This window comes from Canis lupus, chromosome X, assembly GCF_048164855.1.
Source record: "Canis lupus baileyi chromosome X, mCanLup2.hap1, whole genome shotgun sequence".
NCBI classification, from domain to species: Eukaryota; Metazoa; Chordata; class Mammalia; order Carnivora; family Canidae; genus Canis; species Canis lupus.
This window is the reverse complement of record NC_132876.1, coordinates 20,825,696-21,402,411: the sequence shown is the minus strand read 5'-3', so window position 1 is coordinate 21,402,411 and position 576,716 is coordinate 20,825,696. Positions and strand designations below refer to the sequence as shown.

Below are 576,716 nucleotides of genomic sequence, written 5' to 3'. Positions count from 1 at the left end.
TTTCTTTTTCCTTCATATTGTTTTGGTTCATATAATTTTATTAAAGTTTACTAAAATAAGACTCACAAAAACAAGTGCAACAAACACAAACAGGTTTTGGAAAAATACAGATGAATCTTGGTAAGGTAACACAGAATTAGTGGGACAAAACCATAACTGTGTGGACATACATATAGAGAGTAGCTGACTAGATGCAGGTATTCATCAGGGCATGGCCATTAGCCAGATTGCTTTGTGCAAAGAATGAGGAATGTCTTTAATCTAGAGTTATTTACATCAAGATCAATTAAGAGAGAGGTCTTTGTGTATTCAAAAGATAAAAGCTGCTATGGTTAAAGTTGAGGCAGAGAATCTGAGGGCCTGCTCTTTCAGGCAGGGGACCTGAAGGCCTACTCTTCACCTATCTTGACTTATTTACAGAAACTTGGTCTCCAATAGGAAACAAGATTGTACACTGGCAGCTGATTACAGGTTGCCCATGCTCTGAAAAATATTTCCTCTCCTTTGCCCTTTTTAAACTACCAAAGATTGTTGTTGCAGGATATATATATATATTAATATATAATTTATATATTTATATTATATATAATTATATATAACATATAGAACCATATAAGTTATAATTAATATATAATTTATATAATTATATATAATTTATATAATTATATTAATATATTATGTATTAATAATATATATAAAGTATACATAATTATATATATAATTTCTCCACACCCTATAAACACACTCATCAAGCTGATTAGGGATAAGCAAAAACAGTATACAGAAAAGGAAGTACTGGGATGGAACAATTGACACACAAACAAAATTAGATGTCAGTTCCCAGGTCATATCTTGAGGCCAGAAGGAGCCAAAGCAGATAGTGTTTAGTCTAAGGTGTTGGTGAGATGACAGAACATTTTCTTCTGTAGTTGCTGAATTGTAAGTGAGACTATCTAAGAGAAGGCCCTGACTATGCAGCTGACTTTACTACTTTGGAGGAAAAGGAGCTCTTTGGAGCATGTGACCTCCATAAGGTAGAAGCTGCATCTTATTCATTTCCGAAGCACTACTCTCCACTTTGATGCCTTTCACAGAATAGTAGCTAAAACTACCTCCGAAATAAATGAGTGAAAATTTGCATATAGCCCCAAGATTTGGGGCAGAATTTTGCCTAAGGGATTTGAGATAAACCAATCATCTGATCCTAAAACATCTGGAGCTTCAGCAGATCTGACTGCAAAATCAATGGCCAGAAAAAAATGTATTTGTAGATAAGATCAATAGTGGCTGATGGGGTATAATTTGAGATGCTTCAAAAATACAAAAAAGAAAAGGCATATGTGACATACTTAAGGAATTGTGTATAAAGAAATGAGAAAATCCACCATTTTTGTTACATATATATCTGATCATGATGCTTTCAATGCCAGATTGGGAAAAAATTTCCTTTAATACTAGAAGCTTATAGTAGTCTGGAACAAACTATCTTGATGCAGATCACTCAACAAAAGAAAAAACACGTTCATTTAATACACTGATAAATGAATTATACCTTTACACTCTGAGTCAGCAAAGAAAGAAATGCCTATTAGAAATTATGGTGGAGAGCTTTTTTCTTTGGGAGTACATCAGTTGTCACAGAATCAAACAGACCTGGCTTTGAGTCTTAGTTCCTCCAGTTCTTAGCTATATGACTTTGGATAAGTCACCTCACTTATTTAGTCTTTGAATATCTTCACATGAAAAATGAGGTTGGTAATACCTATCGCAGTGATTTCTTTCAGAGATTAAATAAAATGTTGCATATAAAGTGCCTGGCACATGATACATGCTTAGCAAATCTGAATACCCTCTCTTCTTTCCTTCCATATTTAGATCCTGAAGGCCCAAAAGAACAGGAATTCTGTTCCAAGTCATCTGAAAGTTTACCTCAAAGATGATAGGGATTTAAAAATCTTTCCAAAAGAAGTAACTTAAAAATAAAAATAGATGTGAAAGAAAGAGAAGAGTGGTATGAAGAATCAAAGGAAAGATAAAAAAAAATCCTCAACAAAATATTAGCAAGCTGAATTGAACAATACATTAAAAGGATCATAAACCAGGATAAAGTGGGATCTATTCTACAGATGCAAGGATGGTTCAAATCTGCAAATCAGTCAATGTGATACATCACAGTAATAAAATGAAGAATAAAAATCTTATGACCGTTTCAAATAGATGCACAAGAGCACGTTGACAAAATTCAAAATCCATTCATGAGAAAAATTCTCAACAAAATGGATAGAGAGGGATTGTACCTCAACATAATAAAGGCCGTATATGATAAACCCAGTTAACATACTCAACAGTGTTCTGTTGGCAAATTGAACTCCAATTTAAAAAATATTTTTAAAAATAAAAATTAAAAAAACATACTCAGCAGTGAAAATCTGAAAACTTTTCCTCTAAGATCAGGAACAAGACAAGGATCTCCACACTTGCCATTTTTATTCAACATAGTATTACAAGTCCTAGCCACAGCAATTAAGCAAATAAAAGAAATAAAAGCTTATCAAATTGAGAGGAAAAGAAGCAAAACTGACACTATTTACAGATGACATGATATTTATAGACCACCCTAAAGACACCATCAAAAAATGTCCAAGCGGGATCCCTGGGTGGCGCAGCAGTTTGGCGCCTGCCTTTGGCCCAGGGCGCGATCCTGGAGACCCGGGATCGAATCCCACGTCAGGCTCCCGGTGCATGGAGCCTGCTTCTCCCTCTGCCTGTGTCTCTGCCTCTCTCTCTCTCTCTCTCTGTGACTATCATAAATAAAATTTAAAAAAATGTCCAAGCTAATAAACTGATTCAGCAAAGTTGCAGGATACAAAATCAATGAAAAAAATTTGTTGCATTTCTATATACCATGATGAACTATCAGAAAGAGAAAGAAAAAAAGCAATCCCATTTGCAATTTTATCAAAAAATCAAAATATCTAGGAATAAAATTAATCAAGAAGGTGAAAGACCTGTACTGAAAACTGCAAGATATTAATGCAAGAAATTTAAGAGGATACAAATAAATGGAAAGATATTCCATGCTCATGGATTGAAACATTTGATATTTCTAACATTTCCAGAATACCTAAGTAATCTACAGATTCAATGAAAGTGCTAGGAGCCTGAAGCAGCGATCCTCCTTTAGATCTCACCCAGAAAAGAGTGATTAAGTTGGCATGTGATGGCAAGTAGATCAATACATAGTCCAAATATATTAGCTCCATAGCCTCTCATATCTTTTACATATCACATAGCCTAATGCTGTGTATGCAGCAGACACTTCGAGAAATTTTTATCCTCCTTGGCCATGTAATCCAATTTTAGGGAAAGGAAACCCAAAATAAATCAAAAGAGGGAAACCATGTTAGTACAAAGTTATTAATTCTGAAAGTCACTACTACATTTTTCTAACTCACTTCTATTTTTTATACTCCAATATGCAGTTAGTTACAAGTGTTTGGTTTCTGAAGTTCATTAACTCATTTCATGTACATTTGCTGAGGACATTGCCTAGGCTAGACAGTGTTTTACATTCTGGCAACAGATATAAAATGTATGGTTTCTGCCCAAAAGCAGCTCACAGAGGTGGAGATAATCACAATACAGGTTAAAAAAGTAATGTAGGAAACCATATGAGCACTAAGTCCAGGTATGTAGTCACTACATCTACTGCCTCTGTGTGTGACTTTGGGATACAGAGGCTTAAGATTCCCCATAAGCCCAAACTAGGCTTCACATTGTTTTGGAATGGTATTATTCTGATGCAAATGATCTGCTAATTAAATATGACCATGGAACTGTAATCCTTTATGTCCTCTAAGATCTGGTCACACATGGCTTTCATACACGGTACCCTACTTACTTGTGCAGAAAATTTGTACTTTTCAAACATGTATGTTTGTTTAATATTAGGCAGTTCTGGCACACACAAAGAAGGTGCCCCTTGAGCATTTGTATGACAGAAACAGTGTATACACAAAAACAATGGGGTGAACCAATAGTCCAGGACTATGGAATATTACACAGTCATCAAACAGAATGAAATATTGCCTTTTGAAATGATGCGGATGGATCTAAAGTGTACTTAGGCTATGCAAAATAAGTCAGGCTCCCTGCATGGAGCCTGCTTCTCCCTCTGCCTGTGTCTCTGCCTCACTCTCACTGTGTTTCTCATGAATAAATAAATAAAACCTTAAAAAAAAGAATTAGTTCAAAGTTTTGAACGTGTATAGGCAAAAGTACTTTTATCTCTTCACCCTTTATGAACCACTCAAAGGACAAACATTTAAAATCTGAATCCAGGATAATTTAATACAGGTCTTCCTAGAGTATCTGTAAAATTCACTGGGGCATGAAACTACCATACAAGAGAAAGTTCTGTAACCCACAAAACTGTACCTCTGTTTAGACAGTCATCTCAAAGATGTGTGTTCAGAGCAAGATAAGCAGCCAATCTAGAGAATGTGCAAGCTCAAGCTTAAAAAAAAAGTCTGCATATGCTTAAGTCACAATGTAAAAACTATATGTTAGTGATGATGGTATTAAAATAATTACCTATACCATACTGATGAGATTCACTCCAATTCTATTAAAACCAAAAAGTACAGCATAGGGAATATAGTCAATAAGATTTTAATAACTGTGTATGGCAAAAGATAGTGACTACACTTATTATCATGGTGAGCATTTCATAATGTATGTAATTGTCGAATCACTATGTTGTATACCTGCAACTAATATAATATTGTATGTTAACTATGTTTCCATTAAAAATTATAAAAGGAAGGCTTGGTGGAATATATTCCAAAAGAAAGTTTTGTGGAATATCAAGAAAATATGATTCCACAAAATGAACAAAAAAGCAAAATTGGACCTGTAAATACAGAGAACAAACTGATCATTGTCAGAGGGAAGGCGGGGCCAGAGGAAGTGAACAAAATGGGTGAAGAGGAGTGAGAGATACAGGCTTCCAATTATAGAATGAATAATTCATGGAGATGAGAAGTATATCATAAGGAATATAGTCAGTGATATTATTATAATAGTTAGCATAACATATGGGAGCTACATTTGTGGTAAGCGTAGCTTAATGTGTAGAGAAGTTGAATCACCATGTTGTACAACTGAAACTAATATAACAGTGTCTGTCAACTCTACTCAATAAAAATATTTTAAAAAAATAAAATACCATTCCATTGAAAACTTTTGGAAATGTGGTAGCATATGTATGAATCTAAACTTATAAAAGAGCTAAGTATCTGGAATGCAGGAGGTTCAGAGTTACTTGTGTAATAGGACTTCCCAAGTAAAGAGACATCCAAAAAGTCACAGAACGTTCATCATAAATATGGATACCTCCTCACATGTGTGGAACGTGAGCTGAAGACAAGGTTAAGGGAAGCTTCCACTCATAAAAGAAAGAAGAATCAGGCAGGCATTTTGGCTCAAAGGGCACCCCAACTTTACCCAGCCGTGTTGGAAAAATATACCCACAAAGGGAAAACAAGCCCCCTAGGGAGAAAGAGCTGAAAGAAGGGGCACAGGTAAGAGGATGGAAGTACCAAGAACCAATCCCAGGGAACATCATGACTCTGGGCAAGTGGACTGAGTACCCATTTACCTCCGTCATCTCTCCCTGCCCACTCATGTTCGGGTCCTCTCCTTGGCAAATCCCGCTCATGAGAGAAACCCTCTAGGATCATGCTCACTACAGTACAAAGACTAATTCCAGCTCCCTGGGAGTCCTGAGAGTTGCTGGGGGCAGGAAGGAGAGAAGTGAGCAGACAGAAAAGAAGGGAGGAGGATAGTATGACTGCTAATAGAGGTGACACTGATGGATTCAGCTGAAGGAATCTGGTGCAACTGGGAGATGTGGGAGCAGGATGTCTCCCCTCTCTTCCTGCATCTGGCTGGGGCTGTGCCTGGTGACCACCTCTCTTTCAAAAACTGTCCTGTTACAAACAAGGGCCAATGTTCCCGCTACACTAACGAGAGCTAAGTGACGCAGTGGACAAAGCACGGATGCTGTCCCTGGCTCAATCTCTCTTCGACAGTGATAATTTGCCACATCAACTTACCTTGCCAGGCACGAAGCATCAGAGGATTAGCTATTAAAAGAAAGACATTTTCTCGCTCATTACAGCCTGCAATGTAAAATGTCCAGAGATGCAAAGAGTCCTGTTTTCACCATTAAAGTAGAAATTATTTCCGGCGGCCTTAGAAGAAAATGCAATTATTTTCCTTCCTGTCACAAAGTTTCCACACTCACCTAGAGATGTGAGTACCCTATTAAGATGGCCTCATCTTCCTTTGAATGGTGCCAACAAATGACCTTCCCTGACCTGGGGGTGGAGGGTGGGTCTGAGTCCTCGCCCCCTGGGATGTGGGTTCACCCAGGGCAGAGGTAATTAGACAGCACTGAGTCACTGCCACTCACATGCCAGTGACAGGAAGACAAACCTTTTCAGAGAGAAAAATGAACAATGCAGGCAGAGCCCACCCATTTTGCCAATGGCCAGAACCTACTCAGGCCAGCTTGCCACAGGCCTCATCAGTGCTCTACTCCTGGAGAGGTCTAGGAAGGAGTTTTGAAGTCTCGCAGTTTTGACCTGCTTAGCCACAGCTATTTCTCCACTTGCCTCCACCATGGAGAAAGAGGACACCTGTAGCTCCACCTACACAAATCGGAGCTCATTGGCTAAAGGCTCATCTCTCAGCCAACTGGGCTGCTGAGTGAAATTGGCCCAGGTGGCACATTTGACTTCCTGCAAGGTTCAACTAGGTTTTGTTCTGGCCCCTGAGCTGGGCACGACATCAGCCCCTGATTCTCTGTTCCAAAGAAGAACCCAGTGAGGCAGTGTGGATATCTCTGTGCAATCTAGTCCTCATAAATTCAGGATCAACATTCTGTATGTGACTCGTTGACACCATCTGGCATCCTGAACAGTCATATCACCACCAAAGATGATGTACATCCAGAACATATGAGTCAGGGGTCCTTCTCTCCTTACACACATACCCTCTTGCCATGATTTTACTTCAGCATTTTTTCCAAAGTTCAGTGAGGATCCACTGTCAAGATATAAGCATAGTAGTGATGTATCCTGATTTATATGTTGTTTTAAAAGGCCATGCTTGTTCAGAGTGGAAAATAGTTTCACAGATAAAGCAAGAGGAAAAATAGAGCTGCACAGAGGTGGAGCAATATATGATACTAACATAAAGGAACATGGAGAGATAGGTCTGTATACAAGACAGATTTGAGGTATGGAATACACAGCATTTGCCAATGAATTTCAAAAAAGTCCAAAGGGAAAGGACAGTAAAAATATGACTTCCTGTTTTCCAGCTTAAATAACCAACTGTATGCAAGTTCCATTTGTGGAGAAAAGGAAGACTATGATTGCAAACAGATTTTTAGGTGGAAAACCAAGAGTTTCATCAAGCAACTATCCTGACCATTTTCCTCCAATCATATATCAAGGCAACCAGGAAAACCCATCTTGTTAAGACCAGCTAAGCATGATCCAGTGCTCACAACGTGTAGTCCTATATTTTCATTTTTGCGTGGCTTCAGCATAGATTGTGAAGGGAATAAGTACTTTACTGACAGTACTTGCACAATGACAGATATTTTGGTGCATAATTTGATCCACCTTTCATTAGTTTCCAGTTAATAAAACAATGGAATATTATTCAGCCTTTAAAAAGGAGAGGGATTCTGCCATTTGTGACAATATGAATGAAACTGAAAGATGTTATGCTAAGTGAAATATACCAGACACAGAGAGAAAAATGCTTCATGGCCTTATTATATGTAGATTCCTAAAAAGTCAAATTCATAGGTGCAGAGAATAGAATGGTTACCAGGGATGGAGAGGTGGGCAAAATGGGGGAGATGTTGATCAAAGTGTTTAAAGTTTCAATTAGGTGACTAAGTCTAGAGAGCTAATGTACAACATAATGGCTATAGTTAAAAATAACACTGCATTGAATACTAGAAATTTGCTGAGAGCAGATTCCAGGGGCTCTCACCACACACAAACAATGGTAACTGTGAAGAGATAGATATGTTAATTAGCTTAACTGTAGTAATCATTTCACTGTGTGTATGTGTGTGTATAATCTTAAAACATCACCTTTAATATATACAATTTTTATTTAAAAACACAAATGTGTAAATCATATATAAAGAGAAAGATATTTGAGATTTTTCTCTTCTGATCTAGATATTTCATTTGTGGACCATATTTTGAGTATGAGCATGCCAAGAGAAGATAAGCATTATGTGGTCATTCTAAAGACCACTTAGTGGAAAAATTTTTCTTTTTGGAATTGTCATATAGCAAAAAACTGCTATTATTTGACCACCTGCTTCACCAATGTTGCGAGTACCACAACCTCAGACATCTCGGTGTATTACCCTTTTCCATGTCAAGAGAGGATTTTTCAAAGCTGTCATTCTTTAAGACATGTAATAAAAATGTCATGATCTATTTCCTTCTTAAGCAAGAGACAAGGTCTAGGTTGCCATGACACCAAAAAACTTAATAAAAAGTAGAAAATTCGATCAATCAGTCAATCAGTCAATTCTTTCATTTCCAGAAGGATCAAACAACTTGCTGGGCATAATGTGACCTATTCTTTTAATATCTTGAAGGGACAACCAGAATTTTTACAGTAACTTTCAGTATGATGATACAAATAATTGTCTTTCAAGTTTCCTACTTAAATGTATATTTCAAATAAAAATGTTAATGCTGCTGAAATGAATTGATAAATGTTCTCAAATCTCCACATCACTATCCACCTCTGGGCAATATAAATCACCTTCATATTTCAAGCTCATAATAGTAATGGAAATCAGACCTGCAACAACAGAGATTAACTTTTAGCACATGAGAACCCAATTTCCCATCCCTGACTAACAGGATACGATATGAGAATGATGATTGTAGGACATATATGTGAATTGTAGCTCCTGTCAGCTAATTATGTTGCATTGAGCCATTCATGATCTCTTATTCTTACTCCTTTTGGGCAATGGTATACAGTTGTGAACAATTTTTATCTATGCGGAGTAAGTTTATGGTTGACATGTTCAATCTGTCTGTGGCCAGGACCAGGATCTATTTGTCTATCTATATCTGTCCAGCAATCTATTATTCTATGATTGGAAAAGAATGATCTTGAGGCATATTGCAAAACTAAACAATTTAATACAAGATAAATATAAAGTTATGAGTATGGTTAATGTTCAAAATGTATGCAATAATTTCTGTACTGTGGTAAGAAATGACCCACAAATTTAGCTCAGACCTACACAGTACCAGAAGCAAAGGGAGAAATACAATCAGTGACAAGAGTATTTACAAGGATGTTATAAAACAAAATTATAATGAAAAACATTTTTCTTGGTATCAAATTCAGAGAAAAATTTGTGCTGTGCATCTTTATAAAATTGGAAAATATATTATAGAGAACAATGTCCTCAAAAGCATCCTGGCAGTAAAGTACAGTAAATAGCTAGTTTCATAGAATTCTTGATGATATACCTCAATACAGGGTGATATCATTACGTCAAAAAGCAATTTCATTAAATAATTCCGCAAAAAAGACAAAATCATGTGGTCTAAATATACATCTCAGTGATGATTTGGCTTAATTACCAAACAAAAATCTGGAGAAGAGAAGGGAATGTAACATACTTCCCTTAAGCTCCCATATCTCTCCTTTTTTTCCCTCACAACTCAGCTTTACATAGGATATAGGCAACACAAATTAAGACTATACTTTCTAATTACCAATTGGGGTACAGGCTTTCCAGGTTATCAGTTAAAGACAAACTCATAAGTTTTAATAATTACCTAAATGGCTTTAAGATAGATACCACATCATGAATATTACACAATGTAATACTCATTTCTGAATGGATGGCCACATATAGGATATTCTTAAAAATATGAACAAATGGGCTGAAAAGGTCCCCAAGTTCTATGATATGACCCAATGTATTTGTTTTATTATTTTTAAAAGATTTTATTTATTTATTCATGAGAGACACAGAGAGAGAGGCAGAGACATAGGCAAAGGGAGAAGCAGATTCCCCATGGGGAGCCCTATGTGGGACTCGATGTGGGACTTGATCCCAGGACCCCAAGATCACTCCCTTAGCTGAAGGCAGACGCTGATCCACTACATCACCCAGATGTCCCTCATTTTATTTTTTAAAATTTTTAATTTTCACTCCCTATTTTCTCATCCCTCCTGCCATTAATCTACTTTTTGTCTGTATAGAGTTGCCTATTCTAGACATTTCATATAAATTGAGTAACATAATATGTGGAATTTCGTGACTGACTTTGTTTACATAGCATGTTTTCAATATTGATGCATATTGTATGGTGTATCAGTACTTTATTCCTTTTAATGGCAAATGCTCTTCCATTGTGTGAATATATCAAATTGTGTTGATTCATTCATTAATTGATGAACATTGGATTTTCCCATTTCTGTACTATTATGATTAAAACTACTGTGAACGTTTATATACTAGCTTTCACCTGAACATATGTTTTCAATTATCTTGAGTCTATACCTAGAAGTGAAACTACTGGGTCATATGATAACTGTATGTAAAATTTTGAACAACTGTCAAACTATTTTCAAAAGTGAATGAGATATTTTACATTCTTACTAAATATGTTTAGAATTCATTTTTTAAATAATAAATTTATTTTTTATTGGTGTTCAATTTGCCAACATACAGAATAACACCCAGTGCTCATCCCGTCAAGTGCCCCCCTCAGTGCTTAGAATTCAAATGTCTCCACCTTTGCCAATACATAATTTTCTTTTTATTATAGCCATTCTAATGGGTGCAAATTGGTATCTGATTGTGATTGTGATGGTTCTTTCTTGATGACCAATCATGTTAAGCATCCTTTCATGTGCTTGCTGGCCATTTGTGTATCTTCTTCACAAAAATATCTACTCAAATACTTGGCCCATTTGTAATTGAATTATTTATATTTTTATTATTAACCTATAAAAATTCTTTATATATTCTTGATACAAGTCTCTTAAAAGACATGTTATTTGCTAATATTTTCTTTAATTCTGTCCATTTTTTTCACTTTGTTGATGGTATTCTTTAATGCATACATATTTTAAATTTTGACTAAGTAGAATTTACCTATTTGTTGTTGATGTTGATTTTGCTTTCAGTGCCATCTAATAAGCATAATTCAAGGTCTCTAAGATCTACATATGAGTTTCTATCTAAAAGTTTTATAGTTTAGCTATTACAATAAAACTTTTAATCAATTTTAAACTTTTGAATCAATTTTTGTAGATGATGTGAAATAACAGTCCAATTTCATTTTTTTTTTGCATGTTGGATATCCATCCAGTTGTCCCAGTACTGTCTGCTGAAATATTACTCTTTCCCCCTTGAATTCTCTTGGCACACTTGCAAAAAAAATAAATTATAACAGTATGGGTTTATTTCTGGACTCTCAATTCCATACTATTGATCTATATGTCTGTATTTACACAAGTACCGTACTGTCTTACTGTTACCATAGCTTTATAATAAGTTTTGAAATCTAGAAGTTTGGGTCCTCCAACTTTTTCATTATTTTTCAGATAGCATTGGTTGTTGTGGGTTTCTTGGACTTCCATAAAAATTTTAGGATCAACTTCTCAATTTCTGCAAAAGTGAAAGGTGAGATTTTGAGGAAGATTGCATTGAATCAGTAGATCAATTTGTGGATTACTGCCATCTTAATATTAGTCTTCTTATCCATGAACCATTTATTTAAACCTTTTAAAATTACTTTCAGTGATATTTTGTAATTTTCATATATCAGTGCACATATTCTAAATGTTATTCCTAAGAATCTTATTCATTCTGATACTACTGTAAATGAAATTATTTTCTTATTTAACTTTCAAAATATTTTGCTAGTGTATCAAAATATAACTGAATTTGTGTATTAATCCTGATACTGTAACCTTGCTGAACATATTTACTACATCTAATAGTTTTTGTGCATTCCTTAGTATTTGTTATATACAAGGTCAGATTATCCATGAATAGAGTTAGCTTTACTTCTTACTTTCTAATATGGATGCTATTTTATTTCACTTTCTTCCCTAAATGCCCTGGCTTAGAAACCTCAATACAATGTTGAATAGATGCAGAGAGGAAACATTCTTGTCTTGTTCCTAATCTTATAGAGATAGCTTTCATTTTTCCACTATTAAGTATGATGTTATCTTTTTTTTTTGTAATGCCCTTTATTGAGATAAGAAATTTTCCTTCTAGGGGATCCCTGGGTGACTTAGCAGTTTAGTGCCTGCCTTCGGCCCAGACGGTTATCCTGTAGTCCCGGGATCAAGTCCCACATCGGGCTCCTTGCACAGAGCCTGCTTAGCCCTCTGCCTGTGTCTCTGCCTTTCTCTCTCTCTCTCTCTCTCGGTCTCTCATGAATAAATAAATAAAATCTTTAAAAAAAGAAATTTTCCTTCTATTAATATTTTATTGGGTGGTTTTTATTATAAAAGAGGGTTGGAAATTGAATTTAAATTTTAAAAAGGAAAAAGAAAAGGAACAACCTATAATAAAAGTTCAAATTATTGAAAGATAAAATTATTTTAAAAGAGAGTTGGTTGTTATTATCAAATACATTCTCGGTATCTATTGAGATGATATTGTGATTTTTGTCCTTTTTCTTTTAACATTGTGTACTACTTTGGTATATTTTTGTATGATGATCCACTCTTGCATTCATGGGACAAATCTCAGGTAGTTATGTTGTATGATCCTTTTTATATATGGTGAAATTTTATTTGCTAACTAATATTGATATGTTTTCCTACAAACAAGTGGAATTTGAAATTGAAAACACAATACTATTTACAACAGTATTCCCCCAAATTAAGCCTTGAGTATAAATTTACCATTATGTTTAATATCTGAGAAAAACTATATAACTCTGATGAAGGAAATCAAAGAAGAACTAAATAAATGAAGAACTATGCCATGTTTATGGATAAGAAGACTCAATATTGTCAATATGTCAGTTATTTCTTAAATGATCTATAAATTCAATGCAATCTCAATCAAAATTGCAGAAAGTCATTTTGTGGATAAAGTGAGTCTAAAGTTTGCATAGCAAGGCAAAAACCTCAGACCAGCCAACACAATATTGAAAGAAAAGAGCAAAGTTGGAAGACTGATACTACCCAAGTCCAAGACTTACTTACCTAGCTACAATAATCAAGTCAGTGCAATATTGGTAAAAGAATAGTAAAGAAAAAAAGAGAATCTAGACATAGACTTTAAATTTTTTCACAAAAAAATCAACTCAAAATGAAGCAAAATGTAAAACACAAAACTATAAAACTCCTAAAAGGTAACAGGAGTAAGTCTAGGTGATATTGGGTTTAGCAATGACTTTTTAAATATAATACCAGAAGCATGATCCATGAAAGAAATCATTGATAAGCTCTACTTCATTAAAATTAAAACCTTTTTCTCTGTGAAAGACAATGCAAGAGAATGAGAAGATAAACTATCAGCTGGAAGAAATTTTTTGAAAAATGCAGAACTGATAAAGGAGTGTTTCCAAAATACACAAAGAACTCTCAAAACTCAACAATAAGAAAACAATGTGGTTAAAAAATGGGCCAAAGATTTTAATAGGCGATATACAGATGGAAAATAAGTATTTGTGGGATCCCTGGGTGGCGCAGCGGTTTGGCGCCTGCCTTTGGCCCAGGGCTCGATCCTGGAGACCCGGGATCGAATCCCACATCGGGCTCCCGGTGCATGGAGCCTGCTTCTCCCTCTGCCTGTGTCTCTGCCTCTCTCTCTCTCACTGTGTGCCTATCATAAATAAATAAAATAAATAAAAAAAAAAAAAAAGAAAATAAGTATTTGAAAGATGCACCACATCATATGTCATCAGGAAAATGCAAAATAAAACAACCATGACATACCACTACACTTGTATTAGAATGGTCAAAATCTGGAAGACTGATAACACCAAATACTAATGAAGATATAGAGCAATAGGAACACTTATTTGTTGCTGATGAAAATGCAAAATGACATAGTTGCTTGACAAGGGAAACAAAAGTAAAAATAAACTACTGGGACTTCATTAAGATAAAAAGCTTCTGCACAGTGAAGGAAACTATAAACAAAACTAAAAGGCAACCTATAGAATGGGAGTGCAAATGACATAGGGCAAAGAACTAGTATCCAGAGTCTATAAAGAACTTATCAAACTCAATCCCCCAAAAATAAACAATCCAGTTAACAAATGGGCAGAAGACATGAATAGACATTTCTCCAAAGAAGACATACAAGTGGCTAACAGACATGAAAAAATGCTCAACATCATTCATAATCAGGGAAATACAAATCAAAATCACAATGAGATAACACCTCATACTTGTCAGAATGTCTAAAATTAATAACACAAGAAACAACAGGTGTTGGAGAAGATGTGGAGAAAGGGAACCCTCTTACATTTTTGGTGGGAATGCAAAGTGGTGCAGCCACTCTGGAAAACAGTATGGAGATTCCTCAAAAAGTTAAAAATGGAACTACCCTATGATTCAGAAGTGCAGTAATAGGTATTTATCCAAAGGATAAAAAAATACTGATTCAAAGGGGCAATGCATCCCAATGTTTATAGCAGCACTATCAACAATAACCAAATTATGGAAAGAACCCAAATGTCCATTGACTGATGAATGCATAAAGAAGATGAAGTATGTCTAAGTATGGAATATTACTCAGCCATCAAAAAGAATGAAATCTTGTCATTTGCAACAACATGAATGGAACTAGAGGGTATTATGCTAAGTGAAATAAGTCAATCAGAAAAAGACAAATAGCATGTGATTTCACTCCTACGTGGAATTTAAGAAGCAAAACAGATGAACATTGAGGAAGGGAAAGAAAAATAAAATAAGATAAAGATAGAGAGGGAGGCAAACAATAAGAGATTCAACTATAGAGAACAAACCAAGGGTTGCTGGAGGGGAGGTGAGGGGGGTGTGCAGAATGGGCCAAATGGGTGATGGGTATTAAGGAGGGCATGTGCACTGGGTGTTATATGTAAGTGATGAATCACTAAACTCTACACCCAAAACTAATACTACACTATATTTTGGCTAACATGGATTTAAATAAAACATTGAGAGAAAAAAACAAAACAAACAAAGATAGCATAGCCATTTGGAAGAGTTAGACAGTTTCTTATAAACCCAACCGTACTCTTAAAATACAATCCAGAAGTTATACTTCTTAGTGTTTATTCATTTTAAAAAAAGATTTTATTTATTTATTCATGAGAGACACAGGCAGAGAAAGAAGCAGGCACTAAACCCCTGAGCCACCCAGGGATCCCATTCTATGGTCTTGACAAATGTAAAGTGACATAAATGCGCAATTGCAGTATAATACATAGTAGTTTCATTGCACAAAAAAAATCTCCTGTACTCCATCTATTTACACCTCCCTCCTCCCTGTAGACCTTGGAAAACACTGATTTTTTTTCTGTCTCCATCATTTTCTCATTCCCAGGACGCTGTATAGTTGAAATCAATAGTAGCCCTTTCAGACTGATTTTTCTTCCCTGTCCTTTAGTGGCTTGATAGCTCACTTATTTTTATTGTTAAATAATTTTCCATTGTATGGATATACCACAGTTTATTCTTTTACCTATTAAAAGACATTTTGATTGCTTCCAAGTTTTGGTGATTTTGAATAAGATGCTATAAAGATTTGTATACATGTTTTTGTGTGAACATAAGCTTTTGTCTCTTTTGAATAAATACTAAGGGGACGCCTGGGTGCCTCACCGGTTGGGTGCCTGCCTTTGGCCCAGGGCATGACCCTGGAGTCCCGGGATCGAGTCCCACGTCAGGCTCCCTGCATGGAGCCTGCTTCTCCCTCTGCCCGTGTCTCTGCCTCTCTCTCTCTCTCTCTCTCTCTGTCTCTGTCTCATGAATAAATAAATAAATAAAATCTTTAAAAAAAAAAGACCATAGAATGTACAACACTAAGAGCAAACCCTAATGTAAATTATGGACTTTAGTTAATAATAATGTATGAATATTTGCTCATCAATTGTAGCCAATGTGCCATATTAAATGCAATATGCTAATAATATGGGAAACTGTATGGAAGGGTGATGGGTATACAATAATTGCATATTCTGCTCAATTTTTTGTAAACTTAAAACTTCTTATTAAAATAGTGTATTTATTTAAAAATGTAATGCGATTTGAACACTACAGTAATAAAGCATATCAGTTATTTTAGCATGTAAAATTTACAAAACAAGTGTTACTAATTACCCACTACAGTCAGAAAATCCTCAAAAAGTACTATAGAACAACCAGTTCAAAGCAAAGGCAAGACAATGTAACTTTTTGGTGAATGTCCCATTTTATAGTTATTTCTACTTCTATCTGCATATATTTCTAAATGCCCTCCAATGATACATTGTTGTGCTGTTATACATAAGAAAATTAAATTCTAGAAGACTACTATTAAAAATAATCGTTTGAGATAAAGCCATTATGACTGAGAGTAATTAGCAGGACCAATGTCTATTGAAACCACTCTCAATTTTCTGCAATAAAACTAAATCATCTGCAGGTAGATGGATATTTATCCTTCTCTTTTTTATGATAGGGTTCATGAATCCAAATTATTCAAAGTGGCATCCAGTTATTAAGAAAATTTTAAAACAAAGGATAGTCAAAACACATGCCACCTAATTCTGTTCAAAGCTGTTATATATCTGTCAAAAAACTATTTTTTACTGACTTCTGACTTTCTTAATGGTACTAGAGGTTCTTTTTTATTTCTTTCATTTGTTTTTATTGAAGTTCTATTTGCGAACATATAGTATACCATCCAGTGCTCATCCTGGCAAGTGCCCTCCTCAGTGCACATCACCCAGTTACCCCAATCCCCTGCCCACCTCCCCTTCTGCAACCCTTTGTTCATTTCGAAGAGTTAGAAGTCTCTCATGGTTTGTCTCCCTATCTAATTTTGCCCAGTCAGTTCCCTTATAATCCCTTTCAGTATTTCTTATATTCACTGTATGAGTGAAAATATATGATGATTTCCTTCTCCTATTGACTAACTTCACTCAGCATAATACCCTCCAGTTAACATCCATGTCTAAGCAAATGGTGAGTATTTGTCCTTTTTGATGGCTGAAGTAATATTCTACTTATATATATAACACATTTTCTTTATCCATCCATCTGTAGAAGGACATCGTGGCTCCTTCCACAGTTTGGATATTGTGTACATTGCTGCTATAAACATTGGGGTGCAGGTGTCATGGCATTTCACTACATCTGTATCTTTGAGGTAAATATCCCATGTGCAATTGCTGGGTTGCAGAGTAGCTCTATTTTAAACATTTTGAGGAACCTCCACACTGTTTTCCAGAGTGGCTGTACCAGTTCACATGCCACCAACAGTGCAAGAGGGTTCCCCCTTCACATGCTCTCCAACATTTGTTGTTTCCTGTTTTGTTAATTTTTTTCTGTTCTAACTGATGTGAGGTGGTATCTCATTGTGGCTTTGATGTGTATTTCCCTGATGGCAAGTGATGCAGAGCATTTTTCATCCATTTTTTGGCCATGTGTATCTCTTCTTTGGTGAAATTTCTGTTGTCTTCTGCCCATTTCATAATTGTATTTTTTGTTTCTTGGGTGTTAAGTTTAATAAGTTCTTTATAGATCTTGGATACTAGCCTTTTTTCTGATATGTCATTGGAAATGTCTTCTCCCATTCTGTAGGTTGTCTTTTAGTTTTGTTGACTGTTTATTTTGCTGTGCAGAAGCTTTCTATCCTTTTTTTAAAAAGATTTTATTTATTCATGAGAGACAGAGAGAGAGAGAGAGAGAGAGAGAGAGAGAGGCAGAGACACAGGCAAAGGGAGAAGCAGGCTCCATGCAGGAAGCCTGATATGGGATTCGATCCCGGGACTCCATGATCACGCCCTGGGCCGAAGGCAGGCGCTTAACCACTGAGCCACCCAGAGATCCCCATTTTTATCCTTTTTAAAAAAGATTTTATTTATTTATTCATAAGAGACACACAGAGGGAGGCAGAGACATAGGCAGAGGGAGAAGCAAGATCCACGCAGGGAGCCTGATGTGGGACTCAATCCTAGGATCCCAGGATCATGCACTGAGCCAAAGGCAAATGCTCAACTGCTGAGCCACCCAGGTGTCCCAGAAGCTTTTTATCCTGATTAAGTCCCAATAGTTATTTTCGCTTTTCTTTCACTTGCCTTCATAAGTGTATCTTGCAAGAAGTTGCTGTGGCCAAGTTCAAATGGGTGTTGCCTGTGTTCTCTTCTGGGATTTTGATGGATTATTGTCTCACATTTAGATCTTTCAACCATTTTGAGTTTATCTTTGTGTATGGTGTAAGAGAATGGTCTAGTTTCATTCTTCTGCATGTGGCTGTCTAATTTTCCCAGCACCATTTATTGAAGAGACTGTCCTTTTTCCAGTGGATAGTCTTTCGTGCTTTGTCAAATATTAGTTGACCACAGAGTTGAGGGTCCACTTCGGGATTCTCTATTCTGTTCCATTGATCTATGTGTCTGTTTTTGCACCAGTACCACACTGTTTTGATGATCACAGCTTTGTAGTACAACTTTAAATCTGGCATTGTGATGCCCCCAGGTCTGGTTTTCTTTTTCAATATCCCCCTGGCTATTCGGGGTCTTTTCTGATTCCACACAAATCTTAACATTAATTGTTCCAAGTCTGTGAAGAAAGTCCATGGTATTTTGATAGGGATTGCATTGAACATATAAATTGCCCTGGGTAGCATAGACATTTTCACAATATTAATTCTTCCAATCATGAGCATGCAATATTTTTCCATATCTTTGTGTCTTCCTCATTTTCTTTCAGAAGTGTTCTGTAGTTTTTAAGGTATAGATTCCTTACATCTTTGGTTAGGTTTATTCCCAGGTATCTTATGCTTTTGGGTGCAATTGTAAATGGGATTGACTCCTTAATTTCTCTTTCTTCAGTCTCATTGTTAGTGTATAGGAAGGCCACTGATTTCTGTGCATTGATTTTGTATCCTGCCACATTACCGAATTGCTCTTTGAGTTCTAGCAATCTTGGGATGGAGTCTTTTGGATTTTCTATGTACAGTATCATGTCATCTGTGAAGAGGGAGAGTTTGACTTCTTCTTTGCCAATTTGAATGCTTTTCATTTCTTTATGTTGTCTGATTGCTGAGGCTAAGAATTCTAGTACTATGTTGAATAGCAGTGGTGAGAGTGGTCATCCGTGTCGTGTTCCTGATCTTAGGGGAAAGCTCTCACTTTTCTCCCATTGAGAATGATATTTTCCGTGGGCTTTTTACAGATGGCTTTTAAGGTATTGAGAACTGTTCCTTCTATCCCTACACTCTGAAGATTTTTTTAAGATTTTTTTTATTTATTCATGAGAGAATGCAGAGAGAGAGAGAGACAGACAGACACAGGCAGGGGGAGAAGCAGGCTCTATGCAGGGAACCCAATGTGGGACTCGATCCCGGGATTCCAGGATCATGTGCTGAGCTGAAGGCAGCTGCTTAGCCACTGAGCCATTCAGGCATCCCACGCTGAAGAGTTTTGATGAGGAATGTGTGCTGTATTTTGTCAAATGCTGTCTCTGCATCAATTGAGATGATCATATGGTTCTTGTTTTTTCTCTTGCTGATGTGATCTATCACATTGATTGTTTTACTAGTGTTGAACCAACATTGCATCCCGGGGCTAAACTTTACTTGGTTATGGTGAATAATATTCTTAATGTACTGTTGGATACTATTGGCTAGTATCTTGTTAAGAATTTTTGCATCCAGGGGATCCCTGGGTGGCGCAGCGGTTTGGCGCCTGCCTTTGGCCCGGGGCACGATCCTGGAGACCCGGGATCGAATCCCACGTTGGGCTCCCAGTGCATGGAGCCTGCTTCTCCCTCTGCCTGTGTCTCTGCCTCTCTCTCTCTCTCTCTGTGACTATCATAAATAAATAAAAAGTTAAAAAAAAATTAAAAAAAAAAAAAAGAATTTTTGCATCCATGTTCATCAGGCATACTGGTCTATAATTCTCCTTTTTGGTGGAGTATTTGTCTGGTTTTGGTTTCAAGGTAATGCTGGCCTCATAAAATGTGTTTGGAAGTATTCCATCCCTTTCTATCCTTCGAAACAGCTTTAGATGAATAGGTATACTTTCTTCTTTAATCATTTGATAGAATTACCCTAGGAAGACATCCAGCCCTGGACTTTTGTGTCTTGGGAGGTTTTTGATTACTGTTTCAATTTCCTCACTGGTTATTGGCTTGTTCAGGTTTTCTATTTCTTCCTGCTCCAGTTTTGGTAATTTGTGGTTTTCCAGAAATGCATCCATTTCTTCTAGACTGCCTAATTTGTTGGCATATAGCTGCTTATAATACAGTTTTTAAATTGTATTTTCTTGGTATTGGTTGTGATTTCTCCTCTTTCATTCGTGATTTTTTTTTTTAATTTGAGTCTTTTCTTCTTTCTTTCTAATAAGGCTAACTAGGAGTTTATCTATCTTATTAATTCTTTCAAAGAACCAACTCCTGGTTTTGTTGATCTGTTCTACATTTCTTCTGGTCTCTATTTCATGGAGTTCTTCTCAAATCTTTATTATGTCTCTTATTCTGCTTGGTGTAGGTTTTACTTGCTTTTTTTTCTCCATTTCCTTTAGGCGCGAGGTTAGCTTGTGTGTTTGAGTTTTTTTTCCATTTTTTTTTTTTTTTTTGGTGGGATGCTTGTATTGTGATATATTTCCCTCTTAGGACCAACTTTGCTGTATCCCAAAGATTTTGAACGGTTGTATCTTCATTTTTGTTAGTTTCCACGAATCTTTTTAATTCTTCTCTAATTTCCTGGTTGACCCATTCATCTTTTAGTAGGATGCTCTTTAACCTCCACGTATTTGAGTTTTTTCCAAATGCTTTCTTGTGATTGAGTCCTAGTTTCAAAGCATTGTGGTCTGAAAATATGCAGAGGACAATTCTCATCTTTTGGTATTGATTGAGACCTGATTTGTCACCCAGTGTGTGGTCTATTCTGGAGAAGGTTCCATGTGCACTTGAGAAGAATGTGTATTCAGTTGTGTTCGGATGGAAAGTTCTGTATATATCTGTGAAATCCATCTGGTCCAGTGTATCATTTAAAGCCATTGTTTCTTTAGTGATGTTATGCTTAGAATATCTGTCATTTTCTGAAAGTGCCGTGTTGAGGTCTTCTACTATTAGTGTATTAGTATCTAAGTATATCCTTACTTGGTTATTAATTGATTGATATACTTGGCAGCTCCCACACTAGGGACATAAGTATTCATGATTGTTAGGTCCTCTTGTTGGATAGACCATTTAATTATGATATAGTGTCCCTCTTCATCTCTTACCACAGTCTTTGGGATAAACTTTAATTTATCTGGTGTGAGGATTGCTACCCCAGCTTTCTTTTGAGGACCATTTGAATGGTAAATGGTTCTTCACCCCTTCATTTTCAGGCTGGAGATGTCCATAGGTCTAAAATGAGTTTCTTGGGGATCCCTGGGTGGCTTAGTGGTTTAGTGCCTGCCTTCGGCCCAGGGAGCGATCCCGGGGTCCCAGGATTAGGCCCCCCTCGGGTTCCCCGTGTCGAACCAGCTTCTCCCTCTGCCTGTGTCTCTGCCTCTCTCTCTCTCTCTCTCTGTCTCATGAATAAATAAATAAAATATTTTTAAAAATAAAATAAAATTCGTTTCTTGTAGACAACATATAATGGGTGTTGTTTTTTTATCTGGTCTGACACCCTGCATTTTTTGGTGAGATCATTTAGCCCATTCATGTTCAGATTTACTATTGAAAGATATGAATCGAATGTCATCGTATTACCTATTCAGTCTCTGTTTTTTTGGATTGTTTCTTTGGGCTCCCTCTTTCTTTTACAGGGTGCCCCTTAATATTTCTTGCAGAGGTGGTTTGGTGATCACAAATTCTTTCAGTTTCTGCCTATCTTGGAAGCTCTTTATCTCTCCTATCCTGAATGAGACACTTGCTTAATAAAGTATTCTTGGCTGCATGGTCTTCTCATTTCATACCCTGTATATATCATGCCATCCCTTCTGGCCTGCCAGGTCTCTGTGATGAGGTCTGCTGTTAATCTGATATTTTTCCCCATATAAGTTAAGAATCTCTTGTCTCGAGCTGCTTTAAGAATTTTCTCTTTATCTTTGAACTTTGCACATTTCATTATTAAATGTTGAGGTGTTGAATGCTTTTTATTGATTTTTTTGGGGATCCTCTCTATCTCTTATATATGAATGCCTGTGTCCTTCTTCAGATTAGGGAAGTTCTTAGCTGTGATTTGTTCAAATATACTTTGTGGTCCTCTCTGTCTCACTCTCTCTCAGCCTCTTCTGGAATCCCAGTTAGATATATATTCTTCCTTCTCAAACTATCATTTATTTCTCTTAGCCTTTCCTCATGGTCTCATAATTGTTTTTCTCTGTTCCTCAGCTTCCTTCCTTACCATCAACTTGTCTTCTTTGTCACTCACTCTCTTTTCCACCTCATTAACTTAGCAGTTAGAACATCCAGTTTGGATTGCATCTCATTTAATCTATTTTTAATTTCGGCCTGATTAAATCTCAATTCTGCACTAACAAAGTCTCTAGAGTCCTTTATGCTTTTTTTCAGAGCCACCAGTAGCTTTATAATTCTACTTCTAAGTTGAATTTCTGACAGTGTGTTGAAATCCAAATTCTGCAACTCTGTGGCAGAGAGTACTGTTTCCAGTTCTTTCTTTTGTAGGGAATTCTTCTGTCTAGTCATTTTTGTCTAATGCAGAGTAACGAGCTGTATGAACAGGCTGAGTCAAAAATATGAACCACGCGGGATCCCTGAGTGGCACAGCGGTTTGGCGCCTACCTTTGGCCCAAGGCGCGATCCTGGAGACCTGGGATCGAATCCCACGTGGGGCTCCCGGTGCATGGAGCCTGCTTCTCCCTCTTCCTATGTCTCTGTCTCTCTCTCTCTCTCTGTGTGACTATCATAAATAAATTTTAAAAACTTTTTTTAAAAAAATATGAACCACGAACTAAGTAAGATACACTCTAGATGATTCTGAAGAGGTCAGAGACCAGAAAATAAAAGAAAAAAGAGCAGAAGAAAATAAAGCAAAAGGACCACTGAAGTGAAAAAAAAAAAGGTAAAAAAAGCAGTAAAAATAAAGGGCCAAAAACCACAAAGAAGAAAAAAAAGAAAAAAGTAAAGAAAATAGGAGAAATAGAAAAAAGAGAAAAAAGGGGGGGCAAGGGGATGGTGGTGGTAAAAAATTGGTACTGGAGAAAGAAGGTAGTCTACCTAAAGGGTCCTAGAAGGTGATCCTCTTGGTTCTGAGTGTATTTTGTTCTGTATGTTGGAAGATGCTCAATCCCAAATTTATATAAACCAGCAATACTTGTAGAAAGCCCCAACATTGACCACAATAATATAAATGAGATAAAAGAGTGAGGTCAAATGGGAAGGAAGAGAAGAAATCAATCTCACAGAATGAACCAACACGGTGTTCCCCTTGGTGCTGGGTGTATGTTGGTCATGTTTTAGAAGGTAGTAACTTCCACCATTATAAAACAAAATGAGGAAGACAAAACAAAAAACACAAAACAAAAACCCATATCTCATATATCTACCAAAATTAAATTGAATATGTTGAAGGGAATCCGGAAGTGAAAAATAGATCTAAGATATGTAATTGTAAATATATGAAAGTCAAAAAGGAAAAAACTTAAAAGTGAAGAGCTGGTAAGGTATAGTAGTTAAGGTGGGAAAAGAGGAGGAGCAAGATGGCAGAAGAGTAGGGTCCCCAAATCACCTGTCTCCACCAAATTACCTAGAAAACCTTCCAATCATCCTGAAAATCTATGAATTCAGCCTGAGAATTAAAGAGAGACCAGCTGGAATGCAACAGTGAGAAGAGTTCGCGCTTCTATCAAGGTAAGAAGACGGGGAAAAAGAAGTAAAGAAACAAAGGCCTCCAAGGGGGAGGGGCCCCGCGAGGAGCCGGGCTGAGGCCGGGGCGAGTGTCCCCAGGACAGGAGAGCCCCCTCCGGGAGAAGCAGGAGCTGCACCAACCTTCCCGGGCAGAAAGGGGCTCCAGGGAGTTGGAGCAGGACCCAGGAGGGCGGGGATGCCCTCGGGTTCCCTGAGACAGTAACAGAGCAACTGCGCGCCCAGGAGAGTGCACCGAGCTCCCTAAGGGCTGCAGCGCACGCGGCGGGACCGGAGCAGCTCGGAGGGGGGAGGGCGGCGGCTCCGCGGAGGGGGTTGCTTGGTCCGGGAGCGCGAATCCAACAGCGCAGGCTCCGCAGCACAGGGCGCCGGGACACAGCCCAGGATCCGGCCTCCCCCGGGACAGGCAGAGGCCGGGAGGGCTCAGGACAGCAAGGACGCTCCTGCCCCCGAGCTGAGCAGATCAGGCCCCGCCCCAGAGCCTCCAGGCCCTGCAGACGGAGTTCCTGCCGGAGCTGAATCCAGGTTTCCAGACCTGGCCCCGCCACTGGGGCTGCTCCTCCTGCGGCCTCACGGAGTAAACAACCCCCACTGAGCCCTGCACCAGGCAGGGGCACAGCAGCTCCCCCAACTGCTAACACCTGAAAATCAGCACAACAGGCCCCTCCCCCAAAACACCAGCTAGACTGACAACTTCCAGGAGAAGCCAAGGGACTTAAAGTACACAGAATCAGAAGATACTCCCCGGTGGTTCTTTTTTTTTTTTTTTTTTTTGTTTTGTTTTGTTTTGTTTTGCTTTTTGATTTGTTTCCTTCCCCCACCCCCTTTTTTTCTCCTTTCTTTTTCTTTCTCTTTTTCTTCTTTTTTTTCCGTTTTCTTTTTCTTCCCTTTTTTTTTCTCTTTCTCTTTTCTTTCCTTCTTTCTCTCCTCTCTTTTTCTCTTTTTCCCAATACAACTTGCTTTTGGCCACTCTGCACTGAGCAAAATGACTAGAAGGAAAACCTCACCTCAAAAGAAAGAATCAGAAACAGTCCTCTCTCCCACAGAGTTACAAAATCTGGATTACAATTCAATGTCAGAAAGCCAATTCAGAAGCACTATTATACAGCTACTGGTGGCTCTAGAAAAAAGTATAAAGGACTCAAGAGACTTCATGACTGCAGAATTTAGAGCTAATCAGGCAGAAATTAAAAATCAATTGAATGAGATGCAATCCAAACTAGAAGTCCTAACGACGAGGGTTAACGAGGTGGAAGAACGAGTGAGTGACATAGAAGACAAGTTGATAGCAAAGAGGGAAACTGAGGAAAAAAGAGACAAACAATTAAAAGACCATGAGGATAGATTAAGGGAAATAAACGACAGCCTGAGAAAGAAAAACCTACGTTTAATTGGGGTTCCCGAGGGCGCCGAAAGGGACAGAGGGCCAGAATATGTATTTGAACAAATTCTAGCTGAAAACTTTCCTAATCTGAGAAGGGAAACAGGTATTCAGATCCAGGAAATAGAGAGATCCCCCCCCTAAAATCAATAAAAACCGTTCAACACCTCGACATTTAATAGTGAAGCTTGCAAATTCCAAAGATAAAGAGAAGATCCTTAAAGCAGCAAGAGACAAGAAATCCCTGACTTTTATGGGGAGGAGTATTAGGGTAACGGCAGACCTCTCCACAGAGACCTGGCAGGCCAGAAAGGGCTGGCAGGATATATTCAGGGTCCTAAATGAGAAGAACATGCAACCAAGAATACTTTATCCAGCAAGGCTCTCATTCAAAATGGAAGGAGAGATAAAGAGCTTCCAAGACAGGCAGCAACTAAAAGAATATGTGACCTCCAAACCAGCTCTGCAAGAAATTTTAAGGGGGACTCTTAAAATTCCCCTTTAAGAAGAAATTCAGTGGAACAGTACACAACAACAAGGACTGAATAGATATCATGATGACACTAAACTCATATCTCTCAATAGTAACTCTGAATGTGAACGGGCTTAATGACCCCATCAAAAGGCGCAGGGTTTCAGACTGGATAAAAAAGCAGGACCCATCTACTTGCTGGTCTACAAGAGACTCATTTTAGACAGAAGGACACCTACAGCCTGAAAATAAAAGGTTGGAGAACCATTTACCATTCGAATGGTCCTCAAAAGAAAGCAGGGGTAGCCATCCTTATATCAGATAAACTAAAATTTACCCCAAAGACTGTAGTGAGAGATGAAGAGGGACACTATATCATACTTAAAGGATCTATTCAACAAGAGGACTTAACAATCCTCAATATATATGCCCCGAATGTGGGAGCTGCCAAATATATCAATCAATTATTAACCAAAGTGAAGAAATACTTAGATAATAATACACTTATACTTGGTGACTTCAATCTAGCTCTTTCTATACTCGATAGGTCTTCTAAGCACAACATCTCCAAAGAAACGAGAGCTTTAAATGATACACTGGACCAGATGGATTTCACAGATATCTACAGAACTTTACATCTAAACACAACTGAATACACATTCTTCTCAAGCGCACATGGAACTTTCTCCAGAATAGACCACATATTGGGTCACAAATCGGGTCTGAACCGATACCAAAAGATTGGGATTGTCCCCTGCATATTCTCAGACCATAATGCCTTGAAATTAGAACTAAATCACAACAAGAAGTTTGGAAGGACCTCAAACACGTGGAGGTTAAGGACCATCCCGCTAAAAGATAAAAGGGTCAACCAGGAAATTAAGGAAGAATTAAAAAGATTCATGGAAACTAATGAGAATGAAGATACAACCGTTCAAAATCTTTGGGATGCTGCAAAAGCAGTCCTAAGGGGGAAATACATAGCAACACAAGCATCCATTCAAAAACTGGAAAGAACTCAAATACAAAAGCTAACCTTACACATAAAGGAGCTAGAGAAAAAAACAGCAAATAGATCCTACACCCAAGGGAAGAAGGGAGTTAATAAAGATTCGAGCAGAACTCAACAAAATCGAGACCAGAAGAACTGTGGAACAGATCAACAAAACCAGGAGTTGGTTCTTTGAAAGAATTAATAAGATAGATAAACCATTAGCCAGCCTTATTAAAAAGAAGAGAGAGAAGACTCAAATTAATAAAATCATGAATGAGAAAGGAGAGATCACTACCAACACCAAGGAAATACAAACGATTTTAAAAACATATTATGAACAGCTATACGCCAATAAATTAGGCAATCTAGAAGAAATGGACGCATTTCTGGAAAACCACAAACTACCAAAACTGGAACAGGAAGAAATAGAAAACCTGAACAGGCCAATAACCAGGGAGGAAATTGAAGCAGTCATCAACAACCTCCCAAGACACAAGAGTCCAGGGCCAGATGGCTTCCCAGGGGAATTTTATCAAATGTTTAAAGAAGAAACCATACCTATTCTCCTAAAGCTGTTTGGAAAGATAGAAAGAGATGGAGTACTTCCAAATTCGTTCTATGAGGCCAGCATCACCTTAATTCCAAAACCAGACAAAGACCCCACCAAAAAGGAGAATTACAGACCAATATCCCTGATGAACATGGATGCAAAAATTCTCAACAAGATACTGGCCAATAGGATCCAACAGTACATTAAAAAAATTATTCACCTTGACTAAGTAGGATTTATCCCTGGGACACAAGGCTGATTCAACACCCGTAAAACAATCAATGTGATTCATCATATCAGCAAGAGAAAAACCAAGAACCATATGATCCTCTCATTGGATGCAGAGAAAGCATTTGACAAAATACAGCATCCATTCCTGATCAAAACTCTTCAGAGTGTAGGGATAGAGGGAACATTCCTCGACATCTTAAAAGCCATCTATGAAAAGCCCACAGCAAATATCATTCTCAATGGGGAAGCACTGGGAGCCTTTCCCCTAAGATCAGGAACAAGACAGGGATGTCCACTCTCACCACTGCTGTTCAACATAGTACTGGAAGTCCTAGCCTCAGCAATCAGACAACAAAAAGACATTAAAGGCATTCAAATTGGCAAAGAAGAAGTCAAACTCTCCCTCTTCGCCGATGACATGATACTCTACATAGAAAACCCAAAGTCTCCACCCCAAGATTGCTAGAACTCATACAGCAATTCGGTAGCGTGGCAGGATACAAAATCAATGCCCAGAAGTCAGTGGCATTTCTATACACTAACAATGAGACTGAAGAAAGAGAAATTAAGGAGTCAATCCCATTTACAATTGCACCCAAAAGCATAAGATACCTAGGAATAAACCTCACCAAAGATGTAAAGGATCTATACCTTCAAAATTATAGAACACTTCTGAAAGAAATTGAGGAAGACACAAAGAGATGGAAAAATATTCCATGCTCATGGATTGGCAGAATTAATATTGTGAAAATGTCAATGTTACCCAGGGCAATATACACGTTTAATGCAATCCCTATCAAAATACCATGGACTTTCTTCAGAGAGTTAGAACAAATTATTTTAAGATTTGTGTGGAATCAGAAAAGACCCCGAATAGCCAGGGGAATTTTAAAAAAGAAAACCATATCTGGGGGCATCACAATGCCAGATTTCAGGTTGTACTACAAAGCTGTGGTCATCAAGACAGTGTGGTACTGGCACAAAAACACACATAAATCAATGGAACAGAATAGAGAATCCAGAAGTGGACCCTTAACTCTATGATCAACTAATAATCGACAAAGTAGGAAAGACTATCCACTGGAAAAAAGACAGTCTCTTCAATAAATGGTGCTGGGAAAATTGGACATCCACATGCAGAAGAATGAAACTAGACCACTCTCTTTCACCATACACAAAGATAAACTCAAAATGGATGAAAGATCTAAATGTGAGACAAGATTCCATCAAAATCCTAGAGAAGAACACAGGCAACACCCTTTTTGAACTCGGCCATAGTAACTTCTTGCAAGATACATCCACGAAGGCAAAAGAAACAAAAGCAAAACTGAACTATTGGGACTTCATCAAGATAAGAAGCTTTTGCACAGCAAAGGATACAGTCAACAAAACTCAAAGACAACCTACAGAATGGGAGAAGATATTTGCAAATGACATATCAGATAAAGGGCTAGTTTCCAAGATCTATAAAGAACTTATCAAACTCAACACCAAAGAAACAAACAATCCAATCATGAAATGGGCAAAAGACATGAACAGAAATCTCACAGAGGAAGACATAGACATGGCCAACATGCACATGAGAAAATGCTCTGCATCACTTGCCATCAGGGAAATACAAATCAAAACCACAATGAGATACCACCTCACACCAGTGAGAATGGGGAAAATTAACAAGGCAGGAAACAACAAATGTTGGAGAGGATGCGGAGAAAAGGGAACCCTCATACACTGTTGGTGGGAATGTGAACTGGTGCAGCCACTCTGGAAAACTGTGTGGAGGTTCCTCAAACAGTTAAAAATAGACCTGCCCTACGACCCAGCAATTGCACTGTTGGGTATTTACCCCAAAGATACAAATGCAATGAAACGCCGGGACACCTGCACCCCGATGTTTATAGCAGCAATGGCCACTATAGCCAAACTGTGGAAGGAGCCTCGGTGTCCAACGAAAGATGAATGGATAAAGAAGATGTGGTTTATGTATACAATGGAATATTACTCAGCTATTAGAAATGACAAATACCCACCATTTGCTTCAACGTGGATGGAACTGGAGGGTATTATGCTGAGTGAAGTAAGCCAGTCGGAGAAGGACAAACATTATATGTTCTCATTCATTTGGGGAATATAAATAATAGTGAAAGGGAATATAAGGGAAGGGGGAAGAAATGTGTGAGAAATATCAGAAAGGGAGACAGAAGGTAAAGACTGCTAACTCTGGGAAACGAACTAGGGGTGGTGGAAGGGGAGGAGGGCGGGGGGTGGGAGTGAATGGGTGACGGGCACTGGGGGTTATTCTGTATGTTAGTAAATTGAACACCAATAAAAAATAAATTTAAAAAAATAAGGTGGGAAAAGAGAAAAAATATTGGAAATTTTTAATCTGATACAAAAATGAGTCTTGATGGGGGAAAAAAGGACCCTCTAGTTCTATATACTATTTTCCCCCCATCCTGGAGGTTTCCAGTGCTGCTTGGTCAATAAACTTGCTCTTCCCTTGTTCTTTCAGCAGTTCTTCTGGGGGAGGAGTCTGCTGTGCTGATTCTTATGTGTCTGTGCCTGGGAGGAGATGCCCCACTCCTGCCAAGTGCAGGCTCTGTGTAAGCTGCTTATCCTGTGAGGCCTTTGTTCCCTAGAGGCCTGCCTCTCCCAGGCACAAGGTGAAATAAAGGAAAAACAACAATGGCAGCGGCCAGATTTCCAGCTCTGGAGTCAAGCTCCCCTCGAGTAAACTAACTGCAGTCTCCCAGTCCACACTGGCCTAGATGCTCCTGGGGACAGGCATGGTTGCTCTGATCTGCACAGCTTACATGGTGCCAAGCAGCAGGAGAGTTCTCACTTTCCTATGCCCTCCCCACTTCTGCCTGTCCCAAGGGGAACACAGAATCACCAGCTTTCCCTGTTTGTGCGCCCTGGGATCTGGGGCCCTGTGTCATTGGACCTGTACTCCTGAGGACTGCCTCTCCCAAAGGGAACTGGGTACAGCCACCTCTGTCTGGAGCTGGCCTGCCTAACCAACTGGCTTCTCCCAAATGCCCCAGAGGGCTGCAGCACTGCAGCTCTTTACCAATATCAGACTGTGGTTTGTGGTGAGATTTCACCCAGGCACCTCTCCTCTTATAGTGACTGCAGGAATATTGAGGTTTCACTGCCCCTCCTGCGATTCTGCCTGATTTCCCTGCTAAGCACTTTTCTGTCAGGGAAAACTCAGGTGTCGATTTTTAAAGTTCCCACTTCTCCAGGGCTGGGCTTTCCTGCCCCAGAGGCTTTCATGGCTACTCGCAATTCTCCTCCCCCACTTTATTCTTTTTAACCTTTTTTTTCACCTTCCTACCTGGTTAGAAGCAAAAATTTTTCTCTCTGTAGCATTCCAGCTGTTGTCTCTTTAAATCTCAGGTTGAATTCGTAAGTGTTCAGGATGTTTCAAAAGTTATCTAGGTAAGTTTGTGGGGCTAGGTGAGTTGAGGACCCCTACTCTTCTGCCATCATGCTCTATAGTAAAGGTTCTGTAGAAGAATCACTGGCCAGGATTTTATATGGTTTTCATATACTTTAAGTCATATATAATTTCTTTCCATGTGTCAAATGCTAAATTATGATCAATAAGAGAGTGGATAATCTCACAAGGTGAAAAGGAATATAAAATTTGTCACCAATGTATAGCCATACTGAGACCTTGCTTGCTCATCACATGAAGCATTTGCCTGAGAAGCACCTGGGTGGCTCAGTCAGTTAAGAGTCTGACTCTTGGTTTCAGCTCAAGTCATGATCTCATGGGTCATAGGACCCAGCCCCAAGTCAGGCTGTGTGCTCAGTAGGGGTCTGCTTGGGATTCTCTCTCCCTTCGTTTCCCTCTGCCCCTGACCCTCCTCTCATTCTCTGTCTCTCTCTCTGTTTAAAATAAACCTTTTTAAAAAATAAACATTCCCAAAATCCCAGATTTCAATTTTGTCAAGAAGATTGTCATACATTGTTAATGGATTGCTAATAAGGTCTATCATTTGGGTTTATAATGAAGCTGCCCTCTGAAAATAATATAATAGTCTACATTCTGAGCCCCCTGAAAATGAGATTCTAGTGGTACAATTATAAAAGTAAATAAATTGCTAGTATTTGCCCATTACTCAGAGAAATTTTTAAACAGTTTGGAGTTCAGAATCTTTATTAGGTGCTTTATTTAATTGGAGCTATGAAATTACTTGTACATAATGGTAAAGTATTTACTTATACAGTATAAATTAAGATGACTAAAGAAATAAAATCAAGCAAAAGTATGTGGTTGTAGACCAGAGGGAATTAAATGAGCTGTGTGGAAGCCCTGTCCTTACTTTTTGAACTAACATGGCTGAAAGTAGATGAGTCAACAACTAGCTATATATAAACATTCATTTAAAAAAATGTTTATTTAGTTGAGAGAGAGGGAGGGGACTCTCAGGGGAAGGGCAACGAGAGAGGAAGAGAGAGCATCTCATGCAACTGTGAACTGAGTGCAGAGCCCAGTGCAGGGCTTGATCTCAAAACTCTGAGGTCATTACCTGAGCCAAAACCAAGAGTCAGGCGCTTAACTGACTTCACCATCCACACACCTCTATACCTTAAGGTAATGAGAACTTATATAAGACCCTGTCCAGTGGCCACTGCACCTCCTGGTTTCTTCAACTATATATAATAGAAGTTCATCATGGGTCTGATCATGCTGTAAAATGACAGATTCTAACTATTCTTAAATTTGTAAGCTTTCCAATAAAAGTGGTTGAAAGACACAAATCATAATAGGGTGCAAAGCCTCTGTGTTTTCTCTCCATTCAGTAAATCCTAAGGTTGACTATAATAATGAAAATTATGGAAACCAGGACTATGTTCAAGAACTTGAACTGCAAATTGGAAGCTCACAAATGTGCAAAATAAAACTAAAAGTAGGAGAATCTAACAGAAGATGCTGTTCACCACATTTGACCTATGGAATATAAGCCAACATATTGCAATTGATGTTGGTATTGAAATAAATATTCTCTCATTGTTAAAAAGCAGTCACCAGTGAATTTTTTTTAATTAGTAAATGTGACCACTGAGTAGAGAATGAGTTGCAAATGACAGTATAACAATGGCAGTTCTTGGAGATCAAGAGCTAAAAAAGACAATGAACAAAATGAGTTTTTTTTTATTTTTATTTATTTATGATAGTCACACACACACACACAGAGAGAGAGAGAGAGAGAGAGAGAGAGGCAGAGACACAGGCAGAGAGAGAAGCAGGCTCCATGCACCGGGAGCCCAACATGGGATTTGATCCCGGGTCTCCAGGATAGTGCCCTGGGCCAAAGGCAGGCGCTAAACTGCTTCACCACCCAGGGATCCCAACAAAATGAGTTTTGACACATCAAAGCAATGTGGTCACCTTAACCTGAAACAGAATATCTGAGAGGGCAGGGCAAGATGCCCGAGGAATAGGGTTCCCAAGTCACCTGTCCCCACCAACTTACCTAGATAACTTTCAAATCATCCTGGAAACCTATGAATTTGGTCTGAGATTTAAAGAGAGAACAGCTGGAATGCTACAGTGAGAAGAGTTTGCGCTTCTATCAAGGTAGGAAGACAGAAAAAAAAATAATAAAGAAATAAAAAAGCATCCAAGGGGGAGGGGCCCCGCAAGGAGCCAGGCTAAGGCCCCGCAGCAAGTGCCCCCATGACAGGAAAGCCAAGTCCCGGAGAAGCAGGAGTTTTACCAATCTTCCCAGATGGAAAGGCATTCACAGTTAGCTCGAGCAGGATCCCAGGAGGGGCAGGGATGCCCTCAGGCTCCCAGGGGCACTAACAGAGGACCTGTGACCCGGGGGAGAGCTCGCCAGACACCGACAGCCAAGCACCAGAAAGGGCTGGAGCACGCGCCCCGCGGGGCCTCGGGAGCAGCTCAGGCGGTGGCACAGGCAGCCACTCTGCACGGAGGATGCTGCGCGGCCTTGGAGCACGTTTCCAGAGGCGCAGGCCCTGGAGCCCAGGGCACTGGGGGACACAGCACAAGATCTGACGCTCCCCCCGGGACAGGCAGAGGCCGGGAGGGCCCAGGACAGCAAGGACGTTCCTGCCGTTGGCTACCCCGAGCTGTGCAGATGGGCGCCACCCGCCCTCGGAGCACCCAGGTCCCTGCGGACTTAGAGCTGCGGTAGTTACTGCAGAAGCTGACTCCAGAGTTGGAGAGCTGGCCGCCGCCACTGTTATTCCTCCTCCTAGTGTCACCTGGGACTGAGCAGGGGCCTCACAGGATAAACAGCTCACACTGATCCGTGCACCTGGCAGGGGGCAAGGCACCTCCCCCAGGTGCACACACCTGAGAATCAGCACAGCAGGCCCCTTCCCCAGAAGACCAGCTAGACGGACAGGGAAAGAGCAAGTTCTTGACCAATCAGCACTGGAAAGTTCCAGGGGAAGTGGAGGAATTTACGGTATATAGAATAGGAGGATACTCCCCCTTGTTTTTTGTTTTCGGTTTGTTCGCCCCCTTTTTTCTCTCTCTTTTTCTGCTTTTTCCAGTACAACTTGTTTTTGGCCACTCTGCACTGAGCAAAATGACTAGAAGAAAAAACCCACCTCAAAAGAAAAAATGAGAAACAATCCTCTCTCCCACAGAGTTACAAAATTTGAATTACAATTCAGTGTCAGAAAGCCAATTCAGAAGCACAATTATAAAGCAACTGGTGGCTCTAGAAAAAAGCATAAAGGACTCAAGAGACTTCATGACTGCAGAATTTAGAACTAATCAGGCCGAAATTAAGAATCAATTAAGTAAGATGCAATCCAAATTGGAGGTTCTAATGACGAGGGTTAATGAGGTAGAAGAACAAGTGAGTGACATAGAAGACAAGTTGATGGCAATGAAGGAAACTGAGGAAAAAAGAGAAAAAACAATTAAAAGATCATGAGGACATGTTAAGGGAAATAAATGACAGCCTAAGAAGTAAAAATCTATGTTTAATTGGGGTTCCCAAGGGCTCCAAAAGGCACAGAGGTCCAGAATATGTATTTGAACAAACCATAGCTGAAAACTTCCCTATCATGGGAAGAGAAACAGGCATTCAGATCCAGGAGATAGATCCCCCCCAAAATCAATAAAAAAACGCTCAACACCTCGACATTTAATAGTGAACTTGCAAATTCCAAAGATAAAGAGAAGATCCTTAAAGCAGCAAGAGAAAAGAAATCTCTAACTTTCATGGGGAGAAGCATTAGGATAACAGCAGACCTCTTCACAGAGATCTGGCAGGCCAGAAAGAGCTGGCAGGATATATTCAGGGTCCTAAATGAGAAGAACATGCAGCCAGGAATACTTTATCCAGCAAGACTCTCATTCAGAATAGGACAGATAAAGAGCTTGTGAGATAGGCAGAAACTGAAAGAATATGTGATCCTCAAACCAGCACTCCAAGAAATACTAAGGGGAACTCTGTAATAGAAACAGGAAATCCAAGGAAACAATCCACAAAAACAGGGACTGAATGGTATCATGATGACACTAAATTCATATCTTTCAATAGTAACTCTGAACATGAATGGGCTTAATGACCCCATCAAAAGGTGCAGGGTTTTAGATTGAATCTATTTGCTTTCTACAAGAGACTCATTTTAGGCATAAGGACATCTACAGCCTGAAAATAAAAGGTTAGAGAACAATTTACCATTCAAATGGTCCTCAAAAGAAAGCAGGGGTAGCCATTATTATATCAGATAAATTAAAGTTTATCCCAAAGACTGTAGTAAGAGATGAAGAGGGAGACTACATCATACTAAAAGGATCTATCCGACAAGAGCAACTAACAATCATGAATATTTATTCCCCGAATGTGGGAGCTGCCAAGCATAACAATCAATTAATAACCAAAGATAAGACAAACTTAGATAATTATACACGTATACTGGTGACTTGAATGTAGCACTTTCTACAATCAACAGTTTTTCTAAGCACTACATCTCCAAACAAACAAGAGCTTTAAATGATACACTGGACAAGATGGATTTCACAGATATTTACAGAACTGTACTTTCAAACGCAACTGAATACACATACTACTCAAGTGCACCTGGAAGTTTCCCCAGAATAGACCACATACTGGGTCACAAATCAGGTCTTAACCGATACCAAAAGATTGGGATCTTACCCTGCATATGTTCAGACCATAATGCTTTGAAACTAGAACTAAATCACAAGAAGTTTGGAAGGATTTCAAAAATGTGGAGGTTAAGGACCATCCTGCTAAAAGATGAAAGGGTCATGGGATCCCTGGGTGGCGCAGCGGTTTGGCGCCTGCCTTTGGCCCAGGGCACGATCCTGGAGACCTGGGATCGAATCCTACATCGGGCTCCCGGTGCATGGAGCCTGCTTCTTCCTCTGCCTGCGTCTCTGCCTCTCTCTCTCTCCTCTCTGTGCATTCTCATAAATAAATAAAAAATCTTTAAAAAAATAAAAAATAAAAAAAAGATGAAAGGGTCAATCAGGAAATTAGGGAAGAATTAAAAAGATTCATGGAAACTAATGAGAATGAAGATAGAACCTTTCAAATCTTTGGGATACAGCAAAAGCAGTACTGAGGGGGAAATACATCACAATAAAAGCAGCCATCCAAAACTGGAAAGAACTCAAAGACAAAAGCTAACCTTGCACCTAAAGGAGCTAGAGAAAAAACAGCAAATAGATCCTACACCCAGCAGAAGAGAGTTAATAAAGATTCGAGCAGAACTCAATGAAATCGAGACCAGAAGAACTGTGGAACAGATCAACAAAACCAAGAGTTGGTTCTTTGAAAGAATTAATAAGATAGATAAACCATTAGCCAGCCTTATTAAAAAGAACAGAGAGAAGACTCCAATTAACAAAATCATGAATGAGAAAGGAGAGATCACCACCAATACCAAGGAAATACAAACGATTTTAAAAACTTATTATGAGCAGCTATACGCACATAAATTAGGCAATCTAGAAGAAATGGACACATTTCTGGAAAACCACAAACTACCAAAACTGGAACTGGAAGAAATTGAAAACCTGAACAGGCCAATAACCAGTGAGTAAATTGAAACAGTCATCAACAACCTCCCAAGACACAAAAGTCCAGGGCCAGATGGCTTCCCAGGGGAATTCTATCAAACGTTTAAAGAAGAAACCATACCTATTCTACTAAAGCTGTTTGGAAAGATAGAAAGAGATGGAGTACTTCCAAACTCGTTCTATGAGGCCAGCATCACCTTAAATCCAAAACAGGACAAAGACCCCACCAAAAAGGAGAATTATAGACCAATATCCCTGATGAACATGGATTCAGAAATTCTCAACAAGATACTAGCCAATAGAATACAACAATACATTAAGAAGATTATTCACCATGACCAAGTGGGTTTTATCCTCGGGATGCAAGGCTCGTTCAAGACTCGTAAAACAATCAATGTGATTCATCATATCGGCAAGATAAAAAAACAGGAACATAGGATCCTCTCAAAAGATGCAGAGAAAGCATTTGACAAAATACAGGATCCATTCCTGATCAAAAATCTTCAGAGTGTAGGGTAGAGGGCACATTCCTCAGCATCTTAAAAGCCATCTATGAAAAGCCCACAGCAAATATCATTCTCAATGGGGAAGCACTGGGAGGCTTTCCAACAGGGATGTCCACTCTCACCACTGCTATTCCACATAGTACTAGAAGTCCTAGCCTCAGCAATCAGACAACAAAAAGAAATAAAAGGCATTCAAATTGGCAAAGAAGTCAAACTCTCCCTCTTCGCCCATGACATGATACTCTATATAAAAAACCCAAAAGACTTCACCCCAAGATTGCTAGAACTCATACAGCAATTCGACAGTGTGGTAGGATACAAAGTCAATGCCCAGAAGTCAGTGGTATTTCTATACACTAACAATGAGACTGAAGAAAGAGAAATAAAGGAGTCAACCCCATTTACAATTGCACCCATAAGCATAAGATACCTAGGAATAAACCTAACCAAAGAGGGAAAGGATATATACCCTAAAAACTACACAACACTTCTGAAAGAAATTGAGGAAGACACAAAGAGATGGAAAAATATTCCATGCTCATGGATTGGAAGAATTAATAATTGAAAATATCAATGCCACCCAGGGCAATTTACACATTTAATTCAATCCCTATCAAAATACCATGGACTTTCTTCAGAGAGTTGGATCAAATCATCTTAAGATTTGTGTGGAATCAGAAAAGACCCCACATAGCCAGGGGAATATTAAAAAAGAAAACCAGAGCTGGGGGCATCACAATGCCAGATTTTAGGTTGTACTACAAAGCTGTGGTCATCAAGACAGTGTGGTAGTGGCACAAAAACAGACATATAGATCAATGGAACAGAATACAGAATCCAGAAGTGGACCCTCAACTTTATGGTCAACTAATATTCGACAAAGCAGGAAAGACTATCCACTGGAAAAAAGACAGTCTCTTCAATAAATGGTGCTGGGAAAATTAGACATCCACATGCAGAAGAATGAAACTAGACCATTCTCTTACACCATACACAAAGATAAACTCAAAATGGATGAAAGATCTAAATGTGAGACAGGATTTCATCAAACTCCTACAGGAGAACACAGGCAACACCCTTTTTGAACTCGGCCATAGCAACTTCTTGTAGGATACATCCATGAAGGCAAGACAAAAAAAAGCAAAACTGAACTATTGGGACTTCATCAAGATAAGAAGCTTTTGCACAGCAAAGGATACAGTCAACAAAACTAAAAGACAACCTACAGAATGGCAGAAGATATTTGCAAATGTCCTATCAGATAAGGGGCTAGTATCCAAGATCTGGGAAGAACTTCCTAAACTCAACAGCAAAGCAACAAGCAATCCAATCATGAAATGGGCAAAAGATATGAACAGAAATTTCACCAAAGAAGACATAGACATGGCCAACAAGCACATGAGAAAATGCTCTGCATCACTTACCATCAGGGAAATACAAATCAAAACCACAATGAGATACCACCTCACACCAGTGAGAATGGGGAAAATTAACAAGGCAGGAAACAACAAATGTTGGAGCGGATGTGGAGAAAGGGGAGCCCTCTTGCACTGTTGGTGGGAATGTGAAATGGTGCAGCCACTCTGGAAAACTGTGTGGAGGTTCCTCAAAGAGTTAAAAATAGACCTGCCTTACGAGCCAGCAATTTCACTGCTGGGGATTTATCCCAAAGATACAGATGCAGTGAAACGCCGGAACACCTGCACCCCGATGTTTATAGCAGCAATGTCCACAATAGCCAAACTGTGGAAGGAGCCTCGGTGTCCATCGAAAAATGAATGGATAAAGAGGATGTGGTTTATGCATACAATGGAATATTACTCAGCCATTAGAAATGACAAATACCCACCATTTGCTTTTATGTGATGGACCTGGAGGGATTATGCTGAGTGAAATAAGTCAATCAGTGCAGGACAAACGTTATATGGTCTCATTCATTTGGGGAATATAAAAAATAGTGAAAGGGAATAAAGGGGAAAGGAGAAAAAAAATGAGTGGTAATATCCAATAGGGTGACAGAACATTAGAGACTCCTAACTCTGGCAAACGAACAAGGGGTGGTGGAAAGGGAAGTGGGTGGGGGTTGGGGTGACTGGGTGATGGGTACTGAGGGGGGCACTTGATGGGATGAGCACTGGGTGTTATGCTATATGTTGGCAAATTGAACTCCAATAAAAAGAAATTTAAAAAAACAAAAAAAACAGAATATCTAATGTCCTCTTTAGGAAAATTAGTAAGGATTAAAGAAGTCTGACAAGAATAAGTAGGCAGGAAATGAGTATGTGGTAGTGTGGTGTTTAGGAGTGATACCCGTGAAAAAACTGGGCTCAGAAAACTAACGTGGAAAGAGATAAACATTGATTTTAAAAAAAAAAAACATTGATTTTTACTGTTTAAATATGTCAGAAATGTCTGAAAGTATGAAATCATCAAATTTCTGTTACTCCTTCCTATCAAATTAAGATTCACTGTCAGATAAAAATAATCTGGTTATCTTCCTCATCAATACTAATGAAATTAGAATATAGGCACTTAAATCAACGAAGTGAAGATCTAATTCCTAGTTTCCTGACCTTCAAGTCTGTATGTGACTAAGTTAAATAATTACTGTAAGCCATAGCTATCTCATCTACAGAATGAGGTGAACAGGTTTTGATAAATATTAAATGAAATAATATGGTATATGTAATGTTTGAATATTGCTTGACACATAGTAGGTTCCCAATAAATGGTTGTTATAAAAAATGATATCGCTATCATTTTATTAGCACAGTCTCCTTAATTAAGAAAGCACAAAAAATTACATACACACACGCAAAAATCACAGAAGCACTCTGAGCTAGGCTAGACCATGTGAAAAAGGATGCAAAACTGTCTTGCCTTCAAACACATTCTAGCTTAAGACACTCTCACAATGTTGGGGAAGGTGGCTGACAAGATGTGACCACCAGCTGATCTGTGAGCTGGGCTTGGGAAATCAGAGGCTTCTCACTCCATCTTCTGTCCTTAGAATGTGGTTCCACTTGCCTTTCCCACTCCTAGAGGCTGCTTCAGGGACATAGCTTTGAGATAGTGATGTGGTGTTGAGAATATGTACACAGTACACTTGGCTGAACCCAGCTAAGGCCTCTCTGTAAATAAACTTTTAAGATTTGGTGGGTGGGTGCAGGGATATTAATCTTGCTAACCTCCAAGAGAAGCCTCACCTGTAAGTACCCTTTGCTTATTAAAATTGCCACACCAACCTGGAGTAGTCTATCTCTTTCTTCAGTCTCTCCCTGCGCTCAAAGTGCAGAGGTGAGTTTCAGATTACACCCCGGGAGCTCCCAAGAGTTACAAACCCATACACAATGACGTAAAGAACCTAATACAGGACTGACATCAGAGCTCACCATCAAGCATAATTTTCCCAAGGATCCAGAATACAACACAATGACCTCTGCAATGCCTTTATCCAGTGCCACTGGTAGGGTTAACTACTTTTGTTATGAGACTTTTAAGCTCTACTAGACATAGCTATCTGTGTGAGTGGCCAAAGTGCACTTGTACTGCAGCCAGGTGCAATTGGAGGACCTATAAAAACACATTTAGAAATTAGGAGACAATTAGGGGAACAGTTGATTGTAGGACTAATAAGAAATAGGACTAATCCTAGCAGTCAACTTCTCTGTGTTTATCCCATGCTACTGGTTGTTAATATCACTAGCTGATTTAATAAATACTTTGATAAATGTCTGCTGATATCTGGAGTGCCTCTTTGTGGGAGGATAGCATTCCATCTTCCCTGCTTCTATTCATTTGCATTCACAGTGCATTGGTTGAATATCTATTTTTATAAAGTACTTGGCTAGGCATTGTGGCAGGCTAGAGGAAGAACAAGATACTGTTCCTGCCTTCAAGGACCTGAAAATTAATCAGAGGAGGTAAGACATGAATACAAAGCTTACTAAGAGAGAATAGAGGTGGGGATGTTCTAACAATACTAAGGAAGCACATGATGAACTGTGAGAAAAGATAAAGAATGGGCTTAGAAGGCCTTGAAGGAAGTTAATACTTGCACGTGTGATTGTTTAAGAGGGTCATTTCAGTCATAAACAAAAATACAGCAGCAGAAAATTATGGGACATGTTGTGGGGGGAGGAAGGAAATAATCAGATAAGGCTGAAATTCAGCCTGAATGACAATATACCAAAGGTTGAATTTAGAAAGACTGAAGAGTCTTGAATGTCATGTTAAAGGATTGAAACAGGTTTTGGTAGGAAACAAGCTGTGAACATTTCTGAGCACAAAATGACACAGAAGTATGCTTTAGGAAAGCTAACATAGCAACAAGTAGAATGGATTAGAAGCCAGTAAGTCTTGAGACAAAATATGGATGCACACATTACCTGCTACTTCAATAGCCTGGTGAAAGCTTACTAGACTGTGAACAAGGAGATTAAAAGTGGGAATAGAAAGAAAATGACAAAGTCAAGAGATGTTGAAGATATATAATTGCCAGTCTTTGGCAATGGATGGGATGTGGGGAACATGACAGATGAGAGTGACAAATAAGACTGATGCTTTCAGCCTGGCCAAATGAAAAGATTGGATTATCAATAATGGAAATAAGAAACACAAAAAAGATGAAAAAATATGGGAGGTGTTGATGAAGTTTTTTATTTTGAACATGGCGCTTCAGAGGAGCACTTCTCAAACAAAGATATTTGTGAATCACCCAAGACTTTTGCAAAACTGAAGATTAATCCATTAAGTGAGGAGTGAGAATTGAGATTCTACATTTCTAACAAGCAAGTAAAGAATGTCACAGTCACTGTCCCACCAATCAGTTTAAAGTGGCAAGGCTGAGGCAGCCCGGTTGGCTCAGCAGTTTAGCGCCGCCTTCGGCTCAGGGCATGATCTTGGAGACCCGGGATTGAGTCCCACATCGGGCTCCCTGCATGGAGCCTGCTTCTCCCTCTGCCTGTGTCTCTGTCTCTCTCTCTCTGTCTCTCATGAATAAATAAATAAAATCTTTTTTAAAAAAGTAGCAAGGCTGCAGAGGATGGCTAGCCCAGAAGACAGGGAGAACTTGGGGAGAATAAGGCAGGCCTGCCTATGAGCTGTGCCAAGAAATCACTTTGAGGAAAACATTAATAAAAATCCATATAAAAGGAAAAACAACATAATGTAGGACAAATATAATTTTAAAAATTAAACCTAATTGTTTTTAAGTGCTTTCAATTTTTCTTGCTACCTACCCGGAGTATCCATATATACATATGCATACTCACATTCACAGACATACACACATACAAACACAACCACATGCAACTTTTTTACTCATTACCTTTATTTCCAAACAGAAGTCCCCCATAAACCCTATGCGTCCTATATAAGCCAGTATCTATATTAACAGATAAAGAAATTAACACTCCCTCAGGAATATCATATTCATACACAATTGACTCTAACTTGCTCTTTTTCCCCCAACTCCCACTTTCAATTTCATGGTAACTTTAACCATAGAACAAATCACTTTATTCTTGTCAACGCTCAGTTGGATAAGTGAATTGCCTCTACGTGGCACCTCTTCACTAGTGAATAACTGAACATTTCTGTCAGGTATACTATTTAGCATGATGTAATACAAATTAATTATTTCACTAGATTTGTATTGTCTCTACAGAATTTGGTTAGGGGCACCTGAGTAGTTCAGTGGTTGAGGTCTGCCTGTTGCTCAGGTCATGATCCTGGGGTCCTAGGATCGAGTTCCGCATCAGGCTCCCTGCAGGAAGCCTGCTTCCCTCTCTGCTTTTGTGTCTGCCTCTCTCTCTGTGTTTCTCATGAATAAATAAATAAATAATATTTTTAAAAAATTTGGTTAGCCTGACTTATGTGAGGAGTCACAGATAAATCCTACTTAATGGACAGAGAAGGTACATTGATATATAACATGAACTCTTGGCTGTGTACAACTTCTCAGAAAAATCATGGATTTTCTTTCAACAAAGAAGTTGGCTTCTCTGCCATACAAAAGAAAGGACAATTTGCATCAAATGGATGGAACTGGAGGGTATTATGCTGAGTGCAATAAGTCAATCAGAGAAAGACAATTATCTTATGATTTCACTCATATGTGGAATATAGGAAACAGCATGGAGGATCACAGGAGAAGGGAGAGAAAACTGAATGAGAAGTCATAAGAGAGGGAGAAAAACTATGAGAGACTCTTAATTCTAAGCAACAAACTAAGGGTTGCTGGAGGGGAGGCAGGTCGGGGATGGAGTAATTGAGTGATGGGCATTAAGGAGGGTACGTGATGAGATGAGCACTGGGTGTTATACCAAACTGATGAATTACTAAACTCTACATCTGACACTAATAATGTACTATATGTTGGCTAATTGAATTTAAGTTAAAAGGCCAATAAAAAAATAAATGAACTTGACAGCTATAAGGTCACCGCTGAATAACCATAGAATGATAAATCTTTAAAAACGGGTACAAATTTAGAGGTCATTTACTTAGCTCAAGGTGAAGTTGCTTGCCCAAGATTAGAGATGTGAAGCTATCTTTAAAATCTGCATCTAACCCACCATCCACACCCCTATGAACTGTCTTCGGGAACTTGCTGAGGACAAATGCTTTGGATTAGCAAATAAGTTGAAATACAGGGATATTCTGGTGGTAGTGAAAGGTTGGAGAAAGATCAGAGATGGACATGGAAACAGCAGCGTCACTATTGATTCATTGTTTTCACCTGTTTATTTTTAATAAATACAATGTAGTGAATCAAAAACAAAAACCAAAAAACTCCAAACAACAACAATCAAAACAAAAGAAAGAAAATACCTGCTGTGTAAATACCTCACTAGCCTCTGAAATCTCTATTCTATACTGACTTTCATACAAAGTCTAAAACCTTCCATCCTCAGTCTCCTGGGAAGCTGTGATGTTAACTGCCAAGGACCTGCATGATACAAAAGCTGAAACCAAAGGGCAAGAAGAAGCTCCATGTGGATAAGCAAACAGGGGCAGTGGGAAGCCCATCCCAGGGATATATTGTGAATATGTAAGAGGACATGCAGAGCCTCACAGGTGGTATTTCCCCTGACCCCTAGTTTTCAGGATGCTCCTTGCAAGTTCTCAGCAGATGAAATGGCAGGAGTGATGAGCCTATTTCTAAAGCCCTTTCCAATAGCTTTCAGATTTCACACATCCAGACTGCACTTAGAAATACCAATCAACTCACCAGTCTTTTTAGGAGCCTTCCAAATGAGCCACCTCTCAAAGAAATAATTGGAAGCCGGCTGAGAAAACAGCAGGCACTCGATAAATGCTTCTGTGAATGAGTAACTGAAATGAATGAATGTGTGAGAGAGTGAATGGAAAGCCTGCAAACTCCAGAGTCTAAATCTGTAAATGATCAGAAAAGTACATTTCCTGAGGGAACCATTTCATCTCAGTTTGAAAATACTAATTTCTGGCGTCAGAGAGTGCATGTAATGTATTTTCACGTCAATTCACGTTTATAAAACTAGCTTTTCCAGACAAAATCTATCATAAGAAAAAGAAAAAAAACCTGTTACCTTTTTCATATTCTCTGCCTGAGCCCTTGAATCTGATTGATTCCAATAAGAAACTTGGTCCTCTGGCTTTTGTCCAATGTTGCAGCCACTCAATGACATCTTAGCTACATTAGACTTGGTCCATCTGCATCAAACGTCATAAACCCCAGGTGAATTTGAGAGGGACCCAAAATAGGAAAGATAATACATGCTCTTGTGCTGCCATGCAAACTTCTTTTCCATGGCTAATATGATTTTATACAAAGTCAATTGCTTGTCTTCACTAAGCAATGGGTATGCTCCTTCAATAAATTATCATGAGGTGTGAAATACGTAAATTATAAGCTTTAATTCCTATAAAAGTAAATAAAAGCTTCATGAGATGACCTTGGGAATCCTTCTTAAGAATCATTTTAAATGACTTTGATAGATTATTTTAGGACTAAAACAATGATAATAAGATTCATTTTCATTCATAACTTTGGAAGAAAATTAAAAACATGAGCTCAAATATGTCTTAGTTAAAAATAGTTCATGTTAACTACTGAGGACACTATAATGCAACTAATACCATAAGAAGACATTAGTGGGGAAAAAGAATACATGATTTTATTAAAATCTGTTGGAAATATGGTAGCATATGTATGAATCTAAACTTATAAAAGAGCTAAGTATCTGGAATGCAGGAGGTTCAGAGTTACTTGTATAATAGGACTTCCCAAGTAAAGAGACATCCAAAAAGTCACAGAACGTTCATCATAAATATGGATACCTCCTCACATGTGTGGAACGTGAGCTGAAGACAAGGTTAAGGGAAGCTTCCACTCATAAAAGAAAGAAGAATCAGGCAGGCATTTTGGCTCAAAGGGCACCCCAACTTTACCCAGCCGTGTTGGAAAAATATACCCACAAAGGGAAAACAAGCCCCCTAGGGAGAAAGAGCTGAAAGAAGGGGCACAGGTAAGAGGATGGAAGTACCAAGAACCAATCCCAGGGAACATCATGACTCTGGGCAAGTGGACTGAGTACCCATTTACCTCCGTCATCTCTCCCTGCCCACTCATGTTCGGGTCCTCTCCTTGGCAAATCCCGCTCATGAGAGAAACCCTCTAGGATCATGCTCACTACAGTACAAAGACTAATTCCAGCTCCCTGGGAGTCCTGAGAGTTGCTGGGGGCAGGAAGGAGAGAAGTGAGCAGACAGAAAAGAAGGGAGGAGGATAGTATGACTGCTAATAGAGGTGACACTGATGGATTCAGCTGAAGGAATCTGGTGCAACTGGGAGATGTGGGAGCAGGATGTCTCCCCTCTCTTCCTGCATCTGGCTGGGGCTGTGCCTGGTGACCACCTCTCTTTCAAAAACTGTCCTGTTACAAACAAGGGCCAATGTTCCCGCTACACTAACGAGAGCTAAGTGACGCAGTGGACAAAGCACGGATGCTGTCCCTGGCTCAATCTCTCTTCGACAGTGATAATTTGCCACATCAACTTACCTTGCCAGGCACGAAGCATCAGAGGATTAGCTATTAAAAGAAAGACATTTTCTCGCTCATTACAGCCTGCAATGTAAAATGTCCAGAGATGCAAAGAGTCCTGTTTTCACCATTAAAGTAGAAATTATTTCCGGCGGCCTTAGAAGAAAATGCAATTATTTTCCTTCCTGTCACAAAGTTTCCACACTCACCTAGAGATGTGAGTACCCTATTAAGATGGCCTCATCTTCCTTTGAATGGTGCCAACAAATGACCTTCCCTGACCTGGGGGTGGAGGGTGGGTCTGAGTCCTCGCCCCCTGGGATGTGGGTTCACCCAGGGCAGAGGTAATTAGACAGCACTGAGTCACTGCCACTCACATGCCAGTGACAGGAAGACAAACCTTTTCAGAGAGAAAAATGAACAATGCAGGCAGAGCCCACCCATTTTGCCAATGGCCAGAACCTACTCAGGCCAGCTTGCCACAGGCCTCATCAGTGCTCTACTCCTGGAGAGGTCTAGGAAGGAGTTTTGAAGTCTCGCAGTTTTGACCTGCTTAGCCACAGCTATTTCTCCACTTGCCTCCACCATGGAGAAAGAGGACACCTGTAGCTCCACCTACACAAATCGGAGCTCATTGGCTAAAGGCTCATCTCTCAGCCAACTGGGCTGCTGAGTGAAATTGGCCCAGGTGGCACATTTGACTTCCTGCAAGGTTCAACTAGGTTTTGTTCTGGCCCCTGAGCTGGGCACGACATCAGCCCCTGATTCTCTGTTCCAAAGAAGAACCCAGTGAGGCAGTGTGGATATCTCTGTGCAATCTAGTCCTCATAAATTCAGGATCAACATTCTGTATGTGACTCGTTGACACCATCTGGCATCCTGAACAGTCATATCACCACCAAAGATGATGTACATCCAGAACATATGAGTCAGGGGTCCTTCTCTCCTTACACACATACCCTCTTGCCATGATTTTACTTCAGCATTTTTTCCAAAGTTCAGTGAGGATCCACTGTCAAGATATAAGCATAGCAGTGATGTATCCTGATTTATGTGTGCAAGTGTATACACACACACACACACACACACACATATATATAATATTTTATTTATTTATTTGAGAAAAAGATAGCAAGAGAGAGGGCAGAGAGAGATGCAAAAGCAGACTCCCTGGTGAACAGGGAACCCATCTCAGGGCCTGATTCCAAGATCCCAGGATCAGGACCTGAGCCAAAAGCAGATGCCCAACTACTGAGCCACTCAGTGCCCTCTGATTTATATTTCTAATGTCACTTTTTGTATGTAATAGTTACTGTTTTTAATGTATATATTGATAAATTTTTAAGAAAGTCACCACTAAGAGGATGCAAAGAAGCTTCTAAAGGATATATTTCAGGAAGAATAAGGATTATTTTATAAGTAACATTTGTGGTACAAGAATAATAGTAAACAAATAAAATAGTGACCTTACATGCAAATGCATACAATCATTGTCATTGTCTTCATAAATGATAGTAGTAGTATTATTCTATGGAGTTACAAAAAGGTCAGAAATAAAATACTGTTCAACAAGAGTAAGTTGGAGACTAGATAATCAAAGTTAAAATGTATTGTTCAAGGGAAGAATTAAGATTTTTTAATACCAGATTTTAAGGTGAACACGAGTGGGAAAACATAAAAGCAATGACTAAAATGATGGGAATAAACTTATAACCTCCAAAAAACTGGAAAAAATAGAAATAAGATAAGGGAAAAAAATAAACTCAGAGAAATGTTCCATAAACACAAACATTGCAGTATAAAAAAGAAAATTTGAACAGTTAAACAAATTGAAGCCAAAAATTGTGGTTGTTTAAACATTTTCAAATATATCAACAAGAACAAAAAAAACTGTACATGGAACAAATTGTCAGTGAAAGAATTTTCACGTGAGATATACAGACAAGGAACCCCATATCTGTGCTGCTACAAATCATATAAGTTAAGCATAAGGGCATGGATACTTTGAAAGAAAAATGGCAGAAAAAGATATACCTATAGGCAAATACTAACCTAGAAAAGTATCTACAACTCTTAAGCAACTAAACATTTAACCAAAAAAATCACTAGTGAAAGAGAAGTCTACTCTGTGATATATATTTACTCTACCAGTACAGTAAACAATGCTGTTTTTATAAAACTAATAAATTAACTTTGAATGTATAAAGCAAAAACCAATTGCTCTACAGGACAAATGAATGATCCTGACATCATACTTGTGAGATTTCAGCATCACTTTTTTTGATTATTGACAGATAATTCAGATAAAAAATAATCATTAATGATTAGCAAAATGCAATGAATGAGCTTAATTTAACAGGTATACATTTAGTTCTGCACCTAATAATGAGAAAATATCCTTTATGCTCATACCTACATGAAACATTTACAAATATTAATTATGCTAAGGAGTAAAGAAAGTCAATTTGCAGAAAATTGCTACTTGACTAAAACACAATGAAGTTAGATGTCAATAACCTGGTTGGCAGTGTATGTGAGCAATTCTTGATTTCAGAGTTGTTAGTTCAAGCCCCATGTTGGGTGTGGAGCCTACTTTAAAAATAAAATAAAATAATTTTTTTTAAAAAAAGAAAGTAAAGATATGAAAACAACCTAAATATCCATCTGCAGATGAATGAATAAAAAATGTGTATCATATAGCGAAATATTATTCAGCTTTAAAAAGGAAAGAAATCCTGCCATTTGTGACAACAACACAGGTGAATCTTGAGGACACTACGCTAAGTGAGATAGGCTAGACACAAAAAAGACAAATATTGTATTATTTCACTTACATAAGAAATTTAAAATAGCCAAACTCATAGAAGCACAGAGTAGAATGGTAGTTGCCAGAAGCTAGTTGGGGGCGGGAGTGGAGGTGAGGGATGGAGTGGTAATAAGTAAATGGCATTTCACTTATACAAGCTAAATAAATTTCAGAGATCTACCATACAGCATAATATTTTAGCTAACAATACTATATTGCATAGTTAAAATTTGCTGAGAGTGGATCTCATGTTAATCGTTTTTAACACACACACAAATAAGAATAAGAATAATCCAATAAAAGAAAAATTCAGGATGTGATGGATATATCTATAAGCCTTAATAGTAGTGATAGTTTTATGATTATATACTTATTCCCCAACTCATCAAGTTGCATAAATTAAATATGTAAATAGTGAAAGGAACTATAAGGGAAAGGAGGAGAACTGGGGAAAAGTTAGAGAGGAATACAAACCATGAGAGACTCCTAACTCTGGGAAACAAACAAAAGGTTGCAGAAGGAGAGGAGAGTAGAGGGATGGGGTGATTGGGAGACAGGCACTAAGGAGAGCACTTGGTGGGATGAGCAATGGGTGTTATACTATATGTTGGCAAATTGAATTTAAATGTAAAAAAATAAAAATTAAGTAATTAATTATGTACAGTTTTTTATGTCAGTCAAAAAATGAAATAACAATTTATAAAAAATGTATGTGGATGGGAAGAGGGAGAAACAATGTGAGAGAATAGATTGTAGTGAGAAACCATATGATGTGTGTGATGTAGAAGTGATAAAGCCATTTATTATTGTTGGAGCTCAAAGTATGACACCCTGAATGGTAAAAGTTGGGTTTGCAGAAATAATCAGAAGTATATCATGAAAAAAAAAAAAAAAAAAAAAAAAAAGAAGTATATCATGAAGGACATGGTTAGTAATATCAAAGAATTTGGACTTCATTCTGCTTATATTATGAATTATATCAATAGATTCTCTAATACTAAATTATCATTGCATTCTGGGAATGATCTCCACTTCTACTTGCTTTATTCTATTTGCTAAATTTTTATTTAGGATATTGGCATCAATACTCATAAATACGATTGATATGTGGGATTTTTTACCTCATAACGTTTTTGTCAGATTTTGGAATTGGTTATGTTCTGGCTTAGTAAGACATTGAAAACTTTCCTTCTCAGTCTATGCCAGTGGTTCTCAGACTTTTATGTGCATATGAATCATTTTAGAAGCTTGATAAGAATACAGATTACCAGACCACACTTTCAGAGGCTATAATTCAACATGTCTGAGTTAGAAAAGTGATTTTGATATAAAAAGGAATATATAAAAATAGTGAAAGGGAATATATAAAAAATAGTGAAAGGGAATAAAGGGGAAAGGAGAAAAAATGAGTGGGAAATATCAGAAAGGGAGACAGAACATGAAAGACTCCTAACTCTGGGAAACGAACTAGGGGTGGTGGAAGGGGAGGTGGGCCAGGGGTGGGGGTGACTGGGTGACGGGCACTGACGGGGGCACTTGAGGGGATGAGCACTGGGTGTTACTCTATATGTTGGCAAATTGAACACTAATAAAAAACAAATTTATATTAAAAAAAGAAAAGTGATTTTGAACCTCTAGGGTGCTCTTGAATCAGATATTTAGTGGTCAGACTTTAAAAAAAAAATAACGTTGTATGCTCTGGACCAGTGTGAATAACTGGAGTTAACTCTTAGAGGTTTCATGAAGGGGAATCTGACTGGCTCGGTTGGGTAAGCATCGGACTCTTAATTTCAGGGTTGTAAGTTTGAGCCCCACACTGACTGTAGAGATTACTTAAAAATAAAAAACGTTAAAATAAATTTTAAAAAAGGGTTTGATGGAATTCATTGTGAAAGGTCTTAGGCATTCTTTTCATTGGAGTTTGAAATTCCAACATATAGCATACCACCCAGTGCTCATCCCACCAAGTGTCCCCTTAGTGCCCATCACCAGTCACCCCAACCCCCTGGCCACCTCCCTATCCACCACCCTTTATTTGTTTCCCAGAGTTAGGTGTCTCGCATGCTCTGTTACCCTTTCTGATATTTACCACTCATTTTTTCTCCTTTCCCCTTTATCCCCTTTCACTATTTTTTATATTCCCCAAATGAATGAGACCATATAATGTTTGTCCTTCTCCCACTGACTTATTTCACTCAGCAAAATACCCTCCAGTTCCATCTACATCAAAGCAAATGGTGGGTATTTGTCATTTCTAATGGCTGAGTAATATTCCATTGTATACATAAAGCACATATTCTTTATCCCTTCATCTTTCGATGGACACCAAGGCTCCTTCCACAGTTTGGCTATTGTGGACACTGCTGCTATAAATATTAGGGTGCAGGTGTCCTGTCATTTCACTACATCTGTATCTTTGGGGTAAATCCCCAGCAGTGCAATTGCTGGGTCGTAGGGCAGATCTATTTTTAACTCTTTGAGGAACCTTCACACAGTTTTCCAGAGTGGCTGTACCAGTTCACATTCCCACCAACAGTGCAAGAGGGTTCCCCTTTCTCCACATCCTCTCCAACATTTGTGGTTTCCTGCCTTGCTAATTTTCCCCATTCTTACTGGTGTGAGGAGGTATCTCATTGTGGTTTTGATTTGTATTTCCCTGATGGCCAGTGATGAGGAGCATTTTCTCATGTGCTTATGGGCCATGTCTATGTCTTCCTCTGTGAAATTTCTGTTCATGTCTTTTGCCCATTTCATGATTGGATTGTTTGTTTCTTTGCTGTTGAGTTTAAAAAGTACTTTCTTTGAGGGTCCACTTCTGGATTCTCTATTCTGTTCCATTGATTTATGTGTCTGTTTTTGTGCCAGTACCACACTGTCTTGATGACCATAGCACTGTAGTACAACCTGAAATCTGGCATCGTGATGCCCCCAGCTCTGTTTTTTTTAAATTCCCCTGGCTATTCGGGGTCTTTTCTGATTCCACACAAATCTTAAGATGATTTGTTCCAACTCTCTGAAGAAAGTCCATGGTATTTTGATAGGGATTGCATTCAATGTGTAAATTGCCCTGGGTAGTGTTGACATTTTCACATTATTAATTCTTCCAATCCATGAGCATGGAATATTTTTCCTTCTCTTTGTGTCTTCCTCAATTTCTTTCAGGAGTGTTGTGTAGTTTTTAGGGTATAGATACTTTCTCTCTTTGGTTAGTTTTATTCCTAGGTATCTTATGCTTTTGGGTGCAGTTGTAAATGGGATTGACTCCTTAATTTCTCTTTCTTCAGTCTCATTGTTAGTGTATAGAAATGCCACTGACTTCTAGGCATCGATTTTGTATCCTGCCAAACTGCTGAATTTCTGTATGAGTTCTAGCAATCTTGCGGTGGGTTTTGGGTTTTCTTTTGGGTTTTCTTTGTACAGTATCATGTCATCTGTGAAGAGGGAGAGTTTGACTTCTTCTTTGCCAATTTGAATGCCTTTTATTTCTTTTTGTTGCCTGATTGCTTAAGGTAGGACTTCTAGTACTATATTGAATAACTGGTGAGAGTGGACATCCCTGTCTTGTTTCTGATCTTAGGGGAAAGGCTCCCTGTGTTTCCCCAGTGAGAATGATATCTGCTGTGGGCTTTTCATAGGTAGCTTTTATGATGCTGGGGAATGCTCCCTCTATCCCTACACTCTGAAGAGTTTTGATCAGGAATGGATGCAGTATTTTGTTAAATGCTTTCTCTGCATCTATTGAGAGGATCCTGTTGTTCTTGTTTTTTCTCTTGCCAATATGATCAATCCCATTGATTGCTTTCCGAGTGTTGAACCAGCCTTGCATCCCGGAGATCTCACGTGGTTATGGTGAATAATCTTCTTAATGTATGTTGTATCCTATTGGACAGTATCTTGTTGAGAATTTTTGCATCTGTGTTCATCAGGAATATTGGTCTATAATTCTCCTTTTTGGTGGGGTCTTTGTCCGGTTTTGGATCTAAGGTGATGCTGGCCTCATAGAACGAGTTTGGAAGTACTCCATCTCTTTCTATCTTTCCAAACAGCTTTAGTAGAATAGGTATGGTTTCTTCTTTAGACGTTTGATAGAATTCCCCTGGGAAGCCATCTGGCCCTGGACCTTTGTGTCTTGGGAGGTTGTTGATGACTGCTTCAATTTCCTCCCTGGTTATCGGCCTGTTCAGGTTTTCAATTTCTTCCAGTTCCAGTTTTGGTAGTTTGTGGTTTTCCAGAAATATGTCCATTTCTTCTAGATTGCCTAATTTATGTGCATATAGCTGCTCATAATAAGTTTTTAAAATCGTTTGTATTTCCTTGGTATTAGTGGTGATCTCTCCTTTCTCATTCAAGATTGTATTAATTTGAGTCTTTTCTCTCTTCTTTTTAATAAGGCTGGCTAATGGTTTATCTATCTTATCAATTCTTTCAAAGAACCAACTCCTGGTTTTGTTGACCTGTTCCACAGTTCTTCTGGTCTCTATTTCATTGAGTTCTGATCAAATCTTTATTAACTCTCTTCTTCTGCTGGGTGTAGGATCTATTTGCTGTTTTTTCTCTAGCTCCTTTAGGTGCAAGGTTAGCTTTTGTATTTGAGTTCTTTCCAGTTTTTGGATGGCTGCTTGTATTGCGATTTATTTCCCCCCAGGACTGCTTTTGTTGCATCCCAAAGATTTTGAATGGTTGTATCTTCATTCTCATTAGTTTCCATGAATATTTTTAATTCTTCCCTAATTTCCTGATTGACCCTTTCATCTTTTAGCAGGATGGTCCTTAACCTCCATGTGTTTGAAATCCTTCCAAACTTCTTCTTGTGATTTAGTTCTAGTTTCAAAGCATTATGGTCTAAACATATGCAGGGTAAAATCCCAATCTTTTGGTACCGATTAAGACCTGATTTGTGACCCAGTATGTGGTCTATTCTGGGGAAAGTTCCATGTACACTTGAGTAGAATATGTATTCAGTTGCATTTGAATGTATAGTTATGTAAATATCTGTGAAATCCATCTTGTCCAGTGTATCATTTAAAGCTCTTGTTTGGGGATCCCTGGGTGGCGCAGCGGTTTAGCGTCTGCCTTTGGCCCAGGGCGCGATCCTGGAGACCCGGGATCGAATCCCACATCGGGCTCCCTGCATGGAGCCTGCTTCTCCCTCTGCCTGTGTCTCTGCCTCCCTCTCTCTCTCTCTCTCTCTCTATCATAAATAAATAAATAAATAAATAAATAAATAAATAAATAAATAAAAAATAAAGCTCTTGTTTGTTTGGAGATGTTGTGCTTAGAAGAACTGTCAATTGTAGAAAGTGCTACATTCAAGTCACCAAGTATACATGTATTATTATCTAAGTATGTCTTATCTTTGGTTATTAATTGATTGATATACTTGGCAGCTCCACATTCAGGGCATAAATATTCATGATTGTTAGTTGCTCTTGTCGGATAGATCCTTTAAGTATCCTCTTCATCTTACTACAGTCTTCGGGATAAACTTTGATTTATCTGATATAAGGATGGCTACCCCTGCTTTCTTTTGAGGACCATTTGAATGGTAAATGGTTCTCCAACCTTTTATTTTCAGGCTGTAGGTGTCCTTATGCCTAAAATGAGTCTCTTGTAGACAGCAAATAGATGGGTCTTGCTTTTTTATCCAGTCTGAAACCCTGTGCCTTTTGATCGGGTCATTAAGCCCATTCATGTTCAGAGTTACTATTGAAAGATATGGATTTAGTGCCATCATGATTGTGAGGTGGTATCTCATTGTGGTTTTGATTTGTATTTCCCTGATGGCAAACAATGAGGAACATTTTCTCATGGGCTTGTTGGCCATGTCTATGTCTTCCTCTGTGAAATTTCTGTTCATGTCTTTTGCCCATTTCATGATTGGATTATTTGTTTCTTTGCTGTTGAGTTTAATAAGTTCTTTGTAGATCTTGAATACTAGCCCTTTATATGATATGTCATTTGTGAATATCCTCTCCCACTCTATAGGTTGTCTTTTCGTTTTCTTGACTGTTTCTTTTGCTGTGCAGAAACTTTTTATCTATACCCTAAAAACTTCAGAACACTTCTGAAAGAAATTGAGGAAGACACAAAGAGATGGAAAAATATTCCATGCTCATGGTTTGGAAGAATTAATATTGTGAAAATGTCAATATTACCCAGGGCAATTTACACATTTAATGCAGCCCCTATTAAAATACCATGAACTTTCTTCAAAGAGTTGGAACAATTAATCTTAAGATTTGTGTGGAATCTGAAAAGACCCCGAATAGCCAGGGGAATATTGAAAAAGAAAACCAGAGCTGGGGGCACACAATGCTAGATTTCAGGTTGTACTACAGTACTGTGGTCATCAAGACAGTGTGGTACTGGCACAAAAACAGATGTTTTTGTACATAGATGTTTTGTACATTTTTCATAGATCAATGGAACAGAATAGAGAACCCAGAAATGGGCCTAAACTTTATGGTCAACTAATATTCGACAAAGCAGGAAAGACTATCCACTGGAAAAAAGACAGTGTCTTCAATAAATGGTGCTGGGAAAATTGGACATCCAGGTGCAGAAGAATGAAACTAGACCACTCTCTTGTACCATACAGAAAGATAAACTCAAAATGGATGAAAAATCTAAATGTGAGACAAGAGTCCATCAAAATCCTAGAGGTATCACTGGCAACACCCTTTTGAACTTGGCCACAGCAACTTCTTGCAAGATACATCTATGAAGGCAAGGGAAACAAAAGCAAAAACGAATTATTGAGATTTAATCAAGATAAAAAGCTCTTAGGCTTTTTAGGTGAGTTCTAGCACAACTTTTTTTTCTGTGATATTTTCTTCTGTTTAGTTGTCTATGTCTTCTGGATTTAAATTTATTAATGTATATTTTCCAAGAAAATTATCCATTGCATTCAGGTTTTCAATTTTGTTTTCTAAGATTTGACCTAAGTATTATTATTTGTTTTCATGAAAATGTATAGCTGTTTCCTCATTTTAGTTCCTAATTTTATGAGTAGTGTTATTAGTGTTAGTTTCTACATACTATAATATGCTGTTTCCCCTTTCATCCAAGATGTTTAAGAAGTCTTTTTAATTTCAATAAATCTTTTTTAAAGATTTCATTTATTCATTCATGAGAGACAGAGAGAGAGAGAGACAGAGGCAGAGACACAGGCAGAGGGAGAAGCAGGCTCCATGCAGGAAGCCCAACGTGGGACTTGATCCTGGGTCTCCAGGATCAGGCCCTGTACCGAAGGTGGCACTAAACCACTGAGCCACCCGGGCTGCCCCTAATTTCAATAAATCTTTATAAAAAACTTAACATATACATAAAAATTTAAGACTCATACATTTTGATGAATTTTCACAAAGTGAATGCATTCATTAACCAATATCAGGTCAAGAAATGCAACATTACCCATATCCCACAAGTCCCTAGAGGTGTTCTTTCCTGGTCACTATATTTCTTCCCCAATGGTAACTACTATCCTGAGCCCTAACACTATATATGTGTTTACTCTTCTCTCTCTGGTTTCTTTTAGTCAACATTATGCTTTTGAGATCCATCCATATCCTCGTATATAGCAGTGTTTCCACTGCTTTATAATATTATGCTGTATGAAATATATTTCTGATATCTAACTGAACATTCTCTGTGTTTTATTGATTTTTATTTTTTATTCTTATAAGAACACTTAACATAAGATCTATTAACAAATTTTTAAGTATACAAAATAGTATTGTTAACTATAGGTACTATGTTGTATAGCAGATCTCTAGAACTCACTCATCTTGCATAACTGAAACTTTATACCCATTAAATAACTCCCCATCCCCCCCAAGCCCCTGGAAACCATCATTCCATCCTCCACTTCTAGAAGTTTGACTATTTTAGATACCTCGTATAAGTGGAATCATGCGATGTTAGTCCTGTGTTTGTCTTATTTTCCTTAGCATAATGTCCTTATCTCCATACTTGTTGCATTTAACAGGATTGGCTTCTTTTGAAAACAAGTAATATTCCTGTTTTTTGTTTATTTGCTTATTCATTTGTTTTGTTTTTTCTATTCCACATGTTAGTGAAATCATATGGTATTTGTCTTTGTCTGACATACTTCACTTAACATTATAGCCTTTAAGTCCACCTATGTTGTCACAAATGGCAAGATCTCATCCCGTGTGTGTGTGTGTATATATATATAACTACATTTTCTTTTTTATTGAGATATAATTGACATACGTGGTGTAAGTTTAAGGCATACAATTTATTCATTTGGTACATTTATGTATTGCAATATGATTATTGCAAGTGGTTGCAAGTCGTTGCAATACGATTATTGCAACTTGTTGCAAGTCCTCTATCTTATAAAAAGTAATAATATATAAGGAACTCCTACAACCCAATAGTAAGAATAATACAATTTAAAGATGGGCCAGAGGACTTTGACATTCTTGTTTTGTTAATTTTTAGTTTTATCATTCCCTTATCAGAGAATATGATCTGTATTATTTTACTGTTCTGAGTTTTTTGAGCTTTTCTTTTAAAAAAATATTTTATTTATTTATTCATGAGAGACACAGAGAGAGAGGCAGAGACATAGGCAGAAGGAGAAGCAGGCTTCCCACCAGGAGCCTGATGTGGGAATCAATCCCAGGACCCCGGGATCAGGACCTAAGCCAAAGGCAGTGGATGAACCACTGAGCCACCCAGATGCCCGTTATTGAAGGGTTTTTTTTGAAAAAAAAAACCTGAAAGGAAGTTATAGTCTTTGTTTATAGGGTGTATAGTTCAATGTGATTATTTGCTGTGCCTTTTAAAATTTGAGACTATTATATAGGTCCTCTTTATTCTTACATCTTTGTCTATGTGATCAATTATAGACTGAGAGATCTGTGTTAAAGATTCCTAGTGTTTACTGCATTTCTATTTGACCCTGTATGCCTTATAACTTTAGCTTTACATGCTAATTATATTTTATTTTATTTTGTGCATAAGGATTTATGAGAAGTAAACACACCTTGTCTTGTTTAGAGCTTTTTGTCTTGAATTCAAAGTTCTGTGATACTAAAATCATGGCCCCTCCTTTTTAATATGCATTTGACTAATATATCATTATCCTTCTTTTCAGTTTCAATTTTTTATTGTCATTTATGAGTTTCATTGAGATATAATTAATCTACACAAACTGAACATATTTAAAATCTATAATTTAATAATTTTGAAATATACATACACCTGTGAAACCATCACTACAATCAAGGTAATGTACATATCCACCATACACAAAAGCTTTCTTTTTAAAAAGATTTTATTTACTTATTTATCTGAGGAAAGAGACAGAGAGAATGAGTGGGGGGAGGGGCAGAGGGAGAAGCAGACTCCCTGTGGAGCAGGGAACCGGAGCAATTGTGACCAATTATACCAAAGAAACAGGAGTGATTTATACAACTTCCAAGTGTGGCCTCTAGAGTGTCCTTTGAGAGTCTTCTCGTTCTCTCGCTTCCCTGCTCCTCTCCCCCTCCCATACATTTACTTAAAAGTGAACAACTCCAAGACAACAGAACTACATTAGAAGAGCCTTGAATTCCTGAGTCACTTTGTGGAGAAAAGTCACTTAGGACTGTTTCTTAACAGGCAACAGATAGTGATGTGAACAAGAAATAACCCTGTAGTGAGTTATACCTCTGATATTTTGGTAGTGCTTATTATAGTACCTACCAATCTTTTTCCTAAGAAATATAGTTAATTTTTTAAAGATTTATTTATTTATTTGAGAAAGAGAGAGAGAGAGAGAGAGAGAGAGAGAGAAAGCAGGGGGGAGTGGTGAAGGGAGAGAGAGAGGGAGAGTCCCAAGCAGACTCTAAACTAAGCACGGAGCCCCATGTGGGGCTTGATCTCATGACCTTGAGATCATGACCTGAGCTGAAACCAAGAGTTAGTCACTTAACTGACCGAGCCATCCAGTGCCCCACAATATAGTTATTTTTATATTTTATATTCTAGGCTGTCACCATATATATGCCACATTATATTTTTTAAATGTATTTCCATTTTCATCACCAATCCTTTCATAAGAGTTTTTCCACATTTATCCTAAGTGGTTGATTTTTTCATAAAGAGGATTTATGGGTATTACCTATTCTGATACGATTACTAATTACTACCACCACCACCCCCAAGGTTGTTTGCCCCAATCCTGGGATCCTAAGACGTTGTTATGTCAAATTGCAAGAGAGGCTTTGCTGATGGATATAAGGTTACTAATCAACCAACATTAAGATGGAGAGATTAGCCTAGATTATCCACGTGCGCTCAATGTAATCACATGAGTCCTGTGAGACTCTAAACAGAGAAACCAGGTAAGTTATGCTGCAACTAGACTTCCAAAATACAGAAAGTATGAGATAATAAATTTATATTGTTTTAAGCCTTGGAGTTTGTAGTGATTTGTTATAGCTGCAATAGAAAACTATTACACCTACATTCTTCCATGTCTGTCCCATGAAAAGATGGTCAACATCACTGATCATCAGGGAAATGCAAATCAAAACCACAATGAGATATCACCTCCTACCTGTCAGAATGGCTAAAATCATCAACACAAGAAAGAAACAACAGGTATTGGAGAGGATGTGGACAAAAAGGAACACTCATGCCCTGTTGGTGGGAATGTAAACTGGTGCAGCCACTTTGGAAAATCTAAGTATAGAGGTTCTTCGAAAAGATAAAAATAGAACTACTCTACAGTATAGCAATTACACTGCTAGGTATTCACCCAAATAATACAAAAATACTAATTCAAAGGTATACATGTATCTTGATCCTTATAGTAGCATTATCTACAATAATCAAATTATGAAAACAGTCCAACACAACTGATGAGTGGATAAAGAAGAAATGGTTTATATATACAATGGAATATTCCTCAGCCATAAAACGAATGAAATTTTGCCATTTGCATGACATGGATGGAGCTAGAGAGTACGATGCTATGAGAAATAAGTCAGAGAAAAACAAATACCATATGATTTCATTCATATGTGGAATTTAAGAAACAAAGCAGATGAATAAAGGGGGGAGAAAAGAGAGACAAACCAAGAAACACATTCTTAACTATAGAGAACAAATTGATGGTTACCAGAGAGAAGATGAGTGGGGGGGGGGGAGGGATGGGCAAAATAGGTGATGGGGACAAAGGAGTGCACTTGTCATGATGAACATTGGGTGTTGAATGGAAGTGTTAAATCACTGTATTGTACACCTTAAACTAATATTACACTGAATGGTAACTAAATAGAATTAAAATAAAAAATAAGGGGTGCCTACGTGGCTCAGTCAGTTAAGTGTCTGCCTTCAGCTCAGGTCATGATCTCAGGGTCCTGAGATAGAACCCTACATCAAGCTCCCTGCTCAGCAGGGAGCCTGCTTCTCCCTCTCCTCCCCAGCTTTCTTGCTATCTGTTGCTATCTCTCTCTCTCTTTCTTTCTCTCAAATAAATAAAAACATTAAAATAGATAAAAACAGAAAATCTGTCTGTGATCATAATGTTCAGTAATAGTAACTGTGTATGAATTTTTGTCTCATTTTCCTCCCATTAAGACATCTTGGACATTCCTTTACTGTCTTCTAGCATCGATTATTATTGTGTAGAAGTCTGATGCCAGCCTGATTCTTTTGCACTTACAGTTGATTTGACTGGTAATGGAAGGTAACCTGGGAACTTATGGCATTATTTCCTTACATTTGAAGTACAGTAAGTTTAGTGGCTATGCCTTAGTATTGATATTTTTATGACACAAAAGCTGAAACCAAAGGGCTTCATGTAGATAAGCAAATATAGGCAGTGTGTAGCCAATTGTAGTTATACATTGCAAATTTAAGAGAGGAAATGTAGAACCTCTCAAAAAGCATTTCTCCTGGTTATCATTTTTCAGGCATCTCTCTGCAAATTCTCAGCAGAGACAGGCTATGCATTTTAGTTATGCAATTTAGTTATGGCTATAATTTTATTTTATTACTACTTTTTACTTTGTTTTTCTGTTCTCTATTTTGTAATTATCAATTATGCATCTGTTGGATCCCTACCATTTTCCATATTTATAATTTTCTTTCCAGATCTTCTCAGCTCCCTTTTCCATTTAAATTTGATCTATTTCAAGCCACTGATGTCGGTGGGTATATGGCGATTCTAATTGCATGTTCAGCACTATCTAGTTTCTCATTTTCGTTGCACTTATTGTGCTTTTCATTTCTCTAATTTTCTAATTCTTTCATACTATATATCTTTCTGGAGCTCTACCAGTTCACTTGTCATTTCCTGTTGTCTGATTATTATCTTTTCTCTGAATTTGTAAAGCTCGTATTTGAGGTCCTGTTTCAGAAACTCCATATTTTCTTTAATTTGTTTGATTTGAAAGAGAAAACTTGGTTCAATATTTTTCTTCTACTATGTGGCATATTTCTTGTTATGTGTGCTTCAACTGCTTCTCACTTGTTATGAGTTTTTTCCACAACTCTATTATAATAGTTTAGCATACATGCCTTATTGATTTCTTTTGGATTGTTATTCATCTTTTAATAAGGATCTATCTTTGGTTAAAAATACACTGTGAACAGGGGCACCTGGATGGCTCAGTCAGTTAAGTGTCTGACTCTTGATTTCAGCTCAAGTGATAAACTCAAGGTTGTGAGATTGAGCCCTGCATTGGGCCCTGTGGTGGATGTGGAACCTGCTTAAGATTGTCTCTCTCCCTCCCCACTGATCCCTCTCTAAAAAAAAAAAAAGAAGAAAGGAAGAAAGAGAAAGAAAAGAAAGAAAGAAAGAAGAAAGAAAGAAAGAAAGAAAAGAAGAAAGAAAGAAAGAAAGAAAGAAGAAAGAAAGAAAGAAAAGAAGAAGAAGAAAGAAAGAAGAAAAAGAAAGAAAGAAAGAAAGAAAGAAAGAAAGAAAGAAAGAAAGCAAACACTTGAACAGAGGTGCTGGGCTAGTGAACTTGGAAAACCAGAAACTTTATTTTTTTTTTTTGAAGGTTTCTCTCCAACATTCTGTTCTGGAAGAAGCAGCAAATCCCCATAGGTCGCACATCTTACATATGATAATTTCATATTTACTTTTCTTTCATTGGCCAAGATAAAAGCCATGGAGTGTATTGCAAACAAATTGATAAAGTTGAAGTTCTGTCCCAGGGCCATTTCAGAAACAGGTCTCTGTTAGTTCTCGGCATTAGGTTTTCTCCAGGGTTTTGGAGGAAAAAAAATAATTGTTTTGTCCATTGCCCTGTCCATTCTCTAACTTAGGCTGCCAGATCCTTGATTCTGTCTACTTGGATCCTGAACATCAGCCTAAGTGCTTTTTATTTTCCCAAATTATCTTAAATTCACTTGGTCTTCTAATAGTCTTGACCTTTACAGCTTTATTCTCTATTCTCCATTGCTACTGTAGGTTTATTCTCGGTAATAGTTATCCTGACATTTTAATGATATTTGGAAGATATGGCGAGGCAACATCAAGGATGCAATTATCCATCATGAATTAAAAGATTGTCCAATGCATTTAAATGTTTTCTTTAAAAACTTGGTTAACCTGACTTATATGGGGAGACACAGATAAGTCCTGCTTAATAGGGAAGATACACTGATATAACATGAACTCTCGGCTATGTAAAGCTTCTCAGAGAAATCATGGATTTCTTTTTTAACCAAGAAGTTGGCTTCTCTGCCATTATAAAATGAAAGAACATCAGAACAGCCAAAATACCTGCTGTGGAAATACCTCACTAGTCTCTGAAATTGCTATTCTTTTTTTTTATAAATTTATTTTTTATTGGTGTTCAATTTGCCAACATATAGAACAACACTCAGTGCTCATCCCATCAAGTGCCCCCCTCAGTACCCATCACCCTCACCCCCCGCCCACCTCCCCTTCCACCACCCCTAGTTCGTTTCCTAGAGTTAGGAGTCTCTCATGTTCTGTCTCCCTCCCTGATATTTCCCACTCATTTTTTCTCCTTTCCCCTTTATTCCCTTTCACTATTTTTTTTATATTCCCCAAATGAATGAGACCATATACTGTTTGTCCTTCTCCGATTGACTTATTTCACTCAGCATAATACCCTCCAGTTCCATCCATGTTGAAGCAAATGGTGGGTATTTGTCGTTTCTAATGGCTGATTAATATTCCTTTGTATACATAGACCACATCCTCTTTATCCATTCATTTTTCGATGGACACTGAGGCTCCTTCCACATTTTGACTATTGTGGACATTGCTGCTATAAACATCGGGGTGCAGGTGTCCTGGTGTTTCACTGAATCTGTACCTTTGGGGTAAATCTCTAGCAGTACAATTGCTGGGTCGTAGGGCAGACCTATTTTTAACTCTTTGAGGAACCTCCACACAGTTTTCCAGAGTGGTTGCACCAGTTCACACTCACACCAACAGTGTAAGAGTGTTCCCCTTTCTCCACATCCTCTCCAACATTTGTGGTTTCCTGCCTTGTTAATTTTCCCGATTCTCACTGGTGTGAGATGGTATCTCATTGTGGTTTTGATTTGTATTTCCCTGATGGCCAGAGCTTTTTCTCATGTGTTTGTTGGCCATGTCTATGTCTTCCTCTGAAATTTCTGTTCATGTCTTTTGCCCATTTCATGTTTGGATTGTTTGTTTCTTTGCTGTTGAGTTTAATAAGTTCTATTCTGTGCTGACTTTCATACAGAGTCTAAAACCTTCCATCCTCAGTCCCCTGGGAAGCTGTGATGTTAACTGCCAAGGACCTGCGTGATACAAAAGCTGAAACCAAAGGGCAAGAAGAGGCTCCATGTGCATAAGCAAACAGGGGCAGTGGGAAGCCCATCCCAGGGATATATTGTGAATATGTAAGAGGACATGCAGAGCCTCACAGGTGGCATTTGCCCTGACCCCTAGTTTTCAGGATGCTCCCTGCAAGTTCTCAGCAGATGAAATGGCAGGAGTTATGAGCCTATTTTTAAAGCCCTTTCCAACAACCTTCAGATTTCACACATCCAGACTGCACTTAGAAATACCAATCAACTCACCAGTCTTTTTAGGAGCCTTCCAAATGAGCCACCTCTCAAAGAAATAATTGGAAGCAGGCTGAGAAAACAGCAGGCACTCGATAAATGCTTCTGTGAATGAATAACTGAAATGAATGAATGTGTGAGAGAGTGAATGAAAAGCCTGCAAACTCCAGAGTCTAAATCTGTAAATGATCAGAAAAGCACACTTCCTGAAGGAACTATGTAATCTCAGTTTGAAAATACTAATTTGTGACTACAGTCTATACAATATATTGTCAAATCTGGCCAACTCATGTTCAGAAAAATAGCTTTTCCAGACAAAACCATTATCAGAAAAAGTAAAAACTGGTAACTTGTTCACGCCTTTGGTCTGAGCCCTTGAATCTGTTTGGTTCACATGTGAAGCCAAACCCTGCTGGCTTTTACCCAATGTTACAGCCATTCAAGGAAGTTGTCACTGTTTTATACATGGTCTCTTCCCATCAAAAGTCAAACCCAGGGTAGACTTGAGAGGGAATCAAAATAAGAAGGACTATTAGTCTTTTCAACTTTCACCAAGATGCCTGGCAGAGGCCAAGGTCTACAACCTCAGACAGAAGGCAAATCTATGGCTTCCCTAAGTGGCAGAGTCTGAATCTTTTGTTGGGAGTTAGTAAAACCTTTATGTAGATATTAAAACAACAACAATAACAAGTGTCTGGACGTTAAGCATACTTCCCAACTAGAAAATGCTTAAGGGCTACTATAGAAATCTAAAAATGTTGTTGCCAAACATTAGAATCATTTATCTCAATCTCTAATATGGAAGACAGTTATATCTCAAAAAACTTGTTAAAAAATAAAAGAAATAAAACTCATTCTTGGAACTCTGTTGAATGAAAGGGTGAAATTCTACACAGACTCTCCAAGAATATCACTTTCTTTGGAGCAAAAATATAGAATATAGAAATTAGAGGCAGAAAGAACAAATAACATTTATTTATTTATTTATTCATTTATTTCATAAAAATGCATAGAAGGATGTATACCAGGCAGAAAATTAGTACATAGGATAGTCAAAATTCTGCCTTCCAGAAGCTTGTATTCTTTTTGTTGTTGTTTAGCAAAAATAGACACTGCTTCCTAAGTACCAGACACTGTTCTAAGAACAAATATTAATTCTTTTAATCCTCTCAAAACCCTATTAATTATTATCATTACATTTCACAGATGAAGCTACAACTGACGCCTTGATTCAAGCCTCGTCTGGACTATCTCAGCAACCTACCAGTGGATCTTACTGCTTTCAAACTTCTCCCCATTCCATCTTCCACAATGCTGGGAAGGGTGATCATTTAAACTCGTTAGTGGCTTTCCACTACCTTCAGAACAAAGTACAAACCCTCAGCTTGGTGAACAACGCCCTTCATTACTTAACCCCTGCCTACCTCTGCAATCTAATTCCTAGTCCTATTTTCTCTTTCATGGTCTGCTCCAGCCATGCTGAGCTGCTTTTGGTATTCCAAACTAGGAAGTAAATTTCACATCTCTGGGCCTTGGTACATGCTTCATTTTCTCTCTGATTTTCCTCTCTACTCTCCAATATGTTTCCTGACTAGCTCCTATTACTTAAAGACTCAGCTCAAACTTTCCCTTCTCAATTAAACTTTCCTGACATCCTATCATCCTGAGTAGAATTGACCAGCTCCTCTTCTCTTTTCCATTATAGCTGGTGTTCCTTTCAAAGCACCGGTAACACTTTTTTGGTGAACTATTTTAGTTACCTGTATCTCCTTACTAAATGATAATATTATTGAAGTTAAGGACCTAGACTTATTTATTTCTGTACATTGAGCTTCTGACATATTGTCTGAAACCATGGTACATAGTCTATATATGTTTAATATGTGAATTCATGAATGAATGAATCAATCAATAGATCAAGTAATCTGAATTTTCTAGAAACTTGATTTCTACATAGAGCATACTGCCCCATCCTCTACCAAGTATGCTAAGCCAATACTTTCATCATCATGTTCCACCTGAGGAGCCTATGATGTTTCTGACCTGAATACGTCAAATGACTATATGATAAAGAATGTTCATAATACCAACTGCCACTTATTGATTATTATGTTCTGGGCACAATGCTTATCACTTTTCATATAAGTTATTTCATCTCCTTAAGCTTCTTTCTTAATCCATAAAATTAAGGTGTGAATATAAATGAGCTGATCTGTATATCTACAGATATGCATGTTTCCCTCCATCAAATTGAATAAGGCCTGTGTCCTACCTGAAATTTAGATCTAATCCTGAGATCCATAGGCCTGCTTTAATTTCATTCAGACCATAGGTTTAAAATAATTCTATGAACTTGTATATTTATTTATCTTCAAGTGTCTTTTGCATTCATTATGTAATTTGGTCCTCAGAACACCCATATGCAATACCTAAGGCAGGGATTACGGTTCACAATTTCATCAATGGGAAGAGGTTAATAGACTTATTACAATAGAAAGGCAAGTTTGTGACAGAGCCAAGACAAGCACCCAGGTTTCCCCACAGGTGACTTGAATTTTTATATTGGGGTTATTCACGGTAAAGTCTTATATTCTAAAGTGGGTGTTTAGATGAACACATTCAGTATAACTCTTTTGTGTCAAAGTCACAGAAAGTTTTTGAAATTAAATCCCATTGTGTGGTTTCTATTTGTACATAACTTGTTTTTAAGCCTTCCAAGTTTCTCCACTCTAATCTTGAGAAAGCATTGTACATCTTCCCCACTGCTTACAATTAGTATGTCATTATGCAGTCAGAAGTTTTAGGTAAAGTTAACTGCCAAGTTTGCCAACTTCTTAACAATGCCCAATGTGGCATCTTTGGGTGTTTGCAAGGAGTAGTTTTTAATTGCCCAACTTTGAGGAGTGCACTAAGGCTAATCATGCCCCAAGGGCCTGGGAGAATCTCTAAGACACAAAGCTATTAGAAATGTTCTGTTTGTCTGGGACCAACCCAAAGCATCACAGGTGGAAAGAACACTCTTACAGTTTAAGATGGCTTCATTATCAATCAACCTTGAGAAAAATTTCCTTAGACATCTGCTTAAAGACTGTTATGAGATGTTTGGCTGGTCAGTTCTCTCTAGAACCTCATTTCCCTTTTTTCCTGATGATTCATGGTTCCTAATACATGGCTCAGGCCTACCTTGTAACACAAGGAAAAGGAAGAAGGCAGAGTTGTCACTTGCTAAATTAGAATTATAGATTTGTGCATAACTCCAGACAGGCACCCAAGGACTATGATGGAGACTTGCTTATACTACAGTCATCTCTTTTTTAATCTACTACACACTGTTTTGCTCATCCTCTGATTAAGGATTTTCGAAGAGTACACTGGAAGCAGTTACTAAAGAGACCTACTAGTCACAGTCTTCCAAAGCAGAGTAATGTATTTCCACCTGCTCAGTCTCCAACACCTGTCTCTTTCCCTTTGCCTGCAATAATTACTGCTATTCAGCATTCTAAAGCCTTCATTTGACTGTCAGGAAACATCCCTACACTAAGCAACAGAATCCACAAATGTTTTCCTTTTTGTCTTAACCCAGATCTTTCTTGCAACCCTTTTACTAGGCCTTAGGATAACTTCCTTAATTTTCTTCCATATACAAGAAAGATATTTATGACCTACTATCAAAAAATGCTTTGAATAGGAACAGTTTCTCTAAAATTAATGGTGTCATAACTGGAACAAGCCCCAGAAATGGCCTGGTTAACAAAAGAAATTGAGACCCAGAAAGTTAAAGTAAGCTGCCTGAAATCAGACAACTTGTAAGGTATCTGCTCTCTCCTTAGATCATCTCTTCTGACCAATTTGAGAAATGTCATATTAGGGATATATTCAGAGGTCAGGAGACTGACAGAAGTTAAGTACCATCATGGGAACTGATTCCATATCCTAGTCATTACTGTTTTCTAACTGGAAGTGACAGAAGCCTCAGCTAAAGACAGGTGTCTTAATGTGGTACCAACATCATGTCACACTGAGTTACCCAAGGACCTGGACAAAATCTTGCTGAGTACCATATCTGAGATCTTTGCCCTCAAAGCAAGCATCAAGAAAAATACCATAGGCATAATTTCTCAAAAGTCAGTGATCTGGAAGTAACCGTGAATTTTCTATCCATCTCTGTCTCTAATTAATTTTGTGACCTTTAGTCAATTCACTTCATTGTTTCAGACCACAAATTTCCCACCTATGAAATATAAGTACCAATTTATGTGAACACATTTGGAAAAGTAAAAATAGCCAACGTGCTAGTATTTATTGAGACTTACCATGTGCCAGGCACTATTATAAGTATTTTACATGTATTTAATCACTTCCCACAGATGAGAAATTCAGCTCAGATTCTTTGGATTACTTGAACAAGTTCACAGAACTAGTAAGCTTCTGAGTACACTGCCTAAACCACTACCTCAGATTGCTTCCTACTACCCTATATTGTATCTACTGCCATAAAAAGTGTTACAGAGGTAGAAAAACAATGATCTGTCCTTAGGTTACCTATGCTATAGTTGAAGAGTCAGATAACAGAGGGGACCAGATAACAAAATAGATAGCAGAAGAACTAAGCTGAATGTCAAAAGATGAATAGATAGAACCTTGCTTTCCAAGTTGGTAGAACATCAGTGCAGAAGAAGTGGAAGTGAGCATGAGGGAATTCATAGAGCAACAAAGGAACTAACCTGATTTAAGTGGAGACAACTTGGAGAAGAAGACTCTTGGGAGATAGAAATGGATGTGGGAATCAATAACATATATCACTGTATAATTTGCATAGCACTTACAACCAGTGCATAAACACATTCTTATTTGGGTCATATCAGTTTCCCCCACCAGACTGTAAGTTCCATGAAAGTGAGAACCGTATCTGGAAATTTTTTGTACCATATCTCCTCAATGCCAAGCACATTGCCTGACACATGGTGGGTGCTCGTTAAATATTTGTTGAATAAATGTATCAATGGGCAAATAAATAAGTAAATGTTACGTGATAGATGAGGGACTGCCATAGCTGACCTTGAGTGTCATATGAAGGAATTCAGACTTGATTCGGTTGCAAAAAGGAGCCCATGGAGGCTGCTTGAGCAGGCTGAGGTGGTGGAAGTGGGAATGAAAAGGCAAACATAAGGGCTATTTCAATGTGGGAATCAATAACACATGCACTCTCTGCTGTGCACTCTCTATCCCAGCTGTCCCCTGGTAGACATTTCTCCACCAGCTTCAGGCTCTGTCACGACACCAATTTAATACAGAAAGAATGTGAAGAGACTATGGACCAAAATAAACAAGAATTATTTTTTAGTTCTGTGGAAAGCCCAGCAGTGGTATAAAAAAGTCTCATGGTCTCAAAAGTCTCCTTTCGCTTTTGTTTGTTTTCCCTATACAAAATGCCACATTTTTTTCAAACAGCTCCGGTTTGGCAAAATTTAATTGCCTGTTTGGGATGAGGTCCCTGAAGCTCTTAGAAGTTAATTATTTCTTTCTGGTGAAGATCAGAAACTTTGAACTCTATGCGTGAGATAAATGATCTGATAGCACTTTGGAACCTCAACTTATTTAAGTTACTGACCAGCTCATCAACTTGCTCCCTGCATTTAGAATTGAATCTAGAAGAGAATTGGACCCCAGATATCAGGAGTAGGCTGAGGATGTAGGATTTATAGATTTAGTTAAGAGCAAAGTATGCTCCCAGAGATAGAGTTCTGATGACAGTTTTCAGATAGACAGATTGATGAATTTTGAACCTAGATGAAGAGGAGAAACAGCACAATCTCTAAACCAAACTGCTCAAGGAAAGACAGGTTCTTGTAGTTATATTTTCCAAATAAGTAAGGGGTAACCAAAAAGCTTTTGGGCTTCAACTCCAGTATGATGCTTTGGAAATGGGCTGGGTCTGTTTTCCACTTTTAGTGGGTAAAGTGATTGTCATTAGATCTTTTTTTCTGATGTAAAGATGCACAGGTTCTTGGAGTCTTCAGGTTGCATATTTTCACTCCTTGGCACTGAAAATGGGTGGTGGGGAAAGAACAGGAAACTGGTTAGGGCATGTACAGAGCCCAGGACATCTCCTGGAAGTCACCCAATTTAGTTTAAACCCCAAGGTGCAGCATGTTTTGCTATCATTTTCTTCTTTTTTAAAGAAAGTGGTAATTTGGTTTAATTGTGTTCTAGTTCGTCAGGATAAGTAATAGATAAGTATTGCTAAAAGGCAAAAGATGTCTAATCTAGTAGATTGAAAATTGAAATAACCCAAGAGTCTTGATGCAAAACACTTAGATGACCTCAATTCTCCTCATGTTACAACTTTTGTAAGGGAGACTGACCAAGGATGTTTGTGGGTCAAATGTCAGTAAAAGAAATGTTTGCCTAAGAAATTAAATAATGTAATTAGATACCACTGCCAGGGGCTGCATATCAAAGTGTTTGGAGGTTGTGATTTGACCAAATCCAAAAGAATCTTTTCTCTTCAGAGGTTTCCAGGCATTTGGGAGTTTGAGAAGCTGGGAAAGATTTTGAAATCCCACCATGAAAGTTTGCAAAAAGATCATCACTGTTCCAAACCTGACTACTTGAAAATTATTCTTTTGGACAATCTCATTCTACTACATCTACTGGTACTCGAAAAGGACCTCCAATGGTGAGTCAGTAACAAGAAAAGGCTCCAATATCTTCCTTCCTCTCCCACTTTTTTTCCCCTTAACCATTTATTAGACATCGGCAAACTCCAGGAAGTCAAGGGGAAGCCATTAGTTGAAAGGAAAGCTAGGCTGTATAAATAATTGCAGGTGACAAGGCTCAGATGGGAAATAGGCTGGCCCAGTTTGCCAGGAATCTTTTAATGATAATTCTAAGATGAGACAATCAACATTGTCTTCAGAGGGCAAGGCCCAGACTAATGAAAAATAGCCCCCTCAATTAAGAAGCTGAGTAGCAAAAAAAAAAAAAAAAAAAGAAGAAGCTGAGTAGCCTTTAACTGTGAGAGGGAAAGTGTCATCAATTTTCAGTCCTATGGGTCTAAACACAGTACTAATGGAAGTAAGGTCATGGGTTCGATCCCAATATCTATCAGTTAGCTTAACACGATCTAAAAAGCAGTCTTCCCAAGAACATAGACTGATAACCAATTTTTAGCCAAATGGCTCTTCAATTTATTCTACTGGGCTCATGGAAGACTGAGGGATAAATGCTTTAGAAATCTTCCCTCAATATTGGAGAAACACAATACATCCTGCAGCTCATTAGGAATGATATATTCATAAAAAGAGAGTAAACATGTGTTTATAAATATTTAGTGTTTAACAGCAAAAGTATTGTGTTTTAAACAGTTCTAGGAGCAACAGAGACATTTAAATGGCAAAAGAATCAACTGTCTACTTCTATGCAAAACTAGTTCATCCTCCCATTGGTAGCCTGCCCATTATCTTTCTAGATCTTCTACTGTGGATGGTGCATGTATAGATAATTGGGAATTTAATATAGACCATTCAAAGAATTTTGGAGCCTGGCTATAGTAACTTAAAATGCAACAGTCTTCATTGTAACTCTTGATTTTTCTTCATTTTTCCACTATGAAGATGATTATCTCAATTTTTAATTGCAAGGTAAAGGGAATCCAAGGGAAAATGTCTTTCTCAGGGTCCTGTGATAAATGAAGACAGAACCAGTGTTAGGTCTCTCAAGCTCTGAGGACATTCTTGTGAAGGCAGGTCATCATCTTCCCCATCCTTTGCCTGTATTTGCCAATTCCTAAGTGGCATACACTTTTACATTCATAGATTTACTGTTCTTGTGTACTTAACCTGTCTGAGAGGCTGAACAAAGTAGAGAAAAAGACACAGGGATAGGTTCTTGGAGGCCAGAATAAGGAAGTGGGGGAGCTATGGAATCTTCTTTCCTCAAGTTTCCTTGTGAGTAAAGACCTGATGGAAGAAAGATGATAAGCCATGCAAAGATCTGGGCTTCATATATACGCAGCAACAAGATCAAAGAGAGCAAAGGCTCTAAGAAAAGGATTTGCTGTGAGTGTTTAAGGAACAATGAGGAGGCCAGTGTGACTAGAGCAAAGTGAACAAGGAAAAGAGGAATAGGATCTTGAGTCAGACAGGTAATTGGGAGGCAAACCATGTAGGGTCTGATAGGTCACAACAAGGAGATTGGTGTTCAATTAGGTTAAAATGAAAGGTTGCTGAAATTTTTTAATAGAAAAGTGACCTGATCTGACTTACAGTTTAACTGAATCATTTGAACTGAATGGGGGCAAGGCCAGAAACAGGGAAACCAATAAGGAAGTTACTGACAAAATTCAAGTGAGTAATGGTGATAATTTGCAATAAAGAACGGCAGTGCAGGTGGCAAGAGGAGTAGTTATATTCTGGATAATATCTGTTACTGCCTGGGATTGCATATATTTATTTATTCATTCAATATTTATCAGGTACCTATGATGCCTCAGGCACCATACTAGGTATACCAGTAAACAAAAGCAGATGAGATCCCTGTCCTCAATAAATTTACAGTTAAGTGGGAGACAAATAATAAACAAGTAATAAAATTATTAATATAATTTCAGATATTGGAATGTGCTACAAGAAAAATATAAACCGAAGGGAAAGAGGGTGGAAAGAGAAAACATTTTCAAATAGGCTGGCCATTCAAGCCCTCTCCTTACCACCCACACTTTTAGAAACATCACATTAGATTTTCACACTATTAACTGGTGCTCAGCAACAACAGCACAAAAAACTTAGGAGAAGCTGGCAATGTAAATCCAACTAGTGATATTAGCAAAAGGTTTTTACAGACCTGAAGGATTCCATGAAATACTCCATTTATGTAATATCAGTTCGGATCAAAGAAGTACTTTGCAGCACTCTATGCCAAGCACCATGGTAGATACTAGTGCAATGGGAAAATGGAGGCATGAACAAGTTAGGAGTGATGAACAGACACAAGAATAAGCAATATCTTAGCTAAAGGTGTCAGAAGGTACCCTCTTGGTGGAGATTAGTAACTTTAAGCTGACGGAACTTCAGTTTTGGAAAATGGTGAACAAGTAAAAGAAGCAGGAAAATAGCCTCCCTTCCCTTTCTTCTTACTTGAAAAAAAAAATAACCCAAGAAGATTATCTGGTGGAAGAGGGATGGAGAGCTTTTTATATAACCATTTTTGAAAGGACAGGATATTTGCTTTTTTCTAAGGGAAGGATGAAATTTCTAGCTTTGCCTCTGTTCTCATTATAGATATCCCATTTGTATTCCCTATCTAAAAAAAAAAAAAGACAGAGAGGGATGCCTGGGTGACTCAGTAGTTGAGTGTCTGCCTTTGGCTCAGGTTGTGATCCCAGGGTCCTGGGATTGAGTCCCTCATCAGGCTTCCTGCAGGGAGCCTGCTTCTCCCTTTGCCTACGCCTCTGCCTCTCTCTGTGTCTCTCATGAATAAATAAAATCTTTTAAAAAATAAAAATTTTAAAAACAAAATAAAAAGGGGAATGACTTTGTACACTATTTCCACCTTTCTCACACCAATCCTCCCTCTTTATTCTCATTCTTACAGATAAACTTAAGCAACTAAATTGGCACCCATCCAGTGAATAGTGGCAAATAGGAAGAATGGCCATAGATAATGCTACAACAGTGTTTGAGTTTCTGTTTATTGGAATCTCTAACTATCCTGAGTGAAGAATCACATTTTTCACATTGGTGCTGATAACTTACCTGAGCACATTGCTGGGGAATGGACTTAATCATCTTTCTTATCTACTTTGACCTCCACCTCCACACTCCAATGTACTTCTTCCTTACTAATCTGTCTTTCTTAGATCTTTGCTATGGAAGCACTTCCATGCCCCAGGCCTTAGTGCATTGTTTCTCTACCCATCCCTACCTCTCTTACCCAGGATGTTTGACCCAAATGAGTGTCTCCTTGGTCTTGGCCACAGCAGAGTGCCTCCTACTGGCTGTCATGGCCTATGACCATATGGCTGCTATCAGCAATCCCCTGCGCTATTCTGTGATCATGAATGCCCCAGTGTGTGTCTGGCTGGCTACTACTTTGTGGGGGGAATCACTTGTGCTCACTGCCATGCTCGTCTTATCCCTGCAGCTTCACTTCTATGGAGTTAATATCATCAACCATTTTGTCTGTGAAATTCTTTCCCTCCTTAAGCTGGCCTGTTCTGATACTAATCTCAATGAGCTTATGATCTCCACCACAGGTATCTTCACTCTGCTCCTACCCTTTGGATTTGTTCTTCTTTCCTATGCCCAAATTGCCACTACTGTCTTAGAGATTCTCTCAGCCCAGGGTAGGCTCAAGGCCTTTTCCACCTGTGGCTCTCATTTGACTGTGGTGACAGTCTTCTAAGGGGCAACCATTTCCATGTATATGAAACCTCAGTCCAAGTCATCTGCTGAGCAGAACAAGTTTATTTCAGTGTTTTATGGGGCTTTGACACCCATGCTGAACCCCTTAATATATAGCCTGAGGAACAAGGATGTTAGAGGGGCAATGAGGAAAGTTATTGCAAAAAGGACATGAGCCTTCTTTGTTTCTAAACTTCTGAAATAAGTTTACATTCTGAAATAAGTTACATCATTGAGGATCAGCTACATCCTCACTGATGGTGAAAATTGTTTAGAGTCTGATTTTACCCTTGGTAGAACAGATGGTTATCATTTGAGAAACTTCAGGAAGTCCTCCTACCCCAAAATATTACCCCTACTAAGATTTGAATTTCCACTAGAGGCATATTTACTCTGTCCTTACATAGAACACATTAGTTGTCACCCATTAGGTCACTTAACTTTATGTAGATCAGCTTATCAGAATCATTTCCTCACTAACAGAAAAGACCCAGGGCAGCAAAAGAATCTCCTATGACAGCAGAAGGCAAGGTATAACTGAATTGAAAAAATAGGACAAAGAATTGATGTAATAAAAGACCAGAAGACAAACATCGGAAACTTAAAACTCCAGTATATATATATATATATATTATATATATATATATATATATATATTTATAGAAACTTACAACTTTACTGTAAAGCAACTTTACTGTAGGCAAGCCCTGTTGTAAAAGCATAATTGATTTGCTCTATTTAACCTCAGACTCATGAGAAAACTATATCATAGTTATTTCCTACATTTGTGTGGAGTGGTTTTTCCCCTTTTCTTGCTTTTTCTGGACTTCATTCAAATCTATTATTTTATTTTATATTCCCAATGTAATTCTATGAAATTGGTAAGAAACTCACCATAATCTCCCTATGTTAATGATGAGAAGACAGAGACCCAGAGAAGGGGTTGAGACTCGTATAAAGCCACACGTAATTGGTAGTGCAATCAAAATTAGAACTTAGATCACATATCTACCACCTCTGAACTTTGTCAATATTGTCTAGAAAATAATTTGGAATTATAGAATTATAAATGTAACTAACGTTTATTGGGCACTTACTATATACAACACATTGAAATAAATTCTCTACATCCGGGGAATCCCTGAGTGGCTCAGTGGTTTAGCGCCTGCCTTCAGCCCAGGGCATGATCCTGGAGTCCCAGGATCAAGTCCCACATCAGGCTCCCTGCATGGAGCCTGCTTCTCCCTCTGCTTGTGTCTCTGCCTCTCTCTCTTTCTCACTTTCTCTCTGTGTCTTTCATGAATAAATAAATAAAATCTTTAAAAATAAATAAATAAAAAATAATTTCTCTACATCCATTGTCACATAATTATCACAACAATTCAATGAAATAGTGCTATTATCAACCCATATTAGAGATGAGGAAACCGAGACTTTTAGAGGTTAAGTGATTTGCCCATGGCCACAAAGCTAGCAAAGAGCAGAGTCAATACTTAAATATAGGTCTGGCTAATTTCAGATCCTATTCACTGTACTCACACTAGAGACCTTAGAGATTAGTTAATGCAGTGGTTGTAATCCATTTTATGGTGTTAGTTTATGTAGAATAGACTTTATCCAATTACAGTGTGCAATTTTATGAATTTTGAAAATGTCAGTGCACACTGAATCAGCACAATTAGATTTTCTCCAAAAGTTTCCTTGTCCCCTTTTGTGGGATACCCTTCCCCCTACCCCAAACCTTGGCAACCACCAATCTGATTTCTTTCACTATATGTTACTTTTGATTTTCTAGAATTGACTGTTACTGGAATCATATATGTACATATTCTTTTGTGTATGCCTTTTCTTACTGAGCATGCTTTTGAAATCATTCACATTGCTGCTTGTATCAGTAGCTTGTTCCTTTTTATTGCTGAATAATATCTCATTGCACTAATTTACCACGTTTAAAAAAATCCATTCCTCATTATCAGATGTAATGCAGTGGCTTTAAACTTTAGTTCTCACAGTCCTATGGGTTCAGTTGTGTGCCTGGAACCCATCAATGGAAGTGAAGTTTTCTGTGTACAATTTCATTTGAAAATGGAATTCTAAAAATAAAGGAAAAAGTTGTAGCAAACAATGATCTACTACTGACCTCTCAGTTTTAGATGACTTCAGAGGCTCAGTAAACAGTATATAAATTTCCCAGGATCATGTAACTTTCTGGAAACATATTTAGGCCTAAGACCCAAATACCCTGTTTCCTGGTCTCACTTTACTTTAGGCCATTCCACCAAACCTGAAGAAGCCATCTCCCAGTTGACCTGATAGAGAACAAGAGACAAATCAGTAGGAGAAAAATTCAATGCATAGTACACCTAGATGTGAAGCAAGGCACCACTGAGCAAAAAGATGTTCAATGCACCCCTCAGATCCTGACTGCTGGAAGTTGATGTAACTCTGTGTGATGCTACAAAGAGAGTACCACACATACACAGGACCTGTCTAATACGTATACTCACTAAATGAAGAGGAAAATAAAATAAATAAACCACTTATCAAAATAGCTTAATTTTCAAATAAATGTAACATTTATTCAAATTATATCCGTTACACATTTTTAAAAGTTTACCATATTCTTAACCACTGAAATCATGTTTTAATATCAAGAAAATATATTTAGGAAAAAGCCAAGTGATCTCAATCTTTAATTTATTCATTCAACAAATATTAACTTTCTACTTTCAGCCAGATACTGTGCTACATACTAGGGCAAGTTTCATACTTTATGCAAAAATGTTTCTTACTATTGAAATAAACATTTTGAATTAATATTATGAAATAAGTAAATTGGTGAAATCAACAAAATTTTAGACAGATAATAAAGCTTTCAGGGAGAAATTCAGAAACTAGGAGATATGTTAAGAGTATTCACTTTATGAACAATCCAACAAAAGCAGAATCAGACCTATAAAGAACAATTAATTAATTTTAAAAAGTGATGATTTCCAAAGGGAAGGGGGATGAGACAATGCTCAAAATGCATGAAGGGGGGTAGGAGATACAGGCTTCCAGTTATGGAATGAATAAGTCACAGGAATAAAAGGCACAGCATAGGGAATATGGTCAAAGATATAATAGTGATGCTTGGTGATAGATGGTAGCTACACTTGTAGTAAGTATAGCATTATAGATGATGAATCACTATGTTGTACATCTGAAATTAACGTAACATTGCATGTCAACTGTACTCAAATTTTAAAAAGTTTTTTAAATAAAGAATAAAATGGACACTTTCCTACCAGAAAAAAGAAAAAAAAAACTATACTAATTTTAATGACTGCCTTTGGCAGGGAGAAATGCTCCAATCTCTACCACAAGTTGGTTTATAGCTTAAAATAAGAATCATACCTTCACAAATGTTGCCCCTACCACAAAATGGTAGCCCTGTCACTAGGTTCTTTGTCTCTTTATTGACTTGCTGGTAGGGCACAGCCTACAGACAGAGTGGAATAGTGGAATCTGAAGATGAGGGCTGTGGAATTGATTCTGCTACTAACTAGCTATGTAACCTTAGTTATATCAGTCTCTGGCCCTCAAACTTGCTCATCAATATAATAGGAAGGTTGTGTTTTGTTACCCAAAGACCTTTCCAGTTCTAACATTCTGCATCTAGGTGTTATTTTATATAGATTTTCTTGTCTTAAAAAATGGAATCATATTATCAATTTATTCTGCAACTTGCTTTTTCCACTTGGCAATATATCATAGACATTCTTCCAGATCAATATATATAGAGAGCTGTCTGACTTTAAATGTTAGTTTGGATGAAAAAGTAGGTATCCATAGCAGCTAGTTAACATGATTATGGCCCTTCCAGCACTAACATTCTGTTTCTAGGCATCTAAACTCCAAGGGCTATCTAATTCAACACTATTAATTCATTTTAAATATAAAATGAACTCCACAAGGATGTTGTGAAATTAAATCAATTTTGGATTGTTAAAAACTCCTAAGGTTGAATATCACTTCTTCACTTGATCAATCGCAGGCACTGTGAGAAACACTCCACTGTGCATCCCACATCCCAGGCAGCTGGGTAGTGAAGCTTACCTTGTTTCAGCCTGGAAAGCGCATAAATATTGGTTTGAAATTAAGGTAATTCTGCCAGAAATTAAGGAGAAATTCACAAACTGAAAAACAGGTCCCAAATAATATTTTCCAATGAGGATCTAAGAAAACGATACCCACTCATAGGATTTGGGATTTCAGTTGAGGAAAGATAATAGAGTATAACTATTTAGAGCACAGGCCCTGGAGCCAAACTTTCTGGATTCAGACCTACATTCTGCCACTTCCTTGTTCAAGTCACTTTCTGCTCAATAATTCCTTTACCTAAGTGGGCTAATAGTAGGGCCTACTTGTAGCGTTTGATCATGTAAGCAGAAACCACTCTAGTTATTTCAGGCAGGATTTAATAAAGAGAATGAGAGACCTATAAAGCCTTTGGAAGGGCTGTGAGAGAGAATGTTGGCAAGGGAATGTTGCCAACCACCTCAGATAGTTGCAGGAATTGCAAAAATCTTGGGAAGCTTTAGGGACACAAGCAAACTGCTACTAATGACCACACCAAAGTTACTGTTTCACAGAAGAATGCTCAAAAGCCACCTAAATCTTTGTTTGAAAGCTAAATATAATGCCAAGAGGACCAATGGTGGTATCCACTTCTCTTATGCTTCCTGTAACAAGACTAAATGTTACTGTCAAGAGAGTGTGGGAAATGTAGTTCCTACGTTTTACAATATAAGTAAGGTGGGGATGGTTTTTGAGACTCCTAGGTGGCTCAGTTGGTTAAGCATCTGCCTTCTGCTCAGGTTATGATCTCGGGGTCCTGGGATCAAGCTCTGAGTCAGGCTTTCTGCTCAGTGGGGAATCTGCTTCTCCTTCTACCGTGCCCACTCCCCCCCCCACCTGCTTGTGTTCTCTCTTGCTCTCGCTCTCTCTCTCTGTGTGTGTCCCTCTCAAATAAATAAACAAATAAATAAAATCGTCAAAAAAATGGGGTTGGTTTTGAATAAGACTTCATAGCCCAGCTATAAGAATTGTATGACTCTGGGGTGCCTGGGTGATTTAGTTGGTTGAGTGTCCAGCTCTTGATTTCAGCTCAGGTCATTATCTCAAGGTCCTGGGATTGAGCCCCAAGTTGGGCTTGTGCTCAGTGGGGAGTCTGCTTAAGATTCTCTCCCTGTCCCTCTGCCCCTCCTTCACCTCTCCCTCTCTCTTTCAAATAAAAAAAAATAAATCTTTTTTTTAAAGAATTGTATGACTCAATTCATGTAAAGCACTTAGAGAATTGCCTGGCCTATATTACAGAAGAACAATAAATATTAGCTGTCATTATGATATCTGGATCACGTAAGCTTAAAATGCCAGGAATTAGAGAGCCCGCTTGCCTTTTGAATAGTGCATTCCAAGACTACTCCACACGTGCATGCTAGCATCCATCCATACACCATTAATTCGATACATATTTATGAATCACCTACTATGCAGCAGGTACTGTGTTAGTTGCCGTGGATGCAGTGGTGGGGAAAGCATATTTATTCCCTCCTTTCAATGAATTCACTCTCTAGGTGGGGATAAAGACATGTATACAACCAAAATTACTGTGTGAATTTCTATCTTTTTAGTTCTTAAGTTTATAAAACACTTTATACACTTTATAATTTATCTTATCCTTGAATGTATAAGAATCCTTATGTATCCTTGAATGTTCATAACATCTTCTAAGTTTTTTTAGAAAAGATTTACTCATTTGTTTTAGAAACAGTGAGAGAAAGGAGGAGAGAGAATCTCAAGCAGACTCCCTATCAAGCACAGAGCCCCTTATGGGGCCCAATCTCACAACTGGTGAGATCATGACCCATGAGATCATGACCTGAGCCTAAATCAAAAGCCAGATGCTTAATCAACTGAACCACCTAGGTGATCCTCATATCATCTTCTAAATTTCATGACACAAGTAAATAGGTATTATAATTAATATTTTGAGACTGACATTTACAGATGAAAAGATTTAGAGTGTTTGGGATACTATCAAGGGTCAGCAGTTAGCGACAAGACTAGGACCAGAATACAATTCTAGATTTATCATGGTGAAAATTTCACAGTATATGCAATATTGAATTGTTATGTTGTCACTTGAAACCAATATGATGCTATATGTCAATTATACTTCAGTAAAAAACTTAATTTAACTTAATTTTTTGAAAAAGAATACAATTCTTCTGATGCCTAGATGTTCTCTGATGAGTGCCTGATGGGTTCAAGGAGTCCTTGGAAAAGAGTAGTAGAAAGAAGGCAAGACTATTGCTGAGCAGAGAAAAAACACTGTTTTCTGACTGCCTAGGTTAAAAATCTGACCCTAACACGTACTAGCTATATGACCCTGGGCAATTCCCTGCCTCAATTTCCTCATCTATAACAGGAAGACAATCATAGGACTGACCTCATAGGGTTGTTAAGAGGAGTAAATCAGCTGATTTCTATAAAATTCTGAGAACTGTGGTCGGATGTAAGTCCTCAATAAACATTACCTATTTTTTATTATTGTTATTATAGAGTTAGTAGTAACATTATTGAATTCTCAACTCACTCAAAAGTAGTTGGTGCTCGTCTCACTGGGTGCCTTCTCTCTCTCCTCTTTTTTTTCCCCACCAGGAACACACATAGTAATTGTTTCTGGTTAAACGTGCACAGCAGTCAACAAGCCCTTTTGGTACATCATGATGGGGTGGGAAAAGCACATGATTAGGCGTCAGGAAGTCTGGATTCTAGTCTGGGTTCTGCCATTAATGAGCTATGAAACTCTGGGTGAATCACTTAACCTCTCTGGACCGCATGTGTCAAACGGGGGAAAAAATATGTTCCTTAACCTACCTCAGAATGGTTGAAAGAGCAAATGAGATCATAGATGTTACAAAGTTAAAAGCACATTACAAATGCTACATGATGGGATTTTCATTATCCTCAGTTAGACTTTACATATTCTTCTTGCTTACCCTTGACAACCACTCACTCACTGAATTTCATTGATTTTTCCCCTGAAATGTCTTTCAAATCCATCCCCTTTTCTTTGTCTTTAATGCTTATGTCTTAGTTCATGGACTCATCAACCTTTACAAGAATGACTGTAACAAGCTCCTAACTATTTTTCTCTAATTTAATCTTACCTCTCTCTAAACTAGCCATCCAATCAATGTCTCCAGAGTGACTTATCTAAAGGGAAAAAAACTCATTATGTTAATCCTCTCTTTATAATCCCACTCCTTGATTAGAAACTTCCAATAGGCTCCCTGTTGCTTATAAAATATGCAACATTATTTGAAGCCCCTGCTATCCTAGGATATTGTTTATTTCATTTCCATAGACCCCATACTCCAGGGAAACAATACTTTCCTTCTCTAAACTTTTTATGCATCTATATTACTGTACATGCTGTTCTTCCTGCCTGTGGTGCTTGGCAAAATCTTGGTCAGTTTCCAAGGGCTAGATCTACGGTCGTTGCCTCAGGGAAGCCCTCCCCAGAGCTTATCCCATTCTGTTTAACCCTAGATGATGACTTAATTCCATTTTTTCACTTAATAACATTTTTTCAACTCCAAATTTAACATCTTTCATGTTATTTTATAATTAGTTGTTTTGGAGTGTTTATTCCCAATTAGATCATAGAACAGGAAATTTGTTTTATTCATCTCTGTCTCCCTAGCATAGTTTCTGGCACAGAGTATATGCACAATAAGAATTGGTTAAATGAATGCATGCTAAATTAATACTTCTTAGACTATCTGTGGTAAATAACAATTGTCTTTAAAATTTCCCATTTGCTATGACTGATATTTTATAAAATATAATTAAAATGTCACAGCAAGGTAGTTACTTTAAAAGTTACCAATGTTTACTCTCAATTTTGTCCTTACCTCATTGCAAACATTTTGAGTAGCACTCAGATGATGGACTATTTACAAAGATGCTTCATTCCCAGGTCCTAAAATCTTAATACCTAAGTTGAAAAATTTAACAAGGATACATATAAAAATAATAAGTCATCATATATTCGGAGTACTACTAAGTAAGAAATCAATAAAATAAAGCTATTTTAATTAGGTACATGCGGATATAAAATAAATCCACAGAGCAGTGAATAAGAGGATGCAATATTATATTTAGACTGCACAATTTCTATGGCAATTCAAAACTAATGTAGGAAAATTTTAGGAAAAAGCAGGATTTACAGAAACTATTCAAAATAAAGATGTCTGGGATGGGCTGGGAGACATCAGGGAAACATAAAGAGGAAAGAGGACACCTCCAGGAAACACTGTTTACAGAATTTTATAGAGTCCAAATAGATTGTAGCTACTCCTCCTTCCCCATTCATTCACTATCTTCTATTGTCACTGTGCTGGGAATCCTCTCAAGAAACACAGGACTCTGAGTAATTACCCTAGAGGTGGATATACTCTTAGGTAACTTAGGAGCAGAAGTGAAGTTGATGCTGTTAGTCAAAAGTTATACAGTGTCCAAAAAAAGTTATACAGTGTCACTAATGAACTATTAGAATTAGTTGACAAAAGATACTTGTATTTTAATAACATGGAAATAACACTCCAAAATGAATATACAAAAAAAAAAAAATGAATATACAACTTCAATTCAATAGTGATATTAAATTGCTTTTTAGGGACTTGGTCCCTAAAGTCTCTTCAGTGAAATCACTTCTTTGGAACCATAATGAATAAACAGAGAAGGTGCAGCAGATAATATTTAATATTCTTCACTCCTCTTGTTCATATTTTGAACCCTTTGGAGTCCTGGATTCTAAAATGCTGAGCAGAATCGAGACACAATCCATTGTAAGAGCAAGTAAAGAATATATACTCTGGCAAGAAGGAAGTAAGCCATATTTTTATCTTGAAACAAACCAACATATACATGTTGAATAGTAAGTCTTGACATGGATCTCAGGATGCCCCTGTAACTCATTCCCCTTGACAGACTCAGCACATCAGTGAGCTGATAATCGTGTAACACATAAGGGGCTATATCAGCACAACTCTTAGAGACCTTAGTGGTTTTGTTTTTGTTTTTGTGGGTCTTTTTTTTTTCTATTCAGGTGAGTAAAATAATTTCAATTTCAAATATATTGAAAGTTCCTCCCATGTGTCAGAAACTAAGCCAACTACTGGATTTAAAGAAATAAAATGCAAATTCTGTCTCCAGAGGGCTCACACTATAATCTAGCCATATTGTCTTATTTCTTTCCTCATTCACTGAATTATTCCGCCCTCCATAAAAAAAAAAAAACAACCAAAGTGGTGACATTGCCATGGGTGCTACTTCCCAAGTGAAGCCTTATATAAAAATAATAATAGCTAATATGTATATATCACAAAAACTCTTTGAGATAGATACTGTAATTGCTCCAATCTTACAAATGAGGAAACTAAGGTGTAAACAAATTAAGCAAATTGCCAATGTCATACAGTGAATTGATGATGGATCCAGCATTCAAACTTAGATCCAGAATTCATGCTATTAACCACCACTCCACACTGCCTGGTATGGATACTTAATGTCATTAAGTGTATTCTGAGCTTCTGGGAGTTTTCTGAAAAACTCAGAGAAAAAGGAGGATGCTCTAAACATTCCTTAATTTTAGTATTAAAAATAGAATGAGTCTTCCTGGGAAGCATGCTCTTGCATGGTAAGTGAAACCAAGGACTTCTGTGGGAAATTCATGTGAAGGAAGGCCTTCAAGTGTGCCCCAAATATCTCTGAAAGATCAGATACTAGTGAATATATGTGTATTTCCACATATGTCTAGATAATTTAGGAAGATTTTAGCCTACACTGAATTATTGAATAAAAAAAATATATATATGGTCAGTCTGGTGAGATTTACTCAAATCACGTAAACACAAAAATGTGTTCTTTGTTTTCCAGCTATTTGTACTGGCATTTGTTCCAAGGTAGTTAGGACTGTAAGACGGTGAGGATTATAAATCAAAATAAGGCTTCATGATTAAACATACTATCATTCTGGTGTGAAGATTTAGTGCCCCTTGAAAAAGTTGGTGCCCTGAAAATCCGATTCTTGTAACACTATTAGGAAATTATGGTTGTGGTGTCACTATTGCATAAACACAAGGTCACCTGACTCCTGCCTCAGCCTCATAACCCTATTCCAAGAAGACTTGTCCTTTCAGATTCACTCTGTTTTCTGATCCCAATTCTAGAATATAGAGCAAAAAAGGGCCTTCTAATTCTCATTAGAGGTAGTCAGGGCTTCTTAGGATCACTGCCTGTAATAAGTGAACAGCTATAGTTAAAAGGTTAGCAGCTGCTAAGTATTTTTTCAGTTTATCTGCCCTCGGTTCTGATTTCTATTCAGAGCCCCCTCATTCTGTACTAGGTAATACTGAGGGTCCTGTTACAAAGTCTTACTCTGCTTCCTGAATTGCTTGTCCATAAAGGTCTTGAACCTTCTGAGATATGGAGTCTGTTCTAGAAAAGAATCTGAAAAGAATACCTACATCATGAGCCTGAACGGCCCCTCTTGCTGAGCAGCTCCTGAGACAAACCTTCCTATCCACAGCCTGCACTTACCAAGGCTTGAAACTTGCCTCATGAGACTGAAACTAGATCTTCTATAAATGCCCCAAACTGATTTGCGGCTAGAACATGATGGGAATCTTACAGGCAATCCAAAAAAGGATCTTGACCTTAATAATGAGCTGATCTGTGATAGTATTCATACTTGATAGAATTAGACCAAAGTAAATAAAAAATTTGAATGGACAAAGGAGTGTGAAAAATCTTTTATTTTCAGATTCCAGTATAATACCTATTTTCTCTCTTTACTATAATACCTTCCCTTCATGCAAAGAGTGAACTGTAGGGCTAAAAAAATACAAGACATCGAAGTTCACTTCTGAATAACAGACCATTAGTAACACTGAATACTGTGAGATACTGTTTCTTGTCATGGGCTTTTTACCTTCAAACATTTATTTCCTTCAGCCAATTCAATGTAGTCTCAGTCATGACATTAGTGTAAACAAGACAGAAGAGCCAAATAACTGGCCTTGATTCATTCAACAAACCCATATTGAACCCACATACTGTGGGTGGTAAAAATAAGGCCGTACACAGGATATTCAGAGTCTCTTCCCCGTGAAAGCTGAGAATTTAGTAAGGGAGCAGAAATTGAATAATTACACAAATATATAAATACAAACTATAATAAAAGCCACACAGGAGAAACTTAGAGTGCCATAAACAACTGCAACAAAGAGATCTGATTTTGTTTTAGAGCGGTTAGGGAAGTTTTTTCTAATGAAATTTCTTTTAGGCTGAAATATTAAAGATGACTAGGAGTTCACCAGTCAAAGAGGATAGGAAGAATATTTCCAGCAGACAGAACACAATGTGCAAAAGCTCTGAAGTCATAATGAGCTTATAGTGCTTCATAAAGATAGTATGGCCGGAACAGGGTGAACACAAGAGACAGTGTGAGATAAGGGTCAAATCATTTAGAGTCTGGTAGGACATGGTAAAAAGGTTAGATTTTATTCCAAGGCTAATTAGAACTCCTACAGTGGTTTTAAGCATGGGAAAGATATGGTGATAATCATGTATGTTTGTGAAAGGTTTCTCTGGCTGCTGTGTGGAGAAAAGACTAGAGAGAGGCAAGAATAGAAGTAGGGAGGCCTGTTAGAAGATGGTGGCTCTGACTAGATAAATGTTGGCTGTGGAGATTTATAGGTAGACTTAAAATATACTCAGGAGGAGGAGCCAATAGGACTCAGTGATTGATTGCATGTGCAGGGTGGGGAAGAAATGAGAGTGAACTGGGAACAATTTTATGTCATGGATATGAGCCAGCTAAAAACAAATTTCAGGCTAATATCCATAGCAGGGAAAAAACAATTAGTAATTTTATGATTCAAGTTTAATTATATATGAGCAGTAAATTGGCACTTTTTTTAAGGGAGGAGGTACAAACCATGTTTCATGTGGAGTCCAACCCCCCTCATTCTATAGATGAGGGAATTAAGGCTTACAATGGGCATCACTACTTTGCAAATTAATCCTGTGATGTGTATGAGTGTTTTATCTCCCAAATTCGAACATAAACTTCCAAGCAGTATCATTTCTTTTGTAGACATCTTTCTCTAATATCACCTGACATAAGACTGAGTACACAGCAGACCCCCAATAAATGTTCCTCAGATTAAAATAAATTAAATTTATTCTTTCTCAGCAGATAGAAGAAAAACCAATATTTTGGTTACTGGTAATGGCAGTGATGCAACAGAATTCATCCTGGTGGGTTTGTCCAATCATCCAAAATCCCAGATTGCACCATGGTAGCAGTCTACCTGATTACATTAGTGGGTTAACAGTCATCATTGCCGTGGTTAGAGTTGATGGCCAGCTTCACACCGCTATGTATTTTTTCCTAGCCCACCTGTCCTTCCTCGATTATCTGCTACTCTAGCAATTTGGTGCCTTTTTTGTTGTTCAATGGTTTAAAAGACTACCCCACCATTTCCTATACTAACTGTTATGCTCAGATGATCATTGCTCTCTTTCTGGGGATGACAGTGTCTGCTCCTTGTTGTCATGGCTTATGATAGATTCATTACAATTTCTAATCCCCTGCGTTACACCATCATTATGAACAACCAGGTCTGCATACATTTGGCCATGGTGACCTGGGCCACTGCCTTCCTTTTAGTAATAATACCAATCATTGCAATTCCTGCCCATTTTTGTGGACACAATGTCATCAATCATTTTACCTGTGAGGTCCAGGCTCTGTCAAGGTTCACTTGCTCAGACAGCCCAGTCAGACTTATTCTGGGTCTAGTCATTGGCATCTTCACACTGCCTCTGCCTTTCACCTTCATTCTCATCTCCTATACTCACATTGTGGTTGCTATGCTAAGGATCCACTGTGCAGAAGCCAGGCTCAAAACTTTCTCCACCTGTGGGTCCCACCTGACTGTGGTCACCATATTTTATGGAACAGCTATCTACATGTACCTGAAACCTCAGTCAAGAGAATCTCAGGGCCAGGGTAAAGTCATCTCTGGGATTTTATGGCATTGTAACCCCTATGTTGAACCCCCTCATTTACACCTTCAGAAACAAAGATGTGAAAAATGCTCTAAGAGAAATGACAAGGAAGAAAGAACCCTAAAAAGAACATGAATATCCCATGGAGGTTCATCTAACCAACAGCTTGACATGGACTTGTATAAATTACAAGGTGTAAAAATGAAACAATATTTTAGTAAGGTCATTTGTTTCAAATGTATTTTTTTCCTATTTCCAACAAGCATGTGATAAAGAACATCTTGCCACTGAAAAAGGCATGTTAAACATCTACAATACTATCCATTTAAGTAATAAATTATACAGGACAATCTTGTAAGAGAGTTTATAAAACAAAATAATAATTATGTTTTAGTCCTATGTAGTTTTATGTTGTATTACTGAATGAGAAATATTTCAATATTCTAAGATTCTCTTTTATAGAGTTATCTTCTATAACAAGAGTTCTATCCTCTAGAACGAGTTACAAAATGGACAGTTCTTCACTCAACGCTTTTTGTAGGAGGTATACCATTACCCAGGCTTCAGAGTGATGAATGTGAGTGGGTAGAGAGGAAAATTACTGAACTTCCAAATAGAAGGTCTTCTGATGAAACAAGAAACCCTTAAAGACTGTGTAGATACTTTTTTAGTATATGTGCTGCCCAAGTGAGCACATGTGTAGATACTGAGGACCAGAAATGATGACCCTATGGAACCTACAATTACATATCTTAATATGTAGACAGGGCCTCATTTTCTCTGACAGCATCTCCTACTCCTGAATAATTTCATGCAGCTTCCAAAGTGGGCCTCACAAACAGCAAATTTAGGTCCTTTAAAACTCCCTAAAAACAAGCAAATTTGTACTGTATTTTTGAATTATAAAAATTATAGTGTTCGTTGTTTTTAACACAAAGAGCAGGCAGAGAAAGGAAAAACCACCTATTATCCCCACATTCAATGGGGCTTGCATGGGTTATATAATCCAGTAGACATATTTAAGTCTGCCACTCACGGTTGTATGGGATTTAGTTAGTTCCTTGTCATCTCTCAGCTTCAATATTCTCATCTGTGAAATGGGGATTATAAGAGTACCTACCCCAAAAAGTTGTTTTGAGAATGAAATGAGATGATGCAGTTTAAGTTTCTATCATGTTTAGCATGTGGTGAACACTGAATACATGTCATCCAAAAAAGAAAAAAAACTGTCAATCCACTCTCTAACATCCAAACCAATTGTTTGAGTGTTCATTTGTGTAGGTCTGTACCAATAATGACTGTATCATTTAAAAATGATCCATGGTAATATGATAGACTGAAAAAAATAAGTTCTCACTATTTTCTTAATGTGAATTTATCTTACTAGAGATGAGGTTGAAAGTTTCCCAAGTTCACTGGTCATTTGTATTTTAAGACAAATTCAGGGTCAAAATGACAATGAACCAGTACAATTTTGGAAACAGAAAATGCGGCAGTCAGTTACTTATGGCTAATAAAAAGCCCCCAAATCATTTCAACACTGACTGTCTCCACCACTGTTTCCAGATGCATCCTGACAGGTAGATAGATCTCCAGTTTGTTAAGTTCTATTTCACTCTGTAAGCAAGCGATTAATACCTAATCAGTCAACAACACAAGCTGACAGAAGGCTATTGTAAATGAAAATGAAAATAATAAAAATGTGGGAACCCCAACAGAGAACGTTTTAGAAAGGGAATCTAATGCAAAATGCAAATTTTGTTGTAACATTACTGATTTAATCTTGAACAAATTATTCTGTAAGTTTTATTTCTGGCATTTATAATAATTTTCATTTAACCTAAAACACTCCTAAAACAAAAGGGAGGCAACTAACAAGAAATGGTGAGCAGATAAAGTCAAACACTAGAGGGGCGAAAGAAACATGATTCCTCAGAAGGATGGAAAAAAAGGAGCAAAACTGCAAACCTAATTATTGGAGTTTGATCATTTTCATTAGGGACTAAGAAGAGGTAGAGAAGAACAAGCAATGAGATGTGACTTTTGCTGACAGAGAGAAATTTATTGGGGAGAGGCAGGGACCTTTTTAGCTGCAAGAGAAAATTAGACAGGTGAACTAATGTCTTCCCTTTTGATTACCTCAGGAAGATGTTAGACAGGGTTCTCTCTAGAGAAAGAAAAATTTTACATCTGGAAGTAGAGAACAAGCTGCAGGAAGATTTCTGACAAATCAAGACTGGATGAATAGAAAGTGTAAGAGATTATAAGAACAAGTAATCAGAGATGCATGCATAAGGTGCTTTTCTATTAAATGTATATTGTGAACATTGTCTTCTTCAAATCTCCCTTGTATTACTAAATAAACAAGTTTGAGTTATAATAAGCAGGAAATACTTTGGAACTATGAATGCCTTAGGAAATGTTTCGATTTCTTATCTCTGCCAAGCAGCACTTATGACTTGCAGCTGATAATGGGCAACTCTGCCTCCTTGCACACCATCTTCTCATGAGGTGTGCCAAAATCACAAGGCGACATCTTAGAAGGTTGAACTGACCTCTTAAAAATCAACGTAACTGAGAAAAGAGCTTCATGCTGTGTACTGGCAGCAGCAGAGTGAAGAGAATGCACTTGAGACCCACCTGGAAGTGTTCAAAGGAAAGAAATTTAAATTTTTCAAGAGCTAAGAATATATCATTGAGTTTTGAGTGAGTTTGTCAACACCAGTACTATGTAATAAGAAAATGAAGTTAATTAGCTGCAGAAGGCTCCTTGAGTTTCTACAAGTCACGAAAGCAGATATTAAATCTTCTCTGTTCATCATATGGAAAGGAGCACACAGAAAATTGTTCACTTATTCCTACAATATTTTTGTTGTCGTTGTTTTGATTAAACTATTCGCCAGATAGTTTTTCATTAATATATTTGAGTCAAGGGATCCCTGGGTGGCGCAGCGGTTTGGCGACTGCCTTTGGCCCAGGGCGCGATCCTGGAGACCCGGGATCGAATCCCACGTCAGGCTCCCGGTGCATGGAGCCTGCTTCTCCCTCTGCCTGTGTCTCTGCGCCTCTCTCTCTCTCTCTGTGACTATCATAAATAAATAAAAATTTAAAAAAAAATTTAAAAATATATTTGAGTCAATGACCCTGTATACCAGTATTTGCCATTTCACATATACATAAAGACTTGCATACACAGATTTTATTGTTACAAAGACCTCATTTGAATTCAGGCTTTTGAGATTTAAAAGACCACTTCTTACTGTACCTGCCTGGCTCAGTCAGTAGAGCATGTGACTCTTGATCTCGGAGGTGTGAGTTCAAGTCCCATGTTGAGCATAAGGCCTACTTAAAATTAAAAATAAAATGAAAGACTTTAGCTATGCAACCCATGGGTATATTATTTTAACCTCTCTGATAGCCCTGTCCTTATTTATGCAATTGATAATAATAGCAATAGTCGTAATAGTAATAATAGTCTCTACTTCATAGGATTGCTATGAGGATCAAATAATAAACCATATAAAACCCATATAAAACACCTAGCACAGTATTGTCAATAGGAAGCAAATGAAAATGTTAGCTATTTTTACTATTCTTTTTTAAAAAGATTTTATTTATTTATTCACAAGAGACACAGAGAGAGAGGCAAAGACATAGGCAGAAGGAGAAGCAGGCTCTGACTCAATCCCAGGACTCTGGGATCACGACTCAACCACTGAGCCACCCAGGTGCCCTATTTTTACTATTTTTTTTTTTTTACTATTCTTACCATCATTAATATTATATAACTCTAGCACAAAGATGCCTGTACATTGAATTGCCCAGTTTATTCTGTGTGCAGCAAAGTTATCATGCTCTACTTGGCTGAAGCCCATACATGGAATTATGGAAAGCATACACAGGTATGTATCCCTGGCTGTAAGTGTTGGAAGTTATTTAACACTTTGCCTCTTTTTATTCCTTACTTTACTTATTCAAAACAAAACACATTGAGTATCTTGTATGTGTTAGGTAATTTTCTAGTACTGGGAATCTGCAGTGAAAAAGACAAAGTTCCTGATCTTAGGTACTAAACATTTTAATAGAAAAACAGTTATTAAACAGATTATCACATATAAAAATAAAAGACTTTAAGAAGCATGGTAAGTACTCTGAAGGAAACAAACTGGAAGCTGGGGTGATGTGTGAAATCTATTTTGAATCAGTAAGATTAAGATATCTCAGAAGGAGTAATATTTAAACTAAAACTGAAGATCCATTAAATGCTATTGTGAAGTTTGAAGAGTTGAGGAAATGAACGTACTAGAATGAGGGAAAAAATACAAAGGCCCTAAAGAAAGAGCCGGGCATGTTTAAGGAACAGAAAGGAGACTCTTAACTCTAGGAAACAAACTGAGGGTTGCTGGAGGGGAGGTGGGTGGGGGGATTAGGTAACTGGGTGATGGACATTAAGGAGGGTACTTTATGTAATGAGCACTGAGTGTTATACGCAACTGATGAAATCACTAAATTCTACCCCTAAACTAATAAATACACTATATGTTACCTAAATTGGATTTAAATTAAAAAAAATAAGACAAGTGTAGCTACAGCTAAGTGAGCAAGGGAATGGGTAAGTGGTATAACACCCATTCCTTCCTTCCTCCCAAACAGCAGGTAAACACAAACACATGAATGTATGTTTAATAAAGACACACAGAGAAAGTTAAAGAAATAGGGAACATATTGTATGTACCAAGCATTGTTCTAGGTTTTTGGGATACATCAATGAGTAAAAATGTCTCCATACTCATGAAGCTTATGGTATAGTGCAGGAACATAAACCATAAACAAAAATCATGTGGTATGTTTTTAAAAAATAAAAGCATGGTAACAGGGATGAGGAAAGACAGGATAGGCACTTCAAATTTAAATAGGGTGATCATAAAAGTCCTAACTAAGAATTTGGAACTTGAACAAAGAGGGGAGAAGTATGTGAATATGTAGGAAAATAACATTCCAGGCAAAGGCGCTAAAGCAGGAAAATGCATAATATATTTGAAGAACACCAAGGAAGCTATGTGGCTGTACAGGAGTGAACCAAAAGGAGAAAAGCAGCAGATGAGCTCAGAAAGGAACAAACTCAGAAAGTCCTTTTTGATGTAAGGACTTCAGCATTTTGTAAAAGCTTTATTGAGATATAATTCACATGCCAGAATTTCACCATTTTAAATTGCACAATTCAATGGCATTTAGTACGTTGTATACCAAATTTTATCTATTCATCCAGTCCTTCTCGCTATATTTTCAGAAATAATAAGCTTTAGGATACACATTATCTGCAACACTACAGAAATATGGGTACCCATACCACAGCAATATATGAAGTTTCTAATTCCTCCACATCTTAGCCAATGCAATAAGCTATTCACCTAATTTATTACACCATCTTAGTGGACCAAAATTGGTGTCTCATTGTGATTTTGACTTGTATTTTCCTAATAACTAATGATGTTGTGCATCTTTTTATGTGCTTATTTTTCATTTGTTTATCTTCTTTGGAGAAATGTATTTTCAGATCATTTGCCCATGTTTAACGGGGTTGTTTATTATTGACTTGTAAGAGCTTTTCACATCGTTATATAAATCCCTATTCAATATCTAATTTGAAAATATTTTTCCCATTCTGTGGGTTGTCTTTGTTTCCTAGTAGTATCCTTTGAAGCACAAAAGCTTTTTATTTTGATGTCAAGTTTGTTGGTTTTCTGTGTGTGTGGCTTGTGATTTTGCTACCATATCTAAGAGATCACTACCTAATATTTAGGCCTATGTCACAAATATTTATACCCAAATATTTATGTCTATGTTTGTTCTAAGAGTTGCAAAATCTTAACTCTGACAATTAAGACTGGTTCTTTTTTTGTTTTTTTTTTTTTTAAGTTGGCTCCACACCCAATGCAGGGCTCCAACTCAAGACTCAGATCAAGACCTGAGCTAAGCTAAGAGTCAGATGTTTTTTGTTTGTGTTTGTTTGTTTTTGTATTGTTGAGAGACAGAGAGAGAGAGAGAGAGAGAGAGAGAGAGGCAGAAACAAAGGCAGAGGGAGAAACAGGCTCCATGCAGGGAGCCCGACGTGGGACTTGAACCTGGGTCCAGGATCAGGCCCTGGGCCGAAGGCGGCGCTAAACCACTGAGCCACCCGGGCTGCCAAGAGTCAGATGTTTAAACAACTGAGCCACCCAGGTGTACAAGGACTTTGGTCTATTGTGAGTTAACTTTTGTATATGGTGGTGGAGGGGAGGTCAATTTCTTCTTTTTTGCATGTGCTTATTCACTTGTCCAAACACGATTTGTAGAAAAGATTATTGTCTACAGTGTCCTCCACTGAATTGTCTTGGCACCTGTCAAAAATAAACTGACCTTAAATATATGGGTTTATTACTAGATGTTTGATTCTACTCCACTGATCAATAAGTCTGCCCTTATACAGTACCACACAGTCTTTTTTTTTTTTTTTTAAGTATAGTTGACACACAATGTTGCATTAGTTTCAGGTGTACCACACAGGGATTCAACTGCTGTATATGTTATGCTATGCTCACCACAAATGTATCCACCGCCTGTTGCCATACAATGTTATTGCAATATCGTTAACTATATTCCTTATGCTGTTTCTTTTATTCCCATGACTTACTCATTCCATAACTGGAAGCCTGTATCTCCCACTTACCTTCATCCATTTTGCCCATCCTCCTACCCCTCTCCCCTCTGGCAACCATCAGTCAGTCCTCTGTATTTACAGGTCTGATTCTGCTTTTTGTTAGTTTGTTTATTCATTTAATTTTTTTAGATTCCACCTAGGAGTTAGATCATATGGTAGTTGTCTTTCTCGGTATGCTTATTTCACTTAGCACAATACCCTGTAGGTCCATCCACGTTGTCTCAAGTGGCAAGATCTCACTCGTTTCTATGGTGAGTAATACTCCATTATATATATGTACACCACATCTTTATCCATTCATCTACCCATAGACACTTGGGTTGCTTCTATTATCTTGGCTATTGTAAATAATGCTGCAATAAACATAAGGTGCATATGTCTCTTTGAATTAGTGTCTTCATTTCCTATGGTAAATACCCACTAGTGGAATTACTGGATAATGCAGTATTTCTATTTGTAATACTGTTTCCTATAGTGTCTGCACCAGTTTACATTCCCACCAACAGTGCACAAGGGTTCCTTCTTCTCTACTTCCTTGCCAACACTTGTTATTTCTTACCTTTTTTATTCTAGCTGTTCTGACAGGTGTACGGTGATATCTCATTGTGGCTTTGATTTGCCCTGAAGATTAATGATGTTGAGCATTTTTTTATGTGTTTATTGGCATGTGTATATCTTCTTTGGGAAAATTTTTTTCAGGTTTTCTGACATTTTAATCAGATTATTTGGGGTTTTGGGTTTTTTTTTAAGATTTCATTTATTTACTCATGAGAGACAGAGAGAGATAGAGAGAGAGAGAGAGAGAGAGAGAGAGGCAGAGACACAGGCAAAAGGAGAAGCAGGCTCCATGCAGGGAGCCTGACACAGGACTCGATCCCGGGACTCCAGGATCATGCCCTGGGCCGAAGGCAGGTGCCAAATCACTGAGCCACCCAGGGATCCCAATTTTTGATGTTGAGGATACAAGCTCTTTATATACTTTGAATATTAACCCCTTATCAGACAAATCATTTCCAAATATCTTCTACCATTCAGTAGTTTGCGTTTTAGTTTTGTTGGTTTCCTTTGTTATGCAAAGCTTTTTATTTTGGTGTAGTCCCAAAAGTTAATTTTTCTTTTGTTTCCCTTGTCTAAGTAGACATATCTAGAAAAATCTTGCCAACATTGAGGAAATTACTGTTTATGTTTTCTTCTAGGAATTTTAGTTTCAGGTCTCACATTTAGGTCTTTAATTCATTTTGAGTTCATTCTTTTGTATAGTGTAAGAAAGTGGTCCAGTTCCATTCTTTTGAATGTAGCTCTCCAATTTTCCCAGCACCATTTGTTTGTTGAAGAGACTGTCTTTTCTCCATTGTGTATTCCTACCTCTTTTGTCATAGATTAATTGAACATATAAATAGAGATTTATTTCTGGGCTCTCTCTTCTGTTTCATTGACCTATGTGTCTATTTTTGTGCCAGTAGCATACTGTTTTCACTGCTATGGCTTTGCATTATATCTTGAAATCTGGGGTTGTGATACCTTCCGTTTCATTCTTTCTTAAGATTGTTTTGGCTATTTGGGGTCCTTGTAGTTCCATAAAAATTTTAGGATTATTTGTTTCAGTTCTGTGAAAAAATGCTTTTGGTATTTTAATAGAAATTGCATTGAATCTGTAGATTCCTTTGTGTAGTATGGAAATTTTAACAATATTAATTCTTCCAATGAGTGAGCATGGGATATCTTTACTGTGCTGTCCTCAATTTCCTTCATCAATGTTTTATGGTTTTCAGAGTACATTTCTTTCATCTCCTTGGATATTCCTAGGTATTATATTCTTTTTGGTGCAGTCATAAATTGAATTGTTTTGTGAATTTCTCTTTCTGCTACTGTGTTATTAGTATATAGACTCACAACCGATTTCTGTGCATTAATTTGTAAACTGTATTTTATTTTGTAAACATAAATTAGTGTATAGACTCACAACCAATTTTTGTGCATTAATTTTGTAAACCAATTTCTTTGGATTAATTTTGTAAATTTACAAAACTAAATGTTGTAAACTGCACTAAAACTGTGCATTAAATTTGTAATCACAATTAATTTTGTAAACTCATTTATTACTTCTAATAGTTGTTTGGGTGGAGTTTTTAGGGGTTTCTAGGTATAGTATCATGTAATCAGCAAATAATGAAATTTTTACTTCTTCCTTACCAATTTGGATACTTTTTATTTCTTTTTCTTGTCTGAATGCTGGGGCCAAGAATTCCAGTACTAGGTTGAAAAAAAGTAGTGAGACTGGATGTCTTTAGCTTGTTCTTCATCTTAGAGGGAAAGCTCTCAGCTTTTCACCATTGCATGCAATGTTAGTTGTGGGGTTTTCATATATGGCCTTTATTATGCTGAGGTAACTTGTCTCTAAATACGATTTGCTGAGAGTTTTTATCATGAACAGATATTCATATTCATATGAATTTTGTCATATGCTTTCTTGTATTTATTGAGATGATCATAAGACTTTTAAATCTGTTGTTTTGTTGATGTGGTATCATGTTAATAAGTCTTCTTTACATTATTTCAAAATTTTTTGTAGTTTTCATTGAACAAGCCTTGCAATTATTTGTTAAATTTATTCCTAAGTATTTTATTTTATCTTTTTTATGCTATGTAATTGGAAATGTTTTCTTAATTTCATTTTTAATTGTTCATTGCTAGTATATAGAAATAGCATTGGTTTTGCATAGTAATCTTATATCCTGAAAACTTGTTGAAAGAGCTTATTAGTTCTAGTAGTTTTTTTCTGTGGATTCCCTAGAATTTCCTATATACAAAATCATGACTCTATGAATAGAAAAAGCTGTACTTCTTTTCTGATCTGGATGCTTTTATTTCTTTTTCTTGCCTAATTTTCCTGGGAAATATTGCAGTACGTTATAGAATAGAAATGGTAAAAGTAGAAATCCTGGTCATCTTCCAGGATCTTAGGGGGAAAGGTTTCAGTGTTTCCCCATTAATTACAATGTTAGCTGCATGGTTTTCATTGATGGACTTTATCAGGCTGAGGAGCAACACTTTTGTTCCTAGTTGCCTAATGATTTTATAATCATGAAAAGGTATTAGATTTTGTCAAATTATTTAACTATATCCATTTAGATAATCATGTGCTTTTTGTCTTTTAATGAATTAACATAGCACATTACCGTGATTTTCAGATATTAAGCCAACCTGGCATTCCTGGGATAAATATCACTTAATGATGGTAAATAATTCTATTTATATAATGTTGAATTTGGCTTGTTAGAATATTTTTTTAATTCTTTTAATGATTTTGTTTATTTTTGTGTGTGTATTTATTTTTTTTAAGATTTTATTTATTGATTCATAGAGACACACAGAGAAAGGCACAGACACAGGCAGAGGGAGAAGCAGGCTCCATGCAGGGAGCCCGACATGAGACTCGATCCCGGGTCTCCAGGATCCCGCCCTGGACTGAAGGTGGCGCTAAACCACTGAGCCACCCAGCCTGCCCTTGTTAGCATATTGTAAGGATTTTGGAGCTACATTCAAAAAGAGTATCAGTTTGTAGTTTTCCTGTGATGTCTATCTGATTTTGATTGGAGGGTAATATTAGCCCTATTGAATGATGGGAAATATTGCCTTCTCTTGGAACAGTTTATAAGGATTGGTGTTGATTTTTCTTCAAATGTTTGGAAGAATTATGCAGTGAATCCATATACATATAGCTTTTACTTTGTGGAAAGATGTTTGATTATTAACTCAATCACTTCACAGGTTTATTCCGATTTTCTATTTCTTCTTGAAGTAGTTTGTGTGTTTTTTGAAATCTCTTCATTTCATTTAGTTTATTAATTTTTTCGCATACAATTATTAATTGTATTCTCTTAGAATTATTCTTATGTTTCTGAGATTGGTAGTGACATCCCAAATTACATTTCTGATTTTAAAAATTTGAGTTCTCTCTCTCTCTCTCTGCTCAATCAAGGTAAGAGTTTATAGATTTTTGGATCTTTCCAAAGAATAAATATTTGGTTTTAGTCAATTTTCCTGTTATTTTTCCCTTCTCTATTTCATTTATTTTCATTCTAGCATTTATTGTTTGTTTCTTAATGATTGTTTGTGTTTAGTTTTATCTTCACTTTGTAGCTCATAATGCAAAGACTTAGGTTACTGACTTTAAATATTTCTTTTTCTAGTATAGCTCTGTACATCTAATTACCTTTTTAAAGCACTGATTTATTTATTTATTTATTTTAAATTTTTTATTGGAGTTCAATTTGCCAACATATAGCATATTACCCAGTGCTCATCCCGTCAAGTGCCCCCCTCAGTGCCCGAGACCCAGTCACCCCAACCCTGTGCCCACCTCCCTTTCCACCACCCCTTGTTCATTTCCCAGAGTTAGGTGTCTCTCATGTTCTGTCACCCTCTCGGATATTTCCCACTCATTTTCTCTCCTTTCTCCTTTATCCCCTTTCACTATTTTTTATATTCCCCAAATGAATGAGACCGTATAATGTTTGTCCTTCTCCGATTGACTTACTTCACTCAGCATAATACCCTCCAGTTCCATCCACGTTGAAGCAAATCGTGGGTGTTTGTCATTTCTAATGGCTAAGGAATATTCCATTGTGTACATATACCACATCTTCTTTATCCATTCATCTTTTGATGGACACCAAGGCTCCTTCCACAGTTTGGCTATGGTGGACATAGCTGCTATAAACATCGGGGTGCAGGTGTCCTGCCTTTTCACTGTATCTGTATCTTTGGGGTAAACCCCCAGCACTGCAATTGCTCGGTCATAGGGCAGGTCTATTTTTAACTCTTTGAGGAACCTCCACACAGCTTTCCAGAGTGGCTGTACCAGTTCACATTCCCACCAACAGTGCAAGAGGGTTCCCCTTTCTCCACATCCTCTCCAACATTTGTTTCCCGTCTTGTTAATTTTCCTCATTCTAACTAGTGTGAGGTGGTATCTCATTGTGGTTTTGATTTGTATTTCCCTGATGGCAAGTGATGAGGAGCATATTCTCATGTGCTGTCGGCCATGTCTATGTCTTCCTCTGTGAAATTTCTGTTCATGTCTTTTGCCCATTTCATGATTGGATTGTTTGTTTCTTTGCTGTTGAGTTTCATAAGTTCTTTATAGATCTTGCATACTAGACTTTTACCTGATAGGTCATTTGCAAATATCTTCTCCCATTCTGCAGGTTGTCTTTTAGTTTTGTTGACTGTTTCTTTTGCAGTTCAGAAGCGTCTTATCTTGATGAAGTCCCAATAATTCATTTTTGCTTTTGTTTCCCTTGCCTTCATGGATGTATCTTGCAAGAAGTTGCTGTGGCCAAGTTAGAAAAGGGTGTTGCCTGTGTTCTCCTCTAGGATTTTGATGAATCTTGTCTCACATTTAGATCTTTCATCCATTTTGAGTTTATCTTTGTGTATGGTGTAAGAGAATGGTCTAGTTTCATTCTTCTGCATGTGGATGTCCAATTTTCCCAGCACCACTTATTGAAGAGACTGTCTTTTTTCCAGTGGATAGTCTTTCCTGCTTTGTTGAATATTAGTTGACCATAGGGTTGAGGGCCCATTTCTGGGTTCTCTATTCTGTTCCACTGATCTTTGTGTCTGTTTTTGTGCCAGTACCACACTGTCTTGATGATCATAGTAAAGCACTGATTTAGATATATCTCATGAATTTTTTGTGTTTTTTGCGTTTTCACTCATTTGAAAGTACTTTGTAAGTTAGCTTGTCATTTCTTTATTGACCTACCAATATTTAGAGTATTTAATTTCCATATATTTGGGAATTACTTTAGTTCATTATTAATTTCTAATCTTGTTCCATCATGATCATGAAAATACATCATATGGTTTCAATTATTTGACATTTAATGACAATTATTGCATTCCCTAGTATATGATCTGTCTGGGAAATGTTTTATGTGCACTTGAGAGAAATGTTTACTCTATTGTTAAGTACAGTGCTCAGTAAGATCTTGAGAGATCCAATTAGTTTATAATGCTGTTTAAGCCTTTTATTTTCTTGTTTATATTCTGTCTACCTGTTCTATCAATGATTGAAGATGGAGTTTGGAAGTCTCCGACTATTATTGTTGAACTGTTTACTCCTCCCTCGAATTTTTCAGTATTTACTTTATGTATATTTTTTACTTTCTTATTACATGTACATATAATTGTTATTTCTCCTTGAAGGATTGACTTTCAATACTACAAGATGTTATTCTTTGTCTATAGCAACAATGTTTGTGTTTTTAAAATATAATATATATATAAAAATATAAAAATATTTCATTTATTTAATCATGAAAGACACAGAGAAAGAGAGGCAGAGACATAGGCAAAGGGAGAAGCAGGCTCCATGCAGGAAGCCTGATGTTGGACTCAGTCCCGGGACCCAGGATCATGCCCTGAGCCAAAGGCAGGCACTCAACCGCTAAGCCACCCAGGCGTACCTATAGCAACAATGTTTGTCTTAAAGTCTACTTTGTCCAATATTAGTTTAGGTCTATCAGCTCTATTTTGGGTACCATTGGCATGGTGTATATATTTTCCAAACATTTATTTTCAATATATTTGTGTTTTTTAATCTAAAGTGAGTCTCTTGTAGACAGCATATGGTTGGATTATGTTTTGATTTTTTCTTCTAAATCCCTTTGGCCAATTTCTGACTTTTGATTGATGAGTTTGGGACACTCACATTTAATGTTTTGATATTGATAAGGTAAGACTTAAATCTGTCATTTGCTATTTCTTTTCTGTATGACTTATATCTTATTTGTTCCTTTATTCCTGCATTAAATAAATATAAACTTTTGTGTTTCCTTTTGTGTTAAATATAAACGTTCTTATATTTCATTTTTTTTTTAAATTTTTTTTTTATTTATTTATGATAGTCACAGAGAGAGAGAGAGAGGCAGAGACACAGGCAGAGGGAGAAGCAGGCTCCATGCACTGGGAGCCTGATGTGGGATTCAATCCCGGGTCTCCAGGATCACGCCCTGGGCCAAAGGCAGGCACCAAACCGCTGCGCCACCCAGGGATCCCTTATATTTCATTTTTAATTCAATTGTTTCTTTTAATACATTTTTTGAGTAATGTACTTAATGTTGACTTTAGGGGTTACAATTAACATCTTAATGTATAACAATCTAGTTTGGGTTAGTCACACTTAAGTTTCAGCAGCATAAATAAATGTTGCTCTTATATAAAACTCAGTTGCTTCCCACTTCATTTATAATATTGTTATCATACAAAGTTTACCTTTCTACCTTATAAGCCAATAAACATATTCTTAGAAATATTCCTAACTCGTTAAAAGAATTTTAGTGGAATGATCTGACTTACATCTTAAAAGGGTTACTCTGTTGTAGGGAAAATTTCTTTTAATGAGGCAAGGGTAAAAGCATAGAGACTACTTAGAAGAATATTGCAAAAAACCAGGTAAAAAATGATGGTGGCTTAAACATGGTGGAAATCAAAGTGGTAAGAAGTGACAGAGGTTTTTAAATATTTGGAGAAGAAGGATCATCAGAATTCAGTGATGAATTGGATCAAGTATGTGAACAAAGAGTTAAGGGTGACTCAAATGTTTATGCTCTAAACAACTGAAGATGGGGGAAAAGGGAAATAGGGGATATTAGGGAATCTTTTGAAGAGAGGAAGGAAATGTAGAGAGCAAAATTTCAGTTTTTCGCATCTTAATTTTGAAATGCTTATTAAACAGAAAAGAGACAGTTTAATTTAAACATATAAGTCTAGAATTTGGGGAGAGATGTGAACTAGAAATGTAAATATGGAAACTGTCAACATATAGAATACATTTAAAGCCATAGGACTCAATGAGATCACCAAGAAATAAGTAGCTACAGAATACAAAAAAGTCCAAGAACTGAGACCTAGGAAACTCCAACTTAGAAAGACCATGGGGAAAATAACCTGCAAAGGGGTGCTTGGGCGGCTCAGTTTGGTAAGTGGCCAGCTCTTGATTTTGGCTCAGGTCATAACCTCAGAGTCCTGGGATTGAGCCTTGTATTGGCCTCCACACTCAGCAGGGAGTCTGCTTCTCTCCCTCACTCATGCGCTGTCTTTCTCTCTCTCAAATAAATAAATCTTTTTTAAAAAAAAAGAAAAGAAGGAAGGAACCTGAAAAAATATTGAAATAGAGTGGCCAGTGAGTTATAAAGAAAAACAGGGGAGTGCATCATCCTAGAAAACAAAAAAAGCAAAGGATATGAAAAAAGAGAATGATCAGCTCTGCCAAATGCTGCTGATAGGCCAAGTAAGATGAGAACAGAGGACTGACCAGAAAACTGGCATTTTCTATCAGGTAAAATCCAGATAGATATTACTTTCCATTTTATAAATAGATTACTGAGAGAATAAGTCATTGTTCCCAAGGTTACATAGACCTATCCCCAGAAACTGAGATATGTATTTTATTTAAAAAACACAGATAACTAAATTCTCCCTTTTGATTATAAATGTTTCTGCACATTTTATCCTGTAAGATATGTCAAACAAGGATTTTTTTTCTTTTGAATGTTTTTTTTTAAAAAGAACAAATTGGGATCTGGCTTGAGGCATCAGAGGATCAAGCTGGGGCTTGCCAAGGTGGCTAGAAATTGAAGGAAAAAAAACTAAAATAAGAGTGTCATGGAGAGGGCAGCCCAGGTGGCTCAGCTGTTTAGTGCCGCCTTCAGCCCAGAGCCTGATCCTGGAGACCTGGGATCGAGTCCCACGTCGGACTCCGTGCATGGAGCATGCTTCTTCCTTTGCCTTTGTCTCTGCATCTGTGTGTGTGTGTGTGTGTGTGTGTGTGTCTCATGAATAAACAAATAAAATCTTTTTTAAAAAAAGAGTGTCATGGAGAGGTAAATCCCAATTTTTATGCACAAACTACCATCGAATACTTAAATGACCCCTGAACTGTGCATTTACAGAAAAATTAGTAAGAAAACTGACAGAAGGCAGCAGAAATAAAGCTGAAAAATTGGAACATAGATGTTAGCAGTTGCTTACATAAGGGAGACAGAGTCTAGAGGCTGAATTTCACCAAGTTAAAAAACATTTATAAATATTTTGAGTTTTCTATTAAAACTCTCAAAGGACCATGCCTTAGGAGTAAAGACTGTGTCCAAGGATTAAAGATTCACCCTAAGACTAAGAGTAACACAAAATCAGACTCCAGTGAAAATGAAGGCTCCAAAAGTTCAAGATGATTAGCCTATAATTTGTCAATTAGAACAAAAATCAAAACAGTCTTAGAAGGAAGATGAATCAAAAATCTCTATAAAATATCATCAGTAGTATCCACTATGCAATCAAATATTGCTAGACATGTGAATAAAGAGAAAATTGCAACATGAATTTATAATTTAAAAGTGAGTAGAAATACAGACCATAATCATCCAGATGTTGAATTAGCTGGGAAGGATAATTTTTAAAAGCTATTACAAATATGTTTAAGCACTTAAAAGGAAAAGTGGCCAAAATAAGTAGCCAAATGGGTATCCCAACATGGAATTTGAAACTATGAAAAAAAATCAAATGGAAATTCTAGAACTGAAAAATATGCTATTTGAAATGAGAATCCAGAGATGCCTTGGGTGGCTCAGCAGTTGAGCATCTGCCTTTGGCTCAGGGTGTGATCCTGGGATCCTGGTTTTCTTTTTCAATATTCCCCCTGGCTATTCAGAGTCTTTTCTGATTCCACACAAATCTTAAGATGATTTGTTACAACTCTCTGAAGAAAGTCCATGGTATTTTGATAGGGATTTCATTCAATGTGTAAATTGCCCGGGGTAACATTGACATTTTCACTTTATTAATTCTTCCAATCCATGAGCATGGAATATTTTTCCATCTCTTTGTGTCTTCCTCAATTTCTTTCAGAAATGTTCTGTAGTTTTTAGGGTATAGATCCTTTACCTCTTTGGTTAGGTTCATTCCTAAGTATCTTAAGCTTTTTGGTGTAATTGTAAATGAGATTGACTCCTTAATTTCTCTTTCTTCAGTTTCATTGTTACTGTATAGAAATGCCACTGACTTCTGGGCATTGATTTTGTATTCTGCCACACTGCCGAATTGCTGTATGAGTTCTAGCAATCTTGGGGTGGAGTCTTTTGGGTTTTCTATGTACGAAATCATGTCATCAGCGAAGAGGGAGAGTTTGACTTCTTCTTTGTCAATTTGAATGCCTTTTACTTCTTTTTGTTGTCTGATTGCTGAGGCTAGGACTTCTAGTACTATGTTGAATAGCAGTGGTGAGAGTGGACATCCCTGTCGTGTTCCTGATCTTAGCGGAAAGGATCCCAGTGTTTCCTATTGAGAATATTTTCTATGGTCTTTTCGTAGATGGCTTTTAAGATGCTGAGGGATGTTCCCTCTATCCCTACACTCTGAAGACTTTTGATCAGGAATCGATGCTGTATTTTATCAAATATTTTCTCTGCATCTATTGAGAGGATCCTATCATTCTTATTTTTTCTCTTGTTGATGTGATCTATCATGTTGATTGCTTTATGAGTGTTGAACCAGTCTTGCATCTGGGGGATAAATCCCCCTTGGTCATGGTGAATAATCTTCTTAATGTACTGTGGATCCTATTGGCTAGTATCTTGTTGAGAATTTTGCACCTGTGTTCCTCAGGGGTATTGGGCCATAATTCTCCTTTTTGGTGGGGTCTTTGTCTGGTTTTGGAATTAAGGTGATGCTGACCTCATAGAACGAGTTTGGAAGTATTCCATCTCTTTCTATCTTTCTGAACAGCTTTAGTAGAATAGGTATGGTTTCTTTCTTAAACGTTTGATAGAATTTCCCTGGGAAGCCATCTGGCCCTGGACTTTTGTGTCTTGGGAGGTTTTTGATGACTGCTTCAATTTCCTCCCTGGTTATTGGCCTGTTCAGGTTTTCTATTTGTTTCAGTTCCAGTTTTGGTAGTTTGTGGTTTTCCAGAAATGTGTCCATTTCTTCTAGATTGCCTAATTTATTGGCATATAGCTGCTCATAATAAGTTTTTAAAATCGTTTGTATTTCCTTGGTATTGGTGGTGATCTCTCCTTTCTCATTCGTGATTTTATTAATATGAGTCTTTTCTCTTTTGTTTTTAATAAGGCTGGCTGATGGTTTATTTGTCTTACTAATTCTTTGAAAGAACCAACTCCTGGTTTTGTTGATCCGTTCTACAGTTCTTCTGGTCTCTATTTCATTGAGTTCTGCTCAAGTCTTTATGAACTCTCTTCTGCTTGGTGTAGGTTTCATTTTCTGTTCTTGCTCTAGTTCCTTTAGGTGCAAGGTTAGTTTGTGTATTTGAGTTTTTTCCATTTTTTGGGGGGGATGATTGTATTGCAATGTATTTCCCTCTCAGGTCTGCTTTTGCTGTATCTCAAAGATTTTGAACGGTCGTATCTTCATTCTCATTAGTTTCCATGAATCTTTTTAATTCTTCTTTAATTTCCTGGTTGACCTTTTCATCTTATAGCAGAATGCTATTTAACCTCCACATGTTTTAATTTCTTCCAAATATCTTCTTGTGATTGACTTCAAATTTCAAAGCATTTTGGTCTGAAAATATGCAGAGGACAATCCCAATCTTTTGGTATTGGTTGAGACCTGATTTGTGACCCAGTATGTGGTCTACTCTGGAGAAAGTTCCATGTGCACTTGGGAAGAATGTGTATTCAGTCGTGTTCAGATGTAAAGCTCTGTAAATATCTGTGAAATACATCTGGTCCAGTGTATCATTGGAAGCTCTTGTTTCTTTGGAGAGGTTGTGCTGGGAAGCTCTTGTTTCTTTGGAGAGGTTGTGCTGGGAAGATCTGTCATTTGCATAAAGCACTGTGTGAAATCTCCCAGTATTATTGTATTAAGTATGTCTTTACCTTGGTTATTTTCTTTTAAGTTTTTCTTTATTCATGAGACACAGAGAGAGAGAGTGAGGTAGAGACACAGGCAGAGGGAGAAGCAGTCTCCATGCAGGGAGCCAGATGTGGGACTCAATACTGGGTCTCTAGGATCAGGCCCTGGGCCAAAGGCAGAAGCTCAACCACTGAGCCACCCAGGTGTCCCTTTACTATGGTTGTTAATTGACTGACCTATTTGGCAGCTCCCACATTAGGGCATAAGTATTCATGATTGTTACGTATCTTGTTGGATAGATCCTTTAAGTATGATATAGTGTCCCTCTTCATCTCTTAGTACAGTGTTTGGGATAAATTTTAATTTATCTGACATGAGGATTGCGACCCCTGCTCTCTTTTGAGGACCATTGAAATGGTAAATGGTTCTCCAATCTTTCATTTTCAGGCTGTAGGTGTCCTTATGTCTAAAATGAGTCTCTAGTAGACAGCAAATAGATGGGTCCTGCTTTTTTATCCAGTGTGAATCCCTGTGTCTTTTGATGGGATTATTAATCCAATTCATGTTCAGAGTTACTATTGAAAGATATGAATTTAGTGTCATCATAATACCCATTCAGTCCTTGTTTTTGTGTATGATTTCTTTGGGCATCCTCTTTCTTTTACAGGATCCCCCTTAATATTTCTTGCAGAGCTGGCTTGGTGGTCACATATTCTTTCAGTTTCTGCCTATCTTGGAAGCACTTTATCTCTCCTTCTATTCTAAATGAGCCTTGCTCAATAAAGTATTCTTGGCTGCATGTTCTCATTTAGTACACTGAATATATCCTGCCAGCCCTTTCTGGCCTGCCAGGTCTCTGTGGAGAGGTCTGCTGTTAATCTAATAGTTCTCCCCATATAAGTTAGGGATCTCTTGTCTCTTGCTGCTTTAAGGATTTTCTAATTATCTTTGGAATTTGCAAGTTTCATTATTAAATGTCGAGGTGTTGAACGGTTTTTATTGATTTCAGGGGAAGATCTCTCTATCTACTGAATCTGAATGCCTGTTTCCCTCCCCAAATTGGGAAGTTCTCAGCTATGATTTGTTCAAATATGCTTTCTGGTCCTCTGTCCCTTTCAGCTCCCTCTGGAACCCCGATTAAACATAGATTTAAGAAAATAAAAATAAAGAAATAAATAAATATTTTTAAAAACATAGATTTTTTTCCTTCTGAGGCTGTCCTTTATTTCCCTTAACCTTTCCTCATGGTCTTTTAATTGTTTTTTCTCTTTTTTCCTCAGCTTCCTTCCTTGCCATCAACTTCTCTTCTATGTCACTCACTCTTTCTTCTACCTCATTAACCCTCATCGTTAGGACCTCCAGTTTGGATTGCATCTCATTTAATTGATTTTTAATTTTGGCCTGATTGGATCTAAATTCTGCAGTCATGAAGTCTCTTGAATCTTTTATGCTTTTTTCCAGAACCATGAGTAGCTTTATAATTATGCTTCTGAATTGGCTTTCTGACATTGAATTCTAATCCAAATTCTGTAAATCTGTGGCAGAGAGTACCGTTTCTGATTCTTTCCTTTGTGGTGGGTTCTTTCTAGTCATTTTGCTCAGTGCAGAGTGGTAAAAACAAGTTGTACTGGGAAAAGGAAGAAAAAAAGAAAAAAACAAAACAAAACAAAAAAACAAGTGGGGTTCTATATACTGTAAATCCTCGACCTCCCCTGGAGTTTTCCAGCGCTGCTCTGCCAAGAACTTGCTCTTCTCCTGTGCTTCCAGCTGGTTTTCTGGAGGAGGGGCCTGCTGTGCTGATTCTCAGGTGTGTGCACCACTCAGTGGGAGCTGTTTATCCTCTGAGGCCCCTGTTCCCTGGCGGCCCTGCTCTGTCCCAGGCACAGGGTGACACCAGGAGGAACAACAACACTGGCAGTGGCCAGCCTTCCAGCTCTGGAGTCAGCTCCCAGAGTAACTACCACAGTCTCCAGTCCACACTGGCCTGGATGCTCCTGGGGGGGGGGGGGAGGGTGGTGCTGGTCTGCACAACTTGGGGGTACCCAGCAGCAGGAGAGTCCTTGATGTCCTGTGCCCTCCCCACCTCTGCCTGTCCTGGGGGAGCACAGGATCCTGGGCTGTGTCCTCTCAGCGACCTAGGATCTGGGGCCTATGCTGCTGGATTCGCACTCCTGGCCGTGGCCCCTGAAGGCAGCAGAGCATAACCTCCTCCACCTGGAGCTGCCGCCTGAGCTTCTCCTGAGGCCCTGCCTGGCGCAGCTCCAGCCCTTTACCGAGCTCGGCCCACAGTCTATGGCACTCTCCCTTGGGGCACACCTCCCTTGTTTGTGTCCCCGGGAACCTGGAGGCTCCACTGCCCCTCCTGCAGTTCTGCTCGGTTTCCCTGCTAAGCACCTTTCCCTCCAGGAAGAATCCAGTGCGGATTTTTAAAGTTCCTGCTTCTCCAGGGCTGGGCTTTCCTCTCCTGGAGGCTTTCACTGCCCGGCTTTAGCCTGGCTCTTCGAGGGGCCACTCCCCACTTGATTCTTTTTTATTTTTTTCCCCACCTTCCTACCCTGTTAGAAGCAAAAACTCTTCTCTCTGTAGTGTTCTAGCTGTTCTGTCTTTAAATCTCAGGCTGAATCGTAGGTTTTCAGGATGATTTGAAAGTTATCTAGGTAAGTTGGTGGGGACAGGTGACTTGGGGACCCTACTTTTCCGCCATCTTGCTCCGCCCCCCTTATGCTTTTTTTTTTTTTAAATGGCCGTGTAATATTGTGTAACTACCGCATATTCCTTATCCAATTGTCTATCAGTTGATACTTGGGTTGCTTCCATATCTTGCCTATTGTAAATAATAATGCAATAAACATTGGAGTGTATATATCTTTTCGAATTAGTGTGTTCATTTTTGGGAGGTAATACCCTTGTAAGCTGTGGGTGGGAACATAAATTAGTATGGTCACTGTGGAAAACAGTATGGATATTCCTCAAAAAGTTAAAAACAGAAACCATATGATCCAGTAATTTCAAAATAGTTAAAAAAAAAACAATAAAAGGAGTGCCTGGGTGGCTCAGTCTGTTACGCATCTGCTATCAGCTCAGGTCATGATCTCTGGGTCCCCGATGGAGTCACACATTGGGCTTCCTGGTCAGCAGCGAGTCTGCTTCTCTGTCTCTCTCTCCTTCTGCCCCTCCTCACTGGTCATTCTCTCTCTCTCAAACTAATGAATAAATTTAAATAAAACTAATGAGATACTACCACATGCCCACCAGAATGACTAAAATAAAAAATAAAAACAAAACCAATTTTTGGCAAGAATGTGAAGCTATGGAACTCCTATTCCTGGTGAGCAGGTAAAATTTCACAATTTCAAAAAACATCTGACAACTTAAAAAAAGTTAAACCTTTATCTACTCTGACACAGCCACTAGACACCTAGATATTTGCCAAAGAGAACTGAAAACATATGTCCACAAAATGACCTGAACACAAATGTTTATAGTAGTGTTATTCAACTTAGCCCCAAGTCAGAAACAACACAAATTCTCTCAGTAGAAGAATAGGTAAACCAACTGTGGTATATTCATACCACGGACATTCCTCACTAATAAGAAACAACAAACAACTAACACATACATACAACACTGAGAAATCTTAAAAATGTTAAGTACAAGAAGCTAGATACAAAACATATGCATACTGTATACTTTTATGTATATGAAGTTTAAGAGCTGGCATTGCTAATCCGAGGAAATGGAAAATAGGACAGTGGTCGCCGGTTGCAGTAGAGATCGACTAGAAGGAACTACAAGAGAATTTTGGGGGATTGTAGAAATATTCCATATCTTTACTGAGGTTGTGGTTACTAGGTATATACATTTTTCATAATTCATCAGTTTTACACTTAAAATACGTGTATTTTGCTATATGTAAATTTCACTTTAATCTTTAAAAAAGAAAAAAAGGGGGGCCTTTGAGTGGTAAGTCAGTTAAGGCACCCAACTCTTGGTTTCAGCCAGGTCATTATCTCAGTGTTGTGTGTTGCTCAGCATGGAATCTGCTTAAGGCTATCACTCCCTCTCCTTCTCCCTTTGCACCCACCCTCACTCATGTGTACTCTTTCTCTCTTTCTATAAAAATAATCAACAAATCTTTGAGAAGAAAAAAAAAGAAAACCTAAGTCTTAGAGATGCAGAAGGAAGGGGGGATTCCCCAGCTTTGTGTCAAGTTAATGTGGGTGTCTTAATATCTAGATCTCGTTTACTCAGCAAACACCTTTATACTAGGCAACTGGTACTCCAACAACTAAAATGAACAATTCCATACTCTTAGCACCTCAGTCCAATCAATCCAATGCCACTTCAGTCCAATCTCAGGTGTATGAAAAGCCAATCCACTGTGTCTTCCAGCTTCCCTTCTCTTTTCAGGTGTAGATCTCAGATGTGTTTCCAACTCCTAAAAGAATGGGAGTTCTTCATAGAATGCCTCAACTTTGCTTTTCAACTAATCAAAGCGATATACCCAAAAGCAAGAATTATAAATGCATTTCCACCACCTTGTTGGGTTTGTGTTTAATGCAAAAGCCAAATAGGGAACTGTCAACCTCTTGCTGGAGAATTAAAACATTAAGACAGACACAAGTATTATACCCCAATGTTTATCCCGTCTAATAACTAAAGGTTATTTTTTAAATCTACTTTGTTTTAATGACCAAGGATTTTGGTGTTCAAAATTGCTACTTTCTAAGCATCCTTTATTTTTTTTAAACTTTTGTTTTAATGGGTCTCAAAATTCTGTGACAGATTTTTGGTCAAGTTGTTTCTATTAAAAAGTACTGATTTTAAAAACTAATAACTTAAAACTGCCACACATGCACACACAAAAAATGGTCCACAAAACATTCTCCTTTCCTTCTGAAGGTTTTACGATGCATTGTTATCATTAACCAGTCTTTTACTATTAAACTTAAATGGCCAATTGACACAAACAGTTCTGAGACCGTTCTGCCACCACTGATTAAGACTAGGGTGGCAGGTATTGGGGATAATATTCATTTAGCCTTCTGAGCTTTCTGGGCAGACTTGGTGAATTTGCCAGCTCCAGCTGCCTTCTTGTCCACTGCTTTGATGACATCCACAGCAACCATCTGTCTCATGTCACGAACAGCAAAACAGCCTGAAGGAGGATAGTCAGAGAAGCTATCAGCATACATAGGTTTGCCAGGAACCATATCAACAATGGCAGCATCCCCAGATTTCAAGAACTAGGGACCATCTTCCAGCGTTTTTCCAGAACGACGATCTATCTTCTCCTTCAGCTCAGCAAACTTGCAAGCAATGTGAGCTGTATGACAATCCAGCACAGGTGCATATCCAGCACTGATTTGGCCTGGATGGTTCAAGATAATCACCTGAGCCGTGAAGCCAGCTGCTTCCATTGGTGGGTCATTTTTGCTGTCACCACCCACGTTGCCACGACGAACATCTTTGACAGATACGTTCTTTTTTTTTTAATTTATTTTTTATTGGTGTTCAATTTACTAACATACAGAATAACCCCCAGTGCTCGTCACCCATTCACTCCCACACCCCGCCCTCCTCCCCTTCTACCACCCCTAGTTCGTTTCCCAGAGTTAGCAGTCTTTACGTTCTGTCTCCCTTTCTGATATTTCCCACACATTTCTTCCCCCTTCCCTTATATTCCCTTTCACTATTATTTATATTCCCCAAATGAATGAGAACATATAATGTTTGTCCTTCTCCGACTGGCTTACTTCACTCAGCATAATACCCTCCAGTTCCATCCACGTTGAAGCAAATGGTGGGTATTTGTCATTTCTAATAGCTGAGTAATATTCCATTGTATACATAAACCACATCTTCTTTATCCATTCATCTTTCGTTGGACACCGAGGCTCCTTCCACAGTTTGGCTATCGTGGCCATTGCTGCTAGAAACATCGGGGTGCAGGTGTCCCGGCGTTTCATTGCATTTGTATCTTTGGGGTAAATCCCCAACAGTGCAATTGCTGGGTCGTAGGGCAGGTCTATTTTTAACTGTTTGAGGAACCTCCACACAGTTTTCCAGAGTGGCTGCACCAGTTCACATTCCCACCAACAGTGTATGAGGGTTCCCTTTTCTCCGCATCCTCTCCAACATTTGTTGTTTCCTGCCTTGTTAATTTTCCCCATTCTCACTGGTGTGAGGTGGTATCTCATTGTGGTTTTGATTTGTATTTCCCTGATGGCAAGTGATGCAGAGCATTTTCTCATGTGCATGTTGGCCATGTCTATGTCTTCCTCTGTGAGATTTCTGTTCATGTCTTTTGCCCATTTCATGATTGGATTGTTTGTTTCTTTGGTGTTGAGTTTGATAAGTTCTTTATAGATCTTGGAAACTAGCCCTTTATCTGATACGTCATTTGCAAATATCTTCTCCCATTCTGTAGGTTGTCTTTTAGTTTTGTTGACTGTATCCTTTGCTGTGCAAAAGCTTCTTATCTTGATGAAGTCCCAATAGTTCATTTTTGCTTTTGTTTCTTTTGCCTTCGTAGATGTATCTTGCAAGAAGTTACTATGGCCGAGTTCAAAAAGGGTGTTGCCTGTGTTCTTCTCTAGGATTTTGATGGAATCTTGTCTCACATTTAGATCTTTCATCCATTTTGAGTTTATCTTTGTGTATGGTGAAAGAGAGTGGTCTAGTTTCATTCTTCTGCATGTGGATGTCCAATTTTCCCAGCACCATTTATTGAAGAGACTGTCTTTCTTCCAATGGATAGTCTTTCCTCCTTTATCGAATATTAGTTGCCCATAAAGTTCAGGGTCCACTTCTGGATTCTCTATTCTGTTCCACTGATCTATATGTCTGTTTTTGTGCCAGTACCACACTGTTTTGATGACCACTGCTTTGTAGTACAACCTGAAATCTGGCATTGTGATGCCCCCAGATATGGTTTTCTTTTTTAAAATTCCCCTGGCTATTCGGGGTCTTTTCTGATTCCACACAAATCTTAAAATAATTTGTTCTAACTCTCTGAAGAAAGTCCATGGTATTTTGATAGGGATTGCATTAAACGTGTATATTGCCCTGGGTAACATTGACATTTTCACAATATTAATTCTGCCAATCCATGAGCATGGAATATTTTTCCATCTCTTTGTGTCTTCCTCAATTTCTTTCAGAAGTGTTCTATAGTTTTGAGGGTATAGATCCTTTACCTCTTTGGTTAGGTTTATTCCTAGGTATCTTATGCTTTTGGGGGCAATTGTAAATGGGATTGACTCCTTAATTTCTCTTTCTTCAGTCTCATTGTTAGTGTATAGAAATGCCACTGACTTCTGGGCATTGATTTTGTATCCTGCCACGCTACCGAATTGCTGTATGAGTTCTAGCAATCTTGGGGTGGAGACTTTTGGGTTTTCTATGTAGAGTATCATGTCATCGGCGAAGAGGGAGAGTTTGACTTCTTCTTTGCCAATTTGAATGCCTTTAATGTCTTTTTGTTGTCTGATTGCTGAGGCTAGGACTTCCAGTACTATGTTGAACAGCAGTGGTGAGAGTGGACATCCCTGTCTTGTTCCTGATCTTAGGGGAAAGGCTCCCAGTGCTTCCCCATTGAGAATGATATTTGCTGTGGGCTTTTCATAGATGGCTTTTAAGATGTCGAGGAATGTTCCCTCTATCCCTACACTCTGAAGAGTTTTGATCAGGAATGGATGCTGTATTTTGTCAAATGCTTTCTCTGCATCCAATGAGAGGATCATATGGTTCTTGGTTTTTCTCTTGCTGATATGATGAATCACATTGATTGTTTTACGGGTGTTGAACCAGCCTTGTGTCCCAGGGATAAATCCTACTTGGTCATGGTGAATAATTTTTTTAATGTACTGTTGGATCCGGGATCCCTGGGTGGCGCAGCGGTTTGGCGCCTGCCTTTGGCCCAGGTCGCGATCCTGGAGACCCGGGATCGAATCCCACATCGGGCTCCCGGTGCATGGAGCCTGCTTCTGTCTCTGCCTCTCTCTCTCTCTCTCTCTCTCTCTCTCTCTCTCTCTCTCTGTGACTATCATAAATAAATAAAAATTAAAAAAAAATTTAAAAAAAAAATGTACTGTTGGATCCTATTGGCCAGTATCCTGTTGAGAATTTTTGCATCCATGTTCATCAGGGATATTGGTCTGTAATTCTCCTTTTTGGTGGGGTCTTTGTCTGGTTTTGGAATTAAGGTGATGCTGGCCTCATAGAACGAATTTGGAAGTACTCCATCTCTTTCTATCTTTCCAAACAGCTTTAGGAGAATAGGTATGGTTTCTTCTTTAAACGTTTGATAAAATTCCCCTGGGAAGCCATCTGGCCCTGGACTCTTGTGTCTTGGGAGGTTTTTGATGACTGCTTCAATTTCCTCCCTGGTTATTGGCCTGTTCAGGTTTTCTATTTCTTCCTGTTCCAGTTTTGGTAGTTTGTGGCTTTCCAGGAATGCGTCCATTTCTTCTAGATTGCCTAATTTATTGGCGTATAGCTGTTCATAATATGTTTTTAAAATCGTTTGTATTTCCTTGGTGTTGGTAGTGATCTCTCCTTTCTCATTCATGATTTTATTAATTTGAGTCTTCTCTCTCTTCTTTTTAATAAGGCTAGCTAATGGTTTATCTATCTTATTAATTCTTTCAAAGAACCAACTCCTGGTTTTGTTGATCTGTTCCACAGTTCTTCTGGTCTCGATTTCGTTGAGTTCTGCTCGAATCTTTATTAACTCCCTTCTTCTCTTGGGTGTAGGATCTATTTGCTGTTTTTTCTCTAGCTCCTTTATGTGTAAGGTTAGCTTTTGTATTTGAGTTCTTTCCAGTTTTTGAATGGATGCTTGTGTTGCGATGTATTTCCCCCTTAGGACTTCTTTTGCAGCATCCCAAAGATTTTGAACGGTTGTATCTTCATTCTCATTAGTTTCCATGAATCTTTTTAATTCTTCCTTAATTTCCTGGTTGACCCTTTTATCTTTTAGCGGGATGGTCCTTAACCTCCACGTGTTTGAGGTCCTTCCAAACTTCTTGTTGTGATTTACTTCTAATTTCAAGGCATTATGGTCTGAGAATATGCAGGGGACAATCCCAATCTTTTGGTATCGGTTCAGACCCGATTTGTGACCCAATATGTGGTCTATTCTGGAGAAAGTTCCATGTGCGCTTGAGAAGAATGTGTATTCAGTTGAGTTTGGATGTAAAGTTCTGTAGATATCTGTGAAATCCATCTGGTCCAGTGTATCATTTAAAGCTCTCGTTTCTTTGGAGATGTTGTGCTTAGAAGACCTATCGAGTATAGAAAGAGCTAGATTGAAGTCACCAAGTATAAGTGTATTATTATCTAAGTATTTCTTCACTTTGGTTAATAATTGATTGATATATTTGGCAGCTCCCACATTCGGGGCATATTTATTGAGGATTGTTAAGTCCTCTTGTTGAATAGATCCTTTAAGTATGATATAGTGTCCCTCTTCATCTCTCACTACAGTCTTTGGGGTAAATTTTAGTTTATCTGATATAAGGATGGCTACCCCTGCTTTCTTTTGAGGACCATTCGAATGGTAAATGGTTCTCCAACCTTTTATTTTCAGGCTGTAGGTGTCCTTCTGTCTAAAATGAGTCTCTTGTAGACAGCAAATAGATGGGTCCTGCTTTTTTATCCAGTCTGAAACCCTGCGCCTTTTGATGGGGTCATTAAGCCTGTTCACATTCAGAGTTACTATTGAGAGATATGAGTTTAGTGTCATCATGATATCTATTCAGTCTTTGTTTTTGTGGACTGTTCCACTGAACTTCTTCTTAAAGGGGAATTTTAAGAGTCCCCCTTAAAATTTCTTGCAGAGCTGGTTTGGAGGTCACATATTCTTTTAGTTGCTGCTTGTCTTGGAAGCTCTTTATCTCTCCTTCCATTTTGAATGAGAGCCTTGCTGGATAAAGTATTCTTGGTTGCATGTTCTTCTCATTTAGGACCCTGAATATATCCTGCCAGCCCTTTCTGGCCTGCCAGGTCTCTGTGGAGAGGTCTGCTGTTACCCTAATACTCCTCCCCATAAAAGTCAGGGATTTCTTGTCTCTTGCTGCTTTAAGGATCTTCTCTTTATCTTTGGAATTTGCAAGCTTCACAATTAAATGTCGAGGTGTTGAACGGTTTTTATTGATTTTAGGGGGGGATCTCTCTATTTCCTGGATCTGAATGCCTGTTTCCCTTCCCAGATTAGGAAAGTTTTCAGCTAGAATTTGTTCAAATACATATTCTGGCCCTCTGTCCCTTTCGGCGCCCTCGGGAACCCCAATTAAACGTAGGTTTTTCTTCCTCAGGCTGTCGTTTATTTCCCTTAATCTATCTTCATGGTCTTTTAATTGTTTGTCTCTTTTTTCCTCAGTTTCCCTCTTTGCTATCAACTTGTCTTCTAGGTCACTCACTCGTTCTTCCACCTCGTTAACCCTCGTCGTTAGGACTTCTAGTTTGGATTGCATCTCATTCAATTGATTTTTAATTTCTGCCTGATTAGCTCTAAATTCTGCAGTCATGAAGTCTCTTGAGTCCTTTATACTTTTTTCTAGAGCCACCAGTAGCTGTATAATAGTGCTTCTGAATTGGCTTTCTGACATTGAATTGTAATCCAGATTTTGTAACTCTGTGGGAGAGAGGACTGTTTCTGATTCTTTCTTTTGAGGTGAGGTTTTCCTTCTAGTCATTTTGCTCAGTGCAGAGTGGCCAAAAGCAAGTTGTATTGGGAAAAAGAGAAAAAGAGAGGAGAGAAAGAAGGAAAGAAAAGAGAAAGAGAAAAAAAGGGGAAGAAAAAAAAACGGAAAAAAAAGAAGAAAAAGAGAAAGAAAAAGAAAGGAGAAAAAAAGGGGGTGGGGGAAGGAAACAAATCAAAAAGCAAAACAAAACAAAACAAAAACAAAACAAAAAAAAAACCAAAAAAAAAAAGGAACCACCGGGGAGTATCTTCTGATCCTTAAAAGTCCCTTGGCTTCTCCTGGAAGTTGTCAGTCTAGCTGGTGTTCTGGGGGAGGGGCCTGTTGTGCTGATTTTCAGGTGTTAGCAGTTGGGGGAGCTGCTGTGCCCCTGCCTGGTGCAGGGCTCAGTGGAGGTTGTTTACCCCGTGAGGCCGCAGGAGGATCAGCCCCAGTGGCGGGCCAGCTCTGGAAACCTGGATTCAGCTCCGGCAGTAACTAGGGAGCTCTCTGTCTGCAGGGCCTGGAGGCTCCGGGGCGGGGCCGCTGATCCGCTCAGCTCGGGGCAGGAGCGTCCTCGCTGTCCTGGGCCCTCCCGGCCTCTGCCTGTCCCGGGGGAGGCGGGATCCTGGGCTGTGTCCCGGCGCCCTGTGCTCCGGGGCCTGCGCTGGTGGATTCGCGCTCCCGGGCCGCGCAGCCCCCTCCGCGGAGCTGCCGCCCGAGCCCCTCCGAGCTGCTCCTGGAACCGCGCAGCCCCCTCCGCACGGAGCCTCTTCCTCTGCCCGAGCCCCTCCGAGCTGCTCCCGGGGCCCCGCAGCCCCCTCCGCGGAGCCGCCGCCCGAACCCCTCCGAGCTGCTCCGGGTCCCGCCGGGTCCCGCTGTGCGCGCTGCAGCCCTTAGGGAGCTCGGCGCACTCTCCCCGGGGCGCAGGTGTCTGTTAGTGTCCCAGGGAGCCCGAGGGCATCCCCGCCCTCCTGGGTCCTGCTCCACCTCCCTGGGAGCCCCTTTCCCAGGGAAGGTCGGTGCAGCTCCTGCCTCTCCGGGACGGGGCTCTCCTGTCCTGGGGACACTCGCCCCGGCCTCAGCCCGGCTCCTCGCGGGCCCCTCCCCCTTGGAGGCCTTTGTTTCTTTATTTCTTTTTCCCCGTCTTCCTACCTTGATAGAAGCGCGAACTCTTCTCACTGTTGCATTCCAGGTGTTCTCTCTTTAATTCTCAGGCCGAATTCATAGATTTTCAGGATGATTGGAAGGTTTTCTAGGTAATTTGGTGGAGACAGGTGATTTGGAGACCCTACTCCTCCGCCATCTTGCTCCGAACTCCGACAGATACGTTCTTGACATTGAAGCCCACACTGTCCCCAGGAAGAGCCTCACTCAAAGCTTCAGGTGCATTTCAACACACTAGACTTCAGTTGTAACACTGACTGGAGCAAAGGTGACTACCATGCCAGGCTTAAGAACACTAGTCTCCACTCAACCCACTGGGACAGTACCAATACCACCAATTTTGTAGACGTCCTGGAGAGGCAGACGCAAGGGCTTATCAGTTGGACGAGTTGGTGGCAGAATGCAATCCAGAGCTTCAAGCAGTGTGGTTCCACTGGCATTCCCATCTTTACGGGTGACTTTCCATCCCTTAAACCAAGGCATGTTAGTACTTGGTTCCAGCATGTTGTCACCATTCCAACCAGAAATTGGCACAAATGCTACTGTGTCAGAGTTGTAGCCAATTTTCTTAATGTAGGTGCTGACTTCCTTAACGATTTCCTCGTATCTCTTCTGGCTGTAGGGTGGTTCAGGAATCCATTTTGTTAACACCAACAATTAGTTGTTTTACACCCAGTGTGTAAGCCAGAAGGGCATGCTCACAGGTCTGCCCATTTTTAGAGATACCTGCTTCAAATTCACCAACACCAGCAGCAACAATCAGGACAGCACAGTCAGCCTGAGATGTGCCTGTAATCATGTTTTTGATAAAGTCTCTATGTCCTGGGGCATCAATGATGGTCACAGAATGCTTGCTGGTCTTGAATTTCCACAGGAAGATATCAATGGTGATACCACATTCACATTCAGCTTTCAGTTTATCCAAGACCCAGGCATACTTGAAGGAGCCTTTTCTCATCTCAGCAGCCTCCTTCTCAAATATTTCGATAGTTCTTTTGTTGATCCCACCACATTTGTAGATCAGATGGCCAGTAGTGGTAGACTTGCCCGAATCTACATGTCCAATGAAAACGATATTGATGTGAGTCTCTTCCTTTCCCATTTTGGTTTAGATTTAGCGGTGGTTTTCACGACACCTGTGTTCTGGTGGCAAACCCATTGCAAAAAAAGCCCAAGCATCCTTTAATATAGCTGTAGCCCTAGGAGTTGCAGAGGTCCTATGGGACTCAGTTGCAGCCCAACTCAACTGAATAATCAATGGTATACTCTCAGAACTACCTCATACTTCATAAAGTACTTATATTCACAGTTACTACTTCCACTACATCCTCTCATCTTGTGAACTTGGGGAAATCTGCTTTCAATAATAACAGTAGCTACTATTTACTGAACATTTTAATCAAACACTGCTGTGAATTGTTTTTATTTAATCTCAAAACAACCCTAGTAGATAAGTATAACTATAATCATATCCATTTTCCGGATGAAGAAACTTAAATGTACAGAAGTGACACAATTACTAAGTGGCAGAGCTGGGAATTCAACTCAGGATTGCCTGACATCAGAGATCTTACTCAAATACTAAGCTATGCTGCTCTCTTGCTAAATCTTTATCAGGCCTGTAACTTGGGTTTGCTTACAAAGGGAGTTTGAGCCATGAATACAGCTTCTGACATTTTATAGTAAATTCCCCCCCTCACCCCCGCACGATGACAGGAGAAAAGGGGACATATGATCACAGTTACAAAATTGTTTCAAGATAAGAAAGGAAGGAGGGATCACTAGGAGAATCTAGTTATCAAAATATTTACCTGGACAGTCTCTGTAATCATTGCAGTGCAGGCAAGGGAAATAATAAGTCATTGCCCAGGGATCCTATTCTTTGAGTATTCAAAAGAGAAGAACTTCTTGGTGATTGAATTTATAGCCATTAAATACTTTCATTGCAATGTTTATTTCAAGTCATTAATTGTAGTTGGAAATATTTAGGGACCTCAAGGTAAAATGTTCAGCCTTGATGAGAATCTGGCATGATTTGCAAAGTGTTACAGAAGGCAGGTCCAAAATATGAGTCTTGATTTCTTTCTAGGCACCACAATGGGGTGCCTAAGGGTCCAGCCCTTAAAAGTTTCTACCCTTACGCAAAACAGTGGAGTTGTCATTTTTCAGAATAATAAAAGACTTCTTTCAGTTCATGCTGTAAGTGTGAAGAGTTTTTCAAGTTTTCCTGAGCACTTTTCCATATTTCTTGCAACAATAGAAGATTATTCAAATTAACCTCATCCATTCAGGTATTTAACATCAATATATCCACATTCAGAGATAAAAGATTTTCTATCTCGAGAGCTTCTTATTAACTCTTCTTATCTGGTCAAATTTCACTAGGCAGGCCACAGGAAGTTGTAGATCCTAGTGCTTCCCGGATATTGGACTTTCTCCCAAATCTCTGCCTGGGAACTGCGAGCTGAGTTATTGCTGTCGGAGAATTATGCAGTGTGTCTGGGCTGTGTGAGGTTATCTGATCAGCACAGGCATTGGTGAGTAAAGTTTACTTTCCCCCAGACAAAGAAGTATAAACTCAGAGTCTCAGGCCTGGAATAAACTAAAATGCCATTTTGCTGAACTTGTAGTCAATGCCTGTGTCACCTGAGAATTATATTCAGGCTCCTGCAATAATAGAAGAATAGAAATAAATTTACTGAGTGCTTACTGTATGCTAAGGATAATTTTTATGTATTATTTCATTTAATATTTATAACATCATTCTAACATACAAATTATTTTACAGATGACAAAAATAAAATTCGGAGAAGTTAGATGGTTTGGCCAAGGTTACATAGAAGTAGCAGGGCCAAGATTCAAAACCATGTCTGTCTACACAGCCCATACCCTTAAACATCACATTGGCCTTCATAATTCAGTTATCCAAGATATTCCCAGCTCTAATGTTCCATCATGGTGTTCCTAAAAACTCACTCATACTTGTCAGTATATCTGCATCAGTGTTAGACTCAAAATATTTAAGTACCATACCTCTTCTTTCTCATTTTTCCTCTTCCTCTCCCAACAAAAACAACAAACCTACTTTGATTTTTAATATTAGTCCCTCTATCCATGGTGACAAAAAAATATTGGTTAGCATAAAAATGAAACTGGCCATTAAATCTTGAATTTCTAGAACAAAATAAAAGCCTAAGTTGGATGACAATATGGGAAAATCAGGACCAAAGATAAACCTTTCATAAGCCATTATGACTTAATTAAGTCATCCTCCAAAGTTTCATTGAGTTCAAATGTAAAAAGACTCAAGATACCCTGGGCAAAATGAGTCTCTCAGTTTTTCACTGGGTTCTACAAAACAAAACAGACTTGTTTGTCTGGTGCTAACTCTGGGAAACGAACTAGGGGTGGTAGAAGGGGAGGAGGGCGGGGGGTGGGAGTGAATGGGTGACGGGCACTGGGTGTTATTCTGTATGTTAGTAAATTGAACACCAATAAAAAATAAATTAAAAATAAAAAAAAAAAAAAGCAAAAAAAAAAAAAAAAAAATTATTTATATTCAGAGCTCTTCTCCCTTTCTACCTGCTTGTTGGTGACCTCATCCAGAGCAGGGATCATGTCTCTCATTGATTTCTTCTGCTTTTGTTTTTAAGTACCTATACATTTATTCTTCCAACATTTATTGAGCACCCTTTTTGTCCTTGACACTGTATTGAGCACTGGATACACTTGAAAAAAACATATTCTCACTCTCAGTTTAGTGAAAAAAACAAAATCTAAACCAACAGCTGTAATTTAATACACAGAATGCTCTAATAGAAGTATGTGCAGAGTATTGTTTGTTTGGTTTTTTTAGAGTATTGTCAAGAACGCAGTAGGTAGCACAGTGTCACACACATTACAGATGTTCAATATCCATTTGTTTAATTTACTTAAAGAGAAGAACAGCTTAGTTTAGTAAAGGGGGGCCATGACCTATGAGGTAGATCAAGGCCACAATAATGCAAGCTCCCCCATAACTCCCACTTCTCCAAATTAAGACCAGCACACAGAGACAAAAGATATTAAAATGGAGGAACAAATTTCTAATGTTTAGGTGTTTTTTTACCCCAACACTTCATTCTGCAAGTGTAATATTATAGAATATCCTATTATTATATGGCCCAGAAATAAGTTATTAGTGGGTTAGGACTCAAGATTATTAGCAGAAGTGAGGAAGCACAAATTTTCCTGTATCAGTACTGGTAAAAGTTTTAGGGGTAGAGTGGGTGGGGGTAGAGGATGCTTACTATGGATGGATAAAAAGTGACAAGCTAAAAGTGATATGGGGGTAAGAGCTTCTGAAAATAGAGACTAGACAGTTGTATAATGTTGGCTGGTAGAGAGCAGTAGGTACATAGTGTTTCTAGCAGAGGTAAACAGTAAACAAGACCAGGTAATTAGTAAGAAGTTGATGAAAACCAATTACTTTTTATGAAAACCAATTACTAAAGTAAATTACTGGTTATTTTGGATGGTTATTAGGAAAAATGGGTGTGATATTACTGCAGGAGTAAAGAGCTGGACATGCTTGAGATTCTCCCATTTCCTGTCTCTTCCAAACTCTATAACCCCTCTACGCCCACATTTGTTTATTTCCTTGCCCTCAACCTTCTCTTTGATCTCCAACTTTCATCAAACAAGTATTTATGTATTCCCTATTGTAGATAAAGCATTATGCCAGGTATGGAGATAAATGATATGTGGTTCTGCCCTCAAAGAGTTTACAACCTAGAGAAGGAGATGAATACGTACTGTATATACTCCATTAATTGCAATTTATTGAAGAAAGTGGTATGTGTTATAACAGATGAGGAAAAAACCAAACTACTGTGAGAGCTCTAAAGGAAAATATTAATTCTGACTTAGGAGAAAGAATACTTGGAAGACATTGAGAAATAAATGGCTAGAATTTTGATGGAGAGAAATGGATGGATAGCCATTCTGGTCAGAGGGATGTAAGCAAAGTCATAGAAAGTGGCATGTCTGGAGAATGCTGAGTATGTCAAAACTAGGGAGGCAACTCATCCTAGTTTGCCTGTGATTTTCCAGATTTTTGCACTGAAAATTCTGCATTCCAGGAAGATTAGGTAGGACAGGTAATAAATGATAATGAAGGGTACTGAATGTCAGGCTAAGAAGTTACGACTTCATTTTGGAGGTGGTGAGAATCAAAGGGTTTTGGAAACGGAGCGATATAATCAAAATATAAGATTATTCTGGAAAAAAAGTATCCAGGGAAGATGAAAAAGGTAAAATCTTGTTTTTAGCTTTTATTTAAAATCCAGTTTTTTTAAATAATAAATTTATTTTTTATTGGTGTTCAATTTGCCAACATACGGAATAACACCCAGTGCTCATCCCAACAAGTGCCCCCCTCAGTGCCCGTCACCCATTCACCCCCACCCGCACCCTCCTCCCCTTCCATCACCCCTAGTTTGTTTCCCAGAGTCAGGAGTCTTTATGTTCTGTCTCCCTTTCTGATATTTCCTACCCACTTCTTCTCCCTTCCCTTCTATTCCCTTTCACTATTACTTATATTCCCCAAATGAATGAGAATATATGTTTGTCCTTCTCTGATTGACTTATTTCACTCAGCATGATACCCTCCAGTTCCATCCACGTCGAAGCAAATGGTGGGTATTTGTCATTTCTAATGGCTGAGTAATATTCCATTGTATACATAAACCACATCTTCTTTATCCATTCATCTTTCGTTGGACACCGAGGCTCCTTCCACAGTTTGACTATTGTGGACATTGCTGCTATAAACATTGGGGTGCAGGTGTCCCGGCGTTTCATTGCATCTGTATCTTTGGGGTAAATCCCCAACAGTGCAATTGCTGGGTCGTAGGGCAGTTCTATTTTTAACTCTTTGAGGAACCTCCACACAGTTTTCCAGAGTGGCTGCACCAGTTCACATTCCCACCAACAGTGTAAGAGGGTTCCCTTTTCTCCGCATCCTTTCCAACTTTTGTGTTTCCTGCCTTGTTAATTTTCCCCATTCTCACTGGTGTGAGGTGGTATCTCATTGTGGTTTTGATTTGTATTTCCCTGATGGCCAGCTATGCAGAGCATTTTCTAGTGTGCTTGTTGGCCATGTCTATGTCTTCCTCTGTGAGATTTCTGCTCATGTCTTTTGCCCATTTCATGATTGGGTTGTTTGTTTCTTTGCTCTTGAGTTTAATAAGTTCTTTATAGATCTTGGAAACTAGCCCTTTATCTGATACGTCATTTGCAAATATCTTCTCCCATTCTGTAGGTTGTCTTTTAGTTTTGTTGACTGTTTCTTTTGCTGTGCAAAAGCTTCTTATCTTGATGAAGTCCCAATAGTTCATTTTTGCTTTTGTTTCTTTTGCCTTCGTGGATGTATCTTGCAAGAAGTTACTGTGGCCGAGTTCAAAAAGGGTGTTGCCTGTGTTCTCCTCTAGGATTTTGATGGAATCTTGTCTCACATTTAGATCTTTCATACATTTTGAGTTTATCTTTGTGTATGGTGAAAGACAGTGGTCTAGTTTCATTCTTCTGCATGTGGATGTCCAATTTTCCCAGCACCATTTATTGAAGACTTCTTCTTTACCAATTTGAATGCCTTTAATGTATTTTTGTTGTCTGATTGCTGAGGCTAGGACTTCCAGTACTATGTTGAACAGCAGTGGTGAGAGGGGACATCCCTGTCTTGTTCCTGATCTTAGGGGAAAGGCTCCCAGTGCTTCCCCATTGAGAATTATATTTGCTGTGGTCTTTTCGTAGATGGCTTTTAAGATGTTGAGGAATGCTCCCCCTATCCCTACACTCTGAAGAGTTTTGATCAGGAATGGATGCTGTATTTTGTCAAATGCTTCCTCTGCATCTAATGAGAGGATCATATGGTTCTTGGTTTTTCTCTTGCTGATATTATGAATCACATTGATTGTTTTACGAGTCTTGAACCAGCCTTGTGTCCTGGGAATAAATCCTACTTAGTCATGGTGAATAATTTCTTAATGTTAATGTACTGTTGGATCCTATTGGCTAGTATCTTGTTGAGAATGTTTGCATCCATGTTCATCAGGGATATTGGTCTATAATTCTCCTTTTTGGTGGGGTCTTTGTCTGGTTTGGAATTAAGGTGATGCTGGCCTCATAGAACGAATTTGGAAGTACTCCATCTCTTTCTATCTTTCCAAACAGCTTTAGTAGAGTAGGTATGGTTTCTTCTTTAAACGTTTGATAGAATTCCCCTGGGATACCATCTGGCCCTGGACTTTTGTGTCTTGGGAGGTTTTTGATGACTGCTTCAATTTCCTCCCTGGTTATTGGCCTGTTCAGGTTTTCTATTTCTTCCTGTTCCAGTTTTGGTAGTTTGTGGCTTTCCAGGAATGCGTCCATTTCTTCTAGATTGCCTAATTTATTGCTGTATAGCTGTTCATAATATGTTTTTAAAATCGTTTGTATTTCCTTGGTGTTGGTAGTGATCTCTCCTTTCTCATTCATGATTTTATTAATTTGAGTCTTCTCTCTCTTCTTTTTAATAAGGCTGGATAATGGTTTATCTATCTTATTAAGTCTTTCCAATTCTTTCCTGGTTTTGTTGATCTGTTCCACAGTTCTTCTGGTCTTGTAAAATCCAGTTTGTTAATGCGCAGTGTAACATTAGTTTCAGGTGTACAATTTAGTGATTCAGCACTTCCATACAACACCAGATGCTCTTCACAAATGCACTCCTTAATCTCCATCACCTGTTTCACCCATCCTCTGGTAACCATCAGTTTGTTCTTAGTTTGCCCCTCTCTCTTTTCCCCTTTGCTAGTTCATTTTGTTTCTTAAATTCCACATATGAGTGTAATCATATGGTATTTGTCTTCCTCTGACTTATTTCACTTAGCATAATACTCTGGCTCCATCCATGTCATTGCAAATGATAAGATTTCATTCTTATTGATGACTGAGTAATATTCCATTTCCATTGTGTGTGTGTGTGTGTGTACCACATCTTCTTTATTCATTCATCAATGAATATGAATGAACTTGGGCTTTTTCCATATTTTGGCTATTTTTGATAATGCTGCTATAAACATTAGGATGCATATATGGAAAAAGGTAAAATCTAATTTGCAACCTATTGCAAGAGTCCATGTGAGAGATACAAAGAAGACTTCAACAAAGGAATCTGTAGCAGGGAAGAAGAGGAGCCACAAGACATAATGAAGTGGTAAAAACCACCAATCCATAGTGACTGATATAAGAAATTTAAGGAAAGAAGGATGATGACTAAGGTTCCCAACCTGATTTATTGGGAAAATTCAGGTGCCATTAGATGTAGGAAATAAAAACAATAGTTTTATTTCAAGTATATTTCAATTTTTTTATTTTAGTTTCCAACAGTCTGGGGCTTGGGGCGCCAAACAGACATAAGACTTTTTGGCTAAAGAAAGATAATGGCCGTAGCTTTAAGATTTGGAAGCCATAAATACAAAGAACCATACATAGTCATAAAGCCAGATTTGACCACCTATGGAAAGAATAAAGTTATAGGAATTAGAGAGGAATATATGATGATCATTAGAGTCTTTCAAAAGCACTCTATTCTCACATTTTATTGGATATATGACATCATTGCCATTTACCAGACACATAACATCACTGCCATATGATAGCTTTAGCCAACTAAACATGGATAAAAGATATCACTTGTAAGCAGAAACTTAAAGAGGTAATACATGGTTCAACATGCCTCTTTTCTCCTGCCTTAACAATCATTAAAGCATGCATCAAGAATTTTAATCAGTCTGGGTCCCTAGGTAACTTCAGTGAGCAGAGACACACTGCTGATAGATTTATAGCATGAGCAAGAAATAAACTTTTGTTGTTTCAGTCCATTCAAAATTCGGGAGTTGTTTGTTGCTATACAGTAAGCTAACTTATCTTGAATGCTATGTAAATTTTAGAAATGTGTATATTTAGAAGTCAGAAAGAAGAGGGAGCTGACATAGTAAAAGAATAAACAAAAAGGTAAGGAGTGAATTGAGAGAAAATGAATCTTAGAAGACAGGGAAGAAAAACTTTCAAGAAGTGAAAATGGTAAGAAATACTAGATAAAATTAAAGACAGAGAAAGAACATTAGATTCAGCCATTTGTAGTACATTTGGTCACTTTTAATAGGTTCAGTTGTGTGATGGAAACAAAAACTGGGAGTTGACCTACTCATCCTGTACAACTGAAACTTTGTACTCTTTGACTGGTGCTGCTCTATTTCTCCTTCTTCCCAGTCTCTGGCAACCATCATTCTACTCTCTGCTTGTAGGAGTTTGACTATTTTAGGTTTCTCGTGTAAGTAGAATCATGTAGTATTTGTCTTTCTGTGCCTGGTTTATTTCATTTAGCATTAACACCTTCCAGATTTATCTGTGTTGTCACAAATAGCAGGAATTCCTTCTTTTTTAAGCTGACTAGTATTACATTGTATGTGTATGTTACTGGATTTGGGTTCTTGGGCCTGACAACCATAAAAATGAGGCTGGACCCCAAGAGCAAAGGCACATGTAAGGCTTTACTGGGGCTACCTTTGAGTAGAAGGAAGACAGAACAACAACAGAGAATAGTCCGGCTGGTCTCCCCAAACAGAAGAAAGCTCCCTCCTGATTGGTTGGAAGGCAACCCAGGCAGCTCATTGGTGTTTTTCAGAGCCTGAGTGTCCTCTATTTTAAGTCCGGCTTGTAACCAGGGATGCATTCAGTCATCCTGGTTCTGCTGTGCAAGAGTAGTTTAACCACAGCCACAGGCAGAAAGCACCCCAGATATACAATGTTTTTTACTTGAGGCTTGTTCCCATGGATCCTGACTTCCTCATATATAGCATATTTTCTTTATCCATCATTCACTAATGGGCATTTAGGTTGCTCTCATGTTTTGGCTATTGTGAACAATGCCATAATGAACATGGAGATGCAGATATCTCTTTGAGATCCTGATTTAAATTCCCTTGGAAGTAGAAGTGGGATTTCTGGATCATCAGTCTGAGAGATCTACCATACCACATAGAGACTATAGTTTACAATAGTATATAGTATGCTTTAAAAATTAGTAAGAGAGTAGATCTTATGTTGTATAATATCACTAATAATAACCATAATGATAAAGAGGGCAGGAAGGAAATTTTGGAGGTGATACATTTATGGCTTAGATTGTGGTAATGGTTTCACATGTATATACTTACCTCCAAACTCATCAAGTTGTATATATTAAATATGTACAGCTTTTTGTAGTCAATCATGCTGCAATAAAGTGAATTCTCTTAAAAGATGCATTGAATTGAAGAGCTAATAGGGAGTGTGAAAGTGGAGAAAACTTATGACGATAACCCTGAATTAAAAACGTGGTGGGAAAGGGACGTTGCTTAATCAGTGCCCTGCCTCCCCTTTGATAAGCATGGTTACTTCTCTCTTTCCATCTCTTTGCTTATTTTCTTTCTCCATATTCCCCTAGCTTCACTCCCTAGACCTCTCTTTCTCCTAGATGTCTCTTCTCTCCCTCTGCTTTGTCTGTACTTCTGTTTGTCTCTGCCATGTCTTCTTCCTCATAATTATGATGTCATAGATTCTCCAGTTGTACTGACTAGGCCCAGTTCAGTCTGTGGTCTAATACAGAGAATCTGTCTACTCTACTGCTGACCAGACTAAAATTGAATGTTGCATCGATGTGGGGGTGAGCTCACTAATTTACAAAACTGCTTCTTCCGTCATATTAGATAACTGTAGTTATCTAGAGAGAAAACCTGTCCTCCTACTCAGCTTAAATATGCCCTCCCTTTCACTTTCTCCCAGTCCTCATTCTACTTTTATGTGACACAACACAACTATTCTCTGCTATATCTCATTCTTTTATTTTTTAAAGATTTGTATTTATCTATTCATGAGAGACACAGAGAGAGAGAGGCAGAGATGCAGGCAGAGGGAGAAACAGGCTCCACGCAGGAAGCCCAATGAGGGACTCGATCCTGGGACTCCAGGATCACGCCCTGGGCGGAAGGCGGACACTAAACCACTGAGACGCCCAGGGATCCCCCTCTCATTCTTGATACTGACACTGTCTTTTCTCTCCATTCTTCATTCTTAGCTCTCACTTTCTATTGTCTCTCAGTGATGGCCCTGAACTAGAAACTAAACATAAATTTCATGCTTGATATCCTTAGTTACACCAAGTGGCTGAATAAATTGACCTTATTTTTTAAAATATATGTAAATGTAATATATATATATAGAAATGAAACAGTATTCCCTTGCTATATATATATATATATATATATATATATATATATAATTATAAAAATATATATATATAGGCATCAGTATTCAGGAGATCTATATTCAGAACACATTCCTAGCAATGAAAACAACTTAGAATAATGTATATTTAAGCTAGCTTTTGTGCAGCAAGTCTTATATAAAGAAGTGTTAGGCTTCTTTAAAAAAGAAGTCTTTTTAAGTTCACAAAGAAAAAGTTAGGTTGAACACTTTAAAATCACTTTTTGGGGGGTTGACAAACAAAACCATTAACGTTTTTAAAGTTAGTTTTTACTTATGTATGGCCCCTGACTGAATCAATTATCCTCAGTAGGTTCAATTAAAGGAGTGAAGAATCTTGGAGGACATCATTCAACATTGCACTTCTTTAAACTCTCCTCCCTGTTCTTCTCAAATGCTGAAGCCTTAGCTTGAATGGCCTATTATATTGCTCTTATAAGGGCTTACTGACAGGAATTCGAAGATGGTGGGAGATTTGTTCCAATACTTAAACTGTTTATAAAGCTCTTCTCTGGCTGAATATTGTTTCTAGCATTGAAGGGAAAGGAAAGGTGCTTATAAATGCAACCACTGACTTCCTAGATTCCCTTATACCTTGAAACACAATGATAAGGTTAAATTAGGAGAAATCTTAGTCATATTTCTTCATTCAGAAACAATCATCACTTTTATGTCTGCATATCTTTATAATTTTCACAGCATTTCCCAACCCATTATCTTGTTAGGACTTTACAGTTATGTGAGGTAGGAAAGATATGTATGTTTTCCTCAGTCTACAGATAATGAGACCACAGCTCACTTAGGTCACACAGCAAGTACATGGTCAAACCAAAACTAAAATGCCCCTACTTCAGTATTCTTATGATTCACATTGGTTCTTTGAGTTCTAATTTAGCTACAGGATAGTATAGTTATGCCAGGCAAGGATTGCATGCAATTTCATAAGAAGCAATCTCCATATTGCTGTAGTTATCCTGAAGATCCATTTTGCAGAGGCCAGACTCAAGGCTTTTTCTACCTGTGGCTTCCACTTGACTGTGGTCATCATTTATGATGGGAAAACAGTCTTCATGTACATGTGCCCACACTCTCAATTGTCCCAGGATAAGATCATCTCAGTGTTGTATGGGGCTATAACACCCATTTGGAACCCACTCACTTACACTCTGAAAAACAAGGATGTTCAAAGATGCCCTAATGAAGGTGATCAAAGGAAAGATAATGGTCTGATGGCTGTAGGTACCTTGTCCAGCATCCTTTTAAAGAGTCACCAGTTCTTTGCTCTTTCACAATTGTCTACAAAACAGAATTGAATAAAAGATGAACCAACCAATCTCAGGCCCAATTAAATGGAGGTCAGTTGTCATCAAACAATTTTTTCCATGACAGTTTCATGTTTAAGAACATGGATCCCTAAGATGGTTCTCTAGTGCATGAGTTTATTTTTCACTGATGTTAATCATAACCAAGGAAAAGCAGGTGCTAGAACATTGGATAGAGAAGTCCACTTGGATAGAGATAGGTACCACTTAAGGAGGGAAACTGTTCTTTTATATACAAATGAAACAGTATGCCCTTGCTTATAAACTGCCCCTTCCCAGAGAAGGGAAAGCTACAAACACTTGTGATGCTAACCCACTAAGAGCAACGAATTTCACATACTAGCTCTGAAGCACCTACGTAGTCATGGTGTTCACCTGATGAAAAAATATGGCAGGGAGGCACACTCCACATTCTGCCTAGTATTCCATTTATTTTGGTATGTTTGCTGCAACAAGTTTGTAATTTACAGAGCCAGATAAGAATGATTTTTGGATCAGCTACTGTTTTGTTTTGTGGGCACTTCTCTGCCCACAAACAGAAATGGGAGTGCAGAAAGTAAAGGGAGATCTCTAATCTCTGTATTTTCCAGGGGCTTTTTTTTTTAAAGATTCTACTTACTTATTCATGAGACACAGGCAGAGGGAGAAGCAGGCCCACTCCAGGGAGCCCAATGCAGGACTCAATCCTGGGATCCCGGAATCATGACCTGAGCCAAAGCCAGACACTCAACCACTGAGGCACCCAGGCGCCCCTCTTCCAGGAGCTTATACTCTGAAAAGGATCAGATGACTGCTGAAAATCTAAGCCTAGAGGAATAAGAAATTTAACAAGATTCAGATGTGCATACCCCATCTATTCTAGGTAACCTCCATGGTACTGCCAAATTGGCTTTTTCCTATTCCCTTCCTTCCTATGGAGTTGGTCTGGCTTACCCAGTACTGACTGAGTTGAATGGGTAGGGATGTGAGATTGTGTTCTACAGAGGTAGACCTGAAATATGCACAGTGCATATTTATATGTTGAAAGCAACAAGGATACCAAGTTGGTTAGTAAATAAATATGCATTAGGAAAAGTGGAATTTCAGACATGTGGGGGGGGCACATATATACTACAAGGAAAGACTAGTCCAGAGGGCTAGAGTCAGGGATTGACATAAGGATCTCAGATAAAAGCAGACTGAAGCACAGGAGTAAAACCTAAGGGGTTAAGAAGATTGAAGTAGGCTGACTTAAGAAGGCAAGGTAGCGTAGACCCCTGGTTTTCAAGCTTTATGAATCACGTGGAGAATCTTGATGAAATGCAAATTCTGATTCAATAGGTCAGGGTCATAATCTGAAATTCTGGATTTCTAGATTACTGGCAAGCTTCCAGGTGGTTCCAATGCTACCAGTATGTAGACCTCACCTTTGAGTGTCAGAAGTATGGGCAATCCCATCTAGAAGACACTGATACAGTAGTGTGGATATCAAGTAACAGTTTAATGAGGATGAGAGGAGAGAAAAATTTAAGTTCATAAAATCACACAGAAGTCTTTAAACATTTAGACATTTTATTTTATAATTCTTAAGCTTTGCTCTAACACTAAAAATAAAGAATAAAGTTTTCCATAGAGAACAGATTTCTGCCTTGGATCATTCAGGACTCTATAGCTTACATGTCAATGACTCAGTGATGCTTTTCTTTACCCTTAATGATGTTGTTTACAAAATTATATCTAAACTGGGACTTCCCCAGAGGATAATGAAGCATTTGCTGCATAGAGAGAGGCATGAGAACAATATTTTTGGCATTAGGCTGGAAAGGATAAAGCAGTGGCCCAGTAACCTAATATCATAAATACATGAAATTTGTGCACCCTGAAATCAACACTATTGCATTTGTATCATATGCAAAACTTAAGACAAATCATATAAGGAGCTCTATTCCCGTCAGTACTAAAGATATTTTCTTGTAATTGTAGCTAGCATTTACACAACGTTTAGCAATTTATGCATTATTTTCACATGTTATATTTCTTACAGCAAACCTATGAGATAGGTAAAGCAAATATTAGGCCCATTTTCAGAATAGAAAAGAAAGTTAGAGAGTCAAATGATTTACTAAAGGACACAACTTAAACACTCAGATGTCTTGACTACAAATCCAGTGTAGTTTCCATGGTACATCTAAGATTGTGCCTTAAAGTAAATTGTAATGCAAAATGATTGCCACACATTTTGGTGGCATGTTCAAGAATTCTAATCAAACAGGTGAAGAAATTCATATGGGTCATAAAATGAAATGCTAAGCCAAGGAACATGGGATCTACATGAGGAGTATATTACTTGTTTCTTCTCATCTACCAGGGGATCATCTAAATATAGGAATGCTGCCTTTCTTGTCAATTTCTATGTTATTACCAGTCTTTGGTTTGTGAAATACTTCTTTCCACATAGCAGGGATTACTTTGCCTACCTGTCTACATAGTGATCCCCACCCTAATTTCAATCTTGAACTTAGGCAAGGAGTATATAGGAAACTCTAAAAACTTTTTTGATTTAATATCAGAATAATCAACTTCTATTCCATATTTGACCCTTTGTCCCAGTTAACTTCCATTACCTTTTCCCAATTAGTTCTTTGGGTCATGGTCAGCTGCCTACTAGTCTAGGCCTTCTAGGACTCATTAGAAGCCTCACTCTTACAAGCGATATTCCCTCCTTCTTCCAGAGACTAGGACCCTATTTGACCTGGAGTGCACCTTTCTGCTGTCAAAATTCCTGAGTGATGACCACCTGCCTATAAGGTCTTGTCTCATATCACTACCAAGGTTAGAGGCAGAATACTTAAGGGTAGATATTATATTGGGAGTACAACTTCAGAGAATAAAGAAGAAGGGCATGGATAATGAATCAAGAAAGCAGGGAAGACCAATTCAAGGATGTGCTATTGAGCTGATCTCAGCTAAGTGAAACTCTTTGCTTAATCCAGTTGAATTTTTTTAAGAAGTTGTATAAACTCCATCCCACTCATGGATGGAAACAGAGGGATGAGTTTTTTCCAAATTTTGGAAGGCCAATTGGAAGCCAATGATGTGGTAAATAGATCATTATTAACCAACTTTCCCTAAGTACTTCATGTCCTACTGTGTGCTATATGCCTTATATACGTGATCTCATCGAGTCCACACACCAACCCTCGGGTATATATTAATCTTATCCATACTAGCAGATGAAGAAACTAAGGCCCAGGGAGGTTAAGCAACTTTCCCATGGTCACAAAGCATATAAATGGTGGAACCAGGATTTGAGGTCAAATTTCATGATTCCAGGACCCTTAACCACTATTTGGCACTGCTTCCAGGGGAGTGAATTTAGCCACCACTCCTATCTCCCAATGGATAAAGATTCACCCATTCACCCAGTCCTTCATGCTTATAGGTTGTACACACACACACACACACAAGCAATGGTCTCACAGTAGTATCTACTAGTAGATCCCAACTTGAGGAGTTAAGAGGCATACAATGAAGGCATGAGGTGAGGTATTGTCTGGTTGCACCTGCATGAAGTATGTTGGAACCCACATAGCTGATCATCACAATGACAGCTAGAATAATGTATAAGCGAAGCCAGGATGTACAAAAAGGATGCCTAATATATCCTAACACTAGGGGATGAAGGCCTTCTCTCCCTGTGCCAGATCCACCCAAATGCCTGAATAGTATTCAAAGTCTTGTCCTTTTGTTACTACATCTCACATCTTCAATTATCCCATGTCTAGCTATATCAAACCTCTTTGTGTCATGGGAGAGACTGGTTGCAGATGACAATAGGAAAAACCAAATAGGAAAAATATTTCAACATGGGAAAAACAGTATAACAGGCAGTTGGAAACAGAAACTAAGGCCCTGCTTGGTTAGATAGACCACCTTTTTGGATAGATTCCACATTTTCATAAAGGAGGTGACTGACAGCCAAAAACAAATGGCCCATTTCACAAGCCTGAATGACTTCAAGGATGTAGAGAACTGCAGAAAAGTGTTTCCCCAGCACACAAAAAGGTGCTGGTACTGGTAAAGTTTTTACCAGTCTGTGTGGCAAGGAAAAGAAATGAAAGTAATGAGCTCTTCAGATTCAGTTTCATTCAAAGCCAATTCACTGAAGCACTATTTAGAATAGCAAATAGTTGGAAATACTAAAAAGCCCATTAATAAATGACTGTTAAATTTGTAAATCCATACAATGGACCACTATGCAGATAGAACAAGAATTAGAAAATTCTCTACGTACCGACATACAATGCTTTTCAACATGCCCTTTTTAGCAAAAACAGTAGGTATAGAATGTTATACACAAACATGTATTTGTTTACTTATACATAGAATATCTCTGGGAGGATGTCCAAAGAACAGATAACAGTGGCTGCCTCCAGAGAAGGAAACTGAGTGATGAAGGAAGAGGGGTGGGGGGGGGACCTTTTTATTGCCCATTCTTCTGTACACTTTGAATTGTGGACAAGAATTTTTCTTTGTTTTGAATTTGTTTTCTAATTTTTTACCTGAAAATAGTCACAGTGAAATAATACGGTTTATAAATTGTGGACGGTTGTTTGTTCTGTTATTAACACATCCTTACTTAGCAAATAAAAAGTTGCCAACATTATGGCAAAGTTCACTTTGAAAAAAATATACTTTGTATGTGAAACACAAAATTTTGGAAAACCACTCTTCTAAGGTCCCTCATGGGGACTCAACAACCAGTCTGTCATTTTGCTATTCCACCCTTAACTTGTGTCTCAGTTCTGGACCTATGCTTCTGCCTTAGACATCCGCTTAGTACCTCACTCTTTTTAGGACTTAGACTTTGCTGTGTTTTTTGTCAGTCAATGTCCTCTATGATCACCACCACCATCCATGGCTTAGTATCATATCTTGCAATGGGATACTGTGACTGGGGCCCTTCTACCTACTGATTGACCTTTCTGGTATACACAACTTGATTGGATTGCTTTCTATACATTACTTGTTCCCATATTTTTCTTTACTATTCTCTAAATGCCTGTGAGACCATTCCTGGCAACTCATGTTAGATCTTTCTGATGTCAAGTGTTTGCCTGGACAATCCTTCCTAAAATATTATGTTCTGCTTATCAGACTGGAAGTCCTCCCATGGCACTTCTAGTTGATTCTTTCCGTTCAGTATTTCTTTACAACAAATGTGGCCAAATTGGTATTATGTCCTGTGGTAGAGATTGCTAGCTATCTTTACCATTATCTATTCTCGCAATCTTCTTTGGTATAGATTATGGAATTGTATTTAAGTGGCAACATATCTAGCTAAAAAACTATAGTCCCAGACTGACTTATTTCACTTAGCATAATACTCTCTATCTCCATCCACATCATTGCAAATGGCAAGATTTCATTCTTTTTGATGGCTAAGTTTTATAAATACTAAGTTTTATATATTTATAAATAAATATATATATGCCTTATCTTCTTTATCTATTCATCAGTTGATGAACATTTAGGCTTTCTCCACAATTTGGCTACTGTTGATGAATTATTGAATTCTGCTCCTGAAACCAATATTGCACTGTATGCCAGCTAAAACTTGAATTTAAATATTTAAAAAAAACCTATAGCTCCCAGCTTCTCTTGAAGCTAAGTGTATCTGAGTAACCAATTTCTTATCAATGAAATAGAAATAAAAATGTTCTGGGGGATTTCTAGAAAGTCCTAAATAGAAGCAAACCAGCCGCCATCTTTTCAGTTTCCCTTTTCCCTTTCCTCCATCCTGATGTGTAGAATATAAATGTGATATCTAGAGCTCTACCAACCTTCTTACTCTGTGAGAATGAGGGCAGAATGCTTAGCTGAAAGGTGTATGAATCTATGAATATTGTAGAACTAACTACCATAACTATTCTGGACCTATCATCTTCAGTTATCTTTTATGCGAGACAAAAGAATCATCCATCTTGTTTAAACCACTAATATTAAGTTTTCTATCCCTTGAAGCTGAACTGATTCCAATTGATACATTGTTCCTACCAGTTTGCCATGTCCCTTTAAAGGTAACTATGCCTTGCCCCATAATGTTTCTTTTTTTATTATTTTTTATTTTTTTGAAGTTTTTATTTAAATTCCAGCTAGTTAATATACAATTAATATTAGTTTCAGGTGTACAATATAGTGATTCAATACTTCCATACAACACCAACTGTGCATCATGACAAGTGCCTGTCTTAATCCCTGTTACACATTTGACCCATTCCCCTGCCCACCACCCCTCCAGTAACCCTGTTTGTTCTCTATAGTTAAGAGTCTATTTCTTAGTTTTCCTCTCTGTCTCTATTTTTCCCTTTGCTCATGTTTTGTTTCTTAAATCTCACAATGTTTCAATATTCAACATGTCCGACTAAGGGCATCTCCCTACATATGTAAGGAATATAGATATTTATGGAATTTTCAACCCTATCCATACTGTTAATTCCTTTATTGCCTACATACTGATTTATTACTATTCACTGCATACTTGGTGGTTATTGCTTTATAATTAATTTAATTTTCCACCCCAAACCATGAGGACAGGAGATATCACGTCATGTGTTAAATGTGGCTTTTCCTTTTTTTTTTTTTTTTAAAGATTTTATTTATTTATTCATGATAGTCACAGAGAGAGAGAGAGAGAGGCAGAGACACAGGCAGAGGGAGAAGCAGGCTCCATGCACCGGGAGCCCGACGTGGGATTCGATCCCGGGTCTCCAGGATCGCGCCCTGGGCCAAAGGCAGGCGCCAAACCGCTGCGCCACCCAGGGATCCCAAATGTGGCTTTTCCAAGGCAAGCTGAGCAGATATTGATTGGAGCAATTTCAAACTCATGAACACTGTCCAATCATTAAAGTAATAACCACTAAAGTTCTATCTACTGCTCAGACATCTCCTCTGAGCTTCAGCCACATGCATTCATAGAAAATGGACCCATATCTACCACAAGTTTTAAGACAACTCAAATTATACCATTCAAAACCACAGAACGTCACCTCTCCCTTTAAATCTCCCCTTCCTCCTGTTTTCTGGATCTCACTGAATGGTGTCACAATCCACCTGAAAGGCATCTTCTAATCCTCTTCCTCTCTCACTACAAACTCTAATCATCCCTGAAGCTCTGCTTATTCTACTCCTGTGATAAATCTCAAATCCATCCCTAGTCATTCATCCTACTACCTCTCACTTAACTCTTGCCCTCATCATTTATTGCTTTGACTATTGCAACAACTTGAGATATGGTCTCATGGGCAAGTCACTCCAATACAGGTTCCACACTATGGTGTCACCCATCTTTCTGAGTTTGTGTCAGAATCCTCAGTGATGTCCAGTTATGTGAAGGCAAGAAAATAAACTTTTCATTGTGACATTTAAGACCTTCAAAGATCTGAACCCAGCCCACACAGGTGTCCTGCCTGTTGCTGATCCAACCATACAAACATATTATTATTCTCATAAGCACTTCATTCATTTCCAACTCTATGTATAATATTGATGTAGACTTCATTAAATGTGTGCATTTAGAACTAGTTGAACTAGCCAATCTTAGAAACCCAGCAAGATTATCTCTTCTAATTTGAGCCTTCTTCAACTACCTTTTATCTTCAGCATAAAGAACAAATCCTTTCTTCATTGGGGTCCCCACACACAAATTTACATGTGCCGACATTGTACAACTCTATATTGTGTACATGATTGCACAATGTAGCACCCCTTCCATGTATCTATGGATCTTAGGAAGTGGGAGAGGATGTCATCTATATGGGCCAGCACTAGGACAAACCCATGCTGCTGTGTGAACTTCCCCAGATACTCCCATGGATACAGAGCCTTCAACAGTCCATAGAACATTTTCCAACATTAAGAAGTTCACCTCTACTCTCCTATACTTCTCACCCTAATAACTCCAGGACCTCCGTTTTCCCCACAAGCCCCATCAGCCCTTCTACTTCCTGCCCAGGCCTGGTATCACCTGTTTTGGGCCTGGACTTGCTGGCTAGATCCAGACCATTCTTCCCAGGTACCTCTCTAAACCAGGGGCAACTTGGCCTCCTGAAAAATGAGATGCATCTGAACAACCAGGCCCCTTAGCAGAGCTGATGCTTCTCAACAGCTAAGGATGCTCTGTTCATTTGGGCTTGGCCTGAACAGTCTCATGTAGCTAGAACCTAGTCATTGTTACTAAATTCAAGATATCAGAAAATATTGTCTGGAACCTCTTATCTTTACTTTTTTCTTTTTAGAAAATACAGACTCTCTAATAAATAGCACCCTCTCCCCTCTAAGCCAAGAGTCAAGTGGAACAAAGGTGGGGGAGTTTTGTTTTCTGCAGTTAAGAAGTGGGGGATTCAATATGTGTTTACAATGAGAGCAAAGTTAAAATAGCTCATACAAAAAAAATAAAATAGCTCATACTACATTGCCAAATGAAGGATAACAGAGACATAAACACTGCCCTTAAAAAGATTCTTTTATAAGAAAAGTATGAATTGAATCATTTACTGAAGTACTGTTTGAACAGATGGTGTGATTCACAGCTAACATGTAAGCCATCTTGGGAGCTTATGGAAAAGTAAACAAGTGGAGCTAAAAAGAAATCACTTTATTCCCCAAAAGGCTCTTTCATTCATTTTACTAGAAAATTGAAAAGTTTATGTTTTGAAGGCTGCGTTTCCTTGGGGAATGTCAGGAGTGAGCAGGGAGGAGAATCTCTTCAGAGCAAGAGTACATGGATGCAGGGTTGAGCTCCACATTTGTCTCCTAAAGGATGACATGAGTCTAAGAAGTGAGACCCTCTGCATACTGACTCTTCCCAACCACTAAAGACACTCGTATCTTTGTGTGTCGTGAAAGGTCCCATGTGCCCAGATGGAAGAGAAGGGAGTTAAGAGTTAGGAATCAGTTATGTAACAGGATCTTTGCTAGGAACATTGCAAGTGATGCTTCCTCTAAAGCTAGCTCACCATGGCCCCAGGAATCATACATTTTCCTAACGGGAACATTGAGGTGGGAAATGGCAGAAGAGATCTCCCAGAGCCATATGGTTACTTCTTTTATGAAGCTGCCCTTGAAACACTGGCCTGTTGAGTTTCAGGCCTTAGGAGAGGCAGTCAATTGCAGAGGGAAGACCACTGACCAGGATCTGGAGACATGGGTATGAAAGGCTCCTCTGCTTGCTAATGCCTCAGAGACAGTAGCCTTCTGTGCCACAGTTTCTCCAACTTAAAAATTTGGAAGTTGTACTACATGGAATCCAAGGTCTTCATCTGGGTTTGAAAATGGCATCAGGGATCCCTGGGTGGCGCGGTGGTTTAGTGCCTGCCTTTGGCCCAGGGCGCGATCCTGGAGACCTGGGATCGAATCCCACGTCGGGCTCCTGGTGCATGGAGCCTGTTTCTCCCTCTGCCTATGTCTCTGCCTCTCTCTCTCTCTCTCTGTGTGTGTGTGTGTGACTATCATAAATAAATAAACATTAAAAAAAGATTTATTTATAAAAAAAAAGAAAAGAAATTGGCATCAGAATATCAATGAAGTTGGCTTCCCCAGCCCCATCATTCCTGATCATTTTCAACTGAAATAAGGAAAAAGTCCTTGCAAAGAGGTGCAGCTCTCACCATGGCACCACCTACTTAGGCAAATCTCCAAGGAATGAGCTGACCCTGGGCAGAGCTCTCTCTCTCGACTACCTTAACATGACATTATCTTATCATATCATGGCACGTCTTGCCCACTTAGTGATGGCCCACCACTGGCTGTCCTAGCATTCTTTCATTTGACTAATATTTATTGGGTGTGTAGTAATGCTTCAGGAACTGTGCTAAATACTGTGGAAATGACAGTGAGCAAGGACACAGTGACTCTCCTCCTAAAATTAGGCCCAGTGGGGGAGATACATAAACAAACAAATAAGTAAAACATAAAAGGATAAGTGAGCATATAAGAAAAGGGAAGGGAAGTAGAGTTCTACCTGAGAAGTCAAGGTATGTTACCCTGAGGTAATGATGTTAGACATCAAACTAAATCAATTTTTTGTTAACCGTCCAGATATTTAGAATCACCCAGGTGACTGTTGCAGATTTGCTTGCCTAATATCCTGGCGCTTGGTACCACTTAGATGAAAATGTTAGATTCCTAGGCCATTTAGGGCCAAAGTTGCCAAGAAAGTAATGAAATATTTTATTTTCAAAAACCTAGAGACTTAATTAAGGAGGAAAGCGACTTCAGTGTTAGTAGTCCAGAAATAAACTCCTTCTCTTGGGCATGTTCTTATAAATACTTTTGAACTCTTTCATGTGAAGAGCCTTCTAATTGCCTCTCTGGAACCTAATCCTGGAGGCTTTGAAATGGTTTCCCTTTGCAACTTTGAAACCTTTGGTACTGTATCCCCTGGCAGGTATGATTCTACCTCCCTCCCTGGCCTTTGTAATAATTGGACTTTGGGAGTGTTCTTTTCCCCATTTAGTGAAGTGCTGCTGCTCTTCAGTTACATTTGGAACTTCAGGAACTTCAAGTCTCTGCTGAATGGAAGGAAAGCTTACAATGTGTTCTATGTTTACTGTGTTTATACTATTTGACACTGGTCAGACCAAGGTTTCTTTCCTGGGCTGGAATGATCCACTGGAACACTGTTCCAGGTCACAGGAAGAAAGAAATTCCTGTGATACCTCAAGTGCCTATCTGCCAGGACACTTACTACTCTGTACCTCACCTTATAGCCAGTTGTGTCCAGATGTTACCCTTCATCTCATTACTCAACTGTGAGTTCCTTACAGGCAATAATAGTGCTTTGGTTTCCCTTAGATGCTACATGCCTAGGGCTAATGCCTTGTATGTAGGAGGTGCTTGTTCAATATTTGGCCAAAGTCCAAAGTTTCAATGTTGCTTTATTGATTTCTCAATACCATTTCATTGTCACATAAAGCCTACTGTAAATCATTCTCAAAGTCAGCCATCTTCATTCTAACCCACATAGCAACATTGTTTCATTATTTTACCAGGTGCTAAAATTATACTCTAAACTTCTTAAATCAGAGGAGTTTTCTAGTTTTTCTAAACATTGTATTTGTTCATCGCCAGTAATTTTCATAAAAGCTAACTTCTAGCCTTATGTATTATATACTTCTCCCTGAAGAGAAAGGAATGGTACAATCTGTTCTTCAATTCACCATGCTAAACTGTTATTTAGGATACAACACAATCAAGGACTAACAAGTATAAATAAAGAATTTTAATAATTTCTTTTAAGTTTACAAATAATTTATTTTTATAGTTGTGTCCATTTAGTTTCCATGAAAAGCTTCATATTGTCTTGCTTATTGGGAAAAAACAAATATTATTCACCATGATTTTTGATGGTCTTTATATTGACCATTAAGAAACCAAACATACCTGAAATCATAAAACTAGAAGAGTCCTAAATTATTTTCTAGTACCATGGGAAAATGCTTAAGTGGGAAAGCAGTTCACATTTTGTATAGTGTGACATCATGACTGTGAAAATAGCAGAGAAACAGGAAAGGAGCCCAAATGTCATTAATGGTCACAACTAAGCAGTGGAATTCTCTGTGATTTTTGTTTAGTTACTTATGGTTAAAATAGACTTAAAAATAGATCGGCCCTACGACCCAGCAATTGCACTGTTGGGGATTTACCCCAAAGATACAGATGCAATGAAACGCTGGGGCATCTGCACCCCGATGTTTATAGCAGCAATGTCCACAATAGCCAAAGTGTGGAAGGAGCATCGGTGTCCATCAAGAGATGAATGGATAAAGAAGATGTGGTCTATGTATACAATGGAATATTACTCAGCCATTAGAAATGACAAACACCCACAATTTGCTTCAACGTGGATGGAACTGGAGGGTATTATGCTGAGTGAAGTAAGTCAATTGGAGAAGGACAAACATTATATGGTCTCATTCATTTGGGGAATATAAAAAATACTGTAAGGGAATAAAGGAGAAAGGAGAAAAAATGAGTGGGAAATATCAGAAAGGGAGACAGAACATGAGAGACTCCTAACTCTGGGAAACGAACTAGGGGTGGTGGAAGGGGAGGTGGGCGGGGGGTGGGGGTGACTGGGTGACAGGCACCGAGGGGGGCACTTGATGGGATGAGCACTGCATGTTATTCTAGATGTTGGCAAATTGAACATCAATAAAAAATAAACTTATTTTAAAAATAAATAAATAAATTTAAGGTGTGCAATTTGATGATTTGATACACTTTTATATTGCAAAATGATTACCACTATAACATTAGCTGACATCTCTCTCACATCACCTAATTATCATTTCTTTTCTGTGGTAGGAACATTTAAGATTCTACTCTATTAGCAACTTTCAAATATATCCATGCTATTATTAACTATAATCACCACGCTGTACATCAGGTCCCCAGAACATACTCATAAGTGGGAGTTTGTATCCTTTGACCACATCTCCCCAATTCCTCCACTCCCAGAAACTAGTAACCACTCCTACTCTCGGTTTCTACGAGTTCAGCCTTTTCAGGCTCCACATATAAGTGAGATCATACAGTATGTGTCTTTTTCTGTAGAATTCCATATTTTAGTAATCTAAAATTTGGGTGACATAATTCTGTGCATTTTTTTAAATGCAGCCGTCATTCTAAGGTCAAGTGGGGACATGAACAATGAATATGCATGCTAAGTTGACTCCTTCTTTTAGCGAGAGGAGTCATTTGCACTCACCATCTTGTACAGATCCCCTTTGCCCTATTCCCTCATTTTTCCTCCCAGTCACCTCTTCTTACAAGTACCCATTGCCAGCAGTGTCTTCAGGGAGGCTCATAACCTCTGGTGCAAAAGGAGATTTGACTGTTTTGGCAAATGGTTGTCAATTTGTTGTTATGAGTTGGGTTCACTAAAGGAAAACTAAACTTTTACATGATGGGTGCTAATTCCTGCTAATTGCCATCACCTCATAATTAAATTGGCAGAAATTTCACTCCACGAGCAGGGGATATGAAACCTGGCAGGCTTAAAAACCACCACCTCAGAGGACTCTGAGATTGGAAAGTGTGAAATCAACAGGTTGTTTCTAGGCCTTAGTTGTATGAGGGATTCAGAGGACACAGAGTGGCACAAAGGAGTGTTGTTAGAAACAGGATAAGAGATACGTGGATGCCTAAGGAACCACCATTTGCTGTGACCTGTAGAGGATGGGTAGTTCCCAATGACTATAATGCAGAAAGCAAATGCAAGGTGGTGTGCAGGCTAGAGGATATGATTTCAAGAATAATCAACATACCATCTAGATTAGCAGTTGGAAAAGTATAGCATGTGGATCAAAAACAGCCCACTCCTTGTTTTCATGGTTTTATTAGTGTACGGCTGTGCCTATTTGTTTACATGATGTCTAAGGCTGCTTTAGTGCTACAATGGCAGAGCTAAGTAGTTGCAACAGAGACCTATGGCATGCAAAATCTAAAATAACTCTTACATGAATGATTTCAGAAACAGGTAGCTAGTCCCTGTTCCAAATCATAAAAGGGATAGATTGAAAGAAATAATCCTGAAAGGAAGCCAGAACAAAAGAGAGGTTAAGAGGATCCCACTCTATGTGTGGAAGATTAGAAATGGGATAACTTAAGAGAGGAGAAAAAAGGGTAGTGGGTAGAAGTTGTGTTCCTATGTTAAAATATACATGAATGAAGGTATTTCTATAAAGGTGATTCTGAATCAATTATAGCTGAAATTGGCAAACCACAGCCTGGCCAAAAAAACTGGAGCACTGTGTGTTTTTTTTTAACTGAAGTTTTATTGGAAGATAATCACACCCATTAATTTTTATATTTTCTATGGCTGTAGCATTATTGCAAAAAACTTTAATAACAGGCTAAGACATTTAATTATTCACTTCTCTTCAAACCCCCTCCTCTTCTGGTCTTTCTCAAATTGTAAGCCCATGTGAATCAGCTTTGAGAGTTCTTTTTCTCCTTCCTAGGTGTATCTACTGTCCTTCACCTGTTTCCAGTCACATTTCCAGTCTTATTATCTTTTATTGCCAGTAATCTGCAAAAGCAAATGAGAGAACTTTATCTTCAGGCAATATTTTGGCCTCATGATTACATGCCATAACCCAAATCATGGGTAACATAGTGGGCTTGAAATTTTAAGATTTAATACCTGCTTAAACAAATTTCCCCTAATATATTGATTAATGATTAATACTATGTTGGAAGAATGTATCCAGTGACATGCCCAGGGCCCTGCTCTGTTCAACACTTTTATCAAATGACTTAGATAAAAACCCAGAAGACAAATTTACCAAATTTTGAGTGACACAAAGAAAGTAAGAAGTGCTTAAGTAAAATTTCAGATACCAGAATTAGCATCCAAATGATCCCCTCAATGATCCCATCCCCTCAATGGAGGGGAACCCCAAGCCAAGCTGAATAAGATGAAGCATTGCTTAGCAAATCATAAAGCTGAGCCTTAAGGTTAAAGAAAATCAGTTATACAGTCACAGAGGAAGTGAGATAACTGGTTTTATAGGAGTTTCTGTGGAAGAAAATCAAGGTTAGGGGCTTTACATCCTTGCTAAGCATACTATTAAAAATAACCAGCTATTCTAGGATATGTAAGAATGCTGCCACTATCTGTAGTTTCTCCATGATGGACACTAGTCATTCAATGCTTTCAGAAGGGTGTCTGGTTCACAAGACCACTCTTTAAGAGAACACTGGAAAAAAAACAGGAGTAGACCTAGGTATTTTCAGGAATAGATCTGGGTAATTGAGAGGTCTTGGAATGAACGTGTCATCTGAATTGAGATAGAAGGACCACAGCATGATTAGCTTGGAGAAAAATATTCTGTGACATTGGTGTCATTAATGAGTTTCTGTGGTAATTCTAAGCCTAACACAGGAATTGAAGAGTTTCTGGGACATGAAACTTTCAGTGGTAAAATCAAGAAAGTCCAGGACAAACCAGGAAGATTGGTCACCCTACACTGTGCTTCAGCTACACTTATCTCTTATTCAGCAAACATTTAAACTTGTTTTGCTGTAGTTTTGCTGCTGTTTTGGGTGTAGTGTAGTAACCACTAACACCCAATAAGAAGTGACTGTCTGAAAGTCCTTCTTTTCTGTTGTCATTCTACAGAACACTGCTCTATCAGTCAACACATTTTTTGGTACCAAAAATCAATGACTACAAATTTTAGGGAAAAAAGTTATTCAGGGTCACATGGCCCCAAACAGCATCATTAAATGCAACATAAAAATACCTTAATGGAAGAATCCATTCAGTCAAAGTGACATTGGGAGCTTTTATTTCAGCATTTTTCAAGACTTTCTTCTGTGCAAAGTAGAGTGCCAGAGAAAGCAGAGCGACTGTTCCATCTCACTCAAACTCTCTTCCCTGAAATTTTCACATATTTACTTTGTGTCATTTTGGTCTCCACTCAAACATCACCTTCCTTGAAAGCAAACACCTATAATAACAATCTTGTTCCACTGCTCTTTCATACCACCCTGTTTTATTTTCAACTTAACAGTTATTACTATCTGAATTACTTTATTTGTTACTTATTTTCTGTCTCATCCCCACAGAATACAAATTAAATAAAAGGGAAGTCTTGTCTCTTTTGTTCTTTGCTATATTCTCAGCAAGTAGAACAGAAATGACACACGGTAAGAAATCAATAATTATTTGCTGAATGGATAAATGAATGAATTATTCTGCATGACCATGAAGCTTAGATTGAATCCTTTCATATACACACCAAAAGGCTCTGAGGAAAAAATATCTACAAGATAAGTAAAATTCAGTTACCTAGTAAACTTTCAGAGTAGGCCACACAGATCAGTATGAAATAAGGATAGGTTTAGTAGACTCTGATTATAAGGCAAGAAAGTTGCTGTCAGGGCACCTGGGTGGCTCAGCAGTTGAGCATCTGCCTTCAGTTCAGATCATGGTCCAGGGCTCCTGGGATCCAGTCTCACACAGGGCTCCTTGTGAGGGGCCTACTTCTCCCTCTGTCTATGCCTCTGCTCTCTCTCTATGTCTCTCATGAATAAGTAAATAAAATATTTAATAAAAAAGTTGCTGTCAGTTAGGCCTTATGAGATTGCTAGATAAGTATTGTCTACACCCAAGAGAGTTGAGTCTGTGCTGTTTGCATGCTCTGTGCTGTGTACTTAAAGTGAAAAAGGTCTATTTTCATCTAAATCTCTTGTGATTCTCTCTGATGAAATTATCATCAGAGACTTTAAGAAATTCAAAATTAAAAGATTTAGATAAAGGAGATCTATGTCCTCACAACCAACTTCCCTTTTAGAAATATGAGCCGCAGAATTTCTTTCTTTTATGAATTCCCAGATGATATGGTTTTTTTCTCCCAAGATTCTAGCCCATTCTATCATAATTAAGTCCATAGCATCAATTCCTCTCAATGCTTCTTTAACCTTCTGAGAAATGGAATTGTCAGTAAGGCAAATCCCAAATTTATCAGATGCTCTGCTTTTAGCAGAATGAGACTTCCATCAGATGCCTGGACAGCTGAAGCCCTCCATTCCCACTGTAGCTTGCCTCTATGCCAGTTCTGTAATCTTCATTAGGGAAGCATCAACCATGTCCTCTGTGAAATATTTCCTGGATGACACTCCAATTTCTCCCAATTTGTATGCTCATGCAAATGTTCTCCATCTTATCTTCCTTCATATTTTGTGGATTTCCACACATGCTTAATATATTTTTAATATTTGGGGGTGAAAAGGTCTCTAAGAATCACAAAGAAAATTCTTAAGGAATGAGTATTTCACATAGGCAGACCCTTACCGTCAACCCTCTATGGAAGAAGTGAACCACTAACACCCAATAAGAAGTGACTATCTGTCTGAAAGTCCTCCTTTTCTGTTGTCATTCTACAGAACACTGCTCTATCAGTCAACACATTTTTTGGTACCAAAAATCAAAGACTACAAATTTTAGGGAAAAAAGTTATTCAGGGTCACATGGCCCCAAACAGTATCATTAAATGCAACATAAAAATACCTTAATGGAAGAATCCATTCAGTCAAAGTGACATTGGGAGCTTTTATTTCAGCATTTTTCAAGACTTTCTTCTGTGCAAAGTAGAGTGCCAGAGAAAGCAAAGCGACTTAGATATGGCTGTTAAATCCAAGGACTTACAGCCTCCAAAGTGTACACTCAGCCTTACTTCCATTATATGGGGTCCAAAGTCCCTTCAGTTAAAAAGAAATAAAAAACTTTATCTAATCTCTGTTAAACCCACAATCATACTTGGAAGAGAACTGAATTGAGCAACACAACATATCCTTTGCAGAACCCAGCAAACACAAAAGTTATGCAATCATCCTATGATATGCATCTTGTTCTCCAAAATTCCTCAATATAGATTCTTCATAGCACTACCTGAGCATTTAATATTCTAGCAGAAAAGAAAGTAAATTCATGAAGAACTACTCAAACAGAAGAAAGTTTCTCTTTGAAGAAGACTGTGTGTGGTTACCCAACACCACCATATTAACCTACCAGAATCATTGCTATATGGAACATTCACTGAAATTCTCATTAACCAGGTTAAGAGGAAAAGGAACATTATTTTGATAAGCAAAATATAACAGAAGCTTCCTCCTCCTTCTTTGTTTTCTCTATGTTTGTATTAGACAACTAAATTACAAAACAGGGATATCTCCTAAATCTCAAAAATGGAAACTATTCTTCAAGACTGAGGTCATGAATTCTTCAACATTACTCCATTATCCTAATTTCCAAAGGTCCTTCTTACATTTGAATTGTGTTTTCTTTTAATGTTACTTAAATATTTTTGGTCTGTAAGTACACTATACATTTTTGGCAAAGACCAATATTTTTAAAATATCTAGATGTATTCAGCAAGGACATCTCCTCAATTTATTTTTCTGTGGCTGGGAACTAAGTAACAGAACTTTGGACACCTCAAGAAGAAATTTCATTTTCATATTTGTACGGGCAAAGAAAAATCACATGTCATGAACTGGCATGAACTATATTATCATTATGTATGCTAGACAATGAATTTCTTTATTGTTTTTAAACACCAACCTTTCATGGTAGCCTTATTACAAGCCATCTCTGTGTAAATAAAAGAAAAATAAATTTAACAAGTAGAAATAAATGTGCATGATTCACCAGCACAGTTAACTCAAGATTTTCCAGCCTTATAACCACAACTGATAGGAAGATTTATTACCACAGCTGCTTGTATTAAACTTCTTTTCCTTGCAGTTGAAGGAATCAAATTTCTTCTTGGAGATTAGTCATTTGTGGGGGTGTTGCCAACTGCAAAATGCTTCTGTTATGAATGAGGTGCACTTCTCTGTTACTGTCCTCCAGCCCTAAGTCAGTGAGTAATTTTCATCCTTTTATGTGTCTTCTCCCGCCTACAATCAGGAACAGATTTTAATGACTTACACAGTCAAACTTTCTTTGGTTGTTACTCAAACCTGAAACTTCAGATGGTATTGTTTCTGATAACATAATAATTTCACAAGGAAAGGTAGGATGAAATGACATTTTGACACATGTTTACAAGGATGAAATTCAAGCCAAAGGAAGGGTCCATATGGGATATGAAAATGAGAACAGAGTTAACATAGCTTGTGTGGGTCACAATTGTGCCAGGCACTGCACTAGGTTCTTTATAGACATAACCTTTTCTAATTCTTGCAACAATCATGCAAGAGACTAAGTGATATTCCCATTTCATATATGAGGAAACTGACTTTCTTAGGATTGTGAGGTTACTGGTGGCTGACTCAGAATTTAGGCTTAGATCCCACTGACTCCTTCACTTTCTTTCTGTATTTTAACATTCTGCTTTTTTGGGTATGAAGAATTACCCAATTATATGCAGCACTAATACAACAATACAGTATGGAGAGATTTGATTCTGTGTCTAAATAAGAAACTCTTAAAGCCAAAATAGATTTCAATGGGTCATTTGTTTTACTCCCTACCAAAATTACACAAAACTGACAGGACTCTGTCTTTCCTTCTTTCTTCCTTTTTTTCTTTCTTTCTACACACCTGGAAACATGTATTCCAAAATTTGACTTGTCTCTCTTCAAAATTTCTGGTAAACATTGTCTTCATAGGGATCCCTGGGTGGCGCAGCGGTTTGGCGCCTGCCTTTGGCCCAGGGCGCGATCCTGGAGACCTGGGATCGAATCCCACGTCAGGCTCCCGGTGCATGGAGCCTGCTTCTCCCTCTGCCTATGTCTCTGCCTCTCTCTCTCTCTCTCTCTGTGACTATCATAAATAAATAAAAATTTAAAAAAAAAATTTAAAAAAAAAAACAAAAAAAAAAAAACATTGTCTTCATAAAATCCTTTATCTAATAAAATTTTCCCATCACCCTTTAAGCTTTTGTTTGGAGACAGTAGGATCTGCACATAGTAAGCTTCTGTCATTGAAGACAGATGTCAGAACAATTGAACAAAGAGTGAGATTTTAGTAAATCCATGAGTCGCTTCATTTATTTCATGTCATTTTGGCTGGTGTTGTTTTTCCATTGAATTGACTGATTGCTATAGCTACATATACACTTCCCAATTTGCCATCCATATGTGGTTTTAATATGACATAGAGGAAGCAAAAAATAAGAGCTGAAAAGCAAATAAGTATTTCAAGCATTCACAATTGTATCATTGAGCTTAAAGTTAAAAATTATTGTTTGTTAATCAGTGAAACAACTTCAATAAAGCTGTCTATAAACTCATATGTTTGGTAAGAAGATATAGCATATGTGCCCCTTTTTTGGTCAAGAATAAAGTCAATCATCTAGCAATGTCCCTTTATGAGAGAAATAATTTTAACTCAATGTTAATGACTATCTTACTTGATTAGGTATAAGTACCTCTAATGGGGATCTAACATAGTCTGAACAACTTAACCTTATAAATTTCTGCAAGATAGAAAAGCAAAGAAAACCTGTATTTTCATCATTCGATACTTGAGCAGCTGAGTCTAACCCAGTAAAACAAATGACACACAATAATTAATCAGAAGTCTAGAACATGAACTCTAACAAGCTACTAAGATGCTATTTTTCTTAATTAGTAACATAGATGACATTATGTTTTGTCATCTTTCCTAGTACTTGAGATGACTAAATGGGCAGTCTAAAGACAATGTCTCTGAGATGGCTGAATTCATCCTCACGGAATTTTTCCAACAGCCTCAAATCTAGGCTGCCTTCTTGGGACTACTGTATTTCTACCTGGTCACCATGTTTGGGACCAGCTTTATTGTAGTGAGATGGGATTCTCAACTTCATATCCTCATGTATTTTTTTCCTCAGTAATTTATCCTTCCTTGGTATCTGTTACTCTATCAGCTGGGAAACATATGTCTTGGCCCAATGTTTCAGGGACTTCCCCATCATTTTCTACACCAGCTGTTAGGCCCAGATGACCACATCCCTCTTTCCAGGGATGACAGAATGCCTCTTCCTTGCTGTCATGGTTTATGACAGGTTTGTTGCTAACTCCAATCCCCTGCATCACACCACCTTTATGAATAATCAGGTTTGCATACAGTTGGCATTGGGAACCTGGGCCAGTGCCTTTTTAGTAGCAGTCTTGCCAATCATTGCAATTCCTGCTTATTATTATGGACAGAATATCATCAACCATTTTACCTGTGAGATTCAGGCCCTGCTGAAGTTCATCTGCTCAGACACTCCTGTCAGTCTGAGTCTAGGTCTGGTTATCCGTATATTCACACTGTCCCTGACCTTCCCTTTTGTCCTTATTTCCTACTTCTACATTGTAGTTATCATGCTGAGGATCCATTCTGTTCCGGCCAGGCTCAAACCTTTCTCCACCTGTGTCACCCATCTAACTGTAGTCACCATATTTAATGGCAAAGCCATCTACATGTACCTGAAACTACAGTCAAAGGAATCTCAGGAAGAATACAAATTATTCTAGATATTTTATGGAGCAGTTATTCCCACATTAATTCCCCTCATTTACACTCTGAGAAACAAGGACGTAAAATCTACACTTAGGAAGTTAGCCAAAGAAAACGAAAAATCCTAATGGCTCTCTTTAAACCTCTTCAATGTGCAAGAAAAACAATGAAAACTTGGTTCATAAAATTCCAATTTATGTTTTTTAAAACAAACAGCATCAAAAATCTTAGTGAAAATTCTACAAGGTCACTACTAGACACTCAGTAACAAATTAACCTTAAATGTTAACATTTTGTCAAGTCATATTACGACCTAAAGTCATGAATGTGTCCAAAATAGTTTAGAGAAAGAATAATAGTAGGAGATAGGCAAAGGCGAATGCTACAGCTATAGTAGTCCATCAGGGACAGGTTCTTTTCTGAGATATAGAGAGCAAGGTTTTTTGTGATCAAACATCTTTCTTTCCACACAAGGTGGATAAAATTCAAATATAGCACACTAGTTATATATATAGTATTTGCTCCTCATATCACATTTTATAGGTGTCTGCCCCAATTTGAACCTAAGGGACAAATAACCTCTTAATTTTCACATTTATATGATAGCATCTCATGGCAAGAAGTATCTTTGTATGTATAAAGCACTTTATCTTTTAAAAAGCATTTTAAATAAATATTCTAGTTTATACTTACAATTTCTTATTTTAAAATCATTTGCATATTATACATATTAATAAATCTTTTCTCAACCAACATTGCTTCTACAAATATTAAATTTCCATCATATCAATTTCTTACAAAAATGTTTAAACTAAAATTGTTATTCTTTTGCCTTCTCCAATTTCTATGCCTTCTCTTCCATGATGTGCCTTAGCGACCCTCTGGCCATTTCTACTCCCACTTCTCATACACATTCATGAGCTTTAGCATTTCTGCTCTACCCAAGAGTCTTCATGGCCAAGATTGTGATTATTTTTCTCCTTCTTCCTCATTTAATAAGATGCCATATGCACTTTCTATTGTTGGCAGCCAACATGTACACTTTGTATTATGGTAATTTGTTGATTCTTTTTCTCATCTTAACTTTGACTGACTCTGGAATTTTTCTGTCAAAGCACATTGAGAAGGCTATATATCTTGCTTCTAAAATTTTCTTTCCTCCCACACTCTTCTTTTAGATTGATGGATATCTGGTCACACTATTTCCTTTCTTTTTTTTTTTTTACATTTTTTTTAATTGGAGTTCAGTTTGCCAACATATAGCATAACATCCAGATCTCATCCCATCAAGTGCCCCTCTCAGCGCTCCTCACCCAGTCACCCCCACCCCCCGCCTACCTCCATTTCCACTACCTCTTGTTCATTTCCCAGAGTTAGGAGTCTCTCCTGTTCTGTCTCCCTTTCTGATATTTCCCACTCATTTTTTTCTCCTTTCCTCTTTATTCCCTTTGATTATTTTTTATATTCCCCAAATGAATGAGACCATATAATGTTTGTCCTTCTCCCATTGACTTATTTCACTCAGCATAATACCCTCCAGTTCCATCCACGTCAAAGCAAATGGTGGATATTTGTCGTTTCTAATGGCTGAGTAATATTCCATTGGATACATAGACCACGTCTTCTTTATCCATTCATCTCTCGATGGACACCGAGGGTCCTCCCACAGTTTGGCGATTGTGGACATTGCTGCTATAAACATCGGGGTGCAGGTGTCCCGGCATTTCACTGCATCTGTATCTTTGGGGTAAATCCCCAACAGTGCAATTGCTGGGTCGTAGGGCCGATCTATTTTCAAGTCTTTGAGGAACCTCCGCACAGTTTCCCAGAGTGGCTGCACCAGTTCACATTCCCACCAACAGTGCAAGAGGGTTCCCCTTTCTCCACAACCTCTCCAACATTTGTTGTTTCCTGCCTTGTTAATTTTCCCCATTCTCACTGGTGTGAGGTGGGTATCTCATTGTTGTTTTGATTTGTATTTCCCTGATGGCAAGTGATGCAGAGCATTTTCTCATGTGCTTGTTGGCCATGTCTATGTCTTCCTCTGTGAGTTTTCTGTTCATGTCTTTTGCCCATTTCATGATTGGATTGTTTGTTTCTTTGCTGCTGAGTTTAAGAAGTTCTTTATAGATCTTGGATACTAGTCCTTTGCTAACCCTTCATCAAGACAGTGTGGTACTGGCACAAAAACAGACACATAGATCAATGGAACAGAATAGAGAATCCAGAAGTGGACCCTCAACTTTATGGTCAACTAATATTCGACAAAGGAGGAAAGACTATCTGCTGGAAAAAAGTCTCTTCAATAAATGGTGCTGGGAAAATTGGACATCCACATGCAGAAGAATGAAACTAGACCATTCTCTTACACCATACACAAAGATAAACTCAAAATGGATGAAAGGTCTAAATGTGAGACAAGATTCCATCAAAATCCTAGAGAAGAACACAGGCAACACCCTTTTTGAACTTGGCCACAGTAACTTCTTGCAAGATACATCCACGAAGGCAAGAGAAACAAAAGCAAAAATGAACTATTGGGACTTCATCAAGATAAGAAGCTTTTGCACAGCAAAAGAAACAGTCCACAAAACTAAAAGACAACCTTCAGAATGGGAGAAGATAGTTTCTTTTTTTTTTGAGACTTTATTTATTTATTTATTTATTTGAGAGAGAGATTCCAGAGGGAGAGGGAGAGGGACAAGCAGATTCCCCTCTGAGCAGGGGGCCTGATGTGGGGCTCGATTCCAAGACCCTGGGATGATGACCTGAGCCAAAGGCAGACGTCTAACCAACTGAGCTACCCACTGGTCACACTATTTTCTATTCTTGGCCCCTTTGTTTACTTTCTGAAGGTTAATCAGTGTGTGTGTGTGTGTGTGTGTGTGTGTAAAATCTTTCAGCAGAAAACTATAATAATCAGAGAGTAAGCTTCACACTCCATTTGCCCCTGGTAGTGGTGAAGAAATCATTCTGTATGTATGTGTGTGTGTATGAGTGTGTAATTGATAATCGATATAAAATCTTAGAGTGGTTTCTGGAACATAGCAAGCATTCAATAAATTGCTATTTATTGAATAGTATTTTTTTATAAATTGCTAAGATATTATTGCAATTTTCTGAAAGTTCCCAAATACTCTCATTATTATTTCTTTCTCAAAGTCAATTTCCTTTCTGCATTGTCCTCTCCAGAGCGTACAACAAGGAGCCTCATCATCCCATTCTCTAGTTTTAGAAACATATCATATTTCTCTTTGGCTTTCACTTTTATGGCTTTGCTTTTAATCTGGTTGACTCTTATTCCAGTTCCTCTGACCTATGCTTGATATATTTTAAGTAGAGACAGCCCCAAACTTAGGAATGAGTTATGTCCAAAAGTTAACTCATATGTCATCAGCTTGGAACTCAGAGCACGTTTTCCCCACTGAGACAGAGTAGCTACATTCCAAAGGCAGCTCACCAACACCTATTTAGGTCACCATTCTATCACTAATAATACTAAAATCCCTAGGAACATTTTTAAAAGGACGTTTATTGGAAGATAGGTTTTGAGTCCACATTTGGATTCTAAAAACACAGGCACTGTTAGATGGCATTACTGCTTCAAGAAAAAGTCTGCCATGAGGATTTGTGTAATCACCCTCATGCCCTCATGAGTGTATGGGGAAATCTCCACAAGATGTAAGAGTGGGAATTGGGGAGCTTCTCTACAGACAACAAAAGTAATAACTTGCTTCTTTGTGGGGGTCATACGCAATTTAGAGGGCTACCAATCTCTCTTCATTTCTCTTTATGTTGTTGCTGGTGTTGGATGACTTGCTAACACAATACCTGGGGCCATTCATTTCACAAACATTTACTAAATGGCTATTGTATGTTAGAGATACAAATCAAAGTAAGTAGTTTTCTGCCTTTGAGAGACTCACATTAGAGATGGGGAGTAAATAAGCACCGTGAAGTGCTATAGATACTGTGATCCACATTTGTACAGTTACAGACACCAATTCTAAATGGGCAGTCAGGAAATATTTAATAGAAGAGATGACACCTTTAGTAAAATCTTGAGAGAGGAGTAGCTTGCCAGTTGGATAAAGAAGGACAGTTTTAGTGGACACAATATGAACAAGTACAGAGGTACAAAACCCAGCTTGGTGTACTTTCAGATACTGCCAACAATTTAATTCCCACAGCAGAAAGTGTGGGAAGTGTTTTGGCAATATATAAAACTTGAGAAGAAAGCAGTAGGCCAGATTATGAGACTGCTATGATATATTAAGGAGCCAGCACTTTATTTACTCTACAGGTCGACAAACTATGGCCTGAAGGGCCAAATCCAGCTCTTGGCTTATACGGCCCATGAGTTAAGGTTGGTTTTTAAGTTGTTAAGTGATGTAAGAAAAATAACAACTGAGAAGCCTACTCTACAAAGACTGTTATGTAGCCTGCAAAGCCTAAAATATTTACTATCTGGCCCTTTAGAGTAAAATATTTTGCTGAGCTCTGCTATAGATGGTGGGCAACCATTAAAGATTTTTGAGCAGATCAGTAACATGTTCAGAATTGTTTTTAAAAGCTCACGTTTACAACAAATGTATAAGATTGATTGAAGAGGTATAAGATTGAATGTAGGATCAATTGGGAGGTGTTAATAATCTAAGACCTAATGCAGAACTGAACTAAGGATTTAGCAATAAAGATTTGGAAGAAACTTGTGTCATTAGAATACCCCTTTTTCATTTTTACATACAATTTAATTTACATTCAATGTGTATTTTCTCGGAAGTAAGATCTTTAGCACAGATATAATAAAGGGCCTCAAGGGTTGGATGAGCTCATCCTGAACATCATTCACGTCTTTTCAACATTCAATGAGCACATAGAGATATGGAGAGAGGAGGATCCAGAGTCATAGTTATGTTTTATTCATATATGACCTCTCCCTTCTCCAACCAGTATAACTTTGCATGGCATATGAAATTGCACTTTGTTCAAACAAAACATATTTTAAGATAATAAATGTCCTCTAGCTCCTTTCATGATTTCTGAAGTTCACTCATCACCTGTTATTCCTTTAGACATACTGTTGCATTACATGCATCATGAATAGTACCGCTATGAACCTTAGAAAATTTTTTCTAAAAAATGTTGTTATTCAACATAGTACTGGAAGTCCTAGCCACAGCAATCAGACAACAAGAGGAAATAAAAGGTAGGGGCGACTAGGTGACTCAGTCACTTGAGCACTGACTCTTGATTTTGGTTCAGGTCATGGTCTTGGGGTTGTAAGATTGAACTCCATGTTGGGCTCTGTGCTGGATGTGGAGCCTGCTTAAGATACTCTCTCCCTCTCCCTCTGCCCCTCCTCTGCCCCACTCACACACATGCTCTCTCTCTCTCCCTAAAAAAAAAAAAACAAAAAAGAAAGAAAAAAGAAAAGAAAAGAAATAAAAGACATCCAAATCAGTAAGGAAGAAGTAAAGTTTCACTATTTGCAGATGACATAATACTCTATATAGAAAATCTGAAAGACTCCACCAAAAACTGCTAGAACTGATAAACAAATTCAGCAATGTCACAGGATATAAAATCAACCTACAGAAACCTGTTGTATTTCTATACAGTAATAATGAAGCAGTAGAAAGAGAAATTAAGAAAACAATCTCATTTACAATTGCACCAAAAATAATAAGATAGGTAGGAATAAGCCTAACCAAAGAGGTAAAAGACATGTACTCTAAAAACTATAAAACTGATAAAAGAAATTGAAGATGACACAATGGCAAGATATTCCATGCTCATGGATTGGAATAACAAATATTGTTAAACTGTCTACCCAAAGCAATCTACATATTTATTGCAATCCAATCAAAATACTAATGGCATTTTGCACAGAGCTAGAATAAACAACCCTAAAATTTGTATGGAACCAGAGAAAACCCTGAAGAGCCAAAAGAATGTTGAAAGAGAAAACCAAAACTGGAAGCATCACAATTATGGACTTCAAATTATAATACAAAGCTGTAGTAATCAAAATAGCATGGTACTAGAACAAAAATAGACACATGACTCAATATAACAGTAAAGAAAATACACAAATAAACCCACAATTATATGGCCAATTAATCTTTGACAAAGCAGGAAAGAATATCCAATGGGAGAAAGACAGTCTTTTCAACAAATGGTGTTAGGAAAACTGGACAACTACATGCAAAAGAATGAATCTGGACCGCTTGACTTACACTGTACACAAAAATAAATTGAAAATGGATTAAAGATCTAAATATGAGACCTGAAACCATAAAAAAATCCTAGACTAGAGAACAGGCAGTAATTTCTCTGACATTTCTCTAAGTTTTTTTCTAGATAAGTTCCTGAGGAAAGGGAAACAAAACCAAAAATAAACTATTGAGATTACATCAAAATAAAATGTTTCTGCAGAGAAGGAAACAACAAAACTAAAAGGCAACCTACTGAACAGGAAAAGGTATTTGAAAATGACATATTCAATAAAGAGTTAGTATCCAAAATATATAAAGAACTTATCAAACTCAACACCCTAAAAATGAGTAATCAAATTAAAAAAGGGCTGAAGACATGAATAGACATTATTCCAAAAAAGCCATACAGGTAGCAGATACACAAAAGATGCTCAGCATTACTCATCATCAGGGAAATGCAAATTAAAACTACAATGAGATGTGGTTTATGTATACAATGGAGATGTGGTTTATGTATACAATGGAATATTACTCAGCCATTAGAAACGACAAATACCCATTTGCTTTGACGTGGATGGAACTGGAGGGTATTATGCTGAGTGAAGTAAGTCAATCAGAGAAGGACAAACATTATATGGTCTCATTCATTTGGGGAATATAAAAAATAGTGAAAGGGAATAAAGGGGAAAGGAGAAAAAATGAGTGGGAAATATCAGAAAGGGAGACAGAACATGAAAGACTCCTAACTCTGGGAAATGAACAAGGGGTAGTGGAAAGGGAGGTGGGCAGGGGGTGGGGGTGACTGGGTGACGGGCACTGAAGTGGGCACTTGATGGGATGAGCACTGGATGTTATTCTATATGTTGGCAAATTGAACACCAATAAAAAATAAATTTATATTAAAAAAACTACAATGAGATATCACCTCACACATGCCAGAAGGGCTAAAATCAAAAACACAAGAAACAACAGGTGTTGGAGAGGCTGTGGCGAAAAGGGAATCCTCTTGCACTGTTGGTAGGAATGCGAACTGGTGCAGCCACTGTGGAAAACAGTATGGAGTTTCCTCAAAAAGTTAAAGATAGAACTATGCTATGATCCAGCAATTGCACTACTAGGTATTTACCCAAAGAATACAAAAATACCAATTAAAGGGATACATGCACCCCTATGTTTATAGCAGCATTATTTACAATAGCTAAGATATGGAAGCAGCCCACGTGTCCACTGATAGATGAATGGACAAAGAGGATGTGATACACACACACGCACACACACACACACACACAGGAATATTATTTAGCCATAAAAAGTGAAATTTTGCCTTTTGCTACAATGAGGATGGGTCTAGGGTGTGCTAAGCAAAATAAGTTAGTCATAGAAAAGACAAATCCCATATGATTTCACTCATGTGGAATTTAAGAAACCAAACAAATAAGCAAAGGGGAAATAAGAGAGAGAGAGAGAGACAAACCAAGAACAGACTTAACTATGGAGAATAAACTGATGGTTATCACAGGGAAGGTGGGAGGGGATGGGTGAAATAGGTAATGGGGACTAAGGAGTATATTTGTCCTGATGAGTACTGGGCAATTAAAATTAAAACTTAAAAAAATATGTATTATTGCTTTCCTGCTGGCCTTTCTCACTCCGATGAGGCCTGTAGGCAGTAGCCATGGCACTCAGCCTAAATGGCACAATATTGAAGCCCCACTTCCACAAGGACTAGCAGAGGCATGCCCACATGGTTCAACCCGCCAGCAGAGAAGATCCACAGACTCAAGGCCTGCAAGCCAAGGCACACCACATGGCCTGGAGCGCTCACATCCAGATCCATCCATCCCATCCTGAAGTGCCCCACAGCAAGGTATCACACCAAAGTGCAAGCTGGCAAGGGCTTCAGTATGGAAGTTATGGGTGGCTGGACTCCACAAGAAGGTGGCATGGACTATTGGAATTTCAGTGAATCCAAGAAGTCAGAACAAGTCCACAAAGTTCCTGCAGGCCAATGTGAAGTGGCTGAAGGAGTACAACTCCAAGCCCATTCTATTCCCAAGGAAGCCCTTGGCCCTCAAGAAGGCAGGCAGCTCTGCTGAAGAACTAAAACTGGTTCCCCAGTTGATGACCAGTCATGCCCATATGGAATGTCTATAAGAAGGAGAGAGTCATTACAGAGGAGGAGAGGAACTTCAAGGCATTTGCCAGTATTCACATGGCCTATTCCAATGCCCAGCTCTTTGACATCGGCACAAAGAGCCAAAGAAGCTGCAGAATAGGATGTTGAGAAGAAAAATAAAGTGCCATTGGCAACTTGTGATAAAATACTTATGTATCTATATATGTAATGTCAGGGACTTCCAGTTTCTAAGTTTTTCTTTTTTTTCTTTTCTTTTTTTTTATTTTTCTTTTCTTGTTTTTTTTTTTTTTAGTTTTTTTTAATAAATTTATTTTTTATTGGTGTTCAATTTACCAACATACAGAATAACACCCAGTGCTCATCCCGTCAAGTGCCCCCCTCAGTGCCCATCACCTATTCACCCCCACCCCCCGTCCTCCTCCCCTTCCACCACCCCTAGTTCATTTCCCAGAGTTAGGAGTCTTTATGTTCTGTCTCCCTTTCTGATATTTCCCACACATTTCTTCTCCCTTCCCTTATATTCCCTTTCACTATTATTTGTATTCCCCAAATGAATGAGAATGCATACACTGTTTGTCCTTCTCCGATTGACTTACTTCACTCAGCATAATACCCTCCAGTTCCATCCACGTTGAAGCAAAGGGTGGGTATTTGTCGTTTCTAATGGCTGAGTAATATTCCATTGTATACATAAACCACATCTTCTTTATCCATTCATCTTTCGATGGACACCGAGGCTCCTTCCACAGTTTGGCTATTGTGGACATTGCTGCTATAAACATTGGGGTTTTCTTTTCTCATATATCATTCATTCTCTGTTTTTTTTTTATCATATTGCTGATGTCCTTCTTATTCTATCTACTATAGAAACCCACAGGGATCCCTGTGTGGCGCAGCGGTTTGGCGCCTGCCTTTGGCCCAGGGCGCGATCCTGGAGACCCAGGATCGAATCCCACATCGGGCTCCCGGTGCATGGAGCCTGCTTCTCCCTCTGCCTATGTCTCTACCTCTCTCTCTCTCTGTGACTATCATAAATAAATAAAAAAAATTAAAAAAAAGAAACCCACAGATATAATCATTCTATAATATATCAATATATAAAATCAGTATGTTATAAACCTTAAATGTAGACAAGGTTACATGTCAATTATATTTCAATAAAGCTGGGGGGAAAAGGAAACCTACAAATAAATGTTTGCTCAGTTCATGCAAAAAAAGTCCTAGAATAATAGTATCTAAATTTCGTTCAAGCTATTTTCACAAATATTATCTCATTTAAACTTCACAACAATGTGAAGTCACTTTACAGATGAGAAATTCAAGGATCTGGAAGCTGATTTTCCCAAGTTTGCACAGCTGACAAGTGGTAGAAGTGGAGCTAAAACCATCTCTGATCTGAAAGAGTATAGATCTTCCACTATGCCACATGCATACCAGAAGCAAATTTAGATTTTCTCGACATCTTTTTAATGATGGCCACTCACACTTGAGCTGTGAAGTCTGTTGCTGAGTCACTCTTTCATTTTCTGCTTGCTTTTGTGTGCCCTTGTGTTAGCCCATATCCATTCCTGCATTACAGCTCCATAAAGGACTCTCATAACTGATATCAAGTCACCTTAACCTATCTGTCTATAATCTCTCAAGCACATGACAACTGTCTTCCTTCCCTGCACATGAGGAAATGTCAGTAGTCCTTCTTGTTTTTGCTTCTTCCCTATATCACCCAGACTCTCCATCTATTGCAGACATTTGTCATTTGCTCTTTGGTTTTCTCTATTTCTGTTCTAATCTCTTTATTCGTTTTCTCTGATCTCCATTAGTTTGTTCTAAAATTGAAAATATCTATTTTTCTCTTCAAAGCATTTGGTTTCATTTCTTTCCTTGAGAGCTTTCTTCAAATTATTTTTTCATATGTACCAATCCTCTCTGACAGCTTGAAATGAAAGCTGGGCTTCTCTCCCCTTGACCATTCCTCATCATTTTCAATCCTTTTCCTTACTTTTAGGAATTTGCTCATCTCCCATTTACCTCTGCCAAATTTCCAAGCTTTTAAAAAATTAATTTCAGCTATTACCATCGCATGATCAGAAAAAGTGCTATCTTTCATTTTATATGACGGACCACTACTCTCTCTTGCAATATAAATCCTGTCAACCCTACTGGATCACTTCCCTTTTATGTAAGCATACTGCAAAGTGTTAGCATACACTTCCAAATAATCTTTCAAGTCTACATTTTTGCACACAATTTTCTAAGTATTCAGCTTCATTGGTCAATTTCCATTTATCTCTGGCCTTATTCCCTTTTCTGAGATGTAATTGAAATGTCCCTATACTCCAAAACCACTCTACTTTATGAAGAATGAAGAAAGGACGCTGCATCCTTAATTTACAAATCCAAGTTGTCCTTCTCCCTAATTGACATCCTTCATCATGTCTTCCAATACAGATATCCTATCTTTTAAACATTTACATGATGACATTTTACCAAAAATCCTCCATTGTAGTCTCTTTCTCCCCTTCAACAATAGGAAAACTCAAAAAAAGCCATGTCATATGAATAATGGACAAATACTGTAAGCAAGCAACAGTATGCTGTAGAGATATAGAGAAATCAGATATAAGGGAGGGGCAAGATGGCGGAAGAGTAGGGTCTCCAAATCACCTGTCTCCACCAAATTACCTAGAAAACCTTCAAATTATCCTTAAAATCTATGAATTCGGCCTGAGAATTAAAGAGAGAACACCTGGAATGCAACAGTGAGAAGAGTTCGCGCTTCTATCAAGGTAGGAAGACGGGGAAAAAGAAATAAAGAAACAAAGGCCTCCAAGGGGGAGGGGCCCCGCGAGGAGCCGGGCTGAGGCCGGGGCGAGTGTCCCCAGGACAGGAGAGCCCCGTCCCGGAGACGCAGGAGCTGCACCGACCTTCCCGGGCGCAAAGGGGCTCGCAGGGAGTTGGAGCAGGACCCAAGAGGGCGGGGATGCCCTCGGGCTCCCCGGGACAGTAACAGCAACTGCGCGCCCAGGAGAGTGCGCCGAGCTCCCTAAGGGCTGCAGCGCGCACGGCGGGACCCGGAGCAGCTCGGAGGGGCTCGGGCGGCGGCTCCGCGGAGGGGGTTGTGCGGCCCGGGAGCGCGAATCCAACAGCGCAGGTGCCAGAGCACAGGGCGCCGGGACACAGCCCAGGATCCGGCCTCCCCCCGGGACAGGCAGAGGCCGGGAGGGCCCAGGACAGCAAGGATGCTCCTGCCCCGAGCTGAGCGGATCAGCGGCCCCGCCCGGAGCATCCAGGCCCTGCAGACGGAGAGCTCCAGAGTTCCTGCGGGGGCTGAATCCAGGGCTCCAGAGCTGACCCCGCCACTGGGGCTGTTCCTCCTGCGGCCTCACGGGGTAAACAACCCCCACTGAGCCCTGCACCAGGCAGGGGCAGAGCAACTCCCCCAACTGCTAACACCTGAAAATCAGCACAGCAGGCCCCTCCCCCAGAAGACCAGCTAGACGGACAAGTTCCAGGGGAAGTCAAGGGACTTAAAGTACACAGAATCAGAAGATACTCCCCCGTGGTTCTTTTTTTTTCTTTCTTTTTTTTTTTTTTTGTTTTGCTTTTTGATTTGTTTCCTTCCCCCACCCCCCTTTTTTCTCCTTTCTTTCTCTTTCTCTTTTTCTTCTTTTTTTTTCGTTTTTTTTCTTCCTTTTTTTTCTCTTTCTCTTTTCTTTCCTTCTTTCTCTCCTCTTTTTCTCCTTTTCCCAGTACAACTTGCTTTTGGCCACTCTGCACTGAGCAAAATGACTAGAAGGAAAACCTTACCTCAAAAGAAAGAATCAGAAACAGTCCTCTCTCCCACAGAGTTACAAAATCTGGATTACAATTCAATGTCAGAAAGCCAATTCAGAAGCACTATTATACAGCTACTGGTGGCTCTAGAAAAAAGCATAAAGGACTCAAGAGACTTCATGACTGCAGAATTTAGAGCTAATCAGGCAGAAATTAAAAATCAATTGAATGAGATGCAATCCAAACTAGAAGTCCTAACGACGAGGGTTAACGAGGTGGAAGAACGAGTGAGTGACATAGAAGACAAGTTGATAGCAAAGAGGGAAACTGAGGAAAAAAGAGACAAACAATTAAAAGACCATGAAGATAGAATAAGGGAAATAAACGACAGCCTGAGGAAGAAAAACCTACGTTTAATTGGTGTTCCCGAGGGTGCCAAAAGGGACAGAGGGCCAGAATATGTATTTGAACAAATTCTAGCTGAAAACTTTCCTAATCTGGGAAGGGAAACAGGCATTCAGATCCAGGAAATAGAGAGATCCCCCCCTAAAATCAATAAAAACCGTTCAACACCTCGACATTTAATAGTGAAGCTTGCAAATTCCAAAGATAAAGAAAAGATCCTTAAAGCAGCAAGAAACAAGAAATCCCTGACTTTTATGGGGAGGAGTATTAGGGTAACGGCAGACCTCTCCACAGAGACCTGGCAGGCCAGAAAGGGCTGGCAGGATATATTCAGGGTCCTAAATGAGAAGAACATGCAACCAAGAATACTTTATCCAGCAAAGCTCTCATTCAAAATGGAAGGAGAGATAAAGAGCTTCCAAGACAGGCAGCAACTAAAAGAATATGTGACCTCCAAACCAGCTCTGCAAGAAATTTTAAGGGGGACTCTTAAAATTCCCCTTTAAGAAGTCCAGTGGAACAATCCACAAAAACAAGGACTGAATAGTTATCATGATGACACTAAATTCATATCTCTCAATAGTAACTCTGAATGTGAACGGGCTTAATGACCCCATCAAAAGGCACAGGGTTTCAGACTGGATAAAAAAGCAGGACCCATCTATTTGCTGTCTACAAGAGACTCATTTTAGACAGAAGGACACCTACAGCCTGAAAATAAAAGGTTGGAGAACCATTTACCATTCGAATGGTCCTCAAAAGAAAGCAGGAGTAGCCATCCTTATATCAGATAAACTAAAATTTACCCCAAAGACTGTAGTGAGAGATGAAGAGGGACACTATCATACTTAAAGGATCTATCCAACAAGAGGACTTAACAATCCTCAATATATATGCCCCGAATGTGGGAGCTGCCAAATATATAAATCAATTATTAACCAAAGTGAAGAAATACTTAGATAATAATACACTTATACTTGGTGACTTCAATCTAGCTCTTTCTATACTCGATAGGTCTTCTAAGCACAACATCTCCAAAGAAACGAGAGCTTTAAATGATACACTGGACCAGATGGATTTCACAGATATCTACAGAACTTTACATCCAAACTCAACTGAATACACATTCTTCTCAAGTGCACAGGGAACTTTCTCCAGAATAGACCACATATTGGGTCATAAATCGGGTCTGAACCGATACCAAAAGATTGGGATTGTCCCCTGCATAATCTCAGACCATAATGCCTTGAAATTAGAACTAAATCACAACAAGAAGTTTGGAAGGACCTCAAACACGTGGAGGTTAAGGACCATCCTGCTAAAAGATGAAAGGGTCAACCGGGAAATTAAGGAAGAATTAAAAAGATTCATGGAAACTAATGAGAATGAAGATACAACCGTTCAAAATCTTTGGGATGCAGCAAAAGCAGTCCTAAGGGGGAAATACATCGCAATACAAGCATCCATTCAAAAACTGGAAAGAACTCAAATACAAAAGCTAACCTTACACATAAAGGAGCTAGAGAAAAAACAGCAAATAGATCCTACACCCAAGAGAAGAAGGGAGTTAATAAAGATTCGAGCAGAACTCAACGAAATTGAGACCAGAAGAACTGTGGAACAGATCAACAGAACCAGGAGTTGGTTCTTTGAAAGAATTAATAAGATAGATAAACCATTAGCCAGCCTTATTAAAAAGAAGAGAGAGAAGACTCAAATTAATAAAATCATGAATGAGAAATCAGATATATTATTTGTGGGTAAGAAAAACATGGATTATTTATATGATACATGAATTTAAGGTAGTTTTGGAAGCATAAATAAGATTTTATTAAGCAAAATATGGTGTGGGAAATGATCATATTCCAAATGGCAAGAAAAAATGCACCAAAGTGTAAATGCTTGTCATAGGGTGCATTTTCAGAATGGCTAACTACCATTGGCTGAAAGATAGTCTGCAAGTGTTGTAAATAAAGAAAGATAAGGTTGGGGCATGTTGTAGAGCATACTGTTAATCTAAGAAGTTCAGTTTTATTAAAAAGAGTAAACCATTGGAAGTTTTTAAAATAGTGGTAACATAACAGACCCTCAAATCTTTATTGAAAGGGTGAATGAACGAATCAAAGATAAATCGAAATGTTTTATTTGGGTGACTGGGAAAACAGCAAAACTCTTAAAAAGGGAAAGATAGAAGGGGATCTGTTGGCTTTGGTCAAAGGGCTCAGTTTTTTATATAATTGAACATAAGGTGCTTGAAAGCCATCTGTATCTAGCTATTCATCAAATACATGGAGATGCAGGGCTGAGAGTTGGACATACAGATAAAAATTGAAAGTCTACCACATAGAAAGGATAGCTAAACTTGTAAAAAGTGAGTGAAATCACTAAGCCCAAAATCAGAGAAAAAATCAGAACAAGTATCCATGTGGAATAGGGAGAGAAAGAAGTAAGTTAAAGAGAAAAGGTATCATGTGAGAATTAGAAGAAGAATCCAGAGTTTGAAATATTATTGAAGCCAAAGAAATAAAGGATTTAAAGGAAGAGGATGTTTACCAATGCTGAGTGTTTCCAAGATATAGAAGAGGATGGGTTCTAAGGAGCATTAAGTTTGACAATTAGAAAGTCATTACAAATCTTCAAATAAGATGTTTCAGTAGACTACAAGGTACAGAAGCTAGAAGGTAAGTGTGAGAAAGTAGAAGCAGCAATTGTAGACTACTCTTTAGTTAATTCTGGTGATAAAGGAAAAGTAAGAAATGAGCTCGTGAATTTATCAGGAATAAGGGATGAATGTTCTTAGAACTGCTGAATCCTCTGTATGCTGGTAGGCATAAGGAAAGGAGTTTGGTACAAAGTAGAATATACACATGCAGACACACATATGCATACATAACACACATATACATACCTGTGTATATGTATACATAAGTGCACATTTGTATGTGTGTGTGTGTATTTAGAGAGAGAGAGAGAGAGAGAGAGAGAAAGGCAAAGAGAGTGGGAGGCCAAGAGGGAAGGGAAGGAAATAGAAGGAGGAAGGGGGATAAAAATATAAGGTAAAGATTGTAGCATGTTAAGTAAGGATAACTACTGAAGCAAAAAAAAAAAAAAACTACTGAAGCAAGATCCTGAAAAATCAAGAAGAGTTGGAATCAGCTAACCATGTACATGCAGTAATTAGCTCTGACAGGAAGGCAGGTGGGAGCTTCTTCCTCAGAGGCAGGAAAAATGGATAGGCTCAGATATAGGAAAGAGTTAAAGTTAAGGGAGAAAAAGAAACAAATAAGCATTCCTCTAATCAATCTGAATTTCTGTTACCCAGTAGTCTCCTACTTCTGTGTCTTGGACTCCATCTACAGGAAACCTGTAGTATTTATTTTCTTAAGCGTGTGTCCCTCCTCTCCTGCTCTGCGGATGTTTTATGTAGCAAACCAACATTGTCTTTTTCTTTCATTAACTACTAGTTTACTCTTACTATTTTTTGTGGCCCTTCCACTTTTACTACTTTCCTTTACTCCTTTCTCTATCCTTACCTAACATCCATTTTTATTCTGGCCCTCAACATAAAACACATGATCCACACATATTAGTTTCTGAATCTCTAATTCCCTTTCATAGACCTTTCCTGATTAGTGAAGATTATAGCTAGTGGTTGCTACATTTTCAAAAGGCTGAACTGTGATAGAAAGTGAATGCCAGAGAAAGGATAGCATAGTAGAAAAAAACCTTAAACATATTTATAGAATAAGAGTCAGTAGAAAATGAAGTGAGGTATTAAAAACAAAACAAAGCAAATGGTTTGATTCTAGAGCAAATGGAAGAAAATGAAACTCAAAGCACAGGTAGAAGGATTTTTCTTAGGCATAATGAGGATATTTTTCCCCTGAGGCAAAGGGAAGGAGTCAGTGATGGGTCAAATACGTACATGTTTGTAGGAAGAAGGGAAAGACTTTTATTCTCTGGAATAGTGAGGAGGTCAATTACTGAAAGTGAAGGTAGAAGTTATATAGTAAAAGATGGGAGGGGGTCTCATGGAAGTTCCAACAAGTTATTGTGGGAAACGAGAAGAGAGTACTCTAGGAAAACATCAGATTATCACATAACATAGAGGGTCAATGACAGCTTGATAGCCATAAAAATTTAGAAGCACAAAATCCATATAGTTGTAATATCTCATCTTACCATACTTAGCCGCCTATTTGTAGGAAACAATGGCCTGAATAAGAGAAATGGCCTAAGTGTAGAAAGAGTTAAATTAATTCAGGTGAAATTAAGACAGTGATGTATTCTAATGTCTCAAAAGAGTACATTCTGCCTGAAAAACTATAGGAGTTTGTTATGGCTGAAAGCATAGTATATGAGGTTGGAAAAGTTTATCAGGAACCTAATTATTGGTGTTCTCAATCCCTTTGGCAATGGGTATTCATTGAAGGGTTTTGAGCATGAGAATGACTTCTTTTGAAAATATCACTAGGGAATATTTGTGGAAGGTAGAATAAGAGGAGATATTGGAGGCAGAGAGGCTACTTAAGTTATTACAATAGTATAGATGAGAGATGAGAGGACACACACAGAGGTGGGCACAGAGAAAAGGAAATGAATTAGAGAGACCTACAGAAATGTTTGGTTGAGGATGAGTTTGAGAAACTTTGGTAACCAAATGGGATTTTAGTTTATTTGAATTGCTGTATTTCTTCCTACAGATCCTTATTACTCTACCCTATAGCTGATTAATGATCCTTCTTCTAGTAAAAGCCAAGAGAAAAAAAGATTAGAAGTAAATGCATCTAAAACTCATAGACTATTCTTAAAACTTGAATAGTCTAACAGAAAGAGTATAGGCTTTGGAATAAGAGAGTTCTGGGTTCTAAACCCATGTCCACCACTTAATATCTGTTGGGTTTAAGTGCAATATTGAAAACATGTATAGGAGATAGGTAGTTTGAACACTTCCTGGGTATGTAGTAAATGCTCAATAAGTGGTAGCTAGTTCTATTTCCATTGTTTTGTTGCTAACAGCATCTTTGCTATTATCTCAGTGTTCATGTAGCTCTTTTGCCAGGTTCTGCTACCCTCCTCCAGGTCTTGTTTTATAGTGTCACAGCCTGCTTCTGTCTTTGCACTGAAGTCATACCAAGCCATACTGTAGGCAGATGACTCCCCAAATATTGATAAATAAGCCACTGTGCTTTAAGTACACTATGTGCTTTAGGTCACATGGTGTGGAGGACCTTCCTTGCTTCTTATCCACTAAGCCAACTGGTACTAGATTTATACCAATGGCAGAGGCTGTCCTTCAAATCAGATTGCATTTGCCTGGCAAATAAAATCATTCCATACATAAATGGCTTCTCAAATCATGTATTTAATGGTTATCATACTGTATGTACAAATAAACCTTATATCATCCCATGTCATACATGAGTGTGTTATATGCATATTTTTCCAGACATGCTTCACATACAACCATCTTAAAAAGTACCAATAGAAGAAGCCTCTCCAATACCATCATGTAAGGAGCTCCTCCAAAAGCAAAATCTTAGTAGCCAAGACCCCTCAAACTGCATGGTCATCTATCACTGAAATAATATCTACCTAATAGGTGGGTGCCTTCAGAGACTGCCCTTCACATAACCTTTGATATGTACCTCTAATTACACCCTGTGAATGACAGAAATCTTGCCACATAGTGGCTCTCCTCAGGTTATACACATACAGACATAATCAAAATAGCTTACTGTTTTCTTCTAAATAAGTCTGCTATGGTTCCTTTAACAGAAGTAGCGTGTTTGGAGTTCTTTCCTAAGGAATCCACCGAGATGTTGCTCTAGAGGATGATTTATTTTCCAAAACTAAGGTTCAACTTTAAATGATAACCTGAGTTAGAGGTACAAAACAGTTTATGCATGAATGGAAATCAAAATGTTAGGGATTTTCCAAAATTTTCCTTCAGTATCATCCCTAAGGCCTTCAATTAAGAAGACCTCTGATAAGACCTTATTAGGTGCTCTTAACAATGTTCCTGTTAGGCAAATATTCTAGAATATTCCTTTGCTCAAGCTGTAAGTGGGCTCAATGGCATTCTCCATGCTCATATTTTCTTTATTATACTGTGAAACCACTTGCAATTTCCCCAAATTGGGGCAAAATGGGGATGTGAGAGGAGGGGATAAAAGTGGTCTATTAATTATTGGTCCTACCCTCATCTCACTCTCAAATATTCTTAAGGCCAACCTCAGAGGAAAAAAAGTCCATGTGATGGAAACCTTTATAAAATGTGAGGAGTTTGGCTATGATAGGAGGAGCAAGTAGTTTTAAGCAACAAATTAGGAATATGTGTTCAGGTAAAGGAAAATAGGCCTTCTGTGAGCCTAGAGATTTCAAGGACATTTATGACAGCCATGCCCAGTCATTTTACTCTTTGAAGAAATATTGAATAAATGCTTATAGAATATAAGATTCAAAGAAACTTTTATTAATCTTAATACATTTTTATAAACAACAACCAAAAAACAATCCACAAGGCTATTCTCAGAAGCAAGGACATGTAGGCTCCAGCAAGAAAGTTCTCCACTAAGGGGAACCCTCCTGTACTGTTGGTGGGAATGTGAAATGGTGCAGCCACTCTGGAAAACTGTGTGGAGGTTCCTCAAAGAGTTAAAAATAGATCTGCCCTACGACCCAGCAATTGCACTGCTGGGAATTTACCCCAAAGATACAGATGCAGTGAAATGCCGGGACATCTGCACCCCGATGTTTATAGCAGCAATGTCCACAATAGCCAAACTGTGGAAAGAGCCTCGGTGTCCATCAAAAGATGAATGGATAAAGAAGATGTGGTCTATGTATACAATGGAATATTACTCAGCCATTAGAAACGACAAATATCCACCATTTGCTTTGATGTGGATGGAACTGGAGGGTATTATGCTGAGTGAAATAAGTCAATTAGAAAAGGACAAACATTATATGGTCTCATTCATTTGGGGAACATAAAAAATAGTGAAAGGGAATAAAGGGGAAAGGAGAAAAAAATGAGTGGGAAATATCAGAAAGGGAGACAGAACATGAGAGACTCCTAACTCTGGGAAATGAACAAGGGGTAGTGGAAATGGAGGTGGGCGGGGGGTGGGGGTGACTGGGTGATGAGCACTGAGGGGGGCACTTGATGGGATGAGCACTGGGTGTTATTCTATATGTTGGCAAATTGAACACCAATAAAAAATAAATTTATATATATAAAAAAGAAAGTTCTCCACCAAAAAAAAAAAAAAAAGAAGAAGAAGAAGAAAAAAGAAAGTTCTCCACTCTAGCCCTAAGAAGGTTTGTGCTGCTTTCCTTCAGCCCCCAGTGTTACCTTGGCCCTTAGGCACATCAGGCCTAGTTTGTCACCACCTAACAATTTCCCAGTATAGGTCATTTCATTTTATTTCCTGCTAGTGTACAGTGTAAAGCACCTGAGCATAATAATGAATTGAAAGCATTTATGCTCACTAGTGGACATCTCTGACACAACCTGGTGGCTATGTCTCACTATAAAATGGGCCCTTCAGGCTTTTCTGGTGTCTGCATGTGTGCTTGTATATGTTTATGTATACATGCATGTGTGTACATAGTAACTAACAAGTAAAAACAAGGCAGCATCCTATAAGAACTAGAGCAGTGAGTTTCTACTGAGTATGACTCACTCCAGGATGAATCATGTGCCCCTCCTGTGCACCAAAGTTAAATAACCACTAATATCTATGAAATTACATAGCACTTCCACTCCAGAGTAATCAAACACTTGCCAGAATTTCCTGAATACATTGATTTCAGTAGTTGGACCCCAGAAATTCAACTATTGAGACACTGAAAGATTTACTTCTGATGGCAGACATAAAATTGATTGTCCTAATGGTGAACTAGATGAAAACAACTGAAATAGAAGGTGGTATAAGACTATATGTGGAAATTTGAATAAGCATGTCACAAACATAACTTTTGTCCCAAATCTAGGAGGTCATACAGAATATCATTCAAGAAATACTAAAATATGATTGGAACCTTGCATAGGCCAAAGAATATGACACTGTAATTGAAATAGAAAATCCTGCTTTAATCTTTAGTCTTTTTAATACAGGAAGTCATTGTATGTCTAACTAAAATTCCAAATTGAAGAATAACTGGGTCTCCCAAAGCTTGTTCAGAAAGTCAGAGATAAAAGAATACCATTTTCAGTCCTACATCAACATTGTTCAATTTCTAGTTGTTGGGAAAAGTGTCCCCAGCCTGCAATGTTGAAAAGCAGGCTAATGAATCTCTTCCATAGCCTCTTATTGGTCTATGCTTTGCACTTCTAAAGAATAGTGCTGGGTGAAGTAACTTAAAATGAAAGACACTGAACAAAGGGCCACAAGTTACAACTGGGTTAAAGACCTTGAGTTAGATAAAGCCAAGTGCTAGATGACAACAAAGAAAGTAAGAGACAGCACATGAGAAACTTAATGTAGCCCTGTATGTATACTCTGAGGTAAGGTCTGTGTGAAATAGGTTCTCACAAAAAGGAGAAAGAAAAAGAAGTATGCAGTATGCAGTATGGAAAACGCTATGACAAAGGTAAACACAAGAATCTATGGGATTACAGTGACATCTAACAGAGGCTTGAAGGATTAGGGTAACCAAGGAGGGCTTCCTGTAAGATATGACATCTGAAATGAGCTTTGAAGGATGAATAAGATTTTATCTAATGGAGAAGTTGTGGCAGGTATTCCACATAGAGAGAAAACAGCCCGTCCAAAGGAGTGAAGGCATGAAAGAGGAGAAGAATGTACCATCTCAAAGTAGCTCTGCTTGGCTGGACTACAGTGTTTGAAGGAGTAGTGAGGAGACAGCAAGATAGGACAGAAGAGAGAATGGCAAGATAAGGGACTGGAGCAGCTAGCAGGAACCAGATCACACATGGCCTTCAGTGGCACTGTCCTTTATGCTCCACACATGTTATGATTGTAATAATGAAGTTTGTGAAAACGGAGATTGTATGTTTTGTTCATTAATTCATCCTCAAGGTCTCTAACATAGTACACAGCACAGAATAGATGCTCCCAAAGAAACATGAATGAATCTCATGCTAAGGGATTTAAACATTATCCTAAAGGCTAAGAATGTCCATTAAATGATTTCAAGCAGAGAAGTAACATGGTCAGATTTCCATTTGAGATAGGCTCTGGTTGCTGGGTGGAGAAAAAATGAGATAAGTCAACACTGCATGTGGGGAGAATGTCTATAAAGCCATTGCAGCAATCCAGGTGAGAGAAGATGCTGGCCAGTGATAAGGAATTTGGAAAATTGTGTTAATTCAAGAGATATTTAGGAAACAGAACGAAATGAATGGGGCAATTGAATAAGAAAGATGGAAAGAATGTGTCAAAGATGGTACCACAAGTTTGATGACTTGAACAAGGTGGTACTATTTACTAAGATGGAGAATACTGGAAAATGAACAAGTCTGTGAGGCAAAGAAGAGGTATGTAGGTAAGGTTTTGGCAAGGGGTGTAAGTGTGAGGAGAGTGAGTGGTGAGGAGAGTAAGGAAAACACTGGTTTCATTTTGGAAACTTTGAGCTTAAGATGTCTGATGGACATTCAAGTGACTATATATCCAGGAGCTGGTTGCATATATACATGAAGCTCAGAATAAAAATCTGGAAATATATACTTTGAAATCTCCATGCAGATGGTAGTTGAAAATATATATGTCCCTGTTTATTGACTCTTTTAATGTCTCCTCTAATAATGCCTGTGGCCCAAGGAGCTCTACCTAAAAAGTTGGGCCGCCATTACCTGAATTCCTAAGCAGAAGTTAATCTTCTTCCTCATGTCCCCTAATCCAGCCCAGGCCTCAATGGGATCATTTGATAAATCCCTCAAGAGACTGGGAAAAATTCTCTTCCTCCCACAGTTATTGCAGGTTCTACAGATCCCCAGAGCTCTGAACTTCTAATGACACAAGGGTGCCCTCCAGTGTTCAGCATGAAGCATTCAGGGGTAAAGAGAACAGAATTAGGGACCTTTGCTCTTGAGAAGCGCCATTGCCCTGTCACTCTCACTATGGGGAGACATAAACAACATGGAACCTCAGATTAGGAAGGACTGTAGGTACTTCTTATTCTGGAAGGGAATGAGGAGAGTTGAGCTTGCAATATACTTTTTCAGTTAGCCCCAGCAGGTAGGAGATAACCTATAATGCCATTTGTTGAGTAGTAAGAATAATCCCTGCAGGTCTGGGTTCTCAGCAAGTCTCGGGAGGAACTACAAGATGGATCAGTCAGAGTCCTATTATTTTTTCAAAAATAACAAGCCTCGGAGCATGAATACAGATGTTTTTGCAAAACTAGAGAAATAAAGGAACTTGTGCCATAGGCCTCCTGGACACACTAGCATCTGAATAAGTACCAAAGCAAGGCTAATCACTTTGTTTGTGGGTACCACCTCCACCACTGGAAACTTGTTGATATACAAACCGTGGTCCCCAGGTAAGAGTGGAAGATTCATCTTTTACCTTTACCTTCGAAATGCAGTGAGGAGGGCATCTAGGTGGTGTGCTCTGCCCTTTACACTGGTAACCAGATACTAAGGTCATCCTAGTTTAAATGGACACTCTCTTAGATATTCCATTTTGGGAGGGATAGAGATAATTGAATCGATATGCTCATGAGATAACATGAAAAAAACAGTATTATCAGTATGTTACTGCTCATATCCACTTCCTGGTCTATTGCCTTTACAGAGTAAGTTCCAAGTGCCTCACTATATCCTAAGGAAATCTATGTTCATCTTATACTGGACTTTTGTCATAAGTTCTAATAATGCCCACTATGGCCCTACACCATCTGTCACTTCCTTACCTGAGATTTCAGACAAATATGCACCTTGCCAGAGGCATTTCCATAATTTAAGGTAAACTACATGGGAATATGATTAATCTGGGATCTGGGGCCTATGGTTAGGTTAAGCACTTGAATTGTTTCCCTAAGCCTGAGGCCAAGTCCTTTTGATAATATATAGATAACAGCTTGTGGCAGAAGAACATCAGGCCCCTGTACTAGGCAGACCCAGAACTTCAGCCAGCTATACATTTATTAGAGTGCTTACTATGTATCAGGCACTGGTACAATGCTAAGTAGATCACATTCCTGGAATTCTTTGATTTTACCAGACAACTCAGATCACCTCAAAATCTGCCCTAATAAGTATGCCCTGACCTATTATCCAAGCTGATAACTTTAGGGGGCATCCATCTCCAGCTATAATCAAACAAAATGATCTGGCAGAGGAAGTTCATGCTGGTACTGGAGTAAAAGTCTGGTATACCCCAAAACAAAAAAAGGATAGAACAGACTAATAGTTCCCTCTATTTAGAAGTCCGTCCTCTATAATTAAGAGTCTCTTATAGTTTGTCCCTTAACTATACAGAACAAACTGAGGGTTGATGGAGGGAAGTAGGTGAGTGATGGGCTACAATGGTGATGAGTATTGAGAGCACTTGTTGTGGTGAGCACTGGGTGTTTGTTATATGCAAGTGATGAATCCCTAAATTCTACTCCTGAAACTCATACTATACTGTATGTTAAATAACTTGAATTTAAATAAAATCTTGGAAGAAAAAATAAATGACTGGCACAAAAAAAATTTCTAAGTAGATCACTTGTATACAGCATAGTTTTTCAGCCTGGACACGAGTGACAGTTCAGGCTGGGTGATTCTTTGTCAGGTAGAACTGGAGGTGCTATCCTGTACATTGTAGGATGTTTAGCAGCATCCCTTGTCTCAACCCACTAGAAACCAGTAGCAACACTCCTAACATTATGTGGCAACCAAAAAATGTCTCCAGACATTGTCAAATCTTCTCTGGGGGGAATGGGAACACAAAATCACTGCTGGTTGATAGCCACTTCTATAGTCTTTAGCCACTGGTGGGAAATTGTCATTTGTATATACCTTTAAAATAAATCTCATTGTACAACCTAGATATATACAATTTTTTATTTGTCCATTGTACCTCAATAAAGCTGCGGGATGGGGAAGAAACAAAAAAAAAAAAAAAAAAAGAAAGGGAGCAAGCCTGTCCTCAAATACTGTGGCTATGCAAAGACACTTTTATGCCTAGTGATCACTCAAAATATTGATTAAAGTTTACATAGACTTTTAGATTTATTTATTTATGAGAGACACACAAAAATAGGCAGAGACATAGGCAGAAGGAGAAGCAGGCTCATCGCAGGGAGCCTGATATGGGACTTGATCCCAGGACTCCAGGATCACAATCTGAGCGGAAAGCAGATGCTCAACCACTGAGCCACCCAGGTGCCCAATATAGACTTTTACATAGACTACTATAACATCCTCCAATATAATAGCATCTTGGAGGCCAATACCTTTGGTAAGTCAAGGATATAATATACCACCCACAGCCCCTATATGTGTCTCTGGGATTACACAACATTAGAATTTATCTATACCTTGCTCCCTTTCCACTGCCATAACTTCAATCTGATGATTACGGAATTTCCTCACTAGAGATGACACATTTTATCCCTATTCTGGTTCTCAATCTTTTTGCAACCATAATAATTCAAATTATTTATCTATTTAGTTTCCAGGATCTTTGAAGTTTCCAAATCTAGGATCAAGTTTGAAGAGTAGTATTGAAGGCCCTTCATAATGGCATCTACTATTAATGACTAAATGGAGCATGACAAATGTTTGAGTAATAACTTCTGTTGTTCTATCTACTGACAACTCAGAAGGTTTGACTACAATGTAAAACATTATTTTACATGAAACAACTCCTACAGACCAACCATGTTTTCTACCCCCAAAACAACTAATACCTGCTAACTGGTCAGTACTATGAGAACTGCAAGAGCTTCACAAGGGCTTGAAGCCAAGGACTGATATATATTGAGGGAGGATATTCATGAGAAACTCTATATAACTGTATATAGGCAAGTACCTACAATCTATGCTGAAGGATGAATACTTGGGACTTTTTGGGGTGATAGTCAACTGCCATGCTCTTCTGATGCCAACCGCCCTCTTCATTTGCATACATTTTACTCTCTACCATTCTCTAGAATGTCTGTTCACTGGGAACTGAGGCTCACTACCCACCCCCAAACATACCCAACAAACTAGCAAGGAGAACCAGAGTACACCACAGAGAAAGGGCTAGACTTTTGGCAGGAAAACTACCAAACCAATAAAGAAGCTATGGTCCACAGAAGCAGCCATAGAAACATACTTTCAGAAAAATCATTCAGAAGGCACTGCTTTCCCACAGGTCAAATTTCTGATCTGCCTCTACCAAAGAAAAAGATAATGAAGTAGTGTGATAATGTCAAAATATTTCAGTGCTACATACCTATCAAGTCTGTGACTGCGTAAAAGAGCTCTTAATAAAAGAAGACAGCAAGTATCTGAATTCTAGTTCAAATAACCTCTTCTTGCATTAGCTATTTTTGGTCCCTGAAGCTTAGTTTTTCACTTTGGTTACAACTACCAGAAGTTAAGATATATAACTCTAGGACATATTCTTTCCTAAATGAATTTAGAATTTTCCCTGCCAATATTTTCCTTTTTAATTTATCTTCTTTTGAGTGCTTTCAACAGGATCAAACCAACTCTGGGTTGACACATTTTTTTCCTTATTAATGCCTTCAGTAAGTTTTCTGCCTATATTTGTTCTTTAAGATGGCTTTGCATGTCTGCTATAATTCCATAGGCTGATTTTCAAGCCTAACCTTAACCCTAACCCTATAATTATCAAGGTCAGTTCCCCAGCTGACCCTGAGATGAGCCCTATAATCACACCATTATTTTTTGCCTGCAGGCATTTTCTAAAGCATGTCACATGTAGAGGGAAGCCAAGTAGAGTGAATGATATGAATAAGTTGAAAAGACAGAGACTGCATTTTACAGAAACAAAGGCAACTGGAATTTTCAAAGCAGAGTATGAGAGAGGAGAAACTGCAAAGAAATCACACCAGAATCTGTAAAGTTTCCCTGGGACTATTCTGTTGAATACTAAGACATACATGCATAAGGTGAAATGCCAAAAAGGCTAGGCAAGTAACAGTTAATAGAGAGGTTTCAGGTGAATAATGTCTAGTGCTCATACACAGTGATGGGACACATTTGACTTCCATCCAGCTAAAGTGGAAACATTTTACTGAAATCTGGAGCACTCAGTATGTTTCAGAAGAATTAGTTTCCTATGGCTGTAGTAACAAATTACCACAAACTTGATGGCTTAAAACAATAGAAATCTACTCTTTTATAGTTCTGGAGGCCAGTAGCACAAAATCAATGTGCCATCAGGGCTGCACTCTCCCCAGAGGTTCCATAGAATATGTCCTTGTCTTTTCTAGCTTCTGGTGATTAATGGATGACTTAGCTTTCCTTAGCTTGTGGTTGCATCACTCAAATCTCTGCTTGCACTTCACATCACCTTCTCCTCCGTGCATGTGTCTGTCTGTGTGTGTGCATGTGTGTAAACTTCCTCTGTCTCACACTTATAAGGCTACATGTGATTGCATTTAGAATCTTCCCTGATAGGAATGCCTGGGGGACTCAGTGGTTGAGCGTCTGCCTTAGGGTCAGGTCGTAATCCCAGAATGCCTGGATGGAGTCCCACATCGGGTTCACTGCATGGAGCCTGTTTCTCCCTCTGCCTATGTCGCTGCCTCTCTCTCTTTCTCTCTCTGTGTCTCTCATGAATAAATAAAATCTTTTTAAAAAATCTTCCCAGTTAAGTCAAGATAAGCTCATCCTTTCAAGATCCCAAACTCAATCACGTATTTTACATTACAGTAATATTCACTCTTTTACCGTAAAAAGTAATAATAATGGATTCTGAGGACTTAGAAGTGAATATATCTTTGGAGGAGAGAGCATTTTTCAGCCTATGTTACCCTAGTAGTAAGACTAAAATAAACCTAGAGTAAGGCTTATAGTTGATCCAACCTAACAAAGCTTTAAAAGAGCCTAAGAGTGACATCAGCAAAATGGCAGAGTAGGAAGCCCTGGACCATTCTTCCCCTCACAAACATATCAATTTAGCAACAATTCATGGATAAATTCAATTTGTGAAGAATCCAAAAATGAAGTGAAAGGTTCCTGTACTCTGAGTGATTGTGAAACCAGACTCATCAAAGCTGGTAGGGAGTTTTCAGACACCTTACCCAAGTCCCTGCCCTGCGTACGATGCCATATGATCCAAAAGAGACCATCAGGCCCCTGGCTTTTCTGGGGCAAGGGAAAAAGATGGTTTGCACATCTAGCATCCTAACTTTCCTGAGAGGCCTTCCCAGAGGATTGACTTATGACCTACCAGTCTTGGAGTTTGGATGGGTCCATCACAGTCTAGTAGGCTAGGGGAGAACATAGACAGCTGCTTAGGTTGGTAAATGCCATAGCTTTCCCTCCTGGCTCAGCACACAGGAACAAGAGGCAAAAAATTTGATAGTGGGTCACCAGGAGTAATAATAAGTGGTGCAACTACTATTTCCACCTTTTGATTCCTGGACTCATGAATCGTGACTATCAGTGAAATACCACCATATATTGGACATTGATTCATAGCACCTTCAGTTTTCTGGAGAGCCTTGCCCCTTACTGAAAGATATTGCCACCAAGTTGGCACAGCAATTGAGGCATTAAAGAGCCATTTGATCATTCTATCAAGCCAGCTGCTTCATGATGGTGAGAAACATGATAAGTCTAGTGAAATCCATGAGCAGATGCCATTGCCACATTTCTTTTGCTGCGAAGTGAGTTCCTTGATCAGAAACAATGATGTGTGGAATACCATTATGTTACGTAAGGAATTCTGTAAGTCCAGGAATGGTAGTTTTGGCAGAAGCATGGCATACAGAGAAGGCAAACCCTATCCAGAGTGTCTATTCCAGAGTGTCTATTCCAGTAAGGACAAAACACTGTTCTTTTCATGATCAACTTGCCATCAAATAGCTAGTGAAAAAGTGGATATCAAAATTTAAGTTTAAAAATATAATATCATTTATGATTGTGAAAAACGGAAAAGCCTTAGCTGTAAACCTAACATGTAAAAAAAAATTGTATGCTGAAAACTACACAAGAAAGGAAATTTTAAAAACCAATCTAAATACATAGAAAGATATAGCATGTTTATGAATTAAAAGACTCAGAAGAATAAAGGTGTCAATCCTCCCCACACTGATATCCATATGTAACATAATTCTTACCAAAACCCAAGCAAGATCTTTTGTAGACTATATATATCTACTATGTATAGATATATAAAGAATATACCTACAAAAATATCTTGCCTGGATTTTTGGTAGGAATTATTGTAAAACTTACATGAAAAGTCAAAAACCCTAGAAGAGGTATCAAGACAGTTTTGAAAAAGCACAAAGTGGGAGGAATAAATCTATGCAACCTCAAGATTTATTACATAACTACAGTAATAAAGACTGTGTGGTATTGGCAGAATGATAGACACATAGATCAATGAAGCAAAATAGAGAACCCAGAAATAGATATACACAAATATGCCCAACTAATTTTGGCAAAGGTGCGAAAACAATTCATTGGAGTAAAGATAGCATTTTCAAAAATAAAAAGTATTGGAAAATTGGAAATCCAAAGGGAAAAAAGTGAGCCTCAGCCAAAGACTCACTTTATACAAAAGTTAATTGATTCTTTGAGCTAATAAATGCTTGTTATCACTCTAAAAACATTTACTTAATTTTCTATCTGAATCCAAAAAAATAAACAACAAGAGTAAAAATAAATGAAATGGGACTACACCAACTTAAAGTTTCTGGATGGCAAAGAAAACAATCAACAAAATGAAAAGGCAACCTATAGAATGGGAGAAAATATTTGCAAACCATATATTTGATTAGCATTTAATACCAGAATATATAAGCAACTCTTACAACTCAATAACAACAAAAAAATCAATAAATAATCAATAAATAGCCCCCAAAAACCCTTGTACACTGTTACTGGGAATGTAAACTGATATAGCCACTATGGAAAACGTGATGGAGTCCCTCAAGAAATTAACAGTAGAATATGATCCAACAATTTCACTTCTGAATATATATCCAAAAGAAATGAAATCACTATCTCAAGGAGGTATCTGCACCTCCATGTTCACTGCAGCATTATTTACAAGAGCCAAGACATAAAAACAACCTATGTGTTCACTGAGAGATGAACAGATAAAAGTGTGATTATACGATTATGCGTGTGTGTGTGTGTGAAATAGTCAACCATTTAAAAAAGGAAATCATGACATTTGCTGCAACATGGATGGACTTTGAGGCCATTAATCCAAGTAAAATAAGTCAGATGTAGAAAGATAGATAAGGTATGATCTTATTTATAAATGGAATATAAAAAAATCAAACTCATAGAATCAGGGAGAGTAGATTGGGGATTGCTGGGGCAAGGAGATAGAAAAAAATGGGTGATCTGGTCGAAGGGTACAAACTTCCAGTTATTAGATAAGTAAGTTCTGGGAATGTAATATACTGTATAGTGACGTTAGTTAACAAGACTGTATTGCACACTTAAATGTTGCTAAGAGAGTAAATATTAAAAGTTTTTACCAAACACTGGGAAAAAGTAACTATAGGAGGTGATGGATGCATTAACTAACCTTACTGTGGTAACAATTTTGCAATACAACACATATTAAATCATCACATCATACACCCTAAACATACACAATGTTTTTTGTTTGTTTTTTAACATACACAATGCTATATGTCAGTTATATTTCAATAAAGCTGGGGGGGGGGGTAATAAGGTCACTTGTACTCTAGTAAGAAGGCTAAAGTTAACTAAGATTTTCTGAAGTATGCATTTTCATTTAATCATCCATAATGAGGGGGAGGGCAAGATGGAGGAGGAGTAGGGGTCCTCAACTCAGCTGGCCCCACCAACTTACCTAGATTACTTTCAAATCATCCTGAAAAACTACAAATTCGACCTGAGATTTAAAGAGAGAACAGCTGTAACGCTACAGAGAAGGGTTTTCACTTCTAACAAGGTAGGAAGGCAGAAAAAAATAAAAAAGAATCAAGTGGGGGAGGTGCCCCACGGGGAACCAGCTAAGGCCAGGCAGCAAAAGCCTTGGAGACAGGAAAGCTCAGCCCTGGAGAAGCAGGAACTTTAAAAAATTCACACTGGACTCTTCCCGGACGGAAAGCCACTTAGCAGGAAAATCTAGCAGAATTGCAGGAGGAGCAGTGGAGCCTCCAGTTTCCCGGAGTCACTAATGGAGGAAGTGCGCCCAGGGAAAAGCGCGCCACAGACTGTGGGCGGATCTCAGTAAAGGGCTACAGCGCACGCCCGGCGGGAAATCGAAGAGAAGCCGGTTGGTCAGGTGGGTGCTCTAGGCTGATGGGTCTGTGCTCTGCTGCCTTCAAGAGCCACTGCCCAGAGCATGATTCCAGCAGCACAGGCCCCGGATGCCAGGGCACTGGGTGGAAACAGCCAGCGATCCTGTGCTCCCCCCGGGACAGGCGGAGACAGGGAGGGCACAGGACAGCAAGGACTCTCCTGCCACCGGGCACGCCCACGCTGTGCAGTTCAGCACACCTGACCCGGGAGCATCCAGGCCAGTGTGGACTGGAAGACTGCTATAGTTACTGGGGGAGCTGACTCCAGAGCTGGAGAGCTGGCCAGAGCCAGTGTTGTTGTTCCTCCTTGTTTCACCCTATGCCTGGGAGAGGTGGGACCGCCAGAGAACAGAGGCCTCATGGGGTCAACAGATCCCATTGAGCCCGGCACTGGGCAGGGGACGGGGCAGCTCCCTCAGGTGCACACACCTGAGAATCAGCACAGAAGACCCCTCCCCCAGAAGACCAGCTGGAAGAACAGGAAGAAGAGCAAGTTATTGAACAAGCAGCGCTGGAAAGCTCCAGGAGAAGTCAGTGGGATTTACAGTATATGGAACCAGAGGGTACTCCTCCTTTTTTTTCCCTTCTATTTCCTAGTACAACTTGTTTTTATATCAGACTGTAAATTTCTATTTTTTCTCTTTTCCCACCTTAACTACAATATTTTACCACCTCTTCATTTTTAAATTTTTCTCCCATTTTGACTTTGATATTTCTACAGATACAGGCCCTAGATATATTTTCCACCTCTAGATTACCTTCAACCTACTCAACTTAATTTTGGGAGATATACAAGATAAGGTTTTTTTTTTGTTTTTGGTTTTGGTTTTCTCTGCCTCTTTTGTTCTACAATTGCAGGACTTAATACCTTCTAAAACATGGCCAGTATACACCGAGAACCAACTGGTATACTGTGCTGGTTCATTCTGTGAGATTCCTCATTCCCATTCTGCCCCCCTCTTTTATCTCATTTATGTTTTGGTGGTCAATGCTGGGGTCTTCCACAAGTACTTCTGGTTAACATAAGTTTGGGACTGAGCATCTTCTAACATACACACTTAATATACTCAAACAAGAGGATCACCCTCTAGAACCCCTCAGATAGACTATCTGCCAGTCCCCTCTTTTTCTTCTTCTCCTTTTTTTGTCCTTTTTGTCTTTTCTTTTTTTTTTTTCATTTTCTTCTTTAGGATCCTGGCCTTTTACATTTTAGTACTTTGTTTTAAAATTTCTTTTTCAATTTAATGGTCCTTTTGTTTTATCTCTTTCTGATCTTTGTTTCCAATTTCTGGTCTCTGACCTAGGCAGAATCATCTAGGTAGAAATTTACTTAGGTCGTGGTTGATATTCTTGACCAAGGCCGCTCAAACAGCCACTCTGCACTGAGCAAAATGACTAGAAAGAAGAACCCACCACAAAAGAAAGAATCAGAAACAGTACTCTGCCACAGAGTTACAGAATTTGGATTACAATTCGATGTCAGAAAGCAAATTCAGAAGCACAATTATAAAGCTACTGGTGGCTCTGGAAAAAAACATAGGGGAATCAAGAGACTTCATGACTGCAGAATTTAGATCTAATCAGGCCAAAATTAAAAATCCATTAAATGAGATGAAATCCAAACTGGAGGTCCTAACGATGAGGGTTAATGAGGTAGAAGAGAGAGTGAGGGACATAGAAGACAAGTTGATGGCAAGGAAGGAAGCTAAGGAAAAAAGAGAAAAACGATTAAAAGACCATGACGAAAGGTTGAGGGAAATAAATGATAGCTTCAGAAGGAAAAAAAAAACCTATGTATAATTGGGGTTCCAGAGGGTGCAGAGAGGGACAGAGGGCCAGAAAGCATATTTGAACAAATCATAGTTGAGAACATCCTAATTTGAAGAGGAAAAGAGGCATTCAAATCCAGGAGATAGAGAGTACCCCCCCAAAATCAATAAAAGCCATTCAACACCTCGACATTTAATAGTGAAACTTGCAAATTCCAAAGATAAAGAGAAGATCCTTAAAGCAAGAGACAAGAGATCTCTAACGTATATGGGGAGAGCTATTAGATTAACAGTAGACCTCTCCACAGAGGCCTGGCAGGCCAGAAAGGGCTGGCAGGTTATATTCAGTGTACTAAATGAGAAGAATATGCAGCCAAAAATACTTTATCCAGCAAGGCTCATTCAGAATAGAAGGAGAGATAAAGAACTTCCAAGATAGACAGAAACTGAAAGAATATGTGACCACCAAACCAGCTCTGCAAGAAATATTAAGGGGAACTCTGGAAAAGAAAGAGGAATCCCAAAAAATAATCCACAAAAACAGGGACTGAATAGGTATTATGATGACACTAAATTCATATTTTTGAATAGTAACTCTGAATGTGAATGGGCTTAATGATCCCATCAAAAGACGCAAGGTTTGGGATTGGATAAAAAACAAGACTCATCTATTTGCTGTCTACAAGAGACTCATTTTAGACCCATTTTAGACTCATTTTACACCTCCAGCCTGAAAATGAAAGGTTGGAGAGCCATTTACCATGCAAATGGTCCTCAAAAGAAAGCTGGGGTAGCCATTCTTATATCAGATAAATTAAAGTTTATCCCAAAGACTGTAGTAAGAGATGAAGAGGGACACTATATCATAATTAAATGGTCTATCCAACAAGAGGACCTAACAATCATGAATATTTATGCCCCGAATGTGGGAGCTGCCAAGTATATCAATCAATTAATAACTGAAGATAAGGCATACTTAGATAATAATACACTAATACTGGGAGAGTTCAACACAGCACTTTCTGCAAATGACAGATGTTTTAAACATAACATCTCCAAAGAAACAAGAGATTTAAATGATACACTGGACCAGATGGGTTTCACAGATATTTACAGAACTTTACATCTGAACACAACTGAATACACATTCTTCTCAAGTACACATGGAACTTTCTCCAAAATAGACCACATACTGGGTCACAAATCAGGCCTCAACTGATAACAAAAGATTGAGATTTTCCCCTGCATATTTTCACACCAAAATGCTTTGAAACTTGAACTCAATCACAAGAAGAAATTTGGAAGAACTTCAAACACGTGGAGGTTAAAGAGCAGCTCCTGCTAAAAGATGAATGGGTCAACCAGGAAATTAGAGGAGAACTAAAAAGATTCATGGAAACTAATGAAAATGAACATACAACCATTCAAAATCTTTGGGATACAGCAAAAGCAGTCCTGAGAGGGAAATACATCGCAATACAAGCATCCCTCAAAAAAAGAGAAAAACTCAAATACACACACTAGTCTCACACCGAAAGGAACTGGAGAAAGAACAGCAAATAAAACCAACACTGAGCAGAAGAAGAGAGTTCATAAATATTCAAGCAGAACTCAATGAAATAGAGACCAGAAGAACTGTAGAACAGATCAACAAAACCAGGAGTTGGTTCTTTGAAAGAATTAATAAGACAGATTAACCATTAGCCAGCTTTATTGAAAACAAAAGAGAAAAAACTCTAATTAATAAAATCACGAATGAAAATGGAGATCACAACCAATACCAAGGAAATACAAACGATTTTAAAAGCGTATTATGAGCAGCTATACACCAATAAATTAGGCAATCTAGAAGAAATGGACTCATTTCTGGAAAACCACAAGTTACCAAAACTGGAACAGGAAGAAATAGAAAACCTGAACAGGCCAATAACTGGGAAGAAATTGAAGCAGTCATCAAAAACCTCCCAAGACACAAAAGGCCAGGGCGAGATGGCTTCCCAGGGGAATTCTATCAAACGTTCAAAGAAGAAATAATACCTATTTTATTAAAGTTGTTCCAAAGGATAAAAAGGAATGGAATGCTTCCAAACTTGCTCTATGAAGTCAGCATCACCTTAATTCCAAAACCAGACAACGACCCTACCACAAAGGATAATTATAGATCAATACCCCTGATGAATACAGATGTAAAAATTCTCAACAAGATACTAGCCAATAGGATCCAACAGTACATTAAGATTATTCACTATGACCAAGGGGGATTTATCCCCGGGTTGCAAGGCTGGTTCAACACTCATAAAGCAATTAACATGATAGATCATATCAACAAGAGAAAAAACAAGAACCATAGGATCCTCTCAATAGATGCAGAGAAAGCATTGGACAAAATACAGCATCCTTTCCTGATCAAAACTCTTCAGAGTGTAGGGATAGAGGCAACATTAGTCAGCATCTTAATAACCATCTATGAAAAGCCCACGGCAAATATCATTCTCAATAGGAAAACACTGGGAGCCTTTCCCCAAAGATCAGGAACACGACAGGAATGTCCACTCTCACCACTGCTATTCAACATACTACTAGAAGTCCTAGCCTCAGCAATCGGACAACAAAAAAATAAATAAAACGCATTCAAATTGGCAAAGAAGAAGTCAAACTCTCCCTCTTTGCAGATGACATATCGTATGTAGAAAACCCAAAAGACTCCACCCCAAGATTTCTAGAACTCATACAAGAAATCTGCAGTGTGGCAGGATACAAAATCAATGCCCAGAAGTCAGTGGCATTTCTATACACTAACAATGAGACTGAAGAAAGAGAAATTAAGGACTCAATCCCATTTACAATTGCACCCAAAAGCATAAGATACCTAGGAATAAACCTAACCAGAGAGGTAAAGGATCTATACCCTAAAAACTACAAAACACTTCTGAAAGAAAATGAAGAAGACACAAAGAGATGGAAAAATATTCCATGCTCATGGATTGGAAGAATTAATAATGTGAAAATGTCAATGTTACCCAGGGCAATTTACACATTCAATGCAATCCCTATCAAAATACCATGGACTTTCTTCAGAGAGTTGGAACAAATCATCTTAAGATTTGTGTGGAATCAGAAAAGACCCCGAATAGCCAGGGGAATATTGAAAAAGAAAGCCAGAGCCAGGGGCATCACAATGCCGGATTTCAAGTTGTTCTACAAAGCTGGAATCATCAAGACAGTGTGGTACTGGCACAAAAACACACACACAGATCCATGGAACAATAAAGAATTCAGAAATGGGCCTTCAACCTTATGGTCAATTAATATTGGACAAAGCAGGAAAGACTATCCACTGGAAAAAGGACAGTCTCTTCAATAAATGGTGCTGGGAAAATTGGACAGCTATGTGCAGAAAAATGAGACTAAACCATTCTGTTACACCATACACAAAGATAAACTCAAAATGGATGAAAGATCTAAAGTGAAACAAGAATCCATCAAAATCCTAGAGGAGAACACAGGCAACACCCTTTTTGAACTTGGCCACTGCAACTTTTTGCAAGATACATCCATGAAGGCAAGGGAAACAAAAGCAAAAATGAACTATTGAGACTTCATCAAGATAAAATCTTCTGCACAGCAAAAGAAACCGTTAACAAAACTAAAAGACAACCTACAGAATGGCAGAAGATATTTGCAAATGACGTATCAGATAAAGGGCTAGTATGCAAGATCTATAAAGAACTTATTAAACTCAACAGCAAAGAAACAAACAATCCAATCATTAAATGGGCAAAAGACATGAACAGAAATTTCACAGAGGAAGACATAGACATGGCCAACAAGCACATGAGAAAATGTTACACATCACTGGCTATCAGGGAAATACAAATCAAAACCACAATGAGATACCACCTCACACCAGTGAGAATGCGGAAAATTAACAAGGCAAGCAACAACAAATGTTGGAGAGGATGTGGAGAAAGGGAAACCCTCTTGCCCGTTTGGTGGGAATGTGAACTAGTGCAACCACTCTGGAAAACTGTGTGGAGGTTCCTCAAAGACTTAAAAATAGACCTGCCCTACGACCCAGCAATTGCACTGTTGGGGATTTACCAACAGATACAGATGCAGTGAAACGCCAGAACACCTGCACCCCGATGTTTATAGCAGCAATGTCCGCAATAGCCAAACTGTGGGAGCAGCCTCGGTGTCCATCGAAATATGAATGGATAAAGAAGCTGTGGTATATGTATATAATGGAATATTACTCAGCCATTAGAAACGACAAATACCCACCATTTTCTTCAATGTGGATTTAATTGGAGGATATTATGCTGAGTGAAGTAAGTTAATTGGAGAAGGGCAAACATTATATGGTCTTATTCATTCGGGGAATATAAAAATTAGTGAAAGGGATTATAGGGTAAAGGAGAGAAAATGAGTGGGAAATATCAGAGGGTGACAGAACATGAGAGACTCCTAACTTTGGGAAACGAACAAGCGGTAGTGGAAGGGGTGGTGGGCTGGGGATGGGGTGACTGGGGGCACTGAGGGGGGCACTTGATGGGATGAGCACTGGGTGTTATGCTATAGGTTGGCAAATCGAACTCCAATAAAAAAATATACAAAAAATGAAAAAATCCATAATGAAATCTGTAGTATAATGATATACTGAGCTTACTATCTACCCAGCACATTGTTTTGCATATTTTTTTCCACATTTGTAACCAGATTACATTGGTTATTAAATACTAATGTAATGATTGTAATGGTTAATCATCCATATGCAAGAAAAATATGTAAGAGGAAAAATTGTTCCCCACCAAAAAAATGGGGAAAAGACCTGGATAGACATTTTTTACAAAAATTATATATAGAAATGGCCAACAACTTTATGAAAAGATACTCAACATCATTCATCATCAGGGAAGTGTAAATCAAACCCTAATGAGATATCACCTCACATATGTTAGGGTGGCTCTTTTTTATGTTCATTAATTTTAATACTCTGGATAAGCACCGAGAAAATGATCCCTCTAAATACAGTAAAGAAATGGCAAGGGACTGAAAATGGGACATAGGAAAATGTTTATTTAAAACAAAACCATAGGGACCCGTGGGTGGCTCAGTCAGTTAAGCATCTGCATTTTTATTTTTTGTATATTTTTTTATTGGAGTTTGATTTGCCAACATATAGTGTAACACTCAGTGCTCATCCCATCAAGCTCCCCCCTCAGTGCCCATCATAGGGTAGCTTTTACCAAAAGTCACAAGATAATAAGTGTTGGCAAGGACATGAGTAAAGGTAATCCTTGCACACTGTTGGTAGGAATGTGAACTGCTTACAGCCATTATCAAAAACAGTATAGAGGTTCCTCAAAAAAATTTTTAAAAAAGTATGAAGCTCTCCTTGCAGACATATGAATGTACAAATATGGAGATATTTTCTAGTCCTAGCATGTGAAATGTTAATGAGGATGCCAATATTCCTGCTATTATTTTATCATCAATGCTATTTCAATAAATCAAAATTCCAATAGAAAAGAATAAATATAGATATGAAATACAGAACTTTGAATGAGGCTATATAAACAATCAAGTTAAATCATTTCACTTAGCAAACCAGCAAGTGAAAAGGAATAACTTTCTCAAAATCACATGGCTTTTTCGTGGCAGAACTGAAAATAGAACAAGGGTCTCTTATTTCCCAAGTCAGTGGTGGATGGGTCTAGTTAATAGTTTGGGCTGATACTTATAGAATAAATTGTACTGGGAACATTCTTCTACCAAGACTATAGAATCAGCATTAGTATACAGCAAAAACAAACACAAATTTTTAAATCACAGAGAAACAAGAGTGGAAAATATTCATTTATTTATCAACCTATATTTTTATTACATACATGCAAAATGTTTCATTAACTCCTATATACCAACTAAACTGAAAAAAAATTAAACAGCTTGTAAAAAATAAAACAAACTACCATAAAATCCTAAAATCCCACTTCTGAGTATTTATACAAAGAAAATTCCATCTGTATCTCAAAGAGATCTGCACTCCCACGTTCATTGCAGCATTGTTCATGACAGCCAAGCTATGGAAACAATGTGTCCATCAACAGATAAATGGATAAGGATGAGCGAGATAGATTGTTGTGATGGCTTCACAGTATACTTATCTCTAAACTCATGAATCTGTTTATATATTAATTATGTGCATATTTTATAAATCAAAATATAATTTAAAAAGTAAATTGAAATTTCAAATTTAAAAGACCACATATTCTATGTTTCCTTTTATATGATATGTTATGAATAGGCAAATCCAGAGGACAAAAAGTAAATTAGTGGTTGTCAGGGAGTGGGAGATGGGAGGAATGGGGAGTGACTGCTAATGGGTACGTAATTTCTTTTAGGGTTAATGAAATGTTTAGGTATTAGTTGTAATAGTTGCACAACATTGTGAATATACTAAATGCACTGAATTGTACACTTTAAAATGGTTAATTTGTGGTGTGACTTATATCTCAACAAAAAATCAATCTGTGTAATTCACCATTGCTACAGACTGAAAGTCTGTGCTTTGCCAAAATTCATTTGTTGAAAACTAATCCTCATTGTGATGATATTAGGATGTGAGATCTTTGGGAAGGGATTAGGTCATAAGGGTGGAGCCCTCAGGAATGAGATTAGTGCCCTTATGTAATAGACCCCAGAGAGCTCCCTTACCCCTTCTGCCATGTGAGAACACAGCAAAAAGACAGTCATCTATGAACCTGGAAGTGAGTCCTCACCAGACACAGAATCTTCCAGCACCTTGGTCTTATACTTCCCAGCCTTCAGAACTATAAGAAATAAATTTATGTTGTTTATAAGCCATGGAGTCTGTGGTATTTTTGTCATAGCAGCTCAAACCGAATATGACAAGCACATTAGCAGAGAAAAAATATCATCTCTAAAGATTAAAAAAAAGGCCATTTAACAAAATTCAACACCTATTATTGACAAAAACCCTCACTGAACTAAGAATATAAGGAAGCTTCTTCAACTTTATAAAGAATACCTATAAAAACTGTACTGCTAACATCATACCTAATGATAAGACTTTACACTGTCCACCTAATCAGGAAAGCTAAAGATGTTCACTCTCACTGCTTCCTTTCAGTACTCAATAGGACATGCTAAACAGTGTAATAAGACAAGAGAAAGAAATATAAGTCATTGTGATTAGAAAGGAAGAAGTAAAATGTCTTTATTTGCAAATGCTATAATTATGGATGCCGAAAATCCTAAAGAATCTAACAACACCAAAAATACTTCTTGGAATTAGTAAGTGAATTTAGTAAGGACAGAAGGTACAAGTTGAATATACAAAAATAAATGGAATATTTTATACTAGGCTCACCTAGTATTACCTCCCTGTCTTAAAGTGAATTGATTTGGAACTTTAATTACATTTGCAAAATCCCTTGAAAATGGCACCTAGGTGAGGGATTGATCGCATAACTTGGAAAATCTGTACATACATTAGGGGTCAAGAATCTTGGGGCCCAGCTTAGAATTCTATCTACGACAAGTATTGATATACTTGACAATTGGATAGATCCAAAAACATGCTGAATAGAAGAAGCTAGTGAAAAGAATTCACATACTGAATGACTTAACTTATGTAAAATTCTAGAAAAAAACAAGGATAATTTATGGTGATAGAAAGTAGATCAATGGATATGCATTGCTGGGGTTGGGAAGAACTACTGACTGCAAATGGGCACAAAAGCACTTTTGAGGTTATGGAAATTTACTGTATATTGATTGCAGTGTTGGTTACACAGTCACATACATTCATTAAAACTCTTTGAATTTGAGGTGCCTGGGTGGCCCAGTGATTGAGCATCTGCCTCTGGCTCAGGTCATGATCCCAGGGTCCTGGGATCAAGTCCCCACATCAAGCTCACCACAGGGACTCTGCTTCTCCCTCTTTTTATGTTTCTGCCCCTCTCTCTGTGTCTCTCATGAATAAATAAATAAAATCTTTAAAAAAAAAACTCTTTGAACTCTTTGAATGTATTTTATGGTATGTAAATTATATGTCAATACAATTGACTTTTTAAAGCGAAGACAAAAAGAAAGAAATTTTTCGGATGAACAAAAGTTGAATCAGTTTGATACCATAAGATCTGAGCTATAAGAATGATAAAACGAAAGCCTTTAGTCTGAAGGAAATTATAGAAGATTAAAAATCTCAGATATATACAAAGGAATGAACAGCAACAGAAATAGTGTGCAGATTTTCCCCAACTTTTGGCTGGGTTATGTCTTGACAAATACGTAAGTTGAAAATATTTTAAGTCAAAAATGCAGTTAATACACCTACCCTACAGAATATCATAGCTTATTCTAGCCTACCTGAAATGTGCTCAGAACATTTACGTTAGCCTACAGTTGGGCAAAAATCATCTAACATAAAGCCCACTTTATAATAAAGTGTTAAATAGCTCATGTCATTTATTAAATATTGTACTGAAGGTGAAAAGCAGAATGGTTGTCTGTGTATTCATTGTTTACCTCTGTGATCACGAGGCTGAGTTGCAGCTGTGGCTAGCTACCTCTGCCCAATACCACAAGACAGTATTGTACAACATATCACTAGCTCAAGAAAAAGTCAAAGTTCAAAATTTGAAGTATAGATTCTATTTAATACATATCAATTTCACACTATGGTAATGTCAAAAAATCCTAAGTCATACCATCAGAAATTAGGGGTCATGAGTAACTGTTAAAAAAAGGTGGTTTTGTTTTTCATTTCATTGGCTGTTTACATCAAAACTGAAAACTATTTATTGTTGAATTTATACCATGTGTAACTATAAGACAAAAATTACACTAAAAGATGTGAAGGAAGAATTGGTACTATACTGTTCAAGTTTCTTACATTATACATGAAGTGGCATAGTATTATGGTATTTGAAAGTAGGTTGTGATAAGTTAAAAATGCATATTTTAAACCACAGAGGTACCACTAAAAAAATCAAACAAAGAAGCACCTGTATTTATATCAGACAAAATGGAGTTCAAGAGAATTATTACCAGAGATAAGGAGGAAATTTCATACTGATAAAAGTGTAAATTTATCAAGAAGATATAGAAATGCTGTATGTGTATATACCCAGAAAACAAAGCTTCTAAATACATTTAGTGAAAACTAGCAAAACTGAAAGGAGATCAAGGAAATGCCCAAATATATTTGGAGATGTCAACATTCTCATCTCAGTATTTATAGAACAAGACACGAATTCATTAACATATAGAAGACTTGATTAATACTGTCAATGAAGTAGCCTTGATTTTTATAAGACACCACATACAATGATTGCAAAAAAATTCTTTTCTATATTTAATTAATTTTTAAAATTCTGGTATAATTAATATACAGTGTTATATTAGTTTTAGGTGATTCGATAATTCCATTCATCACCCAGTGCTCATCCCAGGTGCCCTTCTTAATTCCCATCACCTATTCCACCCATTTTCCCCACCCACCTCCCCTCTGGTAACCATCAGTGTGCTCTGTATAGTTAAAAGTCCAGTTCTTGGTTTGTCTCTCTCTCTCTTTTTTTTTTCCTTTTGCTCATTTGCTTTGTTTCTTAAATTCCACATATGAGTGAAATCGTACAGTATTTTTTTTCTCTGACTTACTTCACTTAGCCTATACTCTCTAGATTCATCCATGTTGTGGCAAGATGTTCCTTCTATTGCTGTGCAATATTCCATTGTGCGTGTGTGTGTGTATACCACCTCTTCATCCATTTACCTATGGATGGACAACACTTGGGCAGCTTCTATAGTTTGACTATTGTAAATAATGCTGCAGAAAACATAGGGGTGCATATATCTTTTCAAATTGGTGTTTTTGTATTCTTTGGGTAAATACTCAATAGTGGAATTAACTGAATCATATGGTGTTTCTATTTTTAATTTTTTAAAGAACATCCATACTGTTTTTTCACAGTGGCTGTCAGTACAACTGTTTATACTTTGGTTGATGGAATATTATCAGGGCTCTCCTAAGAAACATAATTATGTGATAAGTTTTCCAGGCTACATAACACGTATATTCTTGAGTATTCATAGACTGTACTCTAGCATGCTCATTTTTTTTGAGCTTTGATTCCTTTTTTCACCATCTGCCACAACATTTCAGGCCTTTTTACTTTACATCACTTTACTCAAGTTACTAACAGCTAACCTAGCAGCATTTTAGCACCAGGCTTTGGGAACTTTACCAAGATATTATCATTAGAGTACTCCCATATTTTTAAAAAAATCTCTTCTCCAATTTTATGTTCCATCCTACACTTTATCCAGCACCATCAGAATCCAGCCCCATACATACTCTCTTAGCTACTATCAATAAATATTGACTAGGTACTATAACTATTTTGTGATATAATTCCTTCTTTATCCTAGCAGGACTAGCAATTCCCTGGCTGGGTTATGTTGTGACTTTAAAGTTAGTTATGGGTCTAGTGGTAAGGAAAGGAGGTGAGTAGAGATTCTAGGAGCAGGGGGAGTGGGCACGATTTGCCTTTCTGTGATTGTCCACAAGCATCAATCCTGAACACGGAGAATCAAGTCACTTTTGCAGACTCAGAATGTGCAGGGGAGCCTTTAGATTCAAAATTTTTGTTTATATTGACCCTGTTATCATCCTCTGAGTTTCTCTCTGAGTCACAGCCCTGAGCATGTCAGAGCAAATTCCCAGGGTTGATAATTCAACATTCTCTGCCCTGCTTCTTTATAATTTGGTGTGGGGGCTGATCTTCAGTTTTTGTCTGTCCTCAGGCTGAATGAGATAAGAGTTGCTTTATATGCTGCTAAGGAGTATCTCTGGCTTGCACACTTAGCCTTTGAGATTTTTAAAAATTATTTTTTGAGGGGGGCGGGGGAGAGGGAGAGAGAATCTCAAGCAGACTCCACCCTGAGCATAAAACCCCATGTGGGGCTCTATCTCACAACCCCGAGACCATGACCTAAGCCAAAATCAAGAGTCAGAAGCTTAACCAGCTGTGCCACCCAGGTGCCCCAGCCTTTAATTAGTGCTTAATTAGGACACCTGGGTGGCTCAGTGGTTGAGTGTCTGCCTTTGGCTCAGGTCATGATCCCAGGGTCCTGGGATCAAGTCCCACATAATGCTCCCTTTAGGGAGTCTGCTTCTCCCTCTGCCTATGTCTCTGCCTCTCTCTGTGTGTCTCTCATGAATACATAAATAAAATATTTTAAAAATAATGATTAGTGCTTAATCATTTTCAGATTTTCAGTATCTTTCTCCAAAAATCAATAATTCCAATCATAGTTAACCAATGTTAGTCCTCACATTTACTATTTCCCCCGTATCTCTCAAATATTGAAATCACTGTGCCTACTAGTAAGTGCCTTGCATGGATATCCCACTCCCATTCACCATAGCTAAAAGTTTTAACAAATGCATGACAGAGACTATCAGTGTTTCACTTACCATCAGTGATGGGTTCTTATTTGTCAGATAGCCATTAAGCCATTACATTAAAATGCTATTGTAGTGCTGTTTCCCAGGACCACAATTGAGACTAACTCCCACAAGATGGGTTCCCCAGAGTTCAGATTCTGAAATGGTGACTTGTACATAGGACCGTTATTGGGGTGTGTGCTTAACACAAAGGAGTGAGCAGAGAGAAAGCTGAACTGTGATACAGTCACAATGAGGACTCAGTCAATTTTATGGGGCGTTCTAGAGCTGAGATGGACTTGGAAAGTTGGCACACATTAAGGGAAGGGGACTGGGCCTATACACTCCTACTCCAACCAATCAGTGGATGCAAGCTACCCCTGGAGAGGAAGCCACAATATTAGAACAAGTCGCTCCATTTGTCTGAAAGCAATTTGTGAGGAAGGATTCAGATTTGAGCTGTCAATATAAAAGACAAATGGCACCTAGGGTAATAAGCACCTTGTCCTGAGAGGGGAAATGGGGTATATGGACAGCACACACAGAATTCACTATGGAATTCATGCATTAACATAAAACCTACTTGGAAAGAATATCCAATGGGAAAAAGTCTTTTCAACAAATGGCATTGGGAAAACTAAACAGCAACATGCAAAAGAATAAAACTAGACCACTTTCCTACACTATACACAAAAATAAATTCAAAATGGATTAAAGACCTAAATGTGAGAACTAAAACCATAAAAATCGTAGAGGAGAATATAGGCAGTAACCTCTTTGACATTGGCCATAGTAACTTTTTACTAGATATGTCTCTTGAGACAAGGGAAACAAAAGCAAAAACAAACTATTGGGACTACATCAAAATAGAAAGCTTCTGCACAGCAAACAATCAACAAAACTAAAAGGCAACATACAGAATGGTAGAAGATATTTGCAAATGACATGTCTGATAAGGAGTTAGTATCCAAAATACATAAAGAATTTTTAAAACCAACATCCAAAAAACAAATAACCCAATGAAAAATGGGCAGAAGACATGAATAAACATTTTCCCAAAGAAGCCATACAGATGGTAAACAGACACATGAAAAGATTCTCAACATCACTTATCACCAGGAAAATGCAAATCAAAACTACAAAGAGATATATCACCTCACACCTGTCAGAATAGCTAAATTCAAAAACACAAGAAATAACAAGTGTTGGTGAGGATGTGGAGAGAAAAGAACTCTCTTGCAGTTTGTGGGGATGCAAGCTGGTGCAGTCACTGTGGAAAATACTATGGAGTTTCCTCAAAAACTTAAAATAGAACCACCCCATAATCCAGTAATCATACTATTAGGTATTTACCCAAAGAATACAAAAACACTAATTTGAAAGGATACATGCATTCCAATATTTATAGCAGCATTACGTACAATAGCCAAATTATAGAAACAGCTTAAGTGTCCATTGACAAATGAATGGATAAAGAAAAGGTGGTATATATACAATGGAATATTATCCAGCCATCAAAAAGAATGAAATCTTGACATTTACAATGACACAGATAGAGCTAGAGAGCATTATACTAAGTGAAATAAGTCAGTCAGAGAAAGACAAATACCATATGATTTCATTCATATGTGGAATTTAAGAAACAAAACCAATAAGCAAAGGGAAAAAGAGAGAAAGAGAGAGGTAAATTAACTATAGAGAACCAACTAATGGTTACCAGAGGGGAGGTGAGTGGGGGATGAGTTCCATTCCTTCTAAAACACCCTTTCCTCCAATTTCCACTCATGTCCATCCTACTAGAATCATATCTTATGTTTAAAAATTTTTTAAATGAAAAATTTTTAGAAAGAATCATATCTTACTTTAATTTCTTGTTTATGAGCTAGCTCTGACTGCTTCCACATTAGATCTCAAATATCCCTGATTAATTAGGAACTATAGAGAAGGTATCTACCTTATTATTCAAAGAAATATTAATAGCATAGTCAGGAGCAACTCAGGCTTACCTGTGTCATCCAAGATGCATGTCTACCAAGGCTGTACCTCCACAAGTGTTACATATGGATTTGGAGTGAATCCAACAGAGCTCATGGCCAAAGGAGCCAGTATGTTTAGGTTGTAGAGCTCAGAGACTTGTCTGGATCCAATAAGGTGTTTACCCAGAGCAGCCTAAAGCAAAGCAGTGAAGAAGAGTCTAAACTATGATCAATGAGGAAAACTGGAAGTCAAAGCCAGAAAAGCAGCACCCATCATTAAGTCTAAGGAGTAAGTCAAGGTCTTAAACATGGAAAAAAAAAAAAACAAAAAACAAGGCAATGGTTTCCTATAGTAACCTGTTTTAGGTAGCCAACCTGCCCACTTATGCCAGTTGGAACTTCTTTTCATAAAATGTGTCTTTTATTTGGGATTTCTACAGGGAAGTGCATGAGGAAGCATTTAAAGGACAGAGTATTTAACCAGGAATTCAGAGAAAAATGTTCAGGGAACCTCAGCTCTGTCACTTATTAATTATATAACATATGGTAAATCACTTCGCCTGTCGGGGACTTTGACCTAACTGATGATGTTTTCTTCATATCTAAAGTGATAATATAAATATAGTACCTATTTGCTGGAACTGTTGCTGAAATTCAATGAATTAGCAAATATGAAGCTATTTGGCTTTACATTAGTATATACTTTCACACAGATCTACAAAAAGTTACTTTTCAGAACACCAAAGCACCATAGGCCATTCATGAAAGAGATAAATTTTTGGTTTGTGTTCATAAAAATTACTTTCTGATTGGCTCATCTATATCTTTTCTAGTAGCTTGGTCTCATGGTTCTTCTATTACCCAGCTGTCAGGGTAGTCCAATGAGGTCATTTTGTTGACCAACTGCTTCTGGCTACATTTCCTTTCTTGGCTTAAGACCTTGGAGCTTTTAGTCTCTCTCTCTCTCTCTCTCTCTCTCTCTCTCTCTCTCTCTCTCCCATGTCTTCTATTTCTCCATTTAAGCATGGCAAGAGAATACGGCAGAAACAGAATCCTCCCTGCTTAAGGGTTTTACTGGAGATTACACTGGAAAATAGAATATATGAACTGTAATAGAGGAGTACCAATGTGTTATAGAACACAGAGTTTTCACCATCCCCACTTTCTATCATTCAAAACTCCCTTCTGAGTTGGGTCTTTACCCCCAATAGGTGGAGCTACCTCCATCCCTCCCATCCCCAAATTCTTGATTGCCACCTCTGGGTATATCTTATGCCCCTCAAAAGCTCCTGTTCTCATCTTGAAGATGGCACTCATTCAGTGCCTTGAATGTCCCTTTCTCCAGTGGGCAGCAGGTGTCTCTGAGGCAATCCAGACAGGGTAACCCCTTGATCACTAAGCCTCTAGGTATTTTATTGTTCACACTCCTCTACACAGTCTATGGATCCTCTCTAGCTTAGCTTTCCCAGTTTATGACTAAATTTACCCTGCTTTCCAGCTCTCAATTTTCCTGCTTTATATCTGTATTCTGACTAGTGTTCTCCTACAATTCAGAGGAGGCTTAGCCATTTCAAAAACCAAGGCATGCCTTTTGGCCTTTTCCATGCCCCCAACTATTCTAGCACACAATTCTAATATACTCCCCAGACAAAGCCTTGTACATGACCTGAGCTAGCCTCACTGCAACCATCTCCATGGAAACCAGAAAAAGTATGCATTTTGAGCAGGCTGGGGTCAAGTCCCTGTGGCATATATATTTTCCACAGTGAATGATGCAGGTGAAAGTGAATCAAGTAACAGTGATACAGGCTAAGTCCTAGATGGACCTGCTTTTCCCCAGTCAACCATCAAAGGTCACCCTGAGGTTTCTCAATTTGCCATACTACTACCGGCAGTATTATCACAAACTTCCTTGCAATTCAACTAGCTAACTCTCAAAGAGGAAGAAGTTTTGAGAACTGATGGGTTTTTTATCCCCATCATCCAAGCATGAAAAGCCCTGACTCATGGACCCATTAATCCATTCATAATTGAAACAATTTTGTGCCAAAAGAATCTGTAGGATGGTGCACTGTTGTATTGTGCTTGCCTTGTTTCTATCCTTGGGACTGAGCTACCCAGTGCTTTAGAAAGATCCACTGTCGAGGTGACGTTATCAAGATGATGACATAGGTTGTTCATGATTTCAGTCTCCCTTACAAGAAGACTGACTAGCAGCTATCCAAAGGTGAAGCTAAAGTACCTCCCTGGCTGCAGAGATTGAGAAATACCACATTGGCAGGGTAGGAGGGGCAGTTTCACTTTGACCACATCACCTCTCCCACAGACCAACACGGTGGTATGCTGAGAGAGCCCCCCACCCCTGGTCCTATGGTTTCTCCAGTGGGAATGAGAGCCCAAGGTGGACATCCAGCTCCCCGAGTGTAAACAACATTTCCAGGGAGGCCCACTCAAATCTTGCCTCATGGGGATCACTGGGAGAACCTGTGGGGCTCAACCACTAGAGATCAGATAGACTGAGAAAGGGGGCAGTGTTACAGCAAGCAACACTTAGCTCATACAACTCAATAGCAAAGAAACAAATAATTAGATTTTAAAATTGGTCAAAGGTCCTAAATAGAGATTTTTCCAAAGAAGATATACAAATGGGAGGAGGTGGGGCAAGATGGTGGAACAGTAGGGTACCCAAGTCACCTGTCCCCACCAACTTACCTAGATAACTTTCAAATCATCCTGAAAACCTACGAATTCCGCCTGAGATTTAAAGAGAGAACAGCTGGAATGCTACAGTGAGAAGAGTTTGCGCTTCTATCAAGGTAGGAAGTCGGAAAAAAAAAAGAAATAAAAAATCATCCAAGGGGGAGGGGCCCCGCGAGGAGCTGGGCTAAGGCCGCGTGGCAAGCGCCCCCAGGACAGGAGACCCCAGTCCCAAAGAAGCAAAGCTGCACCAATCTTCCCGACGGAAAGGCACTCACAGAGAGCTCGGACAGGACCTCAGGAGGGGCAGTGGAGCCCTCATTCTCCAGAGGAACTGCGCCCCGGGGAGAGTGAGCCACACCCTGCGGCTGAGGTCCCTAAAGTGCTGCAACGCGCGTCTGGCGGGACATCAGGAGCACCTCCGGCAGTGGCTCTGGTGGCGGCTCCGAACCGAGGGGGCTGCACGGCCCAGGAGCACGATCCCAGCTGTGCAGGCCCCGGAGCCCAGGGCGCTGAGGGACACAGCCCAGGATTGGGCGCTCCCTCCGGGACAGGCAGAGGCCGGGAGGACACAGGGAAGCAAGGACGCTCCTACTGCCGGGTGGCCCCAAACAGTGCAGATCAGGGCCCCCGCCCCCGGAGCATCCAGGCCCCTGCAGAATGGGAGCTGTGGTAGCTACTGTGGGAGCTGACTCTAGGGCTGGAGAGCTGGCCGCCGCCACTGTTATTTCTCCTCCTGGTGTCACCTTGTACCTGGGAATGAGCAGGGGCCTCACAGGATGAAGAGCTCACACTGATCCGTGCACCTGGCAGGGGACTGGGCAGCTCCCCGAGGTGCACACAACTGAGAATCAGCACAGCAGGCCCATCCCCCAGAAGACAAGCTGGAAGGACAGAGGAAAAACAAGTTATTGACCAAGCAGCACTGGAAAGTTCCAGGAGAAGTCGAGGGATTTACAGTATATAGAATAGGAGGATACTCCACCTTGTTTTTTGTTTTCGGTTTGTTCCCCCCTCCCCTTTTTTTCCCTCTCTCTTTTTCTGCTTTTTCCAGTACAACTTGTTTTTGGCCACTCTGCACTGAGCAAAATGACTAGAAGGAAAAACTCACCACAAAAGAAAGAATCAGAAATAGTACTCTCTCCCACAGAATTACAAAATTTGGATTACAGTTCAATGTCACAAAGCCAATTCAGAAGTACAATTATAAATCTACTGGTGGCTCTAGAAAAAAGCATAAAGGATTCAAGAGACTTCATGACTGCAGAATTTAGATCTAATCAGGCCGAATTTAAAAATCAATTAAATGAGATGCAATCCAAACTGGAGGTCCTAACAACAAGGGTTAACGAGGTAGAAGAATGAGTGAGTGACATAGAAACAAGTTGATGGCAAGGAAGGAAGCTGAGGAAAAAAGACAAAAACAATTAAAAGATCATGAGGATAGGTTAAGGGAAATAAATGACAGCCTCAGAAGGAAAAATCTACGTTTAATTGGGGATCCCGAGGGCGCCAAAAGAGACAGAGGACCAGAAAGTGTATTTGAACAAATCATAGCTGAGAACTTCCCCAACTTGGGAAGGGAAACAGGCATTCAGATCCAGGAGATAGAGAGATCCCCCCCCCCCTAAAATCTATAAAAAACGTTCAACACCTCACATTTAATAGTGAAGCTTGCAAATTCCAAAGATAAACAGAAAATCCTTAAAGGAGCAAGAGACAAGAGATCTCTAACCTTCATGGGGAGAAGAATTAGGTTAACAGCAGACCTCTCCACAGAGACCTGGCAGGCCAGAAAGGGCTGGCAGGATATATTCAGGGTCCTAAATGAGAAGGACATGCAGCCAAGAATACTTTATCCAGTAAGGCTCTCATTCAGAATAGGAGAGGTAAAGAGCTTCCAAGATAGGCAGAAATTGAAAGAATATGTGACCACCAAACAAGCTCTGCAAGAAATATTAAGGAGGACTCTGTAAAAGAAGGAGAACGCCCAAAGAAATAATCCACAAAAACAGAGACTGAATAGATATTACGATGACACTAAATTCATATCTTACAATAGTAACTCTGAACATGAATGGGCTTAATGACCCCATCAAAAGATGCAGGGTTTCAGACTGGTTAAAAAAGCAAGACCCATCTATTTGCTGTCTACAAGAGACTCATTTTAGACGTAAGGACACCTACAGCCTGAAAATAAAAGGTTGGGGAACCATTGACCATTCAATGGTCATCAAAAGAAAGCAGGGGTAGCCATTATTATATCAGATAAATTAAAGTTTATTCCAAAGACTGTAGTAAGAGATCAAGAGGGACACTATATCATACTAAAAGGATCTATCCAACAAGAGCACCTAAAAATCATGAATATTTATGCCCCAAATGTGGGAGCGGCCAATTATATCAATTAATAACCAAAGTTAAGACATACTTAGATAATAATAAACTTATACTTGGTGACTTGAACACAGTGCTTTCTATAATCGACAGATTTTCTAAGCACTACATCTCCAAAGAAACAAGAGCTTTAAATGATACGTTGGACCAGATGGATTGCACAGATATTTACAGAACTTTACATCCAAACGCAACTGAATACACATTCTTCTCAAGTGCACATGGAACTTTCTCCAGAATAGAACACATACTGGGTCACCAATCAGGCCTTAACCAATACCAAAGATTGGGATCATACCCTGTGTATGTTCAGACCATAATGCTTTGAAACTAGAACTAAATCATAAGAAAAAAACAAAAAGAACTAAATCACAAGAAGAAGTTTGGAAGGATTTCAAACATGTGGAGGTTAAGGACCATCCTGCTAAAAGATGAAAGGGTCAACCAGGAAATTAGGGAAGAATTAAAAAGATTCATGGAAACTAATGAGAATGAAGATACAACCTTTCAAAATCTTTGGGACACAGCAAAAGCAGTCCTGAGGGGGAAATACATCACAATATAAGCAGCCATCCAAAAACTGGAAAGAACTCAAAGACAAAAGCTAACCTTGGACCTAAAGGAGCTAGAGAAAAAACAGCAAATAGATCCTACACCCAGCAGAAGAAGAGAGGTAATAAAGATTCGAGCAGAACTCAACGAAATCGAGACCAGAAGAACTGTGGAACAGATCAACAGAACCAGGAGTTGGTTCTTTGAAAGAATTAATAAGATAGATAAACCATTAGCCTGCCTTATTAAAAAGAAGAGAGAAAAGACTCAAATTAATAAAATCATGAATGAGAAAGGAGAGATCACCACCAACACCAAGGATACACAAACGATTTTTGAAACTTATTATGAGCAGCTATACGCCAATAAATTAGGCAATCTAGAAGAAATGGACGCATTTCTGGAAAACCACAAGTTACCAAAACTGGAACAGGAAGAAATAGAAAACCTGAACAGGCCAATAACCAGGGAGGAAATTGAAGCAGTCATCAAAAACCTCCCAAGACACAAAAGTCCAGAGCCAGATGGCTTCCCAGGGGAATTCTATCAAACGTTTAAAGAAGAAACCATACCTACTCTACTAAAGCTGTTTGGAAAGATAGAAAGAGATGGAGTACTTCCAAATTCGTTCTATGAGGCCAGCATCACCTTAATTCCAGAACCAGACAAAGACCGCACCAAAAAGGAGAATTACAGACCAATATCCCTGATGAACATGCATGCAAAAATTCTCAACAAGATACTAGCCAATAGGATCCAACAATACATTAAGAAAATTATTCACCATGACCAAATAGGATTTATCCCCGGGACACGAGGCTGGTTCAAAACTCGTAAAACAATGTGATTCATCATATCAACAAGAGAAAAACCAAGAACCATATGATCCTCTCATTAGATGCAGAGAAAGCATTTGACAAAATACAGCATCCATTCCTGATCAAAACTCTTCAGAGTGTAGGGATAGAGGGAACATTCCTCAGCATCTTAAAGCCATCTTCGAAAAGCCCACAGCAAATATAATTCTCAATGGGGAAGCACTGGGAGCCTTTCCCCTAAGATCAGGAACAAGACAGGGATGTCCCCTCTCACCACTGTTATTCAACATAGTACTGGAAGTCCTAGCCTCAGCAATCAGACAACAAAAAGACATTAAAGGCATTCAAATCGGGAAACAAGAAGTCAAACACTCCCTCTTCGCCGATGACATGATACTCTACATAGAAACCCCAAAAGCCTCCACCCCAAGATTGCTAGAACTCATACAGCAATTTGGTAGCGTGGCAGGATACAAAATCAATGCCCAGAAATCAGTGGCATTTCTATACACTAACAATGAGACTGAAGAAAGAGAAATTAAGGAGTCAATCCCATTTACAATTGCACCCAAAAGCATAAGATACCTAGGAATAAACCTAACCAGAGAGGTAAAGGATCTATACCCTAAAAACTACACAACACTACTGAAAGAAATTGAGGAAGACACAAAGAGATGGAAAAATATTCCATGCTCATGGATTGGAAGAATTAATAATGTGAAAATGTCAATGCTACCCAGGGAAATTTACACATTTAATGCAATCCCTATCAAAATACCATGGACTAAAAGAAAAAAAATACCATGGACTTTCTTCAGAGAGTTAGAACAAATTATTTTAAGATTTGTCTGGAATCAGAAAAGACCCCGAATAGCCAGGGGAATTTTAAAAAAGAAAACCATATCTGGGGGCATCACAATGCCAGATTTCAGGTTGTACTACAAAGCTGTGGTCATCAAGACAGTGTGGTACTGGCACAAAAACAGACACATAGATCAATGGAACAGAATAGGGAACCCAGAAGTGGACCCTGAACTTTATGGTCAACTAATATTTGATAAAGGAGGAAAGACTATCCACTGAAAGAAAGACAGTCTCTTCAATAAATGGTGCTGGGAAAATTGGACATCCACATGCAGAAGAATGAAACTAGACCATTCTCTTTCACCAAACACAAAGATAAACTCAAAATGGATGAAAGACCTAAATGTGAGACAAGATTCCATCAAAATCCTAGAGGAGAACACAGGCAACACCCTTTTTGAACTCGGCCACAGTAACTTCTTGCAAGATACATCCACGAAGGCAAAAGAAACAAAGCAAAAATGAACTATTGGGACTTCATCAAGATAAGAAGCTTTTGCACAGCAAAGGATACAGTCGACAAAACTCAAAGACAACCTACAGAATAGGAGAAGATATTTGCAAATGACATATCAGATAAAGGGCTAGCTTCCAAGATCTATAAAGAACTTATTAAACTCAACACCAAAGAAACAAAGAATCCACTCATGAAATGGGCAAAAGACATGAACAGAAATTTCACAGAGGAAGACATAGACATAGCCAACATGCACATGAGAAAATGCTCTGCATCACTTGCCATCAGGGAAATACAAATCAAAACCACAATGAAATACCACCTCACACCAGTGAGAATGGGGCAAATTAATAAGTCAGAAAACCACAAATGTTGGAGAGGATGTGGAGATAGGGGAACCCTCTTACACTGTTGGTGGGAATGTGAACTGGTGCAGCCACTCTGGAAAACTGTGTGGAGGTTCCTCAAAGAGTTAAAAATAGACCTGCTCTACGACCCAGCAATTGCACTGTTGGGGATTTACCCCAAAGATACAGATGCAATGAAGCGCCAGGACACCTGCACCCCGATGTTTCTAGCAGCAATTGCACTGTTGGGGATTTACCCCAAAGATACAGATGCAATGAAACGCCGGGACATCTGCACCCCGAAGTTTTTAGCAGCAATGTCCACAATAGCCAAACTGCAGAAGGAGCCTCGGTGTCCATCGAAAGATGAATGGATAAAGAAGATGTGGTTTATGTATACAATGGAATATTACTCAGCCATTAGAAATGACAAATACCCAGCATTTGCTTCAACGTGGATGGAACTGGAGGGTATTATGCTGAGTGAAGTAAGTCAATCGGAGAAGGACAAGCATTATATGGTCTCATTCATTTGGGGAATATAAATAGTAGTGAAAGGGAATATAAGGGAAGGGAGAAGAAGTGTGTGGGAAATATCAGAAAGGGAGACAGAATATAAAGACTCCTAAATCTGGGAAACGAACTAGGGGTGGTGGAAGCAGAGGAGGGTGGGGGGTGGGGGTGAATGGGTGACGGGCTCTGAGGGGGGCACTTGACCAGATGAGCACTGGGTGTTATTCTGTAAGTTGGCAAATTGACCACCAATAAAAAATAAATTTATTAAAAAAAAAAACGAAAGAAAATCATGATTGATAATAAATAAATAAATAAATAAATAATTATAAATTGTGCAAATTAAAAGAATATTAGAGAGGCAATATGATATGCACAAGAAATGGTAGCTTAGTAAGGTTTTGAACCAAGACTCTGTCCTCAGAACTCACACTTATAAAGAAAATCAATCTCTTCTGCCATATGTGACACAGGAGCCTGAAAGTGAGGCTGGCTTTCTAATTCACCATGGCTGCTTCCCTTATATTATGTAAAACTTTCTTCCTAGGAGAGTTTTGATACCATGTTATCCCTTCTCAACTTTTCCAGTTTCATTACATGTTATTTACTGACTACATTAACCAGTGACCTTGGCGTCTGAGCTTCTTTAGGTTCTAAGTTCTGCTACTATACAATTCATCAGTCTAAGCTCTCCATCCTTCCATATCAACTGTAGGACTTATCAGCAGTTCACTATCACTTTAGTCACCCATCTTCGTGGTCATGCCTTAGACCTTGTCAACATTCATTAATATCCTAGCACACAGCTCTTTCACCACATTAGACCCTTGCAGTCCCCTACTCGCCCTCCATTTTCCCCATTTGCCAGCCCTTCCTTCCTGATACTGGAGCCTGCAGTTCACCTGCACTATATTCGCTGACACCTGCAACTTCTTTTTTACTTCAACAGGCTAAATGACACCTCCCTTGCAAAAGCAAACCCCAGTGTTAGTCTCATATCCATATTTCTCTTATGTCTGAGTTTCTGGACACTGCTGGACAAAAAGTCTGATTCTGATTCAGAGCCTCGAAACTCAGCTGGGTCTCATTGATCCTCTCCTTTGACTTGTTTCAGGTCAGTTTCCATTCCATTCTAGCATTCTAATAACCAATATTCCAAATGTTTGTGACTTCTCTCAAGCCCCCAACTCAATTTCTACCTCCTACATTATTCACCCCGTAACTGTGAATATTATGTCATTAATACAATTAAGGCAATTAAATATAAACCCCTTTAACTTTCCTCCACCTATTTAACTATAAATTCAGGCCACCTGCAACACCTGTATCTTCTTTTCTTTCACATTAATAGACTTACTTGTCTTCTTGGTCACACCACCTCCTTTCTTTTCTGGGATTTCTATTCTTTAATTACTTGCTTTATTTCCTATAATTTCAACCTGTTAGTCTGTACTAGCTTCTTCAATAAGAAGTCTACATTTGCTAAAGTTCCTCAATTCCCATTTACTCCAAATGTACAACTTAAACACCCATGCTTCCACAATAATAGCTCTGGAAAAGTTCAGAAATGTCTTCTACTTTGCCGTTGTGATCAAACATGCCTCAGTCTAACCTTTTGACTTCTCACAACCTTAGATGGTGTTAAATATGACTTTCTAGAAGTTTTATCTTCCCTGGGCTCCATTACACGATGATCTCATGGCTTTACTCTTATTTCCTTATCCACTGCTTCTCCTTCTCTTTACTGGAGTCTTTCTCTCTCCATTACTTAAATGCTGGCATTTCTCGGGGACTTGCACTTCCCAGGACTTCTTATTTCCTTAGATTATACCAGTTATTCTTAAGTGACTTCACTTGAAATTCACCTGTGCAACATTTAAAAAAATTAACCAGACTTCATACCTGAAAATTATAACAAACAGACTTATTTTCCTTCCTTCCTTCCTTCCTTCCTTCCTTCCTTCCTTCCTTCCTTCCTTCCTTCCTTCTTTCCTCTCTCTCCCCATTCCTTCCTTCCTTCCTTCTTTTCTTCCTCTCTCTCCCCATTTCTTCATTCCTCCCTCTTTTAAAAGTATCTATAACTGAACGCGAAATCCCCATTTTATACTCTAGTCAAATATTGCTCATCCTAATCATGGGCATAAATGTGAACCTAGATCAAGATGGCAATGCAAGTGCCTGGGCTGCTATCCCCCTGACATGTCTTTGACATTGGGGAAATATGGAGTATATGAACCATGAAGCCAGTTCTGCATAGTTTACTAGGATGCAGATAATGTAAGTATGTAGCTGAAGGCTTAACCATAACTCTAAGTTTCCCATAACAGACTCTGCAATTGAGGTTTATTCCCATGCACTAGAAAGGAGAAACAAATGTAGCATGAACACCTTAGAATGGCTACCCATTAGAATGGCTACTATGAAAAATAGTACCCATATCCATTAGAATGGCTACTATGAAAAATAACAATAACAAATGCTTGCAAAAATGTGGAGAAATTGGAACACTTGTGCACCATTGGTGAGAATGTAAAATGGTGCAGCTGCTATGGAAAACTGGATGGTGTTTCTTAGAAAAATTAAAAACAGAACTACCATATGATCCAGGATTCCCACTTCTGGGTATATGCCCAAAAGAATTGAAATAAAGGCCTTGAAGAAATATATGCACCTCCAAGCTCATAGAAGCATTATTTATAATAGTCAGGAGGTGAAAACAACACAAGTGTTCAGCAACAGATAAATGGATAAATAAAATGCAATATATACAAACAATGGAATATTATTGAACCTTAAAAAGGAAGAAAACTCATATGCTACAGCATGGATGAACCTTGAGAACATTATGCTGTTAAATAATCCAGTCATGAAAAGACAAATATTGTTTGATTCCACCTATATGAGGTGCCTAGGGTAGTCAAATTCATGGAAACAGAAAGTATAAGAATGATTACCAGAGCCTGGAGAGTGGAGGAAATAGTTGTTATTTAATGGGTATGGAGTTTCAATTTTACAAGATGAAAAGAGTTCTGGAAATCTGTTGCCCAACAATGGGCATATACTTAAACATACTGAACTATACACTTTAAAATGGCTAAGATAATAAGTTACACATTATGTGGTTTGCCACAATTTAAAAATTTTAAACTACATGGACATTTTGAAGATTTTATTTGCATCAATTTATTGTTGAGGATCATATTCTTCCAGTATAAGACACTGAACTTCAAATTCATTCTTTTTAAGATAATACAGAAGAATGTATTTACAAACAGTATCACTATTATTCATGAGCTATTGACCTCAGTATTAATTATTGTATTCTTACTGTCACAATTAAATGCATACACGGGGGAAAGAAGGAAGTATAAAGAGTTGCCAGATATGGAGGGGTCTTTAAAACAGTAATGAGGTTTACTCAGCAAAAACTTGAGTGACAAACATCCAAGACCAGAAAATTACTGAGACTAGTTTCCTATCCAATGCATTGAAACCTCTCCTCTAAACATAGATGCAATCTTGGGAAACCCAAAGTGACAAAATTGCATGTCTGCCCCTCTGTCAAAGTAGAAATAAGTTGAATTATTTCTTTAAAAAATAGTTATATTTAAAAAAATAAAAATAAAAAAATAGTTATATTTTTGGTAAGGTGTGGATTGAGATTCATACTGACATGGAAAGTTGTCATATGGTGCACCTGTACACCTTAGAAGAATGTTCATGAGAATCAACATCATTATTCATATCAGTTTCATTCCTTTTTCCAGTGGGTGTTAAAGGTGGAAATAAACAGATACCTTTCCATAAATATCCTAGTTTATTGTCTCTGATTATTCAGATGGAAAATAAATGTGTGAGAAATGAGTGAACTCTACGAATGGTGGTTATAAGAAGTTGGGGGACTATGTGTAAAAAAATGAGGAGCTAGAAGTGGAATGTGAAAGGTTTTGTAACCTATCTAACTTAGAATGAACCTATGACTGGCCCTAGAATTTGCAACAGGGTCAGGCTCAGTGAATGTGACAGAAAAAGCAGCTTGAATCTCTTACTCAATGGTTTACACCATTTATCAGTGCCTGTAGATAAAAACAATAGAAAGTTCCTCAATCCAACTCAAGGTCATCCTGTAGATCACATAGTCCCTCTTGATATAGACCTGCTTGATGTCAAAGTAGTGCTGGGTGAAAGATGCAAAATGGAAGCATGACACTCCTAATGGCTTTCAAAGAGGACAACCTTTGTGGACAAATGCATAAAAATGCATATACTCTTCAAGTACTATGTTTAATTCTCATGCTTTCTCTGGGCATTGGTTTGATGGTTTGAGGTCATGGATATTTAGGTACAAATTTGTAGGACTTAAAGTCCTTCTAAGTCTTCAAGCTAGGAAAATTTCATATGATTCAGTCTAATGAAAACTTGGTCCAGAAAGTAATACCCATCTCATAGTGGGTCAATGGGTACACACAACCACACATTCCTCTTTCTCTGATCTCTGAATGAATGTATAATTGGGATGCATGTTCCTAGATTCTGCAAGATCTCTGCGGTTGCATCTTTGACCTGTGGATAAAGGACCATTTTAATAGAAAAGGCCAAGTGAAAGTCCTCAAAACTTACCATCTCAGAAATCTATATAAAAAGAAATATTACGTTGTAAAGGCACTACAGAAACTAGTGTAACCATAAAAGATTTAAAAGATAGAATAGACAGATCCACTTATATTTCTCTCAATTCTTCAGTTTGGCCTTTGCAAAATCAGGTGGTTCATGCCTGGTGACAGTGGACTACTATAAACTTAACAAAATAGGAGCCCTGACTGCAGTTGCTATGCTGGATGTACTTTTTAATTTTTTGATGTACTTTCTTTACAAAAGCAGATCAGCATCATTGCAGGCACTTAGTACAAAGCTATTGATTTGGCAGAATACTTTCTTTGTGACACACATCAGTAGGGAGGATTGAAAGCAATTTACTTTTGCATGTCAAAAATAGCAGAGTACATACATCCTCTTTCTTGAGTGCTTCCTAGACATTTCCCTCTCTGGCTCTTTGACATAATATTGCCACGGGGATCTTGAATATCTTGAAATTCTTTTAGAAAATCATTCTGGTCCACTTCATTTTAATTGGACCTGCTGAGCTGGAAATGACAGATATCCTAGATGCCTGTATAAAACACTTCTATACTAAGAGACAAGAAATAAGTTCTATAAGATTTGTGGACCTACCATATTGTTGAAATTTTTAGAAGTTCACTTATATCTCAAAAAGAGGTAAATAAACCACATAAAGTTTCAGGACCTGCGATATTGGTGAAGTTTTAGTAGAGGCAGGGTGTGTCTTCAAAGACACTAGTATTTTTCTAAAGAACAAGTTCTCACGCCTTGTAACTCATCACCAAGAGAGGCACAGCATTTATTTGTCCCCAATAGAAGAATCATATAGAAATAGACACTTAGAACTCTAAAGAAATAACAAGCCCCCTGTGGTAGAGAAATCCTCTCTATTTGCAAAACATCTGTTATGTTACTATGTCCAGTCAACACGGGGCACCTGAACACAGGGTACCAAGAGACTTTACAAAGAGAGATCTCCAAAATAAAATCATGGCATTAACAAGTCCACAATGTCATAAGTTTGGGTAGTTATAACAGCTATCCACTTAACCCCTTATACATGAAGCAATACATTTGGGACTAGGTTCAAGTAGGTCCAGAAGGTATGAATCAACTACATAAATAGGTGGTCAAGATGCCCATGTCACCTAACTTTGTTGCATTAACTCCTATGCTTCAACCCACACCTCATGAGATCTCTGTAACCAACTGATAGAGGAGGAAACCCCTAGGGTCTGATTTACAGAAAGGTTAGCATAGTATGTTGGCACTAGCCAGAAATGGACTGCTGCTGCCATGTTATAACTTCATTCAAGTGGCCCAAACCAGAAGATTGAGTATACAGAAGAGGTATATGGATGGCTCTATGGAAATGGACACAAAACATACAGATATTTGTCTCAAGTTAATACCCACCAAATAATATACATCACAGAGAAATCTCTTAACAACCATATGTTAAAAAATAAAATAAAATAAACAGGTATTAGGGTAAAGTTTGCTTCATAGAATGTGTCCCCCCCCCCCAAAAAAAAACAACCATATGGACAAGAGATTCATTCAGTGGATCTCAGCCTATGTCACTCTTCAGCTACCCCAGTACTCGTACAATGTGCTTATGGAAAAAGGGATATTCCAGTTATGCATGAACCCAACCAACTGCAACTGCTGAATATGCCAAACCTTCAGTAATAGAAATGGACAGTATCAGTCCCCAGAATGGCACCAGTACTCAGATAGGTCAGCCAGACAACTGGTTGATGATCAATTACATTAGACCCCTTCAAATTTAGGGAAAGCAGCAATTCATCTCAACCTGAATAGATATATAAGGCAGGTATGTTTTTGCCTTCACTACAAGCAGAACTTTCAGCATCCCCACCATGCAGAGTCTGAGAAAATTCTTGATCCACTAACATTGAACTGTGCACAATAATAGTCAATACCAAAGGGACCACTTTACACAAAGGAGGCACAACAATGGGCTCATGGACATGAGAGTCCCTGGAGTTGCCATGTACTTTATCACCCATCAGCAAGCCTAAGACAATGGAACCTAGACATGTCAAAGGATAAGCTAAGACACCAGCTCAGTCACAACATCTTGAAATATAGAATAACCACTGAAATGGTAGCCAATATATTATTTTCTTGAATAGCTTAAAAGCTTAAGTTCAGGAACTGAAGAAGGGCAGTAGTAGGAGTGGCTCCATTGACTATCATTCCAGTGACCCATTTGTGGGACTTTTGCTTCCCCATTCCTGCAAACCTAAGCTATTCTGGATTTGAAATAGTGGTTGCAAGGTTGGGAGCCACTTCTACTTGATGACACAGTAAATGTTTCAGTGAACCAGAAGATGCAACTCCCATCTTGCAACTTTGGGAGCGTAATGCCAGTGGAACAATGGGAATGAAAGAAATTTTTGTATTTACTGAGGTAATTACCCTAAATTTTATTAGCATTGTTCTATGCACAGCGATAGGGAGAATTCTGTTTGAAACTCGCATCTTTTAATGCATCTATCCCAATGATAACTGTAAATATCCAATTACAGCAACCAGGATCCAAAAAGGGAAAAGCAACTAAGTGATCAAACCCTTCTGGGATGAAGGTCTGGGTCACTCAACAAAACAAGCAACCTAATTTAGCCAAGATACTAGTTTATTGTGAAGAAAGTATAAACATGGTAGTTGTAGTGGGAGATGATTAATATAAATTATGGTTCTGGGACCAGATATAGTAGCAGGAACTGTATCTCAGTGTACCGTCATAAGAATAATCCTCCTTTTCAGGAGACTAGAACTGGCCACCAATATGAAGGGTACTTTTTCATCCAGAAAAGAAATGAGAATATGTTGTTCTCACAAAAATGGAGGCTCCAAATTATAGTGTTAAGGAGTAGATTGTAGCATCTTGAATTTATGCCCTTGAAAACTGAAAGTTTACACAAGAGGAGTCCTTGTCCTGTCGGGTCCTTGGCTCCTTGCTCAAAAGAGATCCCTGGCTGTCACCACTGTCACCTTGTCTGCTAATAGCACCAGCTCTCATGGAATCCTTCAGACTGAGATCCAAGCTCCAGTAGATCATCCTTTATGACTGTTTCAATGAAAATGACAATTGCACAGCCATAAAAAAAGGATGAGATCATGCCATTTGCAACAACATGGATGAACCTAGAGGGTATTATGCTAAGTGCAATAAGTCAGACTGAGAACAACAAATATCTTATGGTTTCACTCATGTATGGGATCTAAAAAACAAACAAATGAATAAACAAGCAAGCAAAAGGCAGAATCAGACCTATAAATACAGAGAATAAATTGATGCCTGTCAGAGGGGAGGAGGGAGGAGGATGGGCAACATGAGTGGAGGGGAGTGGGAGGTACAGGCTTCCAGTTACTAAATGAATAAGTCACAGGGATAAAAGGCACAGCATAAGAAATACAGTCAATGATATTGTAATAGCGTTCTATGGTGACAGATGGTAGGTACGCTTGCAGCGAGCATAGCATAATGTATAAACTTGTTGAATCACCAAGTTGTACATCTGAAACTAGTATGACATTTAAAAATGTTTACTAGTATAAAATTTAAAAATTAAAAAAGAAAAACAAATGACAACAGCTTCATCAAAGATCTGACCCAATCAGACTCCTGGAAACTCTGGCTTTCCCGTTTTTAGCCTTAAATGTAGTGCCATAACATGGGCTATGGGTTCCAACTTTCTGATGATTACTTGAAGGAGTGAGATGACACAACCTAGAAGTTCAAGAGAGTCAGTCAGCTGAACCAAGGTGGTTTCATAGTGCTTACCCAGACATATACAATGTGAACAAGCAACCCAGTTGTGTTTTCTCAAGAAACTGTATAAATCTCTGTAACATGTTCCTTTGTATTTTCTTTCTCTCCTTCCTTGCCTCATTTCCTTTCTCTGCTCATTCTAGCTGCTCTGTAATTGCAGACTTCAATAAACCCTTAGGCCACCAGCTTTACTTTAGTCTCTGTTTTGTAGTAAACTTGGGCTAAGACACATCTCTTCTATTTCTTGGTCATGGGCACCATAATCCCAGTTCCACAGGTCACAAACCTGAAGGTTCTTCCTAGACATTTTGCTTTTATTCAATGTCCATATCTCTTCCAGTCATCTACCTGGCAAAGTCTGAACACTGAAACATGATGAACAATGAATGACTTCCATGCTGCAGCTCCTGCCATCTCTACAACTCCATTTAGGGCTTTTCTTTTTGTGAGGCTCCCCTCAGGAACTGTGATCTACTTGCAGGATATGGTATGCCTCTTCTATATTTCTTCTCATGAGTCTCCTAGGTTCACCATTCTGTGTTCAGAGCATCCTCCTTATTCCCAATGTTCACCTGGTAAGAAACTGCTCATCACTCAAGATGAAGTGTATGGATCATAGCCTCTATGAAGCTCTACCTGCCACTGCTGCCAGAGAGATACAATAAGAAAAAAACACAGCTAATATTTATATAGTCCTTACTCCATACCAGGTACTGTCCTAGGTGATTTGCATGTGATACACTCACTTGGTTCTCACATCAATCCTATAAATTAAGTACCATTATTATCCTCTTTTTCACAGGTAAGGAAACTAAGTCACAGAGAACTTAGGTCACATATGTAGTCCAGTATTTAAATGAGCATGCTCTTAACAATCATGTTCTCCTACCTTGCCATTACACAAATCTGCCTGGCCAGGCATGCTATATACTTTGTGTTCATGCTATATACGTTTTTTGTTCATAGGAGTACCTCCCAAACAGACAGTTAGTTGCTAGAGTTTAAGATATTAAAATTGTTACAATGTGTCTAGCACAGAACAAAGAACCTGGTGCAAAGTAGGTACCCAATAAATATTTACTGAATTTATTAATTAATCTGTTATGATTCTTCAGAATTACAGATCTAGAACTAAGTTTGCCATTTTACAAAGCATTTTTCCTATGAATCACCTCATTTGTTACTTCCAATATTTCTGTAAAATATTTATTCTTGACAGGGTTACACATTTAATAAATGGAATAGGCAAGGCTTGAACTCAAATGTTTTTATACAAAACCCTGTGCTTTGCCTCACTGTATATATTGGCTTACCTGGTCATTTCTGGGTGACAATGTTGAAATACTTGGAAAATTTTTTAAAAAAAGAAAATTTTTGAATTTTCTCATTCTTTCAGGGGCTAGGTAAAAAAAAAAAAAAAAAAAACACCTACATCCATAAAACTCCTTAGGAAGATGGCCAGGCTTGGGCAGCATATTATATACCCGAAGTTATACTTTATCAGACTAAATCCATTCTAATAGAAAATAACCACTGGGTGGCTCAGCGGTTGAGCGTCTGCCTTTGGCTCAGGTCATGATTGTGGGATCCGGGATCGAGTCCTACACTGGGCTCCTTGCAGAGAGCCTACTTCTCCCTCTGCCTATGTCTCTGCTTCTCTGCCTGTGAGTGTGTCTCATAAATAAATGAATAATATCTTTTTTAAAAAAATAAAATAAGATTAAACAACTCACCTAACTTAAAGAAAAGTTATAATCTGTACTGGCCAAAATATTAGATCTCCAGTATGTTCAAGACAGTAGTATCAAGCACTGCAAAAGTCTTTACCTTTGATGTTAAGGATCGTTCACCTCCCTTAGTCACCCAAAATCATAATTTTTTGAAATTGCCCATGGTAATCCTCTTAGTAAGATTCACCAACATTTAAATCTATTAAGTAAGTATATGTTCTTCAGTCAAATCTTTGAAGCTCATTGAAAGTGTTAATAATGTGTTTTGCTATTCATACATTTTACTAGAATGGGCCAGACTTAAAATCATTGTCACATCTTGAATATAATTACAATGAAAGCTTAAAGAAACGATGGTGCAAACACTGACTAAACTTCTAAATATGTACTAAGCATTGTACCTGGCACAGTAGTAATGCAATAAGCTCCACGAGTGTGAGGATTCTGTTTTAACTCACTATTTTATATACATAGTTTAACAGAGTGCTTGGCAAGTAGTGGGTATTCACAAATATTAACATAATATATAAATAAAATATGACCAATGCTTGGCCCCTGCCCTTGAAAATATTGCAATATACAATATTTGGACCTCATGAGAAGTTATTTTGAGCCCATTGGATAAACTCATGTTCCACAATAATAGATGAGCATCTCCAGGACCACAGAAATGACACAGAGAAATAATTAGGTATGATGTGATATGGAGAGCATTGTGACATGCGGCTTTGTAGGGAAGGAAAAAGGCTGTGGAAAATAAGAGTGACCTAAGTGTGCCTAGAGGTCTTAAAAATGCTCACTATAGGAAGTTCCATTTCTCTAGTTTATCCCTTTGGAAAAAAGAATGAGATTGTGGAATGTGGAAGCATCTTGATTATAGAGTTCAGATCCCACTTACTGTAGCTTGAGTCATTCTGTGAACTCTGTGACCCAGCCTCATACAGAGCCATGACATAGTAGGTGCTTCCTATGTATTGTGGAATGAATATAATTCAGTCAAATGAAATGGGTGCTCTCAACCCCACGAGACAGAGGAAGACTTCTAGTCAAGCTCTCTATTGGCATCTTGTGGTCATAATTACACATGACACTCAACCCCAGAAATAGGACCGAGGACAAGCAATTCACTTTTACAGATAGTGAGAGAAAAAAAGAAGTTTGGTGGTGAGTGGCAGGTGGAGGCAGGACAGAAAGCATTCTCTAAGTGCAGGACTGACTCTCACCTTGGTGGCTGTGTCCCAGGACTCTGAGGGTACATGACCCATAGGCAGGAGCCTCAGTAGCCACCCTCTGCTTACAAAGGCACATCTCTGAGCTGAAGCTGGACTGAGAAAGTTACTTCTTTTGAAGTGTTTAGGCCATCTCAGAGTTCAGAGAACAGGATCCACATAAGTTCCCACCATATCTTTCCAATAGCAATGATAGACAATTGGGGTAGAGGTAAGGAATTGAGCTGCCATATCACAACTCTGTGCAAGCAAAAGAACTTGGATCTCAAAATGGCAAGACTGAAAGAAGATGGGGATCTGGTCTTGAAACAGAAGGCATAGGTTGTAAGGGGCCTTGTTCCATCAATCCTAGAATGTTAGATTGGTTCTACCTACTCATACACCTCAAAAAAGATAAGGAGGCTTTCCACATTTTGTTTATCCATTTACCAGCCGTGAAAAAGGAATGAAGAGTTGATACCTGTGGCTACGGTGATGAACGTTGAAAACATGATGCTAAGTCTAAGAAGTCAGACACAAAATGCCACATACTGTATGATTTCATTTTTTCAAAAATTTTAAATTTATTTATTCATGAAAGACACAGAGAGGCAGAGGCATAGGCAGAGGGAGAAGCAGGCTCCTCGCTGGGAGCCCGATACAGGACTCAATCCCGGATCCCAGAATCACGACCTGAGCCAAGGCAGATGCTCAGTAGCTGTGCCACCAAGGTGTCCCATGTATGATTTCAATTATATGAAATGTCAAGAACAGGCAAATCCATGGAGACAAAAAGTAGATTGGTGGTTGTCAGGAATTGGAGGTAGGTGTGGGGAATTAGGAATGAGTGTTTTATCGGCATGGGGTTTCTTTTTGGGTTGATTAAAAGTTCCAGAATTAGATAGTGGTGACTGTTGTAAAGTTTTGCGAATATAATAAAAACGACTGAATTGTGCACTCTAAAATGATGTACTTTATAGTATATGAATTATATCTCAATTTTTTAAAAGATTAATAAGAAAATGCAAGACTAATACAAGAAGGAAATTTTGAACCACCCTGAACTTTGTGCACAATTCTGCATGGCAGGTCAGCTTTGGGGAACCCTGAGGCTCACAACTGCTCATTATCAAGCAGTATTGTGCACTTGAATAGGCACAGGATCTTCTGCAGAAAGCTTAGGGCAGCATTTTCTGCCTGATATCTGAACCTGTGCTTCCAGGATCAAATATTTATACCAGAGGGGAAATTTTTCTACCTCCAGGTGAAGGGATAAGCTTCTAGTTTCTCTTGTGTGTTCCCAGAAAATACTGACTCCAGTTATATACTATCAGAGCTGTCACAACCCAGAGTACAGCAATACCACCGTTAAAACCAAGGCTGTATAGATAATCAGAATCAAAAAGTGTCAAAAAATGTTAGACACAGTTGAAGAAGCTAGGAGCATGGGTAGAATTTTATAGACCCAGTCATACTTTATAGGAGTAGATCCATTCTAATAGATAATAAGATGAAGCAAGCTATCTAATTTAAAGAAACGTTACAATCTGTAATTTAAAAAAAAAAACTAAGAGCTATAAATGCAGGATTCCAAGTAAAATAGATAATTACTGAGGCCTTACTACAAGGATCCAAGAGGACAAATTAGAATAGCTGACATAAACTGATTACTTACTACTTGCCAGGTGTTGTAATAAGTATTTTAGAAATAATTTCTTTCCCATAATTACCCCCATGAGGTCGGCTCAGAGAGGCTAAGTAAAGAGCTCAAAGTCACAGGGCTACTAAAATGTGGCCCATGTCCTTCGCCTTGCCCACAGTACTCCTAGATGGTGGGTTATGCTGAGATCAAGAGGGAAGCTAGCTCTCCATCCACTCCCACCTGGAGAAGGGAGGCTGTAGGTTTGGAGAACACAGGGACAGCAAAGGCAGCTACATTGGCAGCATCTGTCCTACAGGCTCCGAAGGGTGGAAATCAACCGACACACCGTGTGATCAGGGCAGGGAGAGGACTGCAAAAAGAGGATGTACCAGGTACGAGCAGAGGGCGAGTTTTAGTCTTTATTCCTTCTAAGATGCCTATGAGCTGTGAGGGACAGATTTGAGGCCACTCTTATGTCCTGAGCCCTAATTTCATCCCCTGGGCAAGGACAAACTGGCCCCAAGAAAAGGTGGTCCTCAGCTCTAGAGGACGTGAGGCGTCCTGCCAGGTCTCTGTCGGCATCTAGCGGTCATTGCGGCATAGGACACCCAACGCAGGATGGGCGCGTTTGAGCTGGCGAGTGGAAGAACAGGAGGGCAGAGCAGGGGTTCTTTACTTGGGGATGGAAGGGAAGGGCGAGAGGCTCTGTGAATGTTACCTCCTCCCCCCTTGAGTCATATGTGAAAGCTATACTGGTGCATTTCCCCGTAGCTGTCATCCGTTCCACCGTGGCTTTTGTGACACTCATAATTTAAGAACCACAGCTGGAGGGTCAGGAAGTGGTGTCCCAGAGAGAAGCTGGCTCTGGACTGCGGGCCCTCTCACTGGGCTCTCACTCTAGTGGGCAAAGAGGCTGCAGCCGGGGCCCCAGCATGGCTCTCTACTCACAAAATGCTGTGCTGAGTGAGGGACTTAGGAGCATGTTTGAATGGACAAGGTATGTCCATAGCTCTCCTAGAACCGATGTAACCAAGCAGCTAAGTATGAACCATAATTAAAAAGCAAAAGCAAAGATTAGAACTTGAAAAGCTATATGAAACATCAGGTCTGACATTAGCTCAGTTGAACAAAAGGAAGGTGCTATAAATCGAGGAAATGCAATGTTCAGGTCAGAAAGCAGAAAGATTCCAAAGTAAGCAGAGAACAAGGGGACTGGTCAGAATGAATGAGACTACCCCACCAGAGAGTCAGAGGGCTGTTTTCATGTAGTGCCAACGACCCAGTGTGTTGAGAATTGCTGCTAAAGGTAACCAACTGTTCACTGCCTGGGTAGCTCAGTCCGTTAAGCCACGGACTCTTGATTCCAGTCAGGTTATGATCTTGGGTCCTAAGATGGAGCCCTAAGGGCTCCATGCTCCGAACTCAGCAGGAGTCTGGGATTCTCTCTCTCTCTCCTTCTCTTCACCCTTCCACCCTCTCCCTCTAAATAAATCTTTCAAAAATCTTAAAAATAAAAATAAAAGTCAGAAATCTGTTTCTTATGATTCAATTTGGTTAATGCTTTAAAAGCATTTCTCCTATAGTGCTTTTAAATATGCCATAAGGTCTCTCTCACAGAGAACAAAATTACAAAACAAACTGTGGAAATTGTAAGGCATTCTTTTCCTCCAGAGATCGACTACGCTTTCAAGAAAAGTAAGACATGACTTTTCCTACTTAGGAAAATACATTATTTGATTAAAACCCAGCCACAATTTCTAGCTTCAATCAGTATCTGCAGCATTAGACTCAGTAGCTGTCAACCAGGCACCATGGTACAGGGGACAGGGCAGAAACACTTGTGAAACTTACAAAATACAAATGCCTTGCCCACTTGCACCCATCATCCCTGGAAGGATGGGAGGGAGGAAAGGACAGGGGCAGTTACACTTTAAAAAACAAAAACAAAAACAAAACCCATCCCAGGTGATTTAACACATACCCACAAACACATCTTTCCACTGGAGAAATGCTGAACTCTGATGAGTAGCTAAAAGTTAAGTTAAAAAGTTTGGTTAAAAAAAAAGGGGGGGGGGGGCAGCCCAGGTGGCTCGGCGCCACCTTCAGTCCAGGGCCTGATCCTGGAGACGAGGGATCGAGTCCCATGTCGGGCTCCCTGCATGGAGCCAGCTTCTCTCTCTGCCTCTCTCTCTCTCTCTCTCTCTCTCTCTCGAATAAATAAATAAAATCTTTAAAAAAAAGTTTGGTAAATTATAATTCTGTCTTGCAAAAAACAAAAGCCCAAGAAACAAAAAAGGAACATAAAGACAAGTATCTAACACTTACTTAAATTTAAAATTGTATTTATTTTAAAACATGATTACAAAAGTATATATGCTATAAAAGATTCATGAACAAGTCATTTCTCCATTTCTTCAAAGTGAACATAATGCTATATACACAGAAATAGGGAGTTACTGCTTGTTTTTACAAAACTGCAATCATTTACTCTGTGAATCATTTTTCTTAATATATGATCGACACCTATCCAAGTCAACTGATTCTATATATTATTATATGCATAAATGTTTTTAACAGTTGCATAATAATTGATAGCAGATTGTACCATATCTTATTCAACCATTCCTTTCCCTTCTCAGACAAACCTTCAGTTTGGTTTCAGGTTTTGACAGTACAAATAAAGATGAAATAAACATTTTCTACATATATTATTGTGCATTAGTGCTTTTATTCCCAAAAGATTGCTTCCCCAAAGTAAGTGTGCTGCATAAAAGAACATGTGTATTCTTACTATTACCAGACATTACCATAACTATTTTATAAAAAGCTTTCAGTAATTTACCCCCAACCCCAAATGCACACTCCAACAGCATGTGAATGGCTTTCTTCCTCTCCATTTGCACCAGCAGGGGATGGTTTGTTTCCTTTAGTTATTGCTCCATTTTGCATCTCCCTTACCAATAATGAAGCATCTTTTCATATGTTTTCTTTTTTTTAAGATTTATGTATTTATTTGAGAGGCAGGAGAGAGCATCTGACAGGGGTAGGAGGGCAGGGGGAGATGAAGAGAAAAAATCACCAGCTGAACACAGAGCCTGATGCGAAGTTCAATCTCAGGACCCCAAGATCATGACCTAAGACCAAATCAAGAGTCAGATGTTTAACTGACTGAGCCACCCAGGCGCCCTCTCTTGTCATGTGTTTATCAGACATCTGTATTTTCTCTTCTGAGAATATCTTGTTCATTAACCATTTTTTCACTGATTCGTTTGCTTTACTCTGATCAAGATACATTAGTCTTTCTGTAAGTATGTCATGCCATGTATTTCAGATTATTGTTTCTCTTTTGGTTTTTTCTTTTTTGTTTTTATTATAGTTTGTTAACTTTAGTGGATTTTAACGTGCCAATGTTTTTATGACTAGTAATCTCTAGGTCACTGTCTTATGAAATTCTTTCCTATACAAAGATTATGACATAGCATCCCCAATTTTCTTATAATATTTTATCAATTTATTTATGTATGCTAATTTTTCTAAAGTTATAAGAAAAAAGGCTGGCTTAGTATTATTCCATAAATATTCAATTATCTTATCATCATTTATAAAGAAACCACCCTTTCCTAGCAGGCACAAAACACATCTTTTTCATGTATTAATTCATATACATTGGCATCCATATCTATAATTTCTATTTGTTCCCACTAATCTACTTGACTATTTTTGTTATTGTTCCATTCAATGAGTCAGCAAGAGCTGGAGCAGTATATGAAGAACCATAATTACTTTCAGAGAGTGGGTATTCCCTGGAAGAATAGGACGTCCAATGGTCTCTAACTTCAGATCAGATGACTTCATAATTCTAATTGTTTAAATCTTAGGTTTGAATAAGAATTTGATTCTACAAAATAATGTGTAAGACAAAAATCAAAGTATCTATAGTTAGAGTGAGCAATACAAAGTGAGTGGTCAAACAATTTTATTATCTTGTTAGGCTAGCAACTTATTGTTATCTGCAGAACATGATTTAAATTCACCAGTCTTTTGTGTGTGTGTGTTTTAATTTATTTATGATAGTCAGAGAGAGAGAGAGAGGCAGAGACACAGGCAGAAGGAGAAGCAGGCTCCATGCACCGGGAGCCCAACGTGGGATTCGATCCCGGGTCTCCAGGATCGCGCCCTGGGCCAAAGGCAGGCGCCAAACCGCTGCGCCACCCGGGGATCCCAAATTCACCAGTCTTGATGTGCAAGAGTAACTTTTTCAAAAGTGTGGTAAAATAAACATAGTATAAAAGTTACCAACTTAGCCACTTTAAGTGCACAGTTCAGTAGTAAGTATATTCTCATTGATATGCAACCAATCTTCAGAACTTTTTTTAAATTCTTTTTATTGGAGTTCAATTTGCCAACATATAGCATAACACCCAGTGCTCATCCCGCCAAGTGCCCCCCTCAGTGCCCATCACCCAGTCACCCCAACGCCCCTGCCCACCTTCCCTTCCACTACCTCTTATTCGTTTCCCCGAGTTAGGTGTCTCTCATGTTTTGTCACCCTTACTGATATTTGCACTCCTTTCCCTTTATTCCCTTTCACTAATTTTTATATTCCCCAAATGAGTGAGACCATATAATGTTTGTCCTTTACCGACTGACTTATTTCACTCAGCATAATACCCTCCAGGTCCATCCACCTACAGAACCTTTTAATATCCATTAATCAACTCCCCATTTGTCCCTCCCCGCAGCTCCTGGCAACCATCATTTAATTTTCTGTTTCTATGATTTTGACTACTATGGATAACTCATATAATTAGAATTATACAGTAGTTGTTCTGGTGACAGACTTATTTCACTTAGCATAAATGTCCACATTTTTAGAACTACAGTTTTAGAACTATCATATACATTCTGAATATTAACCCCTTTTGAGATATGATTCGCAAAAGTTTTCTCCCATTTTGTACATTGCCTTTGCACTCTGTTGATTATACCCTTCACTGCACATCAGTTTTAAATTTTGATGTAGTCTACTTTCTCTATTTGTACTTTTGTTGCCTATACCTTTGGTTTCATATCCGAGAAATCTTTCCCAAATCCAATGTCGTGAAGATTTTTCCACTGTTTTCTCCTACGAGTTTTACAATTTGAAATCTTTAATATAAGACTGAACCATTTTCAGTTAATTTTTGTATATGGCATAAGATATGAATCACTATTTTTTGCATGTGGATATCCATTTTTCCCAGCACCATGTGTAGAAAAACTGTCTTTAAAAAAAAATATTCATAAGACACAGAGAGAGAGAGGCACAGAAACAGGCAGAGGGAGAAGCAGGCTCCATGTGGGGAGCCAAATGGGGAACTCGATCCCAGGATTCCAGGATCATACCCTGGGCCGAAGGCAGGTGCCAAACTGCTGAGCTACCCAGGGATCCCCTAAAAACTGTACTTTTCACGTTGAATGCTCTTGATACCTTTGTCAGAAATCACATGATCATATACACAAAGGTTTATTTCTGAGTTCTTTATTCTATTCCATTCATCATGCCAGTACCAACAGTTCTTTTATTATTATTGGAGTTCAAATGGCCAACATATAGCATAACACCCAGTGCTCATCCCATCAACTGCCCCCCTCAGTGCCCGACACCTAGTCACCCCAACCCCCCGCCCACCTCCCTTTCCACCACCCCTTGTTCGTTTCCCAGAGTTAGGAGTCTCTAATGTTCTGTCTCCCTTTCTGATGTATGCCACTCATTTTCTCTCCTCTCCCTTTTATTCCCTTTCACTATGTTTTATATTCCCCAAATGAATGAGACCATATGTCTATCCTTCTCTGATTGACTTATTTCACTCAGCATAATACCCTCCAGTTCCATCCACGTCAAAGCAAATGGTGCGTATTTGTTGTTTCTAATGGCTGAGTATATTCCATTGTGTACATAGACCACATCTTCTTTTTTTTTCTTTTTTTTTAATTTATTTTTTATTGGTGTTCAATTTACTAACATACAGAATAACCCCCAGTGCCGTCACCCATTCTCTCCCACCCCCCGCCCTCCTCCCCTTCTACCACCCCTAGTTCGTTTCCCAGAGTTAGCAGTCTTTACGTTCTGTCTCCCTTTCTGATACTTCCCACACATTTCTTCTCCCTTCCCTTATATTCCCTTTCACTATTATTTATATTCCCCAAAGAATGAGAACATATAATGTTTGTCCTTCTCCGACTGACTTACTTCACTCAGCATAATACCCTCCAGTTCCATCCACGTTGAAGCAAATGGTGGGTATTTATCATTTCTAATAGCTGAGTAATATTCCATTGTATACATAAACCACATCTTCTTTATCCATTCATCTTTCGTTGGACACCGAGGCTCCTTCCACAGTTTGGCTATCGTGGCCATTGCTGCTATAAACATCGGGGTGCAGGTGTCCCGGCGTTTCATTGCATTTGTATCTTTGGGGTAAATCCCCAACAGTGCAATTGCTGGGTCGTAGGGCAGATCTATTTTTAACTCTTTGAGGAACCTCCACACAGTTTTCCAGAGTGGCTGCACCAGTTCACATTCCCACCAACAGTGTATGAGGGTTCCCTTTTCTCTGCATCCTCTCCAACATTTGTTGTTTCCTGCCTTGTTAATTTTCCCCATTCTCACTGGTGTGAGGTGGTACCTCCTTGTGGTTTTGATTTGTATTTCCCTGATGGCAAGTGATGCAGAGCATTTTCTCATGCGCATGTTGGCCATGTCTATGTCTTCCTCTGTGAGATTTCTCTTCATGTCTTTTACCCATTTCATGATTGGATTGTTTGTTTCTTTGGTGTTGAGTTTAAGAAATTCTTTATAGATCTTGGAAACTAGCCCTTTATCTGATACGTCATTTGCAAATATATTCTCCCATTCTGTAGGTTGTCTTTTAGTTTTGTTGACTGTATCCTTTGCTGTGCAAAAGCTTCTTATCTTGATGAAGTCCCAATAGTTCATTTTTGCTTTGTTTCTTTTGCCTTCGTGGATGTATCTTGCAAGAAGTTACTGTGGCCGAGTTCAAAAAGGGTGTTGCCTGTGTTCTTCTCTAGGATTTTGATGGAATCTTGTCTCACATTTAGATCTTTCATCCATTTTGAGTTTATCTTTGTGTATGGTGAAAGAGAGTGGTCTAGTTTCATTCTTCTGCATGTGGATGTCCAATTTTCCCAGCACCATTTATTGAAGAGACTGTCTTTCTTCCAATGGATAGTCTTTCCTCCTTTATCGAATATTAGTTGACCATAAAGTTCAGGGTCCACTTCTGGGTTCTCTATTCTGTTCCACTGATCTATGTGTCTGTTTTTGTGCCAGTACCACACTGTCTTGATGACCACAGCTTTGTAGTACAACCTGAAATCTGGCATTGTGATGCCCCCAGATATGGTTTTCTTTTTTAAAATTCCCCTGGCTATTCGGTGTCTTTTCTGATTCCACACAAATCTTAAAATAATTTGTTCTAACTCTCTGAAGAAAGTCCATGGTATTTTGATAGGGATTACATTAAACGGACCACATCTTCTTTATCCATTCACCTTTCGATGGACACTGAGGCTCCTTCCACAGTTTGGCTATTGTGGACATTGCTGCTATAAACATCGGGGTGCAGATGTCCCGGCGTTTCACTGCATCTGTATCTTTGGGGTAAATCCCCAACAGTGCAATTGCTGGGTCATAGGGCAGATCTATTTTTAACTCTTTGAGGAACCTCCACACAGTTTTCCAGAGTGGGTGTACCAGTTCACATTCCCACCAACAGTGCAAGAGAGTTCCCCTTTCTCCACATCCTCTCCAACATTTGTTGTTTCCTGCCTTGTTAATTTTCCCCACTCTCACTGGTGTGAGGTGGTATCTCAATGTGTTTTTTTATTTTTATTTTTTATTTTTTATAATAAATTTATTTTTTATTGGTGTTCAATTTGCCAACTTACAGAATAACACCCAGTGCTCATCCAGTCAAGTGCCCCCCTCAGTACCCGTCACCCATTCACCCCCACCCTCCACCCTCCTCCCCTTCCACCACCCCTAGTTTGTATCCCAGAGTTAGGAGTCTTTATGTTCTGTCTCCCTTTCTGATATTTCCTACCCATTTCTTCTCCCTTCCCTTCTATTCCCTTTCACTATTATTTATATTCCCCAAATGAATGAGACCATATAATGTTTGTCCTTCTCAGATTGACTTATTTCACTCAGCATAATACCCTCCAGTTCCATCCACATTTAAGCAAATGGTGGGTATTTGTCATTTCTAATGGCTGAGTAATATTCCATTGTACACATAAACCACATCTTCTTTATCCATTCATCTTTCGATGGACACTGAGGCTCCTTCCACAGTTTGGCTATTGTGGACATCGCTGCTATAAACATCGGGGTGCAGGTGTTCTGGCGTTTCATTACATCTGTACCTTTGGGGTAAATCCCCAACAGTGCAATTGCTGGGTCGTAGGGCAGGTATATTTTTAACTCTTTGAGGAACCTCCACACAGTTTTCCAGAGTGGCTGCACCAGTTCACATTCCCACCAACAGTTTAAGAGGGTTCTCCTTTCTCTGCATCCTCTCCAACATTCGTAAGTTTCCTGCCTTGTTAATTTTCCCCATTCTCACTGATGTGAGGTGGTATCTCCTTGTGGTTTTGATTTGTATTTCCCTGATGGCAAGTGATGCAGAGCATTTTCTCATGTGCCTGTTGGCCATGTCTATGTCTGCCTCTGTGAGATTTCTGTTTATGTCTTTTGCCCATTTCATGAGTGGATTCTTTGTTTCTTTGGTGTTGAGTTTAAGAAGTTCTTTATAGATCTTGGAAACTAGCCCTTTATCTGATACATCATTTGCAAATATCTTCTCCCATTCTGTAGGTTGTCTTTTAGTTTTGTTGACTATTTCTTTTGCTGTGCAAAAGCTTCTTATCTTGATGAAGTCCAATAATTCATTTTTGCTTTTGTTTCTCTTGCCCTCATGGATGTATCTTGCAAGAAGTTACTGTGGCCGAGTTCAAAAAGGAAGTTGCCTGTGTTCTCCTCTAGGATTTTGATGGAGTCTTGTCTCACATTTAGATCTTTCATCCATTTTGAGTTTATCTTTGTGTATGGTGTAAGAGAATGGTCTAGTTTCATTGTTCTGCATGTGGCTGTCCAATTTTCCCAGCACCATTTATTGAAGAGACTGTCTTTTTTCCAGCGGATAGTCTTTCCTACTTTGTCGATTATTAGTTGATCATAGAGTTAAGGGTCCACTTCTGGATTCTCTATTCTGTTCCACTGATCTATGTGTCTGTTTTTGTGCCAGTACCACACTGTCTTGATGACCACAGCTTTGTAGTACAACCTGAAATCTGGCATTGTGATGCCCCCAGCTCTGGTTTTCTTTTTTAATATTCCCCTGGCTATTTGGGGTCTTTTCTGATTCCACACAAATCTTAAGATGATTTGTTCCAAATCTCTGAAGAAAGTCCATGGTATTTTGGTAGGAATTGCATTAAATGTGTAAATTGCCCTGGGTAGCACTGACATTTTCACAATATTAATTCTTCCAATCCATGAGCATGGAATATTTTTCCATCTCTTTGTGTCTTCCTCAATTTCTTTCAGAAGTGTTGTGTAGTTTTTAGGGTATAGATCCTTTACCTCTTTGGTTTGGTTTATTCCTAGGTATTTTATGCTTTTGGGTGCAATTGTAAATGGGATTGACTCCTTAATTTCTCTTTCTTCAGTCTCATTGTTAGTGTATAGAAATGCCACTGACTTCTGGGCGTTGAGTTTGTATCCTGCCACACTGTCAAATTGCTGTATGAGTTCCAGAAATCTTGGGGTGGAGTCATTTGGGTTTTCTATGTACAGTATCATGTCATCTGCAAAGAGGGAGAGTTTAACTTCTTTGCCAATTTGAGTGCCTTTTATTTCATATTGTCTGATTGCTGGGGCTAGGACTTCTAGTCCTATGTTGAATAGCAGTTGTGAGATCTGTCGTGCTCCTGATCTTAGGGAAAGGCTCCCAGTGTTTCCCCATTGAGAATGATATTTGCTGTGGGCTTTTCGTAGAAGGCTTTTAAGATGCTAAGGAATGTTCCCTCTATCCCTACACTCTGAAGAGTTTTGATCAGGAATGGATGTTGTGTTTTGTCCAGTGCTTTCTCTGCATCTATTGAGAGGATCATATGGTTCTTGTTTATTGCCTGATTTTTGCTACAAGTTTTAACCACTCCATCTAAAAATATCACATCGTTTTATCTATATGCCATGGTGCATTTTTATTACACATAACCAGATGGCATATAATAATAAACAAAGGTTATTTTTTTATTGTCTGTTTCCTCCCAATAAAACAGAAACTCCTTAAGGGAGAGACTGTGTTTATTCTGTTAACAGCAAAAACAGAATATAACGATAATGGAATAGGTGCTCAATAAAGATTTACTGACTAAACAAATGATTATTAAAAAAATCCATTTCTTCTCATTTTTCAAATACAATGAGAAAAAAATTTCTAGAGGAAATCACTTGTCCCTTTGACCTTTCCTGTATCTGTAGTTATTCTATTTCCCCATTTTTAAAACTTTTAACAGCTTAATCAGAGGATAATTTACATACCATAAAATTCACTCATTACAAGAATAAAACTCAAATGACTTCTACTAATTTTATACTTATACACCTACCACAAACTACTTAGATCATTTCAATCATCTGAAAGTTTCCGTATGCTTGCAATTAAATTGCAACTTGCAAAATTAATTAGTTTGAAAGTTAATTTGAACTTAATTTGCAAAATTTGTGATTAATTTCTCTCTCAAATCCATTCACAAACACTTATCTGCTTTATGTCTCTACAACTTTGACTTGTTTGGACATTTCATAAAATGGAATCCTACAATATGCTTTTGAATAGGGCTTCTTTCACTTAGTGTAACATTTCTGAGGTTCATCCATGTTGCAATATTTATTAGTAGTTCATCCCTCTTAATTGTTGACTAACATTCCATTAGAGACATATACCACAATTTGATTATCCATATACCTGGTGATAGACATTATATTGTTTAGTTTGTTGCAGCTCTAAATAATGCTGCTCTGAAAATTCATGTATATCCCTGTGTGGACATGTATTTTCATTTTTCCTGGGTAGACACCTTCAAGGGGAATAGCAGGGACATATCCTGAACTTTTTATTATTAGGTTTTTTATTATTTTTTTTATATTGAGATATAGTTCACATATAATATTGTGTAAGTTAATATGTACAATGTATTGGTTTCATACATGTATATATTGTAATAGGATTGCCACTACAGCATTAGCTAATACCTTTGTCATGAAACATCATCAAAAAAAAAAAAAAAAAGAAACATCATCATTTCTTTTTTCCTGGTGAGAACAATTAAGATCTACCCTCTTAGCAACTTGGAAGTTTATAATACAATATTGGTGACTATAGTAATGATGTGTAGATGTGTAGTGTAAGCCCAGGACAGGTTTTGTTTATTTGTTTGTTTGTTGTAATGCAAGTGCGAATATTGAGCTCGTAATTGCTGAAGCATCTACTTCAATGACAGCTATCTCAAACACATTGCCAGCTGCAAGACCAGAAAAAGAGCCAGGCCACTGCACTCCTGAAATTCTTTTGTATTGGAAATCTTTGATTGACTCAGATAATTGAGATTGGTTACTTGTGTTTCCCTTCCCAAACTTTCATTCCTGTTCTTTAAAATTCACAAATAGTGAACCTGAGAGAAAGCCTGGAGACCCACCCTGGACCTCAATAAAAGCAGAACTCCAGGGACGCCTGGTTGGCTCAGTGGTTGAACTTAAGCAGAAGGCACCTGCCTTCTGCCCAGAGCGTGATCCCAGAGTTCCAGGATCAAGTCTCACAATTGGCTCCCAGTAGGGAGCCTGCTTCTGCCTCTGCCTATGTCTCTGCCTGTCTCTGGTGCCTCTCATGAATAAATAAATAGTGTTTTTTTTTAATTAAAAAAAAAAAACAGAACCCCAAGCCTGTGCTCACTCACTCTCTTTCCCTCTCTCTGTCTCTGATCAAGACCTCACCGTGTGGCCTCAGGCACACTATAATATCCTTTAGGAGTTGTGAAAAATAAACCTGTTTTTTTTCCCAAAGTTTCCTGATGGTTATTGCTGCATTGCATCTTGCCATCCTGCTAAGAAGCAAAAGGGCCTGTCCAGCCACAACATGGGGAGATATGTGTGGGGCCTTGTCCCAGGTGAGTGCCCCCAGGCATTTCTAAATAATAGGATCACTAGCAATAGGTTGAGACCAGTACAAGAGACTAGGCTGTGAATTCAATTTCCAGAACTTATTTATCTACTAGTTGCAAGCTTGTACCCTTAAATAACATCTGCCCAATTCCCCAACCAAACAATCTATAGTAACCACCATTCTACTGTTTTCATAAATTTGGCCACATACAAGTTACATCATACAGAATTTGTCTTTCTCTGTCTAACCTCACTTGGCATGCCTTCAAGGTCCATCCATGTTCTCACAATTAGCAGGATGTCGATCTTCTTTCTCATGGCTTAATAAATGTATATCTTTGTCCATTTATCCTCTGAGGGACCTTTAAATGGTTTCCATATATTCTCTATCATGAATAATGCCACAATGAACATGAATGTGTAGATATCTCTGAAGAAGAAATATCTTCTAAAGAAATTGAAATCAGCCTATTGATAGTGATATACCCAGGAAGGAGACTGCCAAAGAATATGGTCAATTCTTCATTTTTTGAGGAACTGACATACTGTTTTCAATAGTGGCTATACCATTTTACATTCCCACCAACAGTATAGAAGAGTTATAGATTTCCCTTGTCTTCATAATAACAGTCATCCTAACAGGTATAAGACAATATCTCATTGTGGTTTTGATTTGCATTTCCATGAGGACTAGTAACGTTGAGCATTTTTTCATACATCTATTAGCCATTGTGTCTTTAGAAAAACATTCAGATCCTTTGTCAATTTTCTAAACAGATTCTTTCTTTCCTCCTTTTTTTTTCTTTCTATAGAGTTGTAGGAGTTGTTTATATATTTTGGATATTAACCCTTAAGCAAATAAATGGTTTGTGAATACTTTCTCCCATTCTGTAGGTTTCCTTTTTAATGGATTGTTTCCTTTGCTGTTCAAAACCTCTAATTTGGGCAGCCCGGGTCACTCAGCGGTTTAGCGCCGCCTTCAGTCCAGGGCATGATCCTGGAGACCTGGTATCGAGTCCCACATGGAGCTCCCTGCATGGAGCCTGCTTCTCCCTCTGCCTGTGTCTCTGCCTCTCTCCCTGTCTCTCATGAATAAATAAAATATTTTTTTAAAAAAAACCTCTAATTTAATGTAGTCTCACTTGTTTTAGTTTTTGTGGCTTACATTTTCTCTCTAAAGAAATAGTCAAGCCATTTTCCAAAGTGGCAATATAATTTGACATTCCAACTTGCATGTATGAATTCCAGTTAATCCACACACTCTGCAACATGTGAAATTATCTATTTTAAAATTATGGCCATTCTAAGTGCACCTAGGTGGCTCAGTCATTTAACATTCAGCTCAGGTTATGGTCTCATGGGCTGTGAGATTCAGCCCTATGTTGGGCTCCATGGTCAGCAGGGAGTCTGCCTGAAGGTTCTCTCCCTCTGCCCTCCCCTTACTTGTGTGTTCTCTGTCTCTCTCAAAATAAATAAATAAATAAATCATTAAAAATAAAAATTAAAAAATAAAATTATAGTCATTCTAATGGATCTGTGGTGGCATAATATTTTGGTTCCAATTTATATTTTCCTAATAACTAGTAAAGTTTGAGCATATTTTCCTGTATTTATTAGCTATAAATATATCTTCTTTACTAAAATATTTAAATTATTTTCCCATTACTATGGACTGAATATTTTTGTTCCCCCAAACTTATATGTTGAAGTAGAATCTCCAGTTGATTGGTATCTGGAGGTGGGGCATTTGGGAGGTAAAGAGATCATGAAGGTGGAACCCTCATGAAAGGATTCATGCCTTCATAGCACACACAAGGGGGCGCTGGCTGGCTCAGTTGGTTAAGCATCTGTCTGCCTTTGGCTCAGGTCATGATCTCAGGGTCCTGGGATTGAAACCCGCATTGGGCTCTCTGCTCAGTGCAGAGTCTACTTTCCCAGCTCCCTCTGCCCCTCTCCCCACTTGTGTGCACTGTCTCTTTCTCTCTCAAATAAATAAATAAAATGTTAAAAAGAAAAACACAAGAGATGATCTCTCTCTTGGCAATGTGAGAATATAGTGACAAGGTGGTCCTCAAAAGCCAGGAAGAGGGCTCTCATCAGATGCCAGATTTGCAGTCTTTATCTTAGACTTGCCAGCCTCCAGAACCATTAGAAATAAATGTTTGTTGCCTTAAGCCATCCAACCTATGGTATTTTTGATATAGTAGCCCAAACTAAGATACTCATTTTTTAAATTTTCTTAATGAGTTTTGAGAGGTCCTTCTATATTTTGCATACAAGTCCTCTACCAAATATGTTTTACAAATATTTTCTCTCAGACTGTGGCTTGCCCTTTCATTCTATTAACAGTGATTTTCAAAAGCATTTCTTAATTTTGATGAAATGGGAGTCCAATTTGTCAATCTTTGTTTAACTCGAAGACAAAGATTTCCTCCTGTTTCATTCTAGAATTGTATCTATTTTGTTTATATATTTAACTTTTCTCTGTAGTTGTCATGTGAGGTAAGAGTTTAAATTTGTTTTTTTACATGTGGATAGCCAAACCTCCCAGCATGAACCATTGAAAGAGCATCTTTTCCCCCACTGATTTCTGTTGGTATCTTTGCCAAAATCAGTTGAATGTAGATGTAAGGATTTATTTCTAGAATCTCAGTTCGATTACATTGATCCATATGCCTGTAATTTTGCCAATATGGCACTGTCTTGATTACTGTGATCTAGTAGTAAGTTTTGCAGTTAGTGTAAGTCTTCCAACTTTGTACTTTTTAGAATTTGTTTTGGCTATTCTAGGTCATTTGCATCTCCCTCTAAATTTTAGGACCAACTTATCAACATCTTTTGGGATTTAAATAGAGATTGACTTGAATTTACAGATCATTTGGATATGATTGCCACCTTGACAATAAGTATTTCACTCCATGAACATGGAATGTCTCCATATATTCAGATATTCTCTGATTTCTATCAGACCTGTTTTGTAGTTTTAAGTGTACAACTCTTGTGTCAAATTTAACCCTAAGTATTGTATTGTTTGATACTAAGTGAATGGAATTCTATTCTTTTTTTTTAATTTTTTTTATTTATTTATAATAATCACACACAGAGAGAGAGGGGCAGAGACACAGGCAGAGGGAGAAGCAGGCTCCATGCACTGGGAGCCCGATGTGGGATTCGATCCCGGGTCTCCAGGATCGCGCCCTGGGCCAAAGGCAGGCGCCAAACCGCTGCGCCACCCAGGGATCCCTGGAATTCTATTCTTAATTCCATTTTCCAGCTGTTAATTGCTAGTATGTAAAAATATCAATTTTATATACTCTTATTGTATCATGTGAATTTATTAAACTCAATTGTTACATCTAGTAATTTTAGTTATTAGATTTTTTCTAGATCAAAGGCAGTTTTATTTCTTCCTTTCCAATCTAGGTATATTTAATGTCCTTTTTTTTTCTTTCTTGCAGTGGCTAGAAGTTGAAGCAGATGTGCAAAAACTTAGTATCTGTGCCTTGTTAACACCCGTAGGAGCATGTAATACATTTCTTCAACATTAAGTATGTTACCTCTGGGGGCAGCCCAAGTGGCTCAGCTGGTTTAGTGCTGACTTCAGCCCAGGGCCTGATCCTGGAGACCCGGGATTGAGTCCCACGTCGGGCTCCCTACATGGAGCCTGCTTCTCCCTCTGCCTGTGTCTCTGCCTCTCTCTCTCTTTCTCTCTCTGTCTCTCATGAATAAATAAATAAATCTTTTTAAAAAAAAAGTATGTTACCTCTAGGTTTCTCATATATGCCTTTTATCAGATTGACAAAGTTCCCCTCTATTCCCAGGTTCTTAAACCTTTTTATTATAAATTTGTGTTGGATTTCATCAAATACTATTCTACATCTACTGAAAAAATCATGTAATTTTAATCCTTTATTCTATTAATATTGTACACTACATAAACTTTGATTATTAAACCAACCTTACATTCACAGGATAAATCCTACGTGGTCAAGGTATGTCATCCTGTTTATGTTATTGCACTAAGTGTGTGAATATTTTAAGTATCATTGTGTCATGTTCATAAGGAATATATTGGTCTGTTGTCTTTTCTTCTGAGATCTTTGGCATTGGTGTCAGATGAATACTGAATTCATAGGATGGGTAGAGAAATTTTTCCTTACACTCTATTTTCTGAAACAATTAGTGAAGTATTGCTATTATTTCTTTTAAATACTTAATAGAATTTAGCAGTTAAGCCACCTGAGTGGGTTTTACTTTGTGAAAATATTTTGGATTACTGATTTAAACTATTTACTTGTGTCATGGGTCTATTCATATTTTTTTTCTATTCATATTTTTTATTTCTTCTTAAATACGTTTTGATTTTTATCTTTCTAGGAATTGTCCATTTCAGGTAAGTTGTCTAATTTTCTGGCATACTATTATTCAGAATATTCCTTCACAATCCTCTTAAATTATGCAGGATTAGTAGTGATGTCCAAATTCTATTGCTAATTTTGATACTCTGTACAAGAATAGTCGTTTTTCTTGATCTGTGTATCTAAAGACTTGTCAACATTGTAGATATTTTCCTGTTAGAACCAATTTTGATTATTGATTTCCCCTCCTGCTTTACTTCTTTTTTAAAAAGACTTTATTTATTTATTCATGAGAGACACAGAGAGATGCAGAGACACAGGCAGAAGGAGCAGGCTCCATGCAGGGAGCCCAATGTGAGACTCCCTCCCGGGACTCCAGGATCATGCCCTAGGCCGAAGGCTGGCGCTAAACCACCAAGCCACCCAGGCATCCCTGCTTTACTTCTATATTTAATTGATTTTGACTGTAATTTTTATTATTTATTTTTCTTTGCTTGCTTTGGACTTATTTTGCTCTTCTTTTTCTAGGCTTAAAGGACAAGTACAATTTTTGACTTATAATCTTTCTTCTTTTCTAATATAGGTCATTAAAGCTATAAATTTCTAAAATTTGCCTTAGTTTCAAAATACTTTCTCATTTCCTTTATGATTTCTTCCTTGACCTATCAGTTATTTAGTAATGTGTTGTATAATTCCCAAATATTTAAGGATATCCTATCATTCTCTTTTAATTTTAAATTTATTTCCATTGTGATCATAGAATATATGTTGTATGATTTCAATCTTTAAGAATACTGAGGCTTGGGATGCCTGGGTGGCTCAGTGGTTGAGCATCTGCCTTTGGCTCAGGGCATGATCCCAAGTGTAGGGATGGAGTCCTGCATTGGGCTCCCTATGAGGAGCCTACTTCTCCCTTTGCCTGTGTCTCTGCCTCTCTCTCTCTGTTTCTCATGAATAAATAAAATATTTTTTAAAGTTAAGTTAATGTTCATGTATGCTATATTCTTCTTGATTTTGTCTAGTTCTTCCAGTTAGTTAAAATGAGTATCAAAATACCCCACTATTATTCCTTATTCTATTCCTTTTACTTCTGCCACTTTTTTCTCTGCATATATTATATGTGTGTATATATATATATATACATATATATATATAATTGTTATATATTCCTTTCGTATTGACTTTATTCTGATTATGTAACTCCCCTCTTTGTGGTTCATAATATTATCTTTATGTCTTGTCTTTAAAAAAAAAGATTTTATTTTATATTATTTGAGAGATAGAGCATGAGCAGGAGTTGGGAAGAGGAGAGGGAGAGGGAGAAGCAGACTCCCCACTGAGCAGGGAGCCTGACATGGGGCTTGATCCCAGGATCATGACCTGAGCCAAAGGCAGACCTAAACCCACTGAGCCACCCAGGCGTCCCTGAAGTCTAAGTTTCTTTCTTCAAGCATTACTATAGACACATCAACCCTATTACAGTTATCATCGACATGATGTATATTTTTATATCCTTTCCTGTTGAACCTATTTGTGTCTTTGAATTTAATATCTCCTGCAGAGAGCATATACTTAGATCTTACTTTTTTTATCCAGTATAATATCTGCTTTTTAAAATAATAATAATAATAATAACTGCTTTTTAATTTGGGTGCTTAAGCAATTAAAATTTAACATAGTTATTATATAGCTGGATTTCAATTTGTCACTTTGCTATTCATTTTCTGTCTACTGCCTTTTTCTTGGTTCCTCTGTTCTACCTTCATTGCCTTCATTTATGTTCACTAGTTTTTCATGTACCATTTTAATTTCTCTTTTAAATGTTTTTTAGGAATTTTTAAAAGTAATCTCTACATCCAATGTGGGGACCAAACTCACAACCCTAAGAGTCATACACTCTATTGACTGAGCCATCCGGGTACCCCTTAATTTCTCTTTTAATTTTGAACTACATATTTTCGTTAGTTTCTTAGTGTTTGTTCTAATGGCTACAGTATGTATTTGATCGTATAAAAATAATCATCAGATTAATACTTCCAGTAAAATGGAGAAACATTCTTTCTATACAGTTCCATACCCCCAAACCTTTGTATTCTTGGTATATATATTACATAAGTATATGATATATACCCAACAATACAGTGTAATAATTATTGCTTTATATAGTCTTGTGTCTTAAATTATTGCAGAGAAAAAATAGAGTCTGTTCCATTAACCCGTCTATTTACCATTTTCTGTGTTCTTCATTTCTCCTCCTGGATTCAGGTCACCCTGTAGAGTCATTTCCCTTCAGTCTGAAGGACTTCCTTTAGTATTTATTATAATAATACAGGTCTTTTAGCATGGAATTGTCCAAGTCTTTATCCAGGAAGATCTTTATTTCATTTTGGTAGAATCTTCTCGTGGATGGAGCTAAGCAGGAAGTGGGTAAGACCCAGGCCAGAGTAACAGAGATTCCAATATTTTTTACCAAAGACTAACATTCTTGAATGCTTTTCTCTGATTTCCAGAACACAGAAATGGTTCTTTTTGTCAATTTCACCCAGCTTTTTAGTTGCTCCTTCGAGAGAGAGGATTTTCAAATATCTGCACTTGGCCAGGGCTAGAAGTGCCTTTTCCAAAGTTAGCATTGTATGTTTAAGGAAGCCTAACCTTGAATAATATTTTATGAATATTAATCATTTTATTTCTAAATCATACTTACAATAGGTTGTTATATTTTACTGCTGTCTTCAAAGAATCAGTTTGGAATTCATTTATTATATCATGCATTTTTGGCTTTCTGTCTTTTTGACTGAATTTTTATAATGATCGACTCTTCCATTTTTGGGAGGGGTTCTTTATTCGTTAACATTTAGTAAAATAAGTTCATTATTTTGTCTTATTGATTTAATTTAAAAAATTACAATGGTATATAGATGAAAACTTTCCTTCATTCTTATTTTTAAATTTTTTTAAAAGTAGGCTCAACACCCAACATGGTAGTCATATTCACAACCCCGATCCAGAGTCCCATGCTCTACCAAATGAGTCAGGCAAATGCCTGTAAAGCTTTCCTTTGAGTAAAGCATGTAAATAGTAAAATTTGACTTGATGTCTTTTTCTTTAATTCCTCCCAGGATGTTATGTAAGTTCTTTTTCTATTTTCTATTTGAGTCAAAGGAAATCTAAACCATGTTACTTAATTCCGTATTAGGTAAGATTGGGTAACTTTCCACTACTTATTTCTAAAGTTATTGGCCAATGGGCAATGTGGACTACCAAATACCTATTTTAATGTATTAAATGATCTTTGTGCCAAACAAATGATTAAGTTATATAGATATTTTAAGAACTTGTTAAAAATTCTCATTCTCTAATTATGGGAGTATGTTATATTTAATAAGTAATTTATGTTTATTGATCAAATAATTCAATTCTCTGTCTTCTACAAGAACCTAAAGATTGACGTATATGTAAAGGAAAAGAATCAGAAGTGAAGATCCATGAATGTAAACAGTATTTATTTTAACATGGTCCATTTATATCAGTGATTTTCTTTTCTTCAGAACATTCCTTTACTTCCTAAGTCCATTTACATATAAAAGGTATTCTCTACTGAAAAAAAATGGCAACACAGATCGATAAATAAAAAAGCAAAAATTCTAAGATACAGAAGGGATAGCTATGTAATGAAATTAGAAAGTACTTCTGTTGCAATCTTAAGTAAGATGCACAAGTATACACTACATTAAAAAACATACCTATTATTATTTTTTTATTTTTGTATATTTTTTTATTGGAGTTCAATTTGCCAACATATAGCATAACACCCAGTGGTCATCCTGTCAAGTGCCCCCATCAGTGAAAACATACCTATTATTAAAAGAACATACAGAAATGTGTCACTCCATGTGAAATATTGTTTTGAATATAGTGAAGACCACTAACTAGGCCATATTGTTGCACTTACTAAAAGGTTACTTCCCATTAAAAAAAAGTATCAGGGTTTGATATCAAAATGGAATCACAACCTCCAAAAGCATCAGAAGGGGGATGTCTAGAAATACCCTCTTCTACGGTAGCTTCCAAAATTTTCTCCTCTCTTAAAAGTGGATGCCTCAGACTTATCCCCTGCGGCAGAAAACATGACACCAAGGAAAATACTGGATATAAATGCTAAATGAAAAAAAGCAGAAATGCATAGGCTAGGTAGAGTAGAAATTTAATTTCTGAAAGACAAAGATGTCTGATGAGTGTGGATGATTTAAGGTCTGTTTGATTTCAAGTGGAAAAAAGGTTAAAAAAAAGAAGCCAAAAGGACACCTGGGTGGCTCAGCAGTTGAGCATCTGCCTTCAGCTGGGGACGTGATCCTGGACTTCAAGGATCGAGTCCTACATCAGGCTCCCTGCTGTGAGCCTGCTTCTCTCTCTGCCTGTCTCTGCCTCTCTCTCTCTGTCTCTCATAAATAAACATATAAAATCTTAATTTAAAAAAAGAAGGCTAGGGATCTCTGGGTGGCGCAGCGGTTTAGCGCCTGCCTTTGGCCCAGGGCGCGATCCTGGAGACCCGGGATCGAATCCCACATCGGGCTCCCGGTGCATGGAGCTTGCTTCTCCCTCTGCCTATGTCTCTGCCTCTCTCTCTCTCTCTCTCTCTCTCTCTCTCTCTCTCTCTCTGTGACTATCATAAATAAATAAAAATTTAAAAAAAGAAGGCTAAACGGGGGGCTGGAGGCAAGATGGTGGAAGAATAGGGGGTCCTCATTTCATCTGGTCCCCCAAACTTACCTAGATAAATTTCAAACCATCCTGAAAACCTATGAATTTAACCTGAGATGTAAAGAGAGAAGAGCTGGAATGCTACAGAGAACAGTGATCGCTTCTTACAAGGTAGGATGGCAAAGAAGAGGGATGGAGGGGATATATCAGAAGATAAATGGCAAGTGGCAAGGAAGGGATCGTTGGAAAGCTGCTGCAGGAAAGAGGTGCAACACACAATCAGGAACTTTAGAAATCTGCTCCTGAAAGTCTTCCCTGACTAAAAAGTGCTCAGTGGGACAATAGGGCAGAATCGCAGGAGGGGCAGTGAAGTCTCAATATTCCCAGAGACACAGTAAGAATAGGGGTACCCAGGAGAAAGCTCATCGGAAACTGTGCAGCAAGTCTCCAGGGGCATCTGGAAGAGGTGGGCCAGGTCTGCAGGCCAGCAGCTGAGCTCTTTCTGCCCCACAGCCTGGCAGCAGATAGAAGCAGGCTATCCGCCATTCCCTGTGGAAGAAGCAGACCCCCAGAGCACAAAACCTGGGGCAGCACTCATCCCAGGGCACCACAGCTGACAAAGCTAGCTATCCTCCATTCCCTCCGGGACAGTCGGAACCAGGGAGAACTAAAGATGGCAAAAGCTCTCCTGTCGCTAGGTGCCCTTCAATTTGTACAAATCAGTGCCTCCACGCCTACCCCCAGGAGGATGGAGGCCAGTGTGCTCTGAGACACTGCAGTTCCATACACACAAGGAGCTCTTGGCTCCAGGGCTTGAGATCTGGCCACTGCCATTTTTTTTTCTCCTTTCACCTGGGAGAGGTGTGACCTCTAGGGAATAAAGGCATTACAAGGAAAACAGCTTACAGGAAGCCTGCCATGTGGCAAGGGGTGGGGCATCTCCGACCAGGCACAAAGACCTGAGAATCAGCACAGCAGGTCTCTCCCCCAGAAGAACAGCTGGAAGAACAGAGGAACAACAAGTTTACTGACCAAGCAGCACTGGAAAGCCCCAGGACTAAGGAAAATAGTATATAGAACTTGAAGTTTTGTCCTTATAATTTGTTCGTCTTTCAGGGTAAAAATTTCCAATATGTTTTCTTTCTTCCTGCCTTAACTACAATATTTTTATCAACTCTTTGTTTTCAAGTTTTTGCCTATTTGACTTTCATATTTTTACAATTACGTATCTTAGATATGTTCTTCATTTTCAGATTCCTTTCAATGTATTCAATTTGATTTTTGTAGATATATAAGTTATGGGGGTTTTCTCCTAGTTTTGTTTTATAATTGTGGAATTTAGTACCTTCTAACATATGGAACAAAATACACTCAGAACCAAGTGGAACACCGTGTTGGTCCATTCAGTGAGATTATATCCTCTCTTCCTTTACATTCTGCCCCCATCTTTTATCATCTTTTTGTCTTTGAGGTTGCTGTTGTGTCTCTATATAAGTATTGCTGGTTTATATAAATTTGTAATTTAAAAAATAAATAAATAAATAAAAATTTGTGATTTAGCACCTTCTAATATACAAACACAATACACTCAAAGCCAAGAGATCACCCTCTAGGTCCACTCTGTAAGGCTATATTCTCTGTCCACCACCACTTCCTCCCACCCCCTTTTTAAAATTATATTTTAACTATTTTTAAAATTTCTTTTTAACTTTCATGGTCTTTTCTCTTTCCTTTTTCTTCTATTTTCTGGTCCCTGACCTCCTTGGAATTGTGTAGGGTATATTTTACTTAGGTTGTGGTTGATATGTTTGACTCTGCTTGCTCATACGGGTATTCTGTACTGAACAAAATGACTAGAAGGAAGAATTCACCACAAAGAAAGAACCAGAAGTAATATTGTGAGGCACAGATCTAAAGGATATGGATTTAAGTAGCATGTGAGAGAAACAATTCAGAGGTATAATTATAAAATTACTCGTGGCTCTTGAAAAAAGCATAAAGGACTCTAGAGGTTCTTTTACTGCAGAAGTGAAATCTAATCAGGCTGAAAGTAAAAATACTTTAATTGAAATATGGTTTAAATTGGATGCTCTAACTTCTAGGGTTAATGAGGTGGAAGAAAGAGTGAGTGACCTAGAAGACAAGTTGATGGAAAGTAAGGAAGCCAGGAAAAAAGAAAAACAATTAAGAACCCATGAGGAGAGGCTTAGGGAAATAAATGATAGTTTGATAAGGAATAATATTCATCTTATTGTGATTCCAGAAGATGGAGAGGGAGGGAAGGGGAGAGAGAGAGAGAGAGAGAGAAGACCACAAAGTATATTTAAACAAATCATAGCTGAGAACATCCCTAATCTGGGTAAGGAAACAGGCATTCAAAACCAAGAGATAGACAGGCCCCGCAAAACCAACAAAAACCGATCAACACCCCAAAATATAATACTGAAGCTTGCAAATTTCAAAGATAAACATAAAATACTAAAGTAGCTCGAGACAAGGGATTCCTAACTTATATGGGGAGAAATATCAGATTAACCGCAGATTTATCCAGAGACCTGACAGGGCAAAAAGGGATGACATGATATATTCAAGGTACTAAACAAGAAAAACATGCAGCCAAGAATACTTTATCCAGCAAGGCTGTCATTCAGAATAGAAGAAGAGATAAAGAGTTTCCAGGATAGACAGAAACTGAAAGAATATGTGACCACCAAACCAGTTCTGCAAGAAACATAAAGGGGGACCCAGTAAGTGAAGAAGGGAGCCCAAAGAAACAAACCACAGAAACAGGGACAGTATAGGTAATACTATGCCACTAAATTCATATCTTTCTATAGCTACTCTGAACATGAATGGGCTAAATGATCTCATCAAAAGAAGCAGGGTATCTACCTCGATAAAAAAACAACACCCATCTATATGCTATCTATAAGAGACTCATTTTAGACCTAACAACACCTCCAGACTGAAAATGAGGGGGTGGAGAACCATTTATCATTCAAATGGTCCTTAAAAGAAAGCTGGGGTAGCAATCCTCATATCACATAAATTAGATTTTAAACCAAAGACTGTGGTAAAAGATGAAGAGGGACACTATATCATACTTAAAGGATCTATCCAACAAGACCACCGAATAATTATGAATATTAATACCCTAATGTGGGAGCGGCCAAGTATATCAATCAACTAATAACCAAAGTAAAGAGATACATAGATAATACATTAACAGTAGGAGACTTCAACATGGCACTCAAAGAAGGACAGATCTAAGCAGAGTAAGACCAAAGAAACAAGGGCCTTGAATGACACACTGGAACAAATGGTTTTCACAGATATATACAGAACATTCCATTCTATTTTTTTTTATGATAGTCATACACAGAGAGAGAGAGAGGCAGAGACACAGGAAGAGGGAGAAGCAGGCTCCATGCACCGGGAGCCCGACGTGGGATTCGATCCCGGGTCTCCGGGATCGCGCCCTGGGCCAAAGGCAGCGCCAAACGCTGCGCCACCCAGGGATCCAGAACATTCCATTCTAATGCAAATGAATACATTCTTCTCAAGTGCACATGGAACTTTCTCCAGAATAGACGATATCCTAGGTAACAAATTAGGTTTCAACCAATAGCAAAAGATTCGAATTGTCCCTGCATATTTCCAAACCACACTGCTTTGAAACTAGAACTCAATCACATGAAGAAATTTCGAAGGAACTCAAACACTTGGAGGTTAACGAGCATCCTACAGAAAGATGAATAGGTCAACCAGGAAATTAGAGAAGAATTAAAAAGATTCATGGAAACTAATGAAAATTAAAGCACAACAGTTCAATATCTTTGGGATACAGAAAAGACAGTCCTAAGACAGAAATACGTGGCATTACAAGCCTCCCTCCAAAAATCTGAAAAGTCTCATATACACAAACTAACCCTGCACCTAAAGGAACTGGAGAAAGAACAGAAAATAAAACCTACACCAAGCAGAAGAGAATAAAGATTCGAGAAGAACTCAATGAATAGAGACCAGAAGAACTGTAGAACATATCAACAAAACCAGGATTAATAAGACAGATAAACCATCAGCCATCCTTATTAAAAACAAAAGAGAAAAGACTCTAATAAAATCACGAATGAAAAAGGAGAGATCAAAAAAAATAAAAAAAATTAAAAAAAATAAAAAAAGGAGAGATCACCACCAATACCAAGGAAATACAAATGATTTTTAAAACATATTATGAGCAGCTATACGCCAATAAATTAGGCAATCTAGAAGAAATGGACGCATTTCTGGAAAACCACAAGTTACCAAAACTGGAACAGGAAGAAATAGAAAACCTGAACAGGCCAATAACCAGGGAGGAAATTGAGGCAGTCATCAAAAACCTCCCAAGACACAAAAGTCCAGGGCCAGATGGCTTCCCAGGGGAATTCTATCAAACGTTTAAAGAAGAAACCATACCTACTCTACTAAAGCTGTTTGGAAAGATAGAAAGAGATGGAGTACTTCCAAATTCGTTCTATGAGGCCAGCATCACCTTAATTCCAAAACCAGACAAAGACCCCACCAAAAAGGAGAATTACAGACCAATATCCCTGATGAACATGGATGCAAAAATTCTCAACAAGATACTAGCCAATAGGATCCAACAGTACATTAAGAAGATTATTCACCATGACCAAGAGGGATTTATCCCCGGGTTGCAAGGCTGGTTAAACACTCGTAAAGCAATCAAAGTGATAGATCATATAACAAGAGAAAAAAACAAGAACCATAGGATCCTCTGCATAGATGCAGAGAAAGCATTGGACAAAACACAGTACCCATTCCTGATCAAAACTCTTCAGAGTGTAGGGATAGAGGGAACATTCCTCAGCATCTTAAAAGCCATCTATGAAAAGCCCACAGCAAATATCATTCTCAATGGGGAAACACTGGGAGCCTTTCTCCTAAGATCAGGAATGTCCACTCACCACTGCTATTCAACATAGGACTAGAAGTCCTAGCTTCAGCAATCAGACAACAAAAAGAAATAAAACACATTCAAATTGGCAAAGAAGTCAAACTCTCCCTCTTTGCAGATGACATGATATCGTACATAGAAAACCCAAAAGACTCCACTCCAAGATTGCTAGAACTCATACAGCAATTCGGCAGTGCGGCAGGATACAAAATCAATGCCCAGAAATCAGTGGCATTTTTATACATTAACAATGAAACTAAAGAAAGAGAAATTAAGGAGTCAATCTCATTTACAATTGCACCCAGAATCATGAGATACCTAGGAGTAAACCTAACCAAAGAGGTAAAGGATCTATACCCTAAAAACTATAGAACACTTCTGAAAGAAATTGAGGAAGACACAAAGAGATGGAAAAATATTCCATGCTCATGGATTGGAAGAATTAATATTGTGAAAATGTCAATATTACCCAGGGCAATTTACACATTAATGCAATTCCTATCAAAATACCATGGACTTTCTTCAGAGAGTTGGAACAAATCATTTTAAGATTTGTGTGGAATCAGGGCAGCCTGGGAGGCTCAGTGGTTTAGCGCCACCTTCACCCCACGGCCGGATCCTGGAGACCCGCAATCGAGTCCCAGTTTGGGCTCCCTACATGAAGCCTTCTTCCCCTCTGACTGTGTCTCTGCCTCTTTCTCTCCCTCTCTGTGTGTCTCTCATGAATAAATAAATAAAAATCGTTTTTTTTTTAAATAAAAAAAGATTGTGTGGAATCAGAAAAGACCCCAAATAGCCAGGGCAATACTGAAAAAGAAAACCAGGCCCGGGGTCATCAAAATGCCAGATTTCAAGTTGTACTACAAAGCTGTGATCATCAAGACAGTGTGGTACTGGCACAAAAGCAGACACATAGATCCATGGAACAGAATCGAAATCCCAGAAATGGGCCCTCAACTCTATGCTCAACTAATATTCGACAAAGTAGGAAAGACTCTCCACTGGAAAAAGGATAGTCTCTTCAATAAATGGTGCTGGGAAAAGTGGATATCCACATGCAGAAGAATGAAACTAGACCATTCTCTTACACCATACACAAAGATAAACTCAAAATGGATGAAAGATCTAAATATGAGACAAGAATCCATCAAAATCCTAGAGGAGAACACAGGCAACACCCTTTTTGAACTTGGCCACAACAACTTCTTTCAAGATACATCTTAAAGGCAAGGGAAACAAAAGCAAAAATGAATTATTGGGACTTCATCAAGATAAAAAGCTTCTGCACAGCAAAAGAAACAGTCAACAAAACTAAAAGACAACCTATAGAATGGGAGAAGATATCTGCAAATGACCTATCAGATAAAGGGCTAGTATCGAGGATCTATAAAGAACTTATGAAACTCAACAGCAAAGAAACAAACAATCCAATCATGAAATGGGCAAGACATGAAGAGAAATCTCACAGAGGAAGACATAGACATCAAAAGCACAATGAGATACCCCCTCACACCAGTAAGAATGGTGATAATTAACAAGACAGGAAACGACAAATGTTGGAGGATGTGGAGAAAGGGGAACCCGCCTGCCCCATTGGGAATGTGAACTGGTACAGCCACTCTGGAAAGCTGTGTGGAGGTTCCTCGAAGAGTTAAAAATAGAACTGTCCTACGACCCAGCAATTGCACTGCTAGGGATTTACCCCAAAGATACAGATGCAGTGAAACGGCCGGACACCCTCACTGCAATGTTTATAGCAGCAATGTCCACAATCGCCTAACTGTGGAAGGAGCCTCGGTGTCCATTGAAAGATGAATGGATAAAGAAGATGTGCTATGCCAAAGTGGAACATTGTGGGGGGAAGGGCAGAGGGGGCTGATGGAGCCCGTATGATGGACTTTGATCTCCTCTGGAAAAATCAATAAAGAGTTTTATGCCCTCCCCTCCTGTGAAACTTGAAAAATCAAGATTCCACCTGGAGTAGGTCTTTTTTTTTCTTCAGCTAGCCAAAATTAGATTGAATGGCATAGCCTCTATTCTTAATCAGGCAATGGCGTTCCAAATTTTGTGCAATCTGAGATCCATAGCAATCATACCAAATGCTGCTAAACTTCCCTTGGAACAATGTTGTCCGTCTTACTCTGACACTGCAGACACAAGGGACCTAAGCACCATAGCTTAGGGATACCATGTGAAAGCCTGCCAACTCTTGCTGCAAGAAGCAAAAAATAGGAGATAAATGCCCACAAGAGCCTACTTTTGTCTTTGGATGGATTCTTCTAGTCTTGCCCTTGAAAACTATGCCGTGTCCCATGACTTACTATACCTGGAACTCCTGGAAGCCACTAACTCACTGCAGCCCCCTCATTCTCTAGGTCTCTAGGTTCTATAATCCAGATACTTTCAATGTCCAGGTTACTTGTTCGGCCTCAGGGGGGTAGGCAAGGAGGTTCAGCTTAGAATTCAAGCCTGTTCTACTTCCTCATAAGTCATACCTTCCTTTACTGGTTGGTTGGCCTCATGGGAAAGAAGTTGTAATGACTTAGGATGTTTTGAAACTATTTCCTCACGATGGCAGTAGTGCTCCAAATATGCCAACATGCCCTGTCCTCAAAGAACTATTCTCAGCCCTTCTGGTCTGAAAAAACACCTCCAAGGGGACAAAAGAACCAGGGAACATGGCTACAAGCAAGTTGTCCAATTTGAGGAAACTTGCTCATACGGCCATACTTTTGCTTTTATTTTCTATCTGAAATAAAACTGAGACTGAAAACCACCTACCATAATCAATTACTTTGTTCTAGCAGAAATTAAATTGCCACCTGACCTTGCCTATGCTGGCTTGCGTTATTTCACTGAAGTTTACATATCCAGTATTCTCTAGTGGCATGAAATTTTCTTCTTCAAGAGATAAATTGGGGGGCGGGGTGCCTGGGTGGCTCAGCCAGCTAAGCTTTGGCTCAGGTCATGATCTCAAGATCCTGGGATCAAGGCCCACCTAGGGCTCTCAGCTCAGCCAGGAGTCTGCTTTTCCCTCTCACTCTGCCCCTACCCTTCTCCTGGGCACTTGCTCATGCTCAAGCACTGTTTCTCTCTAAAATAAATAAGTAACATCTTTTTAAAAAGTAAAATAAAACCTTTTTTAAAAAAGGGATGAATTGGGTACACTCAGACTTAAAAAGGAAAAGAAACTGCGTGAAGGCTGGAGATCTCAATCTAGCAATTCACAAATTCCAGTGGTCTTTAACCTGGATCACCTCCCAGACAACCTGGAGTACTTCTTTATTTTGTCATTTTTTTGTGAGTGTGTTGAACTGTTGGCAACCATTTGGCATAACCCATAAAAGGAAGGACCAAACAGTTGTCATTACTGCATGCCATACACAGTATGGCACATTCATACACTTACAAATGTATAAATCCCAAATAGAGGTCACTCAGAGTTTTATCTCATGATTTCATCATTTAATATTAGCACGGTCTTTCCCATGCTTTTTAACAAAATTCAATTAGTTCCTGTGACTTTATGGTGTTTTGTGTATGTTTGTATGTGTTACATTTCATCTCTTACATCTAGGATTATAATATTTTTTCCTTAGTAAATTAAACAATAATGCATCCAAAGATCCAGATAATAACCAATGTGATGATTCAGAACTTAAAAAAATTTTAAAAACCCATCTCAAAACCTGTTAAGACAACTGATAATACATTGCATTATTTATATCATGTATCAATACATACATATTTCCAGATTTAGTTTCACACACATACATAAAATCTATCAAAATTGGATTTCTGGGCTGCCCTGGTGGCTCAGCGGGTTTAGCACCACCTTCAATCCAGGGCGTGATCCCGGAGACCCGGGATCAAGTCCCACATCAGGCTCCCTGCATGGAGCCTGCTTCTCCCTCTGCCTGTGTTTCTGCATCTCTCTCTCTCGCTGTGTCTCTATGAATAAATAAATAAAATGTTTAAAACAAAACAAAACAAAATTGGATTTCTATATTACACTGTAGTTTGGATCAGACTAGGTGTTTATCAGAGGGGAATGAATTCACATATTATCAATTAAAAACCTCATTTTTCAATATTTCAAGCCTGCATTATTATATACATGACACAAATTATCTATCAATCATCTATCTATCTAATCTATCTATGATGCAAAGATGTGAAAACCCCCTCAAAAGATTGATTTCCAAAGTCAGATGTTCGATCTAAGAACATTAGATGTTTTATTTGAATTTTTATATATATAGTCTAAAGTGATTTTGGTTCTCTAGAACCAAAGGTTTATGTGTTTGGCTCAATGTTATCATGTATGTTAGATGTAGAGTAAAACAGTTTACTTTGCCATTTCTCTTACCTGTTATGAATAAACTTTCATGGTTTAATCCTCAAAGTCCAAAAGTTTGCCTTACTCCCTAAATCACAGGAAGGGAACATCTCTTCCTATCAGGACAAAGACAATGGAATTCAGACTTTGTGAACGCTGAAGGGAATACCTGGTGTACCTCAGTTGAATGGATCTATAAATAACCAGAATAATGGATCCATCACGACTCCCTCTCAACACATACACACTACTGTCCATGCTTTCTAAGTCTTACTCTAGACTTCTGGTGTGCCTCAACTCCATCAATGACATTGGCTACATATGGTACCTGGCAGTGGCCTGGCCACTGTGCTCTGTTACTGCTGTCACAATGAGCCCAGGACCACCATCACAGGGAGAGCCCCATCTGTCTAAATCCCCAAAGTGCATATTCTCAAGACAAATGCCCCCAAGGCCTGCACTTGGCTGAAAGTCTTGGTCCACACAGTTAGGCAACCCAGGTCCCACCTCCCTATTTCCTGTGCTTGGACTTCTGGCAGCAGCTGGCTGGGTGCTGGCTTCTAAGCTAGCAGATGCTACACCATGACCCTGACTTTCTTTGTCCACTTACCCTGCCAGGCCACAGAGAAAAAGGCAGAGAGGACAGGCTTGGGTCCAGAACCTGAGACCTGAAATCCCTCAAACTCAAAGCCTTCCAGGGAAGAACCACTGGGGACTTGGGGTCGATCAAACTATTTCCGCACGATGGCAGTATTGCCCCAGAAAAGCCAAGTAATCTTGCTTCCAAGTATTCTGCTCCCGCCCTTTGAGTCTGAAAAAACAAAACGCCAAGGAGTGATTAAAGACGCCAGAAAATATGGCTGCCTTGTATCTTGCTCAGTTTGCTCAGACTTTTACCATTTTGCTTTTGGTTTCCATTAGATATCAAGCTGAGTTCCTATCCTCATTGGGCATCCTCTCTTTTCCAGATTTCAGTTTTGACTTGAACAAATTTATACAATAATATATATAATTTATAAGGCATAATACATGTATTTAATAGATAATACAGGATTGTCAAATATATATTAACATATTATATACTATTTGTAATATATGATTATCACATATATTAATGTCAATATATGATATATATCATATATTATGTACAATGATATATTGACATATCATAATTATGTATATTTTATAAATATATATACACACACATATATAGGTTTTGTTTCTCTGAAGAACTAAAATACAGTAACTTTTCCAGTATTTATTTTATTGATTTATAGTTTCATTCCATTGTAGTCGGAAAGGATACAAGTATCTTTGTATGATTTCAATCTTTTTAAATTTAGGGGGATTTAAAAATATTGAGAGGGATTTGTATTACACTCCATCTATCCTGGACAATAATCCATGCATACTTGAGAAATGTTCACATTTTCAATTTCCATATTTATCTTCAGCCTAGCTGTTTTATCTCATAAAGTGGGTATTAAAGTCTCCATATAGCTTTGTATAACTCTTATTTTTCCCTATGGTTTGGTACAGTTTTTGCTTCATCAATTTTGGGATGCTAGTGAAGTGCAAGTGTTTATAATTCTTACGTCTTCATGATACACTAAGCCTTTTTGTCAATATATAAGGTTTTCCTTTTTCTGTTGAAATCATGGTTTCAAACTGTATTATTTCTGGGGCGCCAGGGTGACTCAGTAGGTTGAGCCTCTGACTCTTGATCTCAGCTCAGTCATGATCTCAGGGTTGTGGGATTGAGCCCTGCTGAGTGGGGGGAGCCTTCTTGTCCCTCTCCCTCTGCTCTTCCTTCTCCCTCTGCTCTTCCTCCTACTAGCACAGGCTCTCTCTCTCTCTCTTAAATAAATATGTAAATGAATTAATAAATAAATAAATACAATCTTAAAAAAATAAAGTGTATTATGTCAGGTATTATCTCTCTTTTGATTACTATTTGCATAGAATGGTTTTTATAATTTTATTCTTAACCTATGTGCAAAGTGGATGTAAAAGGAATCTTTTTTTAGACAGCATATAGTTGGATCATATTTTCTTAAATCTATTCTCCCAATAGCTGCCTTTGAATTCCAGATTTTAATCTATTTACATTTAAAGTAAATACTGGTAAGGAAAAGGCTGTTTCCATTTTGCTATTTTTTTCTCTATATGTCTTAAAAATATTTTTTCTGAGTTCCTCAGTTTGTACCTTCTTTTGTGATTGTTTCCAGTGTAGCATTTCTATTCCTTTCTCATTTCCTTTTCTGTATATTTAAAATATTTTCTTTAATGGTTACTCTGAGGAATTGAATTACTATCTTAACAGTATAACCATCATTTTGCCCAATTAACAATTAGTTTTTATACTACATAAGCTGTTCATTTACACAGCTTCAACATCTTTTGTTATTTTCACAAATTATATCTTCAAACATTGTGTGCACAATTAATTATTGTTTGTGTACTTGTCTTTTAAATCATAGAGAAAACAAAATATATACCTCTGGCTTTTATATATATCTATGCAGCTACCTTTATCTTTTCTCTTCATTTTTTTCATACGGCTTTGAGTTACTGTCTAGAGTCTTCATTTAACCTTGGAAGACTCTCCTGCATTTCTGGTATGGGAAGTCTTCTACTAACAAACTCCATCTGTTTTTCTTTTATAGGAATGTCTTAGTTTTCCTGGAGTTATTGAAAGTTTGCTTGCTGGGTATGGAATCCTTGCTTGACACAGTTGGGTTTCTTTTCCTTTTAGAATTTTAAACATGTTCTCTCAATGTCTTGGCTCCATGATTTCTGAAGAAAAGCCAACTGTTAATCTCATTAAGGATACCTTGTATATAATGAGATTGTCTTGATGCTTTCAAGTTTCTTGCTTTTGCCACTTTGATTATAATGTGGGTCACCTTTGTTTTTATCTTACAGATGTTGACCTTCTGGATGTGTACATTGGTCAATATTTCTTCAATTATTCTTTCTTCCCCTTCATCTCTCCTGACATTATCTGAGTCATATCATGTGGATTTCTCTGATCTTGTCCATATTGGGTGGAAAACCAGGCTTTACCAGTGACTTCCTATGCAGGACCTCCTGGCAGCTACTAGTTCAGTTCTAGCATTTCCATTTTCAAGCTGTATACCAATATCCCAGAGATGTTGAACTCTATTGTAAATACTAAGAAAATATGAGGGAGGCCTAGCTTAGGTCCAAACGTGTTCCAACTCTGCATAGGCCTGACCTTCAACTTTTGGGCAGAAAGGAAGTTGTAATGGTTTATGGTGTTTTAAAACTATTTCCTAATGATGGCAGTATTGCAAGATATGAAAAAAGGCCTTTCCTTTGAGCTCTCATCTCACACTCACCAGTCTGAAAAAAATGCCAGTAAGAGACAGTCACCAGGAAACATAGCTGTCTTAAAGTTTGCCCAATTTTAAGACACTAGCACTGTTGTTCTTTGCTTTTGGTTGCCAATGGAAATTAAAACAGAGGCTTCAAGGACCTACCCTCATCAGGCATCTTCTTTTGCAATTTCAGATTGACCTAGTTTTGCTCTCTTCATAACAGCTTTACACTTCATGCATTTCCCCAATTATCAAGTAGTCAAGGACAAGTTTCAAGGAGCCAAGCTTAAAAGGAATAAGAAAATTCTGAAAAACCAAGGGCAGGATTAGCACCTTTTTAGGCAATGAGAACAATTGCTAACAATTATTGAGCACTTATAATGTGCCAATGAATATTCCAAGGATCTTGATAAAGATTCTTATATTGATTCTTTACAACATGCCTCTACATAAAAAGTATGATTCTTACAAGTTGATAAATGAGGAAAGGTAGCAGGGAAAGTTTAAATACATTATCCAAGGTCACAAAACTAATAATAGTTAGAGACAAATTTTAAAATCACATTAGCCTGACTTCAGACCTCACACTATTAAGCACTAGGTAGGCAAGCTGTAAGCCCACTTCTGAGGCATTCTGAGGAATCCTCCCAACTTTTCCTGGTTTTCTTGTGTTCTCTCAGCCTCAAGTGCTCAAAGAAAAACCAAGAAATTGGAATCGGGAGTGGGAGGAATGGAGTCACATTCATACATCCCAATTTTTCAAGAGTCAGAAAAACACTGACATTGCTTAATTGCATATATGGTTGCATGTGAATTGATATTATTTCTGAATTTTTCAGTAACTATTGAAAATGAGCATAACTTGACACCCCAAAATATGCCATGGCATAAGGATAATTTTTTATCTTTCTTAAAAGCAGACAGGAAGAGAAATTCTAAAAACCAAGTTGAGGGATCCCTGGGTGGCGGGATCCTGGGTAGCTCAGTGGTTTAGCGCTGCCTTCAGCCCAGGGCCTGATCCTGGAGTCCTGGGATCGAGTCCCACATTGGGCTCCCTGCATGGAGCCTGCTTCTCCTTCTGCCTGTGTCTCTGCCTCTCTCTCTGTGTCTCACATGAATAAATAAAATCTTTAAAAAAAAACAAGTTGAAGTTATCCTTTTGTAAGACACATTTACATTTTTTAAATAGTAGATAAAGATTGTCTAAATTTATTTTTTGAATATTTTGTTGATTGGAGTTCGACCTGCCAACATGTAATATAACACCTAGTGCTCATCCTGTCAAGTGCCCCCTTCAGTGCCCATCTCCCAGTCACCCCATCCCTCCATCCACCTCCCCTTCCACTACCCCTTGTTCCTTTCCCAGAGCTAGGAGTCTCATGTTTTGTCAGTCTCTCTGATTTTTCAGACACATTTATATTTAAAAGGAAAATCACCACTTGCAAGGGTGTCTTTATTGCTATACCAGTAAGAGGAGTCTGACTCAACCTCTAAAAACTCTTCTTAATGGACAAGACAAAGGCTTAAATCTACATAACAACCATGTCCCTGTTTACTGTGCTTTTCCTGGTAACCATAACAGACTCCCCACCCCCAACACCTTTTATAATTAGTTGAAAGTGTATTTAATGGCTTTGGCCTTTTCCAGGAGTTAAGTCAATTTTTCTGGTTCTCTCCCATACATGTAGGTGGTATATACATTATTAAAACTTTTGTTTCTCTCCTGTTACTCTTTCTTTTTTATGACAAGGGTGTCGCAGCCAGAAACAAGAGGGAAAACATTTTTTCCTCCCTTATACTATTATGGTATTCATTTTGGCTATTTACCAAATATTTCCATTACTCCTACTGGATACTGCAAAAATCAGTGGTGATACTTGATAAACTCATGAAGCCAAACCCACCTATCTGATTAAATAAATACTTCAACCTATCCTTGAAATCCTACCAGAAACCTCTAAGGCAGACTATAATAATGCAGTCAGATTATGGAATCAGTATAGGTCAACCATGTGAAGCATAGAGAAGAAGTGTAGAAAAATTAAGAAGTGAGCAAGAAAAATAATTACAACATACATTATTATAAAGTTACAAAGAAAAAATACAGATTACAGTAATATTTTAGATCACTCTGTGTGCACTTATCAGAATTTCATATTAACTAAATATTCCATACAAAAAAATAGTTATATTTACTAAATAGAAAAAAGTTTTGGTCATATTTTTAAATCATACTTTGTGATATAGAAGTATACTACGAAATGCTCATAAAATACAAAAAAGCTATAAATGAAAAATATTTGCAAAAAAATAAACAATTATTATAAACAGGTATGCATATATTTAAATTTAAACGTATCAATGTATTTAGGTATATATAAAAACATGATTAGGAACTTTTACAGATGTGGTCAATGTTTCTATTAAAAAATAACTGGAAGTTAATCCCCTTCACGAATTTCACCCAAACCCCCACCTTTCTCCCAACTGGCAACCACCAGTTTGCTCTATGTATGAATGAGTCTATTTCAATTTTCTTTTGTTCATTTGTTTTGTTTTTTAGATTCCACTTATAAGTGAAAACATGGTATTTGTCTTTTTCTGTCACTTATTTCACTTAGCATAATAAACTTTAAGTCAATCGATTTTGTCATAAATGGCAAAATTTTGTTGTTTTTTATTGCTGACATATACTATGATATATATCTCTATTTCTATCTATCTATCTATCTATCTATCTATCTATCTATCTATCTATCTAGGATTGTGACATTTCCAGCTTTATTCTTCTTTAAAAATAGCTTTGGCTTTTTCAGGGTCTTTGTGGCTCCATATGGATTTTAAGATTATTTGTTCTAGTTCCATGATAAACACTACTTGGTATTTCAGAGAGATTGCACTGAATCTGTAGATTACTATGAGTAGTATGGACATTTTAGCAGTATTAATTCTTCAATCCATGAACATGGTATATGTTTCCATTAATTTGTGTCATCTTCAATTTCTTCATCATTGTCTTCTATTTTTTCAGAGTACAGGTCTTTTACCTCTTTGATTAAGTTCATTTTTAGTCATTTTATTCTTTTTGATGCAATTATATATGCAATTGTTTTCTTTTTCTTCTTTTTTGCAATTGTTTTCTTAATTTCTTTCTCTGCAATCTTGTTATTGTTTATAGAAACACAACAGATTTCCATATATTAATTTTGCATCCTGGAACTTGACTGAATTCATTTACGAGTTTGAATAGTTTTTTGGTAGTCTTTAGGTTGTTCTATGTACAGTATCATCTCATCTGCAGATCATAACAATTTTACTTTTTCCTAACCAATCTAGGTGCCTTTTATTTCTTTTTCTTGTCGAATGCTGCAGCTAGAACTTCCAGTACTATGTTGAATAAAATAAGAGTAGACAACCACATCTTGTTCCTGATCTTAGAGGAAATTCTCTCACCTTTTCACCAAGGAGTATGATGTTGGCTGTGAGCCTGTCATCTACCTCCCTTATTATTTTTAAATATGTTCCTTCCAAATCCACTTGTTGAGTTTTTGCTGTGAACAGATGAATTTTCTTAAATATTTTTTCTTCAATTGAGATGATCATTTAACTTTTATCCTTCACTTTGTTAATTTGGTGTATTACATTTTTTGATTTGCAGATATTGAACTGGTTCAACAGATCATTGAATCCCTGGAATGAATCCCCCTTGATTATGGTAAATGATCCTTTTAATGTACTGTTGAAATCTGTTGGATAATATTTTGTTTAACATTTTATTTTATTTTATTTATTTATTTATTTTTGTTTAACATTTTAAAATCTATGCTCATCAAGGAAATTGGCCTGTAATGTTCTTTTTTCATAGTGTTTTTATCTGGTTTTCTTATGGTAATGTTGGCCTCATAAAAAAAAAATTGAACAATTCATCCCTGTTCTATTTTTTGGAATAGTTTGAGAAGGATAGGTGTTAACTTTTCTTTAAATTTTTGGTCAAGCCATCTGGATTGTGTAAAGCCATCTGGTTCTGGTCTTTTGTTTGTTGGGATTTTTCAAACTACTGACTCTATTTTATTACTGGTAATTGGTGTGTTCAGATATTCTATATCTTTCTGACTCAGTCTTGTAAGAGTATAAATTAATATGAATCTATCCATTTCTTCCAGGATGTCCAGTTCATTTTCTGTAGTATAAGTTTTCATTATAATCCTTGAATTTCTGTACTGTTGGTTTTAGTTTCTACTCTTTCATTTCTGATTTTACTTATTTGAGTCCTCTCCTTTTTTTAAATTTTTTTTTTAATTTTTATTTATTTATGATAGTCACAGAGAGAGAGAGAGAGGCAGAGACACAGGCAGAGGGAGAAGCAGGCTCCATGCACCGGGAGCCCGACGTGGGATTCGATCCCGGGTCTCCAGGATCGCGCCCTGGGCCAAAGGCAGGCGCCAAACCACTGCGCCACCCAGGGATCCCTGAGTCCTCTCCTTTACTTGAGTCTGGCTAAAAGCTTTTCAGTTTCAATTTTGTTTATCCTTTCAAAGAACCACCTCTAAAGTTTTTTTTTTTACCTCCATTTCATTTATTTCTTTTTTTTTTTTTTTTTTTTTAAATTTTTTTTATTTATTTATGATAGTCACACACACACACAGAGAGAGAGAGAGAGAGAGAGGCAGAGACACAGGCAGAGGGAGAAGCAGGCTCCATGCACCGGGAGCCTGACGTGGGATTCGATCCCGGGTCTCCAGGATCGCGCCCTGGGCCAAAGGCAGGCGCCAAACCGCTGCGCCACCCAGGGATCCCCATTTCATTTATTTCCACTCTGATCTTTATTATTATTCTTCCTACTAATTTTGGGCGTTATGTTTTCTTTCTCTAGTTCCTTTAGGTATAAGTTTAGATTGTGTATTTTAGATTGTTCTTGTTTTATAAGGTAGGACTACATTGTATAAACTTCCCTCTTAGAACTGCTTTGCTGCATCCCCATGATTTTTAACCATTGTGTTTCATTTTTCATTTGTCTCTAGGCATTTTCTGGTTTTGTCTTTGATTTCTTCATTGACCCTTTGGTTGTTTATCACTATGCTGTTTAGCCTCCATGTGTTTGTTTCTTTTTTTCTTGCAATTGACTTCTAGATTCATACCATTGTGGTTGGAAAAGATACTTGATATTATTTCATTCTTCTTAAACTTATTGAGACTTGTTTTGTGGCCTAAGAAGTGATCCTGGAAAATGTTCTGTGTGCACTTGAAAAGTGTGTGTTCTGCTGTTTTGGAATGGAATGTTAAGTATATTTTTGTTAAGACCATGTGGTTTGGGATCCCTGGGTGGCGCAGTGGTTTAGTGCCTGCCTTTGGCCCGGGGCGCGATCCTGGAGACCCGGGATCGAATCCCGCATCGGGCTCCCAGTACATGGAGCCTGCTTCTTCCTCTGCCTGTGTCTCTGCCTCTCTCTCTCTCTGTGTGTGACTATCATAAATAAATTAAAAAAATTAAAAAAAAAGACCATGTGGTTTAATGTGTAATGCAAAGCCATTCTTTCCTTATTGATTTTCTATCTAGATGATCTATCCATTGATGTAACTGTGGTGCTAAAGTCCTCTTCTATTATTGTATTACTCCCAATTTCTCCCTTTAGGTCTGTAAAGATTTGCTTTATATATTTAGGTGCTCCTATTTTGGGTGTATAGGTATTTACATCATGTCCTCTGGTTGAATTGATCCCTATATCATTATGTAACGCCTTTGTCTTGTTACAGTCTTTGTCTTAAAGTCTATTTTGCATAATTATATGTATTGCTACTCCAGCTTTTTTTTTCTTTGCATCAATTCTCACAACCTCTTCCACCTTTTCATCTTCAGTCTGTATTCTTGTATGTCTAAAGTGAGTTTCTTGTAGGCAACATTTAGATGGGTCTGTTTTTTTCTACCCATGCCCTCACTCCATGTCTTTTGATTGGATCATGTAGGCCATTTACATTTAAAGTAATTGATTGGTATGTACTTGCTGACGTTTTAATTGCTTTTCATTGTTTTGTAGTTCTTCTCTGTTCCTTTCTTCTCTGGCTCTCTTCCCTTGTGATTGATGACTTTTAGGGCTATGCTTGGATTACCTTCTCTCTATTTTTTGTGTATCCATCATAGGATTTTGGTTTGTGGTTACCATGAAGTCCATATATATAACATTCTATGTATATAGCGGTCTATATTAAGTTTATGTTCATTTAAGTTTGAACATATTTTAAAAGCATTATCATTTTACTCCCCCTTTCATTTTATTTTACATCTTATTTTGTGAATACCTTAACTAATTTTACGATATAATTGATTTGGGGTGCCTAGGTTGCTCAGTTGCTTAAGCATCTGACTCTTGATTTTGACTCAGGACATGATCTCATGGTCGGGGGATCAAGCCACACTTCAGACTCCCCACTTAGCAAGGAATCTGCTTGAGATTCTCTCTCCTCTCCCTCTCCTTCTTCCTCTACTCAGGCTCTCTTTTCTCACTCTCTAATGCAAATAAATCAATCTTTTAAAAAATATAAATGATTCTACTATTTTTTAAATCCTTCATATTAATTTATAAATGATTGACCTACTTACTACCTTTACTACGTATCTATTTGTACCAGGGAAATTTTTTCCTTCCAGAATTGCCTCTTCATTATGGCCTTTACTTTTATCCTTAAATACCCTTTAACATTTCCTGTAAAGCCAGTTTCATGGTTAACAATCATTTTTTACTGTTGTTTGTCTGGAACACTCTATCTATATCTTCTTCAAATCTGAATGATATCATTGCAGGATAGGATATCCTTGGTTGTAGGACTTTTCCTTTAAGTACTTTGAATAGTTCCTTTGAGTCTGCAAGATTTCTGCTGAAAAATAATCTGATAGCCTTATGGAGGGTGGGGGTCCCTTGTATGTAACTAGCTGCATTTCTCTTGCTGCTTTTCAGATTCTCTATCATCAACTGTGGACATTTTACTTGGTATGTGTCTTGTTGGTCTCCTTGGGTTCCTCTTATTTGGGGCTCTTTGTGCTTTCTAGATCTGGATGTCTGTTACTTTCTTCTAGTTAAGGTATTTTCAGCTATTATTTATTCAAATAAGTCTTCTACCACCATGTTGTCTCTCTACCCTTTCTGGGACCCCATATAATGCTATTGTTAGTATACTCGATATTGTCCCAGAGGTCCCTTAACCTAGCCTATCCTCATCTTTTTTACTCATTAATTATTTACTGTTCAGCTTGAGTGTTTTCCATCACTCAGAATCCCAGACTGCTGTTCTGCATCCTCTAATCTGCTTTTGATTTCCTCTAGCATTTTTTTTACTTCAATTATTTTATTTCAACTCTGATTAGTTCTTTTTGTATCTCTTTGTTGAAGTTTTCACTGAGTTCATCCATTCTTGTAATTTCTGGTGAGCATCTTTATGACCATTACTTTGAACTCTTTATCAAGTAGATTGCTTATCTCTGTTTCATTTAGTTCTTTTTCAGAAGTTTTGTCTTATTGTCTTGTTTGGAGCATATTCTTGGCTCACTTTGTTTCACCTTCTGAGTTTCTATAAACTAATGAACCAACTATCTCTCAGTCTTGAAGGAATGGCCTTATTTAATAACGTCCATGTATACTGCATGGGCTGGCAATTAAACTATCTGGCTGAAGCTGTGGCAGGTGTGGGATGGGGGCCCCAGGCACTCTGTACCAGGCCACCCTGGTGGGATAGCTGGAACTGGCGATGGCACAGGCTCAGAATCCCAGGGTGTTAAGTGCCAGGACCATCCTGACAGGACAGCTGGAGCTTGGTGCATTTTTATTTCAAATAGAAACCAAAAGCAAAAGTGCAACACAGAGCAGTTTCCTCAAATTGGCTTTGATACAAGGCAGCCATATTTGCTGCTGCCTTTGTCGCTAGGTGGCATTTTTTTCAGACTGGATGGGCGGGAGAAGAGGACCTGGGGGCAGGGCTGGTTGGCTCTTCTGGAGCCATACTGCCATCACAAGGAAGTACTTTTACAAAAGCCAAAGCTGTTAGTGTGAATTTTTGTTGAGATCTGCCAGTTAAGAAAGGTCTGTCTAATCCAAAGGCTGAACTGATTGTGATCAATGTGGGCATCTTTTACTTGACACTGAGGCTTTCTAGAAGCTCTGGAAAAAGGAAGAATGTTAGTAGAAAAGGTGCTGAGTGAGGGGCAAGGACTGTGGCAGGGCCTTAGTTTCCTCCCACTGTGTGCAGGACTAAAAGAAACTGCATAGAGCATTTGTCTTTGGGCATTTGTCTCCTGTCCCTGCCCCCTAGAAAATGAGGCAGTTGGGCTGGCACAAGGTGTGCCTGTACTTGGAGGCCTGGGCCCTCTCTGTATCAACACAGTCAGATTTGGGATGGGGGATAGTAATCTCATTCTATGTGATATGTAACAACAGCCAGTCTGCAATTTGGAATTCTTGGGGACACACAGAAGTCTAGTGCCCCCATTGTCTGAAGCAAGGATACTCTGAGCAGGAGTGCATGCCACTCTGCCATGCCAAGCCAATAAACTCCAGAACATCAATAGGAATGAACTGGTTACCCTCCAATTCATGTTAGTGTCAATACACAACATGCAAACTACAAATGGAGAAGAAAGCCTTAAGGTATTTTCTGCACCCAGGATGTATGGCTTTGCAGCTTTTTCCTAGGGCTCAGTGTGAGGGCCTACCCACTTAGAGGGTCCTCCTCACCTCATTTCTCACAGAGGACAGACATGGTTCCTTTCACCACTGCTTTTCCCCTAAGGACAATGAGACCCTTGCAACTTGGGGCTTAACCATTTATTCAGGTCGGCAAGTATCATTGTGTCTTCTTCTTAGCCTTTAACTGATGAAGATTCCTTATAGACTTGACAAGATATCCTCCTCTGGGGAGTTGAGCACATCAGGATCCCTGAACCCTTGCTTCTTTTAGCACCACTTGCTCTTCTGTATCTGAGATGATCTCAATATACAACCCTTGGAGAAAGGCTGAGCAAACCATAGAAACAAGCATTGATATTTTGATCTTTCTTCCACTCTGTTTTCCAAATCTATTTCATTTGAATGTTTGCATGTCTCCTATGGGAATGTGTCTGTATGATCATTTTTGAAAGGCAGTCTCTGGACAACGGGTATGTTCATGTGAAAGGTTAACTGGGCATAGAAATAATCCCTCAACAAGTTAAACCAACGTACAGTGCTTCCCACACAAATGAGCTTGTCTGTTTCTACAAATGATCACAGAAACTGGGTAACATTAATGGCTTCATTTTCAGCAGTTTGCTCAGGATATATCAGTGGGAAGGAGGTACTTGAGAACTTCTAAAATTGGAAAAATTACTTGGGTACTGGTGAATTTAGAATCTATGCCAATAGACTTCTGTTTCATGGCATTTTTTTCCTGGGAAGTCATGCTCCATTCTTTTCCCCTTTCCTGCTAGATGCTTTTCCTTTGGCTTTTGATTTTGTAACAGTTGATGACATGTAAGTGAGATTATTTCCCCTCTGAGCTGAAATGAGTGCCAAATGGGGCCAAGGCCTCAGTGTGCTGGAGTGCTTTATCCCAGACTGTCTGCCTCATGTCCTAGGGACAGGGAAAGGAGGCAAATGATCATAAGCCCTGCACTTAGCTGTAAGTCACTTCCTATAATCCTGCCTACACTGGATAGACACCAAAGCTCCTCCCCACAACTTCTTGTGCCTGGACTTCCTGGTAGCTGTCTGTTCAGTCCTGGCGCCTCACTAGCCAGGTCTTATATCACACCTTTGGCCAGTATCCTGAAAGGCCTCAGAAATGAAGGCGAGGATGCAATGCTTGGCGCCACGGGATGCTCAACCACCCCAAGGGCCCAACATCCTTCAATTTCTGGGTCTTCCTGAGAGGAAAAACTCATGACTTGGGAATTCAACAAACAATTTCCTCACGATGGCAGTAGAGCTCCAGAAACCTCAACCAGCCCGCCCTCTTCTCCCTCCCATCCAGTCTCAAAAAACGCTAACAAAAGACAAAGGTACTATAAAGCAGACCTGCCTTATATATTGCCCAGTTTGAGGATACCTGCTCGCACAACTGGAATTAGCTTTCAATATCCATCTACAATCAAACTGAAGCCTAAACCACTCATTATCATCAGATATCTTCTTTTACCAGGTGTTACCTTTCCACCAGATCTTGGATTCTGCTCTTCTTTACTCAACAACATTAGTTCTCTAGCATTTTCCCAATTATCAAATTGTCCTCTAGGGAGAATTCTCGGGGTATCAGGATTAAATGGAAGAAAATGCTGGAATTCCATGCATAGAGGAGGCCATCTCCAGTCACTTGTTCTTCAGGTCTTTTATATGATTTCTTAACTGCCCAAGGAATCTTAGGTCTTTTAAGCTTAGTGGAGGGCTATTGTTTGGCTCAGTTAGAGATTCTGTTCTTAAGTCCTATGTAACTCTTTTTTTTTTAAGATTTTATTTATCTATTCATTAGAGACATAGAAAGAGAGGTAGAGACATAGGCAGAGGGAGAAGCAGGCTCCCCACAGGCAGCCCAATGTAGGACTCAATCCCAGGACTCTGGGATCACGACTTGAGCCAAAGACAGACACTCAACCCCTGAGCCACCCAGGTGCTCAGGCCTATGTAACTTTTAATTGATTTGTGACACATCCTACATGGGGTACCAAATGTACCTTTACATTTATTTTTTTACTGAAAAAAAAATGTGTGTACTGATTATTTTTCCCATGTTTCTATCACTTCTATAGCAGGAACTAATTTCTTTTTTTTTTAAGATTTTATTTACTTATTTATTGAGGAAGGGAGAGTATAAGCTTGAGCCAAGGGAGGGGCAGAGAGAAAGGGAGAAAAGAATCTCAAGCAGACTCTGACACAGGGCTCAATCTCAGGACCTCTGGTATCATGACCTGAGCTGAAATCAAGAATTGGATGCTTAACCAATGGAGCCACCCAGGCGCCCCAAGCAGGAGCTAATTTCTGTTTCTCCATCTTAGAATAGATAAAAGATTATTCCTGTTTCTAATTTATTTTCAGAACATAATAGTAGACTGTAAGATTTCAGCTGCATTCATGTCTATATTTTGAATTTTCATGTTGTTTCCAATGTCTACTTTTCAAGTGGAACTACTAGATTTTATATACATTTAAATTTTTTTCATACATATTTGTTTAGTAATGTGTTTTTACACATTGGCATATTTTTTAATTCAGCAATTAATTCTGTCAACAGAAATGCACTCTTTTGGTGGATATGTTTGTTTGTCTATGTGTGACTTTTTAAAAAATATGTGTTGTATCATACTGAATCTAATTTTGTCCTATATCTTTAACACATTATTTTACATGAATCCATATCCTTATATAATTTCCAATTTCTTAATGTTTTACTATAAGAATAGCTTTATTTCCCCACATATATACAGAAGATACAGGCTACTCTAAAATATTCAAAACTGGGATGCCTGGGTGGCTCATCAGCAGTTAAACATCTGCCTTTGACTCAGAGTGTGATCCTGGTCCCGGGATCAAGTCCCACATCAGCGTTCCTGCAAGGAGCCTGATTCTCCCTGTCTGTGTCCCTGTCTGTGTGTGTGTGTGTGTGTGTGTGTGATGAATAAATAAATAAAATCTAAAAAAAAATTAAAACTAAGATATTATGAATAAGGAATTAATAAATTTGTCACAATTCTACTTTTCATACATAATAACCTGAATTTTAAAAATCCCATGGCTCTTTTCCTTGTAAATATGACCTGAAGCTTTTATTCATAAAATGGGTTTCTATTTAATATATATTTTTATATAATTTTTTGTTTACATATTGTTTAACATCTTGCCAAAATCTTTTCCTATTTTCAGGGTTTGTATTTCAAACCTTGAACAAATAACTCCATTAATTAGTTTCATCAATTTATCATGGTTATTTAAGAAATATCTATGGGGTACTTGGCTGGCTCAGATGGTAGAGTCTGTGGCTCTTGATGTCATGTTTGTGAGTTTGAGCCCCATGTTGGGTGTGAAGCCTACTTAAAAATTTAAAATATAAATATCCATTTACTTCATATTTATTCTGATGAAAACAGATGTCATTCAAAATCCTATTTTACTCATTCATAATGATCATAACAAATTTGTTATGTATTATACGAAAGTATACAAGCTGTCTTAAATATTAAGATTTCTATCAATTTGATTTTCTTGGCAAAATTTACCTCAATTTTCTGATCACCTCCAATGTGTTCTAGTTTCCCCTTTGTCTGATGCTTGCTTAATTGTCATTTTGATACTTCTTTCATCAATATTCTGACGATTCCCTTCTCATTTCTCCTCTACTGGATCTCTGGTTTCATAAAACCTATCATTTTCTTCTAATATCTGTAAACTCTTTTTTAGGCACAAGCTACAGCATTAAAAAAAAAAAAAAACTACGTGGCAAGTATACTTTAAAGACCTTGCATATTTGAGAGTATCTTTACCCTTACATTTCAGTGCAAGCTTTTCTGTGTATAAAATTCTAAGTTGGAAATAATATTTTTTCAGAATTTAAGGCATTGTTCCACTACTTTCTAGATTCCAATGTTAATGTTCAGAATTTCAAAGTCATTCTGATTCTTCATATTTGTATGCTAGTTCTATGATCTTCCTTCTGTTACCAAGGTTCTGAAATTGCCCAAAATGTCTTCCTCTTTTCATCCAGGGTGCTGTCAACCTGGTGGCCCCTTTCAATGTGGGATACCATATTCCACATTCCTGTGAAATTTCTGGGAACTTCTATTACTGAGAGAATCAATGACATTTACAGATATACTCTAATTTTCTTAGGTATTTTTTTCTTTCTCATTTTTGGTATTTACAAGTCTTTTTCCAACATCTTTGGTGAGTTTTGTATTTCTCCAATGTCATTTTTACTTGTAGTGTTCCTTTCCATTTTAACTTTATCTTTCTCATTGTTTCCTTTTCTGCTATCACAGTTGCAGTATTATCTCTGGCCTGTCTGATCATATGGATAATAATTAATTTTTGAAGTTCTCTTCTCTCTTTAAGTTGGTCTTCTCCAACATAGTTCTATGTTTTGGTCTGTATCTTTCTTGTTATGGCTCCTTTTGGATACCGGAGAGTCTTCAGTTTTCTACTTAATCCTGGATTGATTTAAATGCTGTTTAGAAATTGATTATACAGTGCTTCTGGATTTCACTGTAGAGTGATCTAGCTTGGAACTTTAATTCCCCAGAGAAGGCTTTGACAATTCTTCCCTCTGGTGGGGAAATCTTTGTTGCTTGTGTTCTAGAAACCAAATGGAGGGATCCCTGGGTGGCGCAGTGGTTTAGCGCCTGCCTTTGGCCCAGGGTGCGATCCTGGAGACCTGGATCGAATCCCACGTCGGGCTCCCGTCGGGCTCCCGGTGCATGGAGCCTGCTTCTCCCTCTGCTTGTGTCTCTGCCTCTCTCTCTCTCTCTCTCTCTCTCTCTCTCTCTGTGACTATCATAAGTAAATAAAAATTAAAAAAAAGTTTAAAAAATATAGTAAACCTTTAAAAAAAATAAAGAAACCAAATGGAGAAGAGGACTGTGTTTATTAGTATCTAGTATGCACAACTTTACTTACTTATCCTGTGTCCAGTAAAGTGACCTAGCATGCCACTATGTCTGCTGGTCCTCAGTCCAAAGAATCCTTATTTTAGCTTTTTTAGCACTTGTATTTTCTTTAGGTAGGCAGGCACTCTGATCTTCTCATTTTATGTCACAATTGGCCTCTATCCTCCTTCTTACTCTTACTCTTCTTCATCTTCTTCCTTTTCCTCCTCCTCCTTCTTTGGAAGAGGCACTGTCAGGTTTGTTGAGGTATGATTTAAACACAGGGAAAGTCTGGCTTGGTTTAAATCTGGTTAGTTCTCTACTTTTGTTTCTACTGTATCAGGATTAATTTATCTCTTGTCTACTAATCATTTATCATTTTCCATCTGCTTTCAGCTTCTAAATATTTCTGATGTTGTCTCTTACTTTTTCTGTACTGAGTTTAATACCTTTTAGAAAAATCTCTTTGCCTCCACTTCGGAGGGGAATCAGGAAAAAAACTTAGATGCCCGTGTTTGACTTGCCACATCACCTAGAAATCTTAACTTGGTTGTGTCTATTATATCATGAGTACTTTCTCATGTAATGTAATACCCTTTGTAAGCTTAATAATACTTTTGTCCCTTTATTTTGGAAATTGCTTTACATTTGGCCTAAATTGCATATGTAATATAGGCACCATAAAAATAAGTTATTACCAGGAAGCACTTAAAGAACATGTACCATCCTATCATCTCAATATAGGCATTGATAGCTTTTGTTTTGCTTTGTTCTTTTCTTACATATTATCTGTATGGGTAGGTTAGATGTGTATTATTTTATGTGGAACAAGCTTGAATTTCAATTTCACACTCTCTTGACATCAATAACTTCTCACAGTGTCATTAGTCTTCAGAAGACAATTTTTAATGCAAAATTTAATTTTTAAGACTATTAAAACACCTATAAGAGAAATAGATAAAGTAGATAGGCATTTTTAAAAATGACTCTTATTACTGATGATATTTAATAACCTGGGATTTTATTCTCAAATATATTGAAATAAATGTTACTTAATTTTTTTAAAAGTACATTTCTAAAAAATGTAACCAAAATAATAAAAATTAAAAAGGGTCATGATCACCCATTCCTAAGCAGTATATGATAGTATGGTAACTACTATTTGCACACTGATGTTTTTCTTTCTAGATCTCTCAATATGTGTAGGCAATCATATATCCAATTCAGAAAATACATATCTAGTTCCTGCCAATTCCAGACTTTGCTCTAGGTCTCGGGGAAGAGACTTAACAGAATTTATTTAATTGTGTACTTACATACATATATACATGTATATATACATACCTGTATATAGTAAGAAATTATATATAACTTAGTATTCATATACACATAATATGTGTGTAACATAGATATGTATGCACAGCTAAATAAATATATACCAGCCTGTTACGTATGTTTATAAATAAATGATATACAATGTTTGCTCTTTTTTTTTTTTTGCTGACTCTTGCAGCTTCCTGAACACTAGTAAATCTGAGTGTCTTTTCTCTTATGAACAGTTGGATTTCTTCTTTGGTAAATTGTCTCTTTATTTCTTTACCCATTTGCCATTGGTTTAAACGCAGCAGGAATAGAAATTATTAATTTCAGTCACAGGAAGCTGCCACCTAAGCTAAGCCCAAGACAAAATCACCTTCAACTACTCTAAAAGGTCAAATGCAGAGTAAGGAAAGGAGAACACCAATGTGGTCTTCAATTAGGGCAGAATCCCAAGAAATTCTAGACATCCATCACTATGTTGGGAGCAAGAAGTATGGGTCTGACAGTATTCAACACCCAAACACTCTTGTCAAGTTTATTAGGCCATCTTCGTCTGGAACTTAGGAAACAATAACAGAGAAGAACAAGTGTTAAGTATGAGGAGAATAGTGAGGCTTCAACGACATCAGCATCCTCTGAAACGACCAAGTTTGTAAGTCCTCCCTCTCCCCAAGCCCAGCAAGACAACTGAGATGAGTGCAGAGTGCTGCTGTCAGGCCTTTGAGATTTGAGAAACCAGATGCAAGCCCAGCAAGACAACTGAGATGACTGCAGAGTGCTGCTGTCAGGCCTTTGAGATTTGAGAAACCAGATGCAAGCATTTGCCTTTGCTGCCTCTGGGCTCAGAGAATTCCTTCTAGCCTTCCTTGTGTTTTTTCCTCCTATATGCATGCCTCTGATCCCCTAGCAGATGTTTGGGGTCTTCTATGGCTTGGCCGGATGGCTTCTAATGCTTCTCCATTTGTCCCCCTTGCCCAAGTAGTAGATTCCAGACTCTTCTATCTGAGATACCCCAGCAAACACATCTACTTCAAATAACACTGTTTTGTACATTGTGATGCCGCTAGTACAGGGAGCTCCAATTCTAAGGCTCCAGAACACCATGAACAGGCTTGCCTCACCATCTGAAGGGCAGGGAGAAGAGACAAACGTCAAGGTGACGTGCAGGAAGCTCCCAGGCACGTCTAATCTCACTGACACTCAGAGGAAAGCAAAGCCCCGCCCCACGACTTCCACTGCTGAGACTTCCTGGCAACCACGGTTCAGGTCGGCCTTCCCAATGACCAGCTCCTATTCCTGGACCTCACCTTTATCATACGGTTATAGGCCTTTGGCAAGAGCCCCTGGAAGAACTCAGAGAAACTACAGAGGTCCAATTTGGTGCCAGGGCCTGCTCAGCCTCTCCACTGAACTAACCTCTAGAAACCGAAAGTCCTCACGAAAACAAAGCAATAATGGCATAGGTGTTTTGTTTTGTTTTTAAGAATTTAAATACTCGGGCATCCCCGGTGGCGCAGCGGTTTAGTGCCACCTGCAGCCTGGGGTGTGATCCTGGAGACCTGGGATCGAGTCCCATGTCGGGCTCCCTGTATGGAGCCTGCTTCTCCCTCTGCCTCTCTGTGTCTCTCATGAACAAATAAATAAAATCTTTAAAAAAAAAAAAGAATTTAAATACTCCTAGGTTTCTTTTTTACTTTATTTATTCTTTTTTTGTATTTTTTTTTATTGGAGTTCTATTTGCCAACATATAGTATAACAATTTCCTCAGGACGGCAGTAGTGCACCAGCTTTGCCACCAAATATTCTGCTGCCTTCCTCCAGGCCCTCTTCACCCACACATTCTGTCTGAAAAAACACTCCTAAGCAGCAAAGGCACCAGAAAATAGCTGCCTTAGTATCTTGCCCAGTTTAAGCAAACCTGCTCTCAATGAGGCACCTTTTCTTTGGTTTTCACTACAGTCCTCCGCTCTACCAACTGAGCTATCGAAGGAATCACTGCTTTGGTTTTCACCTGAAATCAAACTGACGCCCAAAACTACCCACTCTTATCAAGCCTCTTCTCTTTTAAAGAATTCGGATTCTACCAGGCTTAGTTTTCAAAATTTTGTTCCTGTTCACTCAACATCACATCTACATCATTTTTTCGTTGTCTAGTTGTCTAGTTCTGGGGGCAATTTTCAAGGATCCAGGCCTAAACAGAAAAAGAAAATGCTGGAAATTCAACCAGGAGTGCATCTCTAGGTATCAATCCATGTTTCCTTGCCTGGCTCAATTCTGCTCTTAAGGAATTCTACATTTTCTAGGTAAAGATATAGGCATGCATTAAATGGTTGGCAGCCATTTGACTGGGGCCTTCAGAGAAGGGGCCCACATAGCTTTCATCACTACCTGCCATCTACTGTCCCACATGGCAGAATATATATATAATATATATATATATATATATATATATATATATTACTCAGAATTTTGGTTACTCAGAATTTTGTCTCATGCCCCCATATGACATTGAAACACAAGCACCTGCCCATGTCACTAAGTGGCCTTCAGTTGCACTTCTATGACTTTATTGAGGGTGCATGTGTGTTACCATTTATCTCTTAGAGATCAATCTGAAAATCATTTTCATCAGTAACTAAGACATGCTTGCCAAGGATTCAAAAACAAGGAAATGCTGATCAAGAGTAAAGCACTGCCATAAAACTTTCTATGACCACTGATAACCTTTTGGATGATGTCTTTCCACTCCTCTCAATACACAGAGTTCTATATTTATATTCACACACAACAATAAATTGATATTAAATTTTGGATGTTAATACATTATGGTTTGCATAAGAAATTTTTCTTCCTGATTCCTGGGCATTTTGAGAATATTATATAAAATTTGCAAGACTTTAGGAAATAAATTATGAAAATTGCTTTTTATTGCCCCATTTGCATAGACACATAAACACACATTTCTCCTTAATTATAATTTGACTTATAATAGGGTAGTTTTGCACAAAATCTCCTGCATAGCCTATATGAATTGCATGACCCCATATCAATATATATTTTCCCTATTTTCAAATTTCCTTACATTTTATTCTAGAAAGAGGTCTCTCAAGGAATTAAATGAGTGACACCTGCTGTTGGCAATCTGTCAAGATTTTGAGAAATTATACAGCCAAAATAAATGGCATCTATAGGGGATCCCTGGATAGCTCAGCAGTTTAGTGAGTGCCTGCCTTCGGCCCAGGGCATGGTTGTGGAGTCCCGGGATGGATGGAGTCCCACATCAGGCTCCCTGCATGGAGCTTGCCTCTCTCTCTGCTTGTGTCTCTGCCTCTCTCTGTGTGTGTCTCTCATGAATAAATAAAATCTTTAAAAAAAATAAATGGCACCTATAAACTGTTTTTGCCAAACTCTCACATCCTTCCTGTGTTATTTTTTTTAATCTAAAATCCCAGTTCCCTTGCACTTCAAGTGTTCAAACATACTTTTTTCACCAACTATAGTTTGAGTTCTTCGCAAATATCATTAAATATTCCTTAGAATACTTCCCATTTCTAATATCACCTCTCATCTTTTTTCATTTCTTTAGAATTAAGCATTCCTGCTTACAAAATTGCCAGCTACATTAGCCATGTGTAAAGTACAGTGAAGTCACAAGTAATGCTCACTCAAGCAGACAAGGGTTTTCAAAACAGGGTGTCCTGAATCTTGTTTTCTGTGAACAGTTAGAGATATAAACACATTAAGTCTCAAATAGCCAACAAAGTAAGTTTACATCAGTAACCTCTGTACATATTTGTTCTAGATTGGTTCTCAAATTACAAATATATTATCGGCTTCTTGAAAAATCTCTTAGAACACAGAGGGTCAAGAACAAATGGAAACACTTTATCCCGGATCCCTCTCTCCCTAGGAAACCACTATTAATAAGCAGCTTGATGAATATGTTGGTTTAAATATTATAAGTGATATACAATTATTCATGAGAGCTAAATAGATTTAGTCTACATCATTATATCCCCATATTCCTCAGCACGATGCTATGCACACACGCATGCATATACACACACAAACTCTAAATGTTTCTATGTCTTCAAAACCATCCTCTTCACACTGTATGTACATGGAATTTGGTGGCATGAATTTTTAACTCAACATTGGACAGTGGGTACTTGCCAAGAGCATTTACTATTCATGAACAACCTGATTTTATGCTTAAGTCACATAGTATTCCTTCATTGTTGATCAAATTATGGGAATAATGTGCATCTGGAAAATAATCAGTAAATTGAGCAAATAGAAAACAGTAAAAAAATGATACTCTAAATCACAGAAACTCAGTAAATATGCCACTGATATTGGATCTATCCCATTCTGCTACTTTATGTTATATTTAGTACATAATTAGTATGTGTGGGCACATGTGTGCAGGCTGTCAGGATTTGCTGGACTTCATGATACATATGGAATACCCTTGCAGTTTAAGTTGCTTCCTTCTATTATTGTTTTCTCAAGTATTATATCACATAAGCCTCTGCATATGGATCAAAATGCTTCAGAAATTGGTATTTTCGGGGACCCTGGGTGGCCTTTGGCTCAGGTCGTGATCCTGGCATCCTGGTATCAAGTCCTACATCAGGCTCCCCAGAGGGAACCTGCTTCTCCTTCTGTCTATGTCTCTGCCTCTCTGTGTCTCTCATGAATAAATAAATAAAATCTTTAAAAAAATAAATTTGTATCTTTTGTTAAGCAGATTTTGTAAATACCATTCCATCTGTATAACAATTAAGTCTGAGGCCTTTAAATCTTGCAGGGACACAGACCCTGCATGTTTTTAAAAGAAAAATAGGGATGCCCGGGTGGCTCAGTGGTTTAGCGCCTGCCTTTGGCCCAGAGCGTGTTCCTGGAATCTCAGGATCCAGTCCCACATCGGGCTCCCTGCATGGAGCCTGCTCCTCCCTCTGCGTCTCTGCCTCTCTCTCTCTCTTTGTCTCTCATGAATAAATAAATAAAATCTTAAAAAAAAGAAAAATAGATCTTTTGATATCCTCTTTTCTTAACTGCATATTGGTATAAAGTTGGTTGCTTGATTTTTTTTAATTTTCAAATGCAAGCTTTTCCCACTTTTGACATTTTGAGATTGTAGGCAAGTATAAAATTAAAACTTGAATCAAGCCAATGGAAACATCACTCTAGAAAGTTAGAAAGTGTTAGCTGTTTGTATGCTTTCCAGATACTTCCCTTGTGCTTAATCACTTTTTTGAATCCTTATGTGTTTGTTTTCAACTTGAATTAATCATGTATGTAATAAGCAGAGAAAGACAGACTTTATTTTTCCATTTCATTTACCTTGTATTAGAAACCTTGGATGATTTGATCTCAAAGTGCCAACACTGCTTTACCTTCCTGGAATCAAAGTTATGGACATCTCTCCTGATAAAGACTCAGAGAATGGATTTCAAACATTCCAAGGGCTTACAAAGACTAACTGCACACAGTAAATGGACTTTTTGCCTCTCCCTGCTATCCACTCTTGCAAAGGAAACCTCAGTGATCTTCCTTGGCCCCAGCTATCTGCTTTCCTGTGGAAATGTGGTTATGTGGTCACTTTTAAGAGACAAGTCTCTGGACAAAGGATATTCCCATCTGAAAGATTAACTGATGTCAGCCAAATGACTTCCAAAGAGTTGATCCAATTGACAATCCTTCTCACCTGGTAGGAACCTGTCCAATTCTATAAATCATTACACAAACTGGGTGATAATGGCTTCATTTTCAGTGGCTTGCTCAGGGTTATGATGAAGAATGAAAGGTATTATGGGAGATCATGTCGAACTGCAATTTAATGTGGTGCTGGTGAGTTTGAAAATCTCTGCTAAAAGACTTCTGCGTTGCATGCCTTTATTTTCTAGGAAGTGCCTGCTTTTTTCTTTGCAACCTTTCTTACTGGGTTTGCTTTTTTTTTTTAACTTTTCATGTGGAAACAGCTTTTGATCTGAAATGAGTATCAATAGGGAGCTGTACTTTGGCTTGGCAATAGTTATAATCTCCTGTTACTGGTCATGGTGTCATGTTTGAATTCCTGGGACTCAGAAAGGTGCTTTAGGCTTCTATCCCCTGGCCAAATATTCTCTTTATGTAAACCAAAATACGTAAACACGGAATTCTTGAGTTTGGGGAATTCCAGGGCTTAGGGCTACCTCACGTCACCCACAATTCTAACTTCAGATAGGGAGTGTTGTCTTCCCACATCTAGCTTCCCCAGTCTAACATACGAGCAAGCCAAACTATTAACTCCAAACAGGTAGTTTACTTATCCGATGCAGGATTTGTCTGCAGGATTTGTCAGCTATCTGCTTAGCTCAAGCACAGCAATAAGGTCAGAGGGCACCTTACACCTTCATTGGGTTCCTGACTATTGAGGCATGTTTTCGCAAATGTCTCCAAATCCCCCTTGGCTGCCCTTCACCAAGAACAGCCTCAAGGACAACTAGAATCCAGTGGCTTCAGATTTGACAAGGAGGGGGCCCAGCTCAAGGCCAGAGTCCACTCAACCTCTTAAAAGGCCAAACCTTTCTTAACTGCTAGTCCCCACAGTTCTAACACCACTGGGTTTTGTCAAACTACTTCCTCTTGGGGGCGGTATTGCCCTGGAAAAGCCAATTAACCCACCTCCCTGGGAACCACCCCCTCCCCCCCATTAAAAAAAAAACAACCCACCAAGCAACAAAGGAGTCAGGAAACAAAGTTGTCTAGCCATTTGCCCAGTTTGGGGGAAAGCTACTAGAAAAGATAAACTTTAGCTCCTAGTTTACCTCAAAAATCAGAGACCTAAACCACCTACCCTCATCAACCATGTTTTCAAGAATTTCATTTCCATTCTACCAAGGCTTTGTAGGTCTGCTCTTCACTCAGCTTTGATCCCCAACATTTTCCCATGTTATTTGCTTCAGTTGGTTAATTCCTAGGGATCCAGGGCTAAGGGAGTAAAGAAAATGATGGGAATAAGGGCCTGGAGAAGAGCAAATCTCCCGCACCAGGCCACGTGGCTCCTGACTTATCTCAGTGCCAGGTTCCCTGAAAGTCCTCCTCCATTTTCTGCAAGAGCACCTGGCCTTGCCTGTGTGGTGGGAGGGAACCATTTGGCTAGAACCCCAAGAGCAGGGTCCAGAGCACTCGCAAATCTGATTTCCATACTGATTTCCATACAATGTTCCACTTGGAGTGACAAATATACTGGAACATATATAAATTCCAGTCAGAAGGGGCATTATTTTGCTCATAGTTTCATCATTTAACAATGGAACACAACCATATTCCAATGCATGTGATTAGGACTTTCAAAGGCTTCCTGTGATTTTTAAATTATTATTATTACGTATGTGCATGCCATTAATTGTTAGGGATCAGTTTTGTTGTGTTTTCTCATATGTAACCAAAACATAGTGCTTGCGCAAAGGATTCAGAAAAAAACCATAAGTAAAAGTACTTGTCATAAAATATTGTATTGAGCACTGATAACCTTTCACACATTTACCTCCAATCTTTCAACACACATACACAGTTTTGTATTCATGTAATAAACTATAATAAATTTTCATTTAAATTGGATTTAAGATTTATGAAGTCCTCACGTTTTAGATTCAAAATTTTCACTTCTAATTCTTTGGTAGTTTGAAATTATTGTGAAACATTTGCAAGACCTGGATTTTAGACAATAAATATTTGCAAAGAACTACTTGATTGACTCATTACTTAAGAATATTAATTAGGTTCGCACTTAATCTAGTTTCATTCATACACAGGACATCAAATGCCTATAATGCCACCACTCAATAATCTTATCTTGAGACTTGCCTTACCTGATCATTAATATAATGCCATGTATATGTTCTAAAACTAATATTGGAACAGACACTAAATACCCATTTCTCAGAACATTAGGGTTTCTTTTACACTTCGCAAAATTTACACCAAATTTTTTATCTTAAAATTATTTTTAAAAACTGCTAAGAAAAACACAATTCAATAAATGAAGGTTAAAACTGTGGTCTCTAAAATTCAGTCACCCAGATGTGTACTCTAAGAAAACTTTTAGATAGATACATGCACATCCTTTACATGCAGCTCTAATTTTTCATTAATGCTTTCTTTCATATAAATGTAAATACGGATATAAATATGCTGACAGAATTTCACATTGAAAAGCATGTATACTATAACACTGAACATCGTTGTGAATATATTGCTTTTTAAAATGTTCGCATATATGCGCATTTTATATAAAAATACATATATAGGGATGCCTGGGTGGCTCAGCAGTTGAGCGTCTGCCTTTGGCCCAAGGCGTGATCCTGGAGTCCCATGATTGAGTCCCACGTCGGGCTCCCTGCATGGAGCCTGCTTCTCCCTCTGCCTGTGTCTCCGCCTTTCTCTCTCTGTGTCTCTCATGAATGGATACATAGAATCTTTAAAAAAATACATATATATGCATATATAAATGTTACACAGGTACGCTTCTCTTTAAATATAGTAGATGCATACTGGGTACAGATTTGCACAGTCTTGAGCACTACTCTAAGCAATTTGCATACTTGCCTATCAGTATGTATTTTTGAGTGCTTGAGAATATTTTTATGTTTACCATAGAAAACCTTTCTACTCCAAGAAATTACAAAAGTTATTCTTGCTGCTGGCAGAGCATTCAATTTTTTTAAAAAGATTTTATTTATTTATTCATGAGAGACACAGAGAGAGAGAGAGGCAGAGACACAGGCAGAGGGAAAAGCAGGCTCCATGCTGGGAGCCCCACGCGGGACTCGATCCCGGATCTCCAGGATCGCGCCCTGGGCCAAAGGCAGGCGCGCGAAACCGCTGAGCCACCCAGGGATCCCCAAATTTTAAGAAATTATAAAGTAGAAAACAAATGGTACCTCGATCAGAAGAAATAACCACTTAAAAAATTGCCATGCATTCTTATCTCTTCACTTTGCACATATATGTACTTTTTAAAAATAATGGTCAAATTCCCTTCTACTTTAAGCATGAAAACAAGTTTTCCTACCATGCATCTTGAATGCTTTTAGAAACATCATCAAATACTCTTTGGAATTTCAACATGTCTTAAAATTTTGCCACCTGTTTTTACATTTCTAGAAACAATTATGCTTCTTTACAATGTACCTGCTCCAACAGCCATGTATGAAGTGAGGCGAGGTCACAGGTAATGCCACCTCCAGCAGAAAAGGACTTTTGAAATGTGGGTTCATCTTCATTCTTCTTCACTTGTTTTTGGTTCCCATCAGTTTGTGCAAAGCCTGACCTTGTAGCAGAAGTACTAACTGTTCTTGGCTTGGCTAGGTGGTTCCATATGTCTCCAGACTCTCCCAGCTCCAATTTGGGTGCATCTGAGATCTCCAGCAAGCACACTGGGCGGTGCTATAAGCCACCAGGAATTGTCCTGTCCGCTCAGATTCTGCTACCAAAAAGGTCCAGCATCCCAGAGTAAGCGAACACCACGTGCTCAGAGAGGCTGGGAGAAAAGACCCACAGGCTCAGTACTTTGTTAGTGGCTTCCTCTGGTCCCGCCCACACAGGGCGAATACCAAGAACCCATCCCACAACTTCCTGTGCTCTGACTTCCTGGCTGCTGCTGGCAGCCCTGCCTCCGCACCAGCCACCTCTGACACCTGAACCCCACCTTTATTCAGAGATCAAGGAGGCCTCTGGTGGAGGCACTGAGCCCAAGTTCCGGGCCCAGCCAGTTAACCTCCCCACTGAATGGACCTTTCCAAAGTAAAAGTCATTTCAGAGAAGCCTTGGGGCTTTTTCCAGAGATTTCCTCACGATGGCAGTGTTGCTCCAGAAATTCTATCTAAGACTACCCACATGCCCTCTTCTCCCGCCCGACCGGTGTGAAAAAAATATGACCAGAGACAAAGGCGGCAGGAAATATGGCTTCCTTGCTTCTTGCCCAGTTTGAAGAAACCTGCTCACACTCTCGTGATTTTGCTTTTGATTTCCATTGGCAATCACACTGGAGCCTGAATCTGCACTCTCATCAGGCATCTTTTCCATTCAAGAACTCAATTTCCACTTACCTAGTCTCTGCCCTTCTACTTTTTCTTCACTCAGCACTCTATCTCCAGTGTTTTCTCTTGGTACCAAATTATCTTGGGATATCAGGGAACAAACCTCAGGGATCCAGGCCTAAGGGGGTAATGGTTGCACCTAAGGGCTTGGAAAAGAGCAAATCTCAGCACCAATAGAAGTTTTGACCTGGCTCACTTCCCAAATACCCTAGGAATCCTCCTCCATTTTCTGGCAAGGGCATTAGTCCTTGATGTATCTAGGGAGAAGCAATTCGTTGTCTGGAACCCCAAGAAAAATATCTGGATGGCTCTCAAGATTGCATGCTACTCCTAAAATTGTCCATATCCTCAAATATGTTTAAATACCAGTCAGAGGGGACATGATTTAGCCTCATGGTTTCATCATTTAACATTGGAACACAGGTATATTCAGTATTTTCCCTATGACTTTATTGTGTAAGTGCATGTCAGTGATTATGTCTTCGGGATCAGTTATATAGCATTTTCTCCAAAGTAACTAAGACATGATGCTTGCAAAGAATTCAAAAAATAACTGCATGCCCATCAAGAGTAAAGTGCTGCCATAAACACTACCTGTTATTACCATTGATAAACACTTGGATTTTGTCTCAGCATACACATAAAAACTCTGTTTCCATGAAGTCATGCATTAATTTCAATATACACCCAGGAACAGGTATACTTAGCTTCATACACAACAATAAGCTTACATTAAAATGAGATATCTGTGTATGTCCTAGTTTGGATCATATTTTCATGAAAAATTTTCAAGACCTGAGTTTTTGTAAATAAAACATCAGCAAAGTGTTTGTGGATTGCCACATTCACTAAAAATATTAGGATCTCAATGAAGAAATGTTTAGATCATAAGACACTTATTTAACAACTGGAAATTTAATGTCTATGATGCCACCTCTCAGTTATGATTTGAAGATTACATTTTCTAATCTCTACTATGCTAACATATATGTAATATATGTATATATATATATATATATATATTTAAAGATTTTACCTATTTGAGAGAGAAAGAGAGTGAGTGAGTGAGTGAGAAAGAGAGAAGGAGCAGAGGGAGGAGGAGGGAGAAGACTTCCCACTGAGCAGGGAGCCCAGCATGGCTCATCCCAGGACTCTGGGATCATGACCTGAGCTGAGGGCAGACACTTAACTGACTGAGCCACCCAGGCACCTTTATATATACGTTCTTAAATAAATATTGAATCACAACGACACAAGTGTGCCTCAGAAAATATAGGATTTTTCCCCTTCTCAAAAAATTTAACCTACATTTTTATTTAAAATGTTATCTTGGGGAGCCTGAGTGGCTCAGTTGGGCATCCAACTCTTGATTTTGGCTTAGGTCATGATCTCAGGGTCGTAGTATTGAGCACCCAATCAGCTCTGTGCTGGGCATGGAGCCTGCTTAAGGTTCTCTCTCTCCCTCTCTTTCTCCTTCTCCCACCCTGGAATAAACTAAACAACTAAAATAAAATAAAATAAAATAAAATTTAATCTTAATATTTTATTTATTAAAAATAGACTACATTGCTGGGATGGCTGGGTGGCTCAGCGGGTGGCTCAGCAGTTGAGCATCTGCCTTTGGCTCAAGGCATGATCCTCGAGTTCTGGGAGCCAGTCCCACATCAAGTTCCTTGCATGGAGCCTTCTTCTCCCTCCGCCTGTCTCTCTGCCTATCTCTGTGTCTCCCACGAATAAATAAAATCTTTTAAAAAATAGACTACATTGCTGAATAAATAAATAAAGTCTGTGTGCACATCATTTTAACACTGTGATCCAGGTGTATTCTATCAAGTACAAGTCTTTGTATTCTATCAAAGCTTCAAGGTGAAAGTATTTGCATTTTTTATAGTTATCAATAATCTTTCATCAATGTTTCCCTTTGTATTTGTTTATTTACTAAAACTTAGGTCTCACAAATTGTTCATGATAATGACAAACTGTCTAGGAAACAGAAATGAAAATATGATTCAAAACATGATGTATGAATAATTCCATTTTAATGTAAATGCATTGTTGTTTATGAAGCAAAATATCAGTTTGTATACGTATACACACACAGGCATACCTCAGAGATATTGTGGGTTCAGTTCCAGACCACCACAGTAAAGCAAATATCACAATGAAGTGAGTCAAATAATATTTTTGGTTTCCTACTGCATATAAAAATTATATTTACATTATAGTGTAGTCTGTTATAGGTACAATAGCATTATGTCTAAAACAAGTGTATAACTTAATTTACAAATACTGTATTGCTAAAAATGCTAGCTATCATCTGAATGAATTGGAATCACTGATCACAGACGACCATAACAAAGATAATAATAATAAAAAATTTTGAAATATTACAAGAATTACTAAAATGTGACACAGAGACATGAAGTAAGCCAATGTTATTGGAAAAAATGGTGCCTACTGATTTGCTCAATGCAGGGTTGCCACAAACCTTCAATTCACAAATAATGCAGTATGTGTGAAGCTCAATAGAGTGCCGCACAATAAAATCAGATATACCTCTATATGCATCGCATACACATATATACACAAACATACGCCCAAGTTATTGGATATATTTATTGGATAATAAATGCCCAAGTTATATGTCCATATGGACACAGAGGGTGAAGTTTGGGTGAAGTTGAATTGCATTCTTATTGTAACAATTACCATTATTAAAAATACATAATTTTTATGCATGTGTACACATATAGACAGATATATACAAATATACTCAAATGTGTGTTTGTTTCTCTTTAAACATAATTGAACACATGCTGAAGGTAGTTTTGAACAAAATCTTCATCATTATTTGATACAATTTTCATATATTCATATACATATATATTTAGAGAACTTGGAATTTCTTTATTCTCTTGTTGGAAGAGCCTTATTATCCAAGAGATTTACAAAAGGAATACCTGCTTCAGGCAAACTGTTGAAATTTTGAGAAATCAGAAGGTCAAAAATAAAGGTAGTGCATTCCCAACAAGAATAAAGACTGTTAAAAAGTCATTCTCACCTCAAGCTTATATAATATACTAATAACTTTTATTTTTTAATAATAAATTTATTTTTATTGGTGTTCAATTTGCCAAAATACAGAATAACACCCAGTGCTCATCCCGTCAAGTGCCCCCCTCAGTGCCCGTCACCCATTCACCCCCATCCCCTGCCCTCCTCCCCTAGTTCGTTTCCCAGAGTTAGGAGTCTTTATGTTCTGTCTCCCTTTCTGATATTTCCTACCCATTTCTTCTCCCTTCCCTTCTATTCCTTTTCACTATTATTTATATAACTTTTAAAAAACAAAATTGAAATTCCTTCATACTTCTGGTATTCAAATATATTTTCTGCACTTATTGTAACTGGAGTACTTTCCGGACATCATTAAATGTTCTTTGAGGGATCCCTGGGTGGCGCAGCGGTTTGGCGCCTGCCTTTGGCCCAGGGTGCGATCCTGGAGGCCCGGGATCGAATCCCACATCGGGCTCCCGGTGCATGGAGCCTGCTTCTCCCTCTGCCTGTGTCTCTGACTCTCTCTCTCTCTCTGTGACTGTCATAAATAAATAAAAATAAATAAATAAATAAATGTTCTTTGAAATACTGGTAGTTTTAAAAGAGTAGGCTCTTACGTTTAGAATTTCTCAAAATTAGACATGCTTCTTTTTTAAAAAAGATTTATTTGTTTATTTTAGAGAGACAGAGAGAGCATGAGCAAGCAGAGGGAGAGGGAGACAAGCAGACTCTTCGCTGAGTGCAGAGCCTGACATAGAACTCTATCCCAGGGCTCTGAGATCATGACCTGAGCCAAAATTAAGAGTCAGCCATGCCACCTAATGGACTGAGCCACCCAGACGCCCCTCAAAATTAGACATGCTTCTTAACAATAAGCCCAGGTACAGTAGCCATTTATAAAGAAGTGCAGGAATTCACAGGTAATGCCCTCTCAAACAGAGAAAGACTTGTAAAATATGGTGTATCCTCAATCCTATTGTATATGCTCATATACATTCCTTAGGTCTTAGGAGGTCAATGTAGCAAGTTGTCACCAATAATTTTTTCTGTACATATTTGTTCCAGATTTGCTATTGAATTATAATATAAACATTGTGAAGAACCTTAAAGAATACACAAATCTCTGGAAGATATATGGAAACACCTTGTCCCAATTGAGCTATCCCAAGGGAACCACTATGGACAGCTTAATGGGTACCTTTGTTTAAATGTTGTAAACAAGATGTACAACTATGCAGGAAAGCTGATATTATTTAATTAAATAAATGTAGCCTACTGTTCATTAATAAACTCTCCTTATTTGCTCACAAGGTGCTTAAAACACACAAACACTCACCCACAGATAAGACACAGAGAGAGAGAGGCAGAGACACAGGCAGAGGGAGAAGCAGGCTTCCTGCAGGGAGCCCGATGTGGGATTCAATCTCAGGACCCCAGGATCACCCCCTGGGCTGAAGGCAGATGCTCAACCACTGAGCCACCCAGGCATCCCTCTTTTCCTATAACTTTCAACCGACATGATCTATATATGGTATTTTCTTGTGGTTTGAAATTTTTCCTTTTTTCATGCTTTTCTCAAGCCTTTTATGGCAAAGGACATTTGAAATATTATTAAATCCAAGAAAACTGGATTTTATGTTAAATAATAATTTGCTCAAAGACTTTGGACACATGACTATTAAAGGTAGGACATATAATCATTCCAGCATGCACACAGAACTGTGTATATTTTTATAGAAAAACAGCATTTTGCAATAATGATCCTTTATAAATTGCAGTTTCATTAAATTTATATTGGGACCATTTTTTCTTATGTTCTGTACATTTCAAAAGCATCTCTTATTGTGTTCAAAATTTCAATCCTTGACACAGGTCTAATTAAAATCTGTAGGTTCTACTTTATATTCTTTTTTCCTCCCAGCTTTGCTGAGATATAATTACCACATAATCTACCTTTCATTCTTGAGAGGTAGATCGTAGCAGTAGTTTGCTTAGAAGACCTCCAGATCCTTTGTTTTGTGCATATTCACTCTTAGAATTCAAATGTGTTTATGGTTGTAGGCAATCATAAAGTAGAGAAAACAGTCTTTGATTTTCTCTTTCTTTTTCTTAGCAAACTGAGAGGTTTGATCTCAAAAGTCCAAAAACTTGATATACTCATCCAAATCAATGGTATGAGATACAGAGATTACAATTTAGTCTTTATGAAGTCTGAAGAAGATTCCCTTATATGCTTATAGGAATATGTGTGTGTATGCAATCTGAAACTTTAGATGTACATAGAAGCATGAATATGTGACCCATAACCAAGAGAAAAATTAGTCAATAGAACCTGGCCCAGATATCGCCAAAGACATTGAATGAACAAATACAGACATGAAAAGAGCTCTTAGAGACACCTGGGTGGCTCAGCAGTTAAGTGTCTGCCTTTGGCTCAAGGTATGATCCTGGAGTCTCTGGATCAAGTCCCACATTGGGCTCCCTGCATGGAGCCTGCTTCTCCCCCTGCCTGTGTCTCTGCCTCTGTGTGTGTATGTGTGTGTGTGTGTGTGTGTGTGTGTGTGTGTGTCTCATGAATAAATAAATAAAATATTTTTTTAAAAAGAGCCATTACAAATACATTTGCAGATTTAAAGGAAAGTCTGACAACAAAAAGGAAGCAAAACAAAAGTAAATTAACAAATAGAAACTTAAAACCAGTACTAAATGGAAATTATAAAATTAAAAGATTATATGAAATGAAAAATTCACTGGATGCTGAATACCATGTTCAACAGTGCATAAAAATATCAGTGAAGATGAAACATAACTATAATCATCTGATCTTAAGCATAAAGATAAATGAGTCTCCATGGAAAGAGTCTCCATGACTTTTGAGATAATATCAAACCAACATTCATGTACCTTGAGTTCATGAAGGAAAAGAGAGAAATGGCAAGAGTAGAAGGCAGAAAAAATTTTGCAAAAATAAAAGTCATTTTTCAGATTCAGTAAAAATGGTAAATGTTCTGATTGAGGAAGGTCAAATAACCCAAACAACACAAAGAAGACTGAAATAAGGAAAAACACAGTTACATTTCTGAATGCCTTCTAAAGTTAAGGCAAAATAAAAACGTCAAACAGAAGCTGATGGAATTAGTCACCAGCACACCTGCTCTAGAATAAATGCTAAAGGAAATGCTTCACACTGAAGTTTAATGATAACATATGGAAACTCTGGACTACAAAGAAGAGATGAAGAATTCTGGAAAAAAATAAATATGCAGATAAATTACGAAACAGGCTTTATATATTCTCAATTTCTTTAAAGGAAATTGACTACATAAATAAAAATAACAATGGGGTACCCGGGGGACTCAGATAGTTAAGTGTCTGCCTCCAGCTCAGGTCATGATCTCCCCGTCCTGGGATTGAGCCAGTGGCTTCCCACTCAGTAGAGAGTCGGCTTCTTCCTCTCCCTCAGCCCCTTCCTCTACTTGTGCTCTCTCTCTCAAATAAATAAAGTATTTTAAATATATAAATACATACATACATAAAACACGTAGTAGTAAAATGTTTGGAAATAAAACCAGAATATTTGAGTAGAGAAACATCCTCTTATAGCTTTATTGCATAAACTAGTAAAATATTTGACAGTAGAATATCATAAAGGTTTTGTATTTTAATCTCTAGCATTTACCACAGATAGTGGTATATCTAGTAAGTCAAGAGAGGGAGTAAGATGGTACGTTAAAAGGGACCTATGGATGTCTGGGTGGCTCAGTGGTTGAGTGTCTGCCTTTGGCTTAGGTCATGATCCTGGGGTCCTTGGATGGAGTCCATCAGGCTCCCAGCAGGGAGCCTGTGTCTCACTCTGCCTTTGTCTCTGCCTCTCACTCTGTGTCTCTCATGATAAATAAAATCTTTTTTTTTTTTTTTTTTTTTTTTAAGCACCTAAAGCGCAGCCCAGGTGGCTCAGTGGTTTAGTGCCACCTTTGGACCAGAGCCTGATCCTGGAGACCTGGGATCGAGTCCTACGTGGAGCTCCCTGCATGGAGCCTGCTTCTCCCTCTGTCTGTGTCTCTGCCTCTCTCTCTCTCCCTCTGTGTCTCTCATGAGTAAATAAATAAAATCTTTTAAAAAATAAAAATGAAAAAAAATAAATGGCACCTAAATAATTAGAAGACAGAAGAAAGACCAGATGAGACTAATAGACAAGATTGCAAAATGGTAAGTGTGAGCCCAACCATATGAATATAAATATAAATGGACTAAACTCCAATCATATTTAAAAGGCAGAAACTGCCAATATGGATAAGTAAGGAAAACCCATTCATATGATTGATGTTTAATAGACGTTAAATCTGCAGAACATAGACTAAAATTAAGTGAAAAAGTTCTATCATACAAACACTAATCATAATAAAGCTAAAGTAGCTATATAAATGTCATGGAAGTAGATTTCAGGACAAAACATATTATCAGAGGGGAAGAAGGATATTTCATAATAATGAAAGATTAATTCATCAAGGAAATAGGGCATTGTTAAACATATTAGACTAAAACAGAGTTTCCAAAATTATTAAGCAAATATTGAGAGAACTAAAGGAAGATACATACCAATCAACAATTATAGTTGGCAATTTCATACTCCTCTCCCAGTAATTAGATAAGCAAGTAGACAGAAAATCAGTAAGAATAGAGGAGGCTTGAGTTATAGTATCAACCAAATTAATGTAATGACTTACATAAACACTCTGCACAGCAATGGAAAAATACATGTTCTCTTTAAATGCACATGGAACAATCACCAGTAAAGACCAATTTCTCAGGAATAAAAACAAGTGTCAAATTTTGAAAGGACTGAAATTATTCAGAATATGTTTTTTGACTACAACAAAAATAAATTGAACTAAAAAACTAAAGATATATGAAAAATCTCCAAATATTTTCAAATTAGACAACCCATTTCCAAGTAACTCATGGGTTAAAAAAGAAGAAATACAATGGAATTTTTAAATATTTTTGAATTGCAAATGATGAAAATAATATGAGCTATATTGAGCTATAATATATAGCTATAAAATGGATGTTTTAAAACCAGCGATTGAAGCTTCCACCTTAAGGAGCTCAAAAAAGCAAATTAACCTTAATAAAAGTAAAAGAAAAGAGATAACAAATAAAAGGGTAAAAATAAATTAGAAAATGGACAAACAATAAAAAATTAATGATATTATATGTATCCTTAACTTTTCATAATGTACCTAGAGTCCAAAGTTTACCACTTCATGCAGAATAGAGAAGCTCTACAACAATAATTGTCCATTTACCATTTTCTGATGTCCTTTATGCTGTAGTTGTCACATGTAATTCCTCTATATGCATTATAAATCCCATGAAATGTTGCAATTTTTGCTTTAATCATTCATATGTATTTTAAGGAAACTAAGTAGAAATACAGTTTTGGTATTTACCCAATTATTGAAATTTCTTTTTTAAAAAATATTATATTTATTTATTTCAGAGAAGGAGAGTATGAGTGGAGGAAGGGGCAGAGGAAGAGGGAGAGGGAGAAGCAGACTCCCCGCTGAGCAGGGAGCCCTAGGTGGGGCTCGATTCCAGGACCCTAGGATCATGACCTGAGCTGAAGGCAGATGCTTAACCAACTGAGTCACCCAGGTGCCCCCAAAATTTCTAATGTCCTTTATTAGCTCCTGAAGATCCGTGTAACCTATCTGGTATCTTCCTCAGCCTGTAGAATATCCTAGAGCATTTATCTTAGCACATGTCTACTGGTGACAAATAATCCTGGTTTCATTTTGTCTGAAAACATTTATTTCACCTTTATTTGTGGAGGATATTTTCAACAGATAACAGAATTCTGAGTTGATTTTTTTCCCCCATCAACACTTTCCAGAAGGTCTTCCATTGTCTTCCAGCCTCTGTACTTACTGATGAGAAATCCATAGCTATCTGGATAAGGCATGTAATATATGACAGCGGTAGCATTTCAAGTCTATGGGGAAATGACTGCCTTTTTGATAAGGGGTCTCAGAGCCATTGAGGATCCATGTGCACAAATGAAACTTTTTTCCTCCCTCACACTATATAAAAAACTCAATTCCATAGTCCCTTTTCAGGTAGTCAGAGAAGGTAAATTCATCATAAACTCATACTGGTACTATGGAAAGGCCATGAAATAAAGTGGTCTTTATGGATTTATGAGATAAGACTGACTGTCTCAACAGGAGTTGGAAAACCATGGCCTACCCAATTAATCTGACCAGTGACCTGTATCTATAAGGTCTGAAAGCTAAGAATAGTTTTAAATTTTTTAAATGGTTTTTTAAAAAAACAAAGAATCTATAACAGAGACTATATATGACCTGCAAAGCTTAAGTTATTTACTATCTGGCCCTTTACAGAAAGAGTTTGCTGTTCCCTGCATCTAGGACTGAATATATTTTCACCCACATTGTTTCCTACTTAGAGAAAGGGCATTTTCTGGAAACCTCACTGTGGTCAAACCTACCTTTTCTTCATGAGGATGGCATCACTGAAGGAATATGATGGTCCAGACTAGTATTCATGTTAGGCCAGGACCCAGGAGTATACTAGAATGACCTCTGGACATAAGTTATAACTTTATTTATGATATAATTTTATATGAAACCAACAGAATTCATTCCTGAGTGAAAGACAGAGGCCTAGTGAATTGAGGGTAGGTGGTCACACTTTCTGGAGAGCCTCTCAGATCACTGGCACACAGAATCAAGGGAGCACTTTCTATCTTCAGGTCTTCATCTCTCAACAAGCTGAGCAGACCAGAAAACAAAGGAGAATGCAAAAGACCACTGGGATCTTGGTTCAGGGACTATCATGGAGTCAAAGTGCAGCTGGGAGCTACAGAACCAGGGTGTTGATGTTGAGGGCTCCATGCTCAGCACGGAGTCTGCTCGTCCCTCTCTCTCTGCTCTCAATCTCTTTCTCTCTCTCAAATAAACAAATAAAATCTTTTAAAATAAAATAAGAGTTGTCTGGGTGTTGGCCATCTGGGGTACTAGGGAAGGGAGGAGTGGGGAGTGGCTATCACACATCTTTCTGCATCCAGGTTTTGGAAGATGTGGGGGAAGGACCACAAATGGCAATTACAGGGAAGGCAAGAGTGGAGAGGGCAGAAAGAGAAAGGAGGACGGAAGAAAGAGGCATACACTTGAAACCCCTATAACATCTTGTGTCAACTCTTCTCCAATTTAAAAGAAAACAATGAAAAACAGCAAAAAAAATCTCACAAAAGAATAAAAAAAGAAAGCGAACTCCCCCACACACTGTCCCCCCCTTGCATGCACATATGCACACACGCACAGAACCACATTCATTAATACCTCCAACCTCATTCTCCCAGAATGATCTGTTTTCTTTTTTCCCCCGATTCACATTTATGAAGCTAAATTATATCCACTGATGATCACCAGTGCCAACAGATAACAGGAAACAGATAAATGACTCCAGTGGCCATTTTATAAGTGAAGCTGTCTATTCATGTCCATTCATTTAACAGGCCCAGTGTTACAATCCCCCATTTAGTCTCTGAATTATAATGTATATTACTTGGTAACAACACCAGGGTTTTTCACAGAATAAGAGATTTCTCTTTCTCACATTTATTTTTATTTTTAAAAACAAATAATATTCCAAGGTAAGAGGGTCCGAGTTAGAGTGAAGGTCTGGGATTAGTTGTGTATTAAGACTGACTTCCCAAATTGCTCAGTAATTAAGAATAGTAATTTTTAAGTAGGATATGGTACAGCATAGAGGATTTCATTATGAGCTTATGAGTGGAGATAAGGTGAGGTTGAGGGTTTTTGTCAGTGCAGTGATGTGATAATGAATAGCTATGAAGAGTGTCAGAAAAGGGGACTAGGTCAGGGTTGAAGAAGACTATTTTGCATTTTCCTTGCAAATGTTTTAAAAGTGATTTTTGCAGACAGTAGATCATTTTGTTTCAGATATGTGGTAAGGGTTAGGCATGCTTGTTTCAAACATCACTTAATTTTTAAAACTATGATTTTATTTATATTAACAGATGATGTGGGGGGCTAGGGTAAAGCCAGCACCCGGGACACAAGAATCAGTTCTGTCTGTTGTGTTACTAGGTAATTTTGGAAAGTGGGGAATTCATAGAACACATAGAACAGCATGGTTCTCGGGGGGATGTGAAGATTAGGAAGACTGGCAGGTATGATGTAAGGCTCAGTGACGAATGATGGTCACGTGTATGGTGAGCATAGCAGAAGTTCTTTTTTTGGCAGGGGTGGAATACATGATAAGATAAAGTAGTGGATTTACTGAAAATGGAAGAATTACACAGCAGCTGTCGATGGTGTGAATAAGGATCAGAGATTTCTGTTCATAATATCACCAGTAGTAAAAAGGGTGATGTAAAGCAAGATGATGGTTAGGGAGGGATGCAAAATGAAGGATAGCTCTTTCTCATATAACTTTCTTATCTCACAATCACAGGCACTACAGGGGACAAAGGAGCAGGGATGTGCCTAATAGTTGGGGATAGTTAAATATGGTATCAGGGTCAGTGATAGGATGAAATTGGGGTGGCTGTTTGAACATTACTTGGACATTGAAAAAGAATAATTTATAATTGAAATGCTTAGTAGCAGTAAGGGATCACATGAGTGTCAGTGACAGGTTGAGTATCATATGTGTCTATTTTTCAGACTAGCTGCTCATAAAACAGCATCTTTATTATCATGATTTTTAAGACTATCTATTTGAGAGAGAGAGAACAAGCAGTGGGGGAGGGGCAGGGGGAGAAAGAGAAGCAGACTCCCCAATGAACAGGGAGCCCAATGCAGGCCTAGATCCCAGGACCAGGAGATCATGACCTGTGCAGAAGGCAGATGCTTAACCTGACTGAGCCACCCAGGCACCCCTATTATCATGATTATTATATGAATGTCAGGGTAAGAGTTAGGAATGGGATAGATCTGGAAATTTGTGAAGGTTGGAGGATGTCTGTTTTCTATATAATTAAACATTGAAAATACTGATTTTACATAAGAGAAGTTTTTGGATGGGGGTCAGGGATAGAGGTCAAGTCAGCAGTGGCTGATACACTGAAAAAAGTGTCAGGATAAGGAATATGCTAAGGATGGATACTTTACATATTACTTCATCAAGAAAACAGTACATAGTACAAATAGGGTGCGGTCACAGAAGGAGTGATGGGGATAGACATCTTGTTGGCTATAGTTGACTATAGTTCACTAAAGTGAAATATAGTGATTTTTACATATAATCAAAGAGTATTCTCTTATAACTATCAGAATGTTTGTTTGCTATATTACTTGGTAGTAGAAAGCACTGCTTTTACATAAGGGATAGGTTTAGGGGTCTATGTTGGAATGAGATTACAGAATAGATGAAGTAGCAGGGATGGATTGAGGCCAGGTTCAGAGATACCTACATTGCACATTACTTGTTCAGAAATAAAGTGGCAGTCCTGTAGCAATGAATACACCTAGGACCCCAATCTTGGTTTTTAATGTCATTCTCCAATAAAGGGAACCAGGACTCCTTGGAGAAATGCCTGATTCTAAGACTGGGACAGGAAATATACAAGATGAACCTGGAGCATCTTCCAGTGCCAGAAAGTAAAAAAGTTCTCCCCAAAAATTGCACCAATGGGAGTTGTCAAAGGGACATAGGGGCCAATAGATCGAGCTCCCAATGACTAAAGTGGGAACAATTTTGCCAACAAAATAAACTAGTATTTGATTGTAATTCAACATGTAAAATAAATATATCCAAGAGTCCACACTGTTATAAATAAATGATTGGATAATTAAGTGAAGGAAAAGAGACAAATCTCCCATGCAAAGAATCCCAAATAATGTATGTAGCTACTCAGCTTTCAAGAAGGGAGAGCATAATTCTCCGCTCCGTAAAAATGGGCTGATTGTGGTGACTTACTTCCTAACAGTACAGCATAAAAGAAAGAAAAAAAAGTAGCTGTATCATAGAGGAGCCTGAAAAACACTATGTCACCCAGGTAATCAAGGTTAACTTCAACACTAAGTTCTGTTAACAGTATATACTTTCGACATGATGTGATGAAAATGGCACTTGACCTCTGTGATCTTCTTCCTCAAAAACCTATAATGCCAGTTTAATCGTGAGAATAAAAACACACAAACTCCAATATAGGGACATTATACTAAATATCTGACCTGTATTTTTCAAGACTATCAAGGTCATCAAAAACAAGCAAAGTCTGAGAAGCTCACAGCTCAGAGGAGCCCAAGAGACATGACGAGTAAATATAACTGTATCCTGGATGGGATCCTGGACCCCCTAAAACAAGGACATTAGGTAAAAACTAAGGAGATCTAAAGAGAGTATGGACATTAGTGAATATGACATATCAGTAGTGGTTCCTTAATTGTGACAAATGCACTGCACTAATATAAGATGCTAACAATAGAGGAAATTGGGTGTGGGGTATGTGAACTCTCTGTATGATCTTTGCAACTTTCCTGTAAATACAAATCTATTCTGAAATTAAAAGTTTGTTTTAAAAATAAATGACATCATAAAAGCTGAGGGGCTCGGTGGGTGAGGCTGAGAGATATGCTGAAAATTATAAGTGGCTTGAATGTCAGGTGTAGGGATATCTAGTTTACACCTTACTTGGTATTATGTCTTTAAAAAATGATTTTATATAGGATGAGGAATGGGGTGGGTTTCAGAGATGAAGTGAGGGGTAGGTATTTGATAAAGTGAGAGCAAAGCATGGTGAGGCCCATGTGTGGCTTGAGGATTTGAGAAGAGGTGTTAGGAAGATTGTTTTGCACATCGATTGGTAGTAAAATAGTGTGTGTGTTTGTTTACAAAGGAAGTAGGATGATGTAGGCACCTCAGAGTAGGCTTGGGATGGAATAAAGTAGAAGCTGCAGGAAGAAGCTATAGAGGAAAGGCTAAACTTTAGGTATTGGAAACAGATGTGATGAGGAAGATGTGAACAATTGATTCTTATATTATTTGGCAATAAGATGGGAAAGAACACAGTGATTTAGTCCTATTCTGTGGTAGTCTATGTACAGCCATTTTAATTACTCCCAAAGTCCTGCTAGTATTTAAAACTTTCTGTGTCTTCATTACACTGAGAGATATCCTTGTGTGTAAAGTTACAACGCAGGAGACTGGATGGTGTGTGGGCCAACAGGATGGCCCTGGAGGATGCCACACATCAAGGAGGTTTCTCATCCCCAATGATCACACTCATCATTGACCCTCTTAAAGTTTTATATTAGGGTGACCAGGGGACAGGTATTATGAAAGTTTCAGTTCAGCAGAACTGTATCACCAACTATTGTACTGTCATGGTATTTCAGGATCTAGGTCAATGTCTTCAGGGCCTCACCAACTTCCTGATCAGACCTCTTCTTGCACTTTGAATTGAGTTCATCTTATAACCTAGTGCCATATATTTACCCCTAGAAGATCCTTCAAATCACATAGGGAGCTTTTGAAAAAAACAAAAACAAAACACCAAAGCCTATACTCCATACTGAAAATTCTAATTTTCTGTTTGGTATGAAACCCTGACATCAATATTAAAAAAATTTTCTCCAGGTGACAACCATCAAGCTAATGCCTGTTTTCTGTTCCCTTCTTCTGATTACTTTCCCAGTTTCATCAACACTTGCCTTTAAGGTCATGGTTGTCTATTCTTGTGGGCTGTTGAGTCTTCCTCCATCCAAACTGGAGACAACTACTGAACACTGGACACGGGGCACACAGTTAGCTTCCTGTCTGGATATCCTGGCCAGGCCCCAACTCCCCTTCAAGTTAGCAAACTGAAGCAGGGAAGGTATGGTGAGCCATCCCTCAAGGAAGAGAGCAGAGGGCAGGAGCTCAAGTGGGCCTGCATGTGTCCTCACTGATCCAGAGGGAGACAGAACGTGCAGACTGGCCATGGTAACTTCGAGACTTCTGGACTGTTCTTTGCTCCTTGTGGCTCCTGTGCAGGTTAGCCTTGCTGTGTGTGTCCTGAATGTGTCTCTGCCTGGTGCTGAGGGAAGCCCTCCCAACAGGTTGCTCATGTGCCGGCCATCTGGGCCCAGGGAGGGAGGAGCTGGGGTGGCAGCGATCCCCTTTGCAGTCGATCCCCTTTGCAGTTGTGCTTGGGGGTGTGGAAGGGAATCCAAAGGGTAGAGTGGGAGGTGGCAGCTACAGAGAAGGGAGAAGGCAGGGTCCCAGGTCTTACATCAAAGCTGGGGAAGAAGAACAGGGTGGGACCAGGTGAGGCTGAGAGGGAATCCAGCTGCTGAGCAGAGGAAAAGCTCCAAGTGTTTCCAGGCCAAGCCTGGAGGGCCAAAGAAAGGTGAGCAGCCCTAAGAGGCCTTTGTCAGGGAGGGCCTGTCCCTGTCCTCTGAGGGCCTAACTGCCACCAAAAAAATTACCATCGACGCACTTCCCCCCCAGCTCCGCGCTTTGTGCACAGAGAGAGCCATGCTGGGGCCCAGCTGGGGCCTCTCTGCCCATCAGGGTGAGGACCCAGTGGGAAGGCCCACAGGCCAGAGCCAGCTTCTCTCTGGGACACCACTTCCTGACCCTCCAGCTGTGGTTCTTAAATTATGAGTGTCACAAAAGCCACGGTGGAACGGATGACAGCTACGGGGAAATGCACCAGTATAGCTTTCACATATGACTCAAGGGGGGAGGAGGTAACTTTCACAGAGCCTCTCGCCCTTCCCTTCCATCCCCAAGTAAAGAACCCCTGCTCTGCCCTCCTGTTCTTCCACTAGCCAGCTCAAACGCGCCCATCCTGCGTTGGGTGTCCTATGCCACAATGACCGCTAGATGTCGACAGAGACCTGGCAGGACGCCTCACCTTCCCTTCTAGGGCTAAGGACAACCTTTTCATGGGGCCGGTTTGTCCTTGCCCAGGAGTGAAATTAGGGCTCAGGACAAGAGTGGCCTCAGATCTGTCCTTCACCATTCACAGGCAACTTAGAGAGAATAAAGACTAAAACTCGCTCTCTGCTGGTACCTGGTACATCCTCCTTTTGCAATCCTCTCCCTGCCCTGATCACACAGTGTGTTGGTTGATTTCCACCCTTCGGAGCCTGTAGGACAGATGCTGCCAATGTAGCTGCCTTTGCTGTCCCTGTGTTCCCCAAACCTACAGCCTCCCTTCTCCAGGTGGGAGTGGATGGAGAGCTAGCTTCTCTCTTGATCTCAGCATAACTCACTATCTAGGAGTACTGTGGGCAAGGTGAAGGACATGGGCCACATTTAACAGCTCTGTGACTTTGAGCTCTTTACTTAGCCTCTCTGAGCCGACCTCATGGGATGATTATGGGAATGAAATGATTCGATATTTCTTTTTTTTTTTAAAGATTTTATTTATTCATTCATGAGAGACACAGACAGAGGGAGAAGCAGGCTCCATGCAGGGAGTCTGATGCGAAACTCAATCCTAGGACCTCGGGATCACAACCTGAGTCAAAGGCAGACGCTCGACCACTGAGCCACCTAGGTGTCCCTGATTTGATATTTCTAAAACACTTTGAACAACACCTGGCACGTAGTAGGTAGTATATGTTAGCTATTCTAATTTGTCCTCTTGGGTCCTTATAATAAGGCCTCAGTAATTAGCTTTTTCTATTTTCTTCATCATCATCATCATCATCATCATCATCATCATCATTACTGGCATTTCCCCTTTAGGGCTCCTACTTTCTGACTATGGACTTTGCCCCTGACTTCACCAACTGTGTCTGGCAGTTGCTAAGTTCTTTTTGGTCCCCGTTTTCTACAAAGCCCTGGTGTTGCTGTTGCCGTTGTTGGGCTCTGGGTTGAGGCAGGCCTGATAGTGTTTTATCTGCGTCCCAGTATTCTTTGAGAACACCAGAGAAAGAATATTAGGGAAAGTAGAAAATCCCTTGATCTGCAGATAGAAACCTTTCCTTTTGGTGTAAATATTTGACCCTCGAAGCACAGCTTCAGATCCCATGCTCTTAGGATGCTAGTTAAACTTCTAGCCGGCAGGTACTGTGCTTTGCCTAATCAAGTACATGGTTTTGTTTGACCAAGAATTTACGTGGCTCCCAGGTTCCCATATTCAACTACTTTGCTAATCGAAAGCTGAGGAATGTCTTAAATGCTTCATATGTTAACCATGTTGGGTTGTTCACCATGCTAACTGAACCAGAGCTAAGAGAACTGGAAATGCAGACAGTCTCACTTTGGGCAGAGCCTCAGTACAGAATTAGGCACCTTCCTCCAAAAACCAGCCTGCAGGCTATTTAGAGAGCACACCAAACTAGAATTTGTCAACTGCATTGCATAATCAACCAGATGTGTCCACACAATGACTTGTGCTAATACATTACAGATAAAGTCATGGAATAGAACCAAGTGTTCCTAATGAATATATTTCAAGAATAATTTCAGTGAGTAGAAAAACAAGGCTCAGCATGAAGAAGGTGCTTGCAAAGCTAAGACTGACCAGATAGTGCATGGTTGGGCTGGGTAGTTTCATTAGCAATTCCTTCTGTACCAATGTCTTAAGCCATCCTCTAAAAATTCACGGCAAACTTCCAGATTTTTGTTAAGATAGGCTAGGTCATTCATATCAGCCTGCCCTTTGGGAAAAAAAAAACTTCTATATTTTAATTTATATTCAGTGCTATTTTTTAATTTTTATTTTTTAAGTCATCTCTCCACCCAATGTGGGGCTCGAATTCACAACCTCGAGATCAAGAGTCACACTCTCCACCAATTGGGCCAGCCAGGGGCCCCTGAAAGAAACTTTTAGCAACCTGGATGAAATGTGAAGAATACCTTCTTTAAAGACTTGAAAAGCTGGGACACCTGGGTGGCTCAGCAGTTGGGAGCCTCCCTTCGGCCCAGGGAATGATCCTGGAGTCCCGGGATCGAGTCCCCATCCAGCTCCCTGCATGGAGCCTGCTTCTCCCTCTGCTGTGTCTCTGCCTCTCTCTCTGTGTGTCTCTCATGAATAAATAAATAAAATCTTAGAAAAATAAAGAATTGAAAAGCTGAAAGGGAAATAAGGTGTTACCTGAACAAAATAAAGAGAAAATAGAGACCTAGATATTTTCCAAATCAGAACATTATTTACATAACCTCTTAGGATAAGAAGAGCATAAACCAAAGGTTGAGATGTATACAAACTAGAGAGTCTAACATGACTATCTTCCTTCAATTAGGTGGCACCCAAAAGACTCCATCCTGAGGGTACAGGATGTGGCCCAGCCCTCACACAGAAGTTCATCTTAGGTTCTACTTCCTTGATATGTAGACAATTCCAAACGTAAAAATTTAAGGGTGGCCTCCACTAAGAGTATGCCCAATTATCCCCCCAGTACTCCATCTGACAGAGGCAAATGGAAATACTCTCTGGAAGAATGTGACTTCATTGTAGCTAAAGTTCTTACTATAAATAATTGTTAAAGTATGAAGATCAGAATAACCAGGCAAATAAACACACAAGGCATATGGGCAGGAGCAAGCAAAAAAAAAATAGACCAAAAGGAAACACAGGAAATTTCAGTTAATGGAATTATGAGACACAGATCCTAAAACAACTATGGGTGTCATGTTTAAAATTATGAAAAAGGAAATCCCACTTCTGATCTGTGTAAAATAACAGAGACCAATTTACTCTCATGCCTGAACAAACAAAAACTACAAATAAATGAAATGATGATTATCAAGACACTGGACATTAGGTTACCAGGGACAGTGACCCATAAAGACAGTTAACTGAAAATGTATTCCCCACATCTGTCTTAGCTTTTCTGCCTTAAAAGTTTCCAGGTCTCCTCACCAGAGCCTGCTGGACTTCCTGAATTGAGGAGATGGGAAGGAGTGTTGGAAAGAAAGAAGTGGCTGAAGTTTGCTAGACAGACTACCAGGGAGGGGACTGCACAGGGAGGAAACTTAGCAGATCTACAGGGATACATGTGTGATGTGTGAAACTACCCAAGACTGGAGAAGAGCTATCCAAAAGGACTAGAAGGAACAATACCCAGCACTTGTGTGAGACCTAGAATAGAACCTAGTCTTACAAATCAGAACATTGAAAATATCACAATTCATGTCATTGGGTGCAGTACTCATAAAGGTCTTGCCTCAGTAGTGTGGCATGATTACTCCTCCCCTAAACATGGTTCTTGTGCTAACAGATCCAAAGAACCTACCTCTTTCCAAGTAGCTAAACCACATTCTAGGAAAAAGGTAAAAAATATTTCCAGAAATACAAAGATACCCGGTATCCAAGAAAGTAAAATGTCACAATGTCTGGTATCCACCAAAACATTATGGGCAGGCAAAGAATCAGAGAAATACAATGCAAAATGAAGGAGAAACCAATGAAATTGACCTGAATCTGACATAATTGGTAATACTGGCAGAAAAGGAAATTAAAACAAGTGTTATAACTATATGTCTGTGTTCAAAACAACAAAAAGAAGACATGGAAGATATAAAAAAAGCCCAAGTCAAAATTCTATAGATAAAAATTATAATATTTAAGCTGAAGACTATACTGGATGAGATCAACATCACCTTAGCCATGGCAAGTAATGAACTTGAAGACATAGCAATCAAATGTCTATCTATCTATCTATCTATCTATCTATCTATCTATCTATCTATCATCTATCTATCATCATCATCTATCTATGTTCTATCAAATATTGAGCTCATACTTCTAGCAATCTAACAAAATATGTTTCCATTTAGTGTCCTCCTTTTCATATTTGTAACTACCTTCTCTGACAATGAGAAACTTGGCCTTTATTACCCAAATATATTTACTTTTATGCTTAATACCAGAATTCACTAAAAGTTGTTCAGAATTGATCATGTGTAACTATAAAGAACAAACTTATCTTGAAACCTATGCAAAATTCATTTTTGAGGTAAATATAGATAGGATGATAGACACATTGATATAGAAAGAGATATATATGCACGTCTCTTTATATATATTTATATATTACATTTACATATACATGCATTAAAGTGCATACTGTATATACATACATGTATTTCCTACATCTGTCTATGGAGAAAGCATGAAGAAATATGACACCACACTAGCAATTAGCAAACTTAGTGTTCAGATCTTATTTCAGAAATAACATTCTCTACCCCAAGGAAACAAAGTTCTTTGGAGAACTGGTGATCCCAGGGCTGGGACTGGAACAGTACATGACAACCTTTGCACAACATGCTGATGAGAAAAGAAGGTGGTCAAAGAGTGGTGGGTACATGTCAAAAGGACAGAAGAGCCAGCGTAAAGTGTGTACCACTGGCCAAATCAGGGACAATCTGAGCATCAGTGTTAAATAATGGCAAAAATAGATTATGATCCACTGAAAAATAGAAGAATTCTATCTTCTGAAATAAATAAGTAAGTAAATAAATGCCAAGGAAGGAAAAACTTTTTCTTACCATGGAATATGAACTAGTAAGTACAGAAGAAATGATGGAATTAGAAAATCACCATTTGTCAGCCATCATAATAATAACTGATTCAGGCAAGAACCAACAATGGATACTAACACTAGCCGTAAACATTTGATGTATAATAAATTAATCCCATAGTCTCAAAATATCTCCCAGAAAATATTTATTATTTACAAAGGGGAATAGTATAACTTTACAGTGGAGAAACCTGGCAGACACCGCTTTAACGAAATTATCAAAACGATCACAACATTAACAACATCAGTGATGGAACAAATTGACATTTCTTTGCATCTTGTTATGATGCACGGAGAACATATCACTTCTGTGATACTTCTGCCAAAAATGCATAACGAGAATCTAAATCACGAGGAAACATCAGACAAACCCAAATTGAGGGATATTTACAAAATAACTCCTATGTAATCCTCAAAAATTTCAAGGTTATGACAAAGGCAAACGGATGAATCGCTTCAGATTAAAGAGACTATGTAAAGAGACATGACAATTGAATGCAACTCACAATCCACAAGTTTCTTTTCCTATAAAGGACTTTGTTGAGATAATTGGTAACATTTGAATAAGTTCTGTTGCTAGACTAACAGTGCTGTTCATGTTAATTTCTTGGTTTTTGTAATTGTACTGTGGTTTTAAAAGAGAATGACCTTATTCTTTTTTTTTATGATAGTCGCACAGAGAGAGAGAGAGGCAGAGACACAGGCAGAGGGAGAAGCAGGCTCCATGCACCGGGAGCCCGACGTGGGATTCGATCCCGAGTCTCCAGGATCGCGCCCTGGGCCAAAGGCAGGCACTAAACTGCTGCGCCACCCAGGGATCCCGAGAATGACCTTATTCTTAATGAATATAAACTGAAGTACTGTGTCTCCAATTTATTTTAATGGTTCAGAAAAAAAACCACACACACACACATATATGTAAACACACACAGAGAATGATAAAGCAAATGTAATAATATAATCTGTTGGTGGGATGCCTGGGTGGCTCAGTGGTTGAGCACCTGCCTTCAGCTCAGGTCATAATCCCAGGGTGCTGGGATCAAGTCCCACATCAGACTCGCCTCAGGGAACCTGCTTGAACCCTCTGCCTATGTCTCTGCTTCTCTCTGTATTTCATGAATAAATGAATAAAAATCTTTTAAAAATATATAATCTGGGACGCCTGGGTGGCTCAGCAGTTGAGTGTCTGCCTTCGGCTCAGGACGTGATCCTGGGGTCCTGGGATTGAGTCCCGCATCAGGCTCCTCCATGGAGTCTGCTTCTTCTCACTCTGCCTGTGTCTCTGCCTCCCTCTGTGTCTCTCATGAATAAATAAATAAACTCTCTAAAATATATATATATATGTAAATATATATATAAAATCTTTTGGTAATCTGAATGATAAGTACTATATTTAATTTCTCTGTAGGTCTGAAATTAGGTTTAAAAGGTTTTTAAAAATCCATCATGCTTAATACAATGAGAAAGGTTTGTTAAAACTATTAGGTAGAAATTGTATAAGAAACAAGATATTTACACAGTCCCAAAATAGAAAATAGTAATTTCCCAGTGAAGAACACTAACATACATCACCATCAGCAAGTATTCGATGTTAACATCATTAATGTTGAAATAAACAATATCTTGTGTCTCCTGATAGTATGCAATGTGAAGGAAACTAAGTTCATAGGAAAACCTGAATCTAATTCTGACGCAATGTCACATGACTCCAAATTGAGAGAATTGAATTATTAAACACAACTGAACTGTATTCTTCAAAATTTTGAGTCATAGAAGACAGACTGAGGAACTGTTTCAGATTAAAGGATAATAAAGAGACATGACAACTAAATAAATGTAAGACATCTTCCTGTAAAATAAATTGGAAAGTCTGGGGTGCCTGGGAAGTGCAGTTGGTTGAGCATCTGACTGTTGGTTTCAGCTTGGGTCGTGGTCTTGGGGTCATGAGATTGAGCCCCACATGAGGCTTGGCATTCAGTGTAGAGTCTGCTTAGGACTCTCCCCCACCTTCTGCTCCTCCCCCCCTCTCTGAAATAAATAAATGAATCTTTATTTTTTTAAGATTTTATTCATTTTTTTTCACGAGAGACAGAGACAGAGAGACAGAGAGAGAGAGAGAGAGAGAGAGGCAGAGACACAGGTAGAGAGAGAGAAGCAGGTTCCATGCAGGGAGCCCAATGTGGGACTCGATTCTGGGATTCCAGAACCACACCCTGAGCCGAATGCGGATGCTAAACCGCTGAGCCACCCAGGGATCCCCCAAATAAATGAATCTTTTAAAAAATAATTTAAAAAATAAATTGGAAAGTCCAAGCAAATGGTATACAATAATTTTGTGTATTATTTTTGCAAAATGTCTGGGCTAAATAATTTTAAAAGAAAACGTTTACAAAATTAATCTGAAAGCATTGATTCTTTATCTATGCTCTGAGGTTGCTTAAGTAGTATTGAGATAATAGTATTTATGAAGGTTTTGTAGAAATTTCCCATGAAGCCTTCTTAATCTGGTGGCATTTATTGGAGGGAAGGAGATACTTATCTAAATTTATTTACCTTTTTTCGCAATTGGCCTACTAGACTTTCCTTCTCTACTGTTTTCTGGCTGAAAACAATAGATATTTATTTCTCATGACTTTGTGGATTGTTTGGGTGATCTTTCTGGCTTGGGCTACCTTACATGATTTGTGAGGTCAATTGGCAATGAAGCCGAATGATTTTGGAAGGCTTTTATTCACATATATACGGTGACTGGCAGACGGTTGACTAAACCATCTGAGTTCTCCATATGGCCTCTTCAGTAAATTATCTCAGGATCATTCAGGTGAAGATGGTCTCAGAGTTCCAAACTCAGCAAGAGAGAGAAGGCACCAATTCATAGTATTCTGAATGCATCACATTTGTTAAAGCACCACTAAACAAAGCAAGTCATATGGTTGAGCCTTAACACAAAGACTGGAGTAATAGGTTTTACCTCTTGATGGGGAGAGTGGCAAAATCACATTGCTATAAGACATGCATTTAGGAATGGGGAGAGTTTGTGGTCATTTTACAATCTATCACACCCTGTCTGGTTGAGTATTGATAGCCTTCTCTAAAGTGAACCTAAGGGATCCCTGGGTGGCGCAGCGGTTTGGCGCCTGCCTTTGGCCCAGGGCGCGATCCTGGAGACCCAGGATCGAGTCCCACGTCGGGCTCCCGGTGCATGGAGCCTGCTTCTCCCTCTGCCTGTGTCTCTGCCTCTCTCTCTCTCTCTCTCTGTGACTATCATAAATAAATAAATAAATCTTTAAAAAAAAATAAAGTGAACCTAATCACTAGGGCACTTACAAAGAACCTAAATACCTAATACTCTGTGCCCACTCTGAGAGGCCCATCTGTATATTTCATCTCCACACTCCCTAGGTGCCAGTATTCTAATATTGACCTTTCCAAGTCCCTGAGCAGTGGACCAAGCTTTTAATTCCTATCCACAAATAGATTCATATTCTAGGCCATTTCTCCTTCAAGTAGACACTTGGGAGTTTCGACCAGTAGTACTATATCACTATTGTCCTTCTAGGCTAACCATGAGGTAAGGTTGCATTGTACCATCTATTCACTTTGGCTTGGTTCCAGCAAACCATGCGGACCCATATACAAACCAGTTCCATTCTTTACTTTCCCTGTTAATTGGTCATAGGAAATTCTATGAGGGCTGCAGGAAAAGCAGTGAAGCATGTACAGTAGAAGTTTACCATCTGTTCCTCAGTTTACTAATGCCTTCCATACTTACTCAGCTCTGTTCTTATATACCATTTTCATTTTACAATGGAATACTGCTAAATATATCCAATTTTATGATCTGATGGGTTAACGACACATTTCATAATGGGAAATTCAGGTTAGTTATTTGGTTTTCCATAATCCAATGTTCGGCCTCTACAAGGGTACAGTAGCAAACCAGGATTTGCTTTTCTAATAGAGAGTTGTTGACAAAAAAGGGCATACCTTACTCAAAAATTCTAGGGGTGTTGTGCAGTAATTCTCCACATGGAGCTTGCCAGACACTACACAGAAAATTTCTGTCTGCCACAGACAATGTAACAACTCTAATATTTTTGGGTCTGCTGAATCCTAACAACCAATCAGTAGGACAGTTTTTAGGATAGTCTGGCTCTGCTGCAGAGCATTTACTCCCTTTGGCCCCACTCAAAAATGGCACTTTCATAGATTTCCTGGTAAATGGGTTGGAGTAGCACACCTGAATGTGGTCTCTGTTCTCTACAAAATTCAAAGAAGCCTACAAAGTACCATGCTCTTTGCTTGGGTGTGTGTTGCAAAAAGGCACAGCTAGTTGTTTTAGGCCACTGGATCCCTAATAACTTTACTAATAAGGCAGGCTCCGGAGTTTCAGAGGAACAAGTTCTCATTCTCTAGCATGGGTGTGTCATATTAAGGTATCTAGAGTACCTTCTACTTTCTGTTCATCAGCTCCAGTTAGCATGATGCTATTACTGTAAGAGTCCTGTGCAATGTTCATAATGATGAGGGGCACCTGGGTGGCTCAGTAGTTGAGCATCTACCTTTGGCTCAGGTCATGATCTTGGGGTCCTGGGATCGAGTCCCACATCAGGCTCCCTCCAGGGAGCCTGCTTCTCCCTCTGCCTATGTCTCTGCCTCTCTCTCTGTCTCTCATGAATAAATAAAAAAAATCTTTAAAAAATGATGACCCCTCTAGACCATCTCATAACAGAAAGCAGGAGAGTTGACATAGAAAGTAAAGAAACTGAAGCAGTTTCTCCTGTTCTCCAAGGTAGACTTTATGGTACCTATTGATGAGGATAGGAGGGTGGTAAATGCATCCAATAGGTTAATATCCACATACTGATGAAGGAGGCATTGATTCTTCTGACCCAGATAAATATGCCTGAGGAAGGCTCATATTAGAAGATACATTTTTGCTGAGTTTCCAGGGATGGAGAGGAGTTCCACTATTTGAGAACTATGTGCATTTTGTAGACACCATATCAATTCTGTGCAGAGATTGGGAAATAAATGAATTGTTTATGGAAACAGTAGTATGTTTGTATCAGCCAGAGTTTAATCATGTACATGGGCTGGGTCCAGTTCTTGGAAGGCTTTAAGAAAGCCTAGAGTGATCCCTGGGTGGCGCAGCGGTTTGGCGCCTGCCTTTGGCCCAGGGCGCGATCCTGGAGACCCGGGATCGAATCCCACGTAGGGCTCCCGGTGCATGGAGCCTGCTTCTCCCTCTGCCTGTGTCTCTGCCTCTCTCTCTCTCTCTGTGACTATCATAAATAAATAAAAATTAAAAAAATAAAAATAAAATAAGAAAGCCTAGAATTAGTTCCTCCTACACCAAGGTCCCCACACACTAATTTACTTAGGCCTCTTGTGTACATGCCCTACACTTTGTAAAGTACTCCTTCCATGTAGTTATGGATCTTAGAAAGTGGGAGAGAATGGCATCTATATGGGCCAGCACCAGGACAAACTCATGCTGCTGTGTGTACTTCCCCAGACACTCCCATCGATACAGAGCCTTCACAAATCCATAGAAGATTGTGTACCAATAAGAAGTCCACCCCTGCTCTCCTACTAACTCCAAAGCCTCTCTTTGCCCCACCAGCCCTTCTACTTCCTTCCCAGGCCTGGTATCACCTAGGTTTTGGCCCTGGACTTGCTGGGGAGATCCAGACCCTTCTTCCCAGGTACCTCTCTAAACCAGGGGCAACGCAGCCTCCTGAAAGATGAGATGCATCTGAGCAGCTAGGCTCCTCAGCAGAGCTGATGCTACCGAACAGCTAAGGATGCTCTATTCATTTGGGCTTGGCCTGAACAGTCTCATGTAGCTAGAACCTAGTCATTGTTATTAAATTCAAGATATCAGAGAAACTATTGGCTGGAACTTCTTATCTTCACTTTTTTTCTTTTTAGAAAACACAGAATCGGGACGCCTCGATTTCTTAGCAGTTGTGCGTCTGCCTTTGGCTCGGGTCGTGATCCCTAGGTCGGGGATCGAGTCCCACATCAGGGAGCCTGCTTCTCCCTCTGCCTATATCTCTGCCTCTCTCTGTGTGTTTCTCATGAATAAAAAAATAAATTCTTAACAAAAAGAAAACACAGAATCTCTGTCTAATAAATAGCACCCTCTCCCCTCTAAGGGGAGAGTCAAGTGGAACAAAGGCAGAGGAGTTGTCTTGTTTCCTACACAGTTAAGTGGGGATTCAATATGTGTTTATAATGAGAGCAAAGTTAAAATAGCTCATACTACATTGCCAAATGAAGGATAAAAGAGACATAAACACCTCCTTAAAAAGATTCTTTTAGAAGAAAAGTATGAATTGAATCATTCACTGAAGTACTATTTGAACAGATGGTGTGATTCACAGCTAACATGTAAGCCACCTTGGGAGCTTATGTAAAAGTAAACAAGTGGAGCTAAAAAGAAATCACTTTATTCCCCAAAACGTTCTTTCATTTATTTTACTCAGAAAATTGGAAAATCTATGTTTTGAAGGCTGTGTTTCCTTGGGGGATGTCAGGAGTAAGGAGGGAGGAGAGTCTTCAGAACAAGAATACATGGATGCGGGATTGAGCTCCACATTTGTCTCCTAAAGGATGAGTTGAGTCTAAGAAGCCAAGACCCTCGGCATAGCTGACTCTTCCCAACCACTAAAAACACTCTTATCTCTGTGTGTCCTGAAAGGTACCATGTGCCCAGATGAAAGATAAGGGAGTTGAACTGGGATCCAGTTATGTAACAGGCACTCTGCTAGGAACACTGCAAGTGCTGCTTCCTCTCAGGCTAGCTCACCATGACCCCAGGAAGCATAGGTTATAAGGCCAATTTTCCCAATAGGGACATTGAGGTGGGAAAGCAGAAGAGATCTCCCAGAGCCACATGGCTACTTCCTTTGTGGAGCTGCCCTTGAAATGCTGGCCTGTTGAGTTTTAGGCCTTCCTTAGGAGAGGTAGCCAATTGCAGTAGGAAGATCACTGACTAGGATATCTGAAAGGCTTCTCTGCTTGCTAATGCCTCAGGGACAGTAGCCTTCTGTGCCACAGTTTCTCCAACTTAAAAATGTGGAAGTTGTACTATATGGAACCCAAGGTCCTCATCTGGGTATGAAAATGGCATCAGAATATCAATGAAGTTGGCTTCCCCAGCCCCATCATTCCTGATCATTTTCAACTGCAATAAGGAAAAAGTGCTTGTACAGAGGTGCAGTTCCCATCATGGTGCCACCTACTTAGGAAGTCTCCAAGGAATGAGCTGACCCTGGGCAGAGCTCTCTATCGACTACCTTAATATGACATTATCTTATCATATCATAGTATGTCTTACCCACTCAGTGATAGCCCACCACAGGCTGTCCTAGCATTCTTTCATTTGACTAATATTTACTGAGTGTGTAGTAATGCTCCAGGCACTGTGCTAGATACTGTGGAAATGACAGTGAGCAAGGATACAGTGTTTCTCCTCCTAAAATTAGGCCCAGTGGGGGAGATACACAAGCAAACAAATTAAGTAAAACACAGAGGGATAAGTGTGAGCATAAGAAAAGAGAAGTAGAGTTCCATCTGAGGAGTCAAGGTATGTTACCCTGAGGTAATGATGTTGACATCAAACTAAATCAATTTTTTGTCAACCATCCAGATATTTAGAATCACCCAGGTGACTGTTGCAGACTTGTTTGGTCTATTATCCTGGCACTTGGTACCACTTAGGTGAAAATGTATTCCCACACTATTTAGAACCAAAGTTTACAGGAAGGTAATGAAATCCTTTATGTTTCCAAAGATCTAGAGACTTAATTAAGGAGGAACACAACCTTACTATCAGTAGTCCAGAAATAAACTCCTTCTCTTGGACATGTTCTTATAAATACTTCTGAACACTTTCATGTGAAGGGCCTTCTTTTTTTTTTTTAATGATACTCACACACACACACACAGAGAGAGAGAGAGAGAGGCAGAGACATAGGCAGAGGGAGAAGCAGGTTCCATGCACCTGGGAGCCCGATGTGGGATTCGATCCCGGGTCTCCAGGATCGCACCCTGGGCCAAAGGCAGGCGCTAAACCGGGACGCCACCCAGGGATCCCTTTGAAGGGCCTTCTAATTGCCTCTCTGAGACCTAATCCTAGAGGCTTTGAAATGGTTTCCCTTTGCAACTTTGAAACCTTTGATACTGTGTCCCCTGGCAGGTGTGATTCTACCTCCTTCCTTGGCCTTTTTAATAACTGGACTTTGGGGGATGCCTGGGTAGCTCAGTGGTTGAGTGTCTGCCTTTGGCTCACGGCGTGATCCCGGAGTCCCAGGATCAAGTCCCACATTGGGCTTCCTGCGTGGAGCCTGCTTCTCCCTCTGCCTGTGTCTCTGCCCCCCCGCCATGAATAAATAAATAAAAATATTTTTTAAAAAGATTATATTTTAAAAAATAATTGGACTTTGGGAGTGTTCTTCCCATTTTACTAAAGGTACTTCTGCTCTTGAGTTACATTTGGAATTGACTTCACGTCTCAGCTGAACGGAACTTCTTAAGGCAGAGGAGTTTTGTAGTTTTTCTAAACATCCTACTTGTTCATCTCCAGTAATCTCCATAAAAGCTAACTTCTAGTCTTCTGGATCACATGCTCCTCCATGGGGAGAAAGGAATGGTACAATCTTTCTTCAGTTCACCATGCTGGACTGTTCTTTAAGCCACAACCCAATCAAGGGTCTACAAGTGTACATAAAAGATTGTAATAATTCCTTCTATGTATATGAATACTTTATTTCTACAGTGGTTCCATTTAGTGCTCATGAAAACTTTATATTGACTTATCTATTCGTTAAAAGAAATCAAGTATTATTCACCATGATTTTTGATGGTCTTTATATTAACCATGAGAAACTGAATGAATGTCTAGTACCTTGCAAAATGTGTGAGTAAGAAAGCAGGTCGCAACATTTTGTATAGTGTGACATCATGACTATGAAAGTAACATAGGAACAGGAAAAGATCCCAAATGTTGTTAATAGTCACAACTAAACAGTGGAATTGTCTGTGATTTTTTTTTCAATTACCTGGTTTTCTGTGGCTTCCATGTTTTCTCTATTGATTGAAGAAAATTTTGATTAGAAACAATAGTCTAGTGAGATCCATTTGCTTTATAGAAGAAAAAACTAAAGTCCAGCATGTTCTGGCACAACTAGGACAAGAAATCTGGCCTCAGAACTTTTAGACTGAATTCTTTGAATTCAGATTTAAAGAAGATGTGGATTTATTTATATTTTCCCTGCTTTACTGAGATTTAACCGACATATAACATGGTCTAAATTTAAGGTGTGCAACTTGATGATTTGATAAATTTCCATATTACAAAATGATTATCACTATAACATTAGCTGACATCTCCCTAACATCACTTAATTACCTTTTTTTGTGGTGGGAACATTTACGATTTTAATTAGCAACTTTCAAACATATCCATGCTATTATTAACTATAATCACCACGCTGTATCCTTTTACCAACATCTCCTCAATTCCTCTACCCTCATCTCTTGGTAACCACCCCTACTCTCGGTTTCTATGAGTTCAGCCTTTCCTGGCTCCACATATAAGTGAGATCATACAGTATGCATCATTTTCTGTAGAATTTCATATTTTACTTAATCTAAAATTTGGGTGAAATAAGAATTCTGTGCATTATTTAAAATGCAGCAGTCATTCAAAAGTCAAGTGGGGACATGAACAATGAATAAGCCTGCTAGGTTGACATCTTCTTTTAGCTAGAGAAGTCATTTGTACTCATCAACCAACCTGCAGAGATCCCCCTTACGCTATTCTCTCATTTCTCCTCCCAATCATCTCCTCTTACCAAGTGCCCACTGCCAGCAGTGCCTTCAGTCGTCCAGGGAGGCTCATAACCTCTGGTGCAAAAGATTAGACTGTTTTGGTAAATGATTATCAATGCATCCAGGTATGAGTTGGGTTCACTGAAAAGAACCTGAATTTTTACGCATGATGGGTGCTAATTCCTAACTACTGCCATCACCTCATGATTAAATTGACAGAAATTGCACTCCAGAAGCAGGGAATATGAAACCTGGCAGGCTTAAAAACCACCATCTCAGAGGACTCAGATTGAGGAGTATGAGATCAACAAGTTGTTTCTAGACCGTAGTTGTATGATGGACGGATTCAGAGGACACAGAGTTGCATAAAGGAGTGCTGTTAGAAACAGGATACAAGACCAGTGGATGCTTAAGGAATCACCATTTGCCATGATCTGTAGGGGTAGTTCCCAATGACGATAATGCAGAAAGCAAATGCAAGGTGGTGTGCAGGCTAGAGGATATGTTTTCAAGAATAATCAGCATCCCATCTAGATCAGCAGTTGGAAAAGTATAGCATATGGGTCAAAAGAGACCACTCCCTGTTTTCATAGTTTTATTAGAGTACAGCTGTGCCTATTTGTTTACATGATGTCTAAGGCTACTTTAGTGCTACAATGGCAGAGCTAAGTAGTTGCAACAGAGACCTATGGTATGCAAAATCTAAAATATCTCCTACATGAATGATTTCAGAAAAAGGTAGCTAGTGTCTGTTCCAGATCATAAAAGAGAAAGTGGAAGAAATGCAGGGTAGTGAGTGGAAACTGTATTCCTGAATTAAAATATACATGGATGAGGGTATATCTATAAAGGTGATTCTGAATCTGGTGTTGACAAACTGGCCTGCAGGTCAAACCTGGTCTGTCATGTGTCTATAGTTGTTATTTTAATAGATTTTTTAAAAGATTTTATTTATTTATTTATTCATGAGAGACAGAGAGAGAGAGAGAGGGAGAGAGGCAGAGACACAGGCAGAGGAAGAAGCAGGCTCCACGCAGGGAGCCCGATGTGGGACTCAATCCCGGGACCCCAGGACCACACCCTGGGCCCAAGGCAGGCGCTAAAACACTGAGCCACCCAGGAATCCCCTTAATAGATTTTTTTTAGAGCAGGGTTAGGTTTACAGAAAATTTGAACAGAAAAATACAGAGAGTTCCCATAGTCTCTTTTTGCTCTGGCCCACAGTTTCCTCTATTAACTAAATCTTGCATTATTGTGGTACATTTGTTAAAAATGGTGAATAAATATTGATATATTATTATTAACTAAGACCATAGTTCATATCAGGTTTATTCTTTGTATTATACAGTTCTATAGTTTTTGACAAATATGTAGTGCCATGTATCGACCATTAGAGTATCTATCATACAGAATAGTTTTACCACCCACCAGCAATGAGGGAGAGTTCCTGTTGCTCTCCGTCCTCCCAGGATTTGGTATTGTCAGTGTTTAGGATGTAGCCATTCTAATACATATGTAGTGGTATATCATTGTCATTTTAATTTACAATTCCCCAAAGATATGTAATTTGAGCATCTTTCATATATTCACTTGTCATCTGTATATATTCTTCGATGAGGTGTCCTTTAAGGTCTTTTGGCCACTTTTTAGTTGTGTATTTCCTTCTCAATGCGTGTTAAGCATTCTTTATATATTTGAGATTCAAGTCTTATATCACATATGTATTTTGCAAAGATTTACTCCTAGTCTGTGGATTATCTCATTCTCTAAGTGGTGTCTTTCTTTTTTTTTAAAAGATTTTATTTATTTATTCATGAGAATACACAGAGAGGAAAGAGAGAGAGAGAGGTAGAGACACAGGCAGAGGGAGAAGCAGGCTCCATGCAGGGAGCCCGACATGGGACTCGATCCCGGGTCTCCAGGATCATGTCCCTGGCTGTAGGCGGCGCTAAATCGCTGAGCCGCCGGGGCTGCCCTAAGTGGTGTCTTTCACAGAGCACAAATTTTACTATTGATGAACTGCAATTTACCAATTTTTTTCTCTCATGGATCGTGCTTTTGCTGTTGTATCTAAAAGGTCATCATCAAACCAAACATAACATAGATTTTCTCTATATTTTCTTTTAGAAATGTTATGTTTTGCATGTTTAAATTTAGATCTCTGGTTCATTTTGGTTAATTTTTGTAAAGGTATAGGACTATATCTAGATTGTGTTTTTCACATATGGATATCCAGGTGTTTGAGCACCATTTATTAAAAAGACTATCCTTTCTCCATTGAATCATCTTTGCTCATTTCTCAAAGATAAGTTGGCTATATTTATGTTCATGGGAGTAACTCAAAGTTTCCATCGAAAGGATAAAGAAGCGGTGGGGGAGAGAGAGAGAGATGGAATATTACTCAACCACAAAAAAGAACGAAACCTTGCCATTTGCAACAACATGGTTGGATCTAGAGAGTATAATGTTAAGAGAGTCAGTTAGAGAAAGACAAGTACCATATGATTTTACTCACATGTAGAATTTAAGAAACAAAAGAACAACAAAAAGAGGAAAACAAAAAAACAGACTAACCAGTGGGAAGATGGGTGAGGGGATGGGTGAAATAGGTGAAGGGGATTAAGAGTACACTTATTGTGATGAGTAATGTATAGACTTATTGAATTACTATACTGTGCACCTGAAACTAATATAACACTGTATGATAATTATACTGGGATTTCAAAATAAATAAAAGGGAAAAAAGACAAGAGGTAACAAGTGTTGGCAAGGTTGTGAATAATAAAAGCCTTGTGCACTGTTGGTAAGAATATAAACTGGTGCTGCCAATATGGAAAACAACATGGAGATTCCTCAAAGATGAAGACCAGACTTACCATGCAATCTAGCAATCCTACTTCTAGGTATATGTCCAAAAGAAATGAAATCAAAATCTCAAAGAGATACCTGCACTCCTGTGTTTATTGCGGTATTATTCACAATAGCCGAGACATGCAAGCAACGTGTCTATCTACAGATGAATGGATAAAAGATATACAGAAATATCATTCATCCATGGGAAAGAAGGAAATCCTGTCATTTGCAACAAAATGGATCGATCTTAAGGGCATTATAGTAAGTGAAGTATGTCAGACAGAAAAAAGACAAATAATGTATGATATTATTTGTGGAATAATGTAATATGCTTACATGTGGAATCTAAAAAGCTGAGCTCAGAGAGTAGAATGGTGGTTGTGAGGGGCTGGGGGCTGGGAGAAATAGGGAGGTGTTGGTCAAGGGGTGCAAAGTTCCAGTTAGAAGATGAATAAATTCTGGTGATCAGCATGGTGACTAGAGTTAACCATGCTGTATTATATACTTGAAAATTGCTGAAAGAGCAGATCTTAAATGTTTTCACCATAAAAATAGAAATAGTGATTATGTGAAGTCATGGAGGTGTAAACTAACCCTTCTGTATTAATCATTTTGTAACTTATACATGTATCAAATAACAACACTGCACCCCTTAAATGCTCACGTTATCTATTATATCTCAGTTAAGCTGGAAGTACGAGAGAGAGAGAGAGAGAGAGAGAGAGAGAGAGAGAGAGAGAAACCTCCAAACCTCCTCATGAATCAAAACCTGCTCAGAGAGAAAAAAAGTTTCTCTTAGTAGAAGAGCAGATCTTGTTTACCCAGAATCATAGCCAAAGTAACCATTCTTACAAATTCTCAATAAACACATTTGGATGAAAGCGAACATTCATTTTAGTTAGGTAAACTAGTTTTAGTTAGTTTCAGTTTAGTTAGACAACTGTCTCGTCTTCTGCCACCTTTGTATTCTCCTCTCCTCCACCACCCAACCCATGTTTGTATTTAAGCAACTCTAACTGCAAAGCAAAGTTGCGCTCCTTTATGTTCCTGAAGTGGAAACATTACTTTGAAACTGAGGACACCAATTTTTAAATCACCACGAGATGTTCCATGATTGGACTTGAACTCTGGCTTCTGTTTAACCTCTCAGCAGACTATACATTTTTGGCAAATAGGAATATTTTAACAATTACTTAACTTTTAACTATTGTAAATATAACCAAAAAGACCTCTCCTTAGTTTATTTCTCTGCGGCTGGGATCAAGGAGATGATATCTTGAACACTGCAAGCAGAAATAGAATTTTAATGTTTGTACAGAGAAAGGAAAACTGTATGTCATGAACCGGCATGCATATTATTATCATCAATGCTAGAGAATGAATTATTTTTGGTGGTTTTCTGACACCAGTGTTTAATGGTAGCTTTATTACAAGCTATCTCTGTGTACATAAAGGAAAAAATATATTTAAACCAGTAGAAATAAGTGTGCATGATTCACTAGCACAGTTAACTCAAGATTTTCCAGCGTTATAACCACAACTGATAGGAAGATTTATTGCCACAGCTGCCTGTGTTAAACTTCTTTTCCTGCAGTTGAAGGAATCAGATTTCTTCTTGGAGATTAGTCATTTGTGGGGGTGTCGCCAACTGCAAAATGCTTGTTACGAATGAGGGGCACTCCTCTGCTGGTGTCTTCCAGTTCTGATTTCCATTTCTCTTTGTGTCTTTTCCACTCATATACAGACAAATTTCAATGACTTACACGGTCAAGTTTTCTTTAGGTGTTATTCAAACCTCACACTTCAGGTTGTTTTGTGTGCTGGTTTGAGGTAACCACACAAGGAAGGATGGGATGAAATGACATTTTGGCACACATTCACAAGTATGAAATCTAAGCAGATGAGAAATTCCACACAGGAGTGGGAGTGGAAGGGGAACTAACATTTCTTGGGTGGCTATAAATGTGCCAAGCACTGTGTTAGGCTTGTTATTGAAACTATCTCATTTCATTTTTGAAGCAATCCTGCAAGGGGTTAGGTGATATTCCCATTTCATATATGAAGAAATTGACTTTTTCCAGATTGTGCAGCTTACTAGTAACTTACTGAGCAGGGATGAGAAACCAGCTAGCTACTAATTCTCCAAATCTCCTGTTTTCTTTCCACTTGACTGTGTAGCCTGTAAAGCCCTACAAGAGTATAGTTGGACAAAGCTTTGTTACAACTATATGACTTCTGGGGATTTTAAAAAATCACAGGTTTATTGAGAAACAATTCATATACCATATAATCCACCTTTTTATATTGTACCATTCAATGATTTTTAGTATTTTCACAGATTTATGCAGCTATCGCCACAGTCAATTTTACAATATTTTCATCACCTCAAAAAGAATTTTAAAAAACCCTGCACAGTTCAAGTAGCATTCCCACATCACCAATCCCCCCTCCAGTTCTATACTACTAATCTACTTTCTTCCTCTATAGATTTGCCAATTATGGGCATTTCCTATCAATGGAATCCTATATTATCAGTTCATTTGTGATGGGCTACATTCACTTAAGATAATGTTTTCAAGGTTCATCCGTATTGTAGCACGTATCAGCACTTCATTCCACTCTATGGCTAAATAATATTCCTTTGTATGCATATACCACATTTTATTTATCTGCAAGTTACAGAGAGTTACGTTACGTTTAAATAAGACAATTCTAAAGCCGAAAGGGTCATAAATGGTTCATCTGTTATATGACCTATCTGAATCGTGCAAAACTGATTGGGTCTATCCTACTTTTTTCTAGAGGCTTCTGGGAACATGCATACCTCAACGTGCCTAGGCTCACCTCCTAATTTCTGGTAAGCATTGCCTTTGTGAAGTCATTTCAATTAATTAGATTTTGCATAAACCTATATGGAAATGGAGGATCTATACATATTAAGTTTTTGTCGACTGAAAGCAGGTGACAGAACAAGTGAGCAAGGTGAGATTTCAAGCGAATCTATAAGATGTCTGGTTTATTTCGTGCCACTGTCACTAGTTTGGCTTTCACTGCATTGGCTGGTGTTGTAGCAGAATATAGATAGTTTAAGTAACATAGCAGGATGTGTCTAAAATGACAGCTGGAAAAATTTGTTAAAAAGCAAAAGTCAAGCAAGGCATTCACTTGGTATCATAACTGGTTGTCTGAATTACATTTACAAAAAAAAGTATGGTTTGGCCAGCCAATTTGTTTAAAATCTGGCAAAATTATTTTGTGGGGAGATACAGCATATATGCAAAGATAAAACTGCTTGTTCTTTCTGCCAAAGTTTTAGTCAATTACCTAGTTATGACATTTTAAGAACAGAACTATTTAATGGTACATCGTGGCTGAATTGACCAGAAATATTGACATAATGTACCCAGTTTAAATATCTTTCTTCAGGATCCACTAGTCTAAACAGCTTTATCAGTTTCTCTTGCCTTCTTAGGTTCTAAGATGAAAAGAGAAGGAAAGCCCTTACTCCAGCAGGTGTACAAATGTACAGTAGAGTCTAACGCATTGGTACGAACCCTACAAAGTTATGGCTAGAATGGAACAAGGAACTCTTTTGTATTTATCTTGATGGTTGAATATATGCACTTTGGGAAACCACTTTAAGCCCTAGAGCCACAAATGTGCCCAAAATAGTTCACAGAGAAAAAGTAGTACTGAGGAGAACCACCATTAGCAGCCCATTGCTAGAAGTTCCTCTTTGGGGTATGAAGTGCAATTTTCTGTGACCTACAATCTTTTGGAACTTGTCACACAAGATGAATGGAATTAATATGCAAGATAGGGCTTCTGCAACCATAATCTATGGATTATTCCTCAGATCTCATTTTATACACAGCCACCATTTTGAACTAATGTGTAACAGACTTGCAAACCCCATGCTAAGGTGATTCTGTCTCATGATAAGAATTATCTTTTGTAATGAAAATGACTAATCATTTTAGAAGCACTACTGCATCAATTATTCTTGTTTGTGCTTACAACTTCTTAAAGTATTTTACATATAATAAATATTAATAAAATGTTTTCTCAATCATCATTCTTACAAATATTAAATTTCCATCACATTAATTTTTCATAAAAGGAATAAACTGAAATTATTCTTTCCCTTCTCCTGTTTCTTTGCCTTTTCTTCCATGGTGTGCTTTAGCAATCCTTCTGGTCACTTTTGTTCCCAATCCTCATACACATTTATGAGCTTAACATTTTTATTCTCCCAGAGAGTCATAGACAAGATTGTGATTCCTTTCATCCTTCTTCCCATGAGATCTTATACACATTATATAACTTCCCTATTCTTGTTCATTGTTATCTTAGCCAGATAGGCCCCCATGACTTCCGACATGCCACACTCATAGGGTACCTAAAACTAGGTCTTTTCCTTCTTACTTTATCCCATTCCTGTTCCCTCAACACTAATCCATTCTTGAGTGAATGCTATCTTTCTGGACCAAACCTTCTCAACCTTTATCCTGATTCCCCTTTGTGAGTTTTGTTCATCTTTCCCAAATTTTTGTGCGAAATCTCCACTCCAAAAAGTGTTGGGTATAAAGAGGGAGGAATATTGGGGCACCTGGGTGACTCAGTGGTTGAGCATCGGGCTTCGGCTCAGGGTGTGATCCTGGAGTCCCGGGATCGAGTCCCACATCAGACTCCCTGAGAGGAGCCTGCTTCTCCCTCTGTCTATGTCTCTGCTTCTCTCTCTGTATCTCTCATGAATAAATAAATAAAATCTTTTAAAAAGAGGGAGAAATGTCAAGAATGACTTTTACGTATTAGGGCTAAGGTTAGTGATGTCATACTGGGGAAGGGAATAGGGTCTCAAATGGTTTTTGATTGAGTCAACATGTTTGCTTGGAGTTCTGGAGAGAGACAAACTACTGATAAAAATTTGGAAGGAATGAGAAGAGAAGAGGATTCAACCACAGAATTTTGGCAAACATCGACATTTATGGGTTAGGCAGAGAAACTGCTTCAGAAAGCAGAATGAGTAAAAATGGCTTGAGACAGGAGGAAAGTTTTCACCTTTTCAATGAAGCTTTCCCTGAAAATTTATTTAAAGTTTGCAACTCCCTCCTCGGCATTCTTGTCATTGGTGATTGGGAGAGAAAGTTTCAAAGAGATAAAGAAGTGAAATGTCAGATTGCTGTGAAGTTTGGATCTAAGGCAGGTGAGGGAGTGGAAACAGCTAATGTACTTCTCCTGGCTATAAAGGGGAAGAAGTGGGCAGCCCCGGTGGCCCAGCGGTTTGGCGCCCACCTTTGGCCCAGGGCGTGATCCTGGAGACCCGGGATCAAGTCCCACGTCGGGCTCCCTGCATGGAGCCTGCTTGTCTCTCTCTCTCTCTTTCTGTGCTTCTCATGAATAAATAAATAAAATCTTTTTAAAAGGGGGGGGAGAAGTTATAGGATTTTGTTACAGGGAAATATAGGGGAAATTTTTTAAAGATATTATTTATTTGAGAGAGAGAGAGTGCATGCACACATGTAAGTAGGGGGAGAAACAGAGAGGGAGGGGGATGTACTCGAACAAAAACCAAGAGTTGATTCCCCAACTGACTGAGCCACCCAGATTCCCAATAGGGGAAAATTTTAAGATAGAAGAGACTGGAGAATATTTATGATCTGAGGAACAAAAGTCAATAGATTTAAAGTTTGCCAGAATATGGTGGTGGTACCTGGATGGCTCATTCAGTTAAGCATCTGCCTTCAGCTCAGGTCATGATCTCAGGGTCCTGGGATAGATCGAATCCTGCATTAGGCTCTCTGCTTAATGGGGATTGTGTTCTCTCTCTTTCAAATAAATAAAAATTTTTTTCAAAAAAGAATATGGTTAATTGATGAAAGAAGATCATTTAAGCAATGAAAGGAATTGAACTCAGACTATCTATCTATCACTCTATCTCTCTATCTATTTCTTGGGGGTGGTGGGTAGCTGAAAGGTGTTCTCTTTCACCAAGGGAAGTGTAGAGAAGAAAAGGATATTTGCCGAAACAGAAAATGTGATTATGAGTACAGAAAGTGTGGGGACCTCTGCCTAAAGGTCTGTTTTTTATTAAAATAAAGAGGTTTTGAGGATAAGCATTGTGAGAAGACTGACAAAAGTTTGAAAGAGGTTTTGAGAAAAGGGGGGCTAGGAATTAATTAGGCTGGGCCCACGGAGGGTTTCAAACTTGAGCAGGCATCATAATCACCTGGAGGGCTTTTTAAAACACAGACCATGAAGCTCCACCCCCAGAATTTTTGATTCAGCAGGTATGAGGTGGGCCCCAAGAATGAGCATTTCATTTTTTTAAAAGATTTGTTTATTTTGTTGGGAGGGAAGGGCAGAGGGAAAGGGTGAGAGCGAATCTCAAGCAGACTCCTTGCTGAGCATGGACCCTGCCTGCAGGTCTCGATCTCATGACCTGAGCTGAACCCAAGAGTCAGATGCTTAACTGACTGAGCCACCCAGGCACCCCAAGAATGAGCATTTCTAGCAGGTTTCCAGGTAATACTGATGCTGCTGGCCACAGAACTACATCTTGAGATGCACTGACTTAGGGATACAGAGAGCACTCGCCATAAAATGTAAAGAGAGCTCAACACAGGTTGAACACCAGTCCACAGGTTTTTAAATTTTTTCTCAAGTAGCTTTTAGCAGGCCAGATGTGGAGACTTAGAGAAATAATGAATTGATTTGCTGGAAGTATGTTGAGCTGCAAATATGAAGGGCAAGCAAATTAATGGAATGCAAATGACAGGAGATTAAGTGAAATGCCAGAACCTAGTTGGTACTCAATAAATGGTAGCTGCATCACCAAAATGACAAGAGATAACAAATGCTGGTGAGGATGTGGAGAAAGGGGAACCCTTCTGCACTGTTGGTAGGATGCAAACCAGTGCAGCCACTGGGAAAACAGTATGGAGGTACCTCAGAAACGTAAAAATAGAACTACCATATGATCATGCAATCTCACTTCTGGGTATATAGCCAAAGGAAATGAAGATAGCATATGGAAGAGATAGCTGGACTCCCATATTTATTGCAGCATTATTCACAATAGCCAAGATATGGAAACAACCTAATTGTCCAACAACTGACATGCAATGAAGAAAGATGCAATCACATTGCAATATATAAGTCTATCAAATCAATACGTTGTATACCTTAAACTTACATAATGTTATGAGCCAATTGGATCTCAGTAAATCTAGAATATTAAAAAGAATAAATGAATGATAGGTTAGATAGATAGATACATAGATATACAATGGAATATTATTGAGCCACAAGAAAGAAGGAAATCCTGCCATTTGCAACAGCAAGGATGAATCTTGAGGGCATTACACTAAGTGAAATAAGTCATACCAAGACAAAATACTGTGTGGTCTTATATGAGGAATCTGAGAAAGCAAAAGTTATAGAAACAGAGTCGAACCATGGTTGCCAGGGGCTGGGGCTGGTGGGAGAAATGGGGAGATGTTGGTCAAAGGGTACAAACTTCCAGTTAGAAGATGAATGTTCTGGGGATGTAATGTGCAGCACTGTGATTATAGTTAACAACATTGTACAATGTACTTGAAAGTTGCTAAAAGGGTAGATGTTTTTACCACAAAGAAGAAATGGTAATTATATGATATGATGGAGGTGTTAGTTTACGCTACAGTGGTAATCAGATTGCAAGTTTTAAGTGTAGCAAGCGAAGTCATTGTACACTTTAAACTTATACAATGTTATCTGTTAATTATACCTCAGTAAAGCTGGAAAATTAAATAGATAGATAGATAGATGATAGATAGATAGATAGATAGATAGATAGATAGATAGATGCCGCATCCCCATGCCCATGCAATGCTTTTTTCAGACTCTGCTGCCCCCTCTGGGACTGGCTTCATATTAACACAGCCTGCTCCTGTCTTTTTTTTTTTCACTGAAGTCATACTAGGCAAGCCCTCAGTTCTCCTTGTAGAAAGATGACTCCCCAAATATTGCCATATAAATTGCTGTATTTCATTTTACCCCACCAATGCATAAAAGCTTCCATATTAAACTAAGTAGATAACTGTAAACTAAGTAGATAAGCCTTCTGAACGCCCCCAGCCTCCTAACTGTACCTGTCTTTTTTTTTTTATTGGAGTTCAATTTGCCAACATATAGCATAACACCCAGTGCTCATCCCATCAAGTTCCCCCCTCAGTGCCCATCACCCAGTCACCCCCACCCTCCGCCCCCTCCCTTTCCACCACCCCTTGTTCGTTTCCCAGAGTTAGGAGTCTCTAATGTTCTGTCTCCCTCTCTGATATTTCCCACTCATTTTCTCTCCTTTCCCTTTTATTCCCTTTCACTATTTTTTATATTCCCCAAATGAATGAGAATATATAATGTTTGTCCTTCTCCAATTGACTTATTTCACTCAGCATAATACCCTCCAGTTCCCTCCACGTCGAAGCAAATGGTGGGTATTTGTCATTTCTAATGGCTGAGTAATACTCCATTGTATACACAGACCACATCTTCTTTATCCATTCATCTTTCGATGGACACTGAGGCTCCTTCCACAGTTTAGCTGTTGTGGACATTGCTGCTATAAACATCGGAGTGCAGGTGTCCCGGCGTTTCACTGCATCTGTATCTTTGGGGTAAATCCCCAGCAGTGCAATTGCTGGGTCATAGGGCAGATCTATTTTTAAGTCTTTGAGGAACCTCCACACAGTTTTCCAGAGTGGCTGCACCAGTTCACATTCCCACCATTAACTGTCCCTGTCTAATGTCAACGAAAGGTTGTTGCCTTGTGGTTAAATGACGTACACATTTTATTCTTATGTTGCCAAATGCAGGAATTCTGTCTCACCTGTAAACACTAAAGTCCTGCAGTATAGGGGATTCTCCCTGCTTTCCTCCCACTATTGAGTCAGCTCTCCCTAAATACAAGCCAATGGTAGAGGCTATCCCACAAGCCAGACCATATTTGAATAGCCAATAGAACCACCACCAGATAGAGAGCACTTATCAGATCATGTGTTTAGCTGTCACCATGTTGTATGTGTAGACGCACTTCATATCTTTTTACATAAGAAGATACATGACATTCTCAAATAAGAATATGTTATATTCTCTATGTTAGCTTGGACTCAGCTCATGGCAGCACCTGCTCCCCAAACCACATTGTTCAGTGGACAGGGGACATGCTAGTCTTCTCTGTAGTGTCTCAATTGTAACATAGGTCCTGCTAGACTGAGCACGAATTACATTTCATGCACAGAGGCCTGGCTATTTCCTTTCAATTGAAAGACAAAACCACTCTTGCCCTCCCCCAACCAATCTCTTTCAGGATTCATTCTATCCACAAAAGCCCCTCAAATTCTGTCACTAAGTGCCTCTCACAAGCAAAATCTTAGTAGTCAGGGCCTCACATGCTTCTTTATGTGCACAGTGGCTCTTTACAACATCTCCATGTGTGAGATTATGTGCTAACAACAACTGAAGGCCTAAGGACATCTCTGAAGGACTACTTTAACAACTTCCAATTATTAACTTAAGAAGAGGTCCAGGACAACATTGGGGAAAATTTAAGATTTCTGTGGAGACAAAGAAGATCATTCAGTTAATTTCTAAATAGCGTGCATATAGTCTTATGGGCACTGTGTATTTTGGGGACAGCTGTCACCAGGATCACACCTGCCACTTAGTGCCCGCATGGACTGCCCTCCAAATAACCCTGGGTAGGTGGTTATGCCTCTAATTACACTCTGAACCAGAGTCCCAGAACTCACACTATGAAATGCCCCTCCTCAAATTACACCATTTACAGATGCAATGGAAGCTATTACAGTTTTATTCTAAGTAAGCCCAATAAGGCCACTTTCACTGAGACAGTTTGTAATCGAGGTCATCTCCTCAGGAATTTGCTATGGAATTGCTAAGGGGGATCATTTTTCCAGAGCTGAAGTGAATTCTGCTCTTGTAACTTGAGATGAGGCACATAAGACAGCTGGTGGTCTACCAAAAGGAAGGGAAAACATGCTCAACAGAATAAAAGCAGCTGTGGGGTTCCCAAACATGGGAGTCTACCACATCTGGCACTGGCTGGACTTTCACATCACCTGGAAGTTTCCCAGGCTGCTGTCTTGTGATTTCATGGTCACCAGGGCTGGGCCTCCTAGAAATGGTTCCTCCAATCTTTAAAACCAACAATTCACATTCATATGCAGGGCAGTTGATTACAGCTGGAAAAGGCTTCTTCAAGACATACATACATGGGCCCAGGTCTCCAGATATCCTCTTACAATAAGACTGTCCATGCTCCCCTGTCGTGACAGGTTGCTGTGGATAGGTTTGAAAAGTTAAGCCAAATCTTGAGTTGCCTGGATGCCTCAGCCACAGCAAAGGCTCTACCATTCTTAGGGATACTTGTCGGGGGAAAGGTCAGGATGGATAAATTAAATATGAATTTGTGAATGTTCTTGAGGGGGAGGAGTGCTTAGGAGAGTGGTTACCATTTTGAAAACATGGGATAAAACAAGGAAAATAAATCATCAAAATAGTTACAAAGTGTTTTTCTAACCCAGTTACTAGAACCCTAGTGATCTCAGAGAGTCCATTAGGGTCTTCTTAGGAAAAGGCGATAGACGGAATCAACGTGAGGAGGACTCAAGATACTACATATGACTCTCTATAATGCTGTGCTGTTTCATATGGCAGCTATTAGCCACAGTTGGTGATTTATATTTAAATTAATATGAAATAAAATTAAAGCTCCAGATTCTCAGTCACATTAGCAACAATTCAAGTTCTCAATAGCCACCTCTGGCTACTGGGTATCATACTGGACAGCACAGATACGGAACTTTTTTCTCATCTCAAAATTCTATTAAAGAGCACTGCTCTAAAGTTTGAGCTTCCCTATTTTATGAGTGTGTGTATACACACACACACATATATATAATGCACATTTGCATATTTCATATATAATGTATTTGTCATATATATCAAATATATGGTATATACAATATATTTCATATATTATATTTTTATATATATTATATACAAATATATATAGAGGGACACACATACAGAGCTAGAAAGCCAAAAAGACTACAAAGACTACATATAGAGAAGAGGCCATAAATATGTAGTCTTGGCCCACCTGTTCACTTTCACCAAGGACATACCCTCTAACACCACCTGACCAAAGTTACCTTCTTCCAGAAGTCAGCCTGTAGATGGTTCTGGAGAATTCCTGTAACTGCACCTGTAGTGTAGTGTAGTGTAGTTATAAGGCTAGTCCTGGATAACAATGTAACTCTGAAGAGTAGTAACTTATGGTCATCTTCTTTTGAAGGAGGAAGAAAACCATGTTCATATTAAGATATACTTCCTCCTCATTGTGGCCATGAATTTTATGTATGCTTCACAAAATAAGATACTACTCAAGTGGGGATTACTGGGCTCATTTACAAGTTCCTAATGTAGGGGTGCCTGGCTGGCTCAGTCAGTAGAGTGTGCAACTCTTGATCTCAGGGTGGTGGGTTCAAGCCCTACATCATTGGGCAGAGATTACTTAATAAAATCTAAAAAAAAAAGTTCCCAATGTAATCACACTGAAAGAAGGGCTACCATCTTTAGGTCTCTTCTCTTCAAGTCTTTATTTTTAACTAACTTGAAACTGATTTTTCCTTGTTCTCTGGCCCCTATTCTGCTAAACTACTCCAGTATGATGCCCTATGGAACTTTCCTGACTTTCCAACATCCCACATTCAGCTAGCATTCTGCTTATTGGTTTACCATCTCTTCAGAGTAATAACCTGATGATATATAGTTTGTACAGACTGCAGATGGCAAATAGGTTACACTTCATCTGTTAACTCTGCTCAATTGCTATTAGCCACTTAGAGTGTCATGTTGAAAATAACTGAGAAGCCACATTTCAAGTGCAGTGGGATAAAATGCAGTGATTGGTTAATGATATGTGCAATGGAAATTAGAAATATTTGCCATAGATTGCCATCACTGAAAGAAATTAATTAGTTCCTTGGTTAGTTGTCCTGGTACCAATCCACCAAACCTTCTTACTCTCCTTGGCTCCTTTCATGGTTAATCTCTCCAGTGTGATGCTCCTTTGACACACTTCTCCAGCCTGCCAGAAACAGGCACATTAGCTATCCACATCCCATAAATATCACACCCAGGCTGCTTGATGGGCTTAGATCTTTCTTTATTGGGTCAAAGGGAGGGGAAAGGTAAAGTCTAAACTTTTAGGATTGATACAAGTCCCCGTGCACCATATCATTTCTCTTGCTGTGCATGGAATACATTTTCTTTTAATCTTACTCCACAAACACATTTCTGATAGACCTCTAGTGCATAAAACTGAATTCATGATGATTTTCTCTTCATGATAATTTATCATCACTAGTTCACCCATGTATTTTCATCTATCTATCTATCATCTATCTATCTATCTATCTATCTATCTATCTATCTATCTACTTATAATTGAATACCAGCAAACCTACCACCCCAAATGAGAACTGGAATATTAACAGTAATTTATATTTATCTGTGTTTTTTCCCCTTAGCCAATCTTCTTATCTGTATCGCCGAACCCACTCAGGGCCACTGCTAACCCAAGCACTAGAACTTTTATGTGAATTAGAAAAAAAGATCCTCATTCGCTAGGTATATTTTTGAGTTAGCATATTATTTACTTACAAAAATAAAATCATGACTGTGTTCACTACAAGTTATATAAATAAGATTATATCAAATACTAAATAAAAATTAGAAAATCCTAAATTTTTGAAAGTTTTTTTAAGATTTTATTTATTTATTCATGAGAGACAGAGAGAGGCAGAGACAGAAGCAGGCTCCATGCAGGGAACCTGATGTGGGACTTGATCCCAGGACTGCAGGATCATGCCCTGAGCCAAAGGCAGATGCTCAACCGCTGGGCCACCCAGGTGTCACTGAAGTTTTTGAAGTTTTAATTATAGCTATTAGAAAAGCAAATTCTTTATGCTTTCATGAAATTAAATAGCATCTGAGAATTTGAAAGCTTATTTGTTCCAATATCTTATTTGCTTTTTTAAGATTTATTTATTTATTTTAGAGAGAGAGAGAGAGCAGGGGAAAGGGGCAGAGGGAGAGGGAGAGTCTCATGCAAATTCTGCGCTTAATGTGGAGCCTGACTCGGTGCTCATCTCACCACCATGAGATCACAACCTGAGCCAAAATCAAGAGTCAGACAGTCAACTGCACACTCAAGTGTGCTTCCAACATCTTGTTTTCAATAGAGGTCAATAGATTTTATATTCTTTCATATAATATTGTATTTCTTAAATAAGTTTTTTGGTAATCTTTATGCACAGCATGGGGTTTGAACTCATTACCCTGAGATCAAGAGTCACATGTTCTGACAGCCTTAATTAATTTTTTAAAAATATTTTATTTATTTATTTCAGAGAGAGAACACAAGTATAAATAGGGAGAAGGGCAGAAGGAGAAACAGACTCCCAACTGAGCAGGGAGCCTGATGCAGGGCTCGATTCCAGAACCATGGGATCATGACCTGAGCTGAAGGCAGATACTTAACTGACTGAAGCATCCTCAGGTGCCTCTGAGCCTTAAGTATTTTTAATAAATGTTAATTTTGAGGTGTTATATTATTCATTGATAACCAATATTGAATAACTTATATACATCCAGAGAGCCACAAAAATATTTGAAAATGTATAAGTCAATCATACTAGATATTAGAATACAATATATGAGAGTTCGTTTCTTACACAATGATTTTATTTTTTTTTAATTTTTTTAAAATTTATTTATGATAGTCACAGAGAGAGAGAGAGAGAGAGAGAGAGGCAGAGACACAGGCAGAGGGAGAAGCAGGCTCCATGCACTGGGAGCCCGATGTGGGATTCAATCCCGGGTCTCCAGGATTGCGCCCGGGGCCAAAGGCAGGCGCCAAACCGCTGCGCCACCCAGGGATCCCCTTACACAATGATTTTCAAGCAATATCACATTGCTTACAATATGCATTGGTTGGGGGGGCAGGGCAAGATGGCGGAGGAGTAGTGTCCCCAAGTCACCTGTCCCCATCAACTTACCTAGATACCTTTCAAATCATCCTGAAAACCTACAAATTCGACCTGAGATTTAAAGAGAGAACAGCTGGAACACTACAGAGACAAGAGTTTGCACTTCTAACAAGTACAACTCGTTTTTAGCCACTCTGCGCTGAGCAAAATGACTAGAAAGAAGAACTCACCACAAAAGAAAGATCAGAAACAGTACTCTCTGCCACAGAGTTACAGAATTAGGATTACAGTTCGATGTCAGAAAGCCAATTCAGAAGCACAATTATAAAGCTACTGGTGGCTCTGGAAAAAAACATAGGGGAATCAAGAGACTTCATCAATGCAGGATTTAGATCTAATCAGGCCAAAATTAAAAATCCATTAAATGAGATGCAATCCAAACTGGAGGTCCTAACGATGAGGGTTAATGAGGTAAAAGAAAGAGTGAGTGACATAAAATACAAGTTGATGGCAAGGAAGGAAGCTGAGGAAAAAGGGAAAAAAACAATTAAAAGACCATGAAGAAAGGTTAGGGGAAATAAATGACAGCCTCAGAAAAAAATCTACGTTTAATTGGGGTTCCAGAGGGTGCTGAGAGGGACAGAGGACCAGAAAGTATGTTTCAACAAATCATACCTGAGAACTTCCCTAACATGGGAAGGGAAACAGGCATTCAACCCAGGAGATAGAGAGGTCCCCCCCTAAAATCAATAAAAACTGTTCAACACCTCGACATTTAATAGTGAAACTTGCAAATTCCAAAGATAAAGAGAAAATCCTTAAAGCAGCAAGAGACAAGAGATCCCTAACTTGTATGGGGAGAACTATTAGATTAACAGCAGACCTCTCCACAGAGACCTGGCAGGCCAGAAAGGGCTGGCAGGATATATTCAGGGTCCTAAATAAGAAGAACATGCAGCCAAAAAACTTTATCCAGCAAGGCTGTCATTCAGAAGGAGAGATAAAGAGCTTCCAATACAGGCAGAAACTGAAAGAATATGTGACCACCAAACAAGCTATGCAAAAATTTTAAGGGGGACTCTGTAAAAGAAGAGGACGCTCAAAGAAATAATCCACAAAAACAGGGACTGAATAGGTACTATAATGACACTAAATTCCTATCTTTCAATAGTAACTCTGAATGTGAATGGGTTAATAATCCCATCAAAAGTTGCAGGGTTTCAGACTGGATAAAAAAGCAAGACCCATCTATTTGCTGTCTACAAGAGACTCATTTTAAACATAAGGACACCTACAGCCTGAAAATGAAAGGTTGGAGAACAATTTACCATTCAAATGGTCCTCAAAAGAAAGCAGGGGTAGCAATCCTTATATCAGATAAATTAAACTTTATCCCAAAGAATGTAGTAAGAGATGAAGAGGGACACTATATCATACTAAAAGGATCTATCCAACAAGAGGACCTAACAATCATGAATATTTATGTTCCTAATGTGAGAGCTGCCAAGTATATCAACCAATTAATAACCAAAGTAAAGACATACTTAGATAATAATACACTAATACTGGGAGACTTCAACACAGCACATTCTGCAAATGACAGATTACTAAGCACAACCTCTCCAAAGAAACAAGAGCTTTAAATGATACACTGGACCAGATGGATTACACAGATATTTACAGAACTTTACATCTGAACACAACTGAATACACATTCTTCTCAAGTGCACATGGAACCTTCTCCAGAATAGACCACATACTGGGTCACAAATCAGGTCTCAACTCATACCAAAAGACTGGGGTTGTCCCCTGCATATTTACAGACCATAATGCTTTGAAACTTGAACTCAATCACAAGAAGAAATACGGAAGAAATTCAAACACGTGGAGGTTAAAGAGCATCCTGCTAAAAGATGAAAGGGTCAACCAGGAAATTAGAGAAGAATTAAAAAGATTCATGGAAACTAATGAAAATGAAGATACATCGTTCAAAATCTTTGGGATACAGCAAAAGCAGTCCTAAGAAGGAAATACATGGCAATACAAGCATCCCTCAAAAAATTGAAAAAACCTCAAATACACAAGCAAACCTTCCACCTAAAGGAACTGGAGAAAGAACAGAAAATAATTCCTACACCCAGCAGAAGAAGAGAGCTCATAAAAATTCGAGCAGAACTCAATGAAATAGAGACCAGAAGAACTGTAGAACAGATCAACCAACAGGAGTTGGTTCGTTGAAAGAATTAATAATATTAATAAACATTAGCCAGCCTCATTAAAAACAAAAGAGAAAAGACTCTAATTAATAAAATCATAAATGAAAAAGGAGAGATCACCACCAATACCATGGCAATACAAACAATTTTAAAAACATATTATGAGTAGCTATACGCCAATAAATTAGGCAATCTAGAAGAAATAGACGCATTTCTGGAAAACCACAAACTACCAAAACTGGAACTGGAAGAAATAGAAAACCTGAACAGGCCAATAACCAGGGAAGACATTGAAGCAGTCATCAAAAACCTCCAAAAACACAAAAGTCCAGGGCCAGATGGCTTCTCAGGGGAATTCCCAGGGGAATTCTATCAGAAGTTTAAAGAAGAGACAATACCTATTCTACTAAAGCTGTTCCGAAAGATAGAAATGGATGAAATACTTCCAAACTCGTTCTATGAGGCCAGCATCACCTTAATTCCAAAATCAGACAAAGACCCCACCAAAAAGGAGAATTATAGACCAATATCCCTGAGGAACACAGATGCAAAAAATTCTCAACAAGATACTAGCCAATAGGATCCAACAGTACATTAAGATTATACAAAAAAAAAAAAAAAAAAAGAAAAGAAAAAAGATTATACACCATGACCAAGTGGGATTTATCCCCAGGATGCAAGGTTGGTTCAACACTCGTAAAGCAATCAATGTGATAGATCATAACAACAAGAGAAAAACCAAGAACCATAGGATCCTCTCCATAGATGCAGAGAAAGCATTGGACAAAATACAGCATCCATTCCTGATCAAAACTCTTCAGAGAGCAGGGATAGAGGGAACATTCTTCAGCATCTTAATAGCCATCTATGAAAAGCCCACAGTAAATATCATTCTCAATGGGGAAACACTGGGAGCCTTTCCCCTAAGATCAGGAGCACGACAGGGATGTCGACTCTCACCACTACTATTCAACATAGTACTAGAAGTCCTAGCTTCAGCAATCAGGCAACAAAGAGAAATAAAAGGCATTCAAATTGGCAAAGAAGTCAAACTCTCCATCTTTGTAGGTGACATGATACTGTACATAGAAAACCCAAAAGACTCTACCCCAAGATTGCTAGAACTCATACAGGAATTCTGCTGTGTGGCAGGATACAAAATCAATGCCCAGAAATCAGTGAAATTTCTATACACTAACAATGAGACTGAAGAAAGAGAAATTAAGGAATCAATCCCATTTCCAATTGTACCCAAAAGCATAAGATACCTAGGTATAGCCCTAACCAAAGAGGTAAAGGATCTATACCCTAAATACTACACAACATTTCTGAAAGAAATTGAGGAAGACACAAAGAGATGGAAAAATATTCCATGCTCATGGATTGGCAGAATTAATATTCTGAAAATGTCAGTGCTACCCAGGGCAATTTACACATTTAATGCAATCCCTATGAAAATACTTCAGAGAGTTGGAACGAATCATCTTAAGATTTGTGTGGAATCAGAAAGGACCCCGAATAGCCAGGGGAATATTGAAAAAGAGAACCAGAGCCGGGGGAATCACAATGCGGATTTCAAGTTGTATTACAAAGCTGTGGTCATCAAGACAGTGTGGTACTGGCAGAAAAACAGACACACAGATCCATGGAACAGAATAGAGAACCCAGACATGGGCCCTCAACTCTATGGTAACTAATATTCAACAAAGCAGGAAAGACTATCCCTGGAAAAAGGACAGTCTCTTCAATAAATGGTGCTGAGAAAAGTGGACAGCCACATGCATGAATGAAACTAGACCATTCTCTGACACCATACACAAAGATAATCTCAAAATAGATGAAAGGTCTAAATGTGAGACAAGAATCCATCAAAATCCTAGAGGAGAACACAGGCATCACCCTTTTTGAACTTGGCCACAGCAACTTTTTGCAAGATACATCTATGAAGGCAAGGAAAACAAAAGCAAAATTGAACCAGTAGGACTTAACCAAGATAAAAAGCTCTGCACAGCCAAAGAAACAGTCTACAAAAATAAAAGACAACCCACAGAATGGGAGAAGATATTTGCAAATGACACATCAAATAAAGGGTTAGTATCCAAGACCTATAAAGAACTTATTAAACTCAACAGTAAAGAAACATCAACAGTAAAGAAACAAACAATCCAACCATGAAATGGGCAAAAGACATGAACAGAAATTTCATCAAAAAAGACATACACATGGCCAACAAGCACATGAGAAAATGCTCTGCATCACTTGCCATCAGGGAAATACAAATCAAAACCACAATGAGATACCCCCTCACACCAGTGAGAATGGGGAAAATTAACAAGACAGGAAACAACAAATGTTGGAGAGGATTGGAGAAAGGGGAATCCTCTTGCACTTAAAATACAATGGTGGGACAGGCATAGGATAAATATCCTCATTCTGAAAGGGAGAAAGTAAAAAGGAACAAAGGGATTACTAATCTAAAGCAAGTACACAACAGAGTAGGGCAAATTCCATTAGGTGTCAAGGCCTGAGAGTAATCCTCTGTGGTCAATGCTCTGGCCACTGAGCCCTTTGGGGGTGGGGGTGGGCTTATCCTTTCTGGTCTTGGCATACATGCTCTGCTTCAAGTCATTCTTCCTTATTTTGTCCCATCTTTGTCTCTTTCAGTCCAGGCTAATAAAGAGTAATCATAACCACCTCTTAGGATTGCTAAATAAGTAGATGGGGGCATTGTACATAAAGTATTTAGTATAATGCCTATCATATAGTCATTAACTAATAAATAGTAATTATTTAATCGTACTAATTTATGTCACCCCTCACCCACTTAACCAAATAAGTAAGAAGATGTTGCTCTTTTGGACACCAGCAGCAATTGACACATTTTAGTATCTTTAGATGCTCTTCAAATCTTCCCCCTCTTAGCTTACTCTAATTGGATTTGTCCTTACTTAATACAGACACATACTTCCAACACAATGAGCTATCCTTTTGTGCAAAAGAGTTCCTGGGCCTGGATGAATGTTTATTATAGAAGCTGTTTGTGGCTAAAACAGATGCAGGCAGGAATTGCTCAAATAATACAAGGCAATATTAAAAGCCTGGAGGAACCAGCTTGTCTAATGAATGATTCTGGTACTTGATTTTTGAGTATTAGCTCTGTCATAAAATTTCAACTTGGTTCATCTTTTGGGTTTTTTATGGTTCCATGCTAGCCCACATAGAAAGTTCTTTAACACTCATCTCAGAATCACATCCACAAAGAAAACCAAATGACATACTGCTAGAGAGAGAGCGCGCTAGCTCTGAAAATCTATTCAATTCTCACTTTTAGGAAAGCCAGACCGTGTTTTGGGTATCTATTGAATGTAGGAAAACAGGAAAGTTCTACCAGATATCCTCCTCATACTTGTCTGATATTTAGGGCACTGAGCAGGATATACTGACTATGTAGCCCATTGGCAGTGCTTCTGGCAGAAAGCCTAGGTAAATCTCAGGACTCAGCTTCTTTAAGATACCATGAAGTCATGGATTGAAATGATATATTTATCCAGGGCTGCAAATGATAGCTTAGCCAAAGACAGAACCCAAGTCACTATTAAGAGGGAAGCTGTAGTAGACATGGATATCCCCACAACATTCATTCCCGTCTTACAGGAATATAATTTCATCTTTTGCTTGATGATCCTCTTTGCCCAACTCGCAGTCTATATTGTTTGGTTGGAATTGACCTCCACTCTCAGTTCAAGGAGTAGAACTTGTTTGGCCCAAGCAAATCAGCATATCTGGCCATAGTGATTATCTCATGGATTGGCATGTGACCTAATCCAAAACAATAAGAAGCCATGAGTTCTTTACTGAGACTTCTGAGAGTAGAGCTACTTTTCTTTTCCAGTGACTTTGGTAGTATGAGAATATGAAACTTGGGGCTGCTTCAGCCATCTTGTTACCAAAAAAGGAGCCAATCTGGAAAAGCTAGCAGAGACAAAAACAGTGCCAAGATATTCACAGGAAGTGGCCCTAACATTATCACTTAAGCCTCTGTATCAAGCTACAACTGAAGCTATTATTATCTTTTGACTTTCATTAACATGAACTAGTAAGTACCCCCTTTCTTCTTTAAGCCACCTATGTTTATAGCCAAAAGAATCTTGATATAGAAGCCAAAGATCAAAGCTAGAAAAATAGTATGAAGTGGCAGATCTCAGGGTTGAGTGTAGCTACAAATGGGAAAGAATACCCTCAAATCTCAAGAGTATAATCCAGGGGCTCCATGCATAAAGCATATTTCTGGAAATACAAAATGATGCTTGGTTGCTGTGGGGGGTTTAATGAAGTTCCTCCCCCCCCCAAAAAGAGATATGTCCACCTGGAACCTCAGAATGTGACCTTACTTGAAATAAGGGTCTTTGTAGATGTAATTAAAGTAAGAATTTTGAGATGAGATCATCCTGAATTAGGGTGAGTCCTAAATCTAATAAGTGTCCTTATGATAGAAAAGAAGACAGAAGGAGACACAGGGAAGAAGCCCATGTGAAGAGGGAGGCAGAAACTGGAGCTATGCTGTGATAAGCTAAGGAATTCCTATAGCCACCAGAAGTTGGAAGAGACAAGGAAGGATTCTCCCCTAGAGTCTTGGGAGGGAATGTGGCTTTGCTGACACTTTGATTTCAGACTTCTAGCTAAACCAGAACTATGACAGAGTAAATTTCTGTTTTGCTAAGCCTCCAATTTTGTGGTAATTTGTTACAGCATCTCGTAATGCAGATGCTATGGAAGACAGATGCAAGATATTAAATGTGTTAGGAGAAGAATATCCATCACTGCTGGAAAAATGCCAAGACTGTGTGAATAAGGCAATGTTGGAGATAAAAACAAGAATGACCTCTAAGAATGGTAGGAAAGGGGTACAAGGATCCCTTCGGCCATCCCATCCTTTCCTAATCCTGGTGAAGATGTCACTTGAAGGGATCATTTAAAACATAAAGTTGTTAAAAATCTTGGTGACCTTAGTCACTATTTTGAAAGGACCATAGTGATTATATTGTGCCATAGGCTCATGGGTATAGGTCTTCTCTGCCAGGAGTACAGCTGTGTACAATAATCCTTATCATTATTCATCATTTTCCAGATGAGATCATATCTTATGCCAGGTTTGTTTACCAGATATATAAGGTTTGGTTGAATCCAGCTCTAGGATGGAGGTTGCTGGAGTCGGAGTCTTGGTGGGATAAAAACAGCCCCCAACATGTGTTAGATTCAATTTATTTTGTGGGTACAAAGCCACAATAGATTGTGGGTGATCTGGGCAGAGGTAAAGATGTCAAGGAACTTGAAGACTTGTCATTTCAAAGACCCATAGAGTTTTTCCCTCTTTTTAGTAAGTTGTTTACTAGGGCTATCAAAACAGAGAATTATGGAATAGATTGTTACTAACCATTATAAATTGGAGGAAAAAACTAAGTCTCACCACCTCTCCATTTTGGGTTCTGCCTAATGCAAAAAAAAAAATTCTTCTGATGACTGCTAGTTAAATGGGGATCCGAGTGTCAGCTTTATTAGCAATCAAGGCAAGTGCTCAATAACCCCTAAGACATATAGCTTTTTTGCTAAAGCTAGGTTAGAGAATGTAGCTGAATCTTGAGATCAAAAGAGCATCTTCCTATTACATTGCTGAAAGTAGACTTTGGGACTTGTCTATGCAGAAAGTTGTCTCTATAGTGTAGATCCTGGCTTATAAAGCCATTTCTAAGGACCCCAGGTCTGCCTTACCTGTATAGTTACCAGCAAGAGTGCAAACAAGTGTGTGTGTGTGTGTGTGAGAGAGAGAGAGAGAGAGAGAGAGAAAGAGAGAGAGAGAGAAAGAAGGAACGTGAGTGAGTGAGAGCAAGAGTGAGAGTGAGATAAGATCAAGTTTCCATACAGAGGACACATTGTAGGCCTTGTCCCAGGTATGCTTACATGTATGAGTGCTTACATATGGGAGCAGGTAACTGCTCACACTTATATACCAAGCCATGAGTAAGCTGTCAAAGGGAGAAAGAGAGAATCAGTAATGCTAATCCTGTTTTGGAATCACTGTCACTTTACCCATTTGTTAAGTGTGGCTCAATGGATATCAGGCAATCACCGATCATATTAGTATAACCTTCCTTCATTAGATAGAAGCAAATAGAAGAATGGACAGAGGGGCAGAATTTCCTTCCTTAAACTATCTTTTAAAGATAGAAGAGTGATATAAATTCTGTCTTCTATGGCCTAGGGAATGGGGAGGAAGTGTTTTCCCTATTGAATGGATCCCAGGAAGTGATGACATTTCTGACTTATATAGGAGTTTCTTTTTTTAATTTTGATTCCAGTATAGTTAACATACAATGTTATATCAGCTTCAGGTGTACAATAGAGGGGGTGGGGAAATCGGTGAAATAGGTGATAGGAATTAAGGAGTGCACTTGTGATGAACACTGGGTGATATATGGAATTACTGAATCACTATATTGTACGTGGGAGTTTCTCACTGTAGATCCCCTGCAACACTTTGTCATCATAAGACATCTTGGCTGGGGATAAGAGAGCCAAGAAATTTCACTGAAGCATACTCAATCATTACTTTATCTGTGTTAGCATGGGCTTATCATCACAACATAAAGGCAATATCACAAAGGCCTTAAACACTTAAAATTTCAAAGATCCTTGTTCCATGAAGTTTATCCATATAGATTAATAGAAACAAGTAAAATTCTCAAATATCATGCAGAGACCACAGTTAAGTGGTCCTTTATCAAAAGCAAAGCACCTCATTTTCTTTAGAAAGGAAGAGAAGTGCTTGATGAGCTAGGGTCAATAAACTAGCAGAATGCTTTGATCGCTGAAGGCAAATATATATATATAAATTTTTCAATAAAACAGACATTGGGCACCAAATCAATAACTCAGCCCGATTCATAATGCAGGAGACTTTTTCTCTTCATCATGTCTAAAAATATTTCGAAATCAACACAGATTTTTCTGGGCTCCTATATACAGAGTGATGAAAGGCAAAACTTGGCAGTAATTGTAGTGATTGCTAAAATGTGTTTGATAGACATAACTCAAAAGTAGACCAGGTATGCAGGGTGTTCCTTCCTGCCAAACAGATACACTCACCCTCCAGGTCTTTCATGATCGTATACATAGCAATTAACACTAGAAGTTATCTAGCCTGACAAAAGAAGTGAATTGGTGATCTTTGGCAAGACAAAAAAATACAATGGAATGTTTCAGGACTATCACTTACTCAACACAACCACTTTCTGAGGTTGTTATCCATGTTATCAGATCTCTAAACTTCTAGACCACTTCTAGGGAGGCTGAGTCTTCAGACACATTCAATTTTGCCTAAATAAGGAAAGGTGACAGGTGCAAGATGATTTTCTAGAGAAGTTTCTCTGTATAAAAATACTATTTGAGAAGCAGGGCTTCTGGAATAATGCAATAAAGATTCCAGCTTACCCTCTCCGCAGTCAAACAACAGTTTAAGTAAGGGAAATTATTTTTAAAAAAATCATTCAAAGTTTCTGGAGATTTTCCTAAGGGCATACAAAAAGTGGGAAAACATTTAATCAAGAAAATCTACTAAATCTCAGGAGGAACGGTCACAGTCTGTAGCATTTGAGCCACAATTTAGTCTATTACTCTCTTCCACCAGTTCAAGTTATGTAAGGTCTACCCTGGTTATGTGCATCCTAAAAGACAGGGGATCCTTCTCCCCCAGTTTCTAGTCTTGGAGATACAGTTACACCCAGAATCATCAGGTTTATGTTGTTTCTCATTTCTCACAACACCATGTTGCAGTTCATCCAGGCATAGCAGAGAGAACTGGGTCTCTACCTACCCCACCTTCACCAGTAGAGTGTAAGCTCTATTCTAGGTGTAGGAAGCCAATAATACTGGCCCTCATTACCTATGCCTCAGTTTGCTCAAAACGCAGAGATTTCATGCAGGAAGGGGCAAGCTGAGAAGACCAGGAGCTATGACCTTCCTCCAATGTACAGCTTACAGATGGGGAGTGTCACTCTGGGTTTGAAATCATACAAAGTATGTTCTCTTACCCACTTTAATTCCAAAGTATAGAATTAAATCAGACATCAATTTTGGGAAGTTCATAAGTGTGTTAAAAGTTAAAAAACACATTACTAAATAATCAATGGGTCAAAGAAGAAGTCATGAGAACTTGAAAAAATATTTTCAGATGAATGAAAATGAAGACACAACATACCAAAATCTATGGAATGAAGCTAATGCAGTAGTAAGAGGGAAATGTATAACTTTGATTGCCTACATTATAAAAGAAGAAAGGTCTTAAATCAATAACCAAACTTCCAACTTGAGACAGTAGAAAAAGAACAAACTAGATCCAAATAATTCAAAAAAGAATAACATAATAAACATTAGAACAGACATAAATGCACAGAAAAAAAGAAAATCAACAAAACCAAAGTTGGCTTTTTTGAAAATATTGATGAAATCAATAAAACTTTAGTTTAATTGACCAAGAAAAAGAGAGAGAAGACTCAGATTACTAATACCAGAAATAAAAGAAGGGACATTACTAAACAACCTAGAGAAATACAAATGATTATAGGGAATATAATGAACGACTACATGGCAGTTACATGATTTAGATGAAATAGATAAGTTTCTAGAAAGACACAAACTACTGAAACTGACTCAAGATGAAATAGAAAAGCTGAATAGACGTATAACAAGTAAAGAAGATTGAATTGGTAATCAAAAATTATCATAAAGAGAACTCCAGGCCCAGATGGCTTAATTAGTGAATTATACCAAATATTTAAAAGAGAATTAACACCAATACTTCACAAAGTCTTCCAAACCTATAGAATAGCAAAGAGCACTTCCTAAGGAATTCTATGAGGCCAGTATTAATCTGATACCCAAACCAAAGACATCACAAGAAAATTATAGATCAATATCCTTTATGAATATAGATGCAAAAATCCTTAATGAAATACTAGCAAACAGAATACAGCAACATATAAATGGATTATGCACTATGACCATATGGGATTTAACCCAGGAAAGCAAAGTCATTTCAATATGCAGAAACCAATCTATCTATTAGATCATATTAACTGAACAATGGATAAAAACTCCATGATCACATCAATGGATGTAGGAAAATGCTCTGTCAAAATTCAGCATATATTCATGATTTAAAAAAAAATCAACAAACTAGGGAAGTTTTCAACCTAAAAAGGGCATCCACAAAAAAGGCATATCTATCATCATACTTAAAGATTTAAAGAGTAAAAGCTTTCCCTAGGGGATCAGGAACAAGACAAAAACAATGTCCGATCTTGCCACTTCTGTTCAGCATTATGTTGGAGATTCTAGTCAGTTCAACTAGGCAAGAAAAAGAGGAGAAAAGGCATACAGATTGGAAAGGAAGAAGTAAAACTATATCTTTTGCAGATGATATAATCTTATATATGTGATTTTTAAATCAAACTTTAGAAAAACATATCCCAAGACATCTCTAGGTTTCCAGAGACCTCAAATAATCTTCATTTCATGATCCCATGAGGTCTCACCTTCACATTTCTAAGATGGCCTTAGTAGCTTCTTCTCTTGTGATCAAAATGCAGTGATGGAGTAACCAGAGGGAGAATTCAAATCATGGCCGAACTTGTAATATAAAGTTCAGAGTTGAGGAAGTGGTGCTGAAATTAGGTGTTGATTAAATTCTATCGGGGAAGATAGGATACAAGGTCAGAAACTGGGCAAATCAGGAATTAGTTGGCAAGCAGAGACAGGCAGGATGGGGCATGTAGTTCAGAATACAGCTAAAAAGTGTCATCATCAGAGGTCTATCTTTACATGAAGCCCATGGTGTGGTATAGGGAAAGGCCAGATGACTTACAGTTGAAAGCCTAAGCATTTGACTATGTGACCTTCTACCTGTAGATCCAGCCTTTCATGAAAGTGTACCTACCCAATGTTCTTCCAGTGTCTCCTCTGGGTCTAGGAGAGTTGCTTCCTTCTTATCTAATTCTTCATGAACTCCCGTCCTGACAAAAGTAGATAGGGAAATTTATTTATTTATTTATTTATTTATTTATTTATTTATTTATTTATTTATATCCCCATCCATTTTTCCCTATATAGATAGTGAACATGTGCCATTTATCATTTATCATTTTTAAAATATATATAATATATATATATATCTATATTTCAAGCTGTATGGTGCTCTCCCTGATGCCTAGAAAGGCTCTCGGACTTAAGAGACAAAAGGCGTGCAGGCAAAAAGTATGACCTGAGGATTTCTGCTCTCCTGTGTAGTACCCCCTCTACTTAAAGATTAATGTTTCTAAGGAGACCATATAAAACCATATCAATAAAGTTGAATACAGGGATAAACAGTATAGTCCCTGGCTTTGAAGGACCTCACTACTGCATAGTAGAGGCAACTGATAATATAGCCAAGGACTAGGACAAGGAAATTATTCAAACCATGAGTGTCTACTCTTGACTCGCAAGCTTTGTTAGGCCAGCCAATCTAAATCACATCCAGGTTCTAAGCAGTATCTAATTTAAAGCCATTTCTAAGTTTCAAGCAAACTTTTGGCTCTCAACTACTTTGGAAAGTGAGAGGAGAAATGAATTCCTCTCTCCTAAACTTGATCCACAAATCTCAGTTTGTTCCTCAGCAAAAATGAGAGAATAGCTTTACCTCAACAATTACTTCACAGGGTTGTCAAGAAGATTCAATGACATTATTTATGTAAAGCCCTCCCTGCCACCTTTCCCAGCATCAAGCCACTTGACTATTCTTGTACTCCATGCAATGGGACTGTCATTGTAAACAGCGTAAAAGGACATTCCCTAAACATTGAAGAATGTTCAACAAATCTCATCTTCAAAATCCCATGGTTAAGAGGGAAGATAATACTCATTTGATACATAGTACTTTCTTTCTAGTGTGCTACTTAAATTATTTTTAACTTAGAAATCCCACCAATAATCTAAGCCAAAGGCTATATACCCAGTGGAATGAGTATCTTTTAATCTAAACTCCAAAGACCAAGTTTGTTTGAAGTTCCTATTCTCATTGTAAGATTCTTCCTATTTTGGCCTTTAAAAAATGATAAATGGCACATACTCACTGAAAGGCTACCTAGAGCAGGGCTTTGAGGGTGGTATGCTCCCAGTGCAGGAAGAAAAGGAGTGACTTGTCTGTAGAGGATTTAAATAAATAATAATGACTAAAACTTGGTATGCCTTTTATTATCACCATGACCTAAAAATCCTAAACAAAATTAGTGATAAATATTCCTCTGCTCTGTGGCAGATCACTTTTACCACCTCGCTCTTGATTCGCCGCTGCACTTACTATATTTCAGGAATTGTACAAGTGTCACCTCATTAATCTTCACAACAACACTGGGAGGCAATTATCTTTGTTTTACAAAGGAGAAACACTGAAGCTCAGAGAGGGTAATTCATGCAAGGTCAGAAAGATAGTGAATGGTGGAGGCTTGCTTCACTGTGAGTAAGAATCTTATATTTTAAAAAAGTTGAATAATTGACACCAGAATTTGAGGAAATGTTTATGTAAGTCCATAGTCCATACTTTTAACTACTACAAATTACTAACACTGTAGAAGAAGAGTCTTTGACTGAGACTTTGAATAGCTTTCTCTGACATAGGGACTAGAATTGTCTGGAAAGAATTATCTGCCAAGAATGTAATGGAAAGAGCAATGGACTTGGAGACAACCAGATCAAGATTGGATCTCTGTGTGATCCTGGGCAATTTATATAACCTCAGTGAGCCTCACTTTCCAAACTGGAAACTTGTACCTGCTTCACAGTGAGGATTAAATTACTTGGCATATAGGAAAGTGCCTGGTACATAACAGCCATTCAACAAATGCTAGTTTCCTTCCTTAACTTTCGGCCAAAGAAAACTATCTAGGGTTATAGCCAAAGTGGAAATTTATAATTGGTCCTGCTCTGTAAACAAAGGCCCCATTTCTTTTACCTTCAACTTAATTTCTATTGCTTAATTTTTATTTCTAAACCAATCACCTGCAAGGAGGTTTGGATTACATTGATTGATTAAAACAGACAAGGCCTATTCCTAAAGCTGGGGACAAGATCACCAAGCTGAGTTGCTTGGGTTAGTGATTGGGGGGTGGATCATGGACATCTGAATGGAATCCAGGGTCTGTTATAAAACAGGAAAAGGAAGAATGTGTACTATGTAGCCATCCAACTATGTCCACTATATTGATGTTTAATAGACTTAAGTATTTCTCTCTTGCTCAGTATGGACTCTTCAAAGGCACCTGCCAGAAGCATCAGTACTTACTTTTCCAAGGGAAATCTGGATATAGGATCAGAAGACAAAGAATTGCTATATTAATTTCAAAGCAGCAGGCCATCTGGAAAAAACAGTAAGCCTATTCTTATTCTGGGAACATCAGAATAGGCACCTAGGCTGAAATGAAAATTTCAAGGAGTCCTGGTTCAATATAAAGAAGAATTTACTAAGAAATAGAGCTGAATATAATTGAAATAGCCTGTTTCACAAGTTAGTGAGCTCTCTGTTATCAGAAGTATCTAAGGATCTACTACCTCTAGATGTGGATACTGTAGAGGAGAATTCTCTACCAGGTAGGAGGTTAGAAAAAATGACTAAAAGGTCACTTCCAATTAACATTTTTGTGTTATAATTCTATAATATAATAGAACTGTGATTCAGCTCAAAATAAATGACAAACACCTCTCAACAAACTGATGAAGGCATATCGTGAGAGACAAAACCTGTCAATGAGACAGATTAGATTCAAATTTGATGGACAACCAATCAATGAGATAGACACACCTGTGCAATGGAGAAAGCCAGTGAAGATACTATTGATGAATAGCAATGTCCAGTCTAATGAACTTGACAGTTTATCTTTTGGGAAGGGGAGTTTATTTTTTTAAAGATTTTATTTATTTATTCATGACAGACACACACACACACAGAGAGAGAGAGAGAGAGAGAGGCAGAGACACAGGCAGAGGGAGAAGCAGACTCCATGCAGGGAGCCCGACATGGGACTTGATCCCGGGTCACCAGGATCACACCCAGGGCCAAAGGCGGCACTAAACCTCTCGGCCACCGGGGCTGCCCAGGGAAGGGGAATTTAGAGGATGCTTCCTTACCTCTTCCTGTCTGTCCTGGGATTTGCTTTTAAATAGAAGACAAATGAATATGCCAATCACAAAACTCTCCTGAAGCTTGAGGCACTATGTACTACGATTTTCCTTTCTTAGACACACTCCGTGTATATCTTAGTAATTAATCTATAGGGTTGAACTTAGATTCTTAAGTAAATTGGTTTGAGGGATCCCTGGGTGGCGCAGTGGTTTAGCGCCTGTCTTTGGCCCAGGGCGCGATCTTGGAGACCCGGGATCGAATCCCACGTCGGGCTCCCGGTGCATGGGGCCTGCTTCTCCCTCTGCCTGTGTCTCTGCCTCTCTCTCTCTCTGTGTGTGTGACTATCATAAAATAATTAAAATTTTAAAAAAGTAAATTGGTTTGAGTTGGTGTCTTCATTACTAAAGTAGAGGTGGTTTATTTTCTATCATATTTCTCTCTAATCCTGTTGCACATATGACTTTAAATAGTGACCTTAGGTCTTACCATTCTGCTCATTTGAAACACAAGTCTCAGATTAAAGCTAAACTGCACTCACCCTGAGATGAAATTTGGTCTGGAAACATTGGCAGAATGATTTGGAGTACCTGTAGGGTTCTACTTGTATAGAAGACCAAAGAAAAAACTAATCTTAAGGCTTTAAATCTATCATTATACTATGTGTTCTACCTATGCACATCCATTTCTCTCTCTTTTTTTTAATTTATTTTTTATTGGTGTTCAATTTACTAACATACAGAATAACCCCCAGTGCCCGTCACCCATTCACTCCCACCCCCCGCCCTCCTCCCCTTCTACCACCCCTAGTTCGTTTCCCAGAGTTAGCAGTCTTTGCGTTCTGTCTCCCTTTCTGATATTTCCCACACATTTCTTCTCCCTTCCCTTATATATTCCCTTTCACTATTATTTATATTCCCCAAATGAATGAGAACATATAATGTTTGTCCTTCTCCGATTGACTTACTTCACTCATCATAATACCCTCCAGTTCCATCCACGTTGAAGCAAATGGTGGGTATTTGTCATTTCTAATAGCTGAGTAATATTCCGTTGTATACATAAACCACATCTTCTTTATCCACTCATCTTTCGATGGACACCGAGGCTCCTTCCACAGCTTGGCTATTGTGGACATTGCTGCTATAAACATCGGGGTGCAGGTGTCCCTGCGTTTCATTGCATCTGCATCTTTGGGGTAAATCCCTACCATTTCTCTCTCTTTTCTTGCCTTAAGCATTTTAAAAATTATTTCTATTTACTCTGTAACTGGTTTGTTTGTTACAAATTCTTGTATTTTTCTTTTAATAGTAATGCTAGAGTAATGGTACTCAAAGTGTGGTCTAGGGATCACTGACAGTTCTCGACTCTTTCAGGGGTCCACAAGGTCAAGACTCTTTTTATAATAATAGTAAAAAGTCAGTTTTCTTTTTCACTGTGTTGACATTAACACTGATGGTGCAGAAGCAATGGTGGGTAAAACTGCTGCGGCCTAGGCACACATCAAAGCAGTAGCACCAAACTGTACCAGCTAGTTAATTGTATTCTTTACCGCCATGTACTAGAAGGGGGGAGAAGTCAGTTTCACTTAAGAATGTCCTTTGAAGCAGCTAATTTCATTAAGTATCTACTCTTGAATGCACATCTTAATATTCTGTGACAAAATGGGAAACACACATAAAGTACTTCTGATGCATATTAAGGTATGATGGTGGAATGAAAGAAAGGCATTGTGCATTTGTTTACATTGCAAGTCAAACTAGCCTTGTTTTTCATAAAATGTATTTTTCAATAGAAATAACAAGAGAAGGGTGCCTGGCTGGCTCAGTCAGTAAAGCATGTGACTCTTGATCTAGGGGTCGTGAATTGGAACCCCATGCTGGGCGTGGAGCCCACATAAAAAAAAAAAAGAAAGGGGGCAGCCCAGGTGGCGCCGCCTTCAGCCCCAGGGTGTGATCCTGGAGAGCCTGCTTCTCCCTCTCTCCCTCTGCCTGTGTCTCTGCCTCTCTCTCTCTCTGTCACTCTCTGTCTCTCATGAATAAATAAATAAAATCTTAAAAAGAAAGAAAGAAAGAATGAGAGAAAAACTATGATTTATTCAGACTTGAGTATTTTGCAGATACTTCTTCAGAAATTAACAAATAGAGCTTATCCTTTCAAAGGAAACATTTGACAGCATTTATTGTCATTAATCAAATTCAAGGTTTCAAGCAAAAATTGGAATTTGTAAAACTAGATATCCACCACAGTGAGCATGAGAGCTGCCCAATACTTAAAGGCTTGTAATGAAATTGGTGGTGCTATAAACTAATCTAGACTCTTTGATATTGTATACTAAAATGTGTCATCTGGAAGATCTGTATAGCCCCAGGAACCAATATTTTTTCAAGTGATCAAACTAATGCAGGATGTTTATGAAATCATGCATGGGTAAAAAAAAATTCATTAAAATGTCAAGATAGGGCACTGGGTGACTCAGTTAAGTGTCAGCCTTCCATTCAGGTCATGACCCCAGGGTCCTGGGATTGAGCCCCACATCAGGCTTCCTGCTCAGTGGGGAGCCTGCTTCTCCCTCTCCCTCCATCACTCCTCTGCTTTCATTCTCTTGCTCTCTCTCTCTCTGTCAAATAAATAAATAAAATCTTTTTTAAGTGCAAGATAAACCAAGAGATGTCAATGCGACAGAATATGCAATGCTCAATGATATGGTTTCAGATTCCACATTGTCACTAAACTTTAAAAATACCATTTGTTGAATTTTGGTGTAGTATCTGAGGAGACTATCCATGGTTTTCTGAAGAGCTTATTAAAATACTCCTCTTCCCAACTACATCTCTGCATGAGGTCAGATCTTTTTCATATTCTCCAACAAAGTCAATATTTGGTGATCCTGGGAGAGTGGCACACTGGAAGAGGCATACTCCCTTCCCACATACCCTGCCCTATGCACCTCTTCCATATGGCTGTTTCTGAGTTATATCCTATTATAATGAACCAATAATCTAAGTAGGTTTTTGGACATCAGGAAGATGGTAAGACAGGAAGCTCCTGACTTTCCCTCCTCCCAATGATGCAGCAAATATTCAAATATACATGGATCAGTTCCCTCTCAGAGAAATCTGGAAACTAGTTGAATGACTCCTACACCTCAGGCAACTGAGAAAATATCCACATTGAGACATGTAGAAAAAGCTGAGACACACTATTGCTATAAAATCCACCCTAGGCACAGCACCTTACAAAAGAAGAGTGAGCCCTCAACTGCAAGTTTCTCTATGAAAAACAAAGATTTTAAACCACATATCTAGCACAACTATTAAGGTTGCCACCTGAAGGACTGGCTCCCAAATCACCTGGTTCAGAGAGTCAATGGTGCTTGGCATTCACAAATCAGACATTAAACAAAGATACAATTTTTAAATAGGCACACAAGCACTACCCACAACTATCTCCTAAACCCATTATAAGGGAGAAACACCAATCTCCATTTCTCTCTGGAAAGAGTTTGACTTGTACACATTTCTAGGTGTGGACCGTGGGTCTAGCTTCTTTTTTTTTTTTTTTTTCGTGGGTCTAGCTTCTAATCAGCCTGTATCTAGGTATTAATTGGGATCTTCTAAGGATCCCCAAAGAGCCTGTAGGGACTTTCCCTGCCTTCTACTTCTGGCTTGCTCCAACAAGAAAACTTCAGGTTCTCCCTATAAAGAGCTTGTCCCTGTAAAGAGCTTGTCCATACATCTAGTGCCCCAGCATTTACAGTTGCTATGCAGGGACAGGCTTCCAAATTATCTAGCTCTGAGAGCCAATGGCACTTGAAATTTGTGAGTTACCCAGGACCACATTAAATAAAGATGCAGTAAAAGAAAGAAAGAAAAGAAAAGAAAGAAAGAAAGAAAAGAAAAGAAAAGAAAGAAAGAAAGAAAGAAAGAAAGAAAGAAAGAAAGAAAGAAAGAAAGAAAGAGGGATCCCTGGGTGGCGCAGCGGTTTGGCGCCTGCCTTTGGCCCAGGGCGCGATCCTGGAGACCCGGGATCGAATCCCACGTCGGGCTCCCGGTGCATGGAGCCTGCTTCTCCCTCTGCCTGTGTCTCTGCGCCTCTCTCTCTCTCTCTGTGTGACTATCATAAATAAATAAAAATTAAAAAAAAAAAAGAAAGAAAGATGCAATATTTTTTACAGATCCATTTATTTGAGAGAAGAGAGAGAGAGAACATGAGCAGGTGGGAGGACATAGGGAGAGGGAGAGAGAATCTCCAAGCAGACTCCCTGCTGAGCTCAATCCCAGGACCCTGAGATCATGACCTGAGCTAAAATCAAGAGTAGGACACTCAACCGACTGAGCTACCCAAGCACTCCCAAAGATGCAGTTTCTAACTGTGCACGTGAGCAATGGCCCCTGGCCTCATTGTAGAGGGAACAGGTAAAAACACCAATCTCTAGTTTCTTCCTGGAAGGAGTCTGACTACATACATTCTCAGCTGCAACCAAGGGTCCAACTTCTAATCATCCTGCATCTGAGTGCTGACTGGGATCCTTCTAGGAGCCTGAAAGTGATGGAAGGCACTTCTCCTGCCTTCTTCCTCTGGCTGACTCCAACAAGAAAACCAAGCCTTCAGCTTCTCCCTTGTCCATTCATAGAGCACTCTAACTTTTATGGCTGCCACCTGAGGGGTGGGCCCCCAAATCACCCAGCTCTGAGCGTTGATGGGGCTTGGCACTTGTGAGTCCTCTTGGACCACATTAAACGAAGAGATTATTTTATACAGAAGTGTGTGCACTTGCCATGGCTATCTTCTAGGGCTTAGCACAGAGGGAACGGGCAGAAGGGTAACTCCAACTTCTCCCTGGAAGAGGTCTGACTGCATACTTTCATAGCTATTGCTTCATGGTCAAGCGTCTCATTAGCCTGCGCCTGGGAGTATAAGAGGCACATAATTAATAGTCGTCTGAGAGCCTGAATGAATGTGTGGGAATTCCCTGAATCTTCTGCCCCTACTTTGCCCCAGTGATAAAACCAAGTCCAGATCTTCCCCAAAAGGAGTTTGTCCACACCTCTGCAAAACTCCTCAACAAAATACTAACAAACCTACTTCAACAGCACATTAAAATGATCACACACCATGATCAAATGGGATTTATTCCTGAGGTGCAAGAATAGTTCAGCATATGAAAATCAATGTGATACACCACGTTGACAGTATGAGAGACAAAGCCACATGATCCTCTCAAAAGATGCTTCAGAAAAACATTTGACAAAATTCAACATCCTTTCATGATAAAACTCAGCAAGTTAGATATAAAAGGAATGAACATTTAAAAAAAAGGAATGAACATCAACATAATAAAAGTCACATATGATATGCCCATGGCCAACATCATACTCAATGGTGAGCAGCTGAAGTTTTTCCTCTAAGATCAGGAACAAGACAAGAACACCCCCTCTCACTACTTTTAGTCAACATAATACTGGAAGTCCCAGTTAAAGCAATTAGGCAAGAAAAAGGAAGAAAAAGCATCCAAATCAGAAAAGAAGTAAAATTGCGTGTGTTTGCAGATGACATGATTGTATATATAGATATGCATAAAGACCCTATCAAAAAATTCTGAGAACAATAAACAAATTCAGCATAGTTGAAGAATACAAAATAAATGCACAAAATTCAGTTGAGTTTCCATACACTAACAATGAACTACATGAAATAGAAATTTAAAAAACAATCCCATTTACAGTAGCATCAGAATAAAATGCTTTGGGATAAACTTAACCAAGGAAATGAACGATGTGTACCTTGAAAAACATAAGACATGGATGAAAGAAATAAAAGAAAACACAAATAAATGAAAATATATCTCTTGTTCATGGATTAGAAGAATTAAGATTATTCAATGTCCATACTATTCCAAGAAATCTGCGGATTTGATGCAATCTTTATCAAAAGTTCAATGGAATTTTTCATAGAAACAGAATAAACAATCCTAAAATTCATATGGAACTACAAAAAACACCCTAAATAGTCAAAGGAACCTTGAGAAAGAAAAACAGAGCTGGAAGCATTATGCTTCCGTTTTCAAGCTATACTACAAAGCTATAGTAATCAGTATAGTTGTGGTACTGGCATAAAAATACACGCACAGACCAAGGCATGGAAGAGAGCCCAAAAATAAACCCACTCATATGTGGTCAACTGATCTTTGACAAGGGTACCATGAATGCACAATAGGGAATGGATAATCTCTTCAATAAGTGGTATTGGGAAAACTGAATATTCAGTTCAATGAAATTGGTTTCTTATCTTACACCATACTCAAAAATAAACTCAAAATGGATTAAAGGCTTAAATGTAAGACATAAAACTGTAAAACTCGTAGAAGAAAACAGGAAAAAAGCTTCTTGACATGCTCTTGGCTGTGAGTTTTTTTAATGTGATACCAAATGCACAATCAATACAAGCAAAAATAAAAGGGAACACATCAAACTGAAAAACTTCTGCACAGCAAAACAAACAATCAGGAAAATGAAAGGACAACATGCAGAATGGGAGAAAAAATTGCAAAGCATGTATCTGATAAGGGGTTAATATCCACAATGTATAAGGAAGCAAACAAACCAACCAAAAACCAGATTGTGGTTACAAGGATGGCAAATAATGACATGAAAACATGTCCAACATGATTAACCATAAAATACATGGAAATTAAATCAACAAAGAGATGGGGTGCCTGGGTGGCTCAGTTGGTTAAGCGTCTGCCTTCAACTCAAGTCATGGTCTCGGGGTCCTGGGATCGAGCCCCATTTAGGGTTCCCTGCTCAGCAGGGAGGCTGCCTCTCCCTCTCCCCCTATGTGCTCACTCTCTCTCAAGTAAATAAAATCTTTAAGAATAATAACAAAGAGGTACTACTATACTCCTATTAGAATGGCTCAATGAAAATTACTAATACCAAATACTGGCAAGGATGCTGAGCCAGTGAAATTCTCATATGTTGTTGGTGAGCATGTTTTAATACATATGGTCTAGCCACTCTGGGAAACAAACTGGCAGTTTCTTAAAGTTAAACACACACCAATGTGTGTCTTAGTGGTCCCTATGTTCACAAACAACCCTGTACCTGAATGTTTATAGCAGCTTTATTCATAATAGTCAAAAATTGGAAATACTTCAAACATCCTTAAGTGGGTGAATGGAGGGACAGACAAACTGTGGCAAGTACAACTACGCCACGAAATACTCTGCCAAAAAAGGACCAAGCAATTGACACATACTACTTGAACAAATTGCAAAGTTGTTATGTTGAGTGGAAGGCAATCTTGAAAGGTTATACACATTATGATTCCATTTATATGACATTCTGGACTCTGGAAAAGATAAAACTACAGGGATAGAAAACAGATTAGTAGTTTGTAGCTGTTAGGGGTGAGGGGATGATGTAATTATAAGGAGCTAAACAAAAGGCAGTTTGAGGGGATGGTGAAATTGTTCCATATCCTGAATGTAGTGATAGCTATGAGAATTACCTCTGCTAAAACTCACAGAACTGTATGCCAAAAAGGTCAGTTTTGCTGTTGATAATTCAAAAATAAAATTAATTCGATTCAAAAAACAAAAAGGAAAAAAGAAAGCCTACTCCTAGAATCAAATCAGTTTTGCTCAGGAAATTAATGCGGACCCAGCATGGTCTGAAATATATGCCTCAGTCTTAAAATTAGTCAAAAAAAAATGGAAGGCAAATAAAAGATGGACCGATCTAAGCTCGGGGACAAGAAAAATGTTTTTTATTTTTATTTTATTTATTTATTTATTTTTTTTAAGAAAAATGTTTTTTAAAAGAGGCTGAGGGTGCCTGGCTGGCTCAGTCAGAACAGCATGTGACTCTTGATCTCAGGGTTCCGAGTTCAAGCCCCATGTTCGATGTATATATTATCAAAAATTATTAAATTATTTTATAAATTATAAAATTATGTTTAAAATTATTTTTAAATAAATCATTAAAAATAAAAACTTTTAAAAGTCTGAGGTCTTAGGAGATAGGCTATATATACATATATATATGTATAATATATATGTATATATGTAGGAAATTGAAATGAGGCTTTTAAAAAGGGAAAAGGATATATGTACCCAGGTCTAACAACTGAGACCACTGCTGAGGAGAGACAAATCTTTGTTTATCAAAGTCATGGTGGCTACCTTCCATCATCTTTACCCAGCAAAGATGATTTCTAAAGCACTGAGTTAGCTTAAAGAAAATCCCGGAGGGAAAAAAAAAAAAAGGAAAAAGAAAAACCCGGAGAACAATACCCACAAGGTTGGTAGGCAAACACGTTAGTTGAGCCTCAGACATTCCTCAAAAATATTTCCTGGGCCAGGAAGCCTCATTGTTACATTAAAAAAATAAGATTCCCTTTTATCCTAGCCTATATACATGTTAAAATAACACATCCATGACAGTGGACTTTCCTGTGTGCTCGTACACATCCTTCAGTGGAATAGCTCTTCCACGGTTATGGGGTCTCAAAGGGCCCTGTGACTTCTGCTATTCCTTTGAGTATAAGATAATATTCTCAATAGGGATGCCTGGGTGCTCAAGGGCTGAGTGTCTGCCTTCAGCTCAGGGCATGATCCCAGTCCTGGAATGGAGTCCTACATTGGGCTCCCCACAAGGAGCCTGCTTCTCCTTCTGTCTAGAATATCTAGATATCTTTAATATCTAAAGAATTACTCAGTAAGTTTCAGGATGACAGGTTTTAGAGACAATAAGATGTAATTGTCTGTACCCAAAGAAATATGCTAGCCAAATTTATGGGATTATGGCTCAAAGGAGAGGCATAGCAAAGATGAACCATATGAAAGGACATGCAGCCATGGCAGCAATACAGTCTGGTTTTGATGGGAAAATATCTCGAGTGGGACCATGCATTTTAAGGAGGCAAAAGTGGACAAGATTTCTCTGCATGGTGGATGCTTTAGGAAGAATCACAATTTATGTTCCATATAACTCACTATGGAAGACCCCCGCAAGACAGAACCTAGAAGAACATGATTTTTTAAGATGTCAAAGCCAAAAGGCAAAGAGCAAGTAAAAGGGAAGAAAGCACTCAGATCCAGCACACAGAGAAGGAGAAAAGGAGGAAAAACGTGAGGAGAAAATTCAACCATTAGAAACTTAACCAAGCCTTTTGGGAAAAGACTGGGAGGGTGATGCTTGAAAAACATAGCAATTCAAAGCCTGGAACCTTCCAAGTCTTAGGTAAAAATAGTACCGTCATTAACATCATGATGGGAAAGTCTTTAATTTGTAGTTTCATTTATCCCCTCCTGACCTCTGTGCTACTATTGTCATATACTTCACTTCTACACTGTCATTCATCTCATTCTTATTATTCCTTTAAAACCACTAAATATCTTTTAAAGAGTTTAAATACTAAGAAAAAAATCTTGTCCATTTATCCATTGAGTTACTTTTTGGGTGCTCTTCATGTCTTTGTGTAGACTCATATTTCCATCAGGTATCATTTTCCCTTCTGCCTGAAGGAAATTTTTTAACATTTCGCACAGTGTCAGTTCTGGGTTGATTTTGATGGATGGATTTTTTTCCTCTCATTATGGGTTGTATTTTCCTGCTTCTTTGCACACCTGGTAATATTTGATTGGATGCCAGACATTGTGAGTTTTACCTTTTTGGGAGCTGTATATTTTTGTGTTCCTATAAATATTCTTGAACTTTGTTCTGGGACACAGTTACTTGGAAACAGTTTCATCCTTTTGGGTTTTCCTTTTTGATTTGCTGGGCAGGTCCAGAGCAGTGTTTAGTCTAGAGCTAATTCTTCCCCCACTATTGAGGCAAGACCCTTCTGAGTACTCTACTCACAATGCCTTGTGAATTATGCAGTTTTCCAATCTCACTGATTGGGAGCAGGCACTATCCTGGCCCTGTATGAGAGGCAAGCACCATTATTTCCAATCCTTTTGGGTGGTTCTTTCCTTGGCCTTGTTATTTTCCCTTTTTTATTATTATTTTTTAAAATTTTTATTTATTTATTCATGAGAGACACAGAGAGAGAAAGAGGCAGAGACATAGGCAGAGAGAGAAGCAGGCTCCATGCCGGAAGCCTGATGTGGAACTCAATCCTGGGTCTCCAGGATCACACTCTGGGCCGAAGGCAGACGCTCCACCACTGAGCCACCCAGGTGTCCCCCTTTTTTTATTTTTTAAATATTTTATTTATTTATTCATGAGAGAGAGAGAGAGAGGCAGAGATACAGGCAGAGAGAGAAGCAGACTCCCTGTGAGGAGCCTAATGTGAGACTCGATCCCAGGATCCCAACCTGAGCCAAAGGCAGATGCTCAACTACTGGAGCCTCCCAGGTGTCCAGGCCTTGATATTTTCTGCATATGCATGTACTGTTAGGTATTCTCCTGAATACATGAGGGAGAGCCTCTGAAGATCTCCATAGTTTGTGTTTATGTTCATGCTCTCTCTCATTTCTCTTTTTTTTTCTCTCTCTCTCCAGCCTTCTCCTTGCCAGTACTCTGCCCTGCCACCTTGGTCTCCCAGAACTCTAAGCTCCATTCCCACAATTCAGGGAGTCTGCCAAGCTCTGGCTGAGTTCTACATCCTGGCAACCACCTGGAATCTCTCCCAAGGCAGTGAGTTGGGGCTATCGCATGGCTAACCTTACTTGTTTCCCATATCTCAGGGATCCTGTCCTTTGTTGCCTGAAATTAGGTGTCATGAAAAGTATTGTTTCATATGTTTTGTATGGTCTCTTAGTTATTTCAAGCAGGAGGGTAAATTTGAACCCTTTTATTCCCTCTTGGCCAGAAGCTGAATTCCCAATGGAGTTCAAGTTCATAAGTCATGGAACTCTAATTTCTTTGGACTTCAACTCACAAAAAGCAAGAGAATTTGATGTCTAATTCTAATTGTTCTGGAGTTTCATTTCCTTGTGCTTTAGCAAGCAGGTTTATTTTTTAGACTTGAATTTTCCTAGAAACTTCAAAATGGAAGAAGATTTGTATTCCAGCTCAGATCATCTCTACGCTGGCAATTTTTTGTTTTTCAAAATATTTCATTTATTTATTTATTTATTTATTTATTTATTTATTTATTTATTTGAGAGAGCATAAGTTGGGGGAGACGCAGAGGAAGACAGAGAAGCAGACTCCCCATTGAGCAGGGAACCCAACACGGGGCTCAACCTCAAGACCCTGAGATCATGACCTGAGCTGAAGGCAGATGCTTAGCCCACTGAGCCACCCAGGTGCTCCTGTACTTTTTATTTTGATGTTTAATCTCATTGCAGAAACTCCAGTGAACTATATTCCTTAAACTGGCTAAACATAAATTTTGAGGGGAAAAAAGATTTTTTTTAATGTCTTAGGGCTTTAAGCCTTGAGTTCATTCAAAAAATTCATTATTTATTACGTTTCTACTATAGGCCATATATTAAGCATAGAGTAGTGAAGAAACAGACAAAAATCCCTGCCCTCAAGTAACTTCAATTGTGAGAGGAGGAGACAGAGAATGTTAATAAAACAATGAATTAAATATAAAGTGAGTACAGCAATTCGGCAGTGTGGCAGGATACAAAATCAATGCCCAGAAATCAGTGGCATTTCTGTACACTAACAATGAAACTGAAGAAAGAGAAATTAAGGAGTCAATCCCATTTACAATTGCACCCAAAAGCATAAGATACCTAGGAATAAACCTAACCAAAGTAGTAAAGAATCTACACCCTAAAAACTACACAACACTTCTGAAAGAAATTGAGGAAGACACAAAGAGTTGGAAAAATATTCCATGCTCGTGGATTGGAAGAATTAATATTGTGAAAATGTCAATGTTACCCAGGGCAATTTACACATTTAATGCAATCCCTATTAAAATACCATGGACTTTCTTCAGAGAGTTGGAACAAATTATCTTAAGATTTGTGTGGAATCAGGGATCCCTGGGTGGCGCAGCGGTTTGGCGCCTGCCTTTGGCCCAGGGCGCGATCCTGGAGACCCGGGATCGAATCCCACATCGGGCTCCCGGTGCGTGGAGCCTGCTTCTCCCTCTGCCTGTGTCTCTGCCTCTCTCTCTCTCTCTGTAACTATCATAAATAAATAAAAATTAAAAAAAAATTAAAAAAAAAAAAGATTTGTGTGGAATCAGAAAAGACCATGAATAGCCAAGGGAATATTGAAAAAGAAAACCATAGCTGGGGGCATCACAATGCCAGATTTCAGGTTGTACTACAAAGCTGTGCTCATCAAGACAGTGTGGTACTGGCACAAAAACAGACACATAGATCCATGGAACAGAATAGAGAATCCAGAAGTGGACCCTCAACTTTATGGTCAATTAATATTCGACAAAGCAGGAAAGACTATCCACTGGAAAAAAGACAGTCTCTTCAATAAATGGTGCTGGGAAAATTGGACATCCACATGCAGAAGAATGAAACTAGACCACTCTCTTGCACCAAACACAAAGATAAACTCAAAATGGATGAAAGATCTAAATGTGAGACAAGATTCCATCAAAATCCTAGAGGAGAACACAGGCAACACCCTTTTTGAACTCGGCCACAGTAACTTCTTGCAAGATACATCCACGAAGGCAAAAGAAACAAAAACAAAAATGAACTATTGGGACTTCATCAAGATAAGAAGCTTTTGCACAGCAAAGGATACAGTCACAAAACTAAAAGGCAACCTACAGAATGGGAGAAGATATTTGCAAATGACGTATCAGATAAAGGGCTGGTTTCCAAGATCTATAAAGAACTTATTAAACTCAACAGCAAAGAAACAAACAATCCAATCATGAAATGGGCAAAAGACATGAAGAGAAATCTCACAGAGGAAGACATAGACATGGCCAACAAGCACATGAGAAAATGCTCTGCATCACTTGCCATCAGGGAAATACAAATCAAAACAACAATGGGAAACCTACCTCACACCAGTGAGAATGGGGAAAATTAACAAGACAGGAAACAACAAATGTTGGAGAGGATGTGGAGAAAAGGGAACCCTCTTACACTGTTGGTGGGAATGTGAAATTGTGCAGCCACTCTGGAAAACTGTGTGGAGGTTCCTCAAAGAGTTAAAAATAGACCTGCCCTACGACCCAGCAATTTCACTGCTGGGGATTTACCCCAAAGATACAGATGCAGTGAAATGCCGGAACACCTGCACCCCAATGTTTATAACAGCAATGTCCACAATAGCCAAACTGTGGAAGGAGCCTCAGTGTCCATCGAAAGATGAATGGATAAAGAAGATGTGGTTTATGTATACAATGGAATATTACTCAGCCATTAGAAACGACAAATACCCACCATTTGCTTTGACGTGGATGGAACTGGAGGGTATTATGCTGAGTGAAATAAGTCAATCGGAGAAGGACAAACATTATATGGTCTCATTCATTTGAGGAATATAAAAATTAATGAAGGGGAATAAAGGGAAAGGAGAGAAAATGAGTGAAAATATCAGTGAGGGTGACAAAACATGAGAGACACCTAACTCTGGGAAATGAACAAAGGGTTGTGGAAGGGGAGGTGGGCGGGGGGTTGGGGTGACTGGGTGATGGGCGCTGAGGGGCGCATTTGGGATGAGCACTGGGTGTTATGATATATGTTGGCAAATTGAACTCCAATCAGTGATGATAGATAGATGATAGATAGATAGATAGATAGATAGATAGATAGATAGATAGAGAGTCTGACTGTATGATGTGCTAAGCAGAAATAAGGAATGCCCGGGGTAGGGGTGGAGGGATGGGGTTGCATCTTGGATAGGGCAGTCAGGCAAGACCTCACTGAGTAGGTGACACCTGAGCAAAGCTCTGAAGATGAGAAAGCAAACCATGAAGATATCTGGGGTAAGAGTGGCCCAGGCAGAGGGAACAATAAGTGCAAAGGCGCTGAGGTAAGGCCTAGGGAGTCTGAAGAACAGTTGTAGGAGAGGCATGAACAAGGGGAGGAGTGTAAGAGATGAGGGCAAGGAGGTAGCAGAGAACCAGTTTATGAAGGCCTTGAAGTGGAGAGATGGCTTTGTCTTTTACTCTGAGGGTAATGGAGGGTTTGAGCAGAGCAGTGACATGACATCGCCTAAGTTATATGAAAATTATTTTCAGGCCACCTGGATGGCTCAGTCAGTAGAGAATGTGACTCTTGATTGTGGGGTCATGAGTTCAAGCCCCAAACTGGGTACACAGCCTACTTTAAAAAAAGTGAGAGGGGGTGCCTGGGTGGCACAGTTAGTTAAGCAGCCAACTTTTGGTTTGGGCTCCGATGGTGATCTCAGGGTCTTGGGATTGAGTCCTGCATCAGGCTCTGCACTCAGTGTGGAGTTTGCTTGGATTCTCTCTCCCTCTCTCTCTGCCCCTTCCTCTTGGTGTGCATGCACACGCACGCTCTCTCTCACTAAAATTAATATATAAATCTTTAAAAAAAAGAAAAGAAAAAAAAAAAAAAAAGAAAAGAAAATCACTTTGGCTACTATGTGGAAAATAAACTTTGGAGGCAAGATGAAGGGCAAGAGAGAAAGCCAACGAGCAGCTAATAAGCTGCAATAATGCAGGAAAGAAATAATGGCACCTTTCACTAGAGTAGTAGCAGTAGAAGTAGTAAGCAGTGATTGGATTATGGATATCTTTTGAAGGTAGAGCCAATCGGGTTGCTGATGAACTTTTTTTTTAAGACTGTAAGATAAAGACGGGAATCAAAGGTGACATCAAAGTATAAAAGGAAGGCCTGAGCAAATGAAAGAATGGAACTGCTATTATTAAGGTAGATAGAGAAGACTAAGAAAAGCAGCCTTTAGGAGATTAGGTCAGGAGTTCTGGACATGGTAAGTCTGAGCTGTCACTCAGACATCCAAGTGGAGATACCTGGCAAGTGGCTGAATATGAGTGTGGAGTTATAGAGAGGTTCAGGCTGGAGATATAAATGTAAGAGTTATCAGCACTTACAAAAGAGTGTGGCACTTACAAAAGAGAAGTGGTCCTAAGATTGAGCCCTATGAATCTCCAATGCTTAGGTGTCAGGAAAATAAGGTGAGAATAGCAAAGGTGTTTGGAAACGAAGAACCAGAGAGGTAGAGTGTGGTGTGCTGTAAGCCAAGTGAAGAGAGCAGTCAAGGAAGAGAAAGTAGTACATTTTGTCAATGTTGCTCATAGGACAAATAAGAATTGATAATCAGTGACTGGATTTGGCAATGAGGAAGTCATGATGGCTTTAATAAGTGCAATTCTGGGATCCCTGGGTGGCGCAGCGGTTTGGCGCCTGCCTTTGCCCCAGGGCGTGATCCTGGAGACCCGGGATCGAATCCCACATCGGGCTCCCGGTGCATGGAGCCTGCTTCTCCCTCTGCCTGTGTCTCTGCCTCTCTCTCTCTCTGTATCTGTCATAAATAAATAAAATATTAAAAAAAATAAGTGCAATTCTGATGGAGGAATAAGGGAAAAAGACTAATTAGAATGGGCTCATGAGAATACAGGAGCAGGGGAACTGGAGAGAGGGAATATGGATAACTCTTCCAAGGAGCTTTGCTGTAAGCAGGAGAGAGAGACGGGCAGTACACGGAGGAAGTGAAGAGAGAGTTTTGCTCTGTCATGTCTTCAGGATATGAGAATGTTTCAGTATGGAAAAGTTCCAGTAAAGACAGAAAAATTAATGATGTAGGAGCATGAAGGATTGTTGGAGTAATGTCCTTAAGAAGGGAAGAGGTCACTGGCTCTAGCATGCAGGGAGAGAGCCTCTGCTAGAAGCAGGGACAATGCACCCATAGTAACAGGAAACAAGGCTCGGTATAATGAGCACAGATATCAGTAGGTGGGTACATATAATGACATGAGCCTATGACAAACCTCTGACGAGTGCTTCTATTTTCTCAGTGAAATTGCAAGCAAGACCATCAGCTGAGAGTGAGGATGGGAAAGGAGATGTTGGAGTTTGAGGAGAGAGGAAACAGTATGAAACAGTTGTCTAGAAGAGTGGGAGAACGAATGGACTAGGGAAATGTATTGTAACTGGCAGCAGCAGTAAGAACCCACTTGAGGTTCACTGTCATGAATATAAAGTAAGATAATTCCCCAGGGTTCTACATTTTTCTCCAGCCATGTTGATCCAGGTTTCAGGCTACCTATAATTAACGTATGATTCTTAACTGTTTCCGGAAGCAAAACAATGGACATCGTCCACCATTAATCCTAGTAGGATACCCCCAGTGGGAAGTATATTGGGAAAATAGCTCCAGGAAGGAATCTCAAACAGGCACGGATCTCCTTTCCCAAAGGCAAAAGCGGTATTCCCGGTAGGCCATCTGTTTAATAGTTAAGAGAACAAAAAGCTACGGAAAGTTGGAGGGACACTTAATCTCCCACCATTCATGTGGAGAGATTTCTTAAACACTCCTGACTTCTTTCCTCACCCGCCCCCTCCCCCGCCTTGCTTTTTTCTCCCCATTGCAGAAAAGAATTAATTGGTGAGCTTGTATCAATAACCTGGGCATCTTAGCCTTGGCCTTCTCTTTTCTTCTCTCTTGGAATCCACCTGCCTGCACAGCCTGGTGCTTTCTGGTCTGTTTGCTCTACTTTCCCATAGGCTTAGTGGGGTGGGCATTGCCCCTGTGGAGTAGACCTGAAATGTCACAGGGGATAGTTTCTTTTTTTTTTATTTTATTTTTTTAAATTTATTTATGATAGTCCCACACAGAGAGAGAGAGAGGCAGAGACACAGGCAGAGGGAGAAGCAGGCTCCATGCACCGGGAGCCCGATGTGGGATTCGATCCCGGGTCTCCAGGATCACGCCCTGGGCCAAAGGCAGGCGCCAAACCGCTGCGCCACCCAGGGATCCCAATTTCTTTTTTTTAAAGATTTTATTTATTCATGAGAGACACCGAGAGGGAGGCAGAGACACAGGGAGAAGCAGGCCCCATGCAGGGAGCCCGACATGGGATTCGATCCCGGATCTCCAGGGTCAGGCCCTGGGCTGAAGGCGGCGCTAAACAGCTGGACTACCTGGGCTGCCTGATAGTTTCAATTAAGCATGGGTAAGATCCTCAAAATTCAGCTGTGTTCTCCCATCAGCTGTATGAGTAGTTAAGCTGATTAATTTCATTTCCATTTGCCTGAGCCCTGGTTCTACCTCTACATTGGTTCTAACCTCAAATAGGAGTATGGGGGTATTTATTAGTTCCCTCAAACCCCAATACAAGTGTTTGCATTGTTCAAAATAAAACTGATTATTTAAGAGGATGGGAAATAGAACCATATACTGGGAAAGTATATAACTCTATGATAAAATAGGAAATTACAGATCTGCCTGAAACACAGTGAGTGCTCATTAAACATATATTGAATGGATTTTGGACAGAGGGAGGGATAGTAGTCCAACCAGCCCAAGATTGACTACAAGCCTCATTTTGGCTAGAACAAAAACTTTGGTGTTTTTTTATCTCATTGCTAAAATTTTTATTGCAAATATAAAATATAAAGCATTTCCCCACAACTCCCCTTTATACAATAGGATGGTATCTAATAGAAAATTAGGTATACCTTCACAAAGGGCCCTAATAATAAGAGTGAAGCTAATGCTAATACTGATCCTGGTAAGATCTAACATTTCTTGAATGCTCACTTTATGCCAAGCACTGTTTTCAATGATTCATATGCATTATCTCATTTAATTAGCACAACAACTACACAAGGCAAGTACTATTATTATCTCTGCTTCAAACTAAATTAACTTGGCTAAGGTGAGACAGGTATAGTGAGATGGAAGAACAGGAATTCAAAATCAGGAAGTCTGATTCCAGAGCTACCTTCTTAACCATTAAATTATACTGCCCCAATAGTCCATAATTGAGCAGGCAATGTATGCTTCCTAGCAAGAGCATCAAAGCACATACCACAGGGAATTACTGAAATCCACAGAAATGAGCCCTAGTTTTTGATGGCATTCATAATCTACTCTATGCAATGAGAATGGACATTCCATGGATAATGAGACTATGTGAGCCTATTTGCTGACACTCCATATTTCCTAGTTGAATAGGTCCAGAAATAGAGATTCTTAAGTGGATTTAAGGGAGAATCTGACCTCTCACCTTTAGTCAAAAAAGTGAGTCCTAATCTCCCATATTGATAAAACATCAGTGGTTGAGGGGGCAAATCCTAATCTTACAGTTTGAATCAGCAGAAAGTAGGGGTATACTATACTGTATCTGGTGAAATGGACAGAAGCAGCTAATGCTGCTGGGTCCATGGCCAGATGCTCTCAGAAGGCAATCCCCTTGTGATCTGGAGCATGCACTATTCTTTGCCCTTTCAGCAGTGATGGAAGCAGCCTTACTCTACATCTCCAGACACTGCACAGAGCAGTGACATCACCACACTTATATTTAGCACTCCACTGACAGTATTTTATGGACGTACAGAGCAGGGAAGAAAGAAAGGAGATGATAAAGAAACTAGTAATTGTTAAGCTATAACACTGTACTAGGTGCTTTCTTGTATGCTCTCCCATTTAATGAAGTAGGTTTTATCTACAATTTACAGATAAGGAAACTGAGGCAGGAGCAGTGAATTGATTTTCCTCAGAGTCACACAGCCACCAAGTGGCACAGATGTGAATGAAATCTGCATTTATCTGTTTCAAAGCCTGTATGCTTTCATTATCATCTCTTTGAAGGAGCCTGAGTCCTCAACATGTCCAGTTCCTTTATTTCAAAAAATGCAGAAATTGAGGCCAAGGGCATGCATCACTTTGCCCAAGGTCATAGGTTTCATTAACTTTCCTGTGGGTATACATTTTAAGGAAGCAGAGTGAGGACCTTCCCAATTCCCGCAGAGCCCTAAGTAGTAGGAAATTTTGCTGTACCTGTCAGAGGGCACACATCATCCTCCTTGGCCCCTAGGGCATAGTGGATACAACAGTAATATCTGGATGCCCTTTGGAAATAGTTTTTCTCAGCATCATGATAAACACTTTCCATGTATGACTCACAGGCCAGCATTATTTTCCCATTTTCTGAGGAGTAAAAGACACTGTGTGGCTTGAATCAAATTTTAACTAGAGAGTCCTATTTAAACTGAATCCCAAGCTATGGACAGCTCTGAAAGGACCAGGACAATGAGGGTCTAAGCCAGCCTTCACTAAGACAAGAATAAAAATGGAGGAGTCCTCCTTCTCATTTTTTACCCCACTCCAAGTCAAGTCGTTTTTTGCACATGCTTGGCATGGGCCTTGCTGGACTATACCTTGGGATTTGTAGAACTTTCTAGAAATGGATCTAGAGCAAAGATTTCATGAATTTGGGCTATGAGATTTTTTTGGACCCTGGTATGGACCAGGTTGGGTCTTAGTGCTGATCAGTATCCATGACTCCTTATAGAAAATCCTGAGATTTAATAGTTATTTAGGGACCAAGGAGATATCATGATGCCCATTACATTTAACGGAAGTGGAACAGTGGACTTCATAGTCAGGGACTTAGAATACATTTACTGAGTGCCCATTCAATGCCAGGATCTATGCTTGTAGGATCAGGTTATGCGACAGCAAATATTACCAATGTGTCCCTATCCTCACGAACTTCCTGGATAACATGTTTATCACCACTAAGACAACTGAGAAGACCCCTTCTTGGGAGGATGATGGAGATAAAATGATGGAGGTAAGGATGAACTCACTGGACAGCATTCCAGAGAGAAAGCATGCTGCACAAAGAAACTGAAGTCACGTGTCACCATCAAGGATTTCATTCAGGCTGGAATGACTGGAGGAAGCGGTGTGCTAAGGGTAGGTTAGAAAGGCCTTAGAAGAGGAAGTAGCTTCTGGAGGCAACTTGTTAGAAAGACTTGTTAAGAGATGCTAGCAGAAGCTCTGGAAGGACACAGCCATGGAATTGAGTTTAGCTGCCTGCCTAATGAGCGGTCTCAGACTGAAACTCAAGGGTTACGGCTGGGACTGGCCTAAGGAGAAAGGATGGAGAGTGTCCTAGGTCAGGTGTAAGGAACAGTCCACCAGTGTGAAGGAGAGGAGAGGAGCTGAGTCAGTAGAACAGAAAAATCTATGGTTCAAACCTCATTAACATGACCTGAGCCAAAGTGAGGAAAGTCAGGAGACACTCATCTAACTTGTCTTAATGGATTTCCTCTGTTACCTCATCCCTCTGGCCCAGAGTAGCAAGGAAGAGTGTCCTCCCTGTAGTTCATGATACACAGGCGAGTACTAGAGAGAAAAGAAAGAGGCCAAAGTCCAAAGCTATGTGGTCTTTTGTGGAGGAACCTATGACCTTACATGGTGGTAAGAGAACCTTAGCTGCAGGGTGCCCTGAGTATAGGCCATCCAGATACATCTATCTCAGGGAGGCAGGGAAGCAGGCCTTGGCTGTCAGGTCATCCCAACACTTCAGATACTGGATATTATGTCACTAGCCCCAAGACAAATTTTGAACCATAGACTCTCACAGCTGGAGGGGTTGTTATAAACCTTGTAGAACCATGCTTTTTAACCTAATGCTTCCTTTCAATAAAAGTTAACTCCTCTCATTATGCCGAAATGAAAAACATTGATGATTCAACCTGCCTACCCATGTAATTAAAAAATAAAAAATAATGTCCTGTGATTTAAAGGAGGGGAAAGTGATTCATTATAAAACAATATTTCTACATGTAAAGGCTTGGGCAGAAATACATGAGAAGACAAACATGCCCCAAGAAATTTCCAAAAACTCTTCTGACAGGCAGTACTAGCCCTACTGAGGACCACTGTTCTGCCCTGTCTTCAGTTCCCACATGGACAAACTGGAACCCAGAGAAAGAGAGCATCAGGCCCTGAGGCCTTTCTTTTGCTGGGTCACTGCAGCCTTTCAGTGGGGTCCACTAGAGTGATCCTTTTAGTCACTGGGCTATATGGTAGCAGGAGTGGATAGAAGTGTATGGTTTGGAGTTAAAATATTTGAATTTTGGCTGCCACTTAGCAATTATGTGCCAGATAGTCACCTGATTCTGTTTTCTCATATGTAAATTGGAGATAAGCCTGTGCCAGATAGTCACCTCTCTGATTCTGTTTTCTCATATGTAAATTGGAGATAAGCCATTACCTACTCTATAGGGTCAACATAACATATGAACGAGGCCTGACACCTAATAAGCTTCAGTAAGTGGTAGCTATCACTATTAATATTTGGGGGCACACTGCTGCTTCCTGTGCTCTGTTCATACAATTGTCACCTCTTCATTACCACTGTTGCTGCCACCACCACTGCTACTGGGATCCCGAATGGAGAGCATCTCTTCTTTTCACTAACACTCTTTTAGCCAGTCTAATGTTACCTATTCTTGTATGCATACTACCTTGTATTAGAAAAGGTATCCTTACTATTTTGGTTTTGTTCTTTCCTTTGCTATAGAATAAGGTCCAAAAGATCAGGCCAGAGGGCATATGAGGGTCACCCTCCAGTGTCCCATTGAATGCATTTCTCAATGCTCCCAGATAAGTGTCACAGAAAAGAGCCCAAGGACTGCACTTTCTTTCCTACTTTCAAGTGAGTTCCTGTCAACCCTTAATGTTGGGACTGTCTTTGTATCCCCTTCTTTGTTCACATTTTCGATCCTGCTATGCTGAAAGCCTTCACATTTATCCCAGGAGGCCTGTGTCCTTATACAAATAAGACTCTTGGTAGCTTATCCTTCTTATCACAGAGTTCTCAAAATAGAAAATTGGATTTGGTCTCCATTGTGACCTTGTCTCAGTAATTTGGATAAACCCTATGGTTCCTTTCAACAATAATGAACCTCTGACTTGGGGCTTAGACAACCTGTAAGGCTGCCAGGCTCACTCTCTTGGGGTCTGGAGTCTCACAGCAGCAGAGGAGGAGGAGGCACAGTTAGATACATGTAGAGGTCTTAGACCTTGGCAAACAAGTGACTTCCACAGGCAAGTATGTTCTTCACACAGCTGTTGAGACACCTGAACACACACTCCTTCTCCTACAACCCTCTCTGCCCCTCACATGAAAGCACATTTCTCCAACAACTAATGTAAACAAGGGGTCTTGAGAAGTGTTTGGAAGGAGTATGTGTGAAGGAAGGGTGCCATATCTCATCCTTTCTAATTACGTTGGCTAGAGATATTTGCATGATTTTAAAAAAAAGATTTTATTTATTTATTCATGAAAGAGACAGAGACAGAGGGAGAGAGAGAGAGAGAGAGAGAGAGGCAGAGACATAGGCAGAGGGAGAATCAGGCTCCCCGCAAGGAGCCTGATGGGGACTCAATCCCAGGACCCCGGGACCACGCCCTGAGCTAAAGGCAGATGCTCAACCGCTGAGCCACTCAGGTTTCCCACCTGCATGAATTTTATATCTATCTATATTATTATATCCCTAAGGACCATGTAGATGAAAAAAAATTTCTTCGACATGGTTTCTCAAGTTTCTTTTTCACAACTCTGAGAATATCACACTACCAGTAGCCTTCAGGGTACCTGCTCGCTTCCTGGTGGGGGCTCCTCTGTGATGTTTCAATCACAGCAAAGCACAGGGATGGGTAGAAGCAGGCAGGCACACATGTGTGCATGCAAGAGCACATGCATATACACATGGAGGCATGCACGTGCATACATAGGCATGCACGCATGCATGCACAACTTGGCATAAAGCCATAGTTCTCATTCCATACTCAGAAGCAGCTTCTCTACACCCTTAGAAACTCTCAAAAGAAAAAAAAAACCTTAAAGTCACTTTTTAATGTTTGAAATATGCGAATCATCATTATCATTATTAAAACCCCTCAAGCATGCAATATCACACATCTTTGAACATTCTTGAATACAATTTCCCTATCAATAGAGATATATGAAATCAAGGAGAAATAAGCAGAGACCTGTGTGGGCACAAATACGCACAAGCCGCCAAATCATTACCTGAATTTTGTCCCAATGGGACCCAGAACTGCTTGGGAGAATATTTAAAAACCGAGATTTAAATTTCATGTAAATTGGACTTGCATGACAAGGAGAACAAAACTGGGAAGTCGAGACTTTGATGGGTTTTGTAAAACTCAGGACATCAACACAGTATTGAAGAAGATGACAGCAGGAGATAGAGCATCTAGCCCCTTTACACTCAGAGAAGCCACAGACCAGACAGAACATGCCACTCTGCACACAGCATCTCCGTCTCGAATGGCATCATTCCCCCATACCCTGTCCATCATCCTTGTAGCCACCAAATCTCCACCTTCCCCACAGCACCTCATCACTCAATACCTTCCATTCCATTTGATCCCTGACCACATGATCTGGTCCCAACAGCCTCCCTTCCCAGGTCACACTCTCTGGTTAGCTAGTTTAATGGTGCCCTCCTCACCACCCTGGTCTTCTGTCTGTTCATGAGTTTTATCTGAGCTTGTTCCAACTATTTGACTTCCTGTCTATGAGAAGCTGCAGCGCAGTATGATGGTAGAGAGTTCAGGCTCTAGAATCTAATGGAACTAGATTTGAAACTACTTGCTAGTGGTATAATCTTTAGCAAAGCACGGAACTTCTCCAAGCCTCAGCTTCATTTTCTGAAAAATCTCAGTGCATGATAGCACTGAGATCACAGGATTATTGTAAGAATAAGTGATATCACCATTGTGAAGTGTCTGGCCCAGAGCAGGCATTTGGTAAGTGTTAGCCATTTTCTCTGTCGTCCTCACCATCATCATCATCATCACCATCATCATTGTCATCATCATCTTCATCAGTCCCACTCCCAGTGTGATGAAACTGTCCACATGACCCTTACACAGAAAGCTCCTTCTGCTTAGCTCTGAAATATTCCACTTATAAAACCCTTGGAAATAAAGAAATGTCTTCCTTTCATCCTCTGATTTCATTTCAGTTGCTACCTTATGACCCAAGTCATAGCTATGCAAATTCATTTCCGGATTTTTCTGACAGTTACATACCTGCCCCATGGTTGTAAAGAGTTGTGGAGTGCAAGATCCTGGCCATTGGGCTACCATAATGAAAGGTAAGCACTGCCCCTCCCTGAATAGGATCATACACGATATAAAATCCTCAGAGGGAGACTAGAGAACTATTAAGGGGTTCAATGGAGAGAGTCAAACCATGGCAAGTGTCTACTGTACCTGGGACTGTGATGTGCAAACTTCTGACCCAGACCTTCTGAAGACAAAGTTTAATAAATGTTAGCCAACTTCTTTCTTTTCCTAACACCCACCCATCCACAGTGAAGAAGAGTAGCATAGCAGTAAGAGTCATCACATTCCAGGACACTGATCCATTGTCCTAGGATTTTGAGCATGCCTTTTCCTTGGGATCTCCTCTCTAGGCAATCTCTCCCTTCTGTGACATTAGGCAGATATCAGCTCTGTTCTCTTTGTCTCTGTCTTCTCACTCTAGGTCTTTTGGCTTGATTCCTTGTGTGAGGTAAGGCAATAAGAGGAGGTCAGGGGTGCAGAAAGATGGGCCAGTGTTTCTAGGTAGACAGGAAAAGGCATTTGCTTTGATCCTCTGAATTTCTCTCTCCAGTTTTTGCCCTCAAGATCATCCTCCATTGTAGATACTACTACTCTGGTAGCAAGAAAGTGCATGTCACTCAGGGGCAAGTAGATTAAAAGATTAAGGCAACAGAGTAAGTGAGCCAGAACCAGAGTCAGAGCTTAGCCCAAACGTTAGCCCAGTAGCCTGACATCTAGTAGAATAAAAGCCCATTTGAGCTTCTCCTGATATAACAGAGCTCCATCAGTGTCCTCTGGACCTTTCCACATACTCAGCCCGAGTTCCAACTGCCAGTATCTGCACGACTGCTTGAGACCTCTTTCTGAGAACTGCAGATCTCCATGCTGTCTCTATGTGCAGCAATCCAAAAAATGCCAGTGAATTTACCTCCTTGGAGCACCCCCCGGGAGCAGTGAGATGCGACTCATAAGTTGGTTTATAAATACTTCAGCTGCCTGGCCTCTTGAGTGGGATAATTCTGAGGTATGGTGTGTGCTGCACTATATTCCAGAATTTCCGATCTGATGAAGTGTAAGTCCACCACTGTGGTAGCTGGCTTAATTATTAACTGCCTTCATTTCCTTTATAAGGATCCCATTCCTTTACAGATGTTACCCACAATTCCCAAGCAAACCACTTTCATTCAAATCTTTGTCTGAGTCTGATTCCTGGAGAACCCAAGCTAAGATTCCATGATTATCCTTGAGTTAGTCGATAAAGAACCCTGAAAGAGACAGAGTCTTTACCAAAAAGTATTTTTGCTATTGTGTCTTACAGTGATCTGTATAACAAACCTTTGGTTCTTTTTTATTTATTTTTTATTTTTTTTCAAACCTTTGGATCTTAAATCATAGCCTAATGAGGGCTTACTAGCCAAATGGGATAGAGAGTAACTATAGATCAGATATAGTATAATATACTTAATTTCCTCTTGAGAATATCAATCTTCCAAATGTAAGGGATGTGGAAAATTATCCTTTAATTAATTAATGAGGTAGGAATGTTGGGATCAAGGGTCATTTTCACAAATTGGCAAATTAAGGGGATTAGGAAAAGCCACTCCTGATCACTAAAAAAATGTAAACTTTCTCTGAATAATCCAAATGATACACAAGCGCTTGCCAAGATTTGTTTGAAAAATTTGTTTGAAAAAAATTAAGGATAGAGATTTCTGGGACAAGCTGAATCCATTTTAAAAGAAAGTATAAATGGAACAATATGCTATCAGCTTCAACAATAGATGAATGTCAAAATCAGCAATAAAAACACAAACTCATTCTTTGAGCACTTACTTATATACAGTTTGCTAAGTTTTAGGTATAGTATCTGACTTTATCCTCACGATAAACTCTCAAATATATTATTTTTTATCCTCATTTTACACATGAAAAAACTAAGGCACAGAAAGGTTGAGTGGCTCTTCCAAGGTCACACAGCTAGTGAAAGGGTATAGATAGGACTTGAAATCAAGTTTTTCTACTCCAAAGCATATGCATATTCTAATTTACTTCTCTGCTTCTCACTCATACATTTTTATTACTGCATTTCTCTTCATCTGTGCTTATTATTTCCAATAAAGATCAGATATAAAATGTAGACCTGAATGTGATTCAGTGTTCAAATCTTATAATAATTTATAATAACTGTAAATAAATTCAGTCATGAGAAAAAAAAAGCCTTAGTTGGATCATCTATCTAACCTGGGATTCATAAATCACAGTTGCCATATTCATAATGAGTCTACAGCACATCATATGTCCAATCAGGCCTGTAGATTCCATACACTCTGAATCAGGAATGTGATGACTGGGAACACGAAAGCCATATCAAGAGTGTAAACTGTGCCAGATTTGGTTCTGTCGAAGAGCCAAGTATATGGAATCTACAGGCCTGATTGGACATATGATATGCTTGCATAGTGCTTGCACATAGTAGGCTTTTAATAAATGAATTTAATTAAGTCCCAAGTCTCCTTTGGACTAGTTTCTAGGCCCAAAGACTTTGAATAAGATTGACACTATAATCAATCTGATCTCCAGGAGCTAAGGTGACTGCTTTCCCCTTTCTGAAGTCAAGGATGAGATGCTCCTTCCTTGACCCCACCTCCCTAGCACTGGACAGTTTTTAGTTTTCTTCCAGGTCTTGAGGCTTGATTCCCAGGTCCTCAGGTTTCTGTGTCCTCCTATGTTCCTGGGCACTACCAATACATCACTCCTTTCATCCTCAGACGTGCTCTGTGCCTTCCTGCCTCTTTGCCTTTGCAGTATTCCCTTGGTATGAGATGCCCCCTCCCCCATGTCTTGGCTTCTGCCTGGCCCTTGTCTCAGATTCCTGAACTTCGCCTGAACCAGGTACAGATGTAATTCCAGCCCCCCTCCTCCTCCAGTCCCTGCTTTCCAGACCAGATGGGAGTACTTACTTCAGCCTACTAGGGTCTCCAACCTTGACCTGGCCCCTCAGATCTGGTGGTTGGCCAGCATGTGCCTGATCAGAGACCTGAAAAGTTACCACCAGGATGTATGTGTCAGCTGGAGGCCTGGTTTCCAGCCTGCGCCTGCAAATATCTGACTTATTTACTCGTCCTCCCTTTTGTTTGAGTTCTTTGAACACAGCAGGTTCCCCCAAATGATTTCAGACACCACAGAAAGAAACCTGCCCTCATCAGTTCAGGAGTGAAATGGCAAGTCAGGCCTGCAAATAGGATTCTGGCCTTTTCAATGGCTCAGCTGCCTGTAGAGACATGCAGACCCGCAGCACACCCCCAGAGAGATGCAAGGCTCAGATAGGAGGTGGTAAGATGAGTATTGATATGGTTCGTGAACCTTCAGATAAAGGATTTTATTTGAAAGGGAGACTAGGCTCAGAGTCCGTTGACTCCATCAAGGAGAGCAGTGATGTGATGTATTGGTAACAAGGATCTCCCTGGCCATTTAGGAAATCCAGTCACTTGGCCTGAACCATGCCAGCCTTCAGCATACGTCGTAAACAATCTTCCCACTTTCTTCCTTTATTGCCTTTAGAAAATGGAGCATGCTTTAGCTACATTTCTGGAATAACAGAAAAGTGAAGCATTCCTGTGTTTGCCTGAGATACGTTCTCACACACGGTTATGAAAGATAAGTCTGAGATACCTCCCTCCCTTTCTTGCCACACTTGCACCTTCAGCTGGAAATGAAGGCTCCAGATGGCTGGACCCTAACTGTCCCTGCTAATGGGCCAGCCTAGTCCAGCACAGACAGGGCCTCCTTACCATTACTGTGCCCATGAAGGAGCACTTGTCCCCACTTGCCTGGACATGTGCTGCTTTGTAATTGCCCCACCTTGACCACCATCCTTCCCCTCTTCACCAACTCTTCAGCCCCCCCTGCAAATCCTCATCATCCCCATACCTCCACCTGTGCTATTTAAGATTATTAGAGCTTATATAATGGTTGCTTTCAGCTCTCTGAAAACATTTCTACCAGGAAAAAAGAAGATTGCCTGTTGATTTTGTTTCCAACGTGTTAGCATTTTCCCCCCAATAGAGTCGAACCCATTTGTTAATGCTATTTCCTCTATTGATTGGAAATACCAGGGGGTCACACTCCCTAAAGCGCCCCTTCACACAGTAAAGGGCAACTCAAATTGGATTAGTTTATTTAGCAAGGGTGTCAGCTCATCAGTGCCTCTGAGACAACCCCTTCCATTTTAAGTTACTGTTCTTAAGAAAGTTAGGTCCTTTTGAATAATCTGAGATGTGTGAAATAAGGTTAGTCACAGGATTTCCTGCCACCAGAGCTCACAAACAAACTTTCCTCACTTCCTCTTTTTTAAAGTCCAATTTAGACTCACTGATCTAGTTGCTTTTGTTTTAGCGGTTACAGTCTCCACCCTGTTACCAATGGTTAAAAGGAGTGACAGAATCTCAAGTTCTCTCTCACTTGCTTTGCTCTCTTTCTCTCCCTCTCTGTCACTCTTCACCTCTGTTTCACTCTGTCTCTCTGTCTCTCTCTCTCTCTCTCTCTCACACACACACACACACACCCTCAAGACACTGAAACAACAGACATTCTCTCCATCAACTTAGACTCAGAAAACTCAGTTTCCTCTAGTTTGGGCTTCTTCCTCTCTCTTCCTTACAGGCTTTGTTATCTATCTTCCAATCTACAGAACTGGCTATCCTCCCATGCTGGCCCTAGTCTCTTGCTATCAGCCTCTTCCCATCTCCTCAGGGGTTTAGGTTGTCATCCTCTACAGAGCTCCAGACCCTAGATATTGGTTTAATAAATGGAGACAAAAGCAACAAATCAGATACAGTGTTATTCCTCCCAGGTAATAATATTTTATTTCAATTAAAACCTATGTTTTCCCCAGGCCATGAAAGATAGAATGTCATGGCAGGACTTTTAGACTCTGAAGTACGGTTACCCCATTTTGACATATATCTCAGGTTCTTAAGACACTATGCATGATGAGGCTAGAGATTGGGGAGGTGGGCGGGGGTTGGGGTAACTGGGTGACGGGCACTGAGGTGGGCACTTGACGGGATAAGCACTGGGTGTTATTCTATATATTGGCAAATTGAACACCAATAAAAAATAAATTTATAAAAAGAAAAAAGAAAAAAAAAATAGAGTTACAGTTTCCCCATTTTCACCAGACTGTCCAGCAGCATTCTTCTCCTTCTACTTTATCCAATGAGGCCCAACACAACATGGAATTTAAGTTTAGAACTAGGTATCTTTCTAATGTAAAGACATTCCAAGCTATGTACTATATACCAGTAAAGTTTCTCCAGGTACCGTTCACATGACTCATTTTGCATAGATGTAAGCCACATGTGGATTCCACTCAGGATCCAGCTGCTGCTCTTTTTTAATCCACAGGTCTTTTCTCAGAGTGATGGGATTCTGATTGGTTCACTTTACTTCTACTCTCCTGTTCAGAGTGGATCTATTATCTTTGGTTCTTATTCTGGTTTCTGGAGGAATAAGGTTCTTTTTTTTTTTTTTTTTTTCGTTTGAAGCCTAAATGGAACCCATTTGGTGCTGGTAGAACCCAGCATGCATGCATGCATGCATGTATGCGGTCTACATCCTCATTACCAACATAACTGGTGCATTCTGGCTACTCTGTTCTATGAATTATGCTTCTTTTTAACTACCTTCCCCAGCCCATGGCATAGGCCTTGCTCTCTCTATGAACTTCCTTATGTACTTCTCTATCTTAGAAGGTTCTGCCTGGCATTACCTACTACCATGCATCTAGAATCCTTTGCCTTGGATCTTTCTTTTTTCCTTAACTCTTCAGCCAATCTCTGTCCCCAGGCTACATTTTCCTATCATAGCTTGTCTGCTCTTCTAGTTTTCATAAAATGCCTCAGTTAATTCTTCATTGCTCGCCAACTGAGGGTCAACTTCACTTTCTCTTCCCATCCTGATTCAGGGAAGGGATCCCTCTGCCACCTAATTAAACAACTTAAAGGCAAGGACCATGGCTTATGTTTCCACATGCGCCACACAACAATAAGCACAGGGCTTTGCACACAGCCAATATTAAATAAAGATGTGTTGATTCAGTTTTCTTAAATGACATCCCCCATTTAACATCCCCCACAGCACATCCGTGTTTTAAGGACATTTTGGATTAACTTCAACTTTACTGGGAAAATACTTAAGGCCCCACATTTATAAATGAAAACAACTACTTCCAGCTTTCTGTAGTGGTACTTGGGTGGCAGTTCAAAATCACTTTTGAGGAAAGACGTGTAGCTTCCCAGTTAACTAGCTAAGAGTGGTGGGGAACATCTCTATAGGTTGTGCTATATTATCACAGAGAGTATAAGCTATAAGCAGGAAAATCACTGGCATCCCATTCTGTTTAAGTGTAAGGGGAGACTTGGCAATGCTGACCTGGGAAAGGCAGCGCCATGGGCAGCACCAAATGTCCACCTTGATTTATTCAAACTTTCACGGGTTAAATGAAAAGCAAGTGTGCTTTCTTCTCCTCAATGAAAATAATGGATATGAATTCCCTTTCAGAAGGTATTCTAACCATGTGACATCCCAGCCAGGTAGAATGCTGCGTCCTAACACTTGAAGGAATTTAGTTTCAGTTTCTAAGTGCTTTCCTTGAATCAGTCTCCTGGGGGATGATATTTCTCCCTAAATAACACAAAACACCTTCACCTTTAAAAGGACTTGGGTTTATTAAATCTGATTTACAATGAGTACTGTGACAGTTGCCAGATGGCAAATATTCAATTGCTGTTGGCCCCTCATAAGTAATCATAGTTTCTAAAGTAAAAAGGTGCCTCCCTAGTTACAAATCTTCTCCTGAACCTCTATAGACTTTTACTCGGTACCACACAATGTTTCAATTCTAAAATGTCATATGTTGCTCCTTAGCAAAATGAGTCGCATCATTCTCTTTTCAGTAAGGCCTGGACCTAGTACCTCCCTATGTGTCACAGAATTGGGCATATGGCAGACAATGAATCACTGCTCATGAGTTTCATATAATAAACAGTTGTTACTCCCTACTATGTTCCAAATGCTTTAGTAGGCAAAAAGGCTGGGTATACATTTCATCAGACAAGTCTTTGTTTCTTATCACAGAGGCTAGTGGATCAGACGAACATATAAATCAATAATTACGGCCCAACTCGTTAAATGCCATAACAAGAGTTTAAATGAAGATGAATAGTAGCACTACGTCAGGGTTAGAAGATATCCTGAACACATTCATTAAAGGCTGCTCCTAAATAATAAGGTGGACAACAAGAGAAAGAAATTTATGCAATAGAATGAAAAGCACAGAAACAAGATGGGTCTTGAGAGGGTCCAGGAGGAGAAGAGAGCTAGTCTTAGCCAGAGCATACAGTGTATAAGAAGAAGAAGAAAGAGATGAGGCAGGGCCATGCAAAGAATTTAGATCTCATTCTGAAGGTGTTGAGGAGCCACTGATGGGTTTATAATCAAGTGACTGTGGTATACAGATCTGCACTATTAAGTAGCCGGCTTTAGCAGCAACAGGTAGGACAGATCAGATGATCATGAGCATACCACTTAGGAGACTACTACAATTATCCAGGTGAGTAACAATGATGCCTCAGGCTAGGGTCATGGAAGTGGGAACAGGAAGTGCCACAGTGGATAGATTTGAGAAGTATTACGGGGGTAAAATGAAGAGCATCTCATGACTAGTAGAAGAGTTTGGAGGATAGGTCAGACAGGGAACCCTGGTAGATATTAATAGTGTTCATAGAGATTAGTCGTGAAGTCAAGAGCCCAGAATTTGGAGTCAATGCTGGAATGTTCATCACTTAGCTGTGAGGTCTGCAGCAAGGCTTCTCACTCTGGAAACTTGACTTCCTCACAGGAGAAGCAAAAATAGCTATGACTTACCTCACAGATCTGTTGTAGGAGTTAAACAAAATCATGCATGAAAATGTGCTTTACATGCTCGAAGGGACTACATACAAATGTTGTTATCCCATTGACTTGAAAACTCACTTCCTGAATCTAGCAGAACCAAACCCTGACCTTTTTCCTTAGAACCATTTACTGGCACTATGTCTCTCATAATTATTTTTTTATTGGGGTTCAATTTGCCAACGTATAGCATAACACCTAGTGCTCATCTCATCAAGTGCCCCCCTCAGTGCCCATCACCCAATCACCCCCACCCCCTGCCCACCTCCCTTTCCACCACCCCTTTTTCGTTTCCCAGAGTTAGGAGTCTCTAATGTTCTGTCTCCCTCTCTGATATTTCCCACTCATTTTCTCTCCTTTCCCCTTTAATCTCTTTCACTATTTTTTATATTCCCCAAATGAATGAGACCATATAATGTTTGTCCTTCTCCGATTGACTTATTTCACTCAGCATAATACCCTCCAGGTCCATCCACGTCGAAGCAAATGGTGGATATTTGTTGTTTCTAATGGCTGAGTAATATTCCATTGTATACATAAACCACATCTTCTTTATCCATTCATCTTTCGATGGACACTGAAGCTCCTTCCACAGTTTAGCTATTGTGGACATTGCTGCTATAAACATCGGGGTGCAGGTGTCCTGGCGTTTCACTGCATCTGTATCTTTGGGGTAAATCCCCAGCAGTGCAATTGCTGGCAGATCTATTTTTAACTCTTTGAGGAACCTCCACACAGTTTTCCAGAGTGGCTGCACCAGTTCACATTCCCACCAAGAGTACAAGAGGGTTCCCCTTTCTCCACATCCTCTCCAACATTTGTTGTTTCCTGCCTTGTTAATTTTCCCCATTCTCACTGGTGTGAGGTGGTATCTTCCCAGGGGAATTCTATCAAACTTTTAAAGAAGAAACCATACCTATTCTACTAAAGCTGTTCGGAAAGATAGAAAGAGATGGAATACTTCCAAACTCGTTCTATGAGGCCAGCATCACCTTAATTCCAAAACCAGACAAAGACTCCACAAAAAAGAATTATAGACCAATATCCCTGATGAACACAGATGCAAAAATTCTCAACAAGATACTAGCCAATAGGATCCAACAATACATTAAGAAGATTATTCACCATGACCAAGTGGGATTTATCCCCGGGATGCAAGGCTGGTTCAACACTTGTAAAGCAATCAATGTGATTGATCATATTAGCAAGAGAAAAAACAAGAACCATATGATCCTCTCAATAGATGAAGAGAAAGCATTTGACAAAATACAGCATCCATTCCTGATCAAAACTCTTCAGAGTGTAGGGATAGAGGGAACATTCCTCAGCATCTTAAAAGCCATCTACAAAAAGCCCACAGCAAATAACATTCTCAATGGGGAAGCACTGGGAGCCTTTCCCCTAAGATCAGGAACACGACAGGGATGTCCACTCTTACCACTGCTATTCAACATAGTACTAGAAGTCCTAGCCTCAGCAATTAGGCAACAAAAAGAAATAAAAGGCATTCAAATTGTCTCTCATAATTAAGGAAAACATTGCTTGTGCATGACAGGTAGGCAGAAGGGCTTATACAAGTCATAATGACAAGTCAAGATGACAAGTCAATCATCCACACTCCCCAGCACTTTCCCCTATGCTGCCAAGCAGGAAATGGCTGTCAGAGGTTGTTGTACAGGTGACAGTTCACAGCCATACTTTTAACATTCCATCCAACCTAGTGCTCTGGCCTGCTTTTAGTTACATAGGTAAGAACTCATTGTTTATGTCCTAAAAAAAAGCAATAGTTGTAACTTGGTGATTTGATATTTGTTTATACCAGCTAATCAGTGGATTCTGATTAAGAATGTCCTCAGGCCCAAGGAAGACCCAAATACAAATGTTATTTTCTCTGAACAGTCAATTAAAAGTCTACATGAATAATAATTAACATGACCTCTGAGTTGGTCACCAGTGATAGCTTGCCCCTAAACTCCTATCTTGAAAAGGGGTCTTACTTTCATTGTCTTCCTCTAAATGATTTTGGTGAATGAAACTACATCTTGTTTGTACAGGTTGACCAGAGATCACATGCACTTTTTCGATGTGAATAGGTAATGTGTGCTTCTGCCTCTAGCTCTGTTTCATCTGTTGACACTGCTCTGAGTTCTCATGATACTAATTCAGTTGTCAAATACACATATTTGATTAGAACTCATTTTTCCAAAGTATGGCTTTTGAGTCACTGTTGGAACACAGGGTCCCTTCCATCCTCATGTATTTGTTGGGCTTATTTCTTATATTATTTGAGGTTTATATCTTTCCAGCATCAAAGAAATTTTTTTTAAAGACTTTATTTATTTATTCGTGAGAGACACCAAGAGAGAGGCAGAGACACAGACAGAAGGAGAAGCAGGCTCCCTACAAGGGAACCTGATGTGGGACTCTATCCCAGGACCTTGGGATCACAACCTGAGCCAAAGGCAGATACTCAACCTCTAAGCCACCTTAGGTATCCCTCCAGCATCAAAGAACTTTGCTAGAGTTTTTATGTTGAGGTGGCATAAATCTGAATCCATTAAAATAGTAGTCCACTAAGAATATATTATATATATTCAAGAATAAAATATAAACTTGAATTTTTATTTATACAGTAATAGCTAACATTTTTTTGATCACTTATGGTGTCCCAGACATACTGCTAAGTGCTCTACATGAACTATCTCATTTAATTCTCAAGAAAACCCTGCATGGTATGTACTATTATTACCTTTAAAGACCAGCAAATCAAGGCTCAGAACAATTAGAAATTTGCCTAAGTCCACATAGCAGGAAGTGGCAGATCTATAATTTGAACCCAAGTCTGTCCAATGCTATAACTTGTTTTCTTAACCATCATAGAATGTTGTTAATAAAATGCCATTTCATGTATTCTTAATACTGCTGGCTATAAACCAAATGGGGATGCAGGAGAAGCCCATCTTCTGGTACTGTTCTGCTTCTCTCTTTTAGGAACTTCCTTACTTCACCCCACATGTCCCATCCTGTGTCTTTATAGTGACCTAAATCTTGTCTTTGCAAATATGAACCTTAGCCTCCACTATATTCTCATTGATATATACCAATCAGGTATCTTTCTTAAGGCACCTTTTTCAGTTAAGTGTCCAATGGAAAGGATCTGGCAGAGTAAATTTATACCTGGATGCTTATGATGGCAACGATTTATTACTCCTGCATTTTAACAATGGGATCTTGCCTTAACCCAGAATAAATAAGAGAGAATCTGAAAATTTCAATTCAGGCTCTTCTCAGTGCTACCATATTTGTCATGCCATCTGCACATAGGCTAAGCATGCTGCTCATCACATCTCTGAAGGAGAAAGCTAGTATTGGCTATTCAATATTTTGTTATTCATTCAAGAGAAAATGTAGAAAGTCATATATGGGATTACTACAGGATTTATCTGAAGCTATGTTAAAGATTCTTAGCTAAGTCATCATTAGAGATGGCATTAGCATTATTGGACAGGAATTGCATAATTAGGAAACTACTATTGGAATGAGATATTTACTAAGCAGTCTTTGGGTTCCTCAAAGTACCATTTTGGAGAATCATATTGTCTCTTTGTCTAGATGATTATTACTAAAAATTCTATGTGTTACTGAATACACAAAACTCTATATAACACTAAGGAGTTAGCATTATATTCAAATTTTCAAGTAACAGGAATGGAGTTATGGTGTAGATTTATCCATATTCTGTTACCCATGTTCCATTGGGACCTGCAATTGTGAAATAGCTGGCTGAGGTTAGGGTTACAAACTATGTCCATGAAACCAAATGAAGCTAACCCAAACAAATGGGAATTGAACCACCAACTTTGACCTCAGTAATTACATACTCTAAACAACTTGAGATTTGCCAGCATGCGAATAAGATTTAACAAACTCATTCTCTGGAACTGAAAGTTTTGACTCTTTTCAGGAGTACCTAATCTACTCAACCAAATAGATCCAATACATAATTTGTGAATATCTGACACATACTATGTACCATTTACTATATATAAAAGTTAAACTCTTTCTGCAAATATAGAGATAAAATAATAGCTGAGTCACAGGATTTATGTTTTATAATCATAACATAGCTGTGACCAGAATCATATAATAACAGTCTGATATATACATGGGAATGAAAAATGTTAAGAGGAGGAGTAACATGATCAAATCTGTGTTTTCGAAAGATTACTTTTGAAGTGTGAAGAATGGATGGGCAGAGGATGAGAAGTGTTGGAAAAGTGGGATGAGGAGAAAGAGACACTGGTCATAGGGAGACCATTTATTAAGACACTATTGCAAACGGCTCAGGCAAGAGATGATAAATTCAAGAGCCACTATGGAGAGTAGAATTAATGAGTCTTGGCAATCAATGGATGGGTGGGCTGTTGGGGGCAGGTGGATATGAAGAAGACGAAAAAATAAATAATAATTCTTCACTTGAGAAGCAAGAACTACTAAATAGTAGATGCTATAAACCATCACTTTTTCCTCATTTACTTTAAGCAATATAGAAATTCAGTTGGCTCATTGGTAGATAGTGGTTGGGCAATCAAATTCCTTCCTTTCCATTTGTTTTCTGTTCCTCCTGAGAGCATTATCAAGGAGCCACAAATCTCTCAAGTCTGAATTCTGCTCCTAGCACTCACTGTATCAGGCAGGGGCACCTTCCACGGGATCCTGTGTAAAAGTCCCAGGAAATGAGTTGGTCCAGTTTAGGGCACTCAACCATAGATGCCACCTGCAGTCAAGCCAAGTGGAGAATCTGATTATTGGCCAAAGAGGACTGCAAAAAGCTCTAGTGGAAGAAGAATTAGCAAGTGCCAGGTCCTAGGGTGAGGCAAGGCGGTAAGAGGAAAAATGAGTCACAAGGTCAGAAATGAGAACAGGCTGAGGAAGGGTTAGGAATGAGTGTGAGATAAGCTGGGGTGAATGGTTCAGGACAGAAGCCATGAATTCTGAAAGAATGAGGGAGACCTGTTTTCATGTAATGTGGGCAGGTTGGTACAGGCAAATACCCGATAGCTTAAAGGCACTGAACAGGCCCGGACACCTTACTTGGAATCCCTAATCTAAAGTATCTCTGTTTCAAGAGCTAAAGAAACTTATGTTCTTATAACTATAACAGAGTTTCCTATTTGTGTTTCAGTTTCCTAAGACTCGTACTAGAAACAGACTCTGTGAGGCCACAGGTTCTTTTGCCCCCTTGGAATTCTATGGGACAGATGATTTCTCATGGGACAGATGATTTCTAATCCCAAAATTTAAATACAAGGCTATCCATCTTTTTATTCTATTGGGTTACTATTTTCAAAGACAAATCCTCTAATCTATAAACACAGACTGCTTCATTAACTGTGTTTAACAGGTAGCGGAGGCTTAGTTACTGACAACTGCCAGGCGGTGACTTGGAATCCAGCCCTTGTTTTCGAATTGGCTGTAACATGATACAGAGCACAGAGCACATATTTTACTTTAAGAGAGATGTCTAATTTTGTTAAACTTGTTGCTCAGGCTGCCATAATCTGTGCATGCTGCTTTAGGCTCTGCAAGAAGTACATACAGGCCTTGTGGTTGACAAAGAGTAAAACAAGGAAGTAGGAAAAGTGCAAGAAGAAAATATAGTGAATCCTTCTCCTGCCCCACCCCCACCCCCACCCCAAATATAGCAGTAGTTATAAAAGCGATAAAAAGCTTAAGTAAGAAAAAGCTTGTGAGGGAAAATCCAAGCTGGGAAAGGCTCTGTAATCACAGCTGTCTCTGACTCTTTCCCATCTGAGTTTTGACCTTTGTTCCACTGAGGCTTCTCCCAGCCTTCTAGCCAGGGCCTCCACTGACACCATCATCCCTGGTTTCCAGGGGTCCTCATTACCCTAGCTCTCCTGGACCAGTTATGGGCAATTCCTTTTCTCCTACCAGAATAGGGTAGGCACTTTTCAAGTGGATTTTTACTAAGGAGAAAAGAGGAGACAAAAGCAAGGAAACTCTGACACCTAGCACTGGACAGGATTCTTTAAGACAGTGATGCCCAAAGTGGGCTCCTGAGGTCAGCAATATGAGCAACACCAAGGAACTCATTAGAAATGCTAATTCCCGGGATCCCTGGGTGGCGCAGCGGTTTAGCGCCTGCCTTTGGCCCAGGGCGCGATCCTGGAGACCCGGGATCGAATCCCACGTCGGGCTCCCAGTGCATGGAGCCTGCTTCTCCCTCTGCCTGTGTCTCTGCCTCTCTCTCTCTCTGTGACTATAATAAATAAATAAAAAATTAAAAAAAAAAGAAATGCTAATTCCCAGGCCCCATCCCAGACCTCCTGAATCAGCAACTCTGGTAATGAGGCCCAGCCATCTGTCATTTAAGAAATCCTTTAGGTGATTCTAACCCAGGCTCAAGTCTGAGAACTACTGTTCTAAAGAAACTGCAACCTAGTCCTGGGTAGCCTTGATCAGTCCCACCTGCAGAGCACACAGCCTCCTTTCTCTCTCCTGGCATCATCCATGTTTGGTTCTGTTTGCCTATGGCTTGGTCTCTAGCGGCTAACTCTACATTTGGGCTAGTGGATTCCATGTTCTGGACCAACGTGTGCCCAGGACACATTCCAGCTCATTCCAGGAGCTTCCACATCTTTTGCCTGTTGCTCATGTGCTCTGCCCTAAGTACATTACACTCAGTATTACATTTAATCCTTGTAATAGTTCCATAAGGTAGGCACTCTTATCTACATCTTCCAAATAGGGAAACAAAGAGTCAGAGAAGGGAGTTGCCAAAGGGATGCCAGATCATAAAGGACAGGACCAGGATTCATACCTAGATATCTGTGACTCCAAAGCCCATATGCATAACCTTGATATCACATAGCCTCCACACGGCCATGTGGCTCGTGTGCCAGGTACCACTGTCTGGGCCACTTCTGTAACGGTGTATCAACTCACTCCCTTGGCCAGATGAGTCTTCTCCTTATGCACTGGCCCTTTCACATATTATCCCAGGACAAGTTACTTAACCTCACTGAGCTTAAGTTCCCTTGTCTGTCAAATTGAGAAATAATCCTCACCTCAGGAGGTGGTCGTGAGTCTCAAGTAGGTAAATGTATGTGAAATGTTGTCCATTGTAACAGAAACAAAAGGCCTTATTATCTCTTCTCTACAGATGAGGAAACCTATGGTCAGTGTGGTTACCCAGGAGACAAAGGCTGTTGGCTTTCCACCTGTTATTTCAGTGTGTGAGGAGGCCTTTGCTCCCCAAATCTCTCTCTCTACTTGCACTTTCAAGAAGACAGCCGTATTTTATAAGAATTTTCTATTAAGATGAAGACATTGTCAGGCCAGGATAATAAAATGAGCAAAACACAGATACATTTGGATCCAGAGAGGTGAGAAAAGCCTAGGATCAGGGAGCATACTGGCTCAGCCACTAGCTGGTGAAATGGGCTTTGGGCAGCCCAGAGACACAGGGTCAGGGTCAAGGGAATAGACAAAAAGCAAAGCTCAACCACTGAGCCACCCAGGCATCCCACCTCTCTCACTTTTTAAGGGATCTGCATTGACTTCAGAACAATCCCATCTTCTCACTTGTCCTCCTCCCTTTCTGTTTCTCAGCTTCCCAGTTGTTTTTGTTTTTCTTTTCATCCTTCTTTCCCACAGATAAGGTTAGTTCTCTGTGAACTGGACATTCATTCTTAGCCTTTCTTCTCTTCCCCATTTCTTTTTCATGGTATGCCTTTAGCACAGACAGTGTTTCAATAAGGTAGAGGTCACCAAGCAAGGAGGGACATGGGTGCATTTTATGAAAACTAACCATGTTATACCACGAAGACAGAAGCAGCCCAAGCAGCCCTGGATGGCTCTGTCCTTGGGTTTTGTGAACACCGATGTGACAGACAAGATACTATGCAAGTTTTCACGGCAGGGTTTGTTTGTTTGTTTGTTTCTTTGTTCATTTGTTTTAAGTCATCTCTACACCCAACATGGGGCTCGAACTCACAACCCTGAGATTAAGAGTCACATGTTCCTCCAACTAAGCCAGCCAGGCACACCTACAGCGAGGGGTGGTTTATACAGGGATATTCTTTTAAGCCATTTCCCATTTTTCCTTGCATGAAAAATATTTTCTCAAAAGTGTAATTTCTTAAGAAATATGGGCATGAGATAACCCCAAACTAATGCTGGCCTGGAAAATGGATGTTAAAGGAAAAATCTCCACCTACTCTCTTTGGGGCAAATTATTTTTCTGCAAGTAATTTTTTTTTAAGATTCCATTTCTGCATGGCAAAGCTTTGCTTTCAATAATATTCTGTGCATGTTAGGCTATTAATGAAAATAGGCTCAAGCATAGGATAAAGTACATCCATCTTGAAATACCCATGAGGAATTCACATGCCATTCCCCTACTTATGTCATAATTAAAAAGGAAATGCCACACTTGACCAAATTTCTGGTCCATCCAGCCCTGAATTTTATAGGAGGACTCACAGACATGTTGGCAGTAGGAGTGAAGAAGGTGTGGTTGGCCTACCTAATGACAACCTCAAAGGTTAAAGACATTTCACAAGATTTTCTTAGTAAACTATCCTGGCTTTATCTTCTACAAATATGGCCTAAATTCTTTCTGAATCTCTTTTCACCTCAACTTGTTGCTTGAGGTGGTGAGTTCCCTAGGTTTTACTGCCCACTGCAAAAAGTCACTTTTGTCTTGAACTTGATTCTTTTGAGTTTTAAGGTCTGTGCTGAGTTTGAGCCAGTAAACAGTTTTGATCATTATTATTTGCTCTGTACATACCCTTTGTGATGCTTTTACAGAATGGCTAATAGGGGGACCCACCTCATAGGGGTAATAGGTACTAAATGGTTCCAGACTTGGCAAGTCACAGAGGAGGAACTAAATAATCAGTTATTCTTACTAGCGCTGATCTTAGTATGGACTTTGGCCGTGCCTCAATCTTTATCTGTTTGGGTTGAAAACTCATCATACTTTCAGTCTTCTCATTCCTTTGTTCTGGCTGCCCATCTCTATACCACCTTGAACTCCATTTTTGCCTTTGTTGTTGTTGTTGTTGTTTTTTAAGATTTCATTTATTTATTCATGAGAGACACTGAAAGAGAGAGAAGCAGAGACACAGGCAGAGGAAGAAGCAGGCTCCATGCAGGGAGCCTGATGTGGGATTCGATGCTGGGACTCCAGGATCATGCCCTGGGCTGAAGGCAGGTGCTAAACCGCTGAGCCACCCAGGGATCCCCATTTTGCCTTTCTTGTTTGATGGCCCCTTGAATTAAATATTGTGTTCCTGCACCAGGTTTTTATTATTTTTTTCAAAAACAGGATAATGTATCAGTGTTTCTAGTCTGTTTTCTATTGACACACAGAATTTTGTTGACCTTTCTGGCCAAAATGGCACAGATGAAGTTGTTCCAGAAATATCTGCAACTCCTAGATCACTTTCCCGAGCCATAAATGACAACAATCTTATTATTTGTATGATACAGTTAGGGTTTTGTTTTTTGTTTTTTTACAGATACTTTACCTTGCTGAGATAACCTACTATTCATTTTTTCCCATTCTTCCAAATTTGAGAGAGTTTCTTGCCATTTATGCTATGTCAGCTTGGTATTTCACTACTGAGAAGAGCTTAGTGCCAGCTACAAACAGAGATACCACTGTGTGTACCTTATTTTACACCACTTGTAACATGTAAATCTGGGACCATCAGAGTCTGATGCTGACACTTCTCCATCCACAGAAGCACCCACTTTATCTTACCCTCCATTTCATTCTATAAGTTCACTTTTCTTCCATGACAAAATGTTTCCCCGCATCCCACAGGGACTCATTTAACAACAACAAAAATGTCAACAGCACGGAAGCTTGTTAAAGTTTTTTTTTAAGTCTATGTAAATTTGGGGCACCTGGGTGGCTCAGTGGTTGAGTGTCAGCCTTTGGCTCAGGTCGTAATTCTGGGGTCCTGGGTGAGTCCCACATCAGACTCCTCGCAGGGAACATGCTTCTCCCTCTGTCTATGCCTCTGCCTCTCTCTGTGTGTGTGTCTCTCATGAATAAATAAAATCTTAAAAGAAAAAAAGTCTATGTAAATTCTTATCCCCTGGTTCCTCCTTGTCCGTATGTTATTTACCCCCTTGAGGCATGCTAATAGATGAGTCAGATGTGATTTTCACTTATAAAAACCCTGGTGCCTTCCTTCTGAAAGGTCATGTTTGACTATGACTTTAGATTTATTATTTGGCTATACAACAATTGTTCAGAGAGTTCCAGATTTTCTTTTTAAGAATTTTTTAATATAATCATTAAATGTCAGTGCTGGAAAGAACTTTATAGCTGGCTCAATTCTCTTTGTTTTATAATGAGGAAACTAAGGCCTAAAAAAGCTTCTGCCCAATGCATTTTCCTTTTCTTGGTTTCTTCACAATTTGAGCAAAATTCGTGTTTTGGTTCATGCTAATATGTTTGCGGCTCGATCATGTGCAGGGCTCCTGAGCCTGAGATCACGACTGGAGCCAAAGCCAAGAGTCCCCTGCTTCACTGACTGTGCCACCCAGGTGCCCCTCCAGTCTGTGTTCCTAATGAGCATATGGTATACTGCCTCTCAGAATTGATTGTTTTCAATAGCAATGTTAGCTGTTTCCTAATCTGATGGCGACTTTGTATTTGACCCTAACTTCACTTATTTTTGTATTTTCCCCTCATTATATATCACCACTCCTTGTTCCCCTGCATATGCACATCCACGCACCTATACACAGGAAAATGCTTTGATGACATAATTTCCCTGCCCTTGCTATTTCTTTTTATTCCCCTCTGTGTCCCTCAGAGATGTCCATGGTGAGTTTCCCCTTGAGACTAAAATATATAAACCCTAACCTCAAACTCTAAGAAATTTTTCATTGTTAAAAATATATATATTTGCAATTAATCTCTAAGGACAGAAATCATATAGGGGCACCTGGGTGGCTCAGTTGGTTGGTGTCAAACTCTTGATTTCGGCTCAGGTCATGATCTCAGGGCCCTGAGAAGGAGCCTCGAGTTGAGGACTGGAGTCTGCTTGAAATTCTCTCCACCTCCCTCTGCCCCTCCACCTGCTCGTTCTGTCTCTCTAAATAAATTTGTAAAATATTTTTTAAAAATCACACTGTAATTTTTTGTTGTCACCTAAACATTTTAGCGATTCAAAAAAAAAAAAAAACACAGAATGAAGGAAAACATCTTAGGCACTCTGGGTTCCAACTGACTCGACCCCTGACTGCTATCTATGTAACTTCTGAGCATGTGAAGATGCTTTTGTAAATAAGCACTAGATTCTTAAAGATTCATGGGGGTTGCTGAGCAGTGGAGGCTCTGGGGAAGAGGCGAATGGACAGGGGAACAGCAAGTACCACTATTCGTGGTCAATTCTGTACCAGGTATCACAATAGAACAGTTTATGTTTATTTTTTTTTAATTTTTATTTATTTATGATAGTCACAGAGAGAGAGAGAGAGAGGCGCAGAGACACAGGCAGAGGGAGAAGCAGGCTCCATGCACCGGGAGCCCGACGTGGGATTCGATCCCGGGTCTCCAGGATCGCGCCCTGGGCCAAAGGCAGGCGCCAAACCGCTGCGCCACCCAGGGATCCCCAGTTTATGTTTATCATCTCATTTAATCCTCACCATCACCATTCAAAGGGGACATTAATAACACCCATTTTGCAGATGAAGTAAAGGAGGCTCAGACATCAAGTTCACGAAACTAATAAGGTCTGTCTGGCTCCAAATCCCATGTTTATTTGTTTTTTTTTTCCCCACTAAATTGTATCACCTTTCAAAAAGTAGATGCCCCTTTGCCTGTTGCAGCATAAAAATTTCAAAGAAGAAAATGGTGTGAGTAAATATCTCCTATAGTTTTATTTTAGAAAGTTCTTGCTGAAAGAAAGCCCTTACTCTTTATAAACAACACAAAGTTGCTTTATGAAGGAAGAAAAATGTGTTTTGAACAACAGTACTGATCAGTTAATTCCATTTGTTAAAGAGAAGCACACTTTTCCTTTAACTTCTCCCATTGGAGACCATGGAAGGAAAAATTAGTTCAAAATGTTATAGATCTTATCACTTTTACAACAAAATTCTCACTAAAAATGCTGCAACCAAATGATATTAACAATCAGAATAAATTAAAAGAAATTCAAACATGTAGACCTGTGATCTTGCCCATGAGGTATTCATTAGACATAATTTTTTTCAATATTCCACATAGAGAAAATGAAGCTCTCTACCTTCCATTTCTTATAATCAGTAGAAGCATAGCAGTTAAAAGCATAAATTCTGATGTCACACTCCCTTGGTTCAAATTCCAGCTCTACCCTTAAGAACTATATGACCTTGGCTTGAAGAGTGGTCAGATTGAGCAAGCAAAAATACAGGACGGCCAGTTAAATTTGAATTTTAGATAAATAATGATGTTTTTTAGTATAAGTATGTCTCATGCAGTATTATTCACCACTTATCTAAAATTCAAGGTTAACTGGGCATCCTGTATGTTATCTAGCAATGCTACTTGGGATAAGTTTCTGTGTCTCTCTGTGCCTCAGTTTTGTCACCTGTAGAATGGGAATGATATTATGATCCATCCAAGCCCATGGAGTTGTGGTGAGAATGATATGTAGTTTGCAACCATGTCTGACACAGAGCAAGCACTACTACATAAACGATAGCTCTCACAATTACATAATTTTCTAGTTACATTAATACAAATTGGGCTTCAGCTCCTGCATTAAAAAGGACAATGAAAGGGATGCCTGGGTGACTTAGTGGTTGAGCGTCTGCCTTTGGCTCAGGTGGTGATCCCGGGGTCCTGGAATCAAGTTCCGCATTGGGCCCTCCACTGGGAACCTGCTTTTCCCTCTGCCTATGTCTCTGCTTCTCTCATGAATAAATAAAACAATTTTTTTAAAAAAAGGACAATGAAAGAATTACTTTCTATCTCATTTACTAGATGCAGAACCAAAGTGGAAGAGCAATACTGAAGTGTGTTGTTATGCATATTCACATCCAATACCTTACTTTTTTTTTTTACTAGGAAACATATTCAATAACTCAGCATTTTACAACCCAGACACCGTTTCTTCTGTTATTGTTCTTATAAATGACCTTTCCATACAGCAATAGCTTCTTTATACTTTGAAAATCTGGGGAAAAAATAAGAAAATATCTTTTTTGTAGTATATATTTCATGAACTAAATCCATTCTTCACAATGTAGTAAGCACTCATTTCTCTATATTTGCATAGCAGGAATCTGTATATTGTCAGATGCTAAAGTAACATGAAAATTTAAGAGCTGGTATGTTTTAGTTTCTTGTAACACCTGAGAAAAACCCAAACACATAATAAAGTGCATTGTACAAAACATTTAGAATATAATCTATTTGTATCTGCTTTCATGATTTTAAATTGTAAATGTCTACTGCGATTTTCCCAATTTATATGAAAAGCATGATTTATCCATGTTAATTTCAAGTTGGCATTTAGCCACTGGAATGCTCACCTGCACATATGGTAAACTATAGGGATGTGTGAAGTTTCATAAAAGGTCAATAGCAGAGAAAGAATGGAAGAACCAGAATAGTATGAATGATCATGAAAAATTGAAGAAATATTAACTAAAGTTGCTGTGCACTTTCACAGCAGACAAATAACATGGCTTTGCCAGTAATCTGTGCTTTAGATTGCAATAAATTGTTCCTGTTTTTCTTTCCACTGTAGAAGACACTAACTTGGCTTCATGAAACCAGGCATGCATGTCATCTCCCACCTCATTTTCTTTTGAGTGTAGGAGGGGAAATATAATACAAACTGCTCTGGTGCACAATAATCTATTTTACAGTTGCATGCAACAAAATTATCCCAGAAAACCTGGCAACAAAGCATTCAGATCTCTTTATGTCACTCCTGTCCTTTACTCCATTCTTTTCTTGGCTGTCGTTATCACACATTCAAAAGCCAATCTATGTATGCAGGGACACAGAGAAATATTTAGTAACATAATCCTATAGAGACAAGATTGATCATTACTTTGAAGAAAATGGTATGCTTTCTGCAGAAAGATACAATGGCAGTAGACACAGGCAGCATCTCACTGGACCAAACCATGCAACAATTATTCAAGAAGAGACTCTCTAAATAGGAAGTGAATGGTTTCAACTTGGTTTCTATTTTTTATGTTCTTTATTGACAATTTGCCATCAGGTTACAAAGGATTTCTCTATGCAATTCTCAATCTATATTTGCAGTCTTGTTATTTTTAACTACCTTCTGGACATCCGCGCTTGGATATCATACAGACACTACAAACTTGGTGCATCCAAACTGAACTCCTTATCTTTTCCCCAAACCTGTTCCTCCTTCTGTATTGGCCCTGGCTCAGTTCCAGGTATCAACATTTCCCCATTTCCCCAAGCTAGATGTCTCTGGCATTTTAAACCTCTCCATCTTGTCCTGGCCCCTTTCAATCAATTGAATGCTGTTGATTCCACTCCCAAATTGTTTCTGGAATCTATCCCCCTCCTCTTCATTCTCATAGCCATAAATTTAATCAGTCCTTCTCCTGTACTTTTATGGTGGCCTCCTAATGGCCTCTTAATAGGTCCTCTGCTTCCAGTCTCTCCCATATCGAATCTATCCTTTATGTACTAACCAGAGGGGTGTTTTGTTTTTGTTTTTCAAATGTACAAATCTGGAGCAAATTCCTCTCTTCCTTAAAACCACTCAGTACTCCTAGGAGCTTACAGGATCAAATCCAAAGTCTTTAGCATGGCACACAAGGCTCACAGTGTGCCCCTCCCTTTCCCTTCCAACCTCATTACTAGGATGCTTCGTGTACTCTGTATTTTTGCCTGTTAAACCAAACTACCAGCTAATCTTCAAAGAAAGCTTGTCATTTCTCTAAGCTAGTGGTTCATAATCAAGAGAACACACCATAATCACCCCAAGCAGTTGTTTTGTTTTGTTTTGTTAAGATTTATTTATTTATTGGGGGGGGCAGAGTAAAAGAATATTCAAGCAAATTTGTTGCAGGGCTCAATTATACAACCCATGAGATCATGACCTGAACAGAAACCAAGAATTGTACGCTCAACCAACTGAGCCACCCAGGCGCACTGTTTTTTTTTTTCCTTAATAAAATATACATGCCCTTTCTCCATCTCAGATCTACAAAATCAGAATCTATACAAATGGAGCACAGTGTCTAGATTTTAACTAGGTCATCAGGTATTGGGGTATACCCAATAGGGGGATAAGCCTGCCTGGCTTAGGCATTTTTTTATGCTGTCCCTTCTATCTAGAATGCTCTCTCTATTCCCTTTCCCCAAGACTTTTCCTGGCTACCTACTATCCATTTTTCAAGGCTTAGTTCAAACGTCACCTCTTTTGTGAAGCTTCCCAGGATCTACACAGGTAAAATATATTATTCTCTGGTGGCTGTTGCTGTAGCATATTTAAATGTAGTGCTATTATAATCATATATCACTTTGAGTGCTTCTTGTTTTTTATGATGTTCTCCTGCATGAAAGCAAAGTCCTTGCATTTCTTTGTATTCCCAGCACTTAGCACAGGTCCTAGCACTGTGCTCAAGAAATATGTAAGACAGAAAAGAATGGAGGAGAAATAAAAGGAAAAAGGGAAAGATGGTGTGGCTTCAGCTGTCTCTGGAGCCCAGGTGCAAGTATAAAAAGACATTCTGTCTTCTATATCTCAGCAAAAACCCCTGTTACAGTTCATAGTTGGACCCTTGTGGTGGGCCTCACAGGAAACATACTGACTTTTCACTAATCTTAAACTCTCAGTTTGGCACAGGAAAAAAATGAGTAGGGTGGAAGCTTTGCTTGTCTACAATGTTGAGTTTCTGCCCCCAGAAACTTCTGGTAGTCCCTGATAATAGTTCTGTAAGGGCTGCCTGTTATTCCTCTGCTCTGTTCATGTTCTCTTGAGAACAGCAGTAACAAAACCATGGGAGCTTTTACCACAGGGTGACAGAACCTCAGCAAGCAAGTTGAAGGGTGGTAATTTTACACAACTGCCTTTCTTAGAGGTCCTGGCAACAACTTCCTTTTCCTCAGTGTGAGCTGATGGCATAGTCACTTCCTATTTGGTCTCAACTGCCAGTTTTTTTCCTGTTTTTAACTGCCACTTTTGACTAGAACTATTTTCTTGAGAAGCCTACAAATTAAAGAACAAGTGGTCAATTCAATCCATTTTTAAAAGTTAATTTGGAGGGGGAAAGTATCACCCAAATTGGTTGTTCAGCAACATTTCATGGTAACACATGAAGGGTTCTCCTGTGGCTAAAACCTACACTTTGGAAGTTACCCGACTTCATTACAAAGAGCCCAGTCTCCCAAAGAATCTCTCTTGAGAAATTTACCAGTCTTTATGTTCCAGATGGCAACACAAAACTATCATTATAGGATGCCTGGTGTAGAAAGCAGTAGGTCTGTCACCTCTGAGAAGACCAGGAGTGAGGGCATGCGGGTTCTGAGGGCCTTCACCTGAGGCCCAAGGCCTATAAAGATCCACAGTGGAATTGTGTGAGACTTTTGGCAGGCAGCACAACTGGTTCCAGAATTAGCATTTCATCTTTAAAAACAACAACAACAAAAGATTGTATTTATTTGAGAGAGAGAGAGAGAGAGAGAATGAGAGAGAGAGAGAGAGAGAAAGAGAGAGAAAGAACGAGCTACAGGAAGAGGCAGAGGGAGAGAGAGAAGCAGGCTCCCTACTGAGCAGGGAGCCTGACGTGGGGCTCGATCCCAAGACTCTGTGGTCATGATCTGAGCTGAAGGCAGACACCCCACCAACTGAGCCCCCCCAGGTGCCCCAATTCCATCTTTTGACTCCTACCTGAGCATGGGAATGAAATTGTCTGCGCCACATTTACTTCTCTCAGTTCACTAACTCATTGGTGAGGGCAAGAATTAATGAGCTCAATTCTTTTCGTACCTAAATGCAAATATTTTGAAGTGAGTAAGCATACATGTAAAGAAATATTATAAGCAGGAAACCACTTAAGCAGCTTCTACCCACCTCCTCTGTAGCTCTATTCCCCTCAGTAGCATCAGGAAGTAAAGCTAGCAAGAAAATTCGGCCAGGCTGAGTCTTCAATACTAGTTTTTGTTATACATGATACTACGGTAGAGTCCTGTGCAAGCCCCAAAAGGCTTAATGCTCCTTGACCAAGAACTAAGTCTTTAGGTTTTTCTCAGGATACTTTGCTGGAACAATAGCAAGGATGCAACATATGCAAGAACTATTATATCATGGTTTCCAATCTGATACCCACAGAGAATAAAAAGGAGATTTGAGGTCTCGCATATGCTTTCACATATTTAAAAAAAACAAAAGGGCCCTTGAACATCATCCTTCCAAATATCAGTACAGCACCTAGCAGCTTGTATCAAAATCTTGCTATCACTGGATGGTGAGCTTCTGGAATTACCAAAATAATTTCCTTTTGTTTTTTTTTTGGTTTTGTTTTGTTTTTTTAATTTTTTTTTTAATTTTTATTTATTTATGATAGTCACAGAGAGAGAGAGAGGCGCAGAGACACAGGCAGAGGGAGAAGCAGGCTCCATGCACCGGGAGCCCGACGTGGGATTCGATCCCGGGTCTCCAGGATCGCGCCCTGGGCCAAAGGCAGGCGCCAAACCGCTGCGCCACCCAGGGATCCCCAATAATTTCCTTTTGTTTCAAATATTCAGATAGTTGAAGGAAATTCAAGTATCTGGATCAATTTGCCCTTGCACATTATACATTTATACACATCATACATTTCAATGTAGTTATTAAATAAGGCTCAAAATGTTAAAAGTCCAAAATGTGAAACCCTACCTCTAAATTTTGTCAAGTGGAGTAAGAGGTCAAATTTACCACAACAAGGTCACATGTTTGAAGGCTCCTAGGTAATGCCTAGTACATTACAACCTGCACCATGATTAAATATTTTTAACCCAATCATTAAATATTTCTTAGTTATTTTCTGTTCAATATTATTTTTCATTAGGTAGTATTCACTCTTTGGGGGAGGATGATCTATGGCTTCATACAAAAGTAACATACAAATACTGCTTCATTTCCAGTACCCCCTTGATGTGGCCCAATATCTTTTGGAGTGTTTTTTGTTGGTGTTGACTTTTTGGGTTGGTTTTTTTGTTTTTGTTTTTTGCCCCAGCCACCACATTGAACTGATATCCTCAGGGAGCAGTATTTCCCAGTCTTTCTTGGTTAGTAACCTATAATGCAAAGAGCATAGAGCACAGTTTCTCAAACCTTGACACCATTGACATTTTGGGCTGGGCAGTCCTTTCTTGTGAGGGCTGTCTTGTGCACTGGAGTACGGTTAGCAGCATCCCTGGCCTCTACTCATTGCCAGTAGCATCCTTTCTTCCCCATTTGTGACAGCCAAAAATATCTCTGGGAAGCAAAATTGCCCCTAGTTGAGAACCAGGGCCCTAATACATCATTACCTCACTAACGCCTACATCAAAGTTTGTCTAGCCATTGCTATCTACCTACACCTTAGCTATGAACTAGTACACTCCATAAATATTTACAAACATGGGTAAAGTTAAATATTTAATATTGAGGGTATGACACCTGTCAGGAAACTAAAACCACAGATTGTAAAATCAAATTATTAAGTTTTGTTTGGCTCAAAGACAATGTCTAACTTGGAATTCACTGACTTTGTTTAATCTGTAGACGATGTTACTTTATTTAAGTGGTTATTAAATATTCATAGCCACTCAGGTCATATCAATCAAGTGGGTACCCAATCCAATCTGAGGCACAATGTTACATTCTATGGGGCTACCAAAGAGCATAAGATGTGGTGTCTCCCCTTAAGGAACTTATTTCCATCAAGTTGTGGGAATACATGGAAATATATTATTGGACTCTGGGTTGACATTTTGAGGTAAAATATTCCAGTGTCCTTTTTTGGTGGGGAGTAACAAAAGCACACATGAATTTCTTGTCACTTTATTTAAATTAGGAAATATATATATATATATACACACACACACACACACATATACATATGTGGAAAAGCATAACAAACCACAAGGAATTCCATGTCACAACTCAAGTGATCTCTGTCAAGTATAATTATAACAGATAGGTTATTTATTAGCAGCAGACGTGAATAAGGGTCAGAAAGTTTACTAAGATCTCAAAAGTGGTGTTTTTAAGGAACTGTCTCAATAGTTCACGTCTCAAAATTTAGCATTCAGTCTTCCACATTCTTCTGTAACTCTGGCTCAGAATGGTGTCAGGGCAAGTCACTTCTCAGATAGGCTTAATCTATGTATTTATTAAAATGATACAGCTCACTCTTAGGTAGTTGGGAAATTACAGTAATTGGAAAGAACTTAGGATACAGAAAAATCAAGAGTGTCACATATAGTAAAGTGAACAATTTAAAGATTCAACAAGAGCAGTGCCTAGGAGTTTAGCCAGACATCAATAAAATACACAGTACACCTATTACTAACCTCAGTGAACAATTCAAAGGAAATTCATCATTCATTCATTCATTCAGTCAGTCAGTCAACAAATACCTCTTGAAGGCTTACTATGTGCCACATGCTATTCTAGGCTCTGAGGATACAGCAGTGATCAAACCTGATCTTGCCCCCAGAAAGGTGACATTCTACCTGAATAATTCTAGGGAAGAGAAGCTGGATCTCTGGCCTCAAGGAATTAATCATCTTGTTAGGCAGACCAAACAAATGAAACCCATGAAATAAGAAGAAAGAACTACAATGTTGAGCACTACTTCCACCAACATGCAAGAGGAGGAGTATCGAAGGAGGACTGGGAGCAATGAGGAAGGTTCATTGCGGCTGGGACTTGAGATTTCTAAATCCCTTGCTACTCAAAGTCTGAGAATCACCAGTATTGCCACCATCTGGGGAACTTAACAGTGCAAAATCTTGGGCCCATTCCAGACTTGCTAAATCAAACTCTGCACTTTAAAAAGAATCCTAGGGAACGTTTTTTTTGTTGTTGTTGTTGTTGTTAAGATTTTATTTAATTATTTATTTATTTATTTATTTATTTATTTATTTGAGAGAGAGAGTGCACAAGCAAGGGGGAGGGGTGGAGGGAAGGGGAAAACACACTCCCTGCTGAACATGGAGCAGGATGACGGATGCAGGGGCTGGATCTCAGGACCCTGAGATTCTGACGTGAGCCGAAGGCAGATGCTTAACCAACTGAACCAGCTAGGTGTCCCAAGATTCCTAGGGAACTTCTAAGGGCATTAAAGTTTAGGTGGCACTGCAGGTTTCTGGCCAGGCTGGTATTATTAAGTGTCAGCTGCGCTGGTGGGAAATTGAGATTGGATTGGGACCTATCATCAGGTTAGAAGTTGTGAGGGCCTGGATATGGGAAGTAGGAGTAAGGAGATGCAATTATATCCTTTGTTATCTGAATGGATAATGAAATGTGATGGAATATTATTCAACCATGAAAAAGGAAATCCTGCCATTTGTGACCATGTGGATGGATGTTGAGGGCATTATTTTAAGGGAAAGCAGTCAGAGAGAGACTAAATACTGTATGATCTAAAAAATACCAAACTTATAGAAACAGAGAGTAGAACTGGTGGTTGCCAGGGCAAGTGAGGCGGGACATAGGTGAAGGTGGTCAAAGATCATAAACTTTCAGTTATAAGATGTGTAAGTTCTGGGGATGTAATGTATAACATAGTGACAATATTTAACAATACTATATTGTATAATTGACAGTTGCTAAGAGAGTAGATCTTAGGAGTTAGAGGGACTTGAGTTTGGATTCCCAGCTCTACCACTTCTTAATTGTGTGATATTTGGGTCAAATTGTTTAACCCCATAGAGCCTTTTTCATCACTTGTAAGATGGAGGGGTAATATGGGCGACTTCAGAGGGCCTTTGTAAAGAGTCAATCATGTAACGCATATCTAGCACTTTGCCGTCCCTGGCACAAAGAAAATGGCACCCATTAAGAATAATTATGTTTAGGGATCCCTGGGTGGCGCAGCGGTTTGGCGCCTGCCTTTGGCCCAGGGCGCGATCCTGGAGACCCGGGATCGAATCCCACATCGGGCTCCCGGTGCATGGAGCCTGCTTTTCCCTCTGTCTGTGTCTCTGCCTCTTTCTCTCTCTCTCTCTGTGACTATCATAAATAAATAAAATTTTTAAGAAAAGAATAATTATGTTTATAACACTAAAATGCTGTCTTTCGAGAAAGATTCAAAGGCAACAAAAGAAACAGAAGAAACTTTAATGAGTGTCTACTAGAGTCCCAACCTTGTGTTAGGTCCAGACCTATAACAATTTGCAATGTAAGGAACTTCATCCTCATCTTAAACTGGTACTTGGATATGACATTTTTAAATGTACTTAACCCCTGTTGGTCCCCCCAGGTGCCTTCATGATGAGATTTCTGTAATTGTTACTATTATCATTGTGACTTGTTATCTTTAGGGTATTCTCAAAAGGAACTGCCTCCCTGTTGGAGCAGAACTTAAGAGGGAACAAAGGTAGGGAATTGCTAAAACCACTATTGCGTATGCCGTATACCAAGTTCATTAAGGCGTACTACTAAAGATCTGGTCTCATTTTTTATGCCTCTATCATCCTCATTAATTTTTCTGCTGATGTAATATCTGTTTTCCAATTTCTCCCCCCCCCCCTTCCACGTGCAAACTTGCGACGAGAAGCCCCAGTTTGGCAGCCCTCCAACCGACAACCCAAGAGGTAGGGGTAGCCTCAGGTTCAAGTCACCTGAAGTACGTCTGGGGGACGGTGAATCCAGAAAGCAGGCGAGCGGCTACGCGTCTGCCCAGAGGCTCGGCCCCAGCCTGGAGACCCAGACCCCGGGAATGAATAGAGGGTCCACCAACTCGGCGGCTCTCTGTGGCCGCACCCTTGACTAGATCGCGGAGCCGATAGGGATTTCCAACACTCCCCAAGTTTCAACTCAAGTGGTCTCTGAAGCTGCGTGTGCCCCAGCTTCGAACGTCTGTCCGCCTGTCGGCGACGTGGCCGCGTCGGGGACGCACTCTAACCCCCAGGGTCACCGAGACGCCTCCATTCCCTCCCCTGGCCGGGCCCAGTGCCGGGCCCCCCAGCCCGCGGCTTCTCCTCTCCGCGTGCGGAGGGAGTCCGCCCCCTCGCCGACCCAGCCGCACGCAGCCCAGCGCCGCGAGGGGCTCCGGCGCTCCTGACACCGCCCGGCGGCAGGGCGGAGGCAGGGCCAACGGCGGAACCGCCCCCAACCGCCTCCCGGGCCCAGCGGGCGGGCGGGTTGCTGGGGCGCCTCCACCTCCTCTTCCTAAAGCGGCGAGGCGCCGAGGAGCGGCATCACTCGAGCCCAGGTCCCGGCTACCGCCACACGGTGCGCCCAGCGTTCGGGAGGAGGAGCGGCGGCGGAGGCGGCGGCAACAGCGGCGGGCGGGCGCCAGAAAGGTAGACTGAGCCCCAGGCAGCTGCGCCGCCAACCGCCCAGAACCCCCAGCCCGGGGCGACGCGCCACCAGCTCAGTCACCCCACTTCTGTGTGTCCTTCCAGGCCCCGGTCGAAAAGCCTGGGAGGGCCGCCGAGCTACCCCCGGAGGAGGAGCCAGTCCGAGCCCAAGGCGCCACCGCCACAGGAGCAGTGCAGAGCAGTCTTCGCCTTCATGGCCCACTCACCGGTGGCTGTCCAAGTTCCCGGGATGCAGGTGAGGAAGCCCAGGCCGCCTCCGCCGACCACGTGACTGCCCCAGAGCCCGGTGCGCGGTCCCCGGTGACCAGAGGCGGCCCCGGGGCTCCCTTGAAGGCAGGGCCGGGCGCTGGGGCCAGGTGACCCGGGAGTCGGGCTCGAAGCGTTTTCCGGCGGCGTTTAGACCAGCTGGTGCATTGCGCGGGGAGGGGCGGGGAGGGACCCGGCGCGCGCCGAGGTGCGGGGGGGGGGGCGCGGGCGGCGGGGGAGCATAAAAATAGGCCAGATCCAGACACCTGCGCCTGCGGAGCGTGGTCCGCCTGGGGACTGGAGGTGGAAGGTCTTAACTTGAGAGAGATGGAGGTGTCTCGAATTTGTGGGGTAAAAAGCAAGTCGTGCGCCACCCCCCGCACACACACAAGTTGGGGTGGAGCAAGACAAGGGGGTGTCGGTGGCGGCGGTGTTGAATTGGGCTCTTCCTGTGTGCGTAGTGCGAAGAGCGAGGTGGCTTCTCTTCGGTGTTGCTTCTTAAGGGCGAAGTTCTATCTCGCTCCCCCACCTGGCCCATCCCATAGTGTGGCTTGAGAAATGCTGCGTCCTTCGTCTGAATGGCTGAGGTGATGACTCCCCAGCCCCCTCCCCCTGCCTTTCCCATAAGACAACTGTTCATGTGGTTAAAGGAAGCTTTTTGTCCTGGACAAGGGACTACTGCTTAAGACCCATCTTCTATCTTGAGATTTACCCAGCCCCCGCCCCCCATTACATTTTCATTTTATTCAGGAAGAAAGAAGCGATGTTCCTACACTTTTTACGCGGTTACGTATTTAAAGTGGTGCATTTCAAGCTATCTACTAAATGTTATCCAGGTCTACTAACATTTAAGCGTTCACTTTTTTCCTTTCCTAGATAGCCTAAACAACCCATTTATGAGCAGATGAAAGACTAGAAACACTAAAGACTCACTCAGTCCCTCATTAGCTTCTAAAAATGTAAAGCAGATTTTTTTCAAGTTCAGAAAAAAACGTTTAGAGTTGTAAATAGCTTATGTTTCTAGTAAAACGCTGTGGATTGGGGCCTCAATATACTAATTGATGCATGGAATTCATCCTTTTTTTTTTTTTTTTTTTACCGACTGGTCATGTTTTATGCATGGTCACAAAAAGTAATTTTAAAAATACTTTCCCACAAAAGGACCATTTGTGTGGGACATATATCAATCCTAGGACTCCTGTGTGTACTAAGCACCAGGCCTAAGCACCAGGCCTTTTAGCTGAATATAGGGCAAGTCTGTGTTGAGTCCCAGGAAGTCGGTTTGTATTTAATAAAAAGGAGAAAGAAAGAAAAAGGGAAATGAGAAATATTCGGGCTTTTTAAAAGATTAATCCATTCAGCCTTTACAAAATGCCTCAAACTTTTTTCTCAGACCAACCCCTTCCCTCCCTCACTCATTCCCCCATCCACCCAGCCCCACAACCCATTCATTCAGTCTGCCTTTGATTGTGTAGCAAGAGATTAGTAGTTTGCAGTACTAACTCCGATTTTGCTCTGTCTGATGTGGAAGAAGTGCGAAATACTTCTCACCGTGCTCTTCTTTCCATTCTGCGGGGAGTAGAACGGTACAGATGGAAAGTTTGTCCCTGAGGGTCTCCATGCTTCTGTCTCCATTGTGTGCGCGTGCGTCAGCAGAGAGCGTGCCTCCTGTTCATCAAGTTTGTGACTCTGGGGAACTCTGTGTGCTGGGAAGAAAATGGTTTCTGGTCTTTATTTCATTTGTCTTTATTTGATTTATAGGGTTTAGGACCCCCTTGCCATTCAGTGTTTCTTATTGCTCCCTGCTTTAATTATTGGAGTTCCCTATCTCTTGAATTTTAAAATCTTCATTAAGGTGGTTTAGTATGTGAATCACATCTTAATTTACAACTTCTGCCTCTTACTGTATGCCTTCCCAAAATTGTGGTTACTTAGTCCCACATAATTTGGGGAGGACAGTCCTCTCCATATTAGCAAAGAAGAGAGGGATACTTGTCACTTTCTCCATCTTAATGAAATGATAAATTCTTAACTGTTTATTTCCATTTTATTTGTAGGTGTGATTCTTAAGCATTTGATGCATCACAAAAGCTTTCCACAGTAAAAATTGCACAGTACCTTAAAAATAAATTTGATACATGCAGTGTGACTCTTGAGACTAGACTACTTTTACTATTCTTTTGTTCAAAAATATTGCAAATGAGATGCAGAAATATATGCACTTGTAAAATTCTCAACTTTTGTTCAAGAGTTAGGAGCAACTTTTAAACCGAGAGTAGTAAGAAAACTCAAGTTAGCCATGTGTTCTTGAAATTAATGTATAGTATTTCCACAAATCAGGGTGAAGTGGTTGACTGGCCTATAACTTTTTAACAGTTTATTTTAGAGAATTATGAAGATTGATGGAAAAAATGATTTTTCCAGAAATAAAAACAAAATTACTTTATCCACAGTGTTTTTCTCCCCCTGAGGAGAGACATGAAGTAGAAGTCGAGCTACCTGTTCTATCACTTAAGACTTCAAGCATTCCTGACTTTCGAACAAAGAAATTTCTGTTGCCACTAGTTTAAAATAGAAAAGAAACTTGGAGTGACGAAAGAAAACCCAGGATTTGGTCCAGTTCAAACTCTTCCTTATGAATTAGTTATTCCAACTCGTGTTGATATTTCTTAATATTGTGGTAATAAACATTTTTTGCACTAGTACATCAAATGTTGAGGGTATGAATTTGTTTTGTACTTTGTGTTTACTTTGTTAGTGTATACCTAAAGGAATTTTCCACACAAGTAGCTACACTCTTGAAAAATATTTAAAGCACAACTTAAAAAAAATAAACCAATAAACCTGTTTCTTTCTACTCAAATATTTACACTTTAATGATTTAAAACATACTGTTTTCTTTGAAGTGTTTAGTTATAAGTTATGCTTAAGCTTAAAATATTTTCCCTTAGAACCTTCATTAGAATTTATTAAGACAAGTATTCTAAACTGGTTTAATCTTTCATAAAATGAAGATGAGAGAAGAAAGTTAAATGTTGAATTGGAGTACTAATGTGATATTATGGTATTATGTAATGCTTTGTTATCTCTTTTGTGAAAGTTTTTTTTTAGGTTTCTATTAAAGAATTTGAAAAGTAGCTTTCATATATCCTTAAGTATGATAAAGGTGCTACAGTTTTGGGTTTTGGTTTTAGTTTGGGGGAGTTGGTTTTTTGTTTTAAGTATTCTCCACGCCCAGCATGGAGCCCAATGTTGGTCTTGATCTCAAGGTCAATGAGTTCAAGACCTCAGCTGAGATCATGAGTCAGATGCTCAACCACTGAGCCACCCAGGCACCCCTAGGTGGTACAGTTTTTAAGTGGTTGTTGTTTGAGATGTGAAATGGAAATGAAGTTCAAGAATTAATGAACATTTCATTGAAGATTTTTATCTAAAGAGATGGAAAACATTGTCTTACATTGGTGATCCTAGTTATTGGATTCTGGGAAAGATACAGAAGTATACTAAATGATCTCTAGCCCTTGGAGGTCTTAAAATGTTGGGAAGTTAAATCTAGTACATGAAATATAAAATAATGCAAAAAATCTGTAAGACTTGTTCTAGAATAGAAATTTTTGACTGGAGGAGTTGAAGGCTTACAGAAGGTAAACTGCTAAGGATTATTGGGGTCCATATTGGGAAGGGCATTTCCAAGCAGGAATGTACCCTGAGCAAAGGCATGTAGACAGGGAAAGATACACCCCCCCACAAGTGTGCATGCACCCACAGTCTTTGAGAGTGAGATGAAAATCATTTGGATTATGATGAATTCCTCTGGAAAAATAATAAGGGGTAAGATTAGAAAACATGATTGGTCCTGATTATGGTGGTTCTTGAATGCTAAGGAAGGACTTTGGCCTTTGGACTAGCCATAAAACATTTCTGAGTAAAGGAGGCTCAATGAACAAAGTTATATATATGAAGAGAAATCTCAAGATTGGATGAACAGACGACCAGGAAGATTAAGAGTCTTGAGGCAGGTGGATCTAAGAAGACTATTTCAATGGGATAATCATATCTGGACAGAGGCAGTGGACCTTGCATTGACTGATTGCTTTCCATATGCCCAGTACTGTGAAGAAAAAAATATGACCACCACACTTAATAATTAGCTAATTACAGAAAGAGGAATCAGAGGTTTTGTGATGTTGAATATGGGGAACTAGACATTTGTGGTACATATGAAAGAAATTGGAAAATTGGGGGGAAGAGCCAGATCTGGTAGGAAGCTAATAATTTCTGTTCTAGAATTGTGAAGTGTGAGGTAACAATGAAATGATGAAGCAAAAATGTGGAAAAGTAGTCTATTAACTTGATTGTGATGATGATTTCATAGGTGCACATGTATGTCCAAACACATCAAATTATATGCATGAAAAATGTGCAATTTTTTTGGTATATCAATATGCCTCAGTAAGGCTGTTTTAAAAAATGTCCAGGGGGGCACCTTGGTAGTTCAGTTAGTTAAGCGGCCAACTCTTAATTTCAGCTCAGGTTATAATCTCAGGGTCCTGGGATTGAGCCCCGCCTTGAGCTCTATCTAAAATAAATAAATAAATCTTTTTAAAAAATGTCCAAAAAAATATTTGAAGATAGAGATCCGGAGCTTGAGTCGTTCATCAGACGTTAACTGAGCATTTACTATATGCCAGTCTCTTTACTTGAAACTGGAGAAGCCACCAAGAAAGGAGAAGTTCCTAATGCCAAGAGAGACCATGTGGAGGTGTGGGCCCTCATGAGACAGGGAGTATAAGTGGAGAATTAGCTAGTAAGAAAAAGAAAGGAGACTTCAAGGTGCACGGGAGGATGAGAAAATGTGTCAGCACCAAGAACAAGTTAACTGGGGGGAGTCCTTTAACTAACTCTGACCATGAAAAAAAATTGGAGAGGAAATTCAGTTTGGTGCCACAATCTATCATGTAGAGAGTTCTTACCTCTCTTACACCTTCAGGAGGTGTAATTTGAGCTTTGCAGTTTGAGGTGGAGAGAGGTTTGAAAGCATTGCCTTGCATTGATAAACCTGAAAAATAATCGTCCTTATTGGTGAGTGGTTGATACAGAGATGTTGAATATGCTAATATGCTAATGGCAGAAGAACAAATGGAACAGAATAATCAAAAACAATTGTTAGCTGGGAGAGTTGGAGGTAGTTGAAAGGTATGGGGTGAAAGGACTAGGGGCTATAGGGAGAGTAAACAGGAATTGGGCATGGTAGGACGTGTGCCTTGAACATTAATGAGGGTCTGGAATTGGCACTTGAGGACAAAGGTCCATCATGTGCCTCCCTTGCTTAAGTCATAGAAAATGAGAGAACATAATTTAGCCAGTACTTAGGAACCGATGAACATCATGATACTGTGGTTTTTTTATTCTGCCTTTCATTTATTCAGTGACCTTGAGCAAATAATCTACAAAATGGGGAGTAATAAAAGCTGCATTTCCTTTGCTTCAATGAGATGTTATTAGGATGAATTTACCATCATCTGTGGAGTATATTTCGAGCCCCTTTATAAAAGGTGTTATGATATGTATGGGCAGTTCATCCTGCAAAACAATGCTAAGCTACTCCCATGAAAACATTCTCATTATCTCATCTCTTTCTTACTTGATAACCCACATTTTTCTATTAAAATCCTGTCTTCCTCTCCTCTTCCCCACACCACTAGTACCATACCCAAAGTCCTCTGCTCAGCTTTCCAGACTTTTCTGTTATCTGGTTCTGGTCTACAGATGCAAACTTTTCATTATCACTATTTCCTGGCAAGAAATCCCTTTCGTTCTACCATGCCAGTTTCAATTTAGCAATCACTGACTGACCAGATCCTACCTGATTTTCAAGGTCTGCAAACTTACTTTCTTCGTGAACTTTCCCTGTGTGTTCCAGGCTATAGAAATCTCTCATATTTCCAAGCATCTATTATATCTTTTGTCAGTAGTAGACAGTCCAGTCCTTGATTCATTCACTGCCTTAGATTTTCTCTAACATACTTGTCTTCCAAACTAGATTGTAAATTTCTTGAAGGCAGGGACCATGTATTTTACTTTTCTTTATACCATTAGACATGAATTATATGTAAAAGTGTTGGCTAATGAGTCCCATATTGACTAGACTTCTAACTTTTTTCCCATTCTGTTTCTTTAAATACATTGTGTAATGCTTGAATTCTTACAGATCATGAAAACTGATTTATGTGTGCACAATGTAGACTCTTTATACTAAAATTATTTTAATGCATTATATGTAACATGTCTAACAATATATACTTATAACTACTCAGCTGTTCACACAAGGAAGCTCTTCTTTTCTTACCTTCCAGGGCATTTGAGAGATAAAGGAGATTCATTTCTTTCCTATTAAGTAGGGCTTATTTCATTTTTTCCATTTGTTTTTATTTACGTTTGCTTTGCCAACATATAGTATAACACCCAGCGCTCATCCCATCAAGTGCCCTCCTCAGTGCCCATCACCCAGTTACCCCAACCCCCTGCCCACCTCCCCTTCCACAACCCTTTGTTTGTTTCCCAGAGTTAGGAGTCTCTCATGGTTTGTCTCCCTCTCTAATTTTTCCCACTCAGTTCCCCTCCTTTCTCTTATAATCCCTTTCGCTATTTCTTATATTCCCCATATGAGTGAAACCATATAATTGTCCTTCTCCAATTGACTTATTTCACTCATAATAATACCCTCTAGTTCAATCCACATCGAAGCAAATGGTGGGTATTCGGCCTTTCTGATGGCTGAGTAATATTCCATTGTATATATAGACCACATCTTCTTTATCCATTCATCTGTTGAAAGATATCGTGGCTCCTTCCACGGTTTGGCTATTGTGGACATTGCTGCTATGAACATTGGGGTACAGATGTCCCAGCTTTTCACTGCATCTGTATCTTTGGGGTAAATCCCCAGCAGTGCAATTGCTGGGTCGCAGGGTAGCTCTATTTTAAGCTTTTTGAGGAACCTCCACACTGTTTTCCAGAGTGGCTGTACCAGTTCACATTCCCACCAACAGTGCAAGAGGGTTCCCCTTTCTCCACATCGTCTCCAACATTTGTTGTTTCCTGTCTTGTTAATTTTTTCCATTCTCACTGGTGTGAGGTGGTATCTCATTGTGGTTTTGATTAGCATTTCACTAGGGCTTATTTCAGACAAATTTGTGTCTTTGTGAGAAATAACCTCTTGTCCCTTCCCTTCCCTCTGTTCCCATCCCTACCCCACCCACCAAAAATCCAAACAAATTTTTACTTCTCTGTCCCAGCTGTTACATTAGAAAGAATCTGATATGTTTCATTCATATTAAGGTGTTTTTGATTAATGGCTCAGTGAGTGACCTCTCCCATAGATGTTCACATTTTACAGGGAATAAATAATGCTTAGAAAATTAAAAAAGGAAATCCAGTAGTGGAACTTTAGACATCTTGATAATTGTTTTTGACTGAATTGTGTCTTCTGAACAAGTGGTGGCTTTACTCATTCTATTTGTTGCTAGAAAATGGAATTAAGAGAACAAAATTAACAACAAACTCCTTCACATTTCTTGTCATTAAGACCCAAATAATTTCCAACACAGGAACATATAAAACAATGTCTCTGGAAGAATGCCATGAGGTAACTCATTTTTAAGAGAAAAACAGTAGGGGTGCCTGGGTAGCTCAGTTGGTTAAGCATCTGCCTTTGGCTTGGATTGTGATCCCAGGATCCTATGTCAGGCTCCCTAGTCGACAGGGAGTCTGCTTCTCCCTCTCCCTCTGTCTACTTGCTTGTGCACTCTCGTGTGTTCTCTCTTTCTGTCAAATGAATAAATAAAATATTTTTTAAAAAAATAAGAGAACAAAAATCAATAAAATAGGCACAACTAAAATTTTTATTCCATTTTATGTACATTTCTCATTTTGTCATCTGCCATTTTAGACTAAGGTGTTACATGGTAGGGACGGACCACATCTTTGAATTAATACTTGTGAAATCAAACAATTTTGAAAGATATTGACTAATTCCTCTCAACAGTCCTATGAACTAGGAAAAACTATCCAATAGGAAAATGCCTTTGCATTTGGATTTTATTTCTTTTAAATATTTATTTATTCATTCATGAGAGACACAGAATTTTATTTTTTTTTTTAATTTTTATTTATTTATGATAGTCACAGAGAGAGAGACCGAGGCAGAGATACAGGCAGAGGGAGAAGCAGGCTCCATGCACCAGGAGCCCGACGTGGGATTCGATCCTGGGTCTCCAGGATCGCGCCCTGGGCCAAAGGCAGGCGCCAAAGCACTGCGCCACCCAGGGATCCCGAGACACAGAATTTTAAAACACCTTGCTAGCCAACTCTACCCATCATCCTCTTTGATGTCACTCCCCCCGAAATCCCATGGGATTCAGGTGGTTCACCTGACATGCCCATTTAGAGAAGCCAAGAAACCTAGTGCACAGCTGATGCCATCCTTCTCTATTCTTGCCTATCTCTTCCCACCATCTGTCACCAGCATTTACCTGAGGATGGAGCCTGTTCTGGACTTGTTCCAGCATTTCCCTGACTGCACCCTGCTGGCCTTTCTTTTCCTTCATTTATCACACCATCATGGATTAGAATGATCCGTGTCCTAAAATATCAGATTAGTCATTGGTATGGCATAGCTTCAGCTCTTATAACAAAGTTGGAATAGAATTATGGTTCATACTTCCTGAGAATGAGAGTAAGCAAAATTGTAGACAGCTTTAGGTGAAAGAGTTGAAAATACTGTTTTGTTTTTTTTTTTCAGTGGCTACTTTTCTCCTCTTTGGTCAAGTCACTTCGAAAATGTGCTGCTAAGGAAATGGAAGGCATTATGTTTTTGTCTTTTTCTCACCAAAAACGTTTTACAGAAAAACTTTTCAATTATTCTTTGTGATCCTGGTAACAGATTGTGTATTCTTTGTGGTATTTTTCTACCCGCTCCTCCTTTCACCTGTTGTTTAAGAAATAAGGAGAGAAAAGAAATCTGTAAACCCCTATCAATTAGAAATGCAACAGACAGAGAAAAGTAGGGTTCAAGTCAACCACCATTGGATTTTTCAGGTTGTTCCTTACAGAACAGTAGAGTGTCTAGTTGAAGAGTAACAGTGCTTTGAATTATAGAAACAGTTTACCAGTATCAACTTAAAGTTTTACTGGATTTAAAATCCATACCACACTAGATATGTTAGGAAATTTCTAAGCATTCTAGTGAATTACTCTACCAGGTTTCAGAAGTGCCTGGTAACACAATCCTAGGCGTGAATTTTTGGCAGGTGGAGGAAATTCTTGAAGGACATCAAGGAGCATCCAGATTTTTCTTTGAAAATGCATTTTTGAGTTGCTCTGTTAGTGCCTTTTTACCCCCTCCCCCCAGCTTTCCATTAAACCTTTGGCTTTTCAACATATCACCTTACAGTGCATTAAATTAAGCTAGGACTTCACTGCTTGATGCAGTACAGTATAAATAACACAGCAGTGGTGACAGGGAAGGGATAGATGACATAGATCATCAGGTGGGGCCTAAGTTGTCTTTATAAATGCAAGAAAATTGGGGGAAGCCGAGCCGACAGAAAACATAAAGTCATTATTTCTTCACAAAGCCTGTACCTCGTCAGTATTGCTCCCCACTAGACCTGGGAAAGTTTCTTGACTCCCTGGTCTCAATTTCCTGCTGCCTGCCTTCCCTCTAAGCGGAAACACAAAAGAAACCAATCAGCAAAGCATGCACACGTGTTACTAAGGATGGTGACAGAAAGTAGAACTTTGACCTCTTGTGGTTAAGGAGACTACAGTCAGTGTGTCTGGCAGCCTCAGGGAAAGAAGCATTTTTCAAATGTATGCTTTTAAAGTGCCATGGACCCCACCGGAAGAACAGTTAGCAAACTCATTAATTAGTGTCCTATTTGCTTCTCTAGTTTCTGTTCAAATCCTTTGTTTGAACTTAACTCCGAGCGTCCCCACATGCTCGCCAGTAAATGGGAGCAGAGTGGCCTCTTCCAAGTTGGACACTGGCAATCCAGATATGATGTTTTTACGCCCTGAGTTGTCATGAAACAACTGGGTGTGATTGAAGCTCAAAAATTGAGCAGCAGAGAAGTTTGGAAGGCCGACTTTGTATAGGACGTGGTGCTTGAAGCCTCTCTGGGTACAAAACGTGTAAGGAAAAAGTCTATGACCTCAGGAAGTTTTTGCTGTACCTGCAGTATGAAGACACCTACACATTTAGAAATCTAACAATGCAGAGCAGGGGCAAGGAATCCCCAATGAGATAGAAACCGGCATAGGAGCATTCTACGGAAGACCAGACAAAGGAAGGGAACAGTCATTTAGAGGATACAGTCAAAGGAAAAACGGGAGACATGCAAGGGAAAAAAGGTGCAGAGGGATATGCACGAGCTTCCCTCTGCAATAGAGGTTTGCGGTAGGTGCTCACTGTCATGAACTCTTAGGGGCAAATTATGAAAGGCCTTGAATGCCAGGCTGAGACAGTTATTGTTTTTTTAAATATTTTTTATTTATTTATTCATGAGAGACAGAGAGAGAGAGAAAGGCAGAGACACAGGCAGAGGGAGAAGCAGGCCCCATGCAAGGAGCCCAACATGGGACTCGATCCCGGGTCTCCAGGATCACGCCCTGGACTGAAGGCGACGCTAAACCACTGAGCCACCCGGGCTGCCCTTGTTTTGTTTTTTAACTCAATCTACAACAAGGACTTTTCAGCAAGAAACTGAACTGATGAAAGCAGTGCTTATTCTGTTTGGTTTTTCATTTTTGGAAAGTTGCATTAAGTTTCCAACCCAAAAGGATGGGTGGAAGAAGGAGAAGGCTGCATATAATAAGCAGATATTGCAATAGCCCAGGCTTTCGTTTACAAGGGTTTGATTTAGGACAGTGATGGTCCAACTTGAACCACCTGGAGGGTTTATTAGACTGCCAGGCCCCGTCTCCAGAATTTCTGATTCAGTAGGTCTGCACTGGGGCCTGTGTACTTGTATTTCTAATGAGTTCCTAGTTGCCCTGCTGATCTGGGGACCACTCTGAGCACCACTCAAGAAAGACTAACAGACCTTGGTGAGTAATTTGATATGGAAAGGAGAGCAACATCATGGGAGAAGCTGAATGCAACTTTGTGTTGGAAGTTCTATAACTTCCAAAATCTCACCATCACCAATCACTTCTGTTTTCCTTTGATCCAGGTAGATTTGACAACTCAGTAAATGTCTTACCTTCAAACGCAAATACGTTTATCAAGAACATAAAATCACTTTCTGCCTATATTTGTGAAAATGCAACTTGGCTGACGTGAAATAAAATGCCTGTATCCTAAATGCCAGTAAGTGGCCATATTTCCCCTCAAAGATTGACATTTTAAAGAATTTTGATGCATCCTATCAATGCTTATTGTTCAGAATCCCCCCCTTTTTTTTCATCCTATTACTGCCCTCTGCCAAAACTGCTGGACTTAAAAACTCTGGGCTGCTATTATGTCAAAAAATGCCCATTGTGGTCATGACAGTCCAAAGCCAACTTGTGTTTACATATGTAAATTCCTGGAGGGGAGAGGAAGTTACTTCTGAATCCTTAAGGAAATATCAAATCATTTCCTAAATGGCCTTTCTTTGCTCTCTACAATACTCTCAGTACCTGTCAGATTAATGTATTCTCATTTGCCAACAGGCACCATGTAGAAAAGCTCAGAGCTTAGTTCAAACAAAGGATTAGGACTGAAAATAAGAGAAGCAAATAGGGCCTATTTAATGAGTTTGCTAACACCAAACAATGTGAGCAAACTTGATTGCTCATCCCATTCACCAGCCTTGGATCTAAATCACTTTTCAATTTCTAAAATGAACACAAAACCAACAGCACCAAAGTTATCCTTCAGAATCAAAGATTTGCCCCCAATGAGCATGTTCAAAAGCATGTGCAGAAGTGTATCTCTGAACACGTTTAAAACAATGATTATCATGAGGATAAATTGCTTGGGTCTCTGAGGTAACCTGCTCCCACTTGAGGGAATCCGTTTGGGTATAAAAATTTGTTGTTTTTACCTTAAATGTCATACTTCTATGTGGTAGTTGACCCATTTTTCCATTATTCTGGGTGGTGATTAACTTTTTGTTGAAGAAAATCAATAGAGGGTATATATATGTGCTCACAATATGTATTGTGCACAAAGTATATTTGTGTTTGAGAACACTCTTACTCTATTCAGGAAAATAAGACTCAGCATTTGCCAGAGGTTTTAATCAGTGGTATCAATTTTAGACATAACTATTTTTAGAAGATAGGTGAGGCACCTGAGTGGCTCAATCATTTAAGCATCTGACTTTGGCTCAGGTCATGATTTCAGGGTCCTGGGGTTGAGCCTCACATCGGACTGCCTGCCCACTCAGGGAGGGGAATATGCTTATCCCCCTCTCCCTGCCCCTCCCCTGCTTGTACTCTGTCTTTCATATAAATAAATAAGATCTTTAAAAAAATAAATGATAAAAAAGCAAAAAGTAGAAAAGTGCACTGTTGAAATAAAAATGGGTAAATGACAGGATGGTCACTAAGTTCAAGAAGCAGGAAATTATTACGTAGCAATATCATTAAAGAAGGTCTAGGTTTGTGTATGGGGCACCTGGCTGGCACTATTGGTAGAGTGTGTGACTCCTGACCTGAGGGTTGAGTTCGAGCCCCATGTTCGGTGTAGAGATTACTTAAATATTTTTTTTTTAAAAGTCTGTTATTAAAAGGAATTCAGTAAAATAGATGTACAAATTATATGCTCAATAAACATTATGATATCCATGGATTTGTTAAATATTTTCATTAGAAAATATATGGAATTCTTTACCATCTTTAAAAATATTTACTCTAAGGTAAATACATATGTGTATATATACTTGTGTCTCAATACATAACAGAGTTATCAGGATTTAACATGTGTTGTATTTTTATCCTGGCTAGTTCTTCTTTTTGCCTTTACTACTTAAACTATTATTATTCCTAAAGAAATTGGGCTCCCAGAAGACTATTCTATACAGGATGCAAATCATGGGAAATGACTCTTAATGAAATCCAATACCAGTGTTAAGCTGTTTTAGTGAATTAGAATTGAATTGAACATTACACAGGATTCTATTTAACAAGATTCTCAATTCTCTGCTTAATTTCTCCCATGGAATAGTTTTACAGAGCATCATTGCATCAAAGAAATTGCTCTGAATAAATATAAATTGGTTTACCTGTGAGTAAAATAAGAGGCATGTAGCTAGTACACAAACAACTTCTGGTTAACAGAAACTTGTGATAATTTGTGTCAAAGCTCTCATTTTGAAGCTAAAATTGCTATAGGTGCTTTACACTATAGATGCTTAGATGATAGGGAATGAAGGAGATGGACATTGGACTCTTTCAGTGACAAATAAAATCTTGTACCCAAAGAGCTGCTTTTTTTTTTTAACTATTTATCTCTTCATGAAAAATGTGACTGTCACTGAAAGATCTTTTTCCCCTGTCACAAGCTTTCCAAGGAGCACATAAAATGAAAACGTGGGATTTGACTAGTTAAATAATGAATCAATTTTGAGTTTTAGCATAGGTGACACCTCCATGGTCGTCTTTTTGGACTGTGATTTCTGGTAATAGCAAGTGGAAAAAAAAAAAAACTATTACCGCTGTTGCTATGGATCTTCTATCTGCTGAGCTTTGGGCATCGTTTTGGAGGCTGCAGTGTAAACCCTGCTTAGAGAAGGTAGAATTTCATAATACCAGAGGATTACTGCTGCCTCATGAGCAAACAGAAAATGTAGGTGAAGGAAAAGGTGTTGGAGTCTGGAAGAAGAGAAAGACAGTATTTCCAAGAAAGGGAAAAAGTAGCCTTTTGCTTTAAAGATTAAGAATTCTCTCTATTTTTTAGAATGGGAAATTTCTCTACTTTCTGCAGAGAGGAGAAAAAGCTAACAGAAAAGGAAATTGGGGAGGTAATAGTCATTCATTTCTTTCTTGTTATGACTTCTGTGATAAAAGTTACATTTACATAATTGATTTGCTATGGCAAGGGAACATCTGTAAAGAGTCTTTTGGGTCAGGGAAAGCTTGTGAAAGATCAAGGGGGAAGAGCTGACATCATAGGGATGGTGATTTCAGCTGCTTTTCTGTTTAAGATGTGCAATTTTGATGACAGATGACATGTGTACTGGGCCAATAAATTGTTTCTAGACATTTGGAGTCATTTTGCATGGCCTTTTATTTATTTTTTTCTTTCTGGAGGCAAAATGAATACTTTTAATTAACAAGAAAAAGTGCTAGATTATCACTGGATTATATTTGGCTGATTTGGACTGTTACTTGGGTAGGGGGGAGGAAAGGATGCTAGAGACAAGGAATCTTTCTTTCAAATGACTGGACTTAATATTATTATTACTTTTTCAGTAGGTGCTGGCCTTAAAAGTCTCCTCCGGGGAATGATTAAAACAGTTATTTGCAGCATTGCAAGGCTGAGTAGCATTCAGATTTACTTTAAAATAAGTTTGCTTAATGACTTTTTAGCACCACTTGATTTATTTCTTGGCTGACAGAAGAGTTCTACATAGCATGTAGTACAATTGCTTTTTTTGTAAGAACACGTGTCGGTACTAAATACTGTATTCTATTGTTGGCTTTTAATTTTTCACTGGTTTAAAAGGTATAAATGTCTTCATACCTGAAAAACAAATGAAGATTGTTTTCTGCTGGGGGATTACAGCCTCCGCCCTATGTTCCAATGTTCACCCACATGTCAGGTTCTTTGGGAGAGTCAATCTGTATAAGTAGAAGCATTTTAATTTCTCTTGTGTGTGTTTTTTGAGCATAGTGTGTCATGCAGTGTTAGTCTATGTATGATCCTGATTGAAAAGTAAGGCACAGTTTTAGACGATTTTTAAAAACTCCTCTAACTGGAGAGAGGATCTCTTTGTTATGAAAGAATGTTTATTTAATATGGACAAATGGTTCCAGAGCTTGAGAATTAAATTAATTTTTTCCTTGTAGAAAACTAAATCATTTCCTCCTAGGTACTAGAAGGAAAAATGTGGTGTATTCTGTTCCTCTATACTCCGAAATCGTGCCTGCATGCATCTCCTCAAATGTAAAATGAGGAGATTGTATAGGTAATCCTTAAACTCTGAAACTGTGCTTGTGGGGCATTCTGCTCAGGAGTCTGGACTAAGTTATTTACAAAAGATAAGGCACACATGAATGAATATATATATATATATATGGATCAGGTACCTGTTGCAAACAAATTTTGAATCAGATATAATTAATTTTCTGCTGTGGCAATTAATGTATAATTCTCTACTGTGTGTAATTATAGTGAAGCTGCAATGTTTAGCTTATGCTTTGTACAAAAGCTTCTGGAAATTTTGGATTTTAACTTCTCCGTAGTAAATACTTTTGAATGCCTGTGTTATTTGTAAATAATAATAATCACCTTCATAAAAAAATAATGATCACCTTCTTCTAGTAATGTTTTTGGACCTTTGTTAATCTAACGCAGCTTTTTTTCAACCATAGTTGCCATCTGAACCACAAAACAGAAAATAATTCAAGTTAATGTTTTCTTAAACTAAGATCATTCTAGATATATTAGAGCAGAGTTTATTTATTACATACAATGGATTCTGTAAAGCAGCAGTCAGCAAACTATAGCCAAGGGCCAAGTCCTGCCTGCAGGACTACAAGCTAAAAAATATTTTTTATGATTTAAAGAGTCATTAAACAGGAAGAGGAATATGTGACAGAGACCACAAAATGTACCTGGCCCACAAAGCTTAAGACTATGTGGCCCTTTTTAGAATAGTTTGCTGATCGCGTCTTAGGGTATGGGACTACATTGAGAATTGCTGATCTAAATAAAAGAAACATTTTGTAGTATTTGCTCTGGGGTTAGGGATACAGTAAGGTAATAGAAAAGTTGATCTTTATGAAAATAACTGACTTTATCTATTGGTCTCATTACCATGACACTAACTAGGTGGACATTTTTGTTTTCTAGACACAAATTTTAGTGGTTGAATTATATGGAAAGTTGTATTGGCAATGATAATATGATAAATTATGTGTGTATGCAGATAGATTTTAATATTTTTCTTAGTTTCTAAAGCAAGAAGATAAAAGTGGGCGAATTTTATAGAGGAACACAGTGGAAGGCACTGATTGCTTTTATCACTATTTTAAATTAAAGGGTGATATCTATTAGAGAAGGAAAGTGAATAGAGTACTAAGTGTCAGACATAATCACATTTGTTTCCTCCTTGTACTGAATGAGTGTCTTTACCCTACAATTAACGTCTCAGGTACCTTGTCAGCAGTAAGGAGAATAGTACTTAATCAAAAATGTATTAAAATTATTAGATCATAGCATATGAAATAATCAGGCTCTACCAAATGCCGATTAACTACTTGATTTAGTGGGGGATGTGCTATAAGCCATAAAATATATATTGGTAAATCACAAAATTATCAAGGGAGAAAAAGACTAGCAGGCATTATTTGTAATTTGCTGCTGATTTCTTTTATCTCCGTATTCAGTTAATCATGAAGATCTATGAGTGGGTTTTTTTTTCCTGGAAAATGTCAGACATCATCTCTTTTATCATGGCATTCTGGCCTTTGTCCCTAAGTAGGCTTAGGGCTAGGGGCAGACATGATGGAGCTACCTGAAACACAGACTTGATTTTTCCATTCATCTGCTGAAGGCTTTCAGTGGCTCCCTTCTAGCCTGTCCAGAAATTCCTAGGAAAGATGAATCAAGCCAGCCTGCTGGGATGGTCAGGAAAGGCATCACTGGGTAGCTGAGCTGGCTTTTAGGCCTCGGTGGGAAGAAGGGAAAGAAAGGAAGGAAATGAAATTTGCCAAGGCAAGAAAGGACAAAGGGGTTTCTAAGGTTGTGTTTTTCAGAATGTTTTGAGTCCTTTTGGGGTGGGCAGTGAGGATTTGTTTGGTGAGTGGTACTTTCTCTCTGGCTAGAGCTGTAAAATGATAGGGTACAAGACAGCTCAAGTTGTAGATCACAGATCTTTTTGGATAACACACTGTTCAAAGCATTTTAATTACTTTGAATTGCTCATCAAGCTTATTTTGGCTATGGCAATTCAAGAACTAATTAAAGAACTTTGTCATTTGTCTCCATCCTGAGGTTATATGTTTGTCATTGCCAATCCTCACCCCACCCCAGCTAGAAATCACTTGTTACAAAATTTAAAAAGCCAAATATTTTATAAGGGGGTCCTCCCAGTTCTAAAATAAAATGACCCTTTAACATTCCTAAAGAGACTATATAGCATATTTTTTGGAGGAAAAAAACTTAGAATTTGTACATGTATTAAAATTTTGTATTGCGTATTGATTACCCTTATTGGAGAATTGCACTTTTGTTGATTGTTAAATGAACAAAGACTATAAAATGTAACTAATAACATATCCTAGCCACATGGAATGCCTAGGTTGTGATCTCCGGGTCCTGGAAACAAGTCCTGCATAGGACTCCTCATAGAGAGCTTCTCCTTCTGCATATATCTCTGCCCCCCCTGTCTCGCTCTCTCTCTCTCTCTCTCACTCTCTCTCATGAATAAACAAAATCTTTTTAAAAAATAAATTAAATTAATAAAATAAAATATCCTAGCCACAGTTGTGTAGAGACCATGTAAACTACCTTATGTTTATTTTTTTAAGATTTATTTATTTATTCATGAGAGACACAGAGGGAGGGGCAAAGACATAAGCAGGAGGAGAAGCAGGCTCCCTTCGGGGAGCCCCATGCAGGACGCCTGACGTGGGACTTGATCCCAGGACCCCGGGATCACAACCTGAGCCAAAGGCAGATGTGCAACCGCTGAGCCACCCTGGTGCCCCCAGCCTTATGTTTATAATGGCATTTGTTAAAACTTAAAAGATCCAACTCTTATTAGTAGATATCTCATGTCAGCAGCATTTCCCCCCTTTATTTGAATACTGAATTTGTCAGATGTTGTGCTTTGGTAACATGAACAGATTTCAGCAATGTTAGCACAAATTAATGTGGGTTCAAATTGGTGAATCTGTACCTTTTAGGGGTAGGGATTAGGATACTCACACATGCTATTGACAGTGGGCATAGAATAGGATGGAGATAGGTTTGAGAGATTTCAGTTCGGGAAAAGTTGGTAAACTTCAAGAGGAGGTTAATATACAACAAAAAGCAGAAGAGGTCTCCAATCTGGAATTCTTTGGGGAAATGGAAATATGACAGTATTAAGGGCCCTTTTTTCCTTTTTGGCAAATGAAGTGGTACTTCCTGTGCAGGGAGAAAGGAACAAAGATAATAAAATCATCAGTGAAGATGTTGAAATCTAGCCCCTGTTTTGTTAGTGTAACAAATTTGTTCCTGTAAATGAATTTCTCACTTATGTTGGGTGCACCATGGTGCTAAGAGCAGAGCTAACTTTTATGTTCATTTGTAGCCGTTCTTCTTGCCTTAGGTATTCAGGTACAACTATTATCCACACCAACATCCCATTTTACTTGATTTCTGAGTGCATTCTTATTTAGGAATGCACTGCTTCAAATCTTTTTAAGTAGATAGGGCATAAAAAAAACAATAAGCGGTATTCTTTTAGCTGTGCACCCGTACACGTGCATAAACAGACACTCTGATTATATTTTTCACTTTGGGGAACTACAGAATGGGTGGTTGAAATGTTTGAGACCATTCTTTTAGAGTATTCTAGAATCTCCTCTCTAGTCTTTGTATTTGTCAAGATTAAAATTCTTTCCTGTTGACGCCATCATGCTATCAGTATCATTTTCTTGGGATCATAGAATATTAAAGCCAGCAGGACCTAAGAGATAATTTTCCTTAGTCCTGAAATTCCATTGGGTAACTCTTTACAAATACAATTTGATTAAATCCGTTCAAAGTATAGATTTGATTATAGAGAAAAACATTGGAAGGAAATTATACTGCCGCCACTTTCTCATTAAGAATGAAAAGGTAGGTCTATGTAAAACTCCACTTTTTCAATCAGTGTTAATTTTCTAAAAGAACTCATGGTGTTAATAATTTAGTGCTGTGCTTACAAGCCTCAAACCTATTGATTTTAATTGGAGTTCCCCATCTAGAAGGAAGATAGGCAGTGAGCAAATCAATTTTGTTTTAATCTGATGCATTTTAATAAGTGTGCTAAAGATTCACGGTAACATTATCTGCAATAGCTCGATATTTGCCATAAGGTGTCTTTGCCTTAGGTTCTTTCCAAAGATGTTTATTTCTGAAAGTACTTGAGTGGTATCCTTTTATTTTACCTCCAGGATGGATAGCATAAAATGAGGCTCTCAACGTCCATCACGTTAAAGTGCCCTGTGTATGGGTTTGATTAAATAATGGCTTGAATAAATTAGGATATCTGTTTGATTGTTTCTATATTAATAGAATCTTTGTCTTTCTTTCACTGTATGGCCTCATCTCCCTTTTCAAAATGAATATTTTATAGGTAGAGCTTGTTATCAATCCCAGGCCATATTTATGTAACCTCCTGTCTCGTCAGTAATAACTCCTTTATTTTATCATTAACGCTTACCATTAAACCCAATCCCTGATTGAATTTTGCATTTCTGTATGTATTTAGCCCAAGTAAGTTAAAAGAAATGTACAGCAAGATAATATACAGACTGCTGTTCTTTTGAGACCTTTAGTCTTTGCATTAGAGTATGAAATTGTCCTAGACTCTCCAGGATCCGCAGTAGTCATGTGGCTTTGGTTAGTAGTGATTGTGGATATGCTTCCAGAATCATATTTGCATATGTTAGTGATATGCACCCTTGTGGGTATGGCTACTACCAAGTCTTCTTTAGGTATAGCTCCATATTACCTTAAGAACTGCCATTCTGCAACCTAAAGAGCTCTCCAGTAGAAAGAAAAAAACTCTCAAAGTTGTCACTTTGGAAAGTTTTTATTACCTTAATCACATGCGAGAATAGGGATTGACTTAGAATTTCATACCTATTTTAGCATCCTTCCATTTTTTTGTTTGTTTGTTTGGTTGTTATTTTTTGTTTTGTTTTGTTTTGTTTTTGCATCCTTCCATTTTTAATGTAAACTCCCTTGCACCAAAAGTCAGAAATCAAACTACAAATGAAAAGATAAGCCCGTGCCAAAGACCGCAGGTCAATTTGTCAACAACCTGCAAACGTCCAAGGGCTATGGACAATATATGAGGCACCGCACTGGGCACTGTGAGGGTACCTGGAGCTTACATAGACAGAGCCCCATCCTTCATGACCTTACTCGCTAGAAAAAAAAAGAAAGATCATGGCAATGAAAGAGAATGCAAAGATAATAAAATGTGTGCTGCGTTGGAGGCTCCAGCAAAGAGCTGTGGGAGGGCAGGGGATGAAGCAATTGATTCTGTTAGGTGATCAGGTTACTCTGGGGAGTTGGGAAGGTGTTTTGTTTGCTTGTTTGTTTCTTTGTTTTTAAGACATGTGGTATTAGAGATGGGAGAGAGTGAGGGTATTGTGGACAGGGGAAACAGCATGACTCAAAGGCTCAAAAATAAGGAAGTAAAATTGTGGGACACCTGGGTGGCTCAGTGTTTGAGCATCTGCCTTTGGCTCAGGTCATGATCCTGGGGCTCTGGGATCAAGTCCCACATCAGGCTCCCTGCAGGAAGCCTGTTTCTCCCTCTGCCTGTGTCTCTGCCTCTCTCTGTGTGTCTATCATGAATAAATAAATAAAATCTTTAAAAAAGAAAGTAAAATTGTTCCCCAGTGGAGCACTGCATTTAAGTTTGTAAGTTTAAGCTACTACTCACTGAAGTCTAAGCTACTACTCACTGAATATTTGAGATATGGTAAGATATCCCTGAAGTTTTTCCTTGGAGCACTTAGTTTTGTTGGTTGATATTCTGTATGATAAGCAAATATAATTACATAACTTTCTGAATATGACTTTATGAATGAAGTTACAAAGAAAGGAGAGGAAGACCAACAGAACCTTAAGTCCTGTATGAGCTGAACTTCTGGCTCCCCAGGACTTCCTTGGAGCAGTCACTCATATATAATGGGACGTGGTCAGCATGAGGGTCAAGAGGGCAGTCCAGAGAATAACTCACCCTGTTGCTCTTTATCCATCCTTGGCTTTTGAGCATGCTTCATTATAGTGTCAGAGAGTTGGGACTTGACTGCAGTCTACTAGACATTCGGAATTGCTTGCTGCAACAATGGGATAGTATAAACTTTTCATTGGAGCCATTGTGTACCACTATAGAATTAGCCATGTGGCTGGTACCAATTCATCCCCTACCTTAATGATTGCTTCAAAACTAGAGTTGGCAACTGCCAGTGATACAAGGAGGGAAACAGAGTGCCTTGGCTCCTAATACCTCACAAATTCACAGTGTCAAAACAGGAAAGGATTTAGATATTACTGAGCCTATCTCTTTCCCTCATTTTACAGATGGTGAAGCCAACATCTAATCGCTGAGTTCTTGTAATTTTGGGATAAGCAAAATTAAGGCAATTTTGCCTGACCTCTCTGCCTTCTTTACCTCTGTAATACTTATAAGAAACCAGACCCCCTTTTTCCTTTGGAATAGCTGTAAGGTCAGAGAGAAATGAGCTAAATGATGCAATGGTATTTGCATCCAGCATTTATTGTGATGATAGCCTTAGACTTTTGGTTTATTGAGAGAAGAATGTGATTGTTTGCAGGATGTCTCCTTCCCCTTACCCATGGCTATAATTAAAGATTTAAGGGAACTTCAAATCCCAGAAATTTAGTCAAAAAGACAAAATTAGTTATTTCCTTTCATTTAAGAATCCTTAGATCCAAAGATGATTTACCTGGCTAAACAAAATAATCTGACGTTTCTACTTTCAATTAAAATGACAGGAATTTCAAGATCTATCTAGGAAATAGAGCTAATAAAAGCACCGCCAGCTAGGATTCTGTTTCTTAAGGATTTCTAAGAGGGAGGAGGTTATGGTTAAATTTCTTCTCATACTTTCTGGATTTCGTTTTTCCTTAGAAAAATATGGTACGTGGAAAAGTGACAATAGAATCAAAGGGATGTTTCATTCTTCTTTACCGGATTGTAAATTGAACTTTACAAACGTGTAAAGAACTGCATTCTTCACATCTCAGAATGTGTCCTGCTCACTCCATTGTTCTTTCCCGCTGTTCTGAGCTTAGGTACAGAGAAGTAAGCTCTTTAGGAGGGCAAAGGAAGCTCTTCTCTTATCCTCCCTTGAGTAGGAGGAATTCAGATGAAGGAATATTTTCAATTAGTCTTTTGTTCTTAAAGGTGAAGTAGACTCAAAATTATTAATCAGGAGAAACTCCTCAAACTGCTATGTTATTCATGCCGCTCTGTCAAAACCTTTTGTGATAAATTCAATGAAGTTATCCTTGGCTACAATATTTTCTAAGTGTTTTTGCTAATGAGGTACATTTAAAAATAGGAATAATAAACAAAAGGAAAGATAACTTAATTTTATTTCTGCCTTATGAACACATTTTTCTTGTTGCCGTGCACGAAATTGCTGGAAGTTTAAATTGTTGCTTAAGAGTTCCAAATCATACTGTATGAGACCTTTGACTTTATGCTTTGCCAGTAAGACCAGGGCTGCCTCATCCATCTCAAAACTGCCTTTTAAGTGGTAAGTAAAGACAGGGACTCCACTGTGAGATGATAAAATACTCTGTGATGACCAGAAGGGAGACCTGGGTGGTTGTAACCATGTTTTTGACTACAGTTCATTTATTTTACTGCGAATACATAAAACCGGGCAATTGGACATCTGTATGTTGCAAAAGCAAATTATAATAACCTTTGTGAGAGATACAGAAATGTGAATGTGGCATAAAAACAGGCAAACTTTTTTGGAAATACAAACTCAGATGACTGACCACCTGAATAAAATTGACCTCAAGCCCAACTACCCATGTTTAATTTGAAACATATACAGACATACCAGTTTTTACCTTAGTTCTTATTCTGTCATATACAAAATATAGTGAAGCTAAATGTTTTACTTCAGAAATCTAAATCACACAGGTCTCTTTTAAGAATTTCGTAAACTTTTATCAGATTCTTGTAATACCTTTTTTCGCAACGGGTTTGCCGCCAGAACACAGGTGTTGTGAAAACCACCACTAAACCTAAACCAAAATGGGAAAGAAAGAGACTCACATCAACATCATCGTCATTGGACACATAGATTCGGGCAAGTCTACCACTCCTGGCCATCTGATCTACAAATGTGGTGGGATCAACAAAAGAACTATCGAAAAATTTGAGAAGGAGGCTGCTGAGATGGAAAAAGGCTCCTTCAAGCATGCCTGAGTCTTGGATAAACTGAAAGCTGAACGTGAACGTGGTATCACCATTGATATCTCCCTGTGGAAATTCGAGACCAGCAAGTATTATGTGACCATCATTGATGCCCCAGGACACAGAGACTTTATCAAAAACATGATTACAGGAACATCTCAGGCTGACTGTGCTGTCCTGATTGTTGCTGCTGGTGTTGGTGAATTTGAAGCAGGTATCTTCAAGAATGGGCAGACCTGTGAGCATGCCCTTCTGGCTTACACACTGGGTGTAAAACAACTAATTGTTGGTGTTAACAAAATGGGTTCCACTGAACCACCTTACAGCCAGAAGAGATACGAGGAAATCGTTAAGGAAGTCAGCACCTACATTAAGAAAATTGGCTACAACCCCGACAGAGTAGCATTTGTGCCAATTTCTGGTTGGAATGGTGACAACATGCTGGAACCAAGTGCTAACATGCCTTGGTTCAAGGGATGGAAAGTCACCTGTAAAGATGGGAATGCCAGTGGAACCACACTGCTTGAAGCTCTGGATTGCATTCTGCCACCAACTCGTCCAACTGATAAGCCCTTGCGTCTGCCTCTCCAGGACGTCTACAAAATTGGTGGTATTGGTACTGTCCCAGTGGGTTGAGTGGAGACTAGTGTTCTTAAGCCTGGCATGGTAGTCACCTTTGCTCCAGTCAGTGTTACAACTGAAGTCTAGTGTGTTGAAATGCACCTGAAGCTTTGAGTGAGGCTCTTCCTGGGGACAGTGTGGGCTTCAATGTCAAGAACGTATCTGTCAAAGATGTTTGTTGTGGCAATGTGGGTGGTGACAGCAAAAATGACCCACCAATGGAAGCAGCTGGCTTCACGGCTCAGGTGATTATCTTGAACCATCCAGGCCAAATCAGTGCTGGATATGCACCTGTGCTGGATTGTCATACAGCTCACATTGCTTGCAAGTTTGCTGAGCTGAAGGAGAAGATAGATCGTCATTCTGGAAAAACGCTGGAACATGGTCCCAAGTTCTTGAAATCTGGGGATGCTGCCATTGTTGATATGGTTCCTGGCAAACCTATGTATGCTGATAGCTTCTCTGACTATCCTCCTTCAGGCTGTTTTGCTGTTCGTGACATGAGACAGACGGTTGCTGCGGGTGTCATCAAAGCAGTGGACAAGAAGGCAGCTGGAGCTGGCAAATTCACCAAGTCTGCCCAGAAAGCTCAGAAGGCTAAATGAATATTATCCCCAATACCTGCCACCCTAGTCTTAATCAGTGGTGGAAGAACGGTCTCAGAACTGTTTGTGTCAATTGGCCATTTAAGTTTAATAGTAAAAGACTGGTTAATGATAACAATGCATCGTAAAACCTTCAGAAGGAAAGGAGAATGTTTTGTGGACCATTTGTTTTTGTGTGTGTGTTTGTGCATGTGTGGCAGTTTTAAGTTATTAGTTTTTAAAATCAATACTTTTTAATGGAAACAACTTGACCAAAAATCTGTCACAGAATTTTGAGACCCATTAAAACAAAAGTTGAATGAGAAAAAAAAAAGATTCTTGTAAAATGAACCTGAGATTGTACAAAGTGGAAAAATGCTCTGCTAACATCACATTCTTCAAAAGTTTAGAAAAAAAATATGAGTTTGTTTTATTCTTCGCATTACTAAAGTAATCTGAGTATTTACATGGTCATTTGAACAACTCTATGCTCATATAAAATTTAGAACAAAAATATTATTTTTATTCATGGACCACGTCATCAACTTGAGGGCCTTTTTAAATGAACAGAACTGAAAGCCTCAGTGTTGAGTTATGGAAGTGTTAAGGGTTACGATAAATCACTGATAAAGTTGGAATTGGAGCTGTTGGTTTCCAGAGGTTGGATCCTAGGGGAATCATGGTATGGAATACCATCACAAAAAAAAAAAAAATTACCATCACTACCTTGCCTCCCACACTCCAGAGGCTGGCCCATTCCAGTGTAGTTATTGACATGGAAAAAATGGGCCAAATACACTAACCTGGCCAGAAAGTCAAGAGTACATACAGGTCGCCTCTCTGTGGAATTGTAATATAAAATATTTCGTAATCCTGCATATCTGCAGGGATTGCCAATTGTGTAGTGATTCCAAAATTGTAAGAAATCATATCATTTGGAGAAGAGGAAAATTTATTTTAAGTTTTTCAAATTCTTTCAAATTTAAAAGTTTTCAGATTCTTTAAATGTAGGGATATTACTAGGTAGACATTGAACAGTTATGTGCTCTGTTCATGATGGAAAATAATTTTGGTTTTATAGCAAAAGAGTATAATTTAAGTTACAAATTGATCCAAGCTACAGTGAAAGAACCTTACATTTAAGAGTCAGGAGACCTGGGTTCAAGTTTGAGCTTTGCTACTAGTTAACTACCTTATATCCTTGAACAGTTTAGAACCTCTACAAGCCAGGAGGTTTTTTTCCCCTATAAAAATAGATCTTGGATCAGATGTATGCTAACTTACTGTCTATCTCAAAGATCCTATAATTCTTTTAATTTCAGGATTTCTATTTCCCTTCTTAACCTTTCCCTAACTCTGACATCATTTTGACATAAAAGGTTTTAAATTTCATAGCTTTCATTTGGTGGTATTAGCCTGGGACACAGTGGGCATACAAGAAATGTTTGTTGCCCAACAACAAACATTTGGAGAGAATGGTGGAGAGAAGGAGTTGGTCTAAATGACCTACACACTTCCTTCCAGCTATAAACGCCTCTGACTGTTATAGTTCTATCCAGGGAGAAGTCAGTTGTGCTTGGATCATATATATCTTTAAAAAGATAGTGTCCTGTGGTCGTGAACATAAGCAGTACTAAGAGGTATATGGCTGTTGATTTTAAATTTTTATATTTTTTCTGGCAATAACTTGATTAGGAAGCACTCAACAAACTTTTGAGGCAATGTTGACAGGGGCAATTGACAAATCTTAATATAGGCAGTCATAATAGAAGTAATGGCATTTGAGGCTCTTGGAGCCCCTAGAAAATGATTTCTATGCATTCTACTTGTTAGACGACCGGTAATACGGACATGGAAGTAATCCAGAAAAGTGTTTCCTCTCTAGCTTGGGAGAACTAATCTGGGCAATTTCAATAGGTAACTAAGCAGATATATCTCTAGTCTTCAGTATATTGTTAGGCTATAGTTTTTAATTACTCTCTGACTGTCCGGACATCCTGAGTTCACTGCAGGTCACTCACAGTGTTACCACTTGAGACTTTGAAGAGAGTAAGAGGTCTTCCCTTCTAAGCCTCATATTGTTAGCAAATTCTTTGCTCATCATTTCCTGTATAGTCCTCTTCATCAGTGAGTCACTGGCAGGCTTGTACACAGATCAGTCTTCGTTAAGTGCAAAAAGTATTGTGTAGCCAAGAGCATTCATGGTACAGATTTTATTTAGGTAGGGAGGCAAGTGCAAAACATATTTTGAGGTCATCTTTGCTCAGCTGGGTTCTTGGTTCTTGAAAGTTCTCTCACTTGATCTCAACCCTTCCTGGCCAAATTCTCCAAGAAATCTACCTTTTCTTCCCTAAATCTATTATGTTTTTACACTCCGCTCCATACTAGAGGTTTTACTTTGACTGCCTCAGAGTCAAGGAACTATTAGATTTTGTACCTTTGGTTCTTTACCACCTTTGGCTTTCCAGGTCTCCATTCTGTTAAAACCTCAAAGCTAATTCTAATTTTGTCTACAGTTTTCTTGTTTCTCCTGACTCAGTCATTCCTACTACCCCTGATGGGACTACCCCAAAATATAACACCTTGGCATGTTGAATATTTTAAGCTAAAGGGGTTTGAGGAAATAGCAGAAGCAGGAAGGTCACTCTAACTGACTCTCCCTCTTCCCCTCCTCCCTGCCCTTGTCCCCTGAAGCAGGTTATAAGACCCTCACGTGAGAGGTGTTCTCATAGTACATAGTACTCATAGAGAGAGAAAGGAGCATCTCTGTCATCTCTGTCTCCAAAGACAAAAGGGTGCCAAGAAGAATCTGAACAAACAGACCTTGCTATGTTTCCCCCAGTTTACTACATTTAGCTCATACTCTTTGCCCTTGTTCACAGTTTTTTGCCCTTTGTCAAACCCAGCATGAAAACACACCAGTTTAGGGGTCCCTGGACAGCTCTGCCAGTTGAGCAACTGACTCTTGGTTTTGGCTCAGGTCATGGTATCTCTCTCTCTCTCTCTCTCAAATAAATAAATAAATAAATAAATAAATAAATAAATAAATAAAATATTTTTTAAAACCTCACCAGTTTAACCATTTCTGAGTCTTCATTTCCTTATGGAGGCTCCAGTATCATGTAAAACTTATATTAAATAAATTTATGTGATTTTTTTCTGTTAACTTATCTTTGTGAGTTTTATTTCAGAACCAGCCAGGGACCTTAAGAGGGTCAAGGAAACCTTTTTCCTTCCCTCCACCCCCATCCACAATTTGTACGCATTATCTACTAGCTAAACTTTTATTCTTTGCCAATGTTGACTGTTATCTCAAAACTGTCATCAATCAGATCTGAACCTATTATTACATTGAGCACTATTGTGTTTTTAAAAATGTTCAAAGATACACGCACAAAGAGTATGGGAGATTGCACTCTGGGCTATCCTGCCTCAGTTTTGTGGTGCTTCCTGGGGTCTGGGCCTTTGGGTGGTGAAGGAATAAACTGAATTACCAAAAAAAAAATATGGGATACGTTGTGTGTGTTTTGGTAAATATTACTTTTCTTGTCTTATTTGAGGGTAGGCCCTAATTTTATAAATTTGTCCTTAGAAGTATTTCAGACTAAATATTTAAAATACAGCTATATATATATATAAATACCGAAGTCCCTTTGGTTTAATTTTAATATCCAAGTTGTCCACTTTGAGTGTGCACAGTTAGAAGTGAGCCATGGGCTTGCCTGGGAAAAATAGGGGTGATGAGTTCCCTATAATCAAGGATACAAATTTCAGATGTTTTCTCGGTGGTTCCCAATGCTGATGTCAAGTCTGGTGCCAAAATGACTACATAGGAAGTAGTTTGGAGCACTTTAAAACAAAAACTTATTGCTAGGCACTAATTTCAGAGATCCCAAATCAGTACTTTGGGGATGACGCCTAGATATCTGCATTTTAAAAGTTGTCCTGGTGATTCTAATGTGTAGCCAGGACTGGAGAGTCCCTAGAGAACCCTTAAGAATCCTTCCAACTCTCTGATTCTGTGATTTCAGTATGAAAGAAGGCTTCTTCCATCTGCCACTGACTTTCCACATTCAAATGTCCCTTTAGGGCATCCTAAGAGTATTTTCACACTGAAAGCTAGTTACTACCCTTACTGTTTAAATAGTAATGATAACTTCTGTCTAAGATTCAGATTTGTTACAATGTGCTTAGAGCTGGAGAGTTCAAATCCAAGCACAGCCCAACAAGTACAGGAGGTCAAGGAGTAATGTGAATGTCCTGAGGTAGACCTGTGAGGTTCCCATGTGCACAGACCTGTTTTTATGAAGCATGTATAAATCATCTACCGTTAGTTGTAAATCCATGTGAAGTTAACGTAACCATTGCTCCCATTGGCTTCTGCTACAGAACTTAGAGCTCCATCCTGTGCCATGGCTTTGAGAAGTCAGTGCAAACACAGATCTAGTAGTAAACTGAGATCTTGCAGTAGAGATAGGAAGATCAGGAGATTTTAATATTCTTTGGAAATTCTTAATATTCTCTAATATTTTAATATTACAATTTGATTTGGATGAAGAGGTTGCTGACTGAACTTGATTTTCTTAGAGACTCTGAAGAAGAGTGATGTGAACAAGTAAGCAAATCAGTTTCTTCATACAGGTTGTTTTCTTTCTTTTTTTTTAAAAAAAGATTTTATTTATTTATTCACGAGACACGGGATGGGGGGTGGGCAGAGACACAGGCAGAGGGAGAAGCAGGCTCCATGCAGGGAACCAGACGTGGGATTCAATCCCAGGTCTCCAGGATCAAGCCCTGGGCTGAAAGCAGCGCTAAACCGCCAAGCCACCCAGGCTGCCCCATATAGGTTGTTTTCTATTTATGAAATTGCTTGAGATGTTTACCACGTATTTGCTTGATTTTGCCCTTGCACAAAAAGAAAAAGGAAGAAAACCTGTCCTGATTAAGATTTGGCATACTTTGGTTTAAGAAGCTTGTGAGACGGTGAAGGGAAAGATAGAACTTCGGGATTATCTATCCAATATTCAGGACTTGGTAAACAGAGCAGGGAGCTCTATCCTTCAGAAGTCAAAGAGGTGAGGTTCTACTCCTAAGAAGCTGTTTTCATGATTCCCCTCATTCTAGACATTGAGGTTTTGCATGACAGGTTTTTCATCCCAAAATAAAGGAGTGGAAAGTACAAACATTGTGTAAAAGCATTCTCTTTTCCTTTCTCCAAATTGGTACTCCTTGATTTAAAATCGGAAACTACAATGAGTTAGGATTCACTTCAGAGCTAGTTTAAGATGCAAAATGTGATTCGATGTTTAAATCTTTGTTTACATGCTGTCAGGAACCCATTTTATTACAGAACAGCTGTGTTCTCCCGGGGTTGATTGTTTCAGCGAAATCCTTTTAAAACATGAATTAAGGAGATTAGGGTTTAATCTTTGTTGCTTACAACAACGAAAAATCTTGTTAGAAAGTTAACGAATACGCTTCCTAGTCCAGAATGTGTTATCAGAGAGTGCGTACTATGTATTTTTTAATCCGATGGTATACTCACAACTTTCAGATTTGTTTTGTGGTTTTATCAGAAAAATGGAAAGATTTGTTTCTTTTATTTTTCCAAATCCACTGAATTTGGCAACTTATAGAACTTTGGTGAGTAGTCTTGCCACAAAGTGCTAGAAAGACAAGAACCACCACCAAAAAAAAACCCAAACCAAACGAAAACAAAACAGAAGAACCATCACCAAAAGTAGGAAGAGGCAACTGGTGGGTTAGCTACCATGTGATATTAATTGTAACAAGGTACAATTTCTTGCTAAGGGAACACCAAGGAAATTAATCACGATGGTACTCAAATTTTAGGGAAGGTGTATAATAAAATGTAAGCATTAAAGACACATTTGCAGCCTACTAGAAATCTAAATTATTTTTAAAAGCCCCTGTGGGCAGCTCAAGCTATTTGTTCAATGTAGGTACTGGAGATGGTTGGGAATAACAAGTAGCTTGCAGTATCAAAGAGACTACTACATGGGAAGTGCATCTTCTAGAAATGGGAAAAATCAATCAAGGAGAATGGGGAAGCTTATAAAGTAAGAAGGTCATGTACAAACTGAATTTGGGCAGGTTGAAAAAAAGGTGAAATTTTTCAAAATCAGTCGTAAGCTTTTAGTTACTCGAAGACAGGCAGTTTAATGGAATCATTAGTGGATCTATTTGATGCTGTTGATGCAAACAACTTGATGAGAAACAAAAATAAACTTTAATGATCTCTTTGTCTAATAACAGAAGATGTAAGGGAACAGGCTAACTCTCTAATTGTCTCCTGAAATTGTTGATAAGGTAAAATTGTAGTAAATGAACAGATAATGCAGGTCCAGTTGACATTAAATATATACAGCTCACCAGAACTAGATAGCATCCTTCTATATTTTGAAGCATTTAAGTATAAATTAATAATGTGTCTTTTGGGGGAGGTTTAGAAATCTTGTGTTTCTACTTGATTAGTGGTACTATTCAGCAATATGAATTTTAAGTAAGGATATAAACATTATCTCATGGGAGAAAGTTTGAATTCAGAATTGTAGAAGATAAAGGATATTTCTGAATCAGGAAAGGACAGTGAATTTATGAATATCCGAAGCATTTGCTAACTTAAAAATCTATGCTTCATCCTAGATTTTATTGTAGCAAAATACTGACTTACTCTAGATTCCTACTGGGAGATGAGTTGTAGAGGCTCAACATATTACCATTTCCAAATGAGCACTAGCAATTATGATCAAGGCAGAGGATCTTATTTCAGCCATTGATGAAAACATTACATACAGATAGGATCCCAAGTAAAGAGAAAAATAGACTTATAGATTCGTGAGTCTTTTTCATTCTGTATTGTTTACATGGTAGTTTAGTAGTATAGGTGGGGTATTGGAATATCAGAGCTGGAAAGAGAAGGAGTGTGAAAAGGTAATATTCTGCTGGCAGAATTTTAGAATTTTAAACAATTCACCTACTTATAGCTTAGGTTAGGTGTTCTCTCACCATGGCTACTGTTGTGTTAATATGCAAACTCTGTCTAGTCAGCTGCTTTATTTGAAAAAGTGTCCACCCCCTTTTTTTGAAGTATAATTCACATACAATGTTATATTAGTTTCAGGCTTACAATATAATGATTCATACATACTTAGTGTTCACCAAGATAAGTGTAGTCACCATCTGTCACCAAACAATGTTACTGTGATATTGTTGACTATATCCCCTATGCTGTACTTTTTCATCTCTATGACTTACTTATTTTATAACTGAAGTTGTACTCTTAATCCCCTTTATCTATTTTGCCTGGCCACCCCCCAACCCCTTATTCTCTGGCAACCATCAGTTTGTTCTCTGTATGTGGTCTGTTTTTTGTTTTATTTTGTTTAGATTCCACATATAAATGAAATCACATGGTATTTGTCTTTGTCTGGCTTATATCACTTAGCATAATACTCTCTAGTTTCATCCATGTCATCACAAATGGCAAGATCTTGCTCTTTTTTATGGCTGAGTAATACTGTATCATATATGTACCACATCTTCTTTATCCATTCATCTATGGATGAACACTTGGGCTGCTTCCATATTTTGGCTATCATAGGTAAGGCTGCAATAAACATAGGGGTATACATATCTTTTAGAATTAATGTTTTCAATTTCTTTGCGTAGATACCTAGTAGTGGAGTTACTGGATCATATATTTCTATTTTTAATTTTTTAAGGAACCTCCATACTGTTTTCCACAGTGGCTATACCTATTTACATTCCCACTAATAGTGCACAAGGGTTCCTTTTTCTCCACATCCTTACCAACACTTGTTATTTTTCTTGTCAGTCATTCTGACAGGTGTAAGGTAAATAGCTCATTATGGTTTTGATTTGCAATTCCCTGATTAGTGATGTTGAACATCTTTTCATGTATCTGTTAGCCATCTGGATGCCTTTAGAAAAATGTCTATTCTGGGGTTGCCTGGGCAGCTCAGTCGGTTTAAATATCAGACCCTTGATTTCAGCTCAAGTCAACATCTCAGGGTCCTGGGATTGAGGCCCACCTCAGGCTCCATGCTCAGCCAGGAGTCTGCTTGAGATTCTCTACCTCTCCCTCTGTCCTTCCTACCTGCTTACGTGTGTGCATGCACACTCTCCCTCTCTAATAAATAAATTAAATCTTTAAAAAAATAAAAATGTCTATTCAGGTCTTTTGCCCATTTTTAAATCAGAGTATTTTATTTGTTTTTTTTTTTTTGGTGTTGAATTGTGCAAGTTTTATATATAATTTAGGTATTAACCCTTTATCAGGCATATTATTTGCAAATATTTTCTGCTTTTCAAATAGGTTGCCTTTTCGTTTTGTTGGCGGTTTATTTCACTGTGCAAAAGCTTTCTATGTTGATGTAGTTCCAAAAGTTTATTTTTGTTTTTGTTGCCTTTGCCTAAGGAAATATATCTAGAAGAAAATGTTGCTAAGGCCAATGTCACAGTTAGAAGTACCTGACCCTTTGGCAGGCATCAGAGATAACATTTGCTGTATGGGATTGTTTGTGGTAACAGGATCAGCTAAGCCCAGTTAGTGTGGGTGATCCAGGAGAATATGGACTAGCTGGCTGTTTGGGATTATAATTGCTCTAACAAAGCACATGTGGAGGAGAGTCAAGGGAGTTTGTATGCTTTTTAAAATGTGGTATTGCCTTCGTGATTTATTTTCCTTTCATTTAAAAAAATTTGATGCAAAACATTTGTGTTCTTTTCTTTCTTTCTTTCTTTCTTTCTTTCTTCCTGCCCCCCCCCCCCCTTAGAATAACATAGCAGATCCAGAAGAACTGTTCACAAAATTAGAACGCATTGGGAAAGGCTCCTTTGGAGAAGTTTTCAAAGGAATTGATAACCGTACCCAGCAAGTGGTTGCTATTAAAATCATAGACCTTGAGGAAGCCGAAGATGAAATTGAAGACATTCAGCAAGAAATAACTGTTTTGAGTCAGTGTGACAGCTCATATGTAACAAAATACTACGGATCATATTTAAAGGTAACGTGTGTGCTGTATTATTTAAGTCATAAGGGATTTTCATTATAAGTTTTTCTCTTTTTTTTAATTCTACTTTTTGAAAGGCGATGTCTTAAATTAAGATTTGGCAGTCTTTGGCCTCCAGGCAGAATCCAGCTCCATTTATAGTGCCAAATAGACTGTTTTTAGATTTAGCAGCTGTATCCTGAATGCATCCCAGCACTCAGCTGCACCGTTATTCCACACCTGAACATTGGGTTGACAGAGGAGCAGAAATGCAGCTGGTCCTTGAGACACATCCTTTGTCAGGAAAGAGCTTTCCCCCTGGGCTTTCACACATTATTCTCAATGGTCCAGTCTGTCTCAACCTCAGAATTGATGGAACATGTAAGTATGTCATTTATTCCATGGAGTTACAGTGGTTATTTACACATCTTTCTCTCCCTCCATATTATGAGCTCCTTGATGGCAGGGAGTTCAGCTCTTCCAGTCTTGGTTTTTCCATCACTTAGCATAGGACATGGCACATCTTAAGCACATGATAAATATCTGTTGAAGTGGAGGCAGGTGGAATACTGTCTATCCTTCCCCTTTTCCCCACAGAAGTTGGAATTTTAGTTTCCAGGATCAGAGGATTAGCAGACACCTGAGGTTGCAGCAGATGGAGGTATGACTGCATAATACAACCCTCTGGTTAGTAAAACCCAGGAGTCCTTGGGTTCCAGAGTCAGAAGTCAGGATCTGTGTCTATTGAAATGTGAAAAACAAAAAGAAAAATCTAGCTTACGTGTGAGTTAAAAAATATGTTAAAATTAAAATTTTTTATCCCTATGTTGAAAACTTTCAAAGAAGGGCGATGTTCGATCTTCACTTTTCAGAGTTTACAAATGAGAGGAAGAGTTTTTTTGTTTGTTTGGTCAGTTGGTTTTTTTTTTTCATCTATCTCTGGGACAAAAAGGGTATGTTTATAACTCATCAAGTTATTGGCCTGCATAAGAATTAATGCTACCTTTTTGTATTCTGCTGACCAAAGGATAATTAATACGTAATTAAGGATAACCCTAGGATAATAACCTATTACTAATATAGTTATCAGTTATCAGTTATTATAATATAGTTATCAGTTATTACTGATTTAGAAATCATAAATTTTGCTGCCTTTTTACAAAGCCCATTTATTCTGTTATTACACAAATTAGAAATGTGGTGTAAATGCATAGCAGAATAAATCCTTATGCAACCTGTCACTATGTATCATACACTGTATTAGGTGCTGGAAATATAAAAATGAATAGCCTATGGGATCCCTGGGTGGCGCAGCGGTTTGGCGCCTGCCTTTGGCCCAGGGCGCGATCCTGGAGACCCGGGGTCGAATCCCACATCGGGCTCCTGGTGCATGGAGCCTGCTTCTCCCTCTGCCTGTGTCTCTGCCTCTCTCTCTCTCTCTCTCTGTGACTATCATAAAAAATTAAAAAAAAAAATGAATAGCCTAGGACACCTGGGTGGCTCAGTAGGGTGAGCCTCTGGCTCTTGGTTTTGACTCAAGTCATGATCTCATAAGTCGTGGGATTGAGCCCCGTATCAGGCTCCACACTCAGCACAGAGTCTGCTTCGTGATTCTCTCCCTCTGCCCCATCCCTCCCTCCCCCATAAGTAAATAAATCTTTAAAAAAATGAAGAACTCACCCTGCCATGAGGGAGCTCACAGTCCCACATTGCACTAAGAGGGTGCAGATTTTGTGATTAAAGATATGTACAAGGTCCAGATGGGTACACAAACAAGCAAGTAGTCACTTCTAGCATTTTGTGGGGAAGGCGGTAGTGTGAAAGATAGGCTTCCAAGAGGAAATGTTAATTCCTAGCCAATTTACTTCTCAGTGTTAGCCATTAGTCTCTTTTATTGTACACACAATTGTTTAATCCTTTGTGGCATATTTTGCTTCTGAATTCTCCTACAAAACTTATTTAGCACGTCAGACTACTTTAGGAATCCTGAGTGATCACTCAGTAGCGATACATTTAGGTCTCCCTCCTGATTGCCATAGCAGGCTTGGTTTGAGGCAGCCTCAGGAACTTGTCGTTGTTGTTGTTGTTGTGTGTGCTGTTTACTCATTCTGTTTACTCTTTCTGGATTGAATCCTGGTAATTCCAGACCTTCTCTATTGCAAACCTCAACCTTTGCTATTCTTAGGCATCTGTAACAGGTAAGCTTTTTTTTGGTAATCAACTTAAAATATTCAATAAGTCCTATTTCAAATGGCCTATTCTTATTACCTTGAAAATGGGTACCAATGTGGTGTTGACTGTTTCATTGGTTCTTTATAGCCTCCATTGACTCAGATTCAGGACTCTCATGGAAAATGGATTATAGCTGTTTGTATTATTTATTCTTAAGAGTTCATGTTTTTAAAAATTCCCCTCATACTGTACATGTACCACTCACCCAATAAATACTTAATATTTAAATAAATAAAAGATTGTCCTGTTCAAGCCTTGATTATAGAATGTTCTCAGACTAATCTGTGAACCAGGGCCACTATCTATGATGTCTTCTTAAAGGATCAAACAGAATTATTTTTATCCTCTTTAACCATCATTAATTAAAGTCCGTGATATGAAAGACTACTTTGAAGAACATGTCATTTCTTGATAAAATTGTAGAAATTCACAGCTGGCTGATACTGATTATTTTTATCCAGAATCTGTTTACATTGAAGTAAATAAATGTGTGTGTATTATCTCTAGATACATGTGCATATATATACACAGAAGTAGATTATGATTTTATAACCTTTTAATATTAAATAATTAAATTATTATTAATTATTTAAATTACCAACTTAAACTGACCAACTTGTTTATTTTCCATTTATATTAAAACAGAGTGGGACTCTGTGAGCTTGCTTTCTTTTTAAGAAAACTAAAATCACATCAAATATAACAGAGTTCTGTTTAGTGCAGTCAATATAACTCCAGGCTACATCCTCTGAGTACCATCAGGGACCTGCATTATCAATCGACTTATGTTTTTATTGTGGCCCATCCTTCCATTTCAGATGACATGGGGGATTTTGTGAGTTGAGTTAATTCAGTATTGTAGGATATGGGTTTTTCTCAGGTTGTCTTTACATAGGATATCATACATAAAAGCAAGACCTCACTGTAGGCTGGAGGAAAAGTTACTGAATTTGAAAGAAAATTATATGCTCTCTGAAACTGTATGCAGTTGTAGTGATTTCCTTGAAACATGCAAAAATGTACAAGGTATTCATTTTGACTGAGCTCACTGTATAACTTCATTTTTAAAACCAAGAGTAAAAGCCAGACAAACATCAGTATGACCACAGTATTTTCCTTTAATTTTAGTTCACTGCCGATTTTCTCGAGAGACAAAGTTAGTCTTTATGAAGAGTGCTAAAATAAGCAAACCCTTCCCTTCTGATCTCATAATATTGGAAAAATTTTTATAATCTTTAAATATTTTTCTAGTTCAATGTAAATCTTAAAATGAAGCTCACTCAGGCATTGAATAAAATTTGAATCATGCCTTTATTTGCTGCTTAAAATCACCTTTAGATTTCTGTTTATATTAAGGAAATATGCCCCCTCCACATACCACCACCTTGATATTTATTTTTAAAAATTGAATGATTGAACTAAAATATTCTAGAATAGAGTCTGTAAAGTTTTGTGACCTTCTCACTGTTTTTCCTGAGATTTTTGTGTGTGTTTACTCCCAGTGTATGGTGAATGTTTCTGGAATGTTCCTTAGTTAAAAATGGTTTTTCAGAGTTTTCTTATAAAACTTGAAGGAAATTGAAGAGAGAAAAATTTTCTTCTTCATACAATGTTTTTTCTTCAAAATAAATATGGCTTAAACTTGAAATAACACATCACGAAGGAGCCCCATATTAGATTCAGTGTAGCAGATATTTCGTTATTGAGTGCCCTACTATGTATATTCCTCTCATTCTGCATGTTGCTCTGGTCAGTCTCATTCACTTTACCACAACAACTTCTTCTTCTTCCTTTTTTTAAGATATATTTATTTATTTGAAAGGCAGGGCAGGGCAGAGGGAGAGAATCTCCAGCAGACTCAATGCTGAGTGTGAGCCCGGTGCGGGGCTCGGTCCCACAAACCTGAGATCATAACCTCAGCCAGAATCACGAGTCGGACACCTAACCAACTGAGCCAGCCAGGTGCCCTCTATCACAACTAACTTCTAAATTCATGTCTCTGGCGCTAGTCTCTCTCTTTAGCCCCAGATAGATGTATCTAACTTGCTTCATATTACCCATTTATCTGTGGGTACATCAAATACAATAACCCCAGCAATGGACAGGAGCATTGGAACAAGAATTTGAGCATGATTTGGGTGAGGGTAGAGTCTAGAGAAGCTATTCTAGTTTGGAAGAAAACGATACAGGGACAGTAAAGTGTGTGGCAAGATGATCTCTCCTGTCCCCCTGCAGTTCTATAAAATTTTATATACTGTTTTCTTTTTTATTGTGGTAATACAGCATAAAATTAACCATTTTAAGTGGACAGTTCTGTGGCAGCAAGTGCCTTCATGTTATTGTGTAACCATCACCACCCTGCATTTCCAGAGCTTTTTCATCTTCCTCAAAGGAAGCTCTATCTGCATTAAACTCTAATTCCCCATTGTCTCCTCTCCATAGTCCCTTGTCACTTCCTTTCTACTTTTTGTCCCTATGAATTTGGTGACTGACTGACTTGCGTTGTACATTTTGGATTATGTGGTTGGTGTTATAACTGGCTAGGAGATTCACAGAGCAGCCCATTTAATTCAACATGTATTTAGCATATAGTACAATAATCATCCCTGAAACATGCGTAATGGTATTCTCATCATCTTTTTTCTATGAACAAATGATGCAGGACTCTTCCTAAGACCCTGGGATCATGCCTTAAGCCAAAGGCAGACACTTACCCGCTGAGCCACCCAAGTGCCCCTTGATGCAGGACTTTAAACTTATTCCTCCAGCCCATTGTTAGGATGTGTGGATCATTCTGTTAGTGGGGAAGTAGAGTTTTTCCTTCAGGGACTTCTTCTGCTTCAGTGTGCCAGATATACGGTTATGATTTACAATCACTTTTGGAATTTTAAACCGGTATGTAGATACCATCTCAGACTTTTAAATGATTTGAGGTTTTTATTTATTTATTTTTTTTTTTGGAGTTCAATTTGCCAACATATAGCATAACACCCAGTGCTCATCCCGCCAAGTGCCCCCCTCAGTGCCCATCACCCAGTCACCCCAACCCCCCGCCCACCTCCCCTACCACTACCCCTTGCTCATTTCCCAGAGTTAGGTGTCTCTCATGTTTTGTCTCCCTCAATGATACTTTCACTCATTTCCTCTCCTTTCCCTTTATTCCCTTTCACTAATTTTTATATTCCCCAAATGAATGAGACCATATAATGTTTGTCCTTTTCCGATTGACTTATTTCACTCAGCATAATACCCTCCAGGTCCATCCACGTCGAAGCAAAAGGATGCTATTTGTCGTTTCTAATGGCTGAGTAATATTCCATTGTATACATAGACCACATCTTCTTTATCTGTTCATCTTTTGATGGACACCAAGGCTCCTTCCATGGTTTGGCTATTGTGGACATTGCTGCAATAAACATTGGGGTACAGGTGTCCTGGCGTTTCACTGCATCTGTATCTTTGGGGTAAATCTCCAGCAGTGCAATTGCTGGGTCGTAGGGCAGATCTATTTTTAACTCTTTGAGGAACCTCCACACAGTTTTCCAGAGTGGCTGCACCAGTTCACATTCCCACCAACAGTGCAAGGTGGTTCCCCTTTCTCCACATCCTGTCCAACATTTGTTGTTTCTTGTCTTGTTAATTTTCCCCATTCTCACTGGTGTGAGGTGGTATCTCATTGTGGTTTTGATTTGTATTTCCCTCATGGCCAGGGATGCGGAGCATTTTCTCATGTGCTTGTGGGCCACGTCTATGTCTTCCTCTGTGAAATTTCTGTTCATGTCTTTTGCCCATTTCATGATTGGATTGTTTGTTTCTTTGCTGTTGAGTTTAATAAGTTCTTTATAGATCTTGGATACTAGCCCTTTATCTGATACGTCATTTGCAAATATCTTCTGCCATTCTGTAGGTTGTCTTTTAGTTTCTTGACTGTTTCTTTGGCTGTGCAGAAGCTTTTTATCTTGATGAAGTCCCAATAATTTATTTTTGCTTTTGTTTCTCTTGCCTTCATGGATGTATCTTGTAAGAAGTTGCTGTGGCCAAGTTCAAAAAGGGTGTTGTTGCCTGTGTTCTCTAGAATTTTGCTGGAGTCTTGTCTCACATTTAGATCTTTCATCCATTTTGAGTTTATCTTTGTGTATGATGTAAGAGAATGGTCTAGTTTCATTCTTCTGCATGTGGCTGTCCAATTTTCCCAGCACCATTTATTGAAGAGACTTTTTTTCCAGTGGATAGTCTTTCCTGCCTGTCGAATATTAATTGACCATAAAGTTGAGGGTCCACTTCTGGATTATCTATTCTGTTCCATTGATCTATGTGTCTGTTTTTGTGCCAGTACCACATTGTCTTGATGACCACAGCTTTGTAGTACAACCTGAAATCTGGCATTGTGATGCCCCCAGTTATGGTTTTCTTTTTTAAAATTCCCCTGGCTATTTGGGGTCTTTTCTGATTCCACACAAATATTAAGATGATTTGTTCCAACTCTCTGAAGAAAGTCCATGGTATTTTGATAGGAATTGCATTAATGTGTAAATTGCCCTGGGTAGCATTGACATTTTCACAATATTAATTCTGCCAATCCATGAGCATGGAATATTTTTCCATCTCTTTGTGTCTTCCTTAATTTCTTTCAGACGCGTTCGGTAGTTTTTAAGGTAGACTTTTAAATGATTTAAAAGCCAGCCAAACATACTTATTTGCATTCTCCAACACAAACATCTTTTCATGGAAATCAAAGGTAGAAGTTGTGTAGTCCTCCAAAAGAACACAGAGTCTAGGTTTTTCAGTTTTGTTTGTTTTGCAAGTGGTGTTTTCACAGAGATCTGCTGTGGACAAGGAACCCATAAGAACCTCTCTGAGTGAAGCTTCCTTTAACCAGGAAGAGCCCGACCAGCCTTCTGTCAGCCCCTACACCTGCATAGCAATCTTTTGAAGGTCATGGCCCTCTTCCAAGGAGGCTTGTCTCCAGAAGCAGTGATCAGGAGGAAGCAGGCAGAAAAATCTGTCCGGCAGCTCTGGTTCCTTCCCTGCCCTGTTCAGGAGAGTCCTGCTTCCACCCAATGGCTTGCTTGCGAGGAGGAAGCCTTCATTTCAGATCTGGAAGTTGCGTAGTCATAACCTTAATAACATTTTGTTTTCTATGAACATGCTTTAGTGGAAGAGAGACAGTAGGTAAGTTTCTGTTTTGAATCCATAAGCTGGAAAAGGGACACACATTGTTTCAAACTTGGAAAACAGATGCTTTCATTCATGCAGAACTAGAAAACAGGTAAACATGTTTCATAAGATCTTTTCATTTGCCTTTTAAATATCAGGTGAATGAGAAACATTCTGAATTTATAAGGTAGAACATAGTGCTTATTAGAAACAAACTTGTAGTGAAAGAAATAAATTCTCAGGCCATGCAGCATGGTGAGAAACACTTTCTTCATCTCTTGAAAAAAGTATAAAGACACATCAAGTTTACAATTCTCAGATTCTGAGAGCCTAATTTCTTTACGTAAAAACAAGTTACCTGAAGCATTCCTGGAACTCTTTCCGTTCCCTGTTGTTACAGGGATGTATTTTTTCTCCTTCCTATTGTAGACACCTCCACTGCCAGAGACAGCTCTTTCTTCAGTTCAGGCTATGATAGGGGACTGAACATCAAGACTAGGGGAAAAGGTACATTGTTTGCCCCCCCCCATCTCTTATGCATATCCTATATGGTGTCAGCATCCAGAAAGAAAGGAGGAATCCTTTCATCTTCATTTAACTGAGCCCTTCCTCCCTAGGCCCTAATACTAGGCCACATCCCAGTCCCTAGAGTGTCACCCATCATCATGTTACCGGGGTCCATTCTTGGCCATTCTAAAGCCCCAGCTTCATGGAGACGTGTGTACATTTTGAATGGAGCTCCTGAGTACTTCCCAGGGAGTTTAGAGTTTGATGGCTCCTGGCAGTAGTTCGAGAATCTTCATCCCACAGCTGGGGCTGTAAAGGTAAGAAATGTGTCCCTGGCATCCCAAGTTGAAGCATAACACTATGTTTTTCCCCTGGAAACATTGTTATGGTATCAATAGTAGTCCGTTTCTCTGGCATTCTTCCTGCTACACCGTGGATACCTTCTTTTGTTGGGGACTACCTCAGGAAGCTAGACATTATTTTTATGGGAAAATGCTTGCTTTCCAAATTTGAAACACCTTCCTTAAAAATGGACTTTCAGAACACAAGCCATTCACCACTTGACTACTTGCCAGTATAGTAAAATCAACTGCCCCACTTCCATCAAATCTGTGGTCTCACAAGAATTCAGAGAATAGCATGCATGAAATGATACGGGGAGAGGGGCACCTGGGTGGCTCAGTTGGTTAGGCTTCTGCCTTCTGCTCAGGTCATGATCCTGGGATCCTGGGATCAAGCCCCACATTGGACTCCCTGTTTGGCAGAGAACCTGCTTCTCCTTCTCCCCCTACTTGTGTGCATGGTCTCCCTCTCTGTCAAATAAATAAAATCTTTCTAAAAAGATTAAATAAAAAATGATACGGGGAGAAAAGTGTCCCTAGTATTTCAAGCTACAACTGAAAGAAGGAAAGATTTAATGGTTTATTCCTATTTTTATCTGATAGAGCTGATACACATATACTTGCCCCATTTCTTCTTTTACAACTTATAGTGAAGTTAATTCTACCTAGAAATCAAGTAATCATATGCTTTTCAAGCTACATACTCCCTATCTCTTAGACATTTACCTCGGCAGCAGGGGTTGAGGGCAAGAAGGGACAATATCCTTTCTAGGCTCCACATGTGTACCAAAAATGGCCCCTAATCATGGCTGATAAAAGTCGTAAGACATATGAAAACAAAAGTCAAAAACTAGTAAGGCAAAATATCCAGTGTACTCAAACTAAAATTACATGGGAAGTACCCAGAAGCCCCATTTAAAATTTCTACAAGTCTTCATATACCTCCACATTCTTTAATGTAACTATCTTTTCCTTTCAGAATCATCCAAAATAACAAAGGCTCTGGTTTATTTTTTCTGGGTTTTATAAAAATTGCTAATAGTTCAACCATTAAAAAAAATTCTTCATTTAGTTATATCACAGTCTAAATGGCCTCGGAGGAAGGTCAAGACTCAGAACTTTACTTTTATTTGTAGCATTTTTTTTAATTTTTATTTATTTATGATAGTCACAGAGAGAGAGAGAGAGGGGCAGAGACACAGGCAGAGGGAGAAGCAGGCTCCATGAACCGGGAGCCCGACGTGGGATTCGATCCCGGGTCTCCAGGATCGCGCCCTGGGCCAAAGGCAGGCGCCAAACCACTGCGCCACCCAGGGATCCCCTATTTGTAGCATTCTGTGGAAAAATATATTCTGAGTTTCAAACAACTAATTTTAAACTCATATTTTAGAACCAGTACATCAGTATGTCAGATTTAACATTTAGTGTTAGTATGTTATTTGGCTCAGATTTATAATTATTCAATTGTTTCATGGCTTTTACAGGGTTCAAAATTATGGATAATAATGGAATACCTGGGTGGTGGTTCAGCACTGGATCTTGTAAGTATTTTTGAATGATTACACATATACGCGTCTGTACTTTGACTTTTTTCTTTTAACTGGAGTAAGCAATGGCTTTTGGGCAAGCTGAGTGGTTTAATATATTCAAATTAAACTCTTTACTCGGGACCACTACTCTTATGTAGATTGAGCTGGATTGCAGGATGGGCATATTGCTGACATTCTTAGAGTGTATGAAATATGAATAGCTCAATGAAATAAAGCTCTGCAAATTAGGACTACGTGACAATTGTAAGTTTAGAGTCTTACTTTACAGGCATTTCCCTGAAAAGACCATGTTCTTGGATTTTTAAAAAAATAAGTAATTCAGGTAATTGTCACTAAAACTGGTTCTTGGGTTCTCACCAAATAGGCCTACAGACCCAGTTCCCTACAGAATTCTCTCTGCCCCTCTCTAGGCCATTTGGAAATGTGATGGTATTTTTGGTTGTCATAATGACTTAGAAGCGCTAGGGCAATTTTAGTGGGCAAAGATCTGGATGCTAAAATCCTGCGATGAGCAGGAAAAGTTCACCCAAAATGCTGTGATCACACACAGAATCCATTTGAGAAACACTGGTTGTTTTCCCCAAGTTGCTGTGATTCTATCATTGCTGTTTTCCCCCTTTTAAATCTTTATTAATATGACCTTGTATTTAAAATTCAATATGAGGGACGCTTGGGTGACTCAGCGGTTGGACGTCTGCCTTGGGTTCAGGGTGTGACCCCAGGGTCCCGGGATCGAGTTCCACATCGGGCTCCCTGTGTAGAGGAGCCTGCTTCTCCCTCTGCCTGTGTCTCTGCCTCTTTCTCTGTGTGTCTCATGAATAAATAAATAAAATTTTAAAAATAATAATAAAATAAAATTCAATATGAATTACTAGAGGCAACTCTGTGTAGCAGGATGGCCACTGGGTGGGCCTATAGGAGTTTGAGGTTGTGGGACTAGCTGTCTTCATAACTAAATCTGTGGCTGTGAACCAGACACATAAATTCCTCAGACTAGGATATCCTATAAAACAAAGAAGTTATTTCTAAGTTCCCTTACATCTTTACTCTATGATTTTTATTTTCTTAGCATCCTTCTGCTTTTGAAATTAGAGTCTGCTGTTTCTAAAAATAAAGTGTTTTGATGATTAAGATCACGTAATAGTTTAACTCGTATTCTCAAGTGGAGATGAGTTTTCCCAACTGTAAGTAATTAAATATTTCTAAAAGGGTTTAATACTCCCTGCCAGTGACTCCAAAGTTTCAAATAATCCTATGAACAGAAATGACTGTACGAGATTGTCTTTCCTTTAAAAAGAACCATATTGGAAACATTCTAAAGAAATGGTAATTAAACTAGATAGTCTCATATCTTTCTAGGAATTCATCTCATTTTAATCAGTTACTGAGTTAGGTAATCCTTCCTTGTGTCTAATCTAATTCTTATATCCTAAAGCTTGAGTTCATTTTTTCTTTCTCTTTCCTCTCTAATGATAGAACACAACTGGTGTTTCTTTGTATAATAATCCTTCATGCTTATGGAGTCAGATCTCATTCTTGTCTTGAAGTTTAAATGACCCCATTTCCATTTGTCTTGTCACATAGTTTTATTACACAATAGCGTTTTCATTAGCTCCACAAGAATCCTGCCAATTGCTCCACAATCCTCCTTCTTCTACTTTTTAAATATTAAGAGCCCTTTCCAAATTTATCACAGTTACCTTATCTGTTCCCCCAAGGGGCTCACCATGTCCCTTCCCTGTTCTGTAGGCATTGGCAAAGCGAATGCACTGTTGTCATCAGGATCAGTGATAGCAATGTTAAGCATTGGACACTGGCCCAGTTCTAACTAATTCAAGCTGTATCCCCAGGAGTAGTTTGGTCAGTTTTATAAGATCTCTGAATGAAATGTTTGTGAGATCTTAATTTCATCCTGCTTAATAGTACAAATACCAAGGAGCATAATTCAAAAAACTTAAGATGTTCCTAGCCCTGTATGTAGTAGCTAAAAAAAATCAAGAAACCTAGGTTCTAGTCCTAGTTCTGCCATTGACTGGCTAATATTGGACAAGCCATTGCACCTCTGTGCCATGATTTCCTCAAATGCTGAATGAAGAAATTCGATTAATAATCACTTGACGTTTCTCTACCTCACAGATTCAATAACACTGTGATTGAATGATAAAATTCATGTAACTGGCCTTCGTATGGAGGGCAAATGATGAGAAAATGTGCCGTACAAATGAATGCTAGCATTTAGGGACTCTTAAGAAAGGATTAGATTAGAAGGAGGGCGCTGCTACGAAGGACAAGAGAAAACAAGAGGGATGCTGGGCAGAGATTATTTCTCTCTGGTGCCCAACTAACGGAGTGTGATTATGACTTGTCATTGGCATCAGCATTTTAGAGTGTATACCTCAAAATTCTCTCCCATTCTTGAAAAAAACTTAGTTGTATATGAGCAGACCTTGAGGATATTAGAAGTCATTTTATGGAATTTTCATACCTGACTTCTTTCCAGGAAGAGTTGCAGTGGCTTACAACAAAAGCTCATATGATAAGGCGAATTGAATGAAATATGAGCACCAAAAAAAAAAAAAGTTGGAAACAATGTGCTAACTATAAGAGAAGGCATAAATATCATGTGCTGCATTAGGACAGGCGGAAAGTCAAAGGAATAGGGAAAGCCTCAAGCCCACAAGTATACAGTTGGTGAAAGAGTCCCTCTCTTGCATGCCTTTTGTGGACAATAGAGGCAAATTACCCAAGGCCAGTACGCTGCCCCAGAGGTGGAGGTATTAGCTGTTAAGAAACCTGGCACGGTCTTCAGTCATCGAGGAGAAGTTCATTAATGTACTCCAAGGCCAGTGTACCAAGATTTCAGCATTATCTCTCCCAAGGCTGTACTGCCAATAAAAAAGTCTCTGTTGCATCGACTTTACCTTCCTTCTCTTTCCAAATCCCTTTTTTTCTCCTTTTCTCATCATTGTCAACATGGCTAAAGAAACATTTTAACCACAGGCTTGAAGTAGTTTTCTGTCTGATAACAAACCAGAAAAACCCAGCTGTACCACCCCATTCGCATTTCCCTGCCATGGGGTTTCCCCCTCCCATCCTCCTCCAGTACCAAGTGAGTTGAGATTGTACTTTTCCTGAATTTTAAACTGGACCTAAATATACCCAATAAGCCAATGGGTCTTTAGAACCTCTGTTTTGTTTTTACTGAAATATATTTTTTTAGAAGTCCTTCAGAATGACATGTAATATCCCTTACAGACCTTGCCCAATTTCTTAAGTAACTGACTTAAGAAAGGGCCCTATCTACATGTTATGATCAGTGATACCAATTACAAATCTTTAGTACGACCTTTATCTCAGTTATTTGGTAGTCCCTCAAAATTTCATTGCCAGCATCAATAAAATGACATTTTCAGGGACACCTGGTTTGCTCAGTGGTTAAGTGTCTGGGATCAAGCCCCACATCAGACTCCCTGCAGGGAGCCTGCTTCTCCCTCTACCTCTGTCTCTGCCTCTCTCCGTGTGTCTCTCATGAATAAATAAATAAAATCTTTTTTAAAGTGCCATTTTCACCTTTGAGAACAACTTCAATCACTCCTGTTTAAATAGAATATTTTGGGGTGGAAGTTGATAGATTTATAAGTAAATAGATAATGTTACCTAGGAAAGGCACCTATTGAACTATGGCCATCCCCGGAGTACAACATATATCCAGACCACAGTTAATATTCAATGGCAAGACTGAAGTATGGGTTCTATTTTAAGCTGTTAAATTTCAACATGAAAGTGCCCTTTATTCAGAATAAATATGGCATTCATGAAAGATGAAATACACAAGGTGCCAAAGAGCTGTGAATCCCTCCCAGTGTGAAGCAGAGTGGGCGATGTTTGATTTCCACCACCTCTTCCCTCCTTCCAGCAAACAGAACTCTACCTCAGCCCTGACTTTAGATTCCCACCCTTTCCTGTAATAATATTGTACAGTCTACTGTTTGTGCTTTATGAGGTACCAGAATTTTAAAATAACCATTTATTTTAAAGAGAGATTTTCAGATATTCCATTACAATTTCTCCTGAAACCTAATCATTGCTTTCCTTGTATTCCAGTTGGAACTACTGGCTTTGGTACAGGGATGGGGAAAGAAAGGGAAATGTGTTATGGTTATTTGAAAAAACTGTATACTTTCACGATTTGATCATTGTTTTTTTTTGTTTGTTTTGGTTTTTGGTTTTTGTTTTTTTTTGCTTGTTTGGGTTCTGTTTTACAATGGAAGTCTGAATAGATTAATTATATATTCCTAACTAACTTTTAAATTTTGGTCTCAAAAAGGCTCTCGGCTTTCCAAAGTGATTGAGATACACGAATGCTAAGAACTGTGCTGTGAGCTGACCTATATGATCTAGTCAAGTTGCTGTGGAAATCTTAGTGACTGTATGATCTCAAAATAGTTTAGTGTAAATAGTTGATCATTTAAATAGCCAACACCAAAATTGTTAAGTAGTTGATTTCTTTTTTCCTAGCCAAAAAAGAAAAAGAGAGAGATTGAGAGAAGAAAGCTAGTTCTGTCATTGTTAGCATATTTCTTAACTCTTAGATGTAAATATTTGAGAACCTCAGGATTTGGAGCTGGTACAGGGGTCATACTACTTGTATTATATTTCGAGATTAAATCTAATCATGTAAAAACCTTTTCAGCCCTTTGACTTAACTTGTTGACTCTCTTCCCTTTTAAATTGTTTTCCCCTTTGTTTCAATATTGGCTTAATAAAGGCAGAATTGCTTTGTATATCTCAGTGATTCCTTTATTTCAAAGATAATATCCGGTTTGAACTTGGTTGTTCAGACATGTATAAAAGTGTGTGTGTTTTCCCCCCCTAAGCTTCGAGCTGGTCCATTTGATGAGTTCCAGATTGCTACCATGCTAAAGGAAATTTTGAAAGGTCTGGACTATCTGCATTCAGAAAAGAAAATTCACCGAGACATAAAAGGTATACAAAAATCATATATGAACCTGAGAAATGTAGCTGTGTCCTGAGGATGCTGAGCAGATTTCATTTCTTTTTTCCTCCCAGCTGCCAACGTCTTGCTGTCAGAACAAGGAGATGTTAAGCTTGCTGACTTTGGAGTTGCTGGCCAGCTGACAGATACACAAATTAAAAGAAATACCTTTGTGGGAACACCATTTTGGATGGCTCCTGAAGTTATTCAACAGTCAGCTTATGACTCAAAAGTAAAGTGTACCTGTAAAAAATATTTTGTTTTTAATAGTAGGTTCTATATAGCATGCTATTCTATGTAATAAACTGCCCTAATCTTCTTTCTTTTAAGAGTATTTCAAAAGCTAGAGTTATGTCAAGTGTTCCTGCTAAGTCATAAGATCCCAGGATGCTGATAGTATTTGGACCCTATTCCCTTTAGTAACCTTTTGTCCAACTTAGAATAAAATCTGAGATCATTACTATCACATACATGGCCATCTATGATCTGGCCTTTGCCTCTCCAGCCTCATCTCCTATTACTCTCTTCTATATTCTGTCTCCTTTGACCACAGGGGACTCATTGCTATCCCTCAAACATATCAAGTACCACTCTGGCCTCAGAACCTTTGTACTCAGCCTTCCCTCTATCTGGAATAACCTTCCTACCAATCGGGTCTCTGCTTCAACATTACTTTACAGCGTAGGGGCTCCTGGGTGAGTGGCACAGTCAATTGGGCATCCAACTCTTAGCTTCGGCTCAGGTTATGATCTCAGGGTTTTGGGATCAGCCCCATGCCAGCCTCTGCGCTCTTGGAGTCTGCTTGAGATTCTCTCCCTCTCCCTCTGCCCTTCCCCCTTAAAATAAATCAATAAATCATTTTAAAAAACACATTACATCACAGAGTAGTCTTCCCTAGCCATCCCGTGTAAATGTGTAGCCCCAGGACCCCATAACTCATTATCCCTTTATCCTGATTTTATTCTTTTCTTCACAGAACCGAGTACCACCTGACATCATATTATTTATTTATCTGTGTCTTTATTGGAACTCAAGCCCTATGAGAGCAGGGATTTTTGTCTACTTTACTCACCACCTGAATCCTCAGTGCCTAGAATATGGTACCTGGCAAAACATTAGGGAATTTGATAATTTTTTAAATAAATGAATTCTGTTAAAAAATGTATTACATTTACATTTCTTGAGATACTATTTTTGTAAAGTTTTACCTATTTCATTGTTTAAGTCCTCTCTACCCTCAACGTGGGGCTCGAACTCCTGAACCCAAGATCAAGAGTTGCACACTCTTCTTATTGAGCCAGACAGGCACCCCTCTTGAGACACTTTAATATCATATGACCCACAGGCTATTTCATGACTGTTGGAATGGAATTTCGAGGTATTATTTTTTTCTCTCTCTTCCCTCAGGCTGACATTTGGTCATTGGGAATCACTGCCATTGAGCTAGCCAAAGGAGAGCCACCTAATTCTGATATGCATCCAATGAGAGTTCTGTTTCTTATTCCAAAAAACAATCCTCCAACTCTTGTTGGAGACTTTACTAAGTCCTTTAAGGAATTTATTGATGCTTGCCTGAACAAAGATCCATCATTTGTGAGTATATATTGCTATTACTACTATTTGTTTTCTATTATTAAATCTATATAAAGCAAATGTGATTTTTCTACAGTGAGGAATACAGTGCCTGTGTATTGTCTAAGATCCTTCTAGGAACCTGATTCTTCGCTCTGTCTTGCTAATTCTCTTCAGTTCTTAACAAGACCCTTACTTTATCTTCTCCTTCCATTGTATTTTTTTTTCTCTTTCTCATGGTTCCTAGCTTCTTCCTTATTCTATTGATCATTTCTTATTTCAGGAGGAAGGAAATTTGAGATACAAAGTTCCTGTTACAGGAAGTCATTAAAGTACATGTGTAACTATCCAGTGATTTTTATTCAACTGTATTTTTATTTTTCATGAAAAGTGATATGTGCATTTCACATTTTTTTTGAATTTCCAACATATGAAGTTATATGCTTTTTCTGAAGTCCAGTGAACTCCACTCATTTACCTGGCAGATTTGATCACAGTTGCTTTACTGATTCTTTTTTTTTTCTTTACTGTTTCTAAAATAAAGCTGCCTGGTGACTTCTAGGGGCTAGAAATGTACAAGAACTAGGTTTCGATGGAACTGTTTTTAAATTGAGAATGATTATGCTGATATTAATAAAACACTAGGGGAGAAATGTCCCCCATAGCACCTGGTATTTGCATTTAGATGTGCTATGAATTAATGCATGATGGAGAAAGGCTTAATCTGAGCATCATATGATGTGTGCAGATGATAATAAATTATAGCCCTCTAGCTGTCATCCATTTTTTCAACTTAAATATAATAAAAGTATTTGAAATGTTTTTAAATTTTTACTTATTTTCAAAATCCTGCCATGTGTTTCTCTGCTTTTGAGAGGGCCCTGCCTGTCCATTTGCTGGTAGGTAGGCCACCTTTTTGACCCTGGGCTTGAACAAATTGGTACCAAGGTAGTGTATTGAATTCGGTTGTCTTGAGGCACTTCAAAAAGTAGAATTAGAGCAGCCCCAGTGGCTCAGTGGTTTACAGCCCTGCCTTCAGTCCAGAGCGTGATCCCGGAGACCCAGGATTGAGTCCCATATCGGGCTCCCTGCATGGAGCCTGCTCCTCCCTCTGCCAGTGTCTCTGCCTCTCTCTCTCTCTCTCTCTCTGTGTTGTGTGTGTGTCTCATGAATAAATAAATAAAATCCTTTTTTAAAAAAAGGTAGAATTAGCTATTTATTACCCCTACAACATTTTAGTTGTCTTCATGTTTGTAGACCTAGTTTTCAGATCTACCTTTTCAGCTTAATTGAAATGATTTTTCACCATCCCTTGCAACCATAAAAGAGCCTAGAAATATTCATGCATCCTTCATATTTTTCCTTAGCGTCCTACAGCCAAAGAACTTCTGAAACACAAATTCATTGTAAAAAATTCAAAGAAGACTTCTTATCTGACCGAACTGATAGATCGATTTAAGAGATGGAAGGCAGAAGGGCACAGTGATGATGAATCTGATTCAGAGGGCTCTGATTCGTATGTACAAATCATTTAATTTTTATGTAGGTAGCCCATTCTAATATTGCCTTTTAACTAGTATCTGTTCTGCTTTCTCTAGCATAAAATATAAACCTTATTTTAAAGTTTTACTGTAGAAACCGTGAAAATCTTTTAAAATCACAGTCTGTGGAGTACAATGAATTTGGAAGCAGGTTTTTTTCTTTGAAGTGCATTGCTCTAGTTTTAAATGGTCTCGGTCTAACCCCTAGTGGATACTTAAGTATATTACAAAATTTTGGAATATGATTTGAGTAAAAGTGATTTATTAGTTTGCCCAAAGTGATAAGGGGCTATGTCTTCTCATACTTTGGGGGGAACCTGCAAAATTCATCTGGAGGACTGACCTCCAGGCCTTTCCCACCCCTTGCCCACATGCTAAACTGTGATCAGACTAATATATTTAAATATTCGTTTATGTATGTTTTGTAGCCCCCCTAAAAAAGTTACACTGTTTTTCTAACTGCAGCATTTACATTGACATCTTAGATTCTAAGCCCATAACTTAATTTAGACTAGGGAAGTCTGTAGGTTACACCAGAATTTACCATTCCACTGGTCAAATTGGCACAAAGGCAACACCAAGTTTCTTTAGCTAATACTCTCAGTGTCCTGCATTTATTTGAATTACCCTATCTTTGAAAAGAATAAGAACTACCAGGATGATTTTTGTACCCTGTTGTAATGGTTTGTTGGCTGTGGCTGCCTGTGCAAGTAGCCCATGGAACTTTAAAGGAGAATCAAAAACCACATTACAGAAGATCCTGATCCAGTCAGTGGGGATTGGTGGAGGCAGGGCTTTTTCTATGTGGGAAGAGGTCTCCATGTGTGATTTTGATGCATACTTACGAGTTGAGGACCACAGCTCTTCTTCAATAAATTATAGTATCTACCTGAAACTGAGATCAAATGCTTTTTTACAGTATAATTTTTTTTATATATTAGAACAACTCTTCAGAGTCTAGCTGCATTGATTTGGCATTTTCACCAAGCAGAATTATTTAGGAACTTATATTAGTATTTTGGGCCATCTCTTTAGGGAATCCACCAGCAGAGAAAATAATACTCATCCCGAATGGAGCTTTACCACCGTGCGAAAGAAGCCTGATCCAAAGAAGCTACAGAATGGGGCAGTATGTGCATGGCAATAGTCATTTCCTCTTGATAGATAGACTCTGTTGGACTAATGTAGTGAGATTATGATAGCCAAAAATTATTAGAATTTAATACCTCTAAATGCCCGTGTACCTCACTGTGTCCTTAGTATGCTTCATTTGCCATTAGTTTTAAGCTAATTAAGTAAAGGTCATGGAAGTCATTTAGATGGTCATTGGTATGTTTTATTTTTATTTTTTTCTCATTGGTATGTTTTAAAATGCATTTTACCTAAACATTCATGAACCCAGTGGAATCGTGGATATCTATCATAATCGATAGTGGGTGGGTGGGAATAAAGCATAGAGGCATGACTTATGTTGGGTTTTTTGGGAGGGAGGATTCAAATTAGTGCTCACTTGTTATAGAATAAGAAAAACATGACTGTTAATTTCACATACGTAATCTATATTATTTGTTCGAAGGAGCAAGATCTTGTGCAAACCCTGAGCTGTTTGTCTATGATAATCACACCTGCATTTGCTGAAGTAAGTATGGATTCATTAGCTTTGGATATCTATGTTAAGAAGTATAGTATTTTCAATGTTGTCACTATTGATCTTTCTCAGCTTAAACAGCAGGATGAGAATAACGCTAGCAGGAATCAAGCCATTGAAGAACTTGAGAAAAGCATTGCTGTGGCTGAAGCCGCCTGTCCTGGCATCACTGATAAAATGGTGAAGAAATTAATTGAAAAATTTCAAAAGTAAGCTTGACATGTCATTTAAGAAATAATTTTGACATTTTCTGCTGGATGTAAGTTTATGGTGTAGTATCATGACCTTGATTTGGTCATTTCAACTATTCCTAATTATTCAGTCACTTCTCAATAGTTGCATGTTTTAAAACTGTGTTGTTTGTTGCCCATCTTAAACATGAGCTTTTGGAATTGTTATCTTCTGGCATGAAAAGATACTTTTCCACTGAAAGAAATGGCCTATGGCCTGTGTTGGGTATTTTTCTCCTTCACCTGGTGGTAGAGTACAGACAAAAGGTCATGGAGCATATTTTGATTTTGGGCCCTTGTAAATACCATTTAGGAATGCTTTTGTTCTTGCCACTACCCTCATTACACTACCATTCACATCATTTCCAGTGCTAAAGTTCTTACATTTAGCCCCCGTAAAAAAAGCTAAGGGAAGGATTTTACTTTTTTTAAAAGATTTTATTTATTTATTCATGAGAAACACAGAGAGAGAGAAAGAGAGGCAGAGACACAGGCAGAGGGAGAAGCAGGCTCCATGCAGGGAGCCTGACATGGGACTCGATCCCAGGTCTCCAGGATCACGCCCTGGGCTGAAGGCGGCGCTAAACCGCTGAGCCAACCAGCCTGCCTGGGAAGGATTTTAGACAGAGGAGGTCAGTGAAAACCACAAATGGTCCTTAGGATTGACTTTAGTTTCCATAGTGTCTTGACTTGGTGGTTTACCTTTGTTCCCATTCAATAAAGTTCATGCATTTAATTTTTTAGTTCTCTTTTTAAATAAGACTTTCATATGCATGCACCTGGCTCCAACAGTTTATAAAGCAATACTAATTCTAGTCTCCATACCAATCATGTTGCTTATCGGCACATCTTTCGCTTTGTTTGTATTTGTGATGCCACTGGGATTAACTTGAAGCAAATTATATAGCCTGTAAAATCACACATTCTCATAGACATTCTATCTGATGAAGCCAATTTGTACTCGCACACTAAAGCTCCTCTTCAAAACCCCTTAGATGTTCATAGGCAATGTCCCGCTTTTTTTCCAATTTACAAACAAACTAATTAGAGGTTTGTAAAATCAGATACGAAAGGGATGTTGTTTTTTGTTTTTTTATATAATAAATTTATTTTTTAGTGGTGTTCAATTTACCAACATACAGAATAACCGCCAGTGCCCGTCACCCATTCACCCCCACCCCCCACCCTTCTCCCCTTCCACCACCCCTAGTTCGTTTCCCAGAGTTAGGAGTCTTTATGTTCTGTCTCCCTTTCTGACATTTCCCACACATTTCTTCTCCCTTCCCTTATATTCCCTTTCACTATTATTTATATTCCCCAAATGAATGAGAACATATGTTTGTCCTTCTCCGATTGACTTACTTCACTCAGCATAATACCCTCCAGTTCCATCCACGTTGAAGCAAAGGGTGGGTATTTGTCATTTCTAATGGCTGAGGAATATTCCATTGTATACATAAACCACATCTTCTTTACCCATTCATCTTTCGATGGACACCGAGGCCCCTTCCACAGTTTGGCTATTGTGGCCATTGCTGCTATAAACATTGGGGTGCAGGTGTCCCAGCGTTTCAATACATCTGTACCTTTGGGGTAAATCCACAGCAGTGAAATTGCTGGGTCGTAGGGCAGGTCTATTTTTAACTCTTTGAGGAACCTCCACACAGTTGTCCAGAGTGGCTGCAGCAGTTCACATTCCCACCAACAGTGTAAGAGGGTTCCCTTTTCTCCACATCCTCTCCAACATTTCTGGTTTCCTGCCTTGTTAATTTTCCCCATTCTCACTGGTGTGAGGTGGTATCTCATTGTGGTTTTGATTTGTATTTCCCTGATGGCAAGTGATGCAGAGCATTTTCTCATGTGCATGTTGGCCATGTCGATGTCTTCCTCTGTGAGGATGTCTCAGAGGCCTTCCTCTGAGAGGCCTCTGTGAGGCCATGTCGATGTCTTCCTCTCTTCATGTCTTTTGCCCATTTCATGACTGGATTCTTTGTTTCTTTGGTGTTGAGTTTAATAAGTTCTTTATAGATACTGGAAACTAGCCCTTTATCTGATACATCATTTGCAAATATCTTCTCCCATTCTTTGGTTGTCTTTTAGTTTTGTTGACTGTATCCTTTGCTGTGCAAAAGCTTCTTATCTTGATGAAGTCCCAATAGTTCATTTTTGCTTTTGTTTCTTTTGCCTTCGTGGATGTATCTTGCAAGAAGTTACTGTGGCCGAGTTCAAAAAGGGTGTTGCCTGTGTTCTCCTCTAGGATTTTGATGGAATCTTGTCTCACATTTAGATCTTTCATCCATTTTGAGTTTATCTTTGTGTATGGTACAAGAGAGTGGTCTAGTTTCATTCTTCTGCATGTGGCTGTCCAATTTTCCCAGCACCATTTATTAAAGAGACTGTCTTTCTTCCAATGGATAGTCTTTCCTCCTTTATCGAATATTAGTTGACCATAAAGTTGAGGGTCCACTTCTGGATTCTCTATTCTGTTCCATTGATCTATGTGTCTGTTTTTGTGCCAGTACCACACTGTCTTGATGAGCACAGCTTTGTAGTACAACCTGAAATCTGGCATTGTGATGCCCCCAGATATGGTTTTCTTTTTTAAAATTCCCCTGGGTATTCGGGGTCTTTTCTGATTCCACACAAATCTTAAATAATTTGTTCTAACTCTCTGAAGAAAGTCCATGGTATTCTGATAGGAATTGCATTAAACGTGTAAATTGCCCTGGGTAACATTGACATTTTCACAATATTAATTCTGCCAATCCATGAGCATGGAATATTTTTCCATCTCTTTGTGTCTTCCTAAATTTCTTTTAGAAGTGTTCTATAGTTTTTAGGGTATAGATCCTTTACCTCTTTAGTTACGTTTATTCCTAGGTATCTTATGCTTTTGGGTGCAATTGTAAATGGGATTGACTCCTTAATTTCTCTTTCTTCAGTCTCATTGTTAGTGTATAGAAATGCCACTGATTTCCGGGCATTGATTTTGTATCCTGCCATGCTACCGAATTGCTGTGTGAGTTCTAGCAATCTTGGGGTGGAGACTTTTGGGTTTTCTATGTAGAGTATTATGTCATCGGCGAAGAGGGAGAGTTTGACTTCTTCTTTGCCAATTTGAATGCCTTTAATGTCTTTTTGTTGTCTGATTGCTGAGACTAGGACTTCCAGTACTATGTTGAATAGCAGTGGTGAGAGTGGACATCCCTGTGTTGTTCCTGATCTTAGGGGAAAGGCTCCCAGTGCTTCCCCATTGAGAATGATATTTCTTGTGGGCTTTTGGTAGATGGCTTTTAAGATGTTGAGGAATGTTCCCTCTATCCCTACACTCTGAAGAGTTTTGATCAGGAATGGATCTTGTATTTTGTCAAATGCTTTCTCTGCATCTAATGAGAGGATCATATGGTTCTTGTTTTTTCTCTTGCTGATATGATGAATCACATTGATTGTTTTATGAGTGTTCAACCAGCCTTGTGTCCCGGGGATAAATCCTACTTGGTCATGGTGAATAATTTTCTTAATGTATTGTTGGATCCTATTGGCTAGTATCTTGTTGAGAATTTTTGCATCTGTGTTCATCAGGGATATTGGTCTGTAATTCTCCTTTTTGGTGGGGTCTTTGTCTGGTTTTGGAATTAAGGTGATGCTGGCCTCATAGAACGAATTTGGAAGTACTCCATCTCTTTCTATCTTTCCAAACAGCTTTAGGAGAATAGGTATGGTTTCTTCTTTAAACGTTTGATAGAATTCCCCTGGGAAGCCATCTGGCCCTGGACTTTTGTGTCTTGGGAGGTTTTTGATGACTGCTTCAATTTCCTCCCTGGTTATTGGCCTGTTCAGGTTTTCTCTTTCTTCTGTTCCACTTCTGGTAGTTCGTGGCTTTCCAGGAATGCGTCCATTTCTTCTAGATTGCCTAATTTATTGGCGTATAGCTGTTCATAATATGTTTTTAAAATCGTTTGTATTTCCTTGGTGTTGGTAATGATCTCTCCTTTCTCGTTCATGATTTTATTAATTTGGGTCTTCTCTCTCTTCTTTTTAATAAGGCTGCCTAATGGTTTATCTATTTTATTAATTCTTTCAAAGAACCAACTCCTGGTTCTATTGATCTGTTCCACAGTTCTTCTGGTCTCGATTTCGTTGAGTTCTGCTCGAATCTTTAGTAACTCTCTTCTTCTGCTGGGTGTAGGATCTATTTGCTGTTTTTTCTCTAGCTCCTTTATGTGTAAGGTTAGCTTTTATATTTGAGTTCTTTCCAGTTTTTGAATGGGTGCTTGTATTGCGATGTATTTCCCCCTTAGGACTGCTTTTGCTGCATCCCAAAGATTTTGAACAGTTGTATCTTCATTCTCATTAGTTTCCATGAATCTTTTTAATTCTTCCTTAATTTCCTGGTTGACCCTTTCATCTTTTAGCAGGATGGTCCTTAACCTCCACGTGTTTGAGGTCCTTCCAAACTTCTTGTTGTGATTTAGTTCTAATTTCAAGGCATTATGGTCTGAGAATATGCAGGGGACGATCCTAATTTTTGGTATCAGTTCAGACCCGATTTGTGACCCAGTATATGGTCTATTCTGGAGAAAGTTCCCTGTGCACTTGAGAAGAATGTGTATTCAGTTGAGTTTGGATGTAAAGTTCTGTAGATATCTGTCATATCCATCTGGTCCAGTGTATCATTTATTTATTTATTTTTTCAGTGTATCATTTAAAGCTCTCGTTTTTTTGGAGACGTTGTGCTTAGAAGTCCTTCGAGTATAGAAAGAGCTAGATTGAAGTCACCAAGTATAAGTGTATTATTATCTAAGTATTTCTTCACTTTGGTTATTAATTGATTTAAATATTTGGCAGCTCCCACATTCGGGGCATATATATTGAGGATTGTTAAGTCTTCTTGTTGGATAGATCCTTAAGTATGATATAGTGTCCCTCTTCATCTCTCACTACAGTCTTCAGGGTAAATTTTAGTTTATCTGATACAAGGATGGCTACCCCTGCTTTCTTTTGAGGACCATTCGAATGGTAAATGGTTCTCCAACCTTTTATTTTCAGGCTGTAAGTGTCCTTCTGTCTAAAATGAGTCTCTTGTAGACAGCAAATAGATGGGTCCTGTTTTTTTTACCCAGTCTGAAACCCTGCGCCTTTTGATGGGGTCATTAAGCCCGTTCACGTTCAGAGTTACTATTGAAAGATATGAGTTTAGTGTCATCATGATATCTATTCAGTCCTTGTTTTTGTGGATTGTTCCACAGAACTTCTTCTTAAAGGGGAATTTTAAGAGTCTCCCTTAAAATTTCTTGCAGAGCTGGTTTGGAGGTCACATATTCTTTCAGTTCCTGCCTGTCCTGGAAGCTCTTTATCTCTCCTTCCACTTTGAATGAGAGCCTTGCTGGATAAAGCATTCTTGGTTGCATGTTCTTCTCATTTAGGACCCTGAATATATCCTGCCAGCCCTTTCTGGCCTGCCAGGTCTCTGTGGAGAGGTCTGCTGTTACCCTAATACTCCTCCCCATAAAAGTCAGGGATTTCTTGTCTCTTGCTGCTTTAAGGATCTTCTCTTTATCTTTGGAATTTGCAAGCTTAACTATTAAATGTCGAGGTGTTGAACGGTTTTTATTGATTTTAGGGGGGGGGGGAAATCTCTCTATTTCCTGGATCTGAATGCCTGTTTGCCTTCCCAGATTGGGAAAGTTTTCAGCTATGATTTGTTCAAATACATATTCTGGCCCTCTGGCCCTTTTGGCGCCCGTGGGAACCCCAATTAAACGTAGGTTTTTCTTCCTCGGGCTGTCGTTTATTTCCCTTAATCTGTCTTCATGGTCTTTTAATTGTCTGTCTCTTTTTTCCTCAGTTTCCCTCTTTGCCATCAACTTGTCTTCTATGTCACTCACTCGTTCTTCCATCTTGTTAACCCTCGTCATTAGGACTTCTAGTTTGGATTGCATCTCATTCAATTGATTTTAAATTTCTGCCTGATTAGATCTAAATTCTGCAGTCATGAGGTCTCTTGAGTCCTTTATGCTTTTTTCTAGAGCCACCAGTAGCTGTATAATAGTGCTTCTGAATTGGCTTTCTGACATTGAATTGTAATCCAGATTTTGTAACTCTGTGGGAGAGAGGACTGTTTCTGATTCTTTCTTTTGAGGTGAGGTTTCCCTTCTAGTCATTTTGCTCAGTGTAGAGTGGCCAAAAACAAGTTATATTGGGAAAAAGAAAAAGAGAGGAGAGAAAGAAGGAAAGAAAAGAGAAAAAGAAAAAAAGGAAGAAACAAAGGAAAAAAAGAAGAAAATGAGAAAGAAAAAGAAAGAAAGGGGGATCCCTGGGTGGCGCAGCGGTTTGGTGCCTGCCTTTGGCCCAGGGCGCGATCCTGGAGACCCGGGATCGAATCCCACGTCGGGCTCCCGGTGCATGGAGCCTGCTTCTCCCTCTGCCTGTGTCTCTGCCTCTCTCTCTCTGTGACTATCATAAATAACTAAAAATTTAAAAAAAAAAAAAAGAAAGAAAGGGAAAAAAAGGGTGGGGGAAGCAAACAAATCAAAACGCAAAAAAAAAAAAAAAAACACAAAAAACACGGGGAGTATCTTCTGATTCTGTATACTTTAAGTCCCTTAACTTCCCCTGGAACTTGTCTGTCTAGTTGGTCTTCTGGGGGAAGGGCCTGTTGTGCTGATTTTCAGGTGTTAGCACTTGGGGGAGCTGCTCTGCCCCCTGCCTGGTGCAGGGCTCCGTGGGGTTGTTTATCCTATGAGGCCGCAGGAGGAACAACCACAGTGGCGGCGGCCAGCTCTGGAGCCCTGGATTCAGCTCCCACAGTAACTCCGGAGCTCTCCGTCTGCAGGAGCCTGGTAGCTCTGGGGGCAGGGCCGCTCATCTGCTCAGCTCGGGGCCAGGAGCGTCCTTGCTGTCCTGGGCCCTCCTGGCGTCTGCCTGTCCCGGCAGTGCCCAGTGCTCCAGGGCCTGCGCTGTTGGATTTGCGCTCACGGCTGCGCAGCCCCCTCCGTGCAGAGCCCCCACCCAGCCCCTCCGAGCTGCTCCCAGAGCCGTGCAGAGCCCCCACCCAGCCCCTCCGAGCTGCTCCCAGAGCCGCGCAGCACCCCCTCCGCGGAGCCTCCGCCCGAGCCCCTTCCAAACTGCTCCTGGGTCAAGCCATCCACGCACTGCAGCCCTTAGGGAGTTCGGCGCACTCTCCCCGGGGCGCAGGTGTCAGTTAGTGTCCCAGGGAGCCTCAGGGCATCCCCGCCCTCCTCGGGTCCTGCTCTAACTCCCTGCGGGCCCCTTTCCGCCAGGGAAGGTTGGTGCAGCTCCTGCTTCTCCCGGAGGGGGCTCTCTTGTCCTGGGGACACTCGCCACGGCCTTAGCCCGGTTCCTCGCGGGGCCCCTCCCCCTTGGAGGCCTTTTGTTTCTTTAGTTCTTTTTTCCCGTCTTCCTACCTTGATAGAAGCGGGAACTCTTCTCACTGTCGCATTCCAGCTGTTCTCTCTTTAAATCTCAGGCCGAATTTGCAGATTTTCAGGATGATTTGAAGGTTATCTAGGTAATTTGGTAGGGTCAGGTGATTTGGGGACCCTACTCTTCTGCCATCTTGCCCCCTTCTTCTCGGGATTTTTTTTTTTTATGGTAGTCACACACAGAGAGAGAGAGAGGCAGAGACATAGGCAGAGGGAGAAGCAGGCCCCATGCACTGGGAGCCCGACATGGGATTCGATCCCGGGTCTCCAGGATCACGCCCTGGGCCAAAGGCAGGTGCTAAACCGCTGTACCACCCAGGGATCCCCGGGATTTTGTTTTTTAGGGGGCTCCACTTGGGGCCTGAGATCAAGACCTGAGCTGAGGGACATCTGGGTGGCTGAGCATCTGCCTTTGGCTCAGGGCATGATCCCAGGGTCCGGGATCAAGTCCCACATCAATCTTCCTGCAAGGAACCTGCTTCTCCCTCTGCCTGTGTCTCTGCCTCTCTCTCTCTTTATCTCATGAATAAATAGAATCTTAAAAAAAAAGACCTGAGCGGACATCAGGAGTCAGGTGCCTAACTGACTGAGCTACCCAGGCACCCCTACAGAAGAGATTTTTGAACTTTTTTATATTTTAGTGTCTACCTGATGAGATTCAGTAAAAGAATTTAGTTTGCTAAATCAGTACCTTCATTGCAGAATTCATACAGGTAAGAAATATAAACATGCATAGTTATATATCAGTTTTTCTTCATTTTATAGGTGTTCAGCAGATGAATCCCCCTAAGGAACTTCCTATTATTGGCTTCTATTTCATACGGACCCAGAGAAACCCACCAAAGCTACTCCAAGCTTAACAATGCGTAACTCATGAGCTCCATGTGCCTTTTGGATATTTGCAACATTGAAGATTTGGAAGAAGCTCTTCAACTATTTTGTGATGGTGTTTATCATTTTATATTTTAAAGAGATTATTTTGTAAGGAATAACTTTTAAATACTATAGTTTCACCTGTATTCTACTAAATGTCGAGATACAGTTTTGCTTTTAGGTATCATTATTACTTAAGTTACTGGGATGAATACCTTTCATATTTTGATCTCTAGTTAACTGTACACTCATGAAACATACAGGTTTTTCAAAGGCATCCTAAATAGTCAACGTTTGTAAATCATCAAGCCTCAAACTTTTTTTTTTTAAAGAAAACACAAGCATATCCTAAAAATGACTATTGGTGGGGAGGTGGAAACAAGTCATACCATCTTAAACAGAAGTTTTTAATAAGCTCTTGGAAATGAAACCTGAAAAGTATTGACTCCTTCTACCAAGTTGGGATGATCTTCCAGGCAGCTCAAGGACAATCCCATTTGAGAGCCCTGTGTTTGAAGCATTTATAGGCAACATGTAGCAACAGTTACCTCTTGGTGTGCAGTATTTACCTTCTCTTGCAGAAGAGGCAGTTAACCCTTATTTAATATGGTTGGAAATTTAAAGCAATACTAATTAGCCAAGGATAGGTTTTTTGCAATACTGGAGGAATTTGACAGGCTTCGTTTTTAAGATCTTCAACTCATATTGCACATTATAGCTTGGATTTGGGGAGCTTAAGTAAAAACTGATAACCATGTGATTAAATACCTGATCAACAGGTATGAATATAACTTGCACCAGCATATTTTCCTCATGGTAGTGAGATGTCCTATAAACTATTTATACATTTTGGTTCTTCATAATTATCCAGTACATAAACATCATTTGTTCATTTTTGAAAGGGTATTTAAATAAGAATTTTCTAGTTCATATGAAAATAACCATAGTACAGGATGATCTGTGTCCATACAAAGTTAAGGTAGACTGTACAGTTAATTTTCAGTCATATTTATGGTACTGTTACATGGGTAATATCTTTTTTCTTTTAAGCCCAGTATATATATTATGCCTGCCTAAGTTTTGAACTGGGGCTATATTTCTGTAGTTCTAGAATTATTAATATTAATTTGTTTTGGTAGTTAATGTTTGTTGTTTGGATCTACACAGTTTGGTTTTTGCACAGAAGTAATTTCTTAAAAGTCTGAATAATTGCCAAATATTAGAAAAAAGGTGTTCTTCGAGTTAAGAATACAGTTTTTTGTCAAAGTGGCCATTACCTCCTCTTCTTCTGTAATAATACAGACACTTGAATAAGTCATGGTCATGTCATATATGCCAAGAAAGTTCTTTTCATCGGTGCCTATACTGTAACAATTACTTTTAATGCATTGTATTTTGAAGGAATGGTTCAGTTGAAATTTTCACCTGCCATGTGACTGAAACGCAATTCCACTTTATAATCTATAGAGGCCTAGAAATAATTTTGCAACTCATATCATGGGTTGGATGAATATTTTTGTAAAAGCAAAAGCAACAAGTTTATAAATGGATTATTTGAAACTTTACAACACAGCTGCGTCGTGAAATGGAATTAATATTGCTTATTCATTAGAGTTATAGTCCTGTAAACTGTTTCTAGGTGAAGCATACTCCAGTGTTGTGAGGGGTTTAAAAATAAATATTTAAATTTCATGTGTTCGTTTTCTTGAGCCAGGGGTATGGTGCGGGGTTTTAATTGTTTCAAATTTTGTCTCCTCTGCCCTCTAATTTGTTGTTGGAACTTTAATACCAATGTCTCCATTGGAAAGTAAAAGATGTTCTTCAGATTTAAACATTGATTGTACCTACAGTGCATATATGTCCCCCTGTCCTGACAAAATTATTTGATAGAATTCCCTTTCACTCAGAAATGCCCTAGGTTGGACAATATGTTGTGTGGTCACCCTAACTATAGTTTTGTTGGGAAATTGTATACAGATCTGAACCCTATAGTTCTTTGGGGAGAACAAATTTCACAAAGACTTCCAGAAGTTGAGAAATAGCATATAAGCCCAAACAGAGATGCCTGGGTGGCTCAGCAGTTTAGCGCTTGCCTTCAACCCAGGGCGTGATCCTGGTATAGAGTCTCACATCAGCCTCCCCGCATGGAGCCTGCTTCTCCTCTGCCTCTCTCTCTCTCTCTCTCTCATAAATAAATAAAATCTTTTTAAAAAGCCCAAATGAATTTGAGTTCTTCCTTAAAAAAAGACTGAAGATGAACTTAGTATAGCTCTGAGGATCTATAGGATTAACATACAGGTTACTGGGCTTCAATATATTCTTATTATTAAATTACTTTTCTACATTTGTGTGACTGGATAAGATTCCTGGAGCAGTGAAGAAGGTGCTAGTATGTGGGAAAGGGCTAGGGAGAGGTATATTAAAAGGAATTTTTCTGTTAGGACTAGGAGAGTAAGAACATGACACAAACATATATATATATTTTGCTTATGGGGCGCCTGGGTGGCTCAGTCAGTTAAGCATCTGCCTTCTGCTCAGGTCATGATCCCAGAGTCCTAGGATCAAGCCCTTCATGGGGCTCCCTGCTCAATGAGGAGTCTGCTTCTCCCTCCCCCTCTCTCTCTCTGCTGGTACTCTCTCACTCTAATATAAATAAAGCATTTAAAAACTAGCTTTCTTATTGCATCATTTCTTTGAAGTTAGTACCTAACATTATCTTGTAAAAATGTTGTACTTAACATTGAAATCAATAAAGTGCTCAAGTGGAATATTATACCTTCTGGGGGGAATAGTAGGAAAATTCTGAATCTGAATGGGTCAAGAATAGAATCATACTTCATGAACTCAGTCTGGTTTTAGCACTATCCTTTTGCTCATTAGCTACCCCACAATTCTACCACTTCTCCCTCCCTGACTCTCCATTTTCATCTGCCTCCTTCCTTTTTCTTTCTTTTTTTTCAGTAAGATTTTATTATTTATTCATGAGAGGCAGAGACACAGGCAGAGGGAGAAGCAGGCTTCCTGAAGCGAGCCTGATACGGGAATCAATCCCAGAACCCCAGGATCACGCCCTGAGCCGAAGGCAGGCACTCAACCACTGAGCCACCCAGGCGTCCCCCTCCTTCTTTTTTCTTACTAACTGTCCCTTCCCTTAGTAATAGACCAGAACCAATCATTTTTGAAATTGACTAAAACAAAATGAAGATCATATTTGCAACTTTTCTTAAAAAAATGGATTTCCATCACATTTTTTAAAAAAGAATTTATTTATTCATGAGAGACAGAGAGGCAGAGACACGGGCAGAGGGAGAAGCAGGCTCCCTGCGGGGAACCCAATGTGAGACTTAGTCCCAGGACCCCGGGATCATGCCCTGAGCCAAAGGCAGATGCACTCAACCACTGAGCCACCCAGGTGTCCCTCAATAACTCTTTATAAAAATACTATTCATCTCATCTCCTTTCCTACATACATGCAACAAGATATGGAGGAAAAAGTCTTACAGGAGAAAGTAGATAAACTAATAAGTTAACTTCTGTCAAACATACATAGTTAAGAGTAGAGAAGTCAACATCATATCTTCATCAGGCATATATCCTAGCATAAGACATTGATTAATTCACGAATTTCCAGGGTTCAGAATTCTTCCAAGTCCTAGATGCATTATAAACTTGTATTCTGATGAGAGGATCTATGCCACCATCTCCTTCCTGAGGTACAGGAGGGCCATGCTTCCCCTAATATATGTTATAAAAATTGAAGTCTTTAACACATAACAGGGCCATTTCTACTGGAACCTTTAGTCACAGTATGATTTAAAAACAAAATGACCAACAGAGTCACAATCTAAATCACTAAAGGACATCAGAGGCCAGTGTCATGCCAATTCATACTGTTACCATTATTCAGTGTTCCAGAGCCTGAAGTTCATAGATAATGTCTCTGTAGGAAAAGTATAATGGAGATGACAAATAGCCACCTTGCCCCACCACAGTGCTTTTGAGAAGAGGGTATGTTCCAGAGTCTCTTCAGAGGAAACTGAAGAGGGGAGTTTGAGGAACAAGGCAGCAGCTGGATCTTTCATAAGCTAGGTGCCCAAACGTAGGAGATCTCCTTAATACCAATGAATAGTAACTAAGAAAATTATTTGTGCCCAAGATTCCTTCTTTTTTACCCAAGTTAGCAACATGATACTGGCCCAGAAATGTTCCGAGTTCACATTTTTAAGCTACAAAGTAATTACATGGTTTTAGCAAAGTCCTGTCTTCAGCAGTTGGTGTATTGAAAGAAACACCTTCATCCTCCTCATCGAGCTGTAGACTGCCAGAAGATAAGCGGATTCTGGCCATGGGCGACCGTGTTCCTTTGCCATACAAAGAGTAGTAGTCTGGTTTAAGAATTTCCGATTCTGAATCACTGGATTCACTACCTATGTACCTTTCTGCTGCTCCCTGATCCGTTAAAACTGTTGGAAACCCCTGCTCTGCAAACATATATGTAAAAAGGTCAGCTTTACGACTCAGAGTAGGACAAGGCCCTAAAGGTCTATACTCAGACCCAAAAGGAAAACGGATAGTTTTCATGTCTGATTGGCTCTGGGATCGTTTCGGGGTTTGCTCTTGAATGCTATATGCAAATGCATCTTCTGAATTTGGCTCTTCCACCTCCAGATCTACGTTGATGTTGCTCCTACCAGTAGTCCTGGCCATGGCTTCTTGGAGTTCTTGAAAGTCTTGCTGGAAGCTCTTCATTCTGACATTCCTTGGGCTTCTTTTGGCTGGCTTCATTATAGTGGACTCCAAACAGCTGTCTGGCCTGTCATTTTCCTCTGCCATGATTGGAGACCGTCTGGGCACCTGGGGTGGTCTGTCCACATAAAAAAAGACTTGAGGAGGCATAATGTCGACCTGCTGACCAGTACAAGGGATATAGGGCACATCTGTGTACGTTAGCTGCCTTGCTGGACTCATTTTGCTTGCAAGGCCAGAAGATGTGCTCATGAGATTGTCAGCAAACTTAGAGCTTGGTTGGAAGGAGCTCAGAGGACTCCTTTCCCCAAAGTAGTCTCTGGGATCTGGGTCAGTACTAAAGACAGGGTCTGTATAAATAAAAGGGAAAGAGGAACTGCTCTGGGACTGATGTAGCAGTGTCGGATCCACCTCTGGTTTGGAACACTCCAGCTCGGCGGCAAATGTCACCTCCACCGCTGAGTTTCTCCTCCTGCTGTCTAGCACTGGCTCTGACGCGTGCACTCCATTCACATTTCGGTAGTACCCACCGCCATATGCTAGCCTCAAATCTTCCACCTTGGGAGAGAGGACATGTTAGTGAAAGAAAAGAAAAGCCATTTGGTTGGGGTGGGAGCAGGGATCTAAACTAGCCTTCAATTTCACAAGGGTATTTTTCACAAGGTCATTTCCACCCCTGTTCTATTGATGAATATATACAGAGGAGGAAATAACTTGTACCATATCTCAATCCATGTGCTAAAAAAATGCACGTGACAGTCTCCTTTCTCACTGCCATTCCACTCCCTGCCTCTGAGTTCTCCAGGTACTTTGGCCAGCATGGTATCTCAAGCAGTGTGGTTTAGTAGCTCATTTATAAATAAGCCAGGTGGTCTCCCTTCTGGTTCTGGCTCTGTCATGTGACCTAACCTCCCTGCATAAAATGGTGGGCTAAGAGTGGCATGGAAGGATCATATGTTAGATGGTAACTTCCAGCATTATATTTCCGTAATGCCTTTGAGATTAAAACTGCCTATGATTTGAAGACATGAGAGTTTGTGAGACCTATAATTATTTTTTTTAGAAAGAACAAAAGAAAAATAATTTACATGGTTAATGCTATAAAACTTAAATGAAGCCATCATCTCAGTTCCAGGAGAACATCCTTTTGTTCTTAAATTAAGTGACAAAATTACACAGCAAGAGTACTTTAAAACGTTAACCCAAGACCTCAGAGCTTCCTCAGAGCCTTAGCATTTTTAATTAGGTAAAAAAGAAGAGCTTTTAGTTTCAAAAATACAAAGCCACAGAAATTCATTGGGATCCACATTTTTGCACAATGTTAGCAATCCAAATTGCAGTTTAAAGATATGCCAGATCCTTTCAATCCATAAGGTACACACCAGTGGTAATTTATTAAATGGTCTTCTATTGGCTGGGTAGACTAGCTGATAGCTGACCTCCTGAGGAGGCTAGCCTACTCGAACAGAGCTGCCTTTTTGCACACCGGGGAGATTCTGGCAGAATCAATTCCTAAAAGCATTTGACATGTAGATGCATTACATTTATCTAAAGAAGAAGGGATTTTCAGAAACCTTACTTGTTTTGACACATCAGAGAGGAGGTCCGGTGAGGACCTGCACTGTCGTTCATGGTACTGAGATGGGTAATGTTTCCTGAAATCCCCAAAGAGAGAAGGAATTGAAATGGTCTTCAGGCACATACAGAATACATAGAATCTCTAATTCCGCTTAAAATCAACATGACAGAGAGAGAGAGAAAAGCATATACCTTTCAAATGGTAAGCTCCTCAACCTCCCTTTCTTTCCATATTCCAAAAGCTGCCGTTGGGTTCTTCCGCTATGAAAAAGAATGAGTTCAACATCTTATTAACATCACTCATAATCCAGTAGGCTACTCAACCTCCAAAGCATCATCTACTGTTTTTTTAAGAATTTATTTATTTATTCATGAGAGACACACAGAGAGAGAGGCAGAGACACAGGCAGAGAGAGAAGCAGGGAGCCCCACACAGGGAGCCCGAGGTGAGACTCGATCCTAGGACCCCAGGATCACTCCCTGGACCGAGGGCAGGCTCTAAACCGCCAAGCCACACAGGCTGCCCAATCTACTGTTGAAGTCAAGAGTCTGGGTGAATGACATAGGCCATGAATCTTTGGCCATCACGGGAACCATACCACCTGCTCTTTGAAGTATCAGGCCTAGAGCAATCTCAAATACTCAGAACTCAGATGATTTTTAAAAGCTTCGAAACAGAACTCATCACAGTTAAAATTCTGGCCTTGAGGGATGCCTGGGTGGCTCAGTGGTTGAGCGTCTGCCTTTGGCTCAGGGCCTAATCCCGGAGTCCCTGGATTGAGTCCCACATCAGGCTCCCTGCATGGAACCTACTTCTCCCTCTGCCTATGTCTCTGCCTCTCTTTGCATCTCTCATGGATAAGTAAATAAAATCTTTAAAAAAAAATTCTGGCCTTGAAAACGAATCAACTTCCCTATAAAGGCCTCTTCCCTACCTGCAACTTTATACACAATTTCTAATAAGGCTATTTATCTGGTTTCCCAGTTCCTATCAGAAGAAAAACAGTTAATGAAACAGTAGAAGAGGTTTGCTCCAGCCAGACATATGCCAGCAGACAAAAAACCAGCTGATGACTGATAGAAACACAGGAGCCAAAAAAGAAATCACACAAAAAAATAATAAAACCCCCAAAGTGTGAGCCATTTATCACTGGGGTGCAGGGACTGACACCCCCCCACACCCTGAGGCCATCCCTGTACTACAGCTGCCTGCAGAGGATAATAAGTGATGTTTATAATAACTCAGATCATTGAGAAAAGGGCAAAGTTTGCTCAATATCATCTGTTCAAGAAGGCGGGGATTTGTAAAATCCATTTTGGAAAGATTCCATCAAAAATATGTATGTTTTTAAGATCTCAGGTCTTACTGAAGCAGGCTTCCACTATTTGAAAATCCCCTGTGGGAAACATTCTATTAGAAGGTTTTAGTTTTTTGTTTTGTTTTTTAATCTTAGCTAAGAGTTTTGAATGTTTATTCCAAAGAATTCCTAGGCTGGTGTGTTCAAGTAAAAACGAGATCTTGTTTTGACCTTGCTTCCATTCCTCTAAAGTGTTGGCTGCCGTGAGGAGCCTCTGCCGCCATATTGCTCAGTGTTCTGTCTCCCTTAGCTCCTCCAGAGCTTTCTCCCCACCTGTCTTTCACCCACCCACCACCAAATGGATGTTGTTGAACTTTCCTTTCCGTGGCTTGCATGTAAGTTGTGATATAAGGAAAAGAATAGGTTCATTAAAATACATCTTCTCAAATAGCGCAAGTCCCCCTCATCCTTGCCAATATTCTAATCTAGCCCCTTAACTAGAGGGTGCTTCCCTCCTCCCGTATCCCAGTAAGGAACTATTGACCTAAAGTGTCACACAGAGGAGTAATAAAAGGGACTACCCTTAAAGGATTATTGGATTATTGCTTCTAGAACTCAACTCTTCCCTATTGCCTTCCACATTGCTGAAAAGAAGTTGTGTGTATAGTCTGCATATGTGCGATACTTCATTACCTATAGCGGAAACTGGAACCCTTGCTGCACAGTAGTGTTTTGGGCTTTGATTTGGGCTCTTCAGAAAGTCTGAAGAAAGCATGGTACTCCACACAGGTCTTCCAGAAAGCCTTGCAGGCATCTCGGCTGGCCATGGTGAACTCCAAGGTGTCCTTGCACAACACCTGTGTAAACCAATTTCCATCAAGCCAAACATCCTTAGAGAATACCAAAGAACTTCGAATCCCAATACTTTCCAAACTAGGTCCAGAGGCCCATGCAGCTTCTGATTTTCCACTTGGCTCCCTACAGTCTTCACACCTACTAAAATCAAATCATTGGCAACCTCTCGAGGAACAGACAGGGCCACTGCTCAAAAACGGAGCATTCTCTGAGAAGCCAGTCTTGCTCTGTAGCTCCTGCACCTCAAATGCTTTTTTACCCCCTCTTCTCTGCCAGGAACATTTTTATGAAGTTGTAAATTAGGTTAAAATGAACATCAAAGGGCATCCTTTCAAAGTGAGAAGTTATAAATGACCAACAGGAAATGGGGGGAGGGGCAGGAGACGATTTCCTTACAGATGGTAGGCTTTATAGGATAATTACCTATATAGGAGTCTTTTTTAACATACCAGCTAGAAACACTTCATCCTCCCTATCCTGCCTTGTCCCATGACGCTCTGCATTGCTCATTTAGCATATTCTAATCTGCTCTAGGGGAGCTTACCCTTCCAGACCTAAAGTTCAAGTTTTTCCATCCCCCTACCCACTACATTACCCCCATTTGCCCATGCATGCATGCAGCCCTGTTTTCTGCTGAGCGCCACCCCCTTCCCTCATTCCAGGTTCCTGCATGCAGCCCTGGGCCACTCCATGAGCTTCACACTAGATACAGTCTCCTGGACTGCTCAAATGAACACATTTTTTTAAAAATATTTTATTTGGGATGCCTGGGTGGCTCAGCAGTTGAGTGTCTGCCTTCAGCTCAGGTCGTATCCCAGGGTCCTAGGATCGAGTCCCACATCATGTCTCTGTCTCTCTGTCTCTCATTAATAAATATAATAAATATATAATAAATATAAATATAAATTAAATGTTAAAAATATATAAATTAATAAATATAATAAATTATAAATATAAATGAATGTTTAAAAATATAAGAAATATAATAAAAACCAGTTGTGACTTGGTGGGAATTGCACACATGCACAAGCAAATAGAAGTGCTGTTCTCTCTGCTTAGTCCCACCAGGAAACCCAGTTAAACTGTGCTTCCCTCCTGGGTTTATTGCTGAGCCTATGGACTCCTTGGAAAGGGCCTTGCTTGACTTCCTACTTATTCTTTGTTCTTTGATGTGTCTAACTGCACCTTGCACTCCACCAGATGCTAAAAGACCAGACTGCCTGCAGAGAGGGCTCCATTTGAGAATGAACTGCTGCTACCTGGTAATCAGCCTCTTACCACTTTTAATATTTATTTATTTATTTTTTATTTACTCATGAGAGACACAGAGAGAGGCAGAGACATAGGCAGAGGGAGAAACAGGCTCCCTGCAGGGAGCCCAATGTGGGACTCAGTCCCAGGACCCCGGGATCATGACCTGAGCCAAAGGCAGATGCTCAACCACTGAGCCACCCGAGTGTCCAATCAAATGAATGTCTTTATGTAAGACTAGGATCCAGAGAATGAAGCCCAATCTACTGAATATCCCATAGGTCGAAAAATGAGTTGATACACATTTTTTACTTCCTTAATAGTCACAAAAAACATCTTTTCTAGCACCTTTGTCTTACTCTGTACAATGCAGCCTTGACCAGTAATAGATACTTTTGCTTGATCTACACCCACACTCCCCCCACATCCTGCTTTGGCAAATAGGTGTTCAATTATTTGGTATGTACTCCATGTTCAGTTATTTTTGTTTAAGGAAAGGAGATGAAAATATAAAATGGGGCAGATCGCATCAAATAAATATGTCCATAGTCCTAGATCTGGTCACTTCCATTTGACTTATCAAATCCCTGTGGTGGGGGGTGGTTTTTAAGGAGACTTGTCTTTCATTTCAGCCACCCCATTTTCCTACTAGTTTATTCATTCTGAATTGCCAATAGGATTTCTTGGTGTTTTGCCTCAGTAAAAATATGACTAACGCTCTGGTTTATTTATGTAGAGGCAAAAGAGGGAGTCCATCACCCCTCAGCTTTCACCACTCACATTCAAGCCATTTGCTGAAACAACCAAGAAATCCCAAGTGAACGGAAAGTAAAATAATTTATTAGAAAGCTACTTACCAAGATGTTGGCATGAAGTTTGATGAGAAAATGCTTTCTCTTAAAACTCAACTTGCGGATTTTAGCCCAGTTGAAAGTATTGATCTTTGTATTTCCCTGTAATGATATGCATGGCAGATTTCAAGGTGAATGACAGCACAAGTTGGTTTGGAATACAATGAGAACCCATTAGAAAACATGCTTCATGCCTGGGACCATCCTACCTCTCGTACAGACTGATCCTGTCATACTAGGTAGAAGGTAGAATGCCAAGAAGGCATTCCAGGTGGGGCATAGGGCTGCTCTGAAATGCAAGCAAGAAGGGGTAGGGCTAGGAAAGGTTTCTAGCCAGGATACGGAGACCAACGGAGGAAGCGATGACTATAGTAGCTTCTCTAATTGCACTCCCTTTCTATGTTTCCAGATTCAACTGCCACTCCATTTACTTAAACATCTTCCAGGGCCCCTCACTGCATACATCATCAAGTCTAGACACTTTTGGCTGGGGTATCTTTGCTTCAGCTGTATTGAATATCCATCTGGCCTTCTATCCCACTGATTCTAGAAAACACTCTTCCATCCAATCCTGTATCTTCCCTCCCAGAGGGCTCCTCATTTTCCTTAGCCAGAATCACCTTCCCCATAGTCAAGCTGTCCTGCCAGTCTGGTAGCACCCCTTCTAAAATATTCTGTATAACTATCCATTTCTAACTCCTCTTAACTCCTTTGGCTCTCCTGGACTGCCCAAACCTTTGTTTATCACATGGCCCAAAAATCAAAAGTATATAAAAAATATATACATCGAGAAGTCTCACTCCCACCACTGTCACACCTCTGTCCCTCTGTACCCACATATCCATTCTCTATAGGAAGCTGCATTTATTAGTTTGTTATGTATTCTTGTAGTGCAACTTCAGGTAAGTATGACGGATTAGCTTTTGATTACTTACTGAGTGATATTGATCATTATTTCTCTGGTCTCTCCAAATAAATTGTTAGTATCTTAATGACAGGAGCCATAGGTCACGCTTAATGTTAGTTTCTCATTGTGCCATCCTTTACCCTTCTCAGGGTCTTTGTGTGCCGTTTGTCTAGAATCCCCTCCCTCACCTGCCAACCCTCTCTCTTTGTTTTTTTTTTTTTAAGATTTTATTTATTTATTCATGAGAGATGCAGAGAGAGAGGCAGAAACATAGGTGGAGGGAGAAGCAGGCTCCCCACAGAGAGCCCAATGTGGGACTCAACCCCAGTACCACAGGATCATGACCTGAGCCAAAGGCAAATGCTCAACTACTGAGCCACCCAGATGTCCCCAACCCTATCTCTTTGATCTGGACAACTTCTGCAGGTCTTGGCTTAAATTTTTTTTACGTTTATTTATTTATTTATTTATTTTTAGTAATCTCTACACCCAACATGGGTCTCAAACTCATGACCCTGAGATCAAGAGTAGCAAGCTCTTCCAACTGAGCCAGCCAGGCATCTCCTTAGCTTAAATATTAAAGCTCTTTTCTCATGTGTTACCTTAGTACCCCATATATATTTCATTTGTTTAAAATGACTTGTTTAATTGGCTGTCTTCCCCCTATTAGAATGCAAGGTCCATGAGGCACCTGGGTGACTCTGCCAGTTGAGCAACTGACTCTTGATTTTGGCTTAGGTTATGATCTCAGGGTGCTAAGATTGAGCACCACGTTGGGCTCTACACTCAGCAGGGAGTCTGCTCGAGGATTCTCTCCTCTCCCTCTCCATCTGCCTATCCCCTGCTTGTGTTCGTTTTCTCTCTCTCATTCTCTCTCTCTCTCACATACACACAAATAAATGAATAAATCTTTAAAAAAAGAAAGACTTTGTAGAATACAAGGTCCATGAAGTCAGGATCACTCCCGTTTCCCTCTGCAGCTCTAGTGTCTGGCACAAAATGGCTGTACAATAACCATACTGACGGGAGGATGAATGAATAGATTACTGCCCAACTCTGTAAATATACTCAAACCCCATGAATTGAACAGTTAAACCCAATGGATTTTATAGTGTGCAAATTATATCTCAGTAAACCTGATGTCATTTTTTAAAAAAAGATAAATGCAATACAAAACACATACAAAGTACTCAGTACACAAATATTCCTTTTTTTTAAGATTTTATTTATTTATTCATGAGAATCATACACAAGGAGAGAGAGAGAGAGAGGAGCAGAGACACAGGCAGAGAGAAGCAGGCTCCATGCAGGGTGCCCGATGTGGGGGACTTGATCCCGGGTCTCCTGGACCAGGCTCTGGGCCAAAGGCGGCACTAAACCACTGAGCCACCGGGCTGCCCGCCCACACAAGTATTCTTTTACTGGATTTGGGCTGGGACAAATCAGACCAGCTACACCATTCCACGCTGTCCGCAGAAGTACTTACACACTGGAAGAGATCACAACTAACACAATGGCCTCATTCCCCTCCCCTTTCCTTCCCCATTTGCTCCCACGTAGTAGGAAATGCCAAGGATCCATCCCAGGTTAGAGTGGAATGGGTCAAATTTCCTCCTAGGTGAACAGATATGCCTGTGACCCATTGGGTCTTTTGCCCACTTGTGTGGCTCTCATGCCGCAAAACTTAACAACCAGAAACATAAGAAGGCCTACATTCTTCTAGCCAAGTCTGCACCTGACCTGTTTGTGACTTACTTCAGTGCTCTCATTGGGTCCCTGTGGGTTTTTTCTGGATTAGGACAGGGTGAGTGCATTCTGTGTCACAACCTAAACTTTTAGGGTGCCCAAATCTGTATTCATATTTAGAGTCTAAAAGTTCCAAAGAGCCTCTTGATTTTGTCTCACCACCACACTGGCCTGATCTAATGTGTGAGCTCCTCAGAATCAAAACAGCCAGTTACAGACCACAAACGGAAACAAAGCACATTGAGGGGAGAAGACTAACCCAAGACATTCATGAGCATCCCCTCCACCTTTTGGTTGATGGTAAGACCAAGGGCTGAAGTCACCGCAGGAATGGACACCTGAGTCTGAGCTAAGGTCACCCCCAAAGCTACAGGACTTTAAAGGAAAGAGTTTTTACCCGTAACACCAGTACTCCCATGTGAGCAACAGCCAGGTGGATCTGCATCCCTTCGCCGTCACTGGCGGGGTGGGGCCTGATGCCATACATATCAAGCTTCCTCGCTATATCCAGTAGCAGAATGTCAGATTCAGCTGGGCTCCTGCCACTGCCAAGGGAAAGAATTAATGAGCCTAATAAATGTTGCAAGAATGACACCTGCACCCAAAGGTCTCAGTGTGTTCCTGAGGCCAAAGCTTCTCTGACTTCAGGACTTGCTTCTAAGAGTCTGTCCCTAGCTTTCGTGTTCCTGCTGGTGGAAGCAGGTGCCAGCTGAAGTACTTACGTGTGCTTCTGATGAAATTGCATGATCTTGCTCTCTAAACAGTCTTGGTTTGGTAAGTACCGGGTCTGTGCCAGATGTTTCTTAGCTGTTTCTTCATGAAAGTCTCCCAGTTCTGCTGCATGAGAGAGAAGTGACATCCACATTAGCACTGAACATTTTAGTAATGGAGTGCCCAGCAGACCCTCTGACCTCCCCCAAATAGTCCTTTCTTTGCAGCCAATGTGGCCCTAGGCCCTCCACTCCATGCTTTATGTGGATTTATATTTTAGGATATGGGGGAACTAACTGGATCTTTTTAAAACCAGAAGCAGTAGGTTGTGGAAGGAGTAACTGGGTGATGGGCACTAAGGAGGCACTTGATGGGATGAGCACAGGGTGTTATACTATATGTTGGCAAACTGAATTTAAATAAAATATTTTTTTAAAGACAAAAAAAAAAGAAGCAGTGGGTTGCTATGAAGTCTCAGTATAGTCAATCACAGACACACTGTAGGTCTTAAAGGCTCCAGGATCACAGATGAATGTTTCATTAGTTCTTTCTTCCTCAGCCTGGTTATGATCTTTTTCTTCTCACCAATCCCCATTATGGATTGAAATGGGTGTCCCTCTCCCCTCAGATTCAAACGTAGAAGTCCTAAACCCCATACCCCAGAATGTGACTGTGTTTAGAGGTAGCCCTGTAAAGAAGAGGTTAAGTTAAAATGAGTCAGTAAGGTGAGCCCTAATCCAATCAGACTAGTGTCCTCATAAGAAAAGGAAATTTGATCCTGTGAAGAAACACCAGGAGTGCAGGTACACAGCAGAAAGAGCAGGTGAGGATGCATCCAGAGGGTGACAATCTGCAAGCCAAACAGAGAGGCCTAAGAAGAAAGCAAAGCTGCCAACACTCCAGTCTCGGATTTCTAGCCTCCAGAACTGTGAGAAAATACAATTCTGTACACTGGGAAATGAGTAAAACCCCAGCTATCCAGAATCCCTAGTAAATGAATCATTCTGGAAATCATTCTGGCTTTTCCAAATTACTGGCAGCTATCCTTGATCATAATCTACTCTTTTCTTGATGTCTCTAGTTTATTGTTATATACGTCTGTCATAACACAATGCCTATAAAGGTGATCGATGTATACAGGACTTATCTGCCCCTACGGTTAATGGATTCAAAATGTTTCAATTTCTTAATTACTGTGTCTTCTTTATAATTTTTATGCCTTTTCCCTCTCCTCTCTGTCAGATTGATATGAATCACTTCCTGGTTACTGACTTGCCCTGAAAAGTTCTCTGCCCTTGGTTCTTTTTTTTTTTTTTTTAATTTTTTATTTATTTATGATAGTCACAGAGAGAGAGCGCGGCAGAGACACAGGCAGAGGGAGAAGCAGGCTCCATGCACCGGGAGCCCGATGTGGGATTCGATCCCGGGTCTCCAGGATCACGCCCTGGGCCAAAGGCAGGCGCCAAACCGCTGCGCCACCCAGGGATCCCTCTGCCCTTGGTTCTAATTATGACTTCTAACTGACGACCTAGATATCCAAAACTGTTAGCATTTTATGAATTGTAAGAGTAAATACATTCTCCATGGAATCCTGTGACTAAAATACATAGACAAGGGACACTGATGTTGAGTGCTGGAAACTTACTTCCTTTTTACTCTTGATTTTTTATTACATTTTAGACAGGTGACACATTCATGACAGATAATATATGTGTATATATATATTTTTTAAGATTTTATTTTTTTTATTTATTCAGAGAGAGAGGCAGAGACACAGACAGAGGGAGAAGCAGGCTCCACGCAGGGAGCCCGAAGCGGGACTCAATCCCGGGTCTCCAGGATCACACCCCAGGCAGGCAACGCTAAACTGCTGAGCCACCGGGGCTGCCCTATATATATATATATATATATATTTTAAAAGTCGTGTCATAATGAAAATCCTCATATAACAAGTTTTTTTTTTTTTTTTTTAAAGACCAAACCAAGGGCATCCCCGGTGGCTCAGTGGTTTAGCACCGCCTTCAGCCCAGGGCCTGATCCAAAACATTGCTGAGAGAAATTTTTAACAGATCTATATAAATGGAGAGACATTGGGTTCATGCATTGTAAGACTCAATACCGTTAAGATGGTAATTCTGCCAAAATGGATCTATAAATTCCATGCAATTCCCATTGTATTTTTAATAGAAATTGATAGGTGACCTTAAACCTTACATGGAAATGCACAGGATGCAAAATAACCAAAACACTTTTGAAAAAGAACAAAGTTGGAGGATATACACTTCCATATTTCAAAATTTAATACAATGCTATAATAAATGATAGTGTAATAATGGCATAAGGATATAGTGTAATAATGGCATAAGGATGTATAGATCAATGGAACATAGTTAAGAATCAAGAAATAAACCCTCAAATTAATGGTCAATTGGTTTTTCAAAAAGATGCCAAGACAAGTCAATGGGGGAAATGATAGTCTTTTCAAAAAAAAAAATAGGAAAAAAGGACAATCATGGACAAAAAAAAAATGAAGTTGGATCCCTACTTCACAACATACACCACACAGGCAGGCAAAAAAACAAAAACAAAAACAAAAACTCCAAACAGGTCATATAACTAAATCTAAGAGGTAAATCTGTTAAAGATCTAGAAGAAAACTTAGGAGAAAATCTTTGTGACCTTAAGGTTAGGCAAAGAGTTCTTCAATACAACACCAAAAGCATGATCCACTAAAACATATTGAAAAAGGGGAATTCTGCCAAAATTAAAAACTTTTCCACTCCAAAAGCCAGGATTAAGAAACAGAAAGTCAAGCCACCAAACTGGGGGATAGTTTTCAAGTTACATATCTCATAAATGATTTTTAATCAGAATATATAAAAATCTGGGGTGCCTGGCTGGCTCAATACAGCTGTATACCTCAATACAGCTGTTTTCAGCTGGCTCAGTCAGAAGAGCCTGTGACTCTTGATCTTGGGGTCATGAGTTTGAGCCCCATGTAGAGGTTACTTTAAAAAATAAATAAATGAAGTTGGGTAGCCCGGGTGGCTCAGCAGTTTAGCACCACCTTCAGCCCAGGGTGTGATCCTGGAGACCCAGGATCGAGTCCCACGTCGGGCTCCCTGCATGGAGCCTGCTTCTCCCTTTGCCTGTGTCTCTGCGCCTCTCTCTCTCTATGTCTCTAATGAATAAATAAATAAAATCTTTAAATAAATAAATAAAGTTAAAAAAGAATATATAAAAATCTCTCAACTGTCAATAAGAAGACAGCAATCCATTTTAAAATGGGCAAAAGATCTGAAAGGCATGTTACCAACAAAAATGTACCAACTGTTAATAAGCAGATGAGAAGGTAATCCACATTATTAGTCACTAGGAAAATGGTAATAATAACTGCAGTAAGTTAGCTCTTCATACCCACTAGAATGTCCACAACCAAAAAAATGGAGAATACCAACTATTGGTGAAGATGTGGAGAAATTGGGAATGTGACACATTTCTGGTTTTATTGTTGTAATTAAGAAAACAGTTTGGCAGCTTCTTAACATTTTCAATGTAAAAGCAGCTTCTTAACATTTTCAATGTAAATTCACCTTAAGATGAGGCAATTACTCTCCTAGTAATCTATTCAAGAGATACGAGAACATGTCCAAAGACTCATACATGTATGTTCATAACATTATTCATATTTGCTAAGCTTGAAACAATCCAAATGTCCACAATCAAGTACATAGATAAACAAATGTGGTATGTCCATAAAATGGAATACTACTCAGCAAAAGAAAGGAATAAACTGCTGCCATTCATGCTGGAACATTCATGAATTTCAAAAATACTATGCTGACTGAAACAAGGCCACAGAAATGCAAAAGACTACATATTCTATCATTCTGGATAAAATGTTTGGAAAGGGCAAATCTATAGAAACAGAATAATTTGGTAGTTGCTGGGGCTGAGTATGGGAACACGGAGTGACTGCAAATGTGCATGAGAGGTCTCTTGGCATGATGAGAATGTTCTAAAACTGGACTGTGGTAATGGTTGCACAACTTTGTAAATTTACTAAAAACAGTTGACTTATAGTCTTTAAAAGGGTGAATTTTATAAGTATATTATACCTCAATACAGCTGTTTTCAAAAATAAATTAGTGGGGCCCCTAGGTGGCACAGTCAGTTGAGCGTCCAACTCTTGATTTCGGCTCAGGTCATGATCTCAGGGGTCATGGGATTGAGTCCCACGTCAGGTTCCCTGCTCAATGGGGAGTCTGCTTGTCCCTCTCCCTCTTCCCCTCCCTGAATTTGTGCTCTATCTCTCTCTCTCTCTCAAATAAATAAAAAGAATCTTAAAAAAAACTAGATGCACACGCACACACCCACCAACTCTTCAATTTATTAAGCACACAATCCTGACTCGATGTTGACCCTAGGACAACACAAGAACACATAAGACTGTGCTGGTTTTTCACACCATGCAAGACTATGACAATCTAGGAAGAGACCTACGAAATGTAAATGAGTAAATATCAGCAGTAAAAGAAGGTAGCAAATTTTACAAGCATCTTCACTATTACCATGTTGGCCCCAAAGTACCATCATCTTTCTTCTGCAATAGCTTCTTCTCTGTTCTCCCTACTTCCATCATTCCATTATAAAGTTTTCACCCTAGGTAGCCAACATGATCCCGTTAAAACCTAATTCAGGGGCACCTGGGTGGCTCAGTCAGTTAAGCAACTGCCTTTGGCTCAGGTCATGATCCCGGGGTCCTGAGATAGAGCCCTGTATTGGGCTCCCTGCTCAGTGGGGAGCCTGCTTCTTCCTCTCCCTCTACCCTTCCCCCAGCTTGTGCTCTCTCAGTCTCTCTATTTCAAATAAAAGCTCTGGGAAAAAAATAGCTAAATAAAACCTAATTCAGATCATCTCACTCCTTCGCTTAAAATGTGTCAGTGGCTTCCCACCTCAGGTAATGTTCTAAGTCTTTAAGATGCTTCTAAGGCCTTCCACAATTACTCTCCCCCCACCCTCAGCTCCAGCCAGCTACAGGGCCTGCTTAAATGTTTCTTGAACACTCCTGGCACACTCCTATCTCAGGGCCTTTGCACAGGATGTTCTCTCTGCCTGGAACAAACTTCCACCAGATTTCTGCAAAGCTTGCTGTCTCACCTCCTTCAAGTCTTTGTTCAACTGTCATGTTCACAGTGAAGCCTACTCTGATTACCTCATTGAAAAATTCAGTACCCATCCCCAGGATTCCCCATCTCACTTCCATATGAGATTTTCTCTGGTGAACTTATCACCTTCTAACATACATTATATGTTTCCTTATTTGGGTTATTGTCTGATTGTCTTCCACTGCCAAAACGTGAGCTCCATGAGAGCAAGACTCTGTGTCTGTTTAGTTTGCTGCATGGTTTGCCGTGCCTATAAGAGCACCTGCCATGAGGTAGGTACCCGATAGTTTTTGTTGAATGAATGACAAAGAAGTTACTAAGAGCATTCATAAAAAAAGACATGTAAGGGAGACTTAGGCAGATGAGGTCAGAATGTGGAGAGTCTTGAGTGCCTAGGACATAAACATGGGATGAATAAATAAGTGAAAAAATGAACGAGCAGCCTGGTGATGTTCTACACACTGCCTTAGCATCCAGTGAAATGGATTGTGAGGAGCTGGGCTCACTGAAACTTTTAATTTTTCCCTATGGAAAAAAACTTGGATTGACAAAATAGCCTTTAGAAAAGCGGAAGACGGGCACCGAGGTGGGCACTTGACGGGATGAGCACTGGGTGTTATTCTATATGTTGGCAAATTGAACACCAATAAAAAATAAATTTGTAAGTAAAAAAAAAGAAAAAAAATGAAAGTTCTCTGTGCTATGCCTGAAATGGCCACTAGGGAATGCCCAAATCCATAATGCTGAACTATTAAGAATGAAATGGCCTCCCCAACAGCCAGGAAAGAATGTTGGGGAGCCCCAGTCATTAACAAGCTGATAATGAAAAAAGATAAGTCTTCCAACATTGTCTATCCACCTTACTCCGTGCCCCCCACCAAGCCAAGCACTGAAAGCCCATCAATTCGACTCTTAGTTTTCTGCCACCTCTCCTGAACAGACACTATGCTTGAACTGTCCTCGAGCTGTGTCTCTGCCTATCACTACCTGTCCCATTTCTATGTGCCCTTTTGAGGTCTAGCACAAAAGACACCTCCTCCAGAAGCCTTTCCTGATTACTACTGCTCTCACTGCCCACTGCATTCCTGATATCCTGGGGCTGTCATCACCTGTCCCAGTCGGGAGTCCCTCGGTAAACACTCAGTTAGATGCTGTCCCTATCCAAGCACTTCATTCGGGAGTTCTCCATGAAGTCAGAAATCTACCAGCTCTGGCCTGCTGGGAAGGTCAGAGACAGAGGTCAAAACCAAACTTGTAAAACAAGCCAAAAAACGACGTTATAATCCTGCAAAAGTGGTAAAGAATAGCCTATTCTTAGAAGGCCTCCCTAGAAGAGAGAGTGAATCCATTGGCCATAAAAGATGAAATACTACCTCCAGCTGCCTCGACCCTGGCCTTCGGGGTACAGGAGAAGCCTGGCCTGCCCGGCTTCACCCCCTCCCAGGCAGGCCCCCACTGTTCCCCCAGGTCTCCTTTTCCCTGCCTTCATTATTCAGCGTCTAACTACTTGGCTGCCGGCAAGTGGGGAACTCTAATAGATGCCTAGAGCCTTTTTCCCTTTCAGCCTCTTTCCACCTGCTGTACTCTGTGTTTTGTTCTCTGGACTCATGATAAAGAGCAACACAAAAATCCCATCAAACATGACAATGTGCTGCAGAAAGCATGTACCAGAAATGCATCCTGGGGCAGACAGAGAGAGTGGAGCTTGCCTGGCAAAATCCATGCTCGGACAGATTAGTCCAACCCAACTCCTGGACAGCAAGCCCCAGGCAGAGTGGCAGGAGGGATGTGGGGGGGAGAGGTTACACCATGATAGAAGAACATCAGCATTTACTTTTAATCTATATAACCACTCAGTAAAAAGGTACTCTTGTTACTATTGTAAAGACTAGGAAACTGGAATGCCTGGGTGGCTCAGTGGTTGAGCATCTGCCTTTGGCTCAGGTTGTGATCCCAGGGTCCTAGGATGAGTCTCACATCAGGCTCCCTGCAGGAAGCCTGCTTCTCCCTCTGCCTATGTCTCTGCCTCTATCTGTGTGTCTCTCATGAATAAATAAATAGAATCCTTAACAAAAAGACTAGGAAACTGAGGCACACTGGTAGAGGGGACTTCATACAAGCCTACAAACAGCTAGAACATAGCAGGGACTGGATTGGAATCCAAAGCCACATAACCATAATGAACAACCCCTTTCTACTGGACCATGCCAATTCCACACACCTTACGCAGGCTTTCTCTCCTCTGGAAGTCCTAACACATCCTGCTCCTTTGCATGGTTCTCTATCTGGCTGACAGGCCCCAAAGTTAATATTTGCTACTTACATTGTAGGATGTGAGATACCATCAATGCTGTACAGTTCTCACTGCATGGAAGCCTTCCTAGAGCCAAATCCTTCTTTATTTGAAGAGTAAAAAGATACCTGCAAAAAAGTTGGGGAAAAAAATCTTGAGAAAGAAACAGGAGCAAGCAAGAAGCATTTCCCTTCTCCCAGATCCAAGATGTTTCAAGAAAGAAACGGCACCCCCAATGAGATGCTTTTTTGGGATGGTGACTAATGCATAGGCTTTGCTTCAGCCCCAAACTAGCACCAGACCACAGCTCGGCTGATACAGCATTTGGCAGGCTTCACAGCCATTAGGCATCACCCCGGCTAAATCCTCCTGCCAACTTGAGGGAGTTGGCCAATCATCCTCTGGTGGCTTCTGCCACATAGCTAAGCCACATACCCAGCCCAAGAGAAAGGGAGATTCAGCAAAAATGAGCCCGCTGAAGATGCTCTGTTTACCAACTGCTACCAAGCACTCACTATCAAAACAACTTAGGTTGGTGGGACAGGAGCGATCACCCCCATTTTATAATTACGGAAAGGCAGAAGTTGGATGATTTTGGCAAGGTCATTTGCCCAAAGATAGTGAAACCATGGCCAGAAGTCAGGTCACCTGCTGAATTTAGGCCTCTTCCTATCCAGAGATGGTGCTGCAGAAATCAAGGAGTTGAGGCCATGCTTCACCCTGACCACCTTCTCTGTATCATCAGAAGCCGGCCCATCACTTGGCACAGAGAAGGTAGAAAATGCCTGTATTTTGAATGGAACGAAGCCAGACTGCCCTTTTGCCCACCAAGGGCTCATCAGGGACCCAGAAAGTGCAGGTTGGTATCCAGAGCTTGGCCAAAGAGATAGCATTTGTTCTACACTTTCAAGCCCTTATCAAAGGAGCATCAACTTTGAAAAGATGCATAAAAGTAAGATTCTATCACTGACTGCTTTCTTCCATGGTCCAAAATTGGTGCCAATATTTTATTTTATACTTTAAAACACTTATTGAGTATCTACCATGGGCATTTCCTAACATAAGATGTGACTTTCTAAATAAAGTTTTATCTGGACTTTTTAATTTAAATCAATTAAGCCTTGAAGGCAATGTGGTAAATCAAAATTAATTACAGGTGATAGATACAAATCTAAATTAGAAAAAACAGGTAAAATTAGTAGGTGATCATTCAATTTATAAACTCATTCATCATTATAATCCTTCAAATTATGAGCTCCCCTAATGGGTTAAAAATGACTCAATTAGAAAATTTATATTTGCATGTCACTCTCAGAAACTCATGGATTGGCCCCAAACAAGGCATCCTTGCGAAGTCAACTATGGTTAAGTATCTTTGACAGACCATTGAGGAAAAATTGAGGTCTAACCTTTGCCATTGCCTGCTTTCAAATATAGATGTAAATGAGAATAATAAGCCTCAATTGCTAAAGGGAAAAAGAATCTCATTTTGCTCCTAGCCAGCAAGAAAGGAAACTTCTTGTCATTTGACACTTTTCTTGCTATTAAGAGGGCAGCTGCCTGCTACAAATACCAAATCCTCACTCTGAACAGCTGATGAATCATTTATCATCGCATTGATTTTTCTTTTCTTTTCTTTTTCTTTTCTTTTCTTTTTCTTTTTTTTTTTTTTGGCTGCGGGGGGTGGGGGAGAAAGTTTATCTCCATTAAAACTGGTCACAATTTGAGAGTCAACTTAGCAAGTGCAAAATGGTACAGATACCAAGGTATCAGGTTATCTGGGAAAGTGGCCTACAACTCATAAATGTAGAGAGACGGGGTGAGCTGGTGACAGACTTGTGAGAAGTGATGTCTGCCAAGACCCCTCAGCAAACAAGTCCTCCTGTACCAAAGGGGCGAAGAACTGGCCATGAGCCATAGTGTCAGGGAGTGGGAGGGGAGTGAGGGTGGGGAGGGGAGGTGGGAGAAGTCCTGGCCAAGTCACTTTAGCTCCCAGCTCCCAGGACCTGTTTCCTCCCCTGTGAACCAGGAGGGCTGGGCTAGATGATTGCATATATCTCTTCTAGGGTAAGATTCTAGGGTCTAGCAAGCACAGTTGGGTTTGAAGGAGTGTTAAGTTGACAATGCATTTTTAGAGAAGCAGGTTTACGTTGTAATTTTGATGGGCATTATATATAAGTATAAATATACTTTTTTGAATGTTTTATTAAGAAAACATGACTTTTTAACTTTTTAATTTTTATAAGTGTAAAATATTTTACTTATCTAAAATCATGAATAATGTATCATTATAAATGGTTGTTAAAATCATGAATAATTTATGATTATTAAAGAATCATAATAAAATTATCAATTATTTATATTATACATGTTAAATAATTTATTTAAATAATTTTTAGACTATTTTGTACTTTTTAAAATTTTTTATAAGTATATGTCATCATTACTCTCTACCTATTGGAGGTGTGTGTGCACATGTCCGCACACACATGTGCACGGGCACACGCACACACACAAGTTTTCAATATCCACGGAAATTAGCTGGTATCACACTTGTGCCATCATGCTGCCCTCCGATTGGAACACAGATGTGATGAAGCCAAGCACTCTTACTGTTGCCGCAATTAATGGCAGAACCCCCAAGTGGGCACCCAGGCTGGCTGCCCTGCTAGAATGCCACCCTTCCTTCTCCCAGAGGTCCCCACCCTTTGGAAGATTAACACTTTGGGGACCAGCCAGGACCACCTTCTCTCCAGCTCCTTATCATCTGCCGGAGAGTGATTGAGAGCCAAGCTTTCCAGAGAAGACTAGAAGCCCATTCTCTGATAAATTGAAAATAATGATTCTTATGTAATATCATGCAGCAGACACAAAGGGACGTACTCTACCTTGTAAGCTCTTCTCGAAGATGTCCAGGGTCCACTGGGAAAAATTTCACCATAAATTCGAAAACAACGTCCTTAGGATCTTAAAACACAGTATCTCCATAAGTTTTATTTAAATGTCCATCACAACAGTTATAGGTCTTTCACACACACACACAAACACGCACACACACACACACACACACACACTTCACCTCTCCTCCTCCCTCCACTCCCCATCTCTCCCTCCCTCAGACTTTTAAGTTTCAATTTTTCACATTTCTAACATGGTGGTATTTCTGATTGAGTCTTTATGTGGATAGCAATCAGGAAAGTTCTCCTGCTCCTCTTTCTACCCTCTCTTTCTTTGAGTTTCTTCTTGTAAAGATGTGCCTATTTCTGGGCCCTTCTGTGTCCTCTAAGAAGTGTCCCATTAAAAAAAATATATATCACTTGCCACTTGGGATTCTTCATTCCTGGCTGAGAGAAGGGCCTGCTTTAGAAACAGGTGACTATCATCTGGCATCAAGTATCTCATAAGAGAAACTACAAGTGTATAGAAGTGTATGCACTGCCGCTGCTTTGTTGCTTAAAATCTGAGTTAAGAAACTACATCTACTTGCCTTCACTCCTAGTTGCATTTGAAAAGAAAGTCTTTGCATCAAAAGCAAACACCTACATACACCATTAGTACCATTTGTTCAGCAAATATTTGTCAAGTGTCTATTAGTGGCCAAGCATTGTACTAGGCAGGTACCAGGAATGAAAAGAAAATTAAGCACCCTTAGCCTGGTAGACGAGGCAGCACCACGGGCGGTTGCAAGCACTAAGTACCAGCAAAGTACAAGAGGGAGGAGAGAGGGCTCCAGTTAGATTGAGATGTCAGGTAAACAATAATAACGCAGGACATACTTACACAAAGAAATGATTCTCTATCTGAAATTCCAATTTAGGTGGACATCTCTTCTTTTCGCAGAGAACACCACACCTGAGGTTAGTTTTGCCATAGTCGGGAGAGGTAGGAATACCAAGGGGTCAGTGGCAGAAGTAAAGCTAGAGAGGCAGGTGTGCTTTTGCCAATCATGCTAACTGAGTTCAGATTTCATTCTAAGGGCCATAAGGAGCCATGGAAGCATTTTAAGCCAGAGCGTGATGTGGTTGCCTTTCCATTTTCAATAGTTCCCTTTGGAAGTTGGGTAGATGATGGATGGGGGGGGGCGGTATCAGTTAGGAAGCCTTTGGAATAATGTGACAGATGATTATAATGCAGTGGGAGCTGACAGAACCTGCCACGGAGAGGGCAGGTGAGTGAAGAGACATCACAAGACAGTGAAATCCCCCTGCCTCAGAAACACCTGTGGAATTAGTTAAAAATGCAAGCTGCTGGGCACTCCCCAACCCAAGGAAGCCCAGGAATCTGCATTTGAACAAGTGATCCTAATACCCACTGAAATTTTGAAACTACCGCACAAGGTGGTAGAATACAGGGTGTGTGTGTGTGGGGGGGGGTAGATTTGGTACGTAGTAGGCACTCAAATGTGAAATGAAACAAATGGACAATGTCTGTGCCATGTTAAAAAGAAAACATCTTCAGGCAGAAGGGAATGGCATTGAATATTGACATTGTAAGTGACAGAGTCAGGCTGCCTAAAATAAGCCAGTTAGGTATTAAGATCATTTCCAGTTAAGGAACACCTGGGTGGCTCAGTTGGTTCAGCGTCTGCCTTCAGCTTAGGTCATGATCCCAGGGTTCCAGTTCCCTGTTCAGTGGGAAGTCTGCTTGTCCCTCTTCCTCTGCAGCTCTCTCTGCTTGTAAGCTCACTCTCTCTCAAATAAATAAATAACATCTTTTTAAAACGATTATGTTGCATTAAAAGCCATCGAAACCCAGTCAATTCAGGAAATGCTCTTTACCTCTGCTTTAACTGGCTAAATTTACATTGGAAAGGAGAGCCTGTACCAGGAAGAAGGCTATCACTTTAGATAACTACATTATAATATGAACAAGGTGTGGTAGACATGGAGGAACCTCCCAAGGCCTGTTTGATCAAAGTCCTCTATGTCCCATTGTTTCTCAATGGCCCAGCAAACATTTGTTTACCAAACATTTACTTTTTCTTCTTCCTGTGAATTGCATTCTTTCCCTTTGAAGCCCCAGACCCTTATTCCCTTCTCCTTCATTCAGGATGACACACATAGCCCATTTTGACCGACTGTCTTTGTAATTTCCATGTCTGTGTGGCCTCCCCACACGTATGAGATTAAATCTGAATATCCCCTGTTCATCTGTCTCATGTCATTTTGATTCTTGTCTGGCTAGAAGGGCCTTGAAGAGCAGAGGAAATTCTTCCTTCTCCAAGAACAGCGAGGATGCTCAAAGATTTGCAGTTTTCCAGTGTGAGCCAATCCGCAGAGTGCTGTCAATATCTGTATTCTTCAAATCTACCTGAAGATCCAGCAGCATGACTTTTTTTCATCTCGGACAAAATTAAAATGATTTTTTAATTGCTAGACTCACTGGACATATTAAGGATTAAAATAATGCATCGAAGCCCTTCTCTCTCCTTATATTTGGTAAAGAATCATGTGGCACCGAAATCTTTTCAAGTTGTAACTGAGAATGAGATCCCTGAAGTGTTTTTCCATACTTACTTTTTACTTGCTTTGTAATGGGTTTCAGTAGTTCCAACCAGACCTGTGATAACATTAATGAAAAAAATTGATGAAATGTGACATTGAATGAAGCTTATTTTTTTTGGTAACAGATAAAAGTCAACATAAAATAAACACCAAGACAGCTTACACTCCTTCTAAAGATAGTAACAGCCGTGTCAAAGAAACGATGTACCTCACCACACTCAATCAGCCCCCTTGTATTTGCCTGCTGACAGTGAATGTTGTTGATCTATAAACTCTTTGTTGTTGACATTTGAATTGCTGCTCCCTTGCCTAAGCAGGGTGACAAAGGTGTCACATACAAGACTCATTAGTTGCTACGAAGATTAATGAAGGCATTTGGCTCTGCATTTGAATCCTACAGCCCCCAAATGCCAGCTTAATAGATATAAGGAGCCTTTCAGGGAAGGAGCTGGGATAACAGATATGCCAAGATGCCAAGGCAGGACATAGCAGGAAGAACATAGAGAATGTTGGGACCTGAGAGAGGGGCAATAAGAGTCCCCTCACACTGGTGAGGTCAGGAATCTTCATTGTGGAGGCTGAGGTCCAGTCTCTGGAAAGCCGGAATAGATAAAGCTTAGGTTGCTATTTCACGGGGTGACAAAAGAGAAGCACAGGGTAGGAGAGTCTGTTTGGTAAACTGAGGTGACTTTAAAATAGGCAAGGAGGGGGGAGAGAAAATCGTTATTAAATCCAAGTATGTTGCAAGGGTTTAAGTGCTTTTTCACTTTTCAGTCAAGTTTGAGCCCTACATACCTAGCCACAAACTGCACTTGAGAAGCAATTCTAGACACAAAGAACCCTATAATGAAACCAACTTACATTGTTTCCAGAATGGCTACAGAACTCTAATCCGAAATACTCCTTTTCAGCAAGATTTAGGTGGCCACAACTCAGGTTAAACAGCGCCTTCCCGGATGATTTTTGCTAAATGAAACAGAGAGATCACAGCAGTTTGCGTTCCCAACCCTGATACAGTTACTGTGGTGCAGAAGAAAGGGTAGGAGCGACCCAACTCTGAAAACACAGCTTCCGAGGTCAGCACCGTTTAGAGGTCCCGCATCCTCTCAAAGGATGATGTTTTACAGATAAATACATACATGTACCTGTAGATTGTCTTAGGGCCCTTCCCTCACCAAAAAGCCTCACACTCATGACAAACCCTCTTGGAAAAAAAGACAGCCTTGCACTTAAACTATGGGGAGATCGGCAAATCTACCTTTTCAATGGAATTCTTTAATCAAGTCATCCCATGGGCAATTTGAATGATTTCCCCCAAATTGACTAGTTTAATCAAGATGCAAATCTGACCTGCTTAAAAATCCTTCTGTGGCTCGCTCAAGATAAAGTCTATACTCACAATGGCAATCTCGACGCTGGGCTATCTTCCTGGGCTCTCTTCCTGCCTGCCTCCAGCCTCTTCTCTTGTGCTTCCCCCTTGCTGGCAGTTTCCTTTCTAATAATCGCAGCCCACTTGCAGTTCCCCACACAGGTCAAGGAGCGTCATACCTCATGCTTCTGCTCCTGTCATTCCTTCTCCACAGGCAGCCCTTCCCACCTTTCTTTGGTTTGGCTTACTCCTGCTCAGCTCAGACCCAGTCTGCCCTGGAGAGCACTCCCCCGTCCCAATCAGCAACAGGTGAAGCCAAGGGCAACCTCCATGCTCCCAAGCACCCTCACTTACCTCCAACAAGGCACGCCTAACCTGGGATGTCTGCCTTCCCCATTAGACTGAGTCCCTTCAGAGCAGGAGTCTTGCTTCATTTTCCTTGTCACTCACCACGTCTAACTCAGAGCCTGGCACCTTGGAGGTCCCCTTGGAGGGACTCTTGCATGTCTGTTGCTCTGACATGAAATTGACCAAATTACTCCGATGAGCTCCTGGTGTAGCCTTCGCCTGGCAGCTTTTCCCACCAAATCTGTGCACAGCATCATTCCTTCACAGAAGGCCACACATAATTTTTTTTTCTTCCTAAAGCCCACCTACATAGTGAACACAAAGCAGGCCCCCTACCAGGCTCGTCGGAGAACTGGAGCTTTGCAGATCTTTCAGGAACATCTCTTTGAGCCGCGCGGCTGGGGCTGATCTGCAGCCGCCACCATGGCTGAACCCGAGGGTGGCTGTGGCAGGGAGGACGGTGATGGGAAAATTGAGCCCTGGCTGATAGGCACAAAGACACACTGCCACCGAAAACCCCTAGTTAACACCAGGTCACGAGGTCCCTATGGTGTGGCACAGGAAGCCGGGCGAGGGGAAATGTAGTTGGAAATCACCGACCCATAGTCTAAGGCAACAACCTTGATAGGTCAGAGAGCCCAGCCACCCTCCTCCCACCCTCTACCCTCTCCCTCAAGGCAAAGCCACGTGGAAGGGGGGGGCACATCTGGTATTTAATAGCTTCCAGGAAGGTGGCCTGCCCCACCCCCTTCCCCCAGTGACCAAAAATCCTCCCCTCTTCCCTGCACTTCTCTCCACTTGGCTACATAGTCCAAAGCTCCACTGACTGGAGATGCAGCTGAGGTGACCAGAGTCCTATTTTAAAATGCAAAGAGGCTGCCAGCGGTGATACCTACTGCATCCCCAGCACCTGGAGACAGCTGGGGAGGAGGGGGTTGGATATTATGTGGGAGATCACATTGGAGCTGTGGCCCTGGAGAAGAGATTCATCTCACACAGAGTTGGGGGGTGCAAGGGTGTGAAGGGCATTGGGGGGCAGTGGAGGAGGGGGCGTCTGGGAAGGAGAAGGGAAGGGGGAGTTTTTGCCTATGTGGCAAACTAGCCTAGGGCAAGTGCTGACACAGACCATTCCAGACAGATGAAATAGCTCCTATTTTTAAAGTCCTCCAGACAAGGAGCTGCCATGGGATTTTTATTATGAGAAAAAAAAAAAAAGAATTTCTAAAGAGAGATACGACAGCAATACTTTTTCCGACACCAGAGAAACATTTCAGTCATGAGGACCAAATTCCGTCATAGACTCCAGTTTCTTTGCAAATAATTTAAGAAACTCAAGATTTTCCTTTCCCCTCCTCATTTTTTTGATTATTTTTTTCCATCAGAGTATTTAATCTCCCCCAACGCTACCACATTCCATGTGTTTGTGTATTTTAAAGGTTTCTGCAGTCATAAAGAATATATAGCCATTCTTGTAAGGATTCCAATCAAGGCTTCCTTTTTGCTCCCTTCTGTAAGATCCCATACCATGTTTATAAGAATAATCTCTGATTCTTCTATCCCTGCACACATTGCCACCTGGCTCTGAAAAGCCCTTGGCATTTATGCATTTGGAGGTCAGGCACTCACGTGGCTGGGGCTCTCCACCCCCATCTGTGGAGAGGTATTTCCCTTCAGCCCTCCATAATGTACTTTGAAATTGGCCAGGCTTGTGGAACGTGTTGCATAATAGGTAAGGTCTTGGTTCTGTCTCAGTGTGCAGGCTTTCATGGTTTTTAACCATTATAATCCAATTTCAAAATTTTTCGGTTATGAGTATTTTTCTTATACTATTTCTTTACAAACAATTTTTCTTTTTTTAAGATTTTATTTATTTATTCATGAGAGACACACAGAGAGAGGCAGAGACACAGGCAGAGGGAGAAGCTGGCTCCTCACAGGGGGCCCAATGCAGGACTCTACCCTTGGACTGGGATCACGCCCTGAGCCAAAGGCAGACGCTCAACCGCTGAGCCACCCAGACGTCCTACAAACAACTTTCTAAAGTTCTTTTTTTTTTCCTTTCTGGAATTTTGAGTCTCTTTTCCATTGCAAGTTCTTGTTTAAGCTAACACTATCAACATTCTAATCAAGCTTTTTAGTGGATCTAAATTCTTTACTACCAGTTCTTCCACTCAAGGAATTGGAACTCCATACAATCCTGAATCTTGTTTTACCTTCTGCCTTGTATTACAGTAGAACAGCGCCTTAAAATACACACACACACACACACACACACACACACACAGTTGACCCTGAGCAACATGGGTTTGACAGCACATTTTGGGGCTTCCCCTCTTACTGAGTTTAATTCAGAACTTTTTCAGAACTTTTATTTATAATCTGTACTAAGTTTTTTTAAAATTTTTATATATTTATGATAGTCACACAGAGAGAGAGAGAGAGAAAGAGAGAGGCAGAGACATAGGCAGAGGGAGAAGCAGGCTCCATGCACCGGTAGCCCGACGTGGGATTCGATCCCAGATCTCCAGGATCACGCCTGGGCCAAAGGCAGGCGTCAAACCGCTGCGCCACCCAAGTATCCCATATTTATAATCTTTAATTTACAAACTGTATTTTAATCATGACATTGATTTCTGGAGGCTCCAAACTCCTCTTCTCATGGGACCAACAAATATTCAAGGTGGTTACCTATACAAAACAATCTACCACAGATTCTAGGCAGGTAGAGCTTTCATGTAATAATTTGTTAAATCAAACCTGAGTTGTAATCCTGCTCTACCCACTTACTAACTAGATGAATTGGGGAAAATCTTTTAGCTCACAGATTGACCTGCCTTTACCAGGTACCTGAAGATAGAGACCATGTGTTTGAATACCTGGCAGTATGTACAGTGCCTGATAGAGTGGACATTCAATAAATGTTTGCTGAATAAATAGATGGATGGAGCCAATTAACTTGATTCCTGTGCATTAGTTAAGACAGTTCTCTCAGGAGGAAGAACAAATTAGTCACTATGTGACCTAAGGGCAAATTACTGAGTCTTTCTGAGCCTAGGTTTACTCATCTGTAAAATGAAGATAATATTATAGTATTATCTCACAGAGTTGTTGTGAGAATGAAACAAGATAATTCACATCAAAGCTTTGTACAGTGCCTAGCACATCATATGACTTAAGTAATGCACTTATATAGATAAATGTGTAGAAGAGTCTGGAAAGATACACAGCAAATGTTAATAGCATTCTCCCTGGAGGGAGGATAGAATAAAGGGAACTTTAACTTTTAACTTTGTGAAAATTAAGACAGTAGAAACTCTCTTAACCAAATTCTACTCAATAATGCAGAGACAATGTTTTACATTCCCTCTTTATTGTTTAAAGTTTGTTTTTAAGTAATCTCTACACCCAACATGGGGCTTGAACCCACAATCCTGAGATCAAGAGTCACATGCTTCACCAACTGAGCCAGCCAGATGTCCCTACATTCCCTCTTTAAAATATTGGCAGGGGCCTATGTCATGATGAAAGCTCATGACTAGTAGGCTACTCTAATGGTTGTATCCTTCTACATCCATAAATTAAGTTCCATGCTCAATAATAATAATTTTCCTGAACATTTTTTTGATAATTCTACTTGTTATTGTAATTACGCAATTAAATTGTATGTACCCCAAAGAATCATGAACACTAAAAGCAAGAATTGTTTCCATGAAAACTAAGTTCATCACTTTGCAAAAACTCAGTAGGAGGGGAATCCCCAAAAATGGGCTGTCAAATTAGTTTTGAATATGACAGCAGCAAAACACAGGGGGAGAAAAATCCGGAAGGATTCTATACTCAAATTGTTTGCAATCACCCACATTCTTTATCCACATTAAGTAAGCAAATGCTGAAAATCATAGAGGATACATTATGGATATGGTTTATAGAAGAAAGATAAAAGGAATCAGAAGTCTTTACTCAAAAAATCTTTGATCCTATAGCAAAAGATTGGCATATGAATAACAATGTATATGTTTTATGTCAAAATTAAAAGTTTAAGGGGCACCTAGCTGGCTCACTTGGTACAGCATGCAACTTTTCATCTCAGGGTTGTGGGTTCGAGCCGCACATTAGATGTAGAGATTACTTAAAAAAATTAAATCTCAAAAAAATAGAAGTTTAAGATAAGATGTCTGTGTGTGTACTTATTATTATTTTCTCTTTTAACAAATGTTATCAATTAACTGACCAACAACCACCTTTGACCATATTAGATGAAGGAGATTTTAATGTATTTACGTCTTTTGTGTACTTTAAAAAAGTATAGACCATGTCATTAAGGTTTTGGAAAAGGATGAACTGGAACCAAATACAGAATATTATTAACAATAGCATAATTGATTATTTTCTCTTTTTCCTTATACTTGTTATATTTTTCAGAGAAATGCAATAGATACTATAAAATCTAAAAGCAAAGAGGCCATACAAAAAATCTTATAGATGCTTTTCCTGTTTTCAGTGCTGATTCCCACATTCAAAATATTTCTCATGCTCCCCGCAAGAAATTGTTCTTGAAATCAGAGATGGTTATCACTCATTCTCCAGACTTTATGGTTATATCTTATTTTTTTATCCTCAAATATGACTGGAGTAGCTCTGGCTGCCATTACAAAACAAAACCCAGCCATGAACTGGGTGCCTTAAACAACAAACATTTCTTTCTCATTTAGTTCTGAAAGCTGGAAGTTTAAGATCAGGGTACCAGCATATTTGGGTTCTGTGAGACCCCCTCTTCCTGGCTCCCTTCTTGCTGTGTCCTCACCTAGAGGAAAAATAACTCTCTCTTCTTCTTAAGGCCACCAGACCTATTGGATCCAGGCTCCACCATAATGAGCCAATTGAACCTTAATTACTTCCTCAAAGCCCTATCTCCAAACACAATCGCAGTAGTCACATTGGAGGTTAGAGACTTGACCGACAAATCTGGGTGGGGCTTGATTCGGTCTACAGCGCTGACCCAGCTAGATGGCTCACTTTAGTTACCATATCTGCTCTTTATGATTTTGGCTCTTTCCAAACATTAAACCCACTCTGAAATAATGAAGATTTGTGAGGCATTTTGGAAAGAATGTGCCCTGTTACAGAAGGCCAGAATAGAGTTCCAAGACTGTGCTGAGTACCTGTAAATAAATATGAGGAGACAGCACATCATGATGGCTAAGAATGTGGGCCTTGGAGCTGGACACACCTGGCTCTAGTTCTGCCCTCTCCCTGCTAGAGGGGTGATCTTGGGCAGACTGTTTAATCTCTCTGAGTTTCAGTTTCCTTAATCATAAAGTAGGATTGTCAGAAGCCAAACACAAAAGGCCATATGTTATATGATTCCATTTATAGGCAATGTCCAGAACAGGCAAATCCATAGAGACTGGGGGCAGGGTTTATTTTGGGAAGGATGGAAATATTCTGGAATTAGATAGTTGTGATATATGCGTGACACAGTGAGTGTACTAAAAATCCCCGAATTGTACACTTTAAAAAGATGAATCTTATCGTATGTGAATCGCATCTCAATTTTTAAAAATCCAGAGAGAACATCTAATGACAATATTGATGTTGAGTGCTTTACACAGTGTCAGGTCCATAGGAAGAGCTCAAAAAGAAGTGGTGACTGTTTGTAGAATAACCATATATAATTTATCATACAAACTGGCACAGTTTTGAGGGTTGACAGGAGTACTAGTAATCATTATATTGCCACAACAACTGTAAACCAGCATCACCCCTGGACAAATCCTGATGTATGGTCATCTAGCTGTTAGCATCTGGATTGCCCGAGGGATCTGTTTTGACAAGGACAGCATCTATTTGAATATCCAAGTTCTGCTTGTTTTTCTTCATTCTTTATTCTCTTTACACAAATCTTCTTGTTTTTCTATTGTAATTCCCTCTCCCCTCCGGGTTTACTTTCGATGCCCTTGCTTTTGTCCTTCTATGTATGCCTTTACTCTTTTGTGACCTTTCTCCTGTCTCTTCGATGCAATACACATTACTGAGCACCTGTTCTGTGCCAGATACTTTCCTGGGCTCCAGGGATGCTGGGGTGAACTGAACACAGGCACTACCATGAAGGAATACATAATGGGCTGACAGGCCAGGCAGGCACATCAACAGGTAATCATAGTAGTTGGAGCTAAGTGCCCTTCTGGAAACATGGAAGCAGGGGGTAATATGAGATCTCATCCAATGGGCACCTAATCCAGAAAGATGGGAAATGGCATAGTGCCATGGATTCCCACTGGAGGGGACACCTAATCTGAGACAGGAAGCAAGAGTTGGAGTCAGTCAGGTGAAGAGGAGGATAGAAGGATGTCAGAGGTAGAGATTAGAAAGCCTGGTGTGAATGAAACTGTCAGCAGTGAGCTGTTCCTAAGGGAGCAAATGAGATATAGGGATGGGCACAGCGGGCAGGAGCCTTATGGAGACGGGCCTTTTGTGCTAGGGGAGGCCATTAAGCAGGGTTTGAGGTAGGGAATTGCTAAATTATTTTTTTTAAGATTTTATTTATTTATTCATGAGAGACACACAGAGAGAGGCAGAGATATAAGCGGAGGAAGAAGCAGGCTCACCACAGGGAGTCTGATGTGGAACTCAATCCTAGGACCCCAGGATCACGACCTGAGCCAAAGGCAGATGCTCAACCACTGAGCTACCCAGGTGCCCCTCACTGAATAATTTAAGTAGAGACTGACCTGGTCAGAGCTGGGTTTCAGGAATGCCATCCTGGCAGGGGGTAGGGCAGAGGCTCCCAAACAATGAAGTGCATATGAATCACCTGGGGATCTTGTTAAAATACAGGTTCAGATTTGGTAGGTGTGAGGTGAGGCCTGAGAATCTGCATTTCTCTCAAGCTGCCTGGTCTGCCAACTACACCTTGCCGGATAAGAGTGTAAGGAAAAGATGGGGGTGGATGGTCAAAAGGCGGCAGGCGGATCAGGGGGTGCTGCTTCGGCAGTTTGGGGAAGGGAAGATAGATGGTGGTGTAGACTTGGGCATGCAAGGAGGTGAGGTGTGAGATACATCTCCATGGCCCGTGCAGTCTGGCTGGGGGAGGTAACAGTACAGTCCTGGTGCTGTCTTCACTTGTCCTCCTTTTGCTTCCTGCCAGGGCCAGGGTCTGCATCCAACATGGCCAAGCTTAGGCTACATTCTGCTGTCTTTTATTCACCCTTCTGCATCACCCTGCTCATCCCTGACATTTGTCTCTTTACCAGTTGGCCCACGGACCACATGTACAGCAAGGGGGTACCCTGGCAGCTTGCCTCCCTCACTTCCCACACTTCCTTGCTAACGAATTCTTCCCATACCCACCTGAGAGCGGGGAGGTTTGGAACATTCCTCACCAATGTCTACACATACTTGAGCCCCTCTTTTACACTCCCTACCTTTTGCGCCAGTCTGGAAAGAAAATCATGGTTTGTCATATCAAAAGCCTTCTGCCGACGTACACTTACAAAATATCTTCTTGATGCTCTGTCTCTGAGTGCTCACTGATTCCTTCTAAAGTCACCCACTTGGAATTTTCTTTCTGGTCTTTTATGGTGCATCTGAGAGCTTTCCTGTGTTTTATCCCATTTGCAACTTATCCCAATCACCCACTCCAGAACTGGCTGAGAATCAGTTCCATCCAGGATAGCATAAGCACTTTGGCACTCAGCATCTTTAAAGACGATTGTGAGCTAGTCCCTTCTGGCCTGATGGCTAATTTCCATATCTTCTTTTCCTTTTCATATACCGAACTCTGAATGGCATTTCAGAACCCAGAACCACGCAGGGCACTCTAGTGAGAGTATCTGATGTGTAATGAGTAGAATAAAGTCTGGAGACATTTCTGCATTTTGGTACCATTTGGTACAGTTCTGGGGTTAAAATGTTTTCAGTGACACTGATTTAATTTCAACCATGTAGGAAAATCTTGTTCTGCATCCTGACCTCAGTCCAGTTCTTTGTTTATAAACAGCAACCGGCACACACCTCATTTACAGAGTTTGGACCCCTCTGGAGGTAAGTCGTTTTGCTTCTCTGTCATCCACATGCTACATCCAGATATCTCAGAACCCCTTAGGGGGGTACCTGGGTGGCTCAGTGGTTGAGCATCTGCCTTTGGCTCAGGTCATGATCCCGGGTCCTGGGATGGAGTCCCGCATCAAGTTCCCCGCAGGGATCCTGCTTCTCCCTCTGCCTATGCCTCTGCCTCTCTCTGTTTCTCTCATGAATAAATAAATTAAATATTTATTAAAAAAAGAAGAACCTCTTAGGGATTAAACCCTGGGACTGCCCCTTTTAAAGGGCTGTTTTACTTTTCATTAAAAACACAAATATCCTGACATTGCAATAAATAAGTAAATAAATAAGGCCTATGTCTCACACATTTACCAATATAGTCAGACACAACCAGTTTTCTAAGAAAGAAGTGGAGCATGATTTCAGAGTATGCACTGGGTAAACCACCCAGGAACCTAGGAAATGGAACTCCTTCGGGGCAGGGCAGAAGAAATTATTGGCCAAGTTGTAGCCCTATTGAGGGGCTGAACTCCTGGTAAAAAGCAAGAACCACCCAGAGTGGTAAGAGGCTAATTACCAGGTAGCAGCAGTTCATTCTCAAATGGAGCCCTCTCTGCAGGCAGTCTGGTCTTGTGGAGAGCAAGGTGCAGTTAGACATATCAAAGAACAAAGAATAAGTAGGAAGTCAAGCAAGGCTCTTTCCAAGGAGTCCATAGGCTTAGCAATAAACCCTGGAGGGAAGCACAGTTTAACTGGGTTTCCTGGTGAGACTAAGCAGAGAGAACAGCACTTCTATTTGCTTGTGCATGTGTGCAATTCCCACCAAGTCACAACTGGTTTTTATTATATTTCTCAAGACACAAAGCAGTTCAAAGTACTGTGCGTGCAATAGATGGGAGGCTTCAAGTTGCTTAAGATCAACTGCTCAGAATGATTTCCAGCCCATGTGGCTATCCTGGCAAGGGGGTGGGTCCAGGAGAATCCAACTGAGCAGCCGCCAGACTGCCACCGCCTTTACCTGCAGCCTTACTTATCCTGACCAAAGTTTGGAAGAGAATCAGAGAACTAGCCTAGCAGCTGAGAGATGTTATTTTCTGGCAGGCACCTTTTTGAAACTACAAGGGAATGATGGTGTCATTGCCTGAGGCCTCATGCAGGCAATGATCTAGACAGGTTGCATCTGATTTACACTCTTTGCTAGATGGTGTCTCACTGCTCAGAGTTACCCTTCATACTAAAGGAAAAAAAGAAAATCTCAAGAGTACCACCCTAATAGCAATCTTGCCCACACTCCTGGGACACTGAAATTACCATGCCTATATTGGAAAGGCTGTTGAAAAGTGACAGGGTAATAATAGCATTCTCAAGACAGTGCTCCCAAGTCTTGTCGAAATTGCTAGCTTCCCTGGGTAATTAAAACAATAATTGTTTGTTTCCATGTAATGCTTTAGCACTAAATCCATGTGGTATGCATGATGCATAAGCAGATTCCAAATGATAGAGTTAGTTCTCCCTTAAACCTGAAGTCGATAAAACATTCTGTATATATCTAGCAATATGAGACAGGACACAAGAGAGACCATGAGATGTTATGTAGTCCAGCCCTTTCATTTTATAAGTGAGGAGATTTGGATCCAGAGCAAGGAAGAGACTAACCCACCCAACGGCTTTCAACAGGATAAAAGCAGAGCTAGGGGGTGCCTGGGTGACTCAGTCAGTTGAGGGTCTGCCTTTGGCTCAGGTCATAATCCCGGGGTCCTGGGATGGAGTCTAACATCAGGACTCTCTCTGCTCAGCAGGGAGCCTGCTTCTCCCTCTCCCTCTGCCTGCAGCTCTGCCTACTTGTGCACGAACACGCTCTCTCATGCTCTCTCTCTTTCTCTCTCTAAAATGAATAAATAAAATCTTAAAAAAAAGAAAAGAAAGAAAAGAAAAGCAGAGCCAGGACTAAGCCCATTTCATTACACCAAGCTGTCCTTGAATGTAAAGAAAAGGCTGATGTCCAGGTATTTGAAGGACAAAAAGAGGTAAATACCTACAACTCATTTTTTTTATTCACTCTTCCCTTTTTTGGTCACTCTGTTTTTTCGTAACTTCATCTTTTCTCACCTTTTGACTGTCCTGTTGACTCCTATTTCTTTCCTGCTTACAACTCCAATGTCTTTCCATTCCTGTATCTTCCTTACTAGTATTAATTTTATTGCCTTTAGGAGTGCTCAGTATGTCGCCCAGCAGGGCTCTGAGCTGGTTGGAAGCCACTCTGTTCTGACAGGTTGTGAATTTCACAGAAACTCTATAAAGAAGCCATTAAAGAATAATGCCTTTTAAAACATTTACTTAATAAGAGGCCATGAAACACAATGTATTAGGGTTACCGTAGAGAAGCTGTGAACAGACTGAACAGAAAAATCTTTTGAAAATATATTTAGGAAACTTTGCCAAACTAAATGGAATAGGGGAGGCATATGTGAGGTTTGGGGACCCATAAGAAAGTAGTATAAATATAATACTAAATGTATAAATAAAGTAGTATAAAATATACACCAAAATGTCAAAATCTAGGTGATGGGATTTTATTTGAATTCTATTTATTTTTTGTTGCCAGAACTTTCTAATCTTTCTATAATGAATTTATGTCCTACCACGTATTAATGCTGGATTTACAAATCAAAAAATAATAATGAGCTTTTAAGGGCTTCTAAGTGATTAGCAAGATGCAAGGTCATGTGAGTTTGCTCTCAGGCTAATCTCCCTGTCTCAAAGTGTCTCGTTCTTGCACCCTGTCAACACCCTTACATTAGCCAGGTGTGCTTGCTTGTCGACACCTGTGGACTCCACTAAGGGACCAGCTCTGCCCCGCAGCAAGAAGCCTATAAGGGACTCCTGACTCAGTCCTAACTTGGCTTCTTGCCAAGCTCCACCCTTAGAGAAGGCACTTAGGACCTGTCATTTCGTTCCTCGTCCCGTACATAGATATCTGTCTGAGTTCCTGACCCTTATGCAACTAGTCTTTTACTTAGGCTTCTGCTGTTTGGTGCTGGCTCAATGCCACTAATCTCTGCTCTCCTTTTGATTGATCTTCACTGGCACACAGCAGAGATTTGTTGAACCCGTGCCTTAGCAGGATACTGAACTCCTGGGCCTGCTTAGAGCATCCTACCTCTCTCCTCCTAGTCTACTCTGCATCTGGCCATCCAGGCCCCGAGTGCCGACTCCTACATATGGGCCTGGGGATTACGTCTTCTTCTCAGTCTGGCTTTAGTCTGCTGTTGAGACCAGGTTTGCAGGCCTCTACTGTCCTCCCCCCGCAGGCTATTTTAATATGGCAGGTCCATCGTAGGATGCGCCTCATAATCAGAACAGTTGTCGAGGATTCTCGAACTGTAATCCAGAACAAGCACTGCCAAGCCCAAAAAAATCTGTATTCATGCATATTCTTAAATACCGTCCCTCTAAAATTCTAAAATTCAAGAAAGCAAGACAAAGCATGGGCTCACTAGCAAAATGTAGTCTTGGGAGAACCTGGGAAGGGAATGGTAGTAGAAATTGTTACTTACTAGCAATCTTTAGTGGGAAAGTGAGGTCCCAAGGGATACTAACCCTTGGGTCTTAGAATTAGTTGCACACTCCCATATCTCGCTCCTAATTTCTTAGGTGGAGTTATTTATGGAGAAGGATCTGGTTAAGCTGACTCACTGATGTTTATAAATTAAAACCAAAAATATTCCTGCCTTCTGAATGTTGAGTTTGACATTTGCTTGTCTCAGGTGAGGAGGCTCCACTCCACATTCCTACAAAGGCAGGAACGAGTGAACGTGTTCATGATGACATCTCCAAACACACTTGGGGAGCCTTTAATAAGCTCTCATTTGTTGAACTTTGGGGTAGCCTGAATCACAGCATTTCTCATCTCTGGCAAATGGTCAGTGAGGGTTTCCTGTGACCACACTGTTTGACATGGGTGCAGGTCTGGTGCAGGAAATTCTGTTACTGTAATACATGAAATGTTTGTGCCACATCCCTCCTGATTTAAGACTTGACTTCCTAGAATGTTTTATTAGCTAACTGACATTTTCTAAATGAGCTTGTTGGAGCAGGGATTAGCTGCCTGGCAGCTGAGACCAAAAAGAGAATTTATTCTTTTGTTGCTTCAACAGATAGCTATTGAGCATCTACTATGTTTCAAGATAAGTGCTGACTATATACTATGAACACCCTTGGACTTCACCAAATTAAGAGAATTCACTGTGTCTTTTTGGATGCAAACCCCCCACACACACACACCACTGGGCCCCAAAGAATGACCTATTCTTGTTGGCCTCATGCAATTCTCAAACACCCTAAACCTTATCTTTCTAACCCTGTCCATTTGTCTGAACCATTTCCATTGTCCATCTGTCCCACGAAAGCCCCTCGAAAGCTATGTTAGGTCCTGCTTACCCCAAGTCAGTTTCCTCTGAAACTGCTGACATGGTTTTCCATCACTCTAAACACACACACAAGCCTTAACTGCTGAGGATATAAATACCAAGATAACTCCAACACAAGGGACTCTTGAAAGACAAGCTGTAAAGATGGGATATAGTGGTCACTTGAATGAGTTCTTAACCCCCATTCAAATTGCTAGTAGAGAGCCCCGTTCAAATCCTGTTTTGATTGTTTACTATACTTCTCTGCCCAGATTGCTCATCTGTCAAATGGGGATATTAGTAAGTAGTACCTACTTCACTGAGTATTTCAATGAGCTAATACACGTAATATACTAGTTCCTAGTGCATAATAAACATTCTTGTGATATATATTAGCTATCGTCATTACCTTTTAGATCAGAAAGGAATTGAGTAGTGACTGTGGGCTAGTGGCAATGGGGTTGATATTTTGAGACAGACATCTGGAATCTCCACATATCAGATGATGTGAATGTGAGCAGATTGGAACACGTGTCCCTGCCATTTTGAGAGGAGTCCCCTAATTTGATTGCTTATGTGGGAAATGGAACTTATACAGCAACCGTTATTCAAATGAAGTTTCTTCCACTTTTTTTTTTTAAGTAGACTCCATGCCCAGCGTGGGGCTTGAACTCATGACCCTGAGATCAAGATCCGAGCTGAAATCAAGAGTTGGACACTTAACTGACTAAGCCCCTCAGGTGTCCCTCTTTCATTGTTTTTTTTTTAAGATTTTATTCATTTATTCATGAGAGACACACAGAGAGAGACAGGCAGAGACACAGGCAGAGGGAGAAGCAGGCTCCCTGGGACTCGATCATGGATCCCGGGATCACGACCTGAGCCCAAGGCAGGCGCCCTACCACTGAACCCAGGGGTCCCAGTGACCAACTTTTTAAAAACTTTGTATTATATTATAAATGTCATCATTAGTAGGGGCGCCTGGCCAGCTTTCTCTGTGTTGTAAATTCAGGCCCCATATTGGGTGTTGAGATTCTTTAAAAATAAAATCTTTTAGAGGCACCTGGGTGGCTCAGTCAGCTAAGCGTCTGCCTTCGGCTCAGGTCATGATCCTCGGGTCCTGGGATCAAGCCTCACATCAGGCTCCCTGATCAGCAAGGAGTCTGCTTTTCCCTCTCCTTCTGCTCCCCCCCAACTTCTGCGGCCTCTCTCTCTCTCTCTCTGACAAATAAATAAATTCTTAATTTATTTTATTTATTTATTATTTATTTTTTTTTTAATATTTTATTTATTCATGAGAGACAGACAGAGAGAGAGAGAGAGAGAGAGAGAGGCAGAGACACAGGCAGAGGGAGAAGCAGGTTCCATGCAGGGAGCCCGACATGGGACTCGATCCCGGGTCTCCAGGATCACACCCCGGGCTGCAGGCGGCGCTAAACCGCTGAGCCACTGGGGCTGCCCAATAAATTCTTTAAAATAAATTAAGTAATTTAAAAATATTTTTTAAAATAAATATCATTATTAGTTACTGTATAGGGAACCACTTACATGTTGGACACATAGATTGTTTTCTCCTAAAAGGAGAAACAACACTATTGCAAACAACACTAAGACATCTTCTTAGCACACTGAGATGTACATCCATCTTGGCACACAACCTTAATCATTGCCTTAGGATATGTTTCTCCAGAAGTTGAATTCCTTAGCTTCTTTGGGTTGCAATGTTGGCTGTTTGTCTTATTTTTGTCTGAGGCTTCAATGAAATACTAAAAAGTTTAACTTTTGCATCGAATTTTAATTAAATACTAAAATAATAAACACAGATGGTGAAAAAAGATTCACGGCAGTGATTGCCCTTGCTTGGCAAAGCAGTTAGAGCACCTGGGGAACCCAGACTTCCTGCTGGGTCTGGGAAGTCTGGAGGCAGCAGGCTGTAGGGGAAAGGCAGGGTGGGGTGGGCTTCTGAATCAACCCATCCTACTTCAATTCCCTCCCGGCTCAAGTACTTACTTGCAGTTGAATAACCTTAGGCTCATTTATAACCTCTTGAACTGTTGTTTCTTCATATGAAACACCCTTTTTCTGACTTGGCCCGTGCTTGTCTCTCCTATCTCATCTCTGTCTCTCACTGCTCTCATAGAATCCTCTGCCTTCAACAGCAAGATCCAGTCAGATTGAACTATTCCCCGGGCTTTTCCCTGCGTGCCTCCCTTTGTCTGGACCAACCTTCGACTCTAGGCCAACTCCTCTGTATCTCAGTAACGAGGACTGATCATTAGGGCTGAAGATAGACATCATCTCCCTCCAGGAAACCTTTCTGGCCAACTCGTCCACATGCACACTTCAGTCTGGGTTAGCTGCCTATCTTCTTTTGGGCCATTGCAAAACTATCCATGGGGCATCTGGGTGGCTCAGTGGTTGAGTGTCTGCCTTTGGCTCGGGTCCTGATCCTGGGGTCCCAGGATTGAGTCTCACATCGGGATCCCCACAGGGAGCCTGCTTTTCCCTCTGCCTATGTCTCTGCCTTCCTATCTCAGTATCTCTCACAAATAAATAAATAAATAAATAAAATCTTAAAACCAAACAAGACTATCCTTGCTGCTGTTATTTGTATATGTCACAGTGTGGTGTGCATTCCTATTCACATTTCTGGCTCTTCCACGAGTCTCTGAGGTAAGGTACGATTTCTTATTTTTCGATGCATCCTCAATGGAGAACACAGTGCATGGAAGCACTGAAGGCTCCTAAGGACTTGTCAACTGACTGACGAATGAATGAAGTAGCATGATCCTATCTATTTACCAAACTTACGAACAAACAATTGCATGCGATAATGTAAATGGAAATTCCTGGAACATAGGTCAGAAAATGGTACTTCTGAGCACTCAAGGCAATTATCAGTTAACTTTTAAGGGAGACAGAACATGGAAGACTCCTAACTCTGGGAAACGAAGTAGGGAAGGTGGAAGGGGAGGAGGGCGGGGGGTGGGGGTGACTGGTTGGCCGGCACTGAGGGGGGCACTTGACGGGATGAGCACTGGGTGTTATTCTGTATGTTGGCAAATTGAACACCAATAAAAAATAAATTTATTATTAAAAAAAAACTTTTGCTACGGATGTCTTGCCATCCCTTCAAATGTTCTGGTGTAAAATTCTGGAGAACTTTTGCCTTTGTTTAAGTCTGTTGAAAGGTGAATTTCATCATCATAGAAGGAATCTCAGAGGACAAAGGACTTTTTGTTTCAGACAGCTAAGCTCAGCGATTAGTGGTGAGGCGCCATGCCTAAATGCTTCCAGGGCCTGGGGTCAGCTCACCCAGACAGACCTCCCATCTCTGGCCCCACACCTTGGTCCCAGAAGAGAAGGAGGAAATGGGTAGCAATGGATAGAGGAAATAAAGAGGAGGGGGCTGGAAGAAGATTCTGTGAGGGTAAATAATTGCAGCCTTTGCAGAGCAGCTGTGTTTAGACCAGACAAGTTATACGTCAGAGATTTCCACAGTCCCCGGAGAAGTGCCCCCCGTGAATGCCTGTCACCTTCCATTTGTCCTGAGTTTTGCTGCCTTCGGCAGCTCTTCCTGAGGTGCCTTACCTAGGCCCTTCATTGGCTGATTCCCTACTACCTCCTGAGGTGCAGATGATCTATTGAGGGTGGATCTCTCAGCAGCAGAATTGGTCTAACCAAATGTTCTTCTGGTTCTGACAGTCTGGCACAAAACTGCCTTAGTGGCACCTGGTGTCACCATAGCCAGGCCAGTGCTGCCTCTCAGCAGCCGGGATGGCAGGCCCCAGGTCCTCTAAGGAAACAGTTGGGTGAGTCGGGCCACCTCCAGGTGCTTCTGCCCCCCAGGCCCTCCCCTTTGGATTCCCCAGAGGACACTCAGCTCAGTCATTGGAAGAATTGCTCTGACTGGAATGGCAATTGACAACTGCATTGTCTCACAGCCCACGTGGGGACGTGGGGACAAAGTTCTTATTGGTGAATCACGGCCATATTTGTGACAGGATAATGATGCAAATACAGGGTAATGGAACTGGAGGGTATTATGATGAGTGAAAGTCAATCGGAGAAGGACAAACATTATATGGTCTCATTCATTTGGGGAATATAAAAAATAGTGAAAGGGAATAAAGGTGAAAGGAGAAAAAATGAGTGGGAAATATCAGGGAGGGAGACAGAACATGAGAGACTCCTACCTCTGGGAAATGAACTAGGGGTGGTGGAAGGGGAGGTGGGTGGGGAGTGGGGGTGACTGGGTGATGGGCACTGAGGGGGACACATGATGGGATGAGCACTGGGTGTTATTCTATATGTTGGCAAATTGAACACCAATAAAAAATAATTTATAAAAAAAACCAAATACAGGGTAAAGGGCATTTGAAAGAAAGAATGAAAAGCCTATAGAATTCAGATGCTTGCCCTCTAGCTGTTCCACCCTGAGAAGCCCTGCAGAGGGCCTGAGCTGCGGTGGGGGGGGGGGGGAGGGGGCGGAGGTGGGGGGCAGGAAGCCTCAGCAAGTCCTACCCACTCCAGGCGAACACGGTGATGAAAGGTAAAAGGGTGGCAAAACACCAACTAACTGAAGCTCTTTGCAGAGATTCCCACGAGTGCAGACTTGAACAAACACTCAACCACCACCCACCCAGCTCCAAAGATGGTTCCCAGTTCCCACCCCCAGAGCCTCCAATGCTCCTGATTCAGATTCCCTCCTCCTTTCAGCTGCAGGGATGGGGAGAGAAGGGGCAGGGGAGCAGTGGGTTTCAAGTCCAGACCTCTCCTCTGAGATCGGGCATCCGGAGGACAGCCTGGCAGCGGGGTGACAGCAGAAGGTCCTGGCCCCAAAAGGGGCGGGACAGGCAGCACCTAAACCTCACTTGGCCTGCTGCTCAGCCTGGCTCTGGGCCAGACAAAGCACAAGCGCTTTCTTTCTTTTTCAGTTAGATTAATTCTCTGAATCAACAAACCTTAGGCTATGAGGGGCAAAGCAAACTCGGTAGTTTAAACAAAGGCATTCATCAGGCAGCTGGAGACCCCTGCAATGACAAATAAATCCCTGACCAAGAAATGGACACCATTGGTTGGCTGGGACACTACGATTCTGGGACAGGATTTAGAAGCTCCTTCTCAGAGTTCTTGCATGGGCTGAGGGGTGGTATGAGATGATCCGAGGGGTCTGTCATCCAACACTGATGGAACACCTAGTGTGGGGCGGGCTGCTTGGAACTAGAAGATACATCACGAGGTTCTGGAAAACCAGGAAGCAGCACACATAGCAACCACACTTGAGCCGAAAACATGCCACATAAAGAATGACCAGCCACGATTTTAAAGCTACACAGACTGGGGCTTGAACCTCGGCTCACTCATTAACTTAAATAGCACTGTGACCTTGAAAGAGTTGACCTCTCTGCATCTTAGTTTACGTACTTCTCAATTAGAGATAAAAAGTAATGTTTCAGGCCTCATCCTCATCTCAGGCCTTATTGCTCCTCGGACATAAATATCAGGACGTGTGTTGACCATCGAAATTTGGAGCCAGATTCCATAAGACATCAGGGTGGCAAACACTTTTATAACATTTAGTGGTGCTCTTCTAAGTGAATTGATTTGTGTCATTCAGCCTTTGTAGCCATCCTATGGAGTGTGTACTAACGTCACCCCCATTTTACAGATGAGAAAACCCACCACACAAAGAGGTTATGTAAGTATCCTAGACAAAGCCACTTCTTCAATTTATGGAAGAATTGCATGACATAATCCAAGCAAAATACATCTACAACATAGGCTGTTGATAAATCCGATCTTTGATTATTAGTCAGTGGAACTGACTTTATTATTATTATTATTATTATTATTATTATTATTATTATTATTATCTACCTTAGCATTACTACGAGTAGTTACCACAGACTAAAGTGTAGGTAAACACAAAGAGTTTGACCCTTTCCATCTGCTTCCTTAAAGGAAGCCCAACATTATTTTTGGTAACTCTAGACAGTTATTATGGACCCTACCAGGATTAATGACTCCAGGGGGAAGAGCAAATCCCCCCGGGGCTGCTGACTAAGCAAAGGGCAAACTGCAAGGCAGGATAAATTAACCCCGGGAAGCCCTGGAGGAAGCACAGATCTGGAAAACAGCTCTATTGCCCTGAGGCGGGCTACAAAATCAAGGCTGACCCAGAGACTCCAAGCTGATAGAGAAAAGACCATTCCCTGTCGGTTTGCCAAGTATAGAAGAAGTCTGAGAGCAAGGAAGAGGGGAATGCACATGCTCAGACTCCCTACTTTGGGTCAGGAATCTGGTCATTCATTTATCTTCACAGTGACTTCATGAGGTAGGTGCTATAGTTATCCTGATTTAGTGATAAGGGCATAGGCTCAGAGAATAGAGGGGAGCCACCTGAGGTTGCCAGGGCTGGGACCAGAACTCTTCCCATAACCCCATCTATAAATCCAAATAGAACTCATTATTGCCCACCCTAAACAGGCTCCTTTCATTCTGTTCTCTGGGTTGGTGAATGGTGGCCACCATCCAACTGGTCACCTGAGACAGAAATTTGAAGGTCATCTAGAAGTCTTGTCACTCATCTCCCATATCCAGACCAGCATCAGTTAATTCTAGAAATTCTTCCTCATTAGCATCTCTGTATCCATCCTTTCCTGTCTCCGCTGTTCCCTATCGTAAAAATACTGATATTAGGGAGTCTGTGTTAGGAAGGAAGTTGACTGTCAAACGTTGGCACTACTGAACTTGAAACTATCCTCCAGACTCTGCCTGGCATCCCTAGCACATAGAATACATAATTCCTGAACTGTTGGCTGAGTGAGTGAATGAATGCATGCATTCATGAGCAAGGAGATGCTAACGTCCCCACTTTGAGCTTCTTAAAGTCCTCAGTGATTCTCCATCACCTTCAAGATAGAGCCCATGAGTCATGGTCTCAGGGTCCAGGGATTGAGCCCTGAGTTGGGCTCCCTACTCAGCGGAGAGTCTGCTTCTCTCTCTGGTCCTCCCCTGCTCATTCTCTCTCTCTCTCTCTCTCTCTCTCTCTCTCTCTCTCTCTCTCTCCCTCCCTCCCTCCAATAAACAAACAAACAAATAAATAAAATCTTTAAAAAGAAAAAAAAAGAATAGAGCCAAACCCTGATATATAGACTACTTGGCCCAAGTGATCTAGCTGCTGACTATCACTGCTTCAGCTCTATCTTCAGTCTGACTTTTTTTTTTTCTGTGAAAGGACCACGTTCTCTTCTGCATATTGGCCCACAGTCTTTCCTTTGTGCAGACCACCACACACACCCCTACGCCCTACATCCCACTCTTCACCTCCTTAGCTCACGCTCAGCAACTGAAATGGTTTATTCTTTGGAAGGTTTTCCCTGATACCCCCAGTCCAAGTTTTTAAAGTTGACAGAACTCAGTCTCAGATAGACCAAGTGGCCTGCCCAAGGCCACACAGCTTGTGACAGAGTCCAATTTACCTTGCTTTACAAGATTTGAAATGCACATTGTATCATTTATATGACTCCTCACAACAACTCAGAGAGCTAAGGGGTAAGTGACTGGCCCAAGATTGTACACCTAAAACGATGCAGTTTTTGTAGCCCTAAATCCAGGTACATTCTACTCATACCGGAGCAATTCCATCTTATTGGAGTTTGCAAAGCTTTGCCTTATGAAGGGGTGATATATCTATTGCACTGTTGACAGAGATACAAAAGATCCCTCACTATTATAAGTTGAAAAACTAGCTCCTGGACAAACATCCCAAGGGTAAATATCACTATCAAAAAAAAATCTCTGGACAGTTCTCTGTTTTTTTATTTAGCTTGAAGAGCCCTCAGTTCAGGTACTGCCTTCCCTCTGCCTCTTCCAGAGAATGAGGCCTGGTGGCCTTTATGAAGGGGTTCCCAAGGGAATGAGGTAAGCTGCCTCATTGCATTCTCTCACTGGGTAAGCCACTAGGGACCCAGTGCAGTGACCAATACTGTCACTTAGCAGTCAGGTAAATGGAAGATTTGAGATGCTGCAAACCTCTTCTTTTGACTTTGGGCTCTAGAAACCATTGAAGCAAACTATGCTTTTGGGAATTCACAAACACCAGCTTTTCTTCTCCTCCACCATGCTTCTACAGAGGCAGAACTGCATCAGGCAGGGAGAGGATATCAAACAGAATGGTGTCATTTTTTTTTTATTTTATTTTTTTTAATTTTTATTTATTTATGATAGTCACAGAGAGAGAGAGAGAGAGAGAGGCAGAGACACAGGCAGAGGGAGAAGCAGGCTCCATGCACCGGGAGCCCGACATGGGATTCGATCCCGGGTCTCCAGGATCGCGCCCTGGGCCAAAGGCAGGCGCCAAACCGCTGCGCCACCCAGGGATCCCCAGAATGGTGTCAGATATAGTGAAGGGATTATGGCCTTGCAGCTCTTCATCTAACCCAGAGATAAACAGTTTAGGCTTGAAGGGAAGTCATCCTCCCAATGACACAACTGCTCCTGGCACCTGTAGGTGTTGGGTGGATTCAGCCTTGATCTAGACACCTGACCTCCAATACATGTCTGATATCTCAGAAGGCCTTAGTTGTGGTCTCATCCTCCCTTTTTCTCTCAATAAGAGTCCTGGTCCTGATGTTGAAGAGGCAAAGCTAAATTTACACCAAAATCTGCAATTATTTTTATTTTTATTTATTTTTTTAAATTTTATTTATTTATTCATGACAGACACAGAGAGAGAGAGAGAGGCAGAGACACAGGCAGAGGGAGAAGCAGGCCCCATACAGGGAGCCTGATATGGGACTCGATCCCAGGACTCCAGGATCACGTCCTGAACCAAAGGCAGGCGCTTAACCACCGAGCCACCCAGGTGTCCCTGCAATTTTTTTTTAAAGTAATTACTTTATTTCATTTCTCCTCCTGCCTGTCCACTCCCATCATCATTCTGTAGGTAGAGTCCTTTTTTATTATTTAAGGATTGTAGTCCATGATCAGTGCAATACTAGGGATGGTGTTGCTATTCAACAGTGATCAATTTTATTAAATAAATATGACAGCTTGAAGAGTAAGATGAGGTTTTCACTGAACATGTTCTCCTCATTGGATTACACTTTAGGAGGCACATCCCAGCGGTTCTGAAGTCCCATATCTATCTTGCATCCCCCAAGTACTCTTGGAAATGCATAAAGGAAAAGGCTGACTAATATTCTAAGAGAGTTCATCTATAAAATCAACATACAGAACCTCTAAGTAGAGGTTCGCAAAGAAACTTCAAAGAGCCAAGATGTCTCCACGGCCAGCCACTTTTCCCAGCAAGCTAACTAAAGGCATTAACCAGTCAAAGGTCAATAACAGAGGGAGTTTGTCAATCATGGTAGGGGAGTGAAAGGAATCAATGAAGCCAAAGTTGGTAGCTCCTAGCCAGTACTGCCCAGGGGAGAATGTGCCTTTGTTCAAGAACTTTACCTCCCCATATGATAGAGTCTACTGTGCCCAGAACAGAGACTAAATGAATGAATGGGTGACTGGAAGGTCTCAGTGACAGGGCATTTGTGGAAATGGCTGCATTATCAGCTCATCGAATATTAGCGTCATGGGTCTAATTCCTTTCAATCAGACTCTTCCAACACTTGACATCTGATGTAACTGATGAGAGGACCCTAGTGTCCCCAGTCCCACTGTAAATGGTGCCATTGGCATCCTGATTGTAAATATCCATCTCTGACTCCAGTTCTTGGGAAGTGCTGACAAATCAGGCTTCTGGAAGAGTCTGGAGTCCTGAGTCAGATCTTGGACACCAGCAAATTCATCAAGATAATGTTACTAGGGGTGGAGTAAAAACAGAGGGTTCTGGATGTCAATTAGTCTCACCCAGGAGACACTTTTCTATCTGAGCATGTGTCAGATGCTTTTTGTATTTATACTACTGTACTTTCTGTAGAAATCAACACCAATGCCCAAGACTCCATTATCTTTCCCAGTGCAGCCAATTCTTTTCCTAAATTTTATCTTAAAAAACAATTCTCCCTGGGACTGATCCATGCCTCTTGAGACTCCAGTCAGCTTTGGTATCAAAAGCTCCTTCCGTGTGGCTCTCTGTCACTGCAAATGGTTCTCTTCACTATGTTTGCAAGCATTTCTTCATCCTATTTGAGATATTAGTACTACTGGGGGTGCCTGGTTGGCTCAGCTGGTAAGCCTCTGACTCTTGATTTCAGCTTAGGTCATGATGGGGGGGGGTCTACACTCAGTGGGGGAGTCTGCTTCTCCCCTTCTGCTCCTCTCCCCACTCACATTCTCTCTCTCTCTCTCTCATTAATAAATAAAATCTTTTTAAAAAAGATATTAAGGGGCACCTGGGTGGCCCAGTCAGTTAAGCATCTGCCTTCGGCTCAGGTCATGATCCTGAGGTCCTGGGATTGAGCTCCGCATCTGGTTCCCTGCTTAGCAGAGAGCTTGCTTCTACCTCTCCTTCTGCCACTGCCCTTGCTTGCATGTGCTGTCAAATAAATAAAATATTTTTTAAAAGATACTAGTACTAATGGAAGAGGATGTTTAGGTTGCTTTTTTTCCCTTAGTACATTCAGAGTCCTCCAAAATATGGCTCAGGAGTGCATTTTAAGGAATTACAAGGCTGAGGGAACTTTTTTTTAAGATTTTATTTTTAAGTAATCTCTACATCCAACCTGGGGCTCAAACTCATCACCCCGAGATCAAGAGTCACACTCTCCACTGACCAGGCGCCCCCGAGGGACGTTTTCAAGCTTCTGAATCAATGAAAAAATGCACACCATGGTCTCCCTGACCTCTAGAAACCACTCTCTCACAAAGCTCCTCACATATGGGGAAGGAAGGAAAGATCTACTAATTGGTTTAAAATAGTCATCAAAGGCTCACCGTATGCCAAATTCTCTGCCCTTTGAGGGCAACAGAAAATAAATTATGTGCATGAGCAATAATACAGGACTAGAAGGCTATTGACAAATGAGTCTTCCAGATGCAATTGTACATGGAGGAGTGGGAGAGACTCCTGGATTGGAAGACCCACATTTCTCTGCTGCGTACTCTCCAACAAGTCCCTTAACCTCCCTGAGCCTTTACCTCTTAATTTGCAAAATGGGAAAAGATTAACCTTTCCCCTACTTGCACTCACAGGCTGGAATGCAGGGTCAAAGGAACAAATGGTTGTGAGATGGCTCTGTAAATTTTAAAATGTGATCCATTGGTGACTCGATACTATTGCTATCATCATCATCTTCATCATCATTACTCCTCCTCATCATCAGTCTACCGTTGTTAAGGAGAAAAGATACTGTTGGACCAATGGATGCTAACTTAAGTTTCAATCCCCTCAGGATGAAGCTGCTCATGGCACTGCAGTCAATGCTCTTGCCACTCTGGGTGACACCACGATTGCTACTTACAGAGCAGCCTTCCCAGGGCAAAAGACATCAGATGCTGTGACACTCGAATTGCTGGGTATCAAATCTCTCCCATTATCTTCCCAAGGAACACAATGTGCTGCAGCTGGAAGCGACAGACTGACTTGAAGCAAAATCATGCTAGCTTCAAGTTGCTGCTACAGGCTCTTCAGAAGATGAAGTTTATAAAGCTCTGGTACTCTGCCCCCCAACCCCACCCCCTGCCCATTTAATTGGATCTGAATTTAAGCTACATATTCAGAAAGCCCTTCTGTCACTTTTTGTCAAAGATTTCTCTTTGAGTTGCTTGAAATATCTATTAAAAATGTAGCCTACAGCAGTGTCTTTTGAATACCCAGCTCACTAATTCAGGTACTGGAGCACTGTGAGCTTACACCACCAGCCTGCAAATGGATAAACTACTCAGAAGATATTTTCCACCCTTTAAATAGAGTTCCAAGAAAGAATAGGAAATGCCTCATACCTCTAATGGAAGCTATTTGCTGCAAAAACAAATCATTCAGGTCCGTGGACCTAGAAATGCTTTTTGCAAATAAAAGTGAAAGGAAGAGACAGCAAAATGGCCACTGAAGCCATGAAGTCATCACCCACAAAGCACATGATTCAAATAAAAATGAAAAACTCGTTTGAAAAACGGGTTACCCACACACCTAATAGTCGTTGTTAGTTCATGTATAAAAGAAAACAACCAGCATTTTGTACACATTTCAAAGAAAGTGAACTACTTGTTCCTTGTTAGTAGCTAATATAAATATCAGAGCAAATAGCATCTTTCATTCCAATAAAATTGTAGAACATTTCAAAATGCTCCTAAATCAATCCTTACATCAAAATGTACATATCTTAAGATTCTGGAAGATGAGCCCCAAATGATGTGCTTAACACATTTGTTCTTCCTTGAAGAGATGAGGTATAATTGTACGCAATCATCTCATAGCTAGGAATTATATTAAGAACTCTGAACTATAAGTACTAAATCAAACTAAATAGTCTCTTATCCTATTTTTCTCTTCATACTTGTCATTACTTCCTGAAGTTCTCATTACAACTGCATAATTCTACCCCTTTCCCAAACCCCCTAGGTTTCCTTCAGAAAAGGAAGGCAGCCTTCCCTTTCTCCTTTCCCTCACAACCGTACTTTTCTCCCCACAAATGTTCATGGAGTGAGACTCACAAATTACTTCAATGACCGCTAATACCTTCCTGGGTAGGACGAATAGGTTATTGCTGCTTTGTCTTTTTACAAATATTTAGCATCTCTTCCAAACTCGCTTTTGCTGTCCCTTGAGGAAAAAGAACCTGTTCTAGAAGAAAAGGTCAGTGGGAAACCATGAGCTATGCTGCGATGTTAAATGCAGATTTCTTTTTCCAAATCTAAACACCACAGTCTTCATTCAGTCCTAAAGAAGACATAACATCGCCGGCTAATGAGCCGTCCACAAATGACCACTATTGAATGAATAATAAAGGAATAATAGCAATGTGATTTCCACTTACATCAACCACAAAAATCTTCTGGGAATCATCCAAAAACTGCACTTTTAAATGTAGCATTCTCGGAGAGGCCGTTGGGCTGCAAGCAGGCTCAGAGTGCCGTGGGAGCTGTGACAGGAAGAGGGGCTTTCTCCAGCTGGATGCCGTGCGCTTGGGGGCCCCCACCTCCACCCAGGCCCCCCCACCCTCAGCAGGGCACACTTCAGTTTGCTCGAAATGATGCACACCCAAGGGCGTTTGTGCTGCGTAGCTCTGGTGATCAATAGCATCTAGGCAATCTGCTATTTGGTCAACGTCAAATTCAACTGGACTCTCCCTAGCCCTCTTAAACTAGTTCCTTTCTTCAAAGGAAAAGCAAACAAGAGAAAGCATTCTCAACCCCTAGAGATTTTCTTTATTTCCCAAGAGCATGGTTTGAAAACCTGAGATGAAGCTGGGATCAACTGAGAATAGCCCTTCTCCCAAGTAAAGGGATTAGAGTTAGTATCATATTGTGCTAGAAATCTCATGGCCAAACTAGGAAGCTTTATACAGAATGATTCTAATTGTTTTGGATTGACATGATCTAGAAACAAAAACTATGTAAAAAGGAATATATGGAAGGGCTTCACTTCCCCCTCTCCCCCCTGTCTTCTGGGCTCCCTATGCATGCCTATCAGTAACCAATTTTATTAGGGTTTTGTTGTATTTATTTATTTATTGTTGTTATTATTTAGTCTTTGGTGTTTCTTTAAGCAAATACTGTACAAGCACATACAAACATATTTCTCATATGTAGGCAAGATACCATTACACTGTTTCATGCCTTCCTTTTCTTCATATATCACTTTAGTGGTACATGGAGAGCTTCTTCATTTCTTTTGACAGCTGAGTGATTTTGTACCATTTAGGGAAAGCGTAGTTTCCAACTTTAGCTATTATAAACACGGTTGAAGTGAATATCCTCATCTGCATGTCATCTCATATGTGTGCAGGTATAGCTGTCGGATAGATTTCTGGATGTAGGATTGCTGGTCAAGAGTTATGTGTTGGTAATGTTGATAGCCATCTCAAAGTTTTCCTCCATAAAAGTGTTATGGGTGAATTGTGTCTCCCAGAGTTCATGTGTTTAAGTCCTAACCCCTAGTTTCTCAGAATGGCTATATTTGAAGAGAGGGTCTAAAAAGAGATAATTGAACTGAAATGAGGCCATTAGGGTGGGTCCTAATCCAGTATGACTGAGGTCCTTATAGGTAGAGAAGATAAAGACACAGAGACACACGGGGGGGTGGTGGGCGGGGAGACTATGTAAAGACACAAGCAAGAGAAGATGGCCACCTATAAGCCGAAGAAAGAGGTCTCAGAAGGAACCAATCCTGCCAGCACCTTGATCTCAGACTTCAAGCCTGCAGGAATTGTGAGAAAATAAATTACCGTTCTTATAAGCCACCCTATCTCTGGTACTTTGTCACAGGAGACCTACCAAACTAGTATGAGGGTTGTACCAGTGTGTCGTCCCACCAACAATGTAGGACAGGGCCTATTTTATCCAGGCTCACTGACAGAGTGTAGTATTAAACTTTGGGGTTTCTGCCAAATTGATAAGTTAGAAAAAGAACTTCAGCCCAGTTCTTTTGTTTTGTTTTATTTTGTTTTTCTAAGTAGGATCCATGCCCAGTGTGGAGCCCAACATGGGGCTTGAACTCATGATCTTGCAATCAAGACCTGAGCTGAGATCATGAGTTGGATGCTCAACTGACTGAGTCACACAGGTGCCCCTCTCAGTGCAGTTCTAAATCTGAATTTTAATTTTTCATTTTATGATAGAATTCGAGCATCTTTTCAGTTGCTTGAGGGCCATTTAGATTTCTTTTTGTGTGAACTATCTGTTCACATATTTCTATAGCCTGTCTTTAAAATATTGACTATTGCCCTTTTCTCTTCCACTTCAAGGAACTATTTTAACACTAACCCTTTGTCTGTGATATGAGTTACAAATATTGTCCTCTATTTGTCCTTTTTCTTTCTACTTTGCTTATGGCGAATGTGTGCTGTTGTTTGCCATGAGAAGCTTTTGATTTTTGTGTCATGAAATTTGTCTGTCATTTTCTAAATAGCCTCTAGACTTTGAGTCATATTTAGAAAGGCCTTCTTTACTTCAAGATTTTCTTCAGTACATTTATGGTTTCATTTTATCTTGATATATGATGTGAAGTATGGATCAAATATCATCTTTTTCCAAATGGACTCCTAGTGCTAATGTTGATTAGAAAGTTCATTTCTACCCCCATTGATTCAAGAAGCTACCTTTATCATGTATTTTCTAGAGATTTATTTATTTAGGGACACCTGGGTGGCTCAATGGTTGAGCATCTGCCTTCGGCTCAGGGCGTGATCCCTCGATCTAGGGATCAAGTCCCATATCCGGCTACTTGCAGAGAGCCTGCTTGTCCCTCTGCCTGTGTCTCTGCCTCTCTCTCTCTGTCTCTCATGAATAAATAGATGAGATCGTTAAAAAAAAGATTTATTTATTAATTTGAGAGAGAGCAAGAGAGAGCAGGGGGAGGGGCAGAGGGAAAGGGAGAGAGAGAATCTGGAGCAGACTCAGTGCTGAGTGGAGCCCAACACAGAGCCCAACATGGAGCTCGACCTCATGACCTGAGCTGAAATCACGTGTCAGAAGCTTAACTGACTGTACCACCCAGGCACCCCATGCCTTTATTATATATTAAATTTCCACATGCTTTTGGGTCTGCTTGGGATTTTTATTCTCTTCCATTCATGCACCAGTTTCACTCTGTTTTAATTTTTTTCACACTGTCTTAATTTTTGAGGCTCTAGAGTGCATTATTTTAATTTTATTTTTAAGTTTTTAAAATTAATTTATTTTTTTTTTAAGTAATCTCTATACCCAACTTGGGGCTCAAACTCCCAACCCTGACAACCAAGAGTCACACACTCTAGTGACTGAGCCAGACAGGTGCCCCTCTAGAGTATGCTTTAATATCTAGTAAGGCTGCTCTGCACCACATTGATCTTCATTTAGCATTTTCCTGGCTTTTCTTGTTTACTTATTTTTCTATACAAAATTCTTAAAAATGTGTTAAAACCATCAATTTACTTATGGAAAGTTGATATCTCTCAGATAGTGACTCTTCGTATTCAGGAGCCATGTAGGTCAATTTGCTCAGTTGTACTTTTATGTCCTTCTTTTCTGGAATGTTGTACTTAATAAACATTTTCAAATATTTGCAAAACCAAAGAGTTTAGTACAATAAACTCCTATACACTCATCATCCAGATTATATAGCATTATGAGATGAATTATATTCTTCCATAATTCCTATATTGAAGTCATAACCCCTGGTCCCTCAGAATGTGACTATATTTGGAGATAGGGCCTTTAAGGAGATAGTGAAGTTAAAATGGGGCCTTTAGAGTGGGCCCTAATCCAGTCTGGTTGGTGTCCTTATAAAAAAGGAAATTTGTACACATGTGTACCAGAAATGTGCATGCACAGAAGAAAGACGGTACAAGGATATAACAAGAGGGCAGCAATCTGCAAGTCAAGGAGAGAGGCCTCAGGAGAAACCAAACTTGTTGACACCTCGATCTTGGATTTCTAGCCTCCAAAAGTATAAGAAATAAATTTCTAAAAAAAAAAAAAAAGAAAGAAATTTCTGTTGTTTATGCCACCTAGTCTGTGATTTTTTTTTTTATGGTGGCCCTAGAAAACTACTACTAATAGTTCTAAGATTTTGCCATTTTCTTCTTTTTCTCTCTCTCTCTATATATATCCCAGGAATTATTACTATTTTTTAACAATCTTTTAAAAAAGATTTTATTTTTAAGTAGTCTCTAGACCCAACCTAGGGCTTAAACTCACAACCCTGAGATCAAGAATCACATGCTCTACCCACTGAGCCAGCCAGGGGCTATTTTAAAGCAAATTGCAGACATCATGTCATTTCACTCCCCTCATAAGCTTACTCTTCATCTCTTAAAAATATAAGCATTTTCTCATATAACCCCAAGACCATTATCACAACTAGGAAAATGTTCTTGTTGTCATTATCATACCCAATTCATATTCAAATTTCCCTAACTGTTTCAATTTTTTTTAATTTGGTTGGTTTCAATCAGAATCCAAACAAGTTCCATACATTGCATTTGGTTGCTATATCTATCAATGTTCTTTTAATCCATAGCAGTACCCTTGCTCCCATTTAATGCCTTTGATTAAAGAAACTTAGCTAATTGTCCTGTGGAATGTTCCACCCACTGGATTTGTTTGCTTGCTTCATTGTATTTGTTACCCTACTCCTCATATTCCTTATAAATGCAAGGTAGCTATAAGTGCTTGATGAGATTCACATCCAACTTTTTTGGTAAGGAGACTCCATCATATCAAGAGTCATATGTCTGGTTATTTTTTTAATCTTTTTTTTTGTCTGGTTGATTGATGGGTTTAAGTAATGAACATCAAAGTGTTTGAAAGCATTCCTCATATAGGTTTTGTGCATTTCTTATATATTCACTCCTAGATACTTAAACTTTGTGGTTGCTTTTTATTTTTTTAATTTTATTTATTTATTCATGAGAGACAGAGAGAGGTAGAGACACAGGCAGAGGGAGAAGCAGGTTCCATGCAAGGAGCCTGACGTGGGACTCGATCCCAAGTCTCCAGGATCACACCCCAGGCTACAGGTGGCGCCAAACCGCTGCGCCACTGAGGCTGCCCTGTGGTTGCTTTTTAAAACGGGGCTCTTCTCTTCCACTAACTGGAAGCTGTTTGCACATAACAAAGGTATTTTTATATATTAATTGTCTTTTTATTTTATTTTTTAAAGATTTTATTTATTTTGATAGATACACACAGAGAGAGAGAGGCAGAGACACAGGCAGAGGGAGAAGAAGGCTCCATGCCGGGAGCCCGATGTGGGACTCGATCCCGGGACTCCGGGATCAGGCCCTGGGCTGAAGGCGGCGCTAAACCGCCGAGCCACCCGGGCTGCCTTTAATTGTCTTTTTTTAAAAAAGATTTTACTTACTTATTTGACAGAGACGGAGAGCACAAGCAGGGGGAGTGGCAGGCAGAAGTAGAAGCAGGCTCCCGCTTCGCAGGGAGCCCAACGTGGGACTTGATCCCAGGATCCCACGATCATGACCTGAGCCAAAGGCAGACGTTTGACTGAGCTACCCAGTGACCCCTCTATATTAATTTTCTATCTTGCAAACATACTGAACTTTCTTAAACGTTTGTAGTCATTTTCATTTGATTCTTGAGTTTTCAAGTATAAGACAGTTATACAATATGTGAACAGAAATGGTTTATCTTTTCCTTTCCAATTCTTACAACATTAGGTTCTTTCTTTTCTCTAAATGGATTGGCTAATAGCTCCAATGAAATGTGAAATTGTGTTGGCAATGGTGGACATCCTCTTCTTAGTCCTGACTTTAGTGGGAATGCTCTCAGTGTTTCCTCATTAGGTAAAACACTGGCTTTTGAAGGAGATATTTAAAAAAGTACATTTAAACCTAATTGGGCAAGAAGCCCAAAACACCACCCTTTGTATATATTGAACTAACTTTTTCTCTATCGCTAAATAAATAGGCTGGCAAAATTTGACCAATGAAATGCTATCATCTGATGGGCAAGCGTATATACTTTTGCTAATATTTTGACAGCTCACAGACCAGTCTCCACAACTCCAAGAGAGGAGGCAGCTGCAAGGCTGGTGGAAAAAGCAGTAGCTCCGGTAACCAAAGAATCTATTTTAAATCTTACCAGCAATATGACCTGAGGCAGGTCACTTCAGCAACCTGGGCCTCAGTTTCCTAACCTATAAAATAAAGTGACAATTCTAATCCATAGGGTTGTGAGAAAGCGCCTGGCACACAGTTGGCACTCAGCAAATATTTGCTGAGTGGGTGAATATTAAGGAAATAAATATGAATAAATCACTCTTTGCTAAAGTTTCAAATGGTAAATGAAAAAGGAGTTCTCTCTTTTTCTACCTAGACTTGATTCCTTCAGTTATTACTGGCAACATGCTACTAATAGACTGTGATCCAAAACAGGAAACTGTCCTAAAGGAAATTTTCAGATTCTACTTTAAAGTAAAAATCCAAAGTTGAGCTCACCCTTGGAAAAATTAGACTGGCCAGTCTGTCTTCACTTAGTTCCTCCACACATAGCACAGTAGAGAGGGAGAGCTGGGCAGGGGACCAGAATAGGAGTGGACGGAGATTGAGGAATGAATTCCAGGGTTTGTGAGCTAGGATGGAAATAGAAGACTATTCTAGCTAGCCTTTACCATTATCGTGTAGAAATAAATAGAATAAACCAAACCAAAAAAAAAAAAAGCCACACAACTGTTTTTTCCTAATACCCAAAGAGTGATCTGTGGCATGACTTGAATAGAAGAATTTTGACCAAAATGATTGCCCCAGCTCCTGTCATTTCATCATTTGTGCCTTATTTCTTCAGGGTCATGTTATTCTTTTTAGGAGTCCCTTATTTTTCCCTCAGGTTTATTGAGATATAATTGACATATAACATTATGTAAGTTTAAGGTGTATGACGATTTGCTATATTTATATATTGTGAAATGATTACCTCAGCAGGGCTAGTTAACACTTGCATTACCTCACTTAATAACCATTCATTTTTTGTAATGAGAATACTTAAGATCCACTCTCTTAGTAACTTTCAAGCATACAATAGAGTATTGTTAGGTATAATCACCATGGTATACGTTGGATTTCCAGAACATACTCATTTTCTATTTGGAAGTTTGTACCCTTTGACCAACATCCCTCCATTCCACCTGCCTCCAAGCCTCTCACAACTACCATTCTGTTCTGTTTTTGTGAATTTGGCTTTTTTAGATTCTACATATAAGCAATGTTATACAGTATTCACCATTCTCTGGCTTATTTCACTTAGCTTAATGCCCTCAACATCCATCCAAGTTGTCTCAAATGGCAGGATTTCCTTCTTTCCTGTGGCTGAATAATACTCTATTTTTTTTAATATTTTAGTATATACAAACACCACATCTTCCTTACCAATCCATCTGTAGACTGGTACAGCCATAACTTGGTTATTATGAATATTGCTGCAATGAACATGGGGGTGAGATGTCTCTTGGAGATCTTGATTCCATTTCCTTTGGCTCTATACCCAGAAATGGGATTGCTGTACCATATATGGTAATTCTACTTTTCATTTTTTGAGGAACCACCATACTGTTTTCCATAGTGCCTGTACCAATTTACATTTCTACCAGTAATGCACCAGGATTCTCCTTTTTCCACATTTCTGCTTACATTTGTTATCTCTCGTATTTTTTATAATAGCTGTTCTAATAGGTGTGAGATAATATCTCACGGTGGTTTCAATGTGCATTTCCCTGATGACTAGTGATATCAAACATATTTTCATATATCTCTTGACCATTTGTTAATCTTATTTGGAAATATGCCTACTCAATTCCTCTGCCCATTTTTAAATTGAATTGTATTGGGGTGTGTGTCTGTATGTGTGTGTGGAGAAGGGGTATTGCTTTTTTTTAAAAGATTTTATTTATTCATGAGAGACACAGAGAGAGAGAGAGGCAGAGACACAGGCAGAGGGAGACAAAGGCTCCATGCAGGGAGCCAGACATGGGACTCTATCCCGGGTCTCCAAAATCATACTCTGGGCAGAAGGTGGTGCTAAACCTCTGAGCCACCCAGGCTGCCCTGGGGTTTTGCTTTTGAGTTGTATGAATTCCTTATATAATCTGTATATTAACTCCTTATCAGATATATGATTTGTAAATATTTTCTTCCATTACATAGGTTGCCTGTTTGTTTTGTTCATTGTTTCTCTTGCTGTGCATAAGATTTTTAGTTTGATGTAGTTTTATTTATTTTTGTTTTGTTGTTTTTGCCTTTGGTATTATGTGCAAAACATCATTGCTAAGACCAATGTCAAATAGCTTTTTCCCTATGTTTTCTCCTAGGAGTTTTATGGTTTCAGTCTCATCTTTAATTCTTGAGTGCATTTATTTTTATTTATTTAAATATTTCATTTATCTTAGAGATAGGGAGAGAGCATGAGCTGGAGGAGGGGCAGAAGGAGAGGGAGAGAGAGAATCCCAAACAGACTCCCTGATGAGCATGGAGCCCAACTCAGGGCTCGATCCTGGGACCCTGAGATCATGACCTGGGACCTGAGCAGAAATGAAGAGCTGGATGCTCAACCGATTGAGCTACCCAGACACCTCTAATTCCTTAACCCATTTAAAGTTAATTTTCATAAGTGGCATAAGATAAAGATCTATTTAATTCTTGTGCATGTGATTTTTTACTTTTCCCAAGACCGTTGAAGAAGCTATCCTTTCCCTATTGAGTATTCTTAACTCCGTTGTCAAATATTAGTTGACTGTACAGGCTAGGGATTATTTCTGGGCTTTTGATTCTGTTTAATTGGCTTATGTGTCACATTGTTTTCATTACTATAGCTTTGTATTATAGTTTGAAGTCAAGAAGTGTGATACCTTTTGCTTTGTGTTATTCGAAGTCTTTTGTACTTCCATAGAAATTTTTGGATTGCTTTTTCTCTTTCTGGGAAAAATGCTCCTGGAACTTTGATAGGGATTGCATGAAATCTATAGATGGCTTTAGGTAGTATGGACATTTTTAACAATATCAATTCTGGGGAATTTTATCAAACGTTTAAAGAAGAAACCATACCTATTCTCCTAAAGCTGTTTGGAAAGATAGAAAGAGATGGAGTACTTCCAAATTCGTTCTATGAAGCCAGCATCACCTTAATTCCAAAGCCAGACAAAGACCCCGCCAAAAAGGAGAATTACAGACCAATATCCCTGATGAACATGGATGCAAAAATTCTCAACAAGATACTGGCCAATAGGATCCAACAGTACATTAAGAAAATTATTCACCATGACCAAGTAGGATTTATCCCTGGGACACAAGGCTGGTTCAACACCCGTAAAACAATCAATGTGATTCATCATATCAGCAAGAGAAAAACCAAGAACCATATGATCCTCTCATTGGATGCAGAGAAAGCATTTGACAAAATACAGCATCCATTCCTGATCAAAACTCTTCAGAGTGTAGGGATAGAGGGAACATTCCTCGACATCTTAAAAGCCATCTATGAAAAGCCCACAGCAAATATCATTCTCAATGGGGAAGCACTAGGAGCCTTTCCCCTAAGATCAGGAACAAGACAGGGATGTCCACTCTCACCACTGCTGTTCAACATAGTACTGGAAGTCCTAGCCTCAGCAATCAGACAACAAAAAGACATTAAAGGCATTCAAATTGGCAAAGAAGAAGTCAAACTCTCCCTCTTCGCCGATGACATGATACTCTACATAGAAAACCCAAAAGTCTCCACCCCAAGATTGCTAGAACTCATACAGCAATTCGGTAGCGTGGCAGGATACAAAATCAATGCCCAGAAGTCAGTGGCATTTCTATACACTAACAATGAGACTGAAGAAAGAGAAATTAAGGAGTCAATCCCATTTACAATTGCACCCAAAAGCATAAGATACCTAGGAATAAACCTAACCAAAGAGATAAAGGGTCTATACCCTCAAAACTATAGAACACTTCTGAAAGAAATTGAGGAAGACACAAAGAGATGGAAAAATATTCCATGCTCATGGATTGGCAGAATTAATATTGTGAAAATGTCAATGTTACCCAGGGCAATATACACGTTTAATGCAATCCCCATCAAAATACCATGGACTTTCTTCAGAGAGTTAGAACAAATTATTTTAAGATTTGTGTGGAATCAGAAAAGACCCCGAATAGCCAGGGGAATTTTAAAAAAGAAAACCATATCTGGGGGCATCACAATGCCAGATTTCAGGTTGTACTACAAAGCTGTGGTCATCAAGACAGTGTGGTACTGGCACAAAAACAGACACATAGATCAATGGAACAGAATAGAGAATCCAGAAGTGGACCCTGAACTTTATGGGCAACTAATATTCGATAAAGGAGGAAAGACTATCCATTGGAAGAAAGACAGTCTCTTCAATAAATGGTGCTGGGAAAATTGGACATCCACATGCAGAAGAATGAAACTAGACCACTCTCTTTCACCATACACAAAGATAAACTCAAAATGGATGAAAGATCTAAATGTGAGACAAGATTCCATCAAAATCTTAGAGAAGAACACAGGCAACACCCTTTTTGAACTCGGCCATAGTAACTTCTTGCAAGATACATCCACGAAGGCAAAAGAAACAAAAGCAAAAATGAACTATTGGGACTTCATCAAGATAAGAAGCTTTTGCACAGCAAAGGATACAGTCAACAAAACTCAAAGACAACCTACAGAATGGGAGAAGATATTTGCAAATGACATATCAGATAAAGGGCTAGTTTCCAAGATCTATAAAGAACTTATTAAACTCAACACCAAAGAAACAAACAATCCAATCATGAAATGGGCAAAAGACATGAACAGAAATCTCACAGAGGAAGACATAGACATGGCCAACATGCATATGAGAAAATGCTCTGCATCACTTGCCATCAGGGAAATACAAATGAAAACTACAATGAGATACCACCTCACACCAGTGAGAATGGGGAAAATTAACAAGGCAGGAAACAACAAATGTTGGAGAGGATGCGGAGAAAAGGGAACCCTCTTACACTGTTGGTGGGAATGTGAACTGGTGCAGCCACTCTGGAAAACTGTGTGGAGGTTCCTCAAAGAGTTAAAAATAGACCTGCCCTACGACCCAGCAATTGCACTGTTGGGGATTTACCCCAAAGATACAAATGCAATGAAACGCCAGGACACCTGCACCCCGATGTTTCTAGCAGCATTGGCCACGATAGCCAAACTGTGGAAGGAGCCTCGGTGTCCAACGAAAGATGAATGGATAAAGAAGATGTGGTTTATGTATACAATGGAATATTACTCAGCTATTAGAAATGACAAATACCCACCATTTGCTTCAACGTGGATGGAACTGGAGGGTATTATGCTGAGTGAAGTAAGTCAGTCGGAGAAGGACAAACATTATATGTTCTCATTCATTTGGGGAATATAAATAATAGTGAAAGGGAAAATAAGGGAAGGGAGAAGAAATGTGTGGGAAATATCAGAAAGGGAGACAGAACGTAAAGACTGCTAACTCTGGGAAACGAACTAGGGGTGGTAGAAGGGGAGGAGGGCGGGGGGGTGGGAGTGAATGGGTGACGGGCACTGGGTGTTATTCTGTATGTTAGTAAATTGAACACCAATAAAAAAATAAATTAAAAAAAAACAATATCAATTCTAATCTATGAACATAAGATATGTTTCTTTTTTAAGATTTATTTATTTATTCATGAGAGACACAGAAAGGCAGAGACAGGCAGAGGGAGAAACAGGCTCCGGAGCCTGATGCAGGACTCAGTCCTAGAACCCTGGGATCATGACCTGAACCAAAGGCAGACACTCAACTGCTGAGCCACTCAGGCATCCTGGGATATGGTTCTATTTATTAGTGTCCACTTCAATTTCTTTATTAAATATCTTATAGTTTTAAGTTTACAGAGCATTCACTTCATTAGTTAAGTTTATTCCTAAGTATTGTATTGTTTTAGATGTTATTGTGAATGTGACTGTGTTGTTTATTCCTTTTTTAGATATTTTATTGTTAGTGTATTAAAATGTAACTGTTCTTTGTATATCGGGCTCATATTCTGCACCTTTACTGAATTTGTTGATTAGTTCTAATAGTTTTTTGATAGAGTCTTTGGGATTTCCCTATGTAAGATCATAACATCTGCAAATAGTGACAATTTTACTTTTTCCAATCTGATTTGGTTACTTTATTCCTTTTTCATCCCTTATTGCTCTGGCTGGGATTTCCAGTATGATGTTGACTAGTAGTATGAGAGTGGATCGCTTGTCTTGTTTGTGATCTTAGAGGAAAAGCTTTCAAACATTCACTATTGAGCATAATGCTAGCTGTGGGCTTGTCATATTTGGCCTTTAATATGCTGTTATGGTCCTTCTATACCCAATTTGTTGAGAGTTTTTATCATGAAAAGATTATCTCTTTTGTCAAATGCTTTTTCTGCATCTATTGAGATGATCAGATAATTACTATCTTTCATTCTATTAATGTGGTGTATAACATTTATTGATTTATAGATGTTGAATCATGTTTGCATCCTGAGGATAAATTCCACTTATGCCTGCAAAAAAAATAAATAAATAAATAAATAAATAAATAAATAAATAAATAAATAAATTCCACTTATGCATGTAGTATGATACTTTTATTGTGCTGTTGAACTCATTTTCCTAACATTTTCCTGAGACTTTTTGCACCTATATTCTTCAAGGATATTAGCCTGTAGTTTTTTGTGATGTCCTTATCCGGTTTTTGTATCAGGGTGAGGATAGCTTTTTTTAAAAAAATTTTAATTGGAGTTTAATTTGCCAACATATAGCATAACACCCAGTGCCCCCCTCAGTGCCCATCACCCAGTCACCCCCCCCACCTCCCCTTCCACTACCCCTCGTTCATTTCCCAGAGTTAGGTGTCTCTCATGTTTTGTCACCAACACTGATATTTTCACTCATTTTCTCTCCTTTCACTTTATTCCATTTCACTAATTTTTATATTCCCCAAATGAGACCATATAATGTTTGTCCTTCTCCGATTGACTTATTTCACTCAGCATAATACCCTCCAGTTCCACCCATGTCGAAGCAAATGGTGGGTATTTGTCGTTTCTAATGGCTGAGTAATATTCCATTGTATACATAGACCACATCTTCTTTATCCATTCATCTTTCGATGGACACCAAGGCTCCTTCCACAGTTTGGCTATTGTGGACATTGCTGCTATAAACATTGGGGTGCAGGTGTCCCACCGTTTCACTGCATCTGTATCTTTGGGGTAAATCCCCAGCAGTGCAATTGCTGGGTTGTAGGGCAGTTCTATTTTTAACTCTTTGGGGAACCTCCACACAGTTTTCCAGAGTGACTGTAAGTTCACATTCCCACCAACAGTGTAAGAGGTTTCCCCTTTCTTAAGGATAGCTTTGTAAAATGAGTTTGGGAGTGTTCTCTCCTCTTCAATTTTTGTAAGAATTATTTATTTATTTGAAAGAAAGAGAATGAAAGTGAGTAAGAGAGTAAGAGCAAGGGGAGGGACAGAGGAAGAGGGAGAGAAATCCCCAAGCAGATTCCCTACTGAGCATGGAGGCAGATGCAGGGCTTAATCCCAGGACCCCCAGATCATGACCTGATCCAAAATCAAGAGCCAGGTGCTCAACTGACTGAAGCTACCCCTCTCCTCTGCAATTTTTAAGAAATGTTTAGAATGACTGACATTAGTTTTTCTTTAAAAGTTTGGTAAAATTTCCTGGGAAACCATCTGGTCCTGAGTTTTTGTTGGGAGATTTTTGATTATGGATTGAATCTTGTTAGTTGTTATTGGCCTATTCAGATTTTCAATTTCTTCATGATTTTGTCTTGGGAAGTTGTATGTTTCTAAGAATTATCTATTTCTTCAAGCTTGTCGTTTTTGTTGCTGTATAGTTATTCCCAGTAGTCTCCTATAATCCTTTGTATTTCTGTATAATATCTCCATTTTTATTTCTGATTTTGGTTTTTTGAGTCTTCTCTGTTTTTATTATTTAGTCTCACTAAAGTTTGTCAATTTTGCTTATTTTTTTATTATTTTTTTAAAATTTTTATTTATTTATGATAGTCACAGAGAGAGAGAGAGAAAGAACGGCAGAGACATAGGCAGAGGCAGAAGCAGGCTCCATGCACCGGGAGCCCAAAGTGGGATTCAATCCCGGGTCTCCAGGATTTCGCCCTGGGCCAAAGGCAGGCGCTAAACTGCTCCGCCACCCAGGGATCCCTGCTTATTTTTTTAAAAGAACTATTAGTTTCATTGGTCTTTTCTATTGTTTTTCTGGTTTCTGTTTCATTTATTTCTGTTACCTGTTATTTCCTTCATTCTACTACATTTGGGCTTAGTTTGTTCTTTTCCTAGTTCCTTGAGGTGTAAAGTTAAGTTGTTTTAAGATTTTCATCTTTTACATTTAAAAACATTTAACATTTTCATCTTTTTAAAAAAGATTTATTTATTTATTCATGAGAGACACAGACTGAGAGAGATACAGAGAGAGAAGCAGAGACATAAGCAGAGGGAGAAGCAGGCTCCTTGCAGGGAGCCTGATGCCGGACTCGATCCTGGATCCTAGGATCATGACCTGAGCCCAAGGCAGGCACCGAACCGCTGAGCCACCCAGGTGTCCCAGATTTTCCTTTTTTCTTAATGTAAGTATTTCTTGCTATGAATTCTCTCTTAGAAATGTTTTTGTAGCATCTCATAAATTTTGGTATATAATGTTTTCACTTTTGTGTCAAAATATTTTTCTTTTTTAAAAAAAAGATCATATTTATTTATTAGAGATAGAATGAGTGAGAGAGAGAGCATGCATGAGTGGGGGAGCAGAGGGAGAGGGAGAAGCAAGCTCTCCACTGAGCAGGGAACCTGATACGGGGTTCCATCCCAGGATCTGGGGATCACGACCTGAGCCAAAGTCAGATGCTCAACTGACTGAGCCACCCAGGCACCCCTCAAAATATTATTTTCTTTTGATTTCTTCTTTGACCCATTGGTTGTTCAGAGGTATGTTGAATTTCTACATATTTATGGATTTTCCAGTTTTTCTCCTGTTCTTGACTTTTCATTTCCTAGCATTGTGATTAATAAAGACAGTTGATGATTTCAGTCTTTTTGAAATTGCTAAGACTTGTTTTGTGACCTATGATATAATCTATACTGGAGAATATTCCACATGAACTTGAGAAGAATGTAATGGAGCGAGGAGGGGCAAGATGGTGGAAGAGTAGGGTCCCCAAATCACCTGTCCCCACCAAATTACCTAGATAACCTTCAAATCATCCTGAAAATCTACAAATTCGGCCTGAGATTTAAAGAGAGACCAGCTGGAATGCTACAGTGAGAAGAGTTCGCGCTTCTATCACCGTAGGAAGACGGGGGAAAAATAAATAAAGAAACAAAAGGCATCCAAAGGGGAGGGGCCCCACGAGGAGCCGGGCTAAGGCCGGGGCGAGTGTATCCAGGACAGGAGAGCCCCGTCCCGGAGAAGCAGGAGCTGCACCAACCTTCCCGGGCAGAAAGGGGCTCGCAGGGAGTTGGAGCAGGACCCCAGGAGGGCGGGGATGCCCTCGGGCTCCCGGGGACACTAACAGACACCTGCGCGCCGAGGAGAGTGCACTGAGCTCCCTAAGGGCTGCAGCGCGCACAGCGGGACCCGGCGGGACCCGGAGCAGCTCGGAGGGGCTGCGGCGGCCGCTCCGCGGAGAGGGGGCTGGACAGAGCCCAGGATCTGGCCTCCACCGGGATGGCAGAGGCCAGGAGGGCCCAGGACAGCGAGGACGCTCCTACCCCGAGCTGAGCAGATCAGCGGCCCCGCCCCGGAGCCTCCAGGCCCTGCAGACGGAGTAGTTCCTGCGGAAGCTGAATCCAGGGCTCCAGAGCTGGCCCCGCCACTGGGGTTGTTCCTCCTGGGGCCTCACGGGGTAAACAACCCCCACTGAGCCCTGCACCAGGCAGGGGCAGAGCAGCTCCCCCAAGTGCTAACACCTGAAAATCAGCACAACAGGCCCCTCCCCCAGAAGACCAACTAGACGGACAAGTTCCAGGGGAAGTCAAGGGACTTAAAGTATACAGAATCAGAAGATACTCCCCGTGTTTTTTGTGTTTTTTTTGTTTTTGTTTTTGTTTTTGTTTTTTGCTTTTCGATTTGTTTGCTTCCCCCACCCTTTTTTTCCTTTCTTTCTTTTTCTTTCTCTTTTTCTACTTTTTTTCCTTTGTTTCCTCCTTTTTTTCTTTTTCTCTTTTCTTTCCTTCTTTCTCTCCTCTCTTTTTCTCTTTTTCCCAATATAACTTGTTTTTGGCCACTCTACACTGAGCAAAATGACTAGAAGGAAAACCTCACCTCAAAAGAAAGAATCAGAAACAGCCCTCTCTCCCACAGAGTTACAAAATCTGGATTACAATTCAATGTCAGAAAGCCAATTCAGAAGCACTATTATACAGCTACTGGTGGCTCTAGAAAAAAGCATAAAGGACTCAAGAGACTTCATGACTGCAGAATTCAGAGCTAATCAGGCAGAAATTAAAAATCAATTGAATGAGATGCAAACCAAACTAGAAGTCCTAATGACGAGGGTTAACGAGGTGGAAGAACGAGTGAGTGACATAGAAGACAAGTTGATGGCAAAGAGGGAAACTGAGGAAAAAAGAGACAAACAATTAAAAAAACATGAAGATAGATTAAGGGAAATAAATGACAGCCTGAGAAAGAAAAACCTATGTTTAATTGGGGTTCCAGAGGGTGCTGAAAGGGACAGAGGGCCGGAATATGTATTTGAACAAATCATAGCTGAAAACTTTCCCAATCTGGGAAGGCAAACAGGCATTCAGATCCAGGAAATAGAGAGATTCCCCCCCCCAAAATCAATAAAACCATTCAACACCTCAACATTTAATAGTGAAGCTTGCAAATTCCAAAGATAAAGAGAAGATCCTTAAAGCAGCAAGAGACAAGAAATCCCTGACTTTTATGGGGAGGAGTATTAGGGTAACAGCAGACCTCTCCACAGAGACCTGGCAGGCCAGAAAGGGCTGTCAGGATATATTAAGGGTCATAAATGAGAAGAACATGCAACCAAGAATGCTTTATCCAGCAAGGCTCACATTCAAAATGGAAGGAGAGATAGAGAGCTTCCAGGACAGGCAGGAGCTGAAAGAATATGTGACCTCCAAACCAGCTCTGCACGAAATTTTAAGGGGGACTCTTAAAAATTCCCCTTTAAGAAGAAGTTCTGTGGAACAATCCACAAAAACAAGGACTGAATAGATATCATGATGACACTAAACTCATATCTTTCAATAGTAACTCTGAACGTGAACGGACTTAATGACCCCATCAAAAGGCACAGGGTTTCAGACTGGATGAAAAAGCAGGACCCATCTATTTGCTGTCTACAAGAGATGCATTTTAGACAGAAGGACACCTATAGCCTGAAAATAAAAGGTTGGAGAACCATTTACCATTCAAATGGTCCTCAAAAGAAAGCGGGGGTAGCTATCCTTGTATCAGATAAACTAAAATTTACCCCGAAGACTATAGTGAGAGATGAAGAGGACACTATATCATACTTAAAGGATCTATCCAACAAGAAGACTTAACAATCCTCAATATATATGCCCCAAATATGGGAGCTGCCAAATATATCAATCAATTAATAACCAAAGTGAAGAAATACTTAGATAATAATACACTTATACTTGGTGACTTCAATCTAGCTCTTTCTATACTCGATAGGTCTTCTAAGCACAACATCTCCAAAGAAACGAGAGCTTTAAATGATACACTGGACCAGATGGATTTCACAGATATCTACAGAACTTTACATCCAAACTCAACTAAATACACATTCTTCTCAAGTGCACAGGGAACTTTCTCCAGAATAGAGCATATACTGGGTCACAAATCGGGTCTGAACCGATACCAAAAGATTGGGATCGTCCCCTGCATATTCTCAGACCATAATGCCTTGAAATTAGAACTAAATCACAACAAGAAGTTTGGAAGGACCTCAAACACGTGGAGGTTAAGGACCATCCTGCTAAAAGATGAAAGGGTCAACCAGGAAATTAAGGAAGAATTAAAAAGATTCATGGAAACTAATGAGAATGAAGATACAACTGTTCAAAATCTTTGGGATACAGCAAAAGCAGTCCTAAGGGGAAGATACATCGCAATACAAGCATCCATTCAAAAACTGGAAAGAACTCAAATACAGAAGCTAACCTTACACATAAAGGAGCTAGAGAAAAAACAGCAAATAGATCCTACACCCAGCAGAAGAAGAGAGTTACTAAAGATTCGAGCAGAACTCAACGAAATCGAGACCAGAAGAACTGTGGAACAGATCAACAGAAACAGGAGTTGGTTCTTTGAAAGAATTAATAAGATAGATAAACCATTAGCCAGCCTTATTAAAAAAAAGAGAGAGAGAAGACTCAAATTAATAAAATCATGAATGAGAAAGGAGAGATCACTACCAACACCAAGGAAATACAAACGATTTTAAGAACATATTACAAATAGCTATACGCCAATAAATTAGGCAATCTAGAAGAAATGGACGCATTCCTGGAAAGCCACAAACTACCAGAACTGGAACAGGAAGAAAGAGAAAACCTGAACAGGCCAATAACCAGGGAGGAAATTGAAGCAGTCATCAAAAACCTCCCAAGACACAAAAGTCCAGGGCCAGATGGCTTCCCAGGGGAATTCTATCAAACGTTTAAAGAAGAAACCATACCTATTCTCCTAAAGCTGTTTGGAAAGATAGAAAGAGATGGAGTACTTCCAAATTCGTTCTATGAGGCCAGCATCACCTTCATTCCAAAACCATACAAAGACCCCACCAAAAAGGAGAATTACAGACCAATATCCCTGATGAACATGGATGCAAAAATTCTCAACAAGATACTAGCCAATAGGATCCAACAATACATTAAGAAGATTATTCACCATGACCAAGTAGGATTTATCCTCGGGACACAAGGCTGGTTCAACACTCATAAAACAATCAATGTGATTCATCATATCAGCAAGAGAAGAAACAAGAACCATATGATCTTCTCATTAGATGCAGAGAAAGCATTTGACAAAATACAGCATCCATTCCTGATCAAAACTCTTCAGAGTGTAGAGAGAGAGGGAACATTCCTCAACATCTTAAAAGCCATCTACCAAAAGCCCACAGCAAATATCATTCTCAATGGGGAAGCACTGGGAGCCTTTCCCCTAAGATCAGGAACAAGACAGGGATGTCCCCTCTCACCACTGCTATTCAACATAGTACTGGAAGTCCTAGTCTCAGCAATCAGACAACAAAAAGACATTAAAGGTATTCAAATTGGCAAAGAAGAAGTCAAACTCTCCCTCTTCGCCGATGACACGATACTCTACATAGAAACCCCAAAAGCCTCCACCCCAAGATTGCTAGAACTCATACAGCAATTTGGTAGCATGGCAGGATACAAAATCAATGCCCAGAAATCAGTGGCATTTCTATACACTAACCATGAGACTGAAGAAAGAGAAATTAAGGAGTCAATCCCATTTACAATTGCACCCAAAAGCATAAGATACCTAGGAATAAACCTAACCGAAGAGGTAAAGGATCTATACCCTAAAAACTATAGAACACTTCTGAAAGAAATTGAGGAAGACACAAAGAGATGGAAAAATATTCCATGCTCATGGATTGGCAGAATTAATATTATGAAAATGTCAATGTTACCCAGGGAAATTTACACGTTTATTGCAATCCCTATTAAAATACCATGGACTTTCTTCAGAAAGTTAGAACAAATTATTTTAAGATTTGTGTGGAATCAGAAAAGACTCCGAATAGCCAGGGGAATTTTAAAAAAGAAAACCATACCTGGGGGCATCACAACACCAGATTTCAGGTTGTACTACAAAGCTGTGGTCATCAAGACAGTGTGGTACTGGCACGAAAATAGACTCATAGATCAATGGAACAGAATAGAGAACCCAGAAGTGGACCCTGAACTTTATGGTCAACTAATATTCGATAAAGGAGGAAAGACTATCTATTGGAAGAAAGACAGTCTCTTCAATAAATGGTGCTGGGAAAATTGGGCATCCACATGAAGAAGAATGAAACTAGGCCACTCTCTTTCACCAAACACAAAGATAAACTCAAAATGGATGAAAGATCTAAATGTGAGACAAGATTCCATCAAAATCCTAGAGGAGAACACAGGCAACACCCTTTTTGAACTCGGCCACAGTAACTTCTTGCAAGATACATCCACGAAGGCAAAAGAACCAAAGCAAAAATGAACTATTGGGACTTCATCAAGATAAGAAGCTTTTGCACAGCAAAGGATACAGTCAACAAAACTAAAAGACAACCCACAGAATGGGAGAAGGTATTTGCAAATGACCTATCAGATAAAGGGCTAGTTTCCAAGATCTATAAAGAACTTATTAAACTCAACACAAAAGAAACAAACAATCCAATCATGAAATGGGCAAAAGACATGTAGAGAAATCTCACAGAGGAAGACATCGACATGGCCAACATGCACATGAGAAAATGCTCTGCATCACTTGCCATCAGGGAAATACATATCAAAACCACTATGAGATACCACCTCACACCAGTGAGAATGGGGAAAATTAACAAGGCAGGAAACCACAAATGTTGGAGAGGATGTGGAGAAAAGGGAACCCTCTTACACTGTTGGTGGGAATGTGAACTGGTGCAGCCACTCTGGAAAACTGTGTGGAGGTTCCTCAAGAGTTAAAAATAGACCTGCCCTACGACCCAGCAATTGCACTGTTGGGGATTTACCCCAAAGATACAGGTGCAGTGAAACGCCGGACACCTGCACCTCGATGTTTATAGCAGCAATGGCCACAATAGCCAAACTGTAGAAGGAGCCTCGGTGTCCAACGAAAGATGAATGGATAAAGAAGATGTGGTTTATGTATACAATGGAATATTACTCAGCCATTAGAAACGACAAATACCCACCATTTGCTTCAACGTAGATGGAACTGGAGGGTATTATGCTGAGTGAAGTAAGTCAATCAGAGAAGGACAAACATTATATGGTCTCCTTCATTTGGGGAATATAAATAATAGTGAAAGGGAATAAGGGAAGGGAGAAAAACTGTGTGGGAAATATCAGAAAGGGAGACAGAACATAAAGACTCCTAACTCTGGGAAATGAACTAGGGGTGGTGGAAGGGGAGGAGGGCAGGGGGTGGGGGTGAATGGGTGACGGGCACTGAGGGGGGTACTTGACGGGATGAGCACTGGGTTTATTCTGTATGTTGGTAAGTTGAACACCAATAAAAAATTAATTTATTTAAAAAAAAAAGAATGTAATGGAGCTGTGGGATCAACTGTCCCGTGTATGTCTTTCAAGTCCATTTGGTTTAGAGTTTAGTTTATGTCCAGCATTTCCTTATTGATTTGCTATCTGAGTTATCTATCAATTGTTGAAAGTGGGGTATCGAAATCCTTCAGTATTATTGCATTGTTGTCAATTTCTTCCTTCTGATCAGTTAGTATTTGCTTAATATATTACATACTCTGAGATTGAATGTATATGTACTTATAATCCTTATAATCTTTTCATGAATTTACCTTTTTATCATTATATAGTGACCTTCTTTGTCTCCTCTTATAGTTTTTTTTTTTGCTTGAAGTCTTTTTTATCTGATGTAAGTATAGCTATCCCTGCTTTCTTTTGATTTCCATTTGAATGGAATATCTTTTTTAAAAAATAAGGCAGCCTGGGTCTCAGCGGTTTAGCGCCGCCTTCAGCTCAGGGGACCTGAGATCGAGTCCCACATCGGACTCCCTGCATGGAGCCTGATTCTTCCTCTTCCTGGGTCTCTGCCTCTCTGTGTGTCCCTCTCATGAATAAATAAATTTTAAAAATCTTTTAAAATAATAAATAATAGATATTTTATTTATGTATTCATGAGAGACACAGAGAGAGAGAGGCAGAGACATAGGCAGCAGGCTCCATGCAGGGATCCCAATGTGGAACTCAATCCGGGGATTCCAGGATCATGACCTGAGCCAAAGGCAGATGCTTAACCGCTGAGCCACCCAGGCATCCCTGAATGGAATATCTTTTTTTTTTAATTATTTTTTTCTTCATTTGTTTATGATAGTCACACAGAGAGAGAGAGAGAGAGAGAGAGAGAGAGAGAGAGGCAGAGACACAGGCAGAGGGAGAAGCAGGCTCCATGCACTGGGAGCCCGATATGGGATTCGATCCCGGGTCTCCAGGATCACGCCCTGGGCCAAAGGCAGGCGCCAAACCACTGTGCCACCCAGGGATCCCTGGAATATCTTTTTCCAACATTTCACCCTGAGCCTATGTGTCCTTATAGCTTAAATGAAACTCTTCTAGACAACATGTTTTTGGGTTTTATTTTTTTAATCCATTCAGCCGGTGTATGATTTTTGAATGGAGAATTTAACCAATTTACATTTAGAGCAATTATTGATAGGTAAGAACTTACTAAAGCCATCTTATTGTTTTCTGGCTATTTTGTATTTTCCTTGTTTAAGTGTTCCTTATAAAAGTGCCAGTAGTCTTTGATGCTAATCAACTTTATTACAATGGATTTAATAGCATGTCAGAGCTGAAAAGAACTTTCTTAGATGTATTGATTTATTCATTTCCTGTATCTCCCAAGAAAATAGTTTTTTATAGACGTATAAAAAATAAATGTTCATCTTTTTTCAAAGTTAAGCAACATAAACAAAGAAGGAATTAGAGTCACCTGAATTTAATTAAACAAACCTGAGATAATCACTATTAACATTTTAGTAAGCATCTTTTTTTAAAAAAATTACAGTAGTATTCCTGGTATGATAATTTGCCAACTGGGTGACAAATTCTCTGAACCTGTTTCCTCATCTATAAAATAGGAATAACACAGGCTGGGTAGCAAACATTGTCAGTGTGTCAGTGCTTTGTGCAGATTCCCTCACATACATTTCACTACTTTTGTGTACCTATCCTCTTAGCCTCTATGTACACGGAGAGAGGCAGAGGCATAGGTAGAGGGAGAAGTAGGCTCCCCATAGGAAGCCTGATATGGGACTCTATCCCAGGACCCCAGGATCACGACCTGAGCCAAAGGCAGATGCTCAACCACTGAGCCATCCAGGTGTCCCTGTATTTTGCTTTTAAAGGCCAGGGCTTGCAACTCTTTTTAAGAGGATGGCCCTTGGGTGCCTAGAACCACTTTCCCTAAAAATGCAGGAAATGAGAAAAGCCTAGGAGTTTACATCCGCCCAGGGCAGCCCTTAGCCTATGGCTAGTGCAGAAGTAAAAAAGTCTACCTCCGATGGGTAACTTACATGCCAGAGCTCCCCTGAAGGATAAAGCAAAGGCTGGGACTTAGTCCAAAATTGCACCATTTTTTGGCTTCTTCTGTATCCCATTTTTCATATTCTTTCTGGTTCTTATAGGAGCAATTGCTTAATAAACTATGTGTATGAGAAACTTCCTTTCATTGTCTTCTTGTGGTGAACCCAGTCTAAAACATTCCCGTTACTTACCTTACAGATCATTGTCAAAATAATTCAAGAAAATGAAATGACTACCCTTGCTAGGTCATGGGTGCTCCTGTAACCATTCTTTCTGCTTTCCTCTTCAAGGATGAATTCTACATAGGACTGATTCTCAGGATCCATTGCAGAACTACCTCTCTAGAAATGAGTCTTTGCCACCGCTTTGAGTTGAAGAAACTACCACCTTTTCTAGCCCATTCTTTTTCTTTAAAGGTATTTTATTAATAAATTTATTTTTAAAGACATTTTTTTCTGAACTTCCATTTTCTCATCAATAACATAGAAATAATGAGAAAAATTCCTATTTTAGAGCTGTTGTGGGATAAAATGGGATCACATATTCAAACCTTCTGAATATGGTAAGAGCTCGACATGTGCAAATTATAACCATTAGTATTCTTGGGATTAAAATGCCTGGAAAGAGGGACACCTGAGTGGCCCATTGAGCTTCTGACTCTTGGCTTCAGCTCAGGTCATGATTTCAAGGTCATGAGATAGAGTCCAGTGTTGAGGGTCCATGCTCAGTGAGGAATCTGCTTGAGATTGTCTCCCTCTCCCTCTCTCTATGCCCCTCTCTCTCTCTCAAATGAATAAATAAGTGTCAGAAAATACCAATACTGGGGTGTTAACTCAGGTCATATATTCATGACTTCAGTGCCCAACTCTTGATCGATACACATACTGTCTCTCACTTTTCACCTACCTTTCACTCAGGGAACTCAGGAATCCCAGTGTTTCTCCCCAGAATCTCATCACTTAAATATGTCTCCATTAGATCCTGACATTCTTTCCTGATCAAGTATCTGAATTTCTGTAGTATCCATCCTTGATCTTTGCTTTGAGACTTCTGTATAAAACAGTTTATCTTTAAATGATTGTTCTGAGACTCCTGGGAAAATGAGATTTTGCTGAGTGTTCATTGTAAGTTAGATACTTTGCTAATCAACTGATCAGCTCATTTAATTCCCACACAAACCTATCATGAGGGTACTATTTTTATCAGATAAGAAATAAAGATTATTTTGCAAATGAAAAAAATGAAGACCAGGGAGGTCTTACCCAAAGATCACCCAAGCAATAATTAACAAGCCTAGAACTTGAAACCTGTTGACTCCAAAGTTTGAATTTGTTTTCCATCAAGCTGCCTGTTAACTTTATTTGTCCTAATCTTAAATTGAACTTGTTGGCTCCATTAAACATGTTGCCTCTGTTCTTACTGATGCACCATCACTGAAGAGGGTGGTATGTATTTGGGGCACGTGTTTCACTAGGAGCTCAGTCTGACTTTTGCAAGCAGTGTCACTTGCCCATAGGTTTTTGAGAAGGGTAGAAAGAAGTGTGAGGCCAACGTCATGCAGTTTGGTGTCTTTCTGCTCCCTGCACTGTGAACTCCCACTACACACCTAACTGTGCTAGGAGAAGAATAACAAGAGGACTGACGAGGTAGGTGGGTGACAAGGAGGACATGTTTCTTATCCCAGTTGGAAGTTCTTATTGTCACACCAACATGTCACTCAGTTTCTTTCAGTGTATTACTTAAGTAGAGGCACTAAGATTTTCTCAGCTGGCTATTATGTGTGAGCCCTCTTCATATGCTATTCATCTATCATTCATTCAAAATATCTGTTAAGCCCTGTAAATGTAAAGTATTGTAGACACTGGAAATGCATCTGTGAACAAGTCCAGCAAAATATCTGCTGTTCTAGAGCTCACATTCTAGTGGAAACCAGACAGAATCTTGCTTTTCTTTCCCCTACTCCAGCCTCAGCTCCAGTCCTTGCATCTTTGCTTTTATTGATTTAATATATTTGGGTTGCTGGTAAGAATTCATTTGGAATAGGGACCTTGCTGCCTAGATCAAAATGAAGTTTGAGAAAGACCATTCTGAACAAATCAGATAGTTAAAGCTAAAGTAGATCCACAATTTAAACACAACCCTTTAGATCTTTAGAAATTCCTTTTGTTGGAAAGAAAATGGATGTTCTTTTCAGAGAACAACATTCCAAGTATGAATCAGTTCTGAGTAAAGTCTTTTGTCTTAGACAGCAAGAAAAAGATTTGAGCTCTTTTATTGTCAAAACTGCAACACAACCCCAAATAAATTACAATATTGTATTTTAAAATTACCGAGTTAGGGTTAATTATAGCAACACTGCTCTGTCATTTAATTTTCATCCCAACAGAATAAAGTAGCTGCTATGATTACCACATTTAGCAGATAAGAAAACTAAAGCTCGGTGAGATTGAGTTACTCGCTGCTAGAAAGCAGAAGTAACAGGGCTTGCGTGGAGATGTGTCTGTGTTTCATCCACACAGCCTGTATGTGGAAGAGCTGGAATTTGAATCTAATTGTGTTTACCTGCCAAGCCCAGATGTTTTTCACTTGAGTAGATCCTCTCCTTTAAACGCAAATGTGCCCGTGTTTAGGCTCCTTATACTGACACTAATGAAAGACAGTGTTTGAGAGACTTCCCTTAAAGCTTTGGCAAAGAAAAGAAGAGCAGTATGTGTCTCGGGTGGACTTCCCTTGGGGGGTCCTTTGACTCAGGGCCACTAGGATTGACCATGCCAGAGAGGGCCTGGAGGTGAAGGAAGGCAGTCTTGCCTCCTGTCAGATTCCAGGGATTGAATTTTAATCAGCTATAAAGGAAAAGACGGCCATTAATTAGTTCCTTTCCACTCCTTGAAAATTTCCTGTGGTCCCTGCAAGGGCAATCCAGGTTCATGGAGGTGCAATAAAACCCTTGAAAAGAAGGGACATGGAGGTATATTGCATTGCTGAGAAAAGCCAAGAAAACAGTATGTATTCTGCTGACTGTGTGCCAAGGTTTCAGCCTAGAAGCACGAAGCATAGTAGTTCTTCCTTATTTGCCCCTCAGCTCTGGCTTCCTCAAATACCAATCCCAGAGTCAGTGCACAGCTGAAATATTCAGCAAGTGATGGATGCCCTCCATTGGCAGAAAACAGCCGGGTCTTTGAGAGCAGATACAGCGAAATCCAGCAGATGGTGATGTTTCCAAACAAGGTGATGTGGAGCGTGACTTGGAGCAGCCTGGGAGGTCTGAAGTGTTTACCAATGCCAAACTACAAGAAGGCTTCACATGTTGCTTAAAAGTCAAAGGGCATCTCTAATAACCATGAAGGTGTTAGGTCCATGCAGGGGAGAAAAACCAACTTGGGGCAGCTTGCTTGGGACCAGAATCAATCATTCCTCCTCTAGACAAGGAAACTTTTAGCCTACCAGGGACTGACTTAGTCTACGGCTCTACCCCCAGAGGGCCCTTCCTGGTACTTTATGTTTTGGAGGACGAGATAGATACATGACTAAAAATTAGGGCTGATGTCAGACATTTCAGTGAGAAAGCAAGTTCTAATGTCTGTTCTAAGATCAGCCCAGATGAGGCCCCATGTCCCCCATGATCTATATCAGTGGTTGGCGAACTTTCAGGAAGGGCAGGCCACAGCTTTATTTAGCCCCTCTAATTGAAGGCTGTGCATGCCAGGAATACATTTGAACATTTGAGGTCTCTTGACTCAACCCTTCACATATGTACAATAAATATGATTTCTTAAGTGTTCAAGGGCCTTCTTTTAAAATTTAGCTGCAAAGGCCATTTGGCCACTTCTGTGCACTTCCCTGCCTTGACTTTTCCTTGCAGAACACCTTCTTGGATGCTTTAGTCTACCTTGACAAAACAGAGCTCTCAGCAGTCACTTTCCCCCTTGCCATTTCCCCCAGGGAGTAGAGGGATTTGTTTCCAGAGGTCAAGCCACTGGTATTCTCTTTTCCCTGGTCCTCCAGGCCCTTCTCTCTCCATTGAGGACCACACGCAGTCCTTTCCTGTAGGTGGCCTTGGCTTCTGCTAGGCATGTTGTCTAACAGGCTGAGCCCTCCAGACCTCCCAGAGACTACCACAACACCATGGGTTAGCTCACCCTCTTCCACTTTCTCTCAGTCCTCTTCCCAGACCAGTGTACTCATTCTCCATGCCATTGTTTAAATGTCACTGCTACCACAGAGATGTCTTGCCTGATTATCTGGACTAGAACAGATTCCCCTCCTAAACATGCTCATAAGCGCCTTCATAGTGCTAATCATAACTCTCAATAAAAAATTTTTAAAATATGGCATAATGTCGATCCTCTGTACTGGGCTGTGCAATCCACAAGGAGAGGGGAAGTATCTGTTTTGTTCACTACTATATCCCTAGTAGGTAATAAAGTTAATAATCATTATATTCACAAATAACCAGCCCTCATATACACAAGACATTGGTCTATGAGCTCATGTGTGTGCTGTGTGTATATTAATTCAATTAATCCTCACAACAATCCTATAAGGTGGTCGTTATTATTACCATTGTTTGAGAAGTGAAGAAATTGAAGCTTGGGGAGGTTAAGTAGCTTGCCTAAGGTTGGGTGGCTGAGAAGTTATAGGGCTGGGATTTGAACTCAAGTGATAGGGCTTCAGAGTCCACCTTGTTAACTGTTATGCCCTGGTGTCAGTCCCTGAGACTTATACATGAATGGAAATGAATGAAATGAAAAGATCCATCTCTACATATTCCCCAGTTATGATCAAAAGCACTGGCCTTCATGGGCCTCAGAAATAGGCTTTTGGGATTTGGCACTGGAAGCCATATGGAAGTAAGCACACATTTGTCGGCAATCTCTGCTTAGAGGGGTCCATCCAAGTAGAATTGTTCTCTGCCAGGCTAGCAAGAGAATCCTTTGGGCTCAACTAGCTTTGTATCACATATTGAAAAGTACATATTTAAAAGTACAACAGAGACTTAGGAAGACTCGGTCTTTGAGACAAGGAAGAGAAAGGCTGAATAATACCATATTATTGGGATTAGGTTATGATGAGCAGTAGAAAATCCCCAAATAACAAAAGTTCATTTCTCCTTCATGGTCAATAAATCCCAAGGTCATCAGCCCATGACTGGGGCATGGTGTTTTGTGGTGACAGGGGCTGTGGACAGAGATGTCAATCAGAGAGTAAGAAATAAAAGACTGGTGTTTAGGTCAGAGATCTGGGCTAGTTATACCAACTGGAAAGTCATCATCATAGAGATTAACCAAAATCCTTAGGAGCTGGAACCCAAATTTCTTCCCATCACTCTGACATGTGTAGATTCCATTCTCAGTTATCTTATGGTTCAAGAGGACAGAGTCCAGCCACTATTTCCTGTTTTGACCAGTGGGAAGAGAAGGAAAGAATAACGGCATGCTGTGTAACCTTTTTACCTCTAAGGACACCTCCCAGAAGTTGCGTGTGTCACTTTTGCTTGTAATCCCATTGGTCAAATGGGCCAAATCTATCTGCAAGGGAAGCTAAGAAATGCAGTCTTTATTTCAGACAACGATGTGCCCAGCTTAAAGTTGCAGTTTCACTGCTAAGGAATAAGAGGAGACCTGATACTGTGCAACAAGTAAAGGTCTCAACTGTAAATACAATAAATTCTACACAAAGACCCAAGGAGTCTAAAGGAGCAAAAGACATACGTGGTTAAGGGATCGAGGAAAAACTCAATGGACAAGTCGATGATTGAAATGGGTTTGAAGCATGGGAAGAATTTTGTTGAGGCAGATGTGTTGTAAGAAGTGCATTTTGAGTAGAGAGAAGAGTAAGAGCAAAGGCACAGAGAGGATGGAATGAGCAGAATGAGTTGTTTTGTTTGACTGCAGATTAAGGTCCATGTTGAGGAGCAGTGGAAGGTGAAGCTGTCAGGAAAGATGGAATCATTTGGGGAAGGCTTAGCATGTTGGAACAAAGAGTCTGTATTTAATTTGCTGGTCAAAGAGGAGTAACCAAAGGCTTTTGTGCAGAGAAGCAATGTATTCTGAATGCCACCACAGCAACAGTGTTGCAACTTTTGAGCAGAGGAGGGATGGGATCTGAAGACTATAGCAGCAAAAATATGTAATTTGAAATAGAAAAAGCAGAAACACAGTGAAGCTATTGTAATAGTCAAATGAAATGGTAACATGAGCCTGAATCAAGCAGGCATTGTGGGGGTGCAGAGAAGGAGACAAATAAGAGGCACAATGGAGAGAAGGACTATACTGAAATTTACCAGTGATTGTGGAATGGAAGATGAGTGAAAGATCATCCCAAGATTTTAAATCTAAATGGCTGGAAAAAAATAGAACCACTCATCAATTAGAGCATATAAAAGAAGAAGAGGTTGGGATGGGGCATTGAGGGGAGACGGTGAGGTCAGTTTGAGGCATGTTGAGTTTGAAGCACCTTTGGGATACTTGGATGAAGATGTGTATCAGGAAGTAAGCTGTAAGCATCTATAGCCCAAAATAGAGGCTGGCCTACAGATACATATTTCAAAGTATTCGTCATAAAAGCAGTAACAGAAGCCTCTGGAAGGATAAGATTTCAGAATTTGAATGTGTAAAGAGAGAAGAAGACAGGCCAATATTATGAGATTTCCAAAATAAGAGAGAGTTTCGAGAAGTAGAATGAAGATCAATAATGTCAGTTGCTGTAGAGAGCTGAGAGGATGAAGACCAAGAAAGGAACACCAGGGGCAACCAGCTGACATTGCACTGGTTGCTCTTGTGTGGTGAGAAGCTATGAAAAGGGATGGGGAAATGTGGGTGGGGAGGCCACACACAGTGATAAAGAAGGAGAATGACCCAGAATGCAAGGTACCAAATGTGGGTGAATGGTCAGGAAGTTGGGGTGCAGGCTGTAGACCACATATTAAATCTTTGATACGTGAGTGAGTATGGGCGGCAGATTTGCTCATTATTAAGAAAACCATGGGATGTCAGAACTGGAAGCACCCTTAGAAACTTCATCTAATCCCCAAATGAATGATATTAAGAACAAAATCTATGTCTATAGAGGAAAACCTAACTGCTTCTGCCCTGGGCTTTTACTTACCAAGAGACTAGCCTTTCCTTGACCCCATGGGAACCCATGTGAACAGGACTTCAAATACATTCCCCAATCCTATTTAGTAAGATAGGGAATGTTTCCAAAGATTCAGAGGCACACACCAGGGGATGAATTGTCAGTCTTCTCTATAGAGATATGATATCCCCTGTGGGGACACCTATAGAGAGAAATGTTCCAATTACTAATTTGGGAGCAGAAAACAGTATGCTAAGGCAGACAAAATTTTGGAACCTTAGTGGCCTTGAAAACTAGAAAGAGGGTGCAGTTCACTTACCACAAGTTACCACAAGACTCACTCTGATCAGTCCTTGGATATCAGAGAGGTAGTCGAGGATGGAAACCTCTGTGGGTTTCTAGAAAACACTTCCATCTAGATCGTGAATGGAGGTAGGACATAGAAAACAGACAAGAGCTTTGTACCTTACGTATATTTCTTTATGAGATATCACAAAAGAAAAAAATCGGACATCAAGGTCCCAATAGACCCACACATGCTTACAGGGTGAAAGAAAGGCCACACACAAGGAAAGAGTAACATAATTTTTTTTAATTCAGAAGTTCTCCACTAATCTGATTTTTAAAAATATCTTAGAAGAGTAAACATAAAACCTCTATCCAGTAAATTAAAAAACAATTAAAACCATACCTTAGGTGACCCCAACAGAAGCTCTGTACCCATGAAGCAACAACTTCCCTCATCTCAGCCCTGGTGATCTCTAATCTACTTTCCATCTCTGTCAATTTGCCCATACTAGATATTTCATATAAATGGCATCACATAATATATGGCCTTTTGTGTTTGGGTTATTTCATTTAGCATCATGTTTTCAAGGTTCAGATGAGGGGAAGAGAGTGAAATGTGGTAGGGAGAAAGGGGTCACACAATGAGAGAAAGGACATTCAAGACCCTAAGGGAGATGGAAGGAGAGAAACGGAGACAGGTTTTACAAAACAGAGAGAGGCAAAGAGGAGACAGGAGAATCCCATCTTGGAGGCGTGGGAGGGTGTAGGTCTTTGGAGATGGTGGCTAAAGATAAATGCCAGTCCAAGATTGTAAAGATGTATCAGAGTTATCACAGGACCTTTGGAATGCCCACAGGCTCTACAGTGTTTCAGGAACCATCCTTTTCCCACTGGGAACAGACTTCTGAATTTATTTTCAAACTAAAGGTTTTTTTAAAAAGATTATTTATTTATTTATTTATTTATTTATTTATTTATTTATTTATTTATTTATGCGACAGAGAGAGAGAGTGCAGAGAGTGGAGCAGAAGTAGTGAGAAACTTAAACAGACTCTGTGCTGAGTGTGGAGCCCAACTTGGGGCTCGACTTCATGACCCTGAGATCATGACCAAAGTTGAAACCAAGAGTAGGGGCTTAAGAGACTATACCACCTGAAGGTTTGTTTTTGAAATAAAGCTTCATCTCCCCATGGAATTTTGAAGGCTTTCCATATTTATGCAAGAATGACCAGAAGTCTCCTTTAGACTCTTAGAGGTGTCCATTTTCTAGCTTTAAACTCAAAATATGTATTCCTGGAAAGTTTATTTCCTGGAACAACAATGAGACACCACAACACACCTATTGGAATGGCTAAAATTTTTTTAAATAATAAATTTATTTTTTATTGGTGTTCAATTTGCCAACATATAGAATAATACCCAGTGCTCATCCCGTCAAGTGCCCCCCTCAGTGCCCGTCACCCAGTCACCCCTACCCCCTGCCCTCCTCCCCTTCCACCACCTCTAGTTCATTTCCCAGAGTTAGGAGTCTTCCATGTTCTGTCTCCCTTTCTGATATTTCCTACCCATTTCTTCTCCCTTCCCTTCTATTCCCTTTCACTATTATTTATATTCCCCAAATGAATGAGACCATATAATGTTTGTCCTTCTCGGATTGACTTATTTCACTCAGCATAATACCCTCCAGTTCCATCCATGTTGAAGCAAATGGTGGGTATTTGTCGTTTCTAATGGCTGAGTAATATTCCATTGTATACATAAACCACATCTTCTTTATCCATCATCTTTCGATGGACACCGAGGCTCATTCCACAGTTTGGCTATTGTGGCCATTGCTGCTATAAACATTGGGGTGCAGGTGTCCCGGCGTTTCATTGCATCTGTATCTTTGGGGTAAATCCCCAGCAGTGCAATTGCTGGGTCGTAGGGCAGGTCTATTTTTAACTCTTTGAGGAACCTCCACACAGTTTTCCAGAGTGGCTGCACCAGTTCATATTCCCACCAACAGTGTAAGAGTGTTCCTTTTTCTCCGCATCCTCTCCAACATTTGTGGTTTCCTGCCTTGTTAATTTTCCCCATTCTCACTGGTGTGAGGGAATGGCTAAAATTCAAAACAATAATAGCATCAAATGCTTATGAGGATGTGGAGCAACAGGAACTCTCATTCATTGCTTCTGGGAATGCAAAATGCTGCAAGCCACTTTGGAAGATAGTCTGCAACTTCTCACAAACTAAACATACTTTTACCATCCTCCCCAGCAATTGCACTCTTCAATATTTACCCCAATAAGATGAAAAGTTACATCCACACAAAAATCTACACATAAATGTTTACAGCAGCTTTATTTATAACTGCCAAAACTTGGAAGTAACCAAAATAGGTGAATGGATAAACAAGCTGTGGCACATCCAAACAGCGGAATGTTATTCAGCACGAATAAGATGAGTTATCAAGCTTCAAAAAGACATGTGTTTATGAAATCTTAAACACATATTGCTGGGTGAAAGAAGCCAATCTGAAAAATCTACATACTGTATTATTTTCTGTAAAATTGTATGAATTCTGGAAAAGAAAAAACTATAGACACAGTAAAAGTATCATGGGTTAGCAGGGCTTCTAGGGGAGAAAGGGACAAATAGGTGGAACACAGGAGATTTTTAGGGCAGTGTAATTATTTCTTATGATACCATAATGGTGGACATATATGACATCCATTTGTTAAAACCCATAGAATTGTACAACACGTGGTGACTCCTCATGTAAACTGCAGACTTTGTTTACTAATGTATTGTTATTTGTTCATCATTTGTAACAAATGTACTACCACTAATGTAGTTGACAATAGGGAAAACTGTGGGGAGGTGCTGGTGGTGATGATGGCAGAGGGAGTGGGTATGTGGGAACTCTCTGTGCTTTCTGCTCAATTTTTCTGCAAACTTGAAACTGCTCTAAAAATAAAGTCTACTAATGAAAAAAGACAGACAAATAAAAAGGCCATTCACCCCTCCCAAAGTTTGTTTCTCCTTCAGATATTTTGTGATTGTTGCTATTTGTTGTCTTTGGAAGGATACCACCTCCACTAAAAATCTGGATTTGACTTGTGAGAAACTACCCAAAACAAAGACATACAATTCAAGTTCTAGTTCAAACTTAAGGAATTACACAGTAGCTTCAACCTCTCCAAGAGCAAAGACCATCTAAAATTCTTGGAATGGTACCCAGACTTTCACCTCTCTTCATGGCTTTTCAATTCTCCTATCAAGTAGTTGGAGATTTGGGTCTGAATGGGTTCTTTACAGCAACCCCTCTTGTGAGGGTTTATTCCCTTAACTGGAAGCTTGTCCCTAGAGCCATGGTTTTCTTTCATACTCGCTAACTGTATTTGTTTCTGAGCACTGCTCTAACAAATTATCACTAACTGGGTGGCTTAAAACAACAGAAATTGATTCTCAGTTCTGGAGGCTAGTAGTCTGAAATTAACGTGTCAGCATGGCCACACTCCCCCAGACTCTGGGTAAAATCCGTCTTTGACTCTCCCTAGCTTCTGGTGGTGGCCACCAATCCTCAGCATTGCTTGAATTAAAGCTGCATCATCAGATCTCTGCCTCTGTCACCACGTGGCACTCTCCTCTTAAAAGGACACTAGTCATATTGGATTAAGGGCCTACCCTACTCCTCTATGACCTCATCCTAACTTGATTACATAATCAACAACCTTATTTCTAAATAAGATCACATTCAGAGATACTGGGGGTTAGGACTTCGACGTGTCTGTACGGGAAACACAGTTTAACTCGTAACACTAACAGAATAATAAGGTCAAGTTGTGAGCAGGTTTTGGCCTTTGGCCTGAAGCAAGGCCCTCTCAGAAATGACACCTATTACTTAGAATAGCCTTGGGACTCTAGATAGACCAAAAGTACAAACTCTAATTATCATGTCCAGTCATGCTTCTCCAGGCATCAGGCTGGACATACATTCAGAGGTTTCACCTATGCCAGGAGCTCTGAAGAGGCTCTTCTTTCCAGTCTCACTGGGCAGGACTGTGCATCTCCTTGAAGTCATGAGACTGCCAGCTCAGACCACGTAGGAAGCACCATCTAAAAACAGGCTTTCAGGGGGATCCCTGGGTGGCGCAGCGGTTTGGCGCCTGCCTTTGGCCCAGGGCGCGATCCTGGAGACCCGGGATCGAATCCCACGTAGGGCTCCCGGTGCATGGAGCCTGCTTCTCCCTCTGCCTGTGTCTCTGCCTCTCTCTCTCTCACTGTGTGCCTATCATAAATAAAAAAATAATAATAAAATAAAAAAATCAGGCTTTCAAGCTTCTAAATTATTTACAGCCTTAGTTTGGAACTTCCTACCCTAGCCATTCTTCCCTACTTCTTTCTGATTCTTTCAGCTTTTGATCTCATGGTTCCTCTTACTGATTATGGTCATACTTGTCCTTTGGATCTGATGCTCAGCACCATTTCTCTGGCTTTGACCAATATTAACCCACCTTGGGCCCCAATTTGAATTTATCAAAGACCATACAGTCACCATGCATTGTGGGTCAATACTCTACAATGTCCATCCATACGTGGGCACAGTCATCCCCTGGCAGTACTCCTTCCCATTGGACCATACCACCTTTGTGAATCAGATCCAAACATCAAGCCATGACCTCTAAGGTTCTAGGCCATCCCTCGTGCTGTCATGAAAAACTTGACCTTTTTTTTTTGACCCAGGCAGGGCTATTGTTTTCCCATGAGGAACACATTTTTGCACTTATTGTTAAAACTGAAAGTATACTTTTGAAACAAAGACATATTTGCCCATGGAATTCTGAAAGTTTTTCCTAGTTATGAAGGAATGTTTCAGGAGGTAGAAATGTCCTTCAGAAGCAGTCTCCTGCCCTCATGCCTGTCCTGGGACAACCCAGGAAAGATCCCCAGTAGCCTCCTAATAACTGCATTCAATAGATTCTTTTAACATTCACCTCTCTTGAATGCACAGTGCCTTTTGACACCATTGACACCACCCCCCACCTCCCCATTTCTCCAGAATCTGCTCTCTTAAAAGATGTAACCTCTGCTATTATCTCTAACTTTAATGGTCACTGCTTCCCAGTCCCCTCTGCTCTCTCCTCTTCCTCTGACCGGGCTCTCTCCTTGGCTTCGTCCTCCTGCTATGCTCTCTGTGGGTGATCCCATTTTCTATCATGGCTCCAGGTGTATGTTAATGATTACCAAATCTATATCTCCTGCCTCAGCTTCTCTTCTGAGCTTCAGACCTGTGTTTCTAATTACTGACCGGACACCTCTATGAGGATAATCTCCACACACCCCAGATCAACAGGTCCACACAAATCTCACTTCTGCCCACCTCAACGAAGGTACTAACTCGCAGCGAATCTATAAGTTATGTTTTTCTTAATTGACCTTTTCTCTTTGGACGTGGTACCTTTATCCTAGTTTCAGCCTGTATTATACTTTGTCTGGACTATTTTAACAGCCTCTTGTGCAGTTTGTCTCTCACTGTGAACCAATCTCCACCTGACATTCAGAGTGAAAATGTCGCAGCCTGAACCTCTGCAGATGTTCTTCATTACCTGCAGGATAAAGTTCAGTTTTCTTCATGAAGCATTCAAGAGGTGGCCTTTTGCCCTTTGAACCTCATCTTTTGGTTTCTACACCTCCTTCCCCAGTCATATCACTTATAGAATCTCAACTACTTACTTACAGAATCCCAATGTGTATTACTTTTTATGCCTTTACTTAAACTTCTCTCTCTCTCTGCCTGGAAGGCGCCCCCTTTTCCATCCCTGACTACTTAGAAAAGCTCAGGGCCAGACCTGCTGTCTGAACAGGAGATAAGAAAGGTGACCTTTGTGACAACTGAGCCCCGCAGGAAGTTCTAGCAGCCACTCTGTTGGGCAATTGCTCCCTTTGCATCGGGGCCCTGGAGCCTTACAGTGCAGTGACATGGAGCTCTGCCAGCAGCTGCAGGGCATAGACAACTTCTGTAGTGGACTCTTCCGGATGTGTGTCTGTTCTGGGTGAGGTCTTGAGGCTGCCAACTTCTCAGGCTGGATCTCCTGTTGGCAGACTGACAGTTTCTTTATGCCCTATGTGCCAGCATTGTATAGGTTTCTGCCAGGGGCTTCCAGTTCTCCACAGTTCCACACACAGTTAGGCGTACCTTTGTCTTAGGGCCTGGCTCAAAAGCAGATGTGGGAATTGGACTGTTAGGCCCATTGGTTGCCGGGCTGCTATGTTGGTTGCCCACAGCACCTAATCTGCAAGGGCTTCTTTCTCTCAATGACTTACAAGATGGTCCATGTCTGTCTCCTGTCTCTCTCTCTCTCAACATTTATTCAACCAACCAATATTTATTGTCTGAGAACTATACACCAGGCACTCTACTAAATACCAAGGACACAGCAATGCACAAAACACACACACACACACACACACACACACACAATCACTGCTTTGAGCTTACAGTCAGTGTGGGAGACAGACATTAAATACAAAGACACACAAAGATTTCCTTACTACCAATTGCGAAGGAAAGAGTATGCTGAAGTATAGGTTCTGTGAAGAAACTGGACTTTTGTCAGTCTGCTTTGTTGTGAAAAGAAATAAAATTCCTCAAATGACACAAAGTAATTGCTTTTCTCTTGAAGTTTTAAGTTTTTATCCTCTATTTATAGATTTGGACACATAAAAGCTATCAATCCTCTGTGTATCATGTTTGTTCCAATCATTTTCCAACTTCCTCAAATCTAATTAAAACTGAAAACCTGATACATTTGATTATTACAGCCAGTTATTTTTTAAAGATTTTATTTATTTATTTATCAGAGAGAGAGAGACAGAGAGACAGAGAGCACAAGCAAGGGGATGGGCAGAGGGAGAGAGAGAAGCAGGCTCCCAGGGAGCCTGACGTGAGGCTCCATTCCAGGACCTGGGTATCATGACGCCAGCCCAAGGCAGACACTTAAACGACTGAGCTGCCCAGGCGCCCCATATTATAGGCCAGTTATGTAGATGTCCCCCATTTGAGTTTGTCTAATGTTTTCTCATTATTAGCCTCTGTTTATGAATATTGGGCACAATTATCATAGAAGGGGACGCATGATTTCAATGTATTCTCTTTCTGGTCATGTTCACTTTGATCATTTGGTTAAGGTGGTTTCTGCCAGTGTTTTCCACTGTGAAGTTACTCATTTTCCCTTTGTATTACTATCTGGTAGACATCTCCCTCACCCTGCATGTACTCCAACATCCCATGTCCAGCCTTCCCTGTATGCGGATGCCTGCTCTTACCCTGCTCTGGCCCTGATACTGAGTTTTCCCCTTTCATGGCAGTCCTTGTCACCCACTTGCTTCCTACATCCTACAGCAGGTGCCCACCTCACAGATGGTCACCCTCTGTTTGGGCTGGGACACCTCATGCTAGGTCTTTGCCCTGCCTGGACACCCTGCCCACATTGCTCAGACCAACCCTCTGCACGTGCTTGGCGTCTGACTGCATAAATGCTGGGGCTCTGCAGAGGCAGAGAAGGGGCACCTTCTCACTGCGCTCTGGCTCTGACTTCTCACTGCAAGCTGCCTCTCTGCGTACCTTGCTCCATCCCTTTTAATGTCATGGGCACTGAGCTGCTCAGGAAGTGATGTAAAAGGAAGGAAAGAGAAGTAGAGTTCTACCCATGCAAAAACTCTTCCCGCTCTGTTAGCTCCAGAGCCTAAAGCCACCATCACCTCTCCCCAGGATTACCTACATTACTTCAAAAGCCTCCACCTTTTTTCCTCTTTTTTAAAAAATTTAAATTCAATTTGCCAACATATAGTATAACACCCAGCGCTCATCCCATTAAGTGCCCTCCTTAGTGCCTGTCACCCAGTCACCCTATCCCCCACTCCTCCTCTTCCACAACCCTTTACTTCTCAGAGTTAGGAGTCTCTCATGTTTGTCTCCCTCTCTTATTTTTCCCCACTGAGTTTCCCTCCTTTCCTTTATGGTCCCTTTCACTATTTCTTATATTCTATGTATGAGTGAAACCATATGATAATTGTCCTTCTCCAATTGAATTATTTCACTCAGCATAATGTCCTCCAGTTCCATCTACGTCGAAGCAAATGGTAGATATTCGTCCTTTCTGATCAGCCTCCAACTTTTTAAATGGTTCATTGACATGCCATCTCTTCATGAAGCATTTTCTTATCAATTCATCCAACCACAAGTGATCTTTCCCTTTACTTAGAACCTCCTGAGCTCCTATAACACTTTCATTTATTCAAAAAGAGTTCATTGAACCCTAACCCTGTTGCCAGGCACTATGCTGGATGCTAAAGATACAAGTGGGACCCCCACTCCGTGGAGCTCACAGTGTAGTTAGGAATACAGGCAAGTGAACAGGGAATAAGTGTTAAGTGCTCTTAGGACAGAAAAGCAGTCTGTAGAACACAAGGTGGGGCAGGGAATGAGGATAAAGAGTTAGGTGAGGCCAGATCACACAGGGCTTTCTCTGCTACTCATCCAATGTACACTGATGTAGAGTTTCCTATGTGCAGCCATGGTTCTGGATGCTGGGAATACAGTTATATGAACCATAAAACTCTGCCCTTGTGTAGTTTATATGCTGGAGAGGGGAGACAGCTGAAGAACAAACTAAATAGGTGAATTGTGTAGGGCGTCCCTTGGTTTTAAGTCCTATGGAGAGAAAAAAAGCAGAAGAGGGGATTAGACAGTCCAAGTGTGGGGCCAGGGAAATTAGCAGGTGGGGTGGTGGTTATAATCTAAGTAGGGTGAGCAGAAAAGGCCTCACTGATAAGATGGTATTTGGTTTCCTTTGTTGGAGTAAGTGCAGGAATAAGCCATATCCATATGGGATACAGACATTTTGACCAGACAGAACAAGCATAGAAGCCATGAGACAGAAGTGAGTCAGAACCAGGCTACCATGCTGGGAGAGAGAAAGGGTGGGGGGCAGTGGAAGACTAGGGCAGAAGCCCAGAAGGAGCCCTCACCTTTTTTTTAAAGATTTTATTTATTTATTCATTAGCGACACAGAGACAGAGGCAGAGACATAGGCACAGAGAGAAGCAGGCTCCCTGCAGGGAGCCCAATGGGAGACTTGATCTCGGATTCTGGGATCACGACCTGAGATGGAGGCAGATGTTCAACCACTGAGCCACTAAGGCATCCCAGGAGTCCATACCCTTAAGGCTTTGCAGGCAAACAAACATAATGGCTTTGGATTTTACTTTATTCTGAATTGAATAGCAAGTCATTGGAGAGTTGTGAGAAGAGTGGCAAGGTCTGGCTTATGTTTAAGGAGGACCAGAAGAACAGCTGTGTTGAGAATTGAGCGTGGACGTGGAGGGTAAGAGCTGAAGCAGGGAAACTGGTTAGAAGCCTATTGCAGTGATCCGGGTAGGAGGTGATGGTAGCTTTCTGCTCTGGAGGTCAGAGAGAAGGTGGTTTGGAGAAAAAGCCAGAAGGCTTACTGATAGATTGTGTGGGGGTGTCAGGTGTGGGATAGGGCAAGAGGGAGTTCAGAGATGTCTCTAAGTCATGTTAGGGAGCTAGGACTTCACCATAAAGAGGATAAGGAGGATGCACCAAAGAAATTTAAACTGGAAAGTGATCTGTACTTTACATTTTAAACTATCCCTATAGCCATTGGGTGGAAGATAGAGTGGGCAAGGTCAGTTTTAAAGGCAGGCAGGTCAATAGGGGGCTCTTCCAGCCATCTGGGCAATGATCCTGTCCTGGTCTAGAATGATAGCAGGGAGATGACGAGAAACAGGAGTGTATAGAACACATGACTGGAGGGGAAATTGATGGCATTAGCTAATGGATTGGATGTGAGAGGGAAAGAAAAGTATCAATAATGCCCCAGGCTTTTGCCTTCAGCAACTGGGTGGTGCCAATAATTGAGCCGATAGAGATTAGCAGAGACACAGGTTGGGGGAGAAGGAATGGAGACTTGTGTTCTAGCAAGGATACGTTTGGAGTGAGTTCTGTTAGATATTCATGTGGAGATGGTGAGGAGGCAACTGGACATACGTCTTGGGAGCTCAGACGAGAGACCTACAGCTCTGAAATTTCTCATTGAGAGACTCCACTCCTTCCTAATCACACTCTCCCATCTGTTCACTTGTGTCTGAATCAACTTGTTTTTCAGTTTTATCAAGACCTCAATTCTTGTCCTGCCAACTTACTGACTTTTCTCTCTGGTGCAAACCTAACCATCTACTGTGTCAAACATCCTAGTTGAAATTTGCTCTACTTTGTATTTGCTCTCATGTCTGTCTTGCTAATCCTCAGTCCTGGATAAACATGATCATGTTGGTTTTCTCTTTCTGTTCCCATTCTGTTTATGGCTTCATAATCTGGGGGCCAAAGTTTGGCTCCACGAATCCTTTGATCTAGGATTCCATATATGCATGTATGTGCATTTATCTGGATCCGCAGCCCATTGTGTTTACATTTCCAAAAGGATTTGGGACCTCAAAAAGTTTGGGAATAATTGCATTAGATGATACTGGCAAATATCAAGAACAAACAATAGTAATCTGTCTAATAATAATTCATGTTATGGGAATTCTGGCCTCTTAATGTCACTTGGTGATGCTTTTTACTCTTTAGCCCTGTTAAAAGTTCAGTGGTAGAAGTTTGCATGTAAAAATACTCACAAAATCGGGGGATCTCTGGGTGGCTCAGGGGTTTAGTGCCTGCCTTCTGACCAGGGTGTGATCCTGGGGTCCTGGGATAGGGCCCCACATCGGGCTCCCTGCGTGGAGCCTGCTTCTCCCTCTGCCTATGTCTCAGCCTCTCTCTCTCTCTCTCTCTGTGTGTGTGTGTGTCTCTCATGAATGAATGAATGAATGAATGAATAAATAAATAAATAAAATATTTTTAAAAAACTCACAAAATTATATTGGAGGTTGATTCTTTCATTTACAGACGCTCCTCGAGGCATAATGGATACTCACTGAGGCAGGGTTAGAACAGAAGGAGCATGGAACCGGGAGGCACAACAAGCTCTAGTTCCATCTCTGCCTAAAAATGAGTAGTGTGTCTTTGGGTAAATCACCTAACAGTCTCTAAGCCTCAGTTTATCCATCTGTAAATAGAGTTAATAATATCTCAAAGTTCTTTAAGGCTCAAGATGAAAACCAACAGATGTATATGTGTTTTGTACATATCTAAACTCCAAACCACATGCTGAAAATGAGAAATGGCTGAGTTTTCTAAAATATCCCCTTTCTTCCTCTGAAACAAATTGAGACGAAGGGTCACCAGGGCAAATGCCTGGAAGCAATATGAAGTGGACAGAGAATTCATAATTAGCAATTGATTCAGTATGTCTTGCTGTAAACATACTCCTGGAAATATTTTGAAAATCTTCGGCTGTAAATCTCTGGGCATTGAGCCGAGCCAAACAGGGAGGGGTTCTCCTTGGGTGGAATGATGAAATCCAGGATGTGTCTTTTTGGCGCCCCTCACCCATTTTCACCCCCCCACACACACACCCTCCCCACCTCAGGGTCCCCTGCTGGCAGTCAGAAAGTACCTTACTCTGCAGAAATGTGGGAACGTGGAACAGCCTGAGGGCAGAAAGGGGCTGAAAGAAGACAAGCAATCATTCCTGCCAATTTCCCCTTCCTTTGCCTCTTGCCAAAAAGAAGTCATGTTTCCACCTGGCTCTCTCTCTCCCTGTCAACTTCCTTTTTTTCTACCAGGGAGCTTTACTGTATCTTAAAAACCCTTGAAAACCCGTAATTTTTCACGGTGTCATTCTAGGCACCCCAATAAGCAGTGGAAGCAATACTGTCTCAGCACATTGAGAAGCCAGCCCGATATTTGCTCTCCAGTCTTCCTGCTCTGAAGATAAGCCTTGGTGACAGAAATGAAAGCTACAAGTATTGAAAGTTCTAGGCAACCCTTTTCTCAGAATTATGAGTCACTGGGGTGGTTGGCTTAGCTAAAGAATAAATGTTGAAGCATCGGCTTCTTGTTGAATCCTTGTAGTTAATATTTCTTTAAAAATAGATAATCCTAAAAAAAAAAAAAGTTAAAAAAAATAGATAATCCTAAGTAGTCCATCTATCAAATATCATTAAGATTGTGATGTATAGTGGCATTCAATGCAGGATGCACACTGGAATCTACTGAGGGAGGTGATTATGGGAATCCACTAAGACTCAACACCAGAGAGTATGATTCATTTGGTCAGAGGGTGAGGGATGGGCGGAGTGGCAGGGCATTAATAGATTCTAAAAACTCCCCAGGTCAAACAGTCTAGCAGTTCCTTAAAGGATCACATATAGAATTACCATATGACCCAGCAATTCCAATCTTAGACACATACCCAAGAGAAGGGAAAACATGTATCCAGACAAACACTTGTACATGAATGGTTTATGGCAGCATTATTCATAATAGCCAAAAGGTGGAAACAACCCAAATGTTTATCAATGGGTGAAGAGACATGCAAATGGAAAGATTATTTGGCCATAAAAAAATGGAATGAGGGACAGACAACTACAATTGGGATGAACCTTGAAAACATTAGGCTAAGTGAAAGAAGCTAGCCCCAAAAGTTCAAATATTATGATTCCTTTTGTATGAAAGATTAGAATAGGGAAATCTGTAAAGACAGCAGATAGATTAGTGGTTGCTTAGGGCTATGGGTGAAAGATGGGGGGATAAGAGGCTGACAGCTAATGTATATGGGATTTCCTTGAAATGTTTTTTATTTTTTATTTTTTTGAAATGTTTTTTATTATTGAAGTATAATTAATATACAATGTTATGTTAGTTTCAAGTGGACAGTATAGAGGTTTGACAATTCTGTACATTGCCAGATGCTCCCCACAATAAGTGTAAGTCACCATAGGTCACAGTACAACGTTGTTACAATATTATTGACTATATTCCCTATGTTGTATTTTCCATCTCTGTGACTTATTTTCTAACTGGAAGTTTGTGCCTCTTAATCCCGTTCATCTATCTCACCCATCCTCCCAACTGCTGCCTCTCTGGCAACAACCAGTATGCTCTCTGTATTCATGAATCTATGTTTTTTTTGTGTGTATTTGTTCACTCGCTTTGTTTTTTAGATTCCACATATAAGTGAAACTATATAGTATTTGTCTTTACCTGATTTTTTTCACTTAGCATAATGCTCTCAAAATCCCTCCATGTCACTGCAAAAAGCAAGAGCTCATTCTTTTTCATGGCTGAGTAACATTCCAGTGTGTGTGTGTGTGTGTGTGTGTGTGTGCGTGTGTGTGCGTGTTGAGTGTATACCACATATTTTTATGCATTCAGGTACTGATGGGTATTTGGGCAGCTTCCATAGTTTGACTATTGTAAATAATGCTGCTATAAACATATCTTTTTTTAAAAGATTTTATTTATTTATTCATGAGAGACACAGAGAAAGGCAGAGACAGACAGAGGGAGAAGCAGGCTCCCTGCAAGGAGCCCGACTTGGGAGGATGTGGGACTTGATCCTGGGATGGGGATCACGCCCCGAGCCAAAGGCAGATGCTCAACTGCTGAGCCACCCAGGCGTCCAACATATCTTTTTAAATTAGTGTTTTCATTTTCTTTCGATAAATATCCAGTAGTAGAATTACTGTATCATGTGGAATTTAATTTTTTGAGGAACCTCCATACTGTTTTTAAAAAGATTTTATTTATTCATGAGAGACACAGAAAGAGAGGCAGAGACATAGGCAGAGGGAGAAACACCCCTAGAACCCCAGAATCATGCCCTGAGCTGAAGGCAGATGCTCAACAGTTGAGCCACCCAGGCATCCCTCCATACTGTTTTTTATAGTAGTTGCACCCATTTGCATTCCCAGCAACAGTGCATGAGAGTTCCCTTTTCTCCACATTCTCACCAATCCTTGCTAATCCTTGTATATTTGATACTAGCCATTCTGACTGATGTGAGGTGATGTCTCATGGTTTTGATTTGCATTTCTCTGATGGTGAGTGATATTGAGCATCTTTTCATGTGTCTGTTGGCCATCTGAATGTTTTCTTTGGAAAAATGCCTATTCAACTCCTTGGCCTATTTTCTTTTCTTTCTTTTTTTTTAAAATTTTTATTTATTTATGATAGTCACAGAGAGAGAGAGAGAGAGAGGCAGAGACACAGGCAGAGGGAGAAGCAGGCTCCATGCACCGGGAGCCTGATGTGGGATTTGATCCCGGGTCTCCAGGCTCGCGCCCTGGGCCAAAGGCAGGCGCCAAACCGCTGCGCCACCCAGGGATCCCCTTGGCCTATTTTCTTAATCAAATTGGGGGCTCTTTGGTGTTGAGTTATATAAGTTCTTCATATATTTTGGATTTTAGCCTTTTATTAGATATATCATTTGCAAATATTTTTCCCATTCAGTTGATTGTGTTTTTGTTTTGTTGCTGGTTTCCTTTGCTGTGCCAAAGCTTTTATTTTGGTGTGATCCCAACATTTTGTTTCCCTTACTCCAAGGAGGCATATCCATAAATATGTTGCTAAGGACAATGACCAAGAGGTGACTTCCTAGATTTTCTTTCAGGAGTTTTATGGCTTCAGGTGTCACACTGAGGCCTTTAATCCATTTTAGTTTGTTTTATGTATGGTGTAAGAAAGCAGTCAACTTGTATTTTTTTGTGTGCAGCTGTCTAGTTTCCCAGCACCAATTACTGAAGAAATGATGTTTTCCCCATTGTATATTCATGCTTCCTTTGTTGTAGGTTAATTGATCATACACGTGTGAGTTTATTTCTGGGTATAGGATTTCTTTTTGAGGCAATGAAAATGTTCTAAAATCGACCGTGGTGATGGTTGCACATATCTATGACTAGATTAACATCAATGCAATGGGTGAACTGTATGTGTGAATCACAACTCAATAAAGCTGTTTATTTTCCTTTTTTAAAGATTTTCTTCATTCATTTTAGAGAGAGAGTGTGGAAGCAGGGAGAGGGGTAGGGAGAGGGAGAAAGAATCCCAAGCTGACTCTGCGCTGAACATGGAGCCCGACCCAGGGCTCGATCTCACAACCCTGAGATCACGACCTGAGCTGAAACCAAAAGTCAGATGCTCAATTGACAGAGCCACCCAGGTGCCTCACAGTAAAGATGTTTAAAAGAGAGAACGAGAGAAAAGATCGTCCCCAGGTGATCTTAACGTGCAGCTGAGGTGGAGATGCACTAATGTGCTTGAAGAAACGAGCCCTTAGAGTTAGACTGGGACAAAATGACTGTGTCATGAGATAATCATTTCCATAGGCTTGAAAAGAGGACTTAATGTGGAAAACGAGACAGGACGAGCACTGGGTGTTATTCTGTATGTTGGCAAATTGAACACCAATAAAAAATAAATTTATTATAAAAAATGTGGAAAATGAATGAAAATATGTGTAGACCCTGACGCTGGGCAAGCCGGCACTCCACGAGAGGAAGCTATTGCTAGCATTGTTTCTCTCTCCTGCCTGAAGGCTGAGAAGTCTCAGCTCTCAGGGTGCAGGCTGGGTGAGGGTGATTTGAAGAGTGGAGGGGACAAAGCCAAATGCATTATCTGAATGTAGACTCAATAAATGTCCTCTGTGCTGGTAATCATTTTCTTGGCCCTGTCACAAAGCCCACATTCTTCCCCTGAGTAAGACTGCAGTGTCATTGTTCACTAAAATGTGTTGCTTTTTTTTTTTTTTTTTTTTGGCTTTGAAGCTCATAGAAGACCAAACACAGGCCTGCAGTGGGGTCTACTGGTATTCCCTTGCCTTTCATAATATATTTGCTATCAAATTTTGTCAAACCTCCAGCTGTAAAATGCCTCTCCAATCCACTCAACTCTATCATTGTTGCCACTCCCCTAGGCCAGGCCTCAGAATACCTCTTGCTTAATGATTGCAACATCCTCCTTAACCATCTCTACCCCCTTTGACCTCCAGCTCCTCCACCACAGCCACAGTGATCTTTGTCACGTGACCTTCTAATGGAATCTGGTTTGTTTGAAGAACTTTCAATGGTTTAAAATCTTTCAATAGTCCCCTATCACTCTACAATCTAACTTCTGCCTAACTGTTCAGCCTTATCTCTTGCTACCCCCTGCCTTCTAAATCCCCCTTTTTAAACAATTTTATTTATTTATTTACACAGAGAGAGCACACACAGAGGAAGGGACAGAGGGGAGGGAAAGAGAATCCTAAGCAGACTCCATGCTGAGTGTGGAGCCTGATTCAGGGCTCGATCCTATGACTCTATCATGACCTGGCCAAAGTTACGAGTCAGGTGCTTGGGGCACCTGGTTGGCTCAGTCAGTTAAACATCTGCCTTCGGCCCAGGTCATGATCCTGGGGTCCTATGGCTGAGCCTGTCGGGCTCCCTGCTCAGCGAGGAGTCTGTTTCTCCCTCTGGCTGTCCCCCTGCCTGTACTTGTTCTCTCTCTCTCTCTCTCTCTCTCTCTCTCTCTCTCATAAATAAATAGATAAATAAAATCTTTTTTAAAAAAAGACTGAAAGAAAGAGTTGGATACTTAACTGACTGAACCACCCCGGTACCCACCCAGCCATAAATCTCTTTTTTAATTGTCCATTTCTCACCAAATCCAGCCACTATATTTAGTCTGGACTTGCACATAGCCTGCTAATGGGTTTTGGCTTCAATCACACCCTCTTTCAATCTACCTTCCACAGGGCAGCTAGTATGACTCCTTTGCCTAAGACCGTTTCATGACTTCCAAGTTTCCTAAAGATAAAGATGAAGCTTCCTAGCAGAGCGACAAGAACTTCACATCTCCTTCCTGTAGATGCCCGGACTACTGCAGTTTTCTATATGCATCACTTTGTCCTAGCCCCAGACTTCTGTGAACGTTCCTGCCTTCTCCTGGAAGTTCCTGCCTCTGTCCTCGTATGTCCAAATCCCCTGGAAGCTTCAAGGCCGTTGAAATGATACCTCATTTGGGACCTCTTCTCCCCATCCACCCAAGGACAGTGCTCTCTGGCTTTTTAGAACCATCATTCTACATAATTTCTGTCCGTGTCTGGCCAGTTTCTTCTTTAATGTATTGTCATGTCTAGGAGGCATCTCCCTACCTCAGCTGTCAGATTGTTAAGGCTTACCCATAAGTTGCTAACTGAGGCACAAACGAGAGAGGAAGAGGACTTCAGCAAATCCCCGAACATGCTTGGATAGGATGGCTATGCCTGTGTGTGGTGTAATGAGCTTAGACTTCAAAGCTCCATGGGTTACTGAAATGATTAGTGTTGTCCCTGCTAAGTGGGCCTGGGTGTGAATTTTGACGGGAGGAGTGAAGTCACAAGGAAGGGATCTGTTATAGGCTTGAAGAATGGGATCAAGATTCTTGGTGGGGGATCAGCTCTGACAAGACATGTATTCGAAAGGTGTGCTGGGTATGTATGTATGTGCACATGTATAACTATGGGCACAAGTGCTTATTTTCTATAGGTACGAGTGATCACACTGATGTGAGTTTAAGTGTGTGAATGTGTAGCTCTGCATAAATAGACATCTATGCACCTGGGTATGATTGTGAATATATTAAACATGTTTATATGTGTGTGTATGGTTGGGGGGATAGGGAGGGTCTTAGCTTGAGCCTAGGCTGTGTTGACACATGCCTGGGCATGACTGCAAAACTGGTGGGGGAGCCTGTCAGAAATGTATTTGTACTGAAGGACCAAGGAGCCTCAAGGGAGAGAATTTATTCTAGGGAAAGAAAGGATCAGGTATACCAAATTGCCCCAGTAAGAAAGCTTGAGTTTCCAGAGGGGAGGGACAATTCTGAGTAAGGCATAGTGATTGTCACTTGAATTTGTCTCCAGGCCTACCTCCAGGGACTCGACGTCTGAGCTTTAAGGGAACACAAGAAGGTGTAGTCGGTAAGAATGCAAAGTGCTATTTTACAATGACATTTTGTTATTAGGGCACAAGTATGACTGCTTAGGGACTTCAGTAATTCACTTATGTATTCAGTCAACAAGTATTTACCTAACACCTGCCTCATGACAGATAGTGTGCTAGGTTTTGGGGCGACAGCAATGAATAAAGCAGACAGAACTTATATAAAGGCATAGTCTGGAAAGGAGAGAGCGACATTTGCTACCAAATCATGCCAACCAGCATATACTCGGACAATTATAGGTGGAGTTGCAGCTAGTCTATGTTGTGTCTTTGTCTGAATTAGAAAATGGCACCTACTCTAGGCAGCCCTAAAGCTTGCCCTCTCTTAGCAAGTGTATTCAAAATAGGCATCTATCCCCTTTCCCTGGGACAGATTCAACAACACAGGCATACTGTGTGACAGGGGAAGACAGGTTGCAGAACTGCACGTGTAGAGAAGTCCTGTTCTGTGAGTCAAAGACAGCGTTTTAGGAGTAGTTGCCTTGTCTTGTCTATGGTATATTTCTACAATGTAAATCATTGGGTCTCCTAATTAGACACATTTGGAGAACAATACACAATAGGATGAATTCCTGTGTTACACAGTACAGATGCCTTCTATAGAATGACTGTCTTCCACGGGGTGAGTAAGCTCTACTTTGGATTTGGTAACATTTTGTATTATTTTTGAATAGCAAATAACAAACATATCAGAACCTGAATTATTTGCCAAAGGCAATGGATATTTGTTTCTAATGCCTCCATGGAAACCTTATTAGGAAACTGAAGTCCATAACCTGGCTTATATCAATGAAAGATACAGAGGTGCTGATGTGCACACCCACATAAAAGATGGGAAAATACCCATTCGCTCCATAGCAGACTAAGAAGCATCTTGATTTGGGGGAAAGAGGGGGGTGGTTTACCCATCAATTTGCAAGAGTTGCAGGGATCGCAAAGCCTGATTTGACTTTCAAGCTTCGCTCGCAAGCTTCGCTTGACTCTGGCTAAAATCCCATTTAAAGCCAATGGAAGAAAACAGGTCCTTGTCCTGACTTGGCTGACTTTTCTGCATTGGGTGTGGATTTGGTATTGATGTGAGTTGGAGTCTGACATCACCCTGCTTAAATAGAAACAGTGGCTGGATCTGCTTTGAGAGTGTTACTCCAGGAATGGGCACACGGTGGAGGCCTGTCCTTGGAGCGCATCATGAAAACTGCTCCCTGGACCTCCTCATGTATATGTCCTTAGCACGTGCCATTCCTCCTACCTCAAGCTGAAATCACAGCCCCGCACATTCCCAACTACCCCAGCAACCTTCCCCTGCCCTCTGACAATTCTGTTAGTATCACATCAGTTCAACACATCTTGACTGATGACCATCTGCTTTGTGAGAGGTACCAAGGTAATTAGTAAATGAGCCATAATCCCTCCCTGTTTAGAGTTTATCTCCTAGAAAAGGGAGACAAAGAAGCAATTTCCATGCATGAGAAGGAGATAAGTGGAGAAGAGGAAAGGAGTTTCAGATGGAAGAAAGAATGAGCAAAAGTGTGAGAATGTCTGCAAGAAACTGCAAAGCCATTAGGTATCCACTATCCACGGGAGAGGCAAGTGGGAGTCAAGCGAGCAGGTGGGGGACCAGCTCAAACTAACAAGTTGGGACTCGATGTGATGGTGATAAGGAGCTACATGCGGAGTTCAAGGCTGGGAGAGAATCGGGATCTTGTCTGCATTTGTAAAAGACGGCTCTGGCTGCTTTATCAAGGAATGATTAGGTTGGGGTCAGGAGAGGAGCAGGGGAACCTATGAGCAAACTAGATTCTTTAGGACTGTCCAATTACCCAAGCTAGAAACGACTTAGTTTTTATTTCCCCCTCTTCATCAAAACCAATAATCATATTAAGTCCTATCAGTTCTGCTGCCAAAACTCAATCACTCAGCATTTATTGAACCCCTGTATCCATCTAATGCTGTGCTTGGGGAAAAAGAATCCATTTCTCTCCTAGCAGAAGCTGATTGCCTTGCTGGGGAGACAGATATGTAAATAGATAATTTTGAAATAATTATCTTGGTAATTCCTTAGTATTCACCGGGTACTATCAGAGAGAGGGAGAGGGAGAGAGAGAGAGAGAACATGAATCTTTGCCTTTGGGGAGTGAGAGAGAATCAGGGATCCATGGAGATGAGGTCTGAGTTATGTCTTGAAGGATGAGTAAGAATTCCCTGGAGGAAAGGGGTTGGGAGGAAGGTATTGCATGTGGTAGAAATAGGTCCCGCAAAGGGTGGAAATGTAACCAGAATAGGAACCACCAGGAGGCTTGGGGGCCCTGGGATGGGGGTGTAGGTTATGAAGGGAGGAGGCACAGAAGAGGAGGTTGGAGAGGTAGGCCAAATTGGAATGTGGAAGCCATTGTTTAATGCACTGGCGCCTGGAGAGTTGAGAGAGTTTAAGCCACAGAATATGATCCTATCAGTTTTGCAACTTGGGCCCTTGTATTGGGCCACTTTATCACCATCACTTTATTCTCTCTGGTTTTGCCCTATTAAGGCTCTTGCTTTTTCTCATTTCTAGGACTGCAGTGGTCTGCTGACAGGTCTTCCTGCCCCAGGCAAATTCCCTCCAACTTATCTTCCACTTGGAGATCTCTCAGGGGTGTCTGGGGAGCTCAGGTCTTGATCCCGGAGTCCTGGGATTGAGCCCCGAGTTAGGATCCCTGCTCAGTGGGGACTCTGCTTCTTCCTCTTTGCCCCCTTACCCCCGTCTCCCCCACTGCTTGTGCTCTTTCTCTCTAATAAAATCTTAAAAAAAGAAAAAACACCTATGTGTTCCTGCCATCCATCCCCTGCATCCTGCCCCTCACTGCCAGGAGAAATCCTCTGACCGTCGGTGTAACAGGCTAAACCCTTGCATTCCAGCTTGCGCTGCTGTCCAGCCTCATCCCCCAGCCCTCCTTCCTACTCTGAGTCCAGCAGCCCCTTTAGCTCTCCTTGCTGTCACAAGGTCCCTGGGCCTGCCAGGCACTCTAGGGGCTGCAGGCTTCTGTTCACTCTCCTCCTTCAGAGTCTACCTGAAATGCCCTTTCTGCAAATTTCTCCTCGGCTTCAAGAATTAATTCACAAGGTGAGTTCCTCTGACCTTCCCTTGGCCCTTATGGGGAGAACAAATCCTTTTACTCTTCTGGGATCCTTGGCATATGGTCTGTGCTGATATTACAGTGTACATCACATTGTGTCGTGATTATTGCTTGCAAGTCTGCCTCGTCTCCTAGGCCAGAATACCAGCTGCACCAGAAGCCAAGGCCACAGCCTGTTCCTCTTGGAAACTCAGCTTGCAGGGCGGTGCCTGGGATGTACACAGAAGCTCAGTTAAATGAAGTGAAAAGGCACTGATCATCGTGTCCCTTTTTTGCCTGGAATAGTTATTCTCACCAAGCAACTATTTACTGTCAAAGGGAAATCACTCTGTTTGGGGCCAGATTTCCATTCCTAGGTCATTGCAACTACTTTTTAGCCAGTGGAATTGCCAAAGGCCTGTAGTGCAGACTCCTTCTAGGTTAGAGAGCAAGGCTTTGATCCCATGCACCTGCCATGTTTTCAGCTTGCAGTGAAGCAGTGATGAAGCCTCACACCTGCCATTTAAATGTCTTCCCCTCCTATTTGCTTCTGTATATCTTGCGGCCCAAGGAAAAGGCCAAAAATACTTGTAGAGATATCTTGGGAGCATGGCATAAATGTTTATACTTTAGCTGGAATTTTCCTAAGAATAGCCATATAGGTGTCCCAAAGAGAAATGGCAAGAAACTAGAGAAATCTATGTCCACTGGTGTCAGGGCTTCTTGGGGCTCCCTCTTAAACAGGAACAATGAGCCTCCAAACTCAGATTTGCTGAAGGGTCAGAACCCTCAGGGATCCTTATATTTCTCCACGTAAATTTAATACCTGTCTACTGGGACACCTGGGTGGCTCAGTGGTTGAGCGACAGCCTTTGGCCCAGTGTGTGATCCTGGAGTACCAGGATGGAGTCCTGCATCAGGCTCCTTGTGGGGAGCCTGCTTCTCTCTCTGTCTCTCATGAAAAAATAAATAAAAATTAAAAAAAAATAATTCTAAAAAAAATACCTGTTTGCTTCAAAGCTCCAACGAAAGTTGCATGGGGGCTTAAGTCCTTTCCCCCTGCACTCTACCCCCTCCCTGCCCCAAAAGTTTAAAGCTTACAGCAGCTGGTAGAAGCTTCAAACTACTAAGTCCAGGGCATTCCCTGAGGCTTACAGCATGAAGTAAAAGTATCCAGAGCCTCAGGAGCCAATTCCTGGAGGGCTTCCTGGGCCATCTGGGAGTCTCCGGTTACATGGTAGACTGCACAGGTCGCTGACATTGAAGCACATACAGGGAGCAGATATTTTGAAGATAACCTTACATTGGTTTAAGGCCAACCTGAAAATGTCTCCAGCCAGGGGCATCAAAGGATTTGGAGACTGAGTGTTGGAGTTGGGGGAACCAGAGTAAAAAAAATCTTACTTCCATTAGTTTGCTCACAACACTATCAAGATTCAGAGAGAAGAGGGAGGGGGCAGGTTAGGTAGAAGCTGGCGCTTAGGTACACTGAGGGGATGGGGGCCAGGAGAGGGGAAAGGCAGAGGGCATGATGGTAGGAGTAGAGGTGGGGAAGTACCTGAGATTTTGCAGTCAGAGGAGAAATTGTGGCCTTATCAAAGGGGAAGCACTGGGGAGGTTTTTGGGACTCGCTATGAGTATTTCCCTGTGCCTAAGAACTTGGCTGGGGCAGGTCTGGGTCAGCTTCGGAATCTACTGGAGAAGAAATCCAGGCACAGGCAGCAAATACTTTTTAATTTTTAATTTTTGGGGGCAGCAAATACTTTTGATTATATTCTTCTCCCTAGAGTCTTGTAGAACTTAATCTTAGATTCAAGGCCCTTTGGTCCATATTTCCGGAATGCCTGTATGGACCATCTATCTCTCCACGGTATACATTTCTCTTGGAAGTGAGTTTAGAGAGACAACTACTACAATTGTAAACAAAAACAGAAAGCAAACCAAGCAAACAAAAAACCTTAGTGCTGCAAAGGATGAAGGAAAGTAGGGGAAAAAACACATTTTCTTATGCTACCTGACTGCTATAAATGAAAAGACCAGCAGGAGATGGTAAGTTTTGGGTTTTCTCAAGAGTTAGTAGCCGTCTGCCATACGGATTCTAAGACTATAATTTCATGAAACACTTACCGAGCACCGATAATGCATTAGAGACAAGCACTGAGGATGAAGAGGTGACCTAGGCAAAGCCCTATCTTCAGGGAGCTCACAGTCGGTAGAAGACTCATGAATCAGAATACAATGGCAGGGGCATTGAGTTTGGGAGTAGGACGGCCTGGACCATAGAGTAATGCCTGCAAGCACAGCAGCAGGTCCCTACTGGTAAAGGACGTGTCTGGGATCACTGGATTTCTGGTCCTCCATTCACACTACAAGTTTAGATAGAGAAAGGGTGCAGCTGAGCTCTGCAATGGATCTAGGATATGGCTGCTAAATCCAACTACAGTTCTTTTGGCATTGCTAACTGGGCTGGATTCTGCCTGGCAGCCAAAGCTGCCAAATCCTGATTTAAGACATTGCCTTTCCAAAGAAAAATAGCCATAATGAAAATAGCTTATGTCTTACATAAACTCTTTAGCAGTCTAACAAACACATTACCTTTAAATAGGACCCACAGTATTTTGTTACATATGTACTGTCACACTGACTTCAAACAGTTATTTCTTGCTGTGTGTCTTAATCTTATTTCCGTGAGCTCTATAATTTTAATAGCACCCATCAGACTCTACCCAATGACAAACTGATTTTAAAACTTGCCCCAGGGCAGCCCTGGTGGCCCAGCAGTTTAGCGCCGCCTTCAGCCTGGGGCGTGATCCTGGAGACCCGGGTGGAGTCCCACATCAGGTTCCCTGCGTGGAGCCTGTTTCTCCCTCTGCCCGTGTCTGCCTCTGTGTGTCTCTCGTGAATAAATAAATAAAATCTTTTAAAAAAATAAAAAATAAAACTTGCCCCAGAGACTTTCTCAACATTTTAATCATTTGACTTTGCCTTTATGGCCTTAAGGCACAACTTCCCCGAGCCTTGGTTTCATCGACAACAAAATGGGGATGATGAGATTCAAAATATCAGATAGACGTACGGCTCAAATGAGATAATTATAGGTGGAAAGCTGGACCTTATCTGAAAAACCACCCCTGCCTTGGATCTAAACAAGATGTCTCTCCCAGCTTTGGACCTTGATCCAAAGCTGCTAGGTCCTGGAGTGTGAAGACCAGATAAATCGTCTCTGTGCATGAGAACACCACAAAGAAGACAGGGCGGGATAAGAAAGAAAAGTCACCTGGCTATATTGGAGTAGCTCAATGATTGATATCCAGCACGGTTTGGGCTCATTGGGCTAGAACTCCTTAGCTCTTGTGCTAGTCCATCCTCTCATCATGTTATTCGTTTGGTTAAAAACGTTGACCTTGCCAGATGAAGGGATATCACTTCAGTGGGGAGAAAAAGGGAAGGACCTTGAAATCACGAGTACCTTCGTTGTAGACAAGGGTTTTTGGACTTCAAGGACTGCATCTAGGACAGCATAATGAGCTGTGTGGAATCTGACTCCAGACCAATAACCAATGGTAATAAACAGTAAGATATTATCTATGTGCTATGACACATAAACCTGCCCATTTTAACAAATAAAAAAAAATCCAGTCCATGTATATTTGGATACAAAGACATGTCCAAAAAAACATGGAAGTTAAAAATCTGCTTAGAAAAAATATTGAATGAAGCAGTGAATTAAAGTGACTGGTAAAGCCTTTCACTGGATAAAACAGTGGTAATTCAATTGTGTTGAATGTTCTTAATTCATCTGGTAGTTTAAAATTTGATTATATTGCTTAGTACTGCCTGAAATCTCCTATACATGGGTAATTCCCAGCCAACAGATTTGTCGTTGAACCACTTTCTCCAAATGTGCCAAGCCACATGTATTAATCTTTTTCACCCATTATTTCTCATTTCTAATTTATTTGGAAGTGATTCAATTGATTAAATATTACATTTTAGGATATGGGTTAGTTTTCCTCCACATATGCTAGAATGGTGACTAAGTTCACAAGTGAACATTTACCTTGTTTAAATAGGTACTATAATACAACAATCATCTTGATAAAAAGTAATGGCTCTCAGTTATGAGAAAGATTTACAAGTTAGCGAGTCTCAAATTAGTAACATCAAAAAATTCAAGAAACCAACCCGGGTAATACAGATGTCTATTTTATTAAAAAAGTTACAAACAGGTGGACTGCAGGGTCATCTTACAAAATGACAAGAATGAAATCTATTGGAAAAATTTTACTTTTACAAATCTTTATAGGTCATTGTTCAATGTTTGTACTTGTTGAGATTTTTACCTTTCGTTGATAGTTACAGTACATTAGATCCATTAACAGGTTACATGATTTTATTTGCAGAGCCCTACTGCAGTGATTTGAACAACTCCTAAAAACAGATGCCATAGTAAAGACAAGACATATATTGCATTTAATATTAATTTATTATCCTAATAAGCAACTTGACATGCAATCTATTCAGGAAGCTAAAATAACTTTTGGTCCCTTTTCTTAAAATGTGCTGGAGAAACCACCTTTAAATCACTTTCCCCTGATTCCTGTGATCTTAAGTGAATTCAAGTTAAATTTGCTGCTGAGGTCAATGCTGTGGGGGCGGGGGGGGCGCTATCCATAGGAAACAAACGCTGTATATTAAAAAAATCATCTGCAGAAAAATTTTAAATCATCATGAATTATTTGATTCCTTTAGAATTTCACACATCTAATAACGATGAACCACGATCACTTAACCTACTCTGAACTGTTTCGTTTTTAAGTTTGATATTAAAGTGCAAACTTAAAATTAGGTATTTACTTCAAGTGGTTTATAAATAAGGAACAATGTTTTAATGGCTTCCACCCTTAAAATCTCACCATAAAATCCAAAATATCAGATCAAGAGTTCACTTTGAGGGAATCTGATCAGGAATCAAATGCAACACGATTTTAAAAAAGGAAATCAAAGTTTAATTAATTACGTAATAATTAATGGTCATGCTGACCAATAAACCACATGAATGTAGATATCACTTTATTTGAACATCACACACAATATAAATTTAAAATTGCCACACCCTTCCATAAACCATCACTGCATATATTAGAGCTTTCCTTGACAAAGTTATTGAGCTATTATTATAGATCAAAAGTATAGTTTTGGTTTATTCTGTTTTATTTAGAAGCATATTCAAATGACTAAAGCTGGGCTCTTAGAGTTGAGAACTTTGGTGCAGTAGGTGAGCTGCAGTTAATAACTTCTGCAAATTAAAAGCACACAACTAAAACCAAATAAAAACCCAACAAGAAAATACTGTCAAACTTACAAAATTTTAAAGTCATTGCTAGAAAAAGCGCTTGTTGTCAAGACGTTAAAACTGAACCAAAAGATTACTCTATGAGTTTCCTTTCTGTTTCTATACCTGTGTTACTGTTAAAATGTTCAAGTATTCAGACAAAATGTGCTGATTAGGTAAACAACATGGAAGGCAATGGCTATTAGAAGCACATTTGGAAAAAAAAAAAGTTTCAAAAAACAAACAAAAAAGCCCAGAGACTTGGCGCTATCCTCTCCTGTTACACAGATTTTTGTCTCTACTATGAACATGCTTCTTGAGAAAAAACTAAAAAGCAATTGTGATAGTGCAAGAAAACTTTAACAAATATTGCTTTAAACTATTATCCAGAAAGACAAGTATTAAGAACTAGAAAGTGTATACGATTTTATTTGAATTCAATTTTACATGTGCAGGAGTCTACTAGATGTCAATTACAAGCCTGACAGGCAAAGCTGAGCGATCTCTGTTTAGGTATACAATTAATTTACCATGGATACAGTATCCCTTTTCAAAGGCATTGCTAAGTAGGTCATAACTAAATTTAGAACTTCACAGAAAGGAAAATGTTACTGCTGCAATTTGATGCTGTAAATGAGATTAACACATGTGAAAACCTAATGGAATCAAACGCTTAACTCTTCAGCTAAATGCTCTACCATCAATTTCAAATATCAGTTGGAACTTTCAGAACATGTTAATTCCAAAAACACATCACAAACCGCACTTGAGGAAAAGGGATATTCCATCCATAAGGGTAAAACATGATCTTTAGTTTCTTTTTACAACACTGCCACACGTAAACAAAGTCTCAAAGTATTAACCAACCATTTAAAGGAGAAAGATTTTACAAATAGAATGAAGCACTGGTGCGAGGTAATATACAGAAGTAACCATTTGTTTAAGGCTCAATTTTTTTCTCCATTATAACTTTCTTTTAAAAGGCATTGAGTAGGTAATACTGAGTTTGAGTAATAAATACAAGTTGAGAAACTGATTAAAGAAAATCAATTAAAATATTAAAAATTAATTCTTGCATATTAGCCATCAATAAGAACTTAGAAAGCTACAAAAGGACTGATTGATAAAGAAAAGATTTTAAACATATGGTAAACGTGCTAAGCATTCCTGTTTAAGGTCGATGGATCTTGAAGGCCAAAGACCTTATGCGCTGAATTAGATGTATGGCAACATGCTGTAATAGAGACAGGTTTACCAAGGCTCAGTTCTGCAACCCAGGTTGTAAAGTTCTCCAAAGCAGCATCTGTGCAAATTTCCTCTGAGTTTTATCTGCAATTAAGATTAAAATGTCATAAAAAATAGAAATATAGATTACAATTTCAAATGAGAATACTGACAACAGATCTAAACACACCCTGAACTGGCACCAGAATCACTATCTTCAGGTAGAATTTCACTGTGTTCCCCATCAGTTTGAATTAAAAGGTAATTTTATGTGGTCACAAAGAGTCACTGAAAATCAGAAACACTAATGATGCACTGAATATAACATACTGTATGTATGTAACTACTCTGATTTGTTTTTAAATAATTATACTTTATACTTGTTTTATACTTGGTATAATACTGAAAATGTTCTTACCAGTTTCTAAGATTTCACAGTATAAAAGTGGCAGAATATTACTTGTACTTTGAATCTGATGTCTTCATATTTTATTTTTATTTATTTTTTATTATTTTTTAAAATAAATGTATTTTTATTGGTGTTCACTTTGTCAACATACAGAATAACACCCAGTGCTCATCCCATCAAGTGCCCACCTCCGTGCCTGCCACCCAGTCACCCCCACTCCCCACCCTCCTCCCCTTCCACCACCCCTAGTTCATTTCCCAGAGTTAGGAGTCTTCCATGTTCTGTCTCCCTTTCTGATATTTCCCACTCATTTTTTCTCCTTTCCCCTTTATTCCCTTTCACTATTTTTTATATTCCCCAAATGAATGAGACCATATAATGTTTGTCCTTCTCTGATTGACTTATTTCACTCAGCATAATACCCTCCAGTTCCATCCACGTTGAAGCAAATGGTGGATGGATAAAGAAGATGTGGTTTATGTATACAATGGAATATTACTCAGCCATTAGAAACGACAAATACCCACCATTTGCTTCGACATGGATGGAACTGGAGGGTATTATGCTGAGTGAAAAAAAAATAATGTCTTCATATTTTTGATTGGAAATGGCATTAGAATTAAATGCATCTTAATTATGAGCAAACTTGGCAGTATAGAAAACGTCTTCAAAATGTAGCGTTTGGGGGAAATTTTTAAATACGAAAATGTAATCCAATCAGGTTCTAGCTACTGAGCACCCAGTAAGTACCCAGACCTGGGCTGGATGCTAAGTGATTGGCAGTAGCTCACAGATCCCATTCTGGTCTGTTTTCTTTTGGACATCTTCCCCACCAGATACCTCTCCTATGACTGGGATTTCTCAGTCTCCACTCTCAGAGTTGACAGACTTCTGCCCTTCTAATCAATACTAAGGAAAAAAAATCTCTCATTCAGACACAAAATCCTTTAACTGTGCTGGATCACTATAGCTTCTAGGGGAGTGGAATTACATTTGTTTTTTTTTTTTAATGTAAAAGACAAAAGTTGTTGAATGAAGCCAGAAACAGACTAAAACAGCAACTATGAAAGAATGCCAAGTGAAACCAATTTAAGATCTAAAGGTTCTACCAATATTTATACATGCATAATTTTAATTTCATTTGACAGCTACACTTCTATTAGTGTCCAAAGAGCCTGAGAGAACTCTTTATTAGCAGCTATATCATAAAAATGATTACTTTTAAAGAACATCTCTGCTCATTATTGAAATTCTGCCACCTAAAAATGTTAGGAAAAATAGGAGAATTTGCCTCCTTAGAAATGATTATAAAACATTTTTTCCAATTAAAACTAAATCTTTTTTGCATAAAATTGTTAACTAAGACACTGGTTATTTAAGCTCAAGCAAGTCCAGTTTCCTCATCATTAAAATAAAGATAAAAATTCTTTCCTCAAGGATTGTGGTAAATATCACATAAGGTAATGTGTGAAAGTACCTTCCAAAGTACGCAAACGTTGGATATTTCTTATTTTCATTTCTCAACTATGCTATAAATTCTAGAAGACCAGAATTATGTCTTTGATATCCAGACTGAGGTCCTTTATATTTTTTAGCCTCATTTGAATTTTTATACCCATTTGAACACAACAGTATTCAATATATGTGCAATTCAGTGTGACGACTTCTCAGTAATTCAGATTAGACTTCTCTCAATTGATTTGAATTAGTAAGTTTGCTGTAAATTTTAATCCACATTAAAAAAATTGATTATAGAGTTTGGGATTTTCAAATATGCCTCTCTTAAATAGTGAAGACTTGTAATAGATGATGTTTTAGTTCAGGCATTCTCTGAAATCAAATTGAGGAAGCAGTAATTGTTTGTTTTGAGCCAAAATAAGCACTAAGAATACAAACCAGCTTATGAACCATAATCTACACTAAATAAAAGGTGACAGATGCATTATTTCTGACCCTCTAAAAATCTGGTTAACATTTGGTCCATCCACATTTCACAGGATGACAATCCTCCGGTGAAATCAAGAGACATAGATAAATCCTGGGTCTGACTCAACAATATTAATATGAGGCATACCATTAAGCAAAGTATTAATACCAGCTCTTTTTCAGAAGAGTAATAAATTTTGATTCTCTGCAGTAACAAATCCTGAAGCAAAAGCTGTCATTAAGCAAAAAGGACAGTCTCTCTCAAGATTAGAATTTCATAGAACGTAAAATATAAACGTTTTTGTTCCACACTGTGACAGCAACATTCTCTATGTACTGACAACTCTCATTTATTTAAAAAAACATTCCAGAAGCTTTAAAGGCAGCTGGTCAAACTCCGACTTTTTAACTCCCAGGACAGCACATCCAGACAGACTGCAGAAGTATAACTTGCTGCTTTTAAGACAGAACACAAGTGATCCTTGTCCTCAACAATCAAGCTTCCAGTAAGACACCCAACAAATCTCAACTCTGGAAGCTTCTGCTCAAACTCTTGCTTAAGTGGTTTCACTTTTTCTCTATTTTGATTTTGTTAAGAGAGAGTACGTGTACATACATCTCCCCCCTCCCCGACAACAGTCCAAACCTTCTACCCAGGAAATGATGAAATAGGGTCTCCCAAGTAGGGTCAATTGGTACCCGAGAGTACCAAACACAGAACTGAAACAACAAAGATCATTATTTCTGTTAGCATGAAGAAAAGGGAGATTCTTGATTCCAGACTAGCACATTATTTCACGTGGCAAAAGAATGCCTGGGATATTAACAAAGGCTCCTGAAACGCTTAGCAGTTTATGAATGTCTTTTTAGCTTAGCTGAATCTACCATTTCTAAATACAATGGTATTTACTAGCATTCCTTTTAGCAAATATAAATGTGTAACCATAATCAATTTTAATTTTTTTCTAGTTTTAGACATATAATATTCTGGGGATTTAACCAAAGGAATTTTTAAAAAAGATTTATTTATTTATTCGTGAGAGACATGGAGAGAGAGAGGCAGAGACACAGGCAGAGGGAGAAGCAGGCTCCATGGAGGGAGCCCAATGTGGGACTCGATCCTGAGTCCCAGGATCACGGCCTGAGCCAAAGGCAGACACTCAACCACTGAGCCACCCAGGCGTCCCCCAAAGGAATTTTTAAAAAAATGAATTTCCATTCACATTCTTTTACTTGGAAATTTTGTATCCAAGTTAAATACTGAAACTATGGCACCAAATCTTTGAATAAAAGTAGAACCAAAAAAAAAAAAAAAAAAGTAGAACCATGCTTTAAGGAGACTATGTACCCTAAAAGTTTATGGCAAACCCCGGGTAGAAAAGAAGGGATAAGCTATTTTCTTCTGCCCTATAACCTAAAATCTCCATAAACTTAAAATAATGAATTCTGAGATCTCAGGTAGTATGAGCATGTCCACTGATAATAAGCGGAGTATGAGCCCAATGATCGGATTCCAGCCACTAGCTTTGAATGAGATGAGGTAGGGTACTGCGCCCCTCCACTCGAAATCGCTTTTTCTGAATCCGATGTTCCTAAAACTGTAGCTAATCAAAAGAATTTGGGAGTATGTTTTTGGTAGGGTAAGTTTTTCCAACAGCTGACAGGACCTAAATTTTTCTTAGTGATATTATCTTCTGGATTTTTGAATGCCATAGAGAAGTAATCCCACGAGGAGAATCTTTCCTGTAGTATGGCTAGAATACTTCCTCGGTGGCAACTCTCCAACTCTATGATGCAATTTTTGTTAATTCTACTGATGGTTCATTCTAAGCCAGAGAAGTAATGGAGTAAAACTGAATGGCTCATATGCATTTCATTCTGCAATAAAAGCCTAATCTCGAGGTTAAAAGGAAGCAATTAAAGAGGCAACAGATATACTAAGAGTCATTCTAATCACCACACACCTCCACACCCAGAGCAGGTCTAACTAGGCACCTATTCACTCTGAACAGTCCCAGAACATGAACCTTTTGGCAGGGGAGGGTGGTGTCAGTGAAGGTCTTGGAAAATTAGGGTGGCAGAAAGGACCCTCTTATACCCCAGATCCACTGCAGGTCTTTATACTACCCCCAAAGCATGCTGCCCGCTCCTTCCAGGGCTGTCATGCCACAGGCTCTATTTTGGCTCACACCATGTGAACTGGATGACAAATGAGCATTTAAAAGAAGCTATTTTCCCTACTCAAGGTGATATGCAAAATAGGGCAGGAAAAAAAAAGTATCTAAACTAACTTCTGCAACAGAATTCCACCCCAGTGTTTCACTAATAGGATTAATATTTAACTTTGGACATGAAAATGCCAGCATTTTAAAGTACACAATGTGATTTAATTTTCATGATTTTCCCTCTTCTGCTTGCTAAATCCTCAGCACATCATATCTAATTAAAAGCAGGGAGACAAAAGATTAAGAACAATTCTGATTCCACGTATTTATTTAAAAAACCCCGAAAATGCTAATCAATTCCACTGTGTTTAGAAATGGTAAGGCCAGCTAGACTAAAATGACATTCATAGATGGTTCAGCCTTTCAGGAGCCTTTGTTAACATCCCAGGCATTCTGCTGCCACGTGAAATGATGTGCTGGTCTTGAATCAAGAATCTCGCTTTTTCTTCAGGCTGACATATATAATGAACTGAGGCTGACATAAATAATGATCTTTGTTCTTTCAATTTGATTGCTGGTGTTTGGTACTCTTATGCACCATTTACTCTCACTGGGAGAACCCATTCCATAATACATGGAAAAAAAATAGGATAAAATCCTGCAGGAGACCTTCAAACCGTAGTGAAGAACACCTTTTTTCTGGTTTTCTTTTTTTTTTAAATAACTTTCATCAATACTGGACTGAGATACAGAAATCCTTGAGAAATCATCTCTTTAAAAATTCTATTTGCCAAAAGGGTATTTATCAAATGGTCACGTTTGAAGGATAACTTCACTGCAATTCCCATCTTCCTTTCAGGGAACCAATAGACTACTAATTAAGGCATATTATTTTTTGGCATTCCCTCTCTTTGGAAATCATCTCTACCCCTCCCCCACCCGTTCAAATCCTACCCATTCTCAAGTGTTACCATTCCCCAATTCCTCTAAATCAGTAGTTCTTAGCCAGGGGTGATTTTGCCCCCTAGGAGCCATTAGGCAAAGTCTGGAGATATTCTTGTTTGTCACAACTATGGGGTGGGGAGAATGCTGCCTGGCATCTATCTAGTGAGTAGGGGCCAAGGACACTGCTAAACATCCTACAATGCACAGGGCAGTCCCCATAACAAAGAGCCCAGAGTATTAAGAAATCTGCTCTAACTGGATGGTAGTCTCTCCTTTCCCTGAATGCCCACAGCACTGTGATTTACTTCTTTTGTAGTATTATGAGATGGTTAACAAAACACCCATCATTCTCAACAACAGTGTACCAAAAGAGCCAATTGTCAATTATTTACACCAATATACAGAGGACTATGATGTAGTTAATAAAAGCAAACCAGGCCTGCAGCGCTGACCTGGGTTTCTATTATACTGCTGCTTCACAGTAAAGTCTTTCAAGGCCCTTGATGGCAGGCTCCTCTGGTCAGTAAGGAAACCTGCCCACGAAAACAGCATGTAAAGAATCTGGGCTTCAAAACTTACACTAAGACTATAGCCAGTGGAAAGGTAAAAGGTAGGGAAACAATCTGGGGAGCCATGCAGATAAACAGGTGTTGGGCAAGAGACCTGTGACCCACATTGAAGGGTGGTAAGAAATGTCAGCGATCAGAAGCAATTCTTAGAGTATTTAAATTTCTCCTTTTGATTAAGAGAAACCAACTTATAACAATCCCAACTGTTCTTCTGACTTATCTGAATGTTATGATTTCTCACTTGGACAAAGGTACTCTTCTATTAAGGACAAATATTTCTCAAATCACCTTTACTTGTCAGAGTTTGATCTTCAGTCTAGATCTGGGACCGACAGACCTTGGATCTCCGTGACTCAAGCTACAGGATTCAGAATCCATCACCTATTTTTTTTTTTTTAGATAAATAGTAAGCAAGCACAGGTACAAACTTTATAGGCCTCAGGTTACAGATTCCCATACGCATCAATTCCATCTTATGTGATGCCAGAAAAGAAAAAGTATAGTGTGCTTTGTTCTAAAAGATCTCCGTCAGGAAATTTCCTTTAATATTTTCAGATATTTGGCTGCTTATTTTAGTCCAATGCTCACACCTTCAGTATGTATTCTGCTTACAACAATGAAAACCAAACAAAAGCTTACACAGGCAACTTGATCTATTATCATAAAAAAATGAGCAGTTGTTGGCATTAATATTTTCTGATTTTTAGTATGTTAACAAAAAACATAGTTGGCTTGAGATATAAAGCAATTCTATTTAATCATTTCCAGTTAACCAAATGGATGAAAATTAATTTAGATCACATAAGCTATAAAATGAAATAAACCTAGAGAGAACTCAGAGTAAGAGACTTAAAAATCACTTTAGAAACTCTCCATCTGCTAATCTGAATTTTATTCAGCTTACTTCCTGTAGCTGTCTACATTAGTGATGGAAAGAAAACTGGGAACATTTTGCGGGAGCTGGTTATTTATAAAGATGACAACACTAAAACATATAGATTTCTGTCATTTGCCCAGTTAAAAGTGTCAGATAAGGAAAGAGAGTGCAACGGT

General features: G+C 39.4%; 2 protein-coding genes and 4 pseudogenes across 4 annotated transcripts; 4 read left to right on the top strand and 2 right to left on the bottom strand.

Annotated features, from left to right (window-relative positions):
* Nucleotides 1–73,815: 73,815 nt before the first annotated feature.
* LOC140627323 (olfactory receptor 13H1-like) lies at nt 73,816–74,743 on the top strand (annotated as a pseudogene).
* A 42,732-nt stretch (nt 74,744–117,475) lies between these two features.
* Nucleotides 117,476–396,124, bottom strand: LOC140628637 (elongation factor 1-alpha 1 pseudogene; annotated as a pseudogene).
* On the top strand, nt 147,406–151,880 carry LOC140628415 (olfactory receptor 13H1-like; annotated as a pseudogene).
* On the top strand, nt 159,646–277,933 carry LOC140628414 (large ribosomal subunit protein eL13 pseudogene; annotated as a pseudogene).
* On the top strand, nt 395,355–459,372 carry STK26 (serine/threonine kinase 26). 3 transcript variants are annotated; one of them, XM_072818006.1, is made up of 12 exons: nt 395,355–395,706; nt 395,809–395,959; nt 429,373–429,603; nt 439,310–439,366; nt 444,253–444,361; nt 444,446–444,603; nt 445,779–445,964; nt 447,311–447,459; nt 448,520–448,613; nt 449,061–449,123; nt 449,205–449,312; nt 457,573–459,372. In XM_072818006.1, the coding sequence occupies exons 2-12, from the start codon at nt 395,918–395,920 to the stop codon at nt 457,585–457,587; spliced, it is 1,212 nt and encodes a 403-aa protein (XP_072674107.1). In that variant the 5' UTR covers nt 395,355–395,706; nt 395,809–395,917; the 3' UTR covers nt 457,588–459,372. The 3 variants fall into 3 exon arrangements, with proteins under 3 accessions (XP_072674107.1, XP_072674108.1, XP_072674106.1); XM_072818005.1 differs by having other exon boundaries at nt 395,519–395,706; nt 449,205–449,341; XM_072818007.1 differs by lacking the exon at nt 429,373–429,603 and having other exon boundaries at nt 395,518–395,706; nt 449,205–449,341.
* A 1,532-nt stretch (nt 459,373–460,904) lies between these two features.
* Nucleotides 460,905–488,072, bottom strand: FRMD7 (FERM domain containing 7). Its single transcript, XM_072817790.1, has 13 exons — nt 487,932–488,072; nt 486,642–486,788; nt 485,450–485,554; nt 484,601–484,643; nt 481,973–482,006; nt 479,115–479,212; nt 471,635–471,749; nt 471,310–471,457; nt 468,266–468,361; nt 465,996–466,159; nt 464,197–464,265; nt 464,006–464,081; nt 460,905–462,984 (listed from the first exon to the last, which is right to left on the bottom strand). The coding sequence occupies exons 1-13, from the start codon at nt 488,070–488,072 to the stop codon at nt 461,902–461,904; spliced, it is 2,319 nt and encodes a 772-aa protein (XP_072673891.1). The 3' UTR covers nt 460,905–461,901.
* Between the last annotated feature and the right edge of the window lie 88,644 nt (nt 488,073–576,716).

Coding starts and splice junctions, on each gene's coding strand:
- STK26 (XM_072818005.1), top strand. CDS start 395,918: ATGGCCCACTCACCGGTGGCTGTCCAAGTTCCCGGGATGCAG. Junction 439,367..444,252: donor GTGGTTCAGCACTGGATCTT/GTAAGTATTTTT, acceptor TCCCCCCCTAAG/CTTCGAGCTGGTCCATTTGA. Junction 444,362..444,445: donor AATTCACCGAGACATAAAAG/GTATACAAAAAT, acceptor TTTTCCTCCCAG/CTGCCAACGTCTTGCTGTCA.
- FRMD7 (XM_072817790.1), bottom strand. CDS start 488,072: ATGAAAGCCTGCACACTGAGACAGAACCAAGACCTTACCTATTATGCA. Junction 471,750..479,114: donor GGTATCTCACATCCTACAAT/GTAAGTAGCAAA, acceptor TCTCTCATGCAG/CAGAACTGGGAGACTTTCAT. Junction 468,362..471,309: donor TGGGAGTACTGGTGTTACGG/GTAAAAACTCTT, acceptor ATATCATTACAG/GGAAATACAAAGATCAATAC.